This window comes from Ovis aries, chromosome X (genome assembly GCF_016772045.2).
Source record: "Ovis aries strain OAR_USU_Benz2616 breed Rambouillet chromosome X, ARS-UI_Ramb_v3.0, whole genome shotgun sequence".
Lineage (NCBI taxonomy): Eukaryota > Metazoa > Chordata > Mammalia > Artiodactyla > Bovidae > Ovis > Ovis aries.
In genome coordinates, this window is record NC_056080.1 from 49,199,998 (window position 1) to 49,776,713 (window position 576,716).

Consider the following 576,716-nt stretch of genomic DNA (forward strand, 5'->3'; position numbering starts at 1 on the left):
AAGAATACACAGAAGAACTGTACAAAAAAAGATCTTCATGACCCAGATAATCACGATGGTGTGATCACTCACCTAGAGCCAGACATCCTGGAATGTGAAGTCAAGTGGGCCTTGGAAAGCATCACTACAAAAAAGCTAGTGGAGGTGATGGAATTGCAGTTGAGCTATTTCAAATCCTGAAAGGTGATGCTGTGAAAGTGCTGCACTCAATATGCCAGCAAATTTGGAAAACTCAGCAGTGGCCACAGGACTGGAAAAGGTCAGTTTTCATTCCAATTCCAAAGAAAGGCAATGCCAAGGAATGCTCAAACTACTGCACAATTGCACTCATCTCACATGCTAGTTAAGTAATGCTCAAAATTCTCCAAGCCAGGCTTCAGCAATACGTGAACCGTGAACTCCCTGATGTTCAAGCTAGTTTTAGAAAAGGCAGAGGAACCAGAGATCAAATTGCCAACATCTGCTGCATCATCAAAAAAGCAAGAGAGTTCCAGAAAAACATCAATTTCTGCTTTATTGACTATGCCAAAGCCTTCGACTGTGTGGATCACAAGAAACTGTGGAAGATTCTGAAAGAGATGGGAATACCAGACCACCTGACCTGCCTCTTGAGAAATCTGTATGAAGGTCAGGAATTAGCAGTTAGAACTGGACATGAAACAACAGACTGGTTCCAAATAGGAAAAGGAGTATGTCAAGGCTGTATATTGTCACCCTGCTATTTTAACTTCTATGCAGAGTATATCATGAGAAATGCTGGGCTGGAAGAAACACAAGCTGGAATCAAGATTGCTGGGAGAAATATTAATAACCTCAGATATGCAGATGACACCACCCTTATGGCAGAAAGTGAAGAGGAACTCAAAAGCCTCTTGATGAAAGTGAAAGAGGAGAGTGAAAAATTTGGCTTAAAGTTCAACATTCAGAAAACGAAGATCATGGCATCCAGTCCCATCACTTCATGAGAAATAAATAGGGAAACAGTGAAAACAGTGTCAGACTTTATTTTGGGGGGCTCCAAAATCACTGAAGATGGTGATTGCATCCATGAAATTAAAAGACGCCTACTCCTTGGACGAAAAGTTATGACCAACCTAGATAGTATATTCAAAAGCAGAGCCATTACTTTGCCGACTAAGGTCCGTCTAGTCAAGGCTATGGTTTTTCCTGTGATCATGTATGGATGTGAGAGTTGGACTGTGAAGAAGGCTGAGCACCAAAGAATTGATCCTTTTAAACTGTGGTGTTGGAGAAGACTCTTGAGAGTCCCCTGGTCTGCAAGGAGATCCAACCAGTCCATTCTGAAGGAAATCAGCCCTGGGATTTCTTTGGAAGGAATGATGCTAGAGCTGAAACACCAGTACTGTGGCCACCTCATGCGAAGAGTTGACTCATTGGAAAAGACTCTGATGCTGGGAGGGATTAGGGGCAGGAGGAGAAGGGGACGACAGAGGATGAGATGGCTGGATGGCATCACTGACTCGATGGACGTGAGTCTGAGTAAACTCCGGGCATTGGAGGCCTGGCGTGCTGTGATTCATGGGGTCGCAAAGAGTCAGACATGACTGAGCGACTGAACTGAACTGAATATATGAGATATATGTTTCTCTTTCTGATTTCACTTTTATAATAGTCTCTAGGGTCATCCTACACATTAGAACTGACTCAAATGCATTCCTTTTTTGGCTGAATAATATTCCATTCTATATACGTACCACAGTTTATCAACTCACTTGTTGATGGACATCTAGGTTGATTCCATGTCTTAGCTATTATAAATAGTGCTGCAGTGAACGTTGGGATACATATGTCTTTTTCAATTATGGTTTCCTCAAGATATATGCCCAATATTGGGATTGTTGGGTCATATGGTAGTTTTATTTCCAGTTTTTTAAGGAATCTCCATACTGTTCTCCATAGTGGCTGCACCAATTTACATTCCCATCAACAGTGCAAGGAGATTTCCCTCTCTTCACACCTTCCCCAGCATTTATTGTTTGCAATGTTTGATGATGGCTATCTGAGCAATATGAGATGATACCTCATTATAGTTTTGATTTGCATTTCTTTAATAAGCAACGTTGATCATCTTTTTAAAATGTTTATTAGCCATCTGTTTGTCTTCTTTGGAGAAGTATCTGTTTAGGTCTTCTGCCCACATTATGTTTGGTTTTGGGTTATTTGTTTTTCTGGTATTGAGCTGAATGATCTGCTTGTATATTTTGGAGATTAATCCTTTGTCAATTGTTTCATTTGCTATTACTTTCCCCCATTCTGAGAGTTGTCTTTTCACCTTGTTTATCCTCACATCACCTTGTCTTTGACAAAGGAAGCGAGAATATACAATGCAAAAAGGATAGTCTTTTCAATAAATGGTTCTGAGGAAACTGGATAGCTATGTGTAAAATAATTAAATTAGAACACTTCCTAACACCACAGGTAAAGATAAACTCAAAATGGATTAAAAACCTAAGTGTAAGACCAGCAACAATAGAAATCTTACAGGAAAACATAGATAGAATACTCTGACATAAATCACAGCAAGATTTCATTTCCTAGAGTAATGGCAATAAAAACAAAAATAAATAAATGGGACACACTTAACCTCAAAGGCAGGCAGATTTTTTTTTTCATTATTTATTTATTTATTTATTTATTTTTATTTTATAATACTGTTTTGGTTTTGCCATACATTGACATGAATCCACCACAGGTGTACATGAGTTCCCAATCCTGAACCCTCCTCCCACCTCTCTCCTCTGGGTCATCCCAGTGCATCAGCCCCAAGCATCTTGTATCCTGTATCGAACCTAGACTGGCGATTCCTTTCGTACATGATAGCATACATATTTAAATGTCATTCTCCCAAATCATCCCACCCTCTCCCTCTCCCACAGAGTCCAAAAGTCTGTTCTATACATCTGTGTCTCTTTTGCTATCTTGCATACAGGGTTATCATGACCATCTTTCTAAATTCCACATTTATGTGTTAGTATACTGTATTGGTGTCTTTCTTTCTGGCTTACTTCACTCTGTATAATTGGCTCCAGTTTCATCCACCTCATTAGAACTGATTCAAATGTATTCTTTTTAATGGCTGAGTAATACTTCATTGTGTATATGCACCACAGTTTTCTTATCCATTCGTCTGCTGATGGACATCTAGGTTGCTTCCATGTCCTGGCTAGTATAGACAGTGCTGCGATGAATATTGGGGTACACGTGTCTCTTTCAATTCTGGTTTCCTCGGTGTGTATGCCCAGCAGCGGGATTGCTGGGTCATAAGGCAGTTCTATTTCGTTTTTTAAGGAATCTCCACACTGCTCTCCATAGTGGCTGTACTAGTTTGCATTCCCATCAACAGTGTAAGAGGGTTCCCTTTTCTCCACACCCTCTCTAGCATTTATTGCTTGTAGACTTTTGGATCGCAGCCATTCTGACTGGTGTCATTCCAGCTTGTGCTTCTTCCAGCCCAGTGTTTCTCATGATGTACTCTGCATATAAGTTAAATGAGCAGGGTGACAATATACAGCCTTGAGTAACAGCCTTTTCCTATTAACTAGGTAGACTCTGTGTCTGTGGAATATATAAAAAGACAATGAGCATTCACACAAAAGAAAAAATTCTAGCTCTGGCAACTATCGATACTGGAGGCAAGAAGGACATTGGAGTAGGACCAGATTAGAGTCTGAGCTGGTCAGAGAAGAGCCCAGTGTTGGAGTAGCTCCTAGGGTGGCAGAGGTGGAACTATCATTCTGTATACATTTTTCGCCCTTTTCTTCCTTTTTTACTTTTCATATTGTTCTCATAATCTTTCTTTTATTCTTATAATTTTTATTTTTATAGCATACTTTCCATTTTAAAGCATCTTAGTTTAAAATAAATTCATGTTAATTTTTTCCTAAGTTTACACTACTATTTAGATATTTGCATTTTTTTCTATGTTTCTGATTTGTAGTTTTGCTAGTCTAGTATTTAGTATGCATTTTCACTTAGGGATTATTGGCTTGAGTGCTTTCTTCTTTTTTTGACTCTTGATTTTATTCTTTTTTTTTCATATTCTTCTCATGATGTTCTTTCCTTATAATTCATTTAATTCTTATTTTTAAAAGCCTGCTTTTTAAATTTTTAACACATCTTATTTTAAATAGATTTAATTTTCCATATTTTACAGTACTATTTAATTATATTTCATTTTCTCTCATGTTTTTGATTTTGTATTTTTGTTAGTCTAGCTTTTAGTATTCATTTTCACTTACAGTTTTTTTTTACTCACTTGATTATTCTCTTCTTTTTGACTCCGGTTTCTATCCCTCCCCCGCCCCCCCACTCGTCCCACACACCCCTGTATTCTCTTTCTTTGTTTCTTTCTTAAATGTGTGAGTTTCTTTGGTCCTTTTGGTGACTGAGTGTTGCTTTCACTATTAGTCTTGGGGCTTTGTCTTCTGTGCTATGAGGCCTGTGAAGTTCTAATGCTGCAGTAAGGGGTCAGGCCTGTACCCCCAAGGTGGAGATCTGAATCAAGGACTTTGGAGCACTTGAGAACTCCTGAATCCATAGAACATCAATTGAAGAAAGCTCTCACAAAGGCCTCCATTTCAACACTAAAATCAAGCCCTATCAAAAGGCCAGAAAGCTCCAGTGCCAGATGCCTCATGCCAAACCATTAGCAAAACAGAAAAACACCCCTGCCCATCAGCAGAAAAGCTGCACAAAGTCATACCAAGTGCATAGACACCCCAAAGCACACTACTGGAAATGGCACTGCCCTTTAGAGAGACAAAATCTAGTTCTATCCACAAGAACACAGGCATAAGAGGTCCCAACCAGGAAATCTACACAAGGCACCAATCCAACCCCACCCATGGGGAACAGATTTCACAATTAAGAGGAAATGGAAACAGTGACAGACTTTATTTTCTTGGGTTCCGAAATCACTGTAGACAGTGAAAGCAGCCATGAAATTAAAAGATGTTTACTCCTTGTTGTGTGTATGTGGGGTGAAGGCTATGACAATCCTAGACAGTGTGTTAAAAAGCAGAGACATCACTTTGCTGACAAAGGTCTGTCTAGTCAAAACTATGGTTTTTAAAGAGGTCATGTACGGATGTGAGAGTTGGACCATAGAGAAGGCTGAGTGCCAAAGAATTAATGCTTCCAGACTGTGGTGCTGGGGAAGACTCGTGACAGTCCCTTGGGCTGCAAGAAGATAAAACCAGTCAAACCTAAATGAAATCAGTCTTGAATATTCATTGGAAGGACTGATGCTGAAATTGAAGCTCCAATACTTTGACCAGCTGATGCAAAGAGCCAACTCATTGGAAAAGACTCTAATGTTGTGAAAGATTAAGGGTGGGAGGAGAAGAGCACAACAGAGGATGAGATGGTTGGATGTCATCATCAACTCAATGGACATGAGTCTGAGCAAACTGAGGGAGACTGGAGGACAGGGAAGTCTAGCATGCTGAATTCCACAGGGTCTCAAAGAGTCAGACATGACTGAGCAACTAAACAACAACAATTCTGCAGAAAGGAGACCTCAAACACAGTAAATTAAACAAGATGAAAAGACAGAGAACAGAGAAGCATGCAGAAGATGAAGAAATACAGTAAAAACCCACAAGATCAAACAAATGAAGAGATTAAAATCTACCTGAATTGTATTCAGAGTAACAACAGTAAAGATGATCCAAAATCTTGGAAATAAATGGAGGCACAGATAAATAGACTGGAGGCACGAATTGAGAAGATACAAGAAATGATTGACAAAGACCTAGAAGAATTAAAGAATAGAAAATCATCAATGAACAACGCAATAACTGAGATTAAAAATACATTAGAATGAACCAATAGCAAACTATCTGAGGCAGAAGGACAGATAAGTAAGCTGGAATTGAGCTGGTGGAAATAATGGAAGCAGAGCAGAATAAAGAAAGAAGAATAAAAAGAAATGAGGATTATCACAAAGATCCAGGAACAACATTAAGTGTAAAAATATTAGAATCATAAAGGTCACAAAAGAAGAAGGCAATAAGAAGGGTATGAGAAAGGGTATGAGAAAATTTTGAGTAGATTATAGTAAAAATTTTCCTTAACGTGGGAAAGGAAATAGCCATCCAAGTTCATGGAGCCCAGAGAGTCCCATACAGGATAAAACCAGGGAAAACATGCCAAGAAACATATGAAATAAACTAATAAAGGGAGATGGAAGAAGACAGTGGAGGAGTAAGACAGGGAGATCACCTGCCTTCCCACAGATACATAAAAATTTCATCAGAATATGGAACAACTCCTACAGAAGAACTTCTACCACACCAGAAGACCCCAGATCTCCTAAAAGGAAAGCCAGTTTCCTTAGAAAAAGGTAGGGCAACAGATAAAGACAAGAGAAACAAAGGATTTCGGGATGAGGGCTTGTGCCCTGAAGGAGAGTGGGAGGGAGTCATGAAAAGGGAAAAGTTTACACAAACTAGGAACCCACATCACAGGTTAGGGCAAAGAGGTGTTACCTTGGGGGCTCAGAGGGCAAAGCACAGAGAAAATTCACCATAGAAATCACCACTGCTGAATAGTACTTTTTACCCAATAAGGAGCTCACAAGCCTCAGCCCAAACCAGAGCATAGGGCAACGAGCCAAGAGAAGCAGCTAGCAAGACTTGGTCTCCATCAGAGGGCAGGGACAGGGTGCCCAGGCTCTGGCAAAGATCCCAGGGAATAGTCAAGGGCTGGTGGCTGTGAGGATATGCTGAGAGGGCTACTTCAAACCTCTCATGTGGAATTAGATGTGAGTGCCACTGCCAAAGTCAGGAAAGGTGCCTGAGGCAGCAGACAAAACACTGTTTATATGATCCAACCCTAGAGTTGGCAGCTACCACCAGGCTGTGAGCAGGAACAGGTTACTTGGCACACCTTTCTAGGAGCTTAAACAACGTGGCTCTTCCTAAGTACCCACAAATTGGGGCCTTTTCCTCTTGGAGAACTCATGATCTGCCTCAGACTGTAACAGCCTCTAACAGAGCTTTATTGCTCCAGGCAACCCTCAATACATCCCAATTGTGTCTGCCATGTCCTACACTCTCCTCAGCACAAGAGAGCAGGTGAACCCTAAAGAACCTTGGTCGTTGCACCCTTTTGTGTCCAGGTGGGGAACAGACTGTGGACTTAAGGGGAAACTGTGAACTTTGGAAGCAAGTACAAGTTTGAGTAAGGTTAGACCTGAGGCTGAACTGACCCCACACTGCCCACAATAGGTACAAAGACCTACCTAAACATATTAGAGGACTGTCGTACAAGTGACACTGTGTGTTCTGGGTTGCTGAGTGTTCCTTCACCGAGTCTTGGGGACTTGTCTTCTGTGCTGTGTGGACTTGTGGGATCTTGGAGCTAGTGAGTTTGGAGCTTGTGAGATCTTGGGAGGCAAGAGACCTCCCAAAGGCTTCCATCTCAACACCAAGACCAAGCCAATCCAAATGCCAGCAAGCCTCAGTGCTCACATACCCCACACTAATCCTTCAACAAAGCAGAAGCACATGCTGTACATTAGCAGACAGGCTACCCAAAGCCACATTGAACCCACAGCCATCCGAAACACACTACTGGACACAACATTGCTGTTCATAGTGACGAGATCCAGTTCCATCCACCAGAACACAGGCACAAGTCCCCCCATCCAGGAAACCTTCACAAGGCACTAGTCCAACCCCACCAATGGGGGAAGACTCCACAATTAAGAGGAACTATGACCTTTCAGCCTGAAGAAAGGAGACCCCAAGCACTGCGTACTAAACAAAAAAAGAAATCAGAGAAATATGCAGTAGGTGAAGGGCCAAAGTAAAAACCCACTAGACCAAATAAGTGAGGAAGAAATAAAGAGTCTACCTGAAAGAGAATTAAGAATAATGATAGTAAAGATGATCAAAACCTTGAAAACAAAATGTAGAGACAGATAGACTGGAGGGATTGATCAAGAAGATGTAGGAAATATTTAACAAGGACCTAGAAGAATTAAACAATCAACAATGAAATAACCAAGATTGAAAATACACTAGAGGGAACAAACAGTAGAGTAACTGAGGCAGAAGAATGGAAAAGAGACCTGGAAAATAGAATGGTGGAAATAACCTAAGCAGAACAGAATAAAGAGAAAATGAATTAAAAGAAACAAGGATAGCCTCAAAGACCTCTGGGACAATATTAAGCACCCCAACATTCAAATCATAGGTGTCCAAGAGGAGGAAAGGGCATGAAAAAACATTTGAGGAGATAATAGTCAAAGACTTTCTTAAACTGGGGAAGAAAACTTTCCTAAACAAGTCTAGGAAGCCCAGAGAGTCACATACAGAAGAAGCCCAAGAAGAAACACACCAAGACACAGTAATCAAACTAACAAAAATTAAACACAAAGAAAAAAAAATAAAGCAACAAATAACATACAAGGGATGAAGCTAACAGCTGACCTTTCAACAGAAACTCTGCAGGCCAGGAGGGAATGACAGGATATACTTAAGGTGATGAGAATGAAAAAACCTACAACCAAGATTATCTATCCAGCAAGGATCTCATTCAGATTCAAAAAAGAAATCAAAAGGTTTACAGAGAAGCAAAAGCTAAGAGAACTCAACACCACCAAACCACCTTTACAACAAATACTAAAGGAGATTCTCTAGACAGGAAACAAAAGAGAAAGAAAAAGCCTATGAAGGCAAACACAATACAACAAAGCAAACAGCAATAGTATCCTACTTATCAATAATTACCTTGTTATAGAAAACTATAAAACACTGATAAAAAAATAAAAAAATGACACAAATAGATGGAGAAATATACCATGTTCATGGCTTGCAAATATCAATATAGTTAAAATGAGTATACTACTAAAAGCAATCTATAGATTCAACTCAATTCCCATCAAGCTAACAGTGGTCTTTTTCAGAGAACTAGAACAAATAATTTCACAATTTGTATGGAAATACAAAAAAACCTCAAATAGCCAAAGTAACCTTGAAAAAGAAAAATGGAATTAGAGGAATCAACCTGCCTGACTTCAGACTAAGCTACAGTCATCAAGACAATATGATACTGGCACAAAGACAGAAACATAGCTCAATGGAACAAAATAGAAAACCCAGAGATGAATCCACGCACTTATGAACATGTTATCTTTGACAAAGGGGGCAAAAATATACAATGGAATAAATACAATCTCTTTAACAAGTGGTACTGGGAAATCTGGTCATCCACCTGTAAAAGACTGAAACTAGAACACTTTCTAACACTATACACAAAAATAAACTCAAAATGGGTTAAAGATCTAAATGTAAGACCAGAAACTATAAAACTGCTAGAGGAAAACATAGGCAAAACACTCTCTGACATAAATCACAGCAGGATCCTCTATGGCCCACCTACCTCCCAGAGTAATGGAAATAAAAGCGAAAATAAACAAATGGGACCTAATTAAACTTAAAAGCTTTTTCACAACGAAGGGAGCTATGAACAAGTGAAAAGATAGTCTTCAGAATGGGAGAAAATAATAGCAAATGAAACAACTGACAAAGAATTAATCTCAAAAATATACAAGCAGCTCATGCAGCTCAATTCCAGAAAAATAAATAACCCAATGAGAAAATGGGCCAAAGAACTAAACAGATATTTCTTCAAAGAAGACAAACAGATGACTAACAAATGTGAAAAGATGATCAACATCACTCATTATCAGAGAAATGCAAATCAAAACTACAAAGAGGTACCATCTCACACCGGTCAAAATGAATGCCATCAAAAAATCTACAAACAATAAATGGTGGCGAGGGTGCAGAGAAAAGGGAACTCTCTTACACTGTTGGTGAGAATACAAACTAATACAGACACTATGGAGAACAGTGTGAAGATTCCTTTAAAAAGTGGAAATAGAATTGCCATACGACCCAGCAATCGATGGGTCTCAATGTTTATCTCAGCACTGTTTACAGTAGCTAGGACATGGAAGCAACCTAGATGTTCATTGGCAGAAGAATGGATAAGAAAGCTGTGGTACATATACACAATGGAATATTACTCAGCTATTAAAAAGAATGCATTTGAATCAGTTCTAATGAGGTGGATGAAACTGGAGCCTATTACACAGAGTTAAGTAAGTCAGAAAGTAAAACAATACAGTATAATGCATATATATGGAATTTTAAAATATAGTAATGATGACTCTATATGCAAGACAGCAAAAGAGACACAGATATAAAGAAGAGACTTTTGGACTTGATGGGAGAAGATGAGTGTGGGATGATTTGAGAGAATATCATTGAAACATGTGTATTACCATATGTGAAATAAATCACCAGTCCAAATCAATGCATGACACAGGGCACTCAAAGCCAGTGCACTGGGACACCCCTGAGGGATAGGATGAGGAGGGAGTTGGGAGGGGGTTCACAATGAGGAACACATGTACACCCATGGCTGATTCATGTCAATGTATGGCAAAAACCACTACAATATTGTAAAGTAATTAACCTTCAATTAAAATTAATTAATTTAAAAAGTAATAATTACCTTAAATGTAAATGGGCTAAATGCTCCAACCAAAAGACACATGTTGGTTGAATGGATATAAAAACAAGACTCTTACGTATGCTGTCTACAAGAGAACAACCTCAATCCTAGGGACACATACAGACCAAAAATGAAGGGCTGGAAAAAGATGTTCCATGCAAAAGGTAGTCAAAAGAAAGGAGGAGTAGCAATATTCATATCACATAAAATAGACTTTAAAATAAATATCACTACAGGAGACAAAGAAGAACATTACATAACAATAAAAAGATTAATAAAAGAAGAAGACATAGTATTATAAATACATATGCATCTTAACATAGGAACACCTCAATACATAAGACAAATGCTAACAACTATTAAAGGAACACAATAATAGTGGGAGACTTAAATAACCCATTCACACTGATGGACAGATGCTGCTGCTGCTGCTGCTGCTGCTAAGTCACTTCAATCGTGTCTGACTCTGTGCGACCCCATAGACGGCAGCCCACCAGGTTCCGCCATCCCTGGGATTCTCCAGGTAAGAACACTGGGGTGGGTTGGCATTACCTTCTCCAATGCACGAGAGTGAAAAGTGAAAGGGAAGTTGCTCAGTCGTGTCCAACTAGTAGCGACCCCATGGACTGCAGCCTACCAGGGTCCTCCGTCCATGAGATTTTTGAGGCAAGAGTACTGGAATGGCTTGCCATTGCATTCTCCAAATGGACAGAAAAACATACCTTAAAAGACAAAAGGCCTTTATGCAGAAAAATATAAGACACTGAAAGAAATCAAAGACAGCACAAACAAATGGAGAGATATACCATGTTCCTAGGTTGGAAGAATCAATATTGTGAAAATGACTACTCTGCAGAAAGCAATCTATAGATTCAATTCAATCCTCATCAAACTATCAATGGTATTTTTCACAGAATTATAATTTCACAGATTCTATGCAAACCCAGAAGATCCCAAATAGCCAAAGCAAATTTCAGAAAGAAAAACAGGCCTGAAGGAATCAAGCTGCCTGACTTCAGACCATGCTACATGCTACAGTCATCAATAGAGTATAGTACAAAAATATAGACCAATGGACCAAGATAGAAAGCCCCAAGACAAGCCCACACAGCTATGTGCGCCTTGTCTTTGACAAAGGAAGCAAGAATAAACAATGGAGAAAAGAAAGTCTCTTCAATAAATGGTGCTGGGGAAACTGAACAGCTTTGTCTGAAAGAATGAAGTTAGAACACTTTCTAACACTATACACAAAAATAAACTCAAAATGGCTTAAAGACCTATATTTGAGACCAGGAACTATGAAACTCTTAGAGGAAAACATAGGCAGAACACTCTGACATAAATCACAGAAACATCCTCTACGATCCAACTTCTAGAGTAATGAAAATAAAAACTAAAATAGCAACCGGGATCTAAAGGAAACAACTGACAAAGGATTAGTTTCCAAAATATACAGGCAGCTTATTCAGCTCAATACCAGAAAAACAAACAACCCAGTGAAAAAGTGGACAGAATACCTGAGCAGACATTTCTCCAAAGATGAAATACAGATGGCTAAAAAACACATATACTGCTCAGCATTGCTCAGTATTAGAGAAATGCAAATCAGTGTGAGGTATCACCTCATACCAGTCAGAATGGCCATCATCAAAAAATTTACAAACAATGAACACTGGAGAGGGTGTGGAGAAAAAGGAACCCACTTTCACTGTAGGTAGGAAGATGGATTGATACAGTCACTATGGAGGACAGTATGGAGATTTCTTTAAAAATCTAGAAAAAGACTACCATATGACCCAGTACCCCAATATTCATCTCAACACTATTTGTAATAGCTACTACCTGGAAGCAACCTAGATGTCCATCAACAGATGAATGGGCAAATAAGCTGTGGTACATATACACAGTGGAATACTACTCAGCCATTAAAAGGAATGCATTTGATTCAGTTCTAATAAGATGGATGAATCTAAAGCCTATCATACAGAGTAAAGTAAGTCATAAAGAGAAAAATAAATTTCATATATTAATTCATTTATATGCAATCTAGAATGATGATACCTAAGAATCCATCTGCAGAGCAAGAGTGGAAATGCAGACATAGAGGACAGACTTGTGGACATGGTGGGGTGGAGAAGATGGGACAAACTGAGTGAGTCCCATTGAGACATATACATTACCATATGTAAAATTAGATAGCCAGTGGAAATTCACTGTATAACGCAGGGAGTTCAAATCCAGTGCTTTGTGACAAACTAGAAGGGTGGCATGGAGTGGGAAATGGCAGGGATGTTCAAGAGTCAGGGGACATATGTATATTTATGACTGATTCATGCACATATATGGTTGAAACCAACAAAATATTGTAAAGCAATTATCTCTCAACTAAAAACAAATATTTGTTAATAAAAATAAACCAAAAAAACAGAAATAAAAAAGTGAAATAAACTAGATACAAGAAAAAGATCATCATATAATCCACTTGTTTTTAAACATGAATGTTCATTAGAAAAACATCTGGAGCTTTGGAGAAAAAAACAGCAATACCTGGGCATTTGTATTTTTCAAAAACTTCATAGTTAATTCTGATATCCATCTGGATTTTTAAAAGTGATTACAGGTTTTTCTATTAAAAGGTAGTTTTAGGGATATAAGATTCTAATATTTACTGCTGATCAATCATGATACAGTGGTATTAAGTGAATAATAGTTTCATTACCACAATAGTAAAAGATGTTTCAATAGTAAAAGATTGTTTCACAATCAATATCAAGAGAAAAAAAAAAAGCTAATTACAATGGCTAAACTGTGGAAAATTCTGAAAGAGATGGGAGTACCAGACCACCTGACCTGCCTCTTGAGAAACCTGTATGTAGGTCAGGAAGCACAGTTAGAACTGGACATGGAACAACAGACTGGTTCCAAATAGGAAAAGGAGTACGTCAAGGCTGTGTATTGTCACCTTGCTCATTTAACTTATACGTAGAGTACATCATGAGAAACGCTGGGCTGGAAGAAACAAGCTGGAATCAAGATTGCTGGGAGAAATATCAATAACCTCAGATATGCAGATGACACCACCCTTATGGTAGAAAGTGAAGAGGAACTAAAAAGCCTTTGGAGGAAAGTGAAAGAGGAGAGTGAAAAAGTTGGCTTAAAGCTCAACATTCAGAAAACAAAGATCATGGCATCCGGTCCCATCACTTCATGGGAAATAGATGGGGAAACAGTGGAAACAGTGTCAGTATTTATTTTTCTGGGCTCCAAAATCACTGCAGATGGTGACTGCAGCCGTGAAATTAAAAGATGCTTACTCCTTGGAAGGAAAGTTATGACCAAACTAGATAGCATATTGAAAAGCAGAGACATTACTTTGCCAGCAAAGGTCCATCTAGTCAAGGCTATGGTTTTTCCAGTGATCATGTATGGATGAGAGAGTTAGACTGTGAAGAAGCTGAGAGCTGAAGAATTGATGCTTTTGAACTGTGGTGTTGGAGAAGCCTCTTGAGAGTCCCTTGGACTGCAAGGAGATCTAACCAGTCCATTCTAAAGGAGATCAGTCCTGGGTGTTCTTTGGAAGGAATGATGCTAAAGCTGAAACTCCAATACTTTGGCCACCTCGTGCAAAGAGTTGACTCACTGGAAAAGATTCTGATGCTGGGAGGGATTGTGGGCAGGAAAAGGGGACGACAGAGGATGACATGGCTGTATGGCATCACCGACTCGATGGACATGAGTTTGGGTGAACTCCAGGAGTTGGTGATGGACAGGGAGGCCTGGCATGCTGCGATTCATGGGGTCGCAAAGAGTTAGACACTACTGAGCGACTGAATTGAACTGAACTGAACTGAATTACAATTGCAAGCCATAATGGAAACATGATTAACCTAACAATTTAAAATAATGACATACAATTTGGCGGGGTTAAGTGGACTAATGTGGTAAGTGAAAGGGTATATATGAACATGTTTTCATCCTCCCAGCCAATGTATGTCTTTTGGTTGATAACCCATTTACATTTAAGATAATTATCAATATGTATAATCCCATTCTCATTTTCTTATATTTTGGGGGTTTGTGTAGGTTGTTTCCTTCTCTTGCATTTCCTGCCTAGAGAAGTTCCTTTATCATTTGTTCTAAAGCTGGTTTCATGATGCTGAATTCTCTTAATTTTCACTTGTCTGGAAAGCTTTAAATTTCTCTATCAACTCTAAATGAGATCCTTGCTAAGTACAGTATTCTTGGTTATAGGTGCTTCCCTTTCATCATTTTAATTATATCATGACTTTCCCTTCTTGCTAATAGCTTCTGTTGAGATAGCAGCTGATAACCTTATGGGAGTTACCTTGTGTGTTATTTGTCTTTTTTCACTTATTACTTTTAATATTTTATCTTTTCTTCAATTTTTGTCATTTTGATTGCTGTGTGTCTCAGTGGGTCCTTCCTTGGGTTTATCTGGCTTGGGACTATCTGTGCTTCCTGGACTTGGTTGACTATTTCCTTTCCTATGTTAGGGAAATTTTCAGCTATTATCTTTTCAAGTATTTCCTTAGATCATTTGTGTCTCTCTTCTCCTTCTGAGACTGCTATAATGCAAATATTGGTGTGTTTAATGTTGTCCCATAATGTCAGGAAGCATTTAACAGGAGGCTTCCTGTGTGCTATTTTGGATCTATCAGGAATCCTCTGTTCCTTATTAGGAGAGGCAAGCCTCTCCCAGGGCTGAGGGATCCAGGCATTTCCTTCATTAGTTTTTCTATATGGTGATAAGTACCCTCTTCCTTCTTGTGAACCATATGGTAAAAGTGATTATTTACAACTCTCTCTCTCTCTTAGTCTGGAATTTTAATCTTTAGCTTTGCTGAGAATAACTACAGTATATATGCCCACACCATGTAAACACCTTTGCTCCATCAGAGCTCTGGTCCCCGTATCTTTCTCTTTCTTTCTCTCTCTCTCTCAGGCTATTTCTTTGGAGCACAAAGGCCATCTGAGTTCACTTCCCTGCCCGGGCTTCTAAGACCCTCTTGAGAAGGTTCTCTGTGCCTTCACCCCATCGAGAGGGTGCCTGAGACCTACATGAACAGAGAAAGCCTTGTGTCAGGGCCTTTATTGGTTTTCTGCATAAACCAAGGAATGTCAACCACTTTCTCTCCTTTACTTTCTTATCATCAACTCTGGACGACCAGGTTCTGGTCCATTAAAGGACCGCAACAAGTGGCACCTGAACAGGAGCCTGGTACACTTGGCAGATCAGACTGAGTGACCTCAAGGGCCTATTGAGGCTGGTAAGTACTAAGACATGGGTCAAATGGCTGGAAAGCTCTATCATTTTCTACTTTATTTCAGCACTTATTTAAAGTTCAGGGATTTTCAGTTTCGCCTCAGCAAATAGAGGCCTGCCTTCAGACAGTGGTTGAATGCAACCCTTGTTTCCCTGAAGAAGGTAGTGTTGATTTAGAAATTTGGCACTGGCCATAGAGAATGTTGAACATGCTGCCAGACAGGAAAAAAATATCCCAATAGATTTTTGGCCCCTGTGGGCTCATATTGAAGCCATGATTTTACAATTACAAGGTAATTCTAGCCCTCCTAATACTCAGCAACAGGCAGAACACTTATTACATGAATATGAATTAGATGATTATACCTTACAAAAGGCCAAATTAGAACAACATAAAATATTTCAGAATTCTGCTACAAGCCCTGCCCTGGTTGCTCCAAGAGCTCCTCTCCTGCCAGCGGACATAAATCCCAACGTCTCTCCCTTGCAAACACCTAATGATTCTGGCAACTACTCCCCTAAGACAACTTTTGATATTAAAACCAATAACACCTTTCTGAATAACAATAATTTACCGACTCACTCTCCTTCATGACAGAGGCTCTCTGGATTGCTGGCTGTGCAATCACAGGTCTCTGAAGTTGAAGGTTTCTCTGCCTTTCCAGTTTTAAGAAATCTAGATCAGATTGATTATATTATTTGCAGCCAAAGATCGAGAAGCTCTATACAGTCAACAAAAACAAGACCAGGAGCTGACTGTGGCTCAGATCATGAACTCCTTATTGCCAAATTCAGACTCAAAGTGAAGAAAGTAGGGAAAACAGCAAGACCATTCAGGTATGACCTCAATCAAATCGCTTATGATGATACAGTGGAAGTGAGAAATAGATTTAAAGGCCTAGATCTGATAGATAGAGTGCCTGATGAACTATGGAATGAGGTTCGTGACATTGTACAGGAGACAGGGATCAAGACCATCCCCATGGAAAAGAAATGCAAAAAAGCAAAATGGCTGTCTGGGGAGGCCTTACAAATAGCTGTGAAAAGAAGAGAAGCAAAAAGCAAAGGAGAAAAGGAAAGATATAAGCATCTGAATGCAGAGTTCCAAAGAATAGCAAGAAGAGATAAGAAAGCCTTCCTCAGCGATCAATACAAAGAAATAGAGGAAAAGAACAGAATGGGAAAGACTGAAGATCTCTTCAAGAAAATTAGAGATACCAAGGGAACATTTCATGCAAAGATGGACTCGATGAAGGACAGAAAGAGTATGGACCTAACAGAAGCAGAAGATATTAAGAAGAGGTGGCAAGAATACACAGAAGAACTGTACAAAAAAAGATCTTCATGACCTGGCTAATCACAATGGTGTGATCACACATCTAGAGCCAGACATCCTGGAATGTGAAGTCAAGTGGGCCTTAGAAACCATCACTATGAACAAAGCTAGTGGAGGTGATGAAATTCCAGTTGAGCTATTTCAAATCCTGAAAGACAATGCTGTGAAAGTGCCACACTCAATATGCTGGCAAATTTGGAAAACTCAGCAGTGGCCACAGGACTGGAAAAGGTCAGCTTTCATTCCACTCCCAAAGAAAGGCAATGCCAAAGAATGCTCAAACTACAGCACAATTGCACTCATCTCACATGCTAGTAAAGTAATGCTCAAAATTCTCCAAGCCAGGCTTCAGCAATACATGAACCGTGAACTTCCTAATGTTCAAGCTGGTTTTAGAAAAGGCAGAGGAACCAGAGATCAAATTGCCAACATTCGCTGGATCATCAAAAAAGCAAGAGAGTTCCAGAAAAACATCTATTTCTGCCTTATTGACTATGCCAAAGCCTTTGACTGTGTGAATCACAAGAAACTGTGGAAGATTCTGAAAGAGATGGGAATACCAGACCACCTGACGTGCCTCTTGAGAAATCTGTATGCAGGTCAGGAAGCAGCAGTTAGAACTGGACATGGAACAACAGACTGGTTCCAAATAGGAAAAGGAGTACGTCAAGGCTGTATATTGTCACCCTACTTATTTAACTTCTATGCAGAGTACATCATGAGAAACGCTGGGCTGGAAGAAGCACAAGCTGGAATCAAGATTGTCAGGAGAAATATCAATAACCTCAGATATGCAGATGACACCACCCTTATGGCAGAAAGTGAGAAACAACTAAAGAGTCTCTTGATGAAAGTGAAAGGGGAGAGTGAAAAAGTTGGCTTAAAGCTCAACATTCAGAAAACTAAGATCATGGCATCTGGTCCCATCACTTCCTGGGAAATAGATGGGGAAACAGTGTAAACAGTGTCAAACCTTATTTTGGGGGGCTCCAAAATCACTGCAGATGCTGATTGCAGCCATGAAATTAAAAGATGCTTACTTCTTGGATGAAAAGTTATGATCAACCTAGATAGCATATTCAAAAGCAGAGACATTACTTTGCCAACTAAGGTCCGTCTAGTCAAGGCTATGGTTTTTCCTGTGGTCATGTATGGATGTGAGAGTTGAACTGTGAAGAAGGCTGAGTGCCGAAGAATTGATGCTTTTGAACTGTGGTGTTGGAGAAGCCTCTTGAGAGTCCCTTGGACTGCAAGGAGATCCAACAGTCCATTCTGAAGGAGATCAACCCTGGGATTTCTTTGGAAGGAATGATGCTAGAGCTGAACTTTGGCCACCTCATGCGAAGAGTTGACTCATTGGAAAAGACTCTGATGCTGGGAGGGATTGGGGGCAGGAGGAGAAGGGGACTACAGAGGATGAGATGGCTGGATGGCATCACTGACTCGATGGACGTGAGTCTGAGTGAACTCCGGGAGTTGGTGATGGACAGGGAGGCCTGGCATGCTTCGATTCATGGGGTTGGAAATAGTCGGACACGACTGAGTGACTGAACTGAACTGACAGTATCTGAATGCACCTGATCGACTATAAATATCAAAATTAACGGTAAAAGATTTTCTGGTCTCCTTGACACTGGATCTGATATTAGTATTATTTCCAAACATTTACGGCCCAAATCCTGGCCTGTACAAAAAAATTTATTGCCACATTGCAGGGGTTTCTCAAACCAAAGTACAAGAGGTTTATCAGAGTACTCAAATTTATACATGTGAGGGACCAGAAGGCCAACTTGCAACATTAAAACCTTATGTGATAGATGCACCTCTTCATATAATAGGAAGGGACTTATGCAATGGCAAACTCAGATATACATTCCACATTTTCCCTAGAGACCACTGCTCATTTAACAAACAATACAATCATTAAAATAACTTGGAAGAATAATGAGCATATTTGGACACAACTGTGGCCCCTCACAAAAGAGAAATTACAGGCAGCTAAGGAACTTATAGATACACAACTAGAATTAAAGCATATTGAGGAATCTTGTCCTCCTTGGAACTCTTCTGTTTTTGTCATAAAAAAGAAATCTAACAAATGGCATTTCCTAACAGACCTTAGAAAACTTAATGCATCTATGAAACCCATGGGTGCATTATAACCAGGAATCCCATCACCTACTACTATTCTTCAAAACTGGCACATTATTATTATTGATTTACAATATTGCTTTTTTAAATATACCTTTACACCCTTTAGACCGAGATAGATTTGCTTTCTCTCTCGTTTATCCTAATCATATTGGACCTCATGGTACCAATGGACTGTACTGCCACAAGGGATGATGAATTCTCCCACCATGTGTCAGTCCTATGTAGCCAAAGCCCTTGAGCCTGTGAGAAAGTAGTTTCCTAACTTTCTTGTTATTCACTATATGGATGATACATTGTTTTTGGCTCCATCTATCTTAGAAACTCAACACATGTTTGATATAGCTCAACTATCCTTAAAAAGCTCTGGATTAATCATTGCCCCTGAAAAAATTCAAACGTCTACATCTGACCATTACTTGGGGTTTGTTGTTAATAGACTACTTATTACTCCCCAACTAACTCAGATCCACAATGATAAAGTATCAACCTTAAATGATTTTCAAAATGTCTTGCTGCTGCTGCTGCTACTAAGTCGCTTCAGTCGTGTCTGACTCTGTGTGATCCTATAGACGGCAGCCCACCAGGCTCCCTCGTCTCTGGGATTCTCCAGGCAAGAGCACTGGAGTGGGTTGCCATTTCCTTCCTCAATTCATGAAAGTGAAAAGTGAAAGTCAAGTCGCTCAGTCATGTCCGACTCTTCGTGATCCCATGGACTGCAGCCTACCAGGGTCCTCTGTCCATGGGATTTTCCAGGCAAGAGTACTGGAGTGGGGTGTCATCGCCTTCTCCATTCAAAAGCTCTTAAGTGATATTAATTGGATTAGACCCTCTTTGCTGCTGCTGCTAAGTCACTTCAGTTGTGTCCGACTCTGTGCGACTCCATAGATGGCAGCCCACCAGTCTCCCCCATCCCTGGGATTCTCCAGGCAAGAACACTGGAGTGGGTTGCCATTTCCTTCTTCAATGCATGAAAGTGAAAAGTGAAAGTCAAGTCACTCAGTCTTGTCTGACTCTTCACGACCCCATGGACCTCAGCCTACCAGGCTCCTCTGCCTATAGGATTTTCCAGGCAAGAGTACTGGAGTGGGGTGCCATTGTCTTCTCCAGACCTTCTTTCCAGACCTCCCTGTCCATCACCAATGCCCGGAGTTCACTCAGACTCATGTCCATTGAGTCAGAGATGCCATCCAGCCATCTCATCCTCTGTCGTCCCCTTCTCCTCCTACCCGCAGTCCCTCCCAGCATCAGAGTCTTTTCCAATGAGTCAATTCTTCACATGAGGTGGCCAAAGTACTGGAGCTTCAGCTTTAGCATCATTCCTTCCAAAGAAATCCCAGGGCTGATCTCCTTCAGAATGGACTGGTTGAATCTCCTTGCAGTCCAAGGGACTCTCAAGAGTCTTCCCAAAAGCACCAGTTCTTCAGCACTCTTGCCCAACAAGAACACCCAGTAGAATGGATCTATACCTGTTTTAGGGGAATAAAGTCACTTACACCCTACCTTGATTTAATTGCTCTAATCATTATCAATGGAAGAAATAGGACTAAAACTCTAATTGGCTCTGATCCTCATAAAATTTTTAATACCTATCAATAAATCTCAATTTGAGAATGCTTTACAAATGTATACCATTTTCCAAATAGCTTTTATGGAATATTTTGGAGAAATTTATTTCTTAAAAAATACTGATTTATTATTTCTTGCATTATCAGCTCACAGCCTATACCACAGGCCGAGGATTTTTATATAGATGGGACTAAAACTGCCAAAGCCTCATTCAGGTCTCTTAAGGAATATAAAGTCTTTTATACTAAATTTCATTCTGCTCAACAAAATGAATTATTTGCCTACATCCTTACCCCATTAATATAGTCTCTGACTCTATATATTCTGTTTTTGTATTAAAAAAATATAGAAACCGCCACCATAAACTCCAATCAACCTATTATTCAACAACTCTTTTTCAAACTGTTGTTAGAAACCACAATTCTCCCATTTATATTACACTTATTTACATTTATATTACATTTATATTTGAGCACATTCTTTCTTCCAGGCCTGATGACTTATGGTAATGAGCAAGCTGATAAACTGGTTTCCTTTGCTACTCCAGAGGAACAGCATGCTCTGTTGCATAACAATGCTAGCTCCCTACACCAGCTATGGAAAATCCCATACCACCAGGCTAAAGAAATTATTAATAATTGCTCTTCTTGTAGACCCCTACATCTTCAACCCATCACGCAAGGTATTAATCCTCACGGTTTGCAACCTAATGAACTATGGCAAATGGATGTAACTCATTTCCCTGAACTCTCTCCATCTTCTTTCTTTCAAGTCTGTATCGATACTAATTCTTCTTTTATTTGGGCTACACCTCTTCATGATGAGGCTACACAACATGTTATAACTCACTTATTAGCTTGTTTTGCTGTAATGGGAACTCCTCGTCCTATAAAAACAGTCAATGGCCCTGCCTATATTTCTAGACACTTTAAACAATTTTTACAATTTTTCCTGTTAAACATATTACAGGTATTCCTTATAATCCACAGGCACAAGACATAGTCAAACGAACACATCACACACTAAAGTTGCAAATAAAAAAAATAAAAAAAAACCGTGAATACACAGGAACACTACTGTCTTCATTATCTAAAGCAAACTTTACTAGATTCCAACATAAGATCTTTTCTAAACCTATTACTGTTGTTAATATAGCTTTATTTGTTTTAAATTTTTTTAACTTAGCACAGGGAGATATCTTATGAGAGCAGAAAGGCGTTTCGACGAATTGAAGGACACTTCTCTTCCTCTGCCCATTTGGTACCAAGACAGGTTAATGAAATAATGGAAATCTGGGAAACTAATCTTACAGGGAAAGGGATATGCTTGTTTTTCCCCAGATGGATCCAAAGAACTCACATGGCTTCCTCTTCAGAAGATTCGACCCAAGGGGGCCCCCAGCCTTCAAAATGGAGATGAGACAACAAGGACCCCAGGGGGAAGAAATTCCAATATGGGCCATGGCTGCTCTAAATATCTCCAGGAAGCACCACCCTCATCAGCATCACCCCTATGATCTCCCCACTTGGGGACAAATAAAAACCCTTACTAATCAAGCTGAAAATTTGGTCTCTCAAAAGGGATTGCCTAGGAGACCTGAATACATTCTCCTGGCAATGCTCAGTCTTTTGGCCTGTACCTCTCCCCACTCGCGCTCAGACTAATACCCAACCCCCCCCCTCTATTATAGGTGGTCGAATGGACAGAGAGAGGACCAATCATTTCAACTAATGACTTTATACATATGCCTTCTCCCTAGTACATTAAAGGGCCCTCACACCATGGGGAGGAGGGAAAACTAATTAGCATTTCTTTAAGATATGAAGTCCTTCCCTTGTGCAGGGGCCCAGGGAAACTACACATAAACGTCAACCAACAAATTTGAGTTTTCGTCCTGCCTCCAAAAGAAGACCTTCAGACACTGCTTGGGTTATTTACTGTGAACCATGTTTACACTACTGAAACTTTAGGGAAAGAGAGAAAAAACAAAAAACATTATGTAAAAGATTACTAATGAAACATTACCATGATAAAAGAATTCTTGGCTGGCTTGACGGCACCCCCTCATCCTCCTCGAATCGTCCTCAATAAACAGAGTGGGCCTAAACAATGAGACATTTGGGCTGCAAGCACTGAAAAACTTGGAACTTGGACCAGACAGTTTACAGGCACCAGTTGTGGTCATAGTAACTATTTCTATAATCAGTCATATTTTATACAGGTTTATGTCCCACTTCCTTTTGTTATAGCCATAGGGAAATTTACAATACGACTTTACATTCTGTAACTTACATTAATTGTAAACTATATACTTGTCTTAATTCCTCTATCTCTTTAAGACATGATTCCCTTTTGATTCTTCTATCTCGACATAATTTGTAGTTACCAGTAAATCTCCAGCGACCATAGGAAGAAGGTCCCATGGTTGGACTTGCTTCCAGATTACCTCAATTTTGTGTTTCTCTTGATTCATTTTAATCATAGTACCTACAACTGGATAGAAATCAAATTTCATTTTACAAATATAATAAAGTAGGGGAAATTGTCAGGAAGCATTTAACAGGAGGCTTCCTGTGTGCTATTTTGGATCTATCAGGAATCCTCTGTTCCTTATTAATTCCTAAATATTCAGGAATTAAGAGGAGAGGCAAGCCTCTCCTGGGGCTGAGGGATCTAGTCATTTCCTTCGTTAGTATTTCTATACGGTGATAAGCACCCTCTTCCTTCTTGTGAACCATATGGTAAAAGTGATTAATTACAACTCTCTCTCTCTCTTAGTCTGGAATTTTAATCTTTATCTTCGCTGAGAATAACTACAGTATATATGCCCACACCATGTTGATTAAAACACCTTTGCCCCATCAGAGCTCTGGTCCCCATGTCTTTCTCTCTCTGTCTCAGGCTATTTCTTTGGAGCACAGAGGCCCTCTGAGTTCACTTTCCTGCCCGGGCTTCTAAGACCCTCTTGAGAAGGCTCTCTGTGCCTTCACCCCATCGAGAGGGTGCCTGAGGCCTCCGTGAACAGAGCAAGCCCTGAGTCAGGGACTTTATTGGTTTTCTGCATAAACCAAGGAATATCAGCCTCTTTCTCTCCTTTACTTTCTTATCGTTGACTCCAGACCACCAGGTTCTGGTCCATTAAAGGACCGCAACACCAGAGGTCTCTTAGGCTGTCTTCAGTGTTGTTGTTTTTCTTTTTTCTTTTTTTTTTTTTTCATTCATTTTTCTATATTCTCTTCTGTGGCAATGATTTCCACCATTTTTTCAAGTCACTTATCTGTTCTTCTGCCTCAGTTATTCTGCTAGTATTTCTTTGTAGTGTACTGCTCGTCTCTTTTTGTTTGTTCTTTAGTTTTGGTCTTTGGGTAACATTCATTAACATCTTCTCCATTCTTTTTCTGAGGTCCTGGATCAACTTCACTAACATTATTCTGAATTCTTTTTCTGGAAGATTGCCTATCTCTACTTCATTTAGTTGTTTTTTTGGGGGGGTTATCTTGTTGCATCATCTGGGACACAAGACTTTGCTTTTTCATCCTGATTAACTTCTTACGATGTGGTTTTTGTTCTAGCCACTGTGAGATTGTGGTTCTTCTTGATTCTTCTGTTTGCTCTCTGTTGGAAGAGGCTAACAGGCTTGTGTAAGATTCCAGATGGGAGGGACTGGTGGTAGGAAAATTTGGGTCTTGCTTTGATGGGCAGGGCTGTGCTCAATTAAACTTTAATCCAATTATCTGCTGATATGGGGGGTTTCACTCTCTCTGTACTAGTTGTTTGGCCTGAGGTACTCAGCTCTGGGGTCTATGGTAGCATTAATGGCAACCTCCAAGAAGGCTTATGCCAAGGAACACCTTCCAGGACTGTTGCTGCCAGTACTCCCACCTCATAGTGAGCCACTTCTGACCCATGCCTCCAGAGGAGACCCTCCAACACTAGCCGGCAGATCTCGCTCATTCTTCTCTGGAGTCACTGCTCCTTTCCCTTGGGTCTTGGTTCATGCAAGATTTTGTTTGTGCCCTCCAAGTGTGGAGTTTCTGTTTTCCCCAGTCTTGTGGAAATCTTGTAATCAAATCCTGCAGGAATTCAAATTCAGATTCCCTGGGAATTCTCACTCCCTTTGCCAGATCCCCAGGCTGGGAAGCCTGAGGTGAGGCTCAGAACCTTCACAAGAGTGGGAGAATTTCTTTGGTATTACTGTTCTCCAGTTTATGGATTGCCCACTTGGCAGCTGTGGGATTTAATTTTTATCATGATTGTTCCCTTCCTACCATCTCATTGCAACTTCTTCTTCATCTTTGGATGAGAGTTATATTTTGTGTGGGTTCAAGTGCCCCCCTGTTGATGATTGTTCAACAGCTAGTTTTGATTTTGGTGCTCTTGTAGGAGATAGGCACACATTGTTCTACTCCACCATCTTGAACCCATCTATGGGAATGGACACCTTAAGAAGTCATCTTTAGAATTATGTTTACCACTATGTCATTTACATTTACCTTATTTGACTGGTTATGTCTCTCAGAAAGATTTAAGTATTTAGGTGCCAGGACTCTGTCTTTCGCTAAATATTGTAGTGGTTAAGTACGCAGATCCTGGAACCCAACTATCTGGATAAAAATCTTGTCTTGTTTGGTATCCTAGCACAAATTATTTAACTTTTCTGTGATTCAGTTTGTGCAGCTATAATTGGAAATCTTCACAGTAAATATTCCAGAATTGAACGCTTAATAGCACTCTAAGTTTTAACTACTGTCATTATTGCCCTTAGCATAGCACATAGCATAATATGTGTTACGTCTCAAATACACAGTAAATAGTCCAACTCTTTGTGAGCCTATGGACTGTAGCCTACCAGACTCTTCTGTCCATGGGATTCTCCAGGAAAGAATACTGGAGTATGTTGCCATTTCCTTCTCCAGCAGATCTTCCCAACCCAGGGATCAAACCTGTGTCTCCTGCACTGCAGGCAGATTCTTTACTGTCTGAGCTACCAGGGAAGCCCCTAAAGTGCACAAATCCTGGAATCCAACTATTTGGGTAAAAATCATGTCTTGCTTGGTATCCTAGCACAAATTATTTAACTCTTCTGTGATTTGGTTTGTCCAATTATAAATGGAAATCTGCACAATAAATATTCCAGAAGTGAATACTTCATAGCACTTAAGTTTTAGTTATTGTCATCATTACCCTTTGCATAGCATGTAGTACTGTTTGTTATGTTGTAAATACACAGTAAATAGTAGCCATAATTTTTATTACTGCTATGTACAAATTTTTGTAATCACACTCATGACTCTTTATTGAACTTGTTTCTCTACTTATCCTCCACCTTCTGCTATACTGTAACTTTCTTAAAGTCCAGTATCATCTAATTTATAATTTTGTTTCCAAGCTAATTTATAGTTTGGATACCAAAGTATCCAGTATGTACAAGGTGCTCTAGGAATACTAGTTAAATAAGTAAATGAATGAATAAATTACTATTCCAATGAATTCACTTTCTGATGCCACTTAGCCTTTCTGTTTAGGAATTAGAAGTTAAGTATGTATGTCCTTTCTTGGTTTGACTAGGGACATTATGAGGCTTGCTGAAAGGTATACAGATAGTTAGTGTTTGTCTTCTCTGTGGTGTGACTATTTATATTTCCATGTTTATATTTGATGAATTCAGTTATAATTTAAAGATCAAAATATAGCATAAAAGCTTTTAGCATTCTGGTTGCCAGGAGGGACAGAGATAAATTCATTATTGAATTCAATCTAATCTTCTGAGAGATGACATGATTATTTAAACAATTCCATCTCTAATCTTGAAGATGGAACTCTGCAAAAAGCTGAGGTCTCTAAATGAAAGAGGAATTGCCATTTTAAGAGTCATTTGTTGACTCAGCAGCAGGACCAGTTTATGCAAATCTAATTAGTAAAGAAGCTCATACAGGCTTTCAGTAAAGTCATTCCACCTGGATCAGTCATAATATTTTTTTAAAACTAATGCATATCTAACCAGAGACACTTACACTATAGGCATTATAGGCATTATAGATCTATGAATAGAGCTCTGTAGAATACAGACCTCGGATTTATTTATTTTTTTAATGGATGAACTGTTTCAGGAATTGACTCTAACATATTCATTCAAAATGTGTATGTGTATGTATGTACCTGTAATTGGAGAAAAACAGGGTCACATACCAGATCTGAGAAAAAGAGAGTAATTAATTTTGAATTATAGTAACACTAGGAGACATGGAATGAGGTAATCATTTTTGTTACAATGATACAATGAATTTCCTTAAAATGGCATAAACATTCGGCAGTTGAGGACAATAACACCTCACCCAAAGCCCTGTGTACATCACAGGTAGCAGTATACTGGGGGATGTTATGCCACACTTATGCCCCCCAAACATCCTGAAAGGCATTTTTTCCTGCCATTAAAGAACACTGGTGACATGGTGGCATGTTGTATCAAAAGAGGTATAAAACTCAAGTTGTTTTTCTTCATCAACTTGTATAGCTGGCTCTTTCATTCATGCCTATCCATTTCTCTCTACATCCCTCAATGACTCCTACTCCCTAATCTTTTGAAGAATATTCTAGTGTGATTATAGGTCTCAGAAAACTAGTTTCTATACTGTCCTTTGTTTGTCTATGTATGATTATTTCACTAGCACTTTAAATTTGATGGTAGCTCAAGTGAACTCAGCCATCTTTTGTTTTTTGGTTTACCTGACAAGATCACTTAGTTTCTGGACTAGATAAATAATAGCCCTTTGCCTCTATGACAGTGAGATTTAAGAAAGTAGGGTTTAGATTTCATTTTTCCTGATGCTAAAGATTCAAATACTTCAGCAACCTTATCAGTAGCAATACCCTCCCATCCTTACAATATCACCAATGATGAAAAAGATGTGTACCTGTCCACTTCTCCCAGGCTTTTAGGTACCTGATATTTCTTTGTTTCCCTTCAAAGTACTGACATGCAAGAGAGAAACATGCTCAAAACTGTAGTAAAAGAGAATATGGCCTACAATCATTTTGCAGTCACTTGCCCTATTTGTTCAGAGAAGGCAATGACACCCCACTCCTGGAAATCCCATGGAGGGAGGAGCCTGGAAGGCTGCAGTCCATGGGGTCTCTGAGGGTCGGACACTACTGAGTGACTTGACTTTCACTTTTCACTTTCATGTATTGGAGAAGGAAATGGCAACCCACTCCAGTATTCTTCCCTGGAGAATCCCAGGGACGGGGGAGCGTGGTGGGCTGCTGTCTATGAGGTCGCACAGAGTTGGACACGACTGAAGTGACTTAGCAGCAGCAGCAGCCCTACTTGTTATAGAGCCGAACTAAGTTTGGGCCCTGTCTGCCTTTAACTTATTTAGAGGAACCTCTGGAAATATCCATGCATCTGTCTAACATCTCTCTTTCTGATCTATACTTTCATAGTCATGTTCACCACATTTCCCCCAGACTAAATTCCTCTGGAAGAAAAAAGCTGCACCCCTTTCTGAGATCACTCTTCCATTTCTGTTACTTTCCTGCAGGTGGAGTAGAGGTAGCAATTCTATCCTTGTTTCAAAACGTCTTTTGAAATAACTCCTATGCCTAGATTCAACAACTCTCCCCACTCCTCAGTTTCAGTGCCCTGACTGGGCTCCCTTAATTAACTTCAGCTTTCAGAATCTCTCCTGCAAAGCTGTAGGAATCCACTGGCCTTGGTTGACAAGTCAAAATTTCTCTTTAGATGTTATGGCTCAGATTAACAATTCTAGCTAAACCAGAACCCATTCCACCACTCTGTTCTCTCATGCAACTTTATAATTTCTTGTTAGCTCTATGCATCATGACTGTTGATTTTATTCACTTATTTATTTTTGCTTGTATTGTTTATCCACTGGAATAAACGTCCCACTTTGATGGAATTTTCTATTGCATTCTCCACTAGATGACCAGTGTCTAGAAGAGAGTTTAAGACATAGCAAGTATACAATAAATATCTGTTGAGTGCAGGAATAAATTAGACTGCAAATGAATCTTATTCCCAGGTCACTGATAATAGGTGCTGAAAATGTGTTCCCCTCACCTTTGTCCAACCCCATATTCATTGACCTTGATGTCAACTTTGTATTCCCTGCTAGCATTTTCTTAAGTCTTGTAGGTTATTATGCTCTTCAGTGTTTTCCTATATCTTATGTTTTAAAATAATTTCTCTTAGCTAACTTTGAGGAAGAAAGGGTAGAGAAAAAGAAAGTCTTAAGTTGGTTAAAATTTTGTAACATGGAAAAATCCAAATGAACTTTTTGGCCAGCCCAATATTAGGTAGAAGAACTGATAGAGAAAAAGCATTTTCCCTGTGGGGAAACAAGATAGTGTACAAAAAGGAGCATGGATTTAAGAGTCGGAATCCCAAGTTCAAATTCTAGCTTAATCAGATTACTTAGTAGCTTTGTGGCTGTTGGCTAGTTTTGTAAATCCTCTGTGCCTTATCTACAGTTTGAGGTCAATAAAAGCATCTGCCTCTGTTACCACGTCCAAGCTTGTCTACTCACCACACAACAGGCCAATAACATCAGGAGATGTGGTGTTGGGGCAGGGAATAATGACATTATTAAGAAAATCAGGAATCCAAGAAGATGGCAGACAAATGTCAGAGAATCATCTTACCGAGGTCTGGATGCTAATTTATTTTATAGGACAAAGATGAGAGTTGTGTGGAACGAAAGTTAAAAGGTGATTTTTTTTTTTTTTTTTTTTTTGTAGTCGCTAAGACTTCCAACTCTTTTGTGACCCCATGGACTGCAGCTTACCAGGTGCCTCTGTCCATGGGATTTCCCAGGCAAGAGTACTGGAATGGATTGCCATTTCCTTCTCCAGGGGATCTTCCCAACGCAGAGATTGCACCCACATCTCCTGCTTGGCAGGCAGATTCTTTACCACAGAGCCACCATACATTGTTGCAAATATCTCATTTTTGGCCACACTCCAGGAGATATGTTCATTTGTTCTTTCTTATAGCCATTCACAGGAGAACAGGGTCAAGATGTTTCCTATGAATTGAACAAAGGTATTCTAGTTTTACATTCAGGCATGGGGGACAGGGTCCTTGGAGATGGGCAATTATGTTTACTTTAAGCTATAGGCAGATCCTTTTATAATTAACTTCTAGTAAAAGCAACAGAAAACAAAGGTTAAATGATCTAATATGGAATCATATTTGTTATTCCTTGTTATACCTCATATGGCTGTTTTAAGGATTAAATGACTTAATACATATAATAATAAAGTCAATTCTCTGCCTGCTTATGTGTATCTTATCTCCTAATTTTCTTTTCTTAGTTGCTTTCCATAAAGAAAACCAATATGTTTCCACAGATGAAATACATGATACTTTGCTGATCCAACATTGTCCACCACTCCCATCTCATACCTCCTTTCTAGTAAAAACTAAACTCTGAACAAATAGAAACCACACATATAATCTAGACTGTCCAGTCTGGAAAGAATTGAGAAAATTCTCCTAGAACCTGCTTCTTAATCATTACTTACAAAGATCCACTTAGCAAACACTGCACTTTTTTCTCAATTTTTACAGTCTTCTTCTGGAAAAGAAATTCACAGAAGTGATACTTAAACTACAGTGTTGATTGAAAAAAATGCAAAAGTTAAGTTATGTTCTATTTGGCAGAGTTTCTGAGGACTTCAATACTGGAAGATAGTTTCTCAGATAGCTCTGAGAGGCTGTTCTAAAGAGTTAAGGGAGGTGCCAGGATATATAGGAGTATTGCAACAAAGACCAGATAGTAGGAACATCAAAAGGTTGCTGTTACTAAAGAAAACCATATATTGCAAGTTAATAAGGTTAGTGTTTTTCCATGTATGGGAAATGCGAGAGTCTGGGCTCATTAAAATTATTCTTTTGATAGACACTTTAGCTATCTAGGACCAGTATCCTCTTCTTTCCCATCCTGAGTCCCCTCAGAGTGCACTGTTGGGGTTGTTGCAGAAGGTAAGAGCTTGGCAGTGGGCAGCCCATTTGTCTCCATCCTGAGTTCCATCAGGACTACCTACCATCAGTGGTGGCTGTAATCGTTTGATGACTAAAAATCCTTTGTTTACTAATAGAGCAGGCAACGTTTCTCATGCAATAGACATTCTACCTAAAAGAACCATCTTCATGAAATTATCCTGAATGATAGTATCAGTCTAATATTACTGAAATATTAACAATAAGTATCATGTATTGGGCACACAGTATGTACAAATTACTTGAATAACTATTTTGTATATATTACCTCATGTAATCCTCACAACACTTTGAAGTAGGTGCCTTTATTATTCTTATTTTATAGTTCAGAAAACAAAAGCTCAGATGAGTTAAGCAACTTGTTCAAAGTTCTTATAGGTGAAAATTAAATGAGTTGGGATTTCCTAAAACAAAGAAAGTTTGCACTAGAGCTTGAGCTTGTACTCTGAACCCTAACATTTCTTAGCCAACATGCCAGGCTTTTGCCTAAAACTTTTGACTAACAAAGCCTTTCTATCTGTGTGTTTTCATATTATTTCCAGTGAAATGTATTTTCCCATACTTCTCACTTTACACACTGAATTCTTATCAAGTTGCACTTTCCCCAGCATATTAACTAGCTTATACTTTTTCTTTTATTCAGGAGTTCCATCTTTCTAAAAACACCATTTTCTAGGCTAGTCTAATGGTTCTCAAATGTCATTGTGCATTAGAAATTCCTGGGTTGGTTGGTTATATATAGATTGCACCCTTCTGATTGTCTTCATTTTGGCCACATCCTTCACAGATTTTCCCTTTTATAACATATCTTTTAAAATATCTGGAAATAATACAATAAACAGAGGTTGTGAAAAGTAGAAGCAGTCCAGTCTCTGGACAGTCCAGAGACTTTAGAACTCAAGGAATAACATGGTGACAATTTCCATGGGGTTTCCCGTTGTCTATCATACATGCAAAACAGGGCCCTTCAGAAGTCTCTGATCCCAAACCACCAACAGACACAGATGAAAACAAACAAAAGCAAAAAAAAAAAAAAGGCAGGGGAGGGGGTGGAGATCCTAGTTCCCTGAGAAAAGGATGGCTTAACAGAATAGAAAATGTTTTTCACAATACCTACCCTATTCCATCCAAATACTAGTGGCAAAATCTCCTCACTCCCTCATTATCACACCCTCTTAGTGAATTCAGGAGCTTTGAGTGAGGGGTTGATTTCCATCCCTTCCTCATGGAACCAAATGGTATTACTATGATTCTCCACTCAGAACAGACAAGAAGTTGATATTCTATCCCTAACCTTACAGATGCAGTCGGCACTCTGATTCCTCAGCTGGGTGGTATCTGCAGGCCAAGCAGAGAGCTGACCTTCCATTCCCACTCAAACAGAAGCAGATGGGGCTTCAAATCCCTTTCAAGTTTAAAGTCAGCAGATATGAGCAGAGATCTGATTTTAGATCCTCCCCTGATGGAACCAGGTGGTGCTTTGATTCTTTCTCCAGGGTAGCATTAGCATGGTTCAGGGGTGAACTGATTCTCCAGCCTCCATTGGTCTTCAATGAGACTGAGCCTGATGGTCTGAGTCAGGTCTAGTCAGCTTTCCACTTTCCCTTCACCCCTGGTGTTAGCAGGGATCAATAAGGAGATGAACTTCCATATCCATTTGGCAGCTATAAGACTGAACCAGGTAGTGTGATGCAGGACTAGTCAGAAATTGCTCTCCCATCCCAAATACCAAATACAGTGGGATCAGGTGGAAACTTGAGCCTCACTCTCATATGGCTTCAATGAAGGAGGTTGTATGAAATGGTAAGATTTGTATTTCACTTCTTCCTTGCCTATGTTACCATGCTGAGTGGAGAACTGAGAATAACCCCTACCTGCTTCAAAGAGATAGAACCAGACATAATGAGGTGGTGGGAGATGAGGTTAGTTTGCTTTCCACTTTTCTTTATCCTCACCATCCTCAGTTTCAGATGAGCCAGAGTGGACATGAACTCCCACTCTCACTGTGTAACAAGAAGGTAGTTAAGTTATCCCTATTATTTAGTTATATCTGATGTCAACAGGGTCCAACAGAGAGCTGTTCACACAACCAAGTGGAGGTTAAAAAAGTGACAGGAGTTGGTTGCCGGGGTCCAGCCCCGGTGGATCCAGGGTGATTCGAAGGTGGGGACGGAGTCGGCTTCTTTGGAAAAATACATATTTAATCACAGATATAGAGAGATTAGAAATGGATAGTGTAGTAGGAAGATCAGTGGAGAAAAGGAGGCTGAATAACTTGGATTACGTGGAATAGCATCCATGCTCCAGATGGGAATTCAGCCAGAAAAACGGGAGCAAGAAAGAAGCGACATGGGGGAATCAGTCTTTCTGGAAACTGATCCGATTTCTTTATTTTTGGGTTTGCTTATATACCTTTTGTTACACATAGGGATGAATACAGAGTCACACGGGGGTCAGCAGTCCTGACCTTTATCAAAATCAGGTGCTTCACATAAATGTATAAAAAAAGGTCTTAGGAATATTACATCATCTTCTGGCCATGAGTGAGACCTGCTGACATTTTATAATCCTTTCTTTCTGATAACCAAAAAAACTTATTTCTTCCAAGGATGTTTTTTGTTAAACCAGGCACCACCCTCCAAATAAAGTTACATTCCTATAGGGTGAGGGTGTAGTGAGTTACAATCAAGAAAGGAATTTATTCAACCCAAGGTTAACATGATTAGTCTTAAAGGTTAATACTTATTTCTCCTAATGCTTAAAGGTTAATCCTTATTTCTTCCTATATGCTAGTTATATTCATTATAAGGGTAGGGAACATGGAGATTTAGCAAACATCAACCCAACAAATGAAAATCCTTTCACCAATGCTCCCCTTAAGATCTATTTAGTCTTAAGATACGATAAAGTTACATTCTTACACAGCAAGGACACAGTGATATATAACAAAGTACAGTGATCTATTACAAAAGAGAAAATCCATTAACTCAAAAAGTCTAGTATTGCTAACATCAAAAACTACCATATTTCCTTTGCTATATTCCAAATACATTGATTAATATATTCCCAGGTACCTAAGGATATAGAGGCCTGGCGGCGATCATTGACTCAACAAGAAGAAAAAGTCCTATGCTAATTAAGACTCTCAAAATACTCCAAAACTCTCTGTGCTGTTTATGGTTGAGAGGTAGCAAACAATCATGTGCCTAGTGGCGGCAGTAAGGATAATCCTGTCACACAAGCTAGTCTGTCAGCAGAGAGGTTTGACCTGAGACATCCTTGTCCCACCCAGAGCAGGGAATTAGCAGCAATTATTGACACAACAAATGAAGAGACCCTTCACCAATATAATTCCTAACCAACTATACTAATAATTTCTAACTCCCCCAAAGAATTTGCCTTTAGTAAGTCTAAAACGTCTCATGCCTCTCAGGTTGGGAGGCTGTAGACAACCACATGTGGCCGGACGAACCTATACAGGTGGGCTAGATAACCTTCAGAGGAGTCCGTAAGCTGAAACACTCTTGTCACGCCCAGGAATTTTTATTGCTTTGGAGCTGCACGTTTACTCCTTCTCCGAGAGAAATGGTTATGGGGAGAGCCCCCCGTAAAGTCAGAGGTGTAGGTGAGAGCATAAAACAGACTCTGGCTTTGGGGTTAGATGCTCGGGAACAGGGGGTTTCCTGAGGCTTGATCACGCCTTTGCGTATGCCAAGCCTCCCTCCTCATGACCTTTGCCATGGGCGGAATTCCTCACGCTGGCCCCCGGCAGTTGGTGATCCATTTTTATTAAGAAAGTATAAGAAGAGCTAAGTACAGATCTAAATTTCCACTCCTTTTTTAGCAATGAAGCAGTATGGAGGGAGCAGTGCTCTACTTTTAAGGACTGGAATCAGTGGTACCCAGAGGAGAGATGAATATAAACGTTCACCTCACCCTCATACTATGCCTAACAAGGGGACTGCCTGCATGAAGAAGAGAAGGAGGAGGATATGGAGATAAGGAAGAAGAAAAAATAATAATGAGATGTTGCTCTTTTTTCAACCAAAAAGGATCTCATAATATTGAAAGTATCCAAGATATAATAGGAAATACTTTATCATACCAAGAACCAGAAAAAATTACAACTTGCATGGGAAAAGACAATCAACAAGTGCCAACAATGAGATTAACCAGATATAGAAATTACCTGGAAAGAATATAAGTCATGACAAAAATGTCTCAAAATCAGTTATGAATTTCCTGGAAACAAACTAAGAATAGAAAAACTCAGCAAAGATGTATAAGAAAGAACAAATGAAAATAATAAAACAGAAAAATAAGGCAGCTGAAACATAAAGCTCACTAGAGGGGTCCAGTAGTACAGTGGCAATGGAAAGAACACTTGAGAGTCCTTTGGACTGCAAGATGATCAAGCCAGTCAATCCTAAAAGAAATCAACCCTGTATATTCATTGGAAGGACTGATACTGAAGCTGAAGCTCCAATACTTTGGCCAGCTGATACAAAGAATTGACTCATTGGAAAAGATCCTGATGCTGGGAAAGATTGAAGGCAGGGGGAGAAGAGAACAACAGACGATAAGATGGTTGGATGGCATCAGTGGACATGAATTTGAGCAAACTCCAGGAGATAGTGAAGGACAGGGAAGCCTGGCGTGCTGCTGTCCATGGGACCACTAAGAGTCAGACACAACTGAATGACTGAACAACAACAAAATACAGTGGAGGAGCACATCAATATAATTTACTCCATTAAAGTGACGGGGAGAATATTGACTGAAAAATGAGAACAGAGACTTAAAGTTGGGCAAGACAACAAGAAAAGAGTTAACATTCATAAACTCTGAATCACAGAAGGAAAGGAGAAAGACAGTAGAATGGAAAAAATATTCTAGGAATAATGGATGCTAACTTCAAATATTCAGCAAGATATAAAACCTGAAGATTTAAGAAGCTAAGTAAATCCAAAAGAAGATAAATTCAAATAAATTAAATCCAAGAAAATCTTCATCAAATTCTGAAATCTAAAGAAAAAATATTTGAAACTGCCAGAAAAATCTATAAAAGAATATAAATTTGAGTGACAGTGAATTTATCTTGAAACAATGGAGGTTAGATTGCAATGATATACATTCAAGGGCTGAAAGAAAAGAGCTGTCAATCATTATTTCTATATCTGACAAAAGTATCTTTAAGGAATAAAGAAGTGATAAAGTATTCTCAGAGGAAGGAAAATAATAACATTTGCCACTAGCACACATATTTAGAAAGTAAATGATAACAGAAGAAAATTGGCACCTTCAGAGAGGAAAGATGAAAAACAAAATTGATAAAAATAGTGGGTTGAGTTTCTTTAATAATCAAATTTGATTTTCAAACAAAACTTAGGACACTACCTATTGTGGTGCTAAATACATGTAGAAGAAATCTTTAAGATCATTATATTTCAAAAGTTGTGAAGATAAAAGAACTGAAATGAAAGTGTTTCCACACTTCACTTGAATTATTGAGATGCTGTTAAAAATAGACAATAACAGAGGAGAACATAGGCAAAACACTCTCAGACATAAATCACAGCAGGATCCTCTATGATCCACCTCCCAGAATTCTGGAAATAAAAGCAAAAATAAACAAATGGGATCTAATTAAAATCAAAAGCTTCTGCACAACAAAGGAAAATATAAGCAAGGTGAAAAGACAGCCTTCTGAATGGGAGAAAATAATAGCAAATGAAGCAACTGACAAACAACTAATCTCAAAAATATACAAGCAACTTATGCAGCTCAATTCCAGAAAAATAAACGACCCAATCAAAAAATGAGACAAAGAACTAAATAGACATTTCTCCAAAGAAGACATACGAATGGCTAACAAACACATGAAAAGATGCTCAACATCACTCATTATTAGAGAAATGCAAATCAAAACCACAATGAGGTACCACTTCACACCAGTCAGAATGGCTGCGATCCAAAAAACTGCAAGCAATAAATGCTGGAGAGGGTGTGGAGAAAAGGGAACCCTCCTACACTGCTGGTGGGAATGCAAACTAGTACAGCCACTATGGAGAACAGTGTGGAGATTCCTTAAAAAATTGCAAATAGAACTACCTTATGACCCAGCAATCCCACTGCTGGGCATACACACCGAGGAAACCAGAATGGAAAGAGACACATGTACCCCAATGTTCATCGCAGCACTGTTTATAAACAAACATTTCAATGGGTCGATAGGGATGTCTCAAAGTTATTGGACTAAATGATTACATTAGAACAGGAAAAGTTAGTCAGTAATCTAAGCTCCTGTTTCAAAACATTAGAAGAGCAAATTAAATCCAAACAAAGCCAGAGAGAAATAATGAAGATAAGAGAGCAGTGAAACTGATAATAGAACAGAAAACAATGAAACAAAAAGATGGTTATTCAAAATACTAATAAAATTGATAAACCTCTAGAAGACTGGCAAGTGGTTGACCAGTTTTCCCAGCACCACTTGTTAAAGAGATTGTTGTTTCTTCATTTATATTCTTGCCTCCTTTGTTGAAGATAAGGTGTCCATGGGTGCATGGATTTATCTCTGGGCTTTTAATATTTGCTCTTTGTGTTTGATCTTTGTTAATTTGGTTAATATGTGTCTTGGAGTGTTTTCCCTTGGGTTTATTCTTTATGGGACCCTCTGGGTTTCTTGACTAGATGCACCTTTGTTGGCAAAGTAATGTCTCTGCTTTTCAATATGCTATCTAGGTTGGTCATAACTTTTCTTCCAAGGTCCGTCTAGTCAAGGCTATAGTTTTTCCTGTGGTCATGTATGGATGTGAGAGTTGGACTATGAAGAAGGCTGAGCGCTGAAGAATTGATGCTTTTGAACTGTGGTGTTGGAGAAGACTCTTGAGAGTCCCTTGGACTGCAAGGAGATCCAACCAGCCCATTCTGAAGATCAGCCCTGGGATTTCTTTGGAAGGAATGATGCTAAAGCTGAAATTCCAGTACTTTGGCCACCTCATGCGAAGAGCTGACTCATTGTAAAAGACTCTGATGCTAGAAGGGATTGCGGGCAGAAGGAGAAGGGGACGACAGAGGATGAGATGGCTGAATGGCATCTCTGACTCAATGGACATGAGTCTGAGTGAACTCCGGGAGATGGTGATGGACAGGGAGGCCTGGCGTGCTGCGATTCATGGGGTCGCAAAGAGTCGGACGTGACTGAGTGACTGAACTGAACTGAACTGAACTAAACTGAACTGGGTTTCTTGGACTTGGGTTGCTATTTCCTTCCCCATTTTAGGGAAGTTTTCAACTATTATCTCCTCTAATATTTTCTCCAGAGAAGGCAATGGCATCCCACTCCAGTACTCTTGCTTGGCAAATCCCATGGATGGAGGAGCCTGGTAAGCTGCAGTCCATGGGGTTGCTGAGGGTCGGACATGACTGAGTGACTTGACTTTCACTTTTCACTTTCATACATTGGAGAAAGAAATGGCAACCCATTCCAGTGTTCTTGCCTAGAGGATCCCAGGGACAAGGGAGCCTGGTTGGCTGCCATCTATGGGGTGGCACAGAGTTGGACACGACTGAAGCAACTTAGCAGCAGCAGCAGCAGCTGTATTTTCTCATGGCCTTTCTTTTTGTCTTCTTCTTCTGGGACTCCTGTGGTTCGAATGTTGGGGCGTTTTACATTGCCCCAGAGGTCTCTGGAGTTGTCTTCATTTCTTTTAATTCTTTGTTCTTTTTTCCTCTCTGCTTCATTTATTTCCACCATTCTATCTTTCACCTCACTTATCCTATCTTCTGCCTCAGTTATTCTACTATTGGTTCCGTCCAGAGTGTTTTTGATCTCAGTTATTTCATCATTCATTACTTATTGACTCTTTTTTATTTCTTCTAAGTCCTTGTTAAACATTTCTTGCATCTTCCCAATCCTTATCTCCAGTCTATTTATCTGTAACTTCATTTTGTTTTCAAGATTTTGGATCATTTTTACTATCAATATTCTGAATTCTTTTTCAGGTAGATTCCTTATCTCTCCCTCTTTTGTTTGATTTGGTGGAAATTTATCATGTTCCTTTGCCTGCTGAATATTTCTCTGCCTTTTCATTTTGTTTATATTGCTGTGTTTGTTGTGGCCTTTCTGTATGCTGGAAGTTTGTGGTTCCTTTTTACTGTGGAAGTTACTCCCTGTGGGTGGGGTTGGATGAGTGGCTTTTCAGTGTTTCCTGGCTAGGGAAGTTTAAGTCACTGTTCTGGTGGGTGTAGCTGCATCTCTTCTCTCTGGAGTGCAATGAAGTGTCCATTAGTGAGTTTTGAGGTGTTTATGGGTTTGGTGTGATTTTAGGCAGCCTGTATTTTAATACTGAGTGCTATGTTCTTGCATTGCTGGAGAATTAGCATGGTGTGTCTTACTCTGGAACTTGTTGGCTCTTGGGTGGAGCTTGGTTTCAGTGTAGGCATGGAGGCTTTCAGATGAGCTCTTGTCAGTTAATATTCCCAGGTGTCAGGAGTTCTCTGATGTTCTCAAGTTTTGCATTTAAACTTCCTGCCTGTTGCCTTCTTACATTAGCATCAAGTCTTCTCCATCCATACAGTACTGAAGATAAAACATCTAGGTTATTCATGAAGATTCTCCACAGTAAGGGAACCCCTATAGGTTCACAGAGTTACATGGATAAGAGAAGAGGGAGGAGGGAGATAGAGGTGACCAGGAGGAGAAGAGGGGAAATAAAAAGGGGAGAGACCAATCTAGCCAGTAATCAATTCCCTGTGTGTGCTCCACAATCTGCAATACCCAGAGAGGTTCACGGAGTTACACAGAGAAGAGAAGAGGGAAAGGGAGATAGAGGTGACCAGAAGGAGAAAAGGGGCAGTCAAAAGTGGAGAGAGCGATCAAGCCTGTAATCACACCCCTAACTAAAAATGGGTACTGAAGATTAGATTCTTAAAGGTACAAAATTGATAACAAATACCAAACAACAAACATTAAAAATCTAGAGTAGAGGTTAGACTTTCAAAAATACAATATTAAAAATACAAAACACAATCAATCACAAAAATTATAAAAAATGTATTTGTGAAATTTGCTTTAAAAATAGGGGGTTTTTTTGCAACCTAATAGTAGGTTATAAAAATGAAAATTAAAGGAGTAATAAATAAATTTAAAATATAAAAATTAAAAAATGATAATAGTAAATATATATCTAGGAATTTCTCTGGAGCTGTTGAGGGCAGTGTAGGGTCAGTTCAGTTTCAGATAGTTCCTTGTTCCAGCTTATACTTCTCAAGTTCTATAGGCTCCTTCCAATGCTTAGTCAATGCTAACTATAGGGTTTTAATCTTTTGCTCCTGTCACTTTCAGAGCGGTTCCCTCTTCTTTCTTTATTTTGGCTTCCTCTGTTTGCAAGTCCCTTCAGTGTCTAACTTCCAGCCTGACACAAGGGGGCTAGGGTGTCACTTATTTAGGCTCACTTGTTCAGTTGTGCTGTGGGGAGGGAGGAACACTACAAACAAATATCACTGGCATGTGTGGGGATTACTCATACTGTAAAGACCACACTTGGTTTGCCCCAGCTCATGGTGCCTGTGTTTTCCTGGTCTACACTGCTCAGGCTCCAGGTTGCTCTGAAAGAGAACTGTCCAAAGTGGGCCTGGGTTGAATGCACTTCCCATGTCTAAGCTGCTCAGGTTCAGGTTCTCAGGTATTCCACAAATGCACAGACTCAGTTGGGCCTGTGTTTTGTGCCCTTCCCAAGTTTGAGGAGCTTAGGCAACCAGTTGTTTGGTGAGCACACTATCCCAGGTGTACAATGCGTCTTATCACCTCCCTAGTCCCAGCCGCTCAGTTTCCTGGGTGTGCCACAAGAGCACCATCTCAGGTGTGCCATGTATCTCCTCTGGGGTGCTTATCTCAGACTGCAGCACTCCTGGCAGATGTCAACCTTCCAGGATCCCAGGAAGACTGGTTAGCTACTGGGAGCCTGATCACAGTTTGGTGGAAGATGCCATCTCTGGGGCCGAGATTGCCCCATGCCTTCCAGCTCTGTTTGTTGTCCACCTGTCTCTCTGCCTCTGGAAGGGGATGGGCTGGTTCACAGCCAGCTAGCTATCCTCTGGTATTCACTCAGTCCTTTGATCTGTGAGCCAGCCAGGCTGTGCCTTAGGTTAGAGCTTTTTACGAGAAAGTTCTCTCTCTCTCATTTTTTTTTTCCCTCTCCCTCTGGCTATCACAGTTTGGGTTGCTATCTCAGGTTAGCTCCTTCAGATGGTCCTCAGGGCATTCAGGCCCGGTCATTACCCTAAGCATGCAACCCGCACCTCCCCTGCTTGCTGGTAGCAGACGTGAGCATCTGGGCTATTTCTCCTCTGGGAATTTTGGTTAAGGCACATATTCTGTGGGTTTTGTTTTGTGTTTTTTTCTCTTCCCGGTTATATCGCCCTCTGATATTCCAAAACTCCCCACAGACCCGCTGGTGAGAAACTATCCTGGTGTTTGGAAACTTTACCTCCTTCACGACTCCCTCCCTGGGATGCGTCTCCATCTCTAACTCTTTTGTCTCTTTTTGTTTTTTATATTTTGTCCTACCTCTTTTCAAAGAGAATGGGCTGCCTTTCTGGGTGCCTGGTGTCATCCACCAACATTCAGAAGTTGTTTTGTGGAAGTTGCTCAGCATTCAGATGATCTTTTGATGGATTTGTAGGGAAGAAAGTGGTCTCCCCATCCTATTCCTCCACCATCTTAGGATCGCCCCCTGCAAAGGACAATAGTCTTTATTTTGAAATCTATTTTTTTCTGATATGAGAATTACTATTCTGGCTTTATAATGATTTCCATTTGCATGGAATATCTTTTTCCATCTCCTCACTTTCAGTCTGTATGTGTCCCTAGGTAGGACAGAAGTCAGTCTCTTGTACACAGCATATATAGGGATCTTGTTTTTGTATACTTTCAGCCAGTCTTTGTTTTTTGGTTGGAGCATTTAATCCATTTACTTTTTAAGGTATATATATATATATTATATATATATATATATATATATATATATATATATATACCTTAATATATATATGTATATTAAGTTGCTAATGGGCAACCCACTCCAGTACTCTTGCCTGGAAAATCCCATGGATGGAGGAGCCTGGTAGGCTGCAGTCCATGGGGTCGCGAAGTTGGACACGACTGAGTGACTTCACTTTCACTTTTCACTTTCATGCATTGGAGAGAAATGGCAACCCACTCCAGTGTTCTCACCTGGAGAATCCCAGGGATGGGAGACCCTGGTGGGCTGCCATCTACGGGGTTGCACAGAGTTGGACACGACTGAAGCGACTTAGCAGCAGCATATACAAGTTAAGTTGCTAAGTTGCTTCAGTCGTGTCTGACTCTGTGAGACCCCATAGACAGCAGCCCATCAGGCTCCCCGTCCCTAAGATTCTCCAGGCCAAGAATACTGGAGTTGGTTGCCATTTCCTTCTCCAATGCATGAAAGTGAAAAGTGAAGTCGCTCAGTCGCTCAGTCATGCCCGACTCTTAGTGACCCCATGGACTGCAGCCTACCAGGCTCCTCCATCCACGGGATTTTCCAGGCAAGAGTACTGGAGTAGGATGCCATTGCCTTCTCCGATGTATATATATATATATATATATATATATATATATATATGTACACATACACTTCCCAGGGGCTGCTAGTGGTAAAGAACACACCTGCCAATGCAAGAGACATAAGAGACCTGGTTCGATCCCTGGATCGACAAGATCCCCTGCAGAAGGACTTGGCAACCCGATCCCACTCTAGTATTCTTGCTTGGAGAATCCCATGGACAGAGGAGCCTGATGGGCTACTGTCTATAGGATCACAAAGAGTTGGATATGACTGAGGGGACTTAGCAGCAGTATGTGTGTGTGTGTGTGTGTGTGTGTGTGTGTGTGTGTGTGTATGATATATGTGAATGTGTGTGTGTGTATATATTCCTAATGGCATTTCATTAGTTGCTTTGTGGGCTTTTTGTAGGTCTTTCCTACTCTTGTGTTTCCTGCCTAGAAAAGTCTCTTTCACATTTGTTGTAAAGATGGCTTGGTGATGCTGTGTTCTCTTAACTTTTGCTTTTCTGCAAAGCTTTTTATTTCTCCATCAATCTTAAATGATATCCTTGCTGAGAGAGTAATATTGGTTGTAGATTTTTATCTTTCATTTCTTTAAATATATACTACCACTCTCTTCTGGCTTGCAGTGTTTCTGCTGAAAAATCAGCTGCTAATCTTATGGGGACTCCCTTATATATTATGTTTGCATTTCCCTTGCTTCTTTAATATTTTTCCTTTGTGTTTAATTTTTGTAGTTTGATTAATATGTGCCTTGGCATGTTTCTCCTTGGGTTTATCTTGTATGGGACTCTCTGTGCTTCCTCAACTTGATGGAATATTTTCTTTCCCATGTTAGGAAAGTTTTCAGCTATAACTGCTTCAAATCCTTTCTCAGATCCTTTCTCTTTTTATTATTTTCCTGGGACCTTTATAATTTTTCTGTTGATGCATTTAATATTATCTGAAAAGGCTCAGACTGTCCTCAAATCTTTTCATTATTGTTTTCATTATTCTGCTTATTGTTAGTTATTTCACCATTGTATCTTCCAACTCACTTATCCATTCTTCTATCTCAGTTATTCTATTTATTCCTTCTAAAGCATTTTTCATTTCAGTAATTGTATTGTTAGTCACAGTTTGTTTATTCTTTATTTATTCTAGTTCCTTGTTAAATGTTTCTTACATTTTCTCCATTGTCTTTTGAAGATTTGGGGTCAGCTTTACTATCATTATCCTGAATTCTTTTTCAGGTAGTTTGCCAATTTCCTCTTTATTTCATCTTGTGGATTTTTGTCTTGTTTCTTCATCTTTAACACATTGCTCTATCATCTCATTTTGTCTAACTTAATGTGTTTGAAGTCTCCTTTTCCCACACTGCAGGATCATAATCCTTCTTGCTTTTTTTCTTTGTGCCAGTGGGTATGGGTAGGGTTGGTCCAGTGACTTGTGTAGGTTTCATGTTGGGAGGGATTTGTGCCTGCATTTTGGTGGGAGAAGATGGGAGATGGTTTTTTCACTCTGATGGGCAGGGTCATGTGCTGGGAGCCAGCATGAGGAATCCCGCCCATGACAAGGGCATGAGGAAGGAAGCCTGACAAAACGCAATGACATGATTAGGCTTCAGGAGTTCCCCCTGGAATTTCCTGAGCATGTACCCCCAAAACCAAAAATCTGCTGGCTTTTGCACTCTGCTCTTCTGATATTCTCTGGAAAAAGTCAAATCAGGGCTTTAGTCTTCTGCATTTGAGAGGGATGTTTCAGTTAAACCCCCTCTGATGGCTCTCTAGCTTGCCTAACAGGTCCCCCGGACCTCTTACAGCTTGTGAATTGCTTACAGCCCCCCAACCACAAGAGGCACAAAGCTTAAAGCATCTTAAAGATACAGAGCCTTTTCTAAAGAGCTAAAAATCATATTGGTGATGGGTTTTCACTGTTGACTCAATGATTGCCACCAGGCCTCCATATTCTTTATCTTTTAGGCACCTGGAAAGATGTTACTCAATGTAAGCAGGATGTAGAAAAAGATACATAGTAGTTTTGATGTTAGCAACACTAGACTTTTGAGTTAATTACTTTTCTCTTTGTTATATATCACTGCACTCCTCTTGTGTCCTTGCTATGTAAGAATGTGACTTTATTTAGTGCTTTCTGAGAGTGGCACCAGACTTTGGGAAGATCAACACAAATAAGTCTTCTAGTTGACAAACCCTTATCAGAAAAAAGGCTGTAAAATGTTAATTGGCCCTTTTGGCCGGAAGATGATGTAAATTACCTAAGACTTGTGCATACAATTAGGTATTTAGAGAGAAAAGCCTGGTTTTAATAAGAGTCTGGGCTGCTAACGCTGCATAACTTTGTGTTACCCATTGATCTCTATGTATAATCAAAAAGTATAAAAGGTCCTCTGAACAATAGAGGCCGGGCCAGTCACTGGACTGGTTTCCCCTATGTCTCCTCTCTAATTTCTGGCTGAATCCCCATCTGGGGCATGGAGGCTCACCATGTCTACTAACTTTTCCTGGCTTTTAAGATCCACGCGAGGGGGAGCCCAAGGCGGGGCACCCCCGATATTCAAGAGGACGCCACTGGCCTAAAGTAGATGGTGCAAGCTCCTTGTCTGGAACTTTATTGGCTTCCCACATAAACCAAGTTATTCAGCCTTCTTTCTCCACTTAATTTTCCTACTACACTATTTCTCCCTAATCTAATCTTATATTTCTATATTAATAAATAAATAAGTTATCCTCTCCAACACCGTCCCCACTTCGAATTTCCCTAGATCCACCAGGGCTGGACCCCGGCAGTCATGTAAGGCGATATTTGGGGTTTGTTGACAGCCTGTTTAGTGATGGTTGGGTTTGTGTTCCTTTCTTCTTTGTATGGATGAGGTATCCTGTGCTTGGTACTACAGGAAGTTCTGTGGAGCTGTATCTTGGATTTGGATGGAGGCTTTCATGGGAGTTCTCACTGAACTCCCTCTGGTGTTAGGAGTTCTCTGGTGGTCTAGTGTCCTGAACTCAGCATTCCCACCCCAGAATCTCAGGCAAAACTTCTAGTCAGAGAATCAAGACCTTGCAAGCCATTAGTATGGCAATAAGGGATATTAACAAAATGAAACAAACAACAACAAAAAAAAGCAAAACCCAGAAAAATGGAATAAGCAAAAGCAGATAAACCGGGGGGAAAAAGGAACAGGAGTACACACACAATAGAAACAAAAACAGAACAAATAAAACAAAGTACAAGAGAGGAACCTGACAAATTAAAGAAATCAAAAATGAAATCAACCAATTAAAAACAAAATTAACAGCTTCTGGTTCAAGATGGCAGTATAAGGATATGTTCTCATCTCCTCCAGCAAGAGCACCAAAATTGCAACTAGCTATTGGACAAGTATCTACAGGAGGACGCTGGGACCCACCAAAAAAAAGTACTCCACATCTAAAGACAAAGAGGAAGCTGCAATGAGGCAGTAAGAGGGGCTTAACCACAATAAAAATCAAATCCCATACCTGCCGGGTGGGTTACCCACAAACTGGAGAACAGTATTATCAAAGAAGTTATCCCACTGTTGTGAAGGTTCTGAGCCTCATGTCAGACTTTCCAGACTGGGAATCTGACGAAGGGACTGGGAATCCTCAGGAATCTGACCTTGAGGGCCAGGGGGATAATAGGAACTCCAAAGGACTAGGGGAAACAGAGACTCCACTCTTGGAGGGCACAAACAAACTCTTGTTTGCACCAAGACCCAGGGGAAAGGAGCAGTGATCCTATGGGAGATTAAACCAAAACGACATGCTAGTGATGGAGGGTCTCCTATGGAGGTGTGGGTCAGCAGGTGCTCACCACAGGATGGGGGCACTGGCAGCAGCAGTCCTGGAAGGTGCCCCTTGGTGTAAGTCCTCTTGGGGGTCACCATAATCCTACCCTAGAGCCTATAGACTCCAGGGCTGGGTTGCCTCAGATCAAACAACTAACAGAAAAGGAGTGCAATCCCACCCATCAACAGATAATTGGATTAAAGTTTTCCTGAACAAGAACCTGCCCACCAGAGCAAGACCTAGCTTTTCCCACCTTGTCCCTCCCATCAGGAAGCTCGTAGGACCTGAAGAAGGACATGGTGATTAACATCATTTATTTTATTTTGGCCTCACATTTTCCCTGATATGGTGCTGGATAAGGTAACAACCTAGAAACACTAATGAGCACAGACCAAAAAAAAAAAAAAAAAAAGCTTCAACAAAAGTCTGCTCCTTTCCAAAGTACCATGTAGCGGGGAGCCTAGCCAGCAGAAAACATTTAGACTATGTGCTCCATTCTAGTCAAACATCACAGAAAAAATCTGTGGCCCCATTTTCACCTTCATCAGCAAAGATGGAGTAGGAAACCTCGAGCTTGGGCTTCATTCTCACTTTTGATAAAGATGCCCTTCCCAGTGGGAAGCTGGGACTTTTACCACCTTCCAGTGGTAATAAGTCTCCACTCGCATGGTATCCTCAGAGATCAGCTGGGGAATAGAAATGAGGCAACCTTTTTCCCTCCACTATGGTGGTGTTAGTAGAGATCTAGTAGGGAAACTACTAGATAGTAACACCCCTACCTGACAGTAGCAAAGCTATACTCCATTTCCCCACACAAACAAACTGTAAAAAGAGGCCTGCTGGAGCTAGAAAAATGGAGCAAATTAAACCCAAAGTAGCAGAAGAATGGAAATAAGAATGATAAGTGCAAGAATCAATGAAATCAATAAGAGAAAAATGAAAGAAAAAATTAACAAGAAACTGGTTCTTAGAAAAGAAAGAAAAAAAAAGAAAGTGAAGTCACTCAGCCATGTCCGACTCTTTGTGGCTCCATGGACTGTAGCCCACCAGACTCCTCCATCCATGGAATTTTCCAGGCAAGAGTACTGGAGTGGGTTTCCGTTTCCTTCTCCAGAGGATCTTCCTGACCCAGGGATCGAACCCGGGTCTCCCAAAATGCAGGTAGATGCTTTACCATCAGAGCCACCAGGAAGGCCTTGGTTCTTAGAATAGACCTATAAAATTCATCAACTTCTAGCAAGACTGACAAAGAAAAAAGGAGATAAGACACAAATTACCAATTAGGAATGAAACAGGGAGGCAGTTCAAGATGGTGGCATAGGAAGAGCCCAAACTTACCTTCTCCAGTGGAGACAACAGATAAACACTTATATATGGATAAATTCCCTCTGAAAAGAACCAGAGAAATAGCTGAACAACTGCCCACAACAAAGAACAAAGGACAAAGGGGACTGCATTGAGGGTAGGAGAGGCAGAAAAGTACTCTAACCAAAATCTCCACTGCCAGCATGGCAATGCACAGTAGGGAAGAATCTCATTAGACAGACACTTTTTCCAGAGGAACAAGAGGCTGGGGCCCCACATCAATACCCTAGCCCCTGGAATCTACACTGGAAAGACAAGCTCCCCAAACACCTGGCTTAGAAACCCAAAGGGGATGGAGCTCAAGGGTCCCAAACTACTGTAGAAAACTAAGACTTCTCTCTTAAAGGGCTCATATGTGGTCTCACTTGCCCAGAAATCCAGCAAAATGACACAGTTTGGAAAGTGTCTAGACTGTGTGTGAAGGAGGGTCATTTGCCAATTTAAAAGCTTTAACTGGAAAAAACAAACAAACACATTTTTAAAAGCTTTGGAGGGGGCAGGGATGATGGAAACTCTGTCCAGAGAAACAGGCACAGGCAGAGGTCATTGCTGTGATATCCACTTAACTTATCAGCACAGGCAGGTGAGATTGGACTAGGGGATGAGCAATCATGGCCCTACCCCTTGGCATTGCTGGAACCAGAGTACTCCAGTGACTGCAGCACTCTCTCACTTTCAATTCTCCCCTATTCCCTGGCTGGGGCAGATTGCTCAATTGTCATGACATTCTCCTGCTCCCTAGCTGAGATTTCTTACACAGGCAGCGGTGACTCCCCTATCTACTAGCTGGATCTGGCAAGAATGAAGAGTTTCAGCTCTTGCTTCCAGCCTAAAGCTGATGAGAGAACACAAACAAGACATTTCTGAAACCTGTACACACACAGAGTGATCATTTTCTCACTGCCTTTTTGAAGCAAGAGAGTCAATCACATGCTTACATTCTGGCTACAATTCTAAAGCCAAAGTGTACAATGATGTTTCTCCCATAGCAAGGATTCACAGGCCCAGAAATCAAGGGGGTGAAAATGAGGATTGCACCGTTCACTGTTACCCTTAGTTATCCACTAGCTAAATCTGTTTCCTGTCCCTATGACCTTGTGCTCTGCTGGTCTAGAGGTCTTTGTTTAAAAGTGAAGAATTTTTCCAGGGAGAGATACAACAATAATTCTACTGAACTGGAAGTTAAGACTTCCATCCTGCGTCTTTGAGCTCCTCATGGGTCTGAATCACACAGGAAAAGAAAGGAGTTACAGTGTTTACTGGGATGATTGATCCTGATTACCAAGGGAAAACTGGACTGTTACTCAATAGTGGAGGTAAGGAAAAGTACTTCTGGAATTTGATATATCCCTTAGAGGGTCTTGTAGTATTACCATGCCCTGTGATAAAAGTGAAAAAGAGGTGTAACAGTCCAACTCAGGCATAATTACTGATCACCCAGATCCTTCAGAAAATAAAGGTTTAGGTCACTATACCAGGTAAAGAACCATGACCAGTTGAGGTGCTTGCTAAAGGTGAAGGGGATACTGATTAGGTAGTAGCAGAAGGTAGATATAAACATCAGTTACAACCATGTGACCCAAGTGATTGTCATGAATATTTAATACTGTGAATCTGTGTGTGTAAATGTATTATTTCTTCCCTCCATTATTTCCTTATTATGTAACATAAGATGTGTTGGTTTAAGTTTAATTATCAAAATCCTTCTCTACTGAGGTCAATAAATGGTGTTTGGAAAACTGTATGTATATATGCAAAAAGTGAAGTTATATCCTTTTCTTACATCATTCACAAAAGCAATTCAAAATGAATTAAAGACTTTAGCCTGAAACTGTAAAACTCTACAAGAAAACAGTGGGAAAACATCTTGACATTTGATGAACATAGATGGAAAACTTCTCATTAAGGACTAGCAAATTGAATCCAACAATATGGAAAAAGGATCAAACACCATGATCAAGTGTGATTTATTCTAGCAATGCAAATTGAAATCCTCAGTCGTGTCTGACTCTTTGCAACCCCATGGGCTGTAGCTTGCCAGGCTCCTCCATTCATGGGATTTTCCAGGCAAGAATACTGGAGTCGCTTGCCTTGTCCTTCTCTGGGGGGGGGGGGGGCGGTCCTTCAGACCCAGGGATCGAATCTGGGTCTCCCATACTGCAGACAGACTTTTTATTATCTGAGCCATCAGAGTAGACCCAGCAATGCATAGGGGATTCAATATATGCAAATCAATCAACGTGATGCACTACATTAACAAGAGGAAGAGTGAAAGTCACATGACCATCTCAGTTGATGCAGAAAATGCATTTGATAAACTCAACATCCATGAATGATGAAAACTCTCATCAAAGTTGGTATATAGAGAACATAATAAATGGTTCTTATGAGAAATCACAGTTAATATCATACTGAAGATTGAAAAGCTCTAAGTCTTTCCTCTAAATTCAGTAATAAGATAAGGACTCTCAACTTCACCACTTCTATTTACATAGTATTGGATGTCCTAAATAGCATACTATTCCAAATTCAAAGGGAAGATGTTAGGGTTAGGGTTAGAGTCTCCCAACAAGAAATTATTGAAACTAATAAATGAATTCAGTAAAGTTCCAGAACATAAATTAATATACAAATATATGTTGTTTTCCTATACATTAATAATAAATTATCAGAAAAAGAACATAATTTCATTTGGAATCACATCAAAAGAATAAAATAAATAAGAATAAACTTAACTAAGGAGTTGAAAGACCTATACTCTGAAAACTATAAAACATTGATGAAGGAAATTAAAGGTGATACAAAGAAATGGAAACATATCCCATGTCCTTGGATTGGAAAAGTTAATATTGTTAAAATGATCATACTACTCAAAGCATAGCATACTACTCATAGCATACTACAATAGACATAACTCAATCCCTATCCAAGTACCCATGAAATTTTAACAGAAAACAACTAATCCTTAAATTTATACAGAGTCACAAAAAAGTACTAATTTCCAAAGCTCTCTTGAAAAAAAGTTGGAGGTCTAACTCCTTCAGACTTCAAATTGTACTACAAAGCTACAGTAGTCAAAGCAGCATAGTACTGACACAGAAACATAAGCATAGATTAATGGAACAGGGTAGAGCACCCAGAAATAAATCCACACATTTATGGTTAATTAATCTATGACAAAGGACACAAGAATATGCAAAAAGAAAAGACAATCTCTTAAACAAGTTGTGCTAAGAAACCTGTATAACTACATTTAAAACAATGTGATTAGAACATTTCCTTCTGTCATGTACAAAAGTAAGCTCAAAACTGAATACTTGAATGTAAGACTTGAAACCTTAAAACACCCAGAGGAAACTATAAAACTCCTAGAACACTATCTGACATAAATCCTAGAAATATTTCTTTGGATTTCTCTCCTAAGGCAAAAGAAACAAAAGAAAAACATATATGGAAACTAATTAAACTTTAAATATTTTTCATGAGAAAGGAGTTCATGGACAAAATGAAAGGACAATCTAATGAATGAGAGGAAATTTGTGCAACTGATATGACCTACTTATATGGTCAATATCCCAAATAATTAAACAGCTCAATCCTTCCAAATGGAAGAACCAGACAACTCAAGTTAAAGTGTCTCTTTCAATTCTGGTTTCCTCAGTGTGTATGCCCAGCAGTGGGATTGTTGGGTCGTATGGCATACACTGGACTGGAAGAAACACAAGCTGGAATCAAGATTGCTGGGAGAAATACCAATAACCTCAGATATGCAGATGACACCACCCTTATGGCAGAAAGTGAAGAGGAGCTAAAAGCCTCTTGATGAAAGTGAAAGAGGAGAGCGAAAAAGTTGGCTTAAAGCTCAACATTCAGAAAACGAAGATCATGGCATCTGGTCCCATCGCTTCATGGGAAATAGATGGGAAACAGTAGAAACAGTGTCAGACTTTATTTTGGGGGGCTCCAAAATCACTGCAGATGGTGACTGCGGCCATGAAATTAAAAGACGCTTACTCCTCGGAAGACAAGTTATGACCAACCTAGATAGTATATTCAAAAGCAGAGACATTACTTTGTCGACTAAGGTCCGCCTAGTCAAGGCTATGGTTTTTCCTGTGGTCATGTATGGATGTGAGAGTTGAACTGTGAAGAAAGCTGAGCACCGAAGAGTTAATGATTTTGAACTGTGGTGTTGGAGAAGACTCTTGAGAGTCCCTTGGACTGCAGGGAGGTCCAACCAGCCCATTCTGAAGGAGATCAGCCCTGGGATTTCTTTGGAAGGAATGATGCTAAAGCTGAAGCTCCAGTACTTTGGCCACCTCATGAGAAGAGTTGACTCATTGGAAAAGACTCTGATGCTGGAAGGGATTGGGGGCAAGAGAAGGGGACGACCGAGGATGAGATGGCTGGATGGCATCACAGACTCAATGGACGTGAGTCTGAGTGAACTCCAGGAGTTGGTGATGGACAGAGAGGCCTGGCGTGCTGTGATTCATGGGGTCACAAAGAGTCAGACACAACTGAGTGACTGAACTGAACTGAACTAAACTGATGGCATACACAGTGCAGGAGCAGTGGCTGCGTGGGTGCAGGAAGGCCGAGAGGAACTACTCCACATTCAAGGTCAGGAGGGGCAGCTGTGAGGAGATATCCCTTGTCCAAGGTAAGGAGCAGCGGCTTCACTTTGCTAGAGCAGCCGTGAAGAGATACCCCATGTCCAAAGTAAGAGAAACACAAGTAAGATGGAAAGTGTTTCGAGAGGCATAAGAGGGCAGAAACACAAAACATAATCACAGAAAACTAGTAAATCTAATCACATGGACCACAGCCTTGTCTAACTCAATGAAACTAAGCCATGGCATGTGGGGCCACCCAAGACGGGTGGGTCTTGGTGGATAGGTCTGACAGAACATGGTCCACTGAAGAAGGGAATGACAAACCACTTCAGTATTCTTGCCTTGAGAATCCCAAGAACAGTATGAAAAGGCAAAATGATAGGATACTGGAAGAGGAACTCCCTAGGTCGGTAGATGCCCAATATGCTACTGGAGATCAGTGGAAAAATAACTCCAGAAGGAATGAAGGGATGGAGCCAAAACAAAAATCAATGCCCAGTTGTGGATGTGACTGGTGATAGAAGCAATGTTCGATGCTGTAATGAGCAATATCACATAGGAACCTGGAATGTTAGGTCCATGAATCCAGGCAAACTGGAAGTGATCAAACAGGAGATGGAAAGAGTGAACATCAACATTCTAGAAATCAGTGAATTAAAATGGACTGGAGTGGATGAATTTAACTGAGATGACCATTATATCTACTACTGCAGGCAGGAATCTGTTCAAAGAAATGGAGTAGCCATCAGAGTCAATCACTGCAGATGGTGATTGCAACCATGAAATCAAAAGACGCTTACTCCTTGGAAGGAAAGTTATGACCAACCTGGATAGCATATTGAAAAGCAGAGACATTACTCTGCCAACAAAGGTCCGTCTAGTCAAGGCTATGGTTTTCCAGTGGTCATGTATAGATATGAGAGTTGCATTGTGAAGAAAGCTGAGCACCAAAGAATTGATGCTTTTGAACTGTTGTGTTGGAGAAGACTTTTGAGAGTCCTTTGGACTGCAAGGAGATCCAACCAGTCCATTCTGAAGGAGATCAGTCCTGGTTGTTCTTTGTAAGGACTGATGCTGAAGCTGAAACTCCAATATTTTGGCCATCTCATGCAAAGAGTTGACTCATTGGAAAAGACTCATTGGAAAAGACTCTGATGCTGGGAGGGATTGGGGACAGGAGAAGGGGACGACAGAGGATGAGATGGCTGGATGGCATCACCAACTTGATGGACATGAGTTTGGATGAACTCTGAGAGTAGGTGATGGACAGGGAAGCCTGCCGTGCTACAATTCATGGAGTCACAAACAGTCAGACATGACTGAGCAACTGAACTGAACTGAACTGATGGCATACATACCGAGGAAACCAGAATTGTAAGAGACAGGTGTACCCCAGTGTTCATCACAGCCTTGTTTACAATAACTATGACATGGAAGCAACCTAGATGTCCATCGGCAGATGAATAGATAAGAAAGCTGTGGTACATATACACATGCAATATTACTCAGCTATTAAAAAATCAGTTTTAATGAGGTAGATGAACCTGGAGCCTATGATAGAGAGTGAAGTAAGTCAGAAAGAAAAACACAAATACAGTATATTAACGTGTATATGTGGAATTTAGAAAGATGGTAATGATGACCCTATATGTGAGACAGCAAAGAGATACAGATGTAAAGCACAGACTTTTGGACTCTGTGGGAGAAGGCAAGGGTGGGATGATTTGAGAGAATAGCATTGAAACATGTATATTATCATATGTGAATTAGATCATCAGTCCAGGTTCAATTCATGAGACAGGGTGCTCAGGTGGGATGACCCTGAGAGATGGGATGGGAAGGGATGTGGAAGGGGGATTCAGGATGGGGAACACATCTACACCTATGGCTGATTCATGTCAATGTATGGCAAAAAGCACCACAATATTGTTAAAGTAATTAGCCTCCAATTAAAATAAATAATTTAAAAAACGTTAGCATAATATCTGAATAGACATGGTTTCACAAAGATACATGTACCCCAGTGTTCATAGCAGTTTACTTGAAATAGCAAAGATGTGGAAGCAACCCAAGTTTCCATCAACAAATAAATGAATAATGAATATGTGTATATATATATATATATATGCAAATGGATAAAAGACACATAAAAAGATGCTCAACATCACTATTCATCAGCGAAATGAAAATCAAAATCACAATCTCACACACCACTGACTCACACAGAACTGACTCATTTGAAAAGACCCTGATGCTGGGAAAGATTGAAGGTGGGAGGAAAAGGGGCCGACAAAGGATAAGGTGGTTGGATGGTATATATATATATATATATATATATATATATATATATATATATTCCATTATATATATATAATGGAATATTACTCAACCATAAAATAATGAAATTTTCTATTGCAACAATGTGTATGGACTTAAAGATGATTACTTTTAGTGCGTTGTCAGGCAGAGTAAGAAAAATACTGTTATCACTTACATGTGCAATAAAGACTAAAACAAAGTAATGCCTATAACAAAACAAAAACAGTGTCACATATATAGAAAATAAACTATTTAGTATCAGTTCGAATGGGAAAGACAAGGGACAAAATAGTGGAATTGGGTTAAGTGTTACAAGCTGCTGTGTATAAGAGAGAGAAACAACAAGAATATATTTTACAGCAGAGGAAAACATAGTCATCGTTTTGTCATAACTTTAAATAGAGTATAATCTATAAAAATTTTGTATCACTATGCTGTACACCTGAAACTAATATTATATTGTTAATCAATTATCAGTTCAGTCGATCAGTCCTATCTAACTCTTTGTGACTTCAAGGACTGCAGCATGCCAGGCTTCCCTACCCAACACCAACTCCTGGAGCTTACTCAAATTCATGTCCATTGAGTCAGTGAAGCCACATAACCACCTCATCCTCTGTCATCCCCTTCTCCTCCTACACTTCAATTTTAAAAGAATTTTTTTAATTTTTTTTTTTTAATTTTGACTGGAGGCTAATTACTTTACAGTATTGTGGTGGTTTTTGCCATACATTCACATGAATCAGCCATGGGTGTACACGTGTCCTCCCTGTACATCCTGACCCTCCCTCCCACCTCCTCCTCCATCCCATCCCTCAGGGTCATCCCAGTGCACCAGCCCTGAGCACCCTGCCTCAGGCATCGAACCTGGACTGGTGATCTATTTCACATATGATAATATGCATGTTTCAAAGATATTCTCTCAAATCATCCCACCCTCGCCTTCTCCCACAGAGTCCAACAGTCTATTCTTTATATCTCTGTCTTAAAAAGAATTTTTTAAATTAATTAATTTTAATTGGAGAATCATTACTTTATAATATTGTGATGGTTTTAGCCATACATAGACATGAATCTCCCACATGTGCACATGTGTCCTCCCATCCTGAAACCCCCTCCCGCCTGCCTCCCCGCCTCATCTCTCTGGGTTGTACCAGAGCAATGACTTTGAGTGCCCTGCTTCAGGCATCAAACTTGCACTGGTTGTCTATTTTACATATGAAAATATACACATTTCTATGCTATTTTCTTGAATCATCCCACCTTCACCTTCTCCCACAGAATCCAAAAGTCTGTTCTTTACATCTGTGTAAAGATGTAAAGAACTTTTGCTGCCTTAAATTTTAGATCATCATTGCCATCTTTCTAAATTCCATATATATGCATTAATATGCAGTATTTGTATTTCTCTTTCTGACTTACTTCACTGTGTGTAATAGGCTCCAGTTTCATCCACTTCATTAGAACTAATGCAAATGCATGCCTTTTTACAGCTGAGTAATATTCCATTGTGTTTATGTACCATGACATCCTTATCCATTTGTCTGATGATGAACATCTAGGTTGCTTCCATGTCCTAGCTATTGTAAACAGTGCTGCAATGAACAATGGGGTGCATGTGTCTCTTTCAATTCTGGTTTCCTCAGTGTGTATGTCTTGGAATGGAATGCTGGGTCATATGGCAGTTCTATTTCCAGTTTTTCAAGGAATTTTCACACTGTTCTCCACGGTGGCTGTATCAGCTTGCATTCCCACCAAGGAATGCAAGGAATGTGTAAGAGGGTTGCCTTTTCTCCACACTCTCTCCAGCATGTATTGTTTGTAGACTTTTTGATGGCAGCCATTCTGGGTGGCGTGAGATGATATTTCGTTGTGGTTTTGATTTGCATTTCCCTAATAATGAATGATAGTATCTTCCCTGGTGGCTCAGAGGTTAAAGCATCTTCCTACAATGTGGGAGACCTGGGTTCAATCCCTGGGTCAGGAAGATCCCCTGGAGAAGGAAATGGTAACCCACTCTAGTATTCTTGCCTGGAGAATCCCATGGACAGAGAAGCCTGGTAGGCTACAGTCCATGGGGTCACAAGAGTCGGACACGACTGAGCGACTTCACTTACTTAATAATGAATGATGCTGATGATCTTTTCATTTATTTATTAGCTATCTGTATGTCTTCTTTGCAGAAACGTCTCTTTATTTATTTTGCCCACTTTTTAATTGAGTTATTATTTTTCTGGTTTTAAGCTGCATGAGCTGCTTATACATTTTGGAGTTTAATTCTTTGTCAGTTCTTTCATTTGTTACTAGTTTGTCCCATTCTGAGGGCTGCCTTTCACCTTGCTTATTGTTCCCTTCATTGTACAAAAGCTTTTAAATTTAATTAGGTCATATTTGTTTATTTTTGTTTTTATTTCCATTATTCTGGGAAGTTGGTCATAGAGGATCTTGTTGTGATTTCTGTCAGAGTGTTCTTCCTATGTTTTCCTCTAAAGAGTTTATAGTTTCTAGTCTGAGTTTATTTTGGAGTATGGTTTTAGAAAGTGTTCTAATTTGATTCTTTTATATGTGGTTAACCAGTTTTCCCAGCAACACTTGTTAAAGAGACTGTCTTTTCTTCATTGTATATTTTTGCCTCCTTTGTCAAACATAAGGTGTCCAAAGGTGCATGGATTTATCTCTGGGCTTTCTATTTTGTTCCATTAATCTATTTTTCTGTCTTTGTGCAAGTACCATGCTCCCTTGATGACTGTAGCTTTGCAGTATAGTCTGAAGTCGGGAAGGTTTATTCCTCCAGTTCCATTCTTCTAAGAGTTCCCACTCTCACCACTACTAATCTACATAGTTTTGGAAATCCAAACCACAGACATCAGAGAAGAAAAATAAATAAAATTAATCTAAATTGGTAAAGAACTAAAACACTCACTGTTTGCAGATGACATGTTCCTCTACATAGAAAACCCTAAACCCACCACCAGAAAATGAAAAGAGCTAATCAATGAATATAGTAATATTGCAGGGTATAAAATTAATACACAGAGATCCTTTGCATTCCTGTACACTAACAGTGAGAATACAGAAAGAGAAATTAAGGAAATAATCCCATTCACCATTGTAACGAAAGAATAAAATACTCTGGAACAAATTAACCTAAAGGAAAAAAAAAGACATATATAAAAACTTTAAAATATTGATGAAAGAAATCAAAGATGACACAAATAGATGGAAAAATATGCCATGTTCCTGAACTGGAAGAATCAATATAGTGAACATGAGTATACTACCCAAAACTATCTATAGATTCAGTGCAATCCCTATCAAGCTACCAGTAGTATTTTTCACAGAACTCGAATAAATAATATCATAAATTGTATGGAAACACAAAAATTCTCAAATAGCCAGGGCAATCTTGAATAAAAAATAAAATTTTTATAGGTATATATTTATTGCATTTTGTTAATGTTTTCTGGGTATTTTTGTAACTGCTCTTTTTTTACTCTCTAGCTCACTTCTCTCATTGTTTGATGACTTTCTTCAGTGTTATGTATAGATTTCTTATTCATTATCTTTGTTTAACTATTGTAGATAATTGCTTTGTGGTTGTCATGAGGATCACATATAACAATCTCTGTAAAAAACAATGTATTTTAAGTTGTCAGCAACTTATACTTGAACTCATTCTAAAAAGTCTACATATTTACTTTACCCCTGTTTTATGTTTTTGATGTCAAATTTTGCATCTTTTAATTTGTGTATTTTTCAAATATTGTAGTTATTAACTTTACTACTTTTGTCTTTTAACCTTTATAACTTTGCAAGTGGTTTATAAGTTTATAGTTTTATAAGTGGTTAATCTTCTATGGATGTGAGAGTTGGACTGTGAAGAAGGCTGAGCACTGAAGAATTGATGCTCTTGAACTGTGGTGTTGGAGAAGACGCTTGAGAGTCCCTTGGACTGGAAGGAGATCCAACCAGTCCATCCTAAAGGAATGTCGGAGAGTGTTTTGCCTATGTTCTCCTCTCAGAGTTTTATAGTTTCTGGTCTTACATTTAGATCTTTAATCCATATTGAGGTTTTTTGTGTGTATGGTGTTAGAAAGTGTTCTAGTTTCATTCTTTTACAAGTTGTAGACCAGTTTTTCCAGCACCACTTGTTAAAGAGATTGTCTTTAATCCATTGTATATTTTTGCCTCCTTTAGTGAAGATAAGGTGTCCATAGGTGTGTGGATTTATCTCTGGGTGTTCTATTTTGTTCCATTGATCTATATTTCTGTTTTTGTGCCACTGCCATACTGTCTTGATGACTCTGGCTTTGTAGTAGAGCCTGAAGTCAGGCAGGTTGATTCCTCCTGTTCCATTCTTCTTTCTCAAGATTGCTTTGGCTATTCGAGGTTTTTTGTATTTCCAAACAAATTGTGAAATTATTTGTTCTAGCTCTGTGAAAAATACTGCTGGTAGCTTGATAGGGATTGCATTGAGTCTATAGATTGCTTTGGGTAGAAAACTCATTTTCACTATATTGATTCTTCTGATCCATGAACATAGTGTATTTCTTCATCTATTAGTGTCGTCTTTGATTTTGTTCACCAGTGTTTTTATAGTTTTCTATATATAGGTCTTTAGTTTCTTTAGGTAGATATATTCCTAAGTATTTTATTCTTTTTGTTGCAATGGTGAATGGAAATTTTTCCTTAATTTCTTTTCCTATTTTCTCATTCTTAGTGTATAGGAATACAAGGGATTTCTGTTGTTGATTTTATATCCTGCAACTTTACTATTTTCATTGATTAGCTCTAGTAATTTTCTGGTGGAGTCTTTAGGGTTTTCTATGTAGAGGATCATGCCATCTGCAAACAGTGAGAGTTTTACTTCTTCTTTTCCAATTTGGATTCCTTTTATTTCTTTTTCTGCTCTGATTGCTGTGGTCAAAACTTCCAGAACTATGTTGAATAGTAGTGGTGAAAGTGGGCACCCTTGTCTTGTCCCTGACTTTAGGGGAAATGCTTTTAATTTTTCACCATTGAGGATAAGGTTTGCTGTGGGTTTGTCATAGATAGCTTTTATTATGTTGAGGTATGTTCCTTCTATTCCTGCTTTCTGGAGAGTTTTTATCATAAATGGATGTTGAATTTTGTTAAAGGCCTTCTCTGCATCTACTGAGATAATCATATGGCTTTTATTTTTCAATTTGTTAATGTGGTGAATTGCATTGATTGATTTGCGAATGTTGAAGAACCCTTGCATCCCTGGGATAAAGCCCATTTGGTCATGGTGTATGATCTTTTTAATGAGTTGTTGGATTCCGATTGCTAGAATTTTGTTAAGGATTTTTGCATCTATGTTCATCAGTGATATTGGCCTGTAGTTTTCTCTTTTTTGTGTGGCATCTTTGTCAGGTTTTGGTATTAGGATGATGGTGGCCTCATACAATGAGTTTGGATGTTTACCTTCCTCTGCAATTTTCTGGAACAGTTTGAGTAGGATGGATGTTAGCTCTTCTCTAAATTTTTGGTAGTATTCAGCTGTGAAGCCGTCTGGACTTGGGCTTTTGTTTGCTGGAAGATTTATGATTACAGTTTCAATTTCCGTGCTTGTGATGGGTCTGTTAAGATTTTCTATTTCTTCCTGGTTCAGTTTTGGAAAGTTGTACTTTTCTAAGAATGTGTCCATTTCTTACGCATTGTCCGTTTTATTGGCATATAATTGCTGGTAATAGTATAACTTTATTTTTAAGATGGGTTTAGTAGTAATGAATTCTTTTAGCTATTGCTTGCCTGGAAAATTCTCCATTTCTCCTTCAAATCTGAATGATGGTCTTCCTGGGTAGAGTATACTTGGTTGGAATTTTTTTTCTTTCAGCACTTTGAATATATCATGCCATTCCCTTCTGGTCTGCAAGTTTCTGCTGAAAAAATCAGCTAGTAATATTGTGGGAATTCCCTTGTATTTATCAAGTTCTTTTTCTCTTTTTGTGTTTAATATTCTCTCTTTATCATTTGTTGTTGTTGTTCAGTCACTCAATCATGTCCAAGTCTTTGTGACCTCATGGACTGCAGCACACCAGGCTTCCCTGTCCCACACTCTCTCCCAGAGTTTGCTCAAATTCATGTCCACTGTGTCAATGATGCCATCCAAACATCTCATTCTGTCTTCCCTTTCTCCTCTTGCCCTCAGTCTTTCTCAGCATAAAGGTCATTTCCAATCAGTTGGCCCTTTAAATCAGGCGGCCAAAGAATTGGAGCCTCAGCTTCAGCATCAGTTCTTCCAATGAATATTCAGGATTGATTTCTTTAGGATTGACTGGTATGATCTCCTTGCTTTCCCAGGAATTCTCAAGAGTCTTCTCCAGCACCACAGTTCAAAAGTATCCTTTCTCTGGCCCTCAGCCTTCTTAATGGTCCAGTTGTCATATCCTGACATGACTACTTGGAAAACCATAGCTTTAACTAGACAGACCTTTGGCAGCAAAGTGATGCCTCTGCTTTTTAATATGTTGTCTACGTTTGTCATAGCTTTCCTTCCAAGGAGTAAGCATCTTTTAATTTCATGGCTGCAGTCACTGTAATTTTGGAGCCCACGAACATAAAGTCTGTCAATGTTTCCATTGTTTCCCCATCTATTTGCCATGAAGTGATGGGACCCTATGCCATGATCTTAGTTTCTGAATGTTGAGTTTTACACCAGCTTTTTCACTCTCCTCTTTCACCTTCATCAAGAGGTTTTCCAATTTTTCCTCACTTTCTGCCATTAGGGTGGTATCTGTGTATCTGAGGTTATTGATATTTCTCTGGGCAATCTTGATTTCAGCTTGAGCTTCATCCACCCTGGCATTTTGTGTGATGTACGTTGCATGTACATTAAGCAGAGTGACAATATACAGCATTGATGTACTCTTTTCCCAATTTTGAACCAGTCCATTGTCCCACGTCCAGTTCTAACTATAGCTTCTTGACCCATATTCAGGTTTCTCAGAAGACAGGTAAGGTGTTCTGGCACTTTCATCTCTTTAAGAATTTTCCACAGTTTGTTGTAATTCACACAGTCAAAGGCTTTAGTGTAGTCAATGAAGAAGATGTTTTTATGGAATTCCCTAACTTTTACCTATGATCCATTGGATGTTCTTTATTTGATCACTGGTTCCTCTTTTCTAAATCTTTGTCCTTTTCTTTTTGAGACTCCTATCATATAAATGTCATTCTCCTTGATGCGGTCCTGTGGGTCTCTTAAGCTTAAAAATTTTGTTTGTTTGTTTTCAGTGAGTCCCATTGCCTGGTGTTTCAGGTTGCTAATCTAGTCTTTTATTCATTAAGCTGCTGTTGAACCCTTACAGCATATCCTTCAGTTCTGTCCTACATTGTTCAGTTTTGTGACTTCTGTTTAATATTTTCTCATATTTCCTGTCTCTTTATTGAAATTCTTACTGTGTTCATCCGTCCTTCTGCCAGGTTCACTGAGCATCTTTCAGTTCAGTTCAGTTCAGTTCATTTCAGTCGCTCAGTCATGTCTGACTCTTTGCGACCCCATGAATCACAGCACACCAGGCCTCCCTGTCCATCACCATCTCCCGGAGTTCACTCAGACTCACGTCCATCGAGTCATTGATGCCATCCAGCCATCTCATCCTCTGTCATCCCCTTCTCCTCCTGCCCCCAATACCTCCCAGCATCAGAGTCTTTTCCAATGAGTCAACTCTTCGCATGAGGTGGCCGAAGTACTGGAGTTTCAGCTTTAGCATCATTCCTTCCAAAGAAATCCAAGGGCTGATCTCCTTCCGAATGTACTGGTTGGATCTCCTTGCAGTCCAAGGGACTCTCAAGAGTCTTCTCCAACACCACAGTTCAAAAGCATCAATTCTTCAGTGCTCAGCCTTCTTCACAGTCCAACTCTCACATCCATACATGACACAGGAAAAACCATAGCCTTGACTAGACGGACCTTAGTTGGCAAAGTAATGGCTCTGCTTTTGAATATGCTAAGTTGGTCATAACTTGTCTTTCAAGGAGCAAGCGTCTTTTAATTTCATGGCTGCAGTCACCATCTGCAGTGATCTTTGAGCCCCCAGAAATAAAGTCTGACACTGTTTCCACTGTTTCCCCATCTATTTCCCATGAAGTGATGGGACCAGATGCCATGATCTTCGTTTTCTGAATGTTGAGCTTTAAGCCAACTTTTTCACTCTCCACTTTCACTTTCATCAAGAGGCTCTTTAGTTCCTCTTCACTTTCTGCCATAAGGGTGCTGTCATCTGCATATCTGAGGTTATTGATATTTCTCCCAACAATCTTGATTCCAGCTTGTGCTTCTTCCAGCCCAGCGTTTCTCATGATGTACTCTGCATATAAGTGAAATAAGCAGGGTGACAATATACAGCCTTGAAATACTCCTTTTCCTATTTGGAACCAGTCTGTTTTTCCATGTCAAGTTCTAACTGTTGCTTCCTGACCTGCATATAGGTTTCTCAAGAGGCAGGTCAGGTGGTCTGTATTCCCATCTCTTTCAGAGTTTTCCACAGTGTATTGTGATCCACACAGTCAAAGGCTTTGGCATAGTCAATAAAGCAGAAATAGATGTTTTTCTGGAACTCTCTTGCTTTTCCCATGATCCAGAGGATGTTGGCAATTTGATCTCTGGTTCCTCTGCCTTTTCTAAAACCAGATTGAACATCAGGAAGTTCACGGTTCATGTATTGCTGAAGCCTGGCTTGGAGAAGTTTGAGTATTACTTTACTAGCATGTGAGATGAGTGCAATTGTGCAGTAGTTTGAGCGTTCTTTGGCATTGCCTTTCTTTGGGATTGGAATGAAAACTGACCTTTTCCAGTCCTGTGGCATCTTTACTTTACTTTAAATGTTTTATCAGGTTAATTATTAATACTTAGCTGTATTTTAGCTTCCCTGATAGCTCAGATGGTAAAGAATCTGCCTGCCATGCCAGAGACCCACGTTTAATCCCTGGGTAGGGAAGATCCCTTGGAGTAAGGAATGGCAACCCACTCCAGTATTCTTGACTGGGAAATCCCATGGACTGTGGAGCCTGTCCGTGGGATTGCAAAGAGTCAGATGCAACTGAAGCAACTTAACACACAACTACATTTTATTAAGGTGTTTTTATCTTGTTCTTTTATTTGAACTATATTCCTCTGTTTACTCGTTTTTCTTGACTTTCAGTGTCTGTATGTATAGGTGAAGCAGTTATTTCTCCTTATGGAAGGAGTGTGATTGTTTTGGTGGTGGGCCTTATTGTTCAACATTTCTCTAGCTCTTTGTCATCTCTTGAAACTTGGTGATTATCTAAATCTCCTGCGTTATTCTTAATAGATCCCAGTTGTTGATGATGTGTCAAGATCCGTCCAGGTTCTGAAAGGATTGATTTCAGCTGGCATCTCATTTCTTGCTGCTAAATCCTCAGACAACATTTAAAATATATATATATATATATATATATATATATATATATATATATATACACGGCCTTGTGATACTGCAATCATAGACCCTGCTGACCTGAATGCTGAAGAGTAGAAGATCTGGAGGTGTCCCATAGGTGACAGTTGTAAGAATATGGGCTTCAGATAAATGGATAACCTCTTTCTAAGAGGTACTAGAAAGATGTTGTGAGACAAAAGGAGAACACAAAGATGGTTTTTCTTGCCTGCATGCCCTACGCAGCTCCTCTGTAGCCTCTAGATATGTCACAAACCTGAAGCCTGTCCCTCAGGTTGAGGCTCTTGGAAAATTTGTTGTTCAGTTGCTCAGTCGTGTCTGACTCTTTGCGACCCCGTGGACTGCAGCATGCCATGTTTCCCTGTCCTTCACCATCTCGTGGAGTTTGCTCAAACTCATGTTCATTGAGTCAGTGATGCCTTTTTTTCATAGGCAGACTGGGAGTCTGTTTCATCTGCTGTCTGTGCAGTGCCCTGGAGGTGATATCCAATCTCAAACGGTCTTCCTGGTTGTTTCAGTCACATAGAACTTAGGAGTGCTAGCCCTTCTGGCCCCCCTGTGTGGGCTAAACTTGATTGCAGGTTTTAGTGAGGTGTAGGAGAGTGCTGAAGGGAGGACAGATGAGGAGTGCTGTCAGTGGTGCACACCTGTGGCTTTAGTATTGCTGGAAATATGTTTGGGAATGGGTCATGCCCATGGCTTTCTTGAGGCTGAAGAAAAATGCTAATTGGGAACACCTGTGGCTTTAGCAAGGCAAGGAAGAACACTGGGGACATGGCATACCCATGGATTTAATGATGTAGGAGAAAAGCATTGGGGGAAGGGCACAAATTGTGTGACTTTAGTGAGATTGTGCCCATGCACACCTACTTGCACTAGGAAGATATAGGGAGAGTGCATAGGGGAACAGAGCAGAGAGAAGAATGGAGCAGGAGTACAGAGAAGTCTATCCAACTGCCTCACCACCCCAGCCCAGGCAGCCCACCAACCAAACAGTGAATAGCCAAACAGTGAATAACCAAACAGTGAATAACCAAACAGTGAATAGCCAAACAGTCTAGATGGGCCACCTGGAGCCCCTGCCAGGTGCCAAAGGCATACATCCCATAGAGGTACCTGAATAACACAATAGTCTCCTTCAAGTACCCATTTTGGAACTTCATACCCAAGAACTTATTTGGATAATTCAGAAAAATATTAATAGTCAACTTTTATTTTCTTATATTTCTGATACCACTGATTGTTGATACACCCATGAGTCCAGTGATGAGTGGACTCTGAGTGTTCTACCTTGGCACAGCCATAGCTATCAAGCAGGTAAGCTTTACAGGAAGAAGGTCATACAGAATCTCTGTTGTAAGACATCACCTTTCATCCAAAGTAAAGTTACCTAATTTTTTTCAGCTAGTTCATAGCAAATTTAACTAACTTCCAGAAATGCATATTTGTAACTGGGTTAAGTTGATTTTTTTTTTTGTTACCAGTAAACAACTTAGTCTTTTATTTCCCCAAGGCCAGCTGTTGCAGGCACTGAGGCCCGAAGACTTCCAGAAGGGATGGGAGTGGGTGGGAGCCATCCTGCCTCACAGGTGCTGCCTGCCCCATCCTGCTTCCTGCCAGAGATGGGAGACTAGATACAGTGTACCTTTGTGCCATGAAGTATCTCAATTGTGTGTGTGTATATCAGTCGCTTAGTCATGTATGACTCTGCAACCCCATGGACTGTAGCCCATCAGGCTCCTCTATCCAAGGGATTCTCCAGGCAAAAGTACTGGAATGGGTTGCCATTTCCTTCTCCTAAATTAACTCTTGAGTTAAGAGGTCCTTTAGTTAAAACAGGCAGCTTGTATAATTTAGTGCTAGTTTGGTACTCTAAGCATTTGAGAAGGAAACTGTCATTCTAACATTGAATCAACTGGAGATGGCACCTGATTTTTGGTGGGTTGCCTTGCCCATTGTGTCCCCAGCTTGTGTCCCCGAGGACCTGCTTCTGCAGTGTCTGGGATGTAGCTCCATAGCATGGTCTGCTGATTCCTGACTCACTCATCCCCATCAATCACATCCTCCCCCTCCTCCAGCCCCTTAGAAACACCAAATCTACTTTCCATTGCTAAAATTTGCCTATTCTGGATGTTCCAACTAACATAATCATACACTAGTGACTTTTTGTGTCTGACATTTCACTGAGAATGTTGTCAAGGTTTATCTATGTCAGTACTTCATTTACAGAAGAATAATATTTCATCATCTGGATAGATCAAATTTTGTTTATCCATCAACCACTGGTGGACATTTGGGATGCTTCTTTTTGGCTGTTATGGGGAACACTGTTATGAACATTTGCATACAAGCTTTGTGTAGGCATAGGTTTTCAGTTCTGAGTATATACAAAGGAACCGAATTGTAGGAATATAACTGCTCTAAGAGATGGGAATACCAGACCACTGACCTGACTCTTGAGAAACCCATATGCAGGTCAGAAAGCAACAATTAGAACTGGACATGGAACAACAGACTGGTTCCAAATTGGGAAAGGAGTACGTCAAGGCTGTATATTGTTAACCTGCTTATTTAACTTCTATGCAGAGTACATTATGAGAAACACTGGGCTGGAAGAAGCACAAGCTGGAATCAAGATTGCCAGGAGAAATATCAATAACCTCAGATATGCAGATGACACCACCCTTATGGGAGAAAGTGAAGAGGAGCTAAAGAGCCTCTTGAGGAAGGTGAAAGAGGAGAGTGAAAAAGTTGGCTTAAAGTTCAACGTTCAGAAAACTAAGATCATGGCATCTGGTCCCATCACTTCATGGGAAATAGATAGGGAAACAGTGGAAACAGTGTCAGACTTTATTTTTGGGGGGCTCCAAAATTACTGCAGATGGTGACTGCAGCCATGAAATTAAAAGACGCTTACTGCTTGGAGGAAAGTTATGACCAACCTAAATAATATACTAAAAAGCAGAGACATTACTTTGCCAACAAAGATCCGTCTAGTCAAGGCTATGGTTTTTCCTGTGGTCATGTATGGATGTGAGAGTTGGACTGTGAAGAAAGCTGAGCACCAAAGAATTGATGCTTTTGAACTGTGGTGTTGGAGAAGACTCTTGGACTGCAAGGAGATCCAACCAGTCCATTCTGAAGGAGATCAGCCGTGGGTGTTCATTGGAAGGAATGATCCTGAAGCTGAAACTCCAATGCTTTGGCTACCTCATGTGAAGAGTTGACTCATTGGAAAAGACTCTGATGCTGGGAGGGACTGGGGGCAGGAGAAGAAGGGGACGACAGAGGATGAGATGGCTGGATGGCATCACGGACTCGATGGACATGAGTCTGAGTGAACTCTGGGAGATGGTGATGAACAGGGAGGCCTGGTGTGCTGCGATTCATGGGGTTGCAAAGAGTCAGACACGACTGAGAGACTCAACTGAACTGAACTGATATGTCAACTACATTTTCAGTTTATCTATCCTCTCTTTTGCCCCTGGAAATCATGTTTGTTTTCTACATCTGTGACTCTATTTTGTAAATAAGTTCATTTTTATCTTATTATTAAATTTCACATATAAGCTATATCATTTAAGATTTTTTTCTTTATCTGAATTATTTCACTCAGTATGACAATCTCTAGGTCCATCCATGTTGCTGCAAATGACATTATTTCATTTTTTAAAAATCTAATTTCCATGATTAGTAGTGATGTGAAACATCTTTTTTATGTTTATTGACTATATACAATCTGTGATTAATTTTTTATTCTATTACTTGTATGATTTTTTAATATGTGCTAGACATAAATCCTGTGTTATATTTGGATGTCTTTCAACTGTTTATGGTATTTTTACTATTCAAATATTTTTAATTTTTAGCAATTTTGAACATATATCTATTATGAGAGAAAGCATTATTGTGTTTCTTTTCATGACGGTATTCCCTATTAGGGAGTTAATTTCTTGAGAGAAGTGGTGTTTTATTCATCTGTGTAGCAACCAGCAAAGATTCTGTATTATTGATAGTTTTTCTGTCAATATATTTGTAGCATCGAGTTGATGATGCTTTTAAATCAAAGGGATGACAGTGACTCTCATAATAAATAAATGAGTTAAAAATATTATTGGGAAACTTATAAAGCCTGAGATTCCTTGTTTTATATCATTTGTAGTGAAAATCCCTTTCTGTCAGCTCCAAGAATAGTTACTCTTCAATCTGTTCTTCTAGCTCTTGATCTTACTCTCTCACAGGATGTCCTCCTCTTTACCTCTTTCCCAGCATCTCTCTAAAATAGAAAGTTTTCCAAAGCAGGGTCCATAGACCACAGACAAGGGAGCTTCCCATATCCCCTACCCAGGTGTGGTATTTGTACTTAAGTAGCTCTGGAGTTTAAAATTGTCCAAATACCCTTCTCTCCTGAATTCCTTCTTAGGAAAAAGCAAACAAGATAGTAAAGGAACAGAGATGGGCAAGGAAACCTAACCAGCTAAGTCTGTACCACACAGGGTGATTCACTGTAAGAAATATATAAACGGGGCACAGTCTCCATTCAGTCCTTTTCAGGGACATGCTGATACAATCTCAAGAATGTGGAGGGCTTCATGTTCTTAAGCAGAGAAATTATTGTGTTTAAGATAGCCCAGCTTCCAACTTTACCCAGTTAAGGGAAAAAATGATCTACTTGTGCCATGTCATGTTGTAGAAAAGTAAAATGAAGACAAAGTCAAGATAATAGCCATGGATTCTCAAGGTTAAAAAATTTATTAGTTATAAAATACAATAATTAAACATAACAAGATTGCTTATTTCCCAAGCACACACCCTGCCTGGATGTCACAGAGGAAAAGTCCCATTGGGTTAAAACAGAGTAATCTCCAAGTGACCATGATAACTGAGGCAGTATTTTAGTATTTCTGGGGCCCCAACAGACTTGTGTATGAGAGATTGCTCATGATGCTAGGCTCAAAACCGTGCCTCTGGAACAAGAAGTAGTATAAAATAGAGGGGAAAAAAAACCAGGGTGTTTCTCTAAATCACTGAAATAATGAGGCCCAGATATAGGAGTTATAAAGATTAAAACTTAATAATATACTATTCTATAATTTCTTTAAATAAAAATTACAAAAAAACTCAATCATTTCACTGCAGGCTCCTTTCCTCAACACAAAAATGAAGAGTCAGTTTCTGGCACTGTTTACCTACTGTGTCCCCCTGTCGAAAAAACAAAGATGAAAACCACTAGGGATTCTCTTCCTCTGTTTATTCAGAAATACAATGAAAACAGCACATATACAACAGTTATAATGTCCAAAACAACTATCTGTACTGATCCTGGGAAACATCTACTGGAAAGGAAGGAGAGTTTCTTAATAGGATAGTGTCTCTCCCCCTGTCTCCAACACTCAACCAGAAAAGAAATGGGAGGTAAAATCAGTATTTGAGAATCAAAGAAATATCCAGTCACTAGTGAAAATTCTATCCTCTTCCATTCCACTCCCAGCCCAACCACCCCACCCCATTTCCCTTCTACCTATACTGTTCATAATATAGTAAGTGTGGAAAGATAAAATGCAACTGGTGAAGCTGGACTGGCCATGGTTTGAAAGGTTGTAGTAAATTTCCTCTGTACTTCTGACAAGGTGACATATAATGTGGTCCAGAGTGAGGGTAGGGGAATAATACAGATTTTAAAGCAATGGATTTGGCCTACTTAATTCCTTTAGACCCTAATATGCTTTGAGTATAGAAACAGGTGAGAATCCTATAGTTAGCAATTAGTAGAATGTAGGGAAATTGAGAGGAAGAGATAATATTGTTTCCAGTGACCACTCTTCAATTATCCTTGTTATTGACTCAAATTTAGCTCTTTATCATCCAGAAAGCTTAATCCTCTCCTTCTTCTAGGGTAAATATAGAGTACTATAATTATCATCATAGTGGTAATCATAATACTTTGTTGTTTATTTACGCATCACTTTTCATTTTTGCCAACATCCATTAATGATAATCCTCACAACATTCCTGTGAGGTAGCTATTTGGATCCCCATTTTACAGATGGGTTAACTGAGGCACAAAGAGGTGATGTGACTTGCCTAAGGTCAGTAAAGTGAGAGACGAGAAAATATGGGAGAGATAACAGGGTAGCACCTCTATTGTCACAGAGCCATATTTTTCAGTGAGAAAAGATAGTGCTAAATGTTTCTTTAAATTGGGCACATCCACTTTCTTCAGTGTACATACTTCTATGTAGGTATCAGCACATTATGGAAGATCAATAATTTCCCTTGGCTTATTAAAGATTAGGTAGATTCCAAATGATCTGGTTCTTAAAAAAACCTTTTGAGAGAAGGATATACCCCAAGTTCCTGGAACTCAGGTCATAGAAATCACTAATTTCTGAATTTTGCAGATTACTTTGTTTCAAAGAACTGTTGGAGTTCTAAAAATGTTCTATCATGTACATGAGCACTGAGCTCTAGGTGTTTCCATAGCTATACAAGTAAACAATTCAGATACCACTATACAGGTACTCTGGAACTGAGCAATTAAATAAGTAGATGGCAAAGTGTGGGAGCCAGATTTCTCACTGTTGGAGTGGAAGGTCAGAGTAAACAAAGGTTAAACTAATAGCAAACAAAGGATAAGATGATCCATGTGGTAATGGATTGGAGTTGGATACTCAGTATGAACTCATGTTTAACTTAATAAAGATATGGATGATTACATACAGAACTATCTATAGATACATGTATGTATACCTAGATATACATGGGTTAGTATATATGCATATATTTCCTTGCTCTATCAGCTGAAATGACCTAGAAGCAACAAGACAATTGTAGCAATAAGTATACCTAATGCCCAGATCTTGATTTCTAACAATTTTCCATTAACAGAAACCAGGACTCCTTAAAGAAATGGTTGATTATAGAATTGGGAAATATATATATATATATATGTATATAAGATGAACTTGGAGCATCATGTAGTGCTACAAAATAAAGGTGTCCTAAAAAAAATGATGAGGTATGTCAAAAGTACATGAAAGTCAAGCCAAAAGAGTGCCCAATGGTCAAAGCTGGAACTATTTGAGAAACAAAATAAGTTGTATCGGATTATAACCCAAAGTACAAAATAAATATCCATGAGTCCATAGTGATACCAGTAAATGATTGGATACATAAATAAATGAGGGAGAAGAGACAAATCTCCTATGCAGAATTCCCAATAATTATGTACTCACTCTCAATGATGTAGTGCACAGCTAACCACTCCTTAAGTGTAGGCTGTACATAGTGATTCCCTTCCAAAGAGTACAGTATTTAAGGTGGGACAGAGGAAAAAACTGACAAACAATATCTCAGCCATATGATCAAGATTAACATCAAGAGTATGTGTCATGTTAATATGTATAGAAAATGGCAGTTCAACTTTGTGATCCTAATCCTCCAAATCTGTAAGCTCAGTTTAATCATGAAAAATAATTTAGATATTAGATATTAATTTAGGGGCTCCTCAAAACTGTCAAGGTCATAGGAAACAAGGAGAGTCTGAAAAATTGTCACAACCTAAAGAAGCCTGAGGAGCTATGACTACTAAATGTGATGTGGTATCCTGAATGGATGCTGGAACAGAAAAATGATATTAGGTAAAAACTAAGAAAATCTGAATAAAGTTTAGATTTTAGTTAATAGTAATGTATCATCATTACTTCATTAATTGCAACAAATATATCATTCTAATGAAAGATGCTAATAGGGAAAACTGGGCTTGTGGTATAGGGAAACTCTGTACAATTGTCACAATTTTTCTATAAATCTAAAACTGTTTTAAAATAAAAAGTTTATTTAAGAAGAAGTTATTCTTACAAACCTTTCTGTCTTGCCCATACATAATTCACTCTACTTAATGTACTCAGCTGTTCATATTCTTAATATTTTTTCCTGAATTTTCCAATAATAATTATCAATAGTAATGTTCAACTGCCAATCATCTACAAATGGACGAATTCCACTGCAACAAACCCCAAGATATTATTCAACCCTATCAAACAATGCCATTTTCCACGCCGTAAGCAACCATTAACATAATGGTAGTTTGCTGGTGTGGGCTCAGTAAATTCAATAAGTTCCAAATGCTACCTTTGAGAGACAGTTCTTTTCCACATTTATTTAGCAAAGTTCTATGTGCTCTTGGTGTGGTACAGCACTATATTGTATTTGAGTAGCTGTACTTCATGAAGTATTCTTAATGAATTTTTATATATTTCCTATAGAATATATAAATAATTTGTAAAGATTTTATCATTATTTGGAGGGAAGAGGACAATGAAAATAGGATTAGAATATTTTCCTGTCCATACACAATTAATAAATCATTAATAAAGTCCTTCATTACTTTGCAGGGAAAATTTGAATAAAAGCTTAAAGATGTCTGGGATACCAATATTTGGAATCCTAGTTAAATATCCTAGTTAGTAGGATTTGAACATGGTATTTATTTACAAATAGATCATATGCTCCAATGCAAAAGATTTTGAGGTCTGAGGGGCACAGGTCAGTTACAAACTCTGAAAAGAAGTCTCAAATCCAAACTCTGGAGACAGAGTATGTCTTTGGATTCTACTGTGAAATACCATATCAACTACTCAATTATAAGCTTAACTTATGTATGATGGTAACTTTAACAATGTAAGTTTCACCTTTAACAACCTGTCTTACAGCTGCAGAGGGAGATACTCCCTATGCTTTAACAATTAGTCTGTAGTGTGGAACTTGCAACCAAAAGTTAAGGGAAAACCTATATCAAAATAACAAGGCTAAAATAGCAAAAATCTACATATCATTTTGAAAATTACAGGTAGTCCTTGAATTTATTAGGATTTATGGTCTGGAAAGACACTGTAGCTTGAAATGACGTAAATCAAACCTGAGATATTATAGAAAGTGTTAAGAATAGAAAAATTGTGTGCCTAAAGTTACATATCAATGACTATAAGCACAGCTTACTTATCATTTATTCAACTGTAAATTATTCTGTAAGTGGCTTAAATTTTTCTGAAGCATAACATATAAAATTAGACAAATACTGAAACCAATCATGTAAATTTTTAAAATTTGGTTTAATAATGTGATCCTTGGTAGAATGAGTGTGCTGGTCTATAAAACCTCAAAGAAACATCTTGGGAAGAAATCTGACCCATATTTGTCTCATCTGCAAAACATTAATGATGGGTAGGACTATATACCTGATAGGATCCCTTCTTGGTACTAGAATTCTATAATTTAGTCAGAATAAATGGCTTTGGGAGGTAGCCTAAAGTATTCAAGAGAGACTGCTTAAATATCTACCAAGGAAAGGGGATACCATATGAAGAGAATCTTTTCCAGGAGAGAAGCTGTGTTCACAATTAAGTGATTAAAAGCTCTCCCCCCTCCCCACTCTGGGAGAGGAAATTTGCCATGTGGGGGTAGATCTGAGGTCCAGCGCCTGAAACAGAGGGTTTTATGTCCCAGACATTATAATAAAGCAGTCTGATTAGGTAACCAAGGGTGTATATTATGCAACTTGCTATAATGGATAAAAGAAATGTCTTAGATGTTCACAGCAGTTGTAAAACATCAAATTTCTTTCTGTTTGCTATTAATACTTTTCACTAAAAGCCTCTTGTATTCCATTTGAAACATACAGGAATGCATGTTAATAACCATGGAATTAACACATTTTTTCTTCTAACCTCTCACCTCTGCGTAACATGGCCCCACTGTGTCATTTTTTTTTATCATGCAGTATGTTCATAACAGTAGTTTTATATAAACAGAAGAATAAACAGTACAGCTATCACCTCAAGACACTGTCTCAACAGATTGTTATTTGAATGAGGCTTGTGATTACAGCACTTTTGATATCCTATACAAGGAAAGTCCCCCTCTGTTTACAGGGTCATCTTGGATCTACTTGTTCCTATCACTGCCCAATTTACCCTCTTGGAACATTTATTTTTCCATACTGGCATGTTAGTGTGTGCTTTGAAAATTTCGTCCAAGTTTAACATAACAAAGAATGTGACTGTGCAGAAAAATCTTTAATCCTGAAGGAGGAGGAGGAAGAAGAGGATGAAAAGGAGGACAAGAAGATCCTTTCGTTCCCTTTGATGGACTAAAGAAGCAAGAAGCACCAGCACTGTCTGAAAACCAAAATGTAAGAACAAATAGGATTGGTTTTACACAATCTTTGAGTTTGGTAGAATCAGTTTATTCACCAAGAATGTGCCCTATACTCAGGACCCAAATACCTGTAAATCTTATCAACCAACTACAATGTTATGCCCTCTTTTGCTTGGGAACTTGAAAAAAGTCATTTTAGGACACTACCAACCACACTAATATATTGATTCAAAAATATGGATAAGAATTCTATAAAACAAGAGAAAAATAAGAAAAAAAGCAGCACATGTTTGTTCACAGCCTTGAATTTGATTCCGGTTTTCTTATTGTAGGAAAAGTGTCCTATCTCATAACGGGAAGGGGAGGGGGCAACCATGGGTGCCACACTGGAATTCAACCCATGTGGAGGTTGAAAAAAATTGGGGATGAGATAGGGAAGAAATGAAGATGGAATATAAGGAGTCTCCATGAGAGATCAGCTATCTTTTCTTCCAGTCTCGTCAGTCTGGGTTAGTGAGCTGTATCCCATCCCACAGGCAAGCTGAGTCAAAGAGGAAAAGATGGTCATGATCTTATAGGACACGGGCGTGTGCACAAAAGAGACCAGTGCAGCTCTTCTAGTGCAGTCTGTACCGCTTACACGGTGTCATGGCGCCGGCGGTGCAGAGACAGGTGGTCAGAGCGAGAAAAGCTACGATTGCAGTCTGTGCACCGGAAAGGCTTGATGCCTGTGTGCTTGCGGAAATGGCGGGTGAGCTCATCTGAGCGAGCAAATTTCCAGGAGCAACCATCCCAAGTGCATTTATAAGGCTTCTCTCCTAAAAAAGGAAATATGACAAAACAAAAGAAGTCAGATAAGAGACGTTTGGATACTGCAAAGATAACAGAGTACATAACCTTTTATTAAGGCTTTGGTCAAAAACATAAGCAATCACTTTAAAGACTTTTCTCCTTCACTTATACTGGAGTCCCAAAGAAAAGCCACGATGGTTGAAAGGAAAACACATAGGCTGTGCCTCAAACTGGCCTTTGTTTAAATCCTGGCTATAATACATACTAGCTGTGTGACCTTAAATAAGTCATTTCTCCCTGGCTGAGTCTCTGTTTTCTCATCTCTTAAGAGGGATAAAAATATCTCACAAGGTTGTTTGAAACATTTTATCTTTTAAACACAGGCAATAAATGATGAAACTGAGATCCAAAGCCAAATCATTGATATTTTCCAGTATACCACATGGTAGTAACTATATTTCCTTCCCTAATACTTCCCAACAAATGATCTGAAATAGAACCATACACACAGAAAGAATGTGTGATTCACTGGAATGGAATCTCAGCTAAGACCTTTCTCTGTGAAAGATCAGAAACTCAATGGCATGGAATGGGGTGAGGAGAAGTGTCAAGTCAAACTATTTGAAAGAGATGCACTTGGGCTATATATTGAATATATATGCTCATATATATATGAATATATATACAATTAAGTGAAAAAAGTTATATAAAGAACATTAACACAATATGACTCCCATAGTTGTGTATATATCACCTAACACATATTTATATACTCAGAAAAAAGGCAAGATCAATACACTTAAATGTCGATTATGAGAGGAATTAATAGTAAGTGAATACCCAGAAGGTGAGAATGAGAATGAGAAGAGGAATTTCTTTTTTTACTTTGCACCTTTCTGTATTGTTGGAATGTTTTAAAAATCATGATATTGTATCTTTTTTTGATATTGTATCTTATAATAAAAATTTTAAAGTAGAAAGATAAGCTATATAACAAAAAATAAATATTAACTATGGTTAAGGTCATAGGATTAGGGTAATGACTGTTTTCCTTTTAATGTGCTTGTCTATTTCCCATCTTCTATAATGACCATGATAATCCTATAATCATAAATAAGTGACAAGGAAGATTCACAATGCATTGTTTGCATTAGTTATAAAAATTTTTATTTATTTATTTTTGGCTGTGCTGGGTCTTTGTTGCTGCACATGGACTTTCTCTAGCTGTGGTGAGCAGGGGCTACTCTTTGTTGTGATGTGTTCTCATTGAGGTGGCTTCTCTTGTTATGAAGCACAGGCCCTATAGTGCATGGGCTTCAGTAGTTGTGGCTCTTGGGCTTAGTTGCATGTGAGATCTTCCTGGACCAGGGATCAAATCTGTGTCCCTGCATTGGCAGGTGGATTCTTATCCACTGGACCCCCAGGGAAGCTCAAATGCATTGGTATTTTAATGGTTTGTCTTACTCTAGCTCATTCTTCCCTTTCTCCTTATAAATGCTCCAGAGTATTTTATTTTATGTTGTAGTAAATTCTAGTGGCAATCTGGTTTGCATATGTTGTTTTTCAGCTTACTGCTCAACACTTACCAGTCTTTCCAAGTGCTTACTAATTTAATTAACTGTGCAACTTTCAAATAATGGGCAACAGAATGACATTCACTCTGACTCACAGTTGTGGCAAATACCAAGGCAACATTTTGAGGATTCATTCAAATTACTGATAATTTCAGTATTAATACCAATTATTTGATACCAATTACTGATAATTTCAATATTCAGACATTGGTACATTAGCTGTTAAGAATAATGAGATAAGAGTTGGAGGTATTGAAAACAAAAGATGGACAATCAAATGTTGTAAAATGAAAAGAAAAAGTTACTGAATAGTTAAGCATTACACACACACACATGCACAGTAGGATCTCATTTATATTTCTTCAAACTATCTACCTCTGTGTCTCTGTGTCTGTTTCTCTTGCTATTTCCTTCTATTCCTCTCCCTCTTTCTGACACATACACACACACACACAAACCAAAGAGAGAAGATCTGGAAGATGACACACCAAATTATCAACAGCAGGAAGGAGAATGAGACTGCAGGTGATATTGAGAGTATGTAAATGGGATTTCAATTTGGTCTCTAGAATTATATTCCATCACCACACCACCCAGGTATCACATTGCTATAAATTTTGCTGCAATATCTTAAGAATTTCTCCTGAGAACTTCTATATTCTTTACAATAAAATGAAGAAAATTTGACTTGTAAAGCAGTGAGACCCTCTGATCAAAAGAGCTCATTGTCTAGAATACACAGATTACAGCATTCATCAAGGAGACTGATTTTTCCTATTGTAAAAGCTGTTACTTTTTATTGTCATTGAACTGGCTCCTGTTTGTGCCAACACACTTCATGTGGCACAATTCATGGCCTTCTTTAGTACATCACTGACACTGAAGAACAAAACATATATAGGGAAATTAATTCATAATATAAATTATACATATTAGCTATGTGACAAAATTCCAAGGGTAGAAAATCTGTGGGCTAGTGTGACAGCATTAATCTTGACACATGGGTAGGTTTTAGATGGGCAGAACAGAAGGCAAAAAGCAACCCAGTCAGTTAAAAGTACAATAAATGATGCATGGGGTCAGCCATACTAAAGTATCTTTCCAGAAATTGCATGAGATGGTCCTTATTACAAAGGTCAAACTAAAGAAGTTGAAATTTAGCATGAAATAGAGTGACATACCAAAGAGGAGGACAGTGAGAATAGTCTGTCTTAAATACAGGCAATAAGAGGGATGCATTGACTATAACGAATTTTAAAACAAAATAAACCATAAGTTTGCTCTTTTATCACCATATTCCAATTGTAAGTCAATGATAAGATACTCTTTCCAGGTATGACAAACAGCTCCCCCTGCCTTTTTCAGAAGGCAATGGTTGGAGGTAGGGGGAATGTGCAACACTAAACATTTTTAAACTCAAAAATGACTTGATCATGTTGAATGTTGAAATGATCTAGCCATGATATGCAAGATGGATTACAAGGGGTACAAAGCTATTGTCTGGCACATATAGGTACTCAAAATATTTAGTGAATTGATGGGAGACACTAGAGCAAATGTACCATAAGACTGAAATAAATAAAATCAGAAATAAAAGATATTACAATGGATGCATCAGAAATAAAAATGATCAGAAAAGACAATTACCAATAACTATATGCCAACAAACTAGATAACTTATAAGAAATGCATAAATTCCTAGAAACATAACATACAAAAAGTAAATTAAAAAGAAACAGGAAGCCTGAATAGATCAATAACAAATAAAGAGATTAAATCAGTAATCAAAAATCTCTGAACAAAGAAAAGCCCAGGACCAGAATGCTTCACAAATGAATTCTACAAAACATTCAAAGAATTTATACTAATTCTTCTTAATATCTTCCAAAACATGGGATAGGAGGAAACACCTCCAAACTTATTCTATGAGGACAGCATCACTTTGATATCAAAACCAAACAAAGTGCAAGATAAGAAAACTATAGGTCAATATTTTTGATGATTGCATATGCAAAAATCCTCAATAAAATCCTATCAAACTGAATTCAACAGTACATTAAAAGGACTATGCACCATGATCAAGTTAGACTTATCCCTAGGATGATGCAAGGATAGTTCAGTGTACTTAAATCAATTCATGGGATATAACACATTACCAAATTAAAGAAAATATTTGCATGATTATTTTAATAGCCCCAGGAGAGCACTTGAAAAAGCTCACGGGGGATTTTCGAGATGGTAGAGGAGTAAGACATGGAGATCACCTTCCCGCCCACAAATACATCAAAAATACATCTGCATGTGGAACACCTTCTGAATTCTGGCAGAAGACCCTAGAGTTCCAAAAGGGCAAGCTAATCTCCACAGAATGAAGTAGGGCAAAAGATAAAGATTGAAAAAAGAGACAAAGGAATTGGGATGGAGACCTGTATCCCAAGGAGGGACCCATGAAGGAGGAAAAGTTTCCACACACTCAGAAACCCCCTCACGGGCGGGGACAGAGAAGCTTCAGAACCTTAAAGGGGAACTCAGCAACAGGTGCTTGGAAGGCAAAATGGATAGAATTCACCACAGAGACGATTGTTGATTAGCACATCCCAGCCCAAGACACTGTTTGCACACTTGCCATGGCACGTGGGGATTGGGTGCTGAGGCTCAGGCTTCAGAGGTCAGACACAGGGAGAGTACGGGGGTTGCCTGCCATGAAGATACTCTGAGGGGGCTAGTATGACACAGCTGAGGGAATCCAGGGAAAAGCCTGAGCCTACCACAGAGGCAAGAGATAATTGTAATGGGGACCCTTGAACTCCACACAGATCACAGGACCTCACCTTTGTGTGTGCCATAGGTGGGACAAGCTGCAGCTGTGGACTGCAGTGCCAAAAGCTGGGATAACTGGCTGGCCACCACAAAGGTTGGCATTACTGCTGGAGGCAGAACTAGATACAACTGAAGTTTGAGATCCCAGAGGGGGGATATGCCAGCCAGTTAGCCACCACCAAAGCCTGCTCAAGTGCTCGAGGCAGGGGAAAAGATGCCACTACAGTCCTGATTCCAGTGGTTGCCAGGATCATCAAGCTGTGAGCAGCTGCAGTTCACTGCCCACACCTCTCTGGGAGGCTATACAGCTTGGCTTGGCCAAGGGACACACAACATAGGGCCAGTTCCCCTCGGGGAGCCTGTGACCTGATTCAGGCAGGAGCAAATTCTTGCAGGCCTTGGCCACCACAGGCACTCCTCTCACACACCAGTTGTGTCTGTTGTAAACCTCTCCATTTGCAGCCTAACTGAGTGAGTGAGACCAAATAAGCTGCCACTTTTGCCCCTTCTTATCTGGACAGGAAAAAGACACTGGAGGGCGGCCTACAAGCAGAGGTGGGGCAAAACCAAAGCTGAGCGCATAGGGCTGTGTGGACAGAGAAGAGGCAGGGAAATAACTTCTGCAGCCTCAGGTTCACCAGATTAAATCCCCACAATTAGTTTGAGTCTGTGGACTTAGGGGGCAATTGTGGACTTTGGAAGCAAGTATAAGTTGGAGTTAGGCCACATCTGAGTCTGAGCTGGCCCCACAGTGCCCACAGCATATCCAGAGACCTTCCTAAAAATATTGGAGGACTTAAGAGTAGGCAGTTTGACTGGAGTTCACTGTGTGGTGAGGACAACAGAGGACATAGGAGGACATTCTTCTTACTAATACTCTCCTTCTCTCTATTTTTGTCTTTTTCCTTTTTTATATTGTCCTGTTGCTATTTTATTATTCCATTTTTTTAAGAAAAATTACTTAATTTTTCCTTTTAAAATGATTTTACTTTAAAAATAAATTTTATTTTTCTCATTTACAGTACTTTTTTGTTATGTTGCATTTTTTCTATAGTTTTGGCTTTGTATTTTTGCTAATCTAGATTGTAGCATTCATTTTCACTTATGATTTTCTTTATTGGTTTCATTGCTCTCTTCCTTTTTGGTCCCTGGTTTTGTCCTTTTCTTCTAACTTCTTTGCTTTTTCTGAGGCTGTGAGCCTCTTTGGGAGTTCTTGACTGTTTAGTGTTATTTTTAACTTTTGTCTTTGAGTTTTATCTGTCCATGCTTTTCTTTGTTTGTTTGACTTCCTTATCCCTCATTTTACTCTTTCTTCTCCTTTTCTCTCTTTCTTTCTTTTTCTCTTCTGTGCTGTGTGGCTGGTGGATCCTTGGTGCTATAGTAAAGGATCAGGCCTGAACTTCTGAAGTGGGAGACCCAATTCCAGAACTTTGTACCACCAGAGAATTCTTGACACCATGCAACGTTAATCAGCAAGAGTTCTCCTGAAGACCTCCATTTCAACAATAAGACCAGGCCCAACCCAAAGGCCACCAAGATCTACTGTCAGACACTTAATGCAAAACTATACAAAACAGTAATACAATGTTGCCCATTAGTAGACAGAGTACCCAAAGCCCTACCACACCAACAGACGCCCCAAAACACACCACTGGATATGGCATTACCCTTCAGAGAGACAAGATACAGTTGCATCCACCAAAATACAGGCACCAGTCCCCCTCAAGGGGGCAACCCCACAAGGCATGGTCCAAGCCCACACACTGTGGGCAGACTCCATAAGTAACAGGAACTATGAACTTCCAGCCTAAATAAAGGAGACCTCAAACACAGTAAATTAAACAAAATGAAAAGGCAGAGAAATATGCATCAAGCAAAGGAATATAGTTAAAACCCATACGACCAAACAAATGAAATATACCTGAAAAATATTTTCACTCCACCTGAAAAATAATTCATAGTAATGAGAGTAAAGATGATCCAAAATTTTGGAAATAAAATGGAGGCATAGATAAACAGAATGGAGGGATGGATTGAGAGGTCTTCTCAGGTGGTACTAGTGGTAAAGAACCTGCCTGACAATGCAAGAGATGTAAGAGATGTAGGTCCAATCCTTGGATTGGAAAGATCTCCTAGAGGAGGGCTTGGCAACCTGCTCAAGTATTGTTGCCTGAAAAAGCCCATGGAGAGAAAAACTTGGCAGGCTACCGTCCATAACGTCACACAGAGTTGGACATGATCACAATGGTGTGATCACTCACCTAGAGCCAAACATCCTGGAATGTGAAGTCAAGTGGGCCTTAGAAAGCATCACTATGAACAAAGCTAGTGGAGGTGATGGAATTCCAGTTGAGCTGTTTCAAATCCTGAAAGATGATGCTGTGAAAGTGCTACACTCAATATGCCAGAAAATTTGGAAAACTCAGCAGTGGCCACAGGACTGGAAAAGGTCAGTTTTCATTCCAATCCCAAAGAAAGGCAATGCCAAAGAATGCCCAAACTACCACACAATTGCACTCATCTCACATGCTAGTAAAGTAATGCTCAAAATTCTCCAAGCCAGGCTTCAGCAATACGTGAACCGTGAACTTCCAGATGTTCAAGCTGGTTTTAGAAAAGGCAGAGGAACCAGAGATCAAATTGCCAACATCCACTGGATCATAGAAAAAGCAAGAGAGTTCCAGAAACACATCTATTTCTGCTTTATTGACTATGCCAAAGCCTTTGACTGTGTGGATCACAATACACTGTGGAAAATTCTGAAAGAAATGGGAATACCAGACCACCTGACCTGCCTCTTGAGAAACCTTTATGCAGGTCAGGAAATAAGAGTTAGAACTGGACATGGAAAAACAGACTGGTTCCAAATAGGAAAAGGAGTATGTCAAGGTGGTATATTGTCACCCTGCTTATTTAACTTCTATGCCGAGTACATCATGAGAAACGCTGGACTGGAAGAAGCACAAGCTGGAATCAAGATTGCCAGGAGAAATATCAATAACCTCAGATATGCAGATGACAGCACCCTTATGGCAGAAAGTGAAAGGAACTAAAGAGTCTCTTGATGAAAGTTAAAGTGGAGAGTGAAGAAGTTGGCTTAAAGCTCAACATTCAGAAAACGAAGATCATGGCATCTGGTCCCATCACTTCATAGGAAATAGATGGGGAAACAGTAGAAACAGTGTCAGACTATTTTTTGGGCTCCAAAATCACTGCAGATGGTGATTTCAGCCATGAAATTAAAAGACGCTTGCTCCTTGGAAGAAAATTTATGACCAACCTAGATAGCATATTCAAAAGCAGAGCCATTACTTTGCCGACTAAGGTCCGTCTAGTCAAGGCTATGGTTTTTCCAGTAGTCATGTATGGATGTGAGAGTTGGACTGTGAAGAAGGCTGAGCGCTGAAGAATTGATGCTTTTGAACTGTGGTGTTAGAGAAGACTCTTGAGAGTCCCTTGGACTGCAAGGAGATCCAACCAGTCCATTCTTAACGAGATCAGCCCTGGGATTTCTTTTGGAAGGAATGATGCTAGAGCTGAAACTCCAGTACTTTGGCCACCTCATGCGAAGAGTTGACTCATTGGAAAAGACTCTGATGCTGGGAGGGATTGGGGGCAGGAGGAGATGGGGACGACGGAGGATGAGATGGCTGGATGGCATCACAGACTCGATGGACGTGAGTCTGAGTGAACTTTGGGAGTTGGTGATGGACAGGGAAGCCTGGCATGCTGTGATTCATGGGGTCGCAAAGAGTCAGACGTGACTGAGCGACTGAACTGAACTGAACTGAAGTGACTTAGCACCTATATGGATTGTGAAGATAACAAGCCCATAGAAAAAATAAAACATAGACAATCAGCAATGAACAACAAATAACTGAGATATAAAATACACTATAGGAAACCAATAACAGAATAACTGAGGCAGAAAAATGGATAAATGTTCTGGATGATAGAATGTGGAAATAACTGAAGTATAGCAGAATCAAGAAAAAAGAGTGTAAAGAAATGAGGATAGTCTAAGGGACCTCTGGGACTACATTAAGTAAACCAACATTTAAATTATAGGAGTCCCAGAAAAAGAAGAGAAAATGAAAGGGTATGAGAAAATATATGAGATTATAGGTGAAAATTTCCCTAAAATGGGAAAGGAAAGAGCAACCCAAGTCAAGAAAGCCCAGAGAGTCCCATATAGGATAAATCCAAAGAGAAATACACCCAAACACATAATAATCAACTAATAAAAATTAAACAGAAAAAAATATTAAAATAATCAAAGAAAAAGCAACAAATAATGTACAAGAATATCCCCATAATGTTAATAGTTTATCTTTCAAGAGAAATTCTGCATGGCAGAAGGGAGTGGCAGGATATACTTAAAGTGATGAAAGGAGAAAACTTGCAACCAAGATTACTGTATCCTGCAAAGGTCTCATTCAGATATTCTTGAGAAATTAAAAGCTTTAAAGATACGCAAAATTGATAGAATTCAGCACCACAAATCCAGCTTCACATCAAATGCCAAAGGAATTTCTTTAGAGAGAAAATTGGAGAAAAAAGATATACAAAAACAAAGTCAAATTGATAAAATAAATGGTAGATCATATATATCAATAACCACCTTAAATGTAAATGAGTGAAATGCTCCAACCAAAAGACAAAGACTGGCTGAATGGACCCCTATGTATGCAATCTACAAAGATGAACCTCATACTTCGGGATACATGCAGACTGAAAGTGAGTGTCCGGAAAAAGATGTTCCATACAAATGAAAATCAAAAGAAGTAAAGAGTAACAATACTAATATCAGATAAAATAAACTTAAAGACTGTTACAAGAGATAAGGAAGGACACTACAAAATGATCAACAGATCAATCCAAAAGAATATATAGCAATTATAAATATATATGCACCCAACATAGGAGGACTTCAAGACATTAGGCAAATGCTAACAAATATAAAAGGGGAAACTGACAGCAACATAATAACGATGAGTGATTTTAACACCCCACTCACACCAATGGACAGATCATCCAGACAGAAAATTAATAAGAAAACAAAAGCCTATAATGACACATGGGACCAAATGGATTTAATTGATATAATAGGACATTTCATCCAAAAGAAGTAGAATTCACTTTTTTCTCAAGCCCACAGGGATCATTCTCCAGGACAGATCACATGCTGCATCACAAATCAAGCCTTGGTAAATTTTAAAAAGTGGAAATTGTATCCAGCATTTTTTTCTCACTAAAATGCTATAAGACTGGATATCAACTATAGGGGGAAAAAAACACTATAAAATATACACACACATGGACGTTAAACAATACCCTTCTGAATAACCAACAGGTCATTGAAGAAATCAAAGAAGAAATACAAATATATCTAGGAATGTATGACAGTGAAAACCTGACAACTCAAATCCTATGGGATGCAGTAAAAGCAGCGCTAAGAGGGAAGTTTATAGCAATATAAGCCTACAGCAAGAAAAAAAGAAAAACATCAAATAACCTAACATTAGACCTAAAGTAACTAGAAAAAGGAGCACAAAAATCTCTAAAGTTAGTTGAGGGAAATAAATCATAAAGATCAGAGCAGAAATAAATGAAATAGAAATAAAGAAAACAACAGCAAGAATAAATGAAACTGAAAGCTGGTTATTTGAAAAAATACACAAAATAGATGAACCTTTAGCCAGACTTATCAAGAACAAAAGGGAGATAACTCAAATCAATAAAATTTAAAATGAAAAAGGAGAAATTACAAAAGAAAAGGGAGAAATTACAAACAAAAGAAAAGGTAGAAATACAAAGGATCATAAGAAACTACCACAAGCAACTATATGCCAATACAGTGGACAACCTAAAAGAAACGGACAAATTCTTAGAAAGGTACAACCATCCAAGACTGAAACAGGGAGAAACAGAAAATATGAACACACCAATCACAAGCACTGAAATTTAAAACTGTGTCAAAATTTTCTAGCAACAAATCACCCAGAGCCTGATGGTTTCACAGGTGAATTTTACCAAAAGTTTAGAGAAGAGCTAACATCCATTCTGAACCTCCCTGGTGGCTCAGATGGTAAAGAATCTGCTTGTAATGTGAGAGACCTGAGTTCAATCCCTGGGTTGGGAAGATCCCATGGAGGAGGGCATGGCAATCCACCCCAGTATACTTGTCTGGATAATTCCCAAGGACAGAGGAGCCTGGCAGGCTACAGGCCATGGGGTCATAAAGAGTTGGACATGACTAAGTGACTAAACACAGCACAACAGCTATCTTACTCAAAGTCTTTCAGAAAATTGCAGAGGAATGAAAACTCCCAAACTCCTTTTATAAGACTATCATCATCACCCTGACACAAAAACCAGACATAGATACCACGAGAAAAGAAAATTACAGGCAAATAACCTTGCTTAACATAAATGCAAAAATCCTTAACAAAATACTAGCAAACCAAATCTCACAACACATAAAAAGGATCATACATCATGATCATGTGGGGTTTATCCCAGGGATACAAGGATTCTTCAATATACACAAATGAATCAATGTGATACATCATATTAAGAAACTGAAAGATAAAAACACATGATCATCTCAATACATAATACCAAGAAAGCTTTTGACAACATTCAACACCCATGTTTGATTAAAAATTCTACAGAAAGTAGGCATAGAAGGAACTTACCACAGCATAATAAAAGCTATATATGACAAGAAAGAAAGTGAAATTGCTCAGTTGTGTCCAACTCTTTGCAACCCCATGGACTGTAGCCTGCCAGGCTCCTCCATCCATGGGATTTTCCAGGCAAGAATACCAGAGTGGGTTGCCATTTCCTTCTCCAGGGGATCTTCATGACCCAAAGATCGAATCCGGGTCTCTGACATTGCAGGCATACTCTTTATCATCTGAACCACTAGGGAATCCATAACCCACACAAATACTGTCAACAGTGGAAAACTGAAAGCATTTCCTTAAAGATCAGAAACAAGACAAGGGTGTTCAAGCTCACCACTATTATTCAATGTCATTTTGGAAGTCCTAGCTATGGCAATCAGAGAAGAAAAAGAAATAAAAGGAATCCAGATTGGAAAAGAAGAAGCAAAATTCTTACTTTTTGCAGATGACATGATATTATACATAGAAAACCCTAAAGATGCCACCAGAAAATTACTGGAACTGGTCAAGGAAATTTAGTAAAGTTATGGGATACAAAATTAATATACAGAAATTGCATTCCTATACACTAACAATGAAAAATCAAAGAAAATTTAAGAAAAAAATACATTCACCATTTTAACAAAAACAATGAAATACCTAGGAATAACTCTACCTAAAGAGAGAAAAGACATCTATGCAGAAAATTACAAGACACTAATGAAAGCAATCAGAGACACAATGGAATGACTCACTGTTTTCTCAGATTGGAAGAATCAATATTGTGAAAATGACTATACTACCTAAGGCAATTTACAGATTCAATGCAATCTCTATTAAACTACCAATGGTATTTTTCACAGAACTAAAACCAAAAAAATTTCACAATTTGTATGGAAACACAAAAGAACCCAAAGAGCCAAAGCAATCTTGAGAAAGGAAAAAGGAGCCAGAGAAATCAACATTCTTGACTTCAGATTATACTACAAATTCATCAAGACAGTATGGTACTGTCACAAAACCAGAAGTACAGACCAATGAAACAATACATAAAGACCAGAGACAAGCCCACACAACAATGGGCACCTTATCTTTGACAAAGGAGGCAAGAATATACAATGGAGAAAAGACAGTCTCTTCAATAAGTGGTACTAGGAAAACTGGACAGTGACATGTAAAAGAATGAAACCAGAACACTTCCTAATACCATACACGAAAATAAACTCAAATAGATTAACAACCTAAATGTAAGGCCAGAAACTACAAAGCTCTGAGGTCAAAATCATAGGCAGTATACTCTTTGATATAATCACAGGAAGATCCTCTATGGCCCACCTCTTAGAGTAATGGAAATAAAGCAAAAACAAACAAATGGGACCTAATTAAACTTAAAAGCTTTTCACAGTAAAGGAAACACTAAACAAGATGAAAAGACAATCCTCAGAATGGGAGAAAATAATCATAAATGAAGCAATTAACCAAGAATTAATTTCCAAACATGTATAAGCAGCACATAAGCTCAATATCAGAAAACCAACAGCCCAATAAAAAGTGAGAAGAGAACATAAAAAGACATTTCTGCAAAGAAGACATACAGATAGCCAAGGAAAAACATGTAAAGATGCTCAGCACCACTATTAGAGAAATGCAAATCAAAACTACAACGAGGTATCATTTCACACCAGTCAGAATGGCCATGGTAAAAAAAAAAACAAAAAACAAAAAAACAATCTACCAACAATAAATGCTGGAGAGCCTGTGATTAAAAGGGAACCCTCCTGCATTGTTCGTGGGAATGTAAGTCGGTACAGCCAATATGGAGAACACTATGGCGATTCCTTAACACACTAGAAATAAAACTACCTCATTACTCGAGCAATCACACTACTGGGCATATACCCTGAGAAAGCCAATTTCAAAAAGACACAAATGTACCCCAGTGTTCATTGCAGCACTATTTAAAATAAGCAGGATATGGAAGCAACCTAGATGCCCATCAAGAAGTTGTGGTATATATACACAATAGAATATTACTCAGCCATAATAAGGAACAAAGTTGAGTCAGTTTTAGTGAGGTCAATGAACCCAGAGCCTGTTATACAGAGTGAAGTAAGTCAGAAAGATAAAATATCATCCATGTGTGCATGCTGAGTCATTCTGTCATGTCTGACTCTGTAAGACCCTATGGACTATAGCCTACCAGGTTCCTCTGTCCATGGGATTCTCCAGGCAAGCATACTGGAGCAGGTTGCAATATCTTCCTCCAGGGGATTATTAATGCATATATATGGAATCTAGAAAAATGTTACTGATGAACATATTTACAGATAAGAAATGGATACGTAGATATAGAGAATGAACTTGTGGACACAGTGTGGGAAGGAGAAGCTAGGAGAGATTGATAAACTACCATTGACATATATGGGCTGGATGAAGCAGAAGATGGAATCAAGATTGCTGGGAGAAATAACAATTACTTCAGATATTAAGATGACATTATGGGAGAAAGTGAAGAGGAACTAAAGAGCCTCTTGATGAAGGTAAAGAGGAGAGTGAATAAGCTGACTTAAAACTCAACATTCAAAAAACAAAGATCATGGCATCTGGTCCCATCACTTCATGGCAATTAGATTGGGAAACAATGGAAACAGTGACAGACTTTATTTTCTTGGGTTCCAAACTCACTGCAGATGGTGAGAGCAGCCATGAAATTAAAAGACACTTCCTCCTTGGAAGGAAAGCAGTGACAAACCTAGACAGTATATTTAAAAGCAGAGACATTACTTTGCCAAGAAAAGTCTGTATAGTCAAAGCTGTGGTTTATCCAGTAGTCATATATGGATGTGAGTGTTGGAGCATAAAGAGGGCTGAGTACCAAAGAACTGATACTTTCAAACTGAGGTGTTGGAGAATACTCTTGAGAGTCCCTTGGGCAGCAAGGAGATCAAAGCAGTCAGTCCTAAAAAAAAATCAACCCTGCATATTCATTGGAGGGACTGATGCTGAAGCTCCAATATTTTGGCCACCTGATATGAAGAGAGGACTCATTGGAAAAGTCCCTGATACTGGGAAAGACTGAAGGCAGGAGGAGAACAGGATGACTGAGGATGAGATTGTTGAATGGCAACACCTGCTCAATGGACATGAGTTTGAGCAAGCTTTGGGAGATGGTGAAGGACAAAGAAGCCTGGAATGCTGCAGTCCATGGGGCCACAAAGAGCTGGACATGACTGAGTGACTGAACAACGACAACATATACAGTATCATGTGTAAAACAGATGTATAGCAGGAAGATGCTACATAACACAGGGAACCCTGCCTTGTGTTCTGTTATTACCTAGAGGGGGTGAAAGTGTAAGGGAAGTAAGGCTCAAGAGAGAGGGGATATTTATATATAAATCAGTTATAATAATTATATATATATATATATAATTACGACTGATTCACTTTGATATAAGACAGAGATTACCACATCATTGTAAAAAAATTATCCTCCAATAAAGAAAAAGTTCAAAATCCATTCATAATTAAAATGTTCAACAGAACAGTTATATAGGAACTTAATACAATTTATATGTGATAACAGGTGACATAATAACCAATAGGAAAAAAAGTTAAAGCTATGCCCTAAGATCCAGGGCAAGGTAAGGCTGCTGAATCTTCCCATTTCTTTTCAACATAATACTGGAATTCACAGCTACAGCATTACATGAGAAAAGGAAATAAAAGGTAACCAAGATTCTCAACAGAACTATCAGAGAAATGAAAATCAAAACTACAATGAGGTATCACCTCACCCCAATCAAAATAGCCATCATCAAAAATCTACAAACAACAGATGGTGGAGAGGATGTGGAGGAAAGGGAACCCTTCTACACTGTTGTGGGAATGTAAGTTATTACAGCCACTATTGAAAACAGTATGGAGGTTCTTTAAAAAACTAAAAGTAGTTTTGCCATATGATCTAGAAATCCCACTCTTTGGCATATATCCAGACAAAATGATAATTCAAAAAGAATCATGCACCCCTGTTTTCATAGCAACACTATTCACAATAGCCAAGCCATGGAAATAACCTAAATGTCCAATGACAGATGAATGGATAAAGAAGATGTACATATATCAGGCTTCCCTGATAGCTCAGTTGGTAAAGAATCTGCCTGCAATGCAGGAGATCCTGGTTTAATTTCTGGGTCAGGAAGATACCCTGGAGAAGGGATAGGCTACCCACTCCAGCATTCTGGCCTGGAGAATTCAATGGACTGTACAAATCCACGAGGTTGCAAAGAGTTGGACACGACAGAGCAACTTTCACTTCAATTCACTTCACACATATGCAATGGATTACTAATCCATAAAAATAATGAAACAATGCCATTTGCAGCAACATGGATGGATCTAGAGATTATCATATTAAGTGAAGTAAGTCAGAAAGAGAAAGACAAATGCTATATAATATCATCTATATGTGGAACCTAAAATGTGTCACAAATGAGCCTATCTATGAAAGAGAAAAAGATGCACAGACTTATGGCCAAAAGGAAGGGGGGTGTGGGAGAGGGATGCATCGAGAGATTACAGTCAGCAGATGTAAACTATTATATACAGAATGGATAAACAACAGGCCCTACTATAAGCACAGATGACTACAGTCAATATCCTGTGATAAACCATAATGGAAAATATAAAAAGAATATGTGTATACACACACACATGCACACATACAGACACACATTCACACACACAACTGAATCAATTTGTTGTACAAAATAAATTAATTCAACATTGTAAATCAACTACATTTCAAGGCACCCAAACCAGAAAGGAAGAAATAAAGTTACCTCCATTTGCAGAGGTAAGATCATATACATAAACAACCACAAATTTTAAACAAACAAAAAACTAAAGGATTTAGAACTAATTAAAGAGTTCAGTTAACCTTAAATATACAAAATTAAAATATGAAAATCACTCACATTTCTAAACACAAACAACGAAGTATCTGAAACAGAAATCAAGGAAACAAGACAATTCAAAATAACTACAAAAAGAATATAATAGGAATAAATTTAACTAATGAGGTTAAAGACTTGTGCATAGAAAATTATAAAACACTGATGAAGGAAATTAAAGAAGGCATAGGTGAATGGAAAGATATCTCATGTTTATGGTTGGGAAAATTAACATTGTTAAAATATCCATAATACCCAAAATGACCTACAGATGCAATTCAACCACAGATTCAATGTGAATCCTATCAAAACTCCAATGGTGGTTTTTACAGTAATAAAAAAAAAATTCTAAAGTTCATGTGTAACAGCAAAAGACCCTGAATAGTCAAAGCAATTTTAATAAAAAAGAGTAAGCTTGGAGGCATTGAAAGTCCTGATATATTACATATATATGTGTATATGTGTGTTACAAAGCTACATTAATGAAGTACTGATGTTAAAACCGACTTACAGACAAAACAAGCGGAGAGCTCACATAGAAATACATGCATCTACAGTCAACTGATCTTCAACAACATGTCTATAGCAAATGATGGGAGAAGAATATCTTCAATAAATGGACAAGGAAAACTCGATATCCACATGTGGAAGAATGAAACTGGACCCTTATATCACATACAAAACTAATCTCAAAATGAATGTATGTCCTAAACGTAAGACCAGAAACTAAAAAGCTACTAGAAGAAAACATAGGGGCAAGCTTTTCTTTTATTGAAGTATTTAAAGTGTTGTGTTAGTTTTAGGTGTAAAGTAAAATGAACTGAATCATTTTAGTGAATACCTGAAACTGACACAATATGATACATAATACACATACTTGTATACATATTAAATATTTGAAGTTTTATTTATACATGTATATTTCTTATAAGATTATTTTCTATTTCAAGTTATTACAAGATAATGAATATAATTCCCTGTACTATATAGCAGATCCTTGTTTCTTATCTATTTGATGCATAGTAGCTTGTATCTGTTAATCCCATAAATCTAAATTATCCCTCTCATAATACCTTTCCTTTAGTAAACATGAGTTTGTATTCTATGCCTATGAGTCTGTTTCTGTTTTGTATATAGATTCTTTTTTTATTTTATTTTTATTTTTTATTATTTTTTTAGATTCTTTTTTATTATTTTTAGATTCCACATATAATATCATATATTTGTCTTTGTCTGATTTACATCATTAAGTACATATTCTAGGCCAATGCACATTGCTGAAAATAGCAATATTTCATTCTTTTTTATGGCTGAAAAATAATCACATATATATGTGTATATATATATGTATATTCTATATACATATGTGTAAAGTATATATACATAGTATAGACTATATACTTATACGTAGTATGGTATATACATAGTATAGTCTATAGTCTATATGTATATATGTTCAGTTCAGTTCAGTCGCTCAGAAATGTGACTCTTTGTGATCCCATGGATTGCAGCACACCAGGCCTACCTGTCCATCACCAACTATGGGAGTTTACTCAAACTCATGTCCATTGAGTCGGTGAAGGCACCCAACCATCTCATACTCTGTCGTCCCCTTCTCCTCCCACTTTCAATTTTTCCCAGCATCAGGGTCTTTTAAAATGAGTCAATTCTTGCATCAGGTGGCCAAAGTATTGGGAGTTTCAGCTTCAACATCAGTCCTTCCAATGAACACACAGGACTGATCTCTTTTAGGATAGACTGGTTGGATCTCCTTGCAGTTCAAGGGACGCCCAAGAGTCTTCTCCAACACCACAGTTCAGCTTTCTTTACAGTCCAACACTCACATGACCACTGGAAAAACCATAGCCTTAACTAGACGGACCTTTGTTGGCAAAATAATATCTCTGTTTTTTAATATGCTGTCTAGGTTGGCCATAAATTTTCTTCCAAGGAGCAAACATCTTTTAATTTCATGACTGCAGTCACCATCTGCAGTGATTTTGCAGCCTAAGAAAATAAAGTCTGTCACTGTTTCCATTGTTTCCCCATCTGTTTTCCATTAACTGATGGGGCTGCATGCCATGATTTTCGTTTTTTTGAATGTTGAGTTTTAAGCCAATTTTTTCACTCTCCTCTTTCACTTTCATCAAGAAGCTCTTTAGTTCCTCTTCACTTTCTGCCATAAGGGTGGTGTCATCTGCATATCTGAGGTTATTGATATTTCTCCTGGCAAACTTGATTCCAGCTTATGCTTCCTCCAGCCCAGCGTTTCTTATGATGTACTCTACATAGAAGTTAAATAAGCAGGGTGACAATATACAGCCTTGACGTTCTCCTTTTCCTATTTGGAACCAGTCTGTTGTTCCATGTCCAGTTCTAACTGTTGGTTCCTGATCTGCAAAAAGGTTTCTCAAGAGGCAGGTCAGGTGGTCTGGTATTCTCATCTCTTTCAGAATTTTCCACAGTTTATTGTGATCCACACAGTCAAAGGCTTTGGCATAGTTAATAAAGCAGAAACAGATGTTTTTCTGGAACTCTCTTGCTTTTTCGATGATCCAACAGATGTTGGGAATTTGATCTCTGGTTCCTCTGCCTTTTCCAAAACCAGCTTGAACATCTGGAATTTCACAGTTCACGTATTGTTGAAGCCTGTAGGGAAAACCACTAGACCATTCGGGTATGACCTAAATCCAATCCCTTATGATTATACAGTGGAAATGAGAAATAGATTTAAGGGACTAGATCTGATAAGAGTGTCTGATGAACTATGGACCAAGGTTCATGACATTGTACAGGAGACAGAGAGTAAGACTATCCCTAAGAAAAAAGCAAAAAAGCAAAATGGCTGAAGAGGCCTTACAACTAGCTGTGAAAAGAAGAGAAGTGAAATGCAAAGGAGAAAAGGAAAGATATACACATTTGAATGCAGAGTTCCAGGAGAGATAAGAAAGCCTTCCTCAGTGATCAGTGCAAAGAAATAGAGGAAAACAATACAATGGGAAAGACTAGAGATCTCTTCAAGAAAATCAGAGATACCAAGGGAACATTTCATGCAAAGATGGGCTCAATAAAGGGCAGAAATGGTATGGACCTAACAGAAGCAGAAGATATTAAGAAGAGGTGGCAAGAACTTTCCAAAAAAAGATCTTCATGACTCAGATAATCACGATAGTGTGATCACTCACCTAGAGACAGACACCCTGGAATGTGAAGTGAAGTGGGCCTTAGGAAGCATCACTCTGAACAAAGCCAGTGGAGGTGATAGAATTCCAGTTGAGCTATTTTAAATCCTGAAAGATGATGCTGTGAAAGTGTTGCATTCAATATGACAGCAAATTTGGAAAATGCAGCAGTGGCCAGTTTTCATTCCAATCCCAAAGGAAGGCAATGCCAAAGAATGCTCAAACTACTGCAGTATTGCACTCATCTCACACGCCAGTAAAACAATATATGCATATATATATATGTATATATGTGTATATATATATATATATATATATATATATATATATGTATGTATGTATATTCACATATGTATAGTCTTCCCAGGTGGTCCTAGTAGTAAAGAACATGCCTGCCACTTCAGAATTCTTGCCTGGAGAATCCCATGACAAAGGGGCCTGGCAAGCTACAGTCCATAGGGTTGCAAAGAGTCTGACACTACTGAAATGACTTAGCATACATGAGTGCTAGAGTGGGTTGTCATGCCCTCCTCCAGGGAATCTTCCCAACCCAGGGATCAAACCTGTGTCTCCTGTGTTGCAGGTGGACTCTTTGCCCACCAAGCGACCTGGGAAGCAAACACACACACCTTCTTAAACCAATCCTCTGTTGATGGGCACTGGGATTTTTTTTTTAAATGTAATGGCTTTTGTTTAAATAGTGCCTCTATGAACATTGGAGTGTATGTACTTTTTCAAATCAGAGTTTCTGTCTTTTATGGATAATATAGCCAGGTATAGGATTGCTGGATCATATAGTAGTTCTACATTTACTTTTCTGAGGAACCTGCATAATATTTTCAACAGTGGCTGTGCCAGTTTACATTCTCACCAACAGAGTTTGAAGGTTCCCTTTTCTCCACACCTTCTTTAGCATGTTATTTGTAGATTTTGATAATAGCCATTTTGACCAGTGTAAGGTGATGTCTCACTGTGGTTTTGATTTGCATTTCTCTAATAATGAGCAATGTTGAGCATCTTTTCATGTCCCTGATGGCCATCTATATGTCTTCCTCGGAGAAATGTCTATTCGGGTCTTTTGTCCATTTATTGATTGTGTTGTTTTTTCAATGTTGAGTTGTATGTACTGCTTGTGTATTTTGGAAATTAATCCATCATTTGTCGCATCATTTGCAAATATTCTCTTCCATTTCACAGCTTTCTCTTTCCTGATGGTTCTCATTTCTGTGCAAAAGATTTTAAGTTTCATTAGGTCCAACTCATTTATTTTTGCTTTTATTCCATTTGCATTGGGAGACTGAGTTAAGAAAATGTTGCTGAGATTTATATGTGAGTATGTTTTGCCTATTTTCTTTTCTAGGAGTTGTATGGTGTCATGCCTCATAAATATTTAGGCCTTTATGCCATTTTGAGTATATTTTTGCATATGCTATGATGGCATGTTCTAATTTCACTGATTTACATTAAACTGTCCAACTTTCCCAATACCATTTGTTGGAGAGACTGTCTTTGCTCCATTGTATATTCCTGCCTACCTTGTCTTAGATGAACTGAGGATAGGTGTGTGGGTTTATTTCTTGGCTCTCTATTCTGTTTCATTGATCTATATGTCTGTTTCTGTGCCAATACCATAATGTTTGGGATCCTGTAATTTTTTAGTATATGTGAATTCTGGAAAGGTTATGCCTCCAGCTTTTTTCTTTTCTCTCAGAATTGCTTTGGCAATCTAGGGTCTTTTGTGGCTTCATAGAAATTTTAGGATTATTTGCTCTAGTTCTGTGAAAAGTGTCAGGGGTACTTTGAGAGGGATTGTATTAAATCTATAGGTAACTTTGCATAATATGGCCATTTTAACACACTGATTCTTCCAACATACGAGCATGAGATATATTTCCATTTCTTTGAATTCTCTTCAATTAACTTTCACCTTCTGGGTTTAGATCATTTCTAAACATTTTTTATATGACCTTAAATGGTATTGTTTTTATACTTTCATTTTCTGATATTTCTTGCTAGTGTAAAGAAATGCAACAGATTTTTGCAGACTAATCTTACATCCTGCTAACTTTCTTAATTTATTTATTAGTTCTAATAGCTTTTGCGTGGAGACTATAGGATGTTTTCTATACATAGAAGATCATGTCAGCTGCAAATAGTGACAGTTTTATCTCTTCCTTTCCAAGTAAGCTACTTTTTTCCCTTGTCTGATTGCAGTAGCTAGATATTTCAATACTGTGTTGAATAGAAGTTGTTAGAGTGGGCATGCTTGTTTTATTCCTACATTTAGCTAAAAGACTTTCAGCTTTTCACTGTTGAGTATTGCGTTGGCTGTGAGTTCGTCATAAGTGGTTTTTAGTATGTTGACATACGTTCCTTCTATACTTAATTGGTGAGTATTTATCATGAATAGATGTTGAATTTTGTCACATGCTTTTTCTGCCTCTATTGAAATGATCACATGGTTTTTACTTTCCTTTTTGAAAGTGGTGTACCACATTGATTGCTTTGCATATGTTGAAGTATCTACAATTAATTCAAATTCATCATGATGCATGATCCTTTCTAGGTATTGTTGGATTTGATTTGCTAGTATTTCGTTAAGGATTTTGCATGAATATTCATCAAAGATATTGGCCTATAATTTTATTTTATTTTTTGTAGTGTCTTTGGTGTTAGTATCAGGGTGGTGGTGGCTCCATAGAATGAATTTGGGAGTGTTCCATCCTCTTCAATTTTTTTGGAATGGTTTCAGAAGAATACATATAAGCTCTTCTTTATATGTATGTTTCACAGAATTCCCCACTGAAGCCATCTGTTTGTAGAATTTTGTTTGCAGGAAGTTTCTTAAATTACAAATTTTATTACACTTGTAGTGATCATTCTGTTTAAATTTATCTGTCTCATCTTGAATCAGTTTTGGCAGGCTATGTGTTTCTAGAAATTTGTCCATTCCCCTCATGTTGTCCAATTTTTTAGTACATAGCTTTACGCAGTAATCCCTTGCCATTTTTTAAATCTCTGCAGTATCAGATATTGATCCACATTATTTTCTTATTTTGTTTATTTGGGTTCTCTCTCTTTTCTTACAAGTAAGCCTGACTAGATCTTTGTTAATTTCATCTTTCAAAAAAACAAATAAAACAGTTCTTGACTTTCTTGATCTTTTCTCTTGTTACTTTAAATCTCTTATTTATTTCCTCTCTGATCTTCATTATTTCTTTCCTTCCACTGGCTGTTTTTTCTTTTTTCTTTTTTTTTTAAATTCTTTGAAGCAGTAAGTAAAGTAGTTTATTTTAGATTTTTTTGTTTCTTGAGGAAAAATTGTATCACTATAAACTTGCCTCTTAAAACTACTTTTGTGGCATCCCATAAATTTTATAAGGTTTTATTTTCAGTTTTGCTTATCTTAAGATATGTTCTGATTTCTTCTTCGATTTAATCATTGACCTATTGATTATTTTAGTGGCATGTTTAGCGTCCATGTGTTTTTTTCTGTTTCTATTTTTCTTTTCATAATTTCTAGTTTCATAGTGCTGTGGTCAGAAAAGACACTTAAAATTATTTCTATCATTTTAAATTTGTGAGACTTTTGTTACCTAGATAATGGTCTATCCTAGAGAACGCTTCATGCACACTTGAAAAGAATGCATTTTGATCTTTGGTTTTGTTTTTAGGATGGTGTGTCTTATAGATATCAGTTAAGTCCAACTGGTCTAATGTATCATTTAGGATCTCTGGTGCCTTATTGAATTTTCAGTCTAAGTGATCTGTCCATTGATGTCACTGGGTGTTAAAGGCTCTTACTATTGTTGTATTACTGTCCTTTTGTCCTTTTATGTCTGTTATTATTTATTTTACATACTTAGGTGTTTCTATATTGGGTGCACATATTTAACAAGTGTACTAGTTTCTTCTTGTATTGATCTCTTTGCAATAATATAATGTTCTTCTTTTCCTTTCTTTATGGCCTTTGTTTTAATGTCTACTTTGATATGAGTACTGCTACCTCCACTTTCTTGTCATTTTCAATTGCATAAAATATCTTTATCCATCCTCTCACTTTCAGTTTCTCTGTGTGTCCTTCACCTTTTTAAAAAAAATATATTTTATTGAAGCATAGTTGACTTACATGGAGAAGGAAATGGCAACCCACTCCAGTATTCTTGCCTGGAGAATCCCAGGGACAGAGGAGCCTGGTGGGCTGCCGTCTATGGGGTCACACAGAGTCGGACACGATTGAAGCAACTTAGCAGTAGCAGTTGACTTACAAGGTGATTCAGTTATACAAATACACATATATTATTTTCAAAATCATTTTCCATCATAGACTATTGTTCACTATACTATACATTAAACCTTTCTTGCTTGTTGCATATTTATTTTTTAATCAGAAATATAGCATTATATTCCTATGAAGTCAAACAAGTGGAATCAAAATGTCATAATATTTTTCATTAGGCAAAAATTCATGAGTTTTCTAAAATATATAATATGCATACATATTTATGCATATATATATATATGTACACAAAAGCTTTTCTACTACACTTGATAAAGGCTTCAGAAAGAACATTCAAAAAAAAAAAGAAGAGATGGAGAAATTGGAGAACATAAACTAAATGAAATGGGAGCACTGAATATGAAATAGAAAAAGTGAAACAAACTAGATAAAAGTAAAAGATCATCATATAGTCCAGTTGTTTTTAAACATGACTGCTCATAAGAAACATATCTGGTGCTCTGGAGAAAAAAGCAATATCTGAGCATTTGTATTTTTCAAAAAAAGTCAAGATATTTTTGATATGCATCTGGTTTTAAAAAGTGATTGCAGGTTTTTCTATTAGATCCTAGTTTTCACAATATAAAGTTCTATTATCTTTTTGTTGATCAATCATGATACAATCATGATACATGATACTGTTAAGGGAGTAACAGTCACAATAGTAAAAAAAACAGTATAAAATAATTACATACAATATGGTGGGGGTGCAGTCAAGCAGAGTGATCTGGTAAGTGGAAGTGCACACATGCACATGTTTTCATCCACCCAGTCAGTCTATGTCTTTTGGTTGGTGTATATAATCCATTTACATTTAAAGTAATTATCAATATGTATGATCATTATATACATCATGCTATTATCATTAGCATTATACATCATATTGTTATTTATAAACACTTATTGTTCCCTTAATTGTTTTGGGTTTATTTCCTGGAGATCTTTTCCTTCTCTTGTGTTTCCTGCCTAGAGAAGTTCCTTTTGCAATTGTTGTAAAGCTGGCTTTGTGGTGCTGAATTATTTTAACTTTTGCTTGTCTGGAAAGTTTTTGATTTCTCCATCAAATCTGAAGGAGAGTCTTGCTGGGCAGAGTATTCTGGGTTGTAAGTTCTTCCCTTTCATCACTTTAAATATATCATGCCATTCCCTTCTTTGTAGAGTTTCTGTGGAGAAATCAGCTGATAGCTTGGTGGGAGTTCCCTTGTATAATAGTTGTCATTTTCCCCTTGTTTTTTAATATTTTATCTGTGTCTTCAATTTTTGTCAGTTTAATTACTACGTGTCTCAGTGTGTTCTTCCTTGGGTTTATCCTTCTTGGGACTCTCTGTGCTTCCTGGACTTGGTTGACTATTTCCTTTTCCATTCAGGAAGTTTTTAGCTATTATCTCTTCAATTATTTTCTCAAGTCCTATCTCTCTTCTCCTTCTGGGGCCCCTATAATGCGAATGTTGGTGTGTTTAATGTTTTCCCAGAGGTCTCTTAGGCTGTCTTCATTTTTTTCTCTTTCCTTTTTCTATATTCTGTTCTGTGGCAGTGATTTTCAAAATTTTGTCCTCCAGGTCATTTATCCATTCTTCAGCCTCAGTTATTCTGCTACTGATTCCTTCTAGTGCATTATTCATCTCTGCTTGTTCTTTAGTTCTTTGGCAAAAGTTTCTTGCATCTTCTCAATCTTTGCCTCTATTCTTTTCCTGAGATTGTCTTCACTATCATTATTCTGAATTCTTTTTCTGGAAGGTTGCTTATCTCTACTTCACTTAGTTGTTTTTCTGGGATTTTTATCTTGTCCCTTCACTTGGGATATAACTTTCTGCCTTTTATTGTGTCCCTGCCAATCCACTCCTCCACAGGAGACCATCCAACATTAGCAGGTAGTTTTGACTCAGTCTCCTCTGGGGTCACTGCTCCTCTCCTCTGGGTCTTGGTGCATGCAAAATTTTGTTTGCGCCTTGCAAGAGTGAAGTCTCTGTTTCCCCCAGTCCTTTGGAAGTCCTATAATCAAATCCCACTGGTCCTCAAGGCCAGATTCCCTTGGGAGTCTCAGTCCCTTTGTCAGATCCCCAGGCTGGGAAGTCTGACATGTGGTTAAGAACCTTCACAACAGTGGAGAACTTCTTTGATATTAATGTTCTCTGTGGGTCACCCAACCAATGGGTATGAGATTTGATTTTATCATGATTGTGCCCCTCCTACCATCTTGCTGTGGCTTCTTCTTTGTCTTTGGATGTGGGATATCTTTTTTGGTAGGTTCCAGCATCATTCTGTCATTGGTTGTTCAACAGTTAGCTGCAATTTTGGTGTTCTCTCAGGAGGAGATGAGTGCACCTTTTTCTACTCCACCATGTTGAAGCAGAAGCCCTTGTCCATCCTCTTAAAATGAGTCTCTTACAGGCAGCATATTGAAGTTTCTTGCTTTTTTAATCCAATCTGTCACTCTACATTTTTTAATTGGAGCTTTTAGTCTACTGACATCTAAAGTACTTACTGATAACTATGCATGTATTGCTATTTTAAACCTTGTTTTCCAGTTTTTGTAGTTTTTCTTTGTTCTTCTTCCTTTTTTATATTCCTCTTCTGATTTAATGACTTTTTTTTTGGTAGAATGCTTGATCTTTTTTGTTTGTTTGTTTTGGTGAATCAACTGTGTTATTGATTTGTGGTTACCATGGAGTTCAAATATGTTGACTCTTAACTATATCTACTTGCTTTGAACTGACAGTCATACAACTTCAAACACATTCTAAAAGATCTACGTTTTTAAACCTTCTTTTCCACATTTTGTGACTTAGAAGTCCTGTTAAATATACTTCATGCTTATCCTTTGGCCGATAAGCATGAATTTTGATTGTTTATATATAAACAAAAATCAATTAATAGCCTTATGGGGGTTTCCTTGTAATTGTTTTTCTCCTGGTGCCTTCAGAATCTTCTATCTTTCACTTTTGCCATTTCAATTGTCATGCTTTGGTGTAGATCTGTTTGGGCTGATCCTTTTTGGGACCCTTTGTACTTCTAGTACCTTGATATCTGTTTTCTTCTTCAGTTTGGGGAAGTTTTTAGCCATAATTTCTTCAGATATTTTTTAGGGCCCCTCTTTTTCCTTTCCTGGAGTCCCTGTTATGTGTAAGTTGTATGTTTTATGTGTAAGTTGTATGTTTTATGTTATTCCATATATTTCCTATGATGCTTTCCTTCTTTTTTTTTTTTTCAATTTGTCAGATGTTCTAACTAGGTGATTTCCATTATTCTATCTTCCAGATTACTCATCCATTGTTTTATCCTATTTAGTCTGATATTCAGTGCTTCTAGATTGGTTTTTATCTCAGCAGTTGAATTGTCTAATTTTGATCAGTTCATCTTTACTTTTTTCTACTTTATTGTTACTATGATCTACATTTCTTTTGATAATCTTTCTTAATTTCTTTAGCATTGCTTTACATCTGTTTGGAACTATGAGTCTAGTAGACTGATGCTGGGAATGACTGGGGGTAAGAGGAGAAGTGGGTGATAGAGGATGAGATGGTTGGATGGCATCAGCGACTCAAAGGACCTAAGCTTGAGCAAACTCCAGGAGGTGGTGAAGGACAAGGAAGCCTGGAATGATGCAGTCCTTGGGGTCGAAGAGTGGGACATGACTTAGTGACTGGACAACAAAGGAAGTGATTGCTAAAGCAAGTGAGATTTGTATGGTCATAGTGAAACCATATGATGCCTGTGTAGGAATCCACAGATTTGCTCAGAAGCAGACCAAGGTTGCACATCCCTCACTGCTGTGTTAGTCCAAGACCCATGCAAGGTTGTGAGGTGGACTAGACTTGAGCTGAGGGTTGGGACATTGCAGATTCAGGAATATAGGTGGCTGTGCTGCTACCTAGTTTCTGGGCTGCCTCTGTCAGCCCCAGGTCTGGTACCAAGTAGCTGTGTGGAATGGGTAGAACCATGGTGCTCTGCCTGGGGAATGAATCTTGCATGCTCCAGCTCAGGACCTGTCTGCCACAGACTCAGCACCCAGCTGCTTCATGTTCCTGTGGCACCACCTACTGTGTGTGATGACAATGTCTTTTGTGGTTGGACCCTCCATCACAGCATCTGTACCAACAATGTGTTCTTCATTGGGGGCAAGTTTCTTGATATTGGTCTGGGCAATGAGTTTTTGGATAAGCACAGAAACAAAAGCAAAAATAGACAAAGGGATTCCATCAAAACATTCCATGAAAATAATCAAGAGTTAAAATGCAGACTGTGAAATGGGGGGATATATTTGTAAGTCACATACTTGATAAGGGGAAATTAATAGACAAGCTACATAAATACATACAATTCAACAACAAAAACTTAAAGAACTCAATTTAAAAATGGACAAAAGATCTGAATAGACATTTCTCAAATAAAAGATATGCAAATTGTCAATAGGTATATAAAAAAGTCAAAAGATACATGCTCAATTTCACTACTCATCAGAGAAATTCAAATCCAAATCACAGTGAGCAATCACCTCATACCTGTTACAATGGCTATATCAGAAAGACAAAAGATAGCAACTATTGGAAAGATGTAGGGAAAAGGCAATACTTGTACACTGTTGGTGAGAATGTAAATTGATACAACTACTGTAAAAAAGTTTAGAGGTTCCTCAAAAAAATATTAAACATAAGATTACCATATGATCCTGAATTCCCACATCATGGTATATAGTCAAGGGTAATGAATTATTTCAATAAGATCTCTGTGCTTCCACGTTCATTCAGCATTGTTCACAATAGCCAAGATACAGAAATAATTCACGTGTCTGTTGATGGATGAATGTATAAAGATGTGCTTAATAAATAAAATGGAATATTATTCAGACTAAAAAAGGGAAATGCTGTCATTTGTAACAACATAGATGAACCTATAGGACATTGTTTTTATTTTTCAGTGAGTAAGTCATGTCTGACTCTTTGCAACCCCATGGACTGCAGCACACCAAGCTTTCCTGTTCTTCACTATCTTCTGGAGCTTGCTCAGACTCATGTCCATTGAGTCAGTGATCCTATCAAACACGTCATCCTCTGTTGCCCAGTTCTCTTGCCTTCAATCTTTCCCAGCATTAGGGTCTTTTCCAATGAATAGGCTCTTCACATCATGTAACCAAAGTATTGGAGCTTTAGCTTCAGCATAAGTCCTTCCAGTGAATATTTAGGACTGATTTCCTTTACAATTGACTAGTTTGATTCTCCTTGTAGTCCAAGGGAATCTCAAGATTCTTCTCTAGAAACACAATTCAAAAGCATTAATTCTTTGGCATTCAGCCTTCTTCATGCTTCATCTCTCACATCTGTACATTTCCACTACTGGAAAAACCATAGCTTTGACTGTATGGACTTTGATTGAAAAGTTATGTCTCTGCTTTTTAATAGGCTGTCTAGGTTTGTCATTGTTTTTCTTCCAAGTAGTAAGCATCTTTTAATTTCACAGCTGCACTCACCGTCCACATTATACTAAGTGAAATAAATAAGATAAAAAAAGATAAGTACTGCATCATCTCATGCAGTATTTTGGAATACATGCAGAATATGCAATCTAAAACCATCAAGCTCAGAGAGGAGATCGAGATGGCAGAGTAAGAGGATGCTAAGCTCATCATCCCCACAAACAGATCGAAAAATACAACTACATGTGTAGCAACACTGGGGACTATCTGGAAGTCTCTTCTATGACCAAGGCTGTAAAGAAAGATTAACACAGAATCAGGAAGAAGGGAGGAAAAGCAATGATGCTGAGACTCATGCTCCTTGCAGGAGACACAGAAAAATAGGAGGTATTATAGGCACCAGGAATCTTCTAGCAAGTAAGAGGTTTGAGTCGAATGCCCCAGCCCTGGGGTGTGTCACTGGGAAGATGAGTTCCCCTAGATGGTTTAAAATCATGTAGAACATGCTGGAGGACTATAGGGAAATAAGACACTGCTCATGGACAGCAAGTATACATGTTTTCTGACTCTTGGGATAAAGGTAGAGTAGGCAGATTGATAATGTCCTGTGGTTCTAGCTGGTTCCCCATGACCATCATAGCACATACCATAGCTTGCACTGTGTGCTTGTTCCAGCCCCCCTCTCTCTCTCTCTCTGGCTCAGTTCTCCACTAGTTAAAAGGTCTCTGTTGCTGAGGAGAGTGCACATTTTGGATGAAGGGGGATGGAGATTGCTTGGCCCTGAATACTCCAGCATCTGAACAGAGCAAGGGTGGTCATTGCTGGTGTATGTGAGGAAGTGGCAGATTGGGAGCAACATGAAGCTCAGACTGGCATTCCAGGACCATCCCAGAGCATGCTTCACCTGCATCTGGCAACTTCTCCAGCCCTATTGTTCCAGTATTGCTCTCCTGTGGTGAAGGTGGTGTTGCTGGGAGGCAGAGGTGCACATACTTGAATGAAGCAGAGACGGCTTATACCTGACCTTGCATCTGAGTGGGGCAAGGGCAGCTATTGGCAGTGAGTATGTGGATTAGAAACTGCTTCAGGCTCTGACTAGATGGGATCATCCCAGTACACATCCCATATTCTAATTGTCCCTTTTGCTCTAGCGCTGATGTCATTAGAGTGGAAGTACCCTTTAAGAGGGGAAAATGCACGCTAAGAGGGAATGGAACCACCTCAGACCTGAAATTCAGGACTTCCGCTTTAGCAACTTGGGCCTTGATTCTGCTGTCAAAAGGGTGGTGATGGCAATCAAGCATAGGAAAGGACCTATTTCACACTTAGGGAAGTCTCTTGCTTTTCCATCTCCAGGACTCCAATCCTTGATAGGATTATCAAGGTGGTAACTGCCAGTGCATTGGGAGAAGGCATGAGCAATGCTCACTTCAGATTCAGTTCTCCTAGAACAGACATGGCACACACAGACTGCATAGGGATGCTCCCACAGAAAAATACCACTTCAAGACCAAGATAGGTAACTGTATCATCTAATTACAGAGAAATAAAAACAGTTAAACAAAATGACAAGTCAGAAAAATTTTTTTCAAGTAAAATATTTTTTTTTTAAATGCTGGCCAAACCCCCTTAAGAAACAGAGATAAATAAATACTAGCAGTTCGAATCCAACAGTATATTAAAAGGATCATACACAATAAACAAATTGAATTTATCCCATGGATGCAAGGAATTGTTATAACCCCAAAATCAATCAGTGTGATACACAATATCAACAAGTTGAAGAATAAAAAACATACTATCATCTTGAATAGATTTGATAGACAGAGTGCCTGAAGAACTATGGACAGAGGTTAGTCGCATTGTATAGGAACTGGTGATCAAAATCATCCCCAACAAAAAGAAATGCAAAAAGGCAAAATGGTTGTCTGAGGAGGCCTTACAAATAGCTGAGAAAAGAAGAGAAGTGAGACACAAGAGAGAAAAGGAAAGATAAAACCCACCTGAATGCAGAATTCCAAAGAATAGCAAGGAGAGATAAGAAAGCCTTCCTAAGTGATGAATGCAGAGAAATGGAGGAAAACAATAAAATGGAAAAGACTAGAGGTCTCTTCAAGAAAATTAGAGATACCAAAGAACATTTCATGCAAAGAATGGGCACAATTAAGGACAAAAATGATATGAACCTAACAGAAGCAGAAGATATTAAGATGTGGCAAGAATACACGGAAGAACTATATATAAAAGATCTTCATGACCTGGATAATCACAATGGTGTGATCACTCACCTAGAGCCAGACATCTTAGAGTGCAATATCAAGTGGGTCTTAGGAAGCATCACTATGAACAAAGCTAGTGGAGGTGATAGAATTCCAGCTCAGTTATTTCAAATCCTAAAAGATGATGCTGTGAAAGTGCTGCACTTAATATACCAGCAAATTTGGAAAACTAAGCAGTGGCCACAGGTCTGGGAATGGTCTGTTTTCATTTCAATCCCAAAGAAGGGCAATGCCAAAGAATGTTCAAATTAATGCACAATTTTACTCATCTCACACACTACCAAGTAATGCTCAAAATTCTCCAAGTGAGGCTTCAAAAGTACGTGAACTGAGAACTTCCAAATATTCAAGCTGGATTTAGAAAAGGCAGAGGAACCAGAGATCAAATTGCCAACATCTGTTGGAGCATAGAAAAAGCAAGAGAATTCCAGAGGAACATCTATTTCTGTTTCACTTATGCCAAAGTCTTTGACTGTGCATCACAGCAAGTTCTGGAATATTCTTAAAGAGATGGGAATAACATACATATCACCTTAGCTGCCTCCTGAGAAACCTGCAGGCAGGTAAAGAAGCAACAGTTAGAAGTGGACATTAAACAATGGACTGGTCACAAATTGGGAAAGGAGTACTTCAAGACTGTATATTGTACTCCGCTTGTTTAACTTATATGTAGAGTACATCATGCAAAATGCTGGGCTGGATGACAGAAGCTGGAATCAAGATTGTGGGCAGAAATATCAGTAACCTCCAATATACAGGTGACACCACATTTATGGCAGAAAACAAAGAGGAGACTGGCAGAAGACAGTGGAGGAATAGGATGGGGAGACCACTTTCTCCCCCACAAATTTATCAAAAGAACATTTAAACGCTGAGTAAATTCAACAAAACAACTTCTGAATGCCAGCAGAGGACATCAGGAACCCAGAAAAGCAGCCCATTGTCTTTGAAAGGAGATTTTTAATTTTTGGTATTTGTTATCAATTCTGTACCTTTAAGAACTCAATCTTCAGTACCCATTTTTACTTGGGAGCAAGATTACTGGTTTGACTGCTCTCTCCCTCTTTGGACTCTCCTTTTTCTCCACCAGGTGACCTCTGTCTCCTCCCTATCCCCTCTCTTCTCAACCCAACTCTGTGAATCTCTGTGTGTTCTAGATGGTGGAGAACACTTAGGGAACTGATTACTGGCTGGATCTGTCTCTCTCCTTTTGATTCCCCCTTTTATCCTCCTGGTGACCCTGTCTCCTTCCTCCCTCTTCTCTTCTCTGTATAACTCTGTGAACATCTCTGAGCGGTCCAGTTGTGGAGTGCACCCAAGGAAGTGATTACTGGCTAGCTTGCTCTCTCCTCTATTGACTCCACCTCATCTCATTCGGGTCACCTCTAACTCCCCCCTCCCTCTTCTCTTCTCCATGTAACTCTGAACCTCTCTGGGTGTCCCTCACTGTGGAGAAACTTTTCATCTTTAACCTATATGTTTTATCAACAGTGCTGTATAGAAGGAGAAGTCTTGAGACTACTGTAAAAATAAGACTGAAAACCAGAAGAAGGAGGCTTAAGTCCAAACCCTGAGAACACCAGAGAACTCCTGACTCCAGGGAACACTAATTGACAGGAGCTCATCAAACGCTTCCATACCTACACTGAAACCAAGCACCACCCAAGGACCAACAAGTTCCAGAGCAAGACATACCACACAAATTCTCCAGCAACACAGGAACACAGCCCTGAGTTCCAATATACAAGCTGCCCAAAGCTACTCCAAAACCACTGACATCTCTTAACTCATTACTGGACATTTCCTAGCACTCCAGAGAAAAGAAATCCAGCTCCACCCACCAGAACACTGACACAAGCTTTCCTAACCAAGAAACCTTGACAAGCCACCTGTACAACCCCACTTACAGTGAGGAAACTCCACAATAAAGAGAACTCCACAAACTGACAGAATACAGAAAGGACACCCCAAACTCAGCAATATAAACAAGATGAAGAGACAGAGGAATAACCAGCAGGTAAAGGAACAGGATAAATGCTCACCAAACCAAACAAAAGAGGAAGAGACAGGGAATCTACCTGAGAAAGAATTCCAAATAATGATAGTGAAAATGATCCAAAATCTTGAAATCAAAATGGAATCACAGATAAATAGCCTGGAGACAAGGATTGAGAAGATGCAAGAAAGGTTTAACAAGGAACTAGAAGAAATAAAAAAGAGTCAATATATAATGAATAATGCAATAAATTAGATCAAAAACACTCTGGAGGCAACAAATAGAACAACACAGGCAGAAGATAGTAGTGAAGCAGAAGATAGAATGGTGGAAATAAATGAATCAGAGAGAAAAAAAGAAAAATGAATTAAAAGAAATGAGGACAATCTCAGAGACCTCCAGGACAGTGTTAAATGCCCCAAATTCGAATCATAGGAGTCCCAGAAGAAGAACACAAAAAGAAAGACCATGAGAAAATCCTTGAGGAGATAATAGTTGAAAACTTCCCTAAAATGGGGAAAGAAATAATCACCCAAGTCCAAGAAAACCAGAGAGTCCCAAACAGGATAAACCCAAAGTGAAACACCCCAAGACACATATTAATCAAATTAACAAAGATCAAACACAAAGAACAAATATTAAAAGCAGCAAGGGAAAAACAACAAATAACACACAAGGAGATTCCCATAAGGATAATAGCTGATCTTTCAATAGAAACTCTTTAAAAAAAAAAAAAGAAAGAAAGAAAGAAAAGAAACTCTTCAGGCCAGGAAGGAATGGCAAGACATACTTAAAGTGATGAAAGAAAATAACCTACAGCCCAGATTACTGTACCCAGCAAGGATCTCATTCAAATATGAAGGAGATATCAAAAGCTTTACAGACAAGCAAAAGCTGAGAGAATTCAGCACCACCAAACCAGCTCTCCAACAAATGCTAAAGAATATTCTCTAGACAGGAAACACAAAAAGGGTGTACAAACTCTAACCCAAAACAATAAAGTAAATGGCAACGGGATCATACTTATTAATAATTACCTTAAACATAAATGGGTTGAATGCCCCAACCAAAAGACAAAGACTGGCTGAATGGATGAAAAAACAAGACCCCTATTTATGCTGTCTCCAAGAGACCCACCTCAAAACAAGGGACACATACAGATTGAAAGAGAAGGGCTGGAAAAAGATATTCCATGTAAATAGAGACCAAAAGAAAGCAGGAGTAACAATACTCATATCAGATAAAATAGACTTTAAAACAAAGGCTGTGAAAAGAGACAAAGAAGGCCACTACATAATGATCAAAGGATCAATCCAAGAAGATATACCAATTATAAATATATATGCACCCAACATAGGAGCACCACAATATGTAAGACAATTGCTAACAAGTATGAAAGGGGAAATTAAGAAGAACACAGTAATAGTGGGAGACTTTAATACCCCACTCACACCTATGGATAGATCAACAAAACAGAAAATTAACAAGGAAATAAAAACTTTAAACGATACAATAGACAAGTTAGATCTAATTGATATCTATAGGACATTTCACCCCAAAACAATGAATTTCACCTTTTTATCAAGAGTACATGGAACCTTCTCCAGGATAGATCACCTCCTGGGCGATACATCTAGCCTTGGTAACTTCAAAACAATTGAAATCATTCCAAGCATCTTTTCTGACCACAATTCAGTGAGATTAGATCTTAATTACAGGAGAAAAACTATTAAAAATTCCAACATATAGAAGCTGAACAACACGCTGCTGAATAACCAACACATCACAGAAGAAATAAAAAAAGAAGTCAAAATATGCATAGAAATGAATAAAAATGAAAACACAACAAGCCAAAATCTGTGGGACACTGTAAAAGCAGTGTTAAGGGGTAAGTTCATAGCAATACAGGCATACCTCAAGAAACCAGAAAAAAGTCAAATAAATAACCTAACTCTACACCTAAAGCAACTAGAAAAGAAAGAAATGAAGAACCCCAGGGTTAGTAGAAGGAAATAAATTTAAAAATTAGAGCAGAAATAAATGCAAAAGAAACAAGAGACCATAGCAAAAATCAACAAAGCCAAAAGCTAGTTCTTTGAAAGGATAAATAAAATTGACATACCATTAGCCAGACTCATCAAGAAACAAAAGGAGAAAAATCAAATCAATAAAATTAGAAATGAAAATAGAGAGATCACAACAGACAACACAGAAATACAAAGGATCATAAGAGACTACTATCAGCAATTATATGCCAATAAAATGGACAAAGGGGAAGAAAAGGACAAATTCTTAGAAAATTACAACTTTCCAAAACTGAACCAGGATGAAATAGAAAATCTTAACAGACCCATCACAAGCATGGAAATTGAAACTGTAATCAGAAATATTCCAGCAAACAAAAGCCTAGGTTCAGACAGCTTCAGAGCTGAATTCTACCAAAAATTTAGAGAAGAGTTAACACCTATTCTACTCAAACTCTTCCAGAAAATTGCAGAGGAAGGTCAACTTCCAAACTCATTCTATGAGGCCACTATCACCCTAATATCAAAACCTAACAAAGATCCCACAAAAGAAGAAAACTACAGGTCAATATCACTGATGAACATAGATGCAAAAATGCTTAACAAAATTCTAGCAATCAGAATCCAACAACACATTAAAAACATCATACACCGTGACCAAGTGGGATTTATCCAGGGATGCAAGGATTCCTCAATATCTGCAAATCAATCAATGTAATACACCACATTAACAAATGGAAAAATAAAAGCCATATGATTATCTCAATAGATGCAGAGAAAGCCTTTGACAAAGTTCAACATTCATTTATGATAAAAACTCTCCAGAAATCAGGAATAGAAGGAACATACCTCAACATAATAAAAGCTATATATAACAAACCCACAGCAAACATTATCCACAATGGTGAAAAATGAAAAGCATTTCCCCTAAAGCCAGGAACAAGAAAAGGGTGCCCATTTCCACCACACTATTCAGCATAGTTTTGGAAGTTTTGGCCACAGCAATCAGAGCAGAAAAAGAAATAAAAGGAATCCAAATTGGAAAAGAAGAAGTAAAACTCTCACTGTTTGCAGATGACATGATCCTCTACATAGAAAACCCTAAAGACTCAACCAGAAAATTAGTAGAGCTAATCAATGAAAATAGTAAAGTTGCAGGATATAAAATCAACACACAGAAATCCCTTGCATTCCTATACACTAATGATGAGAAAACAGAAAGAGAAATTAAGGAAATGATTCCATTCATCATTGCAATGAAAACAATAAAATACTTAGGAATATATCTACCAAAAGAAACTAAAGACCTGTATATAGAAAACTATAAAACACTGGTGAAAGAAATCAAAGAGTATACTAATAGATGGAGAAATATACCATGTATATGGATCAGAAGAATCAACATAGTGAAAATGAGTATACTATCCAAAGCAATCTATAGAATCAATGCAATCCCTATCAAACTACCAATGGTATTTTTCACAGAACTAGAACAAATAATTTCACAATTTGTATGGAAATGCAAAAATCCTCAAATAGCCAAAGCAATCTTGAGAAAGAAGAATGGAACTGGAGGAATCAACCTGCCTGACTTCAGGCTATACTACAAAGCTACAGTCATCAAGACAGTATGGTACTGGCACAAAGACAGAAATATAGATCAATGGAACAAAATAGAAAACCCAGAGATAAATCCATGCACCTATGGACACCTTATCTTTGACAAAGGAGGCAAAAATATACAATGGATTAAAGACAATCTCTTTAACAAGTGATGCTAGGAAAACTGGTCAACCACTTGTAAAAGAATGAAACTAGAACACTTTCTAACACCATACACAAAAATAGACTAAAATGGATTAAAGATCTAAACCTAAGGCCAGAAACTATAAAACTCCTAGAGGAGAACATAGGCAAAACATTCTCTGTTATGAAGCATGGCAGGATCCACTATGACCCACCCCCTTACTGGAAATAAAAGCAAAAATGAACAAATGGGATCTAATTGAACTTAAAAGCTTCTGCACAACAAAGGGAAGTATAAGCAAGGTGAAAAGACAGCCTTTGGAATGGGAGAAAATAATAGCAAATGAAGCAACTGACAAACAACTAATCTCAAAAATATACAAGCAACTCCTGCAGCTCAATTCCAGAAAAATAAATGACCCAATCAAAAAATGGGCCAAAGAACTAAACAGACATTTCTCCAAAGATGACATACAGATGGATAACAAACACATGAAAAGATGCTCAACATCACTGATTATCAGAGAAATGCAAATAAAAATCACAATGAGGTACCATTTCATGCCAGTCAGAATGGCTGTGATCCAAAAGTCTACAAGCAATAAAGGCTGGAGAGGGTGTGGAGAAAAGGGAACCCTCAGACACCGTTGGTGGGAATGCAAACTAGTACAGCCACTATGGAGAAGAGTGTGGAGATTCCTTAAAAAACTGGAAATAGAACTGCCTTATGACCCAGCAAACCCAGTGCTGGGCACACACACCAAGGAAACCACAATTGAAAGAGAAACGTGTACCCCAATGTTCACTGCAGCACTGTTTATAATAGCCAGGACATGGAAGCAACCTAGATGACCATCAGCAGATGAATGGATAAGAAAGCTGTGGTACATATACACAATGGAGTATTACTCAGCCATTAGAAAGAATCCATTTGAATCAGTTCTAATGAGGTGGATGAAACTGGAGCCAATTATATAGAGTGAAGTAAGCCAGAAAGAAAAAACACTAATACAGTATACTAACACACATATATGGAATTTAGAAAGATGGTAATGATAACCCTTTATGCGAGACAGCAAAAGAGACACAGATGTATAGAACAGACTTTTGGACTCTGTGGGAGAGGGAGAGTATGGGATGTCATTGAAACATGTATAATATCATATATGAAATGAATCGCCAGTCCACGTTCGATGCATGATATTGGATGCTTAGGGCTGGTGCACTGGGATGACCCAGAGGTATGGCATGGGGAGAGAGGAGGAAGGGGGGTTCAGGATGGGGAACACGTGTATACCTGTGGTGGATTCATGTTATGTACGGCAAAACCAATACAATATTTGTAAAGTAATTAACCTCCAATTAACATAAATAAATTTATATGTAAAAAATAAAAAAATACATACTGGCAGTATAAAAAAAAATGAAGAGGAACTAAAGAGCCTGTTGATGGTGAAAGAGGAGATTGAAAAAGCTGCTTAAAACTCTGCATTCAAAAACCAAAAATTATGGTATCTGGTCCCATAACTTCATGGCAAGAAGATGGGCAAACAATGGAAACAGTGACAGACTTCATTTACTTGGGATCCAAAGTCATTGCAGATGGTAAGAGCAGCCACAAAATTAAAAGGTTCTTGCTCCTTGGAAGAAAAGCTATGATAAACCTAGACAGTGTATTAAAAAGCAGCAACATCACTTTGTGGACAAAGGTCCATCTAGTCAAAGCTATAGTTTTATCAATAGTCATATATGGATGTGAGAGTTGGGCCATAAAGAAAGCTCAGCACCAAAGAATTGATGCTTTTGAACTATGGTGTTAGAGAAGACTCTTGACATTTTCTTGGACTGCAAGGAGATCAAACCAGTCAATCATAAAGGAAATTATTCCTGAATATTCACTGGAAGGATTGATGTTGAAGATGAAGCTCCAGTACTTTGGTCACTTGGTGCAAAGATCTGACTCATTAGAAATGACCTTGGTGCTGGGAAAGATTGAAGGCAGGAGCAGAAGTGGACGACAGGGGACGATATGGTTGTAGTATCACCTCCTCAATGGACATTAGTTTGAGCTAGTTCTGGGAGATGGTGAAGGACAGGGATGCCTCGTGTGCTTCAGTCCACGGGGTCACAAAGAGTTGGGCATGACTGAGAGACTGAACAACACTGTTGTTGCTAAGTCACATCAGTCGTGTTCAACTCCGCGCAACCTCATAGATGGAAGCCCACCAGGCTCCTCTGTCCCTGGGATTCTCCAGGCAAGAACACTGGAGTGGGTTGCCATTTCCTTCTCCAATGCATGAAAGTGAAAAGTGAAAGTGAAGTTGCTCAGTCATGTCCGACTTTTAGCGACCCCATAGACTGTAGCCTACGAGGCTCCTTATAGGATTTCCCAGGGAAGAGTACTGGAGCGGGGTGCCATTGCCTTCTCCGGAATAACACTAGATCATCTCAATAAATGTAGGAAAATCTTTTGACAAAATTGAACATCCATTTACGATAAAAACTCTCCAGAAAGTGGGCACAGAGAGAACACACCTCAAAATAATAAAGGTCATACATAAGAAATCTATATAGTTAACATCATACTCGATGGTGAAAAGCTGAAAGCATTTCTTCTAAGATCAGGAACAGGACAAAGATATACACTCTTGCCATTATTATTCAACATGATTTTGTAATTCCTAGCCGTGGCTATCAATGAAGAGAAAGAAATAAAATCTTAATTGGAAAAGAAGTTAAACTGTCACTGTTTACAGATTACATGATATTGTACACAGAAAATCCTAAGATATTACCAGAAAACTACTGGAGCTCATCATGAATTTGGTAAAGTTGTAGGTTACACAATTAATATACAGGAATCTGTTATATTTCTGTACACTAGCAATGCAAGATCATAAGGAGAAATTAAAGAATCTCATTTTCCATCCCATCAAAAAGAATAAAATATCTAGGAATTAATCCATCTAATGAGACAAAAGACCTGTAGTCTGAAACCTATACGATACTAATGAAAGAATGAAAGAAATCAACGATGACACAAACAAATGGGAAGATATACCCTGTTCTTGATTGGAAAAATCAATATTCTAAAACTGACTATAGTTCCTAAAGCAATTTACAGATTCAATGAAATCCTTATCAAATTACCAATTATCTAATTCACAGAACTAGAACAAAAAAAACTTAAAATTTGTAGGAAGATTCAAAAGACCTTGAATAGCCAAAAGTAACGTTGAGAAAGTAAAATGGAGCTAGAGGAATCAAGCTCATGACTTCAAACCATACTACAAATATAGAGTCATTAAAATAATATATAGTGCTGGAACAAAAACAGAAATACAGTTCAATGGAACAGGATAGAAAGCACAGAAATAAACCCACACACCTATGGTCAATTAATTGTGACAAATAAGATGATACTATACAATGGAGGAAAACAATCTCTTCAATTAATGGTGCTGGGAAAACTGGAAAGTTACATGTAAAAAATGAAATTAGAACAGTCTTTAACACCATACACAAAAATAAACTCAGGATGGACTAAAGACCTAAATGTGAGACTGGATACTATAAAACATGTAGAGGAAAAATAGGTAAAACACACTTTGAAATAAATAACAGCAATATCTTTTCTGATTCATCTCCCAGAGTAATGAAAATAAAACAAAAAATAAACAAACGGTACCTAAAAACAAAAAACCTTTTGGACAGCAAAGGAAATCATAAATAAAATGAAAAGACAACCCATAGAATGGGAGAAAATATTTGCAAATATTTTCAACCAATAAGGGAAGATCTCCAAAATTTGCAAACAGCTCACGTGGCTTAACATCATTTAAAACAAAAACAAAAACAAAAACCTCTCATTCAAAAACTGGGCAGAAGATCTAAAGAGACTTTCTCCAAAGAAGACATGCAGATGGCCATGAGGCACATAAAAACATGCTCAACATTGTTAATTATTCAGTTCAGCTCATTTCAGTCACTCAGTCATATCCGACTCTTTCAGTTCAGTTCAGTTCAGTTCAGTCGCTCAGGCACGTCCCACTCTTTGGGACCCCATGAACTGCAGCACGCCAGGCCTCCTTATCCATCACCAACTCCCTGAGTTCACCCAGACTCATGTCCATCGAGTCAGTGATGCCATACAGCCATCTCATCCCCTGTCGTCCCCTTCTCCTCCTGCCCGCAATCCCTCCCAGCATCAGAGTCTTTTCCAATGAGTCAACTCTTCACATGAGGTGGCCAGAGTACTGGAGCTTCAGCTTTAGCATCATTCCTTCCGAAGAAATCCCAGGGCTGATCTCCTTCAGAATGGACTGGTTCGATCTCCTTGCAGTCCAAGGGACTCTCAAGAGGCTTCTCCAACATCACAGTTCAAAAGCATCAATTCTTCAGTGCTCAGCCTTAGTCCAACTCTCACATCCATACATGACCACAGGAAAAACCATAGCCTTGACTAGACGGACCTTAGTCGGCAAAGTAATGTCTCTGCTTTTGAATATGCTATCTACGTTGGTCATAACTTTTCTTCCAAGGAGTAAGCGTCTTTTAATTTCATGGCTGCAGTCACCATCTTCAATGATCTTGGAGCCCCCCAAAATAAAGTCAGCCACTGTTTCCACTGTTTCCCCATCTATTTCCCATGAAGTGATGGGACCAGATGCCATTATCTTCCTTTTCTGAATGTTGAGCTTGAAGCCAATTTTTTCACTCTCCCCTTTCACTTTCATCAAGAGGGTTTTTAGTTCCTCTTCACTTTCTGCCATAAGGGTGCTGTCATCTGCATATCTGAGGTTATTGATATTTCTCCTGGCAATCTTGATTCCAGCTTGTGCTTCTTCCAGCCCAGCGTTTCTCATGATGTACTCGGCATAGAAGTTAAATAAGCAGGGTGACAATATACAGCCTTGATGTACTCCTTTTCCTATTTGAAACCAGTCTGTTGTTCCATGTCCAGTTCTAACTGTTGCTTTCTGACCTGCATACAGATTTCTCAAGAGGCAGGTCAGGTGGTCTGGTATTCCCATATCTTTCAGAATTTTCCACAGTGTATTGTGATCCACACAGTCAAAGGCTTTGTCATAGTCAATAAAGCAGAAATAGATGTGTTTCTGGAACTTTCTTGCTTGTTCTATGATCCAGCAGATGTTGGCAATTTGATCTCTGGTTCCTCTGCCTTTTCTAAAACTAGCTTGAACATCAGGAAGTTCATGGTTCACATATTGTTGAAGCCTGGCTTGGAGAATTTTGAGCATTACTTTACTAGCATGTGAGACGAGTGCAACTGTTCAGTAGTTTGAGCTTTCTTTGGCATTGCCTTCCTTTGGGATTGCGACCCCATAAATCACATCACGCCAGGCTGTTCATCACCATCTCCCAGAGTTCACTCAAACTCACTTCCATCAAGTTGGTGATGCCATCCAGCCATCTCATCCTCTTTTGCCCCTTCTCCTCCTGCCCCCAATCCCTCCCAGCATCGGAGTCTTTTCCAATGAGTCAACTCTTCACATGAGGTGGCCAAAGTACTGGAGTTTCAGCTTTAGAATCATTCCTTCCAAAGAACACCCAGGGCTGATCTTCTTTAGAATGGACTGGCTGGATCTTCTTGCAGTGTCAATTATTAGAGAAATGCAAATCAAAAATCAATGAGGAGGATCAAGATGTTGGAAGATTAGGAAACGGAGTTCACCTTCCTCTGCAGAAACATTGAAAATACATCTACAAGTAGAAAGATTCACATATAACAGCTACTGAGTGCTGTCAACAGGTCTCAGACATCTGAAACCCCAAGAAAATCTCCATATAACTGGGTAGGACAAAAGGAAAAAGAAAGAGAAGGAAACAGAAAGGGGTCTGTTCCCTGGGAAGGGAGCTGTGAAGGAGGAAAGGTTTTTGAATCTTGTGAAGGTTCCTCACCAGAGGAGAAATTAGACTGGGTGGAAGGAAAGTTTTGGAGCCTAAAAAGTAGAGATGGGAGACACATTTGTGGAAAGCAAACCAGAGAGTAACTCTTCCTGGTGAGGATGGGGGTCAGGTGCTAAAGCTCGAACTCCAAAGCTTAGTCCTGGGAAAGGTCCAGGTTTAGATGCAGAAAGAGCCTGAAGAGGTCAAGCTATGGCAACTGAGGGTGTACTAGGAAGAATCCTGGGCCCACCAGTGAGGTAAGACACCTTTATTGGGAGGCATATGTAGGGAGGGGTGAGATAACCATAAGAGAATATAGAAATAAGAATGAGAGGGAGGGAAAGATGGCGGAGGAATAGGACGGGAAGATCACGTTCTCCCTCACAAATTCCTCAAAGGAACATTTCAACGCCGAGCAAAATCCACAAAACAACTTCTGTAGGCTGGCAGAGGACATCAGGCAACCAAAAAAGCAGACCATTGTCTTCAAAAACAGGTAGGAAAAAATATAAAAGACGAAAAAGGAGACAAAGGAGGTGGGGAGGGAGCTCCGTCCCGGGAAGGGAAGCCCGTCCCGGGAAGGGAATTTTAAGAAGAGAGGTTTCCAAACACCAGGAAACACTCTCCCTGCCGAGTCTGTGGCGAGCCTTGGAAACACAGAGGGCAACATAACAGGAAGGAAAAATAGATAAATAATTAAAACCAAGAGATTACAAGCCCACCAGTAACTCCCCCAGCGGAAAAGCAGCACAGACGCCTGCATCCGCCATTGGGAAGTGGGGGCAGGGCAGGGACGCGCGGGAGGCGCGGGCTGCAGTGCTTTGTAAGAATCGGGCAGGAACGCCCCACGCTCCACCAGAACGATCTAACTTGGGCTAGCAAACCAGACTGTGGGATAGCTACCACGCGAAAAGCTCGAACATAAGACACCGCCAGGACCCAGCACAGAACAAAGGACGGAACGGAAAAAGCCGGCTGCAGACCATTCCCCGCCGGGGACAGGCAGCCAGAGTCGTAAGGACTGGAAAGGGGCAATTGCAGACCCGGAGAGACTTTACTTACCTAACTGCAAGCAGGCTCCTTTGCTAAGACTTCTGGGGGTGCTGGACAGTCACAGTCTGCCTCACGGGGTGCGCCAGCGGTCCACCCAGAGAGCTGAGCGGCAGCGGCGGAAAAGGTGACAAGCCACGGCGGTTGCGCTCGCCAAACTCCTGAGCTACTCGGACCTGGGAAGGGCACAAAGCGCAGTCCCAGCCGCATTTGTGCCTCTGAGGGCTGCCTGAGGGCCGAACCTGAGCGGCTTGGACCGGGGAAGTGCACGCAGCCTAGGGCCGGCCCCAGACGGTTCCCGGCTGAGCATCGTAGAGCCTGAGCGGTTTGTGCGCCGCGAGGAAGGACAGGTCAAGCGGGGCAGAGATACTGTGTGCACACGACAGTGCTATTTGTTTGCAGCATCCCCCCTCCCCACAGCGCGACTGAACTAGTGAGCCTAAAAACCAGCAAACAGAAGAAGTTAAACAGAGGGAACCACCTTGGAAGTGAGCCCACACGGCCCATAACATCAGAGAAAAGCAAGATATATTTTTAATTTTTTAATATTTTTAAAATCATTCTTTTTTTTTTTGCCTTTTGCTTTTTTGTTCTTTTTTTTCTGAGCTTTTTTTTAATTGTTAAGTCTTCTATTTCTCCTCTAATTTTTATTTCTATAACCTAGTATTACTATTTAAAAAAAAAAAAAAGACTTTTTTTTTTTTTTTTTTAAGGCAAACACCATATATACTCTTTGGATGGTTGTTGGTGTTTTGTTTTGTTTTGGTTTTTTGTTTGTTTGTTTTTTAATAACTCTTTTTTTTCTTTCTTCCTTTTTCCTTCTGCTTTTCTTTAATATTGTATCTTTGAAAATCCAACCTCTACTCCAGATTTTTAATCTTTGTTGTTAATTTTGTACATTTAAAAACCCAAACTTCACTACCCAAGTTTACCTGAGAGCGAGATTACTGGCTTGTCCACTCTCTCCTCCTCTGGCCTCTCCTTTTTCTCCACCAGGTGGCCTCTGTCTCTTTTCTCCCCCATCTCTTCTCTATCCAACTCTGTGAATCTCTGTGTGTTCCAGACGGTAGAGAACACCTAAGGAACTGGTTACTGGCAGGATTTGTCTCTCTCCTACTCATTCCTCTCTCTTATCCTCCTGGTCACCTCTGTCTACTTCCTCCCTCTCCTCTTCCCCGTATAACTCTGTAAATTCCTCTGAGCGGTCCAGACTATAGAGCGCACATAAGGAAGTGACTACTGGCTAGCTTGCTCTCTCCTCTCTTGATCTCACCGCATCTCATTCCAGTTACCTCTAACTACCCCTCCATCTTCTCTTCTCCTTGTAACTTAGTGAACCTCTCTGAGTGTCCCTCAAGGTGGAGAAACTTTTCATCTTTAACCTAGATGTTTTATCATCGGTGCTGTATAGATGGAGAAGTCTAGAGGCTACTGTGAAAATAAAACTGAAAACCAGAAGCAGGAAGCTTAAACCCAAAGCCTGAAAACATTAGAGAACTCTTGAATTCAGGGAACATTAAGCAATAGGAGCTCATCAAAAGCCTTCATACCTACACTGAAACCAAGCTCCACCCAAGGGCCAACAAGTTCCAAAACAAGACATACCACGCAAATTCTCCAGCAACACAGGAACACTCCCCTGAGCCTCAATATACAGGCAGCTCAAAATTATCCCAAAACCTTTGATGTCTCATAACCCATTACGGGTCACTCCACTGCACTACAGAGAGAAGAAACCCAGCTCCACCCACCAAAACTCCAACACAAGCCTCCCTAACCAGGAAACCTTGACAAGCCACTGATAGAACCCCACCCAAAGTGAGGAAGCTCCATAATAAAGAGAACTCCACAAATTATCAGAATATAAAAAGGCCACCCCAAACGCAGCAATATAACCAAGATGAAGAGACAGAGGAATACTCAGCAGGTAAAGGAACAGGAGAGTTGCCCACCAAACCAAACAAAAGAGGAAAAAGTAGGGAATCTACCGGAGAAGGAATTCCGAATATTGATAGTGAAAATGATCCAAAATCTTGAAATCAAAATGGAAACACAGATAAACAGCCTAGAGACAAGGATTGAGAAGATGCAAGAAAGGTTTAACAAGGACCTAGAAGAAATAAAAAGAGTCAAAATATAACGAATAACACAATAAATGAGATCAGAAACACTCTGGAGGCAACAAATAGTAGAATAACGGAGGCAGAAGATAGGATTAGTGAAATAGAAGATAGAATGGTAGAAATAAATGAATCAGAGAGGAAACAAGAAAAACGAATTAAAAGAAACGAGGACAATCTCAGAGACCTCCAGGACAATATGAAACGCTCCAACATTCGAATTATAGGAGTCCCAGAAGAAGAAGACAGAAAGAAAGATCATGAGAAAATCCTTGAGGAGATAATAGTTGAAAACTTCCCTAAAATGGGGAAGGAAATAATCACCCAAGTCCAAGAAACACAGAGAGTCCCAAATAGGATAAACCCAAGGCGAAACACCCCAAGACACATATTAATCAAATTAACAAAGATCAAACACAAAGAACAAATATTAAAAGCAGCAAGGGAAAAACAACAAATAACACACAAGGGGATTCCCATAAGGATAACAGCTGATCTGTCAATAGAAACTCTTCAGGCCAGGAGGGAATGGCAAGACATACTTAAAGTGATGAAAGACAATAACCTACAGCCCAGATTACTGTACCCAGCAAGGATCTCATTCAAATACGAAGGAGAAATCAAAGCTTTACAGACAAGCAAAAGCTGAGAGAATTCAGCACCACCAAACCAGCTCTCCAACAAATTCTAAAGGATATCCTCTAGACAGGAAACACGAAAAGGGTGTATAAAACCGAACCCAAAACAATAAAGTAAATGGCAACGGGATCATACTTATCAATAATTACCATAAACGTAAATGGGTTGAACGCCCCAACCAAAAGACAAAGACTGGCCGAATGGATACAAAAACAAGACCCCTCTATATGCTGCTTACAAGAGACCCACCTCAAAACAGGGGACACATACAGACTGAAAGTGAAGGGCTGGAAAAAGATATACCACGCGAATAGAGACCAAAAGAAAGCAGGAGTGGCAATACTCATATCTGATAAAATAGACTTTAAAACAAAGGCTGTGAAAAGAGACAAAGAAGGCCACTACATAATGATCAAAGGAACAATCCAAGAAGAAGATATAACAATTATAAATATATATGCACCCAATATAGGAGCACCACAATATGTAAGACACATGCTAACAAGTATGAAAGGGGAAATCAACAATAACACAATAATAGTGGGAGACTTTAATACCCCACTCACACCTATGGACAGATCAACTAAACAGAAAATTAACAAAGAAACGCAAACTTTAAATGATACATTAGATCAGTTAGACCTAATTGATATCTATAGGACATTTCACCCCAAAACAACGAATTTCACCTTTTTTTCAAGTGCTCATGGAACCTTCTCCAGGATAGATCACATCCTGGGCCATAAATCTAAACTTGATAAATTCAAAAAAATCTAAATCATTCCAAGCATCTTTTCTGACCATAATGCATTAAGATTAGATCTCAATTACAGGAGAAAAACTATTAAAAATTCCAACATATGGAGGTTGAACAACACACTTCTGAATAACCAACAAATCACAGAAGAAATCAAAAAGAAATCAAAATATGCATAGAAACTAATGAAAATGAAAACACAACAACCCAAAACCTGTGGGACACTATAAAAGCAGTGCTAAGAGGAAAGTTCATAGCAATACAGGCATACCTCAAGAAACAAGAAAAAAGTCAAATAAATAACCTAACTCTACAACTAAAGCAACTAGAAAAGGAAGAGTTGGAGAACCCCAGAGTTAGTAGAAGGAAAGAAATCTTAAAAATTAGGGCAGAAATAAATGCAAAAGAAACAAAAGAGACCATAGCAAAAATCAACAAAGCCAAAAGCTGGTTCTTTGAAAGGATAAATAAAATTGACAAACCATTAGCCAGACTCATCAAGAAGCAAAGAGAGAAAAATCAAATCAATAAAATTAGAAATGAAACTGGAGAGATCACAACAGACAACACAGAAATACAAAGGATCATAAGAGACTACTATCAGCAGTTGTATGCCAATAAAATGGACAACGTGGAAGAAATGGACAAATTCTTAGAAAAGTACAATTTTCCAAAACTGAACCAGGAAGAAATCGAAAATCTTAACAGACCCATCACAAGCACGGAAATTGATACTGTAATCAGAAATCTTCCAGCAAACAAAAGCCCAGGTCCAGATGGCTTCACAGCTGAATTCTACCAAAAATTTCGAGAAGAGCTAACACCTATCCTACTCAAACTCTTCCAGAAAATTGCAGAGGAAGGTAAACTTCCAAACTCATTCTATGAGGCCACCATCACCCTAATACCAAAACCTGACAAAGATGTCACAAAAAAGAAAACTACAGGCCAATATCTCTGATGAACATAGATGCAAAAATCCTCAACAAAATTCTAGCAATCAGAATCCAACAACACATTAAAAAGATCATACACCATGACCAAGTGGGCTTTATCCCAGGGATGCAAGGATTCTTCAATATCCGCAAATCAATCAATGTAATTCACCACATTAACAAATTGAAAAATAAAAACCATATGATTATCTCAATAGATGCAGAGAAGGCCTTTGACAAAATTCAACATCCATTTATGATAAAAACTCTCCAGAAAGCAGGAATAGAAGGAACATATCTCAACATAATAAAAGCTATCTATGACAAACCCACAGCAAACATTATCCTCAATGGTGAAAAATTGAAAGCATTTCCCTAAAGTCAGGAACAAGACAAGGGTGTCCACTTTCACCGCTACTATTCAACATAGTTCTGGAAGTTTTGGCCACAGCAATCAGAGCAGAAAAAGAAATAAAAGGAATCCAAATTGGAAAAGAAGAAGTAAAACTCTCACTGTTTGCAGATGACATGATCCTCTACATGGAAAACCCTAAAGACTCCACCAGAAAATTACTAGAACTAATCAATGAATATAGTAAAGTTGCAGGATATAAAATCAACACACAGAAATCCCTTGCATTCCTATACATGAATAATGAGAAAGTAGAAAAAGAAATTAAGGAAACAATTCCATTCACCATTGCAACGAAAAGAATAAAATACTTAGGAATATATCTACCTAAAGAAACTAAAGACCTATATATAGAAAACTATAAAACACTGATGAAAGAAATCAAAGAGGACACTAATAGATGGAGAAATATACCATGTTCATGGATCGGAAGAATCAATATAGTGAAAATGAGTATACTACCCAAAGCAATTTACAAATTCAATGCAATCCCTATCAAGCTACCAGCCACATTTTTCACAGAACTAGAACAAATAATTTCAAGATTTGTATGGAAATACAAAAACCTCGAATAGCCAAAGCAATCTTGAGAAAGAAGAATGGAACTGGAGGAATCAACTTGCCTGACTTCAGGCTCTACTACAAAGCCACAGTCATCAAGACAGTATGGTACTGGCACAAAGACAGACATATAGATCAATGGAACAAAATAGAAAGCCCAGAGATAAATCCACACACATATGGACACCTTATCTTTGACAAAGGAGGCAAGAATATACAATGGAGTAAAGACAATCTCTTTAACAAGTGGTGCTGGGAAAACTGGTCAACCACTTGTAAAAGAATGAAACTAGATCACTTTCTAACACCGCACACAAAAATAAACTCAAAATGGATTAAAGATCTAAATGTAAGATCAGAAACTATAAAACTCCTAGAGGAGAACATAGGCAAAACACTCTCCGACATACATCACAGCAGGATCCTCTATGATCCACCTCCCAGAATGCTGGAAATAAAAGCAAAAATAAACAAATGGGATCTAATTAAAATTAAAAGCTTCTGCACAACAAAGGAAAATATAAGCAAGGTGAAAAGACAGCCTTCCGAATGGGAGAAAATAATAGCAAATGAAGCAACTGACAAACAACTAATCTCAAAAATATACAAGCAACTTCTGCAGCTCAACTCCAGAAAATAAACGACCCAATCAAAAAATGGGCCAAAGAACTAAATAGACATTTCTCCAAAGAAGACATACAGATGGCTAACAAACACATGAAAAGATGCTCAACATCACTCATTATTAGAGAAATGCAAATCAAAACCACAATGAGGTACCACTTCACACCAGTCAGAATGGCTGCGATCCAAAAATCTGCAAGCAATAAATGCTGGAGGGGGTGTGGAGAAAAGGAACCCTCCTACACTGTTGGTGGGAATGCAAACTAGTACAGCCACTATGGAGAACAGTGTGGAGATTCCTTAAAAATTGCAAATAGAACTACCTTATGACCCAGCAATCCCACTTCTGGGCATACACACCGAGGAAACCAGAATTGAAAGAGACACATGTACCCCAATGTTCATCGCAGCACTGTTTATAATAGCCAGGACATGGAAACAACCTAGATGTCCATCAGCAGATGAATGGATAAGAAAGCTTTGGTACATATACACAATGGAGTATTACTCAGCCGTTAAAAAGAATTCATTTGAATCAGTTCTGTTGAGATGGATGAAACTGGAGCCGATTATACAGAGTGAAGTAAGCCAGAAAGAAAAACACCAATACAGTATACTAACACATATATATGGAATTTAGGAAGATGGCAATGACGACCCTGTATGCAAGACAGGGAAAGAGACACAGATGTGTATAACGGACTTTTGGACTCAGAGGGAGAGGGAGAGGGTGGAATGATTTGGGAGAATGCCATTCTAACATGTATACTATCATGTGAATTGAATCGCCAGTCTATGTCTGACGCAGGATGCAGCATGCTTGGGGCTGGTGCATGGGGATGACCCAGAAAGATGTTATGGGGAGGGAGGTGGGAGGGGGGTTCATGTTTGGGAATGCATGTAAGAATTAAAGATTTTAAAATTAAAAAAATAAAAAAAAAAAAAAAAAAAAAAAAAAAAAGAAATAAGAATGAAAAAAAAAATGAAGACAGTTTATGGGATATTAAACAAACCAATATTAGAATTATAGGGGTCCCAGGAGAAGAAAAAAAAGATAAAGAGCCTGAGAAAATATTTGAAGAGATCATAATCAAAAATATCCCAAACATGGGAAAGGAAATAATCACCCAAGTCCAGGAAGCCCAGAGAGTCCCAGGCAGGAAAAATCTAAGGAGGAATATGCCAACATTAATCAAATATGCCAACATTAATCAAACTAACAAAAATTAAATACAAAGAAAAAAATTTAAATAAAACAAGAGAAAAGCAACAAATAACACACAAGGGAATTCCAACAAAGGTAATCAGCTTATTTTTTTTTGCAGAAACTCTGTAGTCTAGAAGGCAGTGGCAAGATATGTTTAAAACGATTAAAGGGAAAAGCTAAAATCAAGAATACTACTACCTATGAGCTTCCTTGGTAGCTCAGTGGTAAAGAATCCACCTGCTGATGCAGGAGACATGGATTAAATCCCTGATGTGGGAAGATCCCACATGCCATGGAACGACTAAGCCCATGAGCCACAAAAATTAAGCCTCTGCACTAGAGCCCAGAAACCACAGCTACTGACCCCATAAGCCACAAGCACTGAAGCCCACACACCCATGCTTCAGAACAAGAGAAGCCATGGCAATGAGAAACCTGTGCACCACAACTAGATAGTAGCCCTTGATCTCTGCAACTAGAGAAAAACACATGCAGCAACAAAGACCCAGCACAGACAAAATTAATAAACAAATAAAATTATATTGTTTTAAAAGGAATACATAGCAAGGCTCTCATTCAGATTAGATGGAGAAATCAAAAGCTTTATAGACAAGCAAAAGCTAAGAGAATTCAGCACCATCAAGCCAGCTTTACAACAATCACTAAAGGAAACTCTCTAGGCATCAAACACAAGAGAAGAGAACAAAAGAGGAATAAAAGAAAAAAGAACTGTCAAAAGAAAAACCAAAGCAAATAAAGTGGTAATAGGAATATACATATTGATAATTACTTTAAATATAAACAGATTAAATGCACCGAAAGACATGGGGTGGCTGAATGGATATAAAAACAAGATATGGTGGGGGTGGGGGAGTGGTCCCAAGATGGTGGAGAATAGGACAGGGAGACCACTTTCTCCCCCACAAATTCATCAAAAGATCATTTGAATGTTTGAATGAGAGCAGAGGACACCAGGAACCCAGAAAGAGAAGCAGTCGCCACACAGTAGGAAATCCTCTCACAGGTGTGTCTGTGGGGAGTTTTGGAATCTCAGAGGGCAACATAACTAGGAGAAAACAAAAACAAAACAACAACAAAAAAAAACAGAATACACCCCTAACCGCAATTACAAGTGGAAACAGAGAAATGGCACAGAGGCTTGTATTCACCATCAGTGAGTGGGGCCTGGGCAGGGAGGCGTGGGCTGCATCATTTGTCCTCAGGGAAACTAACAGGCTTGAATGCCCTGAGGACAACCTGAGGGAGATAATGTGAAATTGCAACCCAAACTGGAATCTCCAGAGAGAGAGAGAGAAAGAAAAAAAAAAAAAGACCTTTCCCACAAAAGGCTCTAATTCGGATTGGTGACCTCTGGCGCATTCACAGAACAAAAGATTGAACGAATAATAAAAGAGAGTAAGACAGCTGCCATATAGGCCCCTCCCTCCCCAGAGGCAGAGAGGCAGGCATGAGACAGCCAGAGCCAGAAGGCAAGGGGTTACTGTAATCTCTGCCCCAGAGACCACATCCTCAATGAAACTGAGTAGGCTCCCAGTTGCTAACCATGTCTTCCTGGGATCCTGGACGGTTTACATCTGCCAGGAGTGTCACAGTCTGAGATCAGCTCCCCAGAGGAGATGCACAGCACTCCTGGGACTGTGCTCTTGCAGTGCACCTGGGAAACCAAGTGGCCAGGACTGGGGAGGTGAATAAGATGCACAGTCCACCTGGGACAATGTGTTTGCCAAGCACCCAGTTGCCAGAGCAAGTTGGACCTGGGAAAGGCATAAAACACACAGCCCATCTGGGTCTGTGCCCCTGTAGAGCACCCGAGAACCTAAGGAGCTTAGACCTGGAAAGTACACAAAATGCAAGGCCCACTTGGGACAGTGCCCGTACAGAGCACCCTGGAGCCTGAGTAGTGTAGACCTAGGAAGTACACACTGCCTTGGGCTGTGGCAAACTCAGTGTGGTTCATCCACTGCAAGCATTCCACACACATGTCAGTGGTATTTATTTGTAGTGTCCCTCCCTCCTCACAACACAACTGAACAAGTGAGCTTAAACAAGTGGTCACCTTCACCCCCTTGTGTCGGCAGAAATTAGACACTGAAGAGACTTGAAAACAGAGGAAGGCAAAATAAATAAAGGGGAATGGCTCTGGAAGTGACAGGTGCAAAAGATTAAAACTCTGCAATTTCTGAGACTGTGCATTTGAGAAACACCTAAAGACATTGAGAACAAGTACAAGCTGAAACAAGGAACTATTTGACACTGAACTGACCCCACACTGCCCACAACAGCTCCAGAGAAATTCCTAGCTATATTTTTACTATCATCATTTTTAACTTTTTTGTTTAAAGTTAGATCTTTATAACTCCTTTAACTTTCATTTTTATAGCCTACTATTACCTTCCCCCCAAAATCCCTATTTTTAAAAAACAAATTACATATATATATTTTTAAGTTTTTGTGATTGATATTGTTTGTAACTTTTATATTGTATTTTTTATAATCTAACCTCCATTCTAGGTTTTTAATCTTTGCTTTTTGATATTTGTTATCAATTTTGTACCTTTAAGAATCTAATCTTCAGTATCTACTTTCACTTTGTGGTTTGATTACTGACTTGATTTCTCTCTCCCCTTTTAACTCTCCCTTTTCTCCTCTAGGTCACCTCTACCTCCTTTCTCCCTCCTCTTCTCTACATAACTCTGTGAAACTCCCTGGTTGTTCTGGGCTGTGGAGAATACTTAAGGATTTGATTACTGGCTAGATTGCTCTCTTCCCTTTGACTCTCCCTTTTCTCCCCCTGGTCACCTCTATCTCCTTCCTCCCTCTCCTCTTCTCTATATAACTCTGTGAATCTCTCTGGGTGTTCATGGCTGTGGAGAATCATTTCACCATTAACCTAGGGGTTTTATCTTCTGTGCTGTATGGATGGAGAAGTCTTGAGGTTACTGTAAGAGAAGGAACAAAAGCCAAAGGTAGGAGGCTTAACTCCAAAACTTTAGAACATCAGAGAACTCCTGACTCCAGGAAATATTAATAGACAAGAGCTCACCCCAAAATCTCCATACCTATACTGAAAGCAAACTCCACCCAAAAGCCAAGTTCCAGCACAAGACACAGCACTCTATTCACCAGCAAAACCGGGACGCAACACTGAACATTAAGAGATTGGTTGTCCAAAGCCATGCCAAACCCAGAGACACCCAAAAACTCACTGCTGCTGCTGCCGCTGCTAAGTCGCTTCAGTCGTGTCTGGCTGTGCAACCCCATAGACAGCAGCCCACCAGGCTCTGCCGTCCCTGGAATTCTCCAGGCAAGAACACTGGAGTGGGTCTAAAACTCACTACTAGACACTTAATTGCACTCCAGAGAGAAGAGATCCAACTCCACCCACTAGAACACAAACACAAGCTACCCCAACCAAGAAACCTTGAGAAGCCACTAGTCCAACTCCATCCACAGGGAGCAGACTACACAATTAAAAGGAACCATAAACATCCAGCCTGCAGAAAAGGCACCCCAAACAAAGCAATGCAAATAAAATGAAAAGGCAGAGAAATATTCAGCTGGTCAAGAAATATGAAAAATAATTCAGAATAATGATAGTAATGATGATCTAAAATCTTGAAAACAAAATGGAGTTACAGATAAACAGACTAGTTACAAGGATTGAGAAGATACAATAAATGATTAAAAAGGACCTAGAGGAAATAAAGAAGAGTCAGTCAATAATGAACAATAACTGAGATGAAAAGCACTCTGCAAGGAAACCACAGTAGAATAACTGAGGCAGAAAAGAGCATAAATGATGTGGAAGATAGAATGGTAAAAATAAATGAAGCAGAGAGGAAACAAGAAAAAGAATTAGAAGAAATGGGCACAACCTTGGAGATATCTCGTACAACGTTAAATGCCCCAACACTCAAATCATAGGTGTCCCAGAAGAAGTCAAAAAGATAGGGCATGAGAAAATACTTGAGGACATAATAGTCAAAAACTTCCCTATAATGAGGAAGGAAATAGCCACCCAAGTTCAAGAAATGCAGAGAGTCTCAAACAGGATAAACCAAAGGCAAAAACCCCCATGACATATATTAATTAAATAACAAAGATCAAACGCAAAGAGCAAATATTAACAGCAGCAAGGGAAAAGCAACAAATAACACACAAGGGGATCCTGATCTTTCAAAAGATCTTTCACACAACTGATCTTCAAAAGAAACTCCTTAGGCCAGAAGGGAATATCTGGACATACTCATGGAGGCTAAACATATGGAGGCTAAACAACACATTCTGAATAAGCAAAACATGATGGAAAATATAAAAAAGGAAATCAAAATATACATACAAACAAAATATACATAGAAAATATACATGAAAATGAAAACACGACAACCCAAATTTATGTGAATCAGTAAAAGCAGTGCTAATAGGGAGGTTCATAGCAATACACGCCTACCTCAAATGACAAGAGAAACATCAAATAAACAACCTAATTTTACACCTAAAGGAACTAGAAAAAGAAAAGAGGAGACCCAAATTTAGTAGAAGGAAAGAAATCATAAAAATCAGAGCAGAAATAAATGAAAAAGAAATGAAGGAGATTATAGCAAAAACTAACAAAACCAAAGGCTTGTTCTTAGAAAAGGTAAATAAAATAGATAAACCCTATTAGACTCATCAAGAAAAAATGGAAGAAGAATCAAATCAATAAAATCAGATATGAAAATGGAGGACTCACAACAGAGAACACAAAAATACAAAAGATCATGAGACTACCATGAGAAATTATATGTCAAAAAAATGGACAACATAGAAGAAATGGAAAACTCCTTAAAAAAGTATAATCTTCCAAAACTGAACCAGGAAGAAATAGAAAATATGAACGGACTCACCACAACCATGGAAATTGAAACAGTAATCAAAAATCGTAAAACAAACAAAAGCCCAGGACCAGATGACTTCACAGGTGAATTCAACCAAAAATTTAAAGAGCTAACACCTATCTGACTCAAAATCTTCTAGAAAACTTTAGAGGAATGTAAACTGCAGAACTCATTTTATGAGGCCACCATTACCCTAATACCAAAAGCAGACAAGAAGCCATAATAAAGAAAACTACAGGCCAATATCATTGATGAACATAAATGCAAAAATCCTCAACAAAATTCTAGCAAACAGAATCTAACAACGTCTAAAAAGAGCATACGCCACGACCAAGTGGGCTTTATCTTAGGGATACAAAGATTCTTCAGTATTCACAAATCAATCAATGTGCTACACCATATTAACAAATTGATGAATAAAAACCATATGATTATCTCAATAGATGCAGAGAAAGCCTTAGACAATACTCAACATACATTTGTGATAAAAACTCTCCAGAAAGCAGGCATAGAAGGAACATACCTCAACATAATAAAAGCCATATACAAGCTCACAGCAAGCATTATTCTCAATGGTGAAAAATTGAAAGCATTTCCTCTAAAATCAGAACAAGACGAGAGTGCTCACTCACACTGTTACTATTCAGTATTGTTGTGGAAGTTCTAGTCACAGCAATCACAAAAGAAAAAGAAATAAAAAAGAATCCTGGACTGGAAAAAAAGAAGTAAAATTCTCACTGTTTACAGATGATACAATCTTCTACAAAGAAAACCCTAAAGACACCACCAGAAAACTACAAGAGCTAATCAGTGAATATAGTAAAATTACAGGATATAAAATTAAAACACAGAAATCCCTTGTATTCCTATACACTAACAATGAGAAAACAAAGAGAAATTAAGAAAAGAATCGCATTCACCATTGCAATGAAAAGAATAAAATACTTAGGAATAAATTTACCTAAAGAAACAAAAGACCTATATGCAGAAAACTATAAAGCATTGATGAAAGAAATCAAAGATGACACAAATAGGTAGAGAAATATACCATGTTTATGGATTAGAAGAATCAATACAGTGAAAATGATTACACCACCCAAAGTAATCTACAGATTCAACACAGTCTCTATCATGCTACCAACAGTATTTTTCACAGAACCAGGACAAATAATTTCACAGTTTATATGGAAACACAAAAAAACCTCGAATAGCCAAAGCAATCTTGAGTTAGAAGAATGGAGCTGGAGAACTCAATCTTCCTAATTTATGACTATACTGCAAAGCTACAGTCATCAAGACAGTATGGAACTGGCACAAAGACAGAAATATAGATCAATGGAACAAAATAGAAAGCCCAGAGGTAAATGCATGCACCTATGGACACCTTATCTTTGACAGAGGAAGCAAATATATACAGTGAAGAAGAGACAATCTCTATAAGAAGTGGTGCTGAGAAAACTGGTCAACCATCTGTAAAAGTATGAAACTAGAACACTTTCTAACACCACACACAAAAATAAACTAAAAATGGATTAAAGATCTAAATGTAAGACCAGAAACTATAAAACTCAGAAAAAAATATAGGCAGAACACTCTGACATAAATCACAGCAAGATGTCTATGATCCACCTCCCAGAGTAATGGAAATGAAAGCAAAAATAAACAAATGGGACCTAATTAAACTTAAAAGCTTTTGCACAACGAAGGAAACTATAAGCAAGGTGAAAGGCAGCCTTCAGAATGGGAGAATATAATAGCAAATGAAACAACTGACAAAGAATTAATCTCTAAAATATACAAGCAGCTCATGCATCTCAATACCAGAAAAATAAATGACTCAATCAAAAAGTTGGCAAAAGAACTAAACAGACATTTCTCCAAAGAAGACATTCAGATGGCTAACAAACACATGGAAAGATGCTCAACATCACTCATTATCAGAGATATATAAATCAAAACCACCCCACACCAATCAGAATGACTGCCACTGAAAAGTCTACAAACAATAAATGCTGGAGAGGGTGTGGAGAAAAGGGAACCCTCTTAAACTGTTGATGGGAATGCAAACGTGTGTAGCCACTATGGAGAACAATGTAGTGATTCCTTAAAAAACTGTAAACAGAACTGCCATCCGACCCAGTAATCCCACTGCTGGGCATACACACTAGGAAATCAGAATTGAAAGAGGCACATGTACCTCAGTGTTCATTGCAGCACTGTTTACAATAGCTAGGACATGGAAGAAACTTAGCTGCCCATCGGCAGATGAATGGATAAGGAAGTCACAGTACATATACAGAATGGGATATTACTCACCTATAGAAAGAAAGAACACATTGAGCCAGTTCTAATGAGATGGATGAAACTGCAGCCTATTATACAGAGTGAAGTAAGTCAGAAAGAGAAACACCAGTACAGTGTATTAATGCACATATATGCAATTTAGAAAGATGGTAATGATGACCCTATATGTAAGACAACAAAAAAGCACAGAGGTAAAGAACAGACTTTTGGACTATGTGGTAGAAGGCAAGGCTGGGATGATTTGATTCAATAGCATTGAAACATGTACAATACCATATGTAAAATAGATGACCAGGGCAAGTTCAATGAATGAAGCAGGGTACTCGAAGTCGGTACTGAGGAATGACCCAGAGGGATAGGGTAGGGAGGGAGGTAGGAGGAGGTTTCATGATGGGAGGACACATGTATACCCATCACTGATTCATTTTGATGTATGGCAAAAACCACAACAATTAAATAGAGCAATCAGCCTCCAATTAAAATAAATCAGTTAATTTAAAAAAAAGACCCATATATATTCTATCTACAAGAGATCCACTTCAGACTTAGAGAAACATAGAAACTTACAGTGAGGGGCTGGAAAAAGATATTCTAAGCAAATGGGAATAAAAAGAAAGCTGAGTAGCACTACTCAACACAGACAAAATAGATTTTAAAAGATACAAGGAAAGATACTACATAATGATCAAGGGATCAATCCAGGAAGAAGTTATAACATTTTAAAATATTTATGCACCCAACATAGGAACACCTCAATATATAAGACAAATGCTAACAGCAATAGAAGAGGAAATTGACAGTAACAGTATAATAAGAGTACCAGAAGAAGAAATAAGGGAGAAGAGGATTGACAATGTAGTTGAGGACATTATAGCTGAAAGTTTTCCAAATGTGTAGAAGGAAACAGATACAGAAAAGCTGGAATCACAGAGCATACCAAACAAGATGAACCCATCAAACCCACACCAAGACATACCATATTTAAAATAACAAAATTTAAATATAGAATTTAAAGGAAAAATAGAAGAAAAAGTCATATACAAGGGACTGTCTGTAAGACTATCAGCTACTTTCTCTGCAGAAACTTTGTAGGAAAGGAAGGAGTGGTATAATGTATTCAAAGTGCTGAAAGGGGAAAAAACAAACAAACAAACCTGTAACTAAGGATACTCTATCCAGTAAGATTATCATTCAGAAGCAAGGGACAGATAAAGAACTTCTCAAACAAGAAAAAACTAAAGGAGTTCATCAATAATAAATCTACACTAATAGAAATGTTAAAAGGTCTTCTCTAAGTGGAAAAGAAGTAAGAATCTTTTGGAAAGGGAAAATTCCACCAAGAAAGGCAAATATGCAGTAAGGGCCGAAGCTCAACTAATTAAGTAAGCAAGTAAAAAGATTAAAAAGACAAAAATAAAAGCTACTATAATTACAATAAACAGTTAAGAGATAACTATGAAAAGACAAAATATGACATCAAAAAACAAAATGTGGGGGAGGGAAGTAAAAAGCGTAGATTTTTTTTAGAATGTGTTTGAACTGCAATAATTACAAGTTTGAAAGAGTAGGTATAGATATAGGTCAACATATATGAACCCCATCTAACCACAAATCAAAAATCTATGATAGGGATCAAAAAATAAAAATGAAAGAATATAATGATGCTACTTAAAAATATCACTAAACCACAAGGGAAGAAAAACAGAAGAAGAAATGGACAAAGAACTATAAGAACAAACAGAAAACAAGTTTGGGAATTTTATACCTACCAATAACTACTTCAGATGTCAATGGGCTAAATGCTCAAGTTAAAAAACATGGTGGCACACTTTCTTTACAATAGAATATCAATCAGCCATTAAAAGGAAAGAATTAATGTCATTTGCAGCATCTTGGATGGGCTTAGAGTAATGAAGTAAGACAGAGAAGGAGAAATATCAAATGACATCCCTTATATGTGGAATCTAAAAAGAAATGATACAAATGAACTTATTTACAAAACAGAAACAGATTCACAGACTTAGAGAACAGTTGGTTGCAGGGAGGAAGGATGGAACAAAGGAATAGTTAGGAAGTTTGGAATCAATATGTACATATTGCTATATTTAAAATGAATAAACAACATGGATGGCTTGTTGTTGTTCAGTCAGTGACTCATGTCTGACTCTGTGACACCATGGACTGCAGCATGCCAGGCTTCCATGTCCTTCACCATCCCCGGAGTGTGCTCTAATTCACGTCCATCAAGTCGGTGATGCCATCTAACCATCTCATACTCTTCCATGCCTTACTTCTCCTGCCGTCAATCTTTCCCAGCATCAGAGTCTTTTCTAATGAATTGGCTCTTTGCATCAGGTGGCCAAATTATTGGAGTTTCAGCTTCAGCATCAGTCCTTCCAATGAAGGTTTCCTTTAAGATTTAAGATTCCTTAAAGATTTCCTTTAAGATTCCTTTCTGATTTCCTTTAAGATTGACTGATTTGATCTCCTTGCAGTCCAAGGGACTATCAAGAGTCTTCTCCAACACTACAGTTCAAAAGTATCATTTCGTTAATGCTTAGACTTCTTTATGGTTCAACACTCACATCCATACATGACTACTAGAAAAACCATAGCTTTGACTACTCAGAACTTTTGTTGTCAAAGTGATGTTTCTGCTTTTTAATATACTGTCTAGGTTTGTTATAGCTTTTCTTCCAAGGAGCAAGTATCTTTTAATTTCATGGCTGCAGTCACCATCTGCAATGGTTTTGGAGTTCAAGAAAATAAAGTTTGTCACTGTTTCCATTGTTTTCCCATCTATTTGCCATGAACTGATGGGACCAGATACCATGATATTCATTTTTTTGAATGCTGAGTTCTAAGCCAGCTTTTTCACTCTCCTTTTTCACCTTCATCAAGAGGCCCCTTTAGTTCCTCTTCAAATACAGATACCAATATTTCTGTTGGTAATCTTTATTCCAGCCTGTGTTTCATCCAGCCTGGCATTTCACATGATATACTATGCATATAAGTTGAATAAGCAGGGTAACAATATACAGCCTTGATGTACTCCTTTCCCAACTTGGTACCAGTCTGTTGTTCCATGTCCACTTCTAGCTGTTGCTTCTTGACCTGCATACAGATTTCTCAAGAGGCAGGTAAGGTGGTCTGGTATTTCCATCTCTTTCAGAATTTTCCAGAACTTGTGATTCACAGTCAAAGGCTTTAGTGTAGTCAATGAAGCAGAAGTAGATGTTTTTCTGGAATTCTCTTACTTTTCCTATGATCCAACAGATGTTGGCAAATTGATCTCTGGTTCCTGTGCTTTTTCTAAATTCAGCTTGAACATCTGCAAGTTTTTGGTTCACATACTGTTGAAATCTAGCTTGGAGAATTTTGAACATCACTCTGCGAGTGTGGGAAACAAGTGCAATTGTGTGGTAGTTTTGTTCTTTGGCATTGGAATGAAAACTGAACTTTTTCAGTCCTATGGCCACTGCTGTGTTTTCCAAATTTGCTGGCATATTAAGTGCAGCACTTTCACAGCATCATCTTTTAGGATTTGAAGTGGCTCAACTGGAATTCCATCACCTCCACTAGCTTTGCTGAGCATGATGCTTCCTAAGGCCCACCTGACTTTGCATTCCAGGATGTTTGGCTCTAGGTAAGTGATCACACCATTGTGGTTATCTTGGTAACTATGATCTCTTTTTTATAGTTTTTCTGTGTATTCTTGCCACCTCTTTATATCTTCTGCTTCTGTTAAGTCTATATTGTTTCCTTCCTTTATTGTGCCCATCTTTGCATGAAATGTTCCCTTGGTATCTCTAAGTTTCTTGAAGAGATCTCGAGTTTTTCCCATTCTATTGTTTTTCTCTATTTCTTTGCATTCATCACTTAGGAAGTCTTTCTTCTGTCTCATCTATTTACCAAGATGGTGGAGTAGATGGATGTGCACTCATCTTCTCCTTTGAGAACACCAAAATCACAAGTAGCTGCTGAACAACCATTGATGGATAATGTTGGATCCCACCAAAAAAAGATACCCCCACATCCAAGTGCAAAGGAGAAGACTCAACAAGATTGCATGAGGGGCAAAATCACGTTTAGAATCAAATTGCATACCCACCAGAGACACTCAGAGGGCATAAACAAAATTCTTGTTTGAACTGGGATCCAGGGAAAGGAGCAGTGGCCCCCATAAGAGACTAAGCCAGACTTGCTTTTGAGTGTTTTAATGTCTCCTGCAGAGACATGGGTCATCAGTGGTCTGCTGTGGGGACACGGACTCTAGCTGCAGCAGACCTGGGAGGCACAGCATGTGGCATAAGTTCTCTTGAAAGAAGTCACCATTAGCCCCACTATAGATCTACTGAGCAGACGACCCACAAACTGGAGAAGAATTATAGCAAAGAACTTCTCACACTTATGCAAAAGTTCTAGGACCCACAATAGATTTCCCAACCTGGAGATCCAGCAAAGGGACTGAGAACTCCCAGGGACTTTAACTTTTAAGGCCAGTGAGATTTGATTAAAAAACTTCCATTGGACATGGGAAGCAGATTCTCAGAGGGCACAAACAAAACATGCACACCAGGACCCAGGAGAAATGAGCAGTGACCCCACAAGAGCCTGAGCCAGACTTGTCTGTGAGTTTCCAGGTGGAGGCATGGGTGTCCAGTAAGGGGCACTGAATACAACAGTTCTGGGAGCCATGGCTTGCTGGCATAAATCCTTTTGAAGGAGGTCGACATTACTGCCATTACACCCTCCCTCGCTCCCACAGTTTGACCCAAGGCCAAACTATAGGGAGGGAACACAGTCCTACCCATCAGTAGAAAATTGGATTAAAGATTTACTGAGCTTGGCCCCACCCACCAGAGCAAGACTCAGTTTACCCCACAGCCAGTCCCTCTCATCAGGAAGCTTCCACAAGCCTCTTATCCTCATTCATCACAGGGCAGACAGAATGAAAACCACAATCACAGAAAACTAACCAAACTGACACATGGATCATGGCCTTGTCTAACTCAATGAAACTATATACCATGCCATGCAGGGCCACCCAAGATGGATGGGTCATGGTGTAAAGTTCTGACAAAACCTTCCCCACTGGAGAAGGGAATGGCAAAACACTTCAGCATTCTTGCCTTGAGAACCCAATGATTGGGTGATGCTATTATTAATAACTGGGGCTTGGAGAGACAAGATGGTAGAGGAGTAGGCTGACATGGAGTACATCTCTCCACAGATGCATCAGGAACACACCTTCAGACACAGAAGATCTTGAAGAACACCAGCTGAGAGTGGGAAAGAATCCCTGACCACCAGCAAGGAATACACAGATCCACACAAAGCTCAGTAGGGCTAAAGAAGGAGAAAAAGTGGAAAGTGAGCAGGACTGGACTTGCACATGGAGGATAAGGGAACTGAACCAGGGATCTGATCTCCCATCAGGGCAACTGTTTGGCATAGAGGAGAAGCAAATGAGGATGTTGAAGAGTGAATCAGCTGATCTGTTACGGGTTGAATAGAATGAGAATCACACAGGCAATCCCTGCTGTAGCCCTATGTACCCTGGATTGGGACATAAGCCCCCTAGAAAGTGTGGCGGCTAAGCTGGAGCTTAGGGATTGAAGACCAATCCCAGGGCAAGGTCTGCTGTTGACTGTGGTAATACAGCCTGAGGGGATATAGGGAGGAGATCTCAGTGGGAAATGTCTGTGGAAGAAAGTCAGGCAGCCACGGAGGCAAGCTGATACTGCTGAGTCACACATAGTTTGTGCAGCCATCACTGTAGCCTCTCTCTCCCTACAAGCCAGTGCCAGTAGTTGAATCATAGGGAAAGACACCAGAGAGGATGGCCCTTTAAGTGCCTAACAAGCTGGGAAGTAGGGAAGGACCCCAGCCAGGGGTCCATTTAAGTGCCTGAACGTGTCAAGCAACAGAGAGGCCCTTTGAACACCAGCTGCAAAAGACTCTAATAGGACCATAGCTCCTGCAGCTGAGGCAGTTGGTTTCCTGCATGCTTGGCTTCATTCAGGTCCCCATGATTCAAGCAGCTGCACCACTTCCATTTTCAGTCCTCACTCAGGCAGAGGTGCCAGAGGTTAGAACAAACCCTAATAGCACTGTATCTCCTGCAAAAAATGGGTAATGGTGATCCTCCATAACTGGCATTGCCAGGGTCCCCATGATCAAAGCATCTGTGCCACCTCTACACTTGATTCCCACTGGGGCAGAGCTGCCAGAGGCTAGAAAAATACTGTAAGAGCACCAAATCTCCCTATCTCCCACTTTCCTAGCCTCTGGCTCCCCTGTGTACCTGGTGCTGCCAGGATCCCTGCAATCCAAGCAGCTATGCCACATCCACAACTGATCCTCACCGGGGTGCTTTTCTATTCTTTCTTCCTGTTCGTTCTTTTTTTCACCATGTTTGTTGGTTTTGTCTTGTTTGCTTTATTTCCCAGTTGGCACCTTGCTTTCACTTTGTTTTCTGGTTTATGCTTTTGTTAGTTTCGTTTTAAATTTGTGGATATCATCTTGGTTTCCTTTACCTGCTGTATCACTCATCTTGTATTTTCTTTTTTTTTTTTGGACTGCTTTTGTTTTGTGTGTGTGTATATATATATATGCGTATTCTGTTATTTTTTTATTATTTGCTTGATTTTGTATGCACTATTTCTCTTGCATTTGTCTTTTGTTTCCTGATTTGTGTTTTGTTTTTGTATGTTTGTTTTAATCCCCTTTAATGCCATAACACATGACTTATGGAGTCTCAGTTTTCTGGCTAGAGATCAAGCCTTAGGCTTTGGAGTGGGAGTGCTGAGTCCAAGACCCTAGAATTCCACAGAACTACTAACCCAGGGAGCATTGCTTAGTGAGAACTACTACAAAGGCCGCAACCTGTATACAGGATCCAGCAGCACTCAGTGTAAGACGTCTCACCCAAGCAACAAGCAAGACAGAAACACAAACCCAATCATCAAAAGACAGGATTACCATGGGTACCCCAAAATATACCACTTCACACAGCTCTGCCCATCAGAGGGGAAAAATAAAACAAAACAAATCTTATATCCTCAAAACACAGGCACAAGTCACTCCCAGCATGAAGCCTAAACAAACTACTGGACCAACTTTACCCACTGAGGGCAGAAACCAAAAGGAATACGACGTTAAAGCTTGGGAAAAGGAGACCTCAAACACAGTAAGTTAGAAAAAAATGAAAAAGCAGAGAAATATTGCACAAATGAAGGAACAAGGTAGAATCTCACAAGATTAAATGAAGAAAAAGTAGGCAAACTACCTGAAAAATAAATCAGAGGGTTGATACTAAAGATGATAGAAATTTTGAAAATATAATGGAGAAAATGCAACAATCAATTAACACATTTAACAAGGACCTAGAAGAAATAAAGAATAAACAGAGATGAACAACACAATTACTGAAATTAAAAATACTCTAGAAGGAATCAATTGCTGAATAACTGAGGCAGAAAAATGAATAAGTGAGCTGGCTGGAAGATACAACATTGGAAATAACTGCTGAAGAGCAGAATAAAGGAAAAATAATGAAAAGAAATGAGGATAATCTCAGAGAGCTCTGGGACAATATTAAATGCACCAACATTTGGATTATAGGGGTACCAGAAGAAGAAGAGAAAAAGAAAGGGTCTGAGAAAATCTTTGAAGAGATTATAGTCAAAAATTTCCTCAACATGAGAAAGGAAATAGTCAATCCAAGTCCAAGAAGCACAGAGAGTTCCTAACATGATAAACCGAAGGAGAAACATGCTGAGGTACATACTAATCAATCTAACAAATATTAGACACAAAATACAGATATTTTCCTGTGGTCATGTATGGATGTGAGAGTTGGACTGTGAAGAAGGCTGAGAGCAGAAGAATTGATGCTTTTGAACTGTGGTGTTGGAGAAGCCTCTTGAGAGTCCCTTGGACTGCAAGGAGATCCAACCAGTCCATTCTGAAGATCAGCCCTGGGTGTTCTTTGGAGGGAATGATGCTAAAACTGAAACTCCAGTACTTTGGCCACCTCATGCAAAGAGTTGACTCTTTGATGCTGGGAGGGATTGGGTGCAGGAGGAGAAGGGCACGACAGAGGATGAGATGGCTGGATGGCATCACTGACTCGATGGACGTGAGTCTGAGTGAACTCCAGGAGATGGCGATGGACAGGGAGGCCGGGCGTGCTGCAATTCATGGGGTCGCAAAGAGTCGGACATGACTGAAGGACTGAACTGAACTGAACAGATATTAAAAGCATCAAGTAACACAGAGGGAAATCCTATACAATTAAAAGCTGATCTTTCAGCAGAAACTCTGCAAGCCAGAAGGGAATGGCAGGATATATTTAAAGTACTGAAAGAGAAAAATTTAAAATCAAGATTACTCTACCCAACAAGGATTTCATTCAAAATTGAGGGAGAAATTAAAAGCTTTACAGATAAGCAAAAGTTAAGAGAATGCCATTCTAGAATTTAATACCACCAAACCAGCTTTACAACAAAGGTAAAAGCGACTTCTATAGTCAGGAAACACAAGAGAAAGAAAAGATTAACAAAAACAAACCGAAAGTGGGGGCAGTCTTAAGATGGCAGAGGAATAGGATGGGGAGACCACTTTGTCCCCCACAAATACAACAAAAATTCATCTGCATGTGGAGCAACTCACAACAAACAACTTTTGAACTCCAGCAGAGGATCCCAGATATCTAGAAAGGCAAATCAATCTCTTTGGAAGGAAGTCGGACAAAGGACAAAGAAGAAAAGGGAGACAAAGGATTTCAGGACAGAAACACATATTGGGGTGGGAGTCGTGAAGGAGAAGTTTCCACACAATAGGAAACTCTCTCACAGGTGGGATCAATGGGGACATTAGTAACCTCAGAGGAAAACATAACAACAGCAACAAAAAAAATCACCACAGAATTCATGACAGAAATTGTGCCAAACAGCAATTGTCAGCCAAGAAGCTGCTCACATGCTTGCATATGCCTGCAGCGAGTCGGGGCTGGGTGCAGAGGTGTGGGCTGTGTCGTCAGTCCTTATGGAAAAGACCAGAGTTTAATGCCATGAAAATACTCTGAGGGGACTAATGTGACACAGCACAGACAGAACAGGGAAAATCCAAACCATGGGATCGCCAGAGAAACAAAGAAAAACAAAGGACGATTCCTGCAGGAAGGCAGCACTCTGCTCCTGGTGCAGTCACGAAACAAAGAATCACACCCTAGAGAATATCAAAGGAGAGCGAGCCAGCTGACATTTATGGCCCTCTTTGGAGAAGGAAATGGCAACCCACTCCAGTATTCTTGCCTGGAAAATTCCATTGACAGAGGAGTCTGGTGGGTGATCCATGGGATCGCAAAGAGTTGGACACAACTCAGCGACTTCACTTTCTTTCTTTTTTTTTTTTTTCTTTTCTTACAGAGGCAGAAAGGCAGGCTCATGATTGTCAGAGGTAGAAGACAAAGGGGCCACTGCAGTCTTGGCCCCAGAGACTGCATCTCCTACGAAGCTGTAAGGGGGCTGCCAGTCACTACCCAGGTCTTCCTGGGATACTGGACAGCTCATATCTGCTGCGAGTGTCACAGCCTGAGACCAGCTCCCCTGAGGAGATGCACAGCCCACCTGGGACTATGTCCTCATGGTGCACCCAGGAGCCTGAGTGGATTAGACCTGGGAAGTGCACAGTGTCTTGGGCTGTGACAACCCCTGTGTGGTCCATCTGCTGCAAGTACTCCCCACACACACCAGCGGTTTGTTTGCAGTGTCCCTCCCTTCCCACAGCACAACTGAGGAAGTGAGCCCAAACTAAGAAGCCACTTTTGCTCCTTTGTGTCATAGTGGAGATCAGACACTGAAGACAGACTTACAACCAAATGAGGCCAACCTAAGCAAAGTAAACAAGGGGGAACTGCCCCAGAAATGGCAGGTATAACAGATTAAATCTTGCAGTTAAACTGAGACTGCATTTGAGGGGAAACTGTAGACTTTCAGAACAAGTACAAGCCAGAACAAGGGAATATCTGACACTGAACTGACTCCACACTGCCCAGAAGAGCTCCAGAGACATTTCTAGATATACTGGAGGACCTTCAGAGTAGGTAACATGACTATAGGAGGAAAACAGGAAACAGACCTACATTCATTTAACTAACACCATATATATCCTACCACATCCTCTAAAATGAAAAAATATATATATTATTTTATAAGTAATCAATTTATTTTAATTTGAGGACAATTTCTTTACATTATTGTAGTGGTTTTTGCCATACATTGACATGAATCACACACAGGTTCACTTTTTTTTAAATTTAATTATTTTAAAGTTTGTTTAAATTTTTATTCATTTCCTTTCCCTTTCCCTTCCCTCCTCTTCCCCTCTTCTTTTTCTTTATTTCCTCATACCATCCTACTATGGTTATTACTCCTTTAATTTCTCTTTTTCATAGCCTACTTTTATCTTTCTTAAAAAATCTTATTTGTTAAATAAATTTCCTATTTTTAATTTTGGTGTGTTTTTTTTTTTTTTTGTATTGTACTTTTGAGAGTCTAACGTTTAATTCTAGGCTTTTAATTTTTGCTGTTTGAACTTTTGTTACCAATTTTGGATCTTTAAGAGTGTAATTTTTAGTATTCATTTTCACTTAGGGATTTCATTATGGTCTTGATTGCTCTCTTCTTTTTTGATGCTCCCTTTTCTCCTTCTGCTTACACCTTTTCCCTTCCTCCTTCTTCTCTTCACTATATAACTGTGAAGCCTTTTGGGTGTTCTTGGCTGTGGAGAGTTGCTTCACTATTAAACTAGGGGTTTTATCTTCCATGTTGTGGGTGGACAAGTCTTGATGCTACTGTAAAAGGTGGTGACTGAAATCCAGTGGCAGGAAGCACATCTCCAGAATGTTGGACCATCATAGAAATCCTGACCCCAGGGAAAATTAATAAATGAGAGTGCACCCAAAAGCCTCCACAGCTACAGAGAGACAAAGCTCCACTCAAGAGCCAGCAAGCTCCAGTGCAAGACATCCCATGCTAATCCTCCATCAGAACAGGAACACAACCTTGAACATTAACAGACAGGCTGCCCAACGCCATACCAAACCCATAGACACCCCATATCTTGCTACTGGATATGGCACTGCCTTCCAGAGACACGAGATCCAGCTTCATTCATCAGAACACAGACACAAGTTTCCTCAACCAGGAAACCTTCATAAGCCATTGGCCCAACCCCACCCACAGGAAGCAGACTCTACAGTTAAGAGGAACTATGACCTTGCAGCCTGCAGAAAGAAGACCCCAAACACAGCAAACTAAACAAAATAAAAAGCAGAGAAACATCCAGCAGGTGAATGAATATGATAAAAACCCATGAAACTGAACAAAAGATGAGGAGTTAGGAATTCTACATGAAAAAGAATTCAGAATACTCATAGTAAAGATGATCCAAAATCTTGAAAACAAAATGGAGATATAGATAAAGAGACTAGACATGCATTGAGAAGATGCGAGAAATGTTTAACAAGGACTTAGAAGAAACAAAGAACAGTCAATCAGCAATGAACAATACAAAAACTGAGATTAAAAACACTCTGGAAGGAAACAAGAGTAGAGTAACTGAGGCAGAAGAATGGATAAGTGAGCTGGAAGATACAATGATGGAAATAAATAAAGCAGAGTGGAAAAAAATAAAAAAGAAGAAAAAGAAATGACACCATCTCAGAGACCTCTGGGACAATGTTAAGTGCCCCAAAATTTGAATTATAGGCATCCCAGAAGTACAAGACAAAAGGAAAGGGCATGAGAAAATATTTGAGGAGATAACAGTTAAAAGCTTTTCCAAAATGGGGAAGTGAGAGAGTCATTTCCTAGGCAGGTTGATAAGAAGTCCAGGTGTCCCCTGGGAGAGAGGGGTCTGGAACTCTCAAGGAGGAAGAAAAGACAAACTTTTTTTCCCCCTCTACATTCCTTAGGATTATATAACAATAATGTATCCTGCTTGAGGATAGTCTCTGGAAAAAACCTTCTGGCTAATCCTGTTATCTTAAAATGTAAATTATAGGAGTAAGTCTAGTGAGGTCTTTACAACCTCCAGACATTCTTTTGATTCACTGTAATAACTAATTGGAGATATATAACTCCATTGATAACACTAGCAAGAGGGTACTCTTTCTGCCCCCCTTCTCATGTCTGTCAGAAGCTTTCTCTATCCATTTTATACTTTAATAAAACTCTATTTCACAAAAGCTCTGAGTGATCAAGCTTTGTCTCTGACCCTGGATTGAATTCTTCTCCTCTGGAGGCAAAGAATCCCAGCGTTTTTTCATGGTTCAGCAAAAACCTTTCATCTTGGGGGCTCGTCTGGGATTCTTCAGGACAAGGTAAGGATGCTTGGAGCTCTAGTTCTTTGTTCTCGTAGTGAACACGTTTTTTGCTGTACTTTACTAACTCTACGGTGTGCTTATGTAAATGAATGACCCACCCTGTATGAAGGAAGTGAGGAGCCCTGCTCTGAGGTTCCTCAGTGACCTCAAACTGCTTATGGCAGAAACCTGTCAGGTGTTTATACCGACCTGCCAATGCCAAGAGGCACCCAATGTCTCCTTTGGGGACTGACCAGAAATGGGCAAAGCGTGTGGATTGAACTCTCCTTTCATGGTCAAATTTTTTGGTCTCTTTGACCATTTCATAACTCCTTGGGAATTAGAAGTACTAACCTAATCTGTCAGATCATAGACTTTCAAGGGACTTGTGATCTATGCTGTTACTGTGTACTATGACTTAGGTCCCAAACTTGGAAGTCAGGAAGTGCCTAGCCTCACTAGGAATCAAAAGTTCAGAAATTAGATGGGGCTCTAGCTACAAGAGCATCTCTGAGGTTAAAGGTTACTCAGATTGGAACTACAATGGGTTTTTCTCCTTTGGTAACGCTGGCTCTTAGTGGACCAGAGGAGGCTCTTATACTGGTGTGGTGACACTTGGAAGGAACATCTCAGTTTTATGTTTGTACTGGTCTTATTGTGGTCAGGAATATACTCAGGATCGTGCACAGGCACTCATGTGACAAATGTTTGTTTCCCCCAGCACTCTTAGCCTGGGAGGCATTCTGAAAGGTAATTCTGATTGCACCCTGGGTGGCATCAGAGGCAAGCAAGGTTTTAATGGTGAGAAGATGGACGTCAGTCAGGGATGCCATCAGGTCTACCCCTGGTGCATCCCCACCCCGTCTCAGTGGTAGAACCGGGAGGGTGAGAATGGCACCTGCGTCAGTAAGGGACAGACTAAGTCTGACCAGCAAAGAAAAGCTTTGGTGTAAAGTCTGTCTACACCCCCAACTAGAGCAGGGAGGGATGCCTCCAGTAGAAAGATGGTGCTGGTCCCTTTTTTTCTTTCTTAAAGATGGGACCTAACAATTCCAGCCTCACTCCTTTGAAATGTATCTGGAAAAACTGGGATAGATTTGATCCCCAGAGCTTAAAGAAGACACACATGGTCTTCCTATGTGATATTGCATGGCTGTGGTACCCACCAGAGGATGGTGAACAATGGCCAGTTGGAGGGTCTCTTAAGTATAATACTGTTTTAAAATTAGTCCGAATCTGTAGGAAACAAGGAAAATGGGTAGAAGAAGCATATGTGTTGTCCTTTTCTCTCTATGAAATATGCCAGACTTTTGTCCTAAGGATATAGATTTCGGTGTTGACACCTTCAGCTCTCTCCTGTCCTCCTCCTTTGCCCCCAACCTGGGGCTCCAAACTAGGCAAACTGGAAGTCAGAGAACACCCCGCCCCCCAAGAAGAGTTGCCTTGGTCTCCGTAAAAACCCAAAGTGAGGTTCAAACTGCCCAAGTAGAGGTCCAAACAAATCCGGTCTCTGTACGACCTCAGACTGTTCTGGTTTCAATAGAAACTCAGACCACTGAAGTAAGAGATGAGATGGAGGACAGGAGGCAAAGAGATAAAGTAAAGCAGGTTTCTCTAATCTATCTCTGGGTTCATATGTGCAGAAAAGCCAGGAAGGCCAAGGAACAGCTGTTGCCCCTTTATGAAACACATACCGGAAGAAATAATCAGTCTATCAGAGTTAATAAGCCCTTTTCTTATCAAGAAATACAAAGAATTGGGGAGGATCTGGGAGGTTATTTAGAATAGCTGGAAAAATATATTAGAGATTTTAAAGGTGTTACCCTGCTTTATGACCTTACTTGGAAGGATGTGATGTATATCTTGGGACAAACACTGACTCCCAACTCAAAAAGTCGAGTTTTGGAAAAAGTGGTTGCTTATGGAGATGACAGGCTTGGTAATGAATCAGTAGGGAAGAGGGAGGATGAGACAGCCCCCCTCTCCATTGGGAATCAGATGATCCCAACTAAAGAAACAGATTGGGACTATAACACAGCTAAAGGAAGATGGGATCAGAGTCATTTTGTCAGATGTATTCTTGAAGGGCTCAGCAAGCACGCGTTAAGCCCTTCAGTTCAGTTCAGTTCAGTCGCTGAGTCATGTCTGACTATTTGCGACCCCATTAATCGCAGCACGCCAGGTCTCCCTGTCCATCACCAACTCCTGGAGTCTACCCAAACTCATGTCCATCAAGTCAGTGATGCCATCCAGCCATTTCATCCTCTGTTGTGCCCTTCTCCTCCTGCCCCCAATCCCTCCCAGCATCAGAGTCTTTTCCAATGAGTTAACTCTTCTCATGAGGTGGCCAAAGTACTGGAGTTTCAGCTTCAGCATCAATCCTTCCAAAGAGCACCCAGGAGTTATCTCCTTCAGAATGGACTGGTTGGATCTCCTTGCAGTCCAAGGGACTCTCAAGAGTCTTCTGCAATACCACAGTTCAAAAGCACCAATTCTTCAGCACTCAGCTTTTTTCACAGTCCAACTCTCACATTCATACATGACCACTGTCAAAACCATAGCATTGACTAGACGGACCTTTGTTGGCAAAGTAATGTCTCTGCTTTTTAATATGCTGTATAGGTTGGTCATAAATTTCCTTCCAGGGAGAAAGCGTCTTTTAATTTCATGGCTGCAATCACCATCTGCAGTGATTTTGCAGCTCAAGAAAATAAAGTCTGACACTGTTTGCAGTTTCCCCATCTATTTCCCATGAAATGATGGGACCAGATGCCATGATCTTCGTTTTCTGAATGTTGAGCTTTAAGCCAACTTTTTGACTCTCCTCTTTCACTTTCATCAAGAGGCTTTTTAGCTCCTCTTCATTTTCTGCCATAAGGCTGGTGTCATCTGCATATCTGAGGTTATTGATATTTCTCCCGGCAATCTTGATTCCAGCTTGTGTTTCTCCCAGCCCAGCGTTTCTCATGAGGTACTCTGCATAGAAGTTAAATAAGCAGGGTGACAATATACAGCCTTGACGTACTCCTTTTCCTATTTGGAACCAGTCTGTCATTCCATGTCCAGTTCTAACTGTTGCTTCCTGATCTCCATACAGGTTTCTCAAGAGGTAGGTCAGGTGGTCTGGTATTCCCATCTCTTTCAGAATTTACCACAGTTTATTGTGATCCACACAGACAAAGGCTTTGGCATAGTCAATAAAGCAGAAATAGATGTTTTTCTAGAACTCTCTTGCTTTTTCAATGATCCAGCAGACATTGGCAATTTGATCTGTTTCCTTTGCCTTTTCTAAAACCAGCTTGAACATCAGGAAGTTCACCGTTCATGTATTGCTGAAGTCTGACTTGGAGAATTTTGAGCATTACTTTACTAGCATGTGAGATGAGTACAATTGTGCGGTAGTTTGAACACTCTTTTGCATTGCCTTTCTTTGGAATTGGAATGAAACCTGACCTTTTTCAGTCCTGTGGCCACTGCTGAGTTTTCCAAACTTGCTGACATATTGACTGCAGCAGTTTCACAGCATCATCTTTCAGGATTTGAAATAGCTCAACTGGAATTCCACCAGCTCCACTAGTTTTGATCGTAGTGATGCTTTCTAAGGCCCACTTGACTTCACATTCCAGGATGTCTTGCTCTAGGTGAGTGATCACACCATCGTGATGATCTTGGTCATGAAGATCTTTTTTTGTACAGTTCTTCTGTGTATTCTTGCCACCTCTTCTCAATATCTTCTGCTTCTGTTAGGTCCATACCATTTCTGTCTTTTATTGAGCCCATCTTTACATGGAATGTTCCCTTGGTATCTCTAATTTTCTTGAAGAGATCTCTAGTCTTTCCCATTCTGTTGTTTTCCTCTATTTCTTTGCACTGATCACTGAGGAAGGCTTTCTTATCTCTCCTTGCTACTCTTTGGAATTATGCATCCAAATGAGTATATCTTTCCTTTTCTCCTTTGCTTTTGGCTTCTCTTCTTTTCTCAGCTATTTGTAAGGCCTCCTAAGACAGCCATTTTGATTTTTTGCATTTCTTTTCCATGAGGATGGTCTTGATCCCTGACTCCTGTATAATGTCATGAACTTCCATCCATAGTTCATCAGGCAGTCTGTCTATGCGATCTAGTGCCTTAAATCTATTTCTCACTTCTACTGTATAATCATAAGGGATTTGATTTAGGTCATACCTGAATGGTCTAGCGGTTTTCCCTACTTTCTTCAATTTAACTCTGAATTTGGCAATAAGGAGTTCATGATCTGAGTTACAGTTAGCTCCTGTTCTTGTTTTGCAGACTGTATAGAGCTTCTTGGTCTTTGGCTGCAAAGAATATAATCAATCAGATTTCGGTGTTGACTATCTGGTGGTGTCCATGTGTAGAGTCTTCTCTTGTGCTGTTGGAAGAGGGTGTTTGCTATGACCAGTGTGTTCTCTTGGCAAAACTCTATTAGCCTTTGCCCTGCTTCATTCCATACTCCAAGGCCAAATTTGCCTGTTACTCCAGGTGTTTCTTTATGTCCTACTTTTGCATTCCAGTCCGGTATAATGAAAAGGACATCTTTCTTGGGTGTTAGTTCTAAAAGGTCTTGTAGGTCTTCATAGAACCATTCATTTTCAGCTTCTTCAGTGTTACTGGTTGGAGCATAGACTTAGATTACTGTGATACTGAATAGTTTTCCTGGGCAATGAACAGAGTTCATTCTGTCGTTTTTGAGTTGCATCAAAGTACTGCATTTCGGACTGTTTTGTTGACTATGATGGCTACTCCATTCCTTCTAAAGGATTCCTGCCCACAGTAGTAGATATAGTGGTCATCTGAGTTAAATTCACCCATTCTAATCCATTTTAGTTCGCTGGTTCCTAGAATGTTGACATTCACTCTTGCCATCTCCTCTTTGACCCCTTCTAATTTGCCTTGACTCATGGACCTAACAGGCCACGTTGGCAAACATAGATTAGTAGGAGAAGGAAGCTCCTGGTAAATTCCTAGATAGACTGAAAGAAGCCCTTCACAGATTCACTGAGATTGATCCCGGAAGTAAAGCAGGAAAAGTGATCTTAAAAGATAGATTTCTCACTCAGTCGGCTCCAGATATCCACCGTAAGCTATTAAAATGGGCGTATGGACCAAATCAGTCTTTAGATAATCTGTTACAACTGGCTCAGACAGTCTATTATGGTAGGGAATATGAGGAAAAGAAAGAAAGGCAGAAAAAGACAAAGGAACAGGTGGAAGCCCTCTCAATTGCTATGAGAACCATTCTTAAAAAGCCTGAGAAAAATGCCCACAAGGACCCAGGTCGAAAAGGATCGGCTTGCTATTACTCTGGACAGGAGGCGCACCTCAAGTGGGATTGCCCTCAGGCATCTAAGCTGCCCCCGGCTCCATGTCCTGTCTGCAAAGGACCACACTGGAAAAGAGACTTTCCCCAGAGGCGTAGGTTTCAGGGGTCGGACTCTCAAGACAACCAGGACTGAAAGTGCCTGGGGGTCCCCACACAAGCTCCCATCCTAATTACACCTGAGGAACCCTGGGTATTAATAACTGTGGGAGGCCAATCCATTGATTTCCTTTTAGACATTGGGGCAACTTACTCTGTGCTTACTGAAGCCCCTGGCCCACTTTCTTCCCAATCTGCTTCTGTAATGGGACTATCTGTATAAGCAAAAAAGGTATCACTTCAGTTCTTCTGTAAGTTGTGACTGGGACTCTGTGCTATTTTCATATGAGTTTCTGATTGTGCCAGAATCTCCATCAGCCCTTTTGGGGAGGGATATACTGAGTAAAGTACATGCCTCTGTTTTCATGAATATGGAGCCTTCCCTTTCTCTCCCTTTAATTGAACAAAATGTAAGTCCTAGAGTATGGACTGATGGAAAATCTGTGGCTCGACCACAAAATGATATTCCTGTAGCTGTCAAGCTCAAAGACCCGTGCTTATTTCACATAAGAAGCAGTATCCACTGAAATCCGAGGTTAAGAAAGGGTTAAAATCCTTTATTGAGAATTTAAAGCAGCAGGGGCTATTAATTCCCTGTAACAGTTCATGCAACACTTCTATTTTCGGTATAAAGAAATCAAATGGTAAATGGAACTAGTTCAAGATTTACGAATAATAAATAAGGCTGTAGTCCCTTTACCAGAGAAGGCAATGGCAATCCACTCCAGTATTCTTGCCTGGAAAATCCCACGGGTGGAGGAGCCTGTAGGCTGCAGTCCATGTGGTCGCTAAGAGTCTGACACGACTGAGCGACTTCACTTTCACTTTCATGCATTGGAGAAGTCCCTTTACCAGAGAAGGCAATGGCAACTCACTCCAGTGTTCTTGCCTGGAGAATCCCAGGGATGGGGGCTTCTGGTGGGCTGCCATCTATGGGGTTGGATAGAGTCAGACACGACTGAAGTGACCTAGCAGCAGCAGCAGCAGTTCCTTTACACCTCATGGTGCTTAATCCTTATACTCTATTGTCTGAAATTCCGGAAAGAGCTAAATATTTCTCAGTCATTGATTTGAAAGATGTCTTCTATTCAGTGCCTTTGGCGGAGGAAAGTCAATTTCTATTTGCCTCTGAGGACTCTACACAGCCAACTTCTCAGTTAACCTGGATAGCTTTGCCCCAGGGATTTTGTGACAGTCCTCACTTATTTGGACAAAGTTTGTCACAGGATCTACAAAACTTTAATAGCTCTGAAGTGGTGGTGTTACAATATGTAGATGATATTTCGCTCTGTGCTGAGACAGTTCAGTTCAGTTCAGTCGCTCAGTCGTGTCTGACTCTTTGTGGCCCCATGAATTGCAGCATGCCAGGTCTCCCTGTCCATCACCATCTCCTGGAGTTCACTCAGACTCACGTCCATCGAGTCCGTGATGCCATCCAGCCATCTCATCCTCTGTCGTCCCCTTCTCCTCCTGCCCCCAATCCCTCCAGGCATCAGAGTCTTTTCCAATGAGTCAACTCTTCACATGAGGTGGCCAAAGTACTGGAGCTTCAGCTTTAGCATCATTCCTTCCAAAGAAATCCCCAGGGCTGATCTCCTTCAGAATGGACTGGTTGGATCTCCTTGCAGTCCAAGGGACTCTCAAGAGGCTTCTCCAACACCACAGTTCAAAAGCATCAATTCTTCGGCGCTCAGCCTTCTTCACAGTCCAACTCTCACATCCATACATGACCACAGGAAAAACCATAGCCTTGACTAGACGGACCTTAGTCGGCAAAGTAGTGTCTCTGCTTTTGAATATACTATCTAGATTGGTCATAACTTTTCGTCCAAGGAGTAAGCGTCTTTTAATTTCATGGCTGCAGTCACCATCCGCAGTGATTTTGGAGCCTAAAAAAATTAGTCTGACACTTTTTCCACTGTTTCCCCATCTATTTCCCATGAAGTGATGGGACCGGATGCCATGATCTTCATTTTCTGAATGTTGAGCTTTAAGCCAACTTTTTCACTCTCCACTTTCACTTTCATCAAGAGGCTTTTTAGCTCCTCTTCACTGTCTGCCATAAGGGTGGTGTCATCTGCATATCTGAGGTTATTGATATTTTTCCCGGCAATCTTGATCCCAGCTTGTGTTTCTTCCAGTCCAGCATTTCTCATGATGTACTCTGCATAGAAGTTAAATAAGCAGGGTGACAATATACAGCCTTGATGTACTCCTTTTCCTATTTGGAACCAGTCTGTTGTTCCATTTTCCAGTTTGAATTGTTGCTTCCTGACCTGCATACAGATTTCTCAAGAGGCAGGCTAGATGGTCTGGTATTCCCGTATCTTTCAGAATTTTCCACAGTTTATTGTGATCCACACAATCAAAGGCTTTGGCATAGTCAATAAAGCAGAAATAGATGTTTTCTGGAACTCTCTTGCTTTTTCCATGATCCAGCAGATGTTGGCAATTTGATCTCTGAGGAAGCTTTTTCACGAGCCTCAGAAGATTTCTTAAACTTTCTGGCAGGCTGCGGTTACAAGGCATCAAGAGAAAAGGCTCAGCTTTGTCAACAATCTGTTAGATATCTGCACCTAATCATATCAGAAGGGACTAGGGCTATAGGCCCTGAGAGAATTAAACTTATACTAAATCATCTCCTACCTATGAGTTTAAGGCAATTGAGAGGAATTTGGGGAATCACGGGCTACTGTCACATTTGGATTCCTGGTTATGGGGAACTTGCCTGGCCTTTATATAAACTTACAGCTGATGGCAACCCACTCCAGTATTCTTGCCTGGAGAATCCCATGGACGGAGGAGCCTGGTGGGCTACAGTCCATGGGGTCGCAAAGAGTCAGACAAGACTCAGCGGCTTCACTTTCACTTTCACTTTCATAGCTTAAACTCAGCAGGCCCAAACCGATAAACTGGTTTGGTCTTCAGATACTCGAAAGGCTTTTAAGGTTCTTCAGACTGCTCTCCTGCAAGCTTTGAGCTTGCCCACCGGGTGAGAATTTAATTTGTCACTGAAAGAAAGGGTATGGCCTTAGAAGTTTTGACACAACCCCGAGGGCCTCACCAGCAACCTATTCCTTATCTAAGCAGAGAATTAGATGTAATTTCATGCGGGTGGCCCCACTGTCTAAGAGTAATTGGGGCAATGGCTTTATTAACACCTGAAGATTTAAAAATAATTAATGGATGATACCTCACTGTACTGACCTCTCATGATGTGAGTGGAATCTTAAATTCTAAGGTTAATATTTAGATGACAGACAGTAGGCTTCTTAAATATCAGTCATTGTTGTTAGAAGGACCAGTAACTAAGCTTAAAGTTTGTGGAAATTTAAATCCTGCCACTTTCCTTCCTGAGAAGGAAAATGAAACACCTGATCATGATTGTTCCCGATTTCTAACTTTAAACTATGTAGTTTGGGAAGATCTAATGGATACCCCATTAGACAACCCTGACATGGAAATATTTACAGATGGCAGTTCTTTTGTTTGGGATGGTAAGTGTAAAGCAGGTTAAACCGTGGTGACTGCTGAACAGGTTTTAGAAGCAAAATCTCTCCCCGAGGGAACCAGGGCTCAGTTAGCGGAGCTTAAGGCTCTGACCTGAGCTCTAGAGTTAAGCAAAGGGCAGCAAGTAAATATCTACACTGATTCTAAGTATGCTTATTTGACTTTACATGCTCATGCTGCAATATGGAAAGAAAGACAGTTTAAAACAGCAACAGGAGAACCTAATAAACATTTCAGAGAGATCAAGAGTCTTTTAACTGCTATATATTGTCCCAAGGAAGTAGCTGTTATGCATTGCAAAGGGCAGAACAGGAATGGGAGTAAAGTAGCCAAAGGTAATCAGCTGGGTGACTGTCAAGCCAGAAAAGCTGCATCTACAAAACCCCTTCACTACAGATGGCTTTAATCTAGACAGGTCCTGTGGAACAGGAGAAACCACAATATACTGAGGAAAAATTAGAAAGATATGAGAAAAGAAGAGCAAAAATTACTGGTAAAAATGGTTACAGTTGGAAGATGGATGATTAATAATTTCTGAAAATGCTCAATGGAAAATTCTTAAGGGTTTACACCAGAGTTTTCATTTGGGTGCAGAGAGTACTTACTAGATGACTTCTCCTTTGTTTGATGGTAAAAATGTAATGAAAACTTTAAAGAATATTATTAAAAGGTGTGAGGTTTGTCAGAAAAATAACCCAAAGACTGGAAAGCTAGCAAAATCTGGGTTACAACGAAGAGGAAAATATCCTGGAGAGGACTGGGAAATTGATTTGACTCATATGCCAAAAGCTAATGGATATTCTTGCTTACAAGTTTGCGTGGATACTTTTATTGTATGGATTGAGGCCTTTCCCTGTCGTAGCGAACAGGCTAAGGAGGTTATAAAGATTTTAATCCATGAAATTATCCATAGGTTTGGGCTGCCACGGAGCCTTCAGAGTGACAATGGCTCCACCTTTAAAGCTGCTGTAACTCACGGGGTATCTAAAGCTCTAGGAATAGAATATCACTTACATTGTTCCTGGAGACCCCAATCCTCAGGAAAGGTTGAAAAGGCTAATGACATTATCAAAAGACACCTGCACAGATTAACTCAAGAGACACAGGACAACTGGATTAAAGTTCTACACATAGCTTTAATGAGGGCTCAAACTGCCCCCTAAAAGGGGGGACTGTCCCCCTTTGAATGTATTTATGGAAGGCCTTTCTTATGCATAGACATTGTTATAGACCCTGGAGCCTTGGAATTAACTAGTTATGTAACTCAGCTCTCAGCTTTTCAATAGGCATTAAAAGAACTCTGGGAGATGACTCCTGACACAGCCTCTGAGTCAAGCAAGCCTCTATTTGAGCCAGGAACTGAGGTCCTGATAAAAAACATTGGGATCTGGGGGCCAACCCCTCCAGCCCCTCTGGGTGGGCCCTTACCAGGTTATTCTTTCTTCTCCCACAGCTGTCAAAGTGCCAGGAATTGATTCGTGTGTACATCATACTCGAGTTAAAAACTGACCAGAACTAAGTGGTGTCATTTTATGTCTGTACTTTCTATGCTCTGACTTGGTATTTTTCAGATGGGCCTGATAATCTATGTGTGCCTACTACTGCTGAATCCAAAAATCCTGAGTCTGCCGTTTGATCCTCAAGACAATGCCTTCCTGTCCTGGGCTCACTCCTATGCTGCATTCCACAATTGGTCTAACTGCTGGGTCTGCAGAGTGCTCCCCTCTTCATCAGTGGAAGGCTTCCCATGGTGGACATCTCCACTTCAAGGAAAAGACTTTCTCCAAGTCTGCAAATACCTTCAACAACAATTGCAGAGATGCCTCTTCTTAAACTGATGACATCTAACAACCCTATGATGGACTGGTGAAACACTTTGTACTTTAACTATGGACATAATGTGACTTTTAGTTTTGGTTATACATTGTCTCAGTTTAATGACTATTTCACTACACATAAGGTAAATGGGTCTAGATTTAATGGTTTTTTATCTGACGTTTATCAAATATGGGATGGGGTTATATGGTTAACTCCTGAAAAAGGACGTCTAATATCTACTGCCTCTATATGCTGGGAATAGATAGAGCCATCCCCAGAAGTTAGTCAACAACTCAATTATAATATTTGGAAACACTTGGGATTTCTACCTCAGGAAATATACAATCATTCCCATGTTTTCCCACCCCAATGCAGGTCCTCCCTTTGTCTGGCCCGACACTGATTGGGACTGGATATCTCAGTCATATGGCTTGCTCCAGATGGGACCTACTGGATACGTGGCTCTTACCTATGGGCATGGCTTCCCCCTGGTTGGATAGGGAGATGCACCCTAGGTCTAGCTTTTACTCACGGCTTTATATTTTCAGAGCTTCGAAAAAAAGCCTGCTAATTTACCACACCTTAAAACTCAGTGGGCAAGGTCTGTATTATTTGGCTCCAGTATTTGTTCCCTCTCTGGGAACTACAGATGTTATGCTATAAGTGGATGGTTTGACTAATTTTACTCAACAGGCATTACAAGATTCTCAAAACCTATTGTAGCTCTTAATGCTGAACAAGCACAAATTAGAAAGGTGGTCTTACAAAACAGATTGGCTTTAGATATTCTGACAGCTGCACAAGGAGGAACTTGTGCCATTATTCATACCCAATGCTGTACATATATACCTGATATGAGCACTGAAAGTGAAAGTGAAGTCGCTCAGTCATGTCCGACTCTCTGTGACCCCGTGGACTGCAGCCTGCCAGGCTCCTCTGTCCATGGGATTTTCCAAGCAAGAATACTGGAGTGGGCTGCCAATTCCTTCTCCAGAGGATCTTCCAAACCCACTAGTGCTACTCATTTTACTAAACATATGAACAAGATGATTGAGGCTATGGATATTCCTGAAGCCTCAATTGCCTCACTTTGGGAGACGTCAACTAGTTCCCCATGGTGGAAAACTATCTTAATTACAATAATTCTGATTGTTCTGTTTTTGCTGTTTGCTCCCTGCATCCATAACTTTGTGATTGGATTTGTTTCTAGTCTCATGAAGACTTTTAAGTTACAAGTGGTTGTCCAAGCTCCTATGAGTGCCACAGCCTCCTCCAACTATTACTTGGGTCCACTGGATCAGAGACCCTCAATATGAGGGTTAGGAGAATATGTTGCCTCAACAATTTAGGGACCATGCCCCATCAACAGCAGGAAGTACTTATGGAATGAAAATGATGTCCCTTTCCCTTGGCAACATAATTCTCCTGAAAGAAAAGGGGGAATAAGAGAGTCATTTCCTAGGCAGGTTGATAAGAAGTCTAGGTGTCCCCAAGGAGAGAGGGGTCTGGAATGCTCAAGGAGGAAGAAAGGACAAACTTTTTTTTCCCCTCTACATTCCTTAGGATTATATAACAATAATGTATCCTGCTTGAGGACAGTCTCTGGAAAAAAAACCTTCTGGCTAATCCTGTTATCTTAAAATGTAAATTATGGGAGTAGGTCTAGTGAGGTCTTTACAACCTCCAGACATTATTTTGACTCATTGTAATAACTAATTGGAGATATATAACTCCATTGCTAACACTAGCAAGGGGGTACTCTTTCTGCCACCTTCTGATGTCTATGTCAAAAGCTTTCTGAATCCCTTTTGTACTTTAATATAACTCTACTGCCCAAAAGCTCTGAGCGATCAAGCCTGGTCTCTGGCCCCAGATGGAATTCTTCTCTTCCAGAAGCCAAGAATCCCACAGTCTTTTCATGTTTCAGCAACAAACTTTCAGAAGGAAATAGCCACCCAAGTTCAAGAAGTCAAGAGAGTCCCATTTTTTATAAACCCAAGGAGGAAATACCCAAGACACACATTAATCAAACTAAACACACACACACACACACACCAAATATTAAAACCAGCAAGGGAAAAGCAACAAATAACATACAAGTTGATCACCATAGGGATAAGAAAAAGCTGATCTTTCAACAGAAACTTTTCAGGCCAGAAAGGAATGTCAGGATATATTTAAAGTGATGAAAGGGAAAAACCTACAACCAAGATTACTTTACCCAAAAAGGATCTCATTCAGATTTGAAGGAAAAATCGAAAGATTTACAGACAAGCAAAAGCTGATAGAATTCAGCACCACCAAACCAGTTCTTCAATAAATGCTAAAGAATTTTCTTTAGACAGGAAACATAGAAAACGTTTATAAAAACCAACCCCAAACAATAAGTAAATGGTAATGGAATTACAGTTATCAATAATTACCCTAAACATAAATGGGTTAAATGATTCAACCAAAAGACAAAGAGTGGACAGTTCAGTTCAGTCGGTCAGTCATGTCTGACTCTGGGCAACCCCATGGACTGCAGCATGCCACGCCTCCCTGTCCATCACCAACTCAACTCAAATCATGAGTTTACATAAACTCATGTCATTGAGTAGGTGATGCCATCCAACCATCTCATCCTCTGTTGTCCCCTTCTCCTCCCGCCTTCAGTCTTTCTCAGCATCAGGTTATTTTCCAATGAGTCAGTTTTTCACATCAAGCGGCCAAAGTATTGGACTTTCAGCTTCAGCATCAGCTCTTCCAATGAACATTCAGGGCTGATTTCCTTTAGGATGGACTAGTTGGATCTTCTTCCAGTCCAAGGGACTCTCAAGAGTCTTCTCCAACACCACAGTTCAAAAGTATCGATTCTTTGGCACTCAGCTTTCTTAACAGTCCAACTCTCACATTCATACATGACTACTGGAAAAACCATAGCCTCGACTAGATGGACCTTTGTTGGCAAAGTAATGTCTCTACTTTTTAATATGCTGTCTAGGTTGGTCATAACGTTCCTTCCAAGGAGTAAGCGTCTTTAAATTTCATGGCTGCAGTCACCATCTGCAGTGATTGTAGAGACCCAAAAGATAAAATCTGACACTGTTTCCACTGTTTACCCATCTATTTGTCATGAAGTGATGGGACCAGATGCCATGTTCTTAGTTTTCTGAATGTTGAGCTTTAAGCCAAATTTTCACTGTCCTCTTTCATTTTAACCAAGAGCCTCTTTAGTTCTTCTTTGCTTTCTGCCATAAGGGTGGTGTCATCTGCATATCTGAGGTTATTGACATTTCTCCCAGCAATCTTGAGTCTAGCTCGTGCTTCATCCAGCCCAACGTTTCTCATGATGTACTCTGCCTATAAGTTAAATAAGTAGGGTGACAATATACAAACTTGATGTACTCCTTTCCCTATTTGGAACCAGTCTGTCATTCCATGTCCAGTTCTAACTGTTGCTTCCTGACTTTCCTACAGATTTCTCAAGAGGCAGGTCAGATGGTCTGGTAGTCCCATCTCTTTAAAGATTTCCCACACTTTGTGGTGATCCACACAGTCAAAGGATTTGGCATAGTCAATAAAGCAGAAATAGATGTGTTTCTGGGACTCTCTTGTTTTTTTGATAATCCAACGGATGTTGGCAATTTGATCTTTGGTTCTTCTGCCTTTTCTAAAACCAGCTTGAACATCTGGAAGTTCATGGTTCACGTACTGTTGAAGTCTGACTTCGAGAACTTTGAGCATTACTTTACTAGTGTGTCAGAAAGAATGGACAAATTGATTAAAAAAAAAAAGACCCTTATAAATGTTGTGTACAAGAGATCTACCTTGAACCTAGGGCCACATACAGACTGAAAGTGAGGGTCTGAAAAAAAAAAAAAAAGAAAGTGAGGGTCTGGAAAAAGATATTTCATGCAAATAGAGACCAAAAGAAAGTGGGAGTAGCAATAATCATATCACATAAAACAGGCTTTCAGATAAAGACCATTAAAAGAGACAAAGAAAGATCTACATAATGATCAAGGGATCAATCCTAGAAGAAGACATAACAGTTATAAATGTATATGCACCTAACATAGGAGCACCTCAATACATAAGGCAAATGCTAACAACTATTTTAAAAATGTATTTATTTTTAATTGAAGGATAATTTCTTTACAGTATTGTGTTGGTTTCTAACAAACATCAGCATAAATCATTCATAGGTTTATCCATGTCCCCTCCCACTTGAACATCTCTTCCATCTCTCTCCCATCCCATCCCTCTTGGTGGTTACTGAGCCCTAGTTTTGGTTTCCAGAGTCATAAAGCAAAATTCGACTGAGTATTTTACATATTGTAATGTATGCTTTCATGTTACTCACTCAATACCTCCAACCCTTTCCTTTCTCTCTCCAGTCATGTCCATAAGCCCATTCTTGATGTCTATGTCTCCACTGCTGCTCTGATGTAGATAGGTTCATCAGTATCATCTTTCTTCATATATATGTGTTACTGTATGATATTTGTTTTTCTCTTTCTGACTTACTTCACTCTGTATAATAGGCTCTAGGTTCATCCACCTCATTAGGTCTGACCCAAATGTGTTTCTTTTTATGGCTGAGTAATATTCCATTGTATCTTTGTAACATAGCTTCTATATCTATTCATCTATTGATGAACATCGAGGTTGGTTCCATGTTCTAGCTACTGTAAATAGAGCTGCAATGACATTGGGATACATTTGCCACTTTCAGTTTTGGTTTCCTCAGGGTATATGCCTAGTACAGGAAAGGTTGCAATGTAAAGTGGTTTTATTCCTATTTTTTAAAGGAATCTCCATACTGTTCTGCAAAGTGGCTGTATCAATTTAAAATTCCACCAACAGTGTAAGAAGGTTCCCTTTTCTCCATACCCTCTCCAGCATTTATTGTTTGTAAATTTTTTTATAGATGGTCATTCTGAGCAGCATGAGGTGATATCTCATTGTAGTTTTGATTCACATTTTTTTTCTAATAAACTGATGTTGAGCATCTTTTCATGTGTTTATTAACCATCTATATGTCTTTGGAGAAATGTCTGCTTAGGTCTATTGCCCACTTATTGATTGGGTTCTCTGTTTTTTGTTTGTTTGTTTGTTTGTTTGCTTTTGGTATTGATTTGTATGAGCTGCTTTAATATTTTGAAATTAAATCTTTGTCAGTTGTTTCATTTGCTATTACTTTCTACCATCCTGAGGGTTGTTTTTTCACCTTGTTTAGAGAAGAGCTAATCCATATCCTCCTATAACTCTTCCAAAAACTTGCAGAGGAAGGAACACTTCCAAATTCATTCTATGAGGCCAATGTCACCCTAATACCAAAACCAGAACAAAACATAAAAAAGAAGATTACAGGCCAATATCACTGATGGACATAGATGCAAAAATCTTAAACAAAATTCTAACAAACAGATTTCAACAACACTTTAAAAAGATTGTATGTCATGATTAAGTCAGGTTTATAACAGGGATGCAAGAAATCTTCAATATACACAAATAAGTCAATGTGATACACTATATTAACAAGTGATAGATAAAACGCATATGATAATCTCAATTGAAGAAGAAAAAGATTTTTCCAACATTCAACACCCATTTATGATAACAACTCTTCAAAAATGGACACAGAAAGAAACTACCTAAACATAATAAAGGCCATATATGATAAACCCACAGCAAATGTTATTCTCAATTGTGAAAAACTGAAAGCATTCCATCTAAGATCAGGAATAAGACAAGAGTACTCACTCTCACTAATATTATTCAACATAATTTTGGAAGTCTAGCCATGGCAATCAGAGAAGAAAAAGACATAAAGGGAATACAGATCAGGAAAAAAGAATTAAAAGTCTCACTGCTTGTAGACAACATGATACTATACTTAGAAAACCCTAAAGGTACTCTTAGAAAATTACTAGAGTTAATCAGTGAATTTAGCAAAGTAGCAGTATAAAAAATCAATACACAGAAATAACTTGCATTACTATAGACTAACAATGAAATGCCAGAAAGAGAAATTAAGAAATCAATCCCGTTTACCGTTGCAACAAAAAGAATAAAATACCTAGGAATAAACCTACCTAAGGAGACAAAAGAGCTATATACAGACAACTGTAAGACACTGATAAAAGAAATCAAATACAATATAAACAGACAAAGAGATATTTCATGTTCTTGTGTTGGAAAAATCAATATTATGAATATGACTACACTACCAAATGAAATCAACAGATTCAATGCAACCCGTATTAAATTACCAATGGTATTTTTCACAGAACTAGAACAAGAAATCTCACAATCCATATAGAAACACAAAACACCCCAAATAGCCAAAGCAATATTGAGAAAGAAGAATGGAGCTGGAGGAAACAACCTTCCTGACTTCAGGCTATATAAGAAAGTTACAAAAAAGTGTGGTATTGGAACAAAAACAGAAATATAGACCAATGGAACAAGGTAGTAAGTCCAGAGACAAACCCACGCACAGGTATATAACTTATTTATGATAAAGGAGGCAAAAATATACAATAGCACAAAGATAGTCTCTTCAATTAGTTCTGCTGGGGAAACTGGACAGGTAACAACTATTAGGGGAAATGTGACAGTAACACAGTAATAGTGGGGGGCGTTAATACTTCATCACATTAATGGACAGATTATCCAAACAGAAAATCACCAAGGAAAAACAAGCTTCAAATGATACATTAGACCAGTTGGACATAGTTGATATCTACAGGGCATTGTACTCCAAAACAATGGATTTCACCATTTTTCTCAAGTGTACATGGAACATTCTCCAGGATATATCACATCCTGGACCACAAATGAAGCCTAGGTAAATTGAAAAAAAAATATTGATATCATTTTAAGTATCTGTTCTGATCACAATGCTATAAGATTAGATATCAACTACAGGAAAGAAATTATAAAAAAACACAAACACATGCAGGCTAAACAACAGGCTTCTGAATAACCAACAGATCACTGAAGAAATCAAAACAGAAATCAAAATATGCCTAGAAACAAATGATAATGAAAACACGACAACCCCAAACCTCTGGGATTCATTAAAATCAGTGCTAAGATGAAAGTTCATAGCAATATAAGCCTACCTGAAGAAATAAGAGAAACATCAAATAAACAAACTAATCTTACACTTGAAGCAACTAGAAAAAGAACCCCCCAAAAACCTCCAAAGTTCATAGAAGGAAAGAAATCATTTAAAAAAATAGCAGAAATAAATGAAAAAGAAATAGAGGAGACTATAGCAAAGATCAATAAAACTAACAGTAGGTTTTTTGAGAAGATAAATAGACAAATCATTAGACAGACTCATCAAGAAAAAAAGACTCAAATTAATAAAGTTAGAAATGGAAATGGAGAAATTACAACAAACAACATAGAAATACAAATGATCATTAGAGACTACTATGATCAACTATATGCCAATAAAATGGCCAACTTGGAAGAAAAGGACACATTCAGAGAAAGGTATAACCTTCCATAAATGGACCAGGAAGAAATAGAAAATACGAAGAGACCAATCACAAACATGGAAATCAAAACTATAAAAAAGATCTAACAAACAAAAGCCCAGGCTCAGATGGCTTCACTGGTGAATTCTACCAAAAATTTGAAGAACTAACATGTTTCCTGCTGAAACTTGTTTTCCTTCCAGAAAATTGCAAAGGAAGGAAAACTTCTGAACTATGAGGCCATCATCACTCTGATACCAAAACCAGACAATGATATTACAAAAAGACAGTTACAAGGCAATATCACTGATGTACATAGATGCACAAATCCTCAACAAAATTCTAGCAAACAGAATCCAACAACATATTAAAAAGAGGACACATCATGATCCGAGTGGGCTTTATTCCAGGCATTCAAGGATTCTTCAGTAAACACAAATCAATGTGATATACCATATAACAAATTGAAAGATAAAAAGCATATGATTATTCCAATAGACACAGAGGAAGTCTTTGACCAAATTAAACACCCATTTATGATGAAAACTCTCCAGAAAGTAGGCACAGAAGGAACACATCTCAACAGATTAAAAGTCATATTTGACAAACCCCCCCAAAACAAGCAACAACAACAACAAAAAACAAAAAATATGTTATTTTCAATGGCAAAAGCTTGAAAGCATTTCCTCTAAAATCAGGAACAAGACAAGGGTGCCCACTCTCACCACTACTATTCAACATAGCTTTGGAAGTCCTAGCCAGAACAAACAGAGATGAAAAAGAAATAAAAGGAAACCAGATTGGAAACAAAGAAGTAAGACACTCACCGTTTGTAGATGACATGATCCTCTACATAGAAGAAAGAGGCCACCAGAAAATTTCTAGAGCTAATCAATGAATATAGTAAAGTCACAGAATATAAAATTAATACACAGAAACCCCTTGCATTTCTATTTACTAACAATGGAAAATCAGAAAGAGATTATTATGGAAAATATTTCATTCACCATGGCAATAAAAGAATAAAATACTTATGAATAAATTTACCTAAGGAAACAAAAAACCTATAGATAGAAAACCATAAAACATTGATGAAGGAAATAAAAGATGACAGAAATATATGGGGAAATATACTATGTTTGTGGATTGGAAGAATAAATACAGTGAAAATGAGTGTGCTACATAAAGTAATCTATAGATTCAATGCAATCCCTATCAAACTACCAATGGTATTTTTCACAGAACTGGAACAAATAATTTCACAATTTGCATGGAAATACAAAAGACCTTGCATAGCCAAAACAATCTTCTGAAAGAAGAATGGAAGTCGAGAAATCAACCTTCCTGATTTCAGAATATACTACAAAGCTACAGTCATCAGGAGAGTATGGTACTAGCACAAAGACAAAAATATAGAATAAATGGAATAAAATAGAACGTCTAGTGATAAATCTATGAACCTATGAATATGTTATCTTTTTTTTTTTTTTGATATCTTATCTTTGACAAAGGAAGCAAAACTATACAATGGAGAAAATACCATCATCAAGTGGTGCTGGGAAAATTGGTCAAATACGTGTAAAAGAATGAAATTAGAACACTTTCTGATACCATACAGAAAAATAAACTCAAAATGGATTAAATATCTAAATGTAAGACCAGAAACTATAAATATCTTAGAGGAAAATATAGGCAGAACACTCTCTGACATAAATCACAGCAAGATCCTCTATGACCCAACTCCCAGAGAAATGGAAATTTTTTAAAAAAGTAAAAAATGGGACCTAATCAAACTTAAAAGCTTTTGCACAATGAAGGAAACTATATGCATGGTGAAAAGACTGCCCTCAGAATGGGAGAAAATAATAGCAAATGAAACAACTGAAAAAAAATTAATCTCTAAAATATAAAAGCAGCTCATGCAGCTCAATACCAGAAAAACAAACAATTCAATCAAAAAATGGGGAAAAGACCTAAACAGACCTTTATCCAAAGGAGACATACAGATGGCTAATAAACACATGAAAAGATACTCAACATCACTCATTATTAGAGAAATGCAAATCAAAACCACAATGAGTATTATTTGATGCCAGTCAGAATGGCCATCATCAAAAAAACTAAGTTAAAAAGAGTCTACAAAAAATAAATGCTGAAGAGGGTGTGGGGAAAAGAGAACCCACTTATGCTGTTGGTGGGAATGCAAACTGGTACAGCCACTATGGAGAACAGTGTGGAGATTCCTTAAAAAACTGAGACTAGAACTGCTGTATGAACCAGCAATCCCACTGAGGAAACCAGAATTGAAAGAGACACATGTGCCCCAATGTTCATTACAGCACTATTTACAATTGCTAAGACATGGAAGCAACTTAGATATCCATAGGCAGATGAATGGATAAGGAATCTGGTACATATACACAATTGAATGTTAATATAAAAAGTAATGCATTTGAGTCAGTTCTAACGAGGTGGATGAAGCTGAAGCTTATTAAATTTAGAAAGACAGTTATATATATATATATATATATATATATATATATATATAATTTAGAAAGACAATACAAATGATCCTACATGCAGGACAGGAAAGGAGACACAGATGAAAAGTACAGGTTTTTGGATTCAGTGGGAGAAGTTGAGGGTGGGATGATTTGAGACAATAAATAGCATTGAAACATTTACATTACCTTATGTAAAACAGATGGCTAGTACAAGTTCAATGCATGAAGCAGGGCACCTAAAGCTAGTGTTCTAGGGCAACCCAGAGGGACAGGGTGGGGAGGGAGCTGGGAAGAAAGTTTAGGATAGGGGGGACATATGTATAACTATGGCCAATTCATGTTGATGTATGGCAAAACCCATCAAAATATTATAAAATAATTTTCCTCCAATTACATAATTTAAAAAAAAAGAATGTACAATGGGTTAAAGATAGTCTCTTCAATAGGTGGTGCTGGGAAAACTGGACAGTTACATGGAAAAGAATGAAATTAGAATACTTCCTAACACCATATACAAAGATAAACTCAAAATGGATTAAAGACCTAAATGTAAGACCAGAAACTATAAATCTCTTGGAGGAAAACATAGGCAGAACATTGTATTTCATAAATCACAAGAAGATCCTCTATGACCCACCTCCTAGAGTAATGGAAATAAAAACAAAAACAACACGTGTGACTTAATTAAACTTACAAGCTTTTTCACAGTAAAGGAAACTATAAACAAAGTGAAAAGGCAGCCCTCAGAATGGGAGAAAACAATAGCAAATGAAACAACAGACAAAAGATTAATTTCCAAAATATATAAGCAGTTCATACTATTCAATACCAGAAAAACAAACTGCTTAGTCAAATAGTGGGTAAAAGACCTAAATGGACATTCCTCCAAAGAAGATATACAGATAGCTAACAAACACATGAAAAGATGCTCAACATCACTCATTATTAGAGAAATGCAAATCAAAACTACAATGAGATATCACCTCACACCAGTCAGAATGGTTATCATCAAAAAAATCTACAAACAATAAATGTTCACGGCAGATGGATTAAAGGACAACCCTCTCACATTGTTGGTGAGAATAAAACTGATACAGCTACTGTGGAGAACAATATTGAGATTCCTTTATAAACTAGGAATAAAACTACCATATAACCCTAAAAACACACTACTGGGCTTATATCCTGAGAAAACCATAACTGAAAAAGAGATATGTACCCCAGTGCTCATTGCAGCACTATTTACAATAACCAGGACATGTACAAAACCTAGATGTCCATTGACAGATGAATAGACGAAGAAGCTGTGGTACATATATATGATGGAATATTACTCAGCCATAAAAAGAATACATTTGAGTCAGTGCTAATGAGGTTGATGAACCTCAAGCCTATTACACAGAGTGAATATCATATATTAATACATATATATTGAATCTGGAAACATGGTACTGATAAACCTATTTGCAGGGTAGCAGTGGAGATGCAGACATAGAGAACAGACTTATGGACACAGGGAGGGGTACGAAGGAGAGGGTGGGATGAATAGAGAGAGTAGCATGGAAACATATACACTACCATATATGAAATAGACAGCCAGTGGGAATTTGCTTTATGACCTAGGAACTCAAACCAGGGCTCTGTGCCAACCTAGAGGACCGGGATGGGGTGGGAGACGTAAAGGAGTCTCAAGAGGGAGGGAACATATATATACCTATGGCTGATCCATGCTGATGTATGGCAGAAACCAACACAATATTGTAATTATCCTTCAATTAAAAATAAATAATTTAAGAAAACCTGGGACTTAACTGTATATTTAATGGAAATTGTTGTATCTATATTTCTTGCTTTGTATGACTGTAAGCTTGGAGGAGATGAAGGGCTGCATTGAATACTAGAGATCCGGATAAATAAGAGCCTTATGGCTCTCTGCTGAGAATATCTACCAGAGACAAGTAGATATCTGGAACTCCTTGCAATGAAGTCCAGTCTTTGGAGGGCAATAAATAAGGCATTTCTTCAGCTGCCTCTTCCAAAGAACTTGTGGAATATCAGCAACAGAAAAAAATATATATATACCCAGGTTGCCTACCAAGGTTGGGTTCCAGAGGGCTTTTCCTACTTACTAAATATGTTATTTTGGCAAACTTTCTATTCTTGTAAATATCCAGTAATCCAAAACAGAAATCTGAGAGTCATTAGCGTCCCCTCACTCATCAACGTACTTCCTTCTCTCCACATTTACTCCTAACATTCTAGTCAGGCTCTCATTTTGCCTGCATCACTACAGTAGCCTTCCTTAAGCGGTCTTTCCCTTTCTACTCTTGTACTTCCCCGCTAACTACTACCCCCAATATGACTAGCTATGCTGGATATCTGTCAGTTATTAGAACAAGGCAAGCTTATTTCTATCTCAGAGTTTTTGTTTTCTAATCAAGAACACTCTTTACTTAAGCGTAGCTGGCTCCTCATATTGATTATGCTAGTCAACATATGAGCCTTGTTTAGATCAAAATCTGAACAAACTTAAAAAAAATACTTATTAGACAATTGTGGAAATTTGATATTAAGGAAATTTTCTGTGTGCTAGTAATGTTGTGCTTATTTTTAAACATCTTTGCCTTTTAAATATATATTCTGAAGTATTTATGATTCAGATAATATGATGCCTGAAATTTTATAGCGGGAAGTAGGTAGGGGTGAAAAAAACAAATTTGGCTATATACTAAAACAATTGTTGATGTTAGGAGTCCAGTAAACTATTAACATCTACTTTTACATGTTGAAAATTCAAATACTTACACATAATATACATATTCAATAGAATCAGCCTTCATCTGAGGTAGAGGAGAAGCAAATAAAACATCAACAAATAAGAGTGTTATAGAAATATTGGGACAATTAGTCACCTATTAATAGCCTTAGGGCACATCAACTAAGGCTAGGCTCTCCTATACAAACTGTAATACAGTATATATTTACAAGAAAAGAGAGTCCCTTCCTTGTCCAGAGTGTCCAAGTCTCACTTCTGAGCTGGAGATGATTAGGGATGAGGAGTTTTCAAGAAGAGGATACAAACTGATAACTGAAAAGCTACTTCTGGCCCACAGGCAGGTTTCTTTGAATGTATGGTATTATAAAATTCATTTAATTAGAAGACAAAATTGAAATCTAGGATGTTTCACATAAAAAATCTTAAATTTTTAATTTGGGAGATTTGGTAATACTTATTTAGAGTTGAGTGATAGTTCTTCAAATGGGACCATTTGCTCACTCCCTTAGCCTCAACTCTCAGCCCCCAAGGTCTGCTTTACTTATTCTGCACCTTTTTTCCAATGAGAACAAAGGTATGTTATAGGTTGGTGGATGGTACTGAGCTCAAAAAGCCTGCTTTAATTTCACTGTGCTTTTCACTACTCAGTAAAACTTGTGGGGATGGTCACAAGGGAGGGAATCTTATCTGCCTTTATCTTTGCATAAATGTTAAGACTTCCCGATTAGAAAGACCTACAAGGGCTCAATGGGGATCTTAACTATTCAGAAGACACCAGGTTTATGTTTTCTTAGGCTGGTTTCATGACAGCTACTGTAGAGTAGAAACAAGACATAGGGGTAAAAGCCATGAATGGAACCTGTGCCCACAAATATAAATAGATCAAACTTTGCTTCAGGACTTTCTTCTCTTCCTTTCTCTCAGAGATTTGGTGTGCATGTGGCAGGGGGTAGTTAGGGTAGAGGTGGGCAGACCTGTATGGATTCTGCGGTGGGCTTTCAGGTGAGAGCTTTTGGTGTACACTTTGCTGCATCCTGCAAAGTCACATTGGTGAATCCGTCTTCTCTTCAAGTCAAGGGACTCTTCTTGCATTTGTGTCATTGCTGCTGGTCTGAGCAAAGAAAGAGAGATAGGGCCAAATAATGATTTTAAAGTGGAGGCTAATAAATGAACTTACGTATAATGGGATCCCCTCTTACATGCATTTAATTTATGCAAATTTAATATCAGTCCTGCCTCCCAGAAGGAATAATTGAAATAGTTCAAGCAATTCCCTCAACTAGGCCATTATGCTGAGTAAATGTAGGTCCCAGGAGGTGGTGATATTTCTTTGGGTGGTTTCTGTTCCCAAGCTGTGAGCATTTCATTCTAATAAGCCTCATTCCTAGGTTTAAAGAAATGTGTTTTTCATCCGACATGGTTGCTAAAATGCTAGCCAATGATAAGGTTCCTTTAAACTTACAGAAAGAAACAGAATGCAATTGTACTCGATAGGAAATTTGTAGATTTTTCAAGGGTAAAAATCAATGATCTACAATTAGAACATTACTGTGACATAACATCCATGTCCATGCACATGCGTGCATACAAGCTCATACCTTCACTGACAAGGCAGTTTATCTATATTTTTTTGTCCTCAAATTCTTACTACTGTGTCTAAGAATTTGTTCCACTTCTATCACAGACACACACATATATACAGAGAACAACCTGAAGTAGAGATAAAAGTACTTACTCTTGCTGTAGTCCTTGAATACCCTGTAAGGATCCACTCTCAATTGCATTCTCTTCATTGTCACTTGGGATCTCCAGTGGAGATATAGAGGTGGGCTCAACTTTCACTAAAAGCAAATAAAAAGAGCATTGTGGGCTACAAATATATGAGTCTCTAATCATTTTCAGGATTCCCAGTTTGGCCAATATTAGAAGTAGCAGTAAGATAGAGAAATAAATAAAAGCAAAGATGAAAGAAGTATATTTGTATGAAAGGAAGAGAAAAACATTTAAAATTTTAGCATAGCAGGATACAGAAATTCCTTTGAGGGGAGTGTAGAAAGGAGCTTTCTGGAGCATTTTCACTAGAATGAGCTTCTCTAAGACAGTGAGATGGTGGGTTTCTCTAGGATATGGTCTGAGTATGATTCAACTCTATCTCCAGCTCCCAAGACAGGGTCTCCTGAAAAGTGAGGTTCAATGTGTGTTTGTTTAATCAAACTCTAAATAGTTCTCTAGCTGTCCTCAGATCAATGTCTAGGTTCATGTCAGAGGTGAGAACATCTCCTTTGGCTTTTGTGTTCCTAAATGAAAATGAGTCATTGAGATGAGACACATAATGGGTGTTGAGTAGGTGCTTGATACATATTACCACCCTTCCCTTTCACCTATGTTGGCAGAAGCCCTCAAGTATTTATTGTCAAACACTGGTGTTTCTGATCCCTACCAAAACTCAATCAGGTGATCAGCCATCTTTCAGATCTAGTGAAATGTTCAAAATTTCTATACAGAAGAAACTTATGGATGGCAACATAGTTGAGGGTGGGGAGTACTTGGTTAGCACAGTCATCTCCATACATTGTATATAATTCACTAAAACGTTTTAAGCTTGCACCTGTGTCTGTGTCTCTGCATGTGTATGTGTGTTTATGATCTAAATGTACCTACATCCTAAACTTTTGTGTAGATTGTAGAAAATAAATAAAATAACATGTAAAGGATAAGAAAATACAAATAAAAATTTTGATGCTTTCTTCTTATGCTCCAAATATTTTATGCAACACCCCTTTATGCCCCAATCAAAGTGTAAGCATAGCATTTTGGAGACCGCAGTGCTAATGGTCTTTGCTTGAAACTGCAACACTTTTAAAATTCATTCTTTTTAAAATGGTTCTGATGGTTATTATGGGGCAATTCCAAACTCATCAAAACCATCCAAACTGGCTTGATATCATCATATTCTCACACAAAAAATTTTATTTTACCATTTTTATTTGGCTCTCTCTCTACATGAGAATTGATAATCATATTTTCCCCATTAATTAACCCCCTTAAGAGATATCAGAAACAAGATTGTTATGAACACTTATCATTGCCACAATCAACCACTAGTCGATGCTGCTGCTGTTGCTGCTAAGTTGCTTCAGTCGTGTCCGACTCTGTGCGACCCCAGAGACAGCAGCCCACCAGGCTCCCCCGTCCCTGGGATTCTCCAGACAAGAACACTGGAGTGGGTTGCCATTTCCTCCTCCAATGCATGAAAGTGAAAAGTGAAAGTGAAGTCGCTCAGTCGTGTCCGACTCTGCGACCCCATGGACTGCAGCCCACCAGGCTCCTCTGTCCATGGGATTTTCCAGGCAAGAGTACTGGAGCGGGGTGCCATCGCCTTCTCCGAACCACTAGTCGATAATAGCATTTTTATTCAAAAGAACATGAAAAAGTCCCAGCAATTTGATGCTTGGTATGTGCTTCAGTACATACATTTAGTGATGGAGTGATAATAGGGTATTGAATCTCAAAGGTAGAAAACTCTGAGAAAGTTTTTTTTTTTTTTTTTTTTTTTTTTTACATTGAGCTGAAATCTGGTTCCTAGTCATTTTTACCCACATATCTCTCCTTTGGTCTTATTAATTCATGCTAAACATTTATCAGCTCCTCTCTGACATGAGTTTGAGTCCTCTCACCATCTTAATCTTTCTCCTCTGACTATAATCCAATTTCTCAAAATCATTCTTAAAGCTGAACATCCAAAACTGATTGTAATTCTATAGATGTGGTGAAGCTAAATATCTTGAATCACTTCAAAAGGCTATATAATTTTCTTCCATCATGTCCCATTACAAATTTGATATTCCTCTAGGAAGGGAACTGGGTGGCTGGCGGATAGTGGTGAAAGGGAGATAAACATATCTTTCTGAATTCTAAACTTATTTTAAAAATTAGGTAAAAGGTAACATTATAGCATATGAACTCTCTCCTGGACAAAATTTCAAGTTTGTTCATTAGATGATTTGTTATAACTTCTATCTACCACTGTGCTTTCTGGAGATGCACAAAGTCACATAAGATAGTCTTGCCCTCCAGCAATTTACAATTTAGTTGGGAAGAATGCCCATATACTTGTGATACAGGCATGTAAAAAATAATAGGAAAGATAATAGATGCAAAATGAGGTGGAACACAGGAGAGATGGTAAAATTTCAAAGAAGAATATTTTACCTGGAAGGAAGAGAAAAGCTAAAGTGTTGGGAGAGGCAAGGAGGTAAGGCTGGGTATGTATGTAAGGCGAGAAACTTGCTCAACTTTTCTACCAAAACATTCCCAATGGCGTAAGAGACTAAACATATCCTCTGCCTAAGGGTGGCCGTCTTAGTAAGCTTAAAAGTGTTTTTGAAATTCCTGTCTTATCTTAAAATATTATTCAAATATTATATTTTTCTTTTTAATAAAATATTTTAAATTACTATCAAATAATATAGAGGTTCTAGTAAGATATATAGTATTTCACTCAAAGATATGCATACTACAGTTTGAGAAACATGGGCTAAAAAGAGTCATTGTACATTTTTAAGCATCAAAGAAACATGATGAAAACAGTATTTATGAAAAATTGCTCTTAAAGCTGTATACAAGAATAATTGCAAAATAAATAGGAGCTACAATATTCAAAAAGGGAATAGATGGAGGTAGGTAAGTCTCAGCAAAGGGGCACATTGATGCTCACCTGAGCCAACATTTTTGCCATCTCCTCCAATGAGTGGGACTGTAATGGCTGCAGGGTTCCCATCTGCAGGCAAAGTAGTATACACCATGGGCAGCGACTGCACCACCACTGGGATGGCCTTCAGGCTACCCATCTTATTTGGCAGATTGACTGAGGGGATGGTGTGAATCACATGTAAGATCTGATGGCCACCAGTGCCCTGAGATGAGGCCAGGATAGAGCTTGGAGTCAGAACAGTACGGATGCTTGCTGAACTGCCTGTGTCTGATGTTGAAGTGGACACTACAAGAGTCTGGGAAGCAGGCTGTGGCTTGGGAGAACGTATTGGAGATTGCAGCATACTGGCAGGCTGGAGAGGAGCCTTTGGCTTGTGAAAGGAGAGGTCAACTGGTTCCACCTGGGGCAGGTTGAAATCATTAGCCAGAAGTTCTTCTGGGGGCTCAATCTTGATGTCATTTAACAATGCTGGGTTCTTCATGGAGTTGGCATCCAGGAGTGGTGGAGATGTCATATTACCTCTGTCTGCTCTCTTAAGGGAATCTCTAATTTGAACAGGGCCAGTGACCTAAAATAAATACATAAACAAATGAGAGGTACAAAGTCTTAGTACCCTGAGGAAGAGACATGTAAGCAATGAAAGAAAGAAATCTCTATTATTTTGTTATGGGCAGAATATACAGGGAATCGAGAAAAATGAAGCAAAAGAAAAAAGAGGAAAAAGTAAAAGAAGAGGAAAGAGGAGGGAAACTTTATTGAGTACCAGCACCAGGCACTGTTTAAGGCAGTTATATTATTTCGTTTAATCTTTACAGTAATTCTGCAAGATTAATTAGAATCAACACATCTGAGTATCTACGATAATAAGTACTGTTTTAAGCCCAGTGAGGGGACAAATGAATATGGAATAGCCATGAAGTACATACTAACATACCAACTATAATGATAGAATAATATGAATAACTTAAAAGTCATACCATAATAAGTGATGCAGCCCACATTTAAGCAAGGCATTTTAGAAAAAGAAAAGGGAATGATTCATTCTGTCTAGAAGATTAGGGAAGGTTTCAAAGAGGAAGTGATATTTTAGATGGGTCTTAGCGAATTAATAGAAGTTCTGTTGGCAGAGAAATGGTAAGAAAGAGATTTACGTCTACAGAGATATAACAACAGATGATATGCTTAGGGAATAATGATGCAGTATGGTCAATTGTATCATATACAGAATCTTACTGTGCAACTATTAAATCTGAAAATAATTAAGGGACTTCCCTGGCAGTCCAGTGGTTATGACTTCATGCTTCCAATGTAGGGTGCATGGGTTCAATCCCTGGTCAGGGAACTGAGATCCTGCATGCCATGTGGCATGGCTTAAAAAAAAAAAACTAATTAAATGATCACTTTATGCATGGCTGTGTGCTAACTCACTTTAGTTGCGTCAAAATCTTTCAGACCCTATGGGCTGTAGCCCACTAGGCTCCTCTCTCCATGGGGATTCTCCAGACAAGAATTTGGAATGGGTTGCCATGCCCTCCTCCAAGGGATCTTCCTGACTCAGTGATCGAATCCACGACTTTCATGTCTCCTGCATTTGCAGGTGGGTTCTTTACCACTAGTGCCATGTGGGAAGCTCCATTGCTTTATAAGTAATAAAATAAAATAAATAAAATAACATTAAACCTCAAACTAATTACAATTTTTCTAAGAGTTCCATGAATTCAAAGGTCAAAGATATGCTCAGTTTAAAAATATGTAGAAGACTTGAAGAGACATTTTTCAAAGAAGACATACAGATGGCCAATAGTCACATGAAAAGATGTTCAACATTTTTAATTATTAGAGAAATGCAAATATAAACAAGTTATCACATCACATCTGTCAGAATGGATAACATTAAAAAGTCTACAAATAAAAAATGTTGGAGAGGATGTGAATAAAAGGGAAAACTTTTACACTGTTGATGGGAACATAAATTGGTACAGCTACTATGGAAAACAGTATGGAGATTCCTCAAAAAATTAACAATAGAGCTATCATATGATCTAGCAGTTCCACTCCTGGGTATATATCTAGAAAAAGCAATAAAAAGAAAACACTGACTTGAAGAGATATTTGCACCCCAATGTTCACAGCAGCACTATTTATAGTAGCAAAAATATGGAAGTAACCCAAGTGTCCACCAATAGACAAATAGATAAAGAAGATGTAGTACACACACACACACACAATGGAAGAGTATTCAGTCATAAAAAATGAAATTCTGTCATTTGCAGCAACTTGGAGGGTCCTAGAGTGAAACAAGTGCAAAAGGATACTATATGAGGGAGACTTTCAAGATGGTGGAGAAATAAGATGGGAAGATTGCCTTCACCTCCCCCAAATACCTCAAAATTTCATCTGCATGTGGAACAACTCCTACAGAACACCTGCTGAAAGCTGGCAGAAGAACCCAGACTTAAAAGGCAAGCCAATCTCCAAGGAATGAAGTAGGGCAAAAGGTAAAAAAAAGAGACAAAGGATTTCGGGATGGGGATCTGTGCCTTTGGGAGGGAGTCATGAAGGAGCAAAAGTTTCTGCACACCTGGAAACAACTTTATGGGTAGGATCAGGGGGAATTTTACAACCTCAGAGAGGAACATAGCAACAGGTGCTCAGAAGGCAAAATGGAAAAAAATTCACCACGGAGATCATTGCTGAACAGCATTTCCCAGCCAAGAAGCTGCTCACACACCCACACCTGCAGAGAGTGAGGGCTAGGTGCTGAGGCTCAGGCTTCTGGGATTGGACGGCAGGGAGAGGATGGGGGTTGACTGCCATGAAGATACTCAGAGGCGGCTAGTGTGACACAGCTGAGGGAGTCGAGGGAAAAGCCTGGGCCTCACAGAGAGGCAAGAGGTCATTGCTGTAAGAATATTCTAACTCCTACATTTGTGACAGGACCCTGCATTTGTGAATTCATTTGGGGGATGAGCTGGCTGAGGTCTGAGAATCCAAAGGTAGAAGAGCTGGCACAAGTGCCAAAGGTGGAAGACAGAGGCCACTACGGTCTTGACTCCAGCTATGAGCAGGCATGGGTCACTGCCCACATCTTCCTAGGGCCCGAGCTGCTTGGCTCTGCTGAGGGACCCACAATGCAAGGCAAACTCCTCTGGGGAAGTACATGATCTGCCTTAGACTGTGGTGATGTCCTGCAGGTCTTGGCCACAGCAGGCACTGCCCACACTTTGTCTGCTGTACCCCTTCCTCTCCCCAGCCCAACTGAGGAAGTAAGCCCTAATGAGCTTCCACTTTCACCCCTTGTGTCTGGGCAGAGAACAGACACCAGAGGGCAGCCTACAAGCAGAGGTTGGCCTAAAACAAAGGCAAAGTACCAGGGGCCACTCGGGCAAAGGAGAGAAGGGGAAATTGCTCTGGCAGCCACAGGTACAGCAGATTAAATCTCCCAATTAGCCTGATACTGTGGCCTTTAGGGGCTTCCCCCATGCTCAGCAGTAAAGAATCTGTCTGCAACGCAGGAGCCACAGATTTAATCCCTGGGTTGGAAGATCCCCTGAAGGAGGGCATGGTAACCCACTCCAGTATTCTTACCTGGAGAATCCCATCGACACAGGAGCCTGGAGGGCTACAGTCCACAGGGTCACAAAGAGTTGGATACGACTAAAGCAACTTAGCACACATGCTTGTAGGCCCCGGGGGGCAACTGTGGATTTTGGGAACAAGTGAAAGCTTGAATAGGGCAAGATCTGAGTCTGAGTTGACCCCACACTGACCACCACAGGTGCAGAGACATTTCTAGAAATATCGGGAGGATTTTCTCAGTAGGCAAATTGACTGGCGCACACTGTGTAGAGAAGAAAACAGAGGGATCATAAGGACATTTTTCTTACTACCATTCTCTATATGTTTTTCTCTTTTTTCTCTCTTTCTAATTGTTCTAATGTTTTTTCTTTATTATTCATTTGATTTTTATTTTTACAATCTAATATTTTCTTTTTCAAAGCATCTTATTTTTTAAATAAATTCACATTATTTTTTTTCTGTTTTTACAGTACTCAAGTTATTTTGCAGTTTTTCCATGCTTTTTATTTTGTATATTTGCAAGTCTAGTTTTTAGTATTCATTTTCATTTAGATGTTTGTTTATTGGTTTGATTGCTCTCTTCATTTTTGATCATTTTTATCCTTTTTTTCCCTCTTTTTCCTCATTCACTTCTCCTTGTATGTATTTAGTTTCTTTGGGTGTTTTTGGATGTTGAGTGTTGCTTTGCACATCAGACTTGGGGTTTTGTCTTCTATACTGTGTGGCCTGTAATGTCTTGGTGCTAAAGTAAGCAGTCAGCCCTGAACCAGTGAGATGGGATAACCAAGTCCAGAACTTTAGACCACCAGGAAATCTTGATCCCATGAAACATTAATGGGTGAGAGCTCTCCCCAAAGCCTGTCTCAATGCTAAGATCAAGTCCCACTCAAAAGCCAACAAGTTCCAGTACCAGATGCCTCACATCAAATTTTAGCAAAACAGAAACACAAACCTGCTTATTAGCAGAAAAGCTACCCAAAGTCATAACAAGCCAATAGACACAGCAAAACACACTGCTGGACATAACACTGCCCTTCAGAGAGGCAAGATCCAGCTACATCCACCAGAATACAGTACAAGTCCCTCCAACCAGGGAACTTTCACAAGGCACTAGTCCAATCCAACTCAAAGGGGGCAGACCCCATTAAGAGGAAGTAAGACTTTCTACCCTGCAGAAAGGAGACCCCCAACACAGTAAACTGAAAAACATGAAAGACAGAGAAACATGCAGCAGATGAATAAACATGGTAAAAAGCCACATTACCAAACAAATGAAGAGGAAATAGGCAGTTTACCTGGAAAATAATTCAGAGTAATGACAGTAAAGATGATGTGAAATGTTAGAAATAAAATGGAGGCACAGATAAACATACTGGAGGCATAGATTGACAAGATAAAAAGAAATGTTTAACAAGGACCTAGAAGAATTAAAGAATAGAGAATCAGCAATGAACAACACAACCCATGCTTGCATACTAGGTCACTTCAGTCATGTCTGAAATTTTTGTGACCCTATTGACTGTAGCCTGCCAGGCCCCATCTGTTCATGGGATTCTCCAGGCAAAAGTATTGCAGTTGGTTGTCATGCCCTCCTCCAGGGGATCTTCCTGACTCAGGGATCAAACCCATGTATCTTACCTCTCTTGCATTGGCAAGCGGGTTCTTTACCATTAGTGCCACCCAGGAAGCCCGAATAACACAGTAACTGAGATTAAAAATACACTAGAGGGAGCCAATAGCAGAAAAACTGAGGCAGAACAGATAAGTGAGCTGGAAGATACAAGGGTGGAAATAACTGAAACAGAGCATAATAAAGAAAACATAATAAAAAGAAATAGATACAGTCTCAGAGACTGTTGGGACAACATTAAGTGCACCAACCTTTGGATTATAGGGGTCTCAGAAGACATAGACAAAAAGAAAGGGTGTGAGAAAATATTTGAGGAGATTATAGTCAAAAGCATCCCTAACATGGTAGAGGAAATAGCCACCCAAGTCCAGTAACCCAAGAGAGTCCCATACAGGATAAACCCAGGAGAAATACACCAAGACACATATTAACCAAACTAACAAAAATTAAACACAAAGAACAAATATTAAAAGCAGCAGGGAAAAGAAACAAATAACACACAAAGGGATCCCTATAAGGCTAACAGCTGATCTTTCAACAGAAACTCTGCAGGAGAGAAGGGAGTGGCAGGATAAACTTAAAGTGATGAAAATTAAAAAAAAATCCACAACCAAAATTACTCTATGAATCAAGGATATCATCCAGATTTGAAGGAGAAATCAAAAGCATTACAGACATGTAAAAGTTAAGAGAATTCAGCACCACCAAATCAGCATTGCAACAAATGCTCAACAAATGTCTCTAGATAGGAAACAAAAGAGAAAGTAAAGGCCCATGAAAACAAACCCAAAACAATAAAGTAAATGGTAATGAGATCATATTGGCTTCCCTGATAGATCACTTTGTAAAGAATCCTCCTGCAATGCAGGAGACCCTGATTTGATTCCTGGGCCAGGAAGCTATGCTGGAGAAGGAATAAGCTACCCACTCCAGTATTCTTGGGCTTCCCTTGTGGTTCAGCTAGTAAAGAATCCACATGCAGTGCGGGAGAACTGAGTTTGATCCCTGGGTTGGGAAGATCCCCTAGAGAAGGGAAAGGCTACCCACTCCAGCACTCTGGTCTGGAGAATTCCATGGACTGTACAGCACATGGGGTCGCAAAGAGTTGGACACGACTGAGTGACTTTTACTTCACTTTCAATGAGATCATATATATCAATAATTACCTTAAATGTAAATGAACTAAATGCTCTAACCAAAAGACCCAGATTGACTGAATGGATACAGAAACAAGACCTCTATACATACTGTCTACAAGAGACTGACCTCAGAACTAGGGACACATACAGACTGAAAGTGAGCAACAGGAAAATGTTATTCCCTGCAAAGAGAAATTTAAAAAGAAAAATGTGAGTAGCAATAATCAGATAAAATATATTTTAAAATAAAGGCTGCTACAAGAGACAATGAAGGACATCACATAATGATCAATCAAACAAGAAGATAAAACAATAATATAATTATGAATATATATGCACCCAAGATAGGAACACCTCAATACATAAGGCAAATGATAACAACTATTAAAGGGGAAATCGACAGTAACACAATGATAGTGGTGGACTTTAGTACCCCACACACCAATGGACAGATCATCCAGACAGATAATTAATAAGGAATACAATCTTTAATGATACATTAGACCAGTTGGACCTAATTGATATCTACAGAGCATTTCATCCAAAACCATTAGATTTCACCGTTTCTTCAAGTGCACATGGAACATTCTCTAGGATAGATCATATACTGGGTCACAAATTAAGCCTTAGTGATTTTTTTTTAAATTGAAATCACTTTAAGCGTCCTTTCTGATCACAATGCTGCAAGATTAGATATTAACTATAGGAAAAAAAATAAAAAACACAAAGACATGGAAACTAAACAACATGCTTCTGAATAACCAACACATCACTGAAGATATCAAAAAGAAAATAAAAACATGCCTAGAAACAAATGACAATGAAAACACAACAATCTGAAACCTATGAGATTCAGTAAATGCAGTGCTAAGAGAAAGTTCATAGCAATGCAAGCCTACCTGATGAAACAAGAGACATCAAATAAACATAACTTTACACCTAAAGCAACTAGAATAAAGACCAAAAAAAAAATCCCAAATTTAGTAGAACAAAAGAAATCATAAACATCAGAGCAGAAATAAATGAAAAAGGCTTGAAGAAGACTATAACAAAGATCAATAAGCTAAAAGTTGTTTCTTTGAGAAGATAAACAAAGGGACAAACTATTATCCAGACTCATCAAGAAAAAAAGGGATAAGACTCAAATCAATAAAATTAGAAATGAAAAAGGAGAAGTTACAACAGACAACACAGAACTACAAGGGACCATAAGAGACTACTATGAGCAAATATATGTCAATAAAATTGACAACTTGGAAGAAATGAACAATTCTTATAAAAGTTTACCTTCCAAAACTGAACCAGGAAGAAACAGAAAATATGAACAGACCAATCACAAGCACAGAAATTCAAACTGTAATAAAAAATCTTTCAACAAACAAAACTCACAGGTGGATTCTACCAAAAATTTAGAGAAGAGCTAACATCTATCCTACTCAAACTCTTCCAGAATTGCAGTGGAGGAAAACTCCCAAACTCACTCTATGAGGCAATCATCACCCTGATACCAAAACCAGACAAAGATGCCACAAAAAGTCTTTTGGACTCTGTGGGAGAGAGCGAGGGTGGGATGATTTGGGAGAATGGCACTGAAACATGTATAATATCATATGTGAAACAAATCGCCAGTCCAGGTTCGATGCATGATACAGGAGGCCCGGGGCTGGTGCACTGGGATGACCCAGAGGGATGGGATGGGGAGGGAGGTGGGAGGGGGGTTTAGGATGGGGAACATGTGTACACCCATGGTGGATTCATGTTGATGTATGGCAAAACCAATACAATATTGCAAAATAATTAGCCTCCAATTAAAATAAATAAACTTATATTAAAAAAGAAAATAACAGGTCATATCACTAATGAAAACAGATGCAAAAATCAACAAAATTCAAGCAAACAGAATCTAACAAAACATAAAAAAGATCATACATCATGATCAAGTAGACTTTATCCCAGAGATGCAAGGATTCTTCACTATATGAAAATCAAACAATGTGATACACCATATTAACAAATTGAAAGATAAAAACCATTCGATCATTTAAACAGATGTAGAGAAACTTTCAACAACACTCAATATGCACTTATGATAAAAAAAAAAATACTCTCCAGAAAGTAGGCATAGAAGGAATACACCTCAACATGATAAAAGCCATATACCTCAAACCCACAGCAAAACATTGTCCTCAACCATGAAAAACTAAAAACATTTCCTCTAAAATCAGGAACAAGACAAGGGTGCCTACTCTCACCACTATAATTCAACATAGTTTTGGAAGTCCTAGCTACAGCAATCAGAGAAGAAAAATAAAAGGAATCCATATTGGAAAAGAAGAAGTAAAACTCTCACTGTTTGCAGATGATATGATTCTCAACATAAAAAATCCTAAAAAGGCCACCAAAAAATTACTAGAGCTAGACAATGAACATAGTAAAGTCACAGGATATAAAATTACTGCAAAGAAATCCCTTGCATTCCTATACACTGACAATAAAAAATCAGGAAGATAAATTTAAAAAGCAATTCCATTCACCACTGCAATGAAAATAATAAAATGCTTAGGAATAAATTTACCCGAAGACCTGTATGGAGAAAACTATAAGACACTGATGAAAGAAATCAAAGATGATACAAACAGAGATATACAATGTTCTTGGATTGGAAGAATCAGTAGAGTGAAAATTATTATACTACCCAAAGCAATCTGCAGATTCAACACAATCCTTATCAAACTACCAACAGTATTTTTCATAGAACTAGAACAAGTAATTTCACAATTTGTATGGAAATGCAAAAGACCCTGAATAGCCAAAGCAATCTGCAGAAAGAAGCATGGAATTGGAGGAATCAACCTTCGTGACTTCAGACTATACTGCAAAGCTACAGTCATCAAGATAGTATGGTCTGGTTCAAAAAGAGAAATATAGATTAATGGAATAAAATAGAAAGCTCAGAGAGAAATCCATGCACCTATGACACCTTATCTATGACAAAGGAAGCAAAAATATATAATGAAGAAAAGACAGTTCCTTCAACAAGTGGTGCTGGGAAAACTGGTCAACTATGTGCAAAAGAATGAAAGTAGAACACTTTCTAACACCATACACAAAAATAACCTCAAAATTCATTGAAGACCTAAACATAAAACCAGAAACTATAAAACTCTTAGAAGAAAACATAGGCAGAATGCTCTCTGACATAAATCACAGCAAGATTCTCTATGACCAACTTCCTAGAGTAATGGAAATAAAAACAAAAGAAGCAAATGGGACTTAATTAAAATTAAAAGCTTTTGCACAGCAAAGGAAATTATAAACAAGGGGGAAAGACAACTCTCAGGATGGGAGAAAATAATATCAAATGAAACAACTGATAAAGGATTAATCTCCAATATATACAAGCAGCCCATGCAGCTCAATACCAAAAAAACAAGCAACCCAATCAAAAAGTGGGCAAAAAAACCCCCTAAAACTAAAACAGACATTTCTCCAAGGAAGACATACAGATAGCTAAGATACACATGAAACGATGCCCAACATCACTCTTTATAAGAGAAAGGCAAATCAAAAGTAAAATAAGGTATCACCTCACACATGCCAGAATGGCCATCATCAAAAAAAAATCTATAAACAATAGATGATGGAAAAGGTGTGAAGAAAAGCATACCCTCTTGCCCTGTTTGTGGGAAAATAAATTGATACCGCCACTATGGAGAACATTACGAAGTTTCCTTGAAAACCTAGGAATAAAACTACCGTATGACCCAGAAACCTCACTACTGGGCATATACCCTGAGAAAAACATAACTGAAAAATACACAGGTATCCCAATGTTCATAGTAGCCATATTTACAATAGCCAGGACATGGAAGCAACCTACATGTCCATCAACAGATAAATGGATAAAGAAGTTGTGGTACATATATACAATGGAACATTACTCAGCCATAAAAAGGAACACATTTGAGTCAGTTCTAAGGAGGAGGATGAACCTAGAGCCTACTATATAGAGTGAGCGCTGCTGCTGCTGCTAAGTCGTTTCAGTCGTGTTCGACTCTGTGCAACCCCATAGACGGCAACTCACCAGACTCCTCTGTTCCTAGGATTCTCCAGGCAAGAATACTGGAGTGGGTTGCCATTTCCTTCTCCAATGCATGCATGCATGCTAAGTCACTTCAGTCGTGTCCAACTCTTTGCGACCTTATGGACAGCAGCCCACCAGGTTCCTTTGTCCACGAGATTCTCTAGGCAAGAATACTGGAGTGGGTTGCCATTTCCTTCTCCCATATAGAGTGAAGCAAGTTAGAAAAAAGAAAAAAAATATTGCATATTAATGCATATATATGGAATTTTGAAAGATGGTTTTGAGGAACCTATTTGCATTGGAGCAATGAAGATGCAGACATAAAGATCGGACTTGTGGACACAGTGGGGGAAGAAGAGGGTGGGACAAATTGAGAAAGAAGCCTGGAAACATATGCATTACCATATGTAAAATAGATAGCCAGTGGGAATTTGCTTTTATGATACAGGAAGCTCAAGACCAGTGCTCTGAGACAACCTAGAGAGGTGGGATGTATTGGAAGATGGGAGGGAGGTTCATGAGGGAGGGAGGACATATGTATACCTATGGTTGATTCATGTTGATGTATGGCAGAAACCAACAAAATATTGTAAAATATTTATCCTCCAATTAAAATTAATTAAAAAAGGAAAGATACTGTATGATATCACATATAAAGAATCTTAAAAAAAAATTACAGGGAAATACCTCATGGTCCAATGGTTAGGACTTGGTGGTTTCACTGGGAGTTCAACCCCTGATTGGGGAACTAGGTCCTGAAAGCCATGTGGCACAGCCAACTAATAATAATAATAATACAGACAAATGTTTATGCAAACAGAAAGAGATTCACAGATATAGAAAAAAAGGGGCTACCAAAGTTGAGTAGACAAACTATGGGTAAGGGATTAAGAGACATAAGCTACTATGTACAAAATAGTTAAGCAACAAGGATATATTGTACAGTACAGGAAATTATAGCTATTATCATATAATAACTTCTAATGGAGTATAATATGTAAAAACACTGGATCACTATGCTCTACACCTGAAATATATAATATTGTAAATCAACTATATTTTAAAAAAAATTTCAAAGATATTGTGCAGTGTGTAGTGCCATTGCCAGGCAACACCTGGACCCTAAAGAATGCTTTAGAGAGGGTAGTGCTACTTAGCCAGTAACCAGTCAACACTCCATTCTCTATCAGAATTATATTTGAGTTATGGGAGTTTTGAACTATTAGAAACGTTCAAGAATGCATCCCTTACATAAAATAGAACTATTCTTTATTTTTGGACTATAAGGGAAAGTGCAGTTCAAAGAAAGCCTAGCTGAAATAACAGGTAATTGTTTTGAGGAGGGGAGTGACATGGGCAGAACTATTTCTGTGATATTTACCTCCTTAATGAAAGGTAGATTGAAGAAGGAATAAGATAGGATTCAAAGAGATCAAAAAGGGAGCATAAGGAAAAATTTTGGTAAGTCATTAATGATACAATTGGATATATTTGAATATTGACTGGATATTGCAAGATATTAAAGAATTATTGTTAATTTTTAAATGCTTGATAATTATATTATGGTTATGATATTTTACAGTTTAGATGAGAGATAATGTGGGCCTAAACTCAGAGAATGATGAGGGGCAAGAGGCAGTGTTCTCTTATTCTGACTTCCTTTAAAATAGTATCAGAACAGGATGAGCATGAATAAACGCACCAAGTAGCAGCCATATTTTTACCTATAGTAGTTAACCAGACAGCCATCTATGGTCTCCTTGTTATACTATGATATTTTTCATTTCTCGATTTACAAACCCTCACCCCAACTCAGGCTTTGTTTGTGGTCCACATATTGCTTCAATCTGCTCCTCTAAGACATGTATTCTGTACTTTGACCCACTGTTTGACATGCTGCTAATGTAATCCATCCCTCATGAGTGGATTCACTTCACCTAGGTAAGGTAAGCAGTAGAATCCTGTTGGTGGAGGGGGAGGATATGGAGAAGTTGTCAAAAATGGCTCTGCTGAACTTTAAAATTCCTTGTCCTCTGAATCCCTCAAATCAACTTAAGCTCCTATTTTTCCCATATGTCCCACTTGTCCCTTACCCTGACTAGCTCCCTTCCTAGGTTAAAAAGGCAGAATCGCAGGAATCTCTTGGATAACAGAGATTCAATAACATTGAAAAAAGAGTTACAGCAAAAAGTATACAAAGAGGTTAGACTGGAAATTCCCTGGTGGTACAGCGTTTAGGACTTGTCGCTTTCACAATCAGAGCTCAGGTTCAATTTCTAGTTGGAAAATTAAGACTCTGCAAGTCTCGTTGTTCAGTCGCTAAGTTGTGTCCACCTCTTTGCAATCCCATGGACTGCAGCACACCAGGCTTCCCTGTCCTTATCTTCTGGAATTTGCTCAAGGTCATGTCCTGTAAGTCAGTGATGCCATTCAACCATTTCATCCTCTGTTGCCTCCTGCTCCTCCTGCCCTCAATCTTTCCCAACATCAATGTCTTTTCCAATGAGTTGGCTCTTTGTATCACGTGGCCAAAGTATTGGAACTTCAGCTTCAGCATCAGTCCTGTCAATGTATATTCAGGATTGATTTCCTTTAGGATTGACGGTTTGGTCTCCCTGCTGTCCAAGGGATTCACAAGAGTCTTCCCCAGCACCACAATTTGAAAGCATCAATTCTTTGGCATTTAGCCTTCTTTATACTTCGACTCTCACATCTGTACATGACTACTGGAAAAACCAAAGCTTTGACTATATGGACCTTCATTGGCAAAGTGATGATAATACAATGTCTAGCTTTGTCATAGCTTTCCTTCCAAGGAGCAATTGACTTTTAATTTCCTGGCTACAGTCACTGTTCACAGCGATTTTCGAGCACAAGAAAATAACATCTATCACCCTTTCTGCATTTTTCCTTACTATTTGCCATGGAGTGATGGGACCAGATGCCATAATCTTAGGTTTTTCAATGTTGAGTTTTAGCAAGCTATGGGGCATGGCCAAAAAAAGAAGAGGTTAAGTATAATATCATTTTTCTAGAAGTATATAGATTGTGGGTATAGATAAAGAAATAAACAGCCTAACAATATACATTAAGGGAAGATCAAGTTAACTTTTCAGGGACTTTCTGGATTCTATGCTTTAGGTCCTGAAGCCTAATAAAGCTGAAGTTCTGAATGTTAAATATAAAATGGAGACTACTTTGGCAACCTACTATCTTTTGCTAAATAAAGGCTACCTCCTAGACTTTGAGTATTTCCCAGGATAATGCTATGAATTCAAGGCCTTATGCTTGGCTAGTATTCAATCCACCGTTATTCACTGTATTGACAACCACATTATTCAGGAAGATCCAAAATGGAAAGTGACTGATGAAAGCATAGATCTTGAAGAACATATAGGCTAATCTTGTCTTGATGAGAGAAGATTTTGCAAGGTCCTGCTTGCAAACCCTCATGAGTTGTCCTTCTGTAAACCAAGTCTTCCCAGAGGTCCAACAATTCTTAACAAAAACACTACATAATAGGGCTTCATGTATTCTTCTTTTGCCATCACCACAAGACTTTAAAAGAAATGTTGGAAGGCTAATTTGCTTTGTATTGGTATTTGTCTGCTTTCTCTCTTTTTTTTTTTTAATTTTTACAATGTTATTTTGGTTTCTGCCGTACAACAATGTGAATCAGCAGCAATGATTATACATACATCCCCTCCCTTCTGAGTGTCTCTCCTCTTCCCCCATGCCATCCCTCCAAGTCATCACAGAATGGCAGACTGGGCTCCCTGTGCTACATAGCACTTCTCACTAGCTATTCATCTTACACAAGATAGTATATATTCATGTTACTTTCTCCATTCATCCCACTTTCTCCCTCCCCAACTGTGTGCACAAGTCCATTCTCTACATCTGCATCTCCATTCCTTCCCTGCAAATAGGTTCACCAATATAATCTTCTATATTCTATATGTATGTGTTAATATACAATACTTGTTTTCTTTTTCAGATTAACTTCACTCTGAATAACAGGCTTATTAGAACTGACTCAAATCCATTCATTTTTATGGTTGAGTAATATTCCATTGCATATATGTACCAAAACTTCTTTATCCATTCATCTGTTGATGGACATCTAGGTTGCTTCCATGGCCTGGATATTATTAACAGTGCTGCTATGAACACTGGGGTATATGTGTCTCTTTCAATTCTGGTTTTCTCAGGGTATATGCCAAGTAGTGGGATTGTTGGGTCATGTGGTAGTTCTATTCCTAGTTTTTTTAAGGAATCTTCATACCGTTCTCCATAATGTCTGAATCAGTTTACATTCCCACCAATGTGTAGGACGGTTCCCTTTTTTCCAGGCCCTCTCCAGCATTTATTGTTTATAGATTTTTTGATGATGGCCTTCTGACTGTGTAAGGTGAAACCTCATTGTAGCTTTGATTTGCATTTCTCTAATAATGAATGATGCTGAGCATACTTTCATGTGTTTATTTGCCATCTGAATTGTTTTAATAGTAACTACCTCAAAGAATGTCATCACATATTTCCTTCTATACATATCCCTTTCAAGTGTACCTGTTATGCTTAAGTGACTCCAACCCATAGCAATGATTCTCTGGCTTGTGACTGCTGTATTCTTCATTATACTTCCTTAAGAAAATAGACTATGCTTGAAAGCAGCTCTCAAGGTTTACCTTCCTGTTTCTTGCTTTACGACCTGAAAACTTTATAGGATAAGCATTCCATATCTACATATTACAATAGCAAATGCTTTTTGTGTACACTGAGAATTCTTTTGACATAGTCAAAATAATTTTAATAAGAATTTCAATATGCAGTCTGAATTCTTTCATATTTTGAATACAGTTATCATATGGTTTAAAAATAAACACAACTATCTGCCATATCTTCTCCTTATGCACATCATACTATACTTAAAGGTTCTGAGAAAGATTTAACATAAGAAGTGAATTTGTTTCCAGTCTCAGATTTTCAGAGCTTTTTAAGACTTATCACTAAGATGACTCCCCATTCTACTTTTCACTGAATACAATGACCACAGCTTTGAAAGCTCATCTGAGAATTGATCTAAAGCTGTGTTTTCAGATTTTTCCCTTTAAATCACCTCTTTTAATCTTCAATATTATGTGATGACCAGCTTTAAAATATTTTGTAGTCAGTATCATATGAGGGAAGTGGGCTTCTCTCATAGCTCAGTCAGTAAAGAATCTGCCTGTAATGCAGGAGACCTGGGTTCGATTCTTGGGTTGAGAACATCCCCTGGAGAAGGAAATGACAATCCTTTCCAGTATTCTTGCCTGGAAAATCCCATGGATGGAGGAGCCTGGTGGGCTATAGTCCATGGGGTCTCAAGAGTTGGACATGACTTAGTGACTAAACCACCACCACCAGTCAATATCACTTTTCAAAGAGAGAAAATACTTTACCCATTTACTACTTTAAAACTTCAGGCTGCTGCTTTCTAATATTTCTGAATACATGAAAAAGGTTGTGTGTGTGTATACTGAGTCATTTCAGTCATGTCTGACTCTGCGACCTCATGGACTGTAGACTACCAGGCTCTGCTATCCATGGGATTATCCCAACAAGAATATTGGAGTGGATTGCCATTTCCTACTCCAGGGGATCTTCCTGACCCAAGAATCAAACCTGCATCTCCTGCATTGGCAGGCAGATTCTTTACCATTTGAGCCACTTGGGAAGCCCAATGAAGAAAGTAAGGTATGAAAAAAAGTACAGACACTTGGGGATAATTTTCAGAGCAGTTTTAGTTTTCAGTCATTTCCCTCAAATGTTTAGAATTGTAATCAGACTTTAAGCCAATTTAAGTCAATAAAAAATAGTTATTTATTGATGTATCACCAAAGAGGATGGATAAAGACACCTAGCACCTTCAATTCTAGAAAGAAACCCAAAAAACGGTGGTCAATTTCACAAATATTTAAGCTCTTGAGCATTTGATGAGGATAGACAGGTCTTGGGAAGTGGAGGGTCAGATAAATCAATTGCTTAAAACAGCTCTGAGTTACAGTTTCTAAGAGGGAAGGCATGGCTAGAAAGAAATTGAAAGAACAAAATACTCCAGGCAACACAGCAGGTAGAAAGGAGAGAAAAGAGTATTGTCACAGTAATGAAATAAAACTCAGGCTGCTCCCAAACAGAAAGAAGAAAGCTGCTTTTGTACACAAGTCCCTTCTAGCTTTGTTCTGGTTTTAGACTAACCATTTTCATGCCAAGGTACACATGTATGCACATATACACATATATGTGCACATTCACTGCTTAAATAAAAAGTCATTTTAACCCTCTGAATCTCCAAACCTTTTCCAATAAGGACATCAGGTATTTGGGTATTAAAGAAAGGAGAGGTGGATGGAGTTGGATATTATTAGAAAGTTAGACCTAATCTAAACTTAGAGGGATCTCAAATTTTAATTCCCACCATCATAATAGCACCAGAAAATGAAGCACGATAAGAAAAGGAATTCATCAATTTATGCAAACTAATAAAATAGGTAATCATAAGGGACTGGGAGAAAGTACCAAGCAAAGTAGCAGCTACATCCAGGCAAAATGAGGTCAGAAATGTATACATGTAGGTATGTACATATGTATACGTGCATGTGTATGTATATGTGTATTAGGTATTTGATAATAAAATGAAACATTTTTTTCTTTCTCAAAGTATCAGATATTGTTTTCAGATAGAAAATTATTTTATTTAAATAACTATGTATTTATTACATATTAGAAAAATAAATACATAATGCATTCCAGTGGGCTGAATGATGTTTCCCTCAAAAGATATGTTCATGTCCTAATACTCAGGTTAGGAGATTCTCCTAGATTATTTGGGTAGGCCTTAAATTCAATAACAAATATTTTTATAAAAGGCACACAGAGAAGACACACACAGAAACACAGAGAAGAAATCAATATGAAGAAGCATACGGACATTGGAGTGCTGAGGCCACAAGTCAAAGAACATCTGCATCAGCCAGAAGGTGGAAAAGACAAGGAACAGATTCTATCTGTTCAAGGACTTACAACACCTTGATTTTGAAACTATGGCCTCTAGAACTGTAAATTTCTGTTGTTTTAAGCTACCCAATTTGCAGTAATTTGTTGTGGAAACCCTACGAAATTAACACCCCACATCAAACCCAAAATTATCCAGATTGTTTAGGACAAAACTAATATAAGTATTTATTTTTAACTGATCTAATTTTTAATGTATGTAAGTAATATTATTGATAAGGATATGGCAGAAATTGTGAAGGTGGCACATAAATAATTGAAGTTTGGGAGACAATATCACTGTCTAAATAAGAGATACTTACATGAAGCACCTTACAATTGGAAAACAAGTGATAGAGCCACATGAGTGACTGATACAGATAAATTGGTACTCCAGGAGCTCAGGACAGTAGAGATTAGTGAGAGTTGGGGTTATCAGTGAAAGTTTCATGGAAGAGATGAAAATGGAATTTGGGCCCTACAGAAAGTGTGAGATTTGGTAAATTAAACAGGCTGATTGAAGCACATTTCAAGGCAGAAATAAAAGGCGTCACTGAGAATGACTGAAAAATATATTATGCAATTAGATAATATTATATAAATATTGCTAATTCTCTCAAATGTATTAGTGTGGATGTAATCATATAGGAGAATGTCATTATTTGTAAATGATGCATGCTGAATTATTTAGGCTTGAAGTTTCTTGATGTTACTTTCAAAGAAAGAAATGAGAAAAAGAGAGAGAGGGAGAGAAACACAGAGAGGCTGAGAAAGAGAGAGAATATATGCAACTATGTGAGAATATTAACTATATTAAGAGAGAATGTTATGTGAGAATGTTAACTATATTAAGTTGGAAGGGGAAGATATGTATGATACCATATGAACCTGTTCATACACTTTGTCTAAGAAATCCTACTTCTGGGGAATAATCAGAAACTTTCAACAAAGGGCATGTGACAAGCAAGTGTTCATTCATTATATGGCACAGTGATGTATGAATTCAATTGAAAGCAAGTTGTGTGTACTAAGCGAGACACCCACCAGCCAATCCTACCTCATTACATAAACAAATCATGATTAAGCAAACTAGGAGGCTTCTGCTGACTAGGATGCTGCCAGAATTGCAGTTATAGAACACATGCTCTGGGCCTGGGACGTGGTTAGTATTCTGTGATCAAGTACCACAAATACTCTAACTTCACTAAAAGCAAGATATCTTGGAAATGGCAAGAAAGGAACAAAAAAAAAATGCTTAGATTATCTACTATTCAGAATTTTCTGTAAAAGCTGAATTGCATCAGCTTCAAAGTGACCTCAAATTCTGGAACCTTAGTATACTTAATGCATGGAAAAATATTTTTGGAATTGTGCTTAGGTGTACTGAGATTTCAAAATGAGGGAGCTATGTTTGCTTGACAATATTTCATTGAGTATAATATTTTTATTATGAGTTTAATAATTTTTATCTAACACTTATACTCAGCTTCCTGTTAGTAATTACTATGACAAAGCACCAGCAGCCAGCAGATGTTTTGTAACAATTAGCAACTATTGATTTGCTAATAGTTTCTAAATGGCAACAGCTACAAGTAAGGCAAATAGGACACTATATTGGGTTTGTGTGTGTGTGCTCAGTTGTGTCTGGCTCTTTGCAACCCAGGAACTGTAGCCCACCAAGCTCCTCTGTCCATAGAATTTTCCAGCCAACAATGCTGGAGCGGATTGCCATTTCCTACTCCTGGGAATCTTCTGGACCCAGGATCAAACCCTTGCATCTCTTGCTTTGGCAGGCAGATTCTTTACCACTAGCTCCACCTGGGAACTCAGGAACATTGAGTTTAATGTCATTAAAATAGTACAAGGAAGTACAAGTACAAGGAAGTCTCATCCATATGCACCATATAACAAACAAATTCAACTGTACACCAAAAACAAAGCATTTAATGTAAAAAGCAATTTTTTTTTCTAAAATATGACTTCTAAATGTCAACCAGATAATTTATCTTGTGACTTAATTAAAGAAACAGATCAGTTCTGGTTACACAAAACTGTATACTCAATTTTATAGGCAATTTAAGGGATTTTCAAGGATAATTGGACTGTATTTGGTTTTCACATATGCAATGACTTTAGAACTCAACCCTGAGGAAAATGGAACTTCCACATCTAACACAGAATGTTTATCTGTAAGAACCAGATAATCTGTTTTGAATCATTGTTCTGGGAGTGCCCAAGGTCACAACTTTCTTATTTGTAAAATAGGAACATTAAGAATACCTATCTGTGATGGTTCATTTTATGTGTCAACTTGGCTGGGCCAGGTGTCCAGATATTTGGTCAAACATTATTCTGAATGCTTCCATGAAGGTTTTTTTTTTTCTTTCTTTTTTTTTTTTTTTTCGGGGGAGTGTGAGATTAAGGCAGGAAAAGAAGGGGACAACAGAGGATGAGATGGTTGGATGGCATCACTGACTCAATGGACATGAGTTTGAGCAAGCTCTGGGAACTGGTAAAGGACAGGAAGGCCTGGCATGCTGCAGACCTTGGGGTCGCAGAGTTGGACACGACTGAGGGACTGTACTGAACTGAGATTAATATTAAAATCATTGAACTTTGAACAAAACAGATTACCCTCCATAGTGTTGTTTGGCCTCATCCAATCACTTGAAGGCTTTAATAAACAATGATCTCCTCCAAGGGAGAACAAATTTTTTCAGCAGTCTGCCTTTGGATTAGAACTATAATATAACACTTCTACGGCTCTCCAGCTTGCCAGTCTACCCCATCAAATTTTGGATTCACTAGAATTCCATAATCATGTTAGCCAGTTCCTTAAAGTTTTTCTCTCTCTGGGGTATAATGAAAGGAAACCCTTCTAAACTGATTTTAGAAGTGTAAATTGATGCAGTCGCTATAGAAAACAGTATGGAGGTTCTTAAAAAAACTAAAATTACAGTTACCATCAATCAGTTCAGTCACTCAGTCATGGCCGACTCTTTGCGACCCCATGAATGGCAGCATGCCAGGCCTCTCTGTCCATCACCAACTCCCGGAGTTGACTCAGACTCACGTCCATCGAGTCAGTGATGCCATCCAGCCATCTCATCCTCTGTCCTCCCCTTCTCCTCCTGCCCTCGATCTTTCCGAGAACCAGGGTCTTTTCAAATGAGTCAGCTCTTCTCATCGGGTGGCCATAGTATTGGAGTTTCAGCTTCAATATCAATCCTTTTTTTTTTTTTTTAGTTTTTTTTTTGTTTGTTTGTTTGTTTGTTTGTTTATTTTTTTATTTTTTTTTAAATTTTAAAATCTTTAATTCTTATATGCATTCCCAAACATGAACCCCCCTCCCACCTCCCTCCCCATAACATCTTTCTGGGTCATCCCCATGCACCAGCCCCAAGCATGCTGCATCCTGCGTCAGACATAGACTGGCGATTCAATTCACATGATAGTATACATGTTAGAATGGCATTCTCCCAAATCATCCCACCCTCTCCCTCTCCCTCTGAGTCCAAAAGTCCTTCTCCTTAAGGGTGGACTGCTTGGATCTCCTTGCTGTCCAAGGGACTCTCAAGAGTCTTCTCCAACACCACAGTTCAAAAGCATCAATTGTTCTGCAGTCAGCTTTCCTTATAGTCCAACTCTCACATCCATACATGACTACTCGAAAAACCTTTGTTGACAATGTCTCTGCTTTTGAATATGCTGTCTAAGTTGCTCATATAGTTCCTTCCAAGGAGTAAGCGTCTTTAAATTTCATGGCTGCAGTCACCATCTGCAGTGATTTTGGAACCCAAAAAATAAAGTCAGACACTGTTTCCATTGTTTCCCCATCTATTCGCCATGAAGTCATGGGACTAGATGCCATGATCTTAGTTTTCTGAATGTTGAGCTTTAAGCCAATTTTTTCTCTCTCCCCTTTCTCTTTCATCAAGAGGCTCTTTAGTTCTTCTTCACTTTCTGCCATAAGCGTGGTGTCATCTGCATATCTGAGGTTATTGATATTTCTCCTGGCAATCTTGATTCCAGCTTGTGCTTCTTCCAGTCCAGCGTTTCTCATGATGTAATCTGCGTATAAGTTAAATAAGCAGGATGACAATATACAGCCTTGAAATACTCCTTTTCCTATTTGGAACCAGTTTGTTGTTCCATGTCCAGTTCTAACTGTTGCTTCCTGACCTGCATACAGGTTTCTCAAGAGGCAGGTTAGGTGGTTTGGTATTCCCATCTCGTTCAGAGTTTGCCACAGTTTATTATGATCCACACAGTCAAAGGCTTTGGCATAATCAATAAAGCAGAAATAGATGTTTTTATTGAACTCTCATGCTTTTTCAATGATCCAGCAGATGTTGGCAATATGATCTCTGGTTCCTCTGCCTTTTCTAAAACCAGCTTGAACATCTGGAAGTTCATGGTTCATGTATTGCTGAAGCCTGGCTTGGAGAATTTTGAGGATTACTTCACTAGTGTGTGAGATGAGTGCAATTGTGTGGTAGTTTGAACATTCTTTGGCATTTACTTTCTTTGGAATTGGAATGAAAACTGACCTTTTCTAGTCCTGTGGCCACTGCTGTGTTTTCCAAATTTGCTGGCATCCTGGGTGCAGCACTTTCACAGCATCATCTTTTAGAATTTGAAACAGCTCAACTGGAATTTCATCACCTCCACTAGCTTTGTTCGTAGTGATGCTTTCTAAGGCCCACTTGACTTCACATTCCAGGATGTCTGGCTCTAGAATAGTGATCACATCATCATGATTATGTGGGTCATGAAGATCTTTTTGTACAGTTCTTCCGTGTTTTCTTGCCACCTCTTAATATCTTCTGCTTCTGTTAGGTCCATACCTTTTCTGTCCTTTATAGAGCCCGACTTTGCATGAAATGTTCCATTGGTATCTCTAATTTTCTTGAAGAGATCTCTAGTCTTTCCCATTTTGTTGTTTTTCTCTATTTCTTTGCATTGATCACTGAAGAAGGCTTTCTTATCTCTTTTTGTTATTCTTTGGAACTCTGCATTCAGATGCTTATATCTTTCCTTTTCTCTTTTGTTTTTGCCTCTCTTCTTTTTATAGCTATTTGTAAGGCCTCCCTAGAGCGCCATTTTGCTTTTTTGCATTTCTTTTCCATGGGGATGGTCTTGATCCCTATCTCTTGCACAATGTCTCGAACCTCATTCCATAGTTCATCAGGCACTCTATCAGATCTAGGCCCTTAAATCTATTTCTCACTTCCACTGTATAATCATAAAGGATTTGATTGAGGTCAGACCTGAATGGTCTAGCGGTTTTCCCTGTTTTCTTCTATTTAAGTCTGAATTTGGCAATAAGGAGTTCATGATCTGAGCCACAGTCAGCTCCTGGTCTTGTTTTTGTTGACTGTATAGAGTTTCTCCATCTTTGGCTGCAAAGAATATAATCAATCTGATTTCGGTGTTGACCATCTGGTGATGTCCATGTGTAGATTCTTCTCTTGAGTTGTTGGAAGAGGGTGTTTGCTATGACCAGTGCATTTTCGTGGCAAAACTCTATTAGTCTTTGCCCTGCTTCATTACGCATTCCAAGGCCAAATTTGCCTGTTACTCCTGTATTGGTTCCTTTCTTTCTGGCTTACTTCACTCTGTATAATAGGCTCCAGTTTCATCCACCTCATTAGAACTGATTCAAATGTATTCTTTCTAATGGCTGAGTAATACTCCATTGTGTATATGTAACACAGCTTTCTTATCCATTCATCTGCTGATGGATATCTAGGTTGGTTCCATGTCTTGGCTATTATAAACAGTGCTGTGATGAACATTGGGGTACACGTGTCTCTTTCAGTTATGGTTTCCTCAGTGTTTATGCCCAGCAGTGGGATTGCTGGGTCGTATGACAATTCTATTTCCAGTTTTTAAAGGAATTCTGACTGGCCTGAGATGGTACCTCACTGTGGTTTTGATTCGCATTTCTCTGATAATGAGTGATGTTGAGCATCTTTTCATGTGTTTGTTAGTCATCTGTATGTCTTCTTTGGATAAATGTCTGTTTAGTTCTGTGGCCCATTTTTTGATTGGGTCATTTATTTTCTGGAATTGAGCTGCAGGAGTTGCTTGTATATTTTTTAGATTAATTCTTTGTCAGTTGCTTCATTTGCTATTATTTTCTCTCATTCTGAAGGCTGTCTTTTCAGCTTGCTTAGAGTTTCCTTTGTAGTGCAGAAGCTTTTAATTTTAATTAGGTCCTAATGTTTATTTTTGCTTATATTTCCAGTCTTGTCTTCTGGGAGGTCGGTCATAGAGGATCTTGCTGTGATTTCTGTTGGATAGTGTTTTGCCTATGTTCTCCTCTAGGAGTTCTATAGTTTCTGGTCTTATGTTTAGATCTTTAATTCATTTTGAGTTTATTTTTGAGTATGGTGTTAGAAACTGTTCTGGTTTCATTCTTTTACAAGTGGTTGTCCAGTTTTCCCAGCACCACTTGTTAAAAAGATTGTCTTTTCTCCATTGTATATTCTTGCCTCCTTTGTCAAAGATAAGGGGTGCATAGGTGTGTGGATTTATCTCTGGGCTTTCTATTTTGTTCCATTGATCTATATTTCTGTCTTTGTGCCAGTACCATACTGTCTTGATGACTGTGGCTTTGTAGTAGAGCCTGAAGTCAGGCAGGTTGATTCCTCCAGTTCCATTCTTCTTTCTCAAGATTGCTTTGGCTATTCGAGGTTTGTTGTATTTCCATACAAATTGTGAAATTATTTGTTCTAGCTCTGTGAAAAATACCATTGGTAGCTTGATAGGGATTGTGTTGAATCTGTAGATTGCTTTGGGTATTATACTCATTTTCACTATATTGATTCTTCCGATCCATGCATATGGTATATTTCTCCATCTATTAGTACCCTCTTTGATTTCTTTCACCAGTGTTTTATAGTTTTCTCTATATAGGTCTTTTGTTTCCTTCCGTTCAATTCAGTTTAGTAGCTCAGTCGTGTCTGACTCTTTGCGACCCCATGAATTGCAGCACGCCAGGCCTCCCTGTCTATCACCAACTCCCAGAATTCACTCAAATTCACGTCCATCGAGTTGGTGATGCCATCCAGCCATCTCATCCTCTGTTGTCCCCTTCTCCTCCTGCCCCCAATCCCTCCCAGCATCAGAGTCTTTTCCAATGAGTCAACTCTTCGCATGAGGTGGCCAAAGTACTGGAGTTTCAGCTTCAGCATCATTCCCTCCAAAGGAATCCCAGGGCTGATCTCCCTCAGAATGGACTGGTTGGATCTCCTTGCAGTCCAAGGGACTCTCAAGAGTCTTCTCCAACACCACAGTTCAAAAGCATCAATTCTTCAGTGCTCAGCCTTCTTCACAGTCCAACTCTCGCATCCATATATGACCACTGGAAAGACCATAGCCTTGACTAGATGGACCTTTGTTGGCAAAGTAATGTCTCTACTTTTGAATATACTATCTAGGTTGGTCATAACTTTCCTTCCAAGGAGTAATCGTCTTTTAATTTCATGGCTGTAATCACCATCTGCAGTGATTTTGGAGCCCCCCAAAATAAAGTCTGACACTGTTTCCACTGGTTCCCCATCTATTTCCCATGAAGTGATGGGACCAGATGCCATGATCTTCCTTTTCTGAATGTTGAGCTTTAAGCCAACTTTTTCACTCTCCTCTTTCACTTTCATCAAGAGGCTCTTTAGTTCCTCTTCACTTTCTGCCATAAGGGTGGTGTCATCTGCATATCTGAGGTTATTGATATTTCTCCTGGCAATCTTGATTCCAGCTTGTGCTTCTTCCAGCCCAGCATTTCTCATGATGTACTCTGCATAAAAGTTAAATAAGCAGGGTGACAATATACAGCCTTGACACACTCCTTTTCCTATTTGGAACCAGTCTGTTGTTTCATGTCCAGTTCTAACTGTTGCTTCCTGACCTGCATATAGGTTTCTCAAGAAGCAGGTCATATTCCTAAGTATTTTATTCTGTTCATTGCAATGTTGAATGGAATTGTTTCCTTTAGTAGTATATCTATCTTCAGAAAACGTTTTGTCTTTAAGTCTGAAACTGATGATTACACAACAAAGGGCTCGGTTTGTACTCTGTACTAAGGATGATATAGGGATATACCCAGCTTGAGGACAGTTTCTCCTCCATGATAACTTTCTGGCTATTCCTGTTATCTTGAAATGTGGATAGTGGGAATGGGTCTAGTAAGATCTTTGCAACCTGTGGACATTCTTTTGATTTATTTTAGTAACTAATTGGAGAGTATATAACTCCATTGCTAAAAGACTAGCAGGGGGCAGTCTCCATCTGCCTTCTGATGTCTGTCTCAGAAGCTTTCTCTATCTCTTTTATAGTTTAATAAAACTTTATTACACAAAACTCTGAGGAATCAAGCCTCGTTTCTGGCCCCAGATTGAATTCTTCTCCTCCAGAGGCCAAGAATCCCAGCATCTTTCATGGTTCAGCAACAACCTTTCAGTATGTCTAATTTTCTTGAAGAGATCTCTAGTCATTTTTAATTCTACTGGTTCCCTCTATTTCTTTGCATTGATCACTGAGGAAGGCTGCCTTATCTCTCCTTTCTATTATTTGGAACTCTTGATTCAAATGGGTATATCTTTACTCTTCTCCTTTGCTTTTTGTTTCTCTTCTTTTCACAGCTATTTGTAAGGCCTCCTCAGGCAGCCTTTTTTTATTTTTTTCCCTAAATTTCTGTTTTTGGGGGATAGTTTTGATCCCTGTCTCCTGTACAGTGTTACAAACCTCTGTCCATAGTTCATCAGGCACTCTGTCTATCAGACCTAGTCTCTCAAATTTATTTCTCATTTCCACTGTATAATCATAAGAGATTTGATTTAGGTCATACCTGAATGGTCTAGCGATTTTCCCCACTTTCTTCAATTTAAGTCTGAATTTGGCAATAAGGAGTTCATGATCTGAGCCACAGTCAGCTCCTGGTCTTGTTTTTGCTGACTGTATAGAGCTTCTCTGTCTTTGGCTGCCTAGAATATAAGCCATATGGTCTTGTAATCCCACTCCTAGGCATACATCTGAGACATAGAGAACTGACTTGTGGTTGCTAATGGAGGTAGGGTGGGGGAGGGGGTCGAGGAGGGATGGATTAAGAGTTTGGGATTAGCAGATGCAAAATATTATATATATAATGGATAAACAGCAAAGTCTTATTGTATAGCACAGGAAATGCTATTCAATATCCGTGTTAAACTATAATGGAAAAGAATATGAAAAAGTATATATATACACATATGTATAACTGAATCACTTTGCTGTACAGTAGAAATTAACACAACATTGTAAATCAACTATACTTCAATAAAATAAATTTTTAAAAACTCTTTCTCTATAGATTCCTGAAAAAGCTAGTGACAAATCTACAATATGACCCAGCAATCCCACTACTGAGGAATATACCCCAAGACAAGCACAATTCTAAGACACGTGTACTGCAGTGTTCATTGCAGCACTATTTACAATAGCTAGAACATGAAAGCAACCTAGATGTCCATTGACAGATGAATGGATAAAGAAGATATGGTACATATATACAATGGACTATTAGCCACAAAAATAACGAATTTAAGTCAGTTCCAGTGAGGTGGATGAACCTAGAGTCTTTTACACAAAATGAAGTAAGTTAGAAAGAGGAAAACAAATATTGTATATTTATATATATATATATATATATATGGAGTCTATAAAAATCATATTGATGAACCTATTTGGAGGGAAGGAATGGAGACATAGATGTAGAGAATGGACTTGACACAGTAAGGGAAGGAGCAAATGGGATGAATGGAGAAAGCAGCATCAACATACATGTACTAGCATGTGTAAAATAGATAGCAGTGAGAAGTTGCTATATAACACAGGAAGCCCAGTCTCGTGCTCTGTGGTGACCTAGAGTGGTAGGATGAGGATAGGGGAGGGAGGTTCCAGAGGGAGGGGATATATGAATAATTACAACTGATTTGCCTTATGGTATGGCAGAAATCAACACAACACTATAAAGCAATTTTCCTCCAATTGAAAAATAAATAAGTAAGTACACACAAAAATTATTTCTCTTTAGATAGGTAGTTAGATAAAGATATGTATATTTGGATATGTATATTTGGATAGCTATATATAGATAGAGATGTAATTTTATATATACACATATATATATAGCTATATACAGAGAGAGATGTAATTTTATTTTAGGTGTAAAGATATACCTTTATATATATATATAATTTGTGTCTACAGACATATGGAGTAGATAGATATAGATAGATACAAATTTTATGCATATTTTTAGATATAAGGATAGAGAGAGATTGAAAAATATACATTCTGGTATTTCTATCTGTAGAATACTGACTAACACACTATCCAAAAATTATTGTGAAGATCAAATAAGACATTGAATTTAGTCTTCAGAGTGCTTGAAATATGGAACAATGCAAGATAAGTGATTTCTGTTTTTTACCAAGTGTCTAATCTCGTCCATATAGCCTTGATCCCAAAGGATATACTTCTTTTATGCCAGATTTACTCCCTATTTGAACCAGAAACCTAGGCATCCAAGTATTTTCTGTAAACCTCCCTTCTTTCACTCCTCTCAGTCCCCAACATGTTGTTAGAAAGAAAAATGAGCTTCAGCTCTATGATACCATGTATACTGAACACTATTATGGCTCAATATGAATATTCATTTTCTTGATAACCGACCTGTTTGAACATATGCATTGAGCCACCTTCTGAATTAAGTTGGGCCTCCCAGTTGTTTATGAGTTCATCCATATCTGGAAAAGAATCAAGGGAAAGACAATTTAAAAATAAAATCTAACTCACTGTATGGATGCAGTATGCCACTAACCCTTGGTTACACCTGTTTGTATTCTAGAAATATTATTTTTCAGGGACTTACTAGATACTAAGAAGTCAGAATTTGGACAACATTCTAATTTGCATATTCTGCTTACCAAGATAGCCCTGACTGGTCCCCAGCAGTATTAGCTGCCTCTTTCCCTCATGTCTTCTATGCACATGAATTTGTTTCTTCCAACCTGTCCAACTAGCACTACCTTCGAAAGAATATCATTATAGCTATATAGTTTCCTGAATCCTCCCCGTTCTGGTCTAATTCTCATTCCATACAGGAGAGTTCCACCCTCCTGTACGGATATTTACTCTAATAAACTTGCTTACACATCAATGCCAAATCTCTCTAAAGAAGCATTTTATCTTTCTACTTCTCTTAAAAATACAAGCCAAGAGTGGTTAATATAAGCATTTTTCTATTTCTCTTTTAGATAATTTTTCCTCTTTTTTAAAAAATCAAAGTATATTTGATCTACAATGTCATATTAGTTGCAGGTGTACAGCACAGTGATTCAGATATATATTCAATTAAAAAAAATTCACAACCTAAAAGTTGAGTTATGTACTATTTGGCAGGACTTTTTAGGACTTTAAGCCTGGCAGGCAGCATCTCGAGTAAACTCTGAGAGAACTGCTTTGAGGAAGTAAGGGGTGGGGGAGATAGGATATATAGGAGTTTTGCAACACAGGGCAGGTAATCAGAATATCAAAATATTACCGTTAAAGAAATGACTGTGATGATGTAGAGTAGCTGAATGAAGCCACCAAGTGTTTCTTTTTTCCTCTTAATGAAAGTAAACACTAGGTGGCTTCATTCAGCTGCCCTATACCATCATAATAATTTCCATCACTAGTACCTACCAGCACCTCATCAACCAGATTTCCTTTTATTTAGCTACATTCTAATCTCACTAGAGGTGAAAAAATAGGGCAAGAAAGATGAAGTCACAGCTTGCTTTTGACTTAACTGATCAGATTTCAGATCACACTAAGTTTAACCAAGTCAATTACAATTAGTTTCATTTATGTCCTGGTTGCATTTCAAAAGATAGTCTATAAAACAGTTAATTGTTTTGGATGTCAACTACATTTACCCACAGAAATGTTCATTTTATGGGTCACAATAGCTGTTTAAGACCTAATGTAGTTAAATAAACAATCAGCAAGAATACAAGTTATAATACAGAAACACAAAAGAGTAAAAGATAAACTTATAAATAATTCCTTCGTTTATTGACTGTTAGGAATTGAAGAAAATAGTCTTAATTAGATAATTAGATAGGCAATAATACACAAAGAATCTTCTACTGAGATTATGAAGAAAATTTCTGGGTCATTATCAAAGAGTTTGGAGAATTCTGACACTCTAAAATATCTCCAGTTTTATCTCAAAACACATTTTATTTTCTTTGATCCACATATGAGTAGAGCTGTTCATGTATATATTCAACATTTACAAAATATTTATGCATAACTACTATGTGTCAGAGGTTACTCTGGGCTTCTCTGATGGCACAGATAGTAAAAAATCTGCCTGCAATGCAGGAGACCCAGGTTCAATCCCTGGGTCAGGAAGATCCCCTGAAGAAGGGAATGGCTACTCACGCCAGTATTCTTGTCTGGAGAATTCCATGGATAGAGAAGTCTGGCAGGCCGCAAAGAGTGGGATACAACTGAGGGACTAATACTTTCACTTTCAGAGTTCATACTAGGCACCTTGTTATCAGTTTTAGATCTGGGTCAACCAGACATGGAGAGTCAGCAAGTATAGCAGAGAGCACTGAACTGGGAGTTAGAGGCCCAGGAATTACATCCTATAATCTTTGTCAAGGCATTTTTCTTTCTAATCCTCAACTTCCCCATGTAAAATTAAAAGATTTTAAATTGTTCTCTGCTGAGTCCTAAGGCTTCTTTGAAGCCTCTTTAGGAGTAGGAGTTAGGGTTAATGGAAGAAGAAATTTAGTAATGAATAAGTACTTCAGAAGTCAGATGCAGAAAACTCAACTCTAATTTCCATTAAATTGTAAAATTTTGAAAGCAGAGATTTTCTTCACCTTTGATGTTTTCTTCAGTAATGTATTTAAAAGGCTTAGAGTAGTGCCTGGCACATGGTAGTCTTCAATACATTTATAAAAGTTTTTGATGAGTGACAGAAAAGGATAATGAAGTGTGTCTTCTCATTATAGGAACTGGACAAAAGTAGAGAAGAATAAAAAAAAGTTAAAGAGGTTAAAGTATAAGAGATGTTTGAGGTGTAATTAACTGTGAAGTATAAAAGGCCAGAGAGGGCAGCCATTTCTGATTTTAAGAAGGAGGGGAAAAAGAGGTGCGATTGTAGAAAAAGAATGTCTGGTCAGATAATTTTTCTACTGCACAGGCAGGCCATAATGAAAGCCAAGACAGCTTGCTTGGCTGCTGTCAGAAAAATGTGTAGGAGAGAGGGGAGAGAATTTGGTGCTTCCTCTCCATTTATCCAGGACTTCCCTGGTGGCTCAGACGGTAAAGCGTCTGACTACAATGCAGGAGACCCGGGTTCAATGCCTGGGTCGGGAAGATCTCCTGGAGAAGGAAATGGCAACCCACTCCAGTATTTTTGCCTGGAAAATCCCATGGACGGAGAAGCCTAGTAGGCTACAGTGCATGGCATCGCAAAGAGCTGGACACAACTGAGCGACTTCACTTTCACTTTCTTCATTCATCCACCCCTAGACTAAGCTTTGTTAATTCTAGCCAAGAGAATTTCAAGAGCCCTCTCTTATCTGGTCTTCCTCAATTCCTATGGATCATGAAACAACAGAGTTGAGGAAGCAGAGTGACTTTGATAAGCTATTTAACACCTGTGAACCTCACTTCCTTTACCTGACAAGAGGTAGGGGAAATGACATATCTATAGGGTTAATGTGAGGATTCAATGGATTAGTACAGGTAAACACACTTAAAATAGCTCTTAGCATATAAAAAATTCTCAACATAATTAGCTATTGTTATCATCACTACCATTATTATTATTAAGGATAAGAATCTTTCTCTCTGGACCAGAAGAATATCCCCTAGGCATCAGACAAGTTGTTTATACTCAGTGTGCTTACAAACTTTCTCCACCTCCTATATTTACAATCTAAATTGTTTAGCACTACTATCAATCCATTCTCAGTCTCAGTGATTGAAGGTCAATCACCTTTGACTCTTCTCTCTCCATCTCCAGCCAACTGTTTATCAGATGCAATAAACTGTACTGCAGAAATATGTCTTAAACTTAATTTATCATCTCCCAGTCACTTCCCCTTCTTGTCCATACATCATATTGCCTAGGTTAATATCCTGGTTCTGAAACTTTATAACATTAAGACTTCAGGCAATTTTTTCCATCACCATTTGTCTATTTCCTCAACTTTAAAATAAGGATAATAATAGTACCAGTTCATAGGATTTATCAATTTACTATGTGTTTAAAAGTTTAAAATAGTACCTTGCACAAAGGCATTGTCTGTTTCCCTTACCATAAAGCGAGACCCACAATAGCTACTTGATCTTGTTCTTCTCTGTATCCCTTTCTTTTAGCAGAGTACTTCCTCTATACAGTGTGCTAACGTCCAGTGAATGGTCATGGGAATAAGAAAGGTTAATGGCAATAATACTATAATGCAAAGATGGGCTCAATAAAGGACAGAAATGGTGTGGACCTAACAGAAGCAGAAGATGTTAAGAAGAGGCGGCAAGAATACACAGAAGAATTGTACAAAAAAGGTGTTCACGACCCAGATAATCATGATGGTGTGATCACTCACCTAAAGCCAGACATCCTGGAATGTGAATTCAAGTGGGCCTTAGGAAGCATCACTACAAACAAAGCTAGTGGAGGTGATGAAATTCCAGTTGAGCTCTTTCAAATCCTGGAAGATGATGCTGTGAAAGTGCTGCACTCAATATGCCAGCAAGTTTAGAAATCTCAGCAGTGGCCACAGGACTAGAAAAGGTCAGTTTTCATTTCAATCCCAAAGAAAGGCAATGCCAAAGAATGCTCAAACTACCACACAATTGCACTCATCTCACACGCTGGTGAAGTAATGCTTAAAATTCTCTAATCCAGGCTTCAGCAATACGTGAACTGTGAAATTCCAGATGTTCAAGCTGGTTTTAGCAAAGGTAGAGGAAACAGAGATCAAATTGCCAACATCTGCTGGATCATAAGAAAAGCAAGAGAGTTCCAGAAAAATATCTATTTCTGCTTTATTGACTATGCCAAAGCCTTTGACTGTGTGGATCACCATAAACTGTGGAAAATTCTGAAAGAGATGGGAATATCAGACCACCTGACCTGCCTCTTGAGAAACCTTTATGCAGGTCAGGAAGCAACAGTTAGAACTGGACATGGAACAACAGACTGGTTCCAAATAGGAAAAGGAGTATGTCAAGGCTGTATATTGTCACCCTGCTTATTTAACTTCTATGCCTAGTACATCATGAGAAACGCTGGGCTGGAAGAAGCACAAGCTGGAGTCAAGATTGATGGGAGAAATATCAGTAACCTCTGATATGCAGATGACACCACCCTTACAGCAGAAAGTGAATAAGAACTAAAGAGCCTCTTGATGAAAGAGGAGAGTGAAAAAGTTAGCTTAAAGCTCAACATTCAGAAAACTAAGATCATGGCATCTGGTCCCATCACTTCATCGCAAATAGACGGGAAAACAGTGGAAAGAGTGTCTGACTTTATTTGGGGGGGCCTCCAAAATCACTGCAGATGGTGATTTCCATCATGAAATTAAAAGACGCTTACTCCTTGGAAGGAAAGTTATGACCAACCTAGATAGCATATTCAAAAGCAGAGACATTACTTTGCCAAAAAGGTCCATCTAGTTAAGGCTATGATTTTTCCAGTGGTCATGTATGGATGTGAGAGTTGGACTGTGAAGAAGGCTGAGCACCAAAGAATTGATGCTTTTGAACTGTGGTATTGGAGAAGACTCTTGAGAGTCCCTTTGGACTGCAAGGAGATCCAACCAGTCCACCCTAAAGGAAATCAGTCCTGGGTGGTCATTGGTAGAACTGATGTTGAAGTAGAACCTCCAATACTTTGGCCACCTGATACGAAGAGTTGACTCATCTGAACAGACCCTGATGCTGGGAAAGATTGAGGTTAGGTGAAGAAGGGGATAACAGAGGATGATATGGTTGGATGGCATCACAGACTCGATGGACATGGGTTTGGGTGGACTCCGGGAGTTGGTGATGGACAGGGAGTCCTGGCGTCCTGCAGTTCATGGGGTCGCGAAGAGTCGGACATGACTGAGCGACTGAATTGACCTGAAATAAATGGCAATAATCAAGGAGTCTGAAAAAAAAAACTTTTTGTCTCATCTATATCACAAATATTTAGTCAAATGGCAATATTTAGTCAAATATTTTAGCTATACTCTTTAGTCAAAAGTGTATAGCTGACAGGAATGTCTCAGCCATTTCTGGTTAGTGTCCTCTCACTCAAAGAACAGCCAATTGGAATAGCCACTAGAAAACCCTGGACAACATTCTAAATGTTGGTAATAATGAGTAAACGGAAAGCTATTAGGAAGGTATATATGCTTCTCTCTCTAAAAAAAAAAAAAAAAAAAAAAAGTTTTAATATATAGCTAGACCAAATCTAAAACAGGAGGGAATTAGGACTTACAGCACAATCTTAAAGAAAATTCAGGGTTTTTTCAAGGGCTTTATAAACTTTTTGTTTTTCTCTAGAGTTGGCACCACACTTCAAAGTGTCTGTGACTAAGAGGCTGCTCAGAAATTGTTTAAGAATTAGTCAGGAAATAACCAAAGAGGGGTTGGTTAAGTCCTGGGTTATGGAGATGTGAACCATATGAGCAGGAGGGCTTCAGAAATGCAAATTACCTACTTACGATAATAACCATTATTCTGCTTGAATTGGCTCTACAAGCCTTTGTATCTAGAAGCTCTACTTTCTTGGATTTCCCTGGCAGCCCTGTGGTTAAGACTCAGTGCTTCCATTACATGGGTGTTGGAGGGTGGAGGGAGAGTGGGGGTACCTGTTCCATCCCTGATTCCCTTAAGGCGGACCTAAGATCCTGAATGCTAAGCGGCATGGCCAAAAAAAAAAAAAAAAGAAAGAAAGAAACATTCTAGAAGCTGGACTTTCTGGTTCTTCTCTTTTTTTTGTTTTTCCTTTTAAAAAATTTATTTATTTATATTTATTTATTTATTGGAGGCTAATTACTTTACAATATTGTATTGGTTTTGCCATAGATTGACATGAATCTGCCACAGGTGTACATGTGTTCCCCATCCTGAACCCCCTCCCACCTCCCTCCCCATCCCAACCCCTCTGGGTTCTTCTCTTAAGGAAGGGAGTACTGCAGGAAAAAAAGGAGAGAGGGAGGAAGATTGAGTCCCATCCATAGCAAGTCAATGTCTCATATACACAAAACATCACAAACCATGCATCTGGGACTATGACCATAGAAATTTCATAAGATTATTAGTATAATCTTTTGTCATGTTCCAAGTTTATTTTGTTACCCACTGTATTCCACAGTGATCTGCTTGCTTTATGAATGTGAACAGTGCCTTCAAAGGACAGGAGCAGGTACTGTTGTTCGTTGTTCAGTCACTAAGTTGTGTCCGACTCTTTGCAACCCCACGGACTGCAGCATATCAGGCTTCCTTTTCCTTTGCTATCTCCTGCAGTTTGCTCAAATTCATGTCCATTGAGTCAGGGATGCTATCTAACCATCTCATCCTCTGCCACTCTCTTCTTTTGCCTTCAATTTTTCTTATCATCAGGAGCAGGTAACTGACAAGTAAAAACACACCTCACTGTTTGTCCAGAATTGAGGAGGAAAAAGTGTCTAGGGGTGAAATGAGAAGTTAAATCTTTAAGGAGGAAAGCAAAGAAGAGTCACTAGAGTCTACAACTACAAAAGAAAGCAAAGAATTGGGGATCCTGACACTGACCTATGAAGTTCCTTTGTATCTTAACAAGATAGACCATTTTGCAATACAAATAATAATCCCTCATGTGCATCTATATAACTTTACAGTAGGGAAATAGAGAGATTTCATGTATCATTTCCATTTCACAGGAAAGTAATTTGGAGGCCCAAGGTCATATAGTTTAAAAGTGATGGAGTCAGAACCAGAACTCTTATTCTCTAACTCAAATTACAGTACTTATAGTACTCCCTCACTACTTGCTAATATCCCAAATCTGGTGAGTATCTTCTTTCTAAAAAAGTTTCTGCTACAAGAAAAACAACTCTAAGGACAACAAATCAATCATTTCAGAAGATCTTGACCAGGTACCACTCACTTTCTGCCTCTGACATATAAGAAATTCTGAAACTGCTTGAAAAATGAAAAATCAATGTTTTAGGGTTTTGAGATTATAGGTATTTTAAAGAAGCATTTCTTATGTCTCTTATGTTAGAAAAAGGTAACTATAGACCAACTAGATACACATATATTTTCAGACAGTTTAATTGTATATCTTCCAGGGGAATAGAAAGTGCCATTTGGGGGAATGGCACTGAAACATGTATAATATCATATAAGAAACGAATCGCCAGTCCAGGTTTGATACAGGATGCTTGGGGCTGGTGCACTGGGATGACTCGGAGGGATGGTAAAGGGAGGGAGGTGGGAGGGGGGTTCAGGATAGGGAACACACGTACGCCTGTGGCAGATTCATGTTGATATGTGGCAGAAACAATACAATATTGTAAAGTAAAAAAAGAAAAGAAAAGAAAAAACAGAAAAAGCATAACATAATAGATTTTAACCACCATGGCTTTGAAGAAACTGTATAAATAATTTTATTTAATTTTTCCTTGGTAAAACAATGGGCAAGAAACTGCTGTCTATATTACTCCCAAACATCCTGTTAGGCACAGTATGCAATAAACTATAATAATAATAAAAGCCAAAAAAATTTCTTATAAGATGTAAATGTGAAATTTCCATATAAGATTTTAGGAATACCTTTGTCAGAAAATCCAAAACTAAATTACACAAAAGTATGTTTCTCTGGTGGCTCAGATGGTAAAGAGTCTTCCCACAGTGCGGGAGACCGGGTTCAATCCCTGGGTTGGGATGAATCCCTGGGAAGGAAATAACAACCCACTCCAGTATTCTTGCCTGGAAAAGCCCATGGATAGAGGAGCCTGGCAGGCTAGTCCATGGGGTTGCAAAGAGTCAGACATAACTGAGCAACTTCACTTATGTACAATATGTAGTCACACTTTAAAGATCCAAGCCACTCACAATAACAATACCTAATTTTACGATTTTTGTATTCCCACGTGAGTTTATGTTCCAACAAAATCACCTGAAATGTGTTCAGTGTTTTCGGCCACTTTCATTCCCCCCAGAGGCTGATGTTAAACTCCATTTTCTTTTTCACAGAAAACCCAAATATGCATGAAAGAAAAATCACCCTAGAATGTGCTAGAGATTAAGATTCTTGATTCTGGAAAGTTAAAGGGAATTATTACAAATGTTTAAAACTAGCAATGAAAGTGGATTTCAGGTTCAATGATCTCCAGAGCCAAGTTTTAGTTCTAGTTCAATTACCAAATTGTTGAATAAATTTGGACATGTCCTATCACTTAACATAGAAAGTGGAAATAACTCTTGCTAACAAGATCATTGTGAACTTCATAGGATCATTGCAAGGATCAACTGAAACAGTAGATTTAAAAGGATTGTATAAATTAACCTCAGATTTCTCAAATTAGTCCCCTTGTTCTCTATCAAATAGGTAAATTTATTTTTAAAAAATCTTACATTTTGAATCAGTTCTGATGAGATGGATGAAACTGGAGCCGATTATACAGAGTGAAGTAAGCCAGAAAGAAAAACACCAATACAGTATACTAACACATATATATGGAATTTAGGAAGATGGCAATGACGACCCTGTAAGCAAGACAGGGAAAGAGACACAGATGTGTATAACGGACTTTTGGACACAGAGGGAGAGGGAGAGGGTGGGATGATTTGGGAGAATGACATTCTAACATGTATACTATCATGTGAATTGAATCGCCAGTCTATGTCTGATGCAGGATGCAGCATGCTTGGGGCTGGTGCATGGGGATGACCCAGAAAGATGTTATGGGGAGGGAGGTGGGAGGGGGGTTCATGTTTGGGAATGCATGTAAGAATTAAAGATTTTAAAATTTAAAAAAAAAAAAAAAAAAATCTTACATGTAAGAAATTGATGGAACTTATGTTAAAAAGTGCTATAGTTAAAGAAGTCAGCATGAACAATGGGAAAATCTTTTACTTAGGAGCTGAAGACCTATGTTGTATTCTATTGTTATCTAGGAGTGTCATTTTGAGTAAACTACTTAGCCCTTTTCAGTTCTCCTCCAGTTATAACACTATGATATAGGGTAGAGGACATAGATGAAAGTTTGACCTATGGTTTTCCAAGTTTCTGCTTAATCTGTTAAACTGATATCAAGGAAAATAGTTTCTCTATAAACCATTAGACAAACTTGAATTCACTCTACAGCATTTGAAAAACCACACAATTTTTTTTTATTTTGAATAATTGCAAATGCATACGAAAGTAAAGATGAATTCCATGTGCCTCAGTTCAGTTCAGTCGCTCAGTCATGTCCAACTCTTTGTGACCCCATGAATCACAGCACGCCAGGCCTCCCTGTCCATCACCAACTCCCGGAGTTCACTCAGACTCACGTTCATCGAGTCAGTGATGCCATCCAGCCATCTCATCCTGGGCCGTCCCCTTCTCCTCCTGCCCCCAATCCCTCCCAGCATCAGAGTCTTTTCCAATGCATCAACTCTTCGCATGAGGTGGCCAAAGTACTGGAGCTTCAGCTTTAGCATCATTCCTTCCAAAGAAATCCCAGGGTTGATCTCCTTCAGAATGGACTGGTTGGATCTCTTTGCAGTCCAAGGGACTCTCAAGAGTCTTCTCCAAGACCACAGTTCAAAAGCATCAATTCTTCGGCGCTCAGTCTATTCCCACCTATTCTGAGCTTCACTGATTTTCAGCCATGGAAAATCTTGTTCCATCTGTATCTCCAACTAACTTCCCCACCTCAGTGGTTACTTTTAGAGAAATACCAGATATATCAATTCATTTCTATGGTATATCCAAAGGGACACATTTAATCTTCACAATCTCTGTGAGGTAAGTACTGCTGATTCCATTATGTGCATGAAGAAATACAGACTTAGAGAAATTAATAATCCCAAGTTTACCGAGCTGGTAAATGACTTGGATTTGAATCTAAGGATGATGTCTGATACCAATGCTGTTTTCTTCCCTTAAAGTAATTGCGACTGTCCTACAGTTTGAAATAGTTTGATGATGTTGGAAATAATAATGGAGATGTTTTTATATGTTAGCAGTATGCTCTACTATTGAACATTTGAAACGAGTATTAAAGGATTCTTAGTGACTGTGATGTTAATCATCTGACAAAACCTTAAGGAATACAGTGCTCCAGCTTGGCATTGAAGAATTGGTTTAGAAAAAGGGCTCTGCAAAATCATGTAAAATCTCATGCAATCCACTTTATTACTTTATACTATTGTTTCATGCAACAGTCTCCTCCAACAAATGAAACATGGTGCCACTGCAGCAACCAAAATGAATATAAAATAACACAGTGGTCTTTGCCCATGCTTGTTACAAGTGCTTAAGGGCAGCCACTTTTATCTTTTGAATGGCCTCTCCAGTCACTGTCTGAGCTACCTGACTCATGAGCACCAAGGCAAGTAATCCTATAAGAGTCCTGAAGAAATAAAGTGAAATTGCACAGTTATGTCTGACTCTTTGCGACCCTATGGACTGCAGCCTACCAGGCTCCTTCATCCGTGAGATTTTCCAGGCAAGAGTACTGGAGTGGGTTGCCATTTCCTTCTCCAGGGGATCTTCCTGATCCAGGAATTGAACCCGGGTCTCCTGCATTGTAGGTAGATGCTTTACCATCTGAGCCGCCAAGGAAGTCATAAGAGTCCTGGGACATCTCAATTTGCAGTACCTATGGAGGTCATGTAAATAAAGGTATCAATAACATTAATAATTTATTGTTATTTTCAAGGCTACATATTGATTCTAGGATCTAGCTACAAACAAACAAACAAAAAGCTGGAGGAGCTACATTGTACATATTTATCAGAACTAGTCTTTAAAATAAGAAAATGAATAAATTTTTGTTATACATTCTTATTTTAATTGAAGATGAAGCAACAACATCATTGACAGCACTGAAAGAAAAAAAAGAGCCAGAATAAACAGCCCTAACTAATTAAAAATTAAATATCTGTTCAGCATTGTGAAGACCTTTCTGAGGATATTGTACCTTGTTTTTGAGCTTGCATTTCAAGGGAAGTGAAATGGAAGAGAAATGCAGAATAAATGAAACAAATTCTAGAGAAATAAATGGTCAATTTTTTAAAAAGAAAAAAAAAGAGGAGCTCAGTTAATAAATCTGGATCAGTACATTTGGCAAAAAAGAAGGGCAAGGAAGGCAGTCCTGATAACTGCATTCAAAGGCACATGTTAGGTATTAGGAGAAAGCAGAACTGCTATGTTACTACTGGAGATTACAGCTGACTTGAGGATTTTACTAACTTAATAGACATAAATAATTAACACTGTAGTAGAAACTGTGTATATATATATATATATGTATTATATATACAATATAATAATTTATATATAATATAAATATACATATATATATATATATATATGTATGTATGTATGTATGTATATACATCGGAGAAGGCAATGGTACCCCACTCCAGTACTCTTGCCTGGAAAATCCCATGGATGGAGGAGCCTGGTGGGCTGCAGTCCATTGAGTCACTAAGACTCGGACATGACTGAGCGACTTCACACTTTTCACTTTCATGCATTGGAGAAGGAAATGGCAACCCACTCCAGTGTTCTTGCCTGGAGAATCCCAAGGACGGGGGAGCCTGGTGGGCTGCCGTCTCTGGGGTCGCACAGAGTCGGACACGACTGAAGCGACTTAGCAGCAGCAGCAGCATGTATATACATACATACATATATATATAGAGAGAGGGGGAGCAGATAGTACCAAGCTTCCACCTGGTCTTTACTGAATCTCACCCCCAAGTGTTTTGCAATATAGGTCAGATAGAGAAAATTGGCAGTCCATTGCAGATGTTTCCCTCATTCTTACAGCAATGTTAAAAATTAAAATCAAAATAGCTGATAATATTTCTTCCTCTCATCTCTTTACTTTTATTGAAATATAGTTGACTTACAATGTTTTGTTAGTTTGTGGTACAACAAAGTGATTTAGTTATACATATTGGACTGCAAGGAGATCCAACCAGTCCATTCTGAAGATCAGCCCTGGGATTTCTTTGGAGGGAATAATGCTGAAGCTGAAACTCCAGTACTTTGGCCACCTCATGTGAAGAGTTGACTCACTGGAAAAGACTCTGATGCTGGGAGGGATTGGGGGCAGGAGGAGAAGGGGACAACAGAGGATGAGATGGCTGGATGGCATCACTGACTCGATGGACGTGAGTCTGAGTGAACTCTGGGAGTTGGTGATGGACAGGGAGGCCTGGCGTGCTGTGATTCATGGGGTCACAAAGAGTTGGACACGACTGAGCGACTGAACTGAACTGAACTTACTGATATATATATATATATATATATATATATGTATATTCTTTTTTTTTAACATTCTCTTTTAAAAGCAGATTTCTTTTTCTAAATAATTATAGTCCCTTACAGATGCAAACCCTAAAGATATTATCAGAAAATTAAACAGAGTTAATCCATGAATTTAGTAAAGTCACAGGATACAAAATCAATACACAAATATCACTTGCATTCCTATACAGTAACAATGAAAACTCAGAAAGAGAAATTAAGGAATCAGTTTCATTTACCATTTTAATTAAAAGAGTATAATATATAAGGATAAACTTACCTAAGGAGACAAAAAACTGTATATAGAAAACTATAAGACACTGATAAAAGAAAACAAAGATGGCATTAACAGATGGAGAGAGATACCATGTTCCTGAATTGGAAGAATCAAACTATGAAAATGATTCTACTATCCAAAGCAATCCACAGATTCAATGCAGTCCTTATCAAACTACCAATGGTAATTTTCACAGAACTACAAGAAAAAATTTTATACTTTGTATGGAAACACAAAAGACCCGATTAGTCTTAGCAATCTTGAGAAGAATGGAGCTGGAGGAATCAACCTTCCTGATTTAAGACTATACTACAAAGCTATAGTCATCAAGAAAGTATGGTACTGGCACAAAAACAGAAATACCGACCAAAGGAACAAGACATAAACCAAGAGATAAAACCACACCATCTATGGGTACCTTATTTTTGATGAAGGAGACAAGAATATACCATGGAGAAGACAGTCTCTTCAATAAGTGGTACTGGGAAAATGCACGTGTAAAAGATGAAATTAAAGCACTTCCTAACAACATAGGGAAAGAGACTCAAAATGGAATAAACGGACTTAAGTGTAAGTGAAGAAACTCTTAAAGTCTTAGAGGAAAACATAGGCAGAACTCTCTTTGACATAAATCACAGCAAGATCCTCTATGATTCATCTCCTAGAGTACTGGAAATAAAAACAAAATAAATAAGTGGGACCTAATTAAACTTAAAAGCTTTTGCACAGCAAAGGAAACTATAAATAAGGGGAAAAAACAACCCACAGAATGGGAAAAAATAATAGCATATGAAACAACTGACAGAGGATTAATCTCCAAAATATACAAGCAGGTCATACCTATCAATACCAGAAACACAAAGAATTCAACAAATTTCAGAAAGTGTGCAGATGATCTAAACAGACATTTCTCCAAAGAAGACATACAGATGGCTAATAAACACATGAAATGATGCTCAATATCATTCATTATTAAAGAAATACAAATCAAAACTACAAAGAGGTGTTATCTCAAACCAGTCAGAATGGCCATCACATAAATAATCTATAAACAATAAATGCTGGAGAGGTGTCAAGAAAAGGGAACCCTCTTGCACTGTTGGTGGGAATACAAATTGATACAGCCACTATAGAGAACAATATGGAGATTTCTAAAAAAAAAAAAAAAAAACCTAGGAATAGAACTACCATATGCCCCCCAAAATCCTACTACTGGGCATATAACCTGAGAAAACCATAACTGAAAAATACACATCAATGTTCATTGCAGCATTATTTACAACAGCTAGGACATGGAGGCAATTTTGATGCCCATCAACAGATGAACAGATAAAGAAGCTGTGGTACATACAACGGAATATTCCACAGCTATAAAAGTAACACATTTGAGTGAGTTCTAGTGAAGTGGATAAACCTAGAGCCTATTACACATGGTGAAGTAAGTACAAAGAGAAAAACACATATCACATATTAACACATATGGAATTTAGAAAGATGGTGCTTTCTAGATCTAGAAAGATGAACCTATTTGCATTGCAACAACAGAGATGCATACATAGAGAACAGACTTGTAGACACAACGGAGGAAGGAGAGGGTCGGACAAATTGAGAGTAACGTTGAAACATATACATTACCATTTGTAAAATAGATAGCCAGTGGAAATTTGCTGTATGAGATCAAAACCATTGCTCTGTGACAATTAGAGGGGTGGGATGGAGTGGGAGGTGGAGGCAGGTTGAAGAAGGAGGTCGACATATGTATACTTATGGCTGATTCATGTTGATGTATGGCAGAAACCAACACGATATTGTAAAGCAATTATCTTCCAATTAAAAATAAATTTAAAAATTCCATTTCCTGCTTTTCCACAAAGGTTGAGAGATCTTACAACATGGAATCCACATTGGCACAAAAGAAAAATTAGCTGTAGGTTATAAATGGCTTCTCCCTTTATACGGACATGATTTCTCATCTTATAGGATCCTGTAGAGATCTGAGGTCTTAAGTCTACATAGTGAGATATAACTATGCATAAAACAATAACAACCAACCATTACAAGATAATAGATGCTGAAATGCTTAATTACAATTTGAGGATAGGAACATCAATTAGAAGAGGACATAACTGAAAATGAAATAGTCAGAAAAAATTCCAAAGTAATGGTCTGTGGTGAGGTCACCTTGAGGAAATAAGATCAGTCAATAAGTGACATAAAGGGAATTCAGATGAGAGGAAGAGTAGATTATATACTCTCTGAAGGCAAGCGTTCACTACGCTTAACTCCAGCTTCTAGCATAATGCCTGGAACTATGTAGGCCCCCAGTAAATGATCGTGGAGCAAAAGAGAGTGACATAATTTTTTTAAATGTGTTTTAGGGAAGATATTCTGACCATATTCTACAGAATAAGGGAGGTAAAAAGATTCAAGCTAGAACTAGAACCTATTGGATTATTTTATGTGTATTGTGGTAAGACCTTACATAGGTGTCACAAACTCAACCTAGGAGCGTCCGATAGATTAAGATCACCTAGGCCAGATGGAGAATATGTCCTGTCTAAAAAGGAAAGGAGAAAGCAGTTTACCAACTCTAGGCAACTGTTGACATAAAGCAATACTGGTTCAGTATCTTCTGATTATTTAAGAGAAGGTGGAATTCTAGAGTTTTAAGTAAAATATGAAAATGTTGGCAATCAGCCATTTTTTAAGAGTGTGAGTCCAGGAAAACTGACATACTTCTACAGACTGAATTGTGTCCCTCCACAAATTCATATGTTGAACTCCCATCCCCCAGTGTGACTGTATCTAGGGATAAGGATTTTATGGAAGTAATTAAGGTTAAATGAGGTGATAAGGGTAGAGGCTTCATCCAATGAGATTAGTATCCTTATAAGAACAGACATCAGGGAGCTCACTCTCTTTCTCCAGGAGCACAAAGAGGTCATATGAGCAGGGAGAAGGCAGCCATCTGCAAGCCATGAAGAAGGCCCTCAACAGAACTCAATCATGTTGGTATCCTGATTTTGGACTTCCAACCTTCAGAACTACAAGAAAATAAATTTCTGTTGTTTAAACCATAAAGTCTGTACACTGTTTTGTTATGGAAGCCCTAAAGACTAATACATATACTTATAACCTTTTTTTTATTGCTACTACAAACAACACTGCAAAAGTTTGGAACTATCTTAACTGTCATTCAATAGAAAACTGTTTAAATTGTGGCTCATCCATATAGTAAAACTCTGCAGTCATACAAGAGAATGAGTTATTTCTTTACATATATGTGTGTGTGTGTATAAAGGTCCCCAAAATATATTTTTAAGGAGACAAGGCAAAGAACAAAACAATATGCAGAGTATGTTACTATAAAGGGAAGGGGGAGAAAATAATACTCATTTGTTTGATATGCATAAAATGTCTGTGGAAGAATTTAGAATAAACATAACTTTAGTTGCCTGAGGCAACTAGGGGACAAGACTGGGGGGAGACTCTTCATTGTATATCACTTTGTATATTTCACATTTTGAGCAATGTGGAATGCATTACTAATTTAAAATGCATTTTCAAAGCAAACTTTTATCAATTTAGAGGAAACACAACAAATGTATAGGCTATATTCAGTCTGTAGGCTAATTGGTTGTACCTATGGACTGAATTACCCACTCCAGTGTTCTTGCCTGGAGAATCCCAGGGACGGGGGAGCCTGGTGGGCTGCCCTCTGTGGGGCTGCACAGAGTCGGACACGACTGAAGCAACTTAGCAGCAGCAGCATGGACTTAATTTAGGTGGTGGCAATTAGAATAAAAAGAAAGGAAGTGAGCCATATAAAAAGAGGAAAAGAATCCCATAGCCCTTGGCAACCAAATAGACAAGGAAACTGAGGCAGAGGAAAGAGTTGAAGTGAGCATTTTGAACATGAAATATGGGAACCTCAACAAACTATGCTTCCCCATTGCTTACTACACTGTCATGCATTCTTCTAAACGCTTTACAAAATTAACACATTTATTCCTTACTGTAACCCTATGAGGTAGTTTCTACTATTATCCTCAATGAAAATATGAGAAAACTCAAGTGCAGAGTTTAAATAACTTCACCAAGATTATGATGATGGTAAATTGCAGGACCAGGTAAGTGAAAAGAAGTCTTCAATGAGCCATAGGGTAATAGTCTAGGGGTGATGATAGATTCTATTTTAGAAATGAGTTTGAGGTTACAATAAAATATCAAACACCTGGATTTCCCTTTAGAGCTAGGTTATGTGCATACTTGTGTGCGCTAAGTCACCTTAGTTGTGTCTGACTTTTTGTGACCTTATGGACTGTAGCCCACCAGTCTTTGTCCATGGGATTCTCCAGGCAAAAATACTGAAGTGGGTTGCTATGCCCTCCTCTAGGGTATCTTCCCAACCCAGGGATCAAACTCTCATCTCTTATGTCTCTTGCATTGGCAGGTGGGTTTTTTAGCACTAGCGCCACCTGGGAAGCCCAAAGTTAAGTTACAGCTGTTTAAAATGTTTAATACTTCCAGAGTTTGGATTGCCCACATTACATTTACGTTGTCTAGGTACACAGATATATAATTTTTTTATATACCTAGCCTGTTACAGACTTTAAAATCCAGCTTCCTGTCTCACTGTATTACCATCATTAAATTAAAAAAAAAAAGAGGGGGACCTTCAAGATGGCAGAGGAATAGGACAGGGAGGCCATCTTCTATGCCCCAAATATACTAAAAAATTATTTGCATGTGGAACAATTCCAACAGAACATCTTCTGAGTGCTGGCAGAGGACCCCGGACTTCTAGAAAGCAAACTAATCTCTTTGGAATGAGGTAGGCCAAAAGATAAAGATGAAAAGGGAAACAAAGGAGTTTGGGACTGGGACTTGTGCCCCAGGAAGGGAGTCATGAAGGAAGAAAAGATTCTGCACACTAGTAAACTCCCTCACAGGCTGGGTCAGAGGGGATCTTTGGAACCTCAGAGGAGAGTGCAGCGAGACAGGTGTTCCAAAGGTAAAACAGATGATTCGCCACAGAGATTGTTCTGAATGGCACTTGCCAGTGGAGAAGCGACTCACATTATAGTGTCTGCCTGCAGTGAATGGCAGCTGGGTGTGGAGGCTCAGGCCTTGGAGGTCAGTCTGCAGGGAGGGGACCAAGGTTGACTGCTGTGAAGATACTCCGAGGGGGCTAATGTGACACTGCAGAGGCAGAACAAAGAAAATGCTGCGGCCGCCAGAGAAGCAAAGGATCATTCCAGTGGAAAGGCTCTAGTGCCGTGCTCTAACTCCATTCGTTCACAAAACAAAGGACCATGCCCTAGTGAAAACCAAAGAGGGGTGAGCCAGCTACAGTCTACAGCACCAGAGCGAGAGAAGCAGGTGGAGGGCCAGAGGCAAAAGGCAAGGGGGCGCTATGGTAAAAACCCCAGAGATTGCAACTACCACCAAGCTATAAGCAGCCATAGGTCACTATGCACATCTTCCTGGGAGCCTGAATGGCCTTCCTCTGCCAAGGGTCCCACAGCCCAGGATCACCTCCCCTGGGGACATGCACAACCCACCTCAGAGTGTGGTGACCTTCCACAGGGACCAGCCATAGCAAGCACTCCCCACACACCCCAGTGTCATCTGCTGTACCTCTCCCTCTTCCCAGCACAACTGAGCCAGTCAGCCCTAATAAACCATTACTTTGCCTCCTGTGTCTGGGTGGAGAACAGACACTGGAGAGACTTACAAGCAGAGGCAGTCCCAAAACCAAAGTGGAATGCCAGGAGCTCTGTAAGCAAAGAAAAGAAGGGGAAATCTCCCCAGAAGTGGCAGGTGCAATGATTTAAATTCTTGCAATTAGCCTGTGCTTTAGTGGGAACTGTAGAGTTTGAGAATAAGTACAAGCTGAAGCAAGGGAAGATGTAAGTCTGAGCTGACCCCACACTACCCACAACTGGTCCAGAGACTTTTCTAGATATATTGGAGTAATTTCTGAGTAAGCAGATCAACTGGAGCAAAATAACAGATGAATCACTTGGATATTCTTCTCACTACCATTCTATATATGTCCCCCTCTTTTTTTCCCCTTTTAAAAATCTCACATTGTCCAAATATGGCTTATTTTTACTCCTTTAATTTTTATTTTTATTCCTAATTTTTCTTAAAACAAAACAGAACAAAACAAAACACCCTAGTGCTCACTTCACCAGCACCTACAGTAAAATTGGAACAATACGGAGAAGATTACCATGGCCTTGTGCAAGGATGACATGCAAATTCATGAAGCATTCCATATTTTTTTTTTCCTTCAAAGAAGACATACAGATGGCTAACAAACACATGAAGAGATGTTGAACATCCTCATTATTAGAGAAATGTAAATCAAAACTGCAATGAGTTATCACCTCACACCTGTCAGAATGACCATCATCAAAAGTTCTACAAACAATAAGTGCTAGAGAGGGTGTGGAGAAAAGGGAATGCTCTTGCACTTTTGGTGGGAATGTAAATTGATACAACCACTATGGAAGACAGTATGGAGAGCCCTTAAAAAACTAGGAATAAAACCACCATATGACCCAGCAGTCCCACTCCTAGTCATATACCCTGAGGAAACCAAAATTGAAAAAGACACATATACCCAATTGTTCATTGCAGCACTATTTACAATAGGACATGGAAGAATAATAGAACATGGAGGCAACCTAGATGTCCATCAACAGATGAATGGATAAAGAAGTTGTGGTACATATACACAATGGAAAATTACTCAGCCATAAAAAGGAATGTATTTGAGTCAGTTCTAATGAGGTGGATGAAGTTAGAACCTATTATACAGAGTGAAGTAAGTCAGAAAGAGAAAGACAAATATCATATTCTAATGCATATATATGGAATCTAGAAAAATGGTACTGAAGAATTTATTTACAGGGCAGTAATGGAGAAACAAACATAGACAATAGACTTATGGATATAGGGAGAGGGGACAAGGGTGTGAGATGTATGGAAAGAGTAACATGGAAACTTACATTACCATATGTAAAGTAGAGAGCCAATGGGAATTTGCTGTATGTCTCAGGAAATTCAAACAGGGGTTCTGTATCCACTTAGAGGGGTGGGATGAGGGAGATGGGAGGAATTTTCAAAAGGGAGGGAATATATGTACACTTATGACTGATTCATGTTGAGGTTTGACAGAAAACAAGAAAATTCTGTAATCCTTCAATTAAAAATTATTAGTTAAAAAAGCCTTATTTTTAAAAAAATAAATTCCATGTTTTTGATTTTTGTTTTTCATGGTTTATATCTGATTTTGTCTAATTCTTTGTTTTCTTATTTTTGTTCTTTGATGTTTTGATTTAAATTTTGTATCTTTGATAGTCTAAATTTTAGTGTTGACTTTCACTTAGGGGTTTGATTATTGGCTTGATTGCTCTCTTCTCTTTTGACACCTCTTCTTATCCTTTTACCCCCCTCCCTTTTCCTCCTTCTTCCCTCTTCTTTGCCCTATGTAAGTGTGTAAATCTCTTTGGGAGTTCATGGTTGTTGAGAGTTGTTTCACCATTAGTCTAGGGTTTTGGTCTTAAGAGGGTAGTAGGCAGGAAGGCCAGGGGTCTCCAAATGGAGGAAATAGGCTGCAAGTGTCAGACATTTTTTATCTCTCTTAAGTGGCAGGAGGAAACAAACTAGCTATATTTTTTTCCTTCTCCATACAAATTTAAAAGAAGTTTTCTCTTAAAATACTGTGTTGCCATAATGACACCTGGTCTCACCTGAAGTTAACTATTCTCAAACCTTGAGTTAACCAATGCAATTTTCTTATGGAAATGCTTGTCTTAAGCTATGTTAATGTACTATGCATTTACCCCAGACTCTGTCTTCAAGTCAGTTCTGCCTAATGGCTCAGAACCTACTTACCATTATGTTATACTCAGATATTGTTACCCTAATCTATGTAAACGAAACTATTTGTATCTGCCTTTCTACAAGATTCAAGTCAATCATTTTATGGCCCGGGATGAATTGTCTGGTGCTGAGATTATCCCAAAATACATCTTATGGATGAGGGGCCTTGTGCCATTCTGAGTTTTAAGACATTCCTTTCTTCCATTAACAGACTGCTAGTGACTATATAACATCCAGCTGAAGACTAGCAGGGGGGTACTCTTTCTGCCCCCTTCTGATGCCTATATTAGAAGTGTTCTCTATCTCCTTTATACTTTAACAAAACTTTATTACATAAAGCTCTGAGCAATCAAGCCTTGTCTCTGGCCCTGATTGAATTCTTCTCCTCCGGAGTCCAAAAATCCAGGCGTCTTTTTGTGATTCAGCAACAACCTTTCAGTCTTCTGTGCTGTGTGGCCAGTGAAGTTTTGATGCTACTGTAAGGGGTAGGGTCTGAATCCCAGAGACAGGAGACTCAAACCCAAGACCTTGGACCACCAGAGAACTCAGGACCCCATGCAACATTAATAGGCCAGAGCCAACCCAGAGGTCTCCATCTCAATACTAAGACCAAGCCACACCCAAAGGCCAGAAAGCTCCAGTGCCAGATGCCCCACACCATTTCTTCAGCAAAACAGGAACACAACCCTGAACATTAGCAGACAGCCTGCCCAAAGCCATACAGAACCCACAGACACAAAAACACACCACTGGAATGGCACTGCCCTCCAGAAAGACAAGATCCAGCTCCATCCATCAGAACACAGGCACAAGTCCCCCCAACCAGGAAACCTTCACACGGCATTGGCCCAACCCCATCCACAGGGGACAGACTCCAAAATTAAGAACTGTGACCTTCCAGCCTTCAGAAAGGAGACCCCAAACACAGTAAATTAAACAAAATGAAAAGACAGAGAAATATGCAGCAGATGAAGGAACATGGTAAAAACCCACAAGACCAAACAAAGGAACAGGAAATAAGCAGTCTACTTGCAAAAGAATCCAGAGTAATGATAGTAAAGATGATTCAAAACCTTGAAAATAAAATGGAGACATCGATAAACAGACTAGATGCACGGGTTAATAAGATACAAGAAATGTTTAATGAGGACTGAGAAGAAAGAATAAACAATCAATAATGAACTGATGCTGAAGCTGAAACTACAATACTTTGGCCACCTGATGCGAAGAACTGACTCATTGGAAAAGACCCTAATGCAGGGAAAGATTGAAAGCAGGAGGTGAAGAGAACAACAAAAGATAAGATAGTTGGATGGCATCACTGACTTGATGGACATGAGTCTGAGCAAGCTCCAAGAGTTGGTGATAAACAGGGAAGCCTGGTGTGCTGCAGTCCATAGGGACACGACTGAGTGACTGAACTGAACTGAATGAACAACACAATAACTGAAATTAAAAATACACTGGAGGGAACCAACAGTAGGGAAACTAAGTTAGAAAAACGATTAAATGAAATAGAAGATAGAATGGTGGAAATAGCTGAAACAGAGAAGAAAAAACTAATAAAAAATAATGAGAACATTCTCAGAGACCTCTGGGACAACATTAAGCTCCCCAATGTTCAAATCATAAAGGTTCCAGAAGAATTAGAAGAAAAGAAAGGGCATAAGAAAATATTTGAGGAGGTTATAGTCAAAAAATTCCCTAAAAAGGGAAAGGAAATAGTCATCCAATCCAGGAAGCTCAGAGAGTCCCATACAGGACAATCCCAAACAGATACATGCCAATACATATTTCTCTACATAATAATACTATCAAAAATTAAACACAAAGAACAAATAATATAAGCAGCAAGGGAAAGCAACAAATAACATACAAGGGGATCCCCATAAGGCTAACAGCTGATCTTTCAACAGAAACTCTGAAAGCCAGAAGGGAATGGCAGGATATACTTAAAGTGATGAAAGGGGAAAACCTACAACCAAGATTACTCTATCCAGTAAGCATCTCATTCAGATTTGAAGAAATCAAAAGTTTTACAGACAAGCAAAAGTTAAGAGAGTTCAGCACCACCAAACTGGCTCTTCAACAAATGCTAGGGGAATTTCTATAGATAGGAAACACAGCAAAAAAAAAAAAAAAAAGTGCTATAAAAACAAACCCCAAACAATAAAGTGAATGGTAGTAAGATCATACATAACAATAATTATCTTAAATGTAAAAGGTCAAAATGCTGCAATCAAAGGACACAGATTGGCTGAAGAGATACAAAAACAAGATTCTTATATATGCTGTCTACAAGAGACCCAACTCAGACCTAGGGATACATACAGACTGAAATTGAGGAGAGAGAAAAAATATTCCATGCAAACAGAAATCAAAAGAAAGAAGGAGTAGCAATATTCATATCAGATAAAATACACTTTAAAACAGAGATCATAACAAGAGACAAAGAAGGACACTACATAACTTCAAGGGATCAATCCATGAAGATGTAACTGTTATAAATATATATGCACCCAGCATAGGAACACCTCAATATATAAGGCAAATGCTAACAACTATTAAGTAGAAGTGAACAGTAACACAATAATAGTGGGGAATTTAAACACCCAACTCACCCCAATGAACAGATCATTAAGACAGAAAACTAACAAGGCAACACAAGCTTTAAACAATGCATTGGACCAGTTGAACTTGATATCTACAAGGCCTCTCAATAGAAAGCCCAGAGACAAATCAACACACCTATGGGCACCTTATCTTTGACAAACAAGGCAAAAATATACAGTGGAAGAAAAGACAGTCACTTCAATAATTGGTGCCGGTAAAATTGGGCAGTTCCATGTAAAAGAATGAAATTAGAACACTTCTGAACACCATACACAAAAATAAACTCAAAATGGATTAAATACCTAAATGTAAGAGCAGAAACTATAAACCCTTAGAGGAAAATATAGGCAGAACACTCTGTGACATAAGTCACAGAAATATCCTCTCTGACCCATCTTCTAGAGTAAAGGATGAAAAAAAAGAAAAAACTAAACAATGTGACCTTATTAAACTGAAAAGCTTTTTTACAAGAAGGAAACTATAAACAAGGGAAAAAAATAGACCTCAGAATGGGAAAAACTAATAGCAAATGAAACAATTGATAAAAATAAATCTCCAAATTATACACACAGCTCATGCAGCTCAACACCAGAAAAACAAATAACCCAATCAAAAAGTGGGCAAAAGACCTAAACAGACATTTCTCCAAAGAAGACATACAGATGGCAAACACATGAAAAGATGCTCAATACTGCTCTTTATTAGAGAAATGCAAATCAAAACTACAATGAGCTGTCATCTTACCCTAGTCAGAATGGCCACCATAAAAAAATCTACACACAATAAATGCAGGAGAGGGTGTGGAAAAAAGGGAACCCACTTGCACTCCTGGGAATGAAAATTGATAGAGCCAATAAAGAGAACAGTATGTATATTCTTTTAAAAACTAGGAATAAAACTTGCATAAGACCCAGTAATCCCAGTAAACCTCGAGGAAACTATAACTGAAAAAGACAAATGAGCTCAATGTTCATTGCAGCACCACTTACAATAACTAGGACATGGAATTAGCTTCAATGTCCATCGACAAATGAATGGATAAGAAGTTGTGGTACAGATACAAAATGAAATATTATGCAGCTATAAAGAATAACGTATTTGTGTCAGTTCTAATACGGTGGATGAACCTCAATTTATTTCACTTCAGTTCAGTCACACAGTCGTGTCCGACACTTTGCAACCCCATGGACTGCAGCATGCCAGGCCTCCCTGTCCATCACCAATTCCCGGAACTTGCTCACACTCATTTTCATTGAGTCACTGATGCCATCCAACCATCTCATCCTCTGTTGACCCCTTCTCCTCCTACCATCAATCTTTCCCAGCATTAGGGTATTTTCCAATGAGTCCGTTCTTCACATCAGGCGGTCAAAGGATTGGAGTTTCAGCTTCAACATCAGTCCTTCCAATAAATATTCAGGGCTGATTTCCTTCAGGATGGATTGGTTGGATCTCCTTGCAGTCCAAGAGACTCTCAAGAGATTTCTCCAACACCACAGATGAAAAGCAACCATTCTTCCCTGTTCAGCTGTCTTTATGGTCCAACATTCAAATTCATACATGACTACTGGGAAAACCATAGCTTTGACTAGATGGACCCTTGTTGGCAAAGTAATGTCTCTCCTTTTTAATATGCTGTCTAGGTTGGTCATTACTTTTCTCCCAAGGAGCAAGTATCCTTTAATTTCATGGCTGCAATCACCATCTGCAGTGATTTTGGAACCCCCCAAAAATAAAGTTTCTCACTGCTTCCACTGTTTCCCCATCTATTTGCCATGAATTCATGGGACCATATGCCATGATATTAGTTTTCTGAATGTTGAGTTTAAGTCAATTTTTCCACTCTTCTCTTTCACTTTCATCAAGAGGCTCTTTAGTTCTTCTTCACTTTCTGCGATAAGACTGGTGTCATCTGTGTATCTGGGGTTATTGATATTTCTCCTGGAAATCTTGACTCCAGCTTGTGCTTCATCCAGCCTGGCATTTTTAATGATGTAGTCTGCATATAAGTTAAATAAGCCGGGTAACAATATATATCCTTGACATACTCCTTTCCAATTTGGAGCCAGTCTGTTGTTCCACGTCCAGTTCTAAGTGTTGCTTCTTGATATGCACAGAGACTTCTCAGGAGGCAGGTAAGGTCGTATGGCATTTCCATCTTTTTAAGAATTTTCCACAGTTTGTTCTTATCCAAACAGTCATAGGCTTTGGCATAGTCATTAAGCAGAGATACATGTTTCTCTGGAATTCTCTTGCTTTTTCTAGGATCCAATGGATGTTGGCAATTTGATTTCTGGTTCCTCTGCCTTTTCTAAATCCAGCTTGAACAACTGGAAGTTAGTGGTTCACATACTGTTGAAGCCTAGCTTGGAGAATTTTGAGCAGTACTTTGCTAGCATGTGAGATGAGTGCAATTGTGTGGTAGTTAGTGCATTCTTTGGCATTGCCTTTCTTTGGGATTGAAATGAAAACTGAACTTTTCCAGTCCTGTGGCCACTGCTGAAGTTTCCAAATTTGCTGGCATATTGGGTGCTGCACTTTCATAGCATCATCTTTTAGGATTTGAAACAGTTCAATTACGGTTCCATCACCTCCACTAGTTTGTTTGTACTGATGCTTCCTAAGGCCCACTTGACTTCACAATCTAGGATGTCTAGCTCTAGGTGAGTGATCACACTCTCGTGGTTATCTGGGTCATTAAGATATTTTTTGTATAGTTATTCTGTGGATTCCTGCGACCTCTTCTTAATATCTTCTGGTTCTGTTAGGTCCATATAGCTTCTGTCCTTTATTGAGCACATCTTTGCATGAAATGTTCCCTTGGTATTTCTAATTTTCATCTGAATTTGGCACTAAGGATTTCATGATCTGAGCTACAGTCAGCTCCTGGTCTTATTTTTGCTGACTGTATAGAGCTTCTACATCTTTGGCTGCAAAGAATATAATCAATCTAGTTTTGGTTTTGACCATCTGGTGATGTCCATGTGTAGAGTCTTCTCTTGTGCTGTTGGAAGAGAGTGCTTGCTATGACCAGTGCATTTTCTTGGCAAAACTCTGATAGCCTTTGCCTTGCTTCATTTTGTACTCAAAGGCCAAATTTGCCTGTTACTCAATGCTCAGGGTGAACATAGAGCCTATCATGTAGAGTGAGTATGTAAGTGTAAGTGAAAATCACTCAGTCGTGTCCAACTCTTTAGGACCCCAAGGACTATACAGTGCATGGAATTCTCTAGGCCAGAATACTGGGGCGGGTAGCCTTTCCCTTCTCTAGGGTATCCTTCCAACCCAGGGATAGAACCCAGGTCTCACACACTGCAGGCAGATTCTTTACCAGGTGAGCCACAAGGGAAGCCCTATACAGAGTGAAGTACCTCAGAAAGAGAAAGACAAATATTGTATATTGACATATACATATGGAATCTAGAAAGAGGCTATGGATGATCCTATATTCAAGGCAGCAAAGGAGACACAGACATAAAGAACAGGCTTTTGTTCACAATGCAGGGGGAGAAGGTGGGATGATTTGAAAGAGTAGTATTGAAACAGATATATTGTTTTTGTTGTTTAGTAGCTAAGTTGTTTCCAACTCTTTGGTAACCCATGGACTGTAACATGCCAGGCTTCTCTGTCCTTCAGTATCTCCTGGAATTTGCTCACACTCATGTCCATTGAGTTGGTGATGCTATACAAACATCTCATCTTCTGTCACACCTTTCTCCTGCCCTCAGTCTTCCCCAGGATCAGGATCTCTTCCAATGAGTAGGCTCTTCATATCAGGTTGCCAAAGTATTGGAGTTTCAGCTTCAGCATCAGTCCTTCCAATGAGTATTCAGCACTGATTTCCTTTAGGATTGGCTGGTTTGATCTCCTTTCTGTCCAAGGGACTCTTGAGAGTCTTCTTGAGTACAAAAGTTCAAAAGCAGCAATTCTTTGGTGCTCAGCATCTTTTTTTTAATTAACTTATCTTAATTGGAGGCTAATTATTTTAAAATATGGTAGTGGTTTTACCATATACTGACATGAATCAGCCATGGGATTACGTGTTCCCTATCCTGAAACCCCCTTCCACCTCCCTTCCCATCCCATCCCTCAGGGTCATCGCAGTGCACCAGCCCTAAGCACTTTGTTTCATGCATTGAACCTGGACTGGCAATCTATTTCACATATGATAATATACATGTTTCAATGCTATTCTCTTAAATCATCCCACCCTTCCTTTCTCCCACAGAGTCCAAAAGTCATTTCTTTACATCCATGTCTCTTTTGCTGTTTCACATATAGGCTCTTCATTACCATCTTTCTAAATTCTATATATATGCGTTAATATACTATTTGGTGCTTTGATTTTCAACTTACTTCACTCTGTATAATAGGCTTTAGTTTCATCCATCTCATTAGAACTGATTCAAATATATTTTTAATAGCTGAGTAATATTGCATTGTGTATATGTACCACAGATTTCTTATCCATTCATCTGCTGATGGACATCTAGGTTGCTTCCTTGTCCTAGCTATTGTAAACAGGGCTGTGATGAACATTGGGGTACATATGTCTTTTTCAATTCTGGTTTTCATGGTGTGTATGCCCAGCAGTGGGATTGCTGGGTCATATGGCAGTTCTATTTACAGTTTTTAAAGGAATCTTCACAGTTTTCTCCATAGTGGGTGTACTCGTTTGCATTCCCACCAACAGTGTAAGAGGGTTCCCTTTTCTCCACAACCTCTCCAGCATTTATTGCTTGTAGACTTTTGGATAGCAGCCATTCTGACCAGTGTGAGATGGTACCTCATTGTGGTTTTGATTTGCATTTCTCTGATAATGAGTGATGTTGAGCATCTTTTCATGTGTTTGTTAGCCATCTGCATGTCTTCTTTGGAGAAATGCCTGTTTCATTCTTTGGCCCACTTTTTTATTGGGTCTTTTATTTTTCTAGAATTGAGCTGCATAAGCTACTTGTATATTTTTGAGATTAATTGTTTGTCAGTTGCTTTATTTTCTATTATTTTTCCCATTCTGATGGCTGTCTTTTCACCTTGCTTAGAGTATCCTTCATTGTGAAAAGCTTTTAAGTTTAATTAGGTCCCACTTGTTTATTTTTGCCTTTATTTCCATTACTCTGGGAAGTGGGTCATCAGGATCCTGCTGTGATTTATGTCAGAGAGTGTTTTGCCTATGTTTTCCTCTAGGAGTTTTATAGTTTCTGGTCTTACATTTAGATCTTTAACTCATTTTGAGTTTATTTTTGTGTATGGTGTTAGAAAGCATTTTAGTTTCATTGTTTTACAAATGGTTGACCAGTTTTCCCAGCACCACTTGTTAAAGAGATTGTCTTTTCTCCATTGTCATTCTTGCCTCCTTTGTCAAAGATAATGTGTCCATAGGTGCATGGATTTATCTCTGGGCATTCTATTTTTTTCCCTTGATCTATATTTCTGTCTTTGTGCCAGTACCATACTGTCTTGATGACTGTAGTTTTGTAGTAAAGTCTGAAGTCAGGCAGGTTGATTCCTCTAGTTCCATTCTTCTTTCTCAAGATTGCTTTGGCTATTTGATGTTTTTTTGTATTTCCATACAAATTGTGAACTTATTTGTTCTAGTTCTCTGAAAAATACCGTTGGTAGCTTGATAGGGATTGCATCGAATCTACAGATTGCTTTGGGTAGTATACTCATTTTCACTATATTGATTCTTCTGATCCATGAACATGGTCTATTTCTCCATCTATTTGTGTTATCTTTGATTTCTTTCATCAGTGTTTTATAGTTTTCTATATATAGGTTTTTTGTTTCTATAGGTAGATTTTTTTCCTAAATATTTTATTATTTTCATTGTAATGGTAAATCGAATTATTTCCTTAATTTCTCTTTCTGTTTTCTCATTGTTAGTGTATAAGAAGGCAAGGGATTTCTGTGTGTTAATTTTATATCCTGCAACTTTACTATATTCATTTATTAGCTCAAGTAATTTTCTGGTAGGTGCTCAGCTTCTTTACGGTCCAACTCTCACATCCAAGATGGGTTGCCTTGCATATCTGAGGTTATATGTCTTGCATATCTGAGTACATCATGAGAAACGCTGGGCTGGAGGAAGCACAAGCTAGAATCAAGATTTCTGGGAGAAATATCAATAAGCTCAGATATGCAGATATGGGTTGTCTTGAGAGAGTAATATTGAAACATATATGTTTCCATATGTAAAACAGATAGCCAGTGAGAATTTGCTGTATAATGTAGGGAACTGAAAGTCAGTGTTCTGTGACAACCTAGAGTATTGGCATGAGGAGGGAGGTAGAGGGAGGTTTAAGACAGTTGGGCCATGTGCATGCTTGTGGCTGTTTCATGTTGAAGTAAGGCAGACACCATCAGAAGACTATAAAGTAATTATCTTTCAATATAAAACAACATAAAATAAAAAAAAACATTTAAATAAAATAAATTAAGTAACAAAATGATGAGATCCCCTACTTAAGAATCATTAGAAATTATTAGAAGTCAGGCACTGGTTCCAATATTTTACTTACATTATTTATAATCACAAGTTACACTATTATTTTAGTTATGAGGAAACTGAGGCTAGATGATAAAATTGAGTTGGGGATAATAAATTCAATAGAAACCCAACTTCATGTATACCAACTGAATTGAACACATTATTATATGAAAATCAGAATATACATCAACAAGGATTCACATCATCTTTGGGTAAACTAATGAGCATGATATGACAATGTTATTCATTCACATTCTACTTATTGATTAGATGACAGCTGTACTACATGATCATCTAGGTCAATCATCCCAATCAAGTTCTGCTTCACCGACAAAAACATGACATTTTGGAGCTAAATCTTAGAAGATCATCTATGATATATTTATCCTATGTTTACAGGGGAAATTTTATTGGGTAAATATTTTGAAGAAACAATAATAGTAATGTCCTCAAGCACATTTCTGTCTGAAAAGGGGGTAAAAGCTTAGAAAAATACACAAATGACCAAAATACAGGGAACAGAGTTGTGCAGCTTCCAGAAAATGTAGGTAAAATAATATGAAAAAAAATAAAAAAATAAAATGATATGAAAACTCAAAATAGTTTATCTCTACATGCAAGGATCAGGTAAGTTTTCATGGAAACAGCAACTGATTTGAGATTAACAATGAAAGGAATATTATAAATATTGTTTTAAGGGAAAAATATGAAAACAAGTACATTACAAGGCAGTTAATTTATGATAAGTATCCGGTGAACAGAACAAATAGTTACATACAATTACTAAAGAATACCCAAGGAAATAAGGAAAGCTTGCTGAGGGGGCTAAATACTATAATAGGACTTGAAGGTAGGTTAAGTTTTAAATGGGGGCATCGTGGGAAAAATGAAGCAATTTAAGATAGAAGTACATCATGAGAAATGCTGGGTTGGAGGAAGGACAAGCTGGAATCAAGATTGATGGGAGAAATATTAATAACCTCAGAAATGCAGATGACACCACCCTTACGGCAGAAAGTGAATAAGAACTAAAGAGCCTCTTGATTAAAGTGAGAGAGGAGAGTGAAAAAGTTGGCTTAAAGCTCAGCATTCAGAAAACTAAGATCATGGCATCCGGTCCCATCACTTCATGGCAAATAGATGGGGAAACAGTGGAAACAGTGTCAGACTTTATTTTTCTGGGCTCCAAAATCACTGCAGATGGTGACTGCAGCCATAAAATTAAATGATGCTTACTCCTTGGAAGGAAAGTTATAACCAACCTAGACAGCATATTAAATAGCACAGAAATTACTTTGTCAACAAAGGTCCGTCTATTCAAGGCTATGGTTTTTCCAGTGGTCATGTATGGATGTGAGAGTTGGACTGTGACGAAGGCTGAGTGCCGAAGAATTGATGCTTTTGAACTGTGGTGTTGGAGAAGACTCTTGAGAGTCCCTTGGACTGCAAGGAGATCCAACCAGTCCATTCTAAAGGAAATCAGTCCGGGGTGTTCATTGGAAGGACTGATGTTAAAGCTGAAACTCCAATACTTTGGCCACCTGATGCAAAGAGCTGACTCATTTGAAAAGACACTGATGCTGGGAAAGATTGATGGCAGAAGGAGAAGGGGACAACAGAGGATAAGATGGTTGGATGGCATCACCGACTCAATGGACATGGGTTTGTGTGGACTCCGGTAGTTGGTGATGGACAGGGAGGCCTGGCGTGCTGCAGTTTATGGGGTCACAAAGAGTCGGACACAACTGAGCAACTGAACTGACTGAAGACAGAAGAAATTGAAAATTAGTTTTTAATAATTTTATCAGTGCCTGACACATAGTATGCCAACACATATTTACAAATAAATTATATTTCCAAAGGCAATCTTCTCATTATTCATCAATGTAAGTGATAGAATAAACTACAATTGACTCAAGACAAAGCTTAATATGTGTCACATAATAATTATGCCCCTGCCAGAATGAGAAAAGATAAATGATTTATCTCCCTCACCACCAGATACACATAATCTGGAGAGATGTAAGATGATTAGACTAGGCTTGGTGATTTGGTTATTTGAATTCAGTTAACTGAACCATCAAAGGCCTCATTTCAGAAATGCAAAATTTTTGTATAGAACATCAGAGACTTTTGGGAAAATTATACTAGTTGATCCTGAAAGCATAGTGAATATGTCTTGCAACACACCATTAAGTAGTTTAGTTAAGGTTTAGATGTTTTTAGGACAAAAGCAGTTATATTCTCTTATAAACCAGTTCCCATTGCTTTCTAATTGCTATTAAGAAAGTTAGAAGTTCACCAGATATATTTTATAGAGGTATGTTTAGAAAACTTTATGGAGCTGACAATGAATTTAATTGATCTTAAGATTTTTGAGGTGGTCATGCAAAAGGAAATATATCATTAAATTAAATGTAATTAAATCCATTCCTATTCATAGATGAATGTAAAGACAGTACAAAATCTATGAAATTATCATTGGTGATATTATTACTATATATGTGGTTGTTATAATAAAAACCTCAAATAAATCCCCAGTTTAAATACACATTCTTAACAAAAATTACACATTTGTTACACTCAGAGTTGTAAGCAATGTTGAAACTTTAAGAAAAAAATTTTTTTTTTAATTTAGAAAAGCTTATTTAGTTAAGGCTTTTAACCAGAATTGAAAGAGACACGTGTACCCCAATGTTCATCACAGCACTGTTTATAATAGCCAGGACATGGAAGCAACCTAGATGTCCATCAGCAGATGAATGGATAAGAAAGCTGTGGTACATATACACAATGGAGTATTACTCAGCCATTAAAAATAATACATTTGAATCAGTTCTAATGAGGTGGATGAAACTGGAGCCTATTATACAGAGTGAAGAAAGCCATAAAGAGAAACACCAATACAGTATACTAATGCATATGTATATGGAATTTAGAAAGATGGTAACAATAACCCTGTATGCGAGACAGCAAAAGAAACACAGATGTATAGAACAGTCTTTTGGACTCTATGGGAGAGGGAGAGGGTGGGATGATTTGGGAGAATGGCATTGAATCATGTATAATATCATATATGAAACGAATCGCCAGTCCAGGTTCAATGCATGATAGAGGATGCTTGGGGCTGGTGCACTGAGATGACCCAGAGAGATGGTACGGGGAGGGAGGAGGGAGGGGGGTTCAGGATGGGGGACACGTGTATACCTGTGGTGGATTCATGTTGATGTATGGCAAAACCAATACAATATTGTAAAGTAATTAACCTCCAATTAAAATAAATAAATTTATATTAAAAAAATATTCTGAGAATTTCAACAAAAAGAAGTAATCCAGATTCCTTTGACCACTGTGAGGTCTGGCCTTAGACCTCCTTCCCTAAACTGGCTGTGCTGTGCTATGCTGAGTCACTCAATCATGTCCAGCTCTTTGCTACCTCATGGACTGTAGGATCCTCTGTCCATGGGGATTCTCCACGTAAGAATACTGGAGTGGGATGCCATGCCCTCCTCCAGGGGATCTTTCCAACTCAGGGATCGAACCCAGGTCTCCCTCATTGCAGGCGGGTTCTTTACCATTTGAGCCAGCAGAGAAGCCCTAAACCGACTAGATTCTTTTATCCCACATCTTTACTCTCTCAAGGTGAAAACCTAACCTAATCGTCACAAGCACTTTTATAATTATACAAACCTGTGTAGAGAAAGGAGATTCTTTCCTCCAATTTATCTAGGGTTAAATCAAAAGATATTTTTCATTTGTCTTCCAATTTTCCTTACTATATATGCCTAATTATAGTGAGTTTAAATAACAATTATGTGTATCAGTAAACAAATGTTAGATTGACTTTTACATTCTAGTTTATGTTACTAAAATACCATGGATCTTTTTAATCTTCATAGTATATTGCTCAGATAGAATGAAGATCTGCTTATGGAAAGATTATTAATTTTAAGATGAGACATTGGCAGAATGTTTATTGTCAGCTTTGTATATGTGACACAGCCAACTTATGTAGGAGTTCTTATCACAGAACATGTTTTGAATCAGAAAAAGTATTGTTTTTATCAGACCCCCAAATACATCCGTTATTGAGCAGGACTCTTTTCTTTTCATCACTAACTCAAACTGGGTTCAGCTCCCAGAACTCTAGCCTAGGTATACACATACACCTAGGCTATATATATATATTACCTCACTACTCTCTGTAGCAGAGGAAAGTATGAATGCTTTATATGGTACCTCAGACACAGAGTTCTAAATTAATTTAATCCAAAGATCAAAATCCTTCATCCCTGCCCCTAGAAATCACTAGCAGTGATTTCACTCCCACCTGGTCTACAGCAAGTAACCCTAGCTACACAGCCAGGTATCTATAGGCTAGGTAGGCCTACCTACCACCCATCCTTCTTCAGTGTACTGTCCCTTTCTTATTAATTTCTCTCTGTATTACCAATCCTAATTTACTTCTTCGTTTCAATGTTTTGCCTGTCAGAATATCTGTTAACTACAATGTTGTTTTCTTATCTCAAAGACATAATTCCCTTTGTTCATAAAGTTCAGTAAAATCCCCAGAAGCAGTGCTACTAGACTCCTGGGAGAGGCAGTAAATCCCCTCCATAATACCTTTTGTTCTAACTCTTGGGTCTACGAAATATAATCAGCCTTTTAAAGGTATAATTAAGGCTGACATGGAAGAATCCTGGGTTCTGCATCCCCAGTTAGTTGAGGATAGGGCTGGGGTCTTCCTGACCCAGGGATCGAACCCGAGTCTATCACATTGCAGGTAGACGCTTTACCCTCTGAGCCACCAAGGAAGTCCCAGTTAGTTAGAATCTGGAGCAACTAACCTCTCATTTAGTCCTAGTGGATTATACCAGAAAAAATACTATCACTAATAAATTCTTCCACAGCACCAGAATTGTAGTGGAGATAATCTGGTTTCTAATAGGCATTCTACATATGAAAATATTGCCAGGATGTAGCTCACTCTCTTTGAGTATGCCTCCATTAGAAAATCTTTGAGTACTGATTTTTGCTATTCAGTTCAGTTGAGTTCAGTTCAGTCGCTCAGTCATGTCCGACTCTTTGCGACCCCATGAATTGCAGCACGCCAGGCCTCCCTGTCCATCACTATTAGTTATGCTCAAATAGGCAACAGGAACTTTGACTACCATTTTGAAAGCCACTGTGCACAAGTTTGTATTTGTTTGGGACATATTGTTTGCTATTGGAGAAAAAGACTTGAAATATCAAGAGAGATCAGAGAAAGCTTACCTGAGAGGTTGAGTAAATGCTAATAAAGTTAAGAAGAAGTACATAGGAAGAAATATCATGGGCAAAGGTCTGGCAGCACTAGGGTGTTTTATATATATGGGGTTTTATATATGTCCAAAAATCAAGAAGGCCAGAGATGTTGGAGGAAAGTGAGTGAGAATAGCACAGTTTGAGGCTGGAAATACAGGAACAGGCCAGATTATACAGGAGTTTATAGAGATCCTAAAGAGTTTTGTTTTTCTCAAAAAAAAAAAAAAACACGCTAAATCTTTTAGCAGAGGAGCAACATAACCAGGTATGTATTTTAAAATGTATCTTTGGCTGTATTGTAGAGATCAGATTGGAGGAGGCTGTGGTAAATTAGGGGAGACAATTTAGGAGGCTGGTGCAGGAGTTCAGGAATAAAATATTGTAATTTAGATCATAGCTTACATTATAGCTTACATTATAGCTTAGGTAGAGACTGAAGATGCAAAGAAGTTTCATTTTAGAGAAACTTAAGAGGTACTATCAACAGAATTTGGTAAGGGATTTAATACTGGAGATGAGGGAGAGGGAATTGAAAATAACTGAACACAGCAATTCCACTCCTGAGCCAGAGAAAACCATAATTACAAAAGACACATGCATTCCAATGTTCATTTCAGCACTATTTACAGTAGTCGAGGAATGGAAGAAACATAAATGTCCATCAACAGAGGAATGGATGAAAATGTGGCACGTATACACAATGAAATATTACTCAGCCATAAAAAGGAACAAAACTGTGCCATTTGCAGAGATGTGGATGGACCTAGATTGTCACACAGAGTGAAGTAAGTCAGAAAGATTAAAAACAAATATCATATAGTAATGCATATATGTGAAATCTAGAAAACTGATACAGATGAACCTGTTTGCAAAGCATAGAGTCACAGACATAAAGAACAAATGTATGGACACCAAGTGGGGGAAAGAGGATGTTGGATGACTTGGGAGATTGGAATTGATATATATACACTGCTGCTGCTGCTGTTGCTGCTGCTGCTGCTAAGTCACTTCAGTTGTGTCCGACTCTGTGCAACCCCATAGATGGCAGCCCGCCAGGCTCCCCCGTCCCTGGGATTCTCCAGGCAAGAACAATGGAGTAGGTTGCCATTTCCTCCTCCAATGCATGAAAGTGAAAAGTGAAAGTGAAATCGCTCAGTCATGTCCAAGTCTTAGCGACCCCATGGACTGCAGCCCACCAGGCTCTTCCATCCATGGGATTTTCCAGGCAAGAGTACTGGAGTGGGTTGCCATGGCCTTCTCCCATATATACACTGCTATGTATGAAATAGGTAACTAATGATAACCTACTGTATTGCATAGGGAACTCTACTCAATGCTCTGTGTTAACAAAAAAGGGGATATATGTATATGTATAGCTAATTCACTTTGCAGTACAGCAGAAACTAACACAACATTGTAAAGCAACTAAACTCCAATTTAAAAAATAAAGAAAATATCTGAACATGGGGTCTAAATCATTGATTCACTTTGGTTTGCTCATTTAAAATCTGACAAATAATGTATGTTTGATTTTGCCTAAAACCTTCCACTGATAGGCAAGACGCAGTATACTTCAGAATGTGAATTCTGAATCAAGATTGCCTGCACTAGAATGTTGTTTCTACTTACTTGCATTGTGGCCTTGGGTAAATCATTTAATCTCCCTGTGCTTAGGTTTCCTGTTTTGTAAAATGGGAATGATGACAGTTCCCAACTTGTAAAATTACTGTGAGAACTAGATGAGACAATACTAGAAAGTGCTCAGCACAATGTTTGTCATGGTGAAGTGGTCAATCAATGTTAGCAACTACTGTTCTTAGAGAAGACTCTGAAAATCATTTCACTGCCCAGTAGTTCTTTGTTGTAAGTCCACAGATTCATATTTTCAGGCATAGGAGGTCTTTTCTCAGTGACTGTCATGAGGCAAAAGGTCATGAATGAAGCTCAGCAGTGATGGGCTCTTCTAACTGTTAACTCATTACCCAATCTCTTCCACTAGGTGGGCAAGAGGGAGGATGCCAAGTCAAAACTGCATGGCTCATGACTAATCATAACTAATGCTGAAGCTGAAGTTCCAATACTTTGGCCACTTGATGTGAACAGCCTACTCATTAGAAAAGACCCTGATGCTGGAAAAGATTGAAAGCAAGAGGAGAAGGGGACGACAAAGGACGAGATGGTTGGATGGAATCACTCACTCAATGGACATGAGTTTGAATAAGCTCTGAGAGATAGTGAAGGACAGGGAAGCCTAGTATGCTGCAGTCCACGGGGTCACAAAGAGTCGGACAGGCGGACTAAGTGACTTAACAATAAAACAAACCCCTACAGCTGTGTTATCTAGAAGCAGCAAGAGTAATGTAATTAAAGTGGAAATAAGACCATGTCCCTTCCTTACCCAAAACTTTTCAATGGGTTTTATCTTTACTGTTAAAAGAAAAGGCTATGGTTTTTCCAGTAGTCATGTATGGATGTGAGAGTTGGACTATAAAGAAAGCTGAGCACTGATGAATTGATGCTTTTGAACTGTGGTGTTGGAGACGACTCTTGAGAGTCCCTTGAACAGAAAGGAGATGCAAGCAGTCCATACTACTACTCTCAACAGTAGCCATACTAGATTTCTTTCAGTTTCATATTTTGGTCATGCTCTCTCCTGCTCCATTTAGTCTTTACCTATGATATTCTTTCTGGAGTGCTAATTGCTCCTGTTTCTGCCTAGTATACTAATCATTTTTAGTCATGCTTTCTTTGATCTCCTGAAGAGATCAAATCATCCATTATAGAATTTAACCAGTTCAGTTCAGTCTCTCAGTCATGCCTGACTCTTTACGACCCCATGGACTGCAGCACACCAGGCCCTCCTGTCCATCACCAACTAACGGAGTTTACTCAAACTCATGTCCATTGAGTCAGTAATGCCATCCAACCATCTCTTCCTCTGTTATCCCCTTCTCCTCCTGCCTTCAGTCTTTCGCAGCATCAGGGTCTTCTCAAATGACTCTGCTCTTTGCATCAGGTGGCCAAAGTATTGGAGTTTCAGCTTCAACATCAGTCTTCCAATGAACATTCAGGACTATTTGCTTTAGGATGGACTGCTTGGATCTCCTTGCAGTCCAAGGGACTCTCAAGAGTCTTCTCCAACACCACAGTTCAAAAGCATTAATTCATCAGTGCTCAGCTTTCTTTATAGTCCAACTCTCACATCCATACACGACTACTGGAAAAACCATAGCCTTGACCTGACAAAACTTTGTTGGCAAAGTAATGCCTCTGCTTTATAATATGCTGTCTAGGTTTGTCATAACTTTTCTTCCAAAGAGTAAGCACGTTTTTATTTCATGGCTGCAATCACCATCTGCAGTGATTTTGGAGTCCAAAAAAATAAAGTATGTCACTGTTTGCACTGTTTCTCTATCTATTTGCCATGAAATGATGGGGCTGGATGCCATGATCTTTGTTTTCTGAATGTTGAGCTCTCAGCCAAGTTTTTCATTCTCCTCTTTCACTTTCATCAAGAGGCTCTTTAGTTCTTCACTTTCTGCCATAAGGGTGGTGTCATCTGCATATGTGAAGTATTGATATTTCTCCCAGAAATCTTGATTCTAGCTTGTGCTTCTTCCAGCCCAGGGTTTCTCTTGATGTACTCTGCATATAAGTTCCATGTCCAGTTCTAACTGTTGCTTCCTGACCTGCATACAGATTTCTCAAGAGGCAGGTCAGGTGGTCTGGTATTCCCATCTCTTTCAGAATTTTCCACAGTTTATTGTGATCCACACAGTCAAAGGCTTTGGCATACTCAATAAAGCAGAAATAGATGTTTTTTTTTGAACTCTTTTGCTTTTTCCATGATCCAGCGGATGTTGGCAATTTGACCTCTGGTTCCTCTGCCTTTTCTAAAACTAGCTTGAACACCTGGATTTTCACGGTTCAGGTATTGCTGAAGCCTGGCTTAGAGAATTTTGAGCATTACTTTGCTAGTGTGTGAGATGAGTGAATTTGTGCAGTACTTCGAGCATTCTTTAGCATTGCCTTTCTTAAGGACTGTAATGAAAACTTACCTTTCCCACTCCTGGGGCCACTGCTGAGGTTTCCAAATTTGCAGCATATTGAATGCAGCACTTTCACAGCATCGTCTTTCAGGATTTGAAATAGCCCAACTGGAATTCCATCACTTCCACTAGCTTTGTTCGTAGTGATGCCTTGTAAGGCCCACTTGACTTCACATTCCAGGATGTCTGGCTCTAGATGAGTGATCAAAGCATCGTGATTATCCAGGTCATGAAGATCTTTTTTGTACAGTTCTGTGTATTCTTGCCACCTCTTCTTAATATCTTCTGCTTCTTTAGGTCCATACCATTTTGTCCTTTATTGAGCCCATCTTTGTATGAAATATTTCCTTGGTAGCTCTAATTTTCTTGAAGAGATCTCTAGTCTCTCCCATTCTATTGTTTTCCTTTATTTCTTTGCACTGATCACCAAGGAAGGCTTTCTTATCTCTTCTTGCTCTTCTTTGGAACTCTGCATTCAAATGGGTATTTCCTTCCTTTTCTCTTTTGCTTTTGGCTTCTCTTCTTTTCACAGCTATTTGTATGGCTTCCTCAGACAGCCATTTTGCTTTTTTGCCTTTCTTTTTCTTGGGGATGGTCTTGCTCCCTGTCTCCTGTACAATGTCATGAACCTCCATCCATAGTTCATCAGGCAGTCTGTCTATGCGATCTAGCTCCTTAAATCTATTTCTCACTTCCACTGTATAATCGTTAGGGATAATATCATCATGTTTTTTCTTTGTTACACATCATAGATACAAGTTTATATCCATTTGATTAATGATAATTATCAGTAAGAAACTCAGGTCTCCTGTCAAAAATTATATATGCAAAACATCTTGGAAGGTGATTACTCAATGTAAATCATGTCTTTAGATTACAGCCCTGGACTGTAATACAGATGTTTCTGACATGTAAGGAGAAAGAAAAGGAAGAGTTCCAGGAGGTGCAGCCCAAGGGCAGGAGAGAAGCCAGGAGACTGAATGGAGAGCAAAGAAACGCTATCATTAAGGAACTACAAGCTAATAGCATTGAATGTAACAGGTTTGGGGAGAAGTCCCAAGCTTCCATATCCCTGCTGCTGACTTCTCCTTCATCAATCCAGATGATAAATACTTGTTTAATAAAATATCTAGTGCACATGTCAGATGCTACACAGGGTGCTGGAGTTACTGTAAATATTAAAATAGCTCTGCCTGCAGGCAGCACTCACACGAAGATGACAACACTGAAGTAACAAGTGTTTTAAAAAAGCTAATGTGAGTTTTTAAAAATAAGCATCCATGTCAGCCTTGGTGGTAAGGGGCCAAGGTAAAGGCAAGGCGAAGGAAATCCATTATAATAAAAATAGGACTCCAGATTCATCACATTTTGGATTTCATCTGAGTAAAGGTGTTAAAAATCCTCATGTGTGCTCTCTTTCTCACCCCTCTTCACTCACACTTGAGTCAAGATGACCTTTGGGTTATGGGACCAAGGAAGCCAGTTTGTATGCAGCCATTTGACTTGAAGAGAACCCAAAATGTAAAATCAGTTCATGCTTTAGTGTTTTGCACAACAGAGAAGCTTGAGTCTTCACTCCAAACTGACTTCTTACCCAGGTTACAGGTAAAACAAAAATATCTGTTGACCCTTGTGCTTAGCAGTAAACATTTTAAAGGATAACAATAATAAGATACAACTTTTCATGGAATCCTCAGCATTTAAAAAGATTAGTGAAAGTCTCTAGGGTTTGTGAAATTGTAGATTTTGTAATGTGACAGTGGGGTTGCAGTGTTACTTTCTTGCTGCTAAACTGTCACTAAAGGTGGGGTTATGGGGAGAGTTCTGAATTTGACTATCCTCAGAGCAATCATCTGAAGGGGCAGAGTAGTACAGAAGAAAGACCTTTCAAATTAGAAACCAAAGAAAAACATAGGTATCAGAAAATGGAAGATTTCACTTCCTTGGATGGGAGAAGATACCTCACAAAAATATAAAGAAACCAAAGGTTGATGTCATGAGTGGCCAATAAGAAGTTACTGAGATTTCTGAATGCATTCTGAAATTTGAATCGCCACTGATTTCTGGAGAATAATTGAATATTTTAAACTTGAAGCTCTTTTGAATAACCTGACCATTCATGCAAATCTCCATTTATAATGAGTTCACATTTTTGAAATTTCCTTCCAGAAAATAAAGTTTATTTATGAAATTTTGGTATGTGGGTATGTATGAAATGCTTATCTACAGGAAATACAATATGAAAAAGAAAGTTCAAAGCGTAGGAGTGATCGTAAAAACAAGCTTTTCATTCTTACCCATTTTTTGTAAGACCTAGAGGCCAAGAGGAATGTGATTTGATCACAAATGAGAAACTGGGGTAGTGGAGGATAGAATGAGAGCAAGAATTACATTTACATTTTGGCATTACCAAAAAAAAAAAAAAATCAAAGATTACCCTAATATATTTATGCCTTGGAGACCAGGAAAACAGTTCTGTCTGACCCCTAAAGGGAAAGTTGGGAGGGGGCAAATCTTAAGGGAAAATGAAGAACATTATTTTTGCCCACGAAATGGGCATCTCACCATATCCATGGTCCTAACCTGTGTTCTGACTTTCATCTAAAAAGTCAGAAGGTGTTAAATCAGTCTTTCTAGACAAAAACCAGGAATTGGATGATTAGGCCAATGCCATAGAAGCACGTAAGAGTGAACTTTGGAAATTTTATCTCATAAAGTGTTATTGTCTTCCTATTCTATCCTTCTTAAGATCTGAATTCTGTAAGCTGTTGTTCAGTCCCTAAGTTGTGTCTGATTATTTGCAACCCCATGGACTGCAGCATGCCAGGCTTCCCTGTTATTCACTATTTCATGGAGTTTGTCCATATCCATGTCTATTGAGTTGATGATGCTATCTAACTATCTCATTCTCTGCTGCCCCTTTCTCTTTCTGTCTCCAATCAATCCCAGTCGACTCTTTCCCAATGAGTCGACTCTGCATCAGTTGGCCAAAGTATTGGAGATTCAGCTTCAACATCAGTGCTTCCAATGAATATTCAGGGCTGATTTCCTTTAGGATTGACTGGGGTTGATCTCCTTGCAGTCCAAGGGATTCTCGAGCGTTTCCTCCAGCAGCACAATTCAGAGTCATCAATTCTCCAGCACTCAGCCTTCTTTATGGTCCACCTTTCATATGTGTACATGACTACCAGAAAAAACATAGCTTTGAATATACAGACCCTTGTTAGAGAAGTGATGTATTTGTTTTTTAATATACTGTTTAGGTTTGTTATAGCTTTTCTTCCAAGGAGCAAGTGTCTTTTAATTTAATGGCTGCAGTCACTGTCCGCAGTGATTTTGGAACCCAAGGAAATTAAGTCTGTCACTGCTTTCACTTTTCCCCCTTCTATTTGCCATTAAGTGATGGACTGGATGCCATGATCTTAGTTTTTTGAATATCCAGTTTTAAGCCAGCTTTTTCACTGTCCTCTTTCACCCTCATCAAGAGGCTCTTTAGTTCCTCTTCACCTTCTGTCATTGGAGTAATATCATCTGCATATGCGAGGTTGTTGATATTTATCCCAGCAACCTTGATTTCATCTTGTGATTTATCTAGCCCACCATTTCACATGAAGTACTCTGCATATAAATTAAATAAGTTGAGTGACAATATACAGCCTTGACATCCTCCTTTCCCAATTCTGAACCAGTTCATTGTTCCATGTCCAGTTCTAACTTGCTTCTTGACCTGCATACAGCTTTCTCAGGAGATAGGTAAGGTTGTCTGGTATTCCCAACTGTTTAAGAATTTTCCAGTTTGTTGTGATTCACATAGTCAAAATCTTTAATGTAGTCAATGAAGCAGAAGTAGATGTTATTTTTCTGGAATTCCCATGCCTTTTTTATGATCCAACTAATACTGGCAATTTGATCTCAGGTTTCTCTGCATTTTCTAAAGCCAGCTTGTACCTCTGGAAGTTCTTGCTTCATGTACTACTGAAGCCTATCTTTAAGGATTTTGAGCATCACTTTGCTAATATGTGAAATGATTGAAATTGTATGGTAGCTTGAATATTCTTTGACATTGCCTTTCTTTGGGACTGGAATGAAAACTGACCTTTTCCAGTCCTGTGGCCACTGTGGAGTTTTTCAAATGTCTTGACACACTGAATACAGCATTTTAGCAACATCATCTTTTAGGATTTGAAATAGCTCAGCTGAAATTCCATCACCTCCACTAGTTTTTTTCATAGTAATGCTTCATAAGGCCAACTTGACTTCATACTCCAGGATGTCTGGCTCTCGGTGAGATAAACATCATGGTTATCAAAGTCATTAACACTTATTTTGTATAGTTTTTCTGTGTATTCTTGCCACCTCTTCTTAATCTCTTCTGCTTCTGTTAGCTCCATACCATTTTTGTCCTTTATCGTGCCCATCCTTGCATGGAATTTTCCCTTGATTTTTCCAATTTTCTTGCAGAGATTTATAGTCTTTCCCATTCTATGGTTTTCCTCTATTTCTTTGCATTGTTCATTTAAGAAAGCTTTCTTATCTCCCCTTGCTATTCTCTGGAGCCATGCATTCAGTTGGATGCATCTTTCCCTTACTCCTTTGTTTTTTGCTTCTCTTCTTTTCTCAGCTATTTGAAAGGCCTCCTTAGACAATCATTTTGCTTTCTTGCATTTCTTTTGCTTTGGGGATGATTTTGGTCACTGCCTTCTGTAAAATGTTATGAACCACCAACCATAGTTCTTCAGGCACTCTCTTTATCAGATCTAATCCCTTGAATTTATTAATCATCTCTACTATATAATCATAAGGAATTTTATTTAGGTCATACTTGAATGGCCTAGTGGTTTTCCCTACTTTCTTTGATTTAAGCCTGAATTTTGCAGTAAGGGGCTCATGATATGAGCCACAGTCAGCTCCAGGTCTTTTTTTTTTTTTTTTTTTTTAAGCTAACTGTAGAGAGCTTCTCCATCTTCAGCTGCAAAAATATAATCAATATGATTTCAGTATTGAACATTTGTTGATGTCCATGTGCTGAGTTGTCTCTTTTGTTGTTGGGATAGGCAGCTTGCCATGACCAGTGTGTTTTCCTGACTAAACTCTGTTAGCCTTTGCCCTGCTTCATTTTGTACTCCAAGGTCAAACTTGCCTATTACTCTAGATATTTCTTGAGTTCCTCCTACTTTTGCATTCCAATCCTCTATGATGAAAAGGACATCTTTTTTTCATGTTAGTTCAAGAAGGTCTTGTAGCTCTTCATAGAACTGTTCAACTTCATCTTCTTCAGCATTAGTGGTTGGGACAAAGACTTGGATTACTGCGATGTTGAATGGTTTGCCTTGGAAATGAAGCAAGATCATTTTGTTGTTTTTCAGCTTATACCCAAGTACTGTATTTCAGACTCTTTTATTGACTATGAGGGCTACTCCATTTCTTCTAAAGATTTCTTGCACAGATTAGTAGGTATAATAATCATCTGAATTAAATTCACCTATTCTTGTCCATTTTAGTTCACTGATTACTAGACGGTAATGTTCACTAGCCATCACCTGCTTGACCATGTCCAATTTACTTTGATTCATAGACCTAACATTCCAGGTTCCTATGCAATATTATTCTTTACAATATCGGAATTTAGTTTCATCACCAGATGCATCCACAACTGAGTGTCATTTCTGTTTTGGCCCAGCCACTTCATTCTTTCTCTGTTAGTAACTGCCTTCCAACTTTCCCAGTAGCTTATTGGACACCTTCTGACCTGGAGGACTCATCTTCCACTGTCATATATTTTTGTCTTTTCATACTGTTCATGGGGTTCTCATGGCAAGAATACTGCATTAGTTTTCCATTTCCTCCTCCAGTGAACCATGTTTTGAACCACATTTTGTCATACTCTCCACTATGACCCATCTGTCTTGAGTGGCCCTGCATGGCATGCCTTGTAGCCTCAGTGAGTTATGCAGACCCCTTCACCATGATAAGACTGTGATCCATTTATGGGGAATTTCATAGGTAAACATACTCATTTACCTTACTAATTCTCTTTGTGCCTTTTCCCCACCAAGTCTTTTCCAGGTTCATGCAGGTTAGTTCAAGGCACTGACACCAAGAGGCTAAAGAGCACAGTTGAATTTCATCAGAATTGCAGCTCTGCTGCTTAAGTAAACTAACAAGTCATCAATCACATCACATTAGAGCAAATATAAGTTTGAAAGTAGAAAAAAAGTTAAATAAGAACTTGGGCATTTTCAAGTAGTAAGTAGAAATCTATAAGAAAAATGATAATGTAAACATTTACCCAAAGGAATAATAATCAATATTTTTGAGTGCTATGTATTAATATTAGACACTGTTCTAATTAGGCTGTATATATTAACTAATTTAATCTTACAACAGCCCTATAAACAAGGCTCTATTATTTTATTCATTTTAGAGATAAAAAAGCTGAAGAGAATAAATAATTTGCCCCTCATGTCATAGCTAACAAGTAATAGAGCTGGAATTTGATCCCAGACAGACCAGATCCAGAATCATGCTCTTTAGATTGCTTTCTATGACACAAAATAATTTTGAAAAATAAAAAATAATGCGTTGAACTATATAGATTTTTCTAAAGAGCTGCTGACTTTTCATTACTGAAATTGAAAATTAAAACAAACTGTAAATGGTTTTCCTTTTATCATCTCATGATAAATTTTGAAGTCCTAAAACATTGAAGAAAGTAGGGAAAACCACTAGACCATTCACGTATGACCTAAACCAAATCCCTTATGATTATACAGTGGAAGTGAGAAATAGATTTAAGGGACTAGATCTGATAGACAGAGTGCCTGATGAACTATGGACGGAGGTTCGTGACATTGTACAGAAGACAGGGATCAAGATCTAGCCCATTGAAAAGAAATGCAAAAAAGCAAAATGGCTGTCTGAGGAGGCCTTACAAATAGCTGTGAAAAGAAGCAAAAAGCAAAGGAGAAAAGGAAAGACATAAGCATTTGAATGAAGAGTTCCAAAGAACAGCAAAGAAAGATAAGAAAGCCTTCCTCAGCTATCAATGCAAAGAAATAGAGGAAAACAACAAAATGGGAAAGACTAGAGATCTCTTCATGAAAATTAGAGATACCAAGGAACATTTCATGCAAAGATGGGCTCAATAAAGGACAGAAATGGTATGGACCTAACAGAACAGAAGATATTAAGAAGGGTGGCAAGAATACACAGAAGAACTGCACAAAAAATTTTTCACGACACAGATAATCACGATGGTGTGATCACTCACCTAGAGCCAGACATCCTGGAATGTGAAATGAAGTGGGCCTTACAAAGCATCACTACGAACAAAGCTAGTGGAAGTGGTGGAATTTCAGTTGAGCTATTTCAAATCCTGAAAGATGATGCTGTGAAAGTGCTGCACTCAATATGCCAGCAAATTTGGAAAACTCAGCAGTGGTCACAGGACTGGAAAAGGTCAGTTTTCACTGCAATCCCAAAGAAAGGCAATGCCAAAGAATGCTCAAACTACCGTACAATTGCACTCATCTCACATGCTAGTAAAGTAGTGCTCAAAATTCTCCAGGCCAGGCTTCAGCAATACGTGAACTGTGACCTTCCTGATGTTCAAGCTGGTTTTAGAAAAGGCAGAGGAACCAGAGATCAAATTGCCAACATCCACTGGATCATCGAAAAAGCAAGAGAGTTCCAGAAAAACATCTATTTATGCTTTATTGACTGTGCCAAAGCCTTTGACTGTGTGGATAACCATAAATTGTGGAAAATTCTGAAAGAGATGGGAATACCAGACCACCTGACCTGCCTCTTGAGAAATCTGTATGCAGGTTAGGAAGCAACAGTTAGAACTGGAAAATGTAACAACAGACTGGTTCCAAATAGGAAAAGGAGTATGTCAAGGCTGTATATTGTCACCCTGCTTATTTAACTTCTATGCCTAGTACATTGTGAGAAACGCTGGGCTGGAAGAAGCACAAGCTGGAATAAAGATTGCCAGGAGAAATATTAATAACCTCAGATATGCAGATGACACCACCCTTATGGCAGAAAGTGAAGAGGAACTAAAAAGCCTCTTGATGAAAGTGAAAGAGGAGAGTGAAAAAGTTGGCTTAAAGCTCCACATTCAGAAAACTAAGATCATGGCATCTGGTCCCATCACTTCATGGGAAATAGATGGGGAACCAGTGGAAACAGTGTCAGACTTTGTTTTGGGGGGCTCCAAGATCACTGCAGATGGTGATTACAGCCATGAAATTAAAAGACGCTTGCTCCTTGAAAGGAAAGTTATGACCAACCTAGATAGTATATTGAAAAGCAAAGACATTACTTTGTCAACAAAGGTCCGTCTAGTCAAGGCTATGGTTTTTCCAGTAGTCATGTATGGATGTGAGAGTTGGACTATAAAGAAAGCTGAGCGCCGAAGAATTTGTGGTTTTCAACTGTGGTGTTGGAGAAGACTCTTGAGAGTCCCTTGGACTGCAAGGAGATCAAACCAGTCCATTCTTAAGGAAATCAATCCTGGATGTTCATTGGAAGGACTGATACTAAAGCTGAAACTCCAATAATTTGGCCACCTCATTCGAAGTATTGACTCATTGTAAATGACCCTGATGCTGGGAGGGAGTAGGGACAGGAGGGGAAGGGGATGACAGAGGATGAGATTGCTGGATGGCATCACCAACTTGATGGACATGAGTTTGAGTAAACTCTGGGAGTTGGTGATGCACAGGGAGGACTGGCCTGCTGCAATTCATGTGGTCACAGAGTCGGATACGACTGAGTGACTGAACTGAAAACATAATTTAATAAACTTTTTATATGTAAGGAAGGGATAGATACCAACATTTATTTGTGGCCTAACCTAATTCCATCCTCACAAAAACTCAAGAGAGGGTTATTATGTCCAAGGAGACACAACTAGTAAGCCCTATTAGAGTTGAGAACTAAACTCATCTTAAAACAGCATAAGTCCTCAATGTACTCAATAAATAAACACAACATACAGAATATTTTCACCTTTTTCTGTAAGCTGTGTCTTTAAGTACATAGATACAACTGGTTTTCCCAGTCGCTAATGATATCATCCAAATCACTCTCTGCATTTTATGTACAGTATTGCTTCTGTTGAAGTCTATACTTATTACCCTTTCCTCAACTCAGGTTTTATATTTCAGTGTGACTTCTCCCTCTGCTGCTTTGCTTTCTCAAACTGTTTTTGCTTTGAAAAACACTCTGAAATTGCTTTTTCAAATGGTTTTTCTGATCACCACCAGTGGAAACATTTCCTCAGACATCATTCTGCTTGATCCTTCTTGGAGGCATTTGCCATCACTGATGCCCTTCCTTGCAACTTTCTCCTCCATTGTCTTCTGTGATGAGGCTTTCTTCTCCTATTCTGTCCTCTTCTTCTCCGTTACGTTCTTGAATCTTCTACCTTCTCCATCCACCAGATACAACTTTTCCCATCATGAAGCTCCTTTATTATCCTAGACTTAGACATGAAATTTAAATTTCTACAGGGACCAGGCAGGTAATGTAAAGAAGTGAAAGCAGCTGAATGGGGATTTGGAAAACTAGAGTATGTATACCTTATCTAAAAGGAATGGACACTACTCAAACTTCAGTGGGAATGCAAACCTAGTGTTGCCAAATATTTGTGTTTTCTAAGATAAATCTGAAATTTAGAACTCTGTGTAATGTCTGATGATCATTTAAATATTGACAACCAACTCAATATTAAGTGACTCTGAGACACTATGAACCTGTACACCAATCTTTCTCCAACCTGTGCTTTGTATCGATACCTTATTCATTTGAATCTCACATAATCTCATTTAATTAAGTCCCATTTTAGATTTATAGCACTGATCTTGCTCTTGAATTTCAGACTTTGATGTCCAATTATCAGTTAAAAATCTCTATTTGGATGTTATAAATATAAATGTTCCCAATTCTCTTCATTTCTACCATCACCACTCAAGTCCCAACCTCTGACATCTGTTAACTGGACTTATATAACCATCTCTTCACTGGCTACTACTTCCATTCTCGTTCCCAACAATCCACTTCTCACATAGCAAAAAGTTTCCATTATATTTTGAGTAAAATCCATTTTATATAACTTAAAATTTTCTGCATGGTCTAAACTTATGGTTTCTGTCTTGATTGTATCCCTGTGGTAAGTGAATCAATATTTATATTTTACAAGTCTTCCAAATGTTACCAAATCCATAAGTCATTATCATGATTCCCATTTTTCTTCTTATATACCATAGGAAGTATATAATAGACTTAATGTATTTTCCCTATTAAACAAAAGAAGCTTCTGGAGGATACATTAAGTGTGACAGTATTTTCATATTTAAGAAATGGAACAAGACAGAACAGCAAGAGATAAACCTATGCACCTATGGACACCTTATCTTTCTTAAAGGAGGCAAGAATATACAATGAAGAATAGACAGCCTCTTCAATAAGTGGTTCTGGGAAAACTGGACAGCTACATACAAAAGAAAGAAATTAGAATAGTCCCTAACACTGTACACAAAAATAAACTCAAAATAGATTAAAGACTTAAATGTAAGCCCAGAAACTATAAAGCTCTTATAGGAACATAGCACACACAGCAAGATCTTTGTCCCACCTCCTAGAGTAATGGAAATAAAAACAAAAATAAATGGAATCTAATTAAATTTAAAAGCTTTTGCACAGCAAAGGAAACAATAAACAAGACAAAAAGACAACCTTCAGGATGGGAGAAAATAATTACAAGAGAAGCAACTAACAAAGGATCAATCTCCAAAATATATAAGCAGCTCATACAGCTCAATATCAGAAAAACAAACAGTCCAATAAAAAAAGGGCAGAAGACCTACACAGACATTTCTCCAAAGACATACAGATGGACAATAAACACATGAAAAGATGATCAACACCACTCATTACTAGAGAACTGCAAATCAAAACTACACCGAGGTACCATCTCACACCATTCAGAATGACCATTATTTAAAAAAAAAAAAAAAAACACTACAAGCAATAAATGCTGGAGAGGATGTGGAGAAAAGGAAACTTTATTGCACTGTTGGCAGGAATGTAAATTGGTACAGCCACTATGGAGAACAGTATAGAAGATTCTTTAACAAACTAGGAATTAAACTACCATGTGACCCAGCAATCCCACTACTGGGCATACACTCTGAGAAAACAGTAATTCAGAAAGACACAAGTATCCCAATTTTCACTGCAGCACTATTTACAATAGCTAGGACATGGAAACAACTTAGATGTCCACTGACAGATAAATTGGTAAAGAAGTTGTGGTACAATACAGTGGAACATTATTCAGTCATAAAAAGGAACGGATTTGAGTCAGTTGTAGCGAGGTGGATGAACCTAGAGCCTGTTATATAGAGTGAATTAAGTTGAAAAGAGGAAAACAAATATTGTATATTAACACATATATATGGAATCTAGAAAAACAGTACTGATGAACTTATTTGCAGAGAAGAAATGGAGATGCAGATGTGGAGAATGGACTTGTGGAAACAGCAGGGGAAGCAGAGGCTAGGACAATTGCAAAAGTAGTAATGTCATGTATAAAATAGAAAACTAGCAGGAAGCTGCATATAACACACAGAGCCCAGTCTCACACTCTGTGACAACACAGAGGGGTGGAACTGGGGGGAGGGAGGCTCAAGAGAGAGGGAATATATATATGAATATGACTGATTTGCATTGATGTACACAGAGACCACCACAGCATTGTAAAGCAATTATCTTTTAATTTAAAAAAAAAAAAACACAGAAATGGTGTAAACTTACCAACAATGAGAAATGTATAGTTGGCTAATGAGTTTGGTAAGTTATTCAAGTGGGAGAAGAACACAGCAATGAAGGCATGGAGTAATATTTGAAATAATTAGAGCCTAATTTTAAGTCATTAATTTTTAAATTTTTATCTATTTTTATACATACATTTCTGTTTATTCTAAATTTATTGTAAGTTCCTTCTAGGCTAAGATTGTGTTATTTATCTTTCTGACTCCCCAGATTGAACCTCCATGCTAAAAATAGAACTTTATTAATTGTAGAAGACATGATGTTAAAGCTTTAAAAGCATTAAACATTTGTTGAATTTAATAAAAATTCTTTATGTTTCCAATACAATTCAACATGCCATTATTTTATTTTGTGGTGAGAACATTGAAGATCTGCTTTTTTAGTAACACTATTGTTAACTATAGTTACCATACTACATATTGGATCCTGAGAACTTATTTCTTTAATGTCTGAAAAGTTATACTCTTGGAACACCATTCCCCCATTTCCTTCACCCTCTAGGCCCTGGACACCAATGCTCTACCCTCTGTTTCTATCAGCTCAGCCTTTATAGATTCTACATATAAGTAAGATCATACAGTGCTTGTCTGTCTCTGATTTATTTTGCTTAGCTTAAAATCTTCACGGTCCATCCATGTTGTCATAAACAGCAGGATTTCCTTCATTTTTATGACTGCTGAATTGGAATTGTAATAATTATGTATAAAATTATATATACAAATGTTACATACATGCATATATATATATATATATATATATATATATATCTTGCATTTTCTTTATCCATACATCTGTCCATAGACACTTAAGTTGTTCCCATATCTTGGCTATTGTGTGTAATGTTGCTTCAATGAACATGGGTGTGCAGATATTTCGAGACAGTGATTTCATCTTCTTCGTATATATACCCAGAAGTGGAGTTGCTGGATCCTATGGTAATTCTATTTTTAATTTCTTGAGGATTCTCTGTATAGTGGTTGTACGAATTTACATCCACACTAATGGTGTACTGGTGTTCTTTTTGTCTGTATTGTCATCAGCATCTGTTATCCCTTATCTTTTTGACAATCATTCTAACAGGTGTAAGGTGGTATCTCAGTGGGGTTTTGATTTGTATTTCCTTTTTTTTTTTTTTTTTTTGGCTGCACCAAGCAGCGTGCAAGATCTTATTTCTCTGGCCAAGGATTGAACACTCTCCCTCAGCACTGAAAGCAGAATCTTAATACATGGACCACCAGGGAAGTACCTTGATTTGTATTTCCTTGATAATTAGTGGTGGTGTGCATCTTTTCAAGTACCTGTTGTCATTTGTATGTCTTCTTTGGGAAGATGTCTATTCATTTCCTGCTCATTTTAAAATCTGTTTATTGTTATTTTGCTATTGTGTTATTTTAATTCCTTGTATATTTTGAATATTAATCTCTCATCAGAGAGGTGGTTTGCAAATACTTTCTCCTGTTCTGTAGGTTGCTTTTTCATTTTGTAGATAATATTTTTCTGTGCAGAAGTTTTTAAGTTTGTTGTACTTCTATTTGCTTACTTACGCTTTTGTTGCTTAAGCTTTCAGTGTCATATCCAATATATCACTGCCAAGACTGATGTCAAGAAATTTTTTTACTTATTTTTTTTTAGGATTTTTATAACTTCAGGTCTTTGTCTCTAATCTATTTCAATTTTCTGTGTGAGTGGTGTAAGATAGGTCCCTGGTTTCATATTTTTGGCATGTAAATATCTAGTTTCCCCAACACCATTTATTGAAGCCATTATCCTTTCCTCACTGAATATTCTTCACTCCCTTGTCAAGTATTTGTTGGCCATTATATATGGATTTATTTCTGAACTCTCAATTCTGGTCTGTCAGTCTATGTGTCTATTTTTATCCCAATACTGTACTGTTTTGATTACTACAGCTTGGTAATATAGCTTGAAATCAGGAAATATGATGCCTCACTTCACTGTTCTTTTTCCTCAAGTTTGCCTTAGCTATTCTGGGTCTTTTGTGGTTTCATAAACATATTAGGATTGTTTTTCTATTTGTGTAAAAATGCCATTGGGATATTGTTATAGATTGTATTGACTCTATAGATGGCTTTGGATAATATGGAATTTATGGAAAATTAAATTTAAAATATTGATTCTTCCAATCCACAGATACAGGATATCTATCTATTTATGTGTGTCTACTTAAATTTCTCTCATCAATATCTTATAGTTTTTAATATAGTGCTCTACTTCCATGGGTAAATATATTTCTAAATATTTCATTATTTTTGATGCTATTGTAAACAGTATTGCTTCACTGATTTCTTTTTCAGATAGATACTTCATAGTTAGTGTATAGAAACATAACTGGTACTTGTACATTGATTTTATATCCTGCAATTTATTGAACTCATTTTTTGTTCTAACAGTGCTTCTTTTGTTGTTGTTGTTGTTGTTGAGGCTTTAGTGTTTTTCTATATAAGATCATATATTCTGCAATTTTATTTCTCCCTTTCCAATTTGAATGCTTTTAATTTTTTAGCTTGCCTGATGCTCTGGCTAGGACATTCAATACTACGTTGAATAGGATTCATGTGTGCGGGTACCCTTTTCTTTTCCCCAATCTTAGAGGAAAAGCTTTCAACCTTTCACCATTGACTATGAGGTGAGCTTTTGGCCTGTTATAAATAGTTTTTGTTTTGTTAAAGTAAATTCGTTCTATGCCTAATTGGTCGAGGGTTTTTTGGTTTTCTTTGTTTGTTTACCATAAAAGGGTTTTGAATTTCATGAAATGTTTTTTCTTCATCTAACAGATGATCATAAGATTTGTATCATTCATTCATTCATTGAATTAATGTGGTGTATCACATTTACTGATTTGAATATGTTGAATCACCCTTGCACTCCATTTATTAGTCTCACTTGATGATGGTGTATGACCCTTTTAATGCTCTGTTGAATTAGGTTTGCTTGTATTTTGTTGATAATTTTGCATGTATATATCATCAAAGATATTGACCAATAGTTTTATTTTCTTTTAGTATCTTCATTGGAATTTGGTACCTGGGTAGTGCTCACCTCATAAAGTTATTTTAAAAGTGTTGTACTTCTTCAATTTCTCAGAGTTCAAAAGGATTGGGGTTACTTCTTAAATGTTTGGTAGAATCCACCAGTAAAACTATATGGTCTTGGGCTTTTCTTGTTTCCTAACTTTTTGATTAATAAATTATATATTTACTTACTATTAGTCTGTTCATATTGTATATTACTTTAAGATTCAGTCTTGTTAGGTTGTATATTTATAGGAATTTATCCATTTCTTCTCAGTTATGCAATTTCTGTGTATTGTTCATAGTAGGTTCTTAAAGTTCTTTGTATTTCTGTGGAATTAGCTGTAATAGTCTCTCTTTCATTTTTTATTTATTTGAGATTTATCTCTTTTTTCTTACTAGTCTAGTAAAAGATTTCTGCATTTTATTTGTGTTTTCAAAAAAAACAATACAGTTTTGTTAATCTTTTCTATTGTTTTCTGTTGATGATTTCATTTATTTCCCATCTGAACTTTGTTAATTCCTTCATTCTGTTAACTTTGGGTTTTCTTCTTGTTTTTAGTTCATTAATGTGTAAAGTAAAGCTGTTTGAGATGTTTCTTTTTTCTTCATATAGGCATTTATCATCATGAACTTCTCTCTTAGAAATGCTTTTGCAGCATCCCATAACTTATGGTGTGTTTTGATTCCATTTTCATGTTTCAACATATTTTTCATTTCCCTTAAAAAATAATTTAATGGAGGGCAATTATTTACAATATTGTGATGGTTTTTGCCATACATCAATATGAGTCAGTCACAGGTATACACGTGTCATTTCCATCCTGAACCGTCCTCCCACCTTCCACCACACCCTATGCCTCCAGGTTGTCACAGAGTACCAGCTCTGGGTGCCTTGCTTCATACATGAAAATTGCACTGGTTATCTATTTTACATATGGCAATGTATATGTTTCAATGCTATTCTCTCAAATCATCCCACCTTCCACTGAGTCCAAAACTCTGTTCTTACGTCTGTGTCTCCTTTGCTGCCCTGACTTATTCGTTGATCCACTGGTTGTTCAGTTGTGTGCTGTTTAATTTTCATGTATATGAGAATTCTCTTTTTCTAATCTTTAAGTCAACATTTTATTGAGATATAATTATCATCACATAAAATTCAGCCTTTACAGTGTACAATTCAATGGTTTTTGCACATTCACAGATATGTGCAGCCATACGTACTATTAGCTTATTTTTTAATTAATTTATTTATTTTAATTAGAGGCTAATTACTTTACAATATTGTAGCGGTTTTTGCCATCCATCGACATGAATCAGCCATGGGTGTACATGTGTTCCTCATCCTGAACCCCCCTCCCACCTCCCTCCCCATCCAATCCCTCAGGGTCATCCCAGTGCACCAGCCTTGAGCACCCTGTCTCATGCATCGAACCTGGACTGGCAATCTGTTTCACATATGACAATATACATGTTTTAATGCTATTCTCTCAAATTATCCTATCCTTGCCTTCTCTCACAGTCCAAAAGACTGTTCTATACATCTATGTCTGTTTTGCTGTCTCGCATATAGGGTCATCATTACCATCTTTCTAAATTTCATATATATGTGTTTGTATATGTATAGGTGTTTTTCTTTCCAACATACTTCACTCTGTAAAATAGGCTCCAGTTTCATCCACCTCATTAGAACTGATTCAAATGCATTCATATTCCATTGTGTATATGTACCACAGTTTTCTTACCCATTCTCCTGCTGATGGACATCTAGTTTGCTTCCATGTCCTGGCTATTGTAAACAGTGCTGTGATGAACATTGGGGTACAAGTGTCTCTTTCAATTCTGCATACCTACTATTGAAATTTAGATCATTTGTATTACCCCAAAGTGAAATTCCACATGAATTATCAGCCTCTTCCCATTTTCCTCTCCTCTCAATCCTAGTTACTAATCTAGTCTTTCTAAGAGTTTTAATATTACGGGCATTTCATATAAACATTTATATAATACGTAGCTATTTTTAATAATTTATTTCTTTTTGATGGAAGATAATTGCTTTACAATACTGTGTTGGTTTCTGTCTTACAACAGCGTGAATCAACCATCGGTATATATATTCCCTTTTTTCTTGAACCTCCCTCCCACCTCCCAATCCATCCCACCCCTCTAGGTTGTCACAGAGCACTGGTTTGAGCTCCCTGTATCATACAGCAAATTCCTACCAGCTATCTATTTTACATATAGTAATGTATATGTTTCAATGCTACTCTCTCAATTCATCCCATCCTCTCCTTCCCCTACCGTCTCCACAAATCTGTTCTCTAGTTCTGAATCTCCATCGCTGTCCTGACAATGGCATAATCCCCCAAATATAGAAGCAACTCATGCATCTCAATACCAACAAAACAAACAACCCAATGAAAAAAGTGGGCAGAAAACCTAAACAAACAAACTTAACAAAAGTAGTGAAAGACTGAATCACTGAAAACTATAAGACACTGAATAAAGAATCCGAAAATTATACAAAGAAATGGAAAGATATCTTGTGTTTTTGGATTTGAAGCATTACATTATTAAAAGTCCATTTTAAGTAAAGCGTATTTTGAAGCCTAGCTTGAAGGAGAATTTCCAGATGTACAAGCTAGATTTAGAAAAGGCAGAGTAACCAGAAATCAAATTGCCAATATCCATTGGATCATAGAAAAACTCAAGAGAATGTCAGAAAAAATCTATTTCTGCTTCATTGACTACACTAAAGCCTTGACTGTGTGGATCACAACAAACTGGAAAATCCTTAAAGATATGGGACTAACAGACCACATTGCCTGCCTCCTGGGAAACCTGTATGCAGATTAAGAAGCAACGGTTAGAACTGGACATGGAACAATGGACTGGTTCAAAATTAGGAAAGGCATATGACAAGGTTGTATATTGTCACCCTACTTATTTAACTTATATGCAGAGTACATCAGCAAAATGCTAGGCTGAATGAAGAACAAACTGGGATAAAGATTGCTGGGAGAAATATCAATAACCTCAGATATGAAAATTACACCATCCTTTTGGTGGAAAAGGAGCCTCTTGAGGAAGGTGAAAAAGGAAAGTAAAAAAGCTGGATTAAATTCAACATTCAAAAAATCAAGACCATGGCATCCGGTCCCATCACTTCTTGGCAAATAGATGGGGGAAACAATCGAAACAGTGACAGACTCAGTTTCCTTGGGGTCCAAGATCACTGTGGATGGTGACTGCAGCAATAGAATTCAAAGCTGCTTGCTCCTTGGAAGAAAAGCTATGACCAACCTAGACAGTATATTAAAAAGCAAAGACATCACTTTTCCAATACTTTTATATAGTCAAAGCTATGGTTTTTCCAGTAGTCATATATGAACGTGAAAGTTGGACCATAAAGAAGGATGACCACTGAAGAATGGATGCTGTTGAACTGTAGTGCTAGAAAAGACTCTTGAGAGTCACTTGGACTGCAAGATCAAACCAGTCAAACCTAAATGAAATCAACCCTGAATATTTATTGGAAGGACTGATGCTGAAGCTGAAGCTGAAGCTTCAATATTTTACCACCTGATGCAAAGCACTGACTCACTGGAAAAGACCCTGATGCTGGGAAAGATTGAAGGCAGGTGGAGAAGGGGACGACAGAGAATGAGATGGTTGGATGGCAACACCAATTCAATGGCCATGAGTTTGAGCAAACTCTGGGAGATAGTGAAGGACTGGAGAGCCTGGAGTGCTGCAGTCCACAGGGTTGCAAAGTGTCAGACATGACTGAGCAACTAAACGACAACAAATACGAAGCAATTTACAGATTTAAAGTATGCATACGTGCTCAGTCAGTCACTTCAGTCATGTCCAACTCTTTGCGACCATTTAGACTGTGGCCTGCCAAGCTCCTCTGTCCATGGGATTCTCCAGGCAAGAACACTGTAGTGGGTTGCCATGCCCTCCTCCAGGGGATCTTCATGACTCAGGGATTGAACCCACATCTCTTGCAACTCCTGCATTCTAGGCAGATTCTTTATCACTAGCGCCACCTAGGAAGCCCTACAGATTTAAAGCAATTCCTCTTAAAAGACCCATGCCATGATTCATAGAACTAGACCAAAATACCTTAAAATTTATATGTAGCCTGGGCCCCCTGGAGTACTGCAATCAGTCACCTCACGAAACAACTCCACCAAATAGACGTTGGCAGCTTCCACACAAGGCAGTAACTGGCAATGAACCAATTGTGGGCCAAACAAGACCCATAGACACTACACATATTCAGTCTGCCACAAAAAGACGACCCATACAGCCCTCATAGGAGGAATGCATCAGTTCAGTTCAGTTGTCGCTCAGTCGTGTCCAACTCTGCGACCCCATGAATCGCAGCACGCCAGGCCTCCCTGTCCATCACCAACTCCCGGAGTTCACTCAGACTCACGTTCATCAAGTCAGTGATGCCATCCAGCCATCTCATCCTCTGTCATCCCCATCTCCTCATATCCCCAATCCCTCCCAGCATCAGAGTCTTTCCCAATGAGTCAATTCTTCACATGAGGTGGCCAAAGTCCTGGAGCTTCAGCTTCAGCATCATTCCCTCCAAAGAAATCCCAGGGCTGATCTCCTTCAGAATGGACTGGTTGGATCTCCTTGCAGTCCAAGGGAGTCAAGAGTCTTCTCCAACACCACAGTTCAAAAGCATCAATTCTTTGGGGCTCAGCTTTTTTCACAGTCCAACTCTCACATCCATACATGACCACTGGAAAAACCATAGCCTTGACTGGACGGACTTTTGTTGGCAAAGTAACGGCTCTGCTTTTGAATATGCTATCTAGGTTGCTCATAACTTTTCTTCCAAGGAGTAAGCGTCTTTTAATTTCATGGCTGCAGTCACCATCTGCAGTGATTTTGGAGCCCCCAAAAATAAAGTCTGACACTGCTTCCACTGTTTCCCCATCTATTTCCCATGAAGTGATGGGACCAGATGCATGATCTTCATTTTCTGAATGTGGAGCTTTAAGCCAACTCTTCACTCTCCTCTTTCACTTTCATCAAGAGGCTCTTTAGTTCTTATTCACTTTCTGCCATAAGGGTGGTGTCATCTGCATATCAGAGGTTACTGATATTTCTCCCGGCAATATTGATTCCAGCTTGTGCTTCTTCCAGTCCAGCATTTCTCATGATGTACTCTGCATAGAAGTTAAATAAGCAGGGTGACAATATACAGCCTTGACGTACTCCTTTTCCTATTTGGAACCAGTCTGTTGTTCCATGTCCAGTTCTAACTGTTGTTTCCTGACCTGCATATAGGTTTCTCAAGAGGCAGGTCAGGTGGTCTGTATTCCCATCTCTTTCAAAATTTTCCACAGTTTATGGTGATCCACACAGTCAAAGGCTTTGGCATAGTCAATAAAGCAGAAATAGATGTTCTTCTGGAACTCTCTTGCTTTTTCGATGATCCAGTGGATGTTGGCAATTTGATCTCTGGTTCCTCTGCTTTTTCTAAAACCAGCTTGAACATCTGGAAGCTCACAGTTCATGTATTGCTGAAGCCTGGCTTAGAGAGTTTTGAGCATTACTTTACTAGCATGTGAGATGAGTGCAGTTGTGAAATAGCTTGAGCATTCTTTGGCATTGCCTTTCTTTGGGATTGGAATGAAAACTAGCCTTTTCCAGTCCTGTGGCCACTGCTGAGTTTTCCAAATTTGCTGCCATATTAAGTGTAGCACTTTCACAGCATCATCTTTCAGGATTTGAAATAGCCCAACTAGAATTCCATCACCTCCACTAGCTTTGTTCGTAGTGATGCTTTCTAAGGCCCACTTCATTTCACATTCCAGGATGTCTGGCTCTAGGTGAGTGATCACACCTTCGTGATTATCTTGGTTGTGAAGATCTTTTTTGTATAGCATATATATTAAGTGATGTGCTGGTGGTACACACAGGATGTCTCCTACAGAAGGCCAGTTCTCCAAGGTTGGAGATATTAGTTATATATTGTCAGTTACCTACCAGGAATATAAAAATTAAAACAGCAACTTAGGCAAAAATGAGGCAACAGAAGAATGTCTTTAAGAAGAAGAAATAAGATTACATTCTTGAAAAAGAACAAAGTAAAATGGAGATAGACAATCTACCTAAGACTCCATCTGAAAGCAACAGAATACACTTTCTTCTTAAGTGAAAACAGAACATTTTGCAAGGTAGAACACATTAGTTCAGTTGCTCCACTGTGTCCAACTCTTTGTGACCCTATGGACTGCAGCACACAAGGCTTGCCTATCCATCGTCAATTCAGAGAGCTTGAGCAAACATGTCCATCAAGTCAGTGATGCCATGCAACATTCTCATCCTCAATCATCCCCTTCTCCTCCCATCTTCCATCTTTCCCTGTATCAGGGTCTTTTCCAATGAGTCAGTTCTTTGCATCAGGTGGCCTAAGTATTGGAGTTTCAGCTTTAGCATCAGTCCTCTCAGTGGATATTCAGGACTGATTTCCTTTAGGATGGAGTGGTTGGATCTCCTTGCTGTCCAAGTGACTCTCAACAGTCTCCTCCAACACCACAGTTCAAAAGCATCAGTTCGTTGGTGCTCAGCCTTCTTTATACTTCAACTCTCACAGCCATACATGACTACTGGAAAAACCATAGCTTTGATGAGACGGACCTTTATTGGCAAAGTAATGTCTCTGCTTTTTAATATGCTACCTAGGTTGGTCATAACTTTTCTCCCAAGGAGCAAGCATAATTTATTTTATAAATATAAAAATTATAAACTTTAAAATTTGTGATTACATTTTCCATCTCTGTCTTCTATGTTATTACACAGTTATATTAGAATTAAGAACCAAGAATTTGGAAGGTGAGTAAAACCCAAAATGATATAAAATATGTAGATCTTGGGAAAAGCAGCTTTTGGGGGTCATGCCATGTGGCTTGTGGGGTCACAGTTCCTTGACTAGGAATTGAACACAAACCCTCAGCAGTGAGCACAAAGTCCTAACCACTGGAATGTCAGGGAATTTTCAAAAAAGAAAAAGCAACTCTGAAAATGAAGTTTATAGACAGAAACCATAAATGTGAGAGCAGAAAACAATGAAATAGAAGAGAAACTATTTCAAAAAATGAAGTAACAGAGATGATCAATGAAACTAAGAGCTCACTGGTTCAAAGAAAAACAAAATTCTAATCTTCTAATCAGGCTTATCAGGAAAAAAGAGAGATGATCCAAATCAATAAAATATAAAAATTAGCACTTACAACTAACATCACAGAAACACAAAGGATCATGAGATTACTGTATACCAAAGAAATGGTTAATGTAGAAGTAATGGTTAAATTTTTAGAAATATGTAATTTTTCAAGAATGACCCAGTAAGATAGAAAATATGAACAGAGAAATTACTAGTGATGGAATTGAATCAGTAATTTTAAAACTCCTCAAAAGCAAAATTCTAGAACCAGATGGCCTCACAATTGAACTCTACCAAACATTTAAAGAGCAGCTAGTATCTATCCTTCTCAAACTATTCCAAAAATTGCTGAGGAAGGAACACTTCCAACCTCATTCCAAGAGGCCACCACTAGCCTCTTACAAAATCACAGAAAGGTACTGTAAAAAAAGAAAATTACAGGCCAATATCACTGATGAATATAGATGAAATTATCCTCAACAAGATATTACCAACAGAATTCAACAATATAATAAAAGGATCATACACCATAAGTAAGTGGGGAGGTGTTAAAAATTGTCTTATATGTGCAAACAAATCAATCTGAAACACAATATTTACAAAGTGAAGAATAAAAATCATATCATTGTCTCAACACTTGCTGAAAAACTTTTGAAAGAATTTCACATCCATTTACGATTTAAAAAATCTCTCAACAAAGTGGGTATAGAGGGAAATACCTCACCAAGACACAGGCATTATATCACAAGCCCACAGCTAATATAATATTCAGTTTTGAAAAGCTGAAACCTTTTTTTTTTTTTTTCTAAGACCAGGAACAATACAAGTTTGCCCACTCTGGCCACTTTTATTCAGTATATTATACATATATATTATTGCAAGTTCTAGCCACTGCAATCAGACAAGAAAATAAATGAAAGGAACACAAATTGGAAAGGAGGAAGTAAAACTGTCACTATGTACAGATGACATGATACTATGTATAGAAAATTATAAACATGTCAGCAAAACATGCTAGAAATCATCAGTGTATTTGGCTAAGTTATAGGATATGAAACTAACATACAAAATTCTATTGCATTTCTAAATACCAAAAACAAGGTGCAAGATAGAGAAATAAAGAAAACAATCCCCTTTGCCATCACATCAAAAAGAATAAAATTCCTAGGGGTAAATCTAAATAAGAAGGTAGAAACTTGTACTCAGAAAATTATCAGACATTGTTGAAAGAAATGGAAGATGATACAAGAGATGGGAAGATAGACTGTGTTCACTGATTGGGATAAATATTATTAAAATAACTTTTATCCAAGGCAATCTACAAATTCAATGCAATCACTATCAAAATAGCAATGACTATTTATACAGAACTAGAATGAATAATTCTAAATTTGTAGGGAAACGTAAAAGATCCTGAACAGCCAAAATAACCTTGAGAAAGAACCTAACTGAAGGTATGATACTCCCTGATTTCAAGTTATACTACAAGGTATAGTAAGCAAAACAGCATGGTGTACTGCCACAAAAACTGATACATTATTCAATGGATTGGTATGGAGAGCCCAGAAATGCACCCTTATATCAGCAGTTAATGTATTACAAAAGAGGCAAGAATATATTTTGGGGGACAGGCAGCCCTTTCAACAAATGGTGCTGAGCAAACTGGACAGCTACAGACAAAATAATCACACTGGACTACTCTCTCACTCCATGCACAAAAATAAACATAAAAGATATTAAAGACTTAAATGTGAGACCTGATACCATAAAATTTCTCAAGGAAAACATGCTGTATCATCTTTGACATTGGTCTTAGTAATATGTTTTTGGAAATGTTTTCTCAGGCAAGGAAATCAAAAGCTAAAATAAACAAACAGAATTACATCAAACCAAGAAGCTTTTGCACAGTGAAGAAAACTATCAGTAAAATGAAAAGGCTACCTCTTGAAACGGAGAAGATATTTGCAAGTAATATATCTGATAAGGCATTACTATTCAAAATATACAAAAAACTCATACAACTCCGCATCAAACAATCTAATTACAAAATGGTCAGAGGATCTGAATAGACATGTTTCCACAAAGACAAAGCAATGGCCAAAAAGAATATGAAAAGAGGCTTAAAATAATTAGTGATAGGGGAATGCAAATCAAAACCACAATGAGATAGCCCTTCACAATTCTCAGAATGGTTATTATCAAAAAGGCAGCACACAGCAAATGTTCTAGCTATGGTTATTTTTGATATTTTTGTCCCTTAATCTTGACCCTAGAATTACAATATTAACACAATATCATATCACAAATTCTTATTTGACTATATATTTACCTTGACTAGTGTGTTTTATGGTCTCACGTATTTTCCCATTACTAATAACTGTCCTTTCCTTTCAACTTGAAGAACTCCTTTCAGCAATATTTTTGTAAGTCAGATCTAGAGGTGATAAAGGCCATCAGCTTTTGATTGTATGGGAAGGACTTTACTCCGATACTTTCCTTCATTTGTGTGGACAACACTGCCTGGTCAACTATTCTTGCTTCACAGCTTTTTCTTTTTTTCTTCCCTCTCGGCACTTTAACTATATCACCCTATACTTCTTCATCTGCAAGTTTCTGCTGAAAAATCTGTTAAATAGGAATTTCTTATATGTAAGGAATTTTGAATTCCTGATGGTTTTTAAATCTTTTCTTTCATTTTTAGATAGTTTTGTCTTGGAGAAGATCATTCAGGTTGAAATTTTAGAGGGACCTATGAATTTCATGAACTTGGATGTCTGAATCTCTCTCTAAATTTGGGAAGTTAATAACCATTATTTAATTAAATAAGCTTTTTGCACCTTTCTCCAGCTCTTCTCCTAGGACTACAATAATGTATACATTGGTTCTGGTAATGGTATTCCAACTTAATGGAGGCTTTCATCATTCTTTTTCCTTATTTTCTTCTGACTAAAGAATTTTGAATAATTTGCCTTTCACTCTACAGATTCTTCCTTCTGCTTGATCAAGTCAGTAGGTGATACTCTCCTCTATATTTTAAAAACTTCAGTCATTATATTCTTCAGCTCCAGAAGCTGTTTGCTTCTTAATTTTCTAAACAATTTCTGTCTCTCTGTCAAACTTCCTGGTTGTTTTTCCTTGCATATGACATTCCTGATTTCACTGAATTATCTTTCTGTGTTTTCTTAGAGCTCACTGAGATTCCTCAAAATATTTTGAATTCTGAATCAGGTTTACAGGCTTCCCTGGTGGATCAGGGAATAAAGATCTTCATTTCTTAAGGATCAGTTCCTAAAAAGTTATTATGTACTTTGATGGAGTAATTTTCCCTGAGTTTTCATATTTCTTGGTGCCTTCTGCTTCTGTCTTCACGTTTGAGATATTGTTACCTCCAGATAACAGATGGTGTTTCAGATCATGAACTCCTTATTGCAAAATTCAGACTTAAATTGAACAAAGAAAGGAAAACCACTAGACCATTCAGATATGACCTAAATCAAATCCCTTACAATTATAAAATGGAAATGACAGATAGATTAAAGAGATTAGATATGAGAGAGTGCCTGAAAAACTACGGATGGAGATTCATGACACTGTACAGGAAGCAGTGATCAAGAACATCCCCAAGAAAAAGAAATGCAAAAAAGCAAAATGTCTATCTGATGAGGCCTTACAAATAGCTGAGAAAACAAGAGATGCTAAAGGCAAAGGAGAAAAGGAAAGATATACCCATCTGAATGCAGTGTTCCAAAGAATAGCAAGAAGAGATAAGAAAGCCTTCCTCAGCGATCAATGCAAAGAAATAGAGGAAAACAAGATAATGAGAAAGATTAGAGATTTCTTCAAGAAAATTAGAAATACCAAGGGAACATTTCATGCAAAGATGGGATCAATAAAGGACAGAAATGGTATGGACCTAATAGAAGCAGAAGATATTAAGAAGAGGTGTCAAGAACACACAGAACTATACAAAAAAGATCTTCATAACCCAGATAATCACGATGGTGTGATCATTCACCTAGAGCCAGGCATCCTGGAGTGTGAAGTCAAGTGGGCCTTAGGAAGCATCACTATGAACAAAGCTAGTGGAGGTAATGGAATTCCAGCTGAGCTATTTCAAATCCTAAAAGATGGTGCTGTGAAAGTGCTGCACTCAATATCCCAGCAAATTTGGAAAATTCAGCAGTGGCTACAGGACTGGAAAGGGTCAGTTTTCATTTCAACCCCAAAGAAAGGCAAACCCCCAAAATGTTTAAACTACCACAGAATTGCACCCATCTCACAAAGTAATGCTCAAAATTTTCCAAGCCAGGCTTCAACAGTACATGAACCATGAACTTCCAGATGTTCAAGCTGGATTTAGAAAAGGCAGAGGAACCAGAGATCAAATTGTCAATATCCGTTGGATCATAGAAAAAGCAAATGAGTTCCAGAAAAACACCCAGTTCTGCTTTATTGACTATGCCAAAGCCTTTGAAGGTGTGGCTCATAACGAACTGTGGAAAATTCTTAAAAGAGATGGGAATACCATTCCATCTTGCCTTCCTCCTGAGATATCTGTATGCAGGTCAAGAAACAACAGTTAGAACCGGACATGGAACAACAGACTGGTTCCAAATAGGGAGAGGAGTACATCAATGCTGTATATTATCACCCTGCTTATTTAACTTATATGCAAGGTACATCATGTGAAATGCCGGGCTGTATGAAACAAGCTAGAATCAAGATTGCTGGAATAAATATCAATAATCTCAGATATGCAGATGATACCACCTTTATGGCAGAAAGTGAAGAATTAAAAAGCCTCTTGATAAAAGTGAAAGAGGACAGTGAAAAAGTTGGCTTAAAGCTCAACATTGAAATAACTAAGACGATGGCATCAGGTCCCTTCACTTCATGGCAAATAGATGGGAAATCAATGGAAACAGTGACAGACTTTATTTTGGGGGGCTCCAAAATCACTGCAGATGTTGATTGCAGCCAGGAAATTAAACACACTTGCTCCTCGGAAGAAAAGCTATGATAAACCTAGACAGCATAATAAAAAGCAGAGACATTACTTTGTTGACAAAGTTCTGTTTAGTTAAAACTATGGGTTTTTCCAGTATTCATGTATGGATGTGAGAGGTGAACTATAAGGAACTAGCTGAGCACTAAAGAATAGATCCTTTTGAACTGCGATGTTGAAAAAGGCTCTTGAGAGTCCTTTGGACTGCAAGGAGATCAAACCAATCATTCCTAAAAGAAATCAGTTCTGAATATTCATTGGAATGACAGATGCTGAAGCTGAAACTCCAATGCTTTGGCCACTTATTGCGAAGAACTGACTAATTGGAAAAGAACGTGATGTTGGGAAATACTGAAGGCAGGAGGAGAATTGTACGACAGAGGATGAGATGGTTGGATGGCATTGCTGACTCGATGGACATAAGTTAGAGCAAACTCGGAGTTGGTGATGGACAGGGAAGCATGGCATGCTGCAGTCCATTGGGTCGCTAAGAATCAGAGATGACTGAGCGGCTGAAATGAACACCTCAAAGAGAAATACCTTCCATGAGCACTGTTAGGAATTCAAAGGCTTTCTAAAAACTTTTCTCGTGTACACCTACTCTATATTTCTTGTTCCTTCTTGGAGTGAATTCTTTCGATTTTATGCCTTCTCTCAGCGTTGAAAAGCCAGTCCAAGTTCTGACAGCTTCCCATTTGCTTTACCATTGGCGGTGGTGAGTTCTCAGATTTGTGTGCTTTCTTCCCATCTCATAGAGTCAAGCTGCCTAGTGAGTGCCTGTGCTTACTAGCTACCTACAAAGACTTATTCTCACTGCCGTTAGGGGTGTGAACAACAGGCCAGGCCAGACCAAGGGTTTGGTTGTGTGTAGGTGAGGTCCATAGAGCATTGTGGGTGCCCATGGGAAAGTTGGGGGTCTCTGAGCACAATGCATCCCAAGCATTTTGTGAAGAAACTTCCCAATGAATTTCACAAAGTGGTTAATGGGATATGTGTACCTTTGATGCCCTCTGAGAGCCCTGGCTAGTGTTGTCTCAGACCTTACCTACCCCCAAAGTGCACAGCTCACTTAAGTTTTCTGGATGGGGAAAGAAGAAGCAGGTCTCTCTGGCAGCATCTTACACAGTTAGAGAGGCTGGTTGCTTACTGACATGGTCTCACTTTTCCCTATGGGGGAAAAAAAAAATCACAGGCCCTAAAGGGCTCTTTTGGCACTGAACTTTGTCCTCTTGGAGGAAGACAAGACATGGGTAAAGTGAAATTGTTGTTTCTTGCCTTCTTCAGTGCATCAAATCTTGGATATTTTTGCTCCAGAAGTGAGCTGGATCTTTTCCACTGGACTCTGAGACTTCCCCCAAGTCCCTCTCATCTGTGGATCATTGTCAAATTTGGGGGAAGATGGTAGAAAACTCCTATTCTTTCATTTTGATGATGTATCTTCTATTACCCATGGTTTCAAATTTTCTCTTTATCCTTTGCAATCCTTTTCAAACAACAATGAGTACTAAGTGCACAGGAAAAAAAAAAACAAACAAGTGTTAGTCATTCAGTCGTGTCTGACTCTTGGTGATCCCATAGACTGTAGCCCACCGGGCTCCTCTGTCCAGGAGAAGAGAAATGTCCATGGAATTCTCTAGGCAAGAATCTTGGAGTGGGTAGCCATTTCCTTCTCTAGGGGATCTTCCTGACCCAGGGATTGAGCCCGGATTGCCTGCATTGCAGGTGGATTCTCTACTGTTTGAGACACCAGGTAAACCCCACTAAAAGTGCACCAGGAACTTTTAAGTGTGTGTGTGTGCATGTCTATTCACTTCAGTTCAGTCACTCAGTCATGTCCGACTCTTTGAGACCCCATGAATTGCAGCACTCCAGGCCTCCCTGTCCATCACCAACTCCTGGAGTTCACTCAATTAGGTTCATAATATACAGTATTCACCCACTCAATTTTAAAAATTGAAGTAACATCTACATAGCACAAAACCTTTTAAATTGTATAATTCAGTCTAATTCAATATATTTAAAATTTGTGGAGCCATCTCTCCTAATTTTAAAACATTTTCAATACCAAATAATCCCATTATCATCTAGTAGATGCTTTTCATCCTTCCCTCCCTTCATCCCCTAGAACACTTAATCGGCTTTCACTCACTCTGACTGACATTTTCTTGATATTTAGTATAAATGGAGTCATACAATGTGTTTTTTTTTCTTTCTGATTTCTTTCACTAGTATAATATTTTTGAGGTACATCCTTGTTGGAGCATCTATCAGTACTTCATTGCTTCATATGACCAAATAATATTTAGTTGTTTGGATATACCAAATTGTGTTTACCCATGCATGGACATTTGGGTTGTTTTCAACTTTCAGTTCAGGTCAGTTCAGTTCAGTCGCTCAGTCATGTCCAACTCTTTGTGACCCCATGATTGCAGCATGCCAAGCCTTCCTGTCCATCACTAACTCCTGGAGTTCACTCAGACTCATGTCCATCGAGTCAGTGATGCCATCCAGCCATCTCATCCTGGGTCATCCCCTTCTCCTCCTGCCCCCAATCCATCCCAGCATCAGAGTCTTCTCCAATGAGTCAACTCTTCTCATGAGGTGGCCAAAGTACTGGAGTTTCAGCTTTAGCATCATTTCTTCCAAAGAAATCCCAGGGCTGATCGCCTTCAGAATGGACTGGTTGGATCTCCTTGCAGTCCAAGGGACTCTCAAAAGTCTTCTCCAACACCACGGTTCAAAAGCATCAATTCTTCGGTGCTCAGCCTTCTTCACAGTCCAACTCTCACATCCGTGCATGACCACTGAAAAACGATAGCTTTGACTAGACAGACCTTAGTCGGCAAAGTAATGTCTCTGCTTTTGATATGCTACCTAGGTTGGTCATAACTTTTCTTCCAAAGAGTAAGCGTCTTTTAATTTTATGGCTGCAGTCACCATCTGCAGTGATTTTGGAGCCCCCCAAAATAAAGTCTGACACTGTTTCCACTGGTTCCCCATCTATTTCCCATGAAGTGATGGGACCGGATGCCATGATCTTCATTTTCTGAATGTTGAGCTTTAAGCCAACTTTTTCACTCTCCTCTTTCACTTTCATCAAGAGGCTTTTCAGTTTTTCTTCACTTTGCGCCATAAGGGTGGTGTCATCTGCATATCTAAGGTTATTGATATTTCCTCCGGCAATCTTGATTCCAGCTTGTGTTTCTTCCAGTCCAGCGTTTCTCATGATATACTCTGCCTATGGCTACTCCATTTCTTCTGAGGGGTTCCTTCCTGCAGTAGTAGATATAATGGTCATTTGAGTTAAACTCACCCATTCCAGTCCATTTTAGTTCGCTGATTCCTAGAATGTTGACGTTCACTCTTGCCATCTCTTGTTTGACTGCTTCCAATTTGCCTTGAATCATGGACCTGACATTCCAGGTTCCTATGCAATATTGCTCTTTACGGCATCAGATCTTGCTTCTATCACCAGTCACATCCACAACTGGGTATTGTTTTTCCTTTGGCTCCATCCCTTCCTTCTTTCTGGAGTTATTTCTCCACTGATCTCCAGTAGCATATAGGACAAATAATGATCTGGGGAGTTCCTCTTTAGGTATCCTATCCTTTTGCCTTTTCATACTGTTCATGGGGTTCTCAAGGCAAGAATACTGAAGTGGCTTGCCATTCCCTTCTCCAGTGGACTACGCTGATCCCTCAGAAGAAATGGAGTAGCCATCATGGTCAACAAAAGAGTCCAAAATGCAGTACTTGGATGCAATCTCAAAAATGACAAAATGATCTCTGTTCGTCTCCAAGGCAAACCATTCAATACCACAGTTATCCAAGTCTATGCCCCAACCAGTAATGCTGAAGAAGCTGAAAAGGCCTTTTAGAACAAATACCCCCAAAAGATTTCCTTTTCATTATAGAGGACTGGAATGCAAAAGTAGGAAGTCAAGAAACACCTGGAGTAACAGGCAAATTTGGCCTTAGAATACAGAATGAAGCAGGGAAAAGACTAATAGAGTTTGCCAAGAAAATAAACTGGTCATAGCAAACACCCTCTTCCAACAACAAAAGAGAAGACTCTACACATGGACATCACCAGATGGTCAACACCAAAATCAGACTGATTATATTCTCTGCAGCCAAAGACGGAGAAGCTCTATACAGTCAACAAAAACAAGACCAAGAGCTGACTGTGGCTCAGATCATGAACTCCTTATTGCCAAATTCAGAGTTAAATTGAAGAAAGTAGGGAAAACTGCTAGACCATTCAAGTATGACCTAAATCAAATCCCTCATGATTATACAGTAGAAGTGAGAAATAGATTTAAGGGCCTAGATCTGATAGACAGAGTGCCTAATAAACTCTGGAATGAGGTTCGTGACATTGTACAGGAGACAGGGATCAAGGCCATCCCCATGGAAAAGAAATGCAAAAAAGCAAAATGGCTGTCTGGGGAGGCCTTACAAATAGCTGTGAAGAGAAGAGGGGTGAAAAGCAAAGGAGAAAAGGAAAGAGATAAGCATCTGAATGCAGAGTCCCAAAGAATAGCAAGAAGAGATAAGAAAGCCTTCTTCAGCAATCAGCGCAAAGAAATAGAGGAAAAGAACAGAATGGGAAAGACTAGAGATCTCTTCAAGAAAATTAGAGATACCAAGGGAACATTTCATGCAAAGATGGGCTCGCTGAAGGATAGAAATGGTCTGGACCTAACAGAAGCAGAAGATATTAAGAAGAGGTGGCAAGAATACACAAAAGAACTGTACAAAAAAGATCTTCACGACCCAGATAATCATGATGATGTGATCACTAATCTAGAGCCAGACAACTTGGAAAGTGAAGTCAAGTGGGCCTTAGAAAGCATCACTATGAACAAAGCTAGTGGAGGTGATGGAATTCCAGTGGAGCTGTTTCAAATCCTGAAAGATGATGCTGTGAAAGTGCTGCACTCTATATGCCAGCAAATTTGGAAAACTCAGCAGTGGCCACAGGACAGGAAAAGGTTAATTTTCATTCCAATCCCAAAGAAAGGCAATGCCAAAGAACGCTCAAACTACCACACAATTGTACTCATCTCACATGCTAGTAAAGAAATGCTTAAAATTCTCCAAGCCAGGCTTCAGCAATACGTGAACCATGAACTCCCTGATGTTCAAGCTGGTTTTAGAAAAGGCAGAGGAACCAGAGGTCAAATTGCCAACATCCACTATATCATGGAAAAAGCAAGAGAGTTCAAGAAAAACATCTATTTCTGCTTTATTGACTATGCCAAAGCCTTTGACTGTGTGGATCACAATAAACTGTGGAAAATTCCGAGAGAGATGGGAATACCAGATCCCCTGACCTGTCTCTTGAGAAATCCGTATGCAGGTTAGAAAGCAACAGTTAGAACTGGGCATGGAACAACGGACTGTTTCAAAATAGGAAAAAGAGTACATCAAGGCTGTATATTGTCACCCAACTTATATGCAGAGTACTTCACGAGAAACACTGGACTAGAAGAAACACAAGCTGGAATCAAGATTGCCGGGAGAAATATCCATAACCTCAGATATGCAGATGACACCACACGTATGGCAGAAAGTGAAGAGGAGTGAAAAAGCCTCTTGAAGAAACTGAAAGAGGAGAGTGAAAAAGTTGCTTAAAGCTGAACATTCAGGAAACAAAGATCATGGCTTCCAGTCCCATCACTTCATGGGAAATATTTTTGGGGGCTCCAAAATCACTGCAGATGGTGATTGCAGCCATGAAATTAAAAGACGCTTACTCTTTGGAAGAAAAGTTATGACCAACCTGGATAGTATATTCAAAAGCAGAGACATTACTTTGCCGACTAAGGTCCGTCTAGTCAAGGCTATGGTTATTCCTGTAGTCATGTATGGATGTGAGAGTTGGACTGTGAAGAAGGCTGAGCACTGAAGAATTGATACTTTTGAACTGTGGTGTTGGAGAAGACTCTTTAGAGTCCCTTGGACTGCAAGGAGATGCAACCAGTCTATTCTGAAGGAGATAAACCCTGCGAATTCTTTGGAAGGAATGATGCTAAAGCTGAAACTGCAGTACTTTGGCCACCTCATGAGAAGAGTTGACTCATTGGAGAAGACTCTGATGCTGGGAGGGATTGGGGGCAGGAGAAGAGGACGACAGATGATGAGATGGCTGGATGGCATCAAGGACCTGATGGACGTCAGTCTCAGTGAACTCCGGAAGATGGTGATAAACAGGGAGGCCTGGTGTGCTGCGATTCATGGGGTCGCAAAAAGTCAGATACAACTGAGCGACTGAACTGAACTGAACTCTGCATATAAGTTAAGTAAGCAGGGTGACAATATACAGCCTTGACGCACTCTTTTTCCTATTTGGAACCAGTCTGTTTCTTCTATGTCCAGTTCTAACTGTTGCTTCCTAACCTGCATGCAGACTTCTCAAGAGGCAGGTCAGGTGGTCTGGTATTCCCATCTCTTTCAGAATTTTCCAGAGTTAGTTGTGATACACACAGTCAAATGCTTTGAAATAGTCAATAAGCAGAAATAGATGTTTTTCTTGAACTCTCTTGCTTTTTCCATGATCCAGCAGATGTTGGCAATTTGATCTCTGGTTCCTCTGCCTTTTCTAAAACCAGCTTGAACATCAGGAAATTCACGGTTCACATATTGCTGAAGCCTGGCTTGGAGAATTTTGAGCATTACTTTACTAGTATATGAGATGAGTGCAATTGTGCAGTAGTTTGAGCGTTCTTTGGCATTGCTTTTCTTTGGGATTGGAATGAAAATGGACCTTTTCCTGTCCTGTTGCCACTGCTGAGATTTTCAAATTTGCTGGCATATAGAGTGCAGCACTTTCACAGCATCATCTTTCAGGATTTGAAACAGCTCCACTGGAATTCCATCACCTCCACTAGCTTTGTTCGTAGTGATGCTTTCTAAAGCCCACTTGACTCCACATTCCAGGATGTCTGGCTCTAGATGAGTGATCACACCATCATGATTATCTGGGTTGTGAAGATCTTTTTGTACAGTTCTTTTGTGTATTCTTGCCACCTCTTCTTAATATCTTCTGCTTCTGTTAGGTCCAGACCATTTCTGTCCTTCAGCGAGCCCATCTTTGCATGAAATGTTCCCTTGGTATCTCTAATTTTCTTGAAGAGATCTCTAGTCTTTCCCATTCTGTTCTTTTCCTCTATTTCTTTGCGCTGATTGCTGAAGAAGGCTTTCTTATCTCTTCTTGCTATTCTTTGGAACTCTGCATTCAGATGCTTATCTCTTTCCTTTTCTCCTTTGCTTTTCGCCTCTCTTCTTTTCACAGCTATTTGTAAGGCCTCCCCAGACAGCCATTTTGCTTTTTTGCATTTCTTTTCCATGGGGATGGTCTTGATCCCTGTCTCCTGTACAATGTCACGAACTTCATTCCATAGTTCATCAGGCACTCTATCTATCAGATATAGTGTCTTATATATATTTCTCACTTCTACTGTATAATCATGAGGGATTTGATTTAGGTCATACCTGAATGGTCTAGCGGTTTTCCCTACTTTCTTCAATTTAACTCTGAATCTGGCAATAAGGAGTTCATGATCTGAGCCACAGTCAGCTCCTGGTCTTGTTTTTGTTGACTGTATAGAGTTTCTCCATCTTTGGCTGCAAAGAATATAATCAATCTTATTTCTGTGTTGACCATCTGGTGATGTCCATGTGTAGAGTCTTCTCTTTTGTTGTTGGAAGAGGGTGTTTGCTATGACCAGTTTATTTTCTTGGCAAACTCTATTAGTCTTTTCCCTGCTTCATTCTGTATTCCAAGGCCAAATTTGCCTGTTACTCCAGGTGTTTCTTGACTTCCTACTTTTGCATTCCTGTCCCCTTTAATGAAAAGGACATCTTTTTGGGTGTTAGTTCTACAAGGTCTTGTAGTCTTCATAGAACCGTTCAACTTCAGCTTCTTCAGCATTACTGGTTCGGGCATAGACTTGGATAACTGTGATATTGAATGGTTTGCCTTGGAGACGAACAGAGATCATTTTGTCGTTTTGAGATTGCATCCAGGTACTGCATTTCAGACTCTTTTGTTGACCATGATGGCTACTCCATTTCTGCTGAAGAATTCCTGCCCGCAGTAGTAGACATAATGGTCATTTGAGTTAAATTCACCCATTCCAGTCAGTTTTAGTTCGCTGATTCCTAGAATGTCGACGTTCACCCTTGCCATCTCTTGTTTGACCACTTCCAATTTGCCTTGATTCATGGACCTGACATTCCAGGTTCCTATGAAACATTGCTTTTTACAGCGTCGGACTTTGTTTCTATCACTAACCACATCCACAGCTGGGTATTGTTTTTGCTTTGGCTCCATCCCTTCTTTCTTTCTGGAGTTATTTCTCCACTGATCTCCAGTAGCATATTGGATACCTACTGACCTGGGGAGTTCCTCTTTCAGTATCCTATCATTTTGCCTTTTCCTACTGTTCATGGGGTTCTCAAGGCAAGAATACTGAAGTGGTTTGCCATTCCGTTCTCCAGTGGACCACAGTCTGTCAGACCTCTACACCACGACCCGCCCATCTTGGGTTGCCCCACGGGCATGGCTTGGTTTCATTGAGTTATACAAGGCTGTGGTCCTAGTGTGATTAGATTGACTAGTTTTCTGTGAGTATGGTTTCAGTGTGTCTGCCCTCTGATGCCCTCTTGCAACACCTGCCATCTTTGGGGTATTGTAAATAATGCTGTTATAAGCATTCATGTACAAATATTTGTTTGAGTACCTATTTTCAATTACTGTATGTTTTATACCTAGGATTGGAATTGCTGGACTTTATCATAATTTTTTATTTAGGTTCTGAATAACCACTAAACTGTTTCCAAGGTAGGAATATAATTTTGCCTCTTTACTAGCAATGGATAAGCATCCCAATTTCTCTGTATCTTCACTGACTCTTTTCCAACCTAGCAAGTGGGAAATGCTATTCCATTATAATTTTGATTTTCATTTCCCTTATGCCTAGTCCTAAATAACTTTTCATTTGTTTGTTGGCCTTATGTACATTTGGTGGGGGAATGTTTATTCAAGTTCTTTGTCCAGTTGTGAGTTGTTTGTCTTACTGTGGTTGAGATGTAAGAGTTCTTTATATATTTTTGATACTAGACCCTCTTATGTTATATGATTTACAAATATTTTCTCCCTTTCTGTAGGTTGCCTTTATACTTTCTTGATAGTGCTCAGTGATATAAAAAGTTATTTGTTTTTATGAAATAGAATTCATTTTTCTCTTTTGTTTATTGTTTTGTTTGTGTTACATATAAGAATCCATTGTTAAATCAAGGACATGATGATATATAACCCCATTTTCTTCTAAGAGTTTTGTAGCTTTAACTCTTACATTGCAGCTTTTAATTCATTTTGAGTTAATTTTTGTATCTGGTGTGAGGTAAGGTACACTTTACTCTTTTGCATGTGGCGATTTGGTTGCCATACCACTTCCTGATGAAAAGACTTTTCATTACCAATTGAATTATCCTAGCAGCTAGAGCACTAATGTTGTAACACACTGAGCTTGTAATTAAGTGAAAATCCCTGTTGTTGTTATCTTTAAAATGAATTCTGGTTTTCCCCTATCTTGTATTACTATAGCTGTCTACTTGATCTCAAGTATAGAATTTGACATTTGTCAGTGATAAATTTTATCTTGTGAATTTTTATTCAATTTTCATTCAACAAATATTTATAGAATGTATATTATATATCTGTTTGACCACTATAAATTGCAAGTGGTCAAACAGGAGATGGCAAGAGTGAACATTGACATTTTAGGAAGCAGTGGACTAAAATGAACAGGAATGGGTGAATTTAATTCAGATGACCATTATTACATCTACTACTGTGAGCAAAAATCCCTTAGAAGAAATGATGTAATCCTCATAGTCAACAAAAGAGTCCAAAATGTAGTACTTGGGTACAATCTCAAAAATGACAGAATGATCTCTGTTCGTTTCCAAGGCAAACCATTAAATATTACAGTAATCCAAGTCTATGCCCCAACCATTAATGCCAAAGAAACTGAAGTTGATGGGTTTTATGAACCCTTATAAGACCTTGTAGAACTAACACCAAAAAAAGATGTGCTTTTCATCATGGTGGACTGGAATGCAAAAGTAGGAAGTCAAGAGATACATGGAATAACAGGCAAATTTGGATTTGGAGTACAAAATGGAGTAGGGCAAAGGCTAACAGAGCTTTGCCAGGAAAACACACTGGTTATAGCAAACATCATCTTCCAACAACACAAGAGACAACTCTACACATAAACATCATCAGATGGTCAGTACCAAAATCAGATTGATTTTATTCTTTGCAGTTGAAGATGGAGAAGCTTTATAGAGTTAGCTAAAACAAGGCTGGGAGCTGACTGTGGCTCAGATCATGGACTCCTTATTGCAAAATTCAGACATAAATTGAAGAAAGTAGGGAAAACCACTAGACCATTCAAGGTATGACCTAAATCAAACCCCTTATTGTTATACAGTGGAAGTGACAAATAGATTCAAAGGATTAGATCTGATAGACAGAGTGCCTGAAGAACTATGGATGGAAGTTTGTGACATTGTAGAGGCAGTAATCTAGACCACCTCCAAGAAAAAGAAATACAAAAAGGCAAAATGATTGTCTGAGGAGGCCTTAAAATTAGCAAAGAAAAGAAGGGAAGCAAAAGGCAAAGGAGAAAAAAAAAGATATGCCCATGTGAATGTAGAGTTCCAAGAATAGCAAAAGAGATAAGAGAGCCTTTTTAGGGGAGCAGAAGAAGATGGCAGAGAAGTAGGATGGGGAGATCATCAGCCTCCCCACAAATACATCAAAAATGCATCAAGATATAGAACAACTCCTACAAAGCAACCTCTACGCGACAGCAGAAGACCCCAGACCTCCAGTGGTATAGGCTAAGCTCCCAGGAATTAGGTAGGATAGAGAATGAAGACAGAAAAAGGGGAAACAAACAGAACTTCTGGACGGGAGCTTGTGCTCCGAGGGAAGGTGGGAGTCCTGAAACAGGAAGAGTTCCTGTGCACTGGAAAGATCCTTCACAGGCAGGCCCAAGGGGGAACTGTGGAATCTCAGAAAACCAGGCAAAACAGGGACTTAGAGGACAGAAAACATAAAGCTTCACTTTTCAGCCCATAAATAGCTCACGAACTGTGGCCCCGATCAGATGGCAGGCATGGGAAACTAAGAGAAGCCCACAGAAGCCTTGTGGCATAGAGAGCAAGCCCAGGGTGATGAAAGAGGTGCAGCATACAAACCGATCAGCATACACAACCATCTTGGTGCAGAGGGCAGGCCTGGGGAGCCAAGAGAGGCATGGCATACAAACCTCTGCAGTGCTCACAAACCAAGGGACACAGAGGGTGGCCCTAGGGAGCCAAGACAAGTGAAATAGAGGGCAGGCTGGTGAGAGGAGACAAATGCACACAAGCTCCTTGATGCAGACCGCACACCAGTGAGGTGAAACTAGTGCACACAAACCCTGGAACATATAGGATGGGCCTGGGGATCAAGACAAGTGAACACAAGCCCCATGACACAGAGTGAGGGCCCAGGGATTGAGACAAGTGAACACAAGCCCGGCAAAACAGAGGGTGGGCTGGTGAGATGAAACTAGTGCACACAATTCCCGTGGCACAGAGGAAGGACACGAGGACCTGAGGCAAGTGCACACAAGCCCCATGATATAGAGGGCAGGCTTAGTGAGCCAGGACAAGTGCACAGAGGCCCCGAGACACAGAGGGTGAGCTCAGGGGGCTGAGGGAAACCAACACAAGTCTTCACGACACAGAGGGCATGGTTGGGGAGCCGAGAAAATATCCACACAGCCCTTACCTAGCAAGCTTTGGCCTGCAGTGCAGAGTGGGACCAGGGAACAGAAGCAACAGCAAAGATTCCAGGGTCAAGCAGGGGACTGGCAGCAGTGAAGATATGCTGAGAGAGCCCTTTGAAGCAACTGCGGAATTAGATGTGTCTAACACTGCCAAAGCCAGAAAGACTGCCTGAAGACATACTGAACCCGTAGACACACAAAATCTACAACTGGACACTGCACTGCCCTTCAGAGAGACTAAATTCAGCTCCATCAAAGAGAATACAGGCACAAGCTACCCCAATTAGGAAAACATCACAGGACACTAATCCAACGCCATCCACGGGTATTAGACTCCACAACCAAGAACTATGACTTTGATAACTTTTTATTTTCTTATAAATTTCACTGTTTATTCCCCTACATATTTCTACCTTCACATTAGCCTTTTGTGGTGCTGTGGAGTTTTCCTCTTTGTTTTTCTTGTTAAAAAATTCATTTTAAGATTTTTTTTCTTTTTCACCTATTTTTTTGTGATTTTTGTGATTTTGTTTTTGATATATTTGACTGTTTTTCCTATAGTTCTTTATCAGCTGTAGCTATTCTTGAATATACACAAATCTTTTTCACATACATTTATTTATTTTTTCTTTTCTTTTTTTTCTTTTCTCTATTTTTTAATCTTCTTTTCCACCCCTTCCTTTTCTCTTTTCTCTTTGTTTTCTTTTTTTCTCATTTTTCACCTCCCCCTTTTCCTTAATTCTTTCCTTTTTCATCAAGTACATTAAATTGTTGAGCTTCCTTTGCTATATTCCTCAGTTGGCACTCTACTTAGGCTCACTCTTCCAGACTGAGCATTAGTTACTCTGCTTTTAATTGGTTGATATCACTTTTGGTTTCCTTTGTTCACCAAGTCAATCTCTTGTACTTTTCATTAGAATACTTTGGTTATAACTGTGTGTATGGAAGTGTGTGTATATGTCCCATTATTTCTGTAACTACCTGCTTAATCTACTTGGTTTCCTCCCATTAGAACACAGACACAAGTCACCCTTAACAAGAAATCAACACAAACCACTCAACTGACCTTTCCCTCCAAGGGCAAAAACCAAAAGGAAGAAGGAATACAACTAAGGCCTGAGAAAAGGAGGCTTCAAGTGGAGCAAGTTAGAAAAAAAATTATGAAAAGACAAAAATATAGCACAAATGAAAGAACAAGGTAGAAACTCACAAGACCGAATAAATGAAGAGGAAATAAGCAAGCTACTTGAAAGAGAATTCATAATACTGATAGCAAAGATGCTCCAAAGACTTGAAACTAGACTGGAGAAAATGCAAGAAACAATTAACACAGTTAATATAGTCAATGAGGACATAGAAGAAATAAAGGATAAGCAAACAGAGATGAATAACACAATTACTGAAACTAAAAATACTCTAGAAGGAACCAAGAGCAGAATATCTGAGGTAAAAGAATGGATAAGTGAGCTGGAAAATAGAATGGTGGAACTAACTGCTGAAGAGCAGAATAAAGGAAAAGGAATGAAAAGAATTAATGATAACCTCAGAGACGTTTGGGACAATATTAAACACACCAAGATTTGAGTTACAGTGGTCTTAGAGGAAGAAAAAAAGAAAGGTAATGAGAAATTTTTTTTAAGAAAGTATACTTGCAAACTTCCCCAATATGGGAAAGGAAAATAGTCAGTCAAGTCCAAGAAATGCAGAGAGTCCCTTACAGGATAAACCCAAGGAGAAAAACATCAAGACACATATTAATCAAGTTAACAGAGATTAAAAACAAAGAAAGAATACTAAAATATATCAGTAGGGAAAAAGAAAACTATTAAAAAAAAACACATGGAAACTAAACAATACTCTTCTGAATAACCAAGAAGCCACTGAAAAAAAATCAAAGAAGAAATAAAAAATTATCTGGAAGTAAATGGCAATGAAAACACAACAACCCAAAACATCTGGGATACAGAAAAAGCAGTGCTAAGAAGGAAGGTTATAGGAATACAAACTATCTCAAGAAACAAGGGAACCATCAAATAAAAAACAATCTTATAACTAAAGTAACTAGAAAAAGAAGAATAAAAACACCCCAAAGTTAGTAGAATGAAATAAATCTTAAAAGATCAGACCAGAAAGAAATGAAAAAGAAATGGAGACAATACCAAAGATCAATACAGCTAAAAGCTAGTTCTTTGAGAAGATAAAGGAAATGGACACATCATAAGCCAGGCTCTTCAATGAAAAAAGGAAGACTCAAATCAATAAAATTATAACTGATAAAGGAGAAGTTAAAATAGACAATGCAGAAATGAAAAGGATCACAAGACACTATTATGAGCGACTATATACCAATAAAATGGATAACATGGAAGGAATGGACAAATTCTTAGAAAAGTATAACTATCCAAAACTGAACCAAGAACACACAGAAAATATGAACAGACTAATCACAAGCATGGAAAAAGAAACTCTAATCAAAAATCTTCCCAAAACAAAGGCACAGGACCAGATGGCTTCACAGGCAAATTCCAGCAAAAGTTTAGAGAAGAGCTAAGCACTATGCTAAACACTAGGGTATATATTATTTAACAGGAATGATAAATCTCTGCCCTTGACTTGTTTACATTTAAACTGAGAGAACAGATAATAAACACATGAACATATATGTAAGGTTAGACAATGTTAACTTCAAGCAATTAGAAAGACATTAAGTGAATAAGGAGTGCCACACTATTGAAAGAAGGTCTTTGTAGAAAAGTCACATTTGAGGGGAATCTTCCAGATGGTAGTGGAGTCATATGTGGAGATCCCCTCCATCCCCACAAATACATGAAATATTTTTCATGTGGACCAACTCCTACAGAACACCTACTGAACACTGGCAAGAGACCTCAGACTTCCAAAAAGGCAAGCAAATGTCCACAAAATGGGATAGAGCAAAAGAAATAAGAAAAAAAAAGAGAGAGAGACAAAGGAATCCAGACAGGACCTGTGCCTCTGGGAGGGAGCTATAAAGGAGGAAAAGTTTCTGCACAATAGGAAATCCCTTCACTAGCAGGGAAAGGGAGAAGCTTTGGAGCCTCAGAAAAGAGTGCAGTAACAGGAGTGCAAAGGCAAAGCAGAAAGGACTCCACACAGAGATCATTGCTGACTAGAAATCCTCAGCATCAGATGTTTGTCTGCACACTCACTGGAGCAGTTATGAGTAGGGTACTGAGATTCAGGCTTCAGAGGTCAGACCTCAGGTAGTGGACTGGGGATGACTGTTGGGATGACTGTCATGTTGACAGTCTGAAGAGGCTAGTATGACACAGTTGAGGGAGTCCAGGAAAAAGCCAGAGAAGCAAGAGGTCATTGTCCTGGGGTAAAAGAGGAGAGGGGTGGGCCTACCAAGGAGCATCTATCTCCACACACTCACAGATAGCAGGGCACTGCCTTCATGAGCTACAAAGGCAGACAAGCTGCAGTTGCTGTCTCTGAATACCTAGGCAGTGAGACAACTGCCACCACTACCACCAAGCTGTGAACAAGTGGAGGTCACCATCCACAGATTCCAGGGAGCCTGTACAGCCTGGCAGTGCCAAAGGTCCCACAGTCCGGGACGAAATCCCCTGGGAGAATATACTGCTTCCCTCAGGATGTAGCAATGTCCTGTTGAGCCTCTGCCACAGTCCCTCCATGTATATCCCATTTTTGACTGCCATATCCCTCCTTCTCCCTGGTCTGAGTGAGTTTGTGAGCCCTAATCAGCTGCTGCTTTCGCTCTCTATTGTCTGAGTGAGGAACAGACACCAGAGGGTGGCATACAGAGGCAGAGCCAGAATCAGACTTGACTTGTAGGAGCTGTGAGACCAAAGAAGAGGAAGGGAATGCCCTCGTACAGCCACAGGGGCAGGAGATTAATTCATCACAATTGGCTTGGTAAACCCTGCATCTGTAGGATATCTGAATAGACAAATGAGTATTCTCACATTTGAAGCTGTGGACTTGAGGAGTAATTGTGGACTTTGGAAGCAAGTACTAGCCAGAATAAAGCCACATCAGAGTCTAAGCAGGCTCAGTGACCACATCTGATCCAGATACCTTCCTAGAAATACTGGAGGATGCCCTGAGAAGGCAGGTTGGCTGGAGCTCACTGTGGGGCAAGGAAACTGACACCTGAGACAACAGGAAAATATTCTTCTTAATACTACTACTATATTGCTCTTTATTTTCCATTAACTTTTGTTTTTTATGCTTTAACTTTATATTATTATTTTATGTTTTTCTTTTTTCTATTTTTTTTGTATATTGTATTTTTCCAAGTTTTTATTTTTTTCTCTGCTCGGCTTTTTCTTTTTTCTTATTTTTAACTATATTTTATATTCTATTTTTACTTTAGTTGTTTATTATTTTGTATTTTTTTCCTTTTGTTTGCATCTCTCCTTGTTTTACATTTTCTTTTTCTTTTGATCATACTGGTGCATTTGTTTTATGCTTTCTTTGCTTTTTTAAAGTTTGCTTTCTTCATTTTGATTTTCTACCTGTCATGTTTAATTTTTGATAGTTTGTTTTTGGTGTTTGTTTTCATTTATGGGTTGCATTATTGATGTGACTGTGCCCTTCTATTTGTTTCCTCATCTCTTCTTTTCTTTTTCCAAGTGTTTCTGTGTGTTTTTGTCTGTTTAGGTTTGCTTTTACCATTTGTCTTGGGGTTTTGTCTGCCTGTTTTTTTTTTTTTTCCCTTCTGTAATGTGCTGTGTGAAGAATCTACCTGCAATGTGGGAGACCTGGGTTCGATTCCTGGGTTGGGAAGATCCCCTGGAAAAGGGAGTGTCTACCCACTCCAGTATTCTGGCCTAGAGAATTCCATGGACTCTATAGTCCATGGGGTTGCAAAGAGTCGGACATGACTGAGCAACTTTCACTTTCACTTTCAATGTGCTGTGTGACTTGCAGTCTTGGTGCTCCAGCCAAAGGTCAGTCCTGAACCTCTGATGTGAGAGACCTGAGTCTAGGACATTGGACCACGTGAGAAATCCCATCCCAATGGAATATTAATTGGCAAGAACTCTCCCAAAGGCCTCCATCTCAGCACTAAGACCTGGCTTCACCCAGTGGCCAGCAAGTTTCAGTACTGGACACTAGAGGCTAAACAGAACAAAACAGGAACACATCCCCACCCACTAGAAGACAGGTTGTCTAAAGCCATACTTAGCTCAAAGGCACACCAGAACCACTGGACATGGTACTGCCCATCAGAGACAAAATACAGCTGCACCCACAAGAACACAGACACCAGACCTCCTCCACCAGAAAGCTTACACAAAGCACTGGTCCAAGCCTACACACTTGGAGCAAACTCTGCAAGTAAGATGAATTATGACCCTGCAGCCTGTGGAAAGAAGACCCCAAGCACAGTAAGTTAAACAAAATAGGAAGACAGAGAACCATGCAGCTAATGAAAGAGTAAGGTGACAACTCACAAGACCAAAGAGAAAATAGGCAGTCAACCTGAAAAACAATTCAAGGTAATGATAATAAAGCTGACTCAAAATCTCAGAAACAGAATGGAGGCACAGATAAATAAAATGGAGGCATTGATCAAGAAGATATACAACTGTTTAACAATGGCCAAAAAGAACTAAACAACAGACCATCAGCAATGAACAACACAATAACTGAAATTAAAAAAAAAAAAACTTAAATGTGATGTTGGAGAAGACTCTTTTAATTCCTTGGACAGCAAGATCAAACCAATCAATCCTAAAGGAAATCAACCCTGAATATTCATTGGAAGGACTGATGCTGAAGCTCCAATATTATGACTGCCTGATATGAAGAGCTGACTCATTAGAAGACCCTGATGCTGGGAAAGATTGAAGGCAGGAGGAGAAGTGGGTGACAGAGGATGGGACAGTGGTGGGCAGTTGGGATGGCATTATCAACTCAATGGACATGAGTTTGAGAAAACTCCAAGAGATAGTGAGGGACAGGGAACCCTGGTGTGCCACAGTCTACGGGGTCAAAAAGAGTTGGACATGACCGAGCAACTGAACAACACTGAAGAAATCAAAGAGGAAATTTGTTTAAATGCCTAGAAACAAATGAAAAAGAAAACATGACAACCCAACACCTATAGAATGCAGCAAAAGCACTGCTAAGTGGTAAGTTTATAGCAATAAAAGCCTACATCTAGAAACAAAGAAAACATCAAATAAACAACCTAAACTTACACCTAAAGCAAATAGAAAAAGAAGATTAAAAAAAAGTTAGTAGAGGGAAATAACTCATAAAGATCAGAAAGGAAGTAAAATAGAAATGAAAAAAAAAAAAGGAAAGGTCAAGAAAACGAAAAGCTGCTTCTTTGAGAAGATAAACAAAATTGACAAACCAGTGGCTAGATTCATCAAGAAAATAAGGGAGAAGATTCAAATCGATAAAATTAGAAATTGAAAACAAATTACAGTGCACAATGCAGGAAAAAAAAAAAAAAAGATCAGGGCTTCCCTGGTGGCTCAATGGTAAAGACTCTGCCTGTCAGTGCAGAAGAATCAGGTTCAGTCCTTGGTCCAGGAAAATCCCACATGCCATGGAGCAACTAAGCCTGTTTACAACAACTATTGAGCCTGTGCTTTACAGCTGGGAAACACAACTACTGAAACCACTGAACTACTAAAGCCTATGGGTCCTAGAGCCAGTGTTCCACAATAAGAGAAGCCAGCACGCTGAGAAGCCCAAACACTGCAAATAGACTTGTCCCTGCTCATCTCAACTACAGAAAAGCTTGCACAAACCAGCAAAGCCAAAAATAAATAAATAAAGTTATCTTTAAAAATAAAAGGATCATAAGAGATTATTACAAGCACTTACATGCCAATAAAAGAAATGTACAAATATCTAGAAAAAAACAACCTCCCAAGACTGAACCAAGAAAAAATTGAAAATATGAAAAGACAAATCTCATGAACTGAAACTCTGATCGCAAACCTTCCAATCAACAAAAGCCCAGGGCCAGTTGGCTTAACAGGCAATTTCTATGAAAAGTTCCGAGAAGATCTAATGCCTACTCAGCTTAAACTGATCAAAAAAATTGCAGAGGGAGGAAAACTTCCAAACTCATCCTATTAAGTCACCATCAACCTATATCAAAACCAGACAAAAATATCACACAAAAAGGAAGTTTATAGGACAATATCACTGATGAACACAGGTGCAAAAATCCTCAACAAAATTCTTGCAAACAGAATTCAATAACACATTAAAAAGATCATATACCATGTTCATGTGGCATTTATCCCAGAGATATAATTATTTTTCAATATATGCAAATCAATCAAAGTGATATAACATATTAACAAATTGAAAGACAAAACCAATATGATCATCCCAATAGATGCAGAAAAAAGCTTTTGATAAAATTCAGTACCCATTTATGATTAAAATTCTCCAGAAAATTGACAGAGAAGAAAATTAGCTCATTATAGTAAAGGCCATACATGAGAAATCCACAGCAAACATGATCCCAAATGGTGAAGAACTGAAAGTTTTTCCTCTGATATCAGGATAAATATAAGGGTCCCCACTGTCTCCACTATTATTCAACAGTTTGGAAGTCCTAGCCATGGCAATCAGAGAAGAAAAGAAATAAAAGGAATCCAGATTGGAAAAAAAAAAAAGTAAAATTCTCACTGTTTGTAGATGACACGTTACTATACATAAAAACCCTAAAATGCCACCAGAAAATTACTAGAACTTATCAGTGATTTGGAAGTCAAAGGATACAAAATTAATACACAAAAATCCCCTGCATTCTTACATACTAACAATGAAAAATAGAAAGAGAAGTCAAGGAAACCATCCCATTCACTGTGGCAAGAAAAAATAAATAAATAAATACCAAGGAATAAATCTACCAAAAGAGACAAAGGACTGTATGGAGAAAACTATAAGACATTGATGAAAGTAATCAAAGATGACACAAACAGTTGGAGAGATATACCATGTTCGTGGATTGGAAGAATCAATATTGTGAAAATGAATATACTACCAAATCTAATCTACAGATTCAATGCAATCCATATCAAACTACCAATAGTATTTTTCACAGAACTAAAACAAAAAAAAATTGGAAAACTCAGCAGTGATCACAGGACTGGAAAAGGTCAGTTTTCATTCCAATCACAAAGAAAGGCAAAGCCAAAGAATGTTCAAACTACTGCACAACTGCACTCATCTCACATGCTAGCAAAGAAATGCTCAAAATCTCCAAGCCAGGCTTCAACAGCACATAAACCATGAAATTCCACACGTTCAAGCTGGATTTAGAAAAGGCAGAGGAATCAGAGTTCAAATTGTCAACATCTGTTGCATCATAGAAAAAGCAAGAGAGTTCCAGAAAAGCATCTACTTCTGCTTTATTGACTATGCCAAAGCCTTTGACTGTGTGGATCACAACATACTGTGGAAAATTCTTAAAGAGATAGAAATACCAGACCACCTCACCTGCCTCATGAGAAATCAAGGATATGCAGGTCAAGAAGCAAGAGTCAGACCTTACACGGAACAGATTGGTTTCAAATTGGGAAAGGAGTACGTCAAGGCTGTATATGGTTACCCCGCTTATTTAACTTATATGAAGAGTAACATCATGCCAATGTCAGGCTGGATGAAGCACAAGCTGGAATCAAGATTGCCAGGAGAAATATCAATAACCTCAGATATGCTGATGACACCATCCTTTCGGCAGAAAGTGAAGAACTAAAGAGCTTCTTGATGAAAGTGAAAGAGGAGAGTGAAAAAGTTGGCTTAAAGCTCAACATTCAGAAAACTGAGATCATGGCATCTGGTCCTATCAGCTCAGTTCAGTTCAGTTGCTCAGTCATGTCCGACTCTTTGCAACCCCATGAATCGCAGCATGCCAGGCCTCCATGTCCATCACCAAATCCCAGATTTCACTCAGATTCATGTCCATCGAGTCAGTGATGCCATCCAGGCATCTCATCCTCTGTCGTCCCCCTTTCCTCCTGCCCCCAATCCCTCCCAGCATCAAAGTCTTTTCCAATGAGTCAACTCTTCACATGAGGTGGCCAAAGTACTGGAGTTTCAGCTTTAGCATCATTCCTTCCAAAGAAATCCCAGGGCTGATCTCCGTCAGAATGGACTGGTTGGATCTCCTTGCAGTCCAAGGGACTCTGAAGAGTCTTCTCCAACACCACAGTTCAAAAGCATCAATTCTTTGGTGCTCACCTTCTTCACAGTCCAACTCTCACATCCATACATGACTACTGGGAAAACCATAGCCTTGACTAGACGGACCTTATTTGGCAAAGTAATGTCTCTGCTTTTGAATATGCTGGTCCCATCACTTCATGGCAAATTGATGGGAAAACAGTGGGAACAGTAACAGACTTTATTTCCTTGTGCTCCAAAATCACTGCAGATGGTGACTGCAATCATGAAATTAAAAGACACTTGCTCCTTGGAAGAAAAGCTATGACCAACCTAGACAGCATATAAAATAAACAATAAAGTAAATGGTAACGGGATCATACTTATCAATAATTACCTTAAACATAAATGGGTTGAACGCCCCAACCAAAAGACAAAGACTGGCCAAATGGATACAAAAACAAGACCCCTCTATATGCTGCTTACAAGAGACCCACCTCAAAACAAGGGACACATACAGACTGAAAGTGAAGGGCTGGAAAAAGATATACCACGCAAATAGAGACCAAAAGAAAGCAGGAGTGGCAATACTCATATCCGATAAAATAGACTTTAAAACAAAGGCTGTGAAAAGAGACAAAGAAGGCCACTACCTAATGATCAAAGGAACAATCCAAGAAGAAGATATAACAATTATAAATATATATGCACCCAATATAGGAGCAACGCAATACGTAAGACAAATGCTAACAAGTATTAAAGGGGAAATCAACAAAAACACAATAATAGTGGGAGACTTTAATACACCACTCACACCTATGGACAGATCAACTAAACAGAAAATTAACAAAGAAACGCAAACTTTAAACGATACATTAGATCAGTTAGACCTAATTGATATCTATAGGACATTTCACCCCAAAACAATTAATTTCACCTTTTTTTCAAGTGCTCATGGAACCTTCTCCAGGATAGATCACATCCTGGGCCATAAATCTAAACTTGATAAATTCAAAAAAATCGAAATCATTCCAAGCATCTTTTCTGACCATAATGCATTGAGATTAGATCTCAATTACAGGAGAAAAACTATTAAAAATTCCAACATATGGAGGTTGAACAACACACTTCTGAATAACCAACAAATCACAGAAGAAATCAAAAAAGAAATCAAAATATGCATAGAAACTAATGAAAATGAAAACATAACAACCCAAAACCTGTGGGACACTATAAAAGCAGTGCTAAGAGGAAAGTTCATAGCAATACAGGCATACCTCAAGAAACAAGAAAAAAGTCAAATAAATAACCTAACTCTACAACTAAAGCAACTTGAAAAGGAAGAATTGGAGAAGCCCAGAGTTAGTAGAAGGAAAGAAATCTTAAAAATTAGGGCAGAAATAAATGCAAAAGAAACAAAAGAGACCATAGCAAAAATCAACAAAGATAAAAGCTGGTTCGTTGAAAGGATAAATAAAATTGACAAACCATTAGCCAGACTCATCAAGAAGCAAAGAGAGAAAAATCAAATCAATAAAATTATAAATGAAAATGGAGAGATCACAACAGACAACACAGAAATACAAAGGATCATAAGAGACTACTATAAGCAGTTGTATGCCAATAAAATGGACAACGTGGAAGAAATGGACAAATTCTTAAAAAAGTACAATTTTCCAAAACTGAACCAGGAAGACATAGAAAATCTTAACAGACCCATCACAAGCATGGAAATTGAAACTGTAATCAGAAATCTTCCAGCAAACAAAAGCCCAGGTCCAGACGGCTTCACACCTGAATTCTACCAAAAATTTAGAGAAGAGCTAACACCTATCCTCCTCAAACTCTTCCAGAAAATTGCAGAGGAAGGTAAACTTCCAAACTCATTCTATGAGGCCACCATCACCCTAATACCAAAACCTGACAAAGATGTCACAAAAAAAGAAAACTACAGGCCAATATCACTAATGAACATAGATGCAAAAATTCTCAACAAAATTCTAGCAATCAGAATCCAACAACACATTAAAAAGATCATACACCATGACCAAGTGGGCTTTATCCCAGGGATGCAAGGATTCTTCAATATCCGCAAATCAATCAATGTAATTCACCACATTAACAAATTGAAAAATAAAAACCATATGATTATCTCAATAGACACAGAGAAAGCCTTTGACAAAATTCAACATCCATTTATGATAAAAACTCTCCAGAAAGCAGGAATAGAAGGAACATACCTCAACATAATAAAAGCTATCTATGACAAACCCACAGCAAACATTATCCTCAATGGTGAAAAATTGAAAGCATTTCCCCTAAAGTCAGGAACAAGACAAGGGTGTCCACTTTCACCGTTGCTATTCAACATAGTTCTGGAAGTTTTGGCCACAGCAATCAGAGCAGAAAAAGAAATAAAAGGAATCCAAATTGGAAAAGAAGAAGTAAAACTCTCACTGTTTGCAGATGACATGATCCTCTACATGGAAAACCCTAAAGACTCCACCAGAAAATTACTAGAGCTAATCAATGAATATAGTAAAGTTGCAGGATATAAAATCAACACACAGAAATCCCTTGCATTCCTATACATGAATAATGAGAAAGTAGACAAAGAAATTAAGGAAACAATTCCATTCACCATTGCAACGAAAAGAATAAAATACTTAGGAATATATCCACCTAAAGAAACTAAAGACCTATATATAGAAAACTATAAAACACTGATGAAAGAAATCAAAGAGGACACTAATAGATGGAGAAATATACCATGTTCATGGATCGGAAGAATCAATATAGTGAAAATGAGTATAATACCCAAAGCAATTTACAAATTCAATGCAATCCCTATCAAGCTACCAGCCACATTTTTCACAGAACTAGAACAAATAATTTCAAGATTTGTATGGAAATACAAAAAACCTCGATAGCCAAAGCAATCTTGAGAAAGAAGAATGGAACTGGAGGAATCAACTTGCCTGACTTCAGGCTCTACTACAAAGCCACAGTCATCAAGACAGTATGGTACTGGCACAAAGACAGACATATAGATCAATGGAACAAAATAGAAAGCCCAGAGATAAATCCACACACATATGGACACCTTATCTTTGACAAAGGAGGCAAGAATATACAATGGAGTAAAGACAATCTCTTTAACAAGTGGTGCTGGGAAAACTGGTCAACCACTTGTAAAAGAATGGAACTAGATCACTTTCTAACACCACACACAAAAATAAACTCAAAATGGATTAAAGATCTAAATGTAAGATCAGAAACTATAAAACTCCTAGAGGAGATCATAGGCAAAACACTCTCAGACATAAATCACAGCAGGATCCTCTATGATTCACCTCCCAGAATTCTGGAAATAAAAGCAAAAATAAACAAATGGGATCTAATTAAAATTAAAAGCTTCTGCACAACAAAGGAAAATATAAGCAAGGTGAAAAGACAGCCTTCTGAATGGGAGAAAATAATAGCAAATGAAGCAACTGACAAACAACTAATCTCAAAAATATACAAGCAACTTATGCAGCTCAATTCCAGAAAAATAAACGACCCAATCAAAAAATGGGCCAAAGAACTAATAGACATTTCTCCAAAGAAGACATACAGATGGCTAACAAACACATGAAAAGATGCTCAACATCACTCATTATTAGAGAAATGCAAATCAAAACCACAATGAGGTACCACTTCACACCAGTCAGAATGGCTGTGATCCAAAAATCTGCAAGCAATAAATGCTGGAGAGGGTGTGGAGAAAAGGGAACCCTCTTACACTGTTGGTGGGAATGCAAACTAGTACAGCCACTATGGAGAACAGTTTGGAGATTCCTTAAAAAATTGCAAATAGAACTACCTTATGACCCAGCAATCCCACTACTGGGCATACACACCGAGGAAACCAGAATTGAAAGAGACACATGTACCCCAATGTTCATCGCAGCACTGTTTATAATAGCCAGGACATGGAAACAACCTAGATGTCCATTAGCAGATGAATGGATAAGAAAGCTGTGGTACATATACACAATGGAGTATTACTCAGCCGTTAAAAAGAATTCATTTGAATCAGTTCTGATGAGATGGATGAAACTGGAGCCAATTATACAGAGTGAAGTAAGCCAGAAAGAAAAACACCAATACAGTATACTAACACATATATTTGGAATTTAGGAAGATGGCAATGACGACCCTGTATGCAAGACAGGAAAAAAGACACAGATGTGTATAACGGACTTTTGGACTCAGAGGGAGAGGGAGGGGGTGGGATGATTTGGGAGAATGGGCATTCTAACATGTATACTATCATGTAAGAATTGAATCGCCAGTCTATGTCTGACGCAGGGTGCAGCATGCTTGGGGCTGGTGCATGGGGATGACCCAGAGAGATGTTGTGGGGAGGGAGGTGGGAGGGGGGTTCATGTTTGGGAACGCATGTAAGAATTAAAGATTTTAAAATTTAAAAAATAAAAAACTAAAAAAAAAATCAATAAAAAAAATAAAAATAAAAAACCAAATCTATTACCTCACATAATTACCAGTTTTTGGCATGTGGTGAGAACCTTTGAGATCCACTCTCTTAGCAACTTTCAAGCATATATTATTGTTAACTATATTCACTATGCTGTCAATTAGATCTCCAGAAAATTATTCATTTTATAAATGGAATTTCACACCATTTGGCAACAAATTTTTGGATATGACAACAAAAGCATAAAGAACAAAAGCACAATCAATAGGACTACATAAAACTAAAAAGCTTCTGAACAGTAATAAACATATAAATAAATAAGCAAATAAAGTGAAAGACAACCTAACAGAATGAGAAAAAATATTTGAAAACTATCTATCTGATAAGGAGTTAATATCCAAAATACGTAAGTGTTAGTCACTCAGTTGTGTCCTACTCTGTGCAACCCCATGGACTTTAGCCTGTCAGGCTCCTCTGTCCATGGGATTCTTCAGTCAAGGATACGGGAGTGGGTTGCCATTCCCTTCTCCAAAAATATATAAGAAACCCATACAACTCAATACCAAAAGAAAGAAAGGAAGAAACAATCCAGTTTAAAAAGGAGCATAAGACCTTTGGATTCATTTTTCCATATAAGACAGTCACATGGTCAACTGGTACATGAAAATATACTCAACATCACTAATTACCAGGAATATGTAAAGAATAAAAGGGGCACCTATGCACTGTTGGTGGTAATGTAAATTGGTACAGCCACTATGGAGAACAGTATGGTGGTACCTCAAAAAAAAAAAAAAGCTAAAAGTAGAACTACAATATAATTCAGCAATCTCACTTATGGGTAATACAAGGCACACCTGTGAGTTTGGCTCCAAACCACCCCAATAAGGAAAATAGCACAATTGAGTCGCACACATTTTTAGGTTTCCCAGTGAATATTAAAGTTTATGTTTGCTCTCTATTGTAGTCTATTCAGGCTTCCCTGGTGGTTCAGTAGTAAAGAACCTGCCTGCAATGCAGGAGCCACAGGAGATGCAGGTTTGATCCTTGGCTTAGGAAGATCCTGGAGGAGAGCATGGCAATGCACTCCAATAGCCTTGCCTGGAGAATCCCAAGGACAGAGGAGCCTGGCAGGTCCATAGCGTAGCAAAGAGTCAAACATGACTGAAGTGAGTTAGCACAAACTCATAGTCTATTAACTAAATGCATAATAGCATTTTATCTAAAAATGTGCATACCTTACTTAAAAAAATACTTTATTGCTAAACAAAAAATGAGCCTTCAGTTCAGACGGTGGTGGCAGGTCTTACCTCAATGTTGATGGCTGCTGACTGGTCAGGTTGGTGGTTACTGAAGGTTGGGGTGGCTGTAGCAACTTCTTAAAACAAGACAACAATATAGTTTGCAGTATCAATGGAGTATTCCATTCATGAAGTATTTCTTTGTAGTATGAAATACTATTTGATGATAGCATTTTATCCATGGTGGACTTCCCTGGTGGCTCAGACAGTTAAGTGTCTGTCTACAATGCAGGAGACCCAGGTTCAATCCCTGGGTTGGGAAGATCCCCTGGAGAAGGAAATGGCAATCCACTCCAGTACTATTGCCTGGAAAATCCCATGGACAGAGGAGCCTGGTAGGCTCCATGTAGTCCATGGGGTCGCAAAGAGTCGGACACAACTGAGCGACTTCACTTGTTCACTTGTTTTATCCATGGTAGCACTTCTTTGAAAATTGGAGTCAATCTTCTCAAACTCTGCCACAATTTTATCAACTAAGTTTATGTAATATTCTAATGCCTTTGTTGTCATTCCAACAATCTTCACAGTATCTTCAGCAGCAGGAGAGTCCATCTCTAGAAGCAACTTTCTTTGATCATCCATAAGAAACAACTCCTCACCCAATAAATTTTTATCATGAGATTGCAGCAACTCAGCCACATTTTTAGTCTCTACTTCTAATTCTAGTTTCCTCTTTCTATTTTCACCACATCTCAATATACATCCTCTACAGAAATCATGAGGATTGGAATCAACTTCTTCCAAACTCTTGTTTATGTTGATATTTTAACCTCTTCCCATGATTCATTACTGTTCTTCATGGTATCTAGCATGGTGAATCCTTTCCAGAAGATTTTTCCTTTACTTTGTCCAAATCCATCAAAGAAATTATTATCTATAGCAGCTACAGCTTTACAAAATATATTTCTTAAACAATATGACTTGAAAGTCAAAATTACTCCTCCATCCATGGACTGCAGAATGGATGTCATGTTAACAAGCATGAAAACATTAATCTTATGGCATATCCATCAAGAGCTCTTCAGTGACCAGCTATCAATGCCAATGAGCATTAATATTTAAAAAGACATCAATTTTTTCCAAAAACTAGGTCTCAACAGTAGGCTTAAAATATTCAGTAAACAATGCTATAAACAGATGCACAGTCATTCAGGCGTTGTTCTTCCTTCTACAGAGGAAAGACAGAATGTCTAACGTAGTTCTTAATAGTCCTGGGATTTTGGGAATGGTAAATGAGCACTGGCTTACCAGTTATCAGCTACCTTAGCCCTCAACAAGAGAGTCAGCCTGTCCTTTGAAGCCAGGCATTGACTTCTCATTTATAGCTATAAAAGTCCTAGATGGCATTTTCTTCCAATAGAAGGTTGATTCATCTATTTGAAAATCTGTTGTTCAGTGTAACCACCTTCATTAATTACCTTAGAATTTCTGGATAGCTTGCTGCAGCTTTTACATCAGTACTTACAAGCAGTACTTCACCTTGTACTTTTATGTTAGGTAGAAGGCTCCTTCCCTTAAATCTAATGAACTAAGCTCTTCTACCTTCACACTTTTCTTCTGCAGCTTCCTCACTTCTTTCAGCCTTCACAGAATTGAGGAGAGCCAGGGCTTTGCTTTGGATAAGGTTTGGCTTAGGGGAATATTGTGGCTGGTTTGATTTCTGTCTAGACCACTAAAATCTCTCCATACCAGCAAAAAGGTTGTTTTTGCTTTATTATGGTTCAATGTTCAGTGGAGTAGCACTTTCAATTTCCTTTAAGAAATACTTTTCCTTTGCATTCACAACTTGTCTAACTATTTGATGCATGCAAGAGGTGTAGCTTTTGGCCTGTCTTAGCTTTCAACATGCTTTTCTCACTAAACTTAATCAGTTCTAGCTTTTGATTTAAAGTGAGAGACATGACTTTTCCTTATAGGCCATTATAAGGTTATTAATTGGCCTAATTTCAATATTGTTGTGTCTCAGGTAATAAGGAGACCTGAATAGAGGAGCGAGATGGAGGCACAGCCAGTCAGCAGAGAAGTCAGAAGACACATACCATCTATCAATTACGTCTGTCATATACAGGCATGATCTGTGATGCCCCAAAACCACTGTAATATAAAAGATCATCTGTCACAAATCATCATAATAAATATTGTAATAATGAAAAAGCTTGAAATAGCATGAGAATTACCAAAATATGACAGAGATATGAAGTGAGCAAATGTTGGAAAAATAGCGCCAATAGATTTACTCAATGCAGGGTTACCACAAACCTGTAATTTGAAAAATACACGCACACAATTATCTGTGTAAAGTAAAGCACAATGGAATGAGGTATGCTTACATATAAAAAGGGAATAAAATCAGTACCTGAAAGAGACATCTGCAACATCATGCTTGTTGTAGACATTATTTAAAATAATCAAGACATGGAAACAACCTGAGTGTCCAGCAACTGATGCATGGATAAAGAAATGGAATGGAATGCTAATTATCCAGAAAAAGAAGGAAATCTTGACATTTGTGACTACATGGATGTACCTTGAGGGCATTATGCAAGTGAAATAAGTCAGAGAAAGACAAATACTCTAAGATATCACTTATATATAGAATCTTAAAAAATGAACTCATAGAAACAGACTAGATTGGTTGTGGTCAGGGGCAGAGGAGTGGGAAAAAATTGGTGAAAGTGGCTATTTCTAGATATAAGGAGTAAGTTTTAGTAGTTTACAGCATGATGACTATATATTGTATCCTTGAAAGTTGCTAAGAGAATATAGATCCTAAAAATTCTTACAAGACACACAAAAAAATTGTATCTACATGAGGTGATAGATGTGTTAATTAATTTCATCATGGTAATCATTTCACAATAAATACATATATCAAATAATCACATTTTATACATTTAACTTATATAATATTATATTTCAACAAAGCTGGAGAAAACATTATTTATCAAAAAATAGAAGAACATATTTGTTGAGCACTAGAAAAAGTGTTAGACAATGTGTCAACGAGATTTCAGAGCTTCATAATCTAATGGAGAGAACTGAATTATTCATGCCCTGGTGAGTGTGGACTCTAACACATGAAATCATCTTGACTAATTTTCATTCTTTAGACAAGGTCAAGATATTCTATTCCATATCTACTATATGGCACATTATACTCCTTAAGACCTTGAAAAGTGTTATGTGAAGATCTGTCTCTCTGCTTCCCTCTTATTCTGAGAAGACACTGAGAAATCATTTGTAAGGACCAGGTAAATGAGAAAGGGTTACATTTGATGTCACTAGACTATGGAGGATGGGGGCGTGAAAGCACAGGATGTCAGGAATTTGTAAACACCACCAGCCATTTTTTAAAATACTTCTTAAAAGTGCAGGTGAAAAAAAACCATTATCAATCATACTGTAGTTCCTATGAAGGCATAAACTGGAAAACTAGTTCAGATGCTCAGCTAACTCTGACACTAGGGCCCTTTCAGTGCCCTCTCAATCAAGCATGCTGAAATGACTGCTAAACTAAAATTAACTCACTATAGAGACTTCTGAAGGGATTTTGCTGTGCACTTCTATTTCTGAATGAATTTCACAGTTGAACTTCCTCTGACTTTTGATCTTCATGGAGTTATTCCTATGAGTTGTGAAAGGTGAATGAGAATGTGAAAAGAATGGACATTAAAGTGTCAAATTTATATCAAACAGAAGAATCATTTTCTTTTGATTCGGCCACAGCCAAGACTCAAAAGAAAATACACTAGATTTTATGGCATCACCCTTTTTTACCATAGTGTACATAAGCTAGGCTAAACTGAATCCACAAGGGCTTGATGCAGGTTGGGAGCTCTCCCAAGAAAATCCCCTGGCAATGAGAAAGGACATTCCACTGACCTCTCCCTATATATTCCACAATGTCCTATGGCATGTAAAGATAGCTGTGAAAAGCATAATATTTTACATGGCATCAGAAACTGATGAATAATGCACATACTTCAGGCAGAGATACAGTAGAGTAGGTAGAGAGAGCAGATGCTAAAGTGTGCCTGGGTTCAAATCTAACCTCTGCTATTTACAGGTTGTGTGACTTTGGTCAAGTTATTTATTCAGCAAATATTAAGAGATTTTAATATGTGCAAAGTTTTATTTTAGGCATTTTAGACATCTAAATCAACAAAACAGGTACAGATCCCTGCCTTCATAAATCCTGCATTCTAGTGGCAGAACAAAGACAATAAACAATAAATGTAACAAATTTCATACCATATTTGCCTGAGGTAAAGGTAAAGTGATATAATAGTGCCTAGCACATAGGACATGCTTCATGCTTCGTTAATTTTAACTACATGATGTAATTTGACCAAAGACTCTTTCCTACCAAAACGCCATTAATCGCCTAGAAAAATACTTCTTCAGTTCATCCTCTCTTTTATGGAAACAGTCATAGCATTCCACTCCTCAATTATGTAGATTTCAGGAATGGCTGAGGAGAAATGGACACCTAGACTGGTTCCACTTGTATAAAATATCCGAAAATATCCTTATGGAAAATAAATATAGAAAACAAACACTATACTTATAACTTACCTATGAAATCTTGATTTTCTCCCTCAAGCTTGTTTTCACCACTCTTCCACTTACTAATAAATCCTTGCATTGATCCTTTCTTTTAAACAACCCTTTCCTTCTAGTCTTACTAGTGTCTTCTGTCCAAGTCCCCTGCCTTTATTCAATGGCTAGAAAAATTATAGTCTTAAGTCATTCAGAGGTTGTTTTATGCTTTTGAACAGGGTCAAGTATTTCATGAGTTGTTTTTTTTTTTTTTTTTTTTAATAGCCACTCACTATGAATAACTCTTTTCATTGAGTATGGAGATTGTACTGGCTCTCATCAAATACACTTAGGGAGAAGGCTAGAAAGATGAAAATGTTGAAGGCAAACATACAGAGACACTCATTCCAGAAGCCATGTTCACTAAGACACTAGATATGCCAAGAAGCAAGAATGCTTAGCAACAGCTCCCTTGATCTCCTAGAGTTCACTTATTTATTTTGTGTATGTATCTTTCAGGGTGAGCAGTGGGTGGAGAACAGGGAAGATTTGGAGCATAGTGTATGAGAACCATCAAAGGAAAGGAATTAAGTGTGGCAAGGCAAATCAGAGGTCTGAAAACCAAGTTCAACTCCAGGGATTAGCATTATAATAAGAAAAAAACAGAAGAGAAAAAGAAAGTATAGGTACACAGAAACGTGCCACTTGAATAGGGCTTAAAGCATGAAACTCAAATGGACATTTGAAGACTGAAGCTCAATTTCTCCACCTCTTTATTTAAAAGTACAATACTGTATTTTTACTTTTCTAAAAAATTATTATTTTTAAAAACATTTTTATTTATTTATTATTGTCCATACTGAGTCTTCATTGCTGTGTGGACTTTCCTCTAGTTGCAGTGAGCAGGGACTACTTTCTAGTTGTGCTACACAGGCTTCTCATTGCAGTGGCTTCTCTTGTGGAGCACTGGCTCTAGGGCATGTGAGCTTCAGTAGCTGCAGCATGTGGGCTCAGTAGTTGCAGCTCCCAGGCTCAATAGTTGTGGCACATGGGCTTAGTTGCTCTGTGGCATATGGGATCCTCCCAGATCAGGGATCAAACCCATGTCTCCTGCATTGGTAGGTCATTCTTTACCAATGAGCCACCAGGAAAGCTCCAGTACTTTATATTTTAACTAAAAAAAAAAAGATATGAAATGAGTAGAAACTTGTCGCCAACTTAAAGCTTAAAAATATTTTCACCTTTCTATAAAGCAGGTTTTGCAAGAGTATTAGAATAATATATATTACTATGATCGTTAAGTACCTACTAGGGATGAGACACTTTATATGTTTTGTCTCACTTATTTCCCTTTTGTATGGTATAGTAATTTTTACAGATGAGAAAACATAGGCTCAAAGTGGTTAAGTCACTTGCCCTAAGGCTTTCAGCTGATAGTGAGGCAAGGTTTGGAATTCAGATTAGGACTTACTCCCAAACATTTTCATTCTAGCATGCTTTTTTCTTCCAAATAGAACTTGTCCACATTTTGTTCTTTTTTCATATATGAGTCATACCTCCTCAAATAGACATGAGCCATCACTGAGTTCTCTTTCTTATCTCTCCTTCAGCTCATAGTTCAGGGGCACACAATAAACTTTAATAATGTCTTGCTAAGTGGTTCATAAACTTCCGTGGCTTTACCAACATTTTGGTTGACAAGGAACAGAAAATAATCAAACATAACAACTATAAGGGTAGTAAAACTGACCAAATTTTACTCAAAATATGGCCAGGGAAGACTACCACCCATTCTTGCTGAAACAGATACTGGTTCCTAAATGTTTATTAAGCCTCTAGTAAGTGCAAAGGCAGAAGAATCAGAGATAAAATTGCCAACATCTGTTGGATCATAGAAAAAGCAAGAGAGTTCCAGAAAAAACATCTACTTCTGCTTTATTGACTATGCCAAAGCCTTCGACTGTGTGGATCACAACAAACTGTGAAAAATTCTTAAAGAGATGGGAATACCAGACCACCTTACCAGCCTCCTAAGAAATCTGTAAGCAGGCCAAGAAGCAACAGTTAGAACTGGACATGGAACAACGGACTAGTTCCATATTGGGAAAGGAGTACTTCAAGGCTGTATATTGTCATCCATGGAATTCTCCAGGCCAGAATACTGGAGTGGGGAGCCTTTCCCTTCTCCGAGGCATCTTCCCAACCCAGGGACCAAACCCAGGTCTCCTGCACTGCAGGCAGATTCTTTACCAGTTGAGCCATGAGGGAAGCCCAAGAATACTGGAGTGGGACCTTTATTGGCAAAGTGACGCCTCAGCTTTTTAATATGCTGCCTAGGTCTGTCATAGCTTTTTTTCCAAGGAGCAAGTGTCTTTTAATTTCATGGCTGCAATCAACATCCACAGTGATTTTGGAGCCCAAGAAAATAAAATCTGTCACTGTTTCCACTTTTTCCCCACCTATCTGCCCCGAAGTGATGGGACCGTATGCCATAATCTTAGTTTTTTGAATGCTGATTTCAAGCCAGCTTTTTCACTCTCCTCTTTCACTTTCATCAAGAGGCTCTTTAGTTCCTCTTTCCTTTCTGCCATTTGAGTGGTATGATCTGCATATCTGAAGTTGTTGATATTTGTGGTTCAAGCAGTAAAGAATCTGACTGCAATGCAGGAGCCACAGGAGTTGCAGGTTCGATCCCTAGGTCGGGAGGATCTTCTGGAGGAGGAAATGCCAACCCACTATAGTATTCTTGCCTGGAGAATTCCATGGACAGAGGAGCTTGTAGGGATACAATCCATGGGGTCACAAAAAGTCAGACGTGACTGAAGTGAATTAGCCCAGCTCAGCCTCCAGGGAAAAGTGGGATTCAATTATACAAAAAAGGAAGCAAGACAATGGTGGAATCTAGAATTCTCACTTTAGAGAAGCTTAGGGGCAGTAAGCTGGGTTGGAAAGGAGGTAGGGAGTACTGTTTTACTTAGGCTGTAGGTCACAGATGAGTTAAAAATAAAGTTTTCAGGGATGCTTTTACTTACACTTGATATAAGATTGAGGGAATATCCATCAGAGACCTAAATTTTATTTTAGAAAAATTTTGGTATGGTTAGGGGACACAAATGGAAATTATGGGGGGGGGGTTATTTCAATTATAGGATATGGACATAGAATAGGGGTGAGATGCTGAGTGGGAAGCCAGGACTTCCAAGGTAGCCAGACAGCCATGGGAATGTAAGTGGAATTTATGGTTAATGGCCACTCAGGAACTGAGGCTAGTAACATAGACACACATAGCTTTCAACAGATAAGAACATATATTTACACATACACACTCTCACACTCTATAAGTTCCTTTTCAAAAATCCTCCACTAGTATAAGAAAGGTCATCTGTGAGGTAGGCTCCCATTTGCTGGTAGCTAATAAATACTTACGTGTTTCCTTCCTCGTGGAACCTTGGATCTGAATGCCTACAACCCATTCATCTATTTGCAGACAAACTGGAGAAGCCAGCCACTTTGCTGACTGAGAAACAAATCAGTATACAGAAACTGCTCATGCTCAGTCACTGTCATGTCCAACTTTTTGGGACTCCATGGACTGCAGCCCACCAGGCTCCTCTGTCCAGGGGATTTTTCAGGCAAGAATACTGGAGGGTATTGTCATTTTCTCCTCCAGGGGATCTTCCCAACCCAGGGATTGAACCTGTGTCTCCTGCATTGGCAGGCAGACTCTTTACACGAAAGCCACCTGGGAGCCCCATACAGAAACTAGACAGCACTAAAACAAAAATTAAAACCCAAAGGCTTCTACATGATCAGAAATTAATGGAATCTGGTGTGGTAATGAAATTTCTTTTTTATAGTCAGTTTGCTTCTCCTAGGCTGCTTCTTCACTCCCTCTCCATTATCTTACACTTCCTTACTCTTGTCAAAGGAAATCAAAGCTCCTTTCAGTCAAAGAGGATACCAGCAGGAAGGAAGAAGACTCTTTTGGAAGTAGACCAGTCTCTGACTTCTCCCCTCTCTTTCTTTCACACACAGACCTCTTGATTTCAAATTATGTCAAATACCTCTTGATTCTTAAGAAAAGATGTAAGAAAAGCCAGATTGGTTTCTGCAAAACAGATTTATACTCAACCCATTCTATATTCAGCTTCCCAGGTAACTCAGTGGTAAAAAAAAAAAAAAAAAAAAAAGCCTGCTGAGCAGGAAACGCGGGTCCACTCCCTTGGTCAGCAAGTTCCCCTGGAGAAGGAACTGGCAGCCAATTCCAGTATTCTTGCCTGGAAAATCCCATGGACAGAGGGGCCTGGTGGGCTATGGTCCATGGGGTCACGAAGAATCAGACACGACTTAACAACTAAACCACCGCCACCATTCAATATTCACACCCTCTCCAAGAATTTCCTCCTATTTGAGACTTCCATATCCCCGCCCATCTTTAAGTCTTTGAGTATATGTTGTATACATTTATATATACAGAGAGAGAGAAAGGGAGAGAGAGATTATGATTGAAACATACATATATGCACACACAATAAAAGATAAACTAAATTAGAAAGTCCTGGTACAGTATCATAAACTCAGCTCAGTTACCACATATATGTATAGTAATATGGCAAAATTTCATCACCCCAAAGAAGTTTTCCCATTATACTTTAGTGATAATAAAATGACACTAATAATTGCATTGAGAATTTACAGAGAAAAACAGAACAGTGAATTGTTTTGGGTGGAAGGATCTGAAATTGGAAGTTAGGAGACCTGGGCTCCAACCTAGACCTGAGTTCTAGGTGATCTGCTGTATAACCAACAGCAAATCACCTAATCGTTTTAGGTCTCAGTTAACTGAAGTCAAAATCTCCACTCTACCTATCTCATAGGGATGTTACAGTAAGTGAAAATAAGACTGTGAGAACGTTAGAAAAAGATAAATAAACATAATATATTTTAAGCATAATAGGAAAGATAATAATCATAAATATTTACAATTTTTATTTCCAAATAAGGCATAACTGACTTTCCAAGTCATTCATGCAGTAATGGAATTCAGCAGTTTCCTTTTCATTGTGTACACTGATAGTAGTAGATAACTTATATTGAGTACTATATAGGTGTTTTAAATATATTAGCTCCTTTTACAACTCACAACATCACAGTGGGTGGGGCAAACTGAGAATCCAGAGAGGTTAAGTAACTTGTCTAAGGTTAGGAAATAGAGACACTAAGACCAATTTAGTCCATCTGTTTGCAGAGCCTAACATACCATATTACCTCATTGATTAGACAAAAAAAGTGAAATATGAATGAATTTGAACACTAGAGGCAGATAGCCAGTCTCTCAGTTAATGAAGAACTTATGAACCAATCTGTCAACCTTGCATGAATCTTGCTTTTGGAAAATTTTATTTCTGAAATATCACTATCTGAAAATGACATACTTAACAAGGTAAAACAAATTGTCTCTGATTCTAATTAACAATTCTGATTGAGAAAAATGTTGAAATCAATGGCAAACTGACATTAGATGTATTATAATCATTCAAGTCCTTCTTGTCCTTCTTTCCAAAGATAACATAGCTAGCCAAGATTTATTATAAATTCTGTAAGAGGCCAGAATCACGAACTGTCATAGAATGCAAACACACAGCAAATACGAAACTTCAGTTCTGAGGTACCTGCATTTTCTGCTTAGGACTCAGGACAAGAACTCAGATATACAGTGAGTTCTCAGGGAGTACTCACTGGATAGATTTGATTGCAACAAGGAACATGACAGCTACTGTTTGAGAGGGGGCTCAAATATAGAAGAGGACAAAACCAAAATGTCAAAGTGGCTACTTGAATTGATAAATTAGGATGGCCATGTCAATGTCTCTGGTTCTTACATGGTGTTTCAGGGCTAGCAGAATTCTAGTTCATTAGAAAGATCATTTAGAAATACAACACAGAAATTTATTAGAGTGCAAGCTGAAATCAAGATTGCCAGGAGAAATATCAATAACCTCAGATATGCAGATGACACCACCCTTATGGCAGAAAGTGAAGAGGAACTAAAAAGCCTTTTGATGAAAGCGAAAGAGGAGAGTGAAAAAGTTGGCTTAAAGCTCAACATTCATAAAACGAAGATCATGGTATCTGGTCCCATCACTTCATGGCAAATAGATGGGGAAACAGTGGAAACAGTGTCAGACTTTATTTTGGGGGGCTCCAAAATCACTGCAGATGGTGACTGCAGCCATGAAAGTAAAAGACACTTACTCCTTGGAAGAAAAGTTATGACCAACCTAGATAGCATATTCAAAAGCAGAGACATTACTTTGCCGACAAAGGTCCGTCTAGTCAAAGCTATGGTTTTTCCAGTGGTCATGTATGGATGTGAGAGTTGGACTGTGAAGAAGGCTGAGTACTGAAGAATTGATGGTTTTGAACTGTGGTGTTGGAGAAGACTCTTGAGAGTCCTTTGGACTGCAAGGAGATCCAACCAGTCCATTCTGAGGGAGATCAGCCCTGGGATTTCTTTGGAAGGAATGATGCTGAAGCTGAAACTCCAGGACTTTGGCCACCTCATGCAAAGTGTTGACTCATTGGAAAAGACTCTGATGCTGGGAGGGATTGGGGGCAGGAGGAGAAAGGGACGACAGAGGATGAGATGCCTGGATGGCATCACTGACTCGACGGACATGAGTCTGAGTGAATTCCAGGAGTTGGTGATTGACAGGGAGGCCTGGCATGCTGTGATTCATGGGGTCGTGAAGAGTCGGACACGACTGAGAGACTGAACTGAACTGAATGTTGTACCAAAGTACAAGATTGAATTTCTACAGTTTTATAATAATCATGAACCATTAAAATACTTTAAGGAAGGAACATTTCACATGTTTGCACACTCTGCACCAATAGTCCAAGTGTCACCCAGTTGCAGTTAATTTCCTTAAGTCTCTCCATTTGAGAGAAATCATGAGAAAAGCATGAGATAATCTGAGAATCAGAAAGTTAAGTGAAATTTAATTCTGGACTGCTCTGTGATCCTTCTTGTTTGTTCATCCACACCCACCCACAATCACAGTCACAGTCAGAATTCTCAGATAAATTAAGATTATATCCAAACCACTTTTTCCAGAAAAGAATTCCCAGTTAAAAAAAAGAACCTCTTGCTACAATGGCAGATACACTCAGCTTCTATCTCAAGCCAGATAGCCAGCGTAAAAGGAGTTTTTAAAGCCATAGCAAATGGAAGACTGGCATCATGAAAATGGTGGAAGAAGTTTTCTATCATTTCCCCCTCCCCTCAAGGGAAAAAAAGAAGATTTTTTTCTCATCAACAAGAGAGCATTTATGGAAGTCTAGGAGTCATCAGAAAAGTCCCAGCATACTGCTGGAACAAAACTAAAACTCCAAGATTGGGTACACTGAAGAAGGTAAGAGGATCAGTTTCATTGTACCTGTGTCAACCTTCCCTCAAGGTGGCAGAGTCCAGGGTCAAGAGAGAATTTCTTGGTTCATAATTTTTCCAACAGATGAAAATGAGAGCATGTGAGTGAGGGCCCAGTCTGCCTAACTGTAAAAGATGCTGCCAAAGAGACCTGCTTCTTTCTTGACCCATCCAGAAGACTGAAAAATAAAAGTGAAAATGTTAGTCACTCAGTCATGTCTAATTCTTTGTGACCCCATGGACTGTAGCCCGCCAGGCTACTCTGTCCATCAATTCTCCAGGCAAGAATACTGGAGTGGGTAGCAATTCTCTTTTCCAGGGGGTGTTCCCCACCTAAGGAGTAAATTGGGGTCTGCCGCATCACAGACAGACTATTTACCATCTGAACTACCAGGGAAGCCCCAGAAAGCTGAGGTATGCTATAAAACTGGAGGTTTGGAAGTGGCTCAGAGAGCAGCAGCTAGGGCTTTCATAAGGCATCAAAGAAACACATCAAGAAGACTTCCCATAAACTGCTGGGGACATCTCACCCTCAGATGCTCCCAACTGGCCCATGGGCACCTCCAATACTCCACATGTCTCAGCCAAATATACTTCCACCCCATGGTTGGCTCTCTGCCCATGCCCCTAAGGACAGAAAGAATGAACCTTTGCAGATAGCCAGGGAACATGCACAGAAAGCTGGCCCAACTTTATGGAATTGGGAGAAACCACACAAACTTCAGTATTCAGTGCTGCCCTAGGGAAAGCAAAATCAGACTGCTTATATTCTTTGCAGCCAAAGATGAAGAAGCTCTATAAAGTCTTCAAAAAAAGAAAAAAAAAAGACAGGGAGCTGACAGTGGCTCAGACCATGAACTCTTTACTGCTAAATTCACACATAGATCGAAGAATGTGGGGAAAACCACCAGACCATTCAGGTATGACCTAAATCAAATCCCTTACAATGATACAGTGGAAATGACAAATAGATTCAAGGGATTAGATCTGATAGACACAGTGCCTGAAGAACTATGGATGGAGGCTCGTAACACTGTACGGGGGGGGAGAGGGGGGGTGAACTAAACCATTCCCAAGAAGAAGAAATGCAAAAAGGCAAAATGTCTGTCTGAGGAGGCCTTACAAATAGTTGAGAAAACAAGAGAAGCAAAAGGCAAAGGAGAAAAGGAAAGATACATCCATCTGAATGCAGAGTTCCAAAGAATAGCAAGGAGAGATAAGCCTTCCTAGGAGATCAATGCAAAGAAATGGAGGAAAACAATAGAATGGGAAAGACTAGAGATCTCTCCAAGAAAATTAGAGATACCGAGGGAATATTTCATGCAAAGATGGGCACAATAAAAGACAGAAACAGTATGAACCTAACAGAAGCAGATGATATTAAGAAGAGGTGGTAAGAATACACAAAGAACTATACACAAATGATCTTAATGACACAGATAATCCTGATGGTGTAATCATTCACCTAGAGCCAGACATTGTGGAGTGTGAAGTCAAGTAGGCCTTAGGAAGCATCACTATGAACAAAACTAGTGGTGGTGATGGAATTCCAGTTAAGCGATTTCAAATCCTAAAAGATGATGCTGTTAAAGTGCTGCACTCAATATGCCAGCAAATTTGGAAACTTGAGCAGTGACCACAGGACTGGAAAAGATCAGTTTTCATTCAAATCTCAAAGAAAGGCAATACCAAAGAATGTTCAAACTACCACACAATTGCACTCATCTTACAGAATGAAATTAAAAGATGCTTACTCCTTGGAAGGAAAGTTATGCCCAACCTAGGTAGCATATTCAAAAGCAGAGACAATACTCTGCCAACAAAGGTCCATCTAGTCAAGGCTATGGTTTTTCCGGTGGTCATGTATGGATCTGAAAGTTGGACTATGAAGAAACCTGACCACCGAAGCATTGATGCTTTTGAACTGTGGTATTGGAGTAGACTCTTGAAAGTCCCTTGGACTGCAAGGAGATCCAACCAGTCCATTCTAAAGGAGATCAGTCCTCTGTGTTCTTTGGAAGGACTGATGCTAAAGCTGAAATTCCAATACTTTGGCCACCTCATGTGAAGAGCTGACTCATTAGAAAAGATTCTGATGCTGGGAGGGATTGAGGGCAGGAGGAAAAGGGGACGACAGAGGACGAGATGGCTAGATGGCATCACCGACTTGATGGACTTGAGTTTGGGTGAACTCCGGGAGTTGGTGATGGACAGGGAGGCCTGGCATGCTGCAATTCATGGAGTCACAGAGTTGGACACGACTGAGCGACTGAACTGAACTGAACTACATGATAGCAAAGTAATGCTCAAAATTCTCCAAGCTAAGCTTCAACAGTACGTTAACCGAGAAATTCCAGATGTACAAGGTGGATTTAGAAAACACAGAAGAACCAGAGATCAAATTGCCAACATCCGTTGGATAATAGAAAAAGCAAGAGGATTCTACCAGAAAAAAAAAAAATCTACTTCTGTTTCATTGACTATGCTAAAGCCTTTGACTATGTCGATTACAAAAAAAAAAAAAAAAAACTGTGTAAAATTATTGAAGAGATGGGAATGCCAGAATACCTTATGTGCTTCCTGAGAAATCTGTATGCTTGTCAAGAAACAACAATTAGAACCAGATATGGAACAACAGACTGATTCCAAATTGGGAAAGGAGTACTTCAAAGCTGTATATTGTCACCCTGCTTATTTAACTTATATGCAAAGTACATCATGAGAAATGCTGGACTGGATGAGGCACAATCTGGAATCAAGATTTCCAGGAGAAATACCAATAACCTCAGATATGCAGATGACACCACCCTTATGGCAGAAAGTGAAGAAGGACTAAAGAGCCTCCTGATGAAAGTGAAAGAAGAGAGTGAAAAAGCTGGCTTAAAATTCAACATTCAGAAAACTAAGATCATGGCATCTGGTCCCATCACTTCATGGAAACAACATAAACAGTGACTGACTTTATTTTCTTGTGCTCCAAAGTCACGGCAGATGGTTACTGCAGCCATGAAATTAAAAGACACTTGCTCTTTGGGTAAAAGCTATGACCAACCTATACAGCATATTAAAAAGCAGAGACATCACTTTGCCAACAAAGGTGCATCTAGTCAAGGCTATGGTTTTTGCAGCAGTCATGTATGGATGTGAGGGCTGGATGATAAAGAAAACTGAGCACTAAAGAATTGATACTTTTAAACTGTGGTATTGGAAAAAAATCTTGAGTGTCCCTTGGACTCCAAGGAGATCAAACCAGTCAATCCTAAAGGAAATCAATCCTGAATATTCATTGGAAGGACTGATGCTTAAGCCAAAGCTTCAATATTCTGGCCACGTGATGTGAAGAACTGACTCACTTGAAATATCCTGATGCTGGGAAGACTCAAGGTAGGAAGAGAATAGGACGACAGAGGACGAGATGTTTTGATGGCATCACCAACTCAATAGACATGAGTTTGAGCAAGCTCCAGAAGATGGTGAAGGATAGTCAAGCCTGGTATGCTGCAGTCCATGGGGTCGCAAAGAGTTAGACATGACTGAGTGACTGAACATCAACAACATGTAAAAAATAATTTAAAATGAAAACATAATATTGTGAAAAGAAACACATAATGTTGTGATAAATGGAAAACCAGAATCCAATGTGAAACATATTTGTACAGGTTCAAAGGAATGCTAACTGTTCCAATTTTTTAAAGTTTACTAGGAAACAGTGAGTTTGAACAACCTCTTTTTTTACAAAGGAGAAAAACTGAAATGCAGAGGAAGGACCATACACATAATAAGCAGCCTAGTGGATAGAAATTACTAGAAGCCAAAGGCTCCTGAAACCAAATTCAGTTATCTTGTACTACCTTTGGTTTGTTTGAAGAAAATTTCAATGCTTTTCACAACCCCATATATCCTTCACACTTACCTAGGGCAAATTGAGAAAAGAAGTCATTTTTAGAATAGCTGACTAAACTTCTCTTGGTCCCTGATCCTTCTCAAAAGCAGATAGGCAAACTGAAGTACAGAGAAATTATTTGCTTTGACCCCGGAATTCTGTATAAAAAGCTATGTCCACTTCCATGTACAATAGGAAGGTATTTTACTTTTCATTCCTCTTGACACAGGTAGTCACATCCAAAGCTTATTGTCTCAGTTGCTGGATCATAGAATTCTATGAATCAAAGTTGCAAGAGATTCGAGTAGCCATATAATTTCAAACCCTCCTCATCTAACAAATGAGAATACTGAGTTTTATAAAGAAGCAAGTGCTTGTGCAAAGTCGCACTTATGTTACTCTCAAGGCAAGACCTATAAAATTAGATCTCAGGCTATTCCCATTATTGTACTTTAGTTCTTTACCAGGGCCTGGAATTACAATGCATCAGGGCCTGGAATTACAATGCATCAAGCAATATAATGATTTACAATTCTATATTGTATGATTAGTTTAATTTCCCTCACTACTGAAGGGTCTTAAGGTTCAGATATGCCCTCTCCTTTCTCTACAATGTCTCCCAAAGTCATCTAAATTTAAGTCCATGGCTTTCAAACTGCCATCTTAAGTTTGGAACTCTGCATTCAGACGGGTATATCTTTCTTTTTCTCCTTTGCCTTTCCCTTCCCTTCTTTTTTCAGCTGTTTGTAAGGCCTCCTCAGACAACCGTTTTGCCTTTTTCCATTTCTTTTTCTTGGGGATGGTTTTGATCACTGCCTCCTATACAATGTTTTGAACTTCTGTCCATAGTTCTTTAAGCACTGTGTCTATCAGATCTAACCCTTTGAATCTCTTTGTCACTTTCACTGTGTAATCCTAAGGGGTTTGATTTAGGTCATACCTGAATGGTCTAGTGGTTTTCCATTCATTCTTCAATTTGAGCCTGAATTTTCAATAAGTAGCTGATGATCTGAGCTACAGTCAGCTCCCAGTCTTGTTTTTGCTTAATGCATAGAGCTTCTCCCTCTTTGGCTACAAAGAATATAATCAATCTGATTTTGGTATTGACCATCTGGGGATATCCATGTGTAGAGTCATCTCTTGTGTTGTTGGAAGAGGGTGTTTGCTATGATCAGTGCATTCTCTTGGCAAAACTCTGTTAACCTTTGTCCTGCTATTTTTGTATTCCAAGACCAAACTTTCCTATTACTCCAGGTATCTGTTGACTTCCTACTTTTGAATCCCAGTCCCCTCTGATGAAAAGAATTTTATGTATTTATTTATTTAGTGTTAGTTCTAGAAGATCTTGTAGATCTGCATAAAACTGTTCAACTTCAGCTTCTTCAGCATTAAAATTTGGGGCATAGACTTGTATTACTGTGATACTAAATATTTTCCCTTGGATACAAACAGTGATCATTCTGTTGTTTTGGGATTGAACCCAACTAATGCTCAGACTCTTGTTTACTGTAAGAGTTACTGTACTTCTTCTAAGGGATTCTTGCCCATAGTAGTAGATATAACGGTATTCTGAATTAAATTTGCCCATTTCTGTCCATTCTTCTGGCGTCATATTGTTTTGCCTTTTCATACTGTACATGGCATTCTTGCAGCAAGAATACTAGAGCAATTTGCCATTCCCTCCTCCAGTGAACCACGTTTTGACAGAACTCTTCACTATGACCTATCATTCTTGGGTGGCCCTGTATGTCATGACTCGTAGCTTCACTGAGTTATGCAAGCCCCTTCGCCATGACAAGGCTGTGATCCATGAAGGGGATGTATATATCATAGCAGAGTTATATAGGTATATATGTATATAGTAGATTTACTTGGGCTTTTTTTTTTTTTAGGAAAATGAATAATACTGAAATATTTAGCCAGAAAATAACTTTGACAGATGAAATATATTGGAGAATATACCAAGGGGGAGAAAAAAAAGAGGTGTATATAGAATCATTAAAACATGATTTCAAAGTTTTTTTTTTAATTTAAAATTGGAGTATAAGTGCTTCACAATATTTTGTTGGTGTTGAGGACCAGTATACTGTCCGCATTTGCCCTTTTAAACTTTAGGTAGTGTAATCTCAAAACCTCATGATTTAATCACATAACTGTCTATTTATCCTATTTTAAACAATCATTTGAATATTTATTCATTTAAGTTAAATTCTGTCTAAAATTTCTACCTTGTTGAAAAAAGTGGCTAGACTCTTCCTTAAAAGTATTTTTTTTCTGCCCTGTTAGCATTAATTATTCTCTTTTTATTAGCATCGGCAAGACCCATTGATGGGAAAGCAATTAAGTTTCACAAACTGTTTCTCTTTGCTTTCTTTTAAACTAAGGAAGTCCTTTGGCTTCCCTGGTGACTTAGTGGTAAAGAACCTGCCTGCCAGTGCAGGAGACATGGGTTCAATCCATGGATCAGGAAGATCCCCTAAGGAAATGGCAACCTACTCGAGTATATTTGCTTGGGAAATCACATGGACAGAGGGGCCTGGTGGGCCACAGTCTATAAAGATATGAGGCAGGAGGTAGATGGGTCCCCCTAGGGTAGGCAATTGAGATTCTTTCCCTGTGGACTAATATTCTAAGAATAGCAGGACCACTGAGAAGGAGGTTGGGCCCTGCTCATATAGAAGATGAGACACCACATATTTCTCATTCTTGAAGTCAAGTTACCTCCACAACTATACATGCACAGAAAGGCTCCTTGCAGGTCAGAGAGGGGACAGCACCCCACAGTTAAGTGATGTCAACTACCCATCAGACTCTTCAGTGGACTCTATCTTGACTGAGAGATGCATGCACACACATAGAAGGATCCTGATGAGAGGGTAACAGGCAGGAAGGCCAGGGGTCTCCAAACGGAGGAAATAGCCTGCAAGTGTCAGACATTTTTATCTCTCTTAAGTGGCAGAAGGAAACAAACTAGCTATATTTTTTTCTTCTGTATACAAATTTAAAAGGAGGTTTCTCTTAAAATACTGTGTTGCTATAATGACACCTGGTTTCAACCAAAGTTAACTATTCTCAAACCTTGAGATAACCAATGCATTTTTCTTATGGAAATGTTTTTCTTAAGCTATGCTAATGTACTATGCATTTACCCCAAACTCTGTCTTCAAGCCAGTTCCACCTCTTGGCTCAGAACCTACTTGAACAAACCAGTATGTTACACTCAGATATTTCCTTAATCTATGTATATGAAACTATTTGTATGGTAACCTCTCCTTCTACAAGTTTCAAGTTAATCATTTTATGGCCCAGGATGAACCATTTGGTGCCAACATTATCCCAAAATGCATCTTATGGATGAGGGGCCTGGTGCCATTCTGAGTTCTAAGACATTCCTTTTTTTCATTAACAGACTGCTAGTGACTATACAACATCCAGCTGAAGACTAGCAGGAGGGCACTCTTTCTGCCCCCTTCTGATGCCTATGTCAGAAGCTTTATCTCCTTTATGCTTTAATAAAACTTTATTACACAAAGCTCTGAGCGATCAAGCCTCGTCTCTGGCCCTGGATTGAATTCTTCTCCTCTGGAGGCCAAGATTCCCAGCGTCTTTTAATTCAGCAACAAGCTATCACTGAGATGTACCAAACATGGACTCAGTTCAGTTCAGTTCAGTCACTCAGTCGTGTCCAACTCTTTGTGATTCCATGAATCGCAGCACACCAGGTCTCCCTGTTCATCACCATCTCCCGGAGTTCACTCAGACTCATGTCCATCGAGTCAGTGATGCCATCCAGCCATCTCATCCTGTCGTCCCCTTCTCCTCCTGCCCCCAATCCCTCCCAGCATCAGAGTCTTTTCCAATGAGTCAACTCTTCGCATGAGGTGGCCAAAGTACTGGAGTTTCAGCTTTAGCATCATTCCTTCCAAAGAAATCTCAGGGCTGATCTTCAGAACGGATTGGCTGGATCTCCTTGCAGTCCAAGGGACTCTCAAGAGTCTTCTCCAACACCACAGTTCAAAACCATCAATTCTTCAGTGCTCAGCCTTCTTCACAGTCCAACTCGCACATCCATACATGACCACTGGAAAAACCATAGCCTTGACTAGACAGACCTTAGTCGGCAAAGTAATGTCTCTGCTTTTGAATATGCTATCTAGGTTGGTCATAATTTTTCTTCCAAGGAGTAAGCGTCTTTTAATTTCATGGCTGCAGTCACCATCTGCAGTGATTTTGGAGCCCAAAAAAATAAAGTCTGACACTTTTTCCATTGTTTCCTCATCTAGTTCCCATGAAGTGATGGGACCGGATGCCATGATCTTAGTTTTCTGAATGTTGAGCTTTAAGCCAACTTTTTCACTCTCCTCTTTCACTTTCATCAAGAGGCTTTTTAGTTCCTCTTCACTTTCTGCCATAAGGGTGGTGTCATCTGCATATCAGAACAAGGCAAATCAAAATCCTGGAAAAATGCCCCATAAAAGTGACTGAAACTACCATGAATATATGACTCTCAGTCCACCCATATGTCTATTCACATGTACTGTTTTTCCTTCTAATAAATGCTTTACTTGTTTTATTACTTTCTTTGTGGGAAATCTTTTCTGCAAAGCTAAAGGTTCAGAGCCTGGTCACTAACTACTGGTCTAGTGGCTAGGAATTGGTATTATGGCCACAACCCAACCTCAATTTCTGGCCAAGAGCAGAAATCCTGCTTCAGAATGCTGTAGGCCAAGGCCACTGAAGATCAGATAAATTTATTTTTCTCCCTTTAATTTTATTTTTGTGTTTATACATTCCAATGAAACAGTTGTTTACAATGAGAGTGCTCTAGAAATCCACCAGTTTCAAAGTTTTTCCAATTTAAATGATCCATCATTTGGCCATTAAAGAAATATTTTAATAGTGATTCACACCAATAAAACAGAAGAGGCTTCTCCAAAACAGAGTGTGGGAGGATGTCACCTAATAAGATCTAGAGAGTTTACTCTCAAAACCAGTATGTCAGAGGTCAAGTTTTCAAAGCTCATGCACATACACATACATACTCAGAAAGCCCTAGGAAGATCAGGTAGAACATTTGCATACCAAAGAAACAGGAAGATAAATGCAAGTTCCCCCTAGAAGACCTTTGATTTCAGTCAGGATTTTGAAAAGACATTTTAATCAAGCAGGCTTTTCAAACTTAAATTGTGTATACAATAAAAGAGCCTCCTCATGTTTAGGGCAAGATTTCCTTTAATTCCTAACTGAGTAGGTACTTGTAAGTTTTAAACATAAGCCTGGTTGGGGTATTAGTTGGAGGGTGGCAATCTGTATTGCCTTTCTCTTTTGTTCTAAAAGCTTCATTTCCCATTCGAAGGTCAGTTTGTCAAAATAAAAATTGCCAGTGACAACTGAGTAATGAAACAATATCCTGTTTCAGACCCCTCCTATGTGTCTTAGGTTCTTCCAGTGGTATATAAGACTACCGCAGGTCCTCAGATCATGGTCCATTAAGTCACATCCCTGGTTGAACAGGATAATTAAAATAAGTGGATTTCCCTGTAGACAACTAAACAGCATGAGGTCTTGCCTCCACCCCTTCTCCAAGTTTTTCATTCTCCTGAGAAAGCTATTGCTGGCCCAGAGGAAAGGGTCCCTTCTTTGGAGTTCTTAAGCTCTTGTAAGTTTTCACTTTTATTTTAACAAACTTTATTAAGGTAGCTAACTCAAGGAATAATAACAGGTCAGTCTTTCTAACTACTCAGTCTAACCTTGCTCAGTGTTTAACTGAAAAAAGTCTTTCCAGTCTTTAAACTGAGGATAAAATATTCAATGTCTAAATCAAGTAAAATCTTCCCAGTCTCTTTCACTGAGGATAACCCACTCAAGTGTCTAAACTGAGCAAAAATCTTCCCAGTATTTCCTACACTGAGGATAAACCAGGTACTTCTTGAATTCCAAGGATAATCTATTTCTCCAGAGAGGAGTTTAACATCTCTGAATAAAACTTAAGATCATCAACCAATAACAGGAGGTCCTAGAACTAGGAGAGACTCACTCAATTTTATCTGGACTTCCTAAGAAAGTGGATGGGCACAAGAGTCCTCTGCTGGTACCAAAGCTCTGGATCCTCAAAGAATTCAGGTGAAGGAGAGAAGTCTGCTCTGATCCCTTCATCAGTCACTGTAACTGTCAGCTAAAAAACATATACATAAACTAAAAGCTGATTAGTATGTACTATTCAGTGGATGTACTGAGGCTTTCAAGCCCAGGAGGCAGCATCTCAAGCAACCTTGAGAAAAGTGCTCCAAAAGTTGGAGAGTCTTAAAAGCAGCAAGACAATAGCAACTTGTTGCATAAGAGGGAAGGAACATAAGAAGGTCTGGATATATTGTAGCAGAAAATTTACATACCAAAAGAACATGGTATTATATATTTAAAGCATTGATAGGGGAAAGCCTAACCAAGAACACTCTACATGAAAAGATTTAAGGTAGATATTCCAGAAAAACAAGGATAAAGTAGTGCACCACCACCAAATCAACTTTACAGAAAATATTAAAAGTATTTTAAACTGCAAAATAACAGCAATTAATTAAAAGAAAATAAAAATATAACTGAGAACGGTAAAAAAAAAATAGTAAAGTTAGCCTATTATTCACTTGCAAAGTTTGTATGAAAGTTAAAAGGAAAAAGTAGCAAAATTAACAAAAACTGCAATAATTATTTAAGGAGATATATAAAGTAAAGAGATATAAAATGTGACATGAAAAACATAAAACAAAATATAGCATTTTAGAATGAACTCAAATTTAAGTTATCAATTGAAAATAGACTCATATACATACATTATTTATATATGAACTCAGGATAGTCAAAAAGTAAAACTAGATTTACGAAAGGAAATAGGAAAGAAATCTTAACATAATCCTAAAAAAGTTATTAAATCAAAAGGGAAGACAGTAAGAGACAAAGAAAGGAACTATAAAATTACTATAAAACTATTCAAATGATAATATACAAAATGACGATTATTACATGCTTATCAATAATAACTTTAAAAGTTAATGAATTGAATTCTCCAATCAAAAGACATAGAATGGCTGGATGGAAAAAAGAAAAAAAGAAGACTCATGTATATACTGCCTACAAAATCTTCACTTCAGATATAGAGATACACAGAGGCTAAAAGTGAAGGGATGTAAAAAGATACATCACTGCATTAGAAATTAAAAGAAAGGTGATGTAGGTATGCTCGTATCAGACAAAGCAGACTTTAAAACACGGACTGTAGTAAAAGACCAAAAGGGCATTAACGAGCAAATCAAACAAGAAGATATTGCATTTTAAAATCTATATGTATCCAATACAAGAGAACCACAATATATAAACCAAGTATTAACAGACCTAAGGGAGAATTTGACATATACTCGTAGAAAGAAACTCTAACATCAATATATCAACAAAAAAAGAATCTTTTTTTTTTTTTTTTTAATTTTCGTTGGAGGCTAATTACTTTACAATATTGTAGTGGTTTTGCCATACATTGCCATGAATCCACCACGGGTGTACATATGTTTCCCATCCTGAACCCCCCTCTCACCTCCCTCCCCATCGCATCCTTCAGGGTCATCCCAGTGCAACAGCCCTGAGCACTTTGTCTCATGCATAAAACCTGGACTAGCGATTTGTGTCACATATGATAATGTACGTTTCAATGCCATTCTCTCACATCATCCCACCCTCGCCCCTCCCACAGAGTCCAAAAGAATGTTCTATACATCTGTGTCTCATTTGCTGTCTCGCATATAGGGTTATCATAACCATCTTTCTAAATTCCATATATATGTGTTAGTATACTGTATTGGACTTTTCTTTCTGGTTTGCTTCACTCAGTATAATAGGCTCCAGTTTCATCCACCTCATTAGAACTGATTCAAATATATTCTTTTTAACAGCTGAGTAATATTCCATTGTGTATATGTGCCACATCTTTCTTATCCATACGTCTCCTGATAGACATCTAGGTTGTTTCCATGTCCTGGCTATTATAAAGAGTGCTGCAATGAACACTGGGGTACATGTGTCTCGTTCAATTCTGGTTTCCTCGATGTGTATGCACAGCAGTGGGATTGCTAGGTCATATGGCAGTACTAATTTCAGTTTTCTTAAGGAATCTCCACACTGTTCTCCATAGTGGCTGTACTAGTTTGCATTCCCACCAACAGTGTAAGAGGTTTCCTTTTCGCCACACCCTCTCCAGCACTTATTGCTTGTAGACTTTGGGATTGCAGCCATTCTGACTGGCATGAAATGGTACCTCATTGTGGTCTTGATTTGCATTTCTCTGATAATGAGTGATGTTGAGCATCTTTTCATGTGTTTGTTAGCCATCTGTATGTCTTCTTTGGAGAAATGTCTGCTTACTTCTTTGGCGCATTTTTTGATTTGGTCATTTAATTTTTTGGAATTGAGCTGTAGGAGTTGATTGCATATTTTTGAGATTAACTATTTGTCAGTTGCTTCATTTGCTATTATTTTGTCCCATTCCGAAGGCTCTCTTTTCACCTTGCTTATAGTTTCCTTTGTTGTGCAGAAGCTTTTAAATTTAATTAGATCCCATTTGTTTATTTTTGCTTTTATTTCCAGTATTCTGGGAGGTGGGTCATAGAGGATCCTGCTGTGATTTATGTCGGAGAGTGTTTTGCCTATGTTCTCCTCTAGGAGTTTTATAGTTTCTGGTCTTACATTTAGATCTTTAATCCAGTTTGAGTTTGTTTTTGTGTATGGTGTTAGAAAGTGTTCTAGTTTCATTCTTTTACAAGTGGTAGACCAGTTTTTCCAGCACCACTTGTTAAAGAGATTGTCTTTTCTCCATTGCATGTTCATGCCTTCTTTGTCAAAGATAAGGTGTCCATAGGTGCGTGGATTTATCTCTGGGCATTCTATTTTGTTCCATTGATCTATATTTCTGTCTTTGTGCCAGTGCCATACTGTCTTGATGACTGTGGCTTTGTGGTAGAGCCTGAAGTCAGGCAGGTTGATTCCTCCAGTTCCATTCTTCTTTCACAAGATTGCTTTGGCTATTCGAGGTTTCTTGTATTTCCATACAAATTGTGAAATTATTTGTTCTAGCTCTGTGAAAAATACCATTGGTAGCTTGATAGGAATTGCATTGAATCTATAGATTGCTTTGGGTAGTATACTCATCTTCACTATATTGACTCTTTCAATTCATGAACATGGAATATTTCTCCATCTATTTATGTCCACTTTGATTTCTTTCAGCAGTGTTTTATAGGTTTCTATATATAGATCTTTAGGTAGATATATTCATAAATTTTTTATTCTTTCCATTGCAATGGTGAATGGAATTGTTTCTTTAATTTCTCTTTCTGTTTTCTCATTGTTAGTGCACAGGGATGCAAAGTATTTCTGTGTGTCAATTTTATATCCTGAAAATTTACTATATTCATTGATTAGGTCTAGTAATTTTCTGGTGGAGCCTTTAGGGTTTTCTATGTAGAGGATCATGTCATCTGCAAACAGTGAGAGTTTTAATTTTTCTTTTCCACTTTGGATTCATTTTATTTCTTTTTCCGCTCTGTTTGCTGTGGCCAAAACTTCCAAAACTATGTTGAATAGTAATGGTGAGAGAGGGAACCCTTGTGTTGTTCCTGACTTTAGAGCAAATGCTTTCAATTTTTCAGCACTGAGGATAATGTTTGCTGTGGGGTGGTCATATATAGCTTTTATTATGTTGAGCTATTTTCCTTCCAGTCCTGTTTTCTGGAGAGTTTTTATCATGGATGTTGAATTTTTTCAAAGGCTTTCTCTGCATCTATTGAGATAAACATATGGTTTTATCTTTCATTTTGTTAATGTGGTGTATTATGTTGATTGATTTGCAGATATTGAAGAATCCTTGCATCCCTGGGATTAAGCCCACTTGGTCATGGTGTATGATCTTTTTAGTATGTTGTTGGATTCTGTTTCCTAGAATTTTATTAAGGATTTTTGCATCTATGTTCATCAGTGATATTGGCCTGTAGTTTTCTTTTTTTGTGGCATCTTTGTCTGGTTTTGGAATTAGGGGTTGGTGGCCTCATAAAATGAGTTTGGAAGTTGACCTTCCTCTGCAACTTTCTGGAAGAGTTTGAATAGGGTAGGTGTTAGCTCTTCTCTAAATTTGTGGTAGAATTCAGCTGTGAAGCCATCTGGACCCCGGCTTTTGTTTACTGGAAGATTTCTGATTACAGTTTCAATTTTGTGGTTGTGATGGGTCTGTTAAGATTTTCTATTTCTTCCTGGTTCAGTTTTGGAAAGTTATACTTTTCTAAAAATTTGTCCATTTCTTCCACGTTGTCCATTTTATTGGAATATAAATGCTGATGGTAGTCTCTTATGATCCTTTGTATTTCTATGTTGTCTGTTGTGACCTCTCCATTTTCATTTCTAATTTTATTGATTTGATTTTTCTCCCTTTGTTTCTTGATGGTTTGTCAATTTTATCTATCCTTTCAAAGAACCACCTTTTGGCTTTGTTGATTTTTACTATGATCTCTTTTGTTTATTTTGCATTTATTTCTGCCCTGATTTTTAATTTTCTTTCCTTCTACTAACCCTGGGGTTATCCATTTCTTCCTTTTCCAGTTGCTTTAGGTGTAGAGTTAGGTTATTTAACTTTTTTCTTGTTTCTTGAGGTATGCCTGTATTGCTATGAACTTTCCCCTCATCACTGCTTTTATAGTGTCCCACAGGTTTTGGGTGGTTGTGTTTTCATTTTCATTCGTTTCTATGCGTATTTTTATTTCTTTTTTTATTTCTTCTGTGATTTGTTGGTTATTCAGAAGCGTGTTGTTCAGCCTCCATATGTTGGCATTTTTAATAGTTTTTCTCCTGTAATTGATATCTAATCTTACTGCATTGTGGTCAGAAAAGATGCTTGGAATGATTTCAGTTTTTTTAAATTTACCAGGGCTAGATTTATGACCCAGGATGTGTTCTATCCTGGAGAAGGTTCCATGTGCACTTGAGAAAAAGGTGACATTCATTGTTTTGGGGTGAAATGTCCTAAAGATATCAATTAGGTCCAACTGGTGCATTGTGTGTTTTAAACTTTGTGTTTCCTTGTTAATTTTCTGTTTAGTTGATCTATCCATAGGTGTGAATGGTGTATTAAAGTCTCCCACTATTATTGTGTCATTGTTAATTTCCATTTTCATATTTGTTAGCATTTTTCTTACATATTGCAGGGCTCCTATGTTGGGTATAGATATATTTATAATTGTTATATCTTCTTCTTGGATTGATCCTTTGATCATTAGGTAGTGTTGTCTCTTTTCAAAGCCTTTGTTTTAAAGTCTATTTTATCTGATGTGAGTATTGCTACTCCTGCTTTCTTTTGGTCTCTATTTGCATGGAATATCTTTTTCCTGCCCTTCACTTTCAATCTGCACGTGTCCTTTGTTTTGAGGTGAGTCTCTTGTAGACTGCATATACAGGGGTCTTGTTTTTGTATCCATTCAGCTAGTCTTTGTCATTTGGTTGGGACATTCAATCCATTTACATCTAAGATAATTATTGATAAGTATGATCCTGTTGCCATTTACTTTGTTGTTTTGGGTTCAAGTTTATACACCCTTTCTGTGTTTCCTGTCTAAAGAAGATCCTTTAGCATTTGTTGGAGAGCTGGCTTGGTGGTGCTGAATTCTCTCAGCTTTTGCTTGCCTGTTAAGCTTTTGATTTCTCCTTCATATTTGAATGAGATTTTTGCTGGGTACAGTAATCTGGTTTGTAGGTTTTTCTCTTTCATCACTTTGAGCATGTCTTACCATTCCCTTCTAGCCTGAAGAGTTTCTATTGAAAGATCAGTTGTTATCCTTATGGGAATCCCCTTGTGCCTTATTTGTTGCTTTTCCCTTGCTGCTTTTAATATTTGTTCTTTGTGTTTGATCTTTGTTAATTTGATTAATATGTGTCTTGGGGTATTTCGCCTTGGGTTTATCCTGTTTGGGACTCTCTGGGTTTCTTGGACTTGTGACCATTTCCTTCCCTATTTAATTTAGGAATTTTTCAACTATTATGCCTCAAGTATTTTCTCGTGGTCTTTGTTTTAGTCAGCTTCTTCTGGGACTCATATGATTCAAATGTTGGGGCATTTAACATTGTTCCAGAGGTCTCTGAGATTGTCCTAATTTCTTTTCATTGTTTTTCCCTCTCTGTTTCATTTATTTCTATCATTCTATCTTCTACCTCAATTATCCTGTCTTCTGCCTCCATCATTCTACTGTTGGTTCCTTCCAGAGTGTTTTTTTTATCTCATTTATTGCATTATTCATTATATATTGACTCTTTCTTACTTCTTCTAGATCCTTGTTAAACATTTCTTGCATCTTCTCAATCCTTGTCTCCAAGCTGTTTATCTGTAACTCTATATTGATTCCAAGATTTTGGATCATTTTCACCATTATTATTCTGAATTCTTTACCAGGTAGATTCCCTATTTCTTCTTCTATTGTTTAGCTTGGTGGGCATTTATCCTGTTGCTTCACCTGCTGAGTATTTCTCTGCCTTTTCATCTTATTTATATTGCTGTGTTTGGGATGGCCTTTCCATATTCTGGCAGTTTGTGTTTATTCTTTATTGTGGAAGTTCCTCACTGTGGGTGGGGTTGCATGGTTGGCTTGTCAAGGTTTTCTGGTTAGGGAAGCTTGTGTCGGTGTTCTGGCAGTTAGAGCTGGATTTCTTCTCTCTGGAGTGCAGTAGTGTCCAGTAGTGACTTTTAAGATGTCTACGGGTATGGTGTGACTTTGGGCATCCTGTATACTGAAGTGCAGGGCTGTTTCTGTGTTGCTAGAGAATTTGCATGGTATGTCTCACTCTGGAACTTGTTGGCCCTTGGGTGATGCTTGGTTTCAGTATAAGTATGGAGGCTTTTGATGAGCTCCTATCAACTAATGTTCCTTGGAATCAGGAGTTCTCTGGTGTTCTCAGGTTTTGGGCTTAAGCCTCCTGCCTCTGGTTTTCAGTCTTATTCTTACAGTAGCCTCAAGGCTTCTTCATCTATACAGCGCCAATGATACAACATCTAGTTTAATGATGAACAGTTTCTCCACGGTGAAGGACACCCAGAGAGGTACACAGAGTTACATGGAGAAGAGGGAGGAGGGAGATAGAGGTGACCAGGAGGAGAAGAGGGGGAATTAAAAGAGGAGAGAGCAAACTAGCCAGTAATCACTTCCCTATGGGCTCTCCACAGTATGAACCCCTCACAGATGTTCATGGAGTTACACAGGGAAGAGAAGAGGGAGGAAGGAGCCAGGTGGCTAGGAGGAGAAAATGGGGAATCAAAAGGAGAGAGACAGATCCAGCCAGTAATCAGTTCCCTAAGTTTTCTCCATAGCCCAGAACACACAAAGAAATTCACAGAGTTGGGTAGAGAAGAGAAGGGGGAGGGAGGAGATAGAGGCTACCTAGTGGAGAAAAAAAGAGAGTCAAAAGGGGAAGAGAGCAATCAAACCAGTAATCTTGCTCCCAAGTAAAAATGAGTACTGAAGATTGGGTTCTTAAAGGCACAAAATTGATAACAAATACCAAAAAGCAAAGATTAAAAATCTAGAGTAGGGGTTAGATTTTCAAAAAATAAAAATAAAACAAAACTAAGTCACAAAAATTATAAAATACATATATATGAAGTTTGCTTTAAAAATGGGGTCTTTTTTTGCAAGGTAATAGTAGGTCATAAAGATGAAATTAAAGGAGTAATAGAGGACTTAAAATAATTTTTTAAAAAATGATAATAGTAAAAATATATCTAGGACTTTCTCTGCAGCTCTTGCAGACAGTATGGGGTCAATTCATTTTCAGATAGTTCCTTGATCCAGCTTATATTTCTCAAGATCTATAGGCCCCTTCCTATGCAGTCAGTGCTAACTACAGGGTATTAATCTATTGCACTGTCACTTCCAAAGTTGTTCCCTCTGTTTATTTTAGCTTCTTCTGTTTGCTGGTCTCTCAGTGTCAAATTTCTGCCCTGACACAAGGGGGCAGAGGTGGTCACTTTTTTGGGGCTCACTTGTTCAGTCATGCTTTGGGGAGGCAGGAACACTGCAAACAAATATCACCAGCGTGCATTAGGAGTGCTCGGTGCAGTGTCTCGACCACACTGGGTGTGTCCCCTCTCACAGCATGTGTGCTTTCCCAGTCTAAACTGCTCAGGCTCTAGTTTGCTGTTCTGGGAACTGTATGAGGTGGGCCCTGGGTTGCGCACATTTCCCAGGTCTGAGCTGCTCAGGTTCAGGTTCTTAGGTACTCCACAAAGGTGTAGACTTGTTTGGGCCTGCATTTTGTGCCCTTCCGAGGTCCAAGCAGTTCAGGTGACCAGGTGCTTGGCGAGCACAGTTGCCATCAGTTGGTAGCTACGTCTTACCGCCTTCCCCATCCCAGCTTCTTGATATTCTGAGTGTACAATGGGTGTGCCTTCTCAGGTGTGCCATGTGTCTCTTCTGGAGAGCTGATCTCTGGCTGTGACGTTCCCAGCAGATACTGACCATCCAGAATCCCACGAAGTCTTGGTTAGCAACGACCTGCTTGCAGTTTGGTAAGTGATGCCTCTCTGGGGCTGCAATTGCCCCCTTTCGGCTATGGCTGCCCTTGCCTGCCTGTCTCTGGCGGGGGATGGGTTGGTCCTCAGCCATCTAGCTCTGCTCAGACCTTTGTTCTGTAAGCAGGCCTGGCAGTTTTTCAGGTTAGGGCTTTTCACGGGATAGTCTAGGTTGCTATCTCACGTTAGTTCCCTCAGATAGCCTCTTGTGGCATTCAGGCCCGGTCGTTACCCTAAGCAATGCAGCCCACGCGTCCCTGTCCAGCCCCCACTTGCTAGTGGTGGATGCGAGTATCTGGGCTGCTTCTCCAATGGGAGTTGCCATTAGGCACGTAATCTGTGGGTTTTAATTATTTATTTATTTTTCCTCCCAGTTATGTTGCCCTCTGAGATTTCAAGGCTCACCATAGACCCGCCAGGGAGAGTGTTTCCTGGTGTTTGGAAACTTCTCTCTTTTTACAACTCCTTTCCTGGGACAAATCTCCGTCTGTACCTCTTTTGTCTCTCTTTTTATCTTTTATATTTTGTCCTACCTCCTTTCAAAGACAATGACTGCCTTTCTGAGTGCCTGATATCCTCTACCAGCATTCAAAAGTTGTTTTGGGAAATTTTCTCAGCGTTCAAATGTTCTTTCGATGAATTTGTGTGAGAGAAAGTGGTCTCCCCGTCCTATTCCTCCACAATCTTAGGACCACACAGAAGGAGACTTTAACATTTCATTTACATCAATGGATAAAGCATCCAGATAGAAAATCATTAAGTAAACATGTCTTAAATGACACATTAGAATGGATTGATTGATAGATATATACAGAACATTCCATCCAAAGTCAGAAGAATACACATTATTCCGATACACAGGAAGCATTCTCCAGGCTACAACACATGTTGTGTCACAAAATGAGTCTCCATAAACCCAAGAAGACTGAAATTACATCAACAGTGGCATAAATTTAGAAATCAAAAACATACAATTACTGTAAATAAAATTAGATAGCCAGTGGAAATTTACTGTATGACACAGGGAGTTCAAATCTGATGTTCTGTGTTAACTTAGAGGGGTCGGATGGAATGGGAGGTGGGAGAGAGGTTCAAGAGGTCAGGGACATACATATACCAATGACTGATCAGTTCAGTTCAGTTCAGCCACTCAGTCGTATCTGACTCTTTGCGACCCCATAAATCGCAGCATGCCAGGCCTCCCTGTCCATCACTAACTCCCAGAGTTCACCCAGATTCAAGTCCATCGAGTCAGTGATGCCATCCAGCCATCTCATCCTCTGTCGTCCCCTTCTCCTCCTGCTCCCAATCCCTCCCAGCATCAAAGTCTTTTGCAATGAGTCAACTCTTCGCATGAGGTCGCCAAAGTACTGGAGTTTCAGTTTTAGCATCATTCCTTCCAAAGAAATCCCAGGGTTGATCTCCTTCAGAATGGACTGGTTGGATCTCCTTGCAGTCCAAGGGACTCTCAAGAGTCAGTCTTCTCCAACACCACAGTTGAAAAGCATCAATTCTTCGGCACTCAGCCTTTTTCACAGTACAACTCTCACATCCATACATGACCACTGGAAAAACCATAGCCTTCACTAGACGGACCTTAGTCGGCAAAGTAATGTCTCTGCTTTTGAATATGCTATCTAGGTTGGTCATAACTTTTCTTCCAAGGAGTAAGTGTCTTTTAATTTTATGTCTGCAGTCACCATCTGCAGTGATTTTGGAGCCCAAAAAAATAAAGTCTGACACTGATTCCACTGTATCCCCATCTATTTCCCATGAAGTGATGGGCCAGATGCCATGATCTTCGTTTTCTGAATGTTGAGCTTTAAGCCAACTTTTTCACTCTCCTCTTTCACTTTCATCAAGAGGCTTTTTAGTTCCTCTTCACTTTCTGCCATAAGGGTGGTGTCATCTGCATATCTGAGGTTATTGATATTTCTCCCGGCAATCTTGATTCCAGCTTGTGTTTCTTCCAGTCCAGCGTTTTCCATGATGTACTCTGCATATAAGTTAAATAAGCAGGGTGACAATATACAGCCTTGATGTACTCCTTTTCCTATTTGGAACCAGCCCAGAAACCAGCACAGTACTGTTAAGCAATTATCCTCCAATTAAAAAGAAATGATTAAAAAATAAATAAAATTTTTAAAAATTCTAAAAAACTTAAAGATAAGAAATATGTGAAGATTAAACATGGCACCAAAAATGTAGAAGAACGAAGAAATCAAAAGTTGTCCAGAGAAGGAAAAATGGTAACATACTAAAATCTATTAAATGCAACAAAAGCAGTTCTAAGATGGCAGTTCAAAGAAATACAAGACTAACTCAAGAAACAAGAAAAATATCAGATAAATTATCTAACTGTAGACTTAAAGAAACCTGAGGAAAAAGAACAAATGAAGTCCAAAGTTAGCAGACGAAGGAAATAATAACGATCAGAGCTGATATAAGTGAAATTGAGACTAAAAAGAGAATAAAAAAAGATGAATAAAACTAAGAACTGTTTTTTGAAAAGCTAAACAAAACAGATAAACTTTTTAGCTAGACTTACTAAGAAAAAAGAGAGAAGTCTCAAATAAATAAGACCATAAAAGAGGAGAAATTATAACGTATCAAAAGATTAGAAGAGAATACAGTAAAGAGCTATAAGTCAAAAGCCAACAAATTGGACAACCTAGAGGAAATGGATAAAATCTTAGAAATATAACCTTCATGACTGAATCAGGAAGAAAGAGAATATAAATAGATGGGTTAGTCATATGGAGATTGAATCAGTAGTCAAAAGCCTGTCAATAAACAGAAGTCCAGGAACAGATGGTTTCACTGGTGATTTATACCAAATAAGTAAAGAAGGTTTAAAGAACCTTCTTGAAGTCTTCAAAAATGAAGAGGAGGGAACACTTTCAAATTCATTTCACGAGGTTAGTATTATCCTGATTCCAAAACCAAACAAGGATATAACACATATAAAAATAAAATTATAGGCCAATAACGCTGATGAATGTAGGTGAAAAATACTTAACCAAGTATTAGCTAATCACATTAAACAATACATTCAAAAGATCATACACCACAATTAAGGTGGATTTATTCTACAGATGCAAGGATGTTTTAACATATGCCAATCAATCGCACCACATTAACAAAATGAAGGATAAAAATCATATGATCATCTCAAAAGATGCAGTAAAACATGTTTGACAAAGTTCAAAATTCATTTATAATAAAAATCCTCAACAAAGTGAGTATAGAGGTAATGTACATTAACATTATAAAGGCTGCATATGACAAGCCCATAACTAACATCATGCTCAATGGTGAAAAGCTAAAACTGTTCCTCCAAGATCAGAAACAACTCAAGGATGTCCACTAGCCCCACTGTTTTCAACATAGTATTAGATGTTCCTGCTAAAGCAATTATGTAAGAAAAAAAGCATCAAGTTAGAAAGGAAGATATAAAATGGTCACTACTTGCAGTTTTATATAGAGAAATTCTAACAAGTTCCACCAAAACTGTTAGAATAATCAAAGAATTCAGGAAAGTGGCATGGTACTAAATCAATATAAAATTGGTTGCATTTCTATACACTGACAACAAACTATCAGAAAGAGAAATCAAGAAAAAGTTCCAACAATAATTGTATAAGAAAGAATAAAATACCTAGGAATAAATTTAACCAAGGAGGGGAAAGACCTATACATTGAAATCTTTAAGTCATGAATGAAAGAAATTGAAGACAAATAAATGGAAAGATACTATGTGTTCTTGGACTGGAAGACTTAATATTGTTAAAATTTCTGTATTACCCAAAGAAATATATGATTTGAATGCAATTCTTATCAAAATTCCAATAATATTTTTCACAGAAATAGAATAAATAATTCTAACATTTGTATAGAACCACAAAAGATCCTCCATAGCTAAAGCCATCTTGAGAAAGAAGAACAAACCTTGAGGAATCAATTTCCCTGATTTCAAATTATATTGCAGAGCTATACAAATCAAAATAGTATATTGGTAGAAAATAATCATAGAGCTCAATAGAACAAAACAGAGAACACAGAAATAAGCCCACCCTTACATGGTCAATTAATTTACAATAAAGAAGGTAAATATAAAACAGAGCAAGTATGATCTCTTTAATAGTGATCGCTTCAATAGTGTTTTGAAAACTGAACAGTCACATGCAAAATAATGAAACTAGTTCACTCTTTACACAAAGTTAACTGGGTTGATACCAGTTTGGGGTTACTGAAAATTAAGCTGCTATGTGCGTATACTTATACATTCACGCTTTTTGTGGACATAAGGCTTCATTTCTCTATGATAAATGCCAAGGAATACAACAACTCCTGGGTTGTAATGTAAGTACATGTTTACTTTCATGAGAAACTGATAAATTAATTTCCAGAGTGACTGTACAATTTTACATTCCCAAGAGATCCAGTTTCCTTATATCGTCCTCAGCATTTGGTATTGTGAACATTTTGGATTTCAGCTGTTTTAATAGGTGTATCAGGATGCCTCATCATAGTCTTAATTTACATTTCTTTAATGGCTAACAATATTAAAAATCTTTTCATATTCTAATTTGATAACTCTTCAAAGTCCTTTGGACTGCAAGGGGATCAAGTCAGTCAATCCTAAAGGAAATGAACCCTGAATACTCACTGGAAGGACTGATGCTGAAGCTGAAGATCCAATACTTTGACCACCTAATGCGAAGAGCAAATTTTTTTTTAACCTTATGACCCAGCAATCCCACTTCTGGGCATACACACCGAGGAAACCAGAATTGAAAGAGACACATGTACCCCAATGTTCATCGCAGCACTGTTTATAATAGCCAGGACATGGAAACAACCTAGATGTCCATCAGCAGATGAATGGATAAGAAAGCTGTGGTACATATACACAATGGAGTATTACTCAGCCGTTAAAAAGAATTCATTTGAATCAGTTCTGATGAGATGGATGAAACTGGAGCCAATTATACAGAGTGAAGTAAGCCAGAAAGAAAAACACCAATACAGTATACTAACACATATATATGGAATTTAGGAAGATGGCAATGACGACCCTGTATGCAAGACAGGGAAAGAGACACAGATGTGTATAACGGACTTTTGGACTCAGAGGGAGAGGGAGAGGGTGGGATGATTTGGGAGAATGACATTCTAACATGTATACTATCATGTGAATTGAATCGCCAGTCTATGTCTGACGCAGGATGCAGCATGCTTGGGGCTGGTGCATGGGGATGACCCAGAAAGATGTTATGGGGAGGGAGGTGGGAGGGGGGTTCATGTTTGGGAATGCATGTAAGAATTAAAGATTTTAAAATTTAAAAAATAAAAAACTAAAAATAAAAAATAAAAAAAAACAAACAAAAAAAAAAATTTTTATCATTATTATTTTTTATTTTACTTTACAATACTGTATTGGTTTTGCCATACATTGACATGAATCCACCACAGGTGTACATGAGTTCCCAATCGTGAACCCCCCTCCCACCTCTCTCCCCATATCATCTCTCTGGGTCATCCCAGTGCACCAGCCCCCAGCATCCTGTATCCTGTATCAACCTTAGACTGGCGAAGAACCAATTCATTGGAAAAGATCCTGATGCTGGGAAAGATTGAGGACAGGCGAGAAGAGGGTGACATAGGATGAGATGGCTGGATGGCACCACTGACTCAATGGACATGAGTTTGAGCAAGCTCTGGGAGATAGGGAAAGACAGGGAAGCCTGGCTGCAGCCCATGTGGTTGTGAAGAGTCGGACACGACTGAGTGACTGAACAACAAAATTCTAACGTCCTCTTTGATAAAATGTCCTTTTGCAACTTTTGCCCAATTTCTAATTGGACCATTTGTTGAACTTTTCACTGTTGAGTTTTGAAAGTGCTTTATATATTCTTTGAGTATGGTTTGAATATGCTTTCTCCCAGTCCATAGCTTGTGTTGGCATCCTTTTTCACCAGCTTTATCATGAACTGTACAATGTATTGGTTTGATATTCCTATATTGCAAAATAATTACCACCTTAACATTAGCTATCACTTCTGTCACTATACATAATGACCATTTCTTTTCTGTTGTGAGAATATTTAAGATGTTCTCTCTTAGCAAATTTCAAGTATACAATGCAGTATTATAAACTTTAATCATCGTGCTGTACATTAGATCCCTAGAATGTATTCATTTAACTGCGAGTAGACCCTCTGACCAACCTCACCTCATTTCTCCCACAACCCAGATCCTAACGACCACCAATCTACTCTATTTCTAAGAGCTTTGGCTTTCTACATTACACAAATAAGATCATACATTATTTGTCATTCTCTGCCAAACTTTTTTCCACAGCAGCAATATAATTTTACATTTCCAACAATAATGTATGAGGGCTCCGATATCTTCATACCCTCTTCAACACTTGCTATTGTTCATTTGTTATTTGTTATTTACTTGTCACTGCTCATTTTTCAATTAGCTGTTAGTGTTTTTTGTGGAGTTGTCACAGTTCTTTATATATAGTGGATACTAGACCCTATCAGATTTATGATCAGAAGATATTTTCTATGGTTCTATAGTTTTTTTCATTTCTTGAAAGTATCTGTTGATGTAGAAGCTTTTAAAATGGTGACCTCCAAGAAGGTTTATGCCAAAAGGGATCCTCCCAGACAGCTGCTGCCAGTCCCCCTGTCCTTGTGGTGAGCTCCTGTTTACCCATGCCTCCACAGGAGACCCTCAAACGCTAGCAGGTAGTTTGGGTTCAGTTTCCTGTGGAGTCACTGCTCCTTTCCTCTGAGTTTTGGTGCTCACAAGGTTTTGTTTCTGCCCTCCAAGACTGGAGTCTTTGTTTCCCCCAGTCCTGTGGAAGTCTTATAATCAAATCCTGCTTGCCTTTAAGGTCAGAATCCTTGGGGGTTCCCAGTTCCTTTGTTAGGTCCCCAGGCTGGGAAGTCTGAAGTGGGGTTCCAAACCTTCACAACAGTGGGAAAACTTCTTTGGTATTATTGTTCTCTAGTTTGTGAGTCACTCACTCAGTGGGTATAGGATTTGATTTTATTGTGATTGAGCCCTCCCCCGCCCCCCGCCCCGACCATCTTGCTGCAGGTTATTCTTTGTCTTTGGATGTGGGGTATCTTGTTTTGGTAGGTTCCAATGTCCTCCTGTCAACACTAGTTGCAATTTTGCCAACACTTGTTTGCAATTTTGGTATACTATCAGGTGGAGATGAGCACATGTTCTTCTACTCCACCAAATTGAACTGGAAGTTCTCCCTCTGTTTTTGACAAATGTCAGAGGAGAACTGGTTATTGACACTGAGGGAGCTCTTAATCAGTTCAGTAAAAGAAAACCGTGTATATGGGGTCTTCCCAGAAACTGCCAGACAGGTCAAATAACACTTTTCCCAAAATGGGACTTTGAAAAAGATCCAAACCTATTTTTGCCCCCTCCAGTGGCTGCCTTGTTGCTGGTTTTCCCTGTGACCACACTGTTAGTCTTCAAGGCTTTCTGGGAGGGGGCATGCAAATAAGGCAATTTAAAAGGCTGCAAAGCCGAGATTCAAAAGTTTTAATAAATGCTCGGTGGATGGCTATAAGGTTTTGGTTAATTTTGACAGCTTTGAAAACATTGACTATCACTATTTTTGCCAGTATTCTCATTGTGCTTTTATGACTGAGAGGTATTCTGGTAGTTCATTTTCCACCATTCTCACTGAAATATCAGTTTCAGCTATTTTATGTGAGGTGTTAATTACTGTTCTTTGGTTTTAATAATTTTAGTTGAAAATGATTAATACCTCCCTTGAACTTTTTGCCAGGCTGCATTATTTTACTCTCTGCTCCTCTGTATAAATCAGTGGGACCTTGATTGTACGTATTTCATGTCCTGAATGAGGCTATAATATATTTTGTAGAATATCTTTGACCTACACATAGCTATTTTTTTGGCCAAGCTCAATTCCAAGATGGGGTTAACATATATTCAGGTACATCTCTGGCTTTGAAAGATATCAATCTATATACTACTGATTTGTATATTCAGTCATATTTCTTAAATATGTATTTTTATATATAATAGATATCTATCACCTATTTGAATGCTCCAGAGGCACACGCTGGAATAAAATATCTGCAGTGTGATATTGAATCCAAAAATTAAAATCTGCTCTTCTTTTGATACCTTGGCACTAAACTCTACTACATCGCCTAAATCAGAATGTAGGAGTCACCATTTACTTTCTTCTTTTCCACAGTAAATCAACAGGCAAATCTTGGTTAAGGCAGTTCAGTTCAGTCGCTCAGTTGTGTCCAAATTTTTGTGACCCCATGAATCGCAGCATGCCAGGCCTCCCTGTCCATCACCAACTCCTGGAGTTCACTCAGACTCACGTCCATCGACTCAGTGATCCCATCCAGCCATCTCATCCTCTGTCGTCCCCTTCTCCCCCTGCCTCCAATCCCTCCTAGCATCAGAGTCTTTTCCCATGAGTCAACTCTTCGCATGAGGTCACCAAAGTACTGGAGTTTAAGCTTTAGCGTCATTCAATCCAAAGAAATCCCAGGGCTGATCTCCTTCAGAATGGACTGGTTGGATCTCCTTGCAGTCCAATGGACTCTCAAGAGTCTTCTCCAACACCACAGTTGAAAAGCATAAATTCTTCAGCGCTCAGCCTTCTTCACAGTCCAACTCTCACATCCATACATGACCACTGGAAAAACCATAGCCTTCACTAGACGGACCTTTGTCGGCAAAGTAATGTCTCTGCTTTTGAATATGCTATCTAGGTTGGTCATAACTTTTCTTCCAAGGAGTAAGAGTCTTTTAATTTCATGGCTGCAGTCACAATCTGCAGTGATTTTGGAGCCCCCAAAAAATAAAGTCTGACACTGTTTCCACTATTTCCCCATCTATTTCCAATGGAGTGCTGGGACCAGATGCCATTATTTTTGTTTTCTGAATGTTGAGCTTTAAGCCAACTTTTTCACTCTCCACTTTCACTTTCATCAAGAGGCTTTTTAGTTCCTCTTCACTTTCTGCCATAAGGGTGGTGTCATCTGCATATCTGAGGTTATTGATATTTCTCCTGGCAATCTTGAATCCAGCTTGTGTTTCTTCCAGCCAAGCGTTTCTCATGATGTACTCTGCATAGAAGTTAAATAAGCAGGGTGACAGTATACATCCTTGACGTATTCCTTTTCCTATTTGGAACCAGTCTGTTGTTCCACGTCCAGTTCTAACTGTTGCTTCCTGACCTGCATATAGATTTCTCAAGAGGCAGGACAGGTGGTCTGTATTCCCATCTCTTTCAGAATTTTCCACCGTTTATTGTGATCCACACAGTCAAAGGCTTTGGCATACTCAATAAAGAAAAAATAAATGTGTTTTTTTTTTTTTTTTAATGGAACTCTCTTGCTTTTTTGGTGATCCAGAGGATGTTGGCAATTTGATCTCTGGTTCCTCTGTCTTTTCTAAAACCAGCTTGAACATCAGGAAGTTCACGGTTCACATATTGCTGAAGCCTGGCTTGGAAAATTTTGAGCATTACTTTAGTAGCATGTAAGATGAATGCAATTGTGCAGTAGTTTGAGCATTCTTTGGCATTGCCTTTCTTTGGGGTTGGAATGAAAACTGACCTTTTCTAGTCCTGTGGCCACTGTTGAGTTTTCCAAATTTGCTGGCGTATTGAGTTCAGCACTTTCACAGCATCATCTTTCAGGATTTGAAATAGCTCAACTGGAATTCCATCACCTCCACTAGCTTTGTTTGTAGTGATGCCTTCTAAGGCCCACTTGACTTCACATTCCAGGATGTCTGGCTCTAGATGAGTGATCACACCATCGTGATTATCTGGGTCATGAAGATCTTTTTTGTACAGTTCTTCTGTTTATTCTTGCCACCTCTTCTTAATATCTTCTGCTTCTGTTACGTCCAGAATATTTCTGTCCTTTATCGAGCCCATCTTTACATGAAATGTTCCCTTGGTATCGCTAATTTTATTGAAGAGATCTCTAGCCTTTCCCATTCTGTTCTTTTCCTCTATTTCTTTGCATTGATCAGTGAAGAAGGCTTTCTTTTCTCTTCTTTCTTTTCTTTGGAACTCTGCACTCAGATGCTTATATTGTTCCTTTTCTCCTTTGCTTTTCACCTCTCTTCTTTTCACAGCTATTTGTAAGGCCTCCCCAGACAGCCATTTTGCTTTTTTTCCATTTCTTTTCCATGGGGATGGTCTTGATCCCTGTCTCCTGTACAATGTCATGAACCTCATTCCATAGTTCATCAGGAACTCTATCTATCAGATCTAGGCCCTTAAATCTATTTCTCACTTCCACTGTATAATCATAAGGGATTTGATTTAGGTCATACCTGGATGGTCTAGCAGTTTTCCCTACTTTCTTCAATTTGAGTCTGAATTTGGTAATAAGGAGTTCATGATCTGAGCCACAGTCAGCTCCTGGTCTTGTTTTTGTTGACTGTATAGAGCTTCTCCATCTTTGGCTGCAAAGAATATAATCAGTCTAATTTCAGTGTTGACCATCTGGTCATGTCTATGTGTAGTGTCTTCTCTTGTGTTATTAGAAGAGGATGTATGCTATCACCAGTGCATTTTCTTGGCAAAACTCTATTAGTCTTTGCCCTGCATTCTGCATTCCAAGGCCAAATTTGCCTGTTACTCCAGGTGTTTCTTGACTTCCTACTTTCGCATTCCAATTCCCTATAATGAAAAGGGCATCCTTTTGTGGTGTTTGTTCTAAAAGGTCTTATAGGTCTTCATAGAACCGTTCAACTTCAGCTTATTCAGCGTTACTGGTTGGGACATAGACTTGGATTACCGTGATATTGAATGGTTTGCCTTGGAAATGAACAGAGTTCATTCTCTCATTTTTGAGAGTGCATCCAAGTACTGCATTTTGGACTCTTTTGTTGATCATGATGGCTACTCCATTTCTTCTGAGGGATTTCTGCCCACAGTAGTAGATATAATGGTCTTCTGAGTTAAAATCACCCATTCCAGTCCATTTAAGTTCGCTGATTCCTAGAATGTTGATGTTCACCCTTGCCATCTCTTGTTTGACCACTTCCAATTTGCCTTGATTCATGGACCTGACATTCCAGGTTCCTATGCAATATTGCTTTTACAGCATCGGACTTTGTTTCTATCACCAGTCACATCCATAGCTGGGTATTGTTTTGCTTTGGCTCCATCCCTTCTTTCTTTCTGGAGTTATTTCTCCACTGATCTCCAGTAGCGTGTTGGGCACATAATGACCTGGGGAGTTTCTCTTTCAGTGTCCTATCATTTTGCCTTTTCATACTGTTCATGGCTAAGGCACCTCACATCATTTATATCTTTAGAATCTGCCTACCTCTCTTCAGCCCAGTGGCTACTACCTTACTTGAGGTTCTAGTCTATCTTTCTCTCAGAATATCACAAAAACATCGAATCTTCCTGCCACTAGTCTCTCTTCTCTTCTAGGAACACTACATAACTACTGTAGCATGATGTTTGTAAACACCAAAATCTTTAGCATGCCCTATACTGCCCTTCACAACCTTTCTGACGTCAGAGCTCTTGCCTTCTGTAAACAATGGTGCTGTCCTAAACAGTGCCATTAGCTGATTACATGCTGCTTTCCATTTTGTTCAAATGCTACATTTGAAGTAAATGAAACAACACATTTAGTGTATGTAGAATTCTAGAAATGACAGAGTATATGGAAACATTTGCCCCTCCTCCCACACACCTCTAAACTCCTAAGAAGAAAGATCATTTATTTGACTAGTCGAATTCCAGAATACATCAGATCATGGTTGTGGTCATTTCTCTGTTCTCTTACTGATCAAACTCATCTGTATGAACACTGATCATGTTGCAGCCAAATATCAAGTAAGGCCGTTAGACTCAGGTTTTGGTTTAGGCAGAGGAAAAAGGCACCCTAGGCTTCTGGACTTAACCATAAGATCCAGTCTGCTCTGCCACAGTACTCTGAACAGAATTCTGGATAACAAGTATCTCTAATTATATGGTACATTACTTTTCACTACCATTGTTTCTTGTGTGTATATTCCTTAGGAACTTTGTGGAGAGGAGAACTATGGTCTAAGGTAGGAATTACGAGATTCCTTGGTCTTCTGTTAAATTCTACTGTTATACCTAAAAATGTAAATGAATAGAAAAAACACTAAGCCTCAGGACTATATTGTCTCATATAAGCCTCATAGCTAAATTTATATACTTGCATTTGCTTTTGACTCTTATTTTTATTGAAGTATATTGATTTACAATATTAGTTTCAGCTATACAACCTAGTGTTTCAATATTTTTATAGATTGTACTCCATTTAAAGTTATTAAAAATAATGATTATATTTTCCAGCACTCTATCCTTCTGACCTTTGAGGTTTTAAGCAGGAGATATCAGAAAAGTTACCACAGGAATAACTGGCTTGTGGCAGGCAAGCATTCATAGCAATGTCACTTTTTGATCCTTTGATGTCGGTTCTTCCTACAATATACACTTGTTTTTTATTTGTTTTATACACAGTAGTTTGTTCCTCTTAATCCCACACTCCTACCTCGCCTTTTCCCCCTGTCCTCCAAAACAGTAGCCCCTAGTTTGTTCCCTGTATCTGTGAGTCTGTTTCGCTATATACATTTACATTTAGACTCCTCATATTAAGTAGTAACATAGACTATCTTTATTTTTCTGACTTATTTAACCAAGAATAACACACTGTAGATCCATCAACATTGTTGGTAAAGGCCAGAAATGCATTCATTCTCTTATATGGCTGAGTCATGTTTCACACACACAGAAAAATACATTGCTGCTTCTTTATACATTCCTCTGTTTTTATTAATTCAGTTTAATTGGAGAATAATTACTTTACAATAATCTAGTGGGTTTTGCCATATACCAACATGAATCAGCCATGGGTGCACATGTGTTTCCCGATCCTAAACCGCCCTCCTGCCTCCCTCCCCACCCTATACCCTGGGTTCTCCCAGAGCAGCAGCTTTGTTTACCCTGCTTCATGCATCATACATGCACTGGTCATCTATTTTAATATGATAATATACATGTTTCAACATTATTCTCTCAAATCATCCCACCCTCACCTTCTCTCAAAGAGTCCAAAAGCCTGTTCTTTAACATCTGTGTCTCTTTTGCTGTCTTGCATATAGGGTCATCAATACACTCTTTCTAAGTTCCATATATATGTGTGTGTTAATATATTGTATTGGTTTTACTCTTTCTGTCTTATTTCACTTGGTATAATAAACTCCAGTTTCATCCACCTCCCTAGAACTGAACTAAATGCATTCTTTTTTTATAGCTGAGTAATATTCCATTGTGTATATGTACAACTACTTTTTTATCCATTCGTCTGCCAATGGACATCTAGGTTTCTTCCATGTCCCAGTTACTGTAAACTGTGCTGCAATGAATATTGGGATACATGTGCATCTTTCAATTCTGGTTTCCCTGGTGTATATGCCCAGAAGTGAAACTGCTGGGTCATATAGCAGTTTGATTTCCAGTTTTTTAAAGAATCTCCACATTGTTCACTATAGTGGCTGTACTAGACTGCATACCCACCAACAGTGTAAGAGAGTTCCCTTTTCTCGACACCCTCTCCAGCATTTACTGTTTGTAGATTTTTTTTGATGCCAGCCATTCTGACTGGCATGAGATGGTACCTCATTGTGGTTTTACTTTGCATTTATTTGATAATGAGTGGTGTTTATTATATTTTTATGTGTTTATTAGTCATCTGTATGTCTTCTTCGGAGAAATGTCTGTTTAGTTTTTGGCCCACTTTTTGATTGGGTCCTTCATTTTTCTGGTATTGAGCTGTATGAGTTGCTTGTATATTTTGGAGATGAATTCTTTATCAGTTGTTTAATTTGCTATTATTTCCTCCTATCCCGAAGGCTGCCTTTTCACCTTGCTTATAGTTTCCTTTGTTGTGAAAAGGCTTTTAGGCTTACTTAGATCCCATTTATTTATTTTTGTTTTTATTTCCATTAGTCTGGGAACTGGGTCAAAGGATCTTGCTGTGAATTATGTCAGAGAGTATTCTGCCTATACGTTCTTCTAAGAGTTTTATAGTTTCTGATCTTAAATTTAGATCCTTTACCCATGTTGAATTTAATTTTGTGTACAGTGTTAGAAAGGGTTCTAGTTTCATTCTTTTACAGATGGTTGACCAGTTTTCCCAGCATCACTTGTTAAAGAGATTGTCTTTTCTCCATTGTATATTTTTGCTTCCTCTGTCAAAGATAAGGTGTCCATAGGTATGTGGATTTATCTCTGGGCTTACTATTTTGTTCCACTGATCTATATTTCTGTCTTTGTGCCAATACCATACTATCTTGATGACTGTAGTTTTGTAGTACAGTCTGAAGTCAGAAAGGTTGATTCTTCCATTTCCATTTTTCCTTCCCAAGATTGCTTTGTATATTTGAGGGTTTTTGGGTTTCCATCCAAATTGTAATATTATTTTGCTAGGTCTATGAAAAATACCATTGGTAGCTTGATAGGTATTGTGTTGAATCTATAGATTGCTTTGGGTAGTATACTCATTTTTACCATACTGATTCTTCCAAGCCATAAATATGGTATATTTCTCCATGTATTTGTGTTATCTTTGATATTTCTCTTCAGTGCTTTATACTTTTCCTTTTTAGATCTTTCTTTTCTTTAGGTAAATTTATTCCTAAGTATTTTATTCTTTATGTTGCAATGGTGAATGGTCTAGATTCCTTTATTTCTCTTTCTATTTTTTCATTGTTACTGGATAAGAATGCAAGGGATTTTTGTGTGTCAGTTTTGTATCCTAAAGCTTTACTACATTCATTGATTAGCTCTAGTAATTTTCTGCTGGTATCTGTAGAGTTTTCTATGTAGATGATCATGTCATCTGCAAGTCTGGATTCCTTTTATTTCTTTTTCTTCTCTGATGGCTGTGGCTAGGACTTCCAAAACTATGTTGCATAGTAGTGGTGAGAGTGGGCGCCTTTGGTTTGTTTCTGATTTTAGAGGAAATGCTTTCAAATTTTTTGGCTTTGCGGATATTTGCTGCAAGTTTGCTGCATATGGCTTTAATTATGTTGAGGGGAAAGGAGTATGTCAAGGCTGTATATTGTCACCCTGCTTATTTGACGTATATACAGAATACATCATGAGAAATGCTGGACTGGATGAAGCACAAGTTGGAATCAAGATTGCCAGGAGAAATATCAATAACCTCAGATATGCAGATGATATCACCATTATGACAGAAAGCAAGGAAGAACTAAAGAGTCTCTTGATGAAAGTGGAAGAGGAGAGTGGAAAAGTTGGCTTAAAACTCAACATTCAGAAAACTAAGTTCATGATATCTGGTCCCATTCATCACTTCATGGCAAATAGATGGGGAAACAATGGAAACAGTGACAGACTTTTTGTGGGGCTCCAAAATCACTGCAGATGGTGATTGCAGCCAAGAAAGTAAAAGATGCTTGCTCCTCATAACAAAAGTTATGACCAGTCTAGACAGCACATTAAGAAGCAGAGACATTACTTTGCCAACAAAGGTCAGTCAAAGCTATAATTTTTCCAGTAGTCATGTATGGATGTGAGAGTTGGACCATAAAGAAAGCTGAGCACCGAAGAATTGATACTTTTGCACTGCGGTGTTGGAGAAGACTCTTGAGAGTTTGTTGGACTGAATGGAGATCCAACCAGTTCATCCTAAAGGAGATCAATCCTGAGTATTCATTGGAAGGATTGATTCTGAAGCTGAAACTCCAAAACTTTGGTCACCTGGTGTAAAGAACTGACTCATTTGAAAAGACCCTGATGCTGGGAAAGATTGAAGGCAGGAGGAGAAGGGGACAACAGAGGAAGAGATGGCTGGATGGCATCACCAACTCAGTGGAAATGAGTTTGAGTAAACTCTAGGAGTTGGTGATGGACAGAGAGGCCTGGCGTGCTGCAGTCCTTGGGGTTGCAAAGAATTGGACACGACTGAGCAACTGAACTGAACTGAAATGAGTGTTTCTTCTATGCCTGATTTCTGGAGAGTTTTGATCATAAATGTGTCTTGAATTTTCTCAAAGGCTTTCTCTGCATCTATTGAGACAATCATATGGTTTTTATCATTCACTTTGTTAATATGGTATATCACATTGACTGATTTGTGAATACTGAAGAATCCTTGGATCCCTAGGATAAAGCCCACTTGTTCATAATGTATGAACTTTTTAATATGTCGTTGGATTCTTTGCTAGAATTTTGTTGAGGATATTTGCATCTATGTTCATCAGTGATATTGGCCTGTAGTTTTCTTTTTTGTGTGACAACTTTGTTTGCTTTTGGTATTAGGGTGATGGTGGCTTCATAAAATGAGTTTTGGAGTTTGCCTTCCTCTGAAATTTTCTGTAAGAGTTTGACTAGTGTATGTATTACCTCGTCTCTAAATTTTTCATAGAGTTCACCTCTGAACCCATCTGGTCCTGGGCTTTTCTTTGCTGGAAGATTTTTTATTACAGTTTTGATTTCCATGCTTGTAATGGGTCAGTTAAAGTTTGTATTTCTTCCTGGTTCAGTTTTGGAAAGTTATATTTTTCTAAGAATTTGTCCGTTTCTTCCAGGGTGTCCATTTACTGGCATATGATTGCTCATACCAGTCTCTTATGATCTTTTGTATTTCTGTGTTCTCTGTTGTGATATCTCCATTTCCATTTCTAAATTTACTGATTTGATTCTTCTCCCTTTGTTCTTGATCAGTCTGGCTAGTAGTTTGTATATTTTATTTATCTTCACAAAGAACTGGTTTTCAGTTTTGTTGATCATTGCTATTTTCTCCTTCATTTCCTTTTCAATTATCTCTGCTCTGATTTTTAAAAATTTCTTTCCTTCTACTAACTTGGGGTTCTTTTGTTACTCTTTTTCTAGTTGCTTGAGGTATAAAGAGAGGTTCCTTATTTGACATTTCTCTTGATACTTGAGGTAGGCTTATATGGCTATGAACCTCCCTGTTAGCACTGATTTTACTGAATTCCATAGGTTTTGGGTTTTCGTGTTCTCATTTTCATTTGTTGCTATGCATATTTTGATTTCCTTTTTTATTTCTCCCGTGATCTGTTGGTTATCAGAAGAGTGTTGTTTGGCCTACATATGTTTGTGTTTTTTATACTTTTCTTTCCCCCTGTTTGACATATAATCTTACTGCATTGTGATCAGAAAAGAGGCTTGACATGATTTCAATTGTTTATAATTTACTAAGGCTATATTTATGGCCCAGGATGTGCTCTATCCTTGAGAAAAAGGTGAAATCACTGTTTTGGGGGTGAAATATACTGTAGATATCAATTTGGTCTAACTGGTCCATTGTATCATTTAAAGCTTGTGTTTCCTTGCTAATTTTCTGTTTGGTTGATCTAGCCATAGGTGTGAGTGAGATATTAAAGTCTCCCACTATTATTGTGGGCTTCTCTCATGGCTCAGCTGGTAAAGAATCTGACTGCAATGCGGGAGACTTGGGTTTGATTATTGGGTTGGCAAGATCCCCCAAAGAAGGGAAAGACTACCCACTCCAGTATTCTGGCCTAGAGAATGCCATGGACTGTATAGTCCATGAAGTCACAAAGTGTTGAACATGACTAAGCAACTTTCTCTTTCACTATTACTGTGTTACTGTTAATCTCTTTCATACTTGTTAGCATTTTTCTAACATATTGAGGACCTCCTGTGTTGGGTACATATATACTTATAATTGTTATACCCTCTTCTTGGATTGATATTTTGACCATTATATACTGTACTTCTTTGTCTTTTATCATGATCTTTATTTCAAAGTTTACTTTATCGGAAATGAGTATTGATACTCCTGCTTTCATTTGGTCTCCATCTGCATGAAATATCTTTTTCCAGCTGCTCACTTTCAGTCTATATGTCTCCCTAGGTTTGAGCTGGGTCTATTATAGACAGCATATATAAGGGTCTTGTTATTGTATACATTCAACCACTCTTTGTCTTTTGGTTTGAACATTTAACCCATTTACATTTCAGGTAATTATTGATAAGTTTCATCCCACTATCATACTCCCAAGACTAAGCCAGATCTGTGTTTCCATTTTCTGTGGAGGTGCAAATGACACCACCCTTATGGCAGAAAGTGAAGAGGAACTAAAAAGCCTCTTGATGAAAGTGAAAGAGGAGAGTGAAAAAAGTTGGCTTAGAGCTCAACATTCAGAAAACTAAGATCATGGCATCTGGTCCCATCACTTCATGGCAAATACATGGGGAAACAGTGGAAACAGTGTCAGACTTTATTTTTGGGGGCTCCAAAATCACTGCAGATGGTGATTGCAGCCATGAAATTAAAAGACGCTTACTCCTTGGAAGAAAAGTTATGACCAACTTAGATGGCATATTCAAAAGCAGAGACATTACTTTGCCAACAAAGGTCTGTCTAGTCAAGGCTATGGTTTTTCCCGTGGTCATGTATGGATGTGAGAGTTGGACTGTGAAGAAGGCTGAGCACTGAAGAATTGATGCTTTTGAACTATGCTGTTGGAGAAGACGCTTGAGAGTCCCGCAAGGAGACCCAACCAGTCCATTCTGAAGGAGATCAGCCCTGGGATTTCTTTAGAGGGAATGATGCTAAAGCTGAAACTCCAGTACTTTGGCCACCTCATGCGAAGAGTTGACTCATTGGAAAAGACTCTGACGCTGGGAGGGATTGGGGGCAAGAGGAGAAGGGGACGACAGAGGATGAGATGGCTGGATGGCATCACTGACTCAATGGACATGAGTCTGAGTGAACTCTGGGAGTTGGTGCTGGACAGGGAGGCCTGGCGTGCTGCGATTCATGGGATCACAAAGAGTCGGACATGACTGAGCGACTGAACTGAACTGAACAGGTCAGCAGTGATCGGCCCCAAGAGGCAGGGGCTCTGGGTGTAATTACCTGGGTTATACAGCCTGTGGCATAAGCAGGCCTCCTCTTGGGGGAGGTCACCATTAACCCCACCATAGAGCCACTGAACAGACAATCCACAAACTGCAGAACAATTATACCAAAGAGATTCTCATGAATTAAGTAAGTTCTAGGATCCACAACAGATTTCTAGCCTGGGGATCTGGCAAAGTTACTGAGAAAACCGAGAATTCAACTTTGGAAGGCAGTGGAATTTGATTATAGAACTTACACAGGACTGGGGAAACAGACTCTGGGAGAGGACAAACAGAACCTTGTGTGCACCAAGACCAAGGAGAAAGGAGCAGTGACTCCACAAGAGACTGACCTAGACTTGTCTTTGACTGCCAGGAGTCCCCGGCAGAGGCGTGGGTTGGTGGTGGCCAGCTGCACAGTCAGGGGCACTGAGTACAGCAGTGCATGCAAGGAAACTTTTGAAGGAGGTAGCTATTATCTTCATTACCTCCACCATAGTTTTGTCTCAGGTGAAACAACAGGGAGGGAACACAGCCTCGCCCATCAACAGAATTTGGATTAAATATTTACTGAGCATGGTCCCACCCATCAAAAGAGTTTCCACAGTCTCTTCCAGCAGGAAGCTTCCATAAGCCTCTTATCCTTATCCTTCAGAGGGCAGATGGAATGAAAACCACAATCCCAGAAAACTAATCAAACTGATCACATGGAACACAGCTTTGTCTAACTCAATGAAACTATGAGCCATACCCTTTAGGGCCACCCAAGATGGACGGGTAATGGTAGAGAGTTCTGACAAAATGTAGTCCACTGGAGAAAGGAATGGCAAACCACGTCAGTATTCTTGCCTTGAGAATACCACTGACAGTATGAAAAGATAAAAAATTTATGACACTGAAAGATGAACTCTCCAGGTCAGTAGGTGCCCAATATGCTACTGGAGAAGAGTGGAGAAATAACTCAAGAAAGAATGAAGAGATGGAGCCAAAGCAAAAACAATGTCCAGTTGTGAATGTGGCTGGTGATGGAAATAAACTCTGATGCTGTAAAGATAAATACTGCATATGAACCTGGAATGTTAGGTCCATGAATCAAGGTAAATTAGAAGTGGTCAAACAGGAGATGGCAAGAGTGGACAACATTTTAGGAATCAGTGAACTAAAAGGGGCTGGAATAGATGAATTTAATTCAGATGACCATTATATCTACTATTGTGGGCAAGAATCCATCAGAAGAAATGGAGTAGCCCTCATAGTCAACAATCTCAAAAATGCGAGAATGATCTCTGTTTGTTTCCAAGGCAAACCATTCAATATCACCAGACTCCAAGTCTAGCCCCCAACCAGTAATGCAGAAGCTGAAGTTCTATGAAGAACTACAAGATCTTTTGAACTAACACACCAAGAAGATGTCCTTTTCATCACAGAGGACTGGAATGCAAAAGTAGGAAGTCAAGAGATACCTGGTGTATTAGGCAGGTTTAGCCTTGGAGAACAAAATGAAGCAGTGCAAAGGCTAACAGAGTTTTGCCAAGAAAAATGCACTGGTCATAGCAAACACCCTCTTCCACAACACAAGAAAAAACTCTACACATTGACATCACTAGATGGCCGGCCAATACTGAAACCAGACTGACTACATTCTTTGCAGCCAAAGATGGAGAAGCTCTATACAGTCAGCAAAAACAAGATCAGGAACTGACTGTGGCTCATGAACTTCTTATTGTCAAATTCCGACTTAAATTGAACAAAGTACGGAAAACCACTAGGCCATTCAGGTATGACCTAAAGCAAATCCCCTATGAATATAGAGTGGAAGTGACAAATAAATTCAAGGGATTCGATCTGATAGACAGGTGCCTGAAGAACTAGAGACAGAGGTTCATGACATTGTACATGAGGGACTGATCAAGACCATCCCCAAGAAAAAGAAATGCAAAAGGCAAAACGGTTGTTTGAGGAGGCCTTAAAAACAGCTGGAGAAGGAAATGGCAACCCGTTCCAGTATTCCTGCCTGGAGAATCCCATGGACAGAGAAGCTTGGTGGGCTACAGTCCACGAGTCACAAAGAGTCGGACACGACTGAGCGAGTTCACTTTCACTTTCACTTTCACTTAAAAATGAGAAAAGAAGCTTAAAGCTTCTCAGCTTAAAGCTGAGAAAAGAAGAGAAGCTAAAGGCTAAGAAGAAAACGAGGATATACATATTTGAATGTTGAGTTCCAAAGAATATCAAGGAGAAATACGAAAGCCTTCTTTAGTGATCAATGCAAAGAAATAGAGGAAAACAATAGAATGAAAAGACTAAAGATTTTCTTCAGGAAAATCGGAGATACCAAGATAGTATTTCATGCAAAGATGGACACAATAAAGGACAGAAACTGTAGGACCAAACAGAAGCAGAAGAGATTAAGAAGAAGTAGCAAGAACACACATAAGAACTGTATAAAAGAAGATCTTAATGACCCAAATAACCACAATAGTTTGATAACACATCTAGAGTCAGACATCCTGGAATGCAAAGTCAAATGGGCCTTAAGAAGGATAACTACGAACAAAGCTGGTAGAAGTGATGGAATTCCAGCTGAGCTACTTCATATCATAAAAGATGTTGCTGTGAAAGTGCTGAACTCAATATGCCAGCAAATCTGTAAAATTCAGCAGTGGCCACAGGACTGGAAAAGATCAGATTTCATTCCAATTCCAAAGAAGGGCAATGCTAAAGAATGTTCAAACTACTGCACAATTGCACTCATCTCAGAGGCTAGCAAAGTAATGCTCAAAATTGTCCAATCAAGGCTTCAACAGTACATGAACCAAGAATTTCCACATGTTCAAGCTGTATTTAGAAAAGGCAGTGGAACCAGAGATCAAACTGCCAACACCCACTGGATCATAGAAAAAGCAAGAGCATTTCAGAAAAACATCTACTTCTTTACTGATTATATGAAAGCCTTTGACTGTGTAGATCAAAAAAACTGTGGAAAATTCTTCAAGAGATAGAATACGAGACGACCTTACCTGCCTCCTGAGAAATCTGTATGCTTGTCAAGTAGCAACAGTTAGACCCAGACAAGGAAAAAGACAGGTTCCAAGCTGGAAAAGGAGTACATCAAGCCTGTATATTGTCACCCTGCTTATTTAAATTATATGCAACGTTCACCATGCAAAATGCCAGGGTGGATGAAGCACATGCTGGGATTTATTGCCAGGAAAAATATCCATAACCTCAGATACACAGATGATGCCACCCTTATAGTAGAAAGTGAAGAGGAACTAAAACACCTCTTGATGAAAGTGAAAGAGAAGAGTGGATAAGTTGGCTTAAAACACATTAAAAAATCTAAGTTCATGGCATCGGGTCACATCACTTCATGGCAAACAGATAGGGAAACAATGGAAACTGTGACAGACTTCACTTTCTGGGGCTCCAAAATAACTGCAGATGGTGACTGCAGCCGAGAAATTAAAAGCCGCTTCCTCCATGGAAAAAAAGCTACGACCATCCTAGATAGCATATTAAAAGTAGAGACATTACTTTGCCAACAAAGGTCCGTCTAGTCAAAGCTATAGTTTTTCCAGTTGTCATGTATGGATGTGAGAGTTAGGCTATAAAGAAAGCTGAGCACTAAGGAATTGATGCTTTTGAACTTTGGTGTTGGAGAAGACTCTTGAGAGTCCCTTGGACTGCAAGGAGATCAAATCTTAAATGAAGGCAGTTCTGAATAGTCATTGGAAGGACTGATGCTAAAGCTGAAACTCCAATACTTTTGGTCACCTGATGCGAAGAACTGTCTCATTTGAAAAGACCCTGATGCTGGAAAAGATTGAAAGCAGGAGGAGAAGGGAACGACAGAGGACGAGATGGTTGGACAGCATCACCAACTCAAAGGTCAAGAGTTTGAGCAAGCTCCAGAAGTTGGTAACGGACAGGGAAGCCTGGCGTCCTGAAGTCCATGGGGTCACAGAGTCCAACAACTGAGGGACTGAACTGATTTGATTACACAAAGTGAAGTAAGCCAGAAAAAGAAAAACATATATCATATATTAACATATATATATATATGGAATCTGTGAAGATGGTACCAGTGAACATATTTTCTGTTCAGAAATGGAAACACAGATATCCAGAATGGACTTGTGGAAAAGGTGAGGGAAGGAGAAGTTGGGATGTACTGAGAGAGTAACATTGAAATATACATTCAGTTAAGTTCAGTTCAGTCGCTCAGTCATGTCTGACTCTTTGTGACCCCATGAATCAGAGCACGTCAGGCCTCCCCGTCCATCACCAACTTCCAGAGTTCACTCAGACTCATGGCCATCGAGTCGGTGATGCTATACAGTCATCTCATCCTCTGTCGTCCCCTTCTCCTCCTGCCCTCAATCGCTCCCAGCATCAGAGACTTTTCCAATGAGTCAACTCTTTGCATGAGGTGGCCAAAGTACTGGAGTTTCAGCATAAGCATCATTCCTTCCAAAGAACACCCAGGACTGATCTTTAGAATGGACTGGTTGGATCTCCTTGCAATCCAAGGGACTCTCAAGAGTCTTCTCCAACACCGCAGTTCAAAAACATCAACTCTTCAGTGCTCAACTTTCTTCACAGTCCAACTCTCACTTCCATACATGACTACTGGAAAACCATAGTCTTGACTAGACGGACATTTGTTGGCAAAATAATGTCTCTGCTTTTGAATATGCTATCTAGGTTGGTCATAACATTCCTTCCAAGGAGTTAAGTGTCTATTAATTTCACGGCTACAATCACCATCTACAGTGATTTTGCAGCCCCCCCAAAAAACTATGACACTGTTTCCACTGTTTCTCCCTCTATTTGCCATGAAGTGATGGGACCAGATGCCATGAGCTTAGTTTTCTGAATGTTGAGCTTTAAGCCAACTTGTTCACTCTCCACTTTCACTTTAATCACGAGGCTTTTTAGTTCCTCTTCACTTTCTGCCATGAGGGTGGTGTCATCTCCATATCTGAGGTTATTGATATTTCTCCCGGCAATCTTGATTCCAGCTTGGGCTTCTTCCAGCCCACTGTTTCTCATGATGTACTCTGCAGAGAAGTTAAATAAGCAGGGTGACAATATACAGCCTTTACATACTCCTTTTCCTATTTGGAACCAGTCTGTTGTTCCATGTCCAGTTCTAACTGTTGCTTCCTGACCTGCATACAGATTTCTCAAGAGACAGGTCAGGTGGTCTGGGATTTCCATCTCTCTCAGAATTTTCCACAGTTTATCGTGATCCACACAGTCAAAGGCTTTGGAATAGTCAATGAAAAAGAAATCAATGTTTTTCTGGAACTCTCTTGCTTTCTTGATGATCCAGAGGATGTTGGCAATTTGATCTCTGGTTCCTCTGTCTTTTCTAAAACCAGCTTGAACATCTGGAAGTTCACGGTTCATGTATCGCTGAAGCCTGGCTTGGAGAATTTTGAGCATTACTTTACTAGCATGTGAGATGAGTGCAATTGTGCGGTAGTTTGAGCATTCTTTGGCATTGCCTTTTTATGGGATTGGAATGAAATCTGACCTTTTGCAGTCCTGTGACCACTGCTGAGTTTTCCAAATTTGCTGGCATATTGAGTACAGCATTTTAACAGCATCATCTTTCAAGATTTGAAATAGCTCAACTGGAATGCCATCACCTCCACTAGCTCTGTTTGTAGTGATGCTTTCTAAGGTCCACTTGACTTTACATTCCAGGATGTCTGGCTCTAGATGAGTGATCACACCATCGTGATTAGCCGGGTCATGAAGATCTTTTTGTATAGTTCTTCTGTGTATTCTTGCCACCTCTTCTTAATATCTTCTGCTTCTGTTAGGTCCAGACCATTTCTGTCCTTTATCGAGCCCATCTTTGCATGAAATGTTCCCTTGGTATAGTTAATTTTCTTGAAGTCTAATTTTCTCTAGTCTTTCCCATTCTGTTGTTTTCCTCTATTTCTTTGCATTGATCACTGAGGAAGGCTTTCTTATCTCTCCTTGCTACTCTTTGGAACTCTGCATTCAGATGCTTATATCTTTCCTTTTCTCCTTTGCCTTTCACTTCTCTTCTTTTCACAGCTATTTGTAAGGCTTCCCCAGACAGCCATTTTGCTTTTTTGTATTTCTTTTCCATGGGGATGGTCTTGGCTATACCTCAATGATATAGTGGTTTTCCCTATATTCTTCAATTTGAGTCTGAATTTGGCAATAAGGAGTTCATGATCTGAGCCACAGTCAGCTCCCAGTCTTGTTTTTGCCGACTGTATAGAGCTTCTCCATCTTTGGCTGCAAAGAATATAATCAATCTGTTTTCGATGTTGACCATCTGGTGATGTCCATGTGTAGAGTCTTCTCTTGTGTTGTTGGAAGAGGGTGTTTGCAAACTCTATTAGCCTTTGCCCTGCTTCATTCCATACTCCAAGGCCAAATTTGTGTGTTACTCCAGGTGTTTCTTGACTTCCTACTTTTGCATTCCAGTCCCCTATATTAAAAAGGACATCTTTTGGGGGTATCAGTTCTAAAAGATCTTGTAGGTCCTTATAGAACCATTCAACTTCAGCTTCTTCAGCATTACTGGTTGGGGCACAGACTTGGATTACTGTGATATTGAATGGTTTGCCTGGTATGGAGTTGCATCAGTCCAAGAGTGTCTTTTTTTCTAGCTTATTTTTTAATTAACTTAGTTTAATTTTGTAATAATATTGTGTAAGTACATCTCAGTTCAGTCACTCAGTCATGTCTGACTCTTTGCCACCCCATGAATTGCAGCACGCCAGGCCTCCCTGTCCATCACCAACTCCTGCAGTTTACCCAAACTCATGTCCATTGAGTCGGTCATGCCATCCAGCCATCTCATCCTCTGTCGTCCCCTTCTCCTCCTGCTTCATCTTATACTTACACAATATTATTACACAATTAAAATGTTAATTAAAAAATAAAGCTAGAAAAAAGACACCCTTGGACTGATGCAACTCCATACCAACTGATCTCCCTACTTCCACTCTTGTCTCCTACACTCTGAACCCCACCCAGTAGCTGAAGTAATCATCTTACAAGATAAATCAAATGTCTCTTCTTAAACTTCCCAATAGCTTCCTCCTAACACTCAGAATAAAATCCAGATCAACATTAGGTAGCACACATGCTAAAAAGACATTTGCCCTATCATGAAGGCACATATGCTCATTCAAGTCTACATGTGATATGTATAAGTAAGTAAGTGAGTGAAGTCGATCAGTCGTGTCTGACTCTTTGTGACCCCATGGGCTGCAGCCTACCAGGCTACTCCATCCATAGGATTCTCCAGGCAAGAATACTGGAGTGGGTTGCCATTGCCTTCTCCAGGGAATCTTCTCAACTCAGGGATCGAACCCAGGTCTCCCACATTGAAGGCAGACGCTTTAAACTCTGAGCCACCAGGGAAGCATAAAAAAAGAAATCTAAAGGGTGGGGGTGGGATGAGAGATTAAAAATAAAAGGAAATATATTAATAAACGCAAATTTTGTTTCATTTTTTTTTTAATTTCTTAAAACGTCTGCTAACCTTTCAGATCTCCTCACCTATTCTTCCTCTTCACTGCACTTCTACCACACTTAGATCCTCCAACATGACAAGTACTTTCTCTCCTCAGGCCTTACACTTATTAACCTGCCTGGAATATTATTGTCCACAGCTTTTGTCTCTGTTGGCTTGTTCTTATCTTTCAGATCTCAACTCAAAAGTAATCTCCTCACAGAAGCCTGACTGACTTAAGTGACCCCCCAATCATTTTTCATTATATCTCATTATTTTCTTTCATAGCACATCTCTGAAATCATAGTTTTTAATCTTGCTTGTTTATTCATTAACTATCTAGTTTGTCCATTGTCTGCCTCCCTCCACTAGTCTGTAAGTTCCAAAAGGGCAGGGACAAAATATCTTCAAAATATCTCATTCACGCAATACTCCAGCACCGAGTTCAGTGCCTGGCATGTAGTTAGTAATTAAAAAAATGTTTTGAATGAATAAGTGAGTACTACTCATCAGAATGCCTTTTAGCAAACATTTATTTATCTCAAGTTTTATGCTACTGCATGCGACTTTTTTATAAATGAGCAAACACAATATATTCAATATTCTTCATAGGAAATGTACAGCATAGAAAGGGTCTTCACTCATGCCCACACCAAACTGTCTCTTTTCTAGTAAACATTTACTTGCTATCACAAAACGTTTCTAGACAAGTTTGAGTAATTTCTTAATCAATACATTTGACTTGCTATCACAAAACGTTTCTAGACAAGTTTGAATAATTTCTTAATCAATACATTTGATCATTACTTTTCACTTTTTTTTTTTTGCCTTTTACTCCTCTGATTAAATAATTTCAATTGATACTTCTTTGTGCTCACTGATTCTTTCTTCTGCTTGGAAGAAGCAGAAGCTTCTGTTTAAGCTCTCCATAGAATTTTTCAGTTTAGTCATTGTATTCTTCAGCTCCAAAATCACTGTTTGATTCTTTTTATGTTTTTTATTTATTTGTTGAACTTCTCATTTTGTTCTTGTATTGTTCTTCTGATTTTATTATACTGTTCTTCTGTGTTTTCTGGTACCTCTCTGAACATCTTTAGAATAATTATTTTTACTTTTTCAAGAAATTCATGACTATCCATTTTTTTGAGGTCAGTTATTGAAAGTTTATTGGTTTTCTTTGGTAGTGTCATGCTTTCCTGATTTTTCCTGATCCCTGCAGTAGTCTTACACAGGTGCCTGTGCATTTGAAGAAGCACTCACCTAACCCAGATTTTATGGACTGACCTTTACCTGAAAGTAAGAGCAAACTGGAGTGTGTTGTAGACCCAGGTCAAGTGGTGCAGGGCAGCAAGTTCATGGGTGTGTGGCACTTCCAGGTCCAGTAGCTAGGGACCAGGACAGACAGCAGTGGTGGAGCAGACCTGGTGGTGTGCACACACTCAGCAGTGGGGAATAGCTGCAGGTGCCTGAGTAGTGGCAGAGGCCAGTTGCAGACACACATATAGTAGTAGAAGCCAGAACTAGCACCAAGGGCTGAAGCCAACTGTGGGTATAAAAGTAGCTGCAAGGGACCTGATTATCAGTGCCTTCTACTGTGACTTCTGGGTCTTGACATGGGTGCATGGCAATGGGAGCCAGTGTGGAGTTGAGGCTAGAGGCATGTAGGTGCACATCTGAAGGGTATAACCTTGAATGTGTATATGTTGGAGAGGGACAGCCATGGGGATCTAGGCTGTCATCTTGTACTCGTACACCTCCAGAGACCTGGGATGGCTGCCACTGCAGGTCACGGCTCTGCTAAGTTGAGGAGAAAGCCAGTAGAGACTCAGTAAGTCATCACAGCAGGAAGGATACAAGTTTAGACGTAGTGGAGAAGGAGGAACTTGTTAATAGTCATTCCTTCCAGGGTGAAACTGTATGGAGCTGGTGGTGATAACCTCTCCTGTGGACAAGGTGGAAAGTGGTGAGTGTCTGGCTTCCTCAGTTGTATGGGTCATAGACAGAAAAACCTGTTTCTCTTCCACAGCACCCAATGTACTAAAGCAGGACATACATGACTTGGGGAGGAGGGAAGAGAATGGGAAAGAAACAAGTAAGAATAATAAAGGGGATTAAACAGATGGCGACTTGCTAACTGCTTCAAGACTTCAGCAGGAAGTCTACTCAAAAGGCTCTGGGAACACCCAACCCAAGGATCTCCCCACAGGGTGCATATGTACCCCCAATGCCCCAAGTGCTAAACCTATATCTCCCCTAATCTACAGGTAGATCCTTGTACAAGCTCCAAAGTGCAGCAGCAAAGAGCAGATCTGATGATCGGGGTACTCTTCAGAATAATGGACCATGACTTGCAGACAAGTGAGAAGTCAAAACTAGAACTGTATCACCATCTTCTGGAAAAGAAAGTGAGGTTTTCACTTTCTTGGTGAAATTGGTGAGTTGCTGAGTTGTAACAAGAGCAGCTTGTTGAGTTGTAACAAGAGAAGACATAAGAACTTAACTCTGCCACAAGAAGGAGCAAGAAAAGTGGAGCAGATCTGCCCAACAACAGCTGAGGAAACCTCAGCTATACCAATATCAATGAATAGGACTTCATGTGAAAGGAACCAGTAAGATTTAAGGAGGTATCTGCTACTTCAAATACAAAAGTGCCAACACAAAACTACAAAGAACATGAAAAATCAAGGAAATATGTCACTGCCCAAAGATATCAATAATTTTCCAATGACCAAGCTCAAATGCATAGGATGTTGTTATCCATCTGATAAAGGATTCAAAATAGCTGTTTTAAACAAACTCAACAAGCTATAAGAAAACTCAAAAAGAAAATTCAAAATGAGGGAAAAATACATGAACAAAATGAGTTCTTTAAAAAGAGAAATAATTTTTTAAAAAAAGAACCAAACAGAAATTCAGGACAATTCAATAAATAAAGTGAAGAATAAAATAAAGAGCATCTGTAGTGCAGTACAACAGATGGAAAAGAGAATATGTGACTTGGAAGATAGGAATTTTGAAATACAGTTAGAAGAGAAAAAATGAAAAGGGCAAAAAAAAGCCCCCACTATCTGTGGAGTCTCATCAAAAGACTAATAGATGAGATTAGTTGGGATTAATAATTGATGGGATTAGCTGGGATTATTAATTAATATCAGTTAATCATCATTTAATCATTAATAACAATTAATTATAATTGTTATATAACAATATAATTATATATAATTTTTATATAATTTTTATAACAATTATAATTATTTAATAATTAGGATTCCCAAATGAAAAGAGAGGGAGATTGGAGTAGAAAGTTTATTTAAAGAAATAATAGTGAAGCACTTCCTAAACATGAATAGACTTGGACATCCAAATTCAAGAACTAATAGATCACTCTATTACCTCAATGCCAAAAGTCATTGTCTAAGACACAATATAATGAAACTGTCAAAAATCAAAGATACAGAAAGAATCTTAAATACAGCCAGGGGAAAAAAGCAACCCATGAATGAGCCACCATTAAGCTATCTGCAGATTTCTCAACAAAAGTCCTATAGGCCAGAAGAGAGTGGGATGAAATACTCAAATTGTAGAGAGATAAAACTTTTCAGCCAGGAATACTCTATCCAGCAAAGTTAAGAAGAAGAAATATGAAGAAGAAATAAAGACTTTCCCAGACAAACAAAAGCTTATGGAGTCCACCCCTACTAGACATGCCTTGCAATGAATGCTGAAAGGAGTTTTTCAAGCCAAAATAGATACTAATCAATGACATGAAAGCATCCAAAACAAAAAAAATACAACACACTGGTAAAGATGAAAAACAAAGTTGGGTTTGGAAAACTAATTCTATAATAGAATGGTGTGTTAACCACTTAACTACAGTATAAAGGTTAAATGACAAGAATATTAAAAATAACTGATGCTGGGAGGGATTGGGGGCAGGAGGAGAAGGGGACGCCAGAGGATGAGATGGCTGGATGGCATCACTGACTTGATGGACGTGAGTCTGAGTGAACTCCGGAAGTTGGTGTTGGACAGGGAGGCCTGGCGTGCTGTGATTCATGGGGTCGCAAAGAGTCGGACACGACTGAGAGACTGAACTGAACTGACTATACTTTGTTAACAAGTGCACAACACAAAAAGAACTGCGATCAAAGGGGGGCATAAAAGGGTAAAACCATTGTAGGTAATCAAAGACAAGTTGCTATGAGCATAAAATGAATTGTTTTATCTAGGAGATGTTTTATTTAACCTTCATGGTAACCACAAAGTAAAAATCTAGAATAAGTTCATTCAGGAAATATTTTTTTAAAAGACGAAACAGAGCATACCACCATGAAAAATTATCAATTTACACTGTTAGGGAGAATTAGAGGGGAAAATGAGCACTATAAATACAAACAACCAGAAAGCAACCAATAATATGGTATTTCCAGTCATAAAATGATTACTTTAAATGTAAATGCATTGAATTAACCAATCAAAAGGCACAGAATAGTTGAATGGATTAAAAAAGACTCAACCATATGCTACATACAGTGGTTCAAACAGTAAAGAATCTGCCTGCAATGTGGGAGACCTGGGTTCAATCCCTGCGTCAGGAAGATGCCCTGAAGAAGGGAATGTAAACCCACTCCAGTATTCCTGCCTGGAGAATTCAATGGGCAGAAGAGCCTGGCAGGCTACGGTCCATGGCATCACAAAGCATTGGACACAATTGAGCGACTAACACTAATATGCTGCATACAAAAGATTCACATCAGTTTTAAGATATACATAATGCTCAAAGTAAAGGACTGGGAAAAGATATTCCAGGCAAGTGGAAACCAAAAGAAAGTGAAGGTAGGATTTCCCTGGTGGCTCAGACAGTAAAGTGTCTGCTTACAATGCAGGAGACCTGGGTTCGATCCCTGGGTCAGGAAGATCCTCTGGAGAAGGAAATGGCATAAGCAAGGTGAAAAGACAGCCTTCAGAAGGGGAGAAAATAATAGCAAATGAAGTGAAAGTCGCTCAGTCATGTCTGACTCTGAAACCCCACAGGCTGTACAGTCCATGGGATTCTCCAGGCCAGAATACTGGAGTGGGTAGCCTATTCCTTCTCCAGGGGATCTTCCCAATCCAGGAATTGAACCAGTGTCTCCTGCATTGCAGGCGGATTCTTTACCAACTGAGCTATCAGGGAAGTCCAAGCAAATGAACCAACTGACAAAATTACTCTCAAGAATATACAAGCAACCCCTGCAGCTCACTTCCAGAAAAAATAAATGACCCAATTAAAACATGGGCCAAAGACCTAAACAGACATTTCTCCAAAGACATACAAATGGCTAACAAACACATGAAAAGATGCTCAACATCACTCATTATCAGAGAAATGCATATCAAAACCACAATGAGGTACCATTTCACGCCAGTCAGAATGGCTGCTATCCAAAAGTCTACAAGAAATAAATGCTGGAGAGGGTGTGGAGAAAAGGGAACCCTCCTACACTGTTGGTGGGAATGCAAACTAGTACAGCCACTGTGGAGAACAGTGTGGAGATTCCTTAAAAAACTGGAAATAGAACTGCCTTATGATCCAGCAATCCCACTACTGGGCATACACACTGAGGAAACCAGAATTGAAAGAGACACATGTACCCCAATGTTCATTGCAGCACTGTTTATAATAGCCAGAACATGGAAGCAGCCTAGATGTCCATCAGCAGATGAATGGATAAGAAAGCTGTGGTACATATACACAGCTGAGTATTACTCAGCCATTAAAAAGAATACATTTGAGTCAGTTCTAATGCGGTGGATGAAACTGGAGCCTATTTTACAGAGTGAAGTAAGCCATAAAGAAAAACACCAATTCGGTATACTAACGTATATATATGGAACTTAGAAAGATTGTCATGATAACCCTGTATGTAAGATAGCAAAAGAGACACAGATGTATAGAACAGTCTTTTGGACTCTGTGGGAGAGGGCAAGGGTGGGATGATTTGGGAGAATGGCATTTAAACATGTATAATATCACATGTGAAATGAATCGCCAGTCCAGGTTCGATGCATGATACAGGACACTCGTGGCTGGTGCACTGGAGTGACCCAGAGGGATGAGATGAGGAGGGAGGTGGGAGGGGGGTGCAGGATGCAGAACACGTGTACACCCATGGTGGATTTATGTTGATGTATGGCAAAACGAATACAATATTGTAAAGTAATTAGCTTCCAATTAAAATAAATTTATATTTAAAAAAACAAAGTGAGGGTAAATATTTTTATATTAGACAAAATAGACTTTTAGCCAGACATAGTAACAAGAAACAAAAAGATCATTATATGATGATAAAGGAATGAGAAAATAATTGCAAATAAAACAACTGACAAAGGATTATTCTCTAGAACATATAAGCAGCTCATATAGCTCACTTCAGTACTCTTGCCTGGAAACCCCATGGATGGTGGAGCCTGGTGGGCTGCTGTCTATGGGGTCGCACAGAGTCGGACACGACTGAAGCAGCTTAGCAGCAGCAACAGCATATAGCTCAACATCAAGAAAACAAGCAGATCAATTGAAAAAATGGGCAGAAGATCTAAACAGACATTTCTCCAAGGAAGACATACAGATGGCTAATAAACACATGGAAAGAAGTTCAACATCACTCATTATTAGAGAAATGCAAATCAAAACTACAATGAGGTATTATCCCACACTGGTCACAATGCCCATCATCAAAAAAATCTATAAACAATAAATGGTGGAGAGGGTGTGAAGAAAAAGGGAACCCTCTTGCTCTGTTGGAAATGTAAACTGATACAGCCACTATGGAGAACAGCATGAAGATTCCTTAAAAAACTAGGAATAAAACTAACAAGTCACCCAACAATCCCACTACTGACCATATACCCCAATGAAACCATAACTGAAAAAGACACATGTACCTCAATGTTCATTGCAGCATTATTTACAATAGCTAAGACATAGAAGCAACTTAGATGTCTATTGACAGATGAATGGATAATGAAGTCATAGTACATATATAAAATGGAATATTACTCAGTCATAAAAAAAGAATGCATTTGAGTCAGTTGAACGCATGTAAGAATTAAAGATTTTAAAATTTAAAAAAATAAAAAACTAAAAAAAATAATAATAAAAAAATAAATTAAAAAAATAAAAAAAATAAAAAGGAGGATGAACCTAGGGCCTATTATACAGAATGAAGTAAGTCATAAAGAGAAAAACAGATATCATATACTAACACACATATATATGGGAACCTAGAAAGATGGTACTGATGAACCTATATGCAGAGCAGCAATGGAAATGCAGACATAGTGAACAGACTTGTGGACAGTGTGGGAAGGAGAAGATGGGATGAATTGGGAGAGTAGCACTGAAGCATATACATTACTATGTGCAAAAGTGATAGTCAGTGGGAATTTGCTGTATGACACAGCACGTTCAAATCTGGTGCTGTGTGACAACATAGAGGGGTGGGATGGGTGGGAGGTGGGAGGGAGGTTCATGAGGGAGGGTCTATATATACACCTATGACTGATTCATGTTAATGTATGGTAGAAACCAACACAATATTATAAAGCAAGTATCTTTCAGTTGAAAATAAATAAAAATTTAAAAATCATTAATATCTGCACACACAACATGGAACAACAACATTTGTTAAGCAAATAGTAACAGATCTGAAGAAAGAAATACAAAACAATACAATCATAGAAACTTCAATACCCCAAAGTCAGCAATGGATACCTCATCCAGACAGAAAATATAAAAGGAAAAAATGCACTTGAATGATACATTAATCTAAATGAAACTGAAAGAAATTTATAGAACATTTCATCCAACAGCATCAGAATACACATTCTTCTAAAGAGCAGACAGCAAATCCTCCAAAGTAGATCATAATGACAGGACATGAAACAGGTGTTAGTAAATTCAAGAAGTGTAAAATCATAGCAAGTATCTTTTCTGACCAGAGTGGTGTGAAACTAGAGATCAACAACAGGACAGATGAAATATCTACAAATATGTGGACAATAACTAAATGACAAAACTCTCAAACAACCAGTCAGTGAAGAAGTCAAAAGGGAAATTAAACAGTATCTTAAATGAAAATGGAAACACAGCATACCAAAACAAAGCAGTTCTGAGGAGAAAACTTAGTGCTAAATGCACATGTTAAGAAATTAGAAAGAAATAAAATAACTAATTTTACACCTCTAAGAACTAGAAGAAGAAGAACAAATTATTGATAACGTTAGCAGACGAAAGGAAGCAATAAAGATCAGAGTGGAAATAAATGAAATAGACCAGAAAAACAATAGAAAAGATTAACACCCCTAAAATCAGTTTCTGAAAAGATAAATAAAACTGACAATATTTTTTGCTAGACTAACAAAGAAAGAAAAGAGAGGCAAATAAAATTAGAATGAAAGAGGAGATATTAAAATTGATACTACAAAATCCATATGATTATAAGAGACTACTATGAACATTTATACATCAATAAGCTAGATAACCTAGAACAAATTGACAAGTTCCTACAAACACACAACCTACCAAGACTAAATCTAGAAGAGGCTTTTGCTGACCAGATCAATAATGAGTAAGGAAACTAGTCATCAAAAACTTCCCAACATAGAAAACCCTATGATTAGATATCTTCATTCATCAAAAACCTCCCAACATAGAAAACCCTATGATTAGATATCTTCACTGATGGATTCTACCAAACATTTAAAGATTAACACCAACTTTTCTATCAGTTCAGTTCAGTAGCTCAGTCATGTCCGACTCTTTGCAACACTATGAACCGCAGCATGCCAGGCCTCCTTGTCCATCACCAACTCCCAGGGTCCACCCAAACCCATGTCCATTGAGTCAGTAACGCCATCCAACCGTCTCATCCTCTGTGGTCCCCTTCTCCTCCTGCCTTCAATCTTTCCCAGCATCAGTGGCTTTTCAAATGAGTCAGTCCCTTACATCAGGTGGCCAAAGTATTGGAGTTTCAGCTTCAACATCAGTCCTTCCAATGAATACCCAAGACTGACCTCCTTTAGGATGGACTGGTTGGATCTCCTTGCAGTCCAAAGGACTCTCAAGAGTCTTCTCCAACACCACAGTTCAAAACCATCAATTCTTCGGTGCTCAGCTTTCTTTATAGTCCAACTCTCACATCCATACATGACAACTGGAAAAACCATAGCCTTGACTGGATGGACATTTGTTGGCAAAGTAATGTCTCTGCTTTTGAATATGCTATCTAGGTTGGTCATAACTTTTCTTCCAAGAAGTAAGCGTCTTTTAATTTCATGGCTGCTATCACCATCTGCAGTGATTTTGGAGCCCAAAAAAATAAAGTCTGACACTGTTTCTACTGTTTCCCCATCTACCTGCCATGAAGTGATGGGACCGGACGCCATGATCTTCATTTTCTGAATGTTGAGCTTTAAGCCAACTCTTTCACTCTCCTCTTTCACTTTCATCAAGAGGCTCTTTAGTTCATTTTCACTTTCTGCCATAAGGGTGGTGTCATCTGCATATCTGAGGTTATTGATATTTCTCCCGGCAAGCTTGATTCCAGCTTGGGCTTCTTCCAGCCCACCGTTTCTCATGATGTACTCTGCATAGAAGTTAAATAAGCAGGGTGACAATATACAGCCTTGACGTACTCCTTTTCCTATTTGGAACTAGTCTGTTGTTCCATGTCCAGTTCTAACTGTTGCTTCCTGACCTGCAAACAGGTTTCTCAAGAGGCAGGTCAGGTGGTCTGGTATGCCCATCTCTTTCAGAATTTCCCACAGGTGATTGTGATCCACACAGTCAAAGGCTTTGGCATAGTCAGTAAAGCAGAAATACATGATTTTCTGGAACTCTCTTGCTTTTTCCATGATCCAGCAGATGTTGGTAACTTGATCTCTGGTTCCTCTGCCTTTTCTAAAACCAGCTTGAATATCTGGAAGTTCCCAGTTCACATATTGCTGAAGCCTGCCTTGGAGAATTTTAAGCATTACTTTACTAGTATGTGAGATGAGTGTAATTGTGCATTAGTTTGAGCATTCTTTTGCATTGCTTTTCTTTGGGATACTTTCTATAAAATTGAAGAGCAGGAAACACTTCCAAACTCATTTTTACAAGATCAACATTACCCAGACGTAAAAACAAGATTAAGAATACTGTAGAAGAAAAATATAGACCAATATCCCAGATGAATACAGATGCAAAAATTCTCAACAAAATATTAGCAAACTGAATTCAAGAATACATTAAAAGAATAATATACCTTGACCAAGTACAATTTATCCCTGGGATGCAGTGATGTTTCAACATACACAAATCAATAAAAGTGATATATCACATTAAAAAATGAAAGAAAAATCATAGGATTATCTCAATTGATGCAGAAAAAGGATTTCACACAAAAAAGCATCATTTCATGATAAAAAAAATCCTTGACGATTGTGTATATAAAGAACGTACCTTAAAGACCTTATATGACACACCCACAGGTTACATGGTTGACAGTTGAAAGCTTTTCCACTAAGATCAGGAACATAGAAAGCGTGCCCATTCTCACTAGTGTTATTCAATATACTACTAGAAGTCCTAGCTAGAGCAATTAGGCAAGACAAACAAATATAAAGCATCCTAATCAGAAAGGAAGAAGCAAAACTGTCATTACTTGCAGATGATATGATCTTATATATAGAAAATCTCAAAGGTTCAACCAAAAAATGTTGGAACTAATCAACAAATTCAATAAAAATGCAGGCTATAAAATAAACATCGTCATTTTAAGTCACTAACTACCTAGTAGAAGCACAAGCTGGAGAAATATCAATAACCTCAGATATGCAGATGACACCACCCTTATGGCAGAAAGTGAAGAGGAACTAAAAAGCCTCTTGATGAAAGTGAAAGTGGAGAGTGAAAAGTTGGCTTAAAGCGCAACATTCAGAAAACGAAGATCACGGCATCTGGTCTCACCACTTCATGGGAAATAGATGGGGAAACAGTGGAAACAGTGTCAGACTTTATTTTGGGGGGCTCCAAAATCACTGCAGATGGTGATAGCAGCCATGAAATTAAAAGACGCTTACTCCTTGGAAGGAAAGTTATGACCAACCTAGATAGCATATTCAAAAGCAGAGACATTACTTTGTCAACAAAGGTCCGTCTAGTCAAGGCTATGGTTTTTCCAGTGGTCATATATGGATGTGAGAGTTGGACTGCGAAGAAAGCTGAGTGCCAAAGAACTGATGTTTTTGAACTGTGGTGTTGGAGAAGACTCTTGAGAGTCCCTTGGACTGCAAGGAGATCCAACCAGTCCATTCTGAAGGATATCAGCCCTGGGATTTCTTTGGAAGGAATGATGCTAAAGCTGAAACTCCAGTACTTTGGCCACCTCATGCGAAGACCTGACTCATTGGAAAAGACTCTGATGCTGGGAGGGATTGAGGGCAGGAGGAGAAGGGGACGACCGAGGATGAGATGGCTGGGTGGCATCACTAACTCGATGGATGTGAGTCTGAGTGAACTCCAGGTATTGGTGATGGACAGGGAGGCCTGGCATGCTGCGATTCATGGGGTCACAAAGAGTCAGTCCTGACTGAGTGACTGAACTGAACTGAACTGAACTGAACTACCTAGTCAGCTATACGACCTAATGTATGACACTTATTTGTGTTTCAATTTCTTCATCTTTACAGATTATTTATATCTCAGTTCCTTCACTTATACAATTTAAAAATTAAGCATCTAAAAAAAAATAAAATAAAATAAAATAAAAATAAAAATTAAGCATCTAACAGAAAAAAAAAATCCTGAAATCTGTTGCACTTCTATATACTAAAAATAAAACATCTGAAAAAGAAAGGAGGAAATCTTTCATATTCACAATAGCATCAAAAGTAATAAAATGCTTGGGAATAAATTTAATCAAGCATGTGAATGATCTATATAACAAGAACAAGATTTTGTTCAAAGAAATCAAAGATGACACAGGCAAATGGAAAGATATCCCATGTTGATGAATTGGAAGAATTAATACTGTTAAATTACCCCTATCTACCCAAAGCCATCTATAAATTCAAAGCAGTTCCCATAAAAATTCCAGTGTTATTCATCTCAGAAATAGATCATAAAATCCCAACATTTGTATACAGCTCCAAAAGACTCAAAATAACCAAAACAATCATGAGAAAGAACAAAGAAGTAAGGCATCACACATCCTGGTTTCAAACTATAGTACAAATCTATAGTAATTAAGACAGTATGGTACTGGCATAAAAATAGACACAAAAACCAATGGAAAAGAAGAGAGAGCCCAGAAATCTCCACCTATATGGTCAACTAATATTTGGCGAGGGAGCCAAGAACACTCAGTAGGGAAAGGGTAGTCTCTTCAACAAATGGCATTGCAAAAACTGGATAACCACATGCACAAATATGAAATCAGGTCCCTATATTACACCACTCACAAAGATCATTTGGCCGTAACATTTGTTAACTCATCTTATGACACACGAAGAATCAAATTTCTGCTCTAAATGATGTTCTTCCTTGTTTATTAAAAATACTAGGGAAATGGTTTCGTTTAGGAGAATCTTGGCTTAAAACTTTATTAATGACATGGTCGTTCCTACTGTCAATTTTGATCACATCTAACTCTCTATAAATGGACATACACAATGCACATGCAAGGTAAAATTGCACTAAGTGCTACTGGACAACTTGGAATTGACTGCTAGTCCTTGCCAGACATCTTACTAGCATATCCTACTGAAAGAAAAAAAAAAAAAACAGGCCATTAAGACCCAACACTGAGGGACATGATGGATCAAAGGCAGGTAAGCAACCACTCTGGCATTGAGGGACTAACTATTTTATCACCTAGTGCTTTCTAACAAAAAAAGTATCAAAAGGGGGAAATTGATGAAATAAAATTTATATTCTATGGCAAAGCAAGAAAAACTTTGAACATAATATTTTTCTTTGCCCATTCAGGTCTCTTTCCTTCCCTTTACTGGGTATTATGCATCTGCATTAACCAGACCTCCTGAGGATATAATATTCCTTTTTAATCTCATAAAGAGTCACAAATTCTGAGGACACAATCTTCCTTCTTATTATTATAAGGGGCCACAATAACCCATGATCTGCCATTCCACTTTGTATGTGTAGATATGGATTGTTTAAACTGACAGCACATCATTTGACATATAAACTTCTGTCTCAAAAACTTATATAACTGTGCTTTGACTCTAATGGGTGGAACAGTCCTGAGAACTTTCTGAAAGACTGTCTCCCAGGTAATAATCTTCAGGTTGGCTCAAATAAAATTTTCCATTTCTTTCTTAGAGCAACTAATTTTTTTTTCATTGACACTTGAAAACTCTTATTATCCTTCAAGACTCAAACATCACCTCCTCTATCAAGTCTTCTTTGACTTCTTTACCCCAAATGCCACCAACATCCTTTCTACTCATGTTAACAATTTGCTCACTTGCCAATTTTCCAATTCCTCTCTCCTGAATTTATTCAACCTTTCTCTAACCTGTGCCCTTACCCACAAAATGGGTATAACCCTACTGGGAATTTCAGTGAGACACATGCAAAGTTTAGTGTGGGCCCTAGCATATGGTAAGTGATCAACCAGTAGTAGATGTTAGCTAGAACTTTGTCTGCCTCCCAGCTAACCTCCAGGGCAAGGTTGAGGTCTTATATTTGTGTATTCCCATCCTGTAGCACAGAGCTATCCACATAGAGGGCTTCCAAGGCATGTATGTTGAATAAGTGAGTGTTTAATGAATCAGTTTTGTTTCCTCCTTTCAAAACTATCTACTTTATATAAGCAGAAATGGTTAATATATAGAGTCAGGTTTAAATAACCTACAGCAGAAAAGGACTCTGAACCCTGTTGAGTATTTTCTGCTCTACTACCATACCATCAGCAAAAGTGCCCCAAGCCCATAGTCCTATTATAAAGACCAGCTTTCCAAGAACATAATAGAGGCTATCTTATCTCATTATCAGGTTACATTAAGTGGATAATAATATTCGTTGAGGCCTATCTGTTTCCCTGAAACACTATGGAGAGCGAATACTGACCTTGCAGCTTCTCCAGATGCTACTTTGGTCCCATCCATATTATCACCAATGAGTCGGTGATGGCATCATTGACTCAATGGACATGAGTTTGAAACAACTCTGAGAAACAATGAATGACAGGGAAGCCTGGCATGCTGCAGTAAATGGGCTCACAAAGAGACATGACTGAGCAATTGAACAACAACAAATATTATCACCAAAGGAAAAGAGTTCTCTAACCTCACTTTTCCATAACTCTACTCCATTCCCCTCCAACCCACATTATATTGATACTCATTACCTGCCTTTTGTTATATGACTCTTCCTGCTTAGAATATCTTTTCCCCTTAACTCTGGCTATTCAGATCTTACCTATACTTCAAGCCTTCACAGAAAAAAAAAATGAAGTGGGTATCATGCTCTGTTATAAGAGTTTATCAAAAAGAGAAGAATGGAGTCGAAGGAAAGGTAGAGGTGGAGTAGTACATGTTGTAAGAGGAGAAGGAACACATGGAATTCCTGATAGCATGAACAAAGACATGAGGTTTGTGAAAGATCATGGCATGTTCGAGAAGTAGCTGTTAGCTTAATGTAACTCCTGTGATAAGGAAGTCACAGGCAATAAACATGAAAGGTAGGTTAAGGACAAATTTTGAAGTGTCTTACTAAAAGGCAAGGATTTAATCCTGTAAGTGAAGGGGAGTTTGAATAATTCTAAACATAGGATTGTTAAGATAAAAACATGTATTTTAGAAATATCCTAAAATGTAGACTACACTGGAAATTATATTACTTTGCTAGGACTGCAACATCAAAGTCCTAAAAACCAGGGGATTTAACAACAAAAATGTATTGTCTCACAGTTATGAAGGCTGTAACTCTGAAACCAAAGTGCCATCAGGTTTGGTTCCTCCTGAGGGTTCTGAGAGAAGAATCTATTCTAGGCCTCTCTCCTTGGCTTACAGATGACTGTCTTCTCCCTGTGTCTCTCCAGATCATCTTTCCTCTATGAGTCTTTCTGTCCAAATTTCCCCTTTTCATAAGGATACCAGTCATATTGGAAGAGGGCTTGTCCTAACTATTTCATTTTAACTTGATTACCTCTGTAAATACCCCGTCTCCAAATACAGTCACATTCTATGGTACCAGAAATTAGGAATCCAATATATTTTGAGAGACATAATTCAACATATAACAAAGGTCACAGAGATTGCTGCTGCTGCTGCTAAGTCACTTCAGTCATGTCCAATTCTGTGCAACCCCATAGACGGCAGTCCACCAGTCTCTGCTGTCCCTGGGATTCTCCAGGCAAGAACACTGGAGTGGGGTGCCATTTCCTTCTCCAATGCATGAAAGTGAAAAGTGAAAGTGAAGTCACTCGGTTGTCTCCGACTCTTAGTGACCCCACAGACTGCAGCCCACCAGGCTCCTCTGTCCATGGGAATTTCCAGGCAAGAGTACTGGAGTGGGGTGCCATTGCCTTCTCTGGTCACAGAGATTAGAGGCAGATAAAACAACAGTAAGGGGCTATGTTAATAGGCCAGGTCATACATGATGGAAAATTACTCAAAGACATTACAAGTAGGAATGGAGAGGATACAAAGATTTAAGAAGGAAAATCTAGAAGCTATGGAGAAGAAAGAGTCATAGATGACCCTAGGCTTTATTGCTAGGCTTTTATTGTTTGGTTGATTATGTGACTGTTGGTCAAGGAGAGAAACTGGAGTCAGGGAGTTTGATGTTGAATTCAATTTTAAACATATTAAGTGTAGAGATGTCAAGTTAAGATGTCTGATTAACAGACAAATGGATGGGTCCAGGATAAGAAAAAGCATCCAGCTGGAGATGAAGACTGTCATATAGGCTATATAAATGGCAGTTGAAATTCTTAAGTGGATAAGATGATCTAAATAAGGAGTATAGAGTAGCAAGATAAGAGAAGAAGAAGAGCAATCAGAGAGGTTCATGGAAATCCACGGTAGAGTATTATCACAGAAGACACGGAATGAAAGGCTTTAAAGATGGAAGGAAAGTACAAGCTTAAATGTAGTAAAGCTAAGTATGTTGAAAACCTAAAGAGAAAGTACATGACAGACATTTAGGAGATCTTCAGGTAACTCTTGCGAGAGCAGTTTCAATAATGATCTAAATGGAAACTGTCAAAAAATAGGGTGGTAATTTGAGTAAGGGCTGTTAAATAAAGATTGACTTAGGAAATAAATGTGTTTGCAAACTAAAGACTAGGCAGTAGAGCATAATAATCAAGGTGTAGACTTTATAGACCTGGGTTCAAATCTCACATCTGCTCTTTCCAAGTTGTATAAACTTGGGCAAATTGCTTGATTTTTCTGTCTCAATTTCCCTAACTGAAAAATTGGGAAAACAACAGTACCTACTAAATAGGATTATTGTGAACATTATATGAATTGATAAATGCAAAGTGTTCAATAGACGGCTTGGCCACAGAGTAGGTATTCAATAGGGCTTCCCTGATAGTTCAGGTGGTAAAGAATCCGCCTGCAATGCAGGAGACCCCAGTTCTATTCCTGGGTTGGGAAGATCCACTGGAGAAGGGATAGGCTACCCGCTCCAGTATTCTCGGGCTTCCCCTGTGACTCAGCTGGTAAAGAATCTGCCTGCAATGCAGGAGACCTGGGTTCGATCCCTGAGTTGGGAAGATCCCCTGGAGAAGGGAAAGGCTACCCACTCCAGTATTCTGGCCTGGAGAATTCCATGGACTGCATAGTCCATGGGGTTGCAAAGAGTTGACAGGACTGAGCAACTTTCACTTTCACTTTTCACTTTCAGGTATTCAATAAATGTTACCTATATAAGGTGGGAATGGTTGGATGGGTGGAAGAACCAAAGAAAAAGGAATTGAAGAAAAAGCAGCTGATGGAACAACTTTTCAGAAGGTATGGGAGAGAATGAATCCTCTTTAACTTACTAGCTCTGTGTCCTTTGGTAAGGCACTTTACATTCCTGTGCCACAGTTTCCTATTCTATAAAATGTAAATGATAATATTGCTTACCTCACAAGGTTATTGTGAGGATTAAATTAAATGATACATGAAACACACATCCCTACTGTGAAGAACTTGAGGAGAAGAATAGTATATAATCTACATGAAATTATGTGCACCAGCAAGACTGAAATTTAAAAAAAAAAAAAAAACAAGTTTTTAAGTGAATAATTTTCACAATTTCATGCTAGAGTGAAACAGTGTTATACAATCTTGTGAATGTTTTTTTAACAAGGTTAAACATTCTTCTAGTGCTACTAAATTTATTGTGAATTTTTAAATTAAATTATGCTGAAAATATTTTTTATATTTCAGTAGTTTCAAATATGTTTGAAATCCTTTTCAGATAATTGTTATGAAACAATGGCTAGTATAAAATTAAATTAGTTACATGAATTCAGCAATAAGCTTATTAATTTTTCAAATCATAATATCATAAATTCAAATATCAAAATCATAAAATCATAATCTATCTTGATTGTGTTAAGACAAACAACTGAAGATTTATCCTTACAAGAGAAGAATTTTAAATATAATTGTTGATTATTTATCTCCTTTAAAAATGACTCCCTATCTCACTCAGAATAAAATCCAAAGTATTTAGAAGATCCTGTAAGATCTGACACTTCTCTGTCTCTCTGAAATCATGTGCTACCACTCTCCTCTTCACTCCAGTGATACTGGCTTTGCTATTTCTTTAACACATCAAGCCTTTGAAATTCTATTTTCTCTGTCAAGAATACTCTTCCCTTGGGTATTCCCATGGCTAGTTCTCTCATTTTATTCATATATATTCTTAAAAATCATCATATCAGAGAAGCCCTCCTTGACTCTTTATTAAATAGCTCTCCTCAGTCCCTCTGCTATCTTATTCAACGGCCCCCCCAAAAAAAATCCATCCACTAACATACCCTCATTAGAATACAGTCTCCAAAAAGGCAGGGGACTTGTCTTGCAGACTCTCCAGAGTCTTGTGCAGTGATGGCACAGAGTAGGTTCTCAGTAAGTATTTGTTGAATTAATTAATGAATGAATCTCATAACACAATGTACTTTCCTATTGATACCGTTGTCTTTCATAGGTCTTTATCCTTGAACACTGAGAAAAAACCAGGAAGAAACTCAGACCAAAGTAAATGTAGGCATAGGCTATACTAGTCTAAGCAAGAACAGTCTAGGCTACCGGATTCCAGAAGTGGAGTTGGGGGATCGAAACTACTGCTTGTGACATAGAGAGAGAGAGAGGACAAAGTGTTCTTTCTGCAATTATTTCTTACGAAGCCCTTTTGCCTCTGTGTAGACAAAAACTGTCTGCAAGCCCAGAAAGCAGAATGAATGACAACAAACTAATTTCTCTGGGAAAGTCACTTGAAACCTTTCTATTGCTTGCCTATAATAACTGTTAGTAGGTTCACAAAACTTTCACTGTCCTAGAAAGAGATTAACCATATTTCATCAATCATATTTTATGACAGCTATATCCTGCATCTAGAAACTTTCCCAAAGAAAAACCAACATAAACACAAAGGGACAATCAAATATTAAAATAGAAGTACAGCAATACCTAACATATTCCATGGTTATCAAATTTAGAAGGTTGGATATGGAGTCAGCACACAGTTCCTTCCCACTCTCCATGGCAGGGTGTGGGTAGCAGATTTTAGTGTGTGTGACAAGTACAAGTGGCTCTTGGCTCTAGAACAGGATTGTACTCCCACTGGTGAAAGTAGCCAGGAGGGTTCCATTTGAATTCATGTTTTCTTTGTTTCTAGGACCCCATAGACCAGTGACTTTAGAGAGAAAGAACACTGAGGCTTTCTTCTTTATCTGAATCCAGTGGATTCAATGTCATGGCCATTCAGAATAAGGTCATTTTTGGGGTTTGGAAAACCAATTGAGAAAAGAAGGGATGGAGGAAGGTGCTTTAATAAATGGTGCTGAGAAAACCTAAAATGAATACAGGCCCTTAATGGGAGTTGACACTGGAGATGCACTGAAACCTAGCACATTAAAAAACAGAGGGTCTCTGCCTTGCATTTAATACCAGAGATGACTGAACTGGTAAACTGCAGAGTGCTAGAAGCTATGACATTCCATTGACCAAATAGAAATGCATAGATACACACAGATAATTCATACCTTAAAAAAAAAAAAAAGACATCCAGAGTAAAATATTAGACCTAAAACCTTAAACATATTTTATTATCTTTGACATACAGGATATCATTAGGCCCCATCCAGACCTGCCATCCTCCTTAAGCAGAAACATAAGAAAAATAAACTTGCAAGAGATGCCACTGATCCACATGAGGCCTTCTAACAAGTTTCCACCACACTAGTTCTTTTATTTAACAGCAGAAGGGAGCTGGTCAAGCCCTCCTGCCCAAGACAATCTTCCAGCCTGGACATGGACATGGGAATAACAGATCAGTCAAGGTAGCCTTAGCTTCCCTATTGAAACATCCTGCCCTTCCCTCTTTGCATGCCATTTTGACTTGAGTTCCTATCTCTTTCAGCTGAATCTCCCAGTCACTTGGGCTTGGGCATATGGATGCTTGGTACTAAAGACAAGACAATGAAGATGAATAATGGGAACCTTCACGTGACACATGCTTGATAAATGCTGAAATCGAATTCAACATTCGACTCTAGGAAGAAACCTTGGCCACCAATCAGTTAAGAAAGGAGTCAGTGACATCACTCTACATGGTCCTGACATATTACAGACATTCAGCAGTGGGATCAGTCACAGACAATGAACCTAGCTTTTGATAAATATTTGTAAAATAAATTATTTTTTCAAATCTTGATAAATTTTCCTCTTGAGCTAAAACTGCAAGGCCAGTTGACTCTGCAGTTAACTAATGTACAACTTGGCAGCATAGCCCAGGATGCGCCCCCTGAGAATCAACTGGATATTAGAACAAGTTTGAAGGCTGGTATAAGGAGGAAAAACTTGCCTCTCTGTACAAATTCCCCCAACACACCTTGTGTCATAGTAAAGATGAGTCAGTGCCATCCTTTTCGAAATCAAATTTTCAGTATCTATTTCCCACAGCCGAACTGGTGCACTGCCGCTTTAAGAAGCTGGGCAAGATGGAGCCCTCCCAACTCACAGCTAGAAGCTTTAAGCAGCCAGATAACGCGCTGGATTGTGACAAAAAGAAAAAAATGCCTGGAGGGGTAAGTCGAGGCTCTAAGAGCACGAGAGGAAATCAAGGCTCTAATCAAACAACCAGCAAACTCGGAGCTTCCTATCCGGTGGATGGCAGCTCCGCTAGGCTTTAAAGCGCCACCCCTCCTCCGTTCCCCTCCCCTTCTTACCCCACCCTACCCGGTCCAACCCTCTGTGTCCTCCTTGAAAGAGTCTCCTTCGGTAAGGTGGCTCTTTGCCGCCCAGAGAATACCCCAGTGAGGGCAGCAAAAGGAAGGGGAGAGGGTGGGTAAGCAAAATGAAAGGGACTTACTTTCGGATTCTGCGCCTCCAAAGGCATCCTCTGCTCCCAGCCCCGGGCCAGGCCGATGGGGCGGGGCCGGGGTTGAGGTGGTGGACCCGGGGTCTTCACTCACTCGTACTACAAATCTAATTCAGTGGAGTTAGGAACGGGCACCGACTAAGGCCGGTGTACAGTAGGTTTTAATTATCTCAAAAGGAGATAGAAGGGTCTGAGAGAGTTGATCAGGGTAGGAATGGAGGTGAGCTCTAAAACCCTCCTGTCCTCCCTTTCCGGCTAGCTTCCCCCTGGCATTAGCGGTTTCAGGGGCTACGGTTTTCTTTTTTCTTCCTTTTGGTTTCTCCCAGCTGCCTGTCCCAGACCCCACCCAGCGGCTCCACCCCATCCACTGCTACACATTCTGTCAATCACCAGCCCCTTTAAAGCTGCACCGCACAACTTGGGTTTTCATCTCTCTTTGGCGGGCAGACAGAATCACGGGGTTCGTGGCATTTCCAACAATACCTCCGACCTCTCTGTTGAGTTTAGGAAGCTGATATTAGTTGCTAGTGGCGGCCTTCTCTCCCCCTCTGCCCCGAAGCTTGCACAGTCGGCTCCACCCAAGCTCCTTCCGGCGGGCCAGACCACCAAACCCCACCCCATCTCTTTTCTTTACTTTGTTTCTAGTTTTTTTTGGTTTTTGTTTTTTGTTTTTTTGTTTTTTTTAAATGGTTCTCTAGGCTTCCAGATCGCCAAGAAGGTTCCCGCAGCGCCCTCCTTGGCGCTGCTCAATCTCATAGTTTCTTTGCTGAAGTGGCTACAGAAGATTTCCTGTGCCTGGGTACTCTCCGTTTTGCCTGGCCCAATGTGTTCAGTCTTCTCTGTCTCATCTGTGTAAATCTCCAGGTTTATGAATACAATCAGAAAGGAGAAGGCAGGGATTCCCCAAAATGTGCTTCATTGCTCTTAGCCAAAACAAGCGCCCCCATTCCATAATTAGGCTGCATAAAGTTGGAGCAGGACCCTGAGGTCCCATCCACAGGTATTAGTGGAACTCTAGAATGACTCATCAGAAATCATGTTTAATGTCTTTCTCCGTTCCAGTTAATGGGAACATCTGGTTGTTCAGGCCAAAACGCAGAGACATCTAGTCAAAGCTGTGGTTTTTCCAGTAGTTATGTATGGATGTGAGATAAAGAAATCTGAGTGCCAAAGAATTGATGCTTTTGAACTGTGGTGTTAGAGAAGACTCTTGAGAGTCCCTTGGTCAGCAAGGAGATCCAACCAGTCCATCCTAAAGGAAATCAGTCCTGAATATTCATTGGAAGTACTGATGCTGAAGCTGAAACTCCAATACTTTGGTCACCTAATGTGAAGAACTGACACATGGAAAAGATCCTGGTGTTGGGAAAGATTGAAGGAGGGAAGAGAAGGGGACAACAGAGAATGAGATTGTTGGATGGCATCACCGACTCAATGGTCATGAGTTTGAGTAAACTCCGGGAGTTGGCGATGGACAGGGAGGCCTGATGTGCTACAGTCCATGGGGTTGCAAAGAGTCAGAAAACAACTGAGCTACTGAACTGAACTGAATCCTTAAATCTTTTTCTTTTGTGCTTCATATCCAGTTCTTCAATAAATCCTGTTGGCCATTCTTTAAAATTTGTCCAAAATCGCTCACCATTTCCTGGTCCCATGCATGCATGCTAAGTTGTGTCCCATTCTTTGCAACCCCATGGACTGTAGTCCTCCAAGCTCCTCTGTCCGTGGGATTCTCCAGACAAGAATACTGGAGGGGTTGCCATGCCTTCCTCCAGGGAATCTTCCCCACCTAGGGATCCAGCCCATCTCTTGTGTCTCCTGCATTGACAGTCAGATCATTTACCACTAGCGCCACCTAGGAAGCCCTTCCTGGTCCTAGACACCACCATCAATAGATCCAGCCCCTGCCTACCTCTTTGATGTGATTTATAAAAACATTGTATACTCTCCTCTAGCAACACTGGGGTTGGATGGCATCACCGACTCAATGGACATGAGTTTGAGCAAGCTCCAGGAGGTGGTGGAGGACAGGGAAGCCTGGAGTGCTGCAGTCCATGGGATCGCAAAGAGTCGGGCATAACTGGGTGGCTGAACAGAACAGCAACAGCAACACTGATCTCCTTTTTATACCCATATGCTAGGATCTGTCTGACCTGAGGAACTTTGCACTTCCTTTTCTTTCTACCTGGTTCTACCCATGGTGGGCCTCTATATCCTTCAGAACTCAGGAAAGAGAGATTAAAGTAAGTTGGATGGCCCAGGCATTCTCTGTGACCTTATCCCTTCCCTTTTTATTTTTATCACAACACTGATCACAGTCTAAAACAATATTATATGTGTGTTTGCTTCTGTGGTAACATGTATTTCCCACTAGAGTATAACTTCAGTAAGAACAGGGACTTAATCTATTTTGTTCTCTGCTCTGTCAGCATACTGAACAGTGGCTGCCATATAGTGGGGGATCAATTAATATTTGTTGAAAGAATGATTGAAGGCAGGTTCCTCTTACATCTACCTCAATGTTATTTTGTTTTTAAACAACAAACAAAAAAGACAGAAAAGAGAAATGAACCTGGTTATGAAACACTGGCCCCATGAATTCCCTCTTAGAACATCTGGATACCTTGTCTCTGAGCAGAGTTAGCCATGATTGGAGCAGTAGTAGTGTGCTTTAGGGTTTAGGCTTTAGTGTGCTTTAGATTTTGCAGCTGATTGCTGGGGGTTGAATTCAGTGTTCTTAGTTTTGTCATGTCAGTGCTAAAGAGCATAGTTCTTGAGGGCCTGACTCATTTGAATTAATAAAATTTTGTCTTTAAATGTGTTCCTTTTTTGGAGTCAAATTATCTATATGTTCTGTCACACCTACTCCCCCAAGTATGTAGTAAAACTCATTGGATTCCTACTACTTCCCAATGAAGTTGTTGTTCAGTTGCTCAGTCATGTCTGACTCTTCATGACCGCATGGACCACAGCACGCCAGGCTTCCCTGTCCTTTAACATCTCCCAGAGTTTGCTCAAACTCACATCCATTGAGTCAGTGATACCATCCAACAATCTCACACTCTGTTGTCCCCTTCTCCTCCTGCCTTCAATCATTCCCAGTGTCAGGGTATCTTCCAGTGAATTCACTCTTCACATCAGGTGGCCAAAGTATTAGAGACTCAGCTTCAGCATCAGTCCTTCCAATGAATATTCAGGGTTGATTTCCTTTAGGATCTACTGGTATGATCTCCATGCTTTCCCAGGAACTCTCAAGAGTCTTCTCCAGCACTACAGCTCAAACACATCATCTCTTCGGTGCTCAGCCTTTTGTTTTGTCTAGCTCTCACATCCATACATGACTACTGGAAAAACTAGAACTTAGATGATACAGACCTTTGTAGGCAAAGTAATGTCTCTCCTTTTTAATATGCAGTCTAAGTTTGTGATTGCTTTTCTTCCAAAGAACAAGCGTCTTATAATTTCATGGCTGCAGTCACCAACCATGATGATTTGGAAGCTGAAGAAGTAAAGTCTCTCATCATTTCCATTTTTATCCATCTATTTGCCATGAAGAGTCTCTCATCATTTCCATTTTCCCCCATCTATTTGCCATGAAGTGATGAGAGCGGATGCCATGAGCTTTGCTTTTTGAATGTTGATGGTGATATTCTCTCATATTGTCTCCCACTTGCCTTCTCCCACATAGTCCAAAAGTCTGTTCTTTATATCTGTATCCCTTTCTAAATTTCATATCTATGCATTAATATACTGTACTGATGTTTCTCTTTCTGACTTACTTCACTCTGTATAATAGGCTCCAGGTTCACCTCATCAGAAATTACTCAGATGTGTTCTTTTTTTTATAGCTGGGTAATATTACATTCTGTATATGTACCACAACTTCCTTATCCATTCATCTGCCAATTGACGTCTAGGTTGCTTCCATGTCCTAGCTATTGTGAACAGTACTGCAATGAACCTGGGATACACGTCTTTATTTTTATTTATGCTTTTTAATTTTAAATTTTTTTAAAAAATTATATTTTTTAATTAGAGGCTAATTACTTTACAATATTCTCTTGGTTTTGCCATACATCAACATGAATCCACCACAGGTGTACATGTGTTCCCCATCCTGAACCCCCCTCCCACCTCCCTCCCCATACCATCCCTCTGGGTCATCCCAGTGCACCAGCCCCAAGCATCCTGTATCCTGCATCGAACCTAGACTGGCGATTCATTTCATATATGATATTATACATGTTTCAATGCCATTCTCCCAAATCATCCTACCCTCTCACTCTCCCACAGAGTCCAAAATACTGTTCTATATGTGTCTCTTTTGCTGTCTCGCATACAGGGTTATTGTGACCATCTTTCTAAATTCCATATATGTGCGTTAGTATACTGTATTGGTGTTTTCCTTTATGGCTTACTTCACTCTACATAATCGGCTCCAGTTTCGTCCACCTCATTAGAACTGATTCAAATGGATTCTTTTTAATGGCTGAGTAATACTACATTCTGTATATGTACCACAGCTTTCTTATCCATTCATCTGCTGATGGACATCTAGGTTGCTTCCATGTCCTGGCTATCATAAACAGTGCTGCAATGAACATTGAGGTACATGTGTCTCTTTCAATTCTGGTTTCCTCTGTGTGTATGCCCAGCAGTGGGATTGCTGGGTCATAAGGCAGTTCTATTTCCAGTTTTTTAAGGAATCTCCACACTGTTCTCCATAGTGGCTGTACTAGTTTGCATTCCCACCAACAGTGTAAGAGGGATCGCTTTTCTCCACACCCTCTCCAGCATTTATTGCATGTAGACTTTTGGATAGCAGCCATTCTGACTGGCATAAAATGGTACCTCATTGTGGTTTTGATGTGAATTTCTTTGATAATGAGTGATATTGCGCATCTTTTCATGTGTTTTTTAGCCATCTGTATATCTTCTTTGAAGAAATGTCCATTTAGTTCTTTGGCCCATTTTTTGATTGGGTGGTTTATTTTTCTGGAATTGAGCTGCAGGAGTTGCTTGTATATTTTTGAGATTAGTTGTTTGTCAGTTGCTTCATTTGCTATTATTTTCTCCCATTCTGAAGGCTCTCTTTTCACCTTGTTTATAGTTTCCTTTGTTGTGCAGAAGCTTTTAATTTTAATTAGGTCCCATTTATTTATTTTTGCTTTTATTTCCAGAATTCTGGGAGGTGGGTCATAGAGGATCCTGCTGTGATTTACATGTCTTTAAATTGTGGTTTCTGCAGGGGGTATGCCCAGCAGTAGGATTGCTCGGTTCTATGGCAGTTCTATTTCCAGTTTTTAAAGGATTCTCACAGCGTTCTCCATGGTGGCTGTACCAGTTTGCATTCCCACCAATAGTGTAAGAGAGTTACCTTTTTTCCACACCCTCTCTAGCTTTTATCGTTTGTAGACTTTTTGATGGCAGCCATTCTGACCAGTGTGAGATGATACCTCATTGTGGTCTTGATTTGCATTTTGCTGATAATGAGTGATGTTGAGAATCTTTTCATGTGTTTGTTAGCCATCTGTATGTATTCTTTGCAGAAATGTCTATTTAGTTCTTTGGCCCATTTTTTGATTGGGTCATTACTTCTTTCTGGTAATGAGCTGCCTGAGCTGCTTGTATATTTTGGAGACTAGTTCCTTGTCTGTTGCCTCGTTTCCTATTATTTTCTCCCATTCAAAAGGCTGCCTTTTCACCTTTCTTACAGTTTCCTTCGTTGTGCAAAAAACTTTTCAATTTAATTAGGTCACATTTGTTTATTTTTGTTTTTATTTCCATTACTCTGCAACGTGGGTCATAGAGGATCTTGCTGTGATTTATGTCAGAGAATGTTCTACCTATGATTTCCTCTAAGAGTTGTGTAATTTCTGGTCTTACATTTCTATTTACTCCATTTTGAGTTTATTTTTGTGTATGGTATTGGAAAGTGTTCTCGTTTCATTCTTTTACATATGGTTGAGTAGTTTTCCCAGCACCACTTATCAAGTTAAGTTCAGTTCAGACACTCAGTCGTGTCCAACTCTTTCTGACCCCATGTCCATCACCCTGTCCATCACCAACATCCTTGTCCATCACAAACTCCTGGAGATCACTCAAACTTATATCCATCGAGTCAGTGATGCCACACAGCCATCTCACCCTCTGTCGTCCTCTTCCCTTCCTGCCCCCAACCCCTCCCAGCATCAGGGTCTTTTTCAGTGAGTCAACTCTTCACATGAGGTGGCCAAAGTATTGGAGTTTCAGCTTCAGGATCAGTCCTTCCAATGAAGGCCCAGGACTGATCTCCTTTAGGATGGACTACTTGGATCTCCTTGCAGTCCAAGGGACTCTCAAGAGTCTTCTCCAGCACCACAGTTCAAAAGCATCCATTCTTCGGTCCTCAGCTTTCTTCACAGTCCAACTCTCACATCCATACATGACTACAGGAAAAACCATACCCTTCACTAGACAGACCTTTATTGGCAAAGTAATATCTCTGCTTTTCAATATACTATCTAAGTTGGTCATAATTTTCCTTCCAAGGAGTAAATGTCTTTTAATTTCATGGCTGCAATCACCATCTATAGTGTTTTTGGAGCAACCAAAAGTAAAGCCTGACACAGTTTCCAGTGTTTCCCCATCTATTTTTCATGGAGTGATGGGACCAGATGCCAAGATCTTCGTTTTCTGAATGTTGAGCTTTAAGCCAACTTTTTCACTCTCCTCTTTCACTTTCATCAAGAGGCTTTTTAGTTCCTCTTCACTTTCTGCCATAAGGGTGGTGTCATCTGCATATCTGAGGTTACTGATGTTTCTCCTGGCAATCTTGATTCCAGCTTGCGCTTCTTCCAACCCAGTGTTCCTCATGATGTACTCTGCATAGAAGTTAAATAAGCAGGGTGACAATATACCGCCTTGACGTACTCCTTTTCCTATTTGGAACCAATCTGTTGTTCCATGTCCAGTTCTAACTGTTGCTTCCTGACCTGCATATAGGTTTCTCAAGAGGCAGGTCAGGTTGCCTGGTATGCCCATCTCTCTCAGAATTTTCCACAGTTGATTGTGATCCACACAGTCAAAGGCTTTGGCATAGTCAATAAAGCAGAAATACATGTTTTTCTGGAACTCTCTTACTTTTTCAATGATCCAGCAGATGTTGGCAATTTGATCTCTGGTTCTCTGTCTTTTCTAAAACCAGCTTGAACATCTGGATGTTCATGGCTCACATATTGCTGAAGCCTGGCTTGGAGAATTTTGAGCATCACTTTACTAGCAGGTGAGATGAGTGCAATTGTGTGGTAGTTTGAGCATTCTTTGGCATTACCTTTCTTTGGGATTGGAATGAAAACTGACCTTTTCCAGTCCTGTGGCCACTGCTGAGTTTTCCAAATTTGCTGGCATATTGAGTGCAGCACTTTCACAGCATCATCTTCCAAAATTTGAAATAGCTCAACTGGAATTCCATCACCTCCACTAGCTTTGTTTGCAGTGATGCTTTCTAAGGCCCACTTGACTTCACATTCCAGGATGTCTGGCTCTAGGTGAGTGATCACACCATCGTTTTTATCTGGGTCATGAAGATCTTTTTTGTACAGTTCTTCTGTGTATCCTTGCCACCTCTTCTTAATATCTTCTACTTCTTTTAGGTCCATACCTTTTCTGTCCTTTCTCAAGCCCATCTTTGCATGAAATTTTCCCTTGGTATCTCTAATTTTCTTGAAGAGATCTCTAGTCTTTCCCATTCTGTTGTTTTCCTATACTTCTTTGCATTGATCCCTGAGGAAGGCTTCCTTATCTCTCCTTGCTATTCTTTGGAACTCTGCATTCAGATGCTAATATCTTTACTTTTCTCCTTCGATTTTTGCTTCTCTTCTTTCACAGCTATTTGTAAGGCCTCCTCAGACAGTGATTTTGCTTTTTTGCATTTCTTTTCCATGGGGATGGTGTTGATCCCTGTCTCCTGTACAATGTCACAAACCTTTGTCCATAGTTAATTAGGCACTCTATCTATCAGACCTAGTCCCTTAAATCTATTTCTCACTTCCACTGTATAATCATAAGGGATTTGATTTAAGTCATACCTGAATGGTTTAGTGATTTTCCCTACTTTCTTCAATTTAAGTCTGAATTTGACAATAAGGAGTTCATGATCTGAGCCACAGTCAGCTCCCGGTCTTGTTTTTGCTGACTGTATAGAGCTTCTCCATCCTTGGCTGTGAAGAATATAATCAATCTGATTTTGGTGTTGACCATCTGGTGATGTCCATGTGTAGAGTCTTCTTTTGTGTTGTTGAAAGAAGGTGTTTGTTATGACCAGTGCATTCTCTTGGCAAAACTCTTTTAGCCTTGTCCTGCTTCATTCCGTACTCCAAGGCCAAATTTGCATGTTACTCCAGGTGTTTCTTGACTTCTTACTTTTGCATTCCAGTCCCCTATAATAAAAAGGACATCTTTTTTGGGTGTTAGTTCTAAAAGATCTTGTAGGTCCTTATAGAACCATTCAACTTCAGCTTCTTCAGTGTTACTGGTTGGGGCATAGGCTTCAATAACCTTGATATTGAATGTTTTGCCTTGGAAACGAACAAAGATCATTCTGTCATTTTTGAGATTGCATCCAAGTACTGCATCAGACTCGTTTGATAACCATGATAGCTACTCCATTTCTTCTAAGGCATTCTTGCCCACAGTAGTAGATATAATGGTCATCTGAGTTAAATTCACTCACTCCAATCCATTTTAGTTCACAGATTCCTAGAATGTCGACATTCACTCTTGCCATCTCCTGTTTGACCACTTCCAGTTTGCATTGATTCATGGACCTTACATTCCAAGTGCTTGTGCAATATTGCTCATTACAGCATCGGACCTTGTCTATCACCAGTCACATCCACAACTGGGTATTGCTTTTTCTTTGGCTCCATCCCTTCAGTCTTTCTGGAGTTATTTCTCCACTGATCTCCAGTAGCATATTGGGCACCTACTGACCCGGGGAGTTCCCCTTTCAGTATCCAATCATTTTGCCTTTTTGTACTGTTCATGGGGCTCTCAAGGCAAGAATACTGAAGTGGTGGTTTGCCATTCCCTTCTCCAGTGGGCAACATTCTGTCAGACCTCTCCACCATGATCCTCCTGTCTTACGTGGCCCCACATGGTATGGCTTAGTTTCATTGAGTTAGACAAGGCTGTGGTCCATGTGATCAGATTGGCTAGTTTTCTGTGCTTATGGTTTCAGTGTGTCTGTCATCTGATGCCCTCTCACAACATCTACAGTCTTACTTGGATTTCTCTTACCTTGGATGTGGGGTATCTCTTCACAGCTGCTGCAGCAAAGTGCAGCCGCTGCTCCTTACCTTGGATGAGGGTTATCTCCTCACGGCCGCCCCTCCTGACCTTGGAAATGGAGTAGCTCCTCTCGGCCCTCCTGTACCCATGCAGCTGCTACTCCTTGGACGTGGTTTTGCTCCTCTCACCACTTATCAAAGGGACTGTCTTTTCTCCATTGTATATTTTTGCCTCCTTTGTCAAAGATAAGGTGTCCATACGTATGTGGATATATCTCTTGGCTTTCTATTTTTTTTTTCATTGATCTATATTTCTGTCTTTGTGCCAGTACCATACTGTCTGGATGACTGTAGCTTTGTAGTAGAGTCTGAAGTCAGGCAGGTTGATTCCTTCAGTTCCTTTCTTCTTTCTCAAGATTGCTTTGGCTATCTGAGGTTTTTTGTATTTCTATACAAACTGTGAAGTTATTTGTTCTAGTTCTGTGAAAAATATCATTGGTAGCTTGATAGGGATTGCACTGAATCTATAGACTGCTTTGGGCAGTATACTCATGTTCACTAAATTTTTTTCTTCCAACCCATGAACTTGCTATATTTCTCCATCTATTTGTGTACTCTTTGACATGTCACCCTGCTTATTTAACTTATATGCAGAGTACATCATGAGAAACGCTGGACTGGAAGAAACGCAAGCTGGAATCAAGATTGCCAGGAGAAATATCAATAACCTCAGATATGCAAATGACACCACCCTTATGGCAGAAAGTGAAGAGGAACTAAAAAGCCTCTTGATGAAAGTGAAAGAGCAGAGTGAAAAAGTTGGCTTAAAGCTCAACATTCAGAAAACGAAGATCATGGCATCTGGTCCCATCACTTCTTGGAAAATAGATGGGGAAACAGCGGAAACAGTGTCAGACTTTATTTTGGGGGGCTCCAAAATCACTGCAGATGGTGATAGCAGCCATGAAATTAAAAGACGCTTACTCCTTGGAAGAAAAGTTATGACCAACCTAGATAGTATATTCAAAAGCAGAGACATTACTTTGCTGACTAAGGTCCATCTAGTCAAGGCTATGGTTTTTCCAGTAGTCATGTATGAATGTGAGAGTTGGACTGTGAGGAAGGCTGAGGACCGAAGAATGGATGCTTTTGAATTGTGGTGTTGGAGAAGACTCTTGAGAGTCCCTTGAACTGCAAGGAGATCCAACCAGTCCATTCTGACGGAGATCAGCCCTGGGATTTCTTTGGAAGGAATGATGCTAAAGCTGAAGCTCCAGTACTTTGGCCACCTCATGCGAAGAGTTGACTCATTGCAGAAGACTTTGATGCTGGGAGGGATTAGGGGCAGGAGAAGAAGGGGACGACAGAGGATGAGATGGCTGGATGGAATCACTGACTCGATGGATGCGAATCTGAGTGAACTCCGGGAGTTGGTGATGGACAGGGAGGCCTGGCGTGCTGCGATTCATGGGGTCCCAAAGAGTCGGACACGACTGAGCGACTGAACTGAACTGAACTGAACTGACTTCTTTCATCAATGTTTTATAGTCTACTATATACAGGTGCTTTGTTTCTTTAGGTAAATTTATTCCTAAGTATTTTATTTTTTTCATTGCAGTGGTTAATGGGATTGTTTCCTTAATTTCTCTTTTTGTTTTCCCATTGTTAATGTATAGAAATGCAAGAGATTTCTGTATATTAATTTTATATCCTGCAACTTTACTATATTCATTGATTAGCTCTAGTAATTTTCTGGGGTGTCTTTAGGGTTTTCTATGTAGAGGATCATGTCATCTGCAAACAGGGAGAGTTTTACTTCTTTTCCAACCTGGATTTTTTAATTTCTTTTCTGATCCGATGACTGTGGCTAGGACTTCTGAAACTATATTGAATAGTAGTGGTGAGAGTGGACACCCTTGTATTATTCCTGATTTTAGAAGAAATGCTTTAAACTTTTTGCCATTGAGGATAATTTTTGCTGTGAGTTTGTTGTATATGGTTTTTATTTAGTTGAGGTATGTTCCTTCTATGACTGCTTTCTGTAGTTTTTAACATAAATGGGTCTTGAATTTTATCAAAGACTTTCTCTGCATCTATTGAGATAATCATATGGTTTTTGTCTTTCAATTTGTTAATATCGTGTATCACATTGATTGATTTGCACATATTGAAGAATCCTTGCATCCCTGGGATAAAGCCCACTTGGTCATGATGTATGATCTTTTTAATATGTTGTTGGATTCTGTTTGATGGAATTTTGTTGAGGATTTTTGCATCTGTTTTTCAGTGATATTGGCCTGTAGTTTTCTCTTTTTTTTTTTTTAAAATCTTTAATTCTTACATGCATTCCCAAACATGAACCCCCCTCCCACCTCCCCTCCCCATAACATCTTTCTGGGTCATCCCCATGCACCAGCCCCAAGCATGCTGCATCCCGCGTCAGACACAGACTGGCGATTCAATTCACATGATAGTATACATGTTAGAATGTCATTCTCCCAAATCATCCCACCCTCTCCCTCTCCCTCTGAGTCCAAAAGTCCGTTATACACATCTGTGTCTCTTTCCCTGTCTTGCATACAGGGTCGTCATTGCCATCTTCCTAAATTCCATATATATGTGTTAGTATACTGTATTGGTGTTTTTCTTTCTGGCTTACTTCACTCTGTATAATCGGCTCCAGTTTCATCCATCTCATCAGAACTGATTCAAATGAATTCTTTTTAACGGCTGAGTAATAGTGTAGTTTTCTCTTTGCAGCAGTTCAGTTTAGATTCTGACTTGCTCTTATAGGATGTGCAAATTTTTGCTTCCACTGTTCTAGGCAGAGGTGTTAATAATTTGTCATCACCACAAGAACTTTATGTCAAGGGCATTCAGTTCTTGGCGAATGCTATACTTTGAAAATATATAGCATATATTCCACTGATGATATTTTAGATCTAGGTGAAAGCAGTAGGAGGCCTTTGGTTTTAAAGTATTGATGCTGTGCTTGGAAAGTTGAGAAGTAAGCAGTGGCTTTTGCTTTGAGGTTGAAATGAGCTTGCATAGGAAGCTTGGAATCACTTCCTTAGAAGCCACAGCTATCCTTTAAGTTATCTATCAATGGCCCTTGGCCCTGCTATGGTCTTCTCCTACAGATAAGGTAAGGAAGAATCAGGGAAAACACGCTACTTGATATCCTCAGCTGGTTTCCTCTGATGAGAAACTCAAAATTGAAACATGTACAGAAACATTATGGAGAACCCCATCAGACCACGAAGGGTTCGAATCAGCTTCAGATAAAGCCGTTTAGCTTGAAGCTTAGCCATTTAGCTTAGAAGATCCATGTAGATTTTCTAAGGAAAACCCCCCAAACCAACATGTCAGGGCAAGAGAAGACCCAAAACTAAAGCCTCTGGGGAGTCCTGGAATGAAGTCCTCACTGAAGGTGTCAAGGAGCCTTTTTTTGACTCTGATGTAGGTGAGAGATCTAATCTTCATCCTCTGCTGAGTGAGACACAAAGACAAAAGTGCAAATCAATTTCCATCAGTTTGACCTCATGCTCCTAGTGAAAGAACCCAAATCATATAGAGTTGAGGTAGAGTTGGGATGAAAAGTCACGTTTTGTACTACTGTAAGCTTCACATGTATTAACTCACTTAATGCTCAGATTAGCCCTATAAAGCATACACTCTTAAATAATCCCTGTTTTAGAGGTTAGGAAACAGAGGGACAGAAAGATTGACTAACTTGCCTGAAGTCATACAGCCAATAATGTATGAAGATTTTGGGATTCTAACTCGGGAATCTGGCTGCAAAATCTGAGTACTTAATTACTAGCTTTATTACATCCCAGCCACCCAGTGAACTAATTCTATACATCAGTATCTCCTAGTAATTCTTCATCCATGAATGTGGGACCAAAAACTCTCACCAAACTACATACAGGATTTTTATTACCATACTGACATTACTTTTAAACCTTATTATGGAGAAAAAAGGCTACTGCCTCCTTCGTGACTTTGAGCTACACTGCAAGGCTTTAGCCTATAAAATTACTTAGGTTTCTCTACCTCCTCCCAGGGTATCAGGCCTATGAGACAGACTCTTACTATTGAGAGCTATTCCCAGAGGGCTAGGTACTGCCTCTTAAGCTGGCTGAGCTGGCTTGTAACTGGTCTCTTCCTGTGAACACACTTCAACTATCCTCACTCCAATCCCTTATAAAGGATTTTTTTTTTTCAATTTTCCTTTCCACAGTTGAACCCAAGCCAGGATGTGGATGAGCTCACTGTACTTCCTCCAGGCTCAGTTTGAAGTTTTTGGCCCATCATCAGGGGCTAAAATTTTGTCATACTTCCCCAAACATTCCTGCTCTGTTAGCTTCCATTATTTCCCCTGAATTTAGTTTCTCTAGTGGATATCTGGTGTTTTTACTGTCTCAGCAAGTGTCCCAACTTTAATTAGTTAATATCATCCTGATTTTATTCTTGGTAATTGCTTCTCCTTCCAGATTCCCTTTTGACCCAAACATCTGACTCCCATGTAAGAGGGTATATGCATGACTCAGGCCAAGTCAATTTGTTCCTGTGGCCATAGCAATTTGTATTGAAATGGATATGTAACCCAACTCAGGTAATGAGAGCCAATCCTAGGAATGTTGAGGAAATACCATGAAACACTTGCTTGGAACTCACAATTTAGTTTCTTCCCTTCTCCCCTTCTCTGCCTTACTGCTCTTTGTCCCATAGTACCTACCACATATTAGATGTTTCAAGATAAAGATATATAAAGTCATCAAGACAGTATGGTACTGGCACAAAGACAGAAATATAGATCAATGGAACAAAATAGAAAGCCCAGAGATAAATCCACACACATATGGACACCTTATCTTTGATAAAGGAGGCAAGAATATACAATGGAGTAAAGACAATCTCTTTAACAAGTGGTGCTGGGAAAACTGGTCAACCACTTGTAAAAGAATGAAACTAGATCACTTTCTAACACCACACACGAAAATAAACTCAAAATGGATTAAAGATCTAAATGTAAGACCAGAAACTATAAAACTCCTAGAGGACAACATAGGCAAAACACTTTCCGACATACATCACAGCAGGATCCTCTATGAGCCACCTCCCAGAATTCTGGAAATAAAAGCAAAAATAAATGGGATCTAATTAAAATTAAAAGCTTCTGCACAACAAAGGAAACTATAAGCAAGGTGAAAAGACAGCCTTCTGAATGGGAGAAAATAAGAGCAAATGAAACAACTGACAAACAACTAATTTCAAAAATATACAAGCAACTTATGCAACTCAATTCCAGAAAAATAAACGACCCAATCAAAAAACGGGCCAAAGAACTAAATAGACATTTCTCCAAAGAAGACATACAGATGGCTAACAAACACATGAAAAGATGCTCAGCATCACTCATTATTAGAGAAATGCAAATCAAAACCACAATGAGGTACCACTTCACACCAGTCAGAATGTCTGCGATCCAAAAAACTGCAAGCAATAAATGCTGGAGAGGGTGTGGAGAAAAGGAACCCTCCTACACTGTTGGTGGGAGTGCAAACTAGTACAACTACTATGGAAAACAGTGTGGAGATTCCTTAAAAAATTGCAAATAGAACTGCCTTATGACCCAGCAATCCCACTGCTGTGCATACACACCGAGGAAACCAGAATTGAAAGAGACACATGTACCCCAATGTTCATCGCAGCACTGTTTATAATAGCCAGGACATGGAAACAACCTAGATGTCCATCAGCAGATGAATGGATAAGAATGGATAAGAAAGCTGTGGTACATATACATTTGAAGAATACATTTGAATCAGTTCTGATGAGATGGATGAAACTGGAGCCAATTACACAGAGTGAAGTAAGCCAGAAAGAAAAACACCAATACAGTATACTAACACATATATATGGAATTTAGAAAGATGGCAATGATGACCCTGTATGCAAGATAGCAAAAGAGACACAGATGTGTATAGCGGACTTTTGGACTCAGAGGGAGAGGGAGAGGGTGGGATGATTTGGGGGAATGGCATCGAAACATGTATACTATCATGTAAGAATCGAATCACCAGTCTATATCCGATGCAGGATACAGCATGCTTGGGGCTGGTGCACGGGGATGACCCAGAGGGATGTTGTGGGGAGGGAGGTGGGAGGGGGTTCGTGTTTGGGATCACATGTACACCTGTGGTGGATTCATGTCAATGTATGGCAAAACCAAGACAGTATTGTAAAGTAAAATAAAGGAAAAATAAGAAGTTAAAAAAATATATCAAGTAAGAATAAAATAAATAAATAAAAATAAAAGATATATAAAGATGTTTTATACATAAATGCTTTCTCTAATGCTTTTGGAAGTTTTTGTTGGCTTTGCTACATAATGTTGATTCCTATTCTAGGCACTTTTAAAGTATCAGATCATTTCAAAGTCCACTCTGAGTTTTTTAACATACCCCCTCCTTTCCCTTCTTAGCCAATTCAGAGTCAACTTGATGGAATAGTAGAATGGATTGTAATTAAGTTAGTCATATTACATGGGTAAGGTGTAATTTGCAGGACCTTTTTTTCTCAGTCTATATACTTCCTAAACTATCACATCCCTTGCAGTTGTGAGGATGTAATATAAACTACACCATGATCCTGGGTTCTCTCATGACTCCCTGGTGCCAAGCAAGAGGTGAAACAAGTGCATGATACTGAGATGTTCCAAATAGGTTTCTAGTTATTTATTGGAATATAGTTGCTTTACAATGTCATGTTAGTTTCTTCTGTACAGCAAAGTGAATCAGTTGTACATATATCCACTTTTTTTTTTTTTTTTTAGATTCCATTCCCATTTAGGTCACCACAGAGCAAGCACTGAGTAGAATTCCCTATGCTATATAGTAGGTTCTCATTAGTCATCCATGTTTGTATGTAGTAGTGTATATATGTCAATCCCAATCTCCCGATTCATCCCAACCTGCTTTCCAACCTTGGTAACCATAAGTTTGTTCTCTACATCTGTGTCTCCGTTTCTACTTTGCAGATAAGTACATCTGTACATTTTTTTCTGGATTCCATATATAAGTCATATTATATGATATTTGTTTTTCTCTTTCTCAATTCCTTCACTCTGAATGACAGGCTCTAGATCCATCCATGTCTCTGCAAATGGCACTGTTTTGTTCCATGTTCTGGCTGAGTAATATCCCATTGTTAATATGTACTACATCTTTATCCAGTTCTCTGTTGATGGACATTTATGTTGCTTCCATGTCTTGGCTATTGTAACTAGTGATGCAATGAACATTGGGGTACATGTGACTTTTTCAATTATGGTTTTCTCAGGGTATATGGCCAAGAGTGGGATTGTGGGTCATATGATAGCTCTGTTTTCGTTTTAAAGGAAGCTCCATACTGTTCTCCATAGTGACTATGCCAATTTACATTCCTACCAAAGGAAACATTCCTAGGAGTGTTTTTTTTTCTCCACACCCTCTCCAGCATTTATTGTTTTTACATTTTTTGATAATGATCATCCTGACTGGTGTGAGGTGATGCCTCATTGTAGTTTTTATCTACATTTCTCTAATAATTAGCGATGTTGGGCATCTTTTCATGTGCTTTATGGCCATCTGTATGTCTTTGGAGAAATGTCTATTTAGATCTTCCACCCATTTATTTTTCTTAATATAGATATTTTATTGAAGTATAATTGACTTACAATATTTCAGGTGCACAGCAAAGTGATTAAGTTATACATATATATGTATATTACTTTTTAGATTATTTTTCATCATAGATTGTTATAAGATATTGACTATAGTTCCCTGTGCTATACAGTAAAACTTTGTTGTGTGTTGCATATCTATTTTTTAATTAGAAATCTAGCATTCTATTCATAGTAAGTCAAACAAGTGAAACAAAAAATGCCATAAATTTTTTAGTTAGGCAAAATTCATGTTTTCTAAAATATGTATTATACATACTATATATATATATATATATATATATATACACAAAAGCTTTTCTATTATGCTTGATAAATGCTTGAGAAAGAAAATTTTAAAAAACAGAGATGGAGAAATTGGAAAATATAAAACAAATAAAATAGAAAAAGTGAAAAAATAGATAAAAATGAAATATCATACAGTTCAATTGTTTTTAAACATGGCTGTTCATTAAAAACATATCTAGAGCTTTGGAGAAAAAAGCAATACCAGGGCATCTGTATTTTTCAAAACATTTGAAAATAATTCTGATATGCATCTGAATTTTAAAAAGTGATTACAAGCTTTGGTATGAAATAGTAGTTTTGTTGATACAGAATTCTATTATTTTTCTGTTGACCAGTCATGATACAATGGTATTAAGTAATAGTTACATAATCACAATAGTAAAAGATGTTTATCAGTTTTCTTGATCAATAGCCAGGCAAAAAATAAAAGATAATTACAATTGCAAGCCATAATGGGAACATGATTAACCTAACAGTATAAAATAATTACATACAGTTTGGGGGGTTAAGTAGAGTGATGTGGTAAGTGGAAATGCATACATGTATATGTTTTCATCCACCCGGCCAGTCTATATCTTTTGGTTGGTGCATTTAAACCATTTACATTTAAGGTAATTATCAATATATATGATCCTATTCATTGCAGATGGTGATTGCAGCCATGAAATTAAAAGACGCTTACTCCTTGGAAGGAAAGTTATGACCAACCTAGATAGCATTTTAGGAATCAGAGACATTACTTTGTCAACAAAAGTCCATCTAGTCAAGGCTATGGTTTTTCCAGGGGTCATGAATGGATGTGAGAGTTGAACTATAAAGAAAGCTGAGCACCGAAGAATTGATGCTTTTGAACTGTGGTGTTGGAGAAGACTCTTGAGAGTCCCTTGGACAGCAAGGAGATCCAACCTGTACATCCTAAAGGATATCAGTCCTGGTTGTTCATTGGAAGGACTGATGTTAAAGCTGAAACTCCAGTACTTTGGCCACCTCATGCAAAGAGTTGACTCATTGGAAAAGATCCTGATGCTGGGAAAGATTGAAGGCAGGAGGAGAAGGGGACAACAGAGGATAAGATGGTTGGATGGTATCACTGACTCAATGGACATGGGTTTGTGTGAACTTTGGGAGTTGGTGGTGGAAAGGGAGGCCTGGGGTACTGTGGTTCATGGGGTTGCAAAGAGTTGGACACGACTGAGCAACTGAACTGAACTGAACTGATTGAGAGTAAAGAATCTGCCTGCAATGTGGGAGACACAGGGAAGTGAGGTTTGATCCCTGGGTTGGAAAGATCCTCTGGAGAAGGAAATGCAACCCACTCCAGTATTCTTGGCTGGAAAATTCCATGGGCAGAGGAACCTGATGAGCTATAGCCCTAAGTGTCACAAAGAGTCGGATACGACTTGGTTACTAAGCATATGATCCTATTACTATTTTCTTCATAGTTTGGGGTTTATTTTCTGTAGGTCTTTTCCTTCTCTTGTGTTTCCTACCTAGAAAGTTTCTTTAGCATTTGTTGTAAAGCTGGTTTGGTGGTGCTGAATTCTTTGAATTTTGCTTGTTGGGAAAGCTTTTGATTTCTCCATCAAATCTGAATGATAGTCTTGCTGGGTTGAGTATTCTTTATTGTAGAGTCTTCCCTTTCATCACTTTAAATATATCATGCCATTCACTACTAGCTTGTAGAGTTTCTGTTGGGAAATCAGCTGATAACCAGATGGGAGTTCCCTTGTATGTTATTCATCATTTTTCCCTTTTTCCTTTAATAATTTATCTTTGTCTTTAATTTTTGTCAGTTTAATTACTATGTGTCTCAGTGTGTTCCTCTTTGAGTTTACCCTGCCTGGGACTTTCTGTGCTTCCTGGACTTGGTTTACTATTTCCTTTCCCATGTTAGGGAACTTTTCAGATATTATCTCTTCAAATATTTTCTCAGGTCCTTGTTCTCTTTGTTCTCCTGGGACCCCTATAATGCGAATGTTGATGTGTTTAATGTTGTCCCAGAGATCTCTTAGGCTGTCTTCATTTTTTTTTTTTCTATATTCTGTTCTATGGCAGCGATTTCCTTCATTCTGTCCTTCAGGTCATCTATCCGTTCTTCTGCCTTGGTTATTCTGCTATTGATTCCTTTTAGTGTATCATTCATCTCTGCTTGTTTGTCCTTTAGTTCTTCTAAGTCTTTGGTAAACATTTATTGCATCTTCTCCATTGTTTTCCTGAGATCCTGGATCATCTTCATTATCATTCTGAATTCTTTTCCTGGAAAGCTGCCTATCTCCACTTCATTTAGTTGTTTATCTGGAATTTTATCTTGTCCCTTCATCTGGGATGTAACTTTCTCCTTTTTCATCCTCATTAACTTTCTGTAATGTGATTTTTTCTTCTAGCCACTGTGGGACTGTGATTCTTCTTGCTTCTTCTGTCTGCCCTCTGATGAGGAGGCTAAGTGGCTTGTGTAGGCTTCATGATGGGAAGGACTGCCATGGGGAAAACTGCTTCTTGCTCTATAAAGCTTTAATCCAATTATCTGCTGATTGGTGGGGTTACACTCCCTCCCTGTTAGTTGTTTGGCTTGAGGTGACCCAGCCCTGTGGTCTAGGGGCTCTATGGTAGGGTTAATGGTGATGTCCAAGAGGGTTTATGTCAAGAAGGACCTTCCAGAACTACTGCTGCCAGTGCCTCTATCCCAGTGGTGAGCCCCTGCCAACCCATGACTCCACAGGAGATCCTCCAATACTAGCAAGTTCTTTTTCTTCAGTGTCCTGTAGGGTCACTGCCTCTTTCCTCTGGGTCTTTGTGCATGCAAGATTTTGTTTGTGACCTCCAAGAATGGAGGTTCTGTTTCCCCTCAGCCCTGTTACACTCATTTTTTTTTATTGGTTTGTGTATGTGTGTGTTGAGCTGCATTAATTGTTTTTACATTTTGAAAATTAATCCCTTGTCAGTTGCTTCATTTGCTAATATTTTCTCCCATTTTGAGGGTTGTCTTTTTGTTTCATTTATGGTTTTTTCTGCCGTGCAAAACTTCTAAAATGTTTAGTTCCCATAGACCAAATAGACTTAATTTATATTTATAGGGCATTCCATTGAAAAGCAGAAGAATATACTTTCTTCTTAAGTGCATATGGAACATTCTTGAGGATATATCAAATCTTGGGTCACAAATCAAACAATAAATTCAAAAATAATGAAGTCATATCAAGTATCTTTTCTAACCATGGATCTGTGAGATTAAAAATCAATTACAGAAAAAAAAACTGTAAAAAAAACACACAGATACATGGAGGCTAAACAATATGTTAATAAATAACCAGGGAGTCACTAAAGAAATAAAAGAGGAAATAAAATACCTGGAGACAAATGACAATAAAAACCTATGTGACACAGCAAAAGTTGTTCTAAGACAGAAGTTTATAGCAATACAGTCTTACTTCAAGAAACAAGACAAATATCAAACAACCAAAACTACATGTGAAGCAACTAGAAAAAGAAGAAAAAACAAGTGTAAACTAAGAAAAATGAAAGAAATTATAAATACCAGGGCAAAAATAAATAAAATAGAGAGGAAAAACAATAGAAAAGTTCAGTGAAACTAAAAGTTGGTTCTTTGAACAGATAAAAATACTGATAAACCTTTAGCCAGACTCATCAAGAAAAAAGGGAGAAGATTCAGTAAAATTAGAAATAAAAAAGAAAGAAGTTACAATGGACACCATAGACATGCAAAGGATCATTAGAGGTTACTACAAGCAACTCTATGTCAATAAAATGGACGACCTAGAATATATGGACAAATTCCTAGAAAGGTACGACCTTCCAAAACTGAAACAGGAAGAAATAGAAAATATGAAGAGACCAATCACAAGTACAAAAATTAATAGTACGGTTGAAAAAATTGAATTAACACAGATTAATTCAATCAAACATTTGAAGAAGAGTTAACACTTACCCGTGTAAAACTCTTGCAAAATATTGTAGAGGAAAGAATACTCTCAAAACCATTCTATGAGGCCACCGTCACTCTGAAACAAAAACCAGACAAATATAATGCAATGAAAGAAAATTACAGGTCAGTATCACTGGTGAACATAGATTAAAAAATCCTCAACAAAATACTAACAGAATCTAACAACACATTAAAAGGATCATACATGTGTTCAAGTGGGATTTATCTCAGAGATGCAAATATTTTTCAATATACACAAATTAATCAATATGATATACTACATTAACAAACTGAAGAATAAAAATTATATCATCATCTCAATAGATGCAGAAAAATATTTAACAAATTTTAACACCCATTTATGATAGAAACTTTATAGAAAGTGGACTTAGAGGAAACTAACTCAACATAATAAAGGCAACCTATAGCCAATATCATACTCAATGGTGAAAAGATAAAAGCATTTCCCCTAAGATCAGGAACAAGACAAGGATGTTCACTCTCACCACATTTTTTTAATATAAATTTATTTATTTTAATTGGAGGCTAATTACTTTAAAATATTGTAGTGCTTTTGTGATACATTGACATGAATCTACCATGGGTGTACATGCATTCCCCATCCTGAAACCCCCTCCCACCTCCTTTCCCATCCCATCCTTCTGGGTAGTCCCAGTGCACCAGCCCCGAGCACCGTGTCTCATTAATCGAACTTGAACTGGCAATCTGTTTCACATATGATAATATACATGTTTCAATGCCATTCGCCCAAATGATCTCACCCTCGCGTTCTCCCACAGAGTCCAAAAGACTGGTCTATACATCTGTGTCTCTTTGCTGTCTCACATATAGGGTTATTGTTAACATCTTTCTAAATCCCATGTATATGTGTTAGTATGCTGTGTTGGTGTTTTTCTTTCTGGCTTACTTAACTCTGTATAATAGGCTCCATTTTCATTCATCTCATTAGAACTGATTCAAATGTATTCTTTTTAATGGCTGAGTAATATTCCATTGTGTATATGTACCACAGCTTTCTTATCCATTCTTCTGCTGATGGACATCTAGGTTGCTTCCATATCCTGACTACTACAAACAGTGCTGTGATGAACACTGGGGTACATGAGTCTCTTTCAATTCTGGTTTCCTTGGTGTGTATGCCCAACAGTGGGATTGCTGGGTCATATGGCAGTTCTATTTCCAGTTTTTTAAGGAATCTCCACACGGTTCTCCATAGTGGCTATACTAATTTTCTTTCCCACCAACAGTGTAAGAGGGATCGCTTTTCCCCACACCCTCTCCAGCACTTATTGCTTGTAGACATTTAGATAGCAGGCATTAGGACTGGCATGAAATGATACCTAATTGTGGTTTTGATTTGCATTTCTCTGATAATGAGTAATGTTGAGCATCTTTTCATGCTGTATGTATTCTTTGGAGAAATGTCTGTTTAGTTCTTTGGCCCATTTTTTGATTGGGTCGTTTAATTTTCTGGAATTGAGCTGCAGGAGTTGCTTGTATATTTTTGAGACTAATTCTTTGTCAGTTGCTTCGTTTGCTAATATTTTCTCCCATTCTGAAGGCCGTCTTTTCACCTTGCTTATAGTTTTGTTTGATGTGCAGAAGCTTTTAAATTTAATTAGGTCCCATTTGTTTATTTTTTCTTTTATTTCCAGTACTCTGGGAGGTGGGTCATAGAGGATCCTGCTGTGATTTATGTCAGAGAGTGTTTTCCCTGTTTTCCTCTAAGAGTTTTAGTTTCTGGCCTTACATTTAGATCCTTAATCCATTTTGAGTTTATTTTTGTAAATGGTGTTAGAAAGTGTTCTAGTTTCATTCTTTTACAAGTGGTTGACCAGTTTTCCCAGCACCACTTGTTAAAGAGATTATCTTTTCTCCATTGTATATTCTTGCCTCCTTAATCGAAAATAAGGTGTCCATAGATGTGGATTTATCTCTGGGCTTTCTATTTTCTTCCATTGATCTATACTTCCATCTTTGTGCCAGTACCATACTGTCTTGATGACTGTTGCTTCGTAGTAGACCCTGGAGTTAGACAGGTTCACTCCTCCAGTTCCATTCTTCTTTCTCAAGATTGCTTTGGCTATTCGAGGTTTTTTGTATTTCCATAAAAACTGTGAAATTATTTGTTCTAGTTCTCTGAAAAACAACGTTGGTAGCTTGATAGGGATTGCATTAAATCTACAGATTGTTTTGGGTAGTATACTCATTTTCACTATATTGATTCTTCTGATCCATGAACATGGTATATTTATCTATATATTTGTGTCCTCTTTGATTTATTTCATCTGTTTTATAGTTTTCTATATATAGGTCTTTTGTTTCTTAGGTAGATATATTCCTAAGTGTTTCATTCTTTTCATTGCAATAGTGAATGGAATTGTTTCTTTAATTTCTTTTCTATTTTCTCATTATTAGTGTATAAGAATGCAAGGGATTTCTGTGTGTTGACTTTATATCCTGCAACTTTACTATATTCATTGATTAGCTCTAGTAATTTTCTGGTGGAGTCTTTAGGGTTTTCTATGTAGAGGATCATGTCATCTGCAAACAGGGAGAGATTTACTTCTTCTTTTCCAATCTGAATTTCTTTTATTTCTTTTTCTGCCTTGATTGCTGTGGCCAAGACTTCCAAAACTATGTTGAATAGTAGTGGTGAGACTGGGCACCTTTGTGTTGTTCCTGAATTTAGGGGAAATGCTTTCAAGTTTTCACCATGGAGGATACTGTTTGCTGTGAGGTGGTCATATATAGCTCTTCTTATGTTGAGGTATGTTCCTTCTATTCCTATTTTCTGGAGGTTTTTTTTTTTTTTTCATAAATGGATGTTGAATTTTTTCAAATGCTTTCTCTGCATCTATTGAGATAATCATATGATTTTTATCTTTTAATTTGTTAATGTGTATTATGTTGATTGATTTGTGGGTATTGAAGAATCCTTGTATCCCTGGGATAAAGCCCACTTGGTCATGATGTGTGATCTTTTAAATATGTTGTTGGATTCTGTTTGATAGAATTTTGTTAAGGATTTTTGCATCTATGTTCATCAGTGATATTGGTCTGTAGTTTTCCTTGTGTGGCATCTTTATGTGGTTTTGGTATTAGGGGGATGGTGGCCTCATAGAATGCATTTGGAAGTTTGCCTTCTTCTGCAATTTTCTGGAAGACTTTGAGTAGGATAGGTGTTAGCTGTTTTCTAAATTTTTGGTAGATTCACCTGTGAAGCCATCTGGTCCTGGGCTTTTGTTTGCTGGAAGATTTCTGATTAGTTTCAATTTCTGTGCTTCTGTGGGTCTGTTAAGATTTTCTGTTTCTTCCTGGTTCAGTTTTGGAAAGTTGTACTTTTCTAAGAATTTGTCCATTTCTTCCAACTTGTCCATTTTATTGGCATATACTTGCTGGTAGTAGTCTCTTATGATCCTTTGTATTTCTTTGTTGTCGTGGTTTTTCATTTTCATTTCTAATTTTGTTGATTTGATTCTTCTCCCTTTATTTCTTGATGAATCTGGCTAATGGTTTGTCAGTTTTATTTATCTTCTCAAAGAACCAGCTTTTAGCTGTGTTGATTTTTGCTATGGTCTCTTTTGTCTCATTTGCATTTATTTCTGCCCTAATTTTTAAGATTTCTTTCCTTCTACTAACCCTGGGGTTCTTCATTTCTTCCTTTTCTAGTTGCTTTAGGTGTAGAGTTCAGTTCAGTTCAGTTCAGTCTCTCAGTCGTATTCAACTCTTTGTGACCCCATGAATTGCAGCACGCCAGGCCTCCCTGTCTATCACCAACACCCAGAGTTCACTCAGACTCATGTCCATCGAGTCAGTGATGCCATCCAGCCATCTCATCCTCTGTAGAGTTAGGTTATTTCTTTGACTTTTTCTTGTTTCTTGACGTAAGCCTGTATTGCTATGAACCTTCCCCTTAGCACTGGTTTTACAGTGTCCCATAGGTTTTGGTTTATAGTGTTTCCATTTTCGTTTGTTTCTATGCATATTTTGATTTCATTTTTGATTTCTTCTGTGATTTGTTGGTTATTCAGCAGCGTGTTGTTCAGCCTCCATATTATGGGATTTTTAATCGTTTTTCTCCTGTAATTGAGATCTAATAATACTGCATTGTGTTCAGAAAAGATGCTTGGAATGATTTAGGTTTTTTTGAATTTACCAACGCTAGATTTATATCCCAGGATGTGTTCTATCCTGGAGAAGGTTCCATGTAAACTGGAGAAAAAAGTTGACATTTATTGTTTTGGGGTGAAATGTCCTATAGATATCAATTATATCTAACTGGTCCATTGTGTCATTTAAACTTTGTGTTTCTTTGTTAATATTCTGTTTAGTTGACCTATCCATAGGTGTGAGTAGGGTATTAAAGTCTCCCACTATTATTGTCAACATCCACTGGATCATGCAAAAAGCAAGAGAGTTCCAGAAAAACATCGATTTTTGCTTTATTGACTATGCAAAAGCCTTTGACTGTGTGGATCACAATCAACTGTGGAAAATTCTGAAAGAGATGGGAATATCAGACCCCCTGACCTGCCTCTTGAGAAACCTATGTGCAGGTCAGGAAGCAATAGTTAGAACTGGACATGGAACAGCAGACTGGTTCCAAATAGAAAAAGGAGTACGTCAAGGCTGTATATTGTCACCCTGCTTATTTAACTTCTATGCAGAGTACATCATGAGAAACGCTGGACTGGAAGGAACACAGGCTGGATCAAGATCACCAGAAGAAATATCAATCACCTCAGATATGCAGATGACACCACCCTTATGGCAGAAAGTGAAGAGGAACTAAAAGCCTCTTGATGAATGTGAAAGAGGAGAGTGAAAAAATTGGCTTAAAGCTCAACATTCAGAAAACGAAGATCATGGCATCCAGTCCCATCACTTCATGGGAAATAGATGGGGAAACAGTGGAAACAGTGTCAGACTTTATTTTTCTGGGCTCCAAAATCACTGCAGATGGTGACTGAAGCCATGAAATTAAAAGATGCCTACTCCTTGGAAGAAAAGTTATGACCAACCTAGATAGTATATTCAAAAGCAGAGACATTACTTTGCAGACTAATGTCCATCTAGTCAAGGCTATGGTTTTTCCAGTGGTCATGTATGGATGTGAGAGTTGGACTGTGAAGAAGGCTGAGCGCTGAAGAATTGATATTTTTGAACTGTGGTGTTGGAGAAGACTCTTGAGAGTCCCTTGAACTGCAAGGAGATCCAACCAGTCCATTCTAAAGATCAGTCCTGGGTGTTCTTTGGAAGGAATGATGCTAAAGCTGAAACTCCAGTACTTTGGCCACCTCATGTGAAGAGTTGACTCATTGGAAAAGACTCTGATTCCTGGAGGGATTGGGGGCAGGAGGAGAAGTGGACAACAGAGGATGAGATGGCTGGATGGCATCACTGACTCGATGGACGTGAGTCTGAGTGAACTCTGGGAGTTGGTGATGGACATGGAGGCCTGGCGTGCTGCGATTCATGGGGCCACAAAGAGTCAGACACGTCTGAGTGACTGAACTGAACTGAACTGATTATTGTGTTATTGTTAATTTCCCCTTTCATACTTGTTAGCATTTGTCTTACATATTACAGTGCTCCTATATTAGGTGCATGAAGTGAAGTGAAGTGAAGTGAAGTGAAGTCACTCAGTCATGTCTGACTCTTTGCGACCCCATGGACTGTAGCCTACCAGGCTCCTCTGTCCATGAGATTTTCCAGGCAATAGTCCTGGAGTGGATTGCCATTTCCTTCTCCAGGGGATCTTCCCAACCCAGGGATCGAACCCAGGTCTCCCGCATTGTAGACAGACGCTTTACTGTCTGAGCCACCATATATTTATAATTGTTATATCTTCATCTTGGATTGATCCTTTGATCATTATGTAGTGTCCTTCTTTGTCTCTTTTTACGGCCTTTATTTTAAAGTCTATTTTATCTGATATGAGTATTGCTACTCCTTTTTTTTATTTTTGGTCTCTGTTTGCATGAAATATCTTTTTATAGCCCTTCACTTTCAGTCTGTTTGTGTCCCTTGTTTTAAGGTGGGTCTCTTGTAGACCACACATATAAGGGTGTTGTTTTTGTATCCATTCAGCCAGTCTTTGTCTTTTGGTTGGAGCATTCAACCCATTTACATTAAAGGTAATTATTGATAAGTATGATCCCATTACTTTATTGTTTTGGGTTCAAGTTTGTACACCTGCTGGGTATTTCTCTGTCTCTTCATCTTGTTCATATTGTTGTGTTTGGGGTGGCCTTTCTGTATTCTGGCAGTTTGTGGAATTCTCTCTGTTCTGGAGTTTCTTTGCTGTGGGTGGGGTTGTATGGGTGGCTTGTCAAGGTTTCCTGGTTAGGGAAGCTTGTGTTGGTGTTCTGGTGGGTGGAGCTGGATTTCTTCTCTCTGGAGTGCAATGGAGTGTCCAGTAATGAGTTATGAGATGTCAATGGGTTTGGAGTGACTTTGAGCAGCCTGTATATTGAAAGTTAGGGCTGTGTTCCTGCATCACTGGAGAATTTGCGTGGTATGTCTTGCTTTGGAACTTTTTGGCCCTCAGCTGGTGCTTGGTTTCAGTGTAGGTATGAAGGTGTTTGATGAGCTCCTGTCGATTAAAGTTCCCTAGAGTTAGGAGTTCTCTGGTGTTCTCAGGATTTGGACTTAAGCCTCCTGCTTCTGGTTTTCAGTCTTATTTTTGCAGTAGCCTTAAGACTTCTCCATCTATACAGCACCATTGATAAAACATCTAAGTTAAAGATGCAAAGTTTCTCCACAGTGAGGGACACCCAGAGAGGTTCACAGAGTTACATGGAGAAGAGAAGAGAGAGGAGGGAGATAGAGGTGACCAGGAGGAGAAGAAGGGGAATCAAAAGAGGAGAGAGCAAGCTAGCTAGTAATCACTTCCTTATTTGTGCTCCACAGTCTGGACTGCTCAGTGATGTTCATGGAGTTACACAAAGAGAAGAGAGAAGAAGGAGACAGAGGTGGCCAAGAGGATAAAGGAGGAATCAAAAGGAGAGAGACAGATCCAGCCAGTAATCAGTCCCCTAAGTGTTCTCCACCATCCGGAACACAGAAAAAGGTTCACAGAGTTGGGTAGAGAAGAGAAGGGGGAGAGAGGAGATAGAGGCAACCTGGTGGAGAAAAAGGAGAGTCCAAAGGGGGAGAGAGCCGTCAAGCCAGTAATCTTGCTCCCTAGTAAAAATGGGTACTGAAGATTGGGTTTTTAAAGGTACAAAATTGACAACAAATACCAAAAAGCAAAGATTAAAAATCTAGAGTAGAAGTTCGATTTTCAAAACTACAATATTAAAGAAAAAAATCACAAAATTATTATATATATATATATATGAAGTTTGCTTTTAAAAATAAGGTCTCACCTTTTTTCTTTTTTTGCAAAGTAATAGTAGGTTATAAAATGAAAATTAAAGGAGTAATAGAGGACTTAAAAAATAAAGAATGATAGGAAAAATAGTAAAAATATATCTAGGAGTTTCTCTGGTGTTGTTTTGGGCAGTTAGGGGTCAGTTCATTTTCGGATAGTTCCTTGATCTGGCTTATATTTCTCAAGATCTATAGGCCCCTTCCTATGTAGTCGGTACTAACTACAGGGTTTTAATCTATTGCACCTGTCACTTCCAAGGAGGTTCCCTCTGTTTTAGCTTCTGTTTGCTGGTCTGTTCAGTGTCTAATTTCTGCCCTGACTCAAGGGGGTGGTGGTGGTCACATTTTTAGGCTCACTTGTTCAGTCGTACTGTGGGGAAGGAGGGATGCTGCAAGCAAATAACACCAGCACGTGTTCGCAGTTTCTTGGACACACTGGGTTTGTCCCTCCTCATGGTGTGTGTGCTTTCCCTGTCTACACTGCTTAGGCTCTAGGTTGCTCTGCTGGGAACTGTCTGAGGCTGGCCCTGTGTTATATGCACTTCCCAGGTCTAAGCTGCCCAGGTTCAGGTACTCGGGTAGTCCTCTGAGGCGCAGACTCGGTTGGGCCTGCATTTTGTGCCCTTCCCAGGTCCAAGCAGCTCAGGTATTTGGCCAGTGCAGTCACTGCGACTTATTGCCTCCCCCGTCCCTGCTGCTCAGTTTTCTGGGTGTACAACCCAGCGCAACTTCTCAGGCTGATGTTGACCGTCCAGAATCCCAAGAAGTCTTGGTGAGCAATGAAGCCTGCTTGCAGTTTTGTAGATAATGCCTCTCTGGGGCTCTGATTGCCCCCTTCCATCTCTGGCTGCCCTCGCCTGCCTGTCACCGGAGGGGATAGACTGGTGTGCAGCCAGCTAGCACTGCTCAGTCCTTTGTTCTGTGAGTGGGCCTGATGGTGTCTTGGTTAGGGCTTTTCGCGTAGCTCTAGTCAGTCCTTTGTTCTGTGAGTGGGCCTGGTGGTGTCTTAGGTTAGGGCTTTTTGCGTGGTAGCTATTCCACAGTCTGGCTTGCTAGCCCAAGTTAGTTCCCTCAGATTGCCCTCGCAGTATTCAGGCCTGGTCCTTACTCTAAGCAATGCAGCCCACATCTCCCTGCCCAGCACCCGCTTGCTAGTGGCGGATGCAGGCATCTGCACTGCTTCTCCACTGGGGGAGTTACTGTTGGACACATAATCTGTGGGTTTTAATTATTTATTTATTTTTCCTCCCGGTTATGTTGCCCTCTGTGGTTCCAAGGCTCACCACATACTCAGCAGTGAGAGTGTTTCCTGGTGTTTGGAAACTTCTCTCTTTTTAAGACTCCCTTCTTGTGATGGTGCTCCATCCCTACCTCTTTTGTCTCTCTTTTTGTCTTTTATATTTTTGCCTACCTCCTTTCGAAGACAATGGGCTGCTTTTCTGGGTACCTGATGTCCTCTGCTGGCATTCAGAAGTTGTTTTGTGGAGTTTACTCAGCGTTCAAATGTTCTTTTGATGAAATTGTGGGAGAGAAAGTGGTCTCCCTGTCCTATTCCTCCACCATCTTAGGACTGCCCCGATATATATGGAATTTAGAAAGATGGTAACAATGACCCTGTATACAAGGCAGCAAAAGAGACACAGATATAAAGAACAGACTTTTGGACTATGTGGGAGAAGGCAAGGGTGGGATGATTTGAGAAAATGGCATTGAAACTTGTATATTGCTATATGTAAAATAGATAACCAGTACAAATTTGATGCATGAAACAGGGCACTCAAAGCTGGTGCTCTGGGACAACCCAGAGGGATGGGATGGGGAAGGAGGTGGAAGAGCGTTCAGGATGGGTAAACACATGTGTACCCATGGCTGATTCATGTCGAATCACCACAACATTATAAAGAAATTATCCTCCAATTAAAGTTAATTAATTAATTTTTAAAATGGAACAGCAATGCTGGCAGGTAGCTGAAGGTGACAGGCAGTCCCCTCAATAAGAAAAACTCTGTCACAGTGGGGAAATCATCTGGGACCAAAAGGACCTTTCAGGGATCAGAAGAGAATGCAGCAATTCATGTATGGAAGGCAGGACAAAGTACAAAACCCACACATGATCTGTTCCCCAGCTCTGTGCACCCCAGCCTGAATTGTGAGTTGTCTTTTGTAAAAGGGGGCTGGGTGTTATAAAGTGGGGTTTGGAGCACAGAAACAGGGGTGGGACAGCTGTTGACTGTGGAAAGACAGCCTAAAGGGACAAGAGCTCCACAACCAGAATGTCTAAAGAAAAAGCCTGAGATACCATAGAAGCAAATCTTCATTGTTGAGAGGCACAAGGGGCGGAGTCACCATTATAACACCTTTCTCCAACCAGCAGGGGCACAGCTGCCATTATAACCCCTTTCCCCCAACCGCAGTCTTAATCACCCTCTGAGAGCACTGGGAGAGGCTCTTACCTGAGCAGGCTGCTCCCCACATTGGGCCAGAGTCTCCTCTGCCTGTGTGGGCTCCAGGAGCCTGAGTACTTCCCATCCCAAAGCCTCCTTAAGAATCAACCTTGGGAGCCCCTGATATGAGAGTATGCCATTGCTGGCAAGGGCTGAGTGCTAAATCATGGCTTGGAGAATAGAACATGAGAGAGGAACACTGTTGGGTGCATGGATACAACAGAGGGGATTGGATTGAGGGGATTCATGGCCAGGAATACCCCTAGAGGAAGTGTGGTATATCCGGAAACTGAGACACCATTGTTAAGATACTTGTAGGGGGGCAAGGCCATCACCTCTCCCATATGCCAGCTCTTGCTTCTGTAGGCACTGGAAGGGATGCTCCACTGCTGCTGCTGCTGCTAAGTTGCTTCAGTCGTGTCCGACTCTGTGCGACCCCATAGACAGCAGCCCACCAGGCTCCCCCGTCCCCAGGATTCTCCAGGCAAGAACACTGGAGTGGGGTGCCATTCCTTCTCCAATGCATGAAAGTGAAAAGTGAAAGTGAAGTCATTCAGTCATGTCTGACTCTTAGCGACCCCATGGACTGCAGCCCACCAGGCTCCTCCGTCCATGGGATTTTCCAGGCAAGAGTGCTGGAGTGGAGTGCCATTGCCTTCTCTGGGGATGCTCCACACTCTGCCCAAATGCCTGCCTGTCCCCCTGCCACAGGCAACTTGGAGACATACCAATGGTGGCTAGAGTACCCCTCCCCCATCATGAGTGAATAAGTGTGTCCCAAGCTACTGCTGCTTTTGCTCCCTCTCACCTGGGCAAGGAACAGTTGCCTGAGGGTGCTGAACACACAGTGGTAGGGTCAAAAACAACATTGAGCCCCAGGGGCAGTGCAACTAAGGAAGAAGAATGGAAATCTTTCTATGTAGCAGCAAAAGCTGTGGATTCAGAGATCAGGTGGAAAAATTCTGCATCTGAGGAATACCTGAATAGACAATGAATTTTTCAACAATTGAGACCTGTCTAGCCTTCAAAACACTGGACTCTTAAGTACAAGTACATGTGGGAACTGGGCCAGATTAGAGGCTGAATTGATTCCACAGTGCCCACAGCTGGTCCAGAGACCTACTTAGAGATATTGGAGGCCTCCTGGAGAGGTATGGGGTCTAGCTCACTCTGGGAGCAAGGACACTGGCAGGGGACCCAGGAAAATATTCTTATTACTATAATTCTTTAATGTCTCATTTTGCTCAGTTGTTGGTATTGTTGCTTTTATCATTTTTATGTTATTTTAAATTCTAATTTTAATTATTTTTAAATATTTTAAATATATATATGTATTTACTTTTCCATTTTTACTTTTTGTCATTTTGTGGTTTATCTCTTTTGTTTTTATTTTTCATTTGTTACTACTTTTATTGTTTTATGTATACATTTTATCTTTTCTTTGCTTTTTATCATTATTTATTTTTCTGTTTGCTTTATTTACCATTCTTTGTTTTTGAGAAGCTAGGATCCCTGCTTTTCACTAACCTGATTCTCAAACAGGCAGGATTCAGGCATTGGATACTTTCCTTCAATACATAAACATCCTGCACTGAAACTGTTAATAATAGGAAGTTCAGCACCTTAAACTTTAATTTATTGCAGTCACTGTGGCATGTGATTGATTGATTGATTGATTATGCCATACTTGAATGACTTAGTGATTTTCTCTTCTTTCTTCCCATTAAGCTTGAGTTTTGCAATAAGGAGCTTATGATCTGAGGCACAGTCAGCTCCAGGTCTTGTTTTTGCTAGCTGTATAGAGCTTCTCCAGCTGTGGCTGCAAAGGACATAATCAATCTGATTTCAGTATTGATCATCTGATGATGTCCATGGGTAGAGTTGTGTCTTGGGTTGCTGGAAAAGAGTGTTTGCTATGACCAGTGTGTTCTCTTGACAAAACTCTGTTAACCTTTGCCATGCTTTATTTTGTCCTCCAAAACCAAACTTGTTTTTCCAGGTAGCTCTTGGATTCCTACTTTTGTATTCCATTCCACTATGATAAAAAGTACATCTTTTTTGGTGTTAGTTATAGACAGTGTTATAGGTCTTCATAGAAGTGTTCATCTTCAGCACCAATTGTTGCAACATTAACTTGGTTTACCATGTTGTTGAATGTTTTGCCTCAGAAACGAACCAAGATTATTCTATTGTTTTTAAGTTTTATACTCAAGTACTGCATTTTAATATCTTTTGTTGACTATGAGGGTTACTCCATTTCTTCTAAGGGGTTCTTGCCCAAAGTAGCAGATATAATGGTCATTTGAATTAAATTCACCTATTTTTCTCCATTTTAGTTCACTGATTCCTAAGATGTTGATGTTCACTCTTGCCATCTCCTGCTTGACCATATCCAATCTACCATGATTCATGGACCTAACATTCCAAGTTGCTATACAGTACTTTTCTTTACAGCATTGGACTTTAGTCTCACTACCAGACACATCCACAACTGAGCATCATTTCCACTTTGTTTCAGCCTATTCATTCTTTTTGGAGGTATTAGTAAGTGCCCTCCACTTTCCCCCAGTAGCATATTGGACACCTTCTGACCTGGGGGCTTATCTTCCAGTGTCACATTTTCTTGCCTTTCATACTGACCATGTGGTTCTCCAGGCAAGAATACTGGAGTGGGTTGCCCTTTGCTCCTCCACCAGATCCTTTTGTCAGAACATTGTACTATGACCTGTCTGTCTTGGGTGGCCCAGCCTGGCATGGCTCATAGCTTCATTGAACTGTAACAGTCCATTTGCCACAACAAGGCTGTTATCCATGATAGGGAAGAAGAAGGTGTCACAATTTTAAATATCTATGTACCCAACATAGGAGCACCCCCATATATAAAGCAAATGCTAAGAACAACCATACTAGGGTATATTGACAATAACATATGAGAGTAAGTGATTTTTACACTGATGGACAGATCATCTATGTAGAAAATATATAAGAAAATACAAACTTTATATTACAAAATAGACCAAATAGACTTAATTTCCATTTATAGGTTTTTCCACCCCAAAGTGGTAGAATGCACTTTATTCTCAAGTATCCATAGAACATTCTCTAGGATAGATCACATCATGGGTCACAAATCAAGCTTCGGTAAATTGAAGAAAATTGAAATTGTATCAAGCATCTTTTCAGACCACATGCTATGTGATAAGAAATCAATTACAGAAAAAAAAATGTAAAAAACACAAACACATAGAGGTTAAGCAATACACTACTAAATAACCAAGAGATCATTGAAGAAATAAAAGAGGAAATTTAAAAACACCTAGAAAAACAATGTAACTATGATGACCCCAATCCTATGGGATGCATTGAAAGTAGTTCTAAGAAGGAAGTTTATGGCAATTCAATCTTACCTCAAGAAATCATACAGTGTATTAGTCACTCAGTTGTGTACAACTCTTTGTGATCCCATGGACTGTACCCTGACAGGGTCCTCTATCCATGGCATTTCCCAGGCAAGAATACTGGAGTGGGTAGCCATTTCCCTCTCCAGAAGATCTTCCCTACCCCAGGATTGAACCCATGTCTCCTGCACTGCAAGAAGACCCCTTACCATCTCAAATAAACAACCTAACCCTATACCTAAAGTGAATAGAAAAAGAACAAAAAACCAAAAGTCAGTGGAAGGAAAGAAATCATAAAGATAAGAGCAGAAATAAATGAAATAGAAAACAGTATCAAAGATCAGTAAAACTAAAAGCTGGTTCTTTGAGAAGATAAACCAAATTGATAAACCTTTAGCCAGATTCATCAAGAAACAAGTGAAGAGATCAATAAAATTAGAAATGAAAAAGGAAAAGTAACAAATAACATCACAGAAATATAAAAGATCATAAGAGTTCATTGGTAGGACTGATGCTGAAGCTGAGACTCCAATACTTTGGCCACCTGATGCGGCGAGCTGACTCATTGGAAAAGACCCTGATGCTGGGAAAGATTGAGGGCAGGAGGAGAAGGGGATGACAGAGGATGAGATGGTTGGATGGTATCACCAACTCAATGGACATGGGTTTCAGTGGACTCCAGGAGTTGGTGATGGACAGGGAGGCCTTGCATGCTGTGGTTCATGGGGCTGCAAAGAGGCGGACATGACTGAGTGACTGAACTGAACTGAAGAGTCTACTACAAGCAACTATATACCAATAAAATGGAAAACCTGGAAGAAATGGACAAATTTAGAAAAGTACAGCCTTTCAAAAATGAACCAGGAAGAAATAGAAAATATGAACAGATCGATCACAAGTAATGAAATTGAAACTGTGATTAAAAATCTTCCAACCAAGAAAAGTCCATGACTAGAAGACTTCACAGGTGAATTATACCAAACATTTAGAGAAGAACTGACACCTAGCACTCTTAAACTTTTTCAAAAAATTGCAGAGAGACGAACACTCACAAAATCATTCTATGAGGTTACCATCACCCTGATAGCAAAACTGGAAAGAGATATCATAAGAAAAGAAAATTACAGGCCCAAATCACTGGAGAAAATGGAAAAATATTCAACAAAACACTAGTAAATTGAATCCAATGACATATTAAAAGCAGCATGCACCATTATCGAGTGGGATTTATCCCAACAATGCACGGATTCTTTAGTATACACAAACTATTCAATATGACACATTATGTTAACAAATTGAAGAATACATACCATATGATCATCTTAGTAGATATAGAAAATTGTTTAGTTAAAATTCAACGTCCATTTATGATAACTCTTCAGTAAGTAGGCATAGAGGGAAGATCATAAAGTCCACATATCACAGACTAACAGTGAACATTATTCTTCATGGTGAAAAGCTTAAAGCATTTCCTCTAAGATCAGGAAGAAGACAAAGATGTCCAGTCTTGCCACTATTATTCAACATAGTTTTGGAATTTATAGCCATAGCAGTCAGAGAAGAAAAATAAAAGGAGTCCAAGTTGGAAAAGAAGAAGAAAACTCTCATTATTTGCAGATGACATGATACTGTACGTAGAGAACCCTGAAGATGCCTCCAGAAAATTACTAGACTAAGCAATGAATTTAATAAAGTCACAGGATACAAAATTAATACACAAAAGTCTCTTGCATTCCTCTACATCAACAATGAAAGCTCAGAAAGAGAAATTATGGAAATAATCCCATTTAGCATCACAACAAAAATAATAAAATACTTAGACATACACCTACCTAAGAATATTATTAGATACTGATGAAAAGAAGTCAAAGGTGACACAAATCAATGGAGAGATATATCATGTTCTTAGATTGGAAAGATCAATATTGTGAAAATGAGTAAACTACCCAGAACAATCTACAGATTCAGCTCAATCCCTATTAAGTTACTAATGGCATTTTTCACATAATTAGAACAAAAAAATTTTCAATTTGTATGAAAACACAAAAAGACCTTGAATGGCCAAAGGAATCTTGAGAAAGAAAAACAGAGCTGGAGGAATCAAGCTCCCTGATTTCAGAGTATACCATAAAGCAACATAAATCGAGACAGTATGGTACTGATACAAAAACAGAAATATAGATCAATGGAACAGTATAGAAGCCTGGAGATAAACCCATGCATGTATGGTCATCTTAGATTAGATGTGGCAAAAGAAGGCAAAAATATACAGTGGAGAAAAGACAGCCTCTTCAGTAAGTGGTGATGGGAAAACTGGACAGATACATGTAAAAGAACAAAATTACAATACTTCCTAACACCATACACAAAAAGAAACTCAAAATAGATTGAAGACCTAAATGTAAGGTTGGACATCATAAAATTCTTAGAGGAAAACAAAAGAAATACACTCTGTGCCATAAATTGCAGTAAGATCTTTTTTTGACCCACACACCTCTTACAGTAATGAAAATAAAAACAAATGGAACACAATTAAACTTAAAAGGTTTTGCACCACAAAGGAAACCATAAACAATACAAAAACACATAGCATATTGAAAAGCAGAGACATTACTTTGCCAACAAAGGTCCGTCTAGTCAAGGGTATGGTTTTCCCAGTAGTCATGTATGGATGTGAGACTTGGACTGTGAAGAAAGCTGAGCACCAAAGAACTGATTCTTTTGCACTGTGGTGTTGGAGAAGACTCTTGAGAGTCCCTTGGACTGCAAGGAGATCCAACCAGTCCATTCTGAAGGAGATCAGCCCTGGGATTTCTTTTGGAAGGACTGATGCTAAAGCTGAAACTCCAGTATTTTGGCCACCTCATGTGAAGAGTTTACTCATTGGAGAAGACTCTGGTGCTGGGAGGGATTGGGGGCAGGAGGAGAAGGGGACGACAGAGGATGAGATGGCTGGATGGCATCACCGACTCGATGGACATGAGTCAGTGAACTCCGGGATTTGGTGATGGACAGGGAGGCCTGGTGTGCTGCGATTCATGGGGTCACAAAGAGTCGGACATGACTGAGCAACTGATCCGAACTGAACTGAAGGTTGGTCATAACTTTTCTTACAAGGAGAAAGCATCTTTTGATTTCATGGCTGCAATCACCATCTGCAGTAATTTTGGAGCCCCTAAAAATAAAGTGTGTCACTGTTTCCATTGTTTCCCCATCTATTTGCCATGAAGGGATGGGACCAGATGCCATGATTTTATTTCTCTGAATGTTGAATTTTAAGCCAACTTTTCCACTTTCTTCTTTCACATTCATCAAGAGACTCTTTAGTTCCTCTTTGCTTTCTGTCATAAGTATTGTGTCATCTGCATATATTAGATTATTGATATTTCTCCCAGAAATCTTGACTCCAGCTTGTGCTTCATCTAGTCCATCATTTCTCATGATGTACTCTGCATATAAGTTAAATAAGCAGGGTGACAATATACAGCCTTGACATACTCCTTTCCCAATTTGGAACCAGTCTGTTGTTCCATCTCCAGTTCTCACTGTTGCTTCCTGACTTGTATACAGATTTCTCAGGAGGAAGGTCAGGTGGTCTGGTATTCCCACCTCTTGAAGAATTTTCCACAGTTTGTTGTGATCCACAGTCAAAGGCTTTGGCATTGTCAATAAAGCAGAAGTAGATGTTTTCCTGGAACTCTGTGACTTTTTTTGATGATCCAATGGATGTTGGCAATTTGATCTGTGGTTCCTCTGCCTTTTCTAAGTCCAGCTTGAACATCTGGAAATTCATGTTTCATGTACTGCTGAAGCCTGTCTTGGAGAGTTTTGAGCATAACTTTCTAGCATGTGAGATGATTGCAATTGTGTGGTATTTTGAGCATTCTTTGGCATTGCCTTTCTTTGGGATTGGAATGAAAACTGACATATTCCACTCCTGTGGTCACTCCTGAGGTTTCCAAATTGGCTGGCATATTGAATGCAGCACGTTCATGGCATCATCTTTTAGGATTTGAAATAGCTCAACTGGAATTCCATCACCTTTACTTGCTTTGCTCATAGTAATGCTTCCTAAGGCCCACGTGACTGCATTCAAGGATGTCTGGCTCTAGGTGAGTGATCACACCATTGTGATTATCTGGGTCGTGAACACCTTTTTTGTACGATTCTTCTGTGTATTCTTGCCACCTCTTCTTAATATCTTCTGTTTTTGTTAGGTCCATACCATTTCTGTCCTTTATCGAGCCCATCTTTGCATGAAACATTCCCTTGGTATCTCTGATTCTCTTGAAGAGATCTCTAGTCTTTCCCATTCTATTGCTTTACTCTATTTCTTCGCATTGATCACTGAGGAAGGCTTTCTTATCTCTCCTTGCTATTTTTTGGAACTCTGCATTCAGATGGTTATATCTTTCATTTTCTCATTTGCCTTTCACTTCTCTTCTTTTCTCAGCTATTTGTAAGTCCTACTCAGACAACTAGTTTGCCTTTTTGCATTTCTTTTTTCTTGTGGATGGTCTTGATCAGTGCCTCCTGTACAATGTCACAAACCTCCATCCATAGTTCTTCAGGCACTCTATCTATTTGAATCTATTTGTCTCTTCCACTGTATAATCATAAGGGATTTGATTTAGGTCATACCTGAATGGTCTAGTCGTTTTCCCTAATTTCCTCAATTTAAGTTTGAATTTGGTAACAAGGAGTTCATGATCTGACCAGAGTCTGCTCCTGGTCCTATTCTTACTGACTGTATAGAGCTTCTCCATCTTTGGCTGCAAAGAATACAATCAATCTGATTTTGGTATTGACCATCTGGTGATGTCCATTTGTAGTCTTCTCTTGTGTTGTTGGAAGAGACGTTTGCTATGACCAGTGCATTCTCTTGGCAAAACTCTATTACCCTTTGCCCTGAGTACTCCAAGGCCAAAGATGCCTGTTACTCCAGGTATTTTGTGACTTCCTACTTTTGCATTCCATTCCCCTATACTGAAAAGCACATATTTTACGCCTTGGAAATGAACAGAGATCATTCTGTCGTTTTTGAGATTGCATCCACGTACTGCATGTCAGACTCTTTTGTTGACTATGATGGCTACTCCATTGCTTCTAAGGGATTTTTGCCCACAGTAGTAGATTTAATGGCCATCTGAGTTAAATTCACCGATTCCAGTCCATTTTAGTTAGCTGATTCCTAAAATGTTGATGTTTACTCTTGCCATCTCCTTTTTGACCACTTCCAGTTTGCCTTGATTCACGGACTTAACATTCTAGGTTCCTATGCAATATTGCTCTTTACAGCATCAGACTTTACTTCCATCACCAGTCACAGCCACAACTGCATGTTGTTTTTGCTTCAGCTCTCTCTCTTCATTCTTTCTGGAGTTATTTCTCCACTGATCTCAGTAGCATGTTGAGCACCAACCAACCTATGGAGTTCATCTTTCAGTGTCCTATCTTTTGCCTTTTCATACCATTCATCGGGTTCTCAAGGCAAGAATATTAGTTTTCCATTCCCTTCTCTAGTACCAAATTTTTTCATAACTCTCCACCATGACCCGTCTATCTTGGGTAACCCTACACAACATGGATCATAGTTTCATAGAGTTAGACAAGGCAGCCCTGTCTAACTCAATGAAACTAAGCCATGCTCACGGGGTAACCTAAGACGGGCAGGTCATGGTGGAGAGGTCTGACAGAATGTGGTCCACTGGAGAAGGGAATGGCAAACCACTTTAGTATTCTTGCCTTGAGAACCCCATGAACAGTATGAAAAGGCAAAATGATAGGATACAGAAAGAGGTACTTCCCAGGTCATTAGGTGCCCAATATGCTACTGGAGATCAGTGGAGAAATAACTGGAGAAAGAATGAAGGGATGGAGCCAAAGCAAAAACAATACCCAGCTGTGGATGTGACTGGTGATAGAAGCAAAGTCTGATACTGTAAAGAGCAATATTACATACGAACCTGGAATGTCAGGTCCATGAATCAAGGCAAATTGGAAGTAGTCAAAAAGGAGATGGAAAGAGTGAATGTCGACATTCTAGGAATCAGCAAACTAAAATGGACTGGAATGGGTGAATTTAACTCAGATGACCATTATATCTACTACTGTGGGCAGGAATCCCTCAGAAGAAATGGAGTAGCCATCATGGTCAACAAAAGAGTCCAAAATGCAGTACTTGGATGCAATCTCAAAAACAACAGAATGACCTCTGTTTGTCTCCAAGGCAAATCATTCAGTATCACAGTAATCCAAGTCTATGCCCTAACCAGTAATGCTGAAGAAGCTGAAGTTGAACGGTTCTATGAAGACCTACAAGACCTTTTAGAACTAACACCCAAAAAAGATGTCCTTTTCATTATAGGGGACTGGAATGCAAAAGTAGGAAGTCAAGAAACACCTGGAGTAACAGGCAAATTTGGCCTTGGAATGTGGAATGAAGCAGGGCAAAGGCTAATAGACTTTTGCCAAGAAAATGCTCTAATCATAGCAAACACCCTCTTCCAACAACACAAGAGAAGACTCTACACATGGACATCACCAGATGGTCAACACCGAAATCAGACTGATTATATTCTCTGCAGCAAAAGATGCAGAAGCTCTATACAGTCAACAAAAACAAGACCAGGAGCTGACTGTGGCTCAGATCATGAACTCCTTATTACCAAATTCAGACTTAAATTGAAGAAAGTAGGGAAAACCGCTAGACCATTCAGGCATGATCTAAATCAAATCCCTTATGATTATACAGTGGAAGTGAGAAATAGATTTAAGTGCCTAGATCTGATAGTTAGAGTGCCTGATGAACTATGGAATGAGGTTTGTGACATTGTACAGGAGACAGGGATCAAGACCATCCCCATGGAAAAGAAATGCAAAAAAGCAAAATGGCTGTCTGGGGAGGCCTTACAAATAGCTGTGAAAAGAAGAGAGGCGAAAAGCAAAGGAGAAAAGGAAAGATAGAAGCATCTGAATGCAGACTTCCAAAGAATAGCAAGAAGAGATAAGGAAGCCTTCTTCAGCGATCAATGCAAAAAAATAGAGGGAAACAACAGAATGGGAAAGACCAGAGATCTCTTCAAGAAAATTAGAGATACCAAGGGAACATTTCATGCAAAGATGGGCTCGATAAAGGACAGAAATGGTATGGACCTAACAGAAGCAGAAGATATTAAGAAGAGGTGGCAAGAATACACAGAAGAACTGTACAAAAAAGATCTTCACGACCAAGATAATCACGATGGTGTGATCACTCACGTGGAGCCAGACATCCTGGAATGTGAAGTCAGGTGAGCCTTAGAAAGCATCACTGTGAGCAAAGCTAGTGGAGGTGATGGAATTCCAGTTGAGCTATTTCAAATCCTGAAAGATGATGCTGTGAAAGTGCTGCACTCAATATGCCAGCAAATTTGGAAAACTCAGCAGTGGCCATAGGACTGGAAAAGGCCAGTTTTCATTCCAATCCCAAAGAAAAGCAATGCCAAAGAATGCTCAAACTACCGCACAATTGCACTCATCTCACACGCTAGTAAAGTGATGTTCAAAATTCTCCAAGCCTGGCTTCAGCAATACGTGAACCGTGAACTTCCTGATGTTCAAGCTGGTTTTAGAATAGGCAGAGGAACCAGAGATCAAATTGCAAACAACAGCTGGATCATCAAAAAAGCAAGAGAATTCCATAAAAACATTGATTTCTGCTTTATTGACTATGCCAAAGCCTTTGACTGTGTGGATCACAATCAACTGTGGAAAGTTCTGAGAGAGATGAGAATACCAGACCACCTGACGTGCCTCTTGAGAAATCTATATGCAGGTCAGGAAGCAACAGTTAGAACTGGACGTGGAACAACAGACTGGTTCCAAATAGGAAAAGGAGTACATCAAGGCTGTATATTTTCACCCTGCTTATTTAACTTCTATGCAGAGTACATCATGAGAAATGCTGGACTGGAAGAGGCACAAGCTGGAATCAAGATTGCCGGGACAAATATCAATCACCTCAGACATGCAGATGACACCACCCTTATGGCAGAAATGAAGAGGAACTAAAAAGCCTCTTGATGAAAGTGAAAGAGGAGAGTGAAAAACTTGGCTTAAAGCTCAACATTCAGAAAACAAAGATCATGGCATACGGTCTCATCACTCCATGGGAAATAAATGGGGAAACAGTGGAAACAGTGTCAGATTTTATTTTGGGGGGCTCCAAAATCATTGCAGATGGTGACTGCAGTCATGAAATTAAAAGACGCTTATTCCTTGGAAGGAAAGTTATGACCAACCTAGACAGCATATTCAAAAGCAGAGACATTACTTTGCCAAGAAAGGTCCGTCTAGTCAAGGCTATGGTTTTTCCTGTAGTCATGTATGGATGTGAAAGTTGGACTGTGAAGAAAGCTGAGCACCAAAGAATTGATGCTTTTGAACTGTGGTGTTGGAGAAGACTCTTGAGATTCCTTTGGACTGCAAGGAGATCCATCCAGTCCATTCTAAAGGAGATCAGTGCTGGGTGTTTTTCGGAAGGATTGATGCTAAAGCTGAAATTCCAGTACTTTGGCCATCTCATATGAAGAGTTGACTCATTGGAAAAGACTCTGATGCTGGGAGGGATTGGTGGCAGCAGGAGAAGGGGACGACAGAGGAAGAGATTGCTAGATGGCTTCACTGACTCAATGGACGTTAGTTTGAGTGAACTACAGGAATTGGTGATGGACAGGGAGCTTGGCGTGCTGCCATTCATGGGGTCACAAGGAGTTGGACATGACTGAGTGACTGAATTGAACTGAACTGAATGAAGATAATGCAACCTCCTTCAAAATGTCCCATGCATGCACTGCTATCCTCAGTGCCCCTAACCCAGCAACAGGCCACCGCCGACCCACAGGTCCATTGGAGACTCCTGGACACTTGCAGGCAAGTCTAAATACCCTAATCCTAAGTATTTGGGGGTACAGAAATGAATAAGGCACAGTTTCTGCCAGTAGGCAGCTCAAGTTCTGGTTAGAAAGCTGTAAATAACTCATTTCATTATAACTTTAAAAGCAAAATGTAGAAAGTTGTAGCAGGTGCTCTGGGAATTCCCATAAAAGGGTGGGTGCAATGAGTTAATGAGATCGATATTATTATCCCAGATTTTCATATGAATAAATTGAGGCTTAAAGAGGTTAAGCAACTTGCACTTTACCTCACAATGCCATGATTGAGCAGGAGACTAGAACCAATATCTTTTGAATACAAATATAGTACATTTGTCTTTGTTTTGTGTGTGTGTCTATAGAAAAGTTGCTATTGGCAGAAAAGCAGTGTCCAGGTGGTCAAAAAAAAAAAAAAAGGTAAGTGTAGTATTAGTGGGGTAATAGTTAAAGATTTTGCATGTTTTACCCTTGAGAAATAGCTGTTGTTCTTAGGAACTCAGAATGAGACTGGAAATAGGAAAAGCTGAGGCTTAGGGCAGAGTTCCTTAGTTAAAAAGGTACAATGTAAGCCTCTCCTTATCTCACCTCTTATTGACAGATCTTTTTAGGGCTCTGCTAGAGTTTTAGGCCTCATTAACTGCATGCTGTATATTAGCCAGATCTCTATAAGCACTGCAGTGTCAATGGAATATATCATAAACATAGCTTTAGATAATTCAGATCTCAGCATAATATTTTTAATATGACTATTGAAATGTGACTTAGTCTCTCTACTGCCTACTGTTGATGTAGAAAATACATTCAAATGGAAATTGAACAATTTTTTTAAATGCTCACTCTTTACTAGCACAAGTTAAGTATTCCTTTTTGAACAATTTTGCAACACACCCTTGCAAACTGCACTGTGAATCCGTAAGTTTGGATCACCAACCTGAGACCAATCAACTGAGAGGTGTCTAAAGTTGGTAGTCTAAGTTAGATGGAATTGTGAAACTAAATGGTACTTAATGTATACTGTTTGCTTGGGAAAAAGAGAGTTGTTTTGTTAGCTGAATATTATGTCTTAAAGTGTTTTCCAAGAAGTTGATTTTAGAACATCACATGGAATTTATACATACCAAACCCTCTTATTTTGAAATAAAGAGATCTAAAAATGTATTACTAGAAAAACTGATTGTAATTTCAAAAATGCTGAATCAATGTTTGAAGAATATTGGTTTTGGTGGGAAACCAAGTAGTTACTTTGCCTGTGTTACACACATGTCTGCATTTAGTATGGCAGTAACATTTCCTGGAACTTCATTTAAGAATCGTGGTAATTATACCTCAACTAAGTTCACTTAATGAACATTTGAGAATTATCATTTCCTAGGAACTGTTTTAGGTACGTTAGGATGTAACAGGGAATAAGACAAAGTCCTTATCTTCAGGAAAGTCACATTTTAGTGTGACAGACAAAACACAAACCAGTGAACAAAAAAGGTTTGTTGCCATTTCAGGCAGTGATAAGTACTTTTTAAAATCTGAAAAACAGGGTAAAAAGTTACAGAATAACAAGTTCAAGTGAGGCTATCTCCCAAAGTCAGAAAAGTTTTTTCTGAGGAGACATTTGAGCAGAGGCCTGAATGAAAAGAAGGAACAAGGCAAGTGAAGAAGTGCTAAACCCTAATGCACAGTCAGGCTTAGTGTAATTAAAAAATAGCAAGGAGAACATTATGGATGGAATTCATCAGGCCAGGGGGAAAGTGATAGGAAAAGAGATCAAAACAGGTCATATAGGTCCCTATAAGCAGTATTTCTTCCAAGTGTGTTGAGAAGGAATTTGAGAGAACTTTTGTTTGTTTTGCATATGTCTTTACCTGTGTTTTACTTTTCTCTTTAATTAAAATGTATCTTTTTTATTATGGGAAGTTATAGAATCAAGATTGCCAGGAGATGGGGAACTGAAGATTGTCCTGGCCGCGACCTGAGACCTCCATGAGTGGAGGGAAGAGTGATCTACGTCTTTTCCCCCAGCAGCTTGGACCAGTCCCAGCCCCCCACCGCATTTCCCCACCCCGGGGGAGCTGGGGTATTCCTGCCAAGCACCTTGAATCTGAAGGGCCTCAAAGTGGGCAGGGCCAGGGTCCAGAGGGGGTGGGGGTGGGGTTCCTGCTCTGCCCCTGCCCATCCCCACTCCATCTTGCCTTCCTGTCCTCTCATCTATCCTCTGCCCCCACTGGAGACAGAAGATTTTTATTTTCTATTATTTATAACCTTGGGCCCCCTGTTCTTTCTTCCCATTAACTTGAGTCACCTGCATAAGACAAACAGACATGCCCCGCAAGGATGGTTGGATAAGGACTTTTACTTTTTATTACATAAAAATATTTTTAAAAATTAAAAAAAATAAAATTTTAAACTAACTTAAAAAAAAAAAAAGATTGCCAGGAGAAATATCAATAACCTCACATATGCAGATGACACCACCCTTATGGCACAAAGTGAAGAGGAACTAAAAAGCCTCTTGATGAAAGTGAAAGAGGAGAGTGAAAAAGTTGGCTTAAAGCTCAACATTCAGAAAGTGAAAATCATGGCATCCGGTCCCATCACTTCAATGCAAATAGATGGGGAAACAGTCTCAGACTTTATTTTGGGGGGCTCCAAAATCACTCCAGATGGTGATTGTAGCCATGAAAGGAAAAGATGCTTACTCCTTGGAAGGAAAGTTATGGCCAACCTAGATAGTATATTCAAAAGCAGAGACATTACTTTGCCAACAAAGGTCCATCTAGTCAAGGGTATGGTTTTTCCTGTAGTCATGTATGGATGTGAGAGTTGGACTGTGAAGAAAGCTGAGCACCAAAGAATTGATGGTTTTGAACTGTGGTGTTGGAGAAGACTCTTGAGAGTCCCATAAACTTCAAGGAGATCCAACCAGTCCATTCTAAAGGAGATCAGTCCTGGGTGTTCTTTGGAAGGACTGATGCTAAAGCTGAAACTCCAGTACTTTGGCCACCTCATGCAAAGAGTTGACTCATTGGGAAAGACTCTGATGCTGGGAGGAATTGGGGCAGGAGGAAAAGGGGACGACCGAGGATGAGATGGCTGGATGGCATCACTGACTCGATGGACATGAGTTTGAGTGAACTCTGGGAGTTGGTGATGAACAGGGAGGCCTGGCGTGCTTCAATTCATGGGGTCACAAGGAGTTGGACACGACTGAGCGATTGAACTGAACTGAGAGAGAATAATACAATTAACCCGTTTTACTTATCATCCAGCTTTAATAATTATCAAGTCATCAAGTCATGGTTTCTTTTGTTTCTTCTGTATACTCACCTACTCCCCACACATCTTCAGATAATTTTGAAATAAATTTCACACTTCCTATCCTTTTATCATTTGGCATTTATGTCTGAAAGATAAGGACCATCTGAGTGTTTTGTATGCACAGCGTTAAATAAGGAAGATTACTTTGAAGATGAAACAAAATAAGTGTCTATTACATATCAGGTACTCTCCAAATGGCAGTTATTATCACTATTCCTCTGACAGGATGCTGAGGAAGTTGCAATCTTGACTGAAACTGAGACCAGGATAACCGTGTAGAGTGGAGACAGAATTGAGGATCCGACTGGGGAGGAAAGTCAGCCAGGAGCAAAGTATGGTAGAGATGTAATAGAAATGGATATGCATAAGGTAAAGTAGCTATTGCCATCATGGTGGTCAAATCAGAGCCATGTCTGTAGAGAGTCACAAGAGAGTCAGGCACACCTGTGAATTAAGCTCTCTCACTACCACAAGTGATATCTCTGCTTATGTGAAGCCTTAGGAAGGCAAATCCACAGCGCTTTCTAGTGACCCTGCCCAGGTTTAGTGTTGCCAGAGATCTGTAGACTCCAATGCCTCATGACATTTCAGTGTTATAAAACTACAGTTTCTGGGGAGTTTATCAAGTCATCTTCCCTTTAACATTCTCCTGAGTCAGGTATTCCAGTTTCATCTCACCATGGATCTACCAACTGAATGAACTAATATTATTGCTGTTATTATTATTTTTCACCATTGTAAAGTACAAATATACACCAGGCATTGTTAGGGCACTTCAGAAACATTATCTCATCTCATCGAATTATGTAAAGCTGATGTTATTACTACCATTTTACTGATGAGGAAATTGAGGGTGGGAGAGTTTAGGAGACTATTCAAAATAATACACTTAGAAAGTACACACCTGGTCTAACTTTAATGTCAAACATCTTAATTCTACACTAGGCTACCTTAGAGAAAAGGCACTATCTTTCATATTCAGACACCTTGGTAGCTCTTGGCAACATGAGCCACTGAAAATTGCACCCCAACTATCTCCTTAAGTAGGTGGCAGAAGGATGAGCAGACATCTGGTTTGGGGGGGTGGTGGTTAAGATTCATTCCCTGAGACTTCTACCTAAGAAAGTATGGCTGGAGGCAGAAAAGTTTCTGGAGTGGAAAAGTATAAAGTATGCATAACCTTAGCCGTACTTTTCTTCCTAGATACTAATCAGAGAATGCCTCAAAGTAAGATGATGTCTCCTTATCTCAGATTATGTCAGAAAGTGTGAAAAGAACTAATCTTATTCCCAAGGGTCCACAGCAGCAGAATGTCTTTTCTTGCCCAATGTTTCAGGAGGCATTTTAGCAGTCTGGCTTAGAAGGACACCAAGCAGCTGGCTTAGGAATTTGAACTCTTCCTCCAAAGAAAAACCTAAAAAAAAAAAAAAAAAAGTTCTGACTATATAGCAATCCAGAACTTAGTAACTAGAGCTAGATTTATTCTTGAACTCAATTAATCCAGCCAATGTTGCTTGCTCCTTCTCTAGGAAATGTCTGGAAAAGCTTTATTCATTCATTCATCAACTACTTACTGAATACTTATGACATGTCAGGAATGTACTATATTGTAGTGAGTCAGTGAGGAGGCAAAATAGACATATCTAGAACCCCATGAAGAGTATGAAAAGGCAAAAAGTTATGACACTGAAAGATGAACTCCCCAAGTCAGTAGGTAACCAATATGCTACTGGAGAAGAGTGGAGAAATGGCTACAGAAAGAATGAAAAGGCTGAGCCAAAGAAAAAACAACACACACTTGTGGATGTGACTTGTGATGGAAGTAAAGAACAATATTGCATAAGAACCTGGAATGTTAGATCCATGGATCAAGGTAAATTGTAAGTGGTCAAACAGGAGATGGCAAGAGTGAACATTGACATTTTAGGAATCAATGAACTAAAATGGACTGGAAGGGGAAAATTTAATTCAGATGACCGTTATATCTACTACTATGGGCAAGAATGCCTTAGAAGAAAAGGAGTAGCCCTCATAGTCAACAAAAGAGCCTGAAATGCAGTACTTGGGTGTAGTCTCAAAAATGACAGAATGATTTCAGTTCTCTTCCAAGGTAAACCATTCAATATCACTGTAATCCAAGTCTATGTCCCAACCAAAAGTGCCAAAGAAGCTGAAGTTGAATGGTTCTATGAAGACCTACAAGACCTTTTAGAACCAACACCAAAAGAGACGTCCTTTTCATCAAAGGTGACTGGAAAGCAAAAATAAGAAGTCAAGAGATACCTGGAGTAACAGGCAATTTGGCCTTGGAGTACAAAATGAAGCAGGACAAAGGCTACAGAGTTTTGCAAAGAGAAAGCACTTGTCATAGCATACACCCTCTTCCAACAACTCAAGAGATGATTCTACACATGGACATCTCCAAATAGTCAATACCAAAATCAGATTGAATATATTCTTTGCAGCCAAAGGTGGAGAAGCTCTATACAGTTAGCAAAAAGAAGACCAGGAGCTGACTGTGACTTAGATCATGAACTCCTGATTGCAAAATTCAGACTGAAACTGAAGAAAGTAGGGAAAACCACAAGACCACTCAGGTATGACCTAAATCAAATCCCTCATGATTATACAGTGGAAGTGAGAAATAGATTCAAGGAATTAGATCTGATAAAGTGCCTGAAGAACTATGGTCAGAGGTTCATAACATTGTACAGGATGTGGTGATCAAAAATATTCCCAAGAAGAAGAAAAACAAAAAAAGGCAAAACGGTTGTCTGAGGAGGCCTTAAAATAGCTGAGCAAAGAAGGGAAAGGAGAAAAGGAAACATATACCCATCTAAATGCAGAATGCCAAAGAATAGCAAGTGAAGTGAGGTCGTTCAGTCATGTCTGACTCTTTGCGACCCCATGGACTGTAGCCTACCAGGCTCTGAGGAGCCTCTCAGTCCATGGAATTTTCCAGGCAAGAGTACTGGAGGGAGTTACCATTTCCTTCTCCAGGGGCTCTTCACAACCCAGGGATCAAACCCGGGTCTCGCACACTACAGGCAGACGCTTTACCATCTGAGCCACCAGGGAATAGCAAGGAGATATTTTTAAAAAAGCCTTTCCAAGCAATCACTTAATTCAAGCCAGGCTTCAGCAATATGTGAACCGTGAACTTCCTGATGTTCAAGCTGGATTTAGAAAAGGCAGAGGAACCACAGATCAAATTGCCAACATCCATTTGGATCATCAAAAAAGCGACAGTTTCAGAAAAACATCTACTTCTGCTTTATTGACAATGCCAAAGCCTTTGACTGTGGATCACAACAAACTGTGGAAAATTCTTCAAGAGGTGGGAATACCAGACCACCTGACCTTCCTCCTGAGAAGTCTGTATACAAGTCAGGAAGCAACAGTGAGAACTGGAGATGGAACAACAGACTGGTTCCAAATTGGGAAAGGAGTATGTCAAGGCTGTATATTGTCACCCTGCTTATTTAACTTATATGCAGAGTACATCATGAGAAATGATGGACTAGATGAAGCACAAGCTGGAGTCAAGATTTCTGGGAGAAATGTCAATAATCTCATATATGCAGATGACACCATACTTATGACAGAAAGTGAAAAGGAACTAAAGAGCCTCTTAATGGAAGTAAAAAAGGAAAGTGAAAAGCTGGCCATATATACAGATGACACCATACTTATGACAGAAAGCAAAAAGGAACTAAAGAGCCTCTTAGTGAAAGTAAAAAAGGAAAGTGAAAAGCTGGCTTAAAACTCAACATTCAAAAAAATGAAGATCATGGCATCTGGTCCCATCACTTCATGGCAAATAGATGAGGAAACAATTAAAACAGTGAAAGAGTTTATTTTCTTCCTCTCCAAAATCACTGCAGATGGTGACTGCAGGCACTGAATTAAAATATGCTTGCTCCTTGGAAGAAACCTATGACAAACCTAGACAACATATTAAAAAGCAGAAGCATTACTTTGCCAACAAAGGTCCATATACTGAGAGCTATGGTTTTTCCGGTTGTCATGTATGGATGTGAGAGTTGGACCATAAAGAAAGCTGAACACCAAAGAATTGATGCTTTTGAACTGTGGTGTTGAAGAAGACTCTTGAGAGTCCCTTGGACTGCAAGGAGATCAAGTCAGTCAATCCTAATGGAAATCAATCCTGAATACTCATTGGAACGACTCATGCTGAAGCTGAGACTCCAATACTTTGGCCACTTGATGCGAAGAACTGACTCATTAGAAAATGCCCTGATGCTTGGAAAGATTGAAGGCAGGAGGAGAAGGGGACGATAGAGGAAGAGATGGTTGGATGGCATCACTGACTCACTGGACATGAGTTTGAGCAAGCTCCAGGTGTTGGTGGATAGTGAAGCCTGGCATGTTGCAGTCCACGGGGTCACAAAGAGTCAATCACTACTGACTGACTGAACTGAAGTGATACTCTCAAGGAGTTTCCATTATTGTGGAAGATCTTTTTTGCAAGCAGACTGTCTTTTTGTCTTCCTAACCACAAGGCCTACAACAGCTAAATATACAGGACTACTCAATCAGTACTTACTAACATATGAAGAGAAATTGGAGTTGACACCCTATGGAGCTAATTTATAGTCAATCTCTTCTAGAGATAGTGTGTCTGTCCAGTTCTAGCTACCTTATTCTGAAGTTCCTGAGTTATACAAGGTATAGACATCTCTTTTTCTAACATCTTCTGTGCTACTCGAGCAGTGCAGTAGGAGAGGTTAGTGGCACACACTAGATGCCTAGATTCAAGTCCCAAATCTGTCACTCACATAGCATGTAACTTGTGGGCAAGTAACCTAATCTCTCTGTGTCTCATTTTTATCATATATAACAGTAACTAATTAATGGAATTTTAAGGACAAAATGAATATATATTAACAATATATTTGGACTTCCCAGGTGGTGCTAGTTGTAAATAACCAACCTGCCAGTACAGGAGACATAAGAGATATTAGTTCAATTCCTGGGTCAGCAGATCCCCTGGAGGAGGGCATCACAACCCACTCGTGTTCTTGCCTGGAGAATCCCATGGACAGAGAAGCCTGACAGGCTGCAGTCCATAGGGTCGCAATGAGTCAGACACCACTGAAGTGACTTTGCCTGCAATAATGTAATTAATGTAGCTATTTATAAGAGTGCATGATACATGGTAAGCAATCAATAAATGTTGGAAATCATAATTGTTGTTCTGGAGCTAAAATGAAGGGAGGTACCAAATATTAGCAGTTTGCAACTGAGCTACTCCAAAGAATTCAGTGTCTTACTTTTTATGGGGTGAGAATTTAGCTACTTTCTCCTACACTGAGTTCAGTCTTTCCAGTTTCAAGTAGTGCTCAAGAGGAGTATATGTGTGATGTTGAAAATAGATCACAAATGAGGCAATCTTTCACTCAGAAGCTGTAGACCAGATTCTGAGGAATTTCTTTTGGGATAAGACCAGCCTAAAGAAGAAATTCTACAGGAGCTGTGGAAAAATACTTCCCTTGATATTGCTTCCATCCTCTTTTATTCCCTGTATAACCTTGCTTCTTGAAGGAGCAGCTGCTTTGCTTCATTAATGTCCACATACTTTTCAAGCCCAAGTATGGTTTCTGCCTTCTCCACTCCAATGTAACCATTTCTGACAACACAGACTGACCTTGAGAACATTATGCTATGTGAGATGTTAAAGAAAGACCAATACTGTATCATCTCATCTATATGTGGAATCTAAAAATGTCAAACTCATATAAGAAGAATAAAATGGTCATTTCCAGGGGCTGAGAAAGTGTGAAAGTGTTAGTCATTCATTTGTGTCTGACTCTTTGCAACTCCATGGACTGTAGTCCACCAGGCTTCTCTGTCCATGGAATTCTCCAGGCAAGAATACTGGAGTGGATTGCCATTTCCTTCTCCAGGGGATCTTCCCAACCCAGGGATTGAACCTGAGTTTCCTGCATTGCAGGCAAATTCTTTACCATTTGAGCCACCATAGCACCCATAGGGGCTGAAGGGTGGGGGAAATGGGGAGATGCTGATCAAATAGAACAAATTTCCAGTTATAAGATGAATTAATTCTGAGGATCTAATTACAGTATGGTGACTATAATTAAGAAGAGTGTATTGTATGCTTAAAATTTGCTAAGAAAGTAGATTTTAAGTGTTCTTTAACAGAAAAATAAAAGGTAACTATGTGGGGTGATGGATGTCTTAGTTGCAATAATCATTTCACAATGTATTTGAAATACATTTGAAATCACAATGTTGTACACCTTAAGAAAACAAATATGACATTGTACAACATAAATGTATACAATTTTTATTTGTCAATCATACCTCAATAAAGTTGGAAAAAATGCTAATTGTTTTCCACTAAATCTCATGCAGTGAGGACATTTATATACAATGAGGCCAGAAACCTTGTTAGTGAAGACTGCAGAAAGACCTTAACTGCTTTCCTGCTTTACAAGGAACTCAGGAATTTAAGTGGGAAATCATAAGGTGGCCTTTGCTGTGAGACACCCAAAAATGTTGCAAAGTTTTTCCCTCCTATTCTTAAAGGGCCGCAGAGGTGGTGCATTTGTAAAGAATCTCCCTACTACCACAGGAGATGGCAGAGACACGCATTTGATCCCTGGGTCAGGAAGATCCCCTGTAAGAGGAAATGGAAACGACTCCAGTATTCTTGCCTGGAAAATCCTATGGACAGAGGAAGCTGGCAGGCTACAGTTCAGGGGGGTCACAGAGACTCGGAAACAACTGATCAACTGAGCACATGGAGACATAGAAGTTATAAATATCTGCTCACAGCTGTCCAATTCTTGCAAAAAATAACAAATACTGAGAAACTGCTTAGATTTGACCTAAATCCTTCAAGCTGGAGATTTTTTTTTTCCCTCCTATTTGACTCTGCTTTTTACTGCCAACTGTGGTAAAGCTTCTTATTTCATGTAGCAAAGTCCCACTGAAAACAAGAGTAATACAGATTCACAAGCATTTGGCTTACTATTTCTATAGCAGCCAACACAGTGGTAATCTCTCAGCTAGGTACCATAAACGGGTGCATCTCAAACTCTCCAGCCTAAGAAGACCATTAAATTCAGGGAGGCAACATAATTTCAAGGTTAAGTGCACGAGCCCTCAAGTTATAATACCTGAATTCAAACACCAATTTCACCACTACTGTTTAAATGTGGCCAAATTTCTTATCCTCTCTGAACCCAATTTCCCCATCTAAAAATAGTTATTATACTTACCTCATGGTATTCTTGTGAAGACTAATGAGATGATCCGTATTAAGGATTTATAACATGACACTTAGTAAATACTGGACTAAAATTAACACTTTCCATTTGGCAACCCATCTACACTTTCATATCCTATTGTGTTAACAAATAAAGCTGATTGAAACTGGAAAAAGTTAAGTCCCTACACAAACTACCCATATGTTAGCAATGGTTTCCACTTGGAACATATTACTTATTAAATAGAAGCTTCCTAGTCACTGCTTTAATCTGCTTTAATCTAAGACAGTACTATTCAAAGTTTTAGATCACTTTGAGACTCAGTGGTCTAAACTATATATTTTGCTATAATGTCTTCAACTTATCCTTGCAAACCTGGTGAACATGTTTTCTCATTCCTGCTTCCATATCTATATTTCCTTTTTTTTCCCCTTAAAGCAGTGTTTCCCAAAGTGGGTCAGCAGAATCAGTATCAGAAACACCTGGGAACTTATGTCAGAAATGTAGATTCATGGGCCCCACCCTCAGTTCAGTTCAGTCACTCAGTCGTGTCCGACTCTTTGCGAACCCATGAATCGCAGCATGCCAGGCCTCCCTGTCCATCATCAATTCCCAGAGTTCACTCAGACTCACGTCCATCGAGTCAGTGATGCCATCCAGCCATCTCATCCTTGGTCGTCCCCTTCTCCTCCTGCCCTCAATCCCTCCCAGCATCAGAGTCTTTTCCAATGAGTCAACTCTTCGCATGAGGTGGCCAAAGTACTGGAGTTTCAGCTTTAGCATCATTCCTTCCAAAGAAATCCCAGGGTTGATCTCCTTCAGAATGTACTGGTTGGATCTCCTTGCAGTCCAAGGGACTCTCAAAAGTCTTCTCCAACACCACAGTTCAAAAGCATCAATTCTTAGGCACTCAGCCTTCTTCCAGTCCAACTCTCACATGACCACAGGAAAAACCATAGCCTTGACTAGACAGACCATAGTCGGCAAAGTAATGTCTCTGCTTTTGAATATACTGTCTAGGTTGGTCATAACTTTTCTTCCAAGGAGTAAGTGTCCTTTAATTTCATGGCTGCAATCACCATCTGCAGTGATTTTAGGCCCCCCAAAAATAAAGTCTGACACTGTTTCTACAGTTTGCCCATCTATTTCCCATGAAGTGATGGGACCAGATGCCATGATCTTGGTTTTCTGAATGTTGAGATTTAAGCCAACTTTTTCACTCTCCTCTTTCACTTTCATCAAGAGGCTTTTAGTTCCTCTTCACTTTCTGCCATAAGGGTGGTGTCATCTGCATATCTGAGGTTATTGATATTTCTCCTGGCAATCTTGATTCCAGCTTGTGTTTCTTCCAGCCCAGGGTTTCTCATGATATACTCTGCATAGAAGTTAAACAAGCAGGGTGACAATATACTGCCTTGACGTACTCCTTTTTCTATTTGGATCCAGTCTGTTGTTCCATGTCCAGTTCTAACTACTGCTTCCTGGCCTGCATACAGATTTCTCAAGAGGCAGGTCAGGTGGTCTGGTATTCCCATCTCTTTCAGAATTTTCCACAGTTGATTGTGATCCACATAGTCAAAGGCTTTGGCATAGTCAATAAAGCAGAAATCGATATTTTTCTGGAACTCTCTTGCTTTTTTGATGATCCAGAGGATGTTGGCAATTTGATCTCTGGTTCCTCTGCCTTTTCTAAAACCAGCTTGAACATCAGGAAGTTCACGGTTCACATATTGCTGAAGCCTGGCTTGGAGAATTTTGAGCATTAGTTTACTAGCATGTGAGATGAGGGCAATTGTGCAGTAGTTTGAGCATTCTTTGGCATTGCCTTTCTTTGGGATTGGAATGAAAACTGGCCTTTTCCAGTCCTATGGCTACTGCTGAGTTTTCCAAATTTGCTGGCATATTGAGTGCAGCACTTTCACAGGATTTGAAATAGCTCAACTGGAATTCCATCACCTCCACTAGCTTTGTTTGTAGCGATGCTTTCTAAGGCCCACTTGACTTCACATTCCAGGATATCTGGCTCTAGATGAGTGATCACACCATCATGATTATCTGGGTCGTGAAGATCTTTTTTGTACAGTTCTTTTGTGTATTCTTGCCACCTCTTCTTAATATCTTCTGCTTCTGTTAGGTCCAGACCATTTCTGTCCTTTATCGAGCCCATCTTTGCATGAAATGTTCCCTTGGTATCTCTAATTTTCTTGAAGAGATCTCCAGTCTTTCCCATTCTGTTCTTTTCCTCTATTTCTTTGCATTGATCACTGAAGAAGGCTTTCTTATCTCTTCTTGCTATCCTCTGGAGCTCTGCATTCAGATGCTTATATCTTTCTTTTTCTCCTTTGCCTTTCACTTCTCTTCTTTTCACAACTATTTGTAAGGCTTCCCCAGACAGCCATTTTGTTTTTTGCATTTCTTTTCCATGGGGATGGTCTTGATCCCTGTCTCCTGTACAATGTCACGAACCTCATTCCATAGTTCATCAGGCACTCTATCTATCAGATCTAGGCCCTTAAATCTATTTCTCACTTCCACTGTATAATTATAAGGGATTTGATTTAGATCATACCTGAATGGTCTAGCAGTTTTCCCTACTTTCTTCAATTTAAAGATCTACTGAATCTGAAACTCTTAGTTGTGGTGTGTGGGGCACCAGTTTTGTTTTCGCGTGTGTGTGTGCATGTGTGTGTGCGTGTGTGTGTGTGTGTGTGTGTGTGTGTAGCAGAGTTTTATTAAAGTATGAAAAAAGACAGAGAAAGTTTCTGATATAGACATCAGAAGAGGGACAGAGAGTGCCCCCATCGCTAGTTTTAACAAGGAAGCTATATACTTTTTCAATTGGTTATTACAGTAAATCAAAGAATGTATCAAGGCTGTAAAGATCTTACCAGGCCCACTCCCACAATATATATTTTAAGATAACAGGATTAGAACTAACAATAGAAAGATCTTACCACACCCAGAAAAGGCAGAGGAACCTTAGAAAAGGCAGAGGAACCAGAGATCAAATTGCCAACATCCTCTGGATCATCAAAAAAGCAAGAGAGTTCCAGAAAATATCGATTTCTGCTTTATTGACTATGCCAAAGCCTTTGACTGTGTGGATCACCATAAACTGTGGAAAATTCTGAAAGAGATGGGAATACAGACCACCTGACCTGCCTCTTGAGAAATCTGTATGCAGGTCAGGAAGCAACAGTTAGAACTGGACATGGAACAACAGACTGGTTCCAAATAGGAAAAGGAGTTCGTCAAGGCTGTATATTTTCACCCTGCTTATTTAACTTCTATGCAGAGTACATCATGAGAAATGCTGGGCTGGAAGAAACACAAGCTGGAATCAAGATTGCCAGGAGAAATATCAATAACCTCAGATATGCAGATGACACCACCCTTATGGCAGAAAGTGAAGAGTAGCTAAAAGCCTCTTGATGAAAGTGAAAGAAGAGAGTGAAAAAGTTGGCTTAAAGCTCAACATTCAGAAAACCAAGATCATGGCATCTGGTCCCATCACTTCATGGGAAATAGATGGGGAAACAATGGAAACTGTGTCAGACTTTATTTTCTGGGGCTCCAAAATCACTGCAGATGGTGACTGCAGCCATGAAATTAAAAGACACTTACTCCTTGGAAGAAAAGTTATGACCAACCTAGATAGCATATTCAAAAGCAGAGACATAACTTTGCTGACTAAGGTCCGCCTAGTCAAGGCTATGGTTTTTCCAGTGGTCATGTATGGTTGTGAAAGTTGGACTGTGAAGAAGGCTGAGCGCCGAATTGATGCTTTTGAACTGTGGTGTTGGAGAAGACTCTTGAGAGTCCCTTGGACTGCAAGGAGATCCAACCATTCCATTCTGAAGGAGATCAGCCCTGGGATTTCTTTGGAAAGAATGATGCTAAAGCTGAAGCTCCAGTACTTTGGCCACCTCATGAGAATATTTGCCTCATTGGAAAAGTCTCTGATGCTGGGAGGATTGAGGGCAGGAGGAGAAGGGACGACCAAGGATGAGATGCCTGGATGGCATCACTGACTCGATGGATGTGAGTCTGAGTGATCTCTGGGAATTTGTGATGGACAGGGAGGCCTGGCGTGCTGCGATTCATGGGGTCGCGAAGAGTGGGACAGGACTGAGCGATTGAACTGAACTGAACTGAACCAGACCCACGCCCATAATATACATTTTAAGATGACAGGATTAGTCAGAAGGTTCTCAAGAAGGAGAAACATGTCCTCAAGCAGGATACATTGCCACTGATACAGAGTTTAAGGGAAAAACATATCCTTGAGCAAGATGAGTTGTTTTGTTGTGCAATCATCAGCTCTGGGCTTAAAGAAAAAAAAAAAAAAGTTTGTCCTTTTCTCCTCCTTGAGAGCCCCAGACTCCTCTCTCCTCCTTGGGGACCCCAGACTTCTTATCAGTCTACCTAGGAATTGACTCTCTCACCTCTGCTTTTCTTTTAGGAAAATTATGTTGCCAAGGGAAAGGGGCATTGTTTTCATTCCATAACTACCTCCTACTGTTGAAGGGCATGGTCCCTAAAATGTTGAGGCAACATATTCTCCTAACCTCAGAAGGTCTCTGATCCAAGGGCCCCAAGTAATAGTTGGAGGAGGCTGTGGCACTCATAGGAGCCTGAACAACCATTTGTAACTTAAAAGCTTTCAGAGGGTTAGAAACAAACCCCGTTTCACAGTTACAGATGTAAGGCAAAACAGTCTTTAAACCAAGTTAAAATATAATCAAAATTAAAGGTTACACTATACCCATAGTTTGGAGAAGGCAATGGCACCCCACTCCAGTACTCTTGCCTGGAAAATCCCATGGACGGAGGAGCCTGGTAGGTTGCTAGGAGTCGGACAAGACTGACCACCTTCACTTTCACTTTTCACTTTAATGCATTGGAGAAGGAAATGGCGACCCACTCCAGTGTTCTTGCCTGGAGAATCCCAGGGACGGGGAGCCTGGTGGGCTGCCGTCTATGGGGTCGCACAGAGTTGGACAAGACTGAAGCGACTTAGCAGCAGAAGCAGTAGCATATCCATAGTTTCATCAGTCCATCTTAGGATTGTTAGACATCATCAGATCAAGAAGAGGCATCACATAAGATTGTTGTTGGTGAAAGTTTTTGCAGAGTTGAAGAAAGTCCTTTCTTTGAAGCAGAGAATCTCATCATGGGAAGTCTTCAATTGATGAGGAGGGGGAGCACTCCACAGACCCAGCGATTAGACCTACTGTGGAGGCTGGGTCAGTGGTCACCTCCTGGAGTTCTCGTAATGTCTGCTGAAAAACTGAAAGCTGAGTCACATAGTTCATTAATTCTAAGGCTTTAGGATCTATGACAATATCTGTGCACAAAAATGGTCTGTCATAGAGACAGTCCTTTCTTAGGGGCAATTTGAGCCCTCATTAAAGCTATGGGTAAGTTTTTAAACCAACCGTCTTGTGTTTTCTGAGTTAGCTTATACAGATATCTCTTAATAATGTCATTAGCCTTTTCAACTTTTTCTGAAGATTGGAGTCTCCAGGAACAGTGTGATATTCTATTCCTAGAGCTTTCAACACCCCTTGAGTTATAGCAGCTTTAAAGAGAGAACCATTGTCACTCTGAACTTTAGAGTTTAAGATCCCACTTATATCATGAGAAATCAGTACAGTAAGATTTCACCTATTCATCAACTTTAGAGGATACTGCTTTTGACATGGAAATAAGTGAGGGTCTTTGAGCTTGATAATGACAGGAACAGCATTTTGTGTTCAACTCACAGTTTTTCCATCAGCCCACACTCTAGGATTTACATTTTGTTCTGTTAAAAACAGCAGGTTCCATATTCATGAAAACAGAGGCCTGGACCTTGCTCAGTATATCTCTCCCTAGAAGAGTTGAGGGAGACTCTGGCATGATTTGAAACTCAAGAAAATAGCACAGAGTCCTAGTTACAGCTTAAACGATAACTGAAATATAAACGTTTGTCCCATCCAGACAGTCCCATTACAGTAGTGGATCAGTAGGAAAGCGGACCAGGGGCTTCAGTGAGCACAGAGAAAGTTGCCTTGGTGTCCAAGAGAAAATCAACTGATTGTCCTTCCCCCCACCCCGTTCCTCAGGTATAATTAGGATGGGAGCTTGTGTGAACCCCTGGGCACCTTCAGTCCTGATTGTCCTGAGAGTCCGACCCCTGGGGCCTATACCTCGGAAGGCAGTCTCTCCTCAGGTATGGTCCTTTACAGACCGGACATGGGGCCGGGGTTAGCTTAGATGCCTGAAGGCAATCCCACTTGAGATGCCCTTCCTTTCCACAGTAACAAGCTCATCCCTTTTCACATGGGTTCCTCTGGGCATTTTTCCTCAGGCTGTTTCAGAGCAGATCTAACAGCCATGCTGGGGCTTCAGTCTTTTGCCTGGTTCATTTATTGCCTCCTATTTTCCTCCTCATATCCTCTACCATAATATACCATCTGAGCCAGCTGCAACAGTTTTTCTAAAGACTGATTTGGTCCAAATGCCTGTTTTTGTAACTTATTGCAGATATCTGGAGCTGACTGAGTGAGAAATCTATCTTTTAAGAAAATTTCTCCATCTGCACTTTTGGAATCAATGTCAGTAAACTTGCAGAGAGCCTCCAGTAGTCTATACTAGGAATTTATCAGGAGTTTCCTTCTCTCCCTGTTCTATGTCAGTCAACTTAGCATAGTTTAAAGTCTTCGTGTGCGCTTGCTTGAGTCCTTCAAGACTACATCCAGCAAAGTGGCTCTGTTATGGGAACTGCTTGGCTCCCCATAGGGAGGAGGGCTATTTCGTGTTCCCTCTTTCCCCTTGTCTCATGTTCAAGCCATTCATCTCCAAAAGTAGTAGCTTCCCCCAAAACTCAAGCTATTGAGTCAGGGGTCAGCATCTGTCCCAAGACATACATTGTATCTCTCCAAGTAAGGTCATAAAGTAAAGTTAGTCCTGTTAAGGCTTCCATGTACTTTTTAGATCCTCTAAATAGTCTCAACCACAATTGGAACTGTTTGAATCTCTACCGAGACTGAGGCAACCCCTCCTGGAAGATGCCTTGATTCTCAGCCTGTTCAGTTGGAAGCCCCAGACACAGGGGCAAAGTAAGAGGACAGGAGGCTGCTAAAAAGGTTTCACACCCAAACCTGCACCCTTAGGACATAAGTCTGCCATGTCTCACAGAGAGATAAAGAGCAACACATATGGCACTTCTACCTATTTCTCTTGTTTTCTACAGAACCAATCTAATTGTAAAACAGTATCATAATTAAGAGACCCTTCAAAAGGCCAGTGTTCCCCATCTTCCAAAGGATACCGTGGCCATTCAGTATCACAGAAGATCAGGTGTGTCTTTTTAAACTCTGGGGATCAAACTTGTCCAAGTTTTTTAAAATACATTTTAAAGGAGTGGTTCTGGAACTGCTAGCTCCCATCTGTAAGAGAGAAAGAAGTGGCATCCACAGCTGTGGCTTCTTTCCACTGGAGGCGTCCCTCCGAACTCCAGATAGGGGTTAGACAGACATCCCACTAAAGCATTCCTTCCCTGGTAGGACTTAGTCTGTCCCTTACTAACACAGGTACCTTACTTGTCCCTCCTGGTTCTACCACGAAGGCAGGGTGGAGATGCACAGAGGTAAGACCTGATGGCATCCCAGACTGATTTCTAGTTCCTTACCACCAAAACCTTTGTTTGATTTTCCCTTGTCTCTGATGCCACAGAGTGTAACAGAGTAGATTTTCAGAATGTTTCCCAAGCTAGGACTATTAGGGGAAGCATCCATGTCCTATGTGCCTGTGCACATTTCTGAGTACAGTCCTGATCACAATAGAAGAGGTGAGTTATAAAGGGATGAACAACAATCAAGATGTCTGTTCTGAGTGTCACCACACCAGTGTATGTGATAGCAAAAGGGTTAGCCAGCGAGGAAAACTTTTTTTTTTTTTTCCTTAAGCTACTAGGGCTGATCTTTCCAGTTCATTCCCACAGATTCCACAAAAGGAATATCTAAGGCATTGAGACAAAAGTCACCAGAGAGCCTCCTCTGATTCACTAACAGTTAGCACTACCAATGGAAGAAGCCCACTGTACTTCCAATCTGACCAGATCCTACAATTCCTAATCTGTGTCCTCAAAAAGCTCATGGTCACCAGCAATATTTTTATCCACATAGATTAGAGGGACAGCTGTGACAAAGACTTACTTTCAGGTCACTGGCCTCAGAGGCAGGCAGCCAAGAGAGTGACCTCTAGCCTGAGGGGCATTCCTGGAGCTAGAGCTGCATCTCACTCCCAAATGTGCTCTTATAACTTTCAGCTAAGTAAAAGTACACAGTAACAGCATGGATCACAACTCCCTTGAAAGTCTATGACCCAATAGATTAGGTTAGTAGTTCTGATTTCCCACACAATTATGAAATGGTCAAAGAGACCAGGAAAAGATGACCCAGAAAGGAAAGTTTGTTCCACACGCTTTGCCCATTTCTGGCTGCTCCCCTCGCAGGGACGTTGAGTGTCTCTTGACATTGGTAGATCAGTATAAACACCCAACAAGGCTCTCCTTTTTGGGGCTGCCTTCAGTCATTCTGAAGCACCATGAAACCACAGAGCAGGGCTCATCACTTGGTTCACACAGGGCATATCATTCATTCACACAAGCACACCATAGAGTTAGTGAAGTAAAAGGAGAAATGTATACTGAGAAAGCAGAGAGGCTAGAGCTCTTGAGTGTTCTTACTTTGTCCTGAAGATTCAAGATGAGCCCCCAAGATGATAGCTCACAGTGAATGATGTTGGATTTGTGATGTCTGAAGAAGATTTAGCTCTGGGACCAGGGACCAGACTCAAGAGCTTTTGTATAGCAGAGTTTTATTAAAGTATGAAAAGGGACAGAGAAAGCTTCTGACATAGACATCAGAAGGGGGACAGAGAGTGCCCCCCAGCACCAGTGTTTTTTATCTGTAATCCTCCAAGTGGTTCTGATGCATGCTCAAGACCATTGCCCTATCCTACTAAAATAGCTAACAAGGCCTATAAAAAGAATTAATTCACTGTATCACTAAACTCATAAGTTTTACATCATTAGTTTTGATTTCTTCTCTCCAACTCTTTCTGTGTACATGTCTTCACTGTCCACTTGTGTTATTTCAGTTTCTAAGTGGCACATCTTTGGGCAAATATCTCAAAACATTTTTTTCTTGTCTTCAGTGACAAAGAAGACCAGCTGTTCATTACCATTAGGATTAAGTCAAATCATAACCTTATTTTTCTAACCTTTCATAATTTTATACATCCTTTAAGTTCAAGTTATAACTAGAATCGAGAAAAGGTTGAATGAAGAGCAAACAAAGTAATCATGTAACAGCTTTTTCTGGTGCTCAACTAATTGAATATCTATATATCTATATCTAGGGCTTCCCTGGTAGCTCAGCTGGTAAGTAATGTCTGCAATGTGGGAGACCTATATCTACCTTCCAAAGGAGAGAAAAAAAAACCAAAATAAAACACTTTTGGGTGTTTTCCTTCAAATCTCGCAAAGGATAAGGAGACCATGCCAAATCATTAGTCACAGAACAGACTCCCTCTTCACTTGCTCTTTTCATTTTCCTAGATATTAATAGGACAAATAATCTAGAACATCAAACTTAAACTCTTCTTCTATAGAAGATTAATGCAACTGTTGATAAAATTAATCCCATAAGATTCTTTTAAGAATTTACATTTTTAATCTACATAATGACAGCATGTTCTTTGCTACTCAGTAAAAACTCTATTTATCTCCATTGGGGACAATAAGATGAGGAAAGATGAGGTTCTGGCTGTCTGGAAGAAGTTTCTTCATGAAATAAAATTGAGATGAATCTACTGTGCTGTAGATTCCCTAAATGCTTTTGTGTTCTGTTTCAGTTCTATACAAACTGAAAAAGTTACGGCTTTGAGTAATTCTAGTCAGGACATGACTGAGCGACTTTACTTTCACTTTTCACTTTCATGCATTGGAGAAGGAAATAGCAACCCACTCCAGTATTCTTGCCTGGAGAATCACAGGGACGGTGGAGCCTGGTGGGCTGCCATCTATGGGGTCGCACAGAGTCAGACATGACTAAAGCGACTTAGCAGTAGCAGCAGTTGGTGTTGCCAGGCTCTTCTCCCAGTTCACAATGGGTCATCTTTTCCTTGGGAATGAAGTCAAATAAAGCCCCACCTTGAATGAGGCTTTATAATAATACTTAATGAGTATAATGGGCTTCCCTGGTGGCTCAGACGGTAAAGCGTCTGCCTGCAACGCGGGAGACCTGGGTTCGATTCCTGGGTTGGGAAAATCCCGTGGAGAAGGAAATGGCAATCCACTCCAGCACTCTTGCCTGGAAAATCCCATGGATGGAGGAGCCTGATAGGCTACAGTCTATGGGGTCGCAAAGAGTTGGACACGACTGAGCGACTTCACTTTCACTTTCTTTCATTTTAATGAGGATAATGAAAGCACATCCCATTAGGTATTATGGAATATATAAATTAACCATTCTTGGGCCTCATAGAAAGAAGACTTACATCTCATAAATACTATCTATTTCCCCTCAACTTTTAATTCATTCCTTCTCTAGTTGCATCTTGAAACAGACTTTCAGCACACTTCAGGCCTGGATTACTACCTGTTTCTCCAGCTGCCATCAGTCAGCCCACAGGTTAACTTTCTTTCAAAATTCCTTTGCCATTTCCTATCATATTATATCAAAACTCTTCTGCCTAGCTTTAAGGCTATCATTTGGCTCATCCTTCCCAACCAACTTTATTTTATACTATTTCCCAAACAGCAAGTCTTCTTCCCCTAGGTTAACTGTGAAATTCATTTTCTTTTTCTTAGGGAAAAGCTGAAGAAACAAGGGAAAGAAAAAAAAGAAAAGAATGTTACTGAAATCTGTAATAGCAAAACTTTATTTATAATTGCATTTAAGGAATATTTTTAGTGCATGCTGAGAAAACAGTAATATTCCAAACATATAGGTTACTATCTGATGAGGAATATAAGATGATGCTGGAAAAGGCTTCGGCATACACAACAACTGAAACCAGGTTACTAGAACACTTACACTATTAGAACATTGTTATCAGAACACTTACATATCACCTACTTTTATGTCACACCACATTCATAGACAGTTTATCTTCTAACTTCTTACAGGCTATTTGAGTAAATAGCATTCAAGGTTATACATGAAGACTGGGGAGTAGAGAAGAAATGCAGAAGTGATAAGCATCACAACATTTCAGAGCCTATATATACTAATACAACATTAAGAAATAGTATTCCATTTATTTTTCTGAAACAGCATTTGGCAATGTTTTAACGCATGAGAAGACACTGCTTTGGCCCATCCACTCTTTCCAGCTTTTCAAAGTGTTTCCTGGCATTGCGAATATTGATCAGAGTAGCTGCAGAAGCTGAGGATGGAGTAGGGAAGATATCCAACAGTTAGTACAAATAGCCAAAGGAATATATTACTAGTAAAAAAAAAAAAAAATGAAAGAGAGCCAAATTCCTCAATTTATGTCACAGAGAACCTATGTCCCAAGTTAATCAGAGTTTAATTTTTCTGAGTAAAAGATTTATTTATATTCTAAACATAATATTTTCAAAATAAATTTTCAAACTTGTTTAGTTTGGGGCTAATAGTAAAACATTATCTTCTGCTATATTCTAATATTACCCTAAGATAGATAATTTAACAGATAATTTAAGTTTCTGGGAACATCCTAGAAATACTGCTAGAACCTGTATTTTAACAGTTGTGATTGATATAGCTATTATGGCATGGAGGCACCAAATATCTCTCTCTATGCCCCTAACAAAAATATGGGAGTACAGTATTTAGAAATATACAATGACATATAAAATGGTTCAACAATGAAAAGTTCAGAGCTTAGAGTGACTAGTCCTTTAAAAATATACCCCATGTGGAGCACAAGTCATACATTTGAGTTTGTTTTCTTTAAAATCCCCAGATTTAGTAATTTGATTTTTGAAGCTCCCATGAAGAAAAATATAATACCCTAGAGTCTAAATTATTTCTAAACTTCAAAATATAAATTGATTAAAAAAACTATTTATCATTAGACAGAATGTGGTCCAATGGAGAAGGGAATGGCAAACCACTTCAGTATTCTTGCCTTGAGAACCCCATGAACAGTAGGAAAAGGCAAAATGATAGCATACTAAAAGAAGAACTCCTCAGGTTGGTAGATGCCCAATATGCTACTGGAGATTACTGGAGAAATAACTCCAGAAAGAATGAAGCGATGGAGCCAAAGCAAAAAGAATACCCAGTTGTGGATGTGACTGGTGAAAGAAGCAAGGTCTGGTGTGTTAGAGAGCAATATTGCATGGAATGTTAGGCCCATGATTCAAGGCAAATTGGAAGTGGTCAAACAGGAGATGGCAAGAGTGAACGTCAACATTCTAGTAGTCAACGAACTAAAATGGAATGGAATGGGTGAATTTAACTCAGATGACCATTATATCTACTACTGTGGGCAGGAATCCCTTAGAAGAAATGGAGTAGCCATCATGGTCAATAAGAGAGTCCGAAATGCAGTACTTGGATGCAATCTCAAAAACGACAGAATGATCTCTGTTCATTTCCAAGGCAAACCATTCAATATCAAGCCTATGCCCCAACCAGTAATGCTGAAGAAGCTGAAGTTGAACAGTTCTATGAAGACCTTAAAAGACCTTCTAGAATTAACACCCAAAAAAGATGTCCTTTTCATTATAGCAGACTGGAATGCAAAAGTAGGAAGTCAAGAAACACCTGGAATAACAGGCAAATTTGGCCTTGGAGTACAGAATGAAGCAGGGCAAAGGCTAATAGACTTTTGCCAAGAGAACGCACTGGACATAGCAAGCACCCTTTCCCAACAACACAAGAGAAGACTCTACACATGGACATCACCAGATGGTCAACACCAAAATCAGATTCATTATATTCTTTGCAGCCAAAGATGGAGAAGCTCTATACAGTCAGCAAAAACAAGACTGGGAGCTGACTGTGGCTCAGATCATGAACTCCTTATTGCCAAATTCAGACTTAAATTGAAGGATGTGGGGAAAACCACTAGACTATTCAGGTACGATCTAAATCAAATCCCTTATGATTATACAGTGGAAGTAAGAAATAGATTTAAGGGAGCAGATCTGATAGGGTGCCTGATGAACCATGGACGGAGGTTCGTGACACTGTACAGGAGACAGGGATCAAGACCATCCCCATGGAAAAGAAATGCAACAAAGTAAAATGGCTGTCTGGGGAGGCCTTACAAATGGCTGTGAAAAGAAGAGAAGTGAAAGGCAAAAGAGCAAAGGAAAGATATAAGCATCTGAATGCAGAGTTCCAAAGAACAGCAAGGAGAGATAAGAAAGCCTTCTTCAGTGATCAATGCAAGAAATAGAGGAAAACAACAGAATGGAAAAGACTAGATCTCTTCAACAAAATTAAAGATACCAAGGGAACATTTCATGCAAAGATGGCCTTGATAAAGGACAGAAATGGTATGGACCTAACAGAAGCAGAAGATATCAAAAAGAGGTGGCAGGAATACACAGAAGAATTGTACAAAAAAGATCTGCATGACCCAGATAATCACAATGGTGTGATCACTCACCTAGAGCCAGATATCCTAAAATGTGAAATCAAGTGGGACATAGAAAGCATCACTACGAACAAAGCTACTGGAGGTGATGGTATTCCAGTTGAACTATTTTAAATCCTGAAAGGTGATGCTGTGAAAGTGCTGCACTCAATATGCCAGCAAATTTGGAAAGGTCAGCAATGGCTACAGGACTGGAAAAGGTCAGTTTTCATTCCAATCCCAAAGAAAGGCAATGCCAAAGAATGCTCAAACTACTGCACAATTGCCCTCATCTCACATGCTAGTAAACTAATGCTCAAAATTCTCCAAGCCAGGCTTCAGCAATATGTGAACCGTGAACTTCCTGATGTTCAAGCTGGTTTTAGAAAAGGCAGAGGAACCAGAGATCAAATTGCCAACATCCACTGGATCATCAAAAAAGCAAGAGAGTTCCAGAAAATATCGATTTCTGCTTTATTGAGTATGCCAAAGCCTTTGACTATGTGGATCACAACAAACTGTGGAAAATTCTGAAAGAGATGAGAATACAGACCACCTGACCTGCCTCTTGAGAAACCTATATGCAGGTCAGGAAGCAACAGTGAGAACTGGACTTGGAACAACAGGCTGGTTCCAAATAGGAAAAGGAGTATGTCAAGGCAGTATATTGTCACCCTGCTTATTTAACTTATATGCAGAGTACATCATGAGAAATGGTGGGCTGGAAGAAGCACAAGCTAGAATCAAGATTGCTGGGAGAAATATCAATAACCTCAGATATGCAGATGATACCACCCTTATGGCGGAAAGTGAAGAGGAACTAAAAAGCCTCTTGATGAAAGTGAAAGAAGAGGGTTGAGAAAGTTGGCTTAAAGCTCAATATTCAGAAAACCAAGATCATGGCATCTGGTTCCATGACTTCATGGCAAATAGATGGGGAAACAGTGTCAGACTTTATTTTTTGGGCTTCAAAATCACTGCAGATGGTGATTGCGGCCATGAAATTAAAAGATGCTTACTCCTTGGAAGGAAAGTTATGACCAACCTAGACAGCATATTAAAAAGCAGAGACATTACTTTGCCGACTAAAGTCTGTCTAGTCAAGGGTATGGTTTTTCCTGTGGTCATGTGTGGATGTGAGAGTTGGACTGTGAAGAAAGTTGAGCCCGAAGAATTGATGCTTTTGAACTGTGGTGTTGGAGAAGACTCTTGAGAGTCCCATGGACTTCAAGGAGATCCACCCAGTTCATTCTAAAGGAGATCAGTCCTGGGTGCTCATTAGAAGAAGTGATCCTGAAGCTGAAACTCCAATACTTTGGCCACCTCATGAGAAGATTTGACTCTTTGGAAAAGGCCCTGATGCTGGGAGGGATTGGGGGCAGGAGGGAAGGGGACAAGAGAGGATGAGATGGCTGGATGGCATCTTCGACTCAACGGACACGAGTTCGAATAAACTCCGGGAGTTGGTGATGGACAGAGTGGCCTGGCATGCTGCAATTCATGGAGTTGCAAATAGTTACACACGACTGAGTGACTGAACTGAACTGATTTACCATTAGTACTAATTTATTTTCATTGTGGTAAAATACACATAAAATGAAATTTACCCTTTTAACCACTGTTAAATGTATAGGTCAGTGGCACTAAGTACATTCACAGGGTTGTGCACTATAAAATAGTTTTTAGTATCTTTAATAATGTACAACTTCTAAAGCAATTAGTTTAAAGAATATGTGGCTTTGAATCTATGTCAGCTAAGTATAAACTTACGAATAGATGGATCAGACATCACGACCATCACATAAGTGTTGGATGTAAAAATGTCAATGAAAGCAGCAAAGTTAGAGTTCCTGACTTCCATGCTCTGGAAAGAGGCAGCTAGCTTGCTATAGGAGAAAGGGGAAAAGTGAGTAAAGGACATAAAATAATAGTAATATCAGACATTCTTATCTTTCATATTAACATTTGCATACCATTATATCTCATCCATCACCTCATTAAGACAGTTAATCACTAATCTCAGTTTGTTTTCCAAGGAAACTCTAATGCCAAATTTAACATGTCTTGGAAAGTGGCCTTGACAGAAAGCAGATTAGGACTTGACAGTGACTGTGAAGTGAAAAGTGGGCTTAGACCTAGATTCATGTTGCCAAAGATTTCTCTAATATTTAAGCTTATTCAGTTGAAATTTTCCTATCATTGAGATTAACAACCATACCTTTTGAATATTAGTTATGTTGAAATTCCATCTTTGAAAACAAAAAGAGCAATAATATTTATAAGCCATTTACAATTTCTTCTTTAAAAATGTTGGTATAAACATACCAGAAAGTCTCAAAATATGCTAAAGCATTAAAGGGATTACTTACACTTATTCTATTGTCTGAATATCAAAGTTTTACCACAATAAGAATTTTGATTATTAAATCTTTACTAGATTATAATGTTCAGCCATTCCTACTTCCTACATTCACAATGCTAAGATTCACACTAGATTTAAACAAAGCTGAGACAATATAATCAGACATTTTTAGATGCTCTTCTTTGTACCATTCCTGAAATCAGTACCACACTATTTTTATTATTGTAGTTTTATAGTAAATCTTGGTATTTGATAAGGTAACCCTCCTTCTTTTTTTTTCAAAACTCTCTTGGACATCGTCTGTTTATTTCTTCCCAAATAGTAAAAAACATCTTGAAAGGGTACTCAGCTTAGATATTTTTCATATGCTTCTTCTGCATCAGTTGATTTTGCATTAAAGGATACTGTCTTTCACTTCAGTCAAGAAGTTTAGAGTTGAGTTTTTGTCTTGCTTTAAAATTCTGTTTATTTATTTTGGCTGTGTTGGGTCTTCATTGCTGCACAGGCTTTTCTCTAGCTAGGGGAGTAGGGGCTATTCTCTAGTCGCAGTGCATGGGCTTCTCATTGTGGTGGCCTCTCTTGTTGTGGAGTATAGGTTTAGTTGCTTTGTGGCCTGTGGGATCTTCCCAGATCAGGCATCGAACCCACATCTCCTGCATTGGCAGGCAGATTCTTTACCATTGAGTCACCAGGGAAGCCCCAAATTTGTTTTTAATATGAGGGACTATGCTGAATAGAGAACTGGAGTCTACTAAAGGTATTTGAACCTCTCAAATATGACCATTTTTTCCTGAGATAAATATTGAATACATCACACAAGATCTCTTACCTGCAGCTCAGCTTAAATTGCTTAATAATGTTGCTGATTTTCTCGAATCTGTGGGCATCGCGCTGTTCTTTACACTGATAGTGAGAAATCACCTACAAAAAAGAGCAATGCCCTTTCAATCCATGCAGCATTGTCATATCACCCTCTACTACTCCTCAAGCCATTACATTCATCAGTCTCTTGATCACCCTGATTTTCAGGGTAGTTAGCAACTGGCTTTACTGTCTTTATTGCTCTGTCCCATTTTCTATCAGCATTTTGGATAAATTCAACATCCCTAAGGATGACCCATCCAGTAATATTTGGTTATAATTTTATTAGAACATTTAAGTATTATCTATTTTGCTTCACTGCTAGCCTTTCTCACTTACTTTAAATATTCATCTTATTTCAATATTTCACAGAATGGTTGTTGATTCAAACAAAGTACAAATCAAAAAGGAAAAATGAATAAAAATTCTTAGCTGTTCTTGAGGTATACTTAATGTACTTAATTTTAATGAAGGCTATAACCAAGTGATTTTTGGTATTATATTTTAAAATCTTAACTGATTGATTCTAACCTCTGAGGAAGTACTATTCATAAATGAAAAATAAACCTATTCATGATGGACACCAATGCCAGCTGAAAATGCATCCCCTAACACTTTCAGATTAATAAAACCACAAAAGTATTCCCCACAGGCTGATGTTAAGTTTCTAGTAGGAAGCAAAACTGAGTCATTTGCCAGAAGAAAATTCACAGGGCAATTCCTTGAAATTTCAAAAACATAATTCCTAGACCAATGGTGGACTAGATTCCTGTTGCTTGACTTCAAGCACCTCAGTGAAAATGGTCAAAGCACCTAAACACAGTCCTCAAGAGAAACCAAAAGCTACTTGTTATTGGTGAAAAACAGAGTTCATATTAAATTAACCCCTATGATCATATGTGGTAGATGTGGCAGGAAAATACCACTAAGCAGGATTCCATCATGCCATGTGTATCAAGACAGACAAAAGCTCACTTGCTTACTGCTATTCACACTAGTGGGAAAGACAGGACTCAGGATAATGAACTTCCCAGCAAGTAACCCCTGCCTATGGGATGAAGCAGAAGACACTGATTAGGTCTTGTTGCCTCAGCTGTACCAGTTAGCAGGAAGAACGACTACCAAGTATGCTGCCATTAAAAACAATATTTCTACAAATTTAAGAGGAAAAACTGCACCTGCATTCTCTGCACTCTGTTGGCTGTAATAAGAAAAGAAACCAATGTTTGACAGTTTGTCAGCTATATGCTAAACTTTGTACTAGGATTTAATGTTACCATGATAGCATATTCAAAAGCAGAGACATTACTTTGCCAACTAAGGTCCGTCTAGTCAAGGCTATGGCTTTTCCTGTGGTCATGTATGGATGTGAGAGTTGGACTGTGAAGAAGGCTGAGTACTGAAGAATGGATGCTTTTGAACTGTGGTGTTGGAAAAGACTCTTGAGAGTCCCTTGGACTGCAAGGAGATCCAACCAGTCTATTCTGAAGGAGATCAGCCCTGGGATTTCTTTGGAAGGAATGATGCTAAAGCTGAAACTCCAGTACTTGGCCACCTCATGTGAAGAGTTGACTCATTGGAAAAGACTCTGATGCTGGGAGGGATTGGGGGCAGGAGGAGAAGGGGACGACAGAGGATGAGATGGTTGGATGGCATCACTGACTCGATGGACGTGAATCTGAGTGAACTCCAGGAGTTGGTGATGGACAGGGAGGCCTGGCATGCTGCGATTCATGGGGTTGCAAAGAGTCGGACACGACTGAGCAACTGAACTGAACTGAACTGAACTGTCCTATTTTAAACCACATACAAATTATGATATAGTTATTATCTCTATTTTATAAAAGGGGAACCAAACTCAGATTAAAATATGTGCCTATCATATATATGTTGTTTACAAGAGATCCACTTCAGATCTAGGGACACAAAGAGACTAACAGTAAGGGGGTAGAAAAATATATTCCATGCAATTGAAATCAAAAGAAAGCTGGAATAACAATACTCACATCAGACAAAATAGAGTTTAAAATAAACTGTTATAATACACAAAGGAGAATACTACAAAATGATCAAGGGGTCACTCCAACAAGAATACATAACAATTGTAAAAATATATGCACCCAACATAGGGGCACCTTAATATATAAGGCAAATACTATATGTCAAAACCAATACAATATTGTAAAGTAATTAACTTCCAATTAAAGTAAATTTATATTAAAAAATTTAATTTAATTTAAAAAAAGAGAGTGACAGTAACACAAAAATATTAGGGGACTTTTAACACCACAATTTCATTAAGGACAGATCATCCAGACAGAAAAATCAATAAGGAAATGCAGGCCTGAAATGACACATTAGACCAGATGAACTTAACTGGTATTTATAGAGCTTTCCATCCAAAAGCAGCAGAATACACATTCTTCCCAAGTGCACATGGAACATTCTCCAGAAATGATCACATACTGGATCACAAAGTGAGCCCCACCAGGTAAATTTAATAAAATTGAAGTCATATCAAGCATCTTTTCCCACACAACACTATGAGGTTAGAAATTGATTATAAGAAAAGAAAACTAAAAAACACAAATACATGGAAGCTAAATAATATGCTACTAAACAACCAATGGATCACTGAAGAAATCAAAGGGGAAATAAAAAATACCTAGAGATAAATGAAAATGAAAGCATGATGATTCAAAACCTATGGGACACAACAAAAGCAGTTTTAAGAGGGAAGCTTATAGCAATATAATCTTATCTAGGAAACAAGAAAAATCTCAAATAAACAACCTAACCTTAAAGCAACTAGAGAAGAAGAATAAAACCCAAAGTTTAATAGAAGGAAAGAAATCATAAAGTTAGAACAGAAGTAAATGAAATAGAGATGAAGAAAACAATAGCAAAGATCAGTGAAACTAGAGCTGGACCTTTGAAAAGATAAATAAACTTGACAAACCATTAGCCAGACTCATCACGAAAAAAAAGAGAAGAGGATTCAAATAAAATTAGAAATGAAAATGGAAAAGTTACATAGAGCTGATACCACAGAAATAAAAAGGACTGTAAGAGATGACTACAAGCAAATATATGCCAATAAAATGGAAAATCTGGAAGAAATGGACATGTTTCAGCACAACCTTCCAAGATTGAACTAAGAAGAAATAGAAAATATAAACAGACCAATCACAAGTAATGAAATTAAAATTGTGATTAAAAATCTTCCTACAAACAGAAGTCCAGGACTGGATGGTTTCACAGGTGATTTATATCAAACATTTAGAGAAGAGCTGATACCTATCACTCTCAAACTCTTCCAAAAAAACACAGAGGGTAGAATACTTCCAAACTCATCCTACAAGGCCACCATCACCCTGATACCAAAACTAGACAAAGATATCACAAAAAAAGAAAATTACATGCCAGTTACACTGATGAACACAGAAGCAAAACTCCTCAACAAATATTCTTTCAAGCTGGGAGTTTATTTGATTTCATCCCCTACAGAAAAGATGAGCCATTGTGAACTGGGAGAAATGGAGGTTGACAACACTAACTAGAACTACTCAAAGCCCTAACTTTTTCAGTTTCCACAGAACTGAAATAGAACACAAAAGCATTTAGGGAATCTACAGCATAGTAGACTCATCTCAATTTTCTTTTCTCTGTGTCATAAAGAAACTTCTTCCAGACTGCCAGAACCTCACTTTTCCTCATCTTACTATCCTGAATAGCAAGCTTTTACTGAGTAGAAAAAACAAAGACACAGATGAAAGAAATCAAACATGACACAGATAGAAAGATACACCATGTTCTTGGATTGGAAAATGAATATTGTCATAATTACTATATTACCTAAGACAATCTACAAATTAAACACAATCCCTATCAAATTACCAATGGCATTTTTTATAGAACCAGAACAAAAAAATCTTAAAATTTGTATGGAGAAACAAAATTCCCTGACTATCCAAAGCAATCTTGAATAAGAAAAGCAGAGCTGGAGGAATCAGGCTCCTTGACTTCAGACTATACTACAAAGCTACAGTAAATGAAATAGTATGGCACTGGCATGAAAATAGACATATAGATTAATGGAATAGACTAGAAAGCCCAGACGTAAATCCACGACCTATGACCAATTAATCTACAACAAAGGAGGCAAGACTATATAATGAAGAAAAGACAATCTCTTCAACAAATGGTTCTGGAAAAACCAGAGAGCTACATTTTTAAAATTAAATTAGAACATTCTTTATCATCATACACACAAAAACTCAAAATGGATTAATGACCTAAATGTTAGACTGGACAGTATAAGACTCTTGAGAGGAAAACATAGGCAAAACACTCTGACATAAATTGCATCAATATCTTTTTCAATCCATCTCCTAGACTAATAGAAATTAAACACAAACAAATGGGATTTAATTAAACTGAAAAGCCTTGACAGTAAAGGAAACCATAAAGAAAGCAAAAAGATAACTCACAAAATGGGAGAAAATATTTGTAAACTATGCAGCTGACAATGAATTAATCTCCAGGCTTACAAACAGCTCATGTGGTTATCAATATCAAAAAAACAAACAACACATTCAAAAACCAGGCAGAAGACCTAAATAGATATTTCTCCAAAGACATACAGATGGCCAAGAGGCACATGAAAAAATGCTCAACATGACTAATTATTAGAGAAATGCAAATCAAAACTATAAACAAGATGTCACCTCAAACCAGTCAGAATGGCCATCATGAAAAAAACCTACAAACAATAAATGCTGAAGAGGGTGTGGAGAGAAGGGAACTCTCCTACACTGTTGGTGAGAATTTAAGTTGGTACAGCCACTATGGAAAATAGTATGGAGGTTCTTTAAAAAACTAAAGCATCTTTTCATGTGTTTGTTAGCCATCCGTATGTCTTCTTTGGAGAAATGTCTATTTAGTTCTTTGGCCCATTTTTTGATTGGGTCGTTTATTTTCTGGAGTTGAGCTGCATAAGTTGCTTGTATATTTTTGAGATTAGTTGTTTGTCAGTTGCTTCATTTGCTATTATTTTCTCCCATTCAGAAGGCTGTCTTTTCACCTTGCTTATAGTTTCCTTTGTTGTGCAGAAGCTTTTAATTTTAATTAGATCCCATTTGTTTATTTTTGCTTTTATTTCCAGAATTCTGGGAGGTGGATCATAGAGGATCCTGCTGTGATTTATGTCGGAGAGTGTTTTGCCTATATTCTCCTCTAGGAGTTTTATAGTTTCTGATCTTACATTTAGATCTTTAATCCATTTTGAGTTTATTTTTGTGTACAGTGTTAGAAAGTGATCTAGTTTCATTCTTTTACAAGTGGTTGACCAGTTTTCCCAGCACCACTTGTTAAAGAGATTGTCTTTACTCCATTGTATATTCTTGCCTCCTTTGTCAAAGACAAGGTGTCCATATGTGTGTGGATTTATCTCTGGAAAGATGCTCAACATCACTCATTATTAGAGAAATGCAAATCAAAACCACAATGAGGTACCACTTCACACCAGTCAGAATGGCTGCAATCCAAAAATCTGCAAGCAATAAATGCTGGAGAGGGTGTGGAGAAAAGGGAACCCTCCTACACTGTTGGTGGGAATGCAAACTATTACAGCCACTATGGAGAACAGTGTGGAGATTCCTTAAAAAATTGCAAATAGAATTCCCTTATGACCCAGCAATCCCACTTCTGGGCATACACACCGAGGAAACCAGAATTGAAAGAGACACATGTACCCCAATGTTCATCGCAGCACTGTTTATAATAGCCAGGACATGGAAACAACCTAGATGTCCATCAGCAGATGAATGGATAAGAAAGCTGTGGTACATATACACAATGGAGTATTACTCAGCCGTTAAAAAGAATTCATTTGAATCAGTTCTGATGAGATGGATGAAACTGGAGCCAATTATACAGAGTGAAGTAAGCCAGAAAGAAAAACACCAATACAGTATACTAACACATATATATGGAATTTAGGAAGATGGCAATGACGACCCTGTATGCAAGTCAGGAAAAAAGACACAGATGTGTATAACGGACTTTTGGACTCAGAGGGAGAGGGAGAGGGTGGAATGATTTGGGAGAATGGGAATTCTAACATGTATACTATCATGTAAGATTGAATCGCCAGTCCATGTCTGACGTAGGGTGCAGCATGCTTGGGGCTGGTGCATGGGGATGACCCAGAGAGATGTTGTGGGGAGGGAGGTGGGAGGGGGGTTCATGTTTGGGAACGCATGTAAGAATTAAAGATTTTAAAATTAAAAAAATAAATAAATAAGAAAAAAAAAAAAAAACTAAAGCATGGTTGTCCTATGATCCGGCAATACCACTCCTTGGCATATATCTCGATAAAAGTATAATTCAAAAATATACATGCATCTCTATGTTCACAGGAGCACTATTCACAAAAGCTAAGACATGGAAACAGCCTAAATGTTCACTGACAGTGAATGGATAAAGATGTGGTACATAAATATAACTGAATATTCGGTTCAGTTCATTTTAGTCGTTCAGTTGTGTCCTACTCTGCGACCCCATGAATCACAGCACGCCAGGCCTCCCTGTTCGTCACCAACTCCCAGAGTTTACTCAAACTCATGTCCATTGAGTCAGTGATGCCATCCAGCCATCTCATTCTCTGTCGCCCCTTTCTCCTCCTGCCCCCAATCCCTCCCAGCATTAGGGTCTTTTCCAATGAGTCAACTCTTCTCATGAGGTGGCCAAGTACTGGAATTTCAGCTTTAGTATCAGTCCTTCCAATGAACACCCAGGACTGATCTCCTTTAGAATGGACTGGCTGGATCTCCTTGCAGTCCAAGGGACTCTCAAGAGTCTTCTCCAACACCATAGTTCAAAAGCATCAGTTCTTCGGGGCTCAGCTTTCTTTACAGTCCAACTCTCACATCCATACATGACCACTGGAAAAACCATAGCCTTGACTAGACAGACATTTGTTGGCAAAGTAATGTCTCTGCATTTGAATATGCTATCAGCTTTCTTCACAGTTGAGTAACTGAATATTACTCAGCCATAGAAAAGAATGAAATAATGTCATTTGCAGCAACATAGACTGACCTAGAGATTATTATATTAAGTGATTAAGTGAAGTAAGCCAGAAAGAGAAAGATAAATGTCATATGACATCATTCATATATGGAATCTGAAAGAAATGATACAGATGAACTTGTTTGCAAGACAGAAACAGACTCACAGACTTAGAGAAGCAACATGTGATTGCCAGGGTGGACAGGTGGGTGTAGGGATAGATTGGGAGTCTGGGATTGACACATAGATGCTGCTATATTTTAGAATAGATGGCCAATGGGGACCTACTATATAACACAGGGAACTCTGCTCAATATTCTGTAATAACCTAAATGAGAAAATAACTTGAAAAAAAAAAAGAATAGATCCATGTATATGTAAAAAAAGATGTATCTAAAATCACCAAGCTTTGGTAGAGCTCAGAAACAAATTTACTGTGAGCTATTCTTAGGGTTATATTTATGCAGCTGATCAGCAATTACTTATGCAGTTTTTGTGACATGTCAAATGAGTTTTCATTACTGTTATTAAACATTTTACTTATAAATATAATATTGGGTTTTTCATACTCCATCACAGCCATATACATAGTACGAGATATTATTAAGTTGAATTTATAAAAAAAATAATGCCAACATACCTCTTTGCCCTTTCACCTCACCATCTGAACTCTTATCTATGTCACTGAGTTGACCATTACATCTCTTCCATGTTAAGTTTTAAACTATTTTGGAAAAAGGGGTGTGATGCAAGTTTTCTCAAAGGAAAATACCCATCATTTCATAATACCCATCATTTCAACGGGAAATAGGAATTATTTAAGACAAATGGACAATTATTAACAAAATAAATTTTATAGTAACAAATACCTGCAAATGTCTAAGTGCTACTAATTACTAAAGACCAACACACAAAAGAACTTCTTTCACGTTACTTGCTGACAATACTACTTCATAAATAAAGCTATGTATGCTGAAGTAATGACAAAGAAAACGCATCTTTCTGAAAGTGGCAACATATTCTCCATTGCTGAACAGAAGGTGAGTGTGAAATACATCTGCACAGCAGAAAGTTCTTACCAGAAAAGTGGCTCTCTCAAAGAGAAGTACTTCATCAGCCTCGATAATTTCAGCAAAATTCCTTAGGTTCATTTCCAGCTGCTGGACATTGGGGATCAGCTGATAAACAATGCTGGACCAAGCCTAACAGAACAGAAGCACAGTGCAATATTACTAACTGGTAAACAGGCCCAGATCTTTGCAAATGAGTAAGTATACTATGGGCTTCCCTGGTGGAAGTATACTATAATATATAGGCAGGAAAATATAGTGATAATTGAGTCCTCAACAAATTCTAGTAACAAATATAACACAAATGAAATGAGAAAATGAAACTAATATTTTATTTTTGTTGTTCAGTTAGATTTTTAAAAGTTTCAAACACTTATGAAATGCTTCTTTCCACTGATAGTTAAACATCAACAAATACTTTAATTCAATCATATTGCCTTAGGGAAAGCTGAAAACTCTGATTTACTGGGCTAAAGAACTTTTAATCTAGTCATTCAAATAGATAAGACCAATAGTGTAGATTGCTCTTAAGATCAGAACCTAATATTTACATACATCCAATAATCAATTCAGTGTAAATACCAGAGCCACATAGAAAAATGGCCCCTCCCCTCAATGGGATAACACACAAGAGAAATTACAAGAGAAAATAGTGGCTTTATTTGAAAAGGCTTATTGTCAGCTGTATAAATTATTGATCTAATCAAATTAAAAATGGTCCACGTGTGTTTGCCTAAAACTGATTTCATCCAGAGGAGTATGACTATAATAGGAATTTAAATTAATCACACCCTCCCTCTATTTTCTTAAGGCTCTTTTATTTGAATTTTCATTATATTATTCCTTTCAATTTCATTCCAATTTGTCTGGTAGGGTGTATCATCTTCTCTCCCCTACTAGAGCACAGGAACCTGGTCTTAGTTATTTGTGTGTCCAACAGTATCAAGCAGATATGCAATGAGTGCTTGTAGGATAAAACTTAATAAATATAAAAAATTTATGTCAGCTCTATGTAACATTTATGTAAGAGATGTAAGAGCCATGTTTCTGTTCCAATTAGTTTTATTACTTAGGCATGGGGGTTCAGGTTCCAAGTTCCCAGGTCGGTGTTAATGTCACTGCTGAATTTACCTTGGAGAAGGCACCAAAGCTAACCACAGCAGAGACATTGTCACTCACAGCAGTGTTGTGATTAGCCAATTGTCTTTGGTCGTGTTATGTATTGCCATCCTTCACACCGCAGTTGGTTCTTATCAGTGCGTCATGTCCATCCTTATTCACGGTTACCTGTTCTATGGGAATAAGGCTTTGAGAGAAATTCGGCCCAAATTAATCTAGAACAGTATTTCCTAGACAGGTATCTCAAAATGATCTGTTATTAGAGTGAGGCTGGGTCAACATAATATTGGGAAAAATTAATTAGTTAAAAAAATAAATCAGTGGTTATGTTTTAAAGTCCAACTGTTTTTCTCCTTGGCAAATCAGGTTTCTGTGCTTTTGGTTGAAGATACTTGTCAGAAGCAGTTGATACTGAGGCTGTAGCTATGAGTCACTGAAAAGGATGCTTTCCTACCCAGACTTGTCAATGAATACCAGAAACAGTCTGAAGGAAAGGTCTGACCACAGAAGACCCCAAAGAAGCCAGTCTTTCAAATCACTAAATCACTGGGAGAAAGGGAGAAAGCAGGATAAGGAGCCTAATGTGCCAATGAGGTAATTTCAACTTCATCCATAACACAGCTATTATTGTAACCTTTACAACTACTATAAGCAGTGTGGTATCCATTCCAGCAATAGGAACAATTTCTTTGGTTGAAAGAATGCTAGTCTTTAATTTTGCATGAAAGTTGCAGCTATCATATTCTTGGAATAACACGTCTCATTCTAAGACTCCCTTTCCAATTTCTCCCCTAAATACTGTTCTTCTATTGCCATCCAAACTTAGACAGACTAGCTTATATCCTGTAGAGGTACCTGAATATTAGATACAGTTCCAATCAGCATTGAGACCAAAACAGGTCAAAATGGATGATGGCCAGTGAAACCTCTACTGTCATGAAGATCTGCATCATATTAATCAGGACCAAACTGGGCTAATTCAGTGTGATCTGGTAGGTACGTCGACCCAACCTAAAATCAAAACCAAAATCTCTTAAGGTTAAGTTGGATATTTTTCAATGTATTGTAGATAATTTCTTCTTTTAGCTCAACACATCTAGATTGCTATGAAAGAGTCTAAAATCTTTTAGTTCTGATAATACCTTTCTAGCTTTTTTTCATGCTCTTTAAACTCAGGGAAACATACACACCTTATAGAGAGTTTCATCCCAGATAGATGTTCGGAAGCAAGAGCATTCCAATGGGCGAGACAAACGCCTCAGATCTTCTTCTCGCTCTTTAAAAATCTGAAGTAAAAATACCAATATACTGATCAGCATATAACAGCTCTCTTCTCTCACTGCAAAATCTGAGGTGTAATATTTCAAAATATTTTAAACAGAGATATTTCATTTTCCACCAGAGGAATTTTTAAATGTGTACCTTGCTTTACAGACTAGGATGGCAGAGATGCTTTCAGGTCAGGTCTAAAAAGTGCAATAGCTACTAGAATTCTTCAGGACTGTGCTGCTTATTCTGAGTACTCACTGAGAGTACTATGTTGGAAAATAAAATTCACCATATAGAGAAATCTTAATAAAGTATATCTAACATTCCAAATCACCCAAGCTGGGTTACTTTTAAGATATCCATACCAATATCAAGATTTTATAAATCAAAATACTTAAACTTGTATAGATATGTTTCTCTCTCATACACACAGGCATACATTCATACATATTATTTCTGTACAGGCTGTATTTATTTGGCTACATAGATATAACAACTCATTACACACAAATACACACACACACACACACACACACACACCCATATGCACATGGAAAAACATCTATTTATACAAATATAAACAGATACACAGATATTTTCCAGAGCTTGCATGAGTGTATGTTCAACACTGTGATGGATAATTTTATATTACCAATTTGACTAGGCCATAGGACCCAAACATTTGGTTAAACACCAATTTAGATGTTGCTATGAAGATATTTTTGATGAGATTAATATTTAAATCAATAGACTTTCAGTAAAGCAGAGCCCCCTCCATAATATGAGTAGGCTTTATATAATTGGTTGAAGGCCTTAAGAGAAAAAGACTCCCATTTCCCAGGAAGAGGGAATTCTGCCTTCCAGACTGCCTTCTGACCCAAGCTTCAACATTGACTCTTTCCTGGGTTATCAGCCTGCCTGTAGATATCAGACTTGTCAACCTCTGCAATCATATGAGTCAATTCCTTAAAATTAATTCAGTCTCTCTCTTATTCTCAAATACTTCTTATTTGTTCTCTTTCTCTGAGGAACCTGCGTAATACACATATAAGGAAACACTTTATTTTGCTTGAAATTGCTATTCACAGAACACCCTAGCCATTTTACTCTAAAACTTCCAAGTTTGAATCTTTAATGAAAGAGTATACTTCTGTTAATTAAGCTTAAATCCCACAAAGAACATTAATGTATCTTTGGGGATATTTGCATAAGCATTTAGAAAACATTAAGTTGATCACTAAAATTTATAAGTACTTAAAAAATTCATTGGAATGCTCTAGGATTTTCTGTGGTAAATTGGGCCAGGGAAACAAAACAGAAAACTCTAAACTAATAAACCCTCACAATCTTAAGGCCAAGCTACATACAGAATTTTCAGCGGAATTAAGAAAAAATTAATACTTAGTGAGAGGGAAAAGGAATTAGAAAGGATAGACACTCCAAAGTCCTTTACAAAGTCAAATACTGAACTGTCAAGTTGTTTCTAAAAGCCTGGAAGTTAACCCAGAAACAACAAAACATATGCAAATGCCAGAACACTGAAGGCAATCATATAACTAATTATGGAAAAAAGTATTCTTGACCACAGTTATTATCAAAAAAATTCTTAAGCTAAAGGGGATCCTTAGACTCCTAGGTTCCAACCCAAAGAGGAACTGTATTCTTCTATATCACCAGTATATTTTGAAACTGTTTTCCTCAACTTTATTTACTCTTGGAAATAGAGAATCTTCTCTTTCAGCTTAGACTTTAAAATCCAATCTTCTCATTTTATATTGAGCAAACTAATGCTGGACTGTATTTGTGACTTTCCAGTCCTGGGTTTCATAGCTACCTAGGAGTTTGCCCTTTCTACCGTGTCTTTTCTGGTTTAATATTTGTGTACTAATTTCTATGGTAGAAAAGAAGATAAATTAAAAAAAAAAGAAAAGAAGATAAATATACCATATCAGTGCAATTATGAGCTCTTGGAATTGTGCCTAACACTGTGTAATTGGCATTTGAATTGGTGCATACCAGTTTCCTAGGTCAATCTAGAGACAGTTGTGAGCTTTCTTCATCTCAACGCTGGTAGGTCTTCTAGCCTTGAGAATAACTGTCTGTTCTGAAGGACAGTAAAACAAGGGCAGCAAATATATTTTAAAAATATATAAAGCTGCTTAGTGATATCATGTGGTTAGGATCCTTTCCTAAATTTGAACATTATTTGCTAAATGAACATTATCTTTCCCTTACGAGAGAAAGTTTGTTTGTAAGTGTTTTTAGAAACAGATGTCAACTTTATTTTGAAAGCCTATACTGAGATTTTTTTTTCCCTAAAAATGAATGGTACAAATTTCCCTATATCTCTACAAAAGAAGTTTACAAAGTACATCAATCATTTGGTGCATCACCCTTTCTACTTACCAGGTCCCGTTGATCCTCCTGTACCAGATCCATTTTGTGCAACAAGCAAAAGATTTTGGCATCTGGAGAATTCTGCAGAATGGCCTCCAGGCATGATTGGTAATAGTGCATGTCCTTTTCCAGTTCGCGGCTTTCCACATCAAAGACATAAATCAAAACCTCCACATTTCGGAATATGTTGTCTCGTTGGCTAGTAAAATAATTTTCCATGAAGGTGTCCTGTCTAGGAGGTAAAAGAAAATCTAGGTAGTAAGCAAATATCACTTAATCACTCCTATTTATGATCTATTTTTGTTGGCTTAATCAATGTGAAAGATAATGCTAACATTTCAAATTAAAAGGCAAATGATAATAATAAATCAGGATGGGCTCACTTTCTTACTTATTAGGCCACACCTTGCACCACATTTTGCCCCCCTCCTTGCATTCCAAATATATTTGACCTTCTGATAGTTCTAGAGGCCCATGGTCTATCCACCATGCTGTTCACTCTGTCTCACGTGTTTCATACTTTTACATCTAATTAATGGTTACTTTTTCCATTGGATTTCAGTATAATCCATACTTCCTCACAGAAACCATCCCTGCCCTCACTGACTTGGACAAATCCAGTCACCACAGACCCTTATACCAACACATTGGTCTTATTTGTAACACTCACCACAAGTGTGATATTACACATATTTGTGTGAGTTCTTAATTCAGTTCAGTCGCTTAGTCATGTCTGACTCTTTGCAACCCCATGAATCACAGCACGCCAGGCCTTGCTATCCATCACCAACTCCCAGAGTTCACTCAGACTCACGTCCATCGAGTCAGTGATGCCATCCAATCATCTCATCCTCTGTCGTCCCCTTCTCCTCCTGCTCCCAATCCCTCCCAGCATCAGTCTTTTCCCATGAGTCAACTCTTTGCATGAGGTGGCCAAAGTACTGGAGTTTCAGCTTTAGCATCATTCCTTCCAAAGAAATCCCAGGGCTGATCTCCTTCAGAATGGAATGGTTGGATCTCCTTGCAGTCCAAGGGACTCTCAAGAGTCTTTTCCAATACCACAGTTCAAAAACATCAATTCTTCAGTACTCAGCCTTCTTCACAGTCCAACTCTCACAGTCATACATGACCACTGGAAAACCATAGCCTTAACTAGACGGACCTTTGTTGGCAAAGTAATGTCTCTGCTTTTGAATATGCTATCTAGGTTGGCCGTAACTTTTCTTCCAAGGAGTAAGTGTCTTTTAATTTCATGGCTGCAATCACTATCTGCAGTGATTAGTGGCATTCAATTCCCTAGACAGCAGGCTCCATGAAAGCAAGAACTATGGCCATTACTATTTGACATGGTTTCTCAGCTTTTAGCACAGAGCTTAGCATAGAACAACTACCACAGAGTAGCTGTTCAATTAATATTTACATGAATAACTAGTCAAATATTCTAAACTATAGGAAAATGGCTCCAAGTTAATATTTTAGTAGATTTTTCTCTTTGCTTCTTAGGCTATATGCAGCTTTCCAAGAAATTTTCAATTACCAGCTACTAGAAGAAAACAGTAGTCTTTTGTCCTGAACAACAACAATAACAACAACAACAAAAATCAAGGAATAGTATCAACAACATGGTAGCATGAAAAGCTACCTTTGTCTCTCCCCTTTAATCTACAATCAGTAAAACATTTACAACTCAGCAAAGCTAGAGAATTCCACACACCCTCACCTCTAAAGGTGGATGGACTGGAATAGATAAAGGAGGCAGAACCTAAGGAACAGTAAAAGCATTACCTGCATTTCTGACTCTCTAATCAGGGCAGCTAAGCCCACAGACCCATATAACCTGGCAGAAGCAGGGTAGGCAGTGCACACAACTCCAGCCTCCTGGCTGGAGTGACACCTATGACCACAAGTAGTGGGAATGGGGGCTGGGGCCCTGTGTCTCCAGCTCCCTGTTCTTCCCCAGTAGCAGCAGAGCCTATGAACCTTAGAAAACCAGATAGGGAAGAGGTACTGGTATGAACTTGGCTCCCCCTCCCCCTCCCCCCTGCAGTGGCAGAGCCTATGACTCAGAGGATACTGGAAGCAAGGGAAAAATCACCATCCAGGTACACCAAGAAGCTTCTGCCAGTTAAACAGGCAGAAGCAAGGTGCCAATGAATCTGAAAATACAAGAAGTGATAATGAGCACAAGAGCAGGGGGCACACTTCTGACAGAGATAGCTCAGGTAAGAGAAACCAAAAACTTACACTGAAGTGCCACCTATGGAAAAAGAAAAGACCTCTAATTTCTAACTTGTTCCATATCACATGCTCTGTCAGAAGAAACATCAGGAAAAACTATAGTAACATTACACCACAAAAAGAAAATAGCAATTCTCCAGAAATTAAACATAAAGTCAAAGAATAATGTGATCTGATAGAGAATTTAAAATAGCTATCATGATAAAACTCAACAAGCTACAAAAACTCAGAAAGGCACTCCAATGAGCTTAGGAATAAAACTAATAAACAGAAATGCTTTACCAAAAAGATTGAAACTTTAAGAAAGAACTAAAATTCTGGAGCTGAAAACTCATAATAAATGAGATGAAGACTGCATTAAAAAGCACTGGAAATAAAGCAGACCATATGAAAGAGAGAATTAGCAAGTATGAAGACAGAAATCTAAGATGCAAAACAATGAGGAAATTCTATAAGAGCTATCTGACTCTTTTAGGTAGGGCAACATTAGGATAGTGGACATCCCAGAGGGAGAAGGGAGCAGAGTTTATAAAAGTTGAGGGAGTTTATCAATACTAGAGCTGCCTTACAAGAGATGCTGAACAGAGTTCTTATACCAGAAACAAAAAGACAAAAGTACACGAAACTTGGCATAAATAAAGTGATAAATGCATTTCCTCAATGGCTCAGTGGTAAAGAATCCACTTGCAATGCAGAAGACGTGGGTTTGATCTGCAGGTCAGGAAGATCCCCTGAAAAAGGAAATGGCAACTCACTCCAGGATTTTTGCCTAAGAAATCTCATGGACAGAGGAGCCTGGAGGGCTACCGTCCAAAAGGTTATAAAGAGTTGGACACAACTCAGCATGAGCATGAGAAGGTGACAGAATCAGAAAATTGCAACTGTCAGAACAGGTTTTTAAATGCTTTATTATAGCATAAAGGTTAAAAAGGGAGAAAATGCAAAAAAAAAAAAAAAAGGCAAAAAACCCCCCAAAACTATAGCTACTTTAATTTGGTAACAAACTCACAATATAAAAAGGGGAAGTTTGAGACAACAAAAACACAAAAGAAGAAGAGGAAAACAATGTAGTTAAATGAAAATAAGATGCTATTAACAGAACAAGGACTACTTATCTATGTGATATTTGATATACACTTCATGGTAACTGGAAGACATTAATCTAAAATGGAGACACAAAACATACAAAAAGAGGAAACAGAGGAAAATATCAGAAAACTACCAACCAAAAATGGCAGACAGAAACACAAGGAAAATAAACAATAAAAATATAGAGCAAGTAGAAAACAAAAGACAAAATGGCAGTACTAAGTCCTCATCCATCAATAATCACCCAAAATGTAAGTGAACTGAATTTACATGAAAAGATACAGAACAGCTGGATGAGTTATAAAGTAAGACCCATATTAAAAAGTCAGAAACAAAAGATATCATAAAAATACAAATGATGAGAATAACAAAAGATACCATAGAAGTACAAAGGATTGTAAGAGAATATTCCAACAAATTGGGCAGCCTAGAAAAAAAATGGACAAAATCTTAGAATCATAAAACCTTCTAAGACTGAACCATGAAGAAATAGACAATTCGACCAGGCTGACCACTAGCACAGAGGTTGAAACAGTAATCAAAAAACTACCAAAAAACAAAAGCCCAGGACAAGATGGCTTCAGATGAATTCCACCAAACATTCAAGGAAGATTTAATAGCTACCCTTCTCAAACTACTCTAATAAATTGAAGAGAAGGGAACACTTCCTAACTCATTTTATGAAGCTAATATCACCCTAATACCAAATCAGACAAAGCCAACACACACAAAAGGAAAATTACAAACAAGTATCTCTGATGCACATAGATGCAAAAATCGTCAACAAAATAACAGCAAACCAAATATAATACATTAAAAGGATCATGCACCATGATCAGTGGGATTTACTCTAGGGATACATGGATGTTTCAACACCTGCAAATCAATCCATATGATATACTACATTAATAAAGTGAAGCATAAAAATCATATGATTATTTCAGTAACTGCGGAGAAAGCATTTGACAAAATTCAACATACATTTATGATAAAACTCAATAAAGTAGGTATAAAAGGAATGTGCCTCAACATAACAAAGGCTGTATATGATAAACCTACAGCTAACATCATACTCATTGGTGAAAAATTGAAAGCTTTTCTCTAAAATCTGGAACAAGACAAGAATGCCCACCATCAACATAGTATTGGAAATCCTAGCCAGAGCAATTAGGCAAGAAAAGGACATGAAAGATATCCAAATTGGAAAGGAAGAAGCAAAACTGATTTGTAGATGACATGATTTTGTATAAAATCCTAAAGTCTCCACCAAAAAAATAAATAAATAAACAAACACAGTAAAGTTGAAGGATACAAAAACAATATACAAAAACCTGTTGTGTTTCTATACACTAATACTGAGATAGAGAGATTAAGTAAACAATCCCACTTATAACTATGACAAAAAGAATAAGATATCTAGAAGTAAATTCAACCAAGGAGGTAAAAGAACTATACATTGAAATCTATAAATCGCTGATAAAAAAGAACTGAAGAAACAAATAAATGGGAAGATATTGTGTGCTCTTGTATTAGAAGAATATTGTTAAAATGTCTCTATAATGCAAAGCAATATGCAAAATGAATATAATCCTTATTAAAATTCCAAGAACATTTTTATAGAAATAGAAGAAATAATCCTAAAATTTGTATGGAATTACAAAAGACACAAATAGTGAAAGTAATTCTGAATAAAAGAACAAAGCTGGAGCTATAACACTCCCTCTTTTCAAAATACTACAAAGCCACAGTAATCAAAACTACATGGTATTAGCAGAAAAATAGATACAGATCAAGGAGCAGAACTGAGAGTCTAGAAATCTATGCATATACAGAAACTAATTTATGGCAAAGAAGCAAAGAATATGTAATGGACAAAGTATAGTCTCTTCAATAAATGGTGTTGGAAAAAATGAAGAACAACATCAAAAAAAAAAAAAAAAAGAAACTAGACCACTCTCATACCATACAGAAATGAAATGAAACTAGACTAATCTCATACCATACAGAAAAATTAACTGAATATGGAAAATGGTTTAAAGACTTCAACACAGTATTTAAAACCATAAAACTCCTAGAAGAAAACTTAGGCAGTATGGTATTTGACATCAGTTTTAGCAATATCTTTCTAGATATGTCTCCATAGGCAAGGGAGACAGAAATAAAAATAAACAAATGGAACTACAACAAATTAAAAAGCTTCTCCACAGCAAAAGAAACCAACAACCGAACGGACAACCTACTGAATGGGAAAAGACATTCAAATCATATATCTGATAAGGTGCTAATATCCAAAATATATAAAGAATTCATAGAAACTCATCATCAACAACAAAACAATCTAATTTAAAAATGGGCAGAGCAGCTGAATAGACATTTTTCCAAAGGTAGGCAAATGGTTAACAGGAGCATGAAAAGATGTTCAATGTCACTGATTACTAGGGAAATGTAAATATAAACTACAATAATCATCTGAGGCCTGTTACATTGGCTATTAACAAAAAGGCAGGAATAACAAGTGGATAAATAACAAGTGGGAAAAGGGGAACCTTTATAAGCTCTTTATGGGAATGTAAATTGGTGCAGCCAGTATGGAAGATATAAGTTGTTGCTGTTGTTCAGTTGCCAAGTTGTGTCAGACTCTGCGATTCCATGGACTGTAGCACAAGAAGCTTCTCTGTCCTCCACTATCTCCTGGAGTTTGCTCAAATTCATGTCCGTTGAGTTGGTGATGCTATCTAACCATCTTTCCCAGCATCAAGGCCTTTTCAATGAATTGACTCTTTGTATCAGGTGGCCAAAGTATTGCAGCTTCAGCTTCAGCATCAGTCTCTTCAATGAATATTCAGGTTGATTTCCTTTAGGAATGACTGGCTTGATCTCCTTGCTTTCCAAGGGGCTCTCAAGATCTTTCTTTTATACTTCTTTGTATTCTTGCCACCTCTTCTTCATCTCTTCTCCTTCTGTTAGGTCCTTACTGTTTCTGTCCTTTATTGTGGATTCTCACAATAAAGGAAGAAATATGGAGAGTCCTCAAAAAATCAAGACTACAGCTACCAGCTATCCCACTTCTGGATATTTATTCAAAGAATATGAAAACACTAACTTGAAAAGATACATGCACCCCTATGTTCACTGTGGCATTATTTGTAATAGATAAGATATGGAAACCACCTAAGTGTCGATCAACAGATGAATGGATAACAAAGATGTCATATCTATATACAATGGACTATTATTCACCCATAAAAAAGATGAAAACTTGACATATGCAACAACACGGATGGATCTTAAGGATATTATTTTAAGTGAAATAAGTCAGATGGACAAATACCATATGATCTTACTCATCATATAAAAAATAATAAATTTAAAGATCAAACTAAAAAACAAACATATAGATATAGAAAACAGAGTAGTGGTTATTGGAAGGAAAGGGGCAGGAGGTGGGTGGAAAGGATAAAAAGGGTAAACTGTATGGATAGAAACTATATTTTGGGTTGTGAGCATGCTGTAGGGTATACAGAAGCAGAAATACAATGTTGTACACATGAAATCTATATGATGGTAAAAACCAATGTTACCTCAACAAAAATTAAATCTTAAAAAAAAAAAATGAAACAACTATATAAATAGAGAAGGAAAGAAAAAAAAATGTACTATGAAGGCTTTTGTCATAGCCACCAAATACTGTGTATGTTAATCTAGTGTGGTGTAGCTTTCAATGCTTTTCTTACTGTGTGATAAACAGAAGGTGATCAATAGGCATTTGCTGAGTGAATGTTGAATAGATTTCTAGAAAACAAGAATACTCATTGAATTGGGGTGGGGGTTTCTGGTAAATTTAACTTTCTAAATTTCTGGAGGCCATTCTGAAAATCTATGGTTTTTCTTTCCTAAAGGAAAGAATCTAGCATGAAACCTGGCATATGGCATGGTGTCAATAAATAGCAGTTCCTTTACAAAAAATCGTGAGTGTAGCTTCTAGTCCTACACTCTGCTATCAAGTTGCTATGTGACCTTGGGAGATTCATGATCTCACTGGACTTCAGCTGCCTTATCTGTAAAAATGACAATAACATGTTAGTAACTAAAAGCAAAGGACTTGGACTAATCTCTTGATACAGATTACAGAATTGAAAGCAATGATACTAAAGAAGGATTTACATGGAGAAAGCTACTAATGTGTTAAGTGAACCACCAGTTAGCAATAATGAAGTTATTTTCTGATTTGTTATTGTTTCACCAAATACTCATTGAGCACCTATTCCCTAGTTGGCTCTATACTAGGAGCTAGGAGATACTGAGCTAATTATAACATTTCTTTACTTTGTGAGGCACTCTGAAATATGTGTGTGTATGCATATATATATATATATATATATACATATATATATATATATAATTTCAATCATCAAAACTCTGTGGGTTGATACCATCATTATTCCTATTATACAGACGAAAAAACTGTAGCTTAGAGTGTTTAAATGATCTATCCAAGATAACACAGCTAATAGAGCTGAGATACAAACCCCAATCTAATTCCACAGCCTAAGGGCTTCTAATTATTGTGTACTATATATTGCTACTGTAGCATAGAGATGCAAGAATAGAAAGCACACCATATGGAAGAGAGCTCCATATGCACAGTGAATGTGTATTTGTGATGGGATATTCTGGAAGTGTGTTGGACATGAGAGGAAAAACTATCTATTCCTCCAACAGTGGGAAACTCAGCTGGAGAACTGAGATCCAAATAACTGCTTAGACTGCCTGGAGATAATTATTAAAATATCAAAGAATGAGGTGGTATGGTGTGATAGCTAAGAGCTCAGCATTGGTGTTAGGCCACTTGAGACAGAAAAAGAGGATGATTAATCCCATACCATAGATACTTAGATATAGCTTGTGTGAATACTGCTTAAACATGTCAAATATAGAGGGCATTTTCACAATAATAGAAAAGTCAGATATCTTCATTCAATCAAGTACCAATTCTGAAGTAATTTTTATCTAATGTATCTATTACAAATGATAGTTACTCTAGTATATTTGCTGTGTCCATGGGATTGCAAAGAGTCAGACACAATTTAGTGACTAAACAGCAGCAATAACATTCTCTGTGCTGATTATACTAGATGCCATGATTATTGTCATTGACCTCATGAAGAATTAAGCAAATGGTACTTACCCACCACAGTCCCACAGGTTCAATACCAGGTTTCCCAGAAACCGAACATGAGAATGTTCTACATCAACTGGAAAACAAATATGACAAATCTAATAATTGTAGCATGCAAGATAAAATTCAAAATAAAGCACTAACCCATGGAATTTAGAAGGACCAAAGCGGAGTGAAATGCTCAAAGCTACAACAAGAAGGTGATTTTCAGCTTAGCAGTGTGGTTTAGTGGCAAGGTGGGCACCTAAACTATCCTGAGCTACAGAAATGGCTTTCATGTAAGTCATTATATTTTAGTAGTTTTAGTGCTTAGAGAAGAAAAAATCTCCAATTATAATACTGTTAAAATTTCAACATGTAAGACAGACATATACCATTTAATAGCTCTTTTCTGACCTATCAATACATTCCACAAAAAAATTAAAATGAAAAAGGACAACAAAAACCAAATACAAACGAATATAAAACATAACCAAACTCACTCCCTCTACTGATTTTCTTATTTTGATTAGTGACCCTATCATTTACCCATTTCAAGGGGTCATTTTTGACTCCTCTGTCCACATTCAATTCATTGCTATTCCCAATTCCATTCTTTGTTTCACTATCTGCTACTAATATTAGGGAAGGCTCTTACCTTCTCAGGCCTATACAGCTACAGTAGCTCCATAATTACCTCCCACCAGGAAGCCTTGGAGGCTTCCCTGATGGCTCAAACAGTAAAGAATCCGCCTGCACTGTAGGTAACACAGGAGATGAGGGTTCAGTTTTTGGGTCAGGAAGTTTCCCTGGAGGAGGAATGGCAACCCACTCCAGCATTCTTGCCTAGAAAATCCCAAGGACAGAGGAGCCTGGTAGGCTACAGTCCATAGGGTTGCAAACAGTTGGGCATGACTGAGCATGCACACGCTCAGTCTCAGGAAGCCTTACTCACTTTACTTCATCCTATAGACTTCTGCCAGGTTCATCTTCTTAACACTACTTTGAACATGTCACTCCCCAGTTTATAAACTTTCAATGGCTCCTCCATGCCTACAGAGGGGCATGCAAGGTCCTTCAGAATTTGGCTTCCAATCTACCTTTATGTTCCCCAATGAATCATATTAATAAAGCCTTTTGCTCCAGTCCAATTTTATTCACAGTTTATTCACAGTCCTCCCAAACCCCTCTACCTCCCCAGCCTCCAACACACCTTATATCAGGGGTCGCAAACTTGCTGATAGAAGCCAGCCCAGTAAACGTACAAGTGTGAAGTTGATCATGTATGGAGAGTAAATATCCACCAAAGGGGACAATGGAATGGGCAGCAATCACTTAGCTCTAGCTCATTTGCCATGCAGAAACATGGGCTCAGGATTTCCAGATCTTTAAATTTTCAATAGTAGCAGGAAATCCAGAGTTTTTGTGGAAACTTTTACTTATCGATAACTAATTCCAATTTTTCTAAAACATTGCACAGGCCAAACAAAACACATCTACAGGCTTTATCCAGCATACAAGCTGCCTGTTTGCGACCTCTGCCTTCCATGTCCCTCCCCACCCTATACTTTGTCTATATTCTGTTCATCTGCCTAGAAAATCTTCCCCACCTTTCTTCCAAAGTTAGATTCATCTTCTAAGACCCAGCTTAAACCCCATCTCCTCTAAAAACCCTACCTAGCCACCCCCACTTACCATCATCGCACCCTCTGAATTCATTTAAACATTTATTAAGCATCTACTCTCTGCCAGGCACTTATAAATCATAAGGAATAATAATGAAAATTCTTTTCCTGGAAATTTCTTGAAGTCTACCAATTATCATCTTTATAATTTCTGTAACAGTTAATCAACACACAGTGGTGTTTCTTCTCTGACTATCTTGAAGCTGTTGCTTAAACTGACTGCTATCTAACTTTGTGGAATTTTATCTTCTAATAAACTAGATCATAAACACCAAAACATTACTTAAAAAATACAGGCATTGGAATCAAACAGCTCTTAACTCAAATACACATTCTACCTCTCTGTGTGACCTTGGGTAAGTCACTTAACCTCTGAGTATCAGTTTCTTCTTCTATTAGGAAAAAAGGTGGGAGCCATACTATTGACCTCACAGGATTAAAGGGATTATCATACCTCAAGTGCCTGGCATGTAGTAGTTGCTCAAACTATTTCCCTTTTCCCCCTTTCTCCCCCTCCTTGGAAAAGGAATCATATCTTACATGTCTTTGTATTTCCAACAGAGTCTACGAGAGAGTAGGTGCTCAAACTGCTATTAATTTGAAGACTATGTAAACGGTCTAGTACTAAAAAAAAATGGAAAGAAGTACTACTGAGAAAGGGAAAGACAATAACAAAAGAAGTGACAGGATTCAGTGACTTTAGATATGGAGCACATGGGATAAAAATCTGGTTTCTACTCCCATATCATAAAAATTGTTCTCATCAATGGCCCCATTACCAAATCCAGTGGACTTTTCAGTCCTTGTCTTACTTTCTGCACATGACACTGTTGACTATTTTCTTCTCAAAAAAATTCTCTTCTCTTGGCCTCTGATAGGAGACCTATAACTGCTCCAGCAGGTCCTCTCTCACAGGTTCCTGTTCTTCTTTCTGTCCCTTAAATGTTGGAGTTCTTCAGGATTCCATCTTTGGCCACCTACTCTTCTATGTTATTTTATATGTTATTCTTCACATTATTTTAACATTTGGATACTGATAATCCATAATTATTTATCTATAATACAGATTTCTCTCTTCCCTTTCTGAATCATATATTGGACATCTTTATTTGCATATATTGCAAGTATCCCAAACTCAATATATCCAAATATAACATCTCCCCATTCTTCCCACAAAATCTATTCCTCTTTTAGTCTTCCCTAATTCAATGACTTTAACCAGGTGACTAAGCCCAAACCTTAAGTTTTATCCTGAGTTCACTCTTTCCTGCTTCATTCCCCTAAAACATACCAGCAAGTCCTGATGACTTTACCTCTTAAATATATCCCAAATCCATTTGCTTCTCAACATATTCACTACTACTACCCTAACCCAAGTTAAGCCCCCATCATCTCTTACCTGGTCTACTAAAAAGAGTTCCCTAATTTGTCAATCTGTTTCTTCCCTTGCCTCTCTCCAATCTATCATCCATATTACAGATATAATGATCTCTCCACAATGCAAATTTTATTTAATCCTTCTTTAAAAAGAAAAATAATAACATGTCTCTATGCACGACTGCATACACTCAAAAAATAGGGCCAGAAGGATAACCTCAAATTATTCGTGGTGGTTGTCTATAGGAAGTAGGCCTGAGAATGAGGGACTTTTCACAAGTATTACTTTTGTAATCAAAATTGAAAATTAAAAATAATGAAACCTGATCATATTACTTTTCTGTTAGAAACACTCTAAGGGTTTCCCTCCAACTTCAGTTTAAACTACCTGACTTGGCATACAGGGCACTTTATGATCTAATCCCTGCTTTCTGCCTCTCTCTTCAGTCTCAGTTCTCCTACAGGGCCCTCTGGCTCCCCTAGTCTTCCTGTCTTGCTATCATAAGAGCAACTGGAAAGAACCAAGAACAGAGCTTTGAGAAAACACATACACTTATGGGGCAGAAAGAAGAAATTCTTTTTCTTTTAAAGGGAGGGATGATTAAAGATAAAGGAATAAAACCAGGGTAATAAAGCATTAAATAAAAGCCAAGAGATCAGAGAATTTTGAGAAGGTAGGAAATCTTGGAGCTGTCAACAGTGTTTAAGACTAAAATACTTCATAAGCACAATTTTTGCTGACAAGTTAACTATTCCAACAAACATTTTAATAGCCCCATAATAAATAAATACCACCATTCTGTATCCTTACTTCAAATTCCAAAACATAGTACACTCTAAGTTTAATAAAAGGAAACTGGACTTTTTTCAGCAATGACAAACTAGAAGAACACTAAAACATTCAAGGTGATATAATATTTTAGAATATGTACTCTTTCACTACTCTTAAAGAAAATTAGCAATTGAACAAAAATGAATAGTAAGCAAAAATCAATATACTATACATATTTTTATTTAGTCCATAAATTTAGCAGTAGAACTCAGACTTTTCTTCCAGAAATGACAAGCTAGTTAATGATACACTAAAGCATTAAGGTCAACATAATATTTTGAAGTACACTTTTATGAACTTTAAGAAATACAGTAATTACTAACAAAGTATTATCAATAAAGGTACCACTTGAGATAGCCCCAAGAGCCCTGTCCCATGCACAGGAAGCTCCAGAAAAACATTTGTTAAATAAATGGCCTGTTTAAACATATAGGGTTCATATAATTTGAAATATTATGTTTATAACTTTTTAATGAAGCTGCTAGATTATTTCAAAACTATTTTAAGTAGATTGACTAGCTCTGAAATTTGGGTGATAAGACTATTCATCAGACTCAAAGTGGTCATTCAACTCTGATTAGCTAAAGACAAAAATATTTATTAGACTAAAAAACAACTTCAATGAAAGGTGCAGAACTTAAAACACAAAGAGAAGTCTGCCAGAAATTGCAGCTGTACCATAATGAATAAAGCAGGAGCACAGACTGACATTCTAGCTCTAACATTCATGAGTTGAGTGAGCTTAACTTCAAGGTCATATTTTCTTCATCTATTAAAATAAAGTTCATATGAGAACTGAAGTAAATAGAACAGCAATATAATTAAACATTACCTTCATCTGTTCTACTGAAACCATTTGATTAAGGTCCAAGTATTAAACTTGGAAGAACAGAAAAAAAATTAAAATATAACCAATCAAAACAGGGAGGAGTCTGAATAGGTACTCTCTAGAAGGAAGTCTCTTGAGGCATAATAGACCATAGGACCCTGTCCTGACCAAAACTGCTGATAAATGACTTAGATGAAAACTAGATGAGATGCTTATCAAATGTAAAAATTGCACATAGCTAGGAAGGATAGTTAACATATCAGATGAGCAAATAAGCAGCTAAAATGAAAACAGGATCCAACTCCTTTTCTATGGATAAGGAAACTGAGGCCCAGTGAGATAGTAACTTGTTCTAGATTTCAGTTAACATTTCATGGGCTAAAACAATCAAAACTGAATAATTCAATAAACATTTATTCATATGTTCAAAATGTTTTCTGCACAAGAATCAGAAGGAGGATTTGTGTTTTAATAAAAATATATGTGAAAAGGATTTTTTTTTAGTATGACTCAGTATAATGAAAGCCACTCCATAGAAGAAGAGTGGGGGCTAGACTGTGCTAACAGCAGTGTGATACCCAGGACAAGAGATGTACTTGTCATACTCTCCTGTGATTAGACCATGTCTTCATTTAAATCTCAGCTCTAAAAAAATACAGACATATTCAAATAAGTCCTTAAAAATGCTTCAAAATGATGTCAAATGAGAGAGAGATGGGGGAAACAGAGATTTTTAACTTAAGGAAGATAAGATTTGGGAGGCAAGGGATGGCTAGGATAGATTGAGACATTAATCATACCAAAATATTTGCAGAGACTCAAGAGAACATAAAGGGTACCAACTAATAGAAATAAAGGGAAACAGATCTGGGGCTTTAACTAAGAAATAACTTTCTAATCATTAAAGCTTACCCAATTATGAGAGTCTATACTATACTCTAAGCACTTTAAGAACAGAAAAGAAGTTTCTTTCTCCTTTGTATCCTAGCATCTGGAACATAGGAGTGTTTTAAAAATGTTTGTTGTTCTTGAAACCAGAATGAAATAACCTTTGAAGTAGCTTGTGTAGCTTGTCCCTAAAAGTGTTCAAGATGCTAGTAACCCAGATCAGGAAAAATTGAAAGCCAGGTAGGATAATGGTTTTGTTACCTAAAGGCCAAGGACCAAGGAAGAATCCAAAAATACATGGATGCTACAAAATGAAATGGCATTATAGCCTAAAGACAGAAAGGGTCTCCCAGGAGCACAGGTCCACTGGGCATCCATGGCAGCCCAGCTAGCTTGTACTAAGAAATCAGATTTAAGATTCAAACCATAAAGAGCAATGAAACATTTCTCAAGTCAAAGCTTGAATTCCAACAAGAACATCTATGTATACCCAGGAAGAGAAATAGCAGAGTACAGATCCAGATAATCTTCCTCTGACAGCCTCCCAACCCCAGGAATTTACCTTTTAATAAGACTAGGACTAACTACTGCTTTAAAAATCATAGATTTTAATGTTATGCTTGTCAATACCTATAAATTAATTTCTTTTTACATAATAACAGTTAAAAACAAATACCCTCCCCCACATAAAAAATGAACAAACAAAAGGACCCCTATGCTTGTTGAGAAAGAACAGGGTAAAAATGAAGTTGGACAAGGATATCCCATTTGGTAAGCAACCTAGAAAGGAAAGAACTTCTCCAAGAGAGCCAGCAGTAGTAACCAGAATTAGGTAACGTCCTTCAGAGAAGGAATGAAAAAAAAAAGGAAAAGTGCTCAAAAACAAATCCGTCAGTTTCTGTATCACCAAGTTACTGCAACCAAGTGTGTTATTCAGATTAAGATCACACGACTTTACAATAAGATAAAACATCTTACTTGTTGCACCAAGACGACGTGTGTCTCTTGCAATATAATTTGCAAAGATAATAGACCTCATGCTGGTCTTACCCGACCCACTTTTACCCATCAACAGCACCTAAAGACAAAATGGGAAAAAAGAAAAGAAAAAAGTCAGCAATCAAGGGCAAATCAAATCTAAAGGGATCTATTTATCTCTTGAACTTGGTATTTTACTGAAGTGACAGTACACACAACCTAAAGTGGATACTTGTAACTGACTAGTTCTCTGACCAGTGTGAACATGGAGGCACCTAGAATTCCAGAGACCAGTCACTTACCTGTCATAAGTCACAATTTCTCTTGGTGATAGAATCACAGTGAATTTACCATGTTATAAATACATACTATCATACATTCAGTATTACATTAGTGAGATAAAGGAAACTTCAATAATCTGATAAAAGGAATCAACAGGAAACTCTCATAATCTAATATTTTATGCACTGCACTATCTGTCAGGGTATGTCAGTTTAAATGAAAATTCACCCTCCAACTCAGAGTCAACCTTACCACTTCTGCCATTAATTTGATCCCTTTTACTCACCTTCATGATTTTGTTCCATTATTTACTCTTTCGCACTGTGCATGTGCTCAGTCGCTCAGTTGTGTCCGACTGTTTGTAACCCCATGAAGTGTAGCTTGCCAGAATACTCTGCCATGGGATTTTCCAGGCAAGAATACTGGAGTGGGTTGCCATTTCCTTCTCCAGGGTATCTTCCCAACCAAGGGATCAAACCAACCTCTCCTACATTGGCAGGTGGATTTACCACTGAGACACCTGGGAAGTCCTAGTTACTCTTTTATTTCTTTTCATAAGTGTCCCATTGCTTACAGGATCAAGTCCTTAAACTACATATAAGACCCTCCTTGATCTGGCTTATCTATTCCTCTGCCTTTGTCTTCTGACCCTCCTAACCTGAAACTTGTAGAGTCCAGCTACAATGAACTGAACTGCTTGTAGTTCCCTTGAATGTGTCAGGTCTCCAGGGAGCCCAGTTCTATGTCATTTTTTAGGCTGAAATCTCTTCCATTAACTTTACACTCCCTTTTCTTTCTTCAGCTAAGCTCCACTTATCCTTTAAGACTTGGCTCAGCAATCATCTCAAGAATTTCTCTGATTCCAGAAAACATAGGCAAAACACTCTCTGATGTAAACCACAGCGGGATCCTCTGTGACCCACCTTCCAGAGTAATGGAAATAAAAGCAAAAATAGACAAATGGGACCTAATTAAATTTAAAAGCTTCTGCACAATGAAGGAAACTATAAGCAAGGTGAAAAGACAGCCTTCAAAATGGGAGAAAATAATAGCAAACAAAGCAACTAACAAAGAATTAAACTCAAAAATATACAAGCAGCTCCTGCAGCTCAATTCCAGAAAAATAAATGACCCAATCAAAAAATGGGCACTAAATAGACATTTCTCCAAAGAAGACATACAGATGTCTAACAAACACATGAAAAGATGCTCAACATCACTCATTATCAGAGAAATGCAAATCAAAACCACAATGAGGTACCATCTCAGGCTGGTCAGAATGGCTGCTATCCAAAAGTCTACAAACAATAAATGCTGGAGAGGGTGCAGAGAAAAAGGAACCCTCTTACACTGTTGGTGGGAATGCAAATTAGTACAGCCACTATGGAGAACAGTGTGGAGATTCCTTAAAAAACTGGAAATAGAACTGCCATATGACCCAGCAATCCCACTGCTGGGCATACACACTGAGGAAACCAGAATTGAAAGAGACACATGTACCTCAATGTTCATTGAAGCATTGTTTACAATAGCTAGGACATGTAAGCAACCTAGATGTCCATCAGCAGACGAATGGATAAGAAAGCTGTGGTACATATACACAATGAAATATTACTCAGCTATTAAAAAGAATGCATTTGAATCAGTTCTAATGAGGTGGATGAAATGGGAGCCTATTATACAGAGTGAAGTAAGTCAGACAGAACACCAATACAGTATATTAATGCATATATATGGAATTTAGAAAGATGGTAATGATGACCCTATATGTGAGACAGCAAAAGAGACACAGATGTAAAGAAGACTTTTGGCCTCTGTGGGAGAAGGCAAGGGTGGGATGATTTGAGAGAACAGCATTGAAACATGTATATTATCATATGTGAAACAGACCGCCAGTCCAGGTTCAATGCATGAGACAGGGTGTTCAGGGTTGGTACACTGGAATGACCCAGAGGGATTGGATGGGGAGGGAGGTGGGAGGGGGTTCAGGATGGGGAACACCTGTATACCCATGGCTGATTCATGTGAATGTATGGCAAAAACCACCACAATACTGTAAAGTTTTTAGCATCCAAATAAATAAATTAATTAAAAAATAATAATTTCTCTGATTCTAATACCCTAGGCTGGCTTAGGTATATTTCATCTCTTTTCTCCCATTATACTCTTATGACACTGCAAAGACCATAATGCATTCTAGTTATTCAATTTTTATTTTGGTGTGTCTCTCACAAGACTCTGAGCTCCTGCATGGCAGGGAGAAACCCCTTTGAGTCTTCAGTGCCTAACATACAACAGTCATTTAAAATATGTTCATCAAAAGAATGAGCAAGCTATCAAAACAAAGATATAAAACAAGCAAATTTTTAGCAATGAGAATTGTCCAATAGAAACAGTGAAGGTAAACACCTTCTAGTCAGTGACAGCATTTAACAAAGACACTTGCACTAAGAGAGAAACTAGGTGATGTAACTTTTAAGAGCCTTTTTCTCACTTAAAATTTATGAACTATAGTTCTAATTACTTTGATTTTCAAATGAGGGGTACACATTTTATCTTCAATTCTAAGATATTTTATAAAAAATTATAAGTACATATATTGAGAATATTAAAAAAGTAAACTACACTCAGTTCAACTTAATCTAACTATTTAGCTATATAACTTTATCTTACTAAGGAAATGTCACTAATAATATTGTTTAAAGTTGTTAGAAAAAAGTTTCAGTTTTACTCTTAATCATTTACAAATTTTTGGTATTTTTAGGCATCCTTGTTGATAGCAACTTTAGACAGGCTCATCAAGAACATTTCCTCTGCAAACTGAAGTTTTATAACTGAATTATTAGATAAAGGCTAAAGTGTATTTCTTTTTTTGTTAATTGAATATTCAGTTCAGTTCAGTTGCTCAGTCGTGTCCAACTCTTTGCAACCCCATGAATCGCAGCACACCAGGCCTCCCTGTCCATCACCAACTCCCAGAGTTTACTTAAACTCATGCCCATCAAGTCAGTGATGCCATTCAGCCATCTCATCCTCTATTGATGTGACTGGTGATAGAAGCAAGGTCTGATGCTGTAAAGAGCAATATTGCATAGGAACCTGGAATGTCAGGTCCATGAATCAAGGCAAATTGGAAGTGGTCAAACAGGAGATGGCAAGAGTGAACGTCGACATTCTAGGAATCAGCAAACTAAAATGGACTGGAATGGGTGAATTTAACTCAGATGACCATTATATCTACTACTGTGGGCAGGAATCACTTAGAAGACATGGAGCAGCCATCATGGTCAACAAAAGAGTCTGAAATGCAGTACTTGGATGCAATCTCAAAATGACAGAATGATCTCTGTTCATTTCCAAGGCAAATTATTCATTATCACAGTAATCCAAGCCTATGCCCCAACCAGTAATGCTGAAGAAGCTGAAGTTGAACAGTTCTATGAAGACCTACAAGATCTTTTAGAATTAACACCCCAAAAAGATGTCCTTTTCATTATAGGGGACTGTAATGCAAAAGGAGGAAGTGAAGAAACACCTGGAATAACAGGCAAATTTGGCCTTGGAATACAGAATGAAGCAGGGCAAAGGCTAATAGAGTTTTGCCAAGAGAACGCACTGGTCATAGTAAACACCTTCTTCCAAAAACACAAGAGAAGACTCTACACATGGACATCACCAGATGGTCAACACCGAAATCAGACTGATTATATTCTTTGCAGCCAAAGATGGAGAAGCTCTATACAGTCAGCAAAAACAAGACCGGGAGCTGACTGTGGCTCAGATCATGAACTCCTTATTGCCAAATTCAGACTTAAATTGAAGAAAGTAGAGAAAACCACTAGACCATTCAGGTATGACCTAAATCAAATCCCTCATGATTATACAGTGGAAGTGAGAAATAGATTTAAGGGAGTAGATCTGATAGAAAGAGTGCCTGATGAACTATGAAAAAGAAATTGAATATTAATACACAATATTTATCCTTGGGTTGGTCAGATCCCCTGGAGGAGAGCACGGCAACCCGCTCCAGTATTCTTTCCTGGAGAATACCATGGAGAGAGGAGCCTGGCCAGCTACAGTCCATAGAGTCTCACAAAGCTGGACATGACTGAAGCAACTTAGCATCCATACAAACAATATTTATGACAAAATAATTAGTTACAATAGTTTCAGGTGTACAGAACAGTGATTCATTTTTTGCAGAGTATATTCCACTACATGTTATTACAAGATATTGGGTATAATTCCCCATGCCATACAGTAATTATTTGTTGCTTATCTATTTTTATATAGTAGTTTGTATCTGTTACTCTCATACCCCTAAATTGTCCCTCTCTCCTTTGTAAACAGCAGTTTGCTTCTGTTTTTGTCTCTATTTTGTGTATAGATTCATCTGTATTAGTTTTTAGATTCCACATATAAGTGACATCACATAGCATTTGTCTTTGTTTTATTTGACTGAGCATAATATTCTTTAGGCCCATCCATATTGCTGCAAATGGCAATATTTCATTTTTTTTATGGTCTTTGATTTTTAATTTAAGAAATCTTATTTTAATAGCTTGTGAAAGACTTATCAAGGTTAACTGTATTAAGTAGTAATTTAAGTGCTCTATCTGCATTTGCTCATTTAAGCTTAATAACAATCTTATGAGATAGGTAACATTATTATCACCATTTTATAAATGAGGAAGCTGAAAACTTAAAAGGGTCAGAAATTTGCTCCAGAGCTGTGCCCTTATCGATTATCACTAAACCCCAAGGTGGGGAACATTACCATAAGAGCACAATTCCATTTGGAGAACTCACATGAAACCTTATAGTGGTAATATCTGAGCTGGGTTCAACATAAATGTACAGGCAGAGACATGTGTAGTGCATGTGCCTAATTTGCCCAAAATGCAAATTAATCTGTAAACTTGGAGAAAAACAGATTCTGCCTGGCTGTGATAGGGTTTAAAGGTGTGGCAGATGATTTAGTCAGGAATATAATTTATTTATTTTAAATATAAATTTATTTAGTTTTTTGGAGGCTACTTTATAATATTGTATTGGTTTTTAAAAGGCATTCTATAAGATGAATCTATTGGATTGTATTCAGTGGGCTTTGGGAAGTTATAAAAAGTTCTTTAGTATGTGAATGGGAGATTTCTATGTTAGAAAAAATTAAATCTGATAGCAAAGAAGGGGACAAGAGTCAGGGAGAAAATGTAGAAGGCTCCTACAACCGTCAAGAAAAGATGGCAAATGTAACCACAATTATATTTCCTAAACAGTAATTTCTTACCTTTATTTCATGTTTTTGATGTACTTAACACATCTTACCTTTTTCTTCATGGCTGTATTTGGTAGCACCCACCTGCAGATATAAACCAAAAGACAGAGTTTCCATGATCCAGCTGCCTTGGAAATTGGAATGAAAGAATTTTTTTTTTCAATGCGGAGGTGCAAAAGAGCATATTTAGCACAACAGCTAAGTACAGCTGTGTGGCAGACCTTAGTTAAGTAGAGGTCATCAATTTCCTAAATTATAAAACTGTGTTTATTCTCCCTTCTCCCCTAATTACCTGCTGAGGAGATAGCTCCTAGGAAAATGTATTTAGAAATATAAATGAATTAAAATTCAACATTCAGTTTTTTATCACCTTAAAAATTTATCAAAGCAACATGTACAAATGTTTTAATAAATCAAACAATATTGTCATATTTGAATATCTTTTTTCAGTCAGCATATTATTATAAATCTTTATTCCTTCAGCTGTCCTTCCAAGTCATATCTCACTCATCACAGGCACAAAGTATATAAATTCTCAAATTCAAGTACAAATTGGCACAGAAAGCATTCTCAAGCCACTGATCTCTGCCTAGGAAAAACCAGCTCTCTTTTCAGTCTTCTTATTCTCAACATGATGACGTCAAATCTTCTTTATGGACAATTCAAAACAATCCAGATTGCCTCTTTACACAATTCTCACTCCCCAGAGTGATATCACGCCTGTCCCAACAACCAGGCCTCTTGATAGCTTATCCAATCACCAAAAGCAACCTTACTGGCAAACCGAAGCAATTTATCATAGGGTGGGGTATTCTAATTCACAATACTCCCTTCAGTTAGAACGTCTATGCCCGCCCCCCCCCCCCACCACCTCCGCTTCCAGTTTTCAGTTAATACCCTTCACCTACCCAAGCGATCCTTCCGGTTCCCCTATAGGAGGATCCATCCTGGGCCCCAGATTCTCTTTCTCCATCTTTTTTTCAGAGTCAGATTCTTCCATCGTGCAACAAGTCTTTTCCAGTCTCTTCTAAATCCGCAGTACTCTCTCCCTTTTTTTTTTTTTTTTCCTTGTTCACCCCCTCAGCCGCCTGTTCTCGTCGCGTACGGTCCTTAGGCCTGTTCTATTCTCGCCTCCGCCTTTGTCCACTGGGGGGTCCGCTTTCCGCACGGTTACCTTTACCGACTGGAACTTGGCCTCAAGGCACCGCCGAGCCGGCCAGCGCAAAGGCTGTGATTCGGTGATGCAAAGGAAGAGATGGAGGATGAGAAGGAAAGAGGGATAGCGGGAGGTTCGTCTCAAGTTTGGGCCTCAGGACCCAAGGTCTTGAAACCCAAAGGGGACTTCACTCGCAAAGAGGTGGGGATGAGGAAGGCAGAGGTGGCAGAAAGAGCAGACCCATGCCGTAGGCACCAAGCGATGAATGCCTCAGTAGGCTCCTTGTTCCCGAGCCTAAGTGCTCCGGAGAGTCCGCTGGAGGCAGCGGCGACTACGACCTAATAGCCCGCCCTTCAGGAGCGCAGGTAAACCACCGCAGCCACCCTACTGCAGGCCAGGATCACGTGGGCACCTGCCTTAAACCCGGAGCTTGTCACGTGACTGCCGCTTCCCTAGGGGCCAGTGGGCTGAGACGAATACCATAGAGACTGCGCGGAAAAACAAGAGTGCCACCCGTTGCCGTCACGTGGCCCAGGCTCTTACAAAACCCAAGCTCCGTTGAGCGCTGCCAGCCTGAAGGGGCTTTCCTTGTGGGCCACCTGGCCCCACCTTCCACGGAGAATTAAAGGAGCCAGTTGTAATTTTAGTGTCTCAAAGCTAGGGTTGTTTTTTTTTTTTTTTTTTTTTTAACTGTAACGTCACCCTTGATGTTTTTCAGTGATGAGAGCCAAACATTTGTTTTTTCTCCTTGTTTCTTTACGTATTTGTGTTTTTATTACTGATATTAACCCATATGTGTGACTGAGCTTGGAACTAATGAGTTAATACATCCAAAGTGCTTACAACTGCTTCTTCCGCATAGTGCTCAATAAAAGTAATTATTGCTGGGATCAGGGGTTCATCAGGAAATTTAGGACTTACACATAGTTCTCTGAAAGTAAGGGAATTATATAGGGGCATATCACAGGTGGCTCTAGTGATAAAGAAGATATCTCTTATGTGCAGGAGACATAAGAGACTGGAGTTCGATTCCTGGGTCAGGAAGATTCCCCTGGAGCAGGACATGGCAGCCCACTCCAGTATTCTTTCCTGGAGAATCCCATGGACAGAGGAGCCTGGTGGGCTGACCAACTAAACACGTACAGATATAGATATATGTATTATATCTATAATGTAATATATATTATATCTATATATATGTGTGTGTATACATAAATATATATAAGCCACATGTATATATTCCTTAAAAAGGAAGGAAAGAAAGACTGGAGGGAGAGTAGGAAGAACAGAACAAAGGGAAGGAAAATTGTACAGAAACAAGATACTGTTTTGCCCCCAGATGTCTCCATTTAACCTTCTATATGATTCCGTCTTACAACAAATGACTTGCCTCAAGAAAAATTCATTCTATTCTGACCATGATTCTTTAGCTCTGTCATTGTTCAGTTACTCAGTCATGTCCAATTCTTTGGGACAATCCCACCCCTCCATGGGCTGCAGCACCCAGGCTTCCCTGTCCTTCACTGTCTCACGAAGTTTGCTGAAACTCATGTGCATTCAGTCGGTGATGCCACCCAACCATCTCATCCTCTGTTGCCCCCTTTCCTCCTGCCCTCAATGTTTCTCAGCATCAATTCTTAGGCGCTCAGTCTTCTCTATGGTCCAACTTTCACATCCATATATGACAACTGGAAATATCATAGCTTTGACTAAAGAGACCTTTGTCAGCAAAGTGATGTTTCTACTTTTTAATATTCTGTCTGGGATTGTCATATATTTTCTTTCAAAGAGCAAGCATCTTTTAATTTCAGGGCTGCAGTCACCATCTGCAGTGATTTTGGAAGACGAAGAAAATAATGTCTGTCACTGTTTCCATTATTTCCCCATCTATTTGCCATGAAGTGATGAGACCAGATGTCATGATCTTAGTTTTTTGAAACTTGAGTTTTAAGCCAATTTTTTTCACTCTCCTCTTTCATTTTCATTAAGAGGCTCTTTAGTTCCTCTTTGATTTCTGCCATTAGGGTGGTGTCATCTGCATATCTGAAGTTATTGATATTTCTCCTGGCAAACTTGATGAAGCTTAAGCTTCATCTAGCTGGGCATTTTAAATGATAGTCACTGCATATAAGTTAAATAAGCAGGGAGACAAGATACAGCATTGACATATTCCTTTCCCAATTTTTAACCAGTCCGTTGTTTCATGTAAGGTTCTAACTGTTGCTTCTTGTCCTGCATATAGGTTTCTCAGGAGATAGGTAAGGTGGTCTGGTAGTCCCATCTCTTGAAGAATTTTCCACAGATTGTTGTGATCCACACTGTCAGAATGTTAGTGTAGCTGATGAAGCAGAAGTAGATGTTCTTCTGGAATTCCCTGGCTTTTTATGTGATCCAGCAAATGCTGGCAATTTGATCTCTGGTTCCTCTGCCTTTTTAAAATCCCATTTGTACATCTGGAAGTTCTCAGTCCATGCACTGTTCAAGCCTAGCTTGAAGGATTTTGAGCATTACTTTGCTAGTGTGTGGGATGAGTGAAGGTGGGTAGTAGTTTGAACATTCTTTGGCATTGCCCGTCTTTGGGATTGGAATGAAAACTGACCTTTTCCGGTCCTGTGGCCACTGCTGATTTTTCCAAATTTGCTGGCATATTGAGTGCAGCACTTTAGCAACATCATCTTTTAGGATTTGAAATAGCTCAGCTGGAATTTCATCACCTCCACTAGCTTTGTTTGCAGTAATGCTTCCTAAGACCCGCTTGACTTCACATTCCAGGATGTCTGGTTCTAGGGAGTGATCATACCATCATGGTTATCTGGGTCATTAAGACTTTTTCTGTACAGTTCTTCTGTGTATTCTTGCTACCTCTTCTTAATATCTTCTGCTTCTATTAGACCCATTCTGTTTCTGTCCTTTTTGTGCCCATCTTTGCATGAAATATTCCCTTGTTATCTCTAGTTTTCTTGGAGAGATCTCTAGTTTTTCCCATTCTGTTGTTCTCCTCTATTTCTTTGCATTGTTCACTTAAGAAGGCTTTCTTCCTTCTCTTTACTACTCTTTGGAACCCAGATGGGTATATCATTCCTTTTCTCCTTTGCCTTTCACTTCTCTTTTTTTCTCAGCTATTTGTAAGGTCCCTTCAGACAACCAGTTTACCTTTTTGCATTTCTTTTTCTTGGGGATGGTTCCAGCCACCACCTCCTGTACAATGTTATGAACCTCTGTCCATAGTTTTTCAAGCAATCTGTCTATCAGATCTAATCCCTTGCACCTGTTTGTCAAGAGATTGACAATCCCTTGACATAATCAAATCATAAGCGATTTAATTCAGGTCATACCTGAATGGCCTAGTGGTTTTCCCTACTATCTTAAATTTAAGTCTGAATTTTTCAATCAGAAGTTCATGATCTGAGCCAGTCAGCTCTCTGTCTTGTTTTTGCTGACTGTATAGAGTTTCTCCATTTTTGACTGGAAAGAACATAATCAATCTGACTTTGGTATTGACCATGGGATGTCCATGTATAGAGTTGTCTCTTATGCTGTTGGAAGAAGGTGTTTGCTATGACCAGTGTGTTCTCTTGGCAAAACTCTGATAGCCTTTGCCCTGCTTCATTTTGTAGTCCAAGGCCAAACTTGCCTGTTATTTCATGTATCTCTTGACTTCTTACTTTTGCTTTCCAGTCCTCTATGATGAAAAGGAAATCTTTGTGTGTGTGTGTGTGTTAGTTCTAGTAGGTCTTGTAGGTCTTCATAAAACCATTCAACTTCAGCTTCGTTGGCATTAGTGGTGGCAGCATATACTTGGATTACCATGATATTGAAAGGTTTGCCTTGGAAATGAACAGAGATCATTCTGTCCTTTTAGAGATTGCATCCAAGTACGGCATTTCAGGCCCTTTTGTTGACTATGAGGGCTGCTCCACTTCTTCTAAGGGATTCTTGCCCACAATGCTAGATATAATGGCCATCTAAATTAAATTCACCTATTCATATCCATTTTCATTCACTGATTCCTAAGATGTTGATGTTCACTCTTGCCATTCCTGTTTCTTCCAGTTTACCTTGATTCATGGACCTAACATTCCAGGTTCCTATGCAATATTGTTCTTTACAGCATCAGACTTTACTTTCACCACCAGACACATTCACATCATTTCTGCTCTGGCTCAGTCTCTTCATTCTTCATGGAGATATTTTATCTTTATCTCTATCACTTGCTAAATCCCCTTCCTACTTCCTACCACCTGCCCTCAAACCAGCTCCTGTTCTAATTTTCCCTGGGTGGTGAAAGACCTTGCATCTCAAACCAGGAAGTCATTTTATTATTTTTCTTCTAATTTTACTGAGATGTAACTGACACAAAGAATTGTATAAGTTAAAGGTGTACAGCATAATGATTTGACTTACATACTTCAAGAAATGGTTATCATAAGTTTAGTGAGAATCCCTCACCTCATATAGAGACCAAATTAAAGAAATAGAATTTTTTTTCTTTTGATGAAAACTCAAAATTCACTCCCTTAAGGGTTTCCATGTATGACAGCACTAGTATATTTAGTATGTTACATTACATCCCTAGTACTTACTTGTCATATAACTGGAAGTTTGTACATTTTGACTGCCTCCATTCAATTCCTTCTGCTCCTGCCTCCCGCTTCACCTCTGGTAACCAAATATGATCTCTTTTGTTCTGAGTTTGTTTGTTTGTTTTTAAAGCACAATTGACCTACAATACTATATTAGTTCCTGTTACATAACATAGTGATTCACTGTTTCTATGCATTTTGAAATGATCTTCATGGGAGTTCCATACAAATCTTTGTATGTCATCATACAAAGATTTTACATATTTATTGACTACATCCTCACATGTAAATTTCATACCCATGACTCGTGTATTTCAAGCTGGAATTTTGTACTTCTTAATCTCCCTCATCCATCCTTTTGTTTCAAAGCAATGGATCTCAGGTCCTTGAGAAAGACACTTCTGCACTGTAGGGGATACATATTTACAACTGTAAGCTCTTTTGAGTAAATGTTCTGAAGAAAGTAGGTCAGAGGCCTGTCATAAGGTTGGAACAAACAGTAAATTCTCCTTGCTGTGTTGAGATTTCTCAGGCAGGCTAGGTAGGAGGGGTCAATGGGGACCTGGGGGTCATCCTAGAGGTTTGGCAAGTCTCTTGGAACAGGATTTTGCACAGAGTTATGTGCTGAGACTTCCTCAGTTCTCATTAGCCTATTTTCTACAGTCTCCATGTTCCTCCCTATTCTTACTGCTGCTTTTTTTGTTCCAGCTGATATAATATCTGGTCTGGATAATTGCAATAGACTCCTATTTTCCTACAGTTGTAGCTTCAAAGGAGTTTGGAATGGGTGGAATAATCTTCATTAGTCATCTCACCTCTCAAAATGCACTCAATGTTAAATAATATGTCCTTATTATATAAAGGTAGCTTTCAATATAGCCTTCAACCCCTAGTACCACCAGGCTTTACCAGTAACACTATGCCCTTAAACCACTCTTTTATAGAAAGTCATTTTCTTCCTGTGGCTAGTCTCTCTTTCCTTCTCCTCCAAACCATCACACTTTAGCCATTTTAACTACCTCTCTAAAGTTCCATGAGGAAAAGTTGAAGAAAGGAAGGAGAAGGGATAAAGAAGACAAGTGGGGAGATGAGAAGAGGGAAGGAAGAGAGGAGAAAGAAGAGGAAAGAGGAGGAATAGAGGTAGGAGGACGGGAGTAGAAGAAAGAGATTTGAAAAAGATTGAGGAACTAAAAGAAATTAAGAGTTGGTTCCTGAGAATAAAGAAGACTGTTAGTACAATGCATTCTTATACAGTCTAGAGGTTAAGATTCTGGTTTTAACCCAAGTATCATTGGCTGCTAATATTCACATTTTCATTAAAGAGTCTTACACAGATAGAAGGTGAGAGTTACTTTTCACTTTTGACAAGTTAATTTTTTAAACTTTTTATGATAGGTTCTTTTCCAAAAGTTTTGATTAAGCTCTGCAGAGTTATTCATGCATTCATTCAACAAATACTTATTGAGCAGCCATTCTTGCCAGGAACTGTGTTAGACACTAGAGATACAAACATTCTTTTATTTCAGGTATTGTTGCCTGTCATATGCTCATGTCTAATACATCAGCTTCACTATACTCTTACACAATTATACACATACATACAAACACATCAGCATTCCCTCTGTCCAGATCCTACCCAATAGTTTTAATCATCCATCTTAGCAAGAATATAGAGCCCCTAGGATCCAATTTAGGGAAATTTATTCCTTAAATTCATTCTAGTCACCTTATCCTCAACCACACATGGGTCTCCAATTCCCAAAGTGCCCCTCATAACTTCCTTTCCCTTCTCCTCCACCCTTCTCTTCTTCCTGTTCCTGTAGTTCACTGTTACTGCCCAGAGTCCCATGAGCTTATTCCTATAGCCTGCTGGCAGGTCTTTCTTCCCCATCCCCATTTCTTTGCTTGAAATATCAGGAAATGATCTTCCTGTTAACTTGACATAAGTCTTTAAGGAATGAAAGTCTAATAGACATATTTCTGGTTTCCTGTCCAGCATGTAAAGAGCTCATGAGTTGCTACTCAATACTAGCAACAAATAAGAGGCTGAGAAAACTGATAAAACACCAAGACTTCTTAGATTCATTAAAGACAATGAAGTCACAGTACAAACTGCTTCCATTAAAATTGCAGAGATACATGGATGGATACAGAGAATGATAACTTTCTGGAACCAAAATCCACACATAGAGACCTCTGTGGGAATTATTACCAAAGTAGCAAAACCTGAACTCTAATGGACAATTTGCTAGAGGCTCAGTGTGGGCAAGTTTGAAAGATAAAAACTCCAGAGCAGCCTTGTCATAGTTGGAGCTGTATATTTTCATGAGTTTTATCTCCAGAAGTTCTATCAGGTCCTCAGAGTGAATATCCCCTGGTACTGGCAGTAGGAGAAAAATTGTAATCATTTTGAAATAAATTAGAACTTTCTGTTATTCTTAACAAGGCCATCAGGAGAATCTGTTTTAGTAGAGCATAAACTACTGGGTTATGAGTTGGGCTTCTCTGATAGCTCAGTTGGTGAAGAATCTGCTTGCAATGCAGGAGATACTGGTTCAATTCCTGAGTTGGGAAGATTCGCTGGAGAAGGAATAGGCTACCTACTCCAGTATTCCTGGGCTTCCCTGTGGCTCAGCTGGTAGGGAATACGCCTGCAGTATGGGAGACCTGGGTTCTTGCCTATTTCTGTGGGCAAGAATCAATATGCTAGACTTGCCTGACTTAACTCAATATGCTAGCAAATTTGGAAAACTCAGCAGTGGCCACAGGACTGGAAAAAGTCAGTTTTCATTCCAATCCCAAAGAAATGTAATGCCAAAGAATGCTCAAACTACCACACAATTGCACTCATTTCACAAGCTAGTAAAGTAATGCTCAAAATTCTCCAAGCCAGGTTTCAGCAATATGTGAACCATGAAATTCCAAATGTTCAAGCTGATTTTACAAAAGGCAGAAGAACCAGAGGTCAAATTGCCAACATGTGCTGGATTATCGAAAAAGCAAGAGAGTCCTTGAAAAGCATCTATTTCTGTTTTATTGACTATACCAAAGCCTTTGACTGTGTGGATCATAATCAACTGTGGAAAATTCTGAAAGAGATGGGAATACCAGGCCACCTGGCCTGCCTCTTGAGAAACCTGTATGAAGGTCAGGAAGAAACAGTTAGAACTGGACATGGAACAAGCTGGTTCCAAATAGGAAAAGGAGTATGTCAGTGCTGTATATTGTCACCCTGCTTATTTAACTTATATGCAGAGTACATCATGCAAAATGATGGGCTGGATGAAGCACAAGCTGGAATGAAGATTGATGGGAGAAATGTCAATCACCTCAGATATGCAGATAACACCACCCTTATGGCAGAAAGTGAAGAGGAACTAAAAAGCCTCTTGATGAAAGTGAAAGAGGAGAGTGAAAAAGTTGGCTTAAACCTCAACATTCAGAAAACGAAGATCATGGCATCTGGTCCCATCACTTCATGGGAAATAGATGGGGAAACAGTGGAAACAGTGGCTGACTTTATTTTGGGGGGGCTCCAAGATCACTGCAGATGGTGACTGCAGCCATGAAATTAAAAGACGCTTACTCCTTGGAAGGAAAGTTATGACTAACCTAGGCAGCATATTAAAAAGCAAAGACATTACTTTGTCAACAAAGGTCCGTCTAGTCAAAGCTATGGTTTTTCCAGTGGTCATGTATAGATGTGAAAGTTGGACTATAAAGAAAGCTGAGTGCCAAAGAATTGATGCTTTTGAACTGTGGTGTTGGAAAAGACCCTTGAGAGTCCCTTGGACTGCAAGGAGATCCAACCAGTTCATTCTAAAGGAGACCAGTCCTGGGTGTTCATTGGAAAGACTGATGTTAAAGTTGAAACTCCAATACTTTGGCCACCTGATGTGAAGAGCTGGCCCATTTGAAAAGACCCTGATGCTGGGAAAAATTGAGGGCGGGAGAAGGGGATGACAGAGGATGAGATGGTTGGATGACACCACCGACTCTATGGATATGAGTTTGAGTAAGCTCTGGGATGAGATGGCTGGATAGCATCACGGACTCGATGGACATGAGTTTGAGTGAACTCTGAGAGATGGTGATGGACAGGGAGACCTGGCGTGCTGCGATTCGTGGGGTCGCAAACAGTTGAACACGACTGAGAAAGTGAACTGAACTGAAGCTCTGCGTTGGACAGGGAGGCCTGGTGTTCTGCAGTTCATGGGGTCACAAAGACTCAGACACAACTAAGCGACTGAACTGAACTGAAGTATAAGTTATAATGCCTTCTTATTTTTAATTTTATTTTTTGTAGCTAAAAATTGGTCAATTTTTTAAACAGAAAGAGTTCTGATTTTTTTTTATGCTTTCTACTATTTTTCTGGTATCTTTCATTTATTTCTGTTCTGATCTTTATTATTTGCCTCTTTTTGTTTAATTTTAGGCCAGATTTGTTCTTCTTTTTTCTTGAAGTCTAAATTTATGTTACTTGAAGTATAATTTTAGGTTGCTAAATATCTTTCTTATGCTGTATTATAGCCATTTATCTCTATAAACTCACCTCCAGAGCTGTTTTTCTGCATCCCATAAATTTTGATATTTTATTTCCATTTTAATTTATTTCAAAATAACTTTTTATTTTCCTCTTTATTTTTTGACCCATTAGTGGTTCTTAAGTGTTTTTTTCTGTATTCACGTATTTATAGATCTTGTCACTTTCCTTTTGTTTCATATCACTGTGGCCAGAAAAACTTGTTGGTATGATTTTCATCTTCTTCAGTTCTGTTCACTTTAGTTGCTCAGCCATGTCCAACTCTTTGTGACCTCGTGCAGCATGCCAGGCTTCCCTGTCCATCACCAACTCCCAGAGCTTACTCAAACTCATGTCCATAAAGTCGGTGGTGCCATCCAACCATCTCATCCTCTGTCGCCCCCTTCTCCTTCCACCTTTAAACTTTCCCAGCATCAGGGTCTTTTCAAATGAGTCAGCTCTTCACATCAAGTGGCCAAAGTATTAGGGTTTCAGCTTCAAAATCAGTCTTACCAATGAACACCTTAGACTGATCTCCTTTAGGATGGACTAGTTTGACTCCTTGCTGTCCAAGGGACTCTCAAGAGTCTTCTCCATCACCACAGTTGGACATGACTTAATGACTAAAAAACAATTCTTTTTCAAGTTATTTTCCCATTTAGGTTATTACAGAATATTAAGCAGCATTCCCTGTGCTATATTAGGACCTTGTTGGTTATCTATTTCAAATATAGCAGTGTGTATATGTTAATCCCAAACTCTCAATCTATCTCTCTCTCCCATCCTTCCCCTTAGTAACCATTAGTCCATTCTCTTGTCTGTGAGTCTCTTTCTGTTTTGTAAATAACTTCATTCAAACATTCAGGGAAGAGTTCACACCTTTCCTTCTGAAATTATCATGCAAAAATGCAGAGGAATACTCCCAAACTTATTCTATGAGGCCACCATCATCTTCATACCAAAACCAGAGAGATAAAAGAAAATTACATGCCAATATAACTGGTAAACATAGACACAAAAATCCTCAACAAAATACTAGCAATCCAAATTCAACAATACATTAAAAGGGTCAAACACCATGATAAAGTGGGATTTATCCTAGTGATGCAAGGATTTTTCAGTATCCTCAAGTCAGTGTAATACACACCAACAATTTGAATAAAAAACCATATGATTGTCTCACTGTATGATGGGAAAAAAAGCTTTTGACAAAATTCAACATCTATTTATGATAGAAACTCTCCAGAAAGTGAGCATAGAGGCAACATACCTCAACATAATAATATGACAAACCTACAGTTAAGCTCATTCTCAATGGTGAGAAGCTGAAACCATTACCTCTAAGACCAGGAACAAGACAAAGATATCCACTCTCATCACTATTATTCAACCTAGTTTTGGAAGACCTAGCCATGGCAATCAGAGAAGAAAAAGAAATAAAGTAATCCAAACTGGAAAAGAAGAAGTAAAACTGTTTGCAGATGACATAATACTATACATAGAAAAACCTACAAGATGCTACGAAAATCCTACAAGATGCTACCAGAAAACTACTAGAGTTCATCAGTGAATTTGGTCAAGTTGTAAGATACAAAAAAAAAAAAAAAAAAGAATACACAGAAATTGGTTTCATTTCTAGACAATAATAATGAAAGATCAGAAATAGAAACTTAAAAACGCAACTCCATTTATCATCGTATCAAAAAGAATACAGAATTTCCTGGCAGTACAGTGGTGAAAGGGTAACAGGCAGGTAGGCCAGGGGTCTCCAAACGGAGGAAATAGGCTGCAAGTGTCAGACATTTTTATCTCTCTTAAGTGGAAGGAGGAAACAAACTAGTGATTTTTTTTTTCTTCTCTATATAAATTTAAAAGGAGGTTTCTCTTAAAATGCTGTGTTGCCATAATGACACCTGGTTTCACCTGAAGTTAACTATTCTCAAACCTGGAGTTAACCAATGCATTTTTCTTATGGAAATGTTTGTCTTAAGCTATGTTAATGTACTATGCATTTACCCCAAACTCCTGTCTTCAAGTTAGTTCTGCTTAATGGCTCAGAACCTACTTGACAAACCAGTATGTTATACTCAGATATTGTTCCCCTAATCTATGTAAATGAAACTATTTGTATGGTAAACTGCCCCTCTACAAGATTCAAGTCAATCATTTTATGGCCAGGGATGAATCCTCTGGTGCCAAGATTATCCCAAAATGCATCTCATGAATGAGGGGCCTGGTGCCATTCTGAGTTTTAAGACATTCCTTTCTTCCATTAACAGACTGCTAATGACTATATAACATCCAGCTGTAGACTAGCAGGGGGGTATTCTTTCTGTCCCTGTCAGGAGCCATGCTAGGCATTACTGACAAAATGGAGGCATGGCCCCAGACTCCTCTCCTCATTCTGCAGGCACGGCCCCAGGATGAAGGAATTAGCCCTTGTAATTCTGACTTGTCTTTTCCTCTCATTGGCTGAGTTGACTGAAAAGGAATATTAAGCTGTTTATTGTGCTTGAGAAAAGCATGAGAAAGCACAAAGTCTTCTACAGTTGTGCCCAGAAAATAATCTAGAAAATAACCATTGACATTTGCTCAAGGATCTTTAAAAAGAATGTTCCAGGATGGGCAGGTAGGCTGCAGCTTGAGGCCATGGGAATGATTATTATCTGAGACTTGTTTGTGAGGAGAATGTTTATGGCAAAAGAAGTTTGCTGAGTTTAAGTTTGAGGGTTAATTAAGAATAGCTGGAATCAAGATTGCTGGGAGAAATATCAATAACCTCAGATATGCAGATGACACCACCCTTATGGCAGAAAGTAAAGAGGAACTAAAAAGCCTCTTGATGAAAGTGAAAGAAGAGAGTGAAAAAGTTGGCTTAAAACTCAACTCTCAGAAAACGAAGATCATGGCATCTGGTCCCATCACTCCATGGGAAATAGATGGGGAAACAGTGGAAACAGTGTCAGACTTCATTTTGGGGGGCTCCAAAATCACTGCAGATGGTGACTGCAGCCATGAAATTAAAAGACGCTTGCTCCTTGGAAGGAAAGCTATGACCAACCTAGATAGCATATTCAAAAGCAGAGACATTACTTTGCCGACTAAGGTCCATATAGTCAAGGCTATGGTTTTCCAGTAGTCATGTATGGATGTGAGAGTTGGACTATAAAGAAAGCTGAGCACTGAAGAATTGATGCTTTTGAACTGTGGTGTTGGAGAAGACTCTTGCGAGTCCCTTGGACTGCACGGAGATCCAACCAGTCCATTCTGAAGGAGATCAACCCTGGGATTTCTTTGGAAGGAATGATGCTAAAGCTAAAGCTCCAGTACTTTGGCCACCTCATGCAAAGAGTTGACTCATTGGAAAAGACCCTGAAGCTGGGAGGGACTGGGGGCAGGAGGAGAAGAGGACGACTGAGGATGAGATGGCTGGATGGCATCACGGACTCGATGGACATGAGTCTGAGTGAACTCCAGGAGATAGTGATGGACAGGGAGGCCTGGCGTGCTGCGATTCATGGGTTCGCAAAGAGTCAGACAGGACTGAGCGACTGAACTGAACTGAACTGAAGCTGATTTTGAGAGAATCAGCTGAAGCAGGAACTCTGTTTGTAGGGCAACAATGATGAATCTGGGTGGGGGAAACTGGGAGTGTCAAACCTCTGATGTAATGCTTTTGTCAAAGTATAAAAGAGAACCTGTTTGGCCACCTCGTGAGAAGAGTTGACTCATTGGAAAAGAGTCTGATGCTGGGAGGGATTGGGGGCAGGAGGAGAAGGGGACGACCGAGGATGAGATGGCTGGATGGCATCATGGACTCGATGGACGTGAGTCTGAGTGAACTCCGGGAGATGGTGATGGACAGGGAGGCCTGGCATGCTGCGATACGTGGGGTCGCAAAGAGTCGGACACGACTGAGCGACTGAACTGAACTGAAACTTGAAATAAAGATGTAGTTCCGTACTTCGAGTCAGAGGCTACATCATCACCCGTTGATGTAGTCCCGTACTTTGAGTCAGAGGCTACATCATTGTCCACCGATGTAGCTCTGTACTATGAGTCAGAAGTTACATCATCGCTGACACCGTCCATCTTTTCAGGTTGAATCCCTGGCTGCTGGAGCTGGACTCCAGCATGCCCCCTTCTGATGTGTATGTCAGAAGCTTTCTCTATCTCCTTTATACTTTAATAAAACTTTATTACACAAAAGCTCTGAGCAATCAAGCCTCTTCTCTAGCCCTGGACTGAATTCTTCTCCTCCAGAGGTGAAGAATCCTGGTGTCTTTTCATTCAGGAACAACCTTTCGGTGGTTAAGACTCTGTACTTTCACTGGGTTCGATCCCTAGTGGGGGAACTAAGATCTCACAAGACACGTGGCAAAAAAAAAAAAAAAAAACACCTAGGAGTATACCTACCTACTGAGACAAAAGATGTGTATTAAAAAAATCTATAGACACCATTGAAAGAGATTGAAGATGACACAAACAACTGGAAAGATATACTATTTTCTTGAATAAAAGGAATTAATATTGCTAAAATGACCATACTGGCCAAGGCAATCTGCAGATTCAATGTGCCTGATATAAATGCTTTCAAATTACCAATGGCATTTTTCACAGAACTAGAACAAAAGAAATCTTACAATTTGTATGGAGATATAAAAGACCCTGAATAGCCAAATCAGTCTGGAGAAAGAAAAACAGGGCTGGAGTAATCAGACTCCCTGACTTCAGATTATACTACAAAGTTGCAGTCAGTCAAAATATTATTGTACTGGCACAAAAACAGATGTATAGGTCAATGGAACAGGATCAAAAACCTAGAAATGAACCCATTCACCTATGATCAATTAATCTACAACAAAAGAGGCAAGACTACACAATAGAGGAAAGACAGTGTGTTCAGTAAATGGTGCTTGGAAAACTGGACAACTACATATAAAAAAATGAAATTAGAACATCCTTTAACAGCATACAGAAAAATAAACTCAGAGTGGATTAAACACCTAAATGTAAGACCAGACACTGTAAGACTCTTAGAGGAAAGCAGGCAGAACACTCTTTGACATAAATCACAGCAATATCTTTTCTGAGCCATCTCCTAGAGTAATGGAAATTTTTTTTTCAAAATGGGACTTAATTAAACTCAAAGCTTTTGCACATCAAAGGATAATAATAATACTTTATTAGTTACTAATACTTTATTAGTTTTATAAAGTAATAATAATAAAAAAAATTCAACCCACAGAAGGGCAGAAAATATTTGCAAAGGATATGGCCAACAAGGAATTAGTCTCTAAAATTTACAAGCAGTTCCTGTAGCTCAATATCAAAAGAACAAACAACTCAATCAAAAAATGGGCAGAAGATCTAAATAGACATTTTTTCAAAGAAAACATGCAGATGGGCAGGAGGTACATGAAAAGATGTTCAACATCACTAATTATTAGAGAAGTGTAAATCAAAACTACAATATCACCTCACACCAGCCACAATGGCCATCATCAAAAAGTCTGCAAACAATAAGTGTTGGATAGAATGTGGAGAAAAAAGAACATTCTGTTTATGAGAATGTAAATTGGTACAGCCACAGTGAAGAACAGTATGGAGGTTCCTTAATAAACAAAGAACTACCATATGATTCAACAACCCCACCCTAGCATATATCCAGAGAAAAACATGGCTCAAAAGGATGCATCTACCTCAGTGTTCATTGCAGTGCTGTTTACAATAGCCAGACATGGAAGCAATCTAAATGTCCTTTGAAGGTGAATGGATAAAGAGTGGTACATATATGTAATGGAATATTATTCAGCCATTAAAAAGAATGAAATAATGCCATTTGTGGCAACAGGGATGGACCCAGAGATTATCATACTAAGTGAAGTAAGTCAGACAGAGAATGACAAATATCATATGATATCACTTATATGCAAGGTCTAAAGCCATTTTTGAAAACTTTGTTTCCAACAATTTAATTAGTTGGCAATTATAAGCCTTTCTTTTCCTGTCAGAAGATAATGCTAGAGCTCAAGTTATTTATTTCTCTTACTGGAGCTGAAAGTGAAAGTGTTAGTCATTCAGTTGTGTTTGACTCTGTGCATGGAATTCTCCAGGCAAGAATACTGGAGTGGTTTGCCATTCCCTTCTCCAGGAGCTGAGCTGACTTGATGCTAAATTTGCTGAGTGTGCACATATATGCTTGCAGGGGAAGAAAAACACTGACAACAGGGTGGATGAGGTGTGTACTTAGATCTTTGGGCTTTGAGTGTGCCCAGAGCTCAGCAGGGCAATTTTCATGTGGGTGAGTTCCAGAGGTCAGTGTGCAGACCTCTTTCTGGAATCATGGGTAGACAGCAGGCCATATGTTAACTTAGTTTTCTTTGCCTTTTTCCCTTTTTTCCCCTCCCTAGAGTCAAGGAGGTCTCTCCTAAGAAATCCAGGTTTTACTGAAGAGCAATGGGACCCTCCAGTTTAAATCCCTGTGGCCAGGCAGACTTTCACTGAGCTGTTTCACTTTCCACCTCTTCTACTAGAATGATCACTGCCACACTAGTGATGCTGCTGCTGCAACTCCATTGGCTCCACAGTCTCTTCCAACGTCCAATTAATTCATATTTGGATGCAAGGAGGAATGGATCCCTCTTGTGTTCTACTTTGTAGAGCAGAAATGCCTTTATTTGGTTATAAATGTCCAGTTAGTTGTAAATAAAAGGGGAGGGAAAAGGAACAACTCATGACGACATAAGCAATCTGGGGAAGGTCTTTTTTGCATTGTGGTAATAAGGCATTTTATTAGCATCTTCAACTTTATATATCTAATTCCTTCTCCAAATTTGGAAAATTTTCAGCTATTTCTTTAAACACACTCTCTGCTCCTTTCTCCTTTTCTTCCCTTTCCAGTAAGCCAATTATTTGTATATATATTTTTTCTCATCATATCTAATAAGTCCTGTAAGGCTTCTTCATTTTTAAAAAATCTTAGTTTTCTCTCCTTATCTGAATCATTTCTAAATTCCTATCCTCCAAGTAGCTAATTCTTTCTTCAATCTTATCTGCCCTATTTCCTAAGCTCTCTCAGGCATATTTTATTTCATTCATTGAGTTCTACAGTTCTACAATTTTTCTGGTTCTTTTAAACAATTTCAATCTTTTTTGGTAAAGAACTTTTTCTGTTCATTAATTTTATTTCTAAGTTTTAAAAAGTACCTTTCTGGGTTTTTATTTAGATTGTTGGATCCTTTCACAAGAGGTTTTATGAATTTTTTCAAGTAGATTGCAATATTCCATATTTTTTATATTACATCTTTTTTTTTAACTTTATTTTACTTTACAATACTGTACTGTATCCTGCATCGAACTAGACTGGCGATTTATTTCTTACATGATATTATACATGTTTCAATGCTATTCCCCCAAATCATCCCACCTCTCCCTCTCCCACAGAGTCCAAAAGTCTGTTCTATACATCTATGTCTTTTTTGCTGTCTCACATACAGGATTATCATTACCATCTTTCTAAATTCCATATATATCTTCTTATACTGTTGGTGGGAATGCAAACTAGTACAGCCACTATGGAGAACAGTGTTGAGATTCCTTAAAAAAATGGAAATAGAACTGCCTTATGACCCAGCAATCCCACTGCTGGGCACACACACTGAGGAAACCAGAATTGAAAGAGACACGTGTACCCCAATGTTCATCGCAGCACTGTTTATAATAGCCAGGACATGGAAGCAACCTAGATGTCCATCAGCAGATGAATGGATAAGAAAGCTGTGGTACATATACACAGCTGAGTATTACTCAGCCATTAAAAAGAATCCGTTTGAATCAGTTCTAATGAGGTGGATGAAACTGGAACCTATTATACAGATTGAAGTAAGCCAGAAAGAAAAACACCAATACAGTATACTAACACATATATATGGAATTTAGAAAGATGGTAACAATAACCCTGTATGCAAGACAGGAAAAAAGAGACACAGATGTATAAAACAGTCTTTTGGACTCTGTGTGAGAGGGAGAGGGTGGGATGATTTGGGAGAATGGCATTGAAACATGTATAATATCATGTAAGAAACGAATCGCCAGTCTAGGTTTGATGCAGGATACAGGATGCTTGGGGCTGGTGCACTGGGATGACCCAGAGAGATGGTATGGGAAGGGAAGTGGGAAGGGGGTTCAGGATTGGGAACTCACGTACAGCCGTGGCAGATTCATGTTGATGTATGGCAAAACCAATACAGTATTGTAAAGTAAAATAAAGTAAAAAAAAAAAAAAGGTACTCAGCATCACTCATTATTAGAGAAATGCAAATCAAAACTACAATGAGATATCACCTCACACTGTCTGAATGACCATCATCAAAAAGTCTACAAACAATAAATGTTGGAGAAGTTGTGGAGAAAAAAGAATGCTTTTGCATTGTTGGTGGGAATGTAAATTGATGCAGCCACTATGGAAGACAGTATGGAGATTCCTTAAGAAACTAGGAATAAAACCACCATATGATCCAGCAATCCCACTCTTAGGCATATATCCTGAGGAAACCAAAACTGAAAAATACACATGTATCCCATTGTTCATTTCAGCACTCTTTACAATAGCTAGAACATGGAAGGAATCTAGATGTCCATTGACAGATAAGTGGATAAAGAAGTTGTGTTACATATACAGAATGCAATGTTACTCAGCCATATAAAGGATCACATTTGAATCAGTTCTAATGAGGTGGATGGACCTAGACTCTACTACACAGAGTGAAGTAAGTCAGAAAGAGAAAGATATATGCCATATTCTAACACATATGGAATCTAGAATAATGGTACTAAAGATTTTATTTACAGGGCAGCAATGTGGAAACAGACATAGAGAATAAACTTATGGACATGAGGAGAGGGGAGGAGATGGTGAGATGGAAAAAAAAAAAGATGCACTTCCCAGAGTCATGCCAACAATATTAAACACCCCAAATTTCGAATTATAGGTGTCCCAGAAGAAGATGAAAAGAAAGAGCATGAGAAAAACTTGACAAAATAATAGCTGAAAACTTCCCTAATATGGGGAAAGAAATAGCCACCCAAGTCCAAGAAACCCAGAGAGTCCCGAACAGGATAAACCCAAGGGGAAACACCCCAAGACACATATTAATCAAATTAACAAAGATCAAACACAATGAACAAATATTAAAGGCAGCAAGGGAAAAGTAACAAATATCACATAAGGGGATCCCCATAAGGATAAAGCTAATCTTTCAAAAGAAACTCTTCAGGCAATAAGGGAATGGCAGGACATACTTAAAGTGATGAAAGAGAAAAACCTAAAACCAAGATTACTCTACCAGCAAGGATCTCATTCAGATACTAAGAAGAAATCAAAAGCTTTACAGACAAGCAAAAGCTGAGAGATTCAGCACCACCAAACCAGATTTTCAACAAATGCTAAATGATTTTCTCTATACAGGAAACACAGTAAAGGCTTATAAAGATGAACCCAAAACAACAAAGTAAATGGTAATGGGATCATACTTATCAATAATTAACTTAAATGTAAATGGGTTAAATGCTCCAACCAAAAGACAGAGACTGGCTGAATGGATACAAAAATAAGACCCCTATACATGCTATCTACAAGAGACCCACCTCAAACCTATGGACATATACAGATGAAAGTGAAGGGCTGGAAAGAGATATTTCATGCAAATGGGAACCAAAAGAAAGCAGGAGTAGCAAAACTCATATCAGATAAAATAGACTTTGAAATAAAGACCATGATAAGAGACAAAGATGGACACTACATAATGATCAAAGGATCAATCCAAGAAGAAAATATAACAATTATAAATATATATGCACCCAACATTGGAGCACCTCAGTACATAAGGCAAATGCTAACAAGTATGAAAGGGAAAATTAACAGTAACACAATAATAGTGGGGGACTTTAATACCCCATTCACAACTATGGATAAACCAACCATGCAGAAAATTAGCAAAGAAACACAAGCTCTAAATGATACAATGGACCAGTTAGACCTAACTGATATCTACAGTACATTTTGCCCTGAAACAATGGAATTTGCTCTTTCCTCAAGTGCACCCAGAACATTCTCCAGGACAAATCACATCCTGGGTTGTAAAACTAGCCTTGGTAAATTTTTAAAAATTGAAATCATTTCAAGTCTCTTTTCTGATCACAATGCAGTAAGATTAGATGTCAAGTACAGGAATAAAAACTACTAAAAATGATTGCTTCTGATTAACCAACAGATCAAGGAGAAAATCAAAATATGCATAGAAACAAATGAAAATGAAAACACGACAACCCAAAACCTATGGGATTCAGTAAAAAGCCTTGCTAAGAGGGAGAGTCATAGCAATACAAGCCTACATCAAGAAACAAGAGAAACATCAAATGAACAACCTAACATTGTACTTAAAGAAACTAGAAAATGAAGAAAAGAAGGACCCCAAAGTTAGTAGAAGGGAAGGAATCATAAAAATCAGAGCAGAAATAAATGGAAAAGAGACAAGGGAGACTATAGCAAAAATCAACAAAAGTAAAAGCTGGTTCTTTGAGAAGATAAATAAAATAGACAAACCATTAGCCAGGCTCATCTAGAAAAAAAGGGAGGAGAATCAAATCAATAAAATTAGAAATGAAAATGGAGAAATCATAACAGAAAACACAGTAGTACAAAAGATTATAAGAGACTACTATGAGTAATTATATGCCAATAAAATGGACAACATGGAAGAAATGGACGAATTCTTAGAAAAGTATAACCTTTTAATGCTGAACTGGAAAGAGATAGAATATCTTAACAGGCCATCACAAGCAAGGAAATTGAAGCTGTAATAAAAAATCTTCCAACAAACAAAAGCTCAGGACCAGATGGCTTTAGGTGAGTTCTACCAAAAATTCAGAGAAGAGCTAGCACCTGTCTTACTCATACTCTTCTAGAAATTTGCAGAGGAAAGTAAACTTCCAAATTCATTCTATGTGGCCACCATCACCCTAATACCAAAACCAGACAAAGACCACACAAGAAAAGAAAACTACAGGCCAATATCACTGATGAATATAGATGCAAAAATCCTCAACAAAATTCCAGCAAACAGAATCCAACAACACATTAAAAAGATCATACATCATGACCAAGTGGGCTTTATCCCAAGGATGCATGGATTCTTCAATATTCACAAATCAATCAATGTGATACATCATATAAACAAACTGAAAGATAAAAACCACATGACTATATAAATAGATGCAGAGAAGGCCTTTGAGAAAATTCAGCACACATTTATGATCAAAACTCTCCAGAAAGCAGGCATAAAAGGAACATACTTCAACATAATAAGAGCCATATATCACAAATTCACAGCAAACATTATCCTAAATAGCAAAAAATTGAAAGCATTTCCTCTAAAATCAGGAACAAGACAAGGGTGCCCACTCTCACTACCATTATGCAACATCATTTTAATCAGAGAAGAAAAATAAAAAGAATCCATATTGGAAAAGAAGAAGTAATATTCTCCCTATTTGCACATGATGTGATCCTCTACATAGAAAACCTTAAAGACACCACCAGAAAATTACTAGAGCTAATCAATGAATATCGTAAACTTGCAGGATATAAAATTAACACACAGAAATCCCTTGCATTCACATACACAAACAATGAGAAAACAGAAAGAGAAATTAAGGGAATAATCCCATTCATTATTGCAATGAAAAGAATAAAATACTTAGGAATAAATTTACCTAAAGAAATAAATAATGCTCAAAATTTTCCAAGCCAGGTTTCAACAGTGTAAACCAAGGAATTCCAGATGTTCAAGCTGAATTTAGAGAAGGCAGAGGAACCAGAGATCAAATTGCCAACACCTGTTGGATCACTGAAAATGCAAGAGAGTTCCAGAAAAACATATACTTCTGTTTTACTGACTACACCAAAGCCTTTGACTGTGTGGATCACAACAAGCTGTGGAAAATTCTTAGAGATGGGAATACCAGAACACCTTACCTGCCTCCTCAGAAATCTGTATGCAGGTCAAGAAACAACAGTTAGAAATGGACATGGAACAGCAGACTGGTTCCAAATTGGGAAAGGAGTATATCAAGGCTGAATATTGTCACCCTGCTTATTTAACTTATATGTAGAGTACACCATGAGAAATGCTGCACTAGATGAAGCACAAGCTGGAATTAAGATTGCTGGGAGAAATATCAATAACCTCATATATGCAGATGACACCACCTTTATGGCAGAAAGTGAAGAAGAACTAAAGAGTCTCTTGATGAAAGTGAAAGAGGAAAGTGAAAAAGCTGGCTTAAAACTCAACATTCAAAAAACTAAGATAATAGTATCCAGTCCCATCACTTCATGACAAATAGATGGGTAAACAATGGAAACAGTGAGAAACTTTATTTTCTCAGGCTCTAAAATCACTGAAGATGTTGACTGTAACCATGAAATTGGAACACGTGTATACCTGTGGCAGATTCATGTTGATGTATGGCAAAACCAATACAATATTGTAAAGTAATTAACCTCCAATTAAAATAAATAAATTAATATTTTTTAAAAAGTCATTTGCTCCTTGGAAGAAAAACTATGGCCAACTTAGACAGCATGTTAAAAAGCAGAGACATTACTTTGCCAACAAAATCTGTCCAGTCAAAACTATGTTTTTTCCAGAGTCATGTATGGATGTGAGAGTTACACCATGAAGATAGCTGAGCACTGAAGAATTGATACTTTTGAAGTGTGGTGTTGGAGAAGTCTCTTGAGATTCCCTTAGACTGCAAGGAGATCCAACCTATCCATCCTAAAGGAAATCAGTCCTGAATATTCATTGGAAGGACTGATGCTAAAGCTGAAACTCCAATACTTGGGCCACTTCATGCGAAGAAATGACTAATTTGTAAAGACCCTGTTGCTGAGATAGGTTGAACTCAGGAAGATAAAGGGATGACAGAAGATGAGATGGTTGGATGGCCCTAAGATAGATTGAAGTTAAGAAGATAAGGGGATGACAGAGGATGAGATGGTTGGATGGCATCACCGACTCAATGGAAGTGAATTTGAGCATTCTCCATAAGTTGGTCATGGACAGGGAGGCCTGGTGTGCTTCAGTCCATGGGATCGCAAAGAGTCAGACACAACTGAGCGACTGAACTGAAAATGAATACATAGATTTCATTAGATAGCAATGATATCTTTACAATATTATGTCTTCCAGTCCATGAATGTGCGATGTTATAGAAGAACATAGAAGTAAGTCAGATGTACTGGTGCCGTCTTTAATGTCTTTGAACAGTGTTTTAGAGTTTTCCATGTATAAGTCTTCTGTCTCTTTAAGTTTATTCTTAGCTTTTTATTCTTTCTGATTTTTTTCCCCAATGAAATAATTTCCTTAATTTATTTTTCAGATTATTCATTATTAGTGTGTAGAAATGCAATAATTTTGTTTGTTGATTTTGCAGCCTGTAATTCTCCTAAATCCATTAGTTAGTTTTAACAAATTTTTTGCATTTGTTTTTGTGGTGCCATTAGAGTTTTCTCCATATAAGAAATACAATTGTAGGAAAAGAGATAATTTTATTTATTCCTTTCAAATTTGGATGACTTTTGTTTCTTTTCCTTTCCCATTTGTTCTAGCTAAGAATTCCAGTAGTATTTTGAATAGAAGTTGTGAAAGCAGGTAGCCTTTTCTTCAGTCCTTTACTATAGAGTATGATGTTAGGCATGAGCTTTTTGTACATAGGTTTTATTATAGAGACAGTTTCATTCTATCTAAGTATTTAGGTTTTGTTTATTTTCTCTAATATTTTTCTGTTCTCTATTTTGTCTCTTCTGTCATCTTTATTGTTTCCTTTCTTTTTATAGATTTTTTTAAAGTTTCTTCATATCTTTAAGTTGTAACATCGTTTGTTAATTAGAGATCATTATTCTTTTTTATACAACCACTTACAGATGCACATTCTCCCCTTAGACTGCTTTTGTTGTACCCCATGAGTTTTGGTATGCTGTGGTTTTGTTTTCATTTGTTTCAAGATATTTTTAAATTCCCTTGTGATTTCTCTTTGGACTCATTGATTATTTGAGAATGTATTAAATTCTACATGCTGCAGGTTTCTCAAAAGACACTTTGTACAATGTCAATATTTTAAAATTCATGAAGATTAGTTTTGTTTCCTAACATTGTCTATTCTGGAGAGTGTTCCATAGACACTTGAAAAAAAAATGTGTAGTGTCCTATCATTGGGTGAAATGTTATGTATTGCTCATCCATCTTTATAAATTAAAATAGTGTTCACTATCTCCTTTGAAAAGTTAATTAATTTTGTTTTTAGATATTTCACTAAATTTTTTGGATTGAAGTTATAATTTTGTCTTACATTCAGCAGAAAATACCAAATTGCCTTTTCAGCTTCATTATTTTCCTTGTTATGCACCCTCATTAGTTTTTTTTATTTTAAAAAATTGTCAGTAATAAAGTAACCACAGCCATTTTAAGTTTTTTTGTCATCTCCAAAATACTATTATTCTGATGCTTCACTAAAAATGTTTCTAACCAAATTCAGGCCTGATTTTTTTTTATCTTTAATAAAGAAAATCTGTCTCAGAGTACAGGCTTGTGACAGCGTTCCTTATGTAACTTTGAAACTATTGCAAAAGATAGGTCAGGATTAGAACAATTCTAGTAGAAAAGGAGATATGTTTATAAGAACACTAAACCCAAGATCAATCAGAAGAATAATTTATTGCATAAGAATCAATGAACAGAGAGTGAGGGATAATTTTGGGTTTTGTTTGGAATATTGTTGATATTTAACGTTCTGTCTTCTGGATATATAAGAAACTCTTCTCTTTCCATAAAACCCATAACTATTCAGTAGAGTATGCTTTTATAAACATAAATAAAACATTTGTAAGTGATATCTTTTTATATCTGCCTAACACCTCCAGAATTTGAAAGTTATTATTGAGTAGTCTTATTTTCATGACAACATAATTATGTGCATAGTTTCAATAAAAATCTGTCTTCCTTGTAACTAGGAGATAACTGGAAACAACGATTGTGCAATCAAGGCTTTGACTAGAATGCCATATTTGAGAATGATGCTTATTTTAATTGGAGATGATCAGACACTTCTAGGAATCTAAAGTTTGACTTTATTGAGCCAATTCTTACACAGTGTTCTTTGGAAAATTGGCCTGGCATCTGTTTTACATGGTCCCCTGCTTTTCACATAAGATAGATCACTTCCTGGTAAGTATAGGAAACTGAATATCTTGGGAACCATGAAAAGAAGAATTTGCCCCAATTTATAGGTTGGAATCTTGTAGTGAGACCGTGATTTGGTTTTCTAGCCTCGAGAAGAATTTTTAAAAATCTAATCAGGAATTTTAGCAAAGCAAATCTAGGAAGGCCTACAGGTATAGTACCGACTTTTGTTCCAGCTATGCAAATAATTAGACTGTGAGGAGATACCCCTTGTCCAAGGTAAGGAGCAGTGGTTGCACTTTACTGGAGCAGCTGTGAACAGAAACCTCACGTCCAAGGTAAGAGAAACTCAAGTAAGATGGTAGGTGTTGCAAGAGGCCATCAGAGGGCAGACACACTGAAACCATAATCACAGAAAACTAGTCAATGTAATCACATGGACCACACCATTGTCTAACTCAATGAAATTAAGTCATGCCATGTGGGGCCACTCAAGACGGGTGGGTCATGGTGAACAGGTTGGACAGAATGTGGTTCACTGGAGAAGAGAATGGAAAACCACTTCAGTATTCTTGCCTTGAGAACCCCATGAACAGTATGAAAAGGCAAAATGATAGGATAATGAAAGAGGAACTCCCCAGGTCAGTAGGGGCCCAATATGCTACTGGAGATCAGTGGAGAAATAACTCCAGAAATGAAGGGATGGAGCCAAAGCAAAAACAATACCCAGTTGTGGATGTGACTGGTGAGAGAAGCAAGGTCCGATGCTGTAAAGAGCAATATTGCATAGGAACCTGGAATGTCAGGTCCCTGAATCAAGGCAAATTGGAAGTGGTCAACAGGAGATGGCAAGGGTGAACGTCAATATTCGAGGAATCAGCAAACTAAAATGGACTGGAATGGGTGACTTTCACTCAGATGACCATTATATCTACTACTGTGGGCAGGAATCCCTTAGAAGAAATGGAGTAGCCATCATGGTCAACAAGAGTCCGAAATTCAGTACTTGGATGCAATCTCAAAAATGACAGAATGATCTCTGTTCATTTCCAAGGCAAACCATTCATTATCACAGTAATCCAGGTCTATGTCCCAACCAGTAATGCTGAAGAAGCTGAAGTTGAACGGTTCTATGAAGACCTACAAGACCTTTTAGAACTAACACCCCAAAAAAGATGCCCTTTTCATTATAGGGGACTTGAATGCAAAAGTAGGAAGTCAAGAAACACTGGAGTAATAGGCAAATTTGGTCTTGGAATATGAAATGAAGTCGGGCAAAGGCTAACAGAGTTTTGCCAAGAGAACACACTGGTCATAGCAAATACCCCCTTCCAAGAACACAAGAGAAGACTCTACACATGAACATCACCAGATGGTCAACACCGAAATCAGACTGATTATATTCTTCACAGCCAAAGATGGAGAAGCTCTATAGAGTCAGAAAAAACAAGACCGGGAGCGGACTATGGCTTATATAATGAAATCCTTATTGTCAATTTCACACTGAAATTGAAGAAAGTGGGGAAAACGAATAGACCATTCAGTTCAGTTCAGTTCAGTCGCTCAGTCGTGTCCGACTCTTTGCGACCCCATTAATTGCAGTGTGTCCATCAACAAGTCCTGGAGTTCACTCAAACTCACATCCATTGAGTCGGTGATGCTGTCCAGCCATCTCATCCTCAGTCGTCCCCTTTTCGTCCTGCCCCCAATCCCTCCCAGCATGAAGAGTCTTTTCCAATGAGTCAACGCTTTGCATGCGCTGGCCAAAGTACTGGAGTTTCAGTTTTAGCATCATTCCTTCCAAAGAACATCCAGGGCTGATCTCCTTAGAATGGACTGAGTGGATCTTCTTGCAGTCGAAAGGACTCTGGAGTCTTCTTCAACATCAAAGTTCAAAAGCATCAATTCTTCGGTGCTCAGCTTTCTTCACAGTCCAACTTTCACATCCATACATGACCACTGGAAAAACCATAGCCTTGACTAGACGGGCCTTTGTTGGCAAAGTAATGTCTCTGCTTTTCAATATGCTATCTAGGTTGGTCATAACTTTCCTCCCAAGGAGTAAGCGTCTTTTAATTTCATGGCTGCAGTCACCATCTGCAGTGATTTTGGAGCCCAGAAAAATAAAGTCTGACACTGTTTCCACTGTCTCCCCATCTAATTCCCATGAAGTGATGGGACCAGATGCCATGATCTTCATTTTCTGAATGTTGAACTTTAAGCCAACTTTTTCGCTCTCCACTTTCACTTTCATCAAGAGGCTTTTGAGTTCCTCTTCACTTTCTGCCATATGGCTGGTGTCATCTGCATATCTGAGGCTATGGATATTTCTCCCGGCAATCTTGATTCCAGCTTGTGCTTCTTCCAGCCCACCGTTTCTCATGATGTACTCTGCATAGAAGTTAAATAAGCAGGGTGACAATATACAGCCTTGACGTACTCCTTTTCCTATTTGGAACCAGTCTGTTGTTCCATGTCCAGTTCTAACTGTTGCTTCCTGACCTGTATACAGATTTCTCAAGAAGCAGGTCAGGTGGTCTGGTATTCTCATCTCTTTCAGCATTTTCCACAGTTTATTGTGATCCACACAGTCAAAGGCTTTGGCATAGTCAATAAAGCAGAAATACATGTTTTTCTGGAACTCTCTTGCTTTTTCCATGATCCAGCAAATGTTGACAATTTGATCTCTGGTTCCCCTTTCTTTCCTAAAACGAGTTTGAACATCTGAAAATTCACGGTTCACATATTGCGGAAACTTGGCTTGGATAATTTTGAGCATTGCTTTATGAGCGTGTGAAATCAATACAATTGTGTGGTAGCTTGAACATTCTTTGGCATTGCCATTCTTTGGGATTGGAATGAAAACGGACTTTTTCCAGTCCTGTTGCCACTGCTGAGTTTTCCAAATTTGCTGGCATATTGAATGCAGCACTTTCACAGCATCATCTTTCAGGATTTGAAATAGCTCAACTGGAATTCCATCACCTCCACTAGCTTTGTTCGTAGTGATGCTTTCTAAGGCCCACTTGACTTCACATTCCAGGATGTCTGGCTCTAGATGAGTGATCATACCATCGTGATTATCTTGGTCTTGGAGATCTTTTTTGTACATTTTTTCTGTGTATTCTTGCAACCTCTTCTTAATGTCTTCTGCTTCTGTTAGGTCCATAACAATTCTGTCCTTTATTGAGCCCATGTTTGCATGAAATGTTCCCTTGGCATCTCTAATTTTCTTGAAGAGATCTCTAGTCTTTCCCATTCTTTTGTTTTCCCTTATTTCTTTGTATTGACTGCTGAGGAAGGCTTTCTTATCTCTTCTTGTTATTCTTTGGAACTCTGCATTCAGATGCTTATATCTTTCCTTTTCTCCTTTTCTTTTTGCTTCTCTTCTTTTCATGGCTATTTGTAAGATCTCCCCAGACAGCCATTTTGCTTTCTTACATTTCTTTTGCATGGGGATGATCTTGATCTCAGTCTTCTGTACAATGTCAGGAGTGCCAGCCGAGAGGAACTACCCTGCGTCCGAGGTCAGGGGCGGCAGCTGAGAGGAGCTACCCCACATCCAAGGTCATGGGAGGTCGCCAGGAGGAGCAATCAAATGTCCAAGGAGTAGTGGCTGCGTGGTCACAGGAGGGCCTAGAGGAGCTACTACACGTTCAAGGTCAGGAGGGGCGGTGGTGAGGAGATACCCCTCATCCAAGGTGAGGAGCACTGGCTGCACTTTGTTGGAGCAGCCATGAAGAGATACCCCACGTCCAAGGTAAGAGAAAACCAAGTAAAACTGTAGGTGTTGCAAGAGGGCATCAGAGGGCAGACACACTGAAACCATAACCACAGAAAATTAATCAGTCTAATCACACTAGGGCCACAGCCTTGTCTAACTCAATGAAACTAAGCCATACACTGTGAGGCCACCCAAGACGGGTGGGTCATGGTTTAGAGGTCTGACAGAATGTGGTCCACTGGAGAAGGAAATGGCAACCACTTCAGTATTCTTGCCTTGAGAACCCCATGAACAGTATGAAAAGGCAAAATGATAGGATAATGAAAGAGGAACTCCCCAGGTCGGTAGGGGCCCAATATGCTACTGGAGATCAGTGGAGAAATAACTCCAGAAAGAATGAAGGGATGGAGCCAAAGCTAAAACAATACCCAGTTGTGAATGTGACTGGTGATAGAAGCAAAGTCCGATGCTGTAAGGAGAAATATTGCATAGGAACCTGGGATGTTAGGTCCATGAATCAAGGCAAATTGGAAGTGGCCAAACAGATGACAAGAGTGAATGTCAACATTCGAGGAATCAGCAAACTAAAATGTACTGGAATGGGTGACTTCAACTCAGATGACCATTATGTCTACTACTGTGGGCAGGAATCCCTTAGAAGAAATGGAGTAACCATCATGGTCACAGAAGGGTCTAAAATGCAGAATTTGGATGCAATCTCAGAAACGACAGAATGATCTCTGTTCATTTCCAAGGCAAATCATTCAGTACCACAGTAATCCAAGTCTATATCCCAACCAGTAATTCTGAAGAAGCAGAAGTTGAATGGTTTTATGAAGACCTACAACACCTTTTAGAACTAACACCCAAGAAAGATGTCCTTTTCATTTTACGGGACTGGAATGCAAAAGTAGGAAGTCAAGAAACATCTGGGTTAACAAGCAAATTTGGCCTTGTAATATGGAATGAAGCAGGGCAAAGGCTAATAGAGTTTTGCCAAGAGAATGCACTAGTCATAACAAACACCCTCTTCCAACAAAACAAGAGAAGACTCTACACATGGACATCACCAGATGGTCAACACCGAAATCAGATTCATTATAAGAAGCTCTATACAGTCAACAAAAACAAGACCAGGAGCTGACTGTGGCTCAGATCATGAGCTCCTTATTGCCAAATTCAGACTTAAATTGAAGAAAGTAGGGAAAACCACTAAACCATTCAGGTATGCCTTAAATCAAATTCTTTATGATTATAAAGTGGAAGTGAGAAATAGATTTAAGTCACTAGATCTGATAGAGTGCCTGATAAACTATGGACGTAGGTTCATGACATTGTACAGGAGACAGGGATCAAGACCATCCCCATGGAAAATAAATGCAAAAAAATAAAAATGGCTGTCTGGAGAGTCCTTACAAATAGCTGTGAAAAAGAAGAGAAGCAAAAAACAAAGGAGAAAAGAAAAGATATAAGCATCTGAATGCAGAGTTCCAAAGAATACCAAGGAGAGAAAAGAAATCCTTCCTCAGTAAACACTGTAGAGAAATACAGAAAACAACAGAATGGGAAAGACTAGAGATCTCTTCAAGAAAATTAGAGATACCAAGGGAACATTTCATGCAAAGATGGGCTCAATAAAGGACAGAAATGGTATGGACCTAACAGAAGCAGAAGATATTAAGAAGAGGTGGCAAGAATATACAGAAGAAATGTACAAAAAAGATCTTCAAGACCAAGATAATCATGGCGGTGTGATCACTCAACTAGAGCCAGACATCCTGGAATGTGAAGTCAAATGAGCCTTAGAAAGTGTCACTACAAACAAAGCCAGTGGAGGTAATGGAATTCCAATTGAGCCATTTCAAATCCTGAAAGATGATGCTGTGAAAGTGCTGCAATCAATATGCCAGCAAATTTGGAAAACTCTGCAGTGGCAACAGGACTGGAAAAGGTCAGTTTTCATTCCAATCTCAAAGAATGGCAATGCCAAAGAATGCTCAAACTACTGCACAATTGCACTCATGTCACATGCTAGTAAAGTAATGCTAAAAATTCTCCGAGCCAGGCTTCGGCAATATTTGAACTATGAACTTTCAGATGTTCAAGCTGGTTTTAGGAAAGAAAGGGGAACCAGAGATCAAATTGCAACATCTGCTGGATTATCAAAAAAGCAAGAGAGTTCCAGAAAAACATGTATTTCTGCTTTATTGACTATGCCAAAGCCTTTGTGTGGATCACAATAAAGTGTGGAAAACTCTGAAAGAGATGGGAATACAGACCACCTGACCTGCCTCTTGAGAAACCTATATGCAGGTCAGGAATCAACAGTTAGAACTGGACATGGAACAACAGACTGGTTCCAAATAGGAAAAGGAGTACGTCAAGGCTGTATATTGTCACCCTGCTTATTTAACTTCTATGCAGAGTACATCATGAGAAATGGTGGGCTGGAAGAAGCACAAGCTGGAATCAAGATTGCCGGGAGAAATATCAATCACCTCAGACATGCAGATGACACCAGCCATATGGCAGAAAGTGAAGAGGAACTCAAAAGCCTCTTGATGAAAGTGAAAGATAATTGAGTGCCAAAGAATTGGTGCTTTTGAACTATGATGTTGAAGACTCTTCAGAGTCCCTTGAACTGCAAGGAGATCCAACCAGTCCATTCTAAAGGATGGTCTTTGTAAAGAATGATGCTAAATCTGAAACTCCAATATCTTGGCCACCTCATGCGAAGAGTTGACTCATTGGAAAAGACTCTGAATGCTGGGAGGGATTGGGGGCAGGAGGAGAAGGGGACGACAGCGGATGAGATGGCTGGATGGCATCACCAACTCGATGGACATGAGTTTGTGTGAGCTCCAGGAATTGGTGATGGATAGGGAGACTTGGCGTGCTGCAGTTCATGGGGTCGCAAAGAGTTGGACATGACTGAGCGACTGAACTAAACTGAATGTGATTGATCAGTCTTATTTTGTGATCAAGCTTGAAAAAAAATATATCCTGCCGTATCAGTAGGCCAGAAATGTCATAGTCTTCAGTGCTTTCCGGACTCCTAATGTGAATGAGGGCTCCCAAAAGGGAACACAATGCCTGTGATTCAGCAGATGCATGCTGCCATCCACCCCCAAGGTGATTCCTGTGGGGCTTCTGGAGGATTCAAGAAACAGTCACCCTCTATACTTGCCACCCCTTAAGGTGAACAAGGAAGTCAGGATGCAAACAATCTAGAAACAGGATTTGGCCCCAGATAGCTGAGGTGCATATGAAAGGAATGAATTCAGTGAGCTCAGAGGCTTGCATCTTCCCATATATATAGAAGAAAGCTAAATTCCTTACTTGATATCTAGGTTTGCTTCAGTTCAGTTCAGTTCAGTTGCTCAGTCATGTCCGATTATTAGTGATCCCATGAATTGCAGCACACCAGGCCTCCCTGTTCATCACCAACTCCCCGAGTTCACTCAGATTCACGTTCATCGAGTCAGTGGTGCAATCCAGCAATCTCATCCTCTGTCATCCCCTTCTTCTCCTGTCCCCAATCCCTCTCAGCATCAAAGTGTTTTCCAATGAGTCAACTCTTCGCATGAGGTGGCCAAAATATTGGAGTTTCAGCTTTAGGATCATTCCTTCTAAAGAAATCCCAGGGCTGATCTCCTTCAGAATGGACTGGTTGGATCTCCTTGCAGCCCAAGGGACTTTCAAGAGTTTTCTCCAACACCACAGGTCAAAGGCATCAATTCTTCAGTGCTCAGCTTTCTTTATAGTCCAACTCTCACATCCATACATGACTACTGGGAAAACCATAGCCTTGACTAGACGGACCTTAGTCGGCAAAGTAATGTCTCTGCTTTTGAATATGCTATCTAGGTTGGTCATAACTTTTCTTCCAAGGAGTAAGTGTCTTTTAATTGCATGGCTGCAGTCACCATATGCAGTGATTTTGGAGCCCCCCAAAATAAAGTCTGACACTGTTTCCACTGTTTCTCCATCTATTTCTCATAAGGTGATGGGACCAGATGCCATGATCTTCGTTTTCTGAATGTTGAGCTTTAAGCCAACTTTTTTACTCTCCTCTTTCGCTTTCATCAAGAGGCTTTTAGTTCCTCTTCACTTTCTGCCATATGGGTGGTATCATCTGCATATCTGAGGCTATGGATATTTCTCCCAGCAATCTTGATTTCAGTTTGTGTTTCTCCTCCAGCATTTCTCATGATGTACTCTGCATAGAAGTTAAATAAGCAGGGTGACAATATACAGCCTTGACGTACTCCTTTTCCTATTTGGAACCAATCTGTTCTTCTATGTCCAGTTCTAACTATTGATTCCTGACCTGTATACAGATTTCTCAAGAGGCAGGTCAGGTGGTCTGGTATTCCCCTCTCTCTCAGAATTTTCCACGTTTTATTGTGATCCACACAGTCAAAGGCTTTGGCATAGTCAATAAAGCAGAAATAGATGTTTTTCTGGACTTCTCTTGCTTTTTCCATGATCCAGCAGATGTTGGCAATTTGATCTCTCGTTCCTCTGCCTTTGATAAAACCAGCTGGAATATCAGGAAGTTCACGGTTCATGTATTGCTGAAGCCAGTCTTGGATAATTTTGAGCATTACTTTACTAGCATGTGAGATGAGTGCAATTGTGCAGTAGTTTGAGCATTCTTTGGCATTGCCTTTGTTTGGGATTGGAATGAAAACTGACCTTTTCCAGTCCTGTGGCCACGGCTGAGTTTTCCAAATTTGCTGGCATATTGAGTGCAGCACTTTCACAGCATCATCTTTTAGGATTTGAATTAGCTTTACTGGAATTGCATCATCTCCACTAGCTTTGTTCATAGTGATGCTTTCTAAGGCCCATTTGACTTCACATTCCAGGATGTCTGGCTATAGACGAATGATCACACCATTGTGATTGTCCGGGTCATGAAGATCTTTTTTTGCACAGTTCTTCTGTGTATTCTTTTCACCTCTTCTTAATATCCTCTGCTTCTGTTAGGTCCAGACCATTTCTGTCCTTTATCGAGCCCATCTTTGCATGAAATTTCCCTTGGTATCTCTAATTTTCTTGAAGAGATCTCTAGTCTTTCCCATTCTGTTTTTTTCCTCTATTTCTTTGCATTGATCACTGAGGAAGGATTTCTTATCTCTTCTTGCTATTCTTTGGGACTCTGTGTTCAGATGCTTATATCTTTCCTTTTCTCCTTTGCTTTTCACTTCTCTTCTTTTCACAGCTGTTTGTAAGGCCTCCCCAGACAGTCATTTGGCTTTTTTGCATTTATTTTCCATGGGGATGGTCTTGAGCCCTGTCTCCTGTACAATGTCATGAACCTCAGTCCATAGTTTATCAGGCACTCTATCTATCAGATCAGGGCCCTTAAATCTATTTCTCACTTCCACTGTATAATCATAAAGGATTTGATTTAGGTCATACCTGAATGGTCTAGTGGTTTTCCCTACTTTCTTCAATTTAAGTCTGAATTTGGTAATAAGGATTTCATGATCTGAGCCACAGTCAGCCCCTAGTCTTGTTTTTGTTGACTGTATAGAGCTTCTCCATCTTTGGCTGCAAAGAATATAATGAATCTGATTTCGGTGTTGACCATCTGGTGATGTCCATGTGTAGAGTCTTCTCTTGTGTTGTTGGAAGAGGGTGTTTGCTATGACCAGTGCATTTTCTTGGCAAAACTCTATTAGTCTTTGCCCTGCTTCATTCTGCATTCCAAGGCCAAATTTGCCTGTTACTCCAGGTGTTTCTTGATTTCCTCCTTTTGCATTCCAGTCCCCTATAATAAAAAGGACATCTTTTTTAGGTGTTAGTTCTAAGAGGTGTTGTAGGTCTTCATAGAACCGTTCAACTTCAGCTTATTCAGCATTACTGGTTGGGGCATAGACTTGGATTATTGTTATGTTGAATGGTTTACCTTTGAGACGAACAGAGATCATTCTGTCTTTTTTCAGAATGCATCCAAGTACTGCATTTCAGACTCTTTTGTTGATCATGATGGCTACTCCATTTCTTCTGAGGGATTCCTGCCCACAGTAGTAGATATAATGGTCATCTGTTTGCTTACTTAACAATAATATTTGATATTCAGATTGCTTGTCCCACTTAATTGCAAGCTTATATATAGCCTGACTCCCTCTCCCACATCCTTGGTGCAGTTTTCTCAAGGCTACTGAGATGCTGCTTCCTGGACTTGATGTCTTAACATTCCCACCAAATAAAACTACCCTCTGCTTTCAGGTTGTGACTAATTTTTTAGTCAACACAAGGATAATCTTTGAAACTATTTTGATCAAAGAGAGAGGTGTAACACCTTTTCAAAAACATTCTGTTTCAATAAAATTTATTTATTGTTTATACTAAGACCTTGGGTTGTTATAATCTAGGCATATTCATTCATTTGAGCTTTTTTACAAATTTTTGTAAACTGTAGGCAACTGATAAATATATACGTCAAATATCTTCAGGTTCAGATTTAATTATCTCCCCTCCCTAGTTAGAAAACACTTTACCTCCTTTTACAATTTATCTCAACATTCCTTTAATTCATATACATCTATTGTATTACATTTTTTTGACCAGGTTATAACATCTGTCGTGTTTCCTTATTGAATGAGTAAAAAATATCTTTACCACTTGTTCATTTTTATATTTATATGAGACTCGTGATTTTACCTTTTCTCAAAAATTGTCTTTTGACAGATTGAATAAATGATAAATAAAGTATCAAAAGTAGCTCAAAATAACTTTTAACTGATATACATTTTTAAACTTTTTGATTTTTTGTATTATACATGCCTATTTACTGTTCAAACAATAGAATTACAGAATTTAAAAAATTTTATAATTGCCAAAAGAATGCTCTGTTCCCAGTATATTAAACCTTCATACATAGATACACCACATATATGTGTGTACATATACAATATTTATATAAATTTATATAAATGTAATATATTTAATATGATTTACTATTAACTAAGATAATACAAATAAAATACATAAAATTTTTAATAAAATATATACATATAAAATTTTCCCCTAGTGAAGCTTATTCATTTGAAAGCAAGTTCTATTGTGGTACTTAACCATTAACTGCTTCAGCAAGTAGCTTTAAAAGCAAGAACTTAAAGGAACCTAGTAAGAGTTCTAGTTATTTTGGAATAATAATTGAACTAAACTGTTTTCTCTCTTTTTTGCCCCTTAACAAGCTAAGGAATGTGGATAGACTTTGTTGACCTAAAACAAACAGACTGCCAGTTATTGCAATAGCAAAAAAAAAAAAAAAAAGAGGGGGGATGCTTATTCAGGATAGCAAAAATTGGCAATTTGGAGTCTGCAACCATGTCTGGCATGTGTGAATCTGCCATGACAAAGAGAGGAAATCTCTTTAAAAGAAGTAGGGGTGGGATTGGGGAGAAAGGAGTACTATAGTAAACAGAGTTCATGGGAAGAATTGAGAGATTAAAGCATAATGGCTTTTCACTGGTTGAGTCATGATAATCTCTCATTGGCTGAACTCTTCCCAGGAAAGAAGAGTACATCTTTCTTTCCTCTTGGACTCTGCTATTGTCCTAAGATGTGAGAACTTCCCCTTCTCTCCTCCTGATTCTATTTTAATTTTTAAAACTAATATTCACATTCCCCTCCCTCTTTGATAAGACCTGTTCTCTGAAAGCATTAATGATCCAGAGTCAGGTTTTCCAGTTTCAGCAGCTTTTTTGTCCCTCAATTTCAGGAAGAAACTTCCCTAGGTGTAATGTCCGATGACAGAGGGAAAGTGCACAGATTGAAACCTATTGAGGTCACATGTGAGTGACAAGGAGGAATAGGATGGAGAACACACAGATATCTTTTATCTAAAGCTCCATAGGTTATCAAGGTCATAGACATTGGAGATCATCTGAAACGCTGTCATTATCAAAGATTTGGCGACAAACTTTCCACAAGCCTGGTTGGATATCTCAGGAAAGATTCTCATTACTGTATTGGTATGTTATCTACTTTAATTCCAAGAAACACCTACCTTTAGGTCACCAGATGACATGCAGGTATAATCAGGTTTGATGCCATCTTTCGGTGTGTCATATGAATTCAAGACTCTATTTCCTGGAACTTGGTGACACAGAGGTTTGTTAGAAGTACCTGATGCAGGCTTTTCCAGTAAGGTCGAAGAGGGTCTTTCTAGAGGTGTCTTATCTAATAGACAAAATCTGAAGTTTATAAGGTATGATACTAAAATTCTTCATTTCCTGAGAGTGTACAGTGAAAACATTTATCTACCAAAGCATGATTATTTTTAATAGAATTGGACCTTTTCAATATCGGAGGCTAGTTCTTTTAATTAGTTGTGGGTCAAAAGAATACATTGGGTATCATGTGAATATCTCAAAGGGTAAGAGTTAATGAGTTTCAAAAGTCATGGATCTCAGATTCAAAAGAACCAATAACAATGCTTTTGCCTGAAGTATTTTGAAGGCCTCTACCAATTTTGCCAATGGAGTGGGTTTTTTTTGTTTGTTTGTTTGTTTTGTTTTGTTTTGCTTTGCTTTGTTTTCATTTTAATTGGAGGCTAATTACTTTACAATATTGTGGTGGTTTTTGCCATATATTCACATGGATCAGCCATGGGTGTACATGTGTTCCCCATCCTGAGCCTCCCTCCCACCTCCCTCCCTATCCCATCCCTCAGGGTCATCCCAGTGCACCAGCCCTGAGCACCCTGTCTCATGCATTGAAACTGGACTGGCAGTCTATTTCACATATGATAATACACATGTTTCAATGCTATTCCCTCAAGTCATCCCACCCTTGCCTTCTCCCACAGAGTCCAAAAGTCTGTTCTTTACATCTGTGTCTCTTTTGCTATCTTGCATATAGGGTCATCATTATAATCTTTCTAAATTCCATATATGTGGGTTAATATACTGTATTGGTATTTTTCTTTCTGACTTACTTCACTCTGTATAATAGGCTCCAGTTTCATCCACCTCATTAGAACTGATTCAAATGCATTCTTTTTAATAGTTGAGTAACATTCCATTGTGTATATGTACCACAGCTTTCTTATCCACTCATCTGCTTATGGACATCTAGGTTGTTTCCATGTCCTGGCTATTGTAAACAGTGCTGCGATGAATATTGAGGTACACGTGTCTCTTTCAATTCTGGTTGCCTCAGTGTGTATGCCCAGCAGTGGGATTGATAGGTCGTATGGCAGTTCTATTTCCAGTTTTATAAGGAATCTCCACACTGTTCTCCATAGTGGCTGTACTAGTTTGCATTCCTACCAACAGTGTAAGAGGGTTCCTTTATCTCTGCACCGTCTCCAACATTTATTGTTTGTTGACTTTTTGATAGCAGCCATTCTGACCCATGTGACATGGTACTTCATGGTGGTTTTGATTTGCATTTCTCTAATAATGATTGATATTGAGCATCTTTTCATGTGTTTGTTAGCCATCTGTATGTCTTCTTTGGAGAAATGTCTGTTTAGTTCTTTGGACCATTTTTTTTTTTATCGGATCATTTATTTTTCTGGAATTGAGCTGCAGGAGCTGCTTGTATATTCTTGAGTTTAATTCTTTGTCAGTTGCTTCGTTTGCTATTATTTTCTCCCATTCTAAAGGCTGTCTTTTCACCTTGCTTATAGTTTCCTTCGTTGTGCAAAAACTTTTAAGTTTAATTAGGAGTCATTTGTTTATTTTTGCTTTTATTTTCATTACTCTGGGTGGTGGGTCATAGAGGATCCAGCTATGTATGATATACGTCAGAGTGTTTTGCCTATGTTTTCCTCTAGGAGTTTTATAGTTTGTGATCTTACATTTAGATCTTTAATCCATTTTGAGTTTGTTTTTGTGTGTGATGTTAGAAAGTGTTCTAGTTTCATTTTTTTACAAGTGGTTGACCAGTTTTCCCAGCACCACTTGTTAAAGATATTGTCATTTCTTCATTGATATTCTTGCCTCCTTTGTCAAAGATAAGGTGTTAATAGGTGCATGGATTTATCTCTGGGCTTTCTATTTTGTTCCCTTGATCTATATTTCTGTCTTTGTGCCAGTACCATACTGTCTTAATGACTATAGCTTTGTAGTAGAGCCTGCGGCCAGGCAGGCTGATTCCTCCAGTTACATTCTTTTCAAGATTGCTTTGGCTATTCGAGGTTTTTTGTATTTACATAAAAATTGTGAAATTATTTGTTCTAGTTCTCTGAAAAAATACTATTGGTAGCTTGATAGGGATTGCATTGAATCTATAGATTGCTTTGCACAGTATACTCATTTGCACTATATTGATTCTTCCAATCCATGAACATGACATATTTCTCTATCTGTGTGTCATCTTTGATTTATTTCATCAGTGTTTTATAGTTCTCTATCAATAAGTTTTTTGTTTCTTTAGGCAGATTTATTCCTAAGTATTTTATTCTTTTCTTTGCAATGGTGAATTGAATTGTTTGCTTAATTTTTTTTTCTGTTTCCTCATTGCTAGTGTATAGAAATGCAAGGTTTTACTCTATATTAATTTTATATCCTACAACTTTACTAAATACATTGATTCAGTCAGTTCAGTTCAGTTGCTCAATCATGTCCAACTCTTTGGGACCCATGAATCACAGCACGCCAGGCCTCCCTATTCATCACCAACTCCCGGAGTGCACCCAGACTCATGTCCATCGAGTCAGTGATGCCATCCAGCCATCTCATCCTCTATCGTCCCCTTCTCCTCCTTCCCCCAATCCCTCCAAGCATCAAAGTCTTTTCCAATGAGTCAACTCTTCACATGAGGTGGCCAAAGTACTGGAGTTTCAGCTTTAGCATTATTCCTTCCAAAGAAATCCCAGGGCTGATCTCCTTCAGAATGGACTGGTTGGATCTCCTTGCAGTCCAAGGGACTCTCAAGAGTCTTCTCTAACACCACAGTTCAAAAGCATCAATTCTTCAGCGCTCAGCCTTCTTCACAGTCCAACTCTCACATCCATACATGACCACTGGAAAAACCATAGCCTTGACTAGATGGACCTTTTTTGGGAAAGTAATGTCTCTGCTTTTCAATAAGCTATCTAGGTTGGTCATAACTTTCTTTCCAAGGAGTAAGTGTCTTTTAATTTCATGTCTGTAGTCACCGTCTGCAGTGATTCTGGAGCCCCCCAAAATAAACTCTGACACTGTTTCTGTTTCCCCATCTATTTCCCATGAAGTGACGGGACCAGATGCCATGATCTTCATTTTCTGAATGTTGAGCTTTAAGCCAACTTTTTCACTCTTCTCTTTCACTCTCATAAAGAGGCTTTTCAGCTCCTCTTCACTTTCTGCCATAAGGGTGGTGTCATCTGCATATCTGAGGTTACTGATATTTTTCCCAGCAATCTTGATTCCAGCTTGTGTTTCTTCCAGCCCACCATTTCTCATGATGTACTCTGCATAGAAGTTAAATAAGCAGGGTGACAATATACAGCCCTGACATACTCCTTTTCCTATTTGGAACCAGTCTGCTGTTCCATGTCCAGTTCTAACTGTTGCTTCCTGAACTGCATATAGGTTCCTCAAGAGGCAGGTCAGGTGGTCTGGTATTCCCATCTCTCTCAGAATTTTCCACAGTGTATTGTGATCCACACAGTCAAAGGCTTTGGCATAGTCAAAAAAGCAGAAATAGATGTTTTTCTGGAACTCGCTTGCTTTTCCCATGATCCAGCGGATGTTGGCAACTTGATCTCTGGTTCTTCTGCCTTTTCTAAAACCAGCTTGAACATCTGAAAGTTCACAGTTCATATATTGCTGAAGCCTGTCTTGGAGAATTTTGAGCATTGATTTACTAGTGTGTGAGATGAGTGCAATTGTGCAGGACCTGACTGTGGCTCAGACCATGAACTCCTTATTGCCAAATTCAGACTTAAATTGAAGGAAGTAGGGAAAACCACTAGATCATTCAGGTATGACCTAAATCAAATCCCTTATGATTATACAGTGGAAGTGAGAAATAGATTTAAGGGCCTAGATTTGATAGATAGAGTGCCTGATAAACTATGGACAGAGGTTCATGACATTGTACAGGAGACAGGGATCAAGACCATCCCCATGGAAAATAAATGTAAAAAAGCAAAATAGCTGTCTGGGGAGGCATTACAAATAGCTGTAAAAAGAAGAGAAGTGAAAAGCAAAGGCGAAAAGGAAAGATATAAGCATCTAAATACAGAGTTCCAAAGAATAGCAAGAAGAGATAAGAAAGCCTTCCTCAGCAATCATTGCAAAGAAATAGAGGAAAACAACAGAATGGGAAAGACTAGAGATCTCTTCAAGAAAATTAGAGATGCCAAGGGAACATTTCATGCAAAGATGGGCTCAATAAAGGACATAATTGTTATGGACCTAACAGAAGCAGGAGATATTAAGAAGAGATGCCAAGGATACATAGAAGAACTGTACAGAAAAGATCTTGAAGACCAAGAAAATTAAGATGGTGTGATCATTCACCTAGAGCCAGACATCCTGGAATGTGAAGTCAAGTGGGCCTTAGAAAGCATCACTACAAACAAAGCTAGTGGAGGTGATGGGATTCCAGTTGAGCTATTTTAAATCCTGAAAGATGATGCTGTGAAAGTGCTACACTCAATATGCCAGCAAATTTGGAAAACTCAGCAGCAGCCACAGGACTGGAAAAAAGTCAGTTTTCAGTTTTCATATTCACTGATTAGCTCTAGTTATTTTCTTGTAGCGTCTTTAGAGTTTTCTATGTAGAGGATCATGTAATCGACAAACAGTGAGAGTTTTACTTCTACTTTTCCAGTCTGGATTCCTTTTATTTCATTTTCTTCTCTGATTTCTTCTCTGTGGCTAAAACTCCCAAAACTATGTTGAATAGTAATGGTGAGCATTGGCACCATTGTCTTGTTCTTGACTTTAGGGGCAATGCTTTCAATCTTTCACCTTTGAGGATAATGTTTGCTGTAGGATGGTCATATATAGCTTTTATTATGTTGAGGTATGTTACTTCTATGCCTGCTTTCTGGAGGTTTTTTATCATAAATGGGTGTTGAATTTTGTCAAAGGCTTTCTCTGCATCTATTGAGATAATCATATTGTTTTTATCTTTCAATTTGTTAATGTGGTGTATCACATTGATTGATTTGTGAATATTGAGGAATCTTTGCCTTCCTGGGATAAATCCTACTTGGTCATTATGTATGATTTTTTTAAATATGTTGTTGGATTCTGTTTGCTATACTTTTGTTAAGGATTTTTGCATCTATGTTCATCAGTGATATTGGCCTGTAGTTTTCTTTTTCTGTGGCATTTTTGTCTGGTCTTGGTATTAGGGTAATGGTGGCCTCATAAAATGAGTTTGGAATTTTACCTTCTAGTGCAATTTTCTGGAAAATTTGAGTAGGATAGGTGTTAGCTGTTCTCTAAATTTTTGGTAGAATTCAGCTGTGAAGCCGTCTGGTCCTGGGCTTTTGTTTGCTGGAAGACTTTTGATTACAGTTTCGATTTCTGTGCTATTGATGTGTCTGTTAAGATTTTCTATTTCTTCCTGGTTCAGTTTGGGAAAGTTGTACTTTTCAAGAATTTGTCCATTTCTTCCAAGTTGTCCATTTGATTGTCATATAGTTGCTAATCATAGTCTCTTATGATCCTTTGTATTTCTGTGTTGTCTGTAGTGATTTCTCCACTTTCACTTCTAATTTTGTTGATTTGATTTTTCTCCTTTTGTTTCTGATGAGTCTGGCTAGTGGTTTGTCAATTTTATTTATCCTCTCAAAGAACCAGATTTTAGCTTTGTTGACTTTGTCTATGGTCTCCTTTGTTTCTTTTGCATTTATTTCTGCCTTAATTTTTATGATTATTTTCCTTCTACTAACCCTGGGATGCTTAATTTCTTCTTTTTCTAGTTGCTTTATGTGTAGAGTTAAGTTATTTATTTTATTTACCTCCTGTTTCTTGAGGTAGGCTTATATTGCTATGAACCTTCCCCTTAGTAGTTATTTTACTGAATCCCATAGGTTTTGGGTTGTTATGTTTTCATTTTCACTCATTTCTATGCATATTTTGATTTACTTTTTTATTTCTTTTGTGATTTGTTGGTTATGCAGAAGTGTGTTGTTTAGCCTCCATATGTTTGTATTTTTAATAGTTTTTTTTCCTTGTAGTTGACATCTAATCTTACCACATTGTGATCAGAAAAGATGCTTGAGATAATTCCATTCTCTTTGCATTTACCAAGGCTAGATTTATGGCCCTGGATGTGATCTATCCTGGAGAAGGTTCCATGTGCACTTGAGAAAAAGATGAAATTCATTGTTTTAGGGTGAAATGTTTTACAGATATCAATTAGCTCTGACTGGTCCATTGTATCACTTAAAGTTTCTGTTTCCTTGGTAATTTTCTGTTTAGTTGATCTATCTATAGGTGTGAGTGGGTATTAAAGTCTCCCACTATTATTGTGTTACTGTTAATTTCTCCTTTCATACTTGTTAACGTTTGCCTTACACATTGCAGTGCTCCTATGTTGGGTGCATATATCTTTATAATTGTTATATCTTCTTCTGGATTGATCCTTTGATCAAAGAAGTGTCCTTCTTTGTCTCTTTTCACGGCCTTTATTTCAACGTCTATTTTGTCTGATATGAGTATTACTACAGCTGCTTTCTTTTGGTCTCCATTTGCATGAAATATATTTTTCCAGCTCTTCACTTTCAGTCTATATGTGTCCCTAGGTTTGAGGTGAGTCTCTTGTAGACACCATACATAGAGGTCTTGTTTTTGTATCCATTCAGCCAGTCTTTGTCTTTTCATTGGGAAATTCAACCCATTTACATTTAAGGTAATTATTGATAAGCATGATATTATTGCCATTTACTTTGTTGTTTTGGGTCTAGTTTATAAACCTTTTCTGGGTTTCCTGTCTAGAGAAGATCCTTTTTTTTTTTTTTAACTAACTTTTTTTAGATTGGAGTCTAATTACTTTACAATATTGTGGTGGTTTTTGCCATTCATCCACATGAATCAGCCATTGGTGTTCATGTGTTCCCCATCCTGGCCCTCCCTCCCACCTCCCTCCCCATCAGATCTGGTTTGGTGGTGCTGAATTCCCTCAGCTTTTGCTTGTCTGTAAAGCTTTTTACTTCTCCTTCATATTTGAATGAGATCCTTGCTGCATACAGTAATCTGGGTTGTTGATTTTTCTCTTTCATCACTTTAATTATGTCCTGTCATTCCCTCCTGGCTTGAAGAGTTTCTGTTGAAAGATCAGCTGTTATCCTTATGGGGATCCCCTTGTGAATTATTTGTTGTTTTTCCCTTGTTGCTTTTAATATTTACTCTTTGTGTTTGATCTTCATTAATTTGATTAATATGTGTCTTGTGGTGTTTGCCTTGGGTTTATCCTGTTTGGGACTCTCTGGGTTGCTTGGACTTGGGTGGCTATTTCCTTCCTCATTTTAGGGAAGTTTTCAACTATTATCTCCCCAAGTATTTTCTCATGGTCTTTCTTTTTTGTCTTCTTCTTCTGAGACTTCTATGATTCGAATGTTGGGGAGTTTCACATCGTCCCAGAGGTCTCTTAGGTTGTCTTCATTTATTTTAATTCTTTTTTTCTTTTTTCCTCTCTGTTTCATTTATTTCCACCATTCTGTCTTCCACCTCACTTATCCTATCTTCTTCCTCAGTTATTCTACTGTTGGTTCCCTTCAGAGTGTTTTTGATCTCAGTTATTGCATTACTCATTATTGATTCATTCCTTTTTATTTCTTCCAGGTCCTTGTTAAACTTTTCTTGCATCTTCTCAATCCTTGTCTCTAGTCTATTTATCTGTATCTCCATTTTGTTTTCAAGATTTTGAATCATTTTTACTATCATTATGAATTCTTTTTCAGGTACATTCCCTATTTCTTCCTCTTTTGTTTGGTTTTGTGGGCTTTTATCATCTTCCTTTATCTGCTGAATATTTCTCTGCCTTTTAATCTTGTTTAAGTCATTGTGTTTGTGGTGGCCTTTTTGTGTGCTGGAAGTTTGTGTTTCCGCTTTATTGTGGAAGTTCTTCCCTGTGGGTAGGGTTGAACAAATGGCTTGGCACTGTTCTGATTAGGGAAGCTTAAGCTGGTGTTCTTGTGGGCGAAGCTGGATCTCTTCTCTCTGGAGTGCAGTGAAGTGTCCAGTAGTGATTTTTGAGGTGTCTATGGGTTTGGTGTGAGTTTTGGCCGCCTGTATTTTTGTGCTCAGGGTTATGTTCCTGCATTGTTGGAGAATTAGCTTGGTATGTCTTGCTCTGAACTTGTTGGCTCTTGGGTGGAGCTTGGTTTCAATGCAGATATGGAAGCTCTTGGATGAGCTCTTGTCGATTAATATTCCCTGGAGTCAGGAGTTTTCCGGTGTTCTCAAGTTTTGAATTTAAGCCTCCTGCCTCTGGCGTTCATTCTTATTCTTACAGTAGCCTCAAGACTTCACCAACCATACAGCACTGATGGCAAAACTTCTAGGTTAATGGTGAAAAGATTCTCCACAGTGAGGGACACCCAGAGAGCTTCATAGAGTTACATGGAGAAGAGTAGAGGGAGGAAGGAGATAGAAGTGACCATGAGGAGAAGAGGGGGAATCAAAAGGGGAGAGAGCAATCTATCCAGTAATCAATTCCCTATTTGCTCTCCATAGTCTGGAATACTCAGAGAGGTTCACGGTGTTCCATAGAGAAGAGAAGAGGGAGGAAGGAGACAGAGGTGACCAGGAGGAGAATAGGAGGAGTCAAAAGGAGAGAGACAAATCTAGCCTGTGATCAGTTCCCTAAGTGTTCTCAACAGCCCAGAACACCCAAAGAGATTCACGGAGTTAAGTAGAAAAGAGAAGGGGGAGGGAAGAGATAGAGCCTGGGGAGAAAAAGGAGAGTAAAAAGGGCAGAAAGCAATCAAGCCAGTAATCACACTCCTAAGTAAAAATGGGTCCTGAAGATTGGATTCTTAAAGGTACAATATTAATAACGAATACCAAAAAGCAAAGATTTAAAATCTAGAGTAGAGGTTAGACTCTCAAAAACACAATATTAAAAAAATAAAACAAAATCACAAAAGTTATTTAAAAAAAATAAGGAGTTTTCTTTAAAAATAGCTTCTTTCTTTACAAGGTAATAATAGATTTTTAAAATGAAAATTTAAGGAGTAATAAAGAACTTAAAAATTAAAAAAAATTAAAAAATGATAATAGTAAAATATGTATAGGAATTTCTCTGGAGCCGTTGAGGGTAGTGTGGGGTCAGTTCATTTTCAGATAGTTCCTTGTTCCAGCTTATACTTCTTTTCAAGGTCTATGAGTCCCTTCCAATGTAGTCAATGTTAACTACAGGGTTTTAATCTGTTGCACCTGTCACTTCCAAAGCAGTTCTCTCTTCTTTGTTTATTTTGGCTTCCTCTATTTGCAAGTCACTTCAGTATCTAACTTCCGCCCTGACACAAGGGGGGAAAGGTGGTCATTTATTTATCCTCACTTGTTCAATTGTGCTGTGGGGTGGAAGAAATACTGTACAAAAATATCACTGGTGTGTGTGGGGGGAGTGCTCACAGTGTCTGGGCCACATTGGTTTTGCCCCCGCTCATGGCGTGTGTGCTTTCCCGGTCTACACTGCTCAGGTTCCAGGTTGCTCTGCAGGGGAACTGTCTAAGGCAGATTGTGTGCATTTCCCAGGTCTAGACCACTCCGGTTCAGGTTCTCGAGTACTCCACAAAAGCACAGACTCCGTTGGTTGGGCCTGTGTTTTGTGCCTTTCCCAGCTCTGAGCAGCTCAGGCGACCATATGCTTGGCGAGCGCACACTCCCAGTTTGGCGGTGCTTCTTATCACCTCCTCTGTCCCAGCTACTCAGTTTCCTGGGTGCACAGTGGGAGCACCGTCTCAGGTGTGCCATGTGTCTCCCCTGGGGAGCTAATCTCTGGCTGCTACCCTCCTGGCAGATGTCAACTGTCCAGGATCCCAGGAAGACTTGGTTAGCAACTGGGGGCCTGCTCACAGTTTGGTAGAGGATGCTGTCTCTAGGGCCGAGTTTGCCCCTTGCATTCCAGCTCTGGCTGTCACCTGCCTGCCTCCCTGACTCTGGTGGGGGATGGGCCATTCTGCTGCTGGCTAGCTCTCCTATGGTATTCACTCAGCCCTTTGTTCTGTGAGTGGGCCCAACAGTGCTTTTTCATGGCAAAGTTTTCTCTCTCCCTTTCCTCTTTTTTTTTTCTCTCTAGCTATCATACAGTTTGAGTTTCTATCTCACGTTAGCTCACTCAGATTGCCCTCAGGGCATTCAGGCCTGGTCCTTACCCTAAGCAATGCAGCCCATGCCTCCCTGTTCAGTCCCTGCTTGCTGGTGGCAGCCACGAGTGTCTGGGCTACTTCTCCTCTGGGAGTTGTGGTTAGGTGTGTAATCTGTGAGGTTTATTTATTTATTTTTTCCTCCTGGTTATGTTGCCCTCTGAGATTCCAAAATTCCCCACAGACCCGCCCATGAAAGGGTTTCCTGGTGTTTGGAAATTTCTCCTCTTTCACGACTCCTTCCCTGGGACAGGTCACCATCCCAGCATTCTTTTGTCTCTCTTTTTTTATTTTTTATATTTTGTCCTACCTCCTTTCCAAGACAACAGGCTCCCTTTCTGGGTGCCTGGTATCCTCCGCCAGCATCCAGAAGTTGTTTTGTGGTATTTGCTCAGCGTTCAAATTATTTTTTGATGAATCTGTGGGGGAGAAAGTGGTCTTCCCCATCCTATTCCTCCGTCAAGGTGTGCAGCTTTGCCAATTGAGTCTTAATTATGCTATTACTGCATTCAATTAAACCAGATGACTGAGAATAGTAAGTGAAGTGAAAGTGTTATAAATGGTGTCCAAACAGCACAGATTTGTCAAAGTACCTGACCAGTAAAACACGTTCCTCAATCATTATGAAGTTATAGAGGAGTTTTCCAGGTAGGAATTATCTTTTCCAAAAGGAATTTAACCTCAAAAGAGGCAGTAGCCTACCTGCAAGGAAGGTTTAAGTCCAGTCTGAAAATATATAGATCATGACCAAAACATATTTATATCTATTATATGGAGGAAGTTTTTTGAAGTTATCATTTGGGAAAATCTCACTTTGGATCATGGCAGAGGTTTGGCTGCAGTTGGTTCCTTTAAGGGCAACATTTGTTGTATAAATGGCAGCAAGGTGATCTCCTTTAGCTTATAGGCAGTCAAGTTTAGAATGCACCCAAATCTAAATAACTGAAGATAGCAGGTAAAAGTATTGCATCCAATAATTCTTGAGGAGAAGGACCATTTTTAATTGTGATTTCACTGTAAGCAAGGAAGCCATGTTGTTTCTATACCACTCCAAAAGAATATCTATTATCAGAATAAATATTGACAGTTTTTCCTTTAGATAAAATACAAGCCCATGTACAAGTGTATAATTCAAGCTGTTGGGCCAAAGTAGCCAAAAGTAAAGGTGCTGCCTCAACAATATTAAAAAAAATTGCAAATAGCATACCCAGCACAGTTTTTGTCATTGCCATCTTTTAAAGAAATATCAGTGAATCATGAGAAGTCAGAATTACTCAAAGAAGTTTCCCACAGATTATCACCAGGAGTTTGGAGGTGATGTGTCAGCATTAAGCAATTGTGACTTTGTTGTCATGGAGGGGAGAAGAATAGCAGGGTTAGGGTTATTACAACACAAGAAGAGTTACGTGAGAGCAGTTAACTCAGTTCAGTTCAGTTCAGTCACTCAGTCATGTCTGACTCTTTGCGACCCCATGAACTGCAGCACAGCAGGCCTCCCCATCCATCATCAACTCCCAGAGTCCACACAAACCCATGTCCAGTGAGTCGGTGATGCCATCTAACCATCTCATCCTCTGTCATCACCTTCTCCTCCTGCCCTCAAACTTTCCCACCATCAAGGTCTTTTCAAATAATTCAGCTCTTCTCATCAGGTGGCCAAAGTATTGGACTACTGCTTCAACATCCATCCTTCCAATGAACAACCAGGACTGATCCCTTTAGGATGGACTGGTTGGATTTCCTCAGTCCAAGGGATTCTCAGAGCGACTGAACTGAACTGAACTGAAGGGATTCTCAAGAGTCTTCTCCAACACCACAGTTCAAAAGTATCAATTCTTTGGCACTCAGCTTTCTTTATAGTCCAACTCTCATATCCACACATGACTACTGGAAAAAATATAGCTTTGAAAGGACACATTTTGTTGTAAAAGTAATGTCTCTGCTTTTTAATATGCTATCTAGGTTGGTCATAACTTTCCTTCCAAGGAGAAGCGTCTTTTAATTTCATGGCTGCAATCACCATCTGCAGTGATTTTGGAGCCCAGAAAAATAAAGTCTGACACTGTTTCCACTGTTTCCCCATCTATTTGCCATGAAATGATGGGACAGGATACCATGATCTTCGTTTTCTGAATGTTGAGCTTAATTAAAGGCCTTCAAAAAAGGAGGTGAGGTGGCTGACACAGGAATGTTGAGTAAAATGAGAATTCTATTTCGTGAGGTTAAAAAATGGTGATTAATTTGGTGACTTCAGTCAAAAGGGCAGTGGCAGTAATGATTCTAAAGGAAGGGGTTCAGTTCAGTTCAGTCACTCAGTCGTGTCCAACTCTTTGCGACTCCATGAATTGCAGCACGCCAGGCCTCCCTGTCCATCACCAACTCCCGGAGTTCACTCAGACTCACGTCCATCAAGTCAGTGATGCCATCCAGCCATCTCATCCTCTGTCATCCCCTTCTCCTCCTGCCCCCAATCCCCCCCAGCATCAGAGTCTTTTCCAATGAGTCAACTCTTTGCATGAGGTGGCCAAGGTATTAGAGCTTCAGCTTTAGCATCATTCCTTCCAAAGAAATCCCAGGGCTGATCGCCTTCAGAATGGACTGGTTGGATCTCCTTGCAGTCCAAGGGACTCTCAAGAGTCTTCTCCAACACCACAGTTCAAAAGAATCAATTCTTTGGTGCTCAGCCTTCTTCACATTCCAACTCTCACATCCGTACATGACCACTGGAAAAGCCATAGCCTTGACTAGATGGACCTTTTTTGGCAAAGTAATGTCTCTGCTTTTCAATATGCTATGTGGGTTGGTCATAACATTCCTTCCAAGGAGTAAGCATCTTTTAATTTGTTTCCCCATTTATTTCCCATGAAGTGATGGGACAAGATGCCATGATCTTAATTTTCTGAATGTGAAGCTTTAAGCCAACCTTTTCACTCTCCATTTTCACTTTCATCAAGAAGCTTTTTAGTTCCTCTTCACTCTCTGCCATAAGGGTGGTGTCATCTGCATATCTGAGGTTATTGATATTTCTCCTGGCAATTTTGATTCCAGCTTGTGCTTCTTCCAGCCCAGCATTTCTCATGATGTACTCTGCCTATAACTTAATTAAGCAGGTAGGGCAGTCCTAAGATGGCAGAGGAATAGGATGGGGAAACCACTTTCTTCCCAACAAATCCATCAAAAGAGCATTTAAACACTGAGTAAATTCCACAAAACAACTTCTGAATGCTGGCAGAGGACATCAGGCACCCAGAAAAGCAGCCCATTGTCTTTGAAAGGAGGTAGGAAAAAATATAAAAGACAAAAAGAGAGACAAAAGAGATAGGGACAGAGCTCCGTCCTGGGAAGGGAGTCTTAAAAAGAGAGAAGTCTCCAAACACCAGGAAACACTCTCACTGCCGAGTCTGTGGCAAGTCTTGGAACCACAGAGGGCAACATAACTGGGAGGAAAAATAAATAAATAATTAAAACCCACAGATTACCTGCCCAACGGTAACTTCCTCAGCATAGAAGCAGTGCAGGCACCTGCACCTGCCACTAGCAAGTGGGGGCTGGGCACCTGCCACTAGCAAGTGGGGGCTGGGCAGGGCGGCGTAGGCTGCATTGCTTAAAGTAAGGACTGGGCCTGAATGCCCTGAGGGTAATTTGAGGGAACTAAATCGGGCTAGCAATCCAGACTGTGGGATAGCCACCACACGAAAAGCCCTAACATAAGACACAGTCAGGCCTGCTCACAGAACAAAGGACTGAGCAGAGACAGCCGGCTGCAGACCATCCCCCTCTGGTGACAGGCAGCCAGAGCCAGAAGGGGGCAATCCCAGCCCCAGAAAGGCATTATCTATGAAACTGCAAGCACGTTTCTTTGCTAACTAAGACTTCTTGGGGTTCTGGACAATCAACATCTGCCTGAGAAGGTACACCAGTTATACACCCAGAAAACTGAGCAGCAGGGACTAGAGAGGCAATAAGTCACAGTGACTGTGCTTGCCAAACACCTCGTCACCTGACCTGCTCAGACCTGGGAAGGGCACAAAATGCAGGTCCAACCAAGTCTGTGCCTCTGAGGACTACTTGAGTGCCTGAACCTGACTGGTTTGGACCTGGTAGGTGCATGCAGCCTAGGGCCAGCCTCGGATGGTTCTTGGTGGAGCAAACTAGAGCCTGAGCAGTGTTGGCAGGGAGGGCACATGCACCATGAGCAGGGGCAGGCTCAGTGTGGCTGAGACACTGTGAGCACATGCCAGTGTTATTTGTTTGCAGCGTCCCTCCCTCCCCACAGTACGACTGAACAAGTGAGCCTAAAAAAGTGTCCACCACTGCCCCTTTGTGTCAGGGTGGAAATCAGACACTGAAGAGACCAGCAAACAGAAGAAGCTGAAACAGAGGGAACTGTCTTGGAAGTGACAGGTGCAATAGATTAAAATCCTGTAGTTAGTACTGACTACAAAGGAAGGGGCCTATAGATCTTGAGAAATATAAGCCGGATGAAGGAATTAGCCAAAAATGAACTGATCCCACACTGCCCACAAAAACACCAGAGAAAGCCCTAGATATTTTTTACTATCTTTTTTCCTTTAAGTTGTAAGTCCTCTATTACTCCTTCAATTTTCATTTTATAACCTACTATTACTTTGTGAAAAATAAAGAGAAACCCTTTTTTTAAAAGCAAACTTCATATATATATATATATATATATATATATATATATATATATAATTTTTGTGGCCTTGGTTTTTTTTTCTTTTTTTTTTTCTCTAATATTGTATTTTTTAAAATCCAACCTCTACTCTAGATTTTTAATCTTTTCTTTTTGGTATTTCTTATCAATTTTGTACCTTTAAGAATTCAATTTTCGGTATCCGATTTTACTTGGGAGTGAGATTACTGGCTTGACTGCTCTCTCTCACTTTGGACTCTCTTTTGTCTCTATCAGGTCACCTCTATCTCCTCCCTCACCCTTCTCTTCTCTACCCAACTCTGTGAATCCTTTTGTGTGTTCCAGACGGTGGAGAACACTTAGGGAACTGATTATTGGCTGGATCTGTTTCTTTCCCTTTGATTGCCCCCCTTTATCCTCCTAGTCCCCTCTGTCTCCTTCGTCCCTCTTCTCTTCTCTGTATAACTCCGTGAACATCTCTGATTGGTCCAGACTGTGGAGCGCACATAAGGAAGTGATTACTGGCTAGGTTGCTCTCTCCTCTTTGGATTCTACCTCATCTCATTTGGGTCACCTCTAACTCCCTCCTTCCTCTTCTCTTCTCCATGTAACTCTGTGAACCTCTATGGGTGTCCCTCACTGTGGAGAAACTTTTCATCTTTAACCTAGATGTTTTATCAACAGTGCTGTACAGATGGAGAAGTCTTGAGGCTACTGTAAAAATAAGACTGAAAACCAGAAGCAGGAGGCTTAAGTTCAAATCCTGAGAACATCAGAGAACTCCTGACTCCAGGGAACATTAATGGACAGGAGCTCATCAAATGCCTCCATACCTACACTGAAACCAAGCACCACCAAAGGGCCAACAAATTCCAGAGCAAGACATACCATTCAATCTCTCCAGCAACACAGGAACACAGCCCTGAGCTTCAATATACAGGCTGCCCAAAGTCACTCCGAACCCACTGCCATCTCATAACACATTTCTGGACACTTCATTGCACTCCAGAGAGAAGAAATCCAGCTCCACCCACCAGAACACCAACACAAGCTTCCCTAACCAGGAAACCTTGACAAGCTATCTATACAACCCCACCCACAGCAATGAAACTCCACAACAAAGAGAACTCCACAAACTGCTAGAATACAGAAAGGCCACCCCAAACTCACCAATATAAACAAGATGAAGAGACAGAGGAATACCCAACAGGTAAACGAACAAGATAAATGCCCACCAAACCAAACCAACGAGGAAGAGATAGGGAATCTACCTGATAAAGAATTCCAAATAATGATAGTGAAAATGATCCAAAATCTTGAAAACAAAATAGAATCACAGATAGATAGCCTTGAGACAATGATTGAGAAGATGCAAGAAAGGTTTAGCAAGGACCTAGAAGAAATAAAGTGAGCCAGTATATAATGAATAATGCAACAAATGAGATCAAAAGCACTCTGGTGGGAACAAATAGTAGAATAATGGAGGCAGAAGATAAGATTAGTGAAGTAGAGGATAGAATAGTAGAAATAAATAAATCAGAGAGGAAACAAGAAAAACGAACTAAAAGAAATTAGGGCAATCTCCGAGACCTCCAAGACAGTGTTAAACGCCCCAACATTCTAATCGTAGGGGGCCCAGAAGAAGAAGACAACGAGAAAGACCATGAGAAAATACTTGAGGAGATAATAGTTGAAAACTTCCCTAAAATGGGGATAAAAGTAATCACCTAAGCCAAGAAACCCAGAGAGTCTGAAACAGGATAAACCCAAGGCAAAACACCCTAAGACACATATTAATCAAATTAACAAAGATCAAACACGAAGAACAAATATTAAAAGCAGCAAGGGAAAAACAATGAATAACACACAAGGGGATTCCCATAAGGATAACAGCTGATCTTTCAATAGAAACTCTTCAGGCCAGGAGGGAATGGCAAGACATACTTAAAGTGATGAAGAAAATAACCTACAGCCCAGATGACTCTACCCAGCAAGGATCTCATTCACATATGAAGGAGAAATCAAAAGCTTTACAGACAAGCAAAAGCTGAGAGAATTCAGCACCACCAAACCAGCTCTCTATCAAATGCTAAAGGATCTTCTCTAGATAGGAAACACAAAAAGGGTGTATAAATTCGAACCCAAAACAATAAAGCAAATGGCAATGGGATCATACTTATCAATAATTACCTTAAATGTAAATGGGTTGAATGACCCAACCAAAAGACAAAGACTGGCTGAATGGTTACAAAAACAAGACCCCTATGCATGTTGTCTACAAAAGACCCGTCTCAAAACAGGGAACACATACAGACTGAAAGTGAAGGGCTGGGAAAAGATATTCCATGCAAATAGAGATCAAAAGAAAGCAGAAGTAGCAATACTCATATCCGATAAAATAAACTTTAAAATAAAGGCTATGAAAGGAGACAAAGAAGGACACTACATAATGATAAAAGGATCAATCCAGAAGAAGATATAACAATTATAAATATATATACACCCAAGAAAGGAGCACCACAGTATGTAAGACAAATGTTAACAAGCATGAAAGGGGAAATTAACAATAACACAATAATAGTGGGAGACTTTAATACCCCACTCACACCTATGGATAGATCAACTAAACAGAAAATTAACAAGGAAACACAAACTTTAAATGATACAATAGACCAGTTAGACCTAATTGATATCTGTAGGACATTTCACCCCCCAAAAATGAATTTCAACTTTTTCTCAAGTGCACACGGAACCTTCTCCAGGACAGATCACATTCTGGGCCATAAATCTACCCTTGGTAAATTCAAAGAAACTGAAATCATTCCAAGCATCTTTTCTGACCACAATGCAGTAAGATTAGATCTCAATTACAGGGGAGAAATTATTAAAAATGCCAACATTTAGAGGCTGAAAAACACGCTGCTGAATAACCAACAAATCACAGAAGAAATCAAAGAAGAAATCAAAATATGCATAGACACAAATGAAAATGAAAACACAACAACCCAAAACCTGTGGGACACTGCAAAATCTTTGTTAACAGGAAGGTTCATAGCAATACAGGCATACCTCAAGAAACAAGAAAAAAGTCAAATAAATGACCTAACTCTACACATAAGCAACTAAAAAAGGAATAAATGAAGAATCCCAGGGTTAGTAGAATGAGATAAATCTTAAAAAATGGGGCAGAAATAAATGGAAAAGGAAAAAAAGAGACCATAGCAAAATCAACAAAGCCAAAAGCTGGTTCATTGAAAGGATAAATAAAATTGACAAACCATTAGCCAGACTCATCAAGAAACAAAGGGAGAAAAATCAAATCAATAAAATTACAAATGAAAATGGAGAGATCACAACAGACAACACAGAAATACAAAGGATCATAAGAGACTACTATCAGCAATTATATGCCAATAAAATGGACAACGTGGGAGAAATGGACAAATTCTTAGTAAACTACAACTTTCCAAAACTGAACCAAGAAGAAATAGAAAATCTCAACAGACCCATCACAACCATGGAAATCGAAACAGCAATCAGAAATCTTCCAGCAAACAAAAGTCCAGGTCCAGACGGCTTCACAGCTGAATTCTACCAAAAATTTGGAGAAGAGCTAACACCTATCCTACTAAAACTCTTCCAGAAATTTGCAAAGGAAGGTCACACTGTAGTACCAAAACCTGACAAAGATTCCACAAAAAAAGAAAACTACAGGGCAATATCACTGATGAACATAGATGCAAAAGACCTTAACAAAATTCTATCAATCAGAATCCATTAACACATTAAAAAGATCATACACCATAACCAAGTGGGCTTTATCCCAGGGATGCAAAGATTCTTCAATATCCACAAATTAATCAATGTAATACCCCACATTAACAAATTGAAAATAAAAGCCATATGATTATTTCAATAGATGCAGAGAAAGACTTTGACAAAATTCAACATCCATTTATGATAAAAACTCTCCAGAAAGCAGGAATAGAAGAAACCTACCTCAACATAATAAAAGCTATATATGACAAACTCACAGAAAACACTATCCTCAAAGGTGAAAAGTTGAAAGCATTTCCCCTGAAGTCAGGAACAAGACAAGGGTGCCCACTTTCACCTATATTATTCAACATAGTTTTGGAAGTTTTGGCCACAGCAATCAGAGCAGAAAAAGAAATAAAAGGAATCCAAACTGTAAAAGAAGAAGTAAAACTCTCACTGTCTGCAGATGACAGGATCCTCTACATAGAAAACCCTAAAGACTCCATGAGAACATTACTAGAACTAATCAATGAATATAGTAAAGTTGTAAGGTATAAAATCAACACACTGAAATCCCTTGCATTTCTATACACTAATAATGAGAAAATAGAAAGAGAGATTAAGGAAACAATTCAATTCACCATTTCAATGAAAAGAATAAAATACTTAGGTATATATCTACCTAAAGAAACTAAAGACATCTATATAGAAAACTATAAAACATTGGTGAAAGAAATAAAAGAGGACACTAATATATGGAGAAATATACCATGTTCATGGATTGGAAGATTCGATACAGTGAAAATGAGTATACTACTCAAAGCAATCTATAGATTCAATGCAATCCCTATCAAGCTACAAATGGTATTTTTCACAGTGCTAGAACAAATAATATCACAATTTGTTTGGAAATACGAAAAACCTTGAATAACCAAAGCAATCTTGAGAAAGAAGAATGGAACTGGAGGAATCAACCTGCCTGACTTCAGGCTCCACTACAAAGCCACAGTCATCATCAGTATGATACTGGCACAAAGACAGAAATATAGATCAATGGAACAAAATAGAAAGCTCAGAGATAAATCCACACACCTATGGATGCTTTATCTTTGACAAAGGAGGCAAGACTATACAATGGATTAAAGACAATCTCTTTAACAAGTGGTGCTGGGAAAACTGGTCAACCACTTGTAAGAGAATGAAACTAGATCACATTCTAACACCATACACAAAAATAAACTCAAACTGGATTAAAGATCTAAATGTAAGACCAGAAACTATAAAACTCCTAGAGGAGAACATAGGCAAAACACTCTCCGACATACAACACAGCAGGATCCTCTATGACCCACCTCCCACAGTATTGGAAATAAAAGCAAAAATTAACAAATGGGACCTAATTAAAGTTAAAAGCTTCTACACAACAAAGGAAATTCTAAGCAAGATGAAAACACAGCCTTCAGAATGGGAGAAGACATTAGCAAATGAAGCAACTGACAAACAACTAATCTCAAAAATAAAACAAGCAACACCTGCAGCTCAATTCCAGAAAAATAAATGACCCAGTCAAAAAATGGGCCAGAGAACTAAACAGACATTTGTCCAAAGAAGACATACAGATGGCTAACAAACACATGAAAAGATGCTCAACATCACTCATTATCAGAGAAATGCAAATCAAAACCACAGTGAGGTATCATTTCATGCCAGTCAGCATGGCTGCTATCCAAAAGTCTACAAGCAATAAATGCTGGAGAGGGTGTGGAGAAAAGTGAACCCTCTTACACTGTTGGTGGGAATGCAAACTATTACAGCCACTATGGAGAACAGTGTGGAGATTCCTTAAAAACTGGAAATAGAACTGCCTTATGGCCCAGCAATCCCAGTGCTAGGCATACACACTGAGGAAACCAGAATTGAAAGAGACACATGTACCACAATGTTCATCGCAGCACTGTTTATAATAGCCAGGACATGGAAGCAACCTAGATGTCCATCAGCAGATGTATGGATAAGAAAGCTGTGGTACATATACACAATGGAGTATTACTCAGCCATTAGAAATAATCCATTTGAATCAGTTCTAATGAGGTGGATGAAACTGGAGCTGATTATACAGAGTGAAGTAAGCCAGAAAGAAAAACACCAATACAGTATACTAATGCATATATATGGAATTTAGAAAGATGGCAATGAAAACCCTGTATGTGAGACAGCAAAAGAGACACAGATGTGTGGAACGGACTTTAGACTCTGTGGGAGAGGGCGAGGGTGGGATGATATGGGAGAATGGCATGGAAACATGTATAATATCATATATGAAATGAATTGCCAGTCCAGGTTCGATGCAGGATACAGGATGCTCGGGGCTGGTGCACTGGGATGACCCAGAGTGACGGTATGGGGAGTGAGGTGGGAGGGGGGTTCAGGATGGGGAACACACGAATATCTGTGGTGGATTCATGTTGATTTATGGCAAAACCCATATAATATTGTAAAGTAATTAGCCTCCAATTAAAATAAATAAATTTATAAAAATAAAATGTATATTATTAGAAAATAAATAAATAAATAAAGGGATATACTTGTGCCACATGGTCTAGTTGTTAGGTATAATACTGTTTCGGTCAATGGTGGTCCTTTTTTTTTTTTCGGTGAGTATCCCAAGGGCATTCCCTTCTTTAAAAAGAGAAGAAGAATTTGATCACTGGGAAGCCCAATTCTAAGTGCATTTATTAAACTCTCCTTTAAGGCCTTAAAGGCTATGTTGTCCAATATTTCTCATAAAATTGGGTCAGTGTTACTGTTATTTAGCAAAACATAAATGGGTTTGGCCATTAAAGAGAAATTTGAAGTCTAATTTTGGTAATTACCAACTAGCCCGAGAAAACCCTATAATTGGTGCTTAGTTATGGGCAACTTAGGACACCATGAAATATCTAAATTTAGGTGTAGCCCTTATTCTGATATCTGATGTCCTGAATATCACACCTTGGTTTAGGCAAACTGCAATATTTCTTTGGTGACCTTTTGATTCCTTTAAGGCATAACCTTTGGTAAGGTGACCCTGTGTTCTTGTGAGGAGGCTTGAGAGGGACACCAAGGAAGCAAATGACCCAAATATTGCCACAAAGTAGAACCTATAGGGAATTTTATATCATCCAGATCATTCCTCAAGATTAGTGAGAAATAAGATGGACTCTCAGTAAAACCCTGAGGCATTACTGTCCAAGTGAATAGTTTTTCTTCTCAAGTTAAGGAAAAAGGCAATGGATAGCTTCAAGAGAATACAAGAATGCATTCCATAAATAAATTACAGTAATTACTTGTGGTGGGAATGAATGTTAGTAATGTATGGAGATTAGGAACAACAGAGTGTTGAATGATAAAAATCTTTTTTTTTTTTTTTAAATTCCTCTGAAGTCCTAGACAAACCTCTTCCTTTTATGTTTTCTCACTGGAAAGTAAGAGGGAAGATGGTGGAGGTGTAGGTGGACATGGAATACATCTCTCTCCATCAGGAATATGCCTTCAGACACAGACATGCATCCAGAACACCAGCTGAGAGTGGACAGGAGTACTGATCAGTGGAAAAGCATATGTAGAACCATGCAAAACTCGGTAAGACGAAGGAATGAGGGGGAAAAACAGGAGTGTTAGTAGGATTGGACCTGCCCTCAGCAGGTGGGAGAACTGAAACAGGGGTCCTATCCCCACAGTGGGGCAATTGTCTGGGTCACAGGAGAAACATATAAGGGTGAGAGTGAAACAGTTGATCAGTGGCAGCCTAAATGGAATGAGAATCAGACAGTCCTTGCCACAGCCATACAAACCCCAGAGAGGAACGCTGGTTTCCTGGAAGGTGCAGTGGCTGGAAGCTGGAGTTTAGGGACTGTGGAGCAATCCCAGGGCCAGGGCTACTGTTGACTGTGGACAGACAGATTGAGGGGATGTGAGGGAGGAGATTGTGATGGAAAATGCTTGGGGAGGAAAACTAGGCAGCCATGGAAGAAAGGTGATACTACTGAGTCATGCATAGGGGGTGGAGCCACCACCATAGTCTCTCTCTCTCCACATGACAGCATTGGCAGCTGAACAATAGAGAGGCTGGCCTATCAAAACGCCTGACCACTGAACTACAGAGTAGGACCCCACCCAGGGTGCCCCTTTAAGTGCCTGATGTGCTGATCTATAGAGTAGGACTCTAGCCAGGGGGCCCCTCTATGTGCCTGACTTGTAGAACAACAGAGAAAGATCCCAGGCAAGGGAGCCCTCTAAGTGCCTGAATGGGCAGAGCTACAGAGAAAGACTGGCTAAAGTGGCCTTCTGATTGCCAGCTACAAGAGGGTCTATAAAAGACTCTGATAGGGCCATAACTCCTGAGGCTGAGGCAGTCTGTGTCACTGTACACTTGGTGCCACCAGGGTCCCTGCAAGTCAAACAGCTGGGCCACCTTCATACTCAACTCTCACTGGGGCAGGGCTGCCACAGGCAAAAAAAACAGTCTCTCATCTATGTGTACAGGGTCACTATGGTCATGTCCAACTCTTTGTGACCCTGTAGACTGTAACCTGCCAGGCTTCTCTGTCAGAGAGGGGGTTCTCCAGGCAAGAATACTGGAGCCTATTGGCCAATGCTGGTTGCCATACCCTTCTAGAGCACTATATTTCCTGCTGCCCTAGCCGCCAACCCCCTGAGTACCTGATGCTGCCAGAACCCCTGCAACCCAAGCACCACCTCCACACCTGGCCTTCACAGGGGCAAACCCAAGCCCTCCAGGGCAGCCTCAGGAGCTAAACCCCAGTGGACGACCCACATGTAGAGGTGGAAATAAAACCACATTTGAAACCCAGAGGCAGTGTGGCTAAGGAAGAAGACCTAAAACCTTCCCATCAGCTGTACAAGCTGCAGATTAAATCCACATGAACAACTAAGCAGACTCTGAGTTTTGAAATATATAAGAGGCCATTGAGAGCTCCCAGAAAAGAAAGCACACTAGCTCTGATAGCTGTGGATATTGGAGGCAAGAACACACAGGAGTAGGACCAGATTAGAATCTAAGCTGCCCTCAATCTAAGCAGGTCCAGAAGTCAGCACAATGTTGGAGGGCATCCTAGGGAGGTTAGGTGGACTGTGACTCCCAGTGAAAGGACTCTGACAGCACTGACTCAAGGAAAACATTTATTATTCTTGTTTTTTGACTTGCTCTGTAGACTCTTTTGAAATTTTGTTTTGTTTTGTTTTCCCCCTTCCCCCTCCCCCACCCATTGTAGTTGTTGATTTGTGTTTTTTTTGCACTAAGAAATCCAATTAAGCTTTTGAGCTTTTTTCTTTTCTCAGTCACATTTTTATTGTTGTCATAAACCTCTGCCTCTGTATAGGGCTTTTACATTTCTGTGGAGTTTACCTCTTTTTTTTTTTCTTGCTTTTTTAAATTTTAATTTTTAAAGCCTATAAATATTTTTTGTACATTTATTCCTTTGTTTGCCTTTCCTACTCTACTTTTCCCTTGCAATTAATCTTTAATGTATATAAATCTTCTTTATCTGCCTCTATTTAACTTTGCATATCTATTCTTTCTTTCCTTTCCTCTCAAAATATTTGTTAGTTTTCTTTTCATTGTTTTATTCCCCACTTGGCACTTTGCTGCTTTAGTTTTGTTTTCCAGTTTGTCCTTTAATTAGTTTTATTCTGATAAATATAATTTTTTATTTCCTTTATTCACTGTGTCAATACACTGTACTATTTTGTTGTTGTTGGACTGTTTTCACTTTGATCATTAGTGTATATGTATATGTGTATATTCCATTATTTTAATTATTATTTGCCTGATTTTGTAACTGCCATTTGTCTGGGGTTCATCTTTGGTTTCTTGTTTTTTGATATTTGTTTTAATCTCACTTAATGCCATAACAGACCACTTGTGGAATCTTCATTCCTGACCAGAGATCAAGCCCTGAGCCTTTGGAGTAGGAGCACTGACTTCAAGACCCTAGACTACCAGAGAACTAACCCTAGGGTGTATCAAATAGTAAGGAAACCACTTGAATACAAGACCCTGAATCATCCACCACCAGTAGCACCCTGTGCAGGACACCTCATCTCAACAACAAACAAACACAGTATTGTAAAGTAAAATAAAAATAAAATAAAACAAACAAAAAAACCAAAAGTACAAACCCAATCAACAATAGATAGGATTATGACCTCACTCAGCCTTGCCCATCAGAGGAAAAACAAACAAACAAACAAAAACTCAGAACAAATCTCATGCTATACAAAGCTCACACAAACCTATAGACCAATCTTAGGGAGGGCATAATCCAAAAGTAAGAAAGAATTCAACTTTCTTCAAGGATAGAATTCAACTTTCCTTGAAGCCTGGGAAAGAAGACCTCAAACACAATAACTTTAAAAAAAATAATGAAAAAGCAGAAAAATACTGCACAAATGAAGGAACAGACTAGAACCACAAAAGTCCAAATAAATGAAGAGGAAATAGGCAAACTACTCAAAAAAGAATTCAGAATAATGATAGTAAAGATGATCAAAAATCTTAAAAACAAAATGGAGAAAATGCAAGAATCAATTAACAAAGACCTAGGAGAATTAAAGAATAAACATACAGAGACAAACAACACAATTACTGAAATTAAAAATACTCTAGAAGGAATCAATAGCATAATATCTGAAGCATAAGAACAAACCAGTGAGGTGGAAGATAAAATGGTGGAAATAAGTTCTGAAGAGCAGAATAAAGTAAGAAAAATGAAAAGAGCTGATGACAGTCTCAGAGAACTCTAGGACCATGTCAAACACACCAATATTCGAATTAGAGGAATCCCAGAAGAAGAAGAAAAAGAAAGGGTATGAGAAAAGTTTTGAAGAGATTAGAGTTGATAATTTTCCCAACCTAGAAAATGAAGTAGTCAGTGAAGTACAAGAGGCACAGAGTCCCATATAGGATAAACCCAAGGAGAAACATTCCAAGACACATACTTGTCAACCTAACAAAGACTAAACACAAAGAAGGAATATTAAAAGCAGCAAGGGAGAAACAACAAGTAACATACAAGGGAAACCCCATACGTTTAACAGCTGATCTTTCAACAGAAACTCTGCAGGCCAGAAGAGAGTGGCAGGATATATTTAAAGTACTGAAAGGTAAAAATCTACAGCCAAGATTACTGTATCCAGCAAGGATCTCGTTTAAAATTGATAGAGAAATAAAAAGCTTCTCAGACAAGCAAAAGTTAAGAGAATTCAGTACCACCAAACCAGCTTTACAACAAATGTTAAAGACACTTATATAATCAAGGAATATAAGAGAAGAAAAAAGACCACAAAATCAACCCCAAACAATTAAGAAAATGGCAATAGGAACATATATATCAATAATTTCTTTAAATGTAAATGGATTAAATGCTCCAACTAAAAGACATAGTCTGGCTGAGTGGATACAAAAACAAAACTCACATATATGCTGTCTACAAGAAACCCACTTCAGACCTCAAGACACATATAGACTGAAAGTGAGAGGATGGAAAAATATTTTCCATGCAAATGGGAAGCAAAAGAAAGCTGAAGTAGCAATTCTCATATCAAACAAAATAGAACTTAAAATAAAGATTACAAGAGATAAGGAAGGACCCTACATTATGACCAAGGAATCAATACACAAGGAAGATATAACAACTGTAAATATCTATGCACCCAACATAGGAGCACCTCAATACATAAGACAAACACTAACAGACATAAAAGGAGAAATTAACAGCAACAAAATAACAATAGGAGTCTTTAGCACCCCACTCACAATGGACAGATCATCAAAAGAGAAAATCAATAAGGAAACACAAGTCTTTAATGATACATTAGATGAAATGTATGTCATTGATATCTTCAGGACGTTCTATCCAAATGCAGAAGAATACACCTTCTTCTCAAGTGTACATGGAGCATTTTCCAGGATAGACCACATCTTGGATCACAATCAAACCTCAGTAAATTTAAGAAAATGGAAATCATATCAAGCATCTTCTCTGACCACAGTGCTATTAGACTAGGTATCAATTACAAGAAAAATAGTGTAAGAAACAGAAACACATGGAGATTAAACAACACATTCCTAAATAACCAACAGGTTACTGAAGAAATCAAAAAGGAATTAAAAAATTTCTAGAAACAAATAACAATGAAAACACGACAACTCAACTGCAGCAAAAGCAGTTCTAAGAGGGAAGTTTATAGCAATACAATCCTACCTCAAGAAACTGGCAAAACATGGAATAGACAACCTAACTTTACACCTAAAATAACTGGAAAAGGAAGAACAACAAAACCCCCAAAATTAGTAGAAGGAAAGAAATCATTAAAATCCGAGCAGAAATAAATGAAAGAGAAATGAAAGAAACAATAGTAAAGATTAATAAGACTAAAATCTGGTTCTTTGAGAAGATAAGCAAAACTGACAAACACTCAGACTCATCAAGAAAAAAAGAGAGAAGAATCAAATGAACAAAATTAGAAATGAAAAAGGAGAGGTTACAACAGACAATGCAGAAATACAAAGGATTTTAAGAGACTATTATGAACAACTATATGGCAATAAAATGGATAACCTGGAATAAATGGACAGATTCTTAGAAAAGTTCAATCTTCCAAGACTGAACTGGAAAAAATAGAAATTATGGACAACCCAATTACAAACACCAAAATTGAAGCTATGATAAAAAATCTCCCAAGAAACAAAAGCCCAGGGCCAGATGGCTTCACAGGAGAATTCTATCAAACATTTAGAAAAGAGCTAATGCCTATCCTTCTAAAACTCTTTCAAAAAATTGCAGAAGAAGGAACACTTCCAAACTCATTCTATGAGGCCACCATCACCCTGATACCAAAACCAGACAAAGACAACACACACACACACACACACACAAAAAACTACAGGCCAATATCACTGATGAACATAGATACAAAAATCCTCAACAAAATTTTAGCAAACAGAATTCAGGAACACAACAAATAGCTCATACACCATTATCACGTTGGGTTTATTTGAGGAATGCAAGGATTCTTCAATATACACTCATCAATCAATGTGATACACCACTATAACAAGTTGAAAGATAAAAACCATATGATAATCTCAATAGCTGCAGAAAAGGCCTTTGACAAAATTCAGCATGCATTTATGATTAAAACTCTTCCAAAAAGGGCATAGACAGAACCTACCTCAACATAGTAAAGGCCATATATGATAGGCCCACAGCAAACATTATTCTCAATGGTGAAAAACTAAAAGCATTCCCCCTAAGATCAGGGACAAGACAAGGGTGTCCACTTTCACCACTATTACTCTACATAGTTCTGGAAGTCTTAGCTACAACAATCAGAGAAGAAAAAGAAATAAAAGAAATTCAGATCAGAAAAGAAGTAAAGTTCTCACTGTTTACAGATGACATGATACTGTACATAGAAAACCCTAAAGATAGTATCAGAAAATTACGAGAGCTAATCAGTGAATTTAGCAAAGTTGTAGGATACAAAATCAATACACAGAAATCACTTGCATTTCTATATACTAACAATGAAAAATCAGAAAGAGAAATTAAGGAATCAATCCCATTCATCATTGCAACAAAAAGAATTAAATATCTAGGAATAAACATACCTAAGAAGACAAAAGAACTGTACACAGAAAATTATAAGAGAAATAAATGGCAATCCACTCCAGCACTCTTGCCTGGAAAATCCCATGGATAGAGAAGCCTGATAGGCTACAGTCCATGGGGTCACAGAAAGTCGGACACAACTGTGCGACTTCACTTTCACTTTCACTAATGAAAGAAATCAAAGGTGACACAAACAGATGGAGAGATATTCCATGTTCCTGGGTAGGAAGAATCAATACTGTGAAAATGACTATGGTGCCAAATACAATCTACAGATTTAATGCAATCCCTATCAAATTATGACTGGTATTTTTCACATATGTAGAACAAAAATTTCTCAATTCATATGGAAACACTAAAAACCCCTTATAGCCAAAGCAGTCTTGATAAAGAAGAATGGAGCTGGAGGAATCAAGCTTCTTGACGTCAGGTTATAATACAAAGCTACAGTCATCAAGACAGTATGATAATGGCACAAAAATAGAAATATAGACCAATGGAAAAAGATAGAAAGCCCAGAAATAAACCCATGCACCTATGGATACCTTATTTTTGACAAAGGAGGCAAAAGCATACAATGGGGCAAAACAGTCTTGTTTAATAAATGGTGCTGTGAAAACTGGACAGCTACATGTAAAAGAATGAAATTAGAACACTTCTTAACACCATACACAAAGATAAACTCAAAATGGATTGTAGACGTACAGGTAAGACCAGAAACAATAAAACTCTTAGAGGAAAACATAGGCAGAACCCTCGATGACATAAATCAAAGCATGATCCTCTTTGACCCATCTCCTAGAGTAACAGAAATAAAAGCAAAGTAAACAAGTGGGACCTGATGAAACTTAAATGCTTTTGTACAGCAAAGGAAACTACAAGCAAGATGAAAAGACAACCTTCAGAATGGGAGAAAATTATAGCAAGTGAAAAAACTGACAAGGATTAATTTCTGAAGTATACAAGCAGAGCATACAGCTCAATACCAGAAAAAGAAACAACCAAATCAAAAAGTGGGGAAAAGACCTAAACAGACATTTTTCCAAAGAAGGTATGCAGATAGCTAACATCACATGAAAAGGTGCTCAGCATTGCTCATTATTAGAGAAATGTAAATAAAAACTACAATGAGATATCACCTCACACCGGTCAGAATGGCCCTCATCAAAAAGTCTACAAACAATAAATACTGTAGACAGTGTGGGGAAAATTGAATGCTCTTGCACTGTTGGTGGGAATGTAAATTGATACAGCCACTATGGAAGACAGTATGGACATTCCTTTCAAAACTAGTAATAAAACCACCATATGACCCAGAAATCCCACTCCTAGGCATATACCCTGAGGAAACCAAAATTTAAAATGACACATTATTCCCATTCTTCATTGCAACACTATTTACAATACCTACAACATGGAAGCAACCTAGATGTCCATTGACAGATGAATGGATAAAGAAGTTGTGGTACATATACACCATGGAATATTACTCAGCCATAAAAAAGAATGCATTTGAGTCAGTTCTAATGAGATGGATAAACCTAGAACCTATAACACAGAGTTAAGTGAGTCAGAAAAAGATAAATACTGTATTCTAATAAATATATATGGAATCTAGAAAAATGGTACAGGAAAATTATTTACAGGGCAACAATGGAGAAACAGACATAGAGAATAAACATATGGACATGGGAAGAGGGGAGGAGAGGGTGAGATGTATGGAAAGAATAACAAGGCAATTTACATTACCATACGTAAAATAGATAGCCAATGAAAAGTTGCTGTATGGCTCAGGAAAGTCAAACAGGTCCTCTGTATCAACATAGAGGGGTGGGGTGGGGAGGGAGATGAGAGGGAGTTTCAAAGGGGAGGGGATACATGTATACTTATGGCTGATTCATGTTGAGGTTTGACAGAAAACAGCAAAATTCTATAAAGCAATTACCCTTCAATAAAAGATAAATAAATGTTTTTAAAAAGAGTATTATAGGGGATAGTACAAGAGATAATGAAGTCATGAGCCTTTTAATTGTCTATTAGGTGCTTTATACCTAAAAGAGACTTGTTTACTTATAGGGTATTTTTTAAAAATATTCTTTCTTTTTTAATTTTTTCAATATAAATTTATTTATTTTAATTGGAGGCTAATTACTTTATATTATTGTATTGGTTTTGCCATACATCAACATGAATCCACCACGGGTGTACACGTGTTCCCAATCCTGAACCCTCCTCCCACCTCCCTAACCATACCATCCCTCTGGGTCATCTCAGTGAACCAGCCCCGATCATCCTCTATCATGCATCAAACCTAGACTGGCAATTCATTTCATATATGATATTATATATGTTTCAATGCCATTCTCCCATATCATCCCACCCTCGCCCTCTCACACAGAGTCCAAAAGTCAGTTCTATACATCTGTGTCTCTTTGGCTGTCTCGCATACAGGGTTATCGTTACCATCTTTCTAAATTCCATATATATGTGTTAGTATTCTGTATTGGTGTTTTTCTTTCTGGCTTACTTCACTCTATATAATCGCTCCAGTTTCATTCACCTCATCAGAACTGATTCAAATGGATTATTTCTAATGGCTGAGTAATACTCTATTGTGTATATGTACCACAGCTTTCTTATCCATTCGTCTGCTGATGGACATCTAGGTTGCTTCCATGTCCTGGCTATTATAAACAGTGCTGTGATGAACATTGGGGTACATGTGTCTCTTTCAACTCTGGTTTTCTCGGTTTGTATGTCCAGCAGTGGGATTGTTGGGTCATATGACAGTTCTATTTCCAGTTTTTTAAGGAATTTCTACACTGTTCTCCATAGTGGCTGTAATAGTTTGCATTCCCACCAACAGTGTAAGAGGGTTCGCTTTTCTCCACACCCTCTCCAGCATTTATTGTTTGTAGATTTTTGGATAGCAGCCATTCTGACTGGCGTGAAATGGTACCCCATTGTGGTTTTGATTTGCATTTCTCTGATAATGAGTGATGTTGAGCATCCTTTCATGTGTTTGTTAGCCATCTGTATGTCTTCTTTGGAGAAATATCTGTTTAGTTCTTTGGCCCATATTTTGATTGGGTCATTTATTTTTCTGGAATTGAGTTGCAGGAGTTGCTTGTATATTTTTGAGATTAATTCCTTGTCAGTTGTTTCATTTGCTATTATTTTCACCCATTCTGAAGGCTGTCTTTTCACCTTGCTTAGAGTTTCCTTTGTTGTGCAGAAGCTTTTAATTTTAATTAGGTCCCATTTGTTAATTTTTGCTTTTATTTCCAGTATTCTGGGAGGTGGGTCATAGAGGATCCTGCTGTGATTTATGTTGGAGAGTGTTTTGCCTATGTTCTCCTCTAGGAGTTTTATAGTTTCTGGTCTTACATGTAGACCTTTAATGCATTTTGAGTTTATTTTTGTGTACGGTGTTGGAAAGTGTTCTAGTTTCATTCTTTTACAAGTGGTTGACCAGTTTTCCAAGCACCACTTGTTAAAGAGATTGTCTTTAATCCATTGTATAGTCTTGCCTCCTTTGTCAAAGATAAAGTGTCCATAGGTGTATGGATTTGTCTCTGAGCTTTCTATTTTGTTCCATTGATCTATATATCTGTCTTTGTGCCAGTACCATACTATCTTGATGACTGTGGCTTTGTAGTAGAGCCTAAAGTCAGGCAGGTTGATTCCTCCAGTTCCATTCTTCTTTCTCAAGATTGCTTTGGCTATTCGAGGTTTTTTGTATTTCCATACAAATTGTGAAATTATTTATTCTAGCTCTGTGAAAAATACTGTTGGTACCTTGAAAGGGATTACATTGAATCTATAGGTTGCTTTGAGTAGTATACTCGTTTTCACTATATTGATTCATTTGATCCATGAACACAGTATCTTTCTCCATCTATTAGTGACCTCTTTGGTTTCTTTTACCAGTGTTTTATAGTTTTATATATATAGGTCTTTTGTTTCTTTTCTTTTCTTTTCTATATGTGGAATCTTTCTTTTCTTTTTATTTATTTTTTTTTTTACTTTACAATATTGTATTGGTTTTGCCATACATCAACATGTATATAGTTATTTTGTTTCTTTAGGTAGATATGTTCCTAAGTATTTTATTCTTTTCATTGCAATGGTGAATGGAATTGTTTCCTTAATTTCTCTTTCTATTTTCTCATTATTAGTGTATAGGAATGCAAGGGATGTTTGTATGTTGATTTTATATTCTGCAAGTTTGCTATATTCATTGATTAGTTCTAGTAATTTTCTGGTGGAGTCTTTAGGGTTTTCTATGTAGAGGATCATGTCATCTGCAAACAGTGAGAGTTTTACTTCTTTTCCAATCAGGATGCCTTTTATTTCTTTTTCTGCTTTGATTGTTGTGGCCAAAACTTCCAAAACTATGTTGAATAGTAGTGGTGAAAGTGGGTACCCTTGTCTTGTTCCTCACTTTAGGGGAAATGCTTTCAATTTTTCACCATTGAGGATAATGTTTGCTGTGGGTTTGTCATATATAGCTTTTATTATGTTGAGGTATGTTCCTTCTATTCCTGCTTTCTGGAGAGTTTTATCATAAACTAATATTGAATTTTGTCAAAGGCTTTCTCTGCATCTATTGAGATAATCATATGGCTTTATTTTTTGATTTGTTAATATGGGGCATTACATTGATTTGCGGGTATTGAAGAATCCTTGCATCCCTGGGATAAAGCCCAGGGATGGGCTTTACTTGGTCATGATGTTTGATCTTTTTAATGTGTTATTGGATTCTGATTGTTAGAATTTTGTGAAGGATTTTTACATCTATGTTCATCAGTGATACTGGCCTGTAGTTTTCTTTTTTTTGTGGCATCTTTGTCAGGTTTTGGTATTAGGGTGATGGTGGCCTCATAGAATGAGTTTGGAAGTTTGCCTTCCTCTGCAAATTTCTGGAAGAGTTTGAGTAGGATAGGTGTTAGCCCTTCTCTAAATTTTTGATAGAATTCAGCTGTGAAGCCGTCTGGACCTGGGCTTTTGTTTACTGGAAGATTTCTGATTACAGTTTCGATTTCCATGCTTGTGATGGGTCTGTTAAGATTTTCTATTTCTTCCTGATTCAGTTTTGGAAAGATACTTTCCTAAGAATTTGTCCGTTTCTTCCAAGTTGTCCATTTTATTGACATATAATTGCTGATAGTAGTCTCTTATGATCCTTTGTATTTCTGTGTTGTCTGTTGTGATTTCTCCATTTTCATTTGTAATTTTATTGATTTGATTTTTCTCCCTTTGTTTCTTGATGAGTCTGGCTAATAGTTTGTCAATTTTATTTATCCTTTCAATGAACCAGCTTTTGGCTTTGTTGATTTTGCTATGGTCTCTTTTGTTTCTTTTGCATTTATTTCTGCCCTAATTTTTAAGATTTCTTTCCTTCTACTAACCCTGGGGTTCTTTATTTCTTCCTTTTCTAGTTGCTTTAGGTGTAGAGTTAGGTTATTTATTTGACTTTTTTTCTTGTTTCTTGAGGTATGTCTGTATTGCTATGAACCTTCCTTTTAGCACTGCTTTTGCAGTGTCCCACAGGTTTTGGATTGTTGTGTTTTCATTTTCATTCGCTTCTATGCATATTTTGATTTCTCTTTTGATATCTTCTGTGATTTGTCGGTTACTCAACAGCGTGTTGTTCAGCCTCCATATGTTGGCATTTTTAATAGTTTTTCTCCTGTAATTGAGATCTAGTCTTAAGGCATTATGGTCAGAAAAGATGCTTGGAATGATTTCAATTTTTTTTTTAATTTACCAAGGCTAGATTTATGGCCCAGAATGTGATCTATCCTGGCGACGGTTCTGTATGTGCTTGAGAAAAAGGTGAAATTCATTGTTTGGGGGTGAAATGTCCTATAGATATTAATTATGTCTAAGTGGTCTATTGTATCGTTTAAACTTTGTGTTTTCTTTTTAATTTTCTGTTTAGTTGATTTATCCATAGGTGTGAGTGGGATATTAAAGTCTCCCACTATTATTCTATTATTGTTAATTTCCCCTTTCATACGTGTTAGCATTTGTCTTACATATTGCGGTGCTCCTATGTTGGGTGCAGATATATTTACAATTGTTATATCGTCTTCTTGGACTGATCCTTTGATCATTATGTAGTGTCTCTCTTTGTCTCTTTTCACAGCCTTTGTTTTAAAGTCTATTTTATCTGATATGAGTATTGCTACTCCTGCTTTCTTTTGGTCTCTATCTGCGTGGAATATCTTCTTTAAGCCCTTCACTTTCAATCTGTATGTGTCCCTTGTTTTGAGGTGGGTCTCTTGTAGACAGCATATATAGGGGTCTTGTTTTTGCATCCATTCAGCCAGTCTTTTGTCTTTTGGTTGGGTCATTCAACCCATTTATGTTTAAGGTAATTAGTGATAAGTATCATCCTGTTGCCATTTACTTTATTGTTTTAGGTTTGAGTTTGTACACTCTTTTTGTGCTTCCTGTCTAGAGAATATCTTTTAGTATTTGTTGGAGAGCTGGTTTGGTGGTGCTGAATTCTTTCAGGTTTTGCTTGTTTGTAAAGCTTTTGATTTCTCCTTCATATTTGAATGAGATCCTTGCTGGGTACAGTCATCTGGGTTGTAGGTTATTTTCTTTCATCACTTTAAGTGTGTCCTGCCATTCCCTCCTGGCTTGAAGAGTTTCTATTGAAAGATCAGCTGTTATCCTTATGGGAATCCCTTTGTGTGTTATTTGTTGTTTTTCCCTTGCTGCTTTTAATATTTGTGTGTGTGTGTGTGTGTGTTTGATCTTTGTTAATTTGATTAATATGTGTCTTGGAGTGTTTCACCTTGGGTTTATCCTGTTTGGGACTGTCTGAGTTTCTTGTACTTGGGTGATTATTTCTTTCCCCATTATAAGGAAGTTTTCAACTATTATCTTCTCAATTATTTTCTCCTGGTTTTTCTTTGTGACTTCTTCTGCGACCCGTATGATTTGAAGGTTGGGGCGTTTAACATTGTCCTAGAGGTCTCTGAGATTGTCCTCATTTCTTTTAATTCGTTTTTCTTTTTTCCTCTCTGATTCATTTATTTCTACCCTTCTATCTTCTATTTCACTAATCCTATCTTCTGTATGCGTTATTCTACTATTTGTTCCTTCCAGAGTGTTTTTGATCTCATTTATTGCATTATTCATTATATTTTGACTCTTTTTTATTTCTCCTAGGTCCTTGTTAAACCTTGCTTGCATCTTCTCAATCCTTGTCTCCAGGCTATTTATCTGTGATTCTATTTTGTTTTCAAGATTTTGGATCATTTTCACTATCATTATTTGGAATTCTTTATCAGGTAGATTCCCTATTTTTTCCTCTTTGGTTTGGTTTGGCGGGCATTTATCCTGTTCCTTTACCTGCTGGGTATTCCTCTGTCTTTTCATTTTGTTTATATTGCTGAGTTTGGGGTGGCCTTTCTATATTCTGGCAGTTTGTGAAGTTCTCTTTATTGTGGAGTTTCCTCACTGTGGGTGGGTTTGAATGGGTGGCTTTTCAAGGTTTCCTGGTTAGGGAAGCTTGTGTTGGTGTTCTGGTGGGTGGAGCTGGATTTCTTCTCTCTGGAGTGCAATGAAGTGTCCAGAAATGTGTTATGAGATGTCAATGGGTTTGGAGTGACTTTGGGCAACCTGTATATTAAAGCTCAGGGCTATGTTCCTGTGTCGCTGGGGAATTTACGTGGTATGTCTTGCTCTGGAATTTGTTGGCCCTTTGGTGGTGCTTGGTTTCAGTGTAGGTATGGAGGCGTTTGATGAGCTCCTGTTGATTAAAGTTTCCTGGAGTCAAGAGTTCTCTGGTGTTCTCAGGATTTGGAATTAAGCCTCCTGCTTCTGGTTTTCAGTCTTATTTTTACAGTAGCATCAAGACTTCTCTGTCTATACAGCACCATTGATAAAACATCTAGGTTAAAGATGAAAAGTTTCTCCATAGTGAAGGACACCCAGAGAGGTTCACAGAGTTACATGGAGAAGAGAAGAGGGAGGAGGGAGACAGAGGTGACCCGAATGAGATGAGGTGGAATCCAAAGAGGAGAGAGCAAGCTAGCCAGTAATCACTTCTTTATGTGCGCTCCACAGTCTGGACCAATCAGAGATGTTCACGGAGTTATACAGAGAAGAGAAGAGGGAGGAAGGAGACAGAGCTGGCCAGGAGGATAAAAGGTGGGTATCAAAAGGAGAGAGACAGATCCAGCCAGTAATCAATTCCCTAAGTGTTCTCTACTGTCCGGAACACTTAAAGAGTTTCACAGAGTTGGGTAGAACAGACAAGAGGGAGGGAGGAGATAGAGGTGACTTGGTGGAGAAAAAGGAGAGTCCAAAGTGGGAGAGAGCAGTCAAGCCAGTAATCTTGCTCCCAAGTAAAAGTGGGTACTGAAGGTTGGGTTCTTAAAGGTACAAAGTTGATAACAAATACCAAAAGCAAAGATTAAAAATCTAGAGTAGAGGTTGGATTTTCAAAAATACAGTATTAAAGAAAAAAATGTCACAAAATTATAAAATATATATATGAGGTTTGCTTTATAGGGTCTCTCTTTTCTTTTTGTAAAGTAATAATAGGTTATAATAATGAAAATTAAAGGAGGACTTAAAAAATTAAAAAAACAATGAGAGTAAAAATAGTAAAAATATATCTAGGACTTTCTCTGGTGTTGTTGTGGACAGTATGGGGTCAGTTCATTTTCAGTTCCTTGGTCAGTTCCTTGGTCTGGCTTATATTTCTCAAGATCTATAGGCCCCTTCCTTTGTAGTCAGTACTAACTATAGGGTTTTAATCTATTGCACCTGTCACTTCCAAGGAGGTTCCCTCTGTTTTAGCTCCTTCTGTTTGGTGGTCTCTTCAGTGTCTAATTTCCACCCTTATACAAGGGGGCGATGGTGGACACATTTTTAGGTTCACTTGTTCAGTCGTACTGTGGGAAGGGAGGGACATTGTAAACAAATAACACTGGTGTGTGCTCACAGTGTCTTGGGCACACTGTGTTTGCCCCCACTCATGGAGTTTGTGCTTTTCCTGTCTACACTTTTAGGCTCTAGTGCTCTGCCAGTAACTGTCTGAGGTGGGCCCTGGGTTGTATGCACTTCCCAGGTCTAAGCTGCTCAGGTTCAGGTACTCGGGTAGTCCTCAGAGGCACAGACTCGGTTGGGCCTCTGTTTTGTGCCCTTCCTAGGTCTGAGCAGCTCAGGTTACCAGGTGTTTGGTGAGCACGGTCGCTGGGACTTATCGCCTCCCCCGTCCCTGCCACTCGGTTGTCTGGGTGTACAACTGGTGCACCTTCTCAGGCAGATGTTGACCGTCCAGAATCCCAAGAAGTCTTAGCAGTGAAGCCTGCTTGCACTTTGGTAGATAATGCCTCTCTAGGGCTGTGATTGCCCCCTTCCAGCTCTGGCTGCCTGTCACCAGAGGGGGATGATCTGCAGCCGACTAGCTCTGCTCAGTCCTTTGTTCTGTGAGCAGGTCTGGCAGTTTCTTAGGTTAGGGCTTTTCAAATGGTAGCTATCCCACAGTCTGGTTTGCTAGCCCAAGTTAGTTCCCTCAGATTGCCTGTGGGGCATTCAGGCGCAGTCCAGCCCCCGCTTGCTAGTGGCAGACACAGGTGTCTGCGCTATTTCTTCTCTGGGGGAGTTACGGTTGGGCATGTAATCTGTGGGTTTTACTTATTTATTTATTTTTCCTCCCGGTTATTTTGCCCTCTGTGGTTCCAAGGCTTGCCACAGACTCAGCAGTGAGAGTAATTCTTGGTGTTTGGAAACTTCTCTCTTTTTAAATACTCCTTTCCTTGGACGGAGCTCCATCCCTACCTCTTTTGTCTTTTTGTCTCTTATATTTTTTCCAACCTCCTTTTGAAGACAATGGGCTGCTTTTCTGGGTGCCTGATGTCCTCTGCCAGCATTCAGAAGTTGTTCTGTGGAATTTACTCAGTGTTCAAATGTTCTTTTGATGAATTTGTGGGAGAGAAAGTGATCTCCCTGTCCTATTCCTCCGCCATTTTAGGACCGCCCTACTTTATAGGGTATTGATTAATCTTGGGAAGAGGTTTTGTCGGACCTATCTGAATCTTAATGGAAGGTATGCCATGAATCTTATCAATAATCATTGGAGATTTTCCCCATAAATGGAATGGTAGCTTATTCAATATGGATAAGTACTCAGTGTTTCCAGAATCAGTTCTAGTATCATCAGAGATGAAACACATGTAATACATCAAAAAACCTTTTAATTTACCTGTTTGGCTGCTTTGATGATTACCATCAAATTCTAGAATTATTTCTCCTTTCAGGAGAAGGAAATTCTGGCATGTTATTCTCTAAGAAATCTTTGATAGAGTTCCAAGAGAAATCATGGATAAAGGTGAGTCAGAAGCTGCTTTATGTTAGTGGGGCTGAACACTGAAAGTATGGCTCCAGTTTCAGTTAGGAATGGAATAAACTTATCCACAAACTGGAGAAATGTTTCTCCAAGTTGATGAGAAGGGAAGATTGAAAATAGCTCCTGTAGTGACTCAGTGCTCCATCATTGAGAGTTAGGAGAATGTTGGAAAGCTGGTGAGAGGCTGAAAAATGAAAGTGTTAGTCTCTCAGTCATGTCTGACTCTTTGCACCCCATAGACTGTAACCTGTCAAGCTCCTCTATCCATGAAATGGGTAGCCATTCTCTTCTCCAGAGGATCTTCCTGACCCAGGTATTGAACATGTGCCTCCCTCATTGTGGGCAGATTCTTTACCCTCTGAGCCACCTGGGAACCCTGTTAGAGGCTGAAGGTGCCTAAAACACTTACAATTTTAGCAATCTATTTTCAATGTCTTGGCTCTTTGCAATAATAGCAGAAACTAGGAAGGATTTTGGTTTATTTCGGATTCTTTGATGGATTTGCAGAGTAAGAAATTTGGCTTTCTTCCTTTACCCTACTTATCTAGAGTATGATAGAGCTGGTTTGCAAGATTAACAAAATCTGGAGTGGACATAGTTTTCCATTCTATCCTGGTCTTTTTATACTAGATAGAAAAGATCCCATTTTAGCATATTAATAAACAGAGTTAAAAGTTACCTGGATTGAAACAGCATCTGAAGGAAGACCAGACTTTTCTTTAAAAATAAACTGAAGTCAATTATAATAGTCACAAATAGATTTTTGTGTTCAAACCTGGAAACTTATTCCAAACAACAGGCTTTTGAGAAGCTCTAGTTATGGCCCAATAAAATTGCCAAGTGATTGCCCAATCCTGGTCTCCAGTTGTAATTCTAGAGACCTTTCAGGATTTTCACAATTTCTGGTTTTCATCCGATACTGGGCCTGCCTTTCCCAGACAAGCATATGAACTAGCAGATGTAAGTCAGAGAAACCAGGCTGATAAATTTGAGTGACTATATTAAATTCCTCAGCAAATCTGTAAGGATCCTTGGTTACTTGAGAGCATCTTTGCAGTTCAGTTTTAGCTCATGGAATATAAGAAATTAAGGATTTAGCTTTTGTATCTTCAGGAGGCTTAAGTTTAAAGGGACAAGTTATGATTGGTTCAGATAAAAAGTGTGTGTGTGTAGCGGGGGGAGAGTTTCAGGAAAAAAGGGAAATTTGGTGAGAGAATTAGCATGAGGGAACTAAGAGCATAGAGGAAGTGTAGGTGACATAGAAAGAAAGAAGGGTGAGGGTTAGGAGCTGGGGGAGAGTAGGTGGGGCATGAGACAAAGGAGCTGGGGAAGAGGAGCATGAAGCTTTGGAAGCCATCTTACCTTTCTTTAACTATTTGTTTACCTCAATTAATCTTAAAATCCTATTTTCTAGGGCAATTTTTGGCTCCTGATAATGTTTGGGAGCCTCAAAATACCATTGAAATATGCATTCTATTCAATTGTGGAAACTTTAGAGATACGGTTAACCAATTCAATTCAATTTCAAGGAAAGTAAGTTTGGGGATTTCACAAGCTCCCGATAATGTTCTTTCATGTTCTAAATTTCCTTTGGTTAGGTCTGTCCATTTAGTTATAAATGTGCATGAGAAAGGACTATGGTTTTAAACATAAAATCAGCCAGAGTCCCTGTAAAAGGGGATGTCTTCAAAATATTTAGATAACTGGGATCTCATTTCTCACAAGTTTTTATTTTTTGTAGAGTAAAGGAATAATTTTCAACAGCCCCAATAGCTCAAGCAACTTGAACACCTTGGAACTCAAACAGCTAAAATAGCTTAAACTGCTTAAACAGTTCACACAGCATGCAGGCCTAATACTCAGCTTATTCTAAGGGAACAGTCTAGCCCCTAAGGAGCCAGATCAAAGGTTGCACAGCAGAGCTGAAATGAAATAATCCAATTTTGGAAGAGTCACGCTGAAGGCTTAAGAGAGTGCAATTCCAATAGAACAGTTTCTGTTCAAAAAGAAATGAGCTAAAGGCTAACCAGTTCCAGGAGGAACATCTTCTGTTCCAAAGTGAATCAAGTCAAAAGCTAGCATCAGTTCAGTTCAGTTCAGTCGCTCAGTCCTGACCGACTCTTTGTGACCCCATGAATCGCAACACGCCAGGCCTCCCTGTCCATCACCATCTCCCGGAGTTCACTCAGACTCACGTCTATCGAGTCCGTGATGCCATCCAGCCATCTCATCCCGGGTCGTCCCCTTCTCCTCATGCCCCCAATCCCTCCCAGCATCAGAGTCTTTTCCAATGAGTCAACTCTTCGCATGAGGTGTCCAAAGTACTGGAGCTTCAGCTTTAGCATCATTCCTTCCAAAGAAATCCCAGGGTTGATCTCCTTCAGAATGGACTGGTTGGATCTCCTTGTAGTCCAAGGGACTCTCAAGATTCTTCTCCAACACCACAGTTCAAACGCATCAATTCTTCGGTGCTCAGCCTTCTTCACAGTCCAACTCTCACATCCATACATGACCACAGGAAAAACCATAGCCTTGACAGTTCCAGTTGGAATAGCCTTTTTAAAAAAACACTATTTTTATTGAAGAATAGTGGATTTACAATGTGTTAGTTTCTTCTATACAGCAAAATCATTCAGTTATACATATATATATATTTAGATACATTCTTTTTAAACATTATTTTCCATTTGGATTTATTATAGGATATTGAATATAGTTCTCTGTGTTATAGAGTAGGACCTTGTTGCTTACCCATTCTATATATAAAATCTTACATCTGCTAAAGCCAACCTCCCATTCCAAACACCCTCTACAAACACCCTCACCCTTAGCAACCACCAGTGGAAGAGCCTGATTTTAAAACGGAAAGACAAGAAAAATCAGGTTGAAGTGACAAATGAGTACTCATAGAACAAGTCCTTAACCAGAAAAGATGAAATCTTTAAATAGATCCCAACTAAAACTTGTAGAGCTTCAAAATGAGGGGGGAAAAAAAAGTCAAAAACTTGGATCTAGGATAAAGACATCCTTAGACCCCAGAGTAAAGGTGAGAAGCAGTGAGCAACAATGAGCTCAATGTTGGTAATGCATCTATTTGATCACCAGCCTGAGCCATCGGGAGTCTTTTCTGGATCCCTGTATGGGCCACCAAAACGCTGACATAAAACAATTACACTGACAGTTATTTCTACAGCAAAAATGGTTTTATTTGGGATCATCAAAGAATTGTGATGCAGAGTCTGCAGTCATGGTCATCCACATGAAACTTTCTTCAACCAGGAGACAACTCTTTTAAAGAGGGAAAAGGGAAGTTAGGAAGGCTGCAGTAAACAGAGAGTTCACTGGAGAAATTCAGAGTTCAAAATATAATGGCTTTTCATTGGTTGAGTTGTGAGTCTCTCATTGGCAAAGATGGTTGGATGGCATCACTGATTCAATGGACATGAGTCTGAGCAAACTCAGGGAGATAGTGAAGGACAGGGAAGCCTGGTGTGGTGCAGTCCATGAGGTCACAGAGTCGGACACGACTTAACCACTGAACAACAACAACGTTGGCAATTAAGTGTTCAAAGTATAGTGGTTTTACATTGGCTAAGTTGTGAGTCTCTCATTGGCTGAGCTCTTGCCAGGGAAGAAGAGAAAGTGTTTCTTCTTGTTATTGGGCTCTGTTACGGTCCTAATGTGTGACAGCATCCCTTTTTGGCTTCTCAATTCTATTTTAATTGAGGTTTCTGTCTGTTAATTTTCACTTTTTAGTCCCAATATCCCAAAGAGAGAACAGCAACTGGTGGTGCTATTTGACCTCTAGCCCAGAGTTCTTAGTCTTCTGTAATGCAGTTATTAATTATAAATGGTGAGGAAGAATAAACAAAGAGCACTTATTCACAGAAGGAACTTTATAGCAATCTCTAAAGCCATTTTTTTTGTGTGTTTTATAAGAGAGGGGAAAGATCTGAAATAACATGCTTATGGTAGTAAAATAGTGTGTGGAGTTGACCAAATCTAGGCTCTTTATGTGCTCCTTTCTATTATGTACCTAGCTCTGTCCCTACCAGACTAATCTCTTTAAGGGGGCAAACCCTGTTCTGTTTTCTCAGTGTTTCTGGGGATGATCTCCCAGTGAACTGGGTGGGGGAACAACTGATTCCATGATTTATTTGGTCATTTTAGAGCATTTCATCCTAAAGTGGGTGTGGCCATTTGCTTTTTCTTCTTATAGTCACAGAGGCTAGTGATGCTGGGGGCGGTGATAATATGGCAGTAGGGAGGCTGATGATAATATGGCAGTAGGGAGGCTGATAAACTGAGTTCCAAGTTTTAAATGTGTATTTGTTATCCTCGATTTTCAAAAGCTCCTCCGTAAATGTAGTGTGTGACCTTAGAGGTAATACTGACAGTGGCACAGGTGCGACTATTACTGCTAGTATAAAATTCAATGACTAGAAATGCACAAAAGTCACCTCAGCCTTCTTCTGAGTGGAGCCAGAAGAAGGTGCCAACTACAGTCATTGGTTCTGAGGTTAAGGAACTCATCCAAGTCTTCTCCTAGAAAACTTTAGTTACTGCCCCAGGCTTCACCACGCGGGTGGCTGAGCAGCCCCACCTTGCTCTTTTCCTTCAGCAAAATTGCTCGCATTACTCCCAAGGACTAGGAAGCTGGAGCCTTTGAGCCTGAACTCAGCCCTGCCCACACTGAACCCCTCTCTGTCCCTACCTTCCCTGTTGAACCCTGCATCCGTGCTGCTCCCCTGTCCCAGTCTTGTTGCTGACCCTGAATCCCGCAGTGTTGTCATTCCTGACCGTGGTCCTGGAACCTGCTATCATCAGCCTTTTGGCCCCTGTAGCTGTCTTTGCCACCTCTGTCACTAACCCAGAGGAGACATCTGAAAATGGAACTCCTCAAATCTGCAGAAAGAATCCAGCTTTGGCAGAACATCCTATTAGGTAATTTTGATGTTGTTTGAAAAAGATCCCATATTTAAGACTGATTTTACAATGCTACCATACCATTTTGTCCTCTTGCTTTTATGGCAAGAAGATGTGTCTCTGCTACTGAACTAACTTGCACTTTTAAATAAAGTATAAGTGCTCTACAAAGCAAGCTATACGCTTGATTCAGTATCAGTAAAAAAAAAAAAAATGCTAGGCAAGAGTTATATCAAGAAAATATGAATTTCTATTTCAAAGAATTTCCTGAAATTGGTGACGGGCAGGTGAAATCTTTTCCAGAAAATGATTCTAAAAGTGACACAGGAGTTGGGGAAAATTGATTACTAGCATCCTTCAAACTGACCCTCTCTCCAACCCTCTCTCCAATTTTGAAGCATATTTAGCAGAAAGGATAACAGTTAAAAGATAGTTTGCCTACTGATACAGAAGAACTGTGAGTTCTTGAAGAATTAGAGAAAGGGAGATTTGATACATATGTTTGATAGAAATCCTCACACTGTGTTTAAAGATGAAGAGGGTGAAATCTCTTCAAAGAATAGCAGAGGAAAGAAGCATGTAGACATTACCAAAAATAATCAACTTTCTTATTCAGATAGCTCTCAAACTGAGGCCACAAATGCAGGGTGCAGGATCAAGGGATTATGACATAAATAAATTAATATAACCCTGTGCCATCCATGTATTTTTCTCATTCTGCTTAGCCTGAAAGTTTGGGTTCAAATAAATACAGAAAAAAGAAAACCCCACAAACTCAGTAAGAAAGAAGTGGCAAGCAAACAAAAGGGAACTAATATCTGTATTAACTATATGCCAGATATGATAAATACCAAAGCACCTATTGACATTAACAAAGTTTTCATTTATGTGGTGAATGGTGAATGTCACCTTGCTTTCCCAGAACTGACTTTGAAGCCTCCTAAAGGAGAGAATAGTTATAGCAGTGCAAGCATTGCAGCTGGCATCAGTGAAAAAGGATGACCTCTGGAAAGCAGTAACCATGAAGGTCTCTTTAAGTATCATGATAGTGGTGAAGAGGAAAAGCAGGAGCAAGATAGTCTTTCAAAGGAAGATCTGCCTTCATCTGAATCATCTAAGATAACTGAAGAAGTGAAGTGTCATGCCAGCCACTGCTTTTTCCAAATAGAGCAGAAAGAAGGTTCAGGAAAAATGGAATAGAGTGTTTCAAAGCCTAAAGATGCCAATTTACAGGAGAAAATTTAAATTCAGTTCTGCAAATGAAACTGCATTTTTTGGAAAAATTAAGAAGTAGACATATTAAAATTATTCAAAATAGAGTTTGTGATAAAATGATTCTTGTTAATTTCACAACAGGCTGTTTTACTTATGTGCTAATTTTGAAAAAAAGAGAATCAAATGCTGAATATAGCCAGAATATTTTATTAATTCCAAGGTATTCTGTTAACTTCGCTTAATGATACAGAGGAGAAGGCAATGGCACCCCACTCCAGTACTCTTGCCTGGAAAATCCCATGGATGGAGGAGCCTGGTAGGCTGCAGTCCATGGGGTCGCAAAGAGTTGGACACGACTGAGCAACTTCACTTTCACTTTTCACTTTCATGGATTGGAGAAGGAAATGGCAACCCACTCCAGTGTTCTTGCCTGGAGAATCCCAGGGACGGAGGAGCCTGGTGAGCTGCTGTCTATGGGGTCGCACAGAGTTGGACATGACTGAAGACTGAAGTGACGCAGCAGCAGCAGCAGCAGCAGCAGCAGCAGCAGCAGCAGCAGCAGCAGCAGCAGCAGCAGCAGCAGCAGCAGCAATGATACAGAAGTAGCATTTACAATTATTTTTTCAAAGAAAATAGTTTGAATGTTGCTTGAAATCTATCTTAATATAGTTTTGTATGAGATATAATAGACCATCACAAAAATGTAAAGGTTTCAACTGATCTACAACTCTTGACTTTGTTGCTTTTATGTTTTACAGGCATTTTTGTATTCCCATTATTGAAAGTTTTGCACCTAAATACATACTTAAAATGTAATATATTTTCTTCTGGATATTTCTTTAACAATATATTAATATAAAAGGCAAAAAGAAATGCTTAAATCTGATAAAGGAAGCTATTTGTATGGAAATGCTATTAAAATGAATTTTGAAATTAGAAAAATAAATGCTGAAGTGTTTATTATTGTTTTTATTTTAAGTAAACACCACTTTTACCTCCTAGTTCCTAATAGCCCACACAACAAACACCTAAGTAATAGAGGAAAAGCCTCTTGCCCACCTTTCTTGCACCTCTTGGCCCTAATATAGCTAAGCTGTGCTGAACTTCCTACCATTCCCCCAAACACTGCATTTTCTTTGCTCATACTGTTGCTTCTGTAATTTTTTTGTAATGTCTTTTCTCTAGTTTATATGCCCATAAAATCCTTGTTTATTCTTAAAAACTAGCTCAAAGGTATTTTTTTTAATGCCTTTCCTAGGAAAAAATTATCTCCCCATTTCCATGGCAACCTTGTACATCTATTTTATTATATTTATATTACAAATATCTGTTTATACGTCTGTCTCTCACTAAACTCAGAATCTCAGATGGACCTTGACACCCATCCACAATAAAGGTTTGACAACTGAAGGCTTGGGGTTAATACAAGCTCAATTCAAGGACTTTCAATATCCAAACTAAAAACGTATCTGCTTGGAATTATTTTTCAGTACTGAAGGTGGATGGCAACAGAACAAGGCTGAGAAGTCCAGGATCAAAAAAAAGGAAAAAGGCCCTAAAGGGTCAAATGGTTCACTGAAAAAGGAGATGTAGCTGATGAGTAGTAGAAGGGGAACATTTGAATCTTCAGGCTTCAAACATCAAACCCAGTTCTCTTTATGCTTATATATCTTCACACGGTATTTGAGACTTAAAGGTCTGACTCCATCTTGAATTTGATGTTTTATACTCCACAATTTGCTTTCGTGTGTGAGAATACTCTCCAGGAAACAGAATTCCTTTTCTCATTTAATATGTTCTCTCCTTAACTTCCATGCTGTTTTTCCTAAGATTTCCTTGTGCTCAAAATGCAGAATAACTGCCACTGCCCTTACGCAACTTTCTAAGCTTTTGCCTCCTTCTCTGTATCCACCCCTCACTTTTTTGTTAATACCATTCTTGAAGCAGTAGTTAAATACAGGCTTGGCACCTCCAGGCAGAGTGGGCTTAGGGATTAATGAGGGCCAATCATAGGTAGCCACAGTAAGGGTGGTAGTGTTCCAGAAAGGGAGCAGTGGTTGTTTAAAGGTCAAAGAGGGAAGTCATAACATCCGGATGGCTCATGCACTGTTGAATACTCTCTCTTCTAGCAGAGGCTAAGGCACGAGTCTCCTCCTGAAAGCGGCGGTGTCCCTCCTTAGTAAGCCTCCAGAGGCCAGACCTTGGCCTTGCACTGGCCCCATCCTCAAGGCTGACTGGCGCCTTCTCAAAGCTGTCCAGGAAGCAGAGGTTGTGGCGGATGGTATTCTTCCACCCATATGGAGCTGTCCAGAAAAAGGGGAAATGCTGTTGGGTGAAACTGTAGATCTCTTGCACATTGAGGCCACAGGGAGGGCTGTTTCTAAGTGCCAGAGCAATTAGGTGACTATAATTGAGGGGGGGACGAGGCCAGGACTTCCTCTCTTGGCTGTTGCCTTGCCATAGCTTCTGGCTCTGGAAGCACTCCCCTTTGTTTGGGGACTGGAGGGTCACAGAGGAGTTGCTATTTTTTTCCTTGGTCTCATCTTCTGTGCGTTCCTTGTCACTGGAGAAAGAGGTGATCTGCTTCTGTAGGGGAGATTGCTTGCTGGAGGAAGATGGCAGGGACTGCGTCACTGTGGCCTCTGAGCAGTTAGATACTTCATCTTTTGCGAGTAGCTGAGGAGAAAGAAGTATGTGTGCCAGATCCTTTTTCTTACTGGGCTCTGGGGTCTCCTGGCTGTCAAGGGAGCATGCAATGTTGGGATTCACCCACATCCACAGGTTGGGTTCAGAGTTAGGATGATCTTTTCCAGGACTGGATCCTCTCTCTTGAGGTACTTTTGGAGTCTCCATTACTTGACGTCTGTATTTGGCAAGGTTCTGCTCAGCTAAGGGGCACTGGTCTGTGGTGCAAGGAAGGAAGAACTCATTTCCCATGTCCCAGTCCAGCAGCCCTGGGATCTGGCCATGGAAACTGTACCAGAACTCAGGATTTTTTAGTTTTAGGTCCATCTTTAGTATAGAGGTGGATGGAGACAAACTTCTAAAAGGACAGAGATCTCTGAGGTACTTTTCAAAGCCGTTGTTGAGGCGCCAGTTTAGATGCAGTATATCTCATCTAGAGTTTATCAGAAGGTAGATATACTAGAAAGGGGGGCACCAATGCCTCATTGATTAATGGTTAGAGTTGGAGAAACCATAATGTTCTGGAATGGAACTCAAAACAAACAAGTAATTAACAAGAACTTTTTAGCAGGAAAAAAGTTGAAGGTAGAATTCCTGAGCTTTCACTGGAAGCACAGAGTCTCCCTGTGAGGACCTATAAATTTTGAACTATGGGCAAACTAAGGTGACTTGTATAACAGGTGCATGTCTGGCATATCTTTCAATTCTTGCTGAGTTCATTTAATGAAGGAACAAACATGTACATGTATAACATTATATTTTGAGTCATTCTTAAATGTTTTAAAAAATCATTTCATTTTTAAAGTGCCTTTTGTCAAGTGCTTTCACATAGATGATCTCAACTGATTCTCATGACGGTCCTGTAAGATAACACAGTGGGTATTATTAATCTCATGTTACAGATAAGGGAACTGAGATCTATGTAATAATTAAGACCACATATCTAAGTAAGTAGCAGAGCTAGGTCCACAGCCAAGATCTTCTGACCCTTTCATTATACCCACTGCCTCAATCATATTCAAAATACTATATAAAAGAAGCAGCAATATATGTAACCTGAGTTTTTAGAGTAAGATGGAATCTATCAGAAGATAAACTGTTAGCCTCGAATCCATACTAGAAATAAACTGTGCTATTTTCAGTTTTATTCTGGGCAACAGCTTCCTTCTCTCAGGGCACCTTCTCAGAAACTGAGTTTTAAACTGTACTCTGAGGACTGTACTCTCAAAGTTTAGCTATGAAATGCAAGTTTCTGAAAGCTCCTGAGTTTGACTTCCCAGTAAGTTCATCGCACGGGCATTCTTAGGAAAAACAAAATGGGAAGGTTTAATTTAATTGAATCTTCACAAAATCCATCTCTAAAGTATGTGATTTCATTAAAATCATTACAGAAAACTATACCTCAAAAATATCCAGCAAATGTCAACAGGAGCTCTTGAGGGGACAAACTAAACCCCTATTGTTTCCTCCCCATTCTTGTCCTATTCTATCCCAAATCATCCTCCATACAGACAGCCAGAGTGATCTTTCTACTGTATAAATATAAAAAAAGTTTAACTCAGATAGTGAGTAAAGATCAGAGTTGAGTTTCAAATCCAGGCAGCCTGAGAGTGTTTTTACTCACTATACTATGATCTCTCCTGTTTCTCTATACCAACACAAAATCCTAGGACTTAATGCAGCAAAAAAGGCCATCCAGAATCCTATTTCTGTTTACCTTTACAGGTTAATTTATCACATCAGCTTCTTTGCTTCATAGTCACCTCCCAGAAACAATGAACTTCTGGGATTTTCATACCTCCCCGCCCCCCATCTTTTGTGGATGGCTCCTGGCTCTAGTTGTCACCTCTACTTGGAATGGTCTACTCCCAATTGCCTTGGATTAACTGATACCTACTCATCTTTTAAGATGCAAGAATATTCAGTTCAGTTCAATTCAGTCGCTCAGTTGTGTCCAACTCTTTGCGACCCCTGGACTGCACCATGCCAGGCTTCCCTATCCATCACCAATTCCTGGAGCTAGCTTAAACTCAAGTCCATTGAGTCAGTGATGCCATCCAACCATCTCATCCTCTGTCATCCCATTCTCCTCCCACTTTCAGTCTTTACCAGCATCAGGGTCTTTTCCAATGAGTCAGTTCTTTGCATCAGGTGGCCAAAGTAATGACTTTCAGCATCAGTCCTTCCAATCAATATTCAGGACCAATTTCCTTTGCAATTGATTGGTTTGATCTCCTTGCAGTCCAAGGGACTCTCAAGAGTCTTCTCCAACACCACAGTTCAAAAGCATCAATTCTTCATCACTCAGTTATCTTTGAAGTCCAATGCTCATATCCATACATGACTACTGGAAAAACCATAGATTTGACTAGATGGACCTTTGTTGGCAAAGTAATGTGTCTGCTTTTTAATATGCTGTCTAGGTTGGTCATAGTTTTTCTTCCAAAGAGCAAGCATCTTTTAATTTTATGGTTGCATTCACCATCTACAGTGATTTTGGAGTCCAAGAAAATAAAGTCTGTCACTGTTTCCATTGTTTCCCCATCTGTTTGCCATGAAGTGAAGGGAATGGATGCCATGATCTTAGTTTTTTGAATGCTGAGTTTTAAGCCAGCTTTTTCACTCTCCTCTTTCACTTTCATCAAGAGGCTCTTTAGCTCTTTTTTTGCTTTCTACCATAAGAGTGGTGTCATCTGTGTATCTGAAGTTATTGATATTTCTCCCGGCAATCTTGATTCCAGCTTGTGCTTCATCCAGACCAGCATTCTGCATGATGTACTCTGCATAGAAGTTAAGCAGGGTGACCATATACAGCCTTGACATACTCCTTTCCCAATTTGGAACCAGTTTGTTATTCCATGTCCAGTTCTAACTGTTGCTTCTTGACCTGCATACAGATTTCTTAGGAGGCAGGTAAGGTGATCAGTATTCCCATCTCTTTAAGAACTCTCCAGCTTGTTGTGATCCACACAGTTAAAGGCTTTGGTGTAGTCAATAAAGCAGAAATAGATGTTTTCTGGAATTCTCTTGTTTTTCGATGGTCCAACAGATGTTGGGAATTTGATCTCTGGTTCCTCTGCCTTTTCAAAATCCAGCTTGAACATCTGAAAGTTCTAGGTTCACATACTATTGATGCCTGGTTTGCATAATTTTGAGCATTACTTTGCTAGTGTGTGAGATGAGTGCAATTGTGCAGTAGTTTGAACATTCTTTGGCATTGCCTTTCTTTGGAATTGGAATGAAAACTGACTTTTTCCAATCTTCTGGCCACTGCTGAGTTTTCCAAACTTGCTGGCTTATTGAGTCCTGTTGCATATTGGTGTTATCAGCATCATATATATATATTTTTTTAAACAGAGTCATCTTTCAGGATCTGATACAGCTCAGCTGGAATTCCATCACCTCCACTAGCTTTGTTCGCAGTGATGCTTCTTAAGGCCTACTTGACTTCACATTCCAGGATGTCTGGCTCTAGGTGAGTGATCATACCATTGTGGTTATCTGGGTCATAAAGGTATTTTTTGTATAGTTCTTTGTATTTTTGCCACCTCTTCTTAATATCTTCTGCTTCTGTTAGGTTCATACCATTTCTGTCCTTTATTGTGCCCATTTTGCATGAAATATTCCCTTTGTATCTCTAATTTCCTTGAAGAGATCTCTAGTCTTTCCCATTCTATTGTTTCCTCTATTTCTTTGCACTGATCACTAAGACAGGCTTTATTATCTCTCCTTGCCATTCTTTGGAACTCTGCAAAGAATTTCAAGGACATTATCTCTAGTAAAATGCTGCCTCCACCTCCCAAAAGGGAATTAATGACTTGCCTCCCAATTGCAAACTGACCAGTGCAAAGCAAGGGACTAATCCTGAAATATTCAGCTTTTTATGACAACCACAGAGAGCGTGGTAGTATTTTAGCTCTCAGCAGTTCTTTATCCCATAAGTAGGGACTCTAGTGTTATAGAATTTCTTTTCCATCTTCACCAGGGAGCACAGTCCAATCTTTAGGGATTGGCTAGTAAAACCAGGTCATCCCTGTGTATTTTCTTTAAGCCTCTTTAAAATATTTAATGTGTAGGTAATTGAACATCTACCATGCAACAAGAAGAATCTAATATGTCTATCAGATGAATAAGACACAACTCAAGAGAGTATTACAGCTAAATAGAGGAAGACAGAGAAGTAAAGAGAAAATTAAAACAGTGTGATGAGTGCTAGACACTGTGTTAGGAGAGCATAGAGAGGGAAAACACAACTTTAATGAAGGAATCAGAAGAGCTCCCCATAGGAGGAGGAGTTGCTTGAGCTAAGACTTAAAAATATATGGTACACAGGGGTAGATACATGGGGAATAGGCTAGCACATGCTAACCAAGAACTTGGTACCTTGTTTTTCTTAAGTGTGTTCAAAAAAAAAAAGGGCCAGAGCATTTTGCATATGCTCTGTAAAAAATAGTTAACAGTCATATTTGTGAGTATCCTGGTTTCTAAGCTCCTACCCACCTCAAATGTTAATATAGTTAGTGACTGATGAAACTGCATCATAAGAAAAATAGGGTACACACACACACACACACACACACACACACACACACACACATACACATACACACACACACACATTAATGGCCCGATAATAGCAATGGTGGAACTATCATTTTTGTCTGCCATCAATTTTAAAAAGCATTCCTGCATTCAGACTAATCTCCACTAAAAGAACTAGTAAAGAAGGTAGTTGATACATGTTTTGGGGCAGGGAAAAAATCAGATATGCCTAATAAATAAATCGTTTTGTTACAAACAAGAATGCTTTCAAGGACATCAGAGGCAGTGTTAAAAGGATGGATAGTCAATTTACATGCTATCCTACTACCAAACTGTGACTTTTTGATCTACACATTATGATTAACTAAACTGGTTTAGTCTTTAAAGGGCTATGAGTACACAATGATATCCAAATTTTTAAAAGAAGTTAATTGTTATTAAAAAAAAAACAATAGTAAATACCATAGGATATTTACTTTTTCTTGCTTTTACATAAGAAATTCTTAAACATGCATGAGTGTTTTTTTTCATTTTAAGAATATGTCTATTTTTAAAATATAGATATGTACTTCTTTCTGTTGGAGGGTAGACAGAAAAGAATACATGAGAAACAATGAGTAAGCCATATGTTGTTCTAGGAAAACAGGTACAAACCAATGGCTATTGTGTTTGTATGCTGCCTGGTCTGGTTTTCAAACCATGCACCCTGATCCTGGGGCTGCGTAAATCTATAGGAAGTACCTCTTCCTAATTCATACAGAAGAGTCATCCAGTCACCATGTGGCCACAAAGTATATCCTGTCAGAAATAGTAACTTTTTAAAAAATAATTCACACATAGGCAAGCAGTTATGTATACCGAGAAATGGTAAAACAGATTAGCCCTAATGGTCAAACATAATAATAGGTCCAATAGAGTACTGCAAGATGATTAATGATATAATGCAAATAAGAGAACTATCTAGGAAGACTCAATCCTTCATCTCCTAAGAGATGGGTCCACTAAAAAGCCTTACTAATTATAATAAAATAAAAAATATAAGCCTTAATAGTAGTAACAACCCAGATACAAACAGCAAAAAAGACAGAATAATGGGTACTTCCAACATGCAGACAGTACAGAATGCCTCATTTTGTTAAAGACAAGTCATCCCCTAAAGTAGTGTGAAATACACTACTACAGAGATGTAGTGTGAAATATCAAATAAAACATCATTCTTAAGAGGATCTTAGCCAATGCCACATGGTTAAAATTACCTTTAACTATTCAACCATGTCCTATAATTTCCCCCAAAGAATCAATTAGTTGATAACATGTATTCTGTTACCTCAGCTTGTCTGAGATGGCATTTCTCTTTTCCTCTCAGTTCAGTAAGATTATTGAAATCCTAGGAAAATGAAAAAGAGTGAAATTCTAGGAAAATATCAAAATGATCATAACAACCTAAAAAAGGAAAAATGTAAGAGCAGCAATAAAGAGGAAACAAATTAAACCCATAGTGTTCATATTTTAGAATAGGCTTAAATGCAAGATCACGAATATATTTGTAACCATTGTATACATGTAGGTTTAAAATGCTATTCAAACTGAAGTCTTTTTTTTAAAAAAAAAAAAAAACAGTGCCAAATTTGTAATTGCGTTTTAAAACTTTCAGGAAATTTAATCAAATTGACATTCAATATTTACATGGTCATGGAATTTAGGAAGATGGCAATGACGACCCTGTATGCAAGACAGGGAAAGAGACACAGATGTGTATAACGGACTTTTGGACTCAGAGGGAGAGGGAGAGGGTGGGATGATTTGGGAGAATGACATTCTAACATGTATACTATCATGTGAATTGAATCGCCAGTCTATGTCTGACGCAGGATGCAGCATGCTTGGGGCTGGTGCATGGGGATGACCCAGAAAGTTGTTATGGGGAGGGAGGTGGGAGGGGGGTTCATGTTTGGGAATGCATGTAAGAATTAAAGATTTTAAAATTTAAAAAATAAAAAACTAAAATTAAAAAAAAATATTTACATGGTCAATTAAAAGTTAGTTTTAAAAAAAGTTTTAAAAAGTTTCATTAGCTATTTGAATTTAATAAAATCGAGCAGTAAACACAGTACAAATAGTAGCAAATATTCCTCTCTAGGTACAAAAGCAATGGCTTGAACCTAGAGAATTTTTGAAAGATTTTATTATTTTAACATTATTTCTATTAACTTCACACTCTTATCAATCAGATTGACTTTTCAAGCTCCTGGAGACATCTTCACTGTTCTCATATGAATCAAAACAATAGAGTTCAACTTTGGACATTTTATGTTTCAAGTAGTTGGGCTTGTCCATATAGCAAACTGTAAAAAACTGTTGAAATAAATCATTGTTAATCCAGTCACCAACTTATATCTGCTACATCTTCCTGAGTTTTAGTTTCCTCATTTATAAAATGAGGATAATAAAAAAATCTTACCTAAAGAAGTTATTGGAGTTATTGAGACTATCAAATGACATAATGTGTATCATTAATTACTATATAATGTACATCAAGACCTAGTTTTACTGTTTGACACATAAGTTCTGTAAATGTAAACTTTTATTTATGTTATTTTTAAGAAGAATACGGTTCTTAAACATGGATATATCATACAGAAATATTGAAAAATAAATGAGATTTATTTTAGTGACTATGCATGGAATGTTTACTTAAATTAGCAGTCTTGAGATTGGATTTTAATTATTAGTTTGGGAGCTGCAATCTGAGCTTAAAAATCTCAATCCAATGAAACTTTGAGCCTTACTTAATTTTAAAGCTTTGAGAGTCCTGAACTCAAAAGCACCCAAGGAAGCAAGTGTGTTAGTCACTCAGTCATGTCTGACTTTTTGCGACTCCATGGACTACCGTCTGCCAGGCTCCTCTGTTCATGGAATTCTCTAGGCAAGAATACCAGAGTGGGTAGCCATTCCCTCCTCCAGGGGAATCTTCTTTACCCAGAGATCAAACCCGGGTCTCCTGTACTGCAGGCAGATTCTTTACCATCTGAGTCACTAGGTAACACCTCTTTATTTGGAATATTTTTTTGAAGTGTTCTGAGATACTTTGAAAGCAAATAATAGTCCCTTGTTCATTGCCACTTACTGCTTGTTTTCCTCTCCAAGGGTTCGACTTAAAGTGCTTAGGCAGGGGAAGGAAACTTTCTATAAAGTAAAACAGAACATAAAAACAAATAACAGCTTTGTCAAGATAACTACATCTCGGGATGAGTTTCACACAGTTTCCTGCAAAGCTCTTCTTAATGCAAAGGATTTTAATCATGATTAAGTGATTTGTGAAGAATATAAAGGATCTTAAGTACAGTACATGTTTCACACCATGTTAGCTGTTTTTTGTTATTTTCAAGAGGACAACTCATACCCACAGACATATATTAAACTTATACTGTAGCCAGGTCAGTATAACACACTGATTTCACATATTTTGGTAACATACTCTTTGCTCCAAAGATATAAGAAATTATAAATAAAAATATATAGACAGACAGACCATAAAAGATAGTCAAGCTCAAATACAAAAAAAAAAAAAAAAACCTCACTAGATCAGTAATACAAAATAATGAGTGGAACGAAGCAACTGGATTGCTGGACTATGGGTTATCAAGCAGGAACTGGAGGAATTTGGTCTCTTTGAGGGAAAGGAAACAAAAAATCTGGGACTAAGATGAGGCTACCTCTGCTTGTGAAAAGACGCTAAAACTTAGCTCAGCAAAACTCTGGCAAACTACAGGTTTAAGAAAGAAAACAATTAAAGACCAAACTTTGTCGCTAGATGCTGAGCCAAGCTGCTTACTAGCTATCGTAATCGGTTCTATTTGATCTCTTGGATCTATGGTATCCTCAGTAACATCATGAGGCCATAATTTGGAACTATCATTTTGGGATTTGTAGTGAATTTAAGCCTGAAGAGCTGGGAGGAAGCAACCAATCAACTTCATGATAAGGGTGGGTAATTAGGCTAATAAATAGAGGTAGAGAACAAAAATCTTTCATTCAAATTAAACTGAAAACCAAAATTCCAAAACACATGAATAAATTTAATAACAAGAAAAATTAACAGCCAGATCATTAATTCACTCGAGATAGCAATAAAATTATGGAGTGATCTGAAAGACTAAGTATGCTTGCTGCTGCTGCTAAGTCGCTTCAGTCGTGTCCAACTCTATGCGACCCCATAAATGGCAGCCCACCAGGCTCCCCCGACCCTGGGATTCTCCAAGCAAGAACACTGGAGTGGGTTGCCATTTCCTTCTCCAATGCATCAAAGTGAAGTCGCTAAGTACTGACTGACTCTTAGCGACCCCATGGACTGCAGCCTACCAGGCTCCTCCATCCATGGGATTTTCCAGGCAAGAGTACTGGAGTGGGGTGCCATTATGCTTAGGATACTTCAAAGAGATAAAGAACCAACATATTAAAAAGTGTATACAATGAAAGAAATTAATAAAAATGAAAAGAAAGAAATTTAAAAATTTGGAAATAAAAATGTCATTGAAAATTTTAATATGCACTAGATGAGACAAATTTGACTGGATATGGCCAAAGAGCAAATTGGTGACTTGGAAGATACAGTACTAAAGAACTCACAAAGCATGTAGCAGGTACTAATAAAAAAAAATTATTGGGAACATGTGGCAGATTCATGTTGATGTATGGCAAAACCAATATTTTTACAATATTTTACAATATTGTAAAGCAATTAGCCTCCAATTAAAATAAGTAAATTTAAATTAAAAAAGATAAAATTACCAAAGAATAGTTAAGATACATGGAAGATAATTCATCTATTTCATCTAATAGAAAGTTCAAAAATATTAAGAGAATAACAAAGAAGCAATAAATGGAGATTGCTAATTACTTTTCAAATTTGAAGAAATCTGAGTTCTCACACCAAAAGTCCACTGAGCAAGATAAATAAAAATCAACCTACTCCTAGACACAGTGAATAAAACCTCATAACATCAAGAATAAAGTGTCAGGTGTTTGATACAATGACAGTGTTGCTAAGTTGAGAAGCCACTTAGTACCGTCTGCCCTTGTGATCTGAAATAATCTTCTCTCATTATTTCCAAGATTATTCCAAATACAATATCCCACTGAGACACTTAAGTTTTGTTCCATAACCATTGGGATAGAGATTTCAGAGGGGTCTGTGAGTGTGTGAGTGTGTGTGTGTGTGTGTGTGCCTAGCTATATAGAGGGAAATTACCTCCCACTGCTCTTCAGGTGTGAGAAAGTTGTAGATACTGATGCCCAAACAAACTGTGTTGTGAGTAGGCTAATTGCAGAAGCTAAGACTGATTAATAAAGCCAGGATGGAGACACAGAATCATTGGTTCACTTAAAAAAGACAATAACACTGGACAATATATTCCAGTTTGTGTCAAACCTGGATGTGCACTTTGGAGAAGAAGATGAAGATCCAGATGCCATGTTTCATTCCTTTGTTTCATATGGACTTTTTGGGACAGCTGAACAATTGGCTCTGCCCCAAAGGGTGCTGAGAGGTTCTTGCAGGAAATTTATCACAATGTACTGAAACTTAATTCTTTTTTTCCTGATAAGTGATTTACATAGATTAAAATGCATAGAGCACATATATATTCAATATGATCAATTTTGACAATTGTATACACCACCCAAAACAAGATGTAGAACATTTCTATCCCTCCAGAGGGTTTTCTCATCCCATTTCCAAGCAATCTTCACTCACCCTTGCAACTACTTTCCATTTTCCATCACCACAGATTTAGCTGTGCCTGTATTTGTACTTTGCATTAAAATGAATTATACAATCATCATAATAAATAATAATAAAGCAACAATCTTAAGAACCACTAGAGGGGAAACATGCTTCCTTCCAAAGAAAGATAAACTAGTCTGGGGGAAAACAACAATAGATGCTAGAAATATTTACACATGAAGTAGAACTGTCAACCTGGATCGTTGTATCCAGCTAATACCTCATAAGGGCAAAATAAAGGCACTTTCAGTCTTTAGCTAGAGTCAAGCACCTACATACTGTCATTACATACACAGGAAAACTATGTATCTTATAAATAAGATAAATGAAGCCAGAGAGAAATTATAGAGAAAAAGAATCAATGATAAGCAAAGCAACTGATAAACTATGTCTAATGTGACTATAAAATTACCATAACTGACCTTTTGTTTAAAATGGCAAACTAAAACTGTCCAAAATAATTAGGGGTTCAAATGGGTAGTTCAAGCATACTAAAAGCCCTTGCCACAGTTAAGAGGATAAAAATACTGAAAAACCAAAGAATTTGTGAGAATATTTTATATATATAAAATGTTTATATACATTATATATATATATTAAATGGTCTAGCAAATATATATTAATATTTATAAAATATACATACACAAATACATACATATATATACATATATATGATATTTAAGGACAATGTGAATGTAAATATGAATTATAGCATCCAGATCAGCAGAAATAATCAGGGATAGAGAAGCTAAAAACATTTATGTTAAACTGAAAATGAACAAAAAGGAAGTAGAAATTAGTCAGAATATATCAATAAACATAATAATTGTAAACAAATTAGCCTCATCTAACAAAGACAAGACTGTTATAACAAGTTTTTTTTTTGTAATCTAGTTACATACCACTTAGCCTCATCTAAAACAAAACCACACCAAAATATATATAAAATATAAAATAAAAATAATAATAACAAAATAGAAAAAATAGTATGGCAATACTAATATCAGATACATTAAAATTAAAGGCAAAAAGTAATCTTCATATTATAGAGAAGAACAGAAAGCCAAGAACAACTAAGATATATTAAAGAAAATACAGTGAAGAGATCTGCCCTACCAAACATCAAGACTTCTTACAAAAGCTATAATAAATTAAGACTGTGTTATCAAAACAGGGAAGACAAAAAGGCCAATTAACAGAATAAACTCCAAAAACAAAATCCACCATCATTACACTCTAATCCTCTTTTGTTTTTCTCTTTAGCATTTATCATTCTTTAACATGCTATATAATTATATTATTTATTTTGTTGACTGTCTGTCTCTGTCCCTTAAATTATAAGGTCAGTGAAGACCAAGGTTTTTGTCTGTTTGTTTACAATGAAGAGTGCTTAGAAGAGGGTCTGACTCAAAGCAGATGATCAATAAGTACTGGCTGAATTAATAAATAAAAACTAAATGTGAAAATCAAAATTAGATTTTTTAAAGAAGAAAATGCAGGGGAATAAATATGTTTATGTCAGTGAACTAGGTAAGAATTCCTTGGAAATACACAGAAATTACATAAAAAATTAAAATGAGTACATACACACACATACCACATACCATTATGAACAATGGTTAAAAACAAGCCACAACATGATGGAGGAAGATTTATGAGACACACAAACAAGATCATATAAGGAACTCTGACATATCAATAGGAAACAAACAAACAAACAAACAATCCAGTATAATAAGCAAAGGATATGAAAAGTCCCATTCACAGAAAACAAAATCTGAAGGGTCAATAAACACACAAGAGATGCTCAACCTCACTTGTAATCAGAGAAATGAAAACTAAAACAAAAATAAGATGTTACACACTGTCAGATTAACAGTATCTAATAAATTCGAAGATACTTAAAATTTATTCCCTGAGAAATCTATTTTTAGGTATACATTATAGAAAAACTCTTGGACATGTGCACACTGAGAAATACATAAAAGAAACAGCACTATATGAAATGGTAAAACAAAAAATAGGTAACAACCTAAATGTCCATAGCAGTTTGAAAAAGAATATATAAATTTGAGTATAATCATCATAATGGATGGTTCTAATATTAGAATAATGAACCAAAGTTACACATAACAATATTGATAAATTTTGACTGAAAAGTTGCAAATGAATATATACTGTATGCCATAATTTAAATGAAATTTTAAAAACTACAACACAACACTATTTTAAGTATCTAGATTCAAAAACATGTAGAGAAGGTCAAAACTATGCAAATGGAGAAAAGAAAAGGATTAGGGAGGAGTATATAGGGAGCTTCAACCATGTCTGTAATGTGGGAAAAATAAATCAATTATGAGATACCAATTCATGCCCATCATTTCTGCAAATGTTAAAAAATAATATCAAACTTTGACAAGAAAAGTGGGGAATACCTCGTCCACTACTTGTGGGAATGTAAATTGAAACAGCTGTTTTATAGCCTTCAATTAAAATAAATAAATTTAAATTTAAAAAAAAAAAGGGAAAAATTTTTTTAAATTAAAAAAAATAAATGGTATTTTGTCAGTGTTTATTAAAATTCACAATCTATCTTAAGATTCAACAATTTTTACTTTTACATGTGTATTCTAGAAAGTACTTGTGTACTTGGAAACACATATAAGAGAGTGCTCCCCGTAATACTGTTTGGAATGCTGAAAAATAACTAAGTGTTCACTAATACAGAAATACGTGAATTAAATATGGTAAAAAAAAACCCACACAAAGGAATACTATGCAGCGTTTACAAAGAATAAGTTATTTGTAAGAAGACTGTATTCAATCCAGAACTGTTTGCTGAATTAAAAAAAAAAAATCAAGTTGTAGAAGGCTATGGTAAGCTACAGTAACCAGAGCACTGCCTATAGTGAGGAGAGGACGCAGGTGTAAGTAGTGATGACAAAACGCCTACCTGCAGTGATGAGGAACCTGATGTGGCAGAGCTGATCAGAAGACTGCCTTGGAAGAGAAGAGAAATACCTACTACTATTGTGGCACTAGCTCAAAAATCTGCCAATGGAAAAAAAAAATGAATATGCTCATAAAGCGACACGCTTGTAAGGCGAAGCCCTCCACGTGTTTTCCTGTAGGATGAAGAGTCTGAAGAGTCTGACGTGACCAAACTGACCAAAGAAAAGAGATGTGGGCGGGGCTAACTGGAAGCCTACCAATAGAAATGAGACAGACCGTAGGGAGAGCAGGCTACCTATAAGCCTGCTTGTATGATGAGAAGGACCCTTATGCACAGAAGGCTGTCCGTAGATTGCCTATAAAGAGGAGAAAACCCTTACTGTAGGCAGGCATAACGAGAAGCCTCCTGACAGAAAAGTAAGACCCTACTTTGACAAAGCTGAGTACAGGATTGCCTTTGTGATATGAGAGGTCCTAATGTGTACTGAAGTAAATAGAGAACTGTTTGTAGGGAAGGATCCTGTCGCAGTCAGAGGTAAACCAATAGAGAAGAGAAGAATTTTTGTATGGTTGTAACTGCTCAGATACCTGCTCACACAGAGAGAAAGACCCCGGTTTGGGAGGATATGACTAGAAGCATTCTAATAAGAATAGAAGGATCCTTGGCATGGGTGGGACTAACGAGAAGCTGCCTATTAGACTTCATGCAGATGAGGCTGTCCAAAGACTTGCCTGTAATGATGAGAAGGACACTTGTGTTTGGAACTGGTCAGGGTTCTTAGCTATACTGATAACAAGGATTCTAAATTGGCTGAAGTATTTGGGGTATGTCTGAAAAACGGTGAGGAAAATCCCTATGCAGTAGGATAAAAGTAAAACCTGACTGTTAAAGAGAATCAAAGATGGTCATGGGAACGTAGCAGCTTACAGATAGAGAGTTACATGTTTTTCTGGGGACTGGGTGTTAAATAATAATGGAGTAGCAGTCTGGATCTGAATCTATGGAAAGAGCAGCTTTAGAGTGAGTTAACCCCGAGGTCTAGTCAGGGAGTTTTCTTCAGGTATACCAAGAAGGGGAGAAGAGTCTATCAGGTGAGAGACCTAGTTAAGGAATGTAAGTCTATGTGTGACTGGGATAGGCATAGAAATGTGCAGAGCAGAAGTGGGGTTCCTGACAGAATGAATGACTAGAATTTAAGAGAAAATACTCCTGTGACTTCCCTGGTAGTCCAGTGATTGGGACTCCATACTGCTGACACAGGGGACTTGGTTCATTCCTTGGTCAGGGAACTAGGATCCCACATGCAGCCAAAAATTGAAAAGTTAGCAATAAGACCTCAGATTTCACATTGC

General features: G+C 38.7%; 3 protein-coding genes, 1 non-coding gene and 1 pseudogene across 9 annotated transcripts; 2 read left to right on the forward strand and 3 right to left on the reverse strand.

Annotated features, from left to right (window-relative positions):
• Positions 1–68,778: 68,778 nt before the first annotated feature.
• KLF8 (KLF transcription factor 8) lies at positions 68,779–373,504 on the reverse strand. 3 transcript variants are annotated; one of them, XM_027963670.3, is made up of 6 exons: positions 372,926–372,993; positions 202,131–202,204; positions 173,954–174,518; positions 170,972–171,077; positions 170,211–170,347; positions 68,779–75,021 (listed from the first exon to the last, which is right to left on the reverse strand). In XM_027963670.3, the coding sequence occupies exons 2-6, from the start codon at positions 202,200–202,202 to the stop codon at positions 74,840–74,842; spliced, it is 1,062 nt and encodes a 353-aa protein (XP_027819471.2). In that variant the 5' UTR covers positions 202,203–202,204; positions 372,926–372,993; the 3' UTR covers positions 68,779–74,839. The 3 variants fall into 3 exon arrangements, with proteins under 3 accessions (XP_027819471.2, XP_027819470.2, XP_060263357.1); XM_027963669.2 differs by lacking the exon at positions 202,131–202,204 and having other exon boundaries at positions 372,926–373,504; XM_060407374.1 differs by lacking the exons at positions 202,131–202,204; positions 372,926–372,993 and adding an exon at positions 177,539–182,550.
• Positions 156,235–157,797, forward strand: LOC132658740 (endogenous retrovirus group PABLB member 1 Env polyprotein-like; annotated as a pseudogene).
• LOC114111881 (U6 spliceosomal RNA) lies at positions 221,427–221,532 on the forward strand. The gene has a single exon (XR_003587611.1). It is a non-coding gene; the product is annotated as a U6 spliceosomal RNA (small nuclear RNA).
• Positions 373,505–418,647: 45,143 nt separating the features above from the next.
• RRAGB (Ras related GTP binding B) lies at positions 418,648–478,838 on the reverse strand. Of its 4 annotated transcripts, none has more exons than XM_042241651.2 (11): positions 478,195–478,838; positions 477,337–477,370; positions 471,730–471,829; positions 467,366–467,449; positions 465,171–465,237; positions 456,665–456,887; positions 454,180–454,275; positions 451,880–452,002; positions 443,698–443,789; positions 442,277–442,392; positions 418,648–421,044 (listed from the first exon to the last, which is right to left on the reverse strand). In XM_042241651.2, exons 1-11 carry the CDS (start codon positions 478,284–478,286, stop codon positions 420,914–420,916), a joined length of 1,158 nt encoding a protein of 385 aa, XP_042097585.1. In that variant the 5' UTR covers positions 478,287–478,838; the 3' UTR covers positions 418,648–420,913. The 4 variants fall into 4 exon arrangements, with proteins under 4 accessions (XP_042097585.1, XP_042097586.1, XP_027818803.1 ...); XM_027963002.2 differs by lacking the exon at positions 418,648–421,044 and adding an exon at positions 437,798–438,322; XM_042241652.2 differs by lacking the exon at positions 467,366–467,449.
• Positions 478,839–561,460: 82,622 nt separating this feature from the next.
• On the reverse strand, positions 561,461–562,411 carry FOXR2 (forkhead box R2). The gene has a single exon (XM_004022046.4). The coding sequence runs from the start codon at positions 562,409–562,411 to the stop codon at positions 561,461–561,463; it is 951 nt and encodes a 316-aa protein (XP_004022095.1).
• Positions 562,412–576,716: the final 14,305 nt, after the last annotated feature.

Excerpts from the sequence above, each read along its gene's own strand:
- KLF8 (XM_027963670.3), bottom strand. The coding sequence starts at position 202,202 with ATGGATGAACTCATAAACAACTGGGAGGCCCAACTTAATTCAGAAGGT. Across the intron at positions 174,519-202,130 it reads CAATGCATATGTTCAAACAG|GTCACTGGCCCTGTTCAAAT; the intron begins GTCGGTTATCAA and ends TATTTATTTTAG. Across the intron at positions 75,022-170,210 it reads CCACCGCAGAATCCATACAG|GAGAGAAGCCTTATAAATGC; the intron begins GTCTGCCCACCT and ends TTCCTTTTTTAG.
- RRAGB (XM_042241651.2), bottom strand. The coding sequence starts at position 478,286 with ATGGAAGAATCTGACTCTGAAAAAAAGATGGAGAAAGAGAATCTGGGG. Across the intron at positions 465,238-467,365 it reads TGTTGGAAATACAAAGACAT|TTGATGTAGAACATTCTCAT; the intron begins GTAAGATATGAT and ends TTTGTTTTCCAG. Across the intron at positions 454,276-456,664 it reads AGGAGGATCAACGGGACCTG|ATTTTTAAAGAGCGAGAAGA; the intron begins GTAAGTAGAAAG and ends TTTTTACTTCAG.
- FOXR2 (XM_004022046.4), bottom strand. The coding sequence starts at position 562,411 with ATGGACCTAAAACTAAAAAATCCTGAGTTCTGGTACAGTTTCCATGGC.